The sequence below is a fragment of the Bos javanicus genome, chromosome X, assembly GCF_032452875.1.
Source record: "Bos javanicus breed banteng chromosome X, ARS-OSU_banteng_1.0, whole genome shotgun sequence".
Classification (NCBI taxonomy): Eukaryota; Metazoa; Chordata; class Mammalia; order Artiodactyla; family Bovidae; genus Bos; species Bos javanicus.
The window spans coordinates 95,347,870-95,895,127 of NC_083897.1; the positions used below are offsets into that span (position 1 = coordinate 95,347,870).

Consider the following 547,258-nt stretch of genomic DNA (forward strand, 5'->3'; position numbering starts at 1 on the left):
TTTAATTACAGCTTCGATTTCCTTGCTTGTGATGGCCTGTTAAGATATTCTACCTCTTTCCAGTTCAGCATTGAAAGGTTATACTTTTCTAAGAATTCATCCATTTCTTCCTGTTGTCCATTTTATTGGCATATAATTACTCATAGTAGTCTCTTATAATCTTTTGTACTGCTGTGTTCTCTGTTATGATTTCTCCATTTTCATTTCTAATTTTATTGATTTTATTCTCCTCCCCTTTTTTTCTATATGAGCCTGGCTAATGGTTTGTCTATTTTATTTATCTTCTCAAAGAACCAGCTTTTAGTTTTTTTTTTTTATTCTTCCAATTTTATTTTAGTTTTGTTGATTTTTGCTATAGTCTCCCTTGTCTCTTTTTCATTTATTTCTGCTCTTATTTTTATGATTTCTTTCCTTCTACTAACTTTGGGGTTCTTCTTTTCTTCTTTTTTTAGTTTCTTTAGGTACAGTATTAGGTTGTTCATTTGATGTTTCTCTTGTTTCTTGATGTAGGCTTGTATTGCTATGAATCTCCCTCTTAGCAAGGCTTTTACTGAATCCCATAGGTTTTGGGTTGTCGTGTTTTCATATTCATTTGTTTCTATGCATATTTTTATTTTTCTCTTTGATCTGTTGGTTAATCAGAAGCAATTCACTTAGCTTCCACATGTTGGTATTTTAGTAGGTTTTATTTTATTTTATTTTTTTTCTAATTTTTATTTTATTTTTAAACTTTACATAATTGTATTAGTTTTGCCAAATATCAATTGTACTTGATATCTAATCTTACTGCATTGTGATCAGAAAAGAGACTTGAAATGATTTCAGTTTTTAAAAATTTACCAAGACTAATTTTATGGGCCAGGATGTGATTTGTCCTGGAGAATGTTCTGGGTGCACTTGAGGAAAGAGTGAATTCCATTGTTTCAGGGCAAAATGCACTGTAGATATCAGTTAGGTTTAACTGGTCCACTGTATCATTTAGAGCTTGTGTTTCTTTGCTAATTTTCTGCATGGTTGATTTATCCATAGTTGTGAGTGGGGTATTAAAGTCCCCCACTATTATTGTGTTACTGTTAATTTCCCCTTTCATACTTGTTAGCATTTGCCTTATGTATTGGGGTGTTCCAATGTTGGGTGCATATATATTTATAATTGTTATATCTTCTTCTTGGATTGATCCTTTGATCATTATGTAGTGTCCACCTTTGTCTCTTATCATGGTCTTTATTTCAAAGTCTATTTTATCTGATATGAGTTTTGCTACTCCCGCTTTCTTTTAGTTCCAATTTTCATGAAATATCTTTTTCCAACCCTTCACTTTCATCTGTATATGTCCATAGGTTTGAAGTGGGTCTCTTGTAGACAGCATGTATAGGTGTCTTATTTTTGTATCCATTCAGCCAGTCTCTGTCTTTTGGTTGGAGCATTTAACCCATTTATATTTAAGGTAATTATTGATAAGTATGATCCCATTACCATTTACTTTGTTGTTTTGGGTTCATCTTTATAAACCTTTACTGTGTTTCCTGTATAGAGAAAATCATTTAGCATCTGTTGAAGATCTGGTTTGGTGGTGCTGAATCTCTCAGCTTTTGCTTGTCTGTAAAGCTTTTGATTTCTTCTTTGTATCTGAATGAGATCCTTGCTGGGTACAGTAATCTTGGTTTTAGGTTTTTCTCTTTCATCACTTTAAGTATGTCCTGCCATTCCCTTCTGGCCTGAAGAGTTTCTTTTGAAAGATTAGCTTTATCCTTATGGGGATCCCCTTGTGTGATATTTGTTACTCTTCCCTTGCTGCTTTTAATATCTGTTCTTTGTGTTTGATCTTTGTTAATTTGATTAATATGTGTCTTGGGGTGTTTCTTCTTGGGTTTATCCTGTTTGGGATTCTCTGGGTTTCTTGAACTCAGGTGGCTATTTCTTTCCCCATATTAGGGAAGTTTTCAGCTATTATCTTGTCAATTTTTCTCTTGCCCTTTCATTTCATCTTCTTCTGGGACACCTATGATTCGAAATTTGGGGTGTTTAACAGTTGGCATGACTTTGGGCAGCCCATCTTTTTTTTTTCCATCTCACCATCTCCTCCCCTATCCCCATGTCCATAAGTCTATTCTCTATGTCTGTTTCTCCATTGCTTCCCTGTAAATAAAATCTTCAGTTCCATTGTTCTAGATTCCATATATATGGGTTAGAATATGGCATATATCTTTCTCTTTCTGACTTACTTCACTCTTTGTAATAGATTCTAGGTCCATTCACCTCATTAGAACTGACTCAAATGTGATCCTTTATATGGCTGAGTAATATTTCATTCTGTATATGTAACACAACTTCTTTATCCACTCATCTGTCAATGGACAACTAGGTTCCTTCCATGTTCTAGCTATTGTAAAGAGTGCTGCAATGAACAATGGGATACATGTGCGTTTTCCAGTTTTGATTTCCTCAGGATATATGCCTAGGAGTGGGATTGCTGGATCATATGGTGGTTTTATTCCTAGTTTTTTTTTAAGGAATCTCCATACTGTCTTCCATAGTGGCTGCATCAATTTACATTCCCACCAACAGTGAAAAAGCATTCTCTTTTCTCCACAACTTCTCCAACATTTATTGTTTGTAGACTTTTAGATGATGGTCATTCTGACAGTGTAAGGTGATATCTCATTGCAGTTTTGATTTGCATTTCTCTAATAATGAGTGATGCTGAGTATCTTTTCATGTGTTTGTTACCTTTTTTTTTTTTTTTTTGAGAAATGTCTGTTTAGGTCTTTTTCCCACTTTTTGATTGAGTTGTTTGTTTTTCTGGTATTGAGTTGTATGAGCTGCTTGTATATTTTGGCAATTAATCCTTGTCAGTTGTTTCACTTGCTATTGTTTTCTCCCATTCTAAGGGTTGTCATTTCACCTTCCTTATAGTTTCCTTTGCTGTGCAAAAGCTTTTAAGTTTAATCAGGTCCCATTTGTTTCCTTTGCTTTTATTTCTGTTATACTAGGAGATGGGTCAAAGAGGATTTTGCTTTGATTTATGTCATCGAGTGTTCTGCCTGTTTTCCTCTAAGAGTTTTATAGTTTACGGTCTTACATTTTGGTGTCTAATCTATTTTGAGTTTATTTTTGTGTATGGTGTTAGGAAGTGTTCTAATTTCATTCTTTTACATGTAGCTGTCCAGTTTTAACAGCACCATTTATTAAGGAGGCTGTCTTTGCCCCATGTATATTTTTGTCTCCTTTGTCAAAAATAAGGTACCCATAGGTGCGTGAGTTTATTTCTGTGCTTTCTATCTTGTTCCATTTGTCTATATTTCTGTTTTTGTGCCAGCACCATACATCTTGATGACTGTAGCTTTGTAGTATAACCTGACATCAGGAAGCTTGATTCCTCCAGCTCCATTCCTCTTTCTCAAGACTGCTTTGGCTATTCAGGGTCTTTTGTGTTTCCATATGAATTGTGAAATTTTTTGTTCTAGTTCTGTGAAAAATGACATTGGTGATTTGATAGGGATCACATTAAATCTGTAGACTGCATTTGGCAGCATAGTCATTTTCACAATATTGATTCTTCTACCCAGGAACATGGAATATCTCTCCATCTGTTTATGTCATCTTTGATTTCTTTCACTAGTGTCTTGTAATTTTCTGTGTAGAGTTACTTTGTCTCCTTATGTAAGTTTATTCCTAAGTATTTAATTCTTTTTGTTGCAATGGTGAATAGAATTGAGTCCTTAATTTCTCTTTCTCATTTTTCAGTGTTAGTACATAGAAATACAAGTGATTTTTGTGTATTGATTTTGTATCCTGAAACTTTGTTAAATTCACTGATTAGCTCTAATAATTTCCTAATACTGTCTTTAGGGTTTTCTATGTTTTCATGTCATCTGCAAACAGTGAGAGCTTTACTTCTTCTTTTCCGATCTGATTCCTTTTATTTCTTTTTCTTCTCTGATTATTGTAGCTAGGATTTCCAAAACTATGTTGAATAATAGCAGTGAAAGTGGACACCTTTGTCTTGTTCCTGATCGTAGGGGGAATGCTTTCAGTTTTTCACCTTTGAGAATGTTTGCTGTAGGCTTGTAATATATGGCCTTTACTATGTTGAGGTAGTTTCCTTCTGTGCCCATTTTTTGAAGATTTTTAATCATAAATGGATGCTGAATTTTTTCAAAGGCTTTTTCTGCATCTATTGAGATTATCATATGGCTTTTATCTTTCAAACTGTTAAAGTGGTGTATCACATTATTTGATTGATTTTCAATCAATTATTATGTGTGACATTGATCTTTTAATGTTCTGGGTTGTGTTCTTGTTTTGCTGGAGAATTAGTGTGGTGTTGGCTCTTGGGTGGAACTTGGTTTCAGTGTAGATATGGAGACTTTTTCGTGAGCTCTTGTCTATTAATGTTCCTTGTAGTCAAGAGTTCTCTGATGCTCTGAAGTTTGGGGGTTAAACCTCCTGCCTCTGGCTTTCATTCCTTCTCTTACAGTAGCCTCAAGACTTCTCTATCCATATGGCATAGAAGAGAAAATCCCTAGGTCATTGGTGAAACAATTCGCCACATCCAGGAACACCCAGAGATTCACAGAGTTATATAGAGAAGAGATGAGGGAAGAGGGAGCTAGAGGAGACCAGGAGGACAAACAGGGGAATCAAAAGGGGAGAGAGAATTCCAGCTAGTAATCAAACCCCTAAGTGCTCTCCACAGCCTGGAACACCCAGAGAAAGTCACAGAGTTATGTAGAGAAGACAAAAGGGAGGAAGGAGATAAAGTTGACCTGGAGGAGAAAAGGAGAGTCAAAAGAGAAGAGAGCAATCAAGCTGATAATCAAATCCCTAAGCGAAAATGAAGACTGAAGATTAGATTCTGAGAGGTACAAAATTGATAACAAATATCAAAAATCTAAGGTTCAAAACCTAGAATAGAGGTTAGACTCTTAAAAATACAATATTAAAAATACAAAGCAAAATCAATCACAAAAGTTAAAAAATATATGAAATTTGTTTAAAAAAAATAAGGGTTTTTTGATAGGAAATAGTAGGCTATAAAAATGAAAGTTAAAGGAGTAATAAAGATCTAATTTTTTTAATTAATATGTGATAATAGCAAAAATATATCTGGGAAGTTCTCTGGAGCTGTTGTTGGGCAGCTGTTGTGGGATCAGTTCAGTGTCAGATAGTCACTTGTTCTGGCTTGTACTTGTTCTCAAGGTCTATAGGTGCCCCTAAAACGCACAGTTTCCAGTATTAAATGCAGGGTTTTACTCTGGTGCATCTGTCACTTCCAGAGCAGTTCCCCCTTCTTTATTTTGGCTTCCTCTGTTTGCAAGTCTCTTCAGTGTCTAATTTCTGCCCTGACACAAGGAGGTGAAGGTGGCCACTTATTTAGGTTCATTTGTTCAGTTGTGTTGTGGGGAGGGAGCAACACTGCAAACAAATACCGCTGGCATGTGTGGGGAGTGTTCACAGTGGGTGGACCACATTGGGTTTGCCACAGCCCAAGGCAGCATGTACTTCCCAGATCTACACTGCTCAGGTTCCAGGTTGCTCTGCAAGGACACTGCCCCAAGTGGGCCCTGTGTCTCATGCAGTTTCCAGGACTAAGCCGCTCAGGTTCTTGGGTGTTCTGTAGGGGCACTGACCCAGATGGGCTGTGCATTTTGTGCCCTTCCCAGTTCCAAGCAGCTCAGGTGACCTGGTGCTTGGTGAGCACATTGTCCCAAGTGGGCTGTGTATCTTAATCACCTGCCCGGTCCCAGCCTAGTTTCCCAGGTGTGCTATGAAAGCACAGTCCCAGACATACCATGTATCTCCTCTGGGGAGCTGATCTCAGGCTGTGACACTCTTGGCAGGTGTCAACCGTCCAGGATCCCAAGAAGATGTGGTTAGCAACTGGCAACCTGCTCACAGTTTAGTGGAAGATGTGGTCTCTGGGACTGAGATTGCAGCAGCCCCTTGCCTTCCAGCTCTGGTTTCCACATGCCTGCCTCTCTGCCTCCAGGGACAGAGGGCCCTATATGGCAGCAGACTTGCTCTCTTTTGTATTCGCTCAGTCTTTGTTCTGTGAGCACGCCAAGGATCACCATGAGGCCTTAGAGCCTTTCTTTTCTTTTCTTTCTTTCTTTTCTTTTTTTTTTTTTTTGTCTCTCTGGCTACCCCACGGTTTGCATTGCTAACTCACATTAGCCTCCTCAGGTTGTCCTCAGAGCATTCAGGCCCAGTCCTTACCCTAAGGACCAATGACACAGGCTATATCTCCCTGCCCAGCCCCCACTCCTGGTGGCAGATACAAACTTCTCCACTGGCAGTTGTAGTTACAGACATATTCTGTTTTTTTTTTTTTTTTCCTCCCAGTTATGTTGCCCTCTGAAATTCTAAAACTCCCAACAGACACGTCTGTGAGGGTTTCCTACTGGTGGAAACTTCTCCTCCTTCACGACTCCCTCCCAAGGACGAGTCTCTGTCCCAAAATCTTTTGTCTCTGTTTTTGTCTTTTATATTTTGTCTTAACTCATTTAAAGAGGTCAGGCTGGCTTTCTGGGTGCCTGGTATCCTCCACCAGTGTTCAAAAGATGTTTGGTTGAGGCTGTTCAACATTCAAATGATCTTTTGATGAATTTCTGAGAGAGAAAGTGGTCTCCCTGTCCTATTCCTCCTCCATCTTGGGACCACTCCTCTCCCAGCAATCTTAATTCCAGCTTGTGACTCACCTGACCTGGCATTTAGCATGTTGTACTCTGCACATAAGTTAAATAAGCAGATTGACAATATACAGCCTTGATCTACACCTTTCCCAATTTGGAACCAGTTTGTTGTTCCATGTCCAGTTCTAGCTGTTGCTTCTTGACCTGCATACAGATTTCTCAGAAGGCAGGTAAGGTGGTCTGGTATTCTCATCTCCTTAAGAATTGTCCACACTTTGCTGTGATCCACACAGTCAAAAGCTTTGGTGTAGTCAATAAAGTAGAAGTAGATGTGTTTACAGAACTCGCTTTCTTTTTCAATGATCCAACAGATGTTGGCAATTTGATCTCTTGTTCCTTTGCCTTTTCTACATCCAGCTTGAACGACTAGAACTTCATGGTTCACGTACTGTTGAAGCATGGCTTGGAGATTTTTGATCATTACTTTGTGAGCAAGTGAGATGAATGCAATCATGCGGTAGTTTGAACATTCTTTGGCTTTGCCTTTTTTTGTGATTGGAATGAAAATTGAACTTTTCCAGTCCTGTGGCCACTGCTGAGATTTTCAATTTTTCTGGCATACTGAGTGAAGCACTTCCAGAGCATCATCTTTTAGGATTTTAAATAGCTCAACTGGAATTCCTTCACTTCCACTAGCTTTGCTCATAGTGATGCTTCCTAAGGCCCATGTGACTTCACATTCCAGGATATCTGGCTATAGCTGAGTGATCACACCATCATGCTTATCTGGGTCATGAAGATCCCTGTTGTATAGTTCTTCTGTGTATTCTTGACATCTCTTCTTAATATCTTCTGTTTCTGTTAGGTCCATAACATTTCTGTCCTTTATTGTGCTCATCTTTGCATGAAATGTTCCCTTGGTATCTCTAATTTTCTTGAAGAGATCTCTAGTCTTTCCCATTCTATTGTTTTCCTCTATTTCTTTGCACTGATCACTGAGGAAGGCTTTCTTATTTCTCTTTGCTATTCTTTGGAACTCAGCATTCAGATGTGTATATATTTTCTTTTCTCCTTTGCCTTTAGCTTCTCCTCTTTTCTCAGCTTTTTGTAAGACCTCCTCAGAGAACCATTCTTTTTCTTGGGGATGGTCTTCATCACTGCCTCTTGTACAATGTCATGAACCTCCATCCATAGTTCTTCAGACACTCTATCAGATCTAATCCCTTGAATTTATTTCTCACTTCCACTGTATAATCATAACGGATTTGATTTAGGTCAGACTTGAATGGTTTAGTGATTTTCCCTACTTTCTTCAATTTAAGTCTGAATTTGACAATAAGGAGTTCATGATCCGAGCCACAGTCAGCTCCCAGTCTTGTTTTTGCAGACTGTATAGGGCTTCTCCATCTTTGGCTCCAAAGAATGTAATCAATCTCATTTCAGTATTGACCATTTGATGTCCATGTGTAGAATCGCCTCTTTTGTTGTGGGAAGAGGGTATTTCTGATGACCAGTGTGTTTTCTTGGCAAAACTCTGTTATCCTTTTCCTGGCTTCATTTTGTACTCCAAGGCCAAACTTGCCTGTTACTCCAGGTATCTCTTGACTCCCTACTTTTGCATTCACTCATCTCACACGCTAGTAAAGTAATGCTCAAAATTCTCCAAGCCAGGCTTCAGCAATATGTGAACCGTGAACTTCCTGATGTTCAAGCTGGTTTTAGAAAAGGCAGAGGAACCAGAGATCAAATTGCCAACAGCCACTGGATCATGGAAAAAGCAAGAGAGTTCCAGAAAAACATCTATTTCTGCTTTATTGACTATGCCAAAGCCTTTGATTGTGTGGATCACAATAAACTGTGGAAAATTCTGAAAGAGATGGGAATACCAGACCACCTGATCTGCCTCTTGAGAAATTTGTATGCAGGTCAGGAAGCAACAGTTAGAACTGGACATGGAACAACAGACTGGTTCCAAATAGGAAAAGGAGTTCGTCAAGGCTGTATATTGTCACTCTGTTTATTTAACTTGTATGCAGAGTACATCATGAGAAATGCTGGACTGAAAGAAACACAAACTGGAATCAAGATTGCCGAGAGAAATATCAATAACCTCAGATATGCAGATGACACCACCCTTATGGCAGAAAGTGAAGAGGAACTCAAAAGCCTCTTGGTGAAAGTGGAGAGTGAAAAAGTTGGCTTAAAGCCCAACATTCAGAAAATGAAGATCATAGCATCCGGTCCCACCACTTCATGGGAAGTAGATGGGGAAACAGTGTCAGACTTTATTTTTCTGGGCTCCAAAATCACTGCAGATGGTGACTGCAGCCATGAAATTAAAAGACACTTACTCCTTGGAAGGAAAGTTATGACCAACCTAGATAGCATATTCAAAATCAGAGACATTACTTTGCCAACAAAGGTCCGTCTAGTCAAGACTATGTTTTTTCCAGTGGTCATGTATGGATGTGAGAGTTGGACTGTGAAGAAGGCTGAGTGCTGAAGAATTGATGCTTTTGAACTGTGGTGTTGGAGAAGACTCTTGAGAGTCCCTTAGACTGCAAGGAGATCCAACCAGTCCATTCTGAAGGAGATCAGCCCTGGGATTTCTTTGGAAGGAATGATGCTGAAGCTGAAACTCCAGTACTTTGGCCACCTCATGTGAAGAGTTGACTCATTGGAAAAGACTCTGATGCTGGGAGGGATTGGGGTCAGGAGGAGAAGGGGACGACAGAGGATAAGATGGCTGGATGGCATCACTGACTCGATGGACGTGAGTCTGAGTGAACTCTGGGAGTTCGTGATGGACAGGGAGGCCTGGCGTGCTACGATTCATGGGGTCGCAGAGTCAGACACGACTGAGCGACTGATCTGATCTGATGGTGAAAAGGATATCTTTTTTGTTATTAGTTCTAGAAGGTCTTGTAGGTCTTCATAGAACCATTCAACTTCAACTTCTTTGGCATTAGTGGTTGAGACATTGACTTACATTACTGTAATATTGAATTGTTTGCCTTGGAAACGAACAGAGGTCATTCTGTCATTTTTGAGATTGCACCCAAGTACTGCATTTCAGACTCTTTTGTTGACTCTGAGGGCGACTTCTAAGGGATTTTTGCCCACAATAGTAGATATACTGGTCATCTGAATTAAATTCACCCATTCCAGTCCATTTTAGTTCACGGATTCTTAACATGTCAATATTCACTCTTGCCATCTCCTGTTTGACCACTGCTAATTTACCTTAATTCATGGACCTAACATTCCAGATTCTGATGCAATATTTTTCTTACAGCATCAGACTGTACTTCCATTACTAGTCAAATCCACAACTGCGCATTGTTTTAACTTTGGCTCTGTCTCTTCATTCTTTCTGGAATTATTTATCCAGTCTTCTTCAGTAACATATTGGGCACCTACAGACCTGAAGAGTTCATCTTTCAGTGTCATATCTTTCTGCCTTATCATACTGTTCATGGGGTTCTCAAGGCAAGAATACTGAAGTGCTTTGCCATTCCCTTGTCCAGTGGACCATGTTTTGTCAGAACTCTCCACTATGACCTGTCAGTCTTGGGCCATACGGAATGGCTCATACTTTCATTGCATTAGACATGGCCTGATCCTAGTGATCAACTTGATTAGTTTTCTGTGATTGTGGTTTTCATTCTGTCTGCCCTCAGATGGATAAGGATAAAAGGCTTATGGAAGTTTCCTGATGGGGGAGACTGACTGTGGGTGAAACTGATCTTGTTCTCATGGGTGGGGCCTTGCTCAATAAATCTTTAATTCAGTTTTCTGTTGGTGGGCAGGACTATGTTCCCTCCCTGTTGTTTGACCTGAGACCAAACTAAGGTAGGGGTAATGAAGATAATGGTGATCTCCTTCAAAAGGACATTTGAATGCACTGTCGTATTCAGTACCCTTGACCGTGAAGCAGTCTACTGTCGACCCATGCCTCCACTGGAGACTCCTGGACACTCACAGGCAAGTCTGGGTCAATCTCTTGTGGGGTCACTTCTCCTTTCTCCTGGGTCCTTACGTGCACAAGGTTTTATTTGTCCCCTCTGTGTGTGAAGTCTCTGTTTCCCCAGACCTGTGTAAGCTCTGTAATCAAATCCCACTGGCATCCAAAGTCAAAGATCATCTCAATAGATACAGAAAAAAATTTTGGCAAAATTCAGCACCCATTTATGACAAAAAAACTTCCCAGATAGTCTGCATAGAAGGGATATTGTCGCTGTTGTTCAGTCGCTCAGTTGTGTGTGACTCTTTGTGAACCCAAGGACTGTGGCATGCCAGACTTCCCTGTCCTTCACCATCTCCCAGAGCTTGCTCAAATTCATTTCCATTGAGTCAGTGACACCATCCAACCATCTTGTCCTCTACTGTCCCCTTCCTCCTGCCTTCAATCTTTTCCAGCATCAGGGCCTTTTCTAGTGAGTTGGCTCTTCACATCATATCACCAAAGTATTGGAGCTTCAACCTAAACATCAGTCCTTCTAATGAATATTCAGAACTGAATTCCTTTAGGATTGACTGGTTTGATCCCCTTGCAGTCCAAGGGACTCTCAAGAGTCTTCTCCAACACCACAGCTCAAAAGCATCAATTCTTTAGTGTTCAGCCTTCTTTATGGTCCAACTCTCACATGCATACATTATGACTGGAAAAACTATAGCGTTGACAATGCAGACCTTTGTTGGCAAAGTAATAGAGGGAATATTTATCAACATAATGAAGGCTATATATGAAAAACTAACATCATACAAACATGACAAACATCTAACATCATACTTGGTTGTGAAAAACTGAAAGCATTTCATTTAAGATCAGGAATAACACAGGATGTCCACTCTTGCCACTATTCAGAAAGAGAATTTCAAGAAACAACTTCATTTACCATCACATCAAAAGGGATAAAATATCTAGGAACAAACTTACCTAAGAAGACCAAAGACCTATACTCTGAAAACTATAAAATACTGATGAAAGTAACCTAAAAATACATAAACAGATTGAAAGATATATCATGTTTCTGGATTTGAAGAATCAATATTGTCAAAATGATTCTACTACCCAAGGCAATCTACAGATTCAGTGCAATTCCTATCAAATTACCAGTGACATTTTTCACAGACCTAGAACAAAAAACTTTAACATTTGGATAGAGACACAAAAGACCCTGAATAGCCAAAGCAATCTTGAGAGAGAATAGCAGAACTGAAGGACTCAGAGTCTCTGACTTCAGACTATACTTAAAAGCTACAGTCTTCAAAACAGTATGGTACTGGCACAAAAACAGAAATATAGATCAGTGGAAAAGGATAGAAAGCCTAGAAATAAACCTATGCATCTATGGTCAATTAGTCTATGACAAAGGAGGCAAGACCACACAATATTGGAAAGACAATATCTTCAACAAATTGTCCTAGGACAACTGGATAGCTGCATGTAAAAAAAAAAAATGAAATCAGATAATTCTTTAAAACCATAAACAAAAATAAGCTCAAAATGGATTAGAGATCTAAATGTGAAACTAAACACTATAAAACTCCTAGAAGAAAACATAGGCAGATGAGCCCCTAAGGTTGGTAGTCCTCCAACATGCTATTGCAGAAGAGCAAAGAAACAGCTCCAGAAAAAATGAAGAGGATGAATCAAAGCAGAAACTTTGTTCAGTTACGGATGTGTCTGGAGGTGAAAGTAAAGTCTGATGCTATAAAGAACAATACTGCATAGGAACCCGGAATGCTAAGTCCATGAATCAAGCTAAATTGGACATGATCAGTCAGGAGACGGGAAGAGTGAGCATTGACATTTTAACAACTAGTGAATTAAAATGGACAGGAATGAGCGAATTTAATTCAGATGACTATTAAATCTATTATTGTGCACAAGAATCCCTTAGGAGAAATGGAGTAGCCCTCATAGTCAGCAGAAGAATCTGAAATGCAGCACTTGGGTGCAATCTCAAAAATGTTTCCAAGGCAAAGCATTCAGTGTCACAGTAATCCAAGTCTATAACACAGCTACTAATGCCAAAGAAGCTGAACAGTTCCATGAAGACCTACAAGACCTTCTAGACCTAACACCAAAAAAAAAAAAAAAAGGATGTCCTTTTCATCATGGGAGACAGGAAAGCAAAAGTAAGAAGTCAAGAGATATCTGAAGTAACAAGCAAGTTTGGCCTTGGAGTACAAAATGAAGCCAGGCAGAGGCTAACAAAGTTTTGCCAAGAGAACACACTGGTTATCAGAAACACCCTCTTCCAAAAACCCAAGAGACACCTCTACACATATACATCAACAAATGGTCAATATCAAAATCAGATCGATTATATTCTTTGCAGCTGAAGATGGAGAAGCTCTACAGAGTCAGCAAAAACAAGACCGAGAGCCCACTGTGGCTCATATCACCAACTCCTTATTGGAAAATTCAGGCTCAAACTGAAAAAGGTAGGGAAAACCAGTAGGCCATTCAGGTATAACCTAAATCAAATTCCTTATGATTATACAGTGGAGGTAATGAATTTAGGTTCAAGGGATTAGATCTTGTAGGCAGTGCCTGCAGAACTATGGATGGAGGTTCATAACACTGTAAAGGAGGCAGTGATCAAGATCATCCCCAAGAGAAAGAAATGCAAAAGGGAAAAGTGGTTGTCTGAGGAGGCCTTACAAATAGCTGAGAAAAGAAGAGAAGTGAAAGGCAAGGGAGAAAGGGAAAGATATTCCCAACTGAATGCAGAGTTCCAAAGAATAGCAAGCAGAGATAAGAAAGTCTTCTTAAGTGAACAATGCAAAGAAATAGAGGAAAACAATAGAATGGGAAAGACTAGAGGTGTCTTCAAGAAAATTTGAAATACCAAGCGAACATTTCATGCAATAATGGGCATAATGAAGCACAGAAACAGCATGAACCTAACAGAAGCAGAAGATATTGAGAAGAGGCAGGAATAATACACAGAAGAACTGTACAAAATAGGTGTTAATGACCCAGATAACCCCAATGGTGTGATCACTCACCTAGAGCCAGACATCTTGGAGTGTGAAGTCAAATGAGCCTTAGGAAGCATTACTACGAACAAAGCTAATGGAGGTGATGGAATTCCAGCTGAACTATTTCAAATCTTAAAAGATGATGCTGTTAAAGTGCTGTACTCTATATGCCAGCAAATTTGAAAAACAGCATTGGCCACAGGACTGGAAAAGGTCAGCTGTTTTTTTTTTTTTTTTAATTAATTTATTTTAATTCGGGGTTAATTACTTTACAATATTTTGGTGGTTTCTGCCATACATTGACATGAATCAGCCATGGTGTACTTGTGTCCCTCAGCCCTGAACCCCTCTCCCATTTCCTTCCCCATCCCATCCCTCTGGGTTGTCCCAGAGCACTGACTTTGAATCCCCTGCTTCATGCATCAAACTTGCACTGGTCATCTATTTCATACATGGTAATATACATGTTTCAACGCTGTTTTCTCAAATCATCCCACCCTCATCTTCTCCCACAGAGTCCAAAAGTTTGTTCTTTGCATCTGTGTCTCTTCTGCTGCTTTGCATATAGGGTCGTCATTCAGTTCAGTTCAGTCTCTCAGTCGTGTCCGACTCTTTGCGACCCCATGAATTGCAGCACACCAGGCCTCCCTGTCCATTACCATCTTCCTAAATTCCATATATATGTGTTAATATACTGTATTGGTGTTTCTATTTCTGACTTACTTCACTCTGTATAATAGGCTCCAGGTTTAATGCACCTCATTAGAACTGCCTCAAATGCATTCTTTTTTACAGCTGAATAATAGTCCATTGTGTATATGTACCCCAACTTCCTTATTCACTTGTCTGCCGATGGACATCTAGGTTGTTTCCATGTCCTAGCTGTTGTAAACAGTGCTGCAATAAACATTGGGGTACACATGTTTCTTTCAATTCTGGTTTCTTCAGTGTGTATGCCCAGCTGGAAAAGGTCAATTTTCATTCCAATCCCAAAGAAAGGCAATGCCAAAGAGTGTTCAAATTACTGTACAATTGCACACATTTCACATGCTAGCAATATTATGCTCAAAATCCTTCAACCTAGGCTTCAGCAGTATGTGAGCTGAGAACTTCCAGATGTTCAAGCTGAATTTAGAAAAGGCCAAGGAACCAGAGATCAAATTGACAACATCCATTCAATCACATAAAAAGCAAGTGAATTCTTAAAAAAAAAAAAAAAGTCTACTTCTGCTTCACTAACTGTGCTAAACTTTTGACTGTGTGGATCACAACAAACTGGAAATTCTCTGACATAAGCTGCAGCAATATCTTTTTCAATCGATTTCCCAGAAAATTGGAAATAAAAACAAACAAACAAAAATTGACCTACTTAAACTCAAAACCTTTGTACATCATAGGAAACAATGAACAAAATGAAAAGACAACCAAAAGATTGGGAAAAAATATTTGCAAATGATGTGACCAAAATGGGATTAGTTTTCAAAATTTACAAACAGCTCATGAGGCTTAGCATCAGCAAAACAAGCAACCCAATCCAAAAGTGGGCCTACAGCCTAAGCAGACATTTCTCCAAAGAAGGCATACAGATGGCTGAGGTTCATGAAAAAAATGCTCAACATGGCTAATAATAAAAGCTACCATGTGATTTCACCTCATACCAGTCAAAATGGCTTTCATCAACAAATTCCACAAAGAATAAATGCTGAAGAGAATGTGGAAAGGAGGGAACCTTCCTAGACTGTTGGTGGGGATGTAAACTGATACAGCCACTATGGAAAGCAGTGTGGAGGTTCCTAAAAAGTTAAAAATAGAGCTACCATTTAACCCTGAAATCCCACTCCTGAGCATATACTCAGAGAAAAACATGGCCCAAAAGGGTATATGCATCCCAATGTTTATTGCAGCAATGTTTACAATAGCCAAGATATGGAAACAACCTAAATGTCCATTGACAGATAAATGTTAGAGAGGTTGTACTACATATATACAATGGAATATTACTTAGTATTAAAAAGAATGTTAGCATTTGTCTTACATATTGTGGTGCTCCTATGTTGGGTGCATATATATTTATAATTGTTATATCTTCTTGGATTGATCCTTTGATCATTATGTACTATTCTTCTTTGTCTCTTTTCACAGCCTTTATTTTAAAGTCTATTTTATCGATATGAGTATTGCTACTCCTGCTTTCTTTTGGTCTCTATTTGCATGGAATATCTTTTTCCAACCCTTCACTTTCAGTCTGTATGTGTCCCCTGTTTTGAGGTGGGTCTCTTGTAGACAACATATATACGGGTCTTGTTTTTGTATCCATTCAGCCAGTCTTTGTCTTTTGGTTGGGGCATTCAACCCACTTACATTAAAAGTAATTACTTATAAGTATGATCCTGTTGCCATTTACTTTATTGTTTTGGGTTCGAGTTTATACACCTTTTTTGTGTTTCCTGTCTAGAGAAGATCCTTTAGCATTTGTTGGAGAGCTGGTTTGGTGGTGCTGCATTCTCTCAGCTTTTGCTTGTCTGTAAAGCTTTTGATTTCTCCTTCATATTTGAATGAGATCCTTGCTGGGTACAGTAATCTGGGCTGTAGGATATTTTCTTTCATCACTTTAAGTATGTCTTTCCACTCCCTCCTGGCATGAAGAGTTTCTATGGAAAGATCAGCTGTTATCCTTATGGGAATTCCCTTGTGTGTTATTTGTTGTTTTACCCTTGCTGCTTTTAATATTTGCTCTTTGTGTTTGTTCTTTGTTAATTTGATTAATATGTGTCTTGGGTTGTTTCACCTTAGGTTTATCCTGTTTGGGACTCTCTGGGTTTCTTGGACTTGGGTGATTATTTCCTTCCCCATTTTAGGGAAGTTTTCAACTATTTTCTCATGGTCTTTCTTTTTGTCTTCTTCTTCTGGAACTCCTATGATTCGAGTTTTGAGGCAATTTAAGATTGTCCTGGAGGTCTCTGAGATTGTCCTCATTTTTTTAAATTCGTTTTTCTTTTTTCCTCTCTGTTTCATTTATTTCTACCATTCTATCTTCTACTTCACTAATCCTATCTTCTGCCTTGGTTATTCTACTATTTGTTGCCTCCAGAGTGTTTTTTATCTCATTTATTGCATTATTCATTATATATTGACTGTTTAAAATTTCTTCTAGGTCCTTGTTAAACCTTTCTTGCATCTTCTCAATCCTTGTTCCCAGGCTATTTATCTATGATTCCATTTTGATTTCAAGACTTTGGATAATTTTCAGTATCATTATTCGGAATTCTTTATTAGGTAAATTCCCTATCTCTTCCTCTTCTGTTTGGTTTGGTGGGCATTTATCCTGTTTCTTTGCCTGCTGGGTATTCCTCTGTCTCTTCATCTTGTTTATATTGCTGAGTTTGGGGTGGCCTTTCTGTATTCTGGCAGTTTGTGGAGTTCTCTTTATTGTGGAGTTTCCTCGCTGTGGGTGGGGTTGGACGGGTGGCTTGTCAAGGTTTCCTGGTTAGGGAAGCTTGTGTAGGTGTTCTCGTGGGTGGAGCTGGATTTCTTCTGTCAAAAAATGGGCCAAAGAGCTAAACAGACATTTCTCCAAAGAAGACATACAGATGGCTAACAAACACATGAAAAGATGCTCAACATCACTCATTACCAGAGAAATGCAAATCAAAGCCACAATGAGGTTCCATTTCACGCCAGTCAGAATGGCTGCAATCCAAAAGTCTATAAGCAATAAATCCTTGAGAGGGTGTGGAGAAAACGGAACCCTCTTACACTGTTGGTGGGAATGCAAACTAGTACAGCCACTATGGAGAACAGTGTGGAGATTCCTTAAAAAACTGGAAGTAGAACTGCCTTATGATCCAGCAATCCCACTGCTGCACATACAAACTGAGGAAACCAGAATGGAAAGAGACACGTGTACCCCAATGTTCATTGCAGCACTGTTTATAATAGCCAGGACATGGAAGCAACCTAGATGTCCATCAACAGATGAATGGATAAGAAAGCTGTGGTACATATACACAATGGAATATTACTCAGCTATTACAAAGAATACATTTGAATCAGTTCTTATGAGGTGGATGAAATTGGAGTCTATTATACAGAGTGGTGGAGAAGGCAATGGCAACCCACTTCAGTACTCTTGCCTGGAAAATTCCATGGATGGAGGAGCCTGGTAGGCTGCAGTCCATGGGGTCACTAGGAGTCAGACATGACTGAGTGACTTCAGTTTCACTTCTCACTTTCATGCACTGGAGAAGGAAATGGCAACCCACTCCAGTGTTCTTGCCTGGAGAATCCCAGGGACGGGGGAGCCTGGTGGGCTGCCGTCTATGGGGTCGCACAGAGTCGGACACGACTGAGGCAACTTAGCATACAGAGTGAAGCAAGCCAGAAAGAAAAACACCAATACAGTATACTAATGCATATATATGGAATTTAGAAAGATGGTAACTATAACCCTGTATGTGAGACAACAAAAGAGACACCCATGTATATAACAGTCTTTTGGACTCTGTGGGAGAGGGAGAGGGCAGGATGATGTGGGAGAATGGCATTGAAACATGTATAATATCATATAGAAAACGAATTGCCAGTCCAGGTTTGATGCAGGATACAGGATGCTTGGGGCTGGTGCACTAGGATGATCCAGAGGGATGGTATGGGGAGGGAGGTGGGAGGGGGGTTCAGGATGGGGAACACGTGTACACCCATGGTGGATTCATGTTGATGTATGGCAAAACCAATACAATATTGTAGAGTAATTAGCCTCCAATTAAAATAAATAAATTTAAAATTTAAAAATAAATAAATAAATAAAAATAAAAAGAATGAAATAATGACATTTTCAGCAGCATAGATGGACCTAGAGATTGTCACACTGAATGAAATTAGTCAGACAGAGAAGGAGAAATATTGTATGACACCTTTATAAGCAGAATCTGCAAAGAAATGATGCAAATGACTTATTTCCAAAACAGATATAGACTCACAGACTTAGAGAATGAACTTATGGATACCAGGGGAAAAGAATAAGGAGGGGGGGGGGTAGTTAGGGATTTGGGAATCATTATGCATATGCTGCTATATTTAAAATGAATAACCAACAATGTCCTGATGTATAGCACAGGGAACTCTGCTCGATGTTATGTGGCAGCTTAGATGTGAGGGGAGTTTGGGAGAAATTGATACATGTATAGAAATGACTGAGTCCCTTCACTGTTCACCTGAATCTGTCACAATATTTTTAATTGGCTACACTCCAATATAAAATCAAAAATTTTTTAAAAGAGGAAAAATTGAAAATAAAATGTTTTTAAAAACTTAGAAGATACCATGATTCTAAAGATATTTAGCTCTTTCCTTTGTTCCCTAAATAGAGACATAAGAAAATCAACATAAACCATAGGTGGTTATTCTGGTAAAACACATAATTCCTTCTCTCTAATCAGATTATACAAAAAAAAAAAAAAAAAAGCCCCCCCACCCCACACACAAATCCAAACAGATTAACCTTTGATATTGTAGGTAAAGTCAGTAAAAATAAACCAAGGAAACAAGGCCATCAGAATTGAGCAAATTTTGCTAAGATATTAATATATCCCATAGCTTTTCAAGTTCTGAAAGAGATGGGAATATCAGACCACCTGACCTGCCTCTTGAGAAACCTGTATGCAGGTCAGGAAGCAACAGTTAGAACTGGACGTGGAACAATGGACTGGTTCCAAATAGGAAAAGGAGTACGTCAAGGCTGTATATTGTCACCCTGCTTATTTAACTTGTATACAGAGTACATCATGAGAAACGCTTGGCTGGAGGAAGCACAGGCTGGAATCAAGATTGCTCGGAGAAATATCAATAACCTCAGATATCAGATGACACCACCCTTATGGCAGAAAGTGAAGAGGAACTAAAAAGCCTCTTGATGAAAGTGAAAGAGGAGAGTGAAAAAGTTGGCTTAAAGCTCAACATTCAGAAAATGAAGATCATGGCATCTGATCCCATCATTTGATGGGAAATAGGTGGGGAAACAGTGGAAACAGTGTCATACTTTATTTTTCTGGGCTCCAAAATCACTGCAGATGGTGACTGCAGCCATGAAATTAAAAGACGCTTACTCCTTGGAAGGAAAGTTATGACCAACCTAGACAGCATATTAAAAAGCAGAGACATTGCTTTGTCAACAAAGGTCCATCTAGTCAAGGCTATGGTTTTTCCAGTAGTCATGTATGGATGTGAGAGTTGGACTATAAAGAAAGCTGAGTGCTGAAAAATTGATGCTGTGGTGTTGGAGAAGACTCTTGAGAGTCCCTTGGACTGCAAGGAGATCCAACCAGTTCATTCTAAAGGAGATTAGTCCTGGGTGTTCATTGGAAGGACTGATTTTGAAGCTGAAACTCCAATACTTTGGCCACCTGATGTGAAGAACTGACTCATTTGAAAAGACCCTGATGCTGGGAAAGATTGAGGGCAGGAGGAGATGGGGAAAACAGAGGGTGTGATCATTGGATGGCATCACCGACTCAATGGACATGGGTTTGGGTGAACTCCGGGAGTTGGTGATGGACAGGGAGGCCTGGCATGCTGCAGTTCATGGGGTCGCAAAGAGTCGGACATGACTGGATGACTGAACTGACACTGACTTTTCAAGTTCAAGTATTATAAACTAAGATAAATACAATTCCCTCTCAAATTCTGTCCCTTAGAGCTCACAAATGAATTCAGTACAGTTGCAAGATACAAAATTATTATACAGAAATCTGTTGCATTTCCACATATGAACAAAGAAATATCAGAAGGGGAAATAAAGGAAGCAATCTCATTTGCCATGGCATAAAAAATATTCAAATACCTGTAAATAAACTTGTCTAAGGAGGCAAAAGACCTGTGCTCTGAAAACTACTAGATGCTGATGAATGAAACTGAAGATGACACAAACAGATGAAAAGATATACCATGTTCTTGGATTGGAAGAATTGGTTTTATTAAACTGAGCATCTGACTATCAAGTTGTTAATGGCATTTTTCACACAACTAGAACAAACCATTTTTAAATTCGATGAAAACTCAAAAGATGCCATATAGTCACAGCAATCTTGAGAAAGAAGGACAGAGCTGAAGGAATCATGCTCATTGACTTCAGATTATACTATAAAGCTACAGTAATCAAAACAGTATTGTACTGACCCAGAAACAGACACATAGAACAATGGAATAGAAGAGAAAGTCTATAAATAAACCCACACACTTATGGCCAATTAATCTATAACAAAGGATGTGAGTATACACAATGGAGAAGACAGTATCTTCAATAAGTGATGCTAGGCAAACTGGACAGCTGCATGTAAAATATAGAAATTATAATATTTTCTCACACCATATACAAAAATAAACTCAAAATGGGTTAAAGACCAAAATGCAAGACTGGATACCAAATTCTGTCCTTCATTCATCTCATATTTTGGAAAAAAAAAAAAAAACTAACAGTTTTTTTTAAAGATCAATTTCAGATCAAAACAGTCAGATATAATTTCATATTAGTAAGACATTACTATTATGTGAAAAATACACATTAATCATTGTTATCTTCATTTTAATCAGTAAGTAACAATAAAATACTTCTTAGTTTCAATTTTAAATATACTACTCATTAATAGTTCCAACCCACATGAAAACTCTTTGAGAGTCTCCATATGTTTGAAGAACACCAAAAGATTTGGAGACCAAAACCATATCACTGTTTTAGGACAAAACTGTCTTTTTTTGAAAAATAGAAATATGCACTTAGTTGTTCCTTTATTTCTATAAAAATATTTCACCTAATGTTCAAACTACCACACAATTGCACTCATTTCACATGCTAGCAAGGTAATGTTCAAAATCCTTCAAGTTAGACTTCAAGAGTGCATGAACTGAGAAATTCCAGATGTACAAGCTGGATTAAGAAAAGGCAGAGGAACCAGAGAAAAATTGCCAACATTTGTTGGATAATTGAGAAAGCAAGGGAATTCCATAAAAAATATCTACTTCTGCTTCATTGACTATACTAAAGCTTTTGATTGTGTGGATCACGTCAAACTGTGGAATATTCTTCAAGGGATGGGAATACCAGACCACCTTACCTGCCTTCTGAGAAATCTGTATGCAGGTCAAGAAGCAACAGTTAGAAGCTTACATGGAACAATGGATGGGTTCAAAATTGGGACAGGACTACATCAAGGCTTTATCTTGCCATTCTGCTTATTTAACTTATATGCAGAGTACAGTATGTGAAATTCTGGGTTGGATGAATCAAGCTGGAATCAAGATTGTCAGGAGAAATATCAATAACTTCAAATATGCAGATGACACCACCTTAATGGCAAAAAGTGAAGAGGAACTAAAAAGCCTGTTGATGAAAGTGAAAGAGAAGAGTGAAAAAGTTGGCTTGAAGCTCAATGTTCAAAAAACTAAGATCATGGCATCTGGTCCCATCACTTCATGGCAAATAGATGGGGAAACAATGGAAACAGTGACAGAGTTTATTTTCTTGGGCTCCAAAATCACTGCAGATGGTCATTGCAGCCATGAAATTAAAAGATGCTTGCTCTTTGGAAGAAAAGCTATGACCAACCTAGAAAGCATATTAAAAAACAGAAACATTACTTTGCCAACAAAGGTCCATCTAGTAAGGCTATGGTTTTTCCAGTAGTCATGTATGGATGTTAGAGTTGGGCCATAAAGAAAGCTGAGTGCCAAAGAATTGATGCTTTAGAACTGTGGTATTGGAGAATACTCTTGAGAGTTCCATAGCCTGCAAGGAGATCAAACCAGTCAATCCTAAAGGAAATTAATCCTGAATATTCATTGGAAGGACCAATGCTGAGGTTGAAGCTCCAAATCTTTGGCCTCCTCATGCAAACAGCCAACTCATATTAAAAGACCCTGATGCTGGGAAAGATTGAAGGCAGCAGGAGAAGAATACAACAGAAGACAAAATAGTTGGATGGAATCACTGATTCAATGAACATGAGTTTGATCAAGCTCTAGGTGATGGTGATAGGGACAGGACAGGGACAGAATAAGGAAGCCTGGCATGCTGCAGTCCATGGGGTTGCAAAGAGTTGGACATCCCTATGCAACTGAAAAACAACAACAAATCAATGGATATTTAAGATGCTTCAATTTTTATATTTCTTCAGGATTCTGTTTTTAATTTGGGGCGTAAGCACCCAGAAGTGGAATTGCTAAATCATATGATAATTTTTTTTAAGTTTGAGTATAATTGCTTTACAATGTTGTGTTAGATTCTGTTGTACAACAAAGCGAATCAGCTATATGTATTCATATATCTCCTCACACTTGGACTTCCCTCCCACACCCTCAACCCAACCATCTAGGCCATCACAGAGGACCAAGCTGAGCTCCTTGTTCTATACAACAGTTCCCAGTAGCTACCTATTTTACACATGGTAGTGTATATATGTCAATTCTAATCTCCAAATTCATCCCACCCTCCCTTTCCCCTCTGTCTGCATGTCTGTTCTCTACTATGTTTTTATTCCTACCCTGCAAATAAGTACCATCTGTACCATTCTTTTTAGATTCCACTTATATCTGTTAATAAATGAAATTTATTTTCCTCTTTCTTATTTACTTCACTCTGTATGATAGACTCAAGGTCCATCCTCATCTCTATAAATGACCTAATTTTGTTCCTTTTATGGCTAAGTAATATTCCATTGTATATATATACCACATCTTCTTTACCCATACATTTAAGTTACTTCCATGTCCTGGCTGTGGTTCTGGAGAAGACTCTTGAGAGTCCCTTGGACAGCCAGTCAAACCAAATCAAACAACTCAATCCTAAAAGAAATCAATCCTGAATATTCATTGGAAGGCCTGATGCTGAAGCTGAAGCTCCAATACTTTGGCCACCTGATGTGAAGAGCTGACTCACTGGAAAAGACCTTGATGCTGGGAAAGATTGAGGGCGAAAGGAGAAGAGGGTGACAGAGGATGAGATGGTTGAATGGCATCATTGACTCAATGGATGAATCTGAGCAAACTCTGGGAGATAGTGAAGGACAGAGGAGCCTGACATGCTTAAGTCCATGGGTTCACAAAGAATAGAACACGACTGAGCAACTGAACAACAAAAACATTCTGGCTATTGTAAATAGTGCTTCAGTGAACATTGGGGTATATGTGTCTTTTGTAATTATGTTTTTTTTTTTTTTCAAGGTATATATCCAGTAGTGGGATTGCTGGGTCATATAGTAGTTCTATTTTTAGCTTTTAAAGGAATCTCCATAATGTTCACCATAGTGGCTATATCAATTTACATTTCCACCAATAGTGCAAAAAAGGTTCTCTTTTCTCCACACCCTCTCCAGCATTTTGTAGAGGATATTTGCTAGATTTTTTGTTGATGGCCATTCTGATTGGTGCGAAGTGATACCTCACTGTAGTTGTGATTTACATTTCTCTAATAATTAGTGATGTTGAGCATCTTTTAATGTGTTCTTTGGCCATCTGTATATCTTCTTTGGAGAAATATGTGTTTAGGTCTTCTGCTCAATTTTTGACTTCGGTGTTTGTTTTTCTGGTATTGAATGGCATGAGCCGTTTGTATATTTGGGGGATTAATCCTTTACTGCTCATTTGCTGTTATTTCCACCCATTCTGAAGGTTGTCTTTTCATCTTGTTTATAGTTTTCTTTGTTGTGCAAAAGCTTTTAAGTTTAATTAGGTCTCATTTGTTTATTTTTCATTACTCAATGAGGTTATTCAAAAAAGATATTGCTGCTTTTTATATCAAAGAACTTACTTCCTATGTTTTCCTCTGAGAGTTTTGTAGTATCTGGCCTTATATTTAGGTCTTTAGTCCATTTTGAGTTTATTTTTGTGTATGGTGTTAAGGGATATTTTAATTCTATTCTTTTACTTGTAGCTGGGCAGTTTTCGCAGCATCATTTATTGAAGATACTGTCTTTCCTCCACTATATAGTCTTATATCCTTTGTGATAAATCAATTGACCATAGTTGCATGGAGTCATTTCTAGGCTTTCTACCCTATTCCTTTGATCAATATTTACATCTTTATGCCAGTACCCTACTGTTTTGATGACTGTTGCTTTGTATTATAGCCTGAAGTCAGGGAGCCTGATTCCTCCAGATCCATTTTTCTTTCTCAAGATTACTTTGGCTATTCAGGATCTTTGGTGTAATCATACAAGTTTTAACATTTTTTTGTTTTACTTCTATGAAAAATACCATTGGTAATTGGATAGGGATTGCATTGAATCTATAGATTGCTTTGGGTAATATAGTCATTTGCACAATATTGATTCTTCTAATCCAAGAACGAGATATATCTCTCCATCTGTTTGTATCATCTTTGAATTCTTTCATCAGTATTTTTTAGTTTTCTGACTACAGGTATTTGGCCTCATTAGGTATGGTTATACCTAGGTATTTTATTCTTTTTGTTGTGATGTTAATGGAATTGTTAATTTAATTTATTTTTCTGATTTGTTTTTGTTGTTAGTGTATACAAATGCAAGTGATTTTTGTGAATTACTTTTTGTATCCTGAAACTTATCTAAGTTCATTGATAAGCCCTAGTAGTTTTCTGTAGGCCTTCTTAGGATTTCCTATGTATAGTATAATGTGATCTGCAAACCATGACAGTTTACTTCTTCCTTTTCATTTTGGATTCCTATTTCTTTTTCTTCTCTGATTTTTGTGCCTAGTACTTCCAAAACTATGTCAAATAATAGTGATGAGAGTGGACAATCTTGTCTTATTCCTCATATTAGAGAAATTGCCTTTAGTCTTTTTTCTGTTATCTGTGATATATTTATATACAGCTTCTATTATGTTGACATTATTTTCTTCTCTTTATGGCTTGAGTAGACTGCTTTCTTTATGAAAGTGTGTCAAATTTTGTTAAATAGTTTTTCTACGTCTATTAAGATGACTTTTTTCCCCTCTCATTTTATTAATGTGGTATATTTTATTGATTGACTTTCATGTGTTGAAACATCATGGCATTCCAGGAATAAATTGCACTTGGTCATAACATATACTCCTTTTAATATGCTGTTGAATTGTCTTTGCTAGTATTTTGTTGAGGATTTTTGAATTAATTTTCACCAGAGATATTGGTTGGCGGTTTACTCTTCTTGTAATATTTCTTTCTTTCTTTCTTTTTTTTTTTTTTTCTGGCTTAGGATCAGGGTAATTCTGCCCTCAAAGAATGAATTTGGATTTTCAACTTTTTGAAAAAACAATGACATTTTTTTTAGAAAGGTTAGGAGAATTGATGTTAATCATTTTTAAATATGTGCTAGAATTTACCAGTAAAGTCATGTGGTCCTTCATTTTTCTTTTGGGGAGGAGATTTTAATTAGTGATTCAATTTCTTTACTAGTAATTGGTCTGTTTCCACTGTTTCCCCATCTACTTGCCATGAAGTGATGGGACCAGATGCCATGATCTTAGTTTTCTGAATGCTGAGCTTTAAGCCAACTTTTTCACTCTCCACATTCACTCTCATCAAGAGGCTTTTTAGTTCCTCTTCACTTTCTGCCATAAGGGTGATGTCATCTGCATATCTGAGGTTACTGATATTTCTCCCGGCAGTCTTGATTCCAGCTTGTGTTTCTTCCAGTCCAGCGTTTCTCACGATGTACTCTGCATATAAGTTAAATAAGCAGGGTGACAACATACAGCCTTGACATACTCCTTTTCCTATTTGGAACCAGTCTGTTGTTCCATGTCCAGTTCTAACTGTTGCTTCCTGGCCTGCATACAAATTTCTCAAGAGGCAGGTCAAGTGGTCTGATATTCCCATCTCTTTCAGAATTTTCCACAGTTTATTGTGATCCACACAGTCAAAGGCTTTGGCATAGTCAATAAAGCAGAAATAGATAGATGTTTTTCTGGAACTCTCTTGCTTTTTCGATGATCCAGATGGGGAAACAGTGGAAACAGTATCAGACTTTATTTTGGGTGGCTCTGAAATCACTGCAGATGATGACTGCAGCCATGAAATTAAAAGACGCTTATTCCTTGGAAGGAAAGTTATGACCAACCTAGATAGCATATTCAAAAGCAGAGACATTACTTTGCCAACAAAGGTCCGTCTAGTCAAGGCTATGGTTTTTCCAGTGATCATGTATGGATGTGAGAGTTGTACTGTGAAGAAAGCTGAGCGCCGAAGAATTGATGCTTTTGAACTGTGGTGTTGGAGAAGACTCTTGAGAGTCCCTTGGACTGCAAGGAGATCCAACCAGTCCATTCTAAAGGAGATCAGTCCTGGGTGTTCTTTGGAAGGAATGATGCTAAAGCTGAAACTCCAGTACTTTGGCCACCTCATGCGAAGAGTTGACTCATTGGAAAAGACTCTGATGCTGAGAGGGATTGGGGGTAGAAGGAAAAGGGGATTACAGAGGATGAGATGGCTGGATGGCATCACCGACTTGATGGACATGAGTCTGAGTGAACTCTGGGAGTTGGTGATGGACAGCGAGGCCCGGCGTGCTGCAATTCATGGGGTCCCAAAGAGTCGGATACGACTGAGTGACTGAACTGAACTGAACTCAACTGAATTGGTCTGTTCAAAATTTTTCTATTTCTTCATGACTCAGTATTGGTAGGTTGTTGTATCGAGAAATTTGTCTATTTTATCCACATTCTCTGTTTTGCTTGCATACAATTATTCATAGTACTCTCATTATGTATAATATTTTTCTGATAAAATTGGTTGTAATGTTTCCTCTTTCCTTTATGATTTCAGTTATTTGAGTCTTATTTCTTTGTTAATCAATGGAACTAAAGATTTATCAGTTTTATTGATCTTTTTGAAGGGTCAGCTCTTGCTTTTATTAATTTTCTCTATTATTTTGTATTACCTATTTATTTATCTATGCTCTAGTCTTTATTATTTCCTTCCTTCTGCTATTTTGGATTCAGGCTTTTCTTTCCTTTCTTGTTTCATAAGGTATAAAATTAGACTATTAATTTCAGATCTTTATTTTTTTATCATTTACAGTTATAAACTTTCCTCTTAGCACACTTTAGCTGCATTCTACAACTTTTGTTGTATGTTGGTTTTGTTTTTATTTTTCTTAGGATATTTTCTAATTTTTTTGTGATTTCTTCTTTAGCCCATAGGTTGTTGAAAGTTATGTTAATATATTTGTCTATTTTCTAGTGTTCTTTTGCTATTGATTTGTATTTTCATTGGAAAATATTACTTTTATGATTTTAATCCTTTAAAATTCATTACACTTTTTTGGAGATCATTATAATGGTCTATCCTGGAGAATTTTTCATATGTACTGAGTAAAATATGCACTTTGCTCTTTTAGGGTGCACTTTACCACCCTAAAAGATATATATACATATAAAGACATACTTTATATGTGTCTACTGTGTCCAAATGGCTTATTGTAGTGTTGTTTCAGGTTGTAATTTTTTTGTTGATTTTCTTTCTTGTTCTTCTATACACTATGAAGGTGTAGTATGAAATCTCCTACTATCATTTGAGCTGTCTTTTCCACCTTAAATGTATCAATCTTTACCTTATATCATAGGTGCTCTGAAGCTGGTGCTATATATTTATAATTGTTACATATTTGCTATAGTCTAAATGTTTTCACAAATTCATATGTTGAAATACTGACTTCCAAAGATGATGGTATTAGGACCTTTAGGAGATGCTCAAGTCATGAAGGTGAACCCATAGTAAAAAGAATTATATTTTTATAAAAGAGACCCCACAGAACTCCCTAGCCCCTTCCATTATGTAAGGACACAGCTGTAGGAATCCATTTCTATCCAACACAGATTTGTGAGGAGAGACTTCTGTGACTGGAAGAGAGAGAGGAAAGGGAAGAGGCAAGCATGAATAACAAAGGTCATTGAAAGGACATGTTTCTTTCTGTCTGCTTAGGAATTTTAGCAGGAGGTTTGCCCGTGAACCTCTACAAGTACCCTCATTTGAGGATCCCTTTCAAGAAAGCACATGCTGTGCTGTGCTGTGCTTAATTGCTCAGTCATTTCTAACTCTTTGTGGGCACTCACACATCACCAGATGCTAAGCCCACAGCTTTACCGACTCTGTCACCAGGTTTTTCTGTGCCAACTTTTTTCCTTGTTTTTTTTTTTTTTTCAAAAATTTATTTTTAATTGTAGAAAAATTGCTTTACAATATTGTGTTATCTTCTGTCATACAACATTGTGAATCAGCCACAAGTACACATATGTCCTCTCCTTCCTGAGCCTCTACCCCACCCCTCACCCCATTCCACCTCTCTAGGTTGTCATGCTCTATGCCAACTTTTTAATGTGCTTTCCTGAGTGTAACCCCATAGCAAGCTCAGTTCAGTTCAGTTCGGTTCAGTCACTCAGCCGTGTCCTACTATTTGCAACCCCATGGACTGAAGCACGCCAGGCTTCCCTGTCCATCACCAACTCTCAGAGCTTCCTCAAATATATGGCCATTGAGTCGTTGATGCCATCCAACCATCTCATCCTCTGTCATCCCCTTCTCCTCCTGCCTTCAATCTTTCCCAGCATCAGGGACTTTTCCAATGAGTCAGCTCTTCACATCAGGTATTGGAGTTTCAGCCTCAGTATCAGTCTTTCCAATGAACATTCAGGACAGATTTCCTTTAGGAGTGACTGGTTTGATCTCCTTGCAGTCCATGGGACTCTCAAGAGTCTTCACCAACACTACAGTTCAAAAGCATCAATTCTTCAGTGCTCAGCTTTCTTTATAGTCCAACTCTCACATCCATACATGACTACTGGAAAAACCATAGCTCTGACAAATGGACATTTGTTGGCAAAGTAATATCTCTGCTTTTTAATATGCTGTCTAGGTTGGTCATGGCTTTTCTTCCAAGGAGCAAGTGTCTTTTAATTTCATGGTTGCAGTCACCATCTGCAGTGATTTTGGAGCCCCCCAAAATAAAGTCTGTCAGTGTGTCCATTGTTTCCTCATATATTTGCCATGAAGTGATGGGACCTGATGCCATGATTTTAGATTTTGGAACAGAGAAATGAAATACTTGAGCTATAGCTCCCCATTCTGAGAAAAAGATATGTCTGTAATTGCCATTTTGTTGAACTGTAACTCTCCAGTGTTCTTACCTGGAGAATCCCAGGGACAGGGGAGCCTGGTGGGCTGCCATCTATGGGGGGGGGGTCATACAGTCAGACACAGCTGAAGTGACTTAGCAGTGCAACAGTCAAAGTAAATCTAAGAAAGGTGTGAGTGAAAGTGAAAGCCCCTCAGTAGTGCCTGACTCTTTGCGACCCCATGGACTATAGAGTCCATGGAATTCTCTAGGCCAGAATAATGGAGTGGGTAGCCTTTCCCTTCTCCAGGGGATCTTCCCAACCCAGGGATCCAACCCAGGTCCTCTGCATGGCAGGCAGATTCTTTACCAGCTGAGCCACAAGGGAAGTCCAAGAAAGTTGTGTGCTACTACAAATGTGATGACAGAGGCACATGATCTCAAACACTATGAAAAATAATTGTAATATGGTGTCACGAAAAGAAAATAATAATTTTCTAGCAACCAAATTCAAAGATATGGAATATTGCAATCTACTTGAAAAAATTCATAAAACCTGTTGTGAAAGGATTCAACAATCTAAATAAAAACTCAGAAATGTACTTTAAAAAACTTAGAAATAAAATTAATGACCAGAAGAAGTTCTTTACCAAAAAAGATTGAAATTGTTTAAAAGAACCAGAGAAATTGTAGAACTGTAGAACTCAATGAATGAAATAAAATATGCCTGAGAGAACTTAGGAAATAGGGCAGATAAAATTGAAGAGAGAATTAGCTACTTGGAGGATAGGAATTTAGAAATGATTCAGATAAGGAGAGAAAACTAAGATTTTTTAAAAATGAAGAAGCCCTACAAGACTTATCAGATATGATGAGAAAAAATATATATACAAATAATTGGCCTACTCGAAAGAGAAGAAAAGGAGAAAGGAGCAGAGAATGTCTTTAAAGAAATAGCTGAAAATTTTCCAAACCTGGAGAAGGAATTAGATATATAAAGTTGAAGATGCTAATAAAATGCCTTATTACCATAATGAAAAAAAGACCTTCCCCAGATTGCTTATGTCATCATGAGTTGTTCTCTTTCCCTCCCCTTTTATTTACAACTAACTGGACATTTATAACCAAATAAAGGCATTTCTGCTGTACAAAGTATAACACAAGAGAGATCCATTCCTCCTTGCATTCAAATATGAATTAATCGGACCTTGGAAGAGGCTGTGGAGCCAGTGAAGTTGCAGCAGCAGCATCACTAGTGTGGCAATGACCATTCTAGTATAAGAGGTGGAAAGTGAAACAGCTCAGTGAAAGTCTGCCTGGCCACAGGGATTTAAACTGGAGGGTCCCATTTCTCTTAAGTAAAACCTGGATTTCTTGGGAGACACCTCTTTGACTCTAGAGAGGGGAAAAAAGGGAAAAGGCAAAGAAAACTAAGTTAACATATGGCCTGATGTCTACCCATGATTCCAGAAAGAGGTCTGCACACTGACCTCTGGAACTTACCCACATGAAAATTGCCCTGCTGAGCTCTGAGCACACTCAAAGCCCAAAGATAGAAGCACACACCTCATCCACCCTGTTGCCAGTGTTTTTCTTCCCCTGCAAGCATATACATGCACATTTAGCAAATTTAGCAGGAAGTCAGCTCAGTTCCTGGGTAAGGGAATGGCAAACCACTCCAGTATTCTTGCCTGGAGAATTCCATGCACAGAGTCAAACACAATTGAGTGACTAACACTTTCACTTTCAGCTCCAGTAAGAGAAACAAATAACTTGAGCTCTAGCATTATCTTCTGACAGGAAAAGAAAGGCTTATAATTGCCAACTGGTTGAATTGTTGGAAACAAAGCTTTCAAAAATGGCTTTAGACCTTACATATAAGTGATATCATATGATATTTGTCATTCTCTATCTGACTTACAGTTTATTGTGATCCACACAGTCAAAAGCCTTGGCATAGTCAATAAAGCAGAAATAGATGTTTTTCTGGGACTCTCTTGCTTTTTCAATGATCCAGCAGATGTTGGCAATTTGATCCCTGGTTCCTCTGCCTTTTCTAAAACCAGCATGAACATCAGGAAGTTTGTGGTTCATGCATTACTGAAGCCTGGCTTGGAGAATTTTGAGCATTACTTTACTAGTGTGTCAGATGAGTGCAATTGTGTGGTACTTTGAGCATTCTTTGGCATTGCCTTTCTTTGAGATTGGAATGAAAACTGACCTTTTCCAGTCCTGTGGCCTCTGCTGAGTTTTCCAGATTTGCTGGCATATTGAGTGCAGCACTTTCACAGCATCATCTTTCAGGATTTGAAATAGCTCACCTGGAATTCCATCACCTCCACTAGCTTTGTTCGTAGTGATGCTTTCTAAGGCCCATTTGACTTCACATTCCAGGATGTCTGGCTCTAGGTCAGTGATCACACCATCGTGATTATCTGGGTCATGAAGCTCTTTTTTGTACAGTTCTTCTGTGTATTCTTGCCACCTCTTTTTAATATCTTCTGCTTCTGTTAGGTCCATACCATTTCTGTCCTTTATCGAGCCCATCTTTGCATGAAATGTTCCTTTGGTATCTCTGATTTTCTTGAAGAGATCTCTAGTCTTTCCCATTCTGTTGTTTTCCTCTATTTCTTTGCATTGATAGCTGAGGAAGGCTTTCTTATCTCTTCTTGCTATTCTTTGGAACTCTGCATTCAGTTGCTTATATCTTAACTTTTCTCCTTTGCTTTTCGCTTCTCTTCTTTTCACAGCTATTTGTAAGGCCTCCCCAGACAGCCCTTTTGCTCTTTTGCATTTCTTTTCCATGGGGATGATCTTGATGCCTGTCTCCTGTACAATGTCATGAACCTCAGTTCATCAGGCACTCTATCTATCAGATCTAGTCCCTTAAATCTATTTCTCACTTCCACTGTATAATCATAAGGGATTTGATTTAGGTCATACCTGAATGGTGTAGTGGTTTTCCCTACTTTCTTCAATTTTAGTCTGAATTTGGCAATAAGGAGTTCATGATCTGAGCCACAGTCAGCTCCTGGTCTTGTTTTTGTTGACCGTATAGAGCTTCTCCATCTTTGGCTGCAAAGAATAGAATCAATCTGATTTTGGTGTTGACCATCTGGTGATGTCCATGTGTAAAGTCTTCTCTCATGTTGTTGGAAGAGGGTGTTTGCTATGACCAGTGCATTTTCTTGGCAAAATTCTATTAGTCCTTGCCCTGCTTCATTCCGTATTCCAAGGCCAAATTTGCCTGTTACTCCAGGTGTTCCTTGACTTCCTACTTTTGCATTCCAGTCCTCTATAATGAAAAGGGCATCTTTTTTGGGTGTTAGTTCTAAAAGGTCTTGTAGGTCTTCATAGAACCGTACAACTTTAGCTTCTTTGGCATTACTGGTTGGGGCATAGGCTTGGATTACTGTGATATTGAATGGTTTGCCTTGGAAACGAACAGAGGTCATTCTGTCGTTTTTCAGATTGCATCCAAGTACTGCAGTTCTGACTCTTTTGTTGACCATGATGGCTACTCCATTTCTTCTGAGGGATTCCTGCCCGCAGTAGTACATATAATGGTCATCTGAATTAAATTCACCCATTCCAGTCCATTTTAGTTCACTGATTCCTAGAATGTTGACATTAACTCTGCCATCTCTTGTTTGACCACTTCCAATCTGCCTTGTTTCATGGACCTGACATTCCAGGTTCCTATGCAATATTGCTCTTTACAACATCGGACATTGCTTCTATCACCAGTCACATCCATAGCTGGGTATTGTTTTTGCTTTGGCTCCATCCCTTCATTCTTTCTTGAATTATTTCTCCACTGACCTCCAGTTGCATATTGCGCACCTACTGACCTGGGGAGTTCCTCTTTCAGTGTCCTATCATTTTGCCTTTTCATATTGTTCATGGGGTTCTCAAGGCAAGAATACTGAAGTGGTTTGCCACTCCCTTCTCGTGGGGACCACATTCTGTCAGACAGCTCCACCATGACCTGTGGAAAATTCTGAAAGAGATGGGAATACCAGACAACCTGACCTGCCTCTTGAGAAATCTGTATGCAGGTCAGGAAGCAACAGTTAGAACTGGACATGAAACAACAGACTGGTGCCAAATAGGAAAAGGAGTACGTCAAGGCTGTATATTGTCACCCTGTTTATTTAACTTATATGCAGAGTACATAATGAGAAATGCTGGACTGGAAGAAACACAAGCTGGAATCAAGATTGCCAGGAGAAATATCAATAACCTCAGATATGCAGATGACACCACCCTCATCGCAGAAAGTGAAGAGGATCTAAAAAGCCTCTTGATGAAAGTGAAAGTGGAGAGTGGAAAAAGTTGGCTTAAAACTCAACATTCAGAAAACGAAGACCATGACATCCGGTCCCATCACTTCATGGGAAATAGATGGGGAAACAGTGGAAACAGTGTCAGACTTTATTTTTCTGGGCTCCAAAATCACTGCAGATGGTGACTGCAGCCATGAAATTAAAAGACACTTACTCCTTGGAAGGAAAGTTATGACCAACCTAGATAGCATATTGAAAAGCAGAGACATTACTTTGCCAACAAAGGTCCGTCTAGTCAAGGCTATGGTTTTCCTGTGGTCATGTATGGATGTGAGAGTTGGACTGTGAAGAAGGCTGAGCGCTGAAGAATTGATGCTTTTGAACTGTGGTGTTGGAGAAGACTCTTGAGATTCCCTTGGACTGCAAGGAGATCCAACCAGTCCATTCTGAAGGAGATCAGCCCTGGGATTTCTTTGGAAGGAATGATGCTAAAGCTGAAACTCCAGTACTTTGGCCACCTCATGTGAAGAGTTGACTCATTGGAAAAGACTCTGATGTTGGGAGGGATTGGGGGCAGGAGGAGAAGGGGACGACAGGGGATGAGATGGCTGGATGGCATCACTGACTCGATGGACATGAGTCTGAGTGAACTCCGGGAGTTGGTGATGGACAGGGAGGCCTGGCGTGCTGCGATTCATGGGGTCGCAAAGAGTCGGACACGATTGAGTTACTGAACTGAGCTTGAACTGATCTGACTTACTTCACTTAGTATGATAACCTCCGGGTCCATCCATGTTTCTGCAAATGGCATTATTTCATTCTTTTTAATGGCTGAATAATATTCTATTATATATATGTACCAAATCTTTATCCATTCACCTTCAAAAGACATTTAGGTTGCTTCCGTGTCTGGCTATTGTAAACAGCACTGCAATGAACACTGAGGTAGATGCATCCTTTCGAGCCATGTTTTTCTCTGGATATATGCCAGGGTGGGGTTGTTGAATCATATGGTAGTTCTTTATTTGTTTCTTAAGGAGCCTCTATAGTTCTTCACTGTGACTACCAATTTACATTCTCATCAACAGAATGTTCCTTTTTCTCCACATTCTATCCAACACTTATTGTTTGCAGACTTTTTGATGATGGCCATTGTGGCCAGTGTGAGATGATATTGTAGTTTTGGTTTAAACTTCTCTAATAATTAGTGATGTTGAACATCTTTTCATGTACCTCCTGCCCATCTGCATGTTTTCTTTGAAGAAATGTCTATTTAGATCTTCTGCCCATTTTTTGATTGACTTGTTTGTTCTTTTGATATTGAGCTACAGGAACTGTTTGTAAATTTTGGAGACTAATTCCTTGTTGGCCACATCCTTTGCAAATATTTTCTGCCCTTCTGTGGGTTGAATTTTTGCTTTTTATACTTTTCTTTGATGTGCAAAAGCTTTGAGTTTAATTAAGTCCCATTTTGAAAAAAAAATTTCCATTACTCTAGGAGATGGCTCAGAAAAGATATTGCCATGATTTATGTCAAAGAGTGTTCTGCCTGTATTCCTCTAAGAGTCTTACAGTATCTGGTCTTACATTTAGGTTTTTAATCCATTCTGAGTTTATTTTTGTGTATGCTGTTAGAGGATGTTCTAATTTAATTTTTTATATGTAGTTGTCCAGTTTTCCCAGCACCATTTACTGAACACACTGTCTTTCCTCCATTGTGTAGTCTTGCCTCCTTTGTTGTAGATTAATTGATCATAGGTGAATGGGTTCATTTCTAGGTTTTTTATCCTGTTCCATTGACCTATACATCTGTTTTTGTGCCAGTACCATAATATTTTGACTGACTGCAACTTTGTAGTAGAATCTGAAGTCAGGGAGTCTGATTCCTCCAGCCCTGTTTTTCTTTCTCCAGATTGCTTTGGCTATTCTGGGTCTTTTATATCTCCATACAAATTGTAAGATTTCCTTTGTTCTAGTTCTGTGAAAAATGCCATTGCTAATTTGATAGCATTTATATCAGGCACATTGAATCTGCAGATTGCCTTGGCCAGTATGGTCATTTTAGCAATACTGATTCTTTTTATTCAAGAAAATGGCATATCTTTCCAGCTGTTTGTGTCATCTTCAATCTCTTTCATTGGTGTCTATAGATTTTGTAATACATATCTTTTGTCTCAGTAGGTAGGTTTACTTAGTTTTTTGTTTTTTGTTTTGCCATGTGTCTTGTGAGATCTTAGTTCCCCCACTAGGGATCAAACCCAGTGAAAGTACAGAGTCCTAACCACTGAAAGGTTGTTGCCGAATGAAAAGACGCTGGGATTCTTGGCCTCTGGAGGAGACGAATTCAATCCAGGGCCAGAGATGAGGCTTCATCGCTCAGAGCTTTCATGTAATAAAGTTTTATTAAAGTATAAAGGAGATAGAGAAAGCTTCTGACATAGGCATCAGAAGGGGGCAGAAAGAGTACCCCCCTGCTAGTCTTCAGCTGAATGTTATATAGTCACTAACAGTCTGTTGATGAAAGAAAGGAATGTCTTAAAACTCAGAATAGCACCTGGCCCCTCATCCATAAGATGCATTTTGGAATAATCTTGGCAGCAGACAATTCATCCCAGGCCATAAAATGATTGACTTGAATCTTGTAGAAGGGCAGATTATCATGCAAATAGTTTTGTTTACATAGATCAGGGAAACAATATCTGAGTATAACATACTGGTTTGTCAAGTAGGTTCTGAGTCATTAGGCAGAACCGACATGAAGACGGAGTTTGGGGTAAATGCATAGTACATTACCATAGCTTAAGACAAACATTTCCATAAGAAAAATGCATTGGTTAACTCCAGGTTTTAGAATAGTTAACTTCAGGTGAAACCAGGTGTCATTATGGCAACACAGTATTTTAAGAGAACCCTCTTTTAAATTTGTATAGAGAAGGAAAAAAATATCGCTAGTTTGCTTCCTCCTGCTGCTTAAGAGAGATAAAAAATGTGGGACGCTTGAAGCCTATTTCCTCCATTTGGAGACCCTTAGTCTTCCTTCCTGTTACCCTTTCACCACTGTACTGCCAGGAAATTCTGTATTCTTTTTGATATAATGATAAATGGAATTGTGTTTTTAAGTTTCTCTTTCTGATCTTTCATTATTATTGTCTAGAAATGTAACAAATTTCTGTGTATTATTTTTTATCCTACAACTTGACCAAATTCACTGATGAACACTAGTAGTTTTCTGGCAGCATCTTGTAGGATTTTCTATGTATAGTATTATGTTATCTGCAAACAGTTTTACTTCTTCTTTTCCAGTTTGGATTCCTTTATTTCTTTTTCTTCTCTGATTGCCATGGCTAGGTTTTCCAAAACTATGTTGAATAATTGTGATGAGAATGGACATCTTTGTCTTCTTCTTGGTCTTAGAGGTAATGGTTTCAGCTTCTCACCATTGAGAATGATCTTAACTGTAGGTTTGTCACAATGGTACCCCACTCCAGTAATTTTGCCTGGAAAATCCCATGGATGGAGGAGCCTGGTAAGCTGCAGTCCATGGGGTCGCTAGAGTTGGACATGACTGAGCGACTTCAGTTTCAGTTTTCACTTTCATGCATTGGAGAAGGCAATGGCACCCCACTCCAGTACTTTTACCTAGAAAATCCCAGGGATGGGGAAGCCTGGTGGGCTGCTGTCTGTGGGGTCGCACAGAGTCGGACATGACTGAAGCGACTTAGTAGTAGTATGTTCCCTTTATGCCCACTTTCTGGAGAGTTTCTATCATAAATGGATGTTGAATTTTGTCAAAAGCTTCTTTTCTATCATACAGTGAGACAATCATATGGTTTTTTATTTCTCAAATTGTTGGTGTATATCACACTGATTTGAGGATACTGAAAAATCCTTGCATCACTAGGATAAATCCCACTTTATCATGGTGTTTGACCCTTTTAATGTATTGCTAAGTTTGGATTGCTAGTATTTTGTTGAAGATTTTTATGTCTATGTTTATCAGTTATATTGGCATGTAATTTTCTTTCATCTCTCTGGTTTTGGTAGGAAGATGATGATGGCCTCATAGAATAAGTTTGGGAGTATTCCTCTGCATTTTTTTGTGATAATTTCAGAAGGAAAGGTGTGAACTCTTCCCTGAATGTTTGAATGAAGTTATTTACAAAACAGAAAGAGACTCACAGACTAGAGAATGGACTTATGGTTGCCAAGGGGAAGGATGGAAGGGAGAGATAGATTGGGAGTTTGGGATTAACATATACACACTGCTATATTTGAAATAGATAACCAACAAGGTCCTAATATAGCACAGGGAATGCTGCTCAATATTCTGTAATAACCTAAGTGGGAAAATAACTTGAAAAAGAATTTTTTTCAGTCATTAAGTCATGTCCAACTGTGGTGAAGGAGAAGATTCTTGAGAGTCCCTTGGACAGCAAGGAGATCAAACCAGTCTGTCCTAAAGGAGATCAGTCCTGGGTGTTCATTGGTAAGACTGATTTTGAAGCTGAAACTCTAATACTTTGGCCACCTGATGCAAAGAGCTGACTCATTTGAAAAGACGCTGATACTGGGAAAGTTTAAAGGTGGAAGGAGAAGGGGGCGACAGAGGATGAGATGGTTGGATGGCACCACCGACTTTATGGACATGAGTTTGAGTAAGCTCTGGGAGTTGGTGATGGACAGGGAAGCCTGGCACGTTGCAGTCCATGGGGTCACAAAGAGTCGGACATGGCTGAGCAACTAAACTGAACTGAACTGAAGAAGATGAAAATCATACCAACTAGCTTTTCTGGCCACAGTGATATGAAACAAAAGGAAAGTGACAAGATCTATAAATGCATGTATACTGAAAAAAACACTTAAGAACCACTAATGGGTCAAAAAATAAAGAGTAAAATAAAAAAAAAGTTATTTTGAAATAAATTAAAATTGAAATAAAACATATCAGATTTTATGGTATGCAGAAAAACAGCTCTGGAGGAGAGATTATAGAGATAAATGGCTATAATGCAGCATAAGAAAGATATTTAGCAACCTAAAATTATACTTCAAGTAACCTAAATTTAGACTTCAAGAAAAAAGAAGAACAAATCTGGCCTAAAATTAAACAAAAGAGGCAAATAATAAAGATCAGAACAGACAAAAAATGAAACAGACATCAGAAAAATAATAGAAAGCATAAAAAACTAAGAACTCTTTAAAAAAAAATTGACCAATTTTTAGCTACGAAAAAGAAAATTAAAAATAAGAAGGCATTATAACTTATACTTCAGTTCAGTTCAGTCACTCAGTTGTGTCTGACTGTTTGTGACACCGTAAACTGCAGCACACCAGGCCTCCCTGTCCATCACCAACTCCCAGAGCTTACTCAAACTCATATCCATAGAGACGGTGGTGCCATCCAACCATCTCATCCTCTGTCATCCACTTCTCCTTCTGCCCTCAATTTTTCCCAGCATCAGGGTCTTTTCAAATGAGTCAGCTCTTTGCATCAGGTGGCCAAAGTATTGGAATTTCAGCTTCAATATCAGTCCTTCCAATGAACACCCAGGACTGATCTCCTTTAGAATGAACTGGTTGGATTTCCTTGCAGTCCAAGGGACTCTCAAGAGTCTTCTCCAACACCACTGTTCAAAAGCATCAGTTCTTTGGCACTCAGCTTTCTTTATAGTCCAACCCTCATCCATACATGACTACTGGTAAAACCATAGCTTTGACTAGACGTACCTTTGTTGACAAAGTAATGTCTTTGCTTTTTAATATACTGTTTAGGTTGGTCATAACTTTCCTTCCAAAGAGTGTCTTTTAATTTCATGGCTGTAATCACCATCTGAAGTGATTTTGGAGCCCAGAAAAATAAAGTCTGACACTGTTTCCACTGTTTCCCCATCTATTTGCCATGAAGTAATGGCACCAGATGCCATGATCTTAGTTTTCTGAATGTTGAGCTTTAAGCCAACTTTTTCACTCTCCTCTTTCACTTTCATTGATAGGCTCTTTAGTTCCTCTTCACTTTTTGCCATAAGGATGGTGTCATCTGATATCTGAGATTATTGATATTTCTCCCAGCAATCTTGACTCCAGCTTGTGCTTCATCCAGCCCAGCATTTTGCATGATGTACTTTTCATATAAGTTAAATAAGCAGGGTGACAATGTACAGCCTTGATGTACTCCTTTTCCTATTTGGAACCAGCCTGCTGTTCCATGTCCAGTTCTAACTGTTGCTTCCTGACCTGCATACAGGTTTCTCAAAAGGCAGGTCAGATGGCCTGGTATTCCCATCTCTTTCAGAATTTTCCACAGTTTATTGTGATCCACACAGTCAAAGGCTTTGGCATAGTCAGTAAAGCAGAAATAGATCTTTTTTCAGGGACTCTCTTGCTTTTTTGATAATCCAGCGGATGTTGGCAATTTGACCTCTGGTTCCTCTGCGTTTTGTAAAACCAGCTTGAACATCTGGAATTTCACGGTTCATGTATTGCTGAAACCTGGCTTGGAGAATTTTGAGTATTACTTTACTAGCGTGTGAGATGAGTGCAATTGTGTGGTAGTTTGAGCATTCTTTGGCATTGCCTTTCTTTGGGATTGAAATGAAAACTGACCTTTTCCAGTCCTGTGGCCACTGCTGAGTTTTCCAAATTTGCTCGCAGATTGAGCTAAGTCAGGCAAGTCTAGCATATTGATTCTTGCCCATAGTAGTAGGCAAGAACCCAGGTCTCCCATACTGCAGGCATATTCCTTACCAGCTGAGCCACAGGGAAGCCCAGGAATACTGGAGTAGGTAGCTTATCCCTTCTCCAGCAGATCTGCCCAACCCAGGAATTGAACCAGTATCTCCTGCATTGCAGGCAGATTCTTCACCAACTGAGCTATCAGGGAAGCCCAACTCATAACCCAGTAGGTTATGCCCTACTAAAACAGATTCTCCTGATGGCCTTGTTAAGAATAACATAAAGTTCTGATTTATTTCAAAATGATTACTTTTTTTCTCCTACTGCCAGGGGATATTCACTGTGAGGACCTGATAGAATTTCTGGAGATAAAACTCATGAAAATATACAGCTCCAACTATGACAAGGCTGCTCTGGAGTTTTTATCTTTCAGACTTGTCCACACTGAGCCTCCAGCAAATTGTCAATTAGAGTTCAGGTTTTGCTACCTTGGTAATAATTCCCACAGAGGTCTCTATGTGTGGATTTTGGCTCCAGAAAGTTATCATTCTCTGTATCCATCCATGTATCTCTGCAATTTCAATGGAAGCAGTTTGTACTGTGACTTCATTGTCTTTAATGAATCTAAGAAGTCTTGGTGTTTTATCAGTTTGCTCAGCCTCTTATTTGTTGTTAGTATTGAGTAGCAACTCATGAGCTCTTTACATGCTGGGCAGGAAACCAGAAGTACGTCTATTAGACTTTCATTCTTTAAAGACTTATATCTAGTTAGCAGGAAGATCATTTCCTGATATTTCAAGCAAAGAAATAGGGATGGGGAAGAAAGACCTGCCAGCAGCCTATAGGAATAAGCTCATGGGATTCTGGGCAGTAACAGTGAACTATAGGAACAGGAGGAAGAGAAGGGTTGAGGAGAAGGGAAGGGAAGTTATGAGGGACACTTTGGGAATTGGAGACCCATTGTGTGGTTGAGGATAAGGTGACTAGAATGAATTTAAGGAATAAATTCCCTAAATTGGATCCCAGGAGCTCTATATTCTTCTTGCTAACATTGATGATTAAAAACTATTGGGTGGGATCTGGACAGAGGGAATGCTGATGTGTTTGTATGTATGTGTATAATTGTATATGAGTATAGTGAAGCTGACATGTTAGACATGAGCATATGACAGGCAACAATATCTGAAATAAAAGAATGTTTGTATCTCTAGTGTCTAACACAGTTCCTGGAAAGAATGGCTGCTCAGTAAGTATTTGTTGAATGAATGCATGAATAATTCTGCAGAGCTTAATCAAAACTTTTGGGAAAGAACCTATAATAAAAAGTTAAAAAAATTAACTTGTCAAAAGTAAAAAGCAACTCTCATCTTCTATCTGTGTAAGACTGTTTAATGAAAATGTGAATATAAGCAGCCAATGTTTCTTGGGTTAAAACCAGAATCTTAACCTCTAGACTGTATAAGAATGCATTGTACCAACAGTCTTCTTTATTCTCAGGAACCAACTCTTAATTTCTTTTAGTTCCTCAATCTTTTTCAAATCTTTCTTCTATTCCCATCCTCCTACCTCTATTCCTCCTCTTTCCTCTTCTTTCTCCTCTCTTCCTTCCCTCTTCTCATCTCCCCACTTGTCTTCTTTATCCCTTCTCCTTCCTTTCTTCAACTTTTCCTCATCGAACTTGAGAGAGGTAGTTAAAATGGCAAAAGTGTGATGGTTTGGAGAAGAAGGAAAGAGAGACTAGCAACAGGAAGAAAGTGACTTTCTATAAAAGAGTGGTTTAAGGGGATAATGTCACTGGTAACGCCTGGTGGTACTAGGGGTTGAAGGCTATATTGAAAGCTACCTTTATTTATTTATTTATTTATTTTATATATAGCTACCTTTATATAACAAGGACATATTATTTAACATTGAGTGCTTTTTGAGAGGTGAGATGACTAATGAAGATTATTCCACCCATTCCAAACTCCTTTGAAGCTACAACTGTAGGAAAATCACTTAGGACTCTATTGCAATTATTCAGACCAGATATTATATCAGCTGGAACAAAAAGAGCAGCAGTAAGAATAGGGAGGAACATGGAGACTGCAGAAAATAGGCTAATGAGAACTGAGGAAGTCTCAGCACATCAGTTCAGTTCAGTTGCTCAGTCGTGTCCGACTCTTTGTGACCCCATGAATCACAGCACGCCAGGCCTCCCTGTCCATCACCAACTCCTGGAGTTCACTCAGACTCAAGTCCATCGAGTCAGTGATGCCATCCAGCCATCTCATCCTCTGTTGTCCCCTTCTCCTCCTGACCCCAATCCTTCCCAGCATCAGAGTCTTTTCCAATGAGTCAACTCTTCGCATGAGGTGGCCAAAGTACTGGAGTTTCAGCTTTAGCATCATTCCTTCCAAAGAAATCCCAGGGCTGATCTCCTTCAGAATGGACTGGTTGTATCTCCTTGCAGTCCAAGGGACTCTCAAGAGTCTTCTCCAACACCACAGTTCAAAAGCATCAATTCTTCGCCGCTCAGCCTTCTTCACAGTCCAACTCTCACATCCATACATGACCACTGGAAAAACCATAGCCTTGACTAGACGTACCTTTGTTGGCAAAGTAATGTCTCTGCTTTTGAATATGCTATCTAGGTTGGTCATAACTTTCCTTCCAAGGAGTAAGCATCTTTTAATTTCATGGCTGCAGTCACCATCTGCAGTGATTTTGGAGCCCAAAAAATAAAGTCTGACACATAACTCTGTGCAAAATCCTGTTCCGAGGGACTTGCCAAACCTCTAGGATGACCCCCAGTTCCCCAATGACCCCCTCCTACCTAGCCTGCCTGAGAAATCTCAACACAGCAAGAAGAATTTACTGTTTGTTCCAACCTTTTGACAGGCCCCTAACCTACTTTTTTCAGAGCATTTACTCAAAAGAGCTTACAGTTTTGAGTATGTGTCTCCTACAGCTCAGAGGTGTCTTTCTCAAGGACCTGAGAGCCATTGCTTTGAAACATAAGGATGGTTGAGGGAGATTAAGTGGTACAAAATTCCAGCTACGAATACATGGGTCATGCATATGAATTTTACAGTGTGAGGATGTAGTCAATAACTATGTAAAATCTTTGTATGATGACATACAAAGATTTGTATGGAACTTCCACGGAGATCATTTCAAAATGCATAGAAACAGTGAATCACTATGTTATGTAACAGGAACTAATATAGTATCATAGGTCAATTGTACTTAAAAAACAAACAAACGGACTCAGAACAAAAGAGATCGTATTTGGTTATCAGAGGTGAAGCAGGAGGCAGGAGCAGAAGGAATTGAATGGAGGCAATCAAAATGTACAAACTTCCAGTTATATGACATGTAAGTACTAGGGATGTAATGTACAACATACGAAATATAATAGTGAGAATGTCATACATGAAAACTGTTAAGGGAGTGAATTTTGAGTTCTCATCAAAAGAAAAAAAATTCTATTTCTTTAATTTGGTCTCTATATGAGATGAGGGATTCTCACTAAACTTATTATGATAACCATTTCTTGAAGTATGTAAGTCAAATCATTATGCTGTACACCTTAAACTTATACAATTCTTTGTGTCAGTTATATCTCAGTAAAATTGGAAGAAAAATAATAAAATGACTTCCTGGTTTGGGATGCAAGGTCTTTCACCACACAGGGAAAATTAGAACAGGAGGTGGTTTGAGGGCAGGTGGTAGGAAGTAGGAAGGAGATTTAGTAAGTGATAGAGATAAAGATAAAATATCTCCAGGAAGAATGAAGACATTGAGCCAAAGCAGAAATGATGTGAATGTGTCTGGTGGTGAAAGTAAAGTCTGATGCTGTAAATAACAATATTGCATAGGAACCTGGAATGTTAGGTCCATGAATCAAGGTAAACTGGAAGAAACAGGAATGACAAGAGTGACCATCAACATCTTAGGAATCAGTGAACAAAAATGGACATGAATGGGTGAATTTAATTTAGATGGCCATTATATCTACTATTGTGGGCAAGAATCCCTTAGGAGAAATGGAGAAGCCCTCATAGTCAACAAAAGAGCTTGAAATGCAGTACTTGGATGCAATCTCAAAAAGGACAGAATGGTATCTGTTCATTTCCAAGGCAAACCATTTAATATCACAGTAATCCGAGTCTATGCTGCCACTACTAATGCCGAAGAAGCTGAAGTTGAATGGTTCTATGAAGATCTATAAGACCTACTAGAACTAACACCAAAAAAAAAAAAAATGATGTCCTTTTCATCATAGAGGACTGGAAAGCAAAAGTAGGAAGTCAAGAGATACATGGAGTAACAGGAAAGTTTGGCCTTGGACTACAAAATGAAGCAGGGCAAAGACTAACAGAGTTTTGCCAAGAGAAACACACTGGTCATAGGAAACACCTTCTTCCAACAGCATAAGAGACAACTCTACACATGGACATCCCTAGATGGTGAATCGGAGAAGGCAATGGCACCCCACTCGAGTAGTCTTGCCTGGAAAATCCCATGCACGGAGGAGCCTGGAACGCTGCAGTCCATGGGGTCGCTGAGGGTCAGACATGACTGAGCGACTTCACTTTCACTTTTACTTTCATGCATTGGAGAAGGAAATGGCAACCCACTCCAGTGTTCTTGCCTGGATAATCCCAGGGACTGGGGAGCCTGGTGGGCCGCCATCTATGGGGTCGCACAGAGTCGGACACGACTGAAGTGACTTAGCAGCAGATGATGAATACCAAAGTCAGATTGATTATATTCTTTTTAGTCAAAAATGGAGAAACTATACAGTCAGCAAGAACAAGACAGGGAGCTGACTGGCTCAGATCATGAACTTCTGATTGAAAAATTCAGACTTAAATTTAAGATAGTAGGGAAAACCACTAGGCTATTCAGGTATGCTGCTGCTACTGCTGCTAAGTCTCTTCAGTCGTGTCCGACTCTGTGCGACCCCATAGATGGCGGCCCACCAGGCTCCCCGTCCCTGGGATTCTCTAGGCAAGAACACTGGAGTGGGTTGCCATTTCCTTCTCCAATGCATGAAAGTGAAAAGTGAAAGTGAAGTCGCTCAGTAGTGCCTGACTCTTAGCGACCCCATGGACTGCAGCCCACCAGGCTCCTCCATCCATGGGATTTTCCAGGCAAGAGTACTAGAGTGGGGTGCCATTGCCTTCTCCAAGTGCAGGTATGACCTGAATTAAATCCCTTATGATTTGATTATGTCAAGGGATTGTCAATCTCTTGACAAATAGGTGCAAGGAATTAGAGCAGAAAGACAGATTGCCTGAAGAACTATGGACAGAGGTTCATAACATTGTATAGGAGGTGATGGCTGAAACCATTCCCAGGAAAAGTAAATGCAAAAAGGTAAACTGGTTGTCTGAAGGGACCTTACAAATAGCTAAGAAAAGAAGATAAATGAAAGGCAAAGGAGAAAAGGAAGGATTTACCCATCTGAATGCAAAGTTCCAAAGGGTGGTAAAGAGAAGGAAGAAAGCCTTCTTAAGTGAACAATGCAAAGAAATAGAGGAAAATAATAGAATGGGGAAAACTAGAAATCTCTTCAAGAAAATTAGAGATAACAAGGGAATATTTCATACAAAGATGGGCACAAAAAAGGACAGAAACAGAATGGATCTAATAGAAGCAGAAGATATTAAGAAGTGGTAGCAAGAATACACAGACGAACTGTACAGAAAAAGTCTTAATGACCCAGATAACCATGATGGTATGATCACTCCCTAGAACCAGACATCCTGGGAGTGTGAAGTCAAGTGGGTCTTAGGAAGCATTACTGCAAACAAAGCTAGTGGAGGTGATGAGATTCCAGCTGAGCTATTTCAAATCCTAAAAGATGATGTTGCTAAAGTGCTGCACTCAATATGCCAGCAAATTTGGAAAAATCAGCAGTGGCCACAGGACCAGAAAAGGTCAGTTTTCATTCCAATCCCAAAGACGGGCAATGCCAAAGAATGTTCAAACTACCACCCACCTTCACTCACCCCACACACTAGGAAAGTAATGCTCAAAACCCTTCAAGCTAGGCTTAAAGAGTGCATGGACTGAGAACTTCCAGATGTACAAATGGGATTTAGAAAAGGCATAGGAACCAGAGGTCAAATTGCCTGCATTTGCTGGATCACAGAAAATCCAGGGAATTCCAGGAGAACATCTTCTGCTTATCAGCTACACTAACACTTTGACAGTGTGGCTCACAACAATCTGTGGAAAATTCTTCAAGAGATGGGACTACCAGACCACCTTACCTGTCTCCTGAGAAACCTATATGCAGGACAAGAAGCAACAGTTAGAACCTTACATGAAACAACACACTGGTTAAAAATTGGGAAAGGAATATGTCAATTCTGTATCTTGTCTCCCTGCTTATTTAACTTATATGCAGTGACTATCATTCAAAATGCCCAGCTAGATGAAGCTCAAGCTGGCATCAAGTTTGCCAGGAGAAATATCAGTAACTTCAGATATGCAGATGACACCACCCTAATGGCAGAAATCAAAGAGGAACTGAAGAGCCTATTAATGAAAATGAAAGAGGAGAGTGAAAAAGCTGGCTTAAAACTCAAGATTCAAAAAACTAAGATCATGGCATCTGGTCTCATCACTTCATAGCAAATAGATGGGGAAATAATGGAAACGGTGATGGGCATTATTTTCTTCATCTTCCAAAATTACTGCAGATAGTGACTGCAGCCCTGAAATTAAAAGATGCTTGCTCTTTGAAAGAAAAGATATGACAATCCCAGACAGAATATTAAAAAGTAGAAACATCACTTTGCTGACAAAGGTCTCTTTAGTCAAAGCTATGATATTTCCAGTTGTCATGTATGGATGTGAGAGTTGGACCATAGAAAAGACTGAGTGCCAAAGAATTGATGCTGAGAAAGATTGAGGGCAGGAGGAAAGGGGGCAACAGAGGATGAGATAGTTGGGTGGCATCACTGACTGAATGCACATGAGTTTGAGCAAACTTTGGGAGACAGTGAAGGACAGGGAAGCCTGGGTGCTGCAGTCCATGGAGGGGTGGGATTGTCCCAAAGAATTGGACATGACTGAGCAACTGAACAATGACAGAGCTAAAGAATCATGGTCAGAATAGAATGAATTTTTTCTTGAGGCAAGTCATTTGTTGTAAGATGGGATCATATAGAAGGTTAAATGGAGACCTCTGGGAGCAAAACAGTATCTTGTTTTTGTACAGTTTTCCTTACTTTTGTTCTGTCCTTCCTACTCTCCCTCCAGTATTTCTTTCCTTCCTTTTTAAGGAATATATACATGTGGTTTATATATATTTATGTATACATACATATATAAATGTATATTATATATAAATATATATATATATAATATATATTACATTATAGATATAATACGTATATCTATATCTGTATGTGTTTAGTTGGTCAGCCCATGGATTGTAGCCCGCCAGGTTCCTCTGTCCATGGGATTCTCCAGGGAAGAATACTGGAGTGGGCTGCCATGTCCTTCTCCAGGGGAATCTTCCTGACCCAGGAATCGAACTCCAGTCTCTTATGTCTCCTGAACGGGCAAGAGACATAAGACATATCTTCTTCATCACTAGAACCACCTTGGGAAGTAAGCCCATTTATATATATATATATATATATATATATATATATGCCCCTATATAATTCCCTTACTTTCAGAGAGCAATGTGTAAGTTCTAATTTCCTGATGAACCCCTGATCCCAGCAATAATTACTTTTATTGAACACTATGTGGAAGAAACAGTTGTAAGTACTTCGGATGTATTAACTCATTAGTTACAAGCTCAGTCACAAATACGGGTTAATATCAGTAATAAAAACACAAAAACAAATACGGAAAAAACAAGGAGAAAAAAACGTTTGGCTCTCATCACTGAAAAACATCAAGGGTGAAGTTACAGTTTAAAAAAAAAAAAAAAAGCTAGCTTTGAGACACTAAAATCACAACTGGCTCCTTTAATTCTCCACGGGAGGTGGGGCCAGGTGGCCCACAAGGAAAGCCCCTTCAGGCTGGCAGCGCTCAACGGAGCTGGGGCTTTGTAAGAGCCCGGGCCACGTGATGGCAACGGGTGGCACTCTGTCTTTTTCCGCGCAGTCTCTATGGTATTCGTCTCAGCCCACTGGCCCCTAGGGAAGCGGCAGTCACGTGACAAGCTCCGGGTTTAAGGCAGGTGCCCACGTGATCCTGGCCTGCAGTAGGGTGGCTGCGGTGGTGTACCTGCGCTCCTGAAGGGCGGGCTATTAGGTCGTAGTCGCCGCTGCCTCCAGCGGACTCTCCGGAGCATTTAGGCTCGGGAACAAGAAGCCTACTGAGGCATTCATCGCTTGGTGCTTACGGCGCGGGTCTGCTCTTTCTGCCACCTCTGCCTTCCTCATCCCCACCTCTTTGCGAGTGAAGTCCCCTTTGGGTTTCAAGACGTTGGATCCTGAGGCTCAAACTTGAGACGAACCTCCCGCTATCCCTCTTTCCTTCTCATCCTCCATCTCTTCCTTTGCATTACCGAATCACTTAGCCTTTGATCTGGCCGGCTTGGCGGTGCCTTGAGGCCAAGTTCCAGTCGGTAAAGGTAACCGTGCGGAAAGCGGACCCCCAGCGGACAAAGGCGGAGGCGAGAATAGAACAGGCCTAAGGACCGCAGGCGACGAGAACAGGCGGCTGACGGGGTGAACAAGGAAAAAAAAAAAAAAAAGAGAGAGAGTACTGCGGATTTAGAAGAGACTGGAAAAGACTTGTTGCACGATGGAAGAATCTGACTCTGAAAAAAAGATGGAGAAAGAGAATCTGGGGCCCAGAATGGATCCTCCCATAGGGGAACCGGAAGGATCGCTTGGGTAGGTGAAGGATATTAACTGAAAACTGGAAGCGGAGGTGGTGGTGATGGGGGGTGGTGCGTAGACGTTGTAACTGAAGGGAGTATTGTGAATTAGAATACCCCACCTATGATAAATTGCTTCGATTTGCCAGTAAGGTTGCTTTTGGTGATTGGATAAGCTATCAAGAGGCCTGGTTGTTGGGACAGGCGTGATATCACTCCGGGGAGTGAGGATTGTTCTAAAGAGACAATCTGGATTGTTTTGAATTGTCCATGAAGAAGATTTGACGTCATCATGTTAAGAATAAGAAGACTGAGAAGAGAGCTGGTTTTTCCTGGGCAGAGATCAGTGGCTTGAGAATGCTTTCTGTGCCAATTTGTACTTGAATTTGAGAATTTACATACTTTGTGCCTGTGATGAGTGAGATATATATGACTTGGAAGGACAGCTGAAGGAATAAAGATTTATAAGAATATGCTGACTTTGAAAAAAGATATTCAGATATGATAATATTGTTTGATTTATTAAAACATTTGTAAATGTTGCTTTGATAAATTTTTAAGGTGATAAAAAACTGAATGTTGAATTTTAACTCATTTATATTTTTAAATACATCTTCCTAGGAGCTATCTCCTCAGCAGGTAATTAGGGGAGAAGGGAGAATAAACACAGTTTTATAATTTAGGAAATTGATGGCCTCTACTTAACTAAGGTCTGCCACACAGCTGTACTTAGCTGTTGTGCTAAATGTGCTCTTTTGCACCTCTGCGTTTTTAAAAAATTTCTTTCATTCCAATTTCCAAGGCAGCTGGATCATGGAAACTCTGTCTTTTGGTTTATATCTGCAGGTGGGTGCTACCAAATACAGCCATGAAGAAAAAGGTAAGATGTGTTAGGTACATCAAAAACATGAAAGTAAAGGTAAGAAATTACTGTTTAGGAACTATATTTGTGGTTACATTTGCCATCTTTTCTTGACTGTTGTAGGAGCCTTCTATGTGTTCTCCCTGACTCTTGTCCCCTTCTTTGCTATGGGATTTAATTTTTTCTAACATAGAAATCTCCATTCACATACTAAAGAACTTCTTGTAACTTCCCAAAGCCCACTGAATACAATCCAAAAGATTCATCTTATAGAATGCCCTTTTAAAACCAATACAATATTGTAATTAGCCTCCAATTAAAATAAATAAATTTATATTAAAAATAAAAATATATATATATATTCCTGAGTAAATCATCTGCCACACCTTTAAACCCTATCATAGTCATGCAGAATCTGTTTTTCTCCAAGTTTACAGATTAATTTGCATTTTGGGCAAACTAGTCACACACACTACACATGTCTTTGCCTGCACATTTATGTTGAACCCAGCTCAGATATTACCACTATGAGATTTCATGTGAGTTCTCCAAATGGATTTGTGCTCTTATGGTAATGTTCCCCACCTTGGGGTTTAGGAATAATTGATAAGGGCACAGCTCTGGAGCAAATTTCTGACCCTTTTAGGCTTTCAGCTTCCTCATTTATAAAATGGTGATAATAATGTTACCTATCTCATAAGATTGTTATTAAGCTTAAATGAGCAAATGCAGATAGAGCACTTAAATTAGTACTTAATACAGTTAACCTTGATAAGTCTTTCATAAGCTATTAAAATAAGATTTCTTAAATTAAAAATCAAAGACCATAAAAAAAGAATGAAATATTGCCATTTGCAGCAATATGGATGGACCTAAAGAATATTGTGCTCAGTCAAATAAAACAAAGACAAATGCTATATGATGTCACTTATATATGGAATCTAAAAACTAATACAGATGAATCTATACACAAAATAGAGACAGACACAGAAAGCAAACTACTGGTTACAAAGGAGAGAGGGACAATTTAAGGGTATGAGAGTAACATACAAACTACTAAATACAAAATAGATAAGCAACAAATATCTACTGTATAGCATGGGGAATTATACCCAATATCTTGTAATAACCTATAGTGGAATATAATCTGCAAAAAATGAATCATTGTTCTGTACACCTGAAACTATTGTAACTAATTATTTTGTCATAAATATTGTTGGTATGCATGCTAAGTTGCTTCAGTCATGTCCAGCTCTGTGAGACTCTATGGACTGCAGCTGGCCAGGCTCCTGTCTCCATGGTATTCTCCAGGAAAGAATACTGGAGTGAGTTGCTGTGCTCTCCTCCAGGGGATCTGACCAACCCAAGGATAAATACTGTGTATTAATATTCAATTTCTTTTCCATGGTTCATCAGGTACTCTATCAGATCTACTCCCTTAAATCTATTACTCACTTTCACTGTATAATCATAAAGGATTTGATTTAGGTCATACCTGAATGGTCTAGTGGTTTTCCCTACTTTCTTCAATTTAAGTCTGAATTTGGCAATAAGGAGTTCATGATCTGAGCCACAGTCAGCTCCCAGTCTCGTTTTTGCTGACTGTAGAGAGCTTCTCCATCTTTGGCTGCAAAGAATATAATCAATCTGATTTCTGTGTTGACCATCTGGTGATGTCCATGTGTAGAGTCTTCTCTTGTGTTGTTGGAAGAAGGTGTTTGCTATGACCAGTGTGCTCTCTTGGCAAAACTCTACTAGCCTTTGCCCTGCTTCATTCCGTACTCCAAAGCCAAATTTGCCTGTTACTCCAGGTGTTTCTTGACTTCCTCCTTTTGCATTCCAGTCCCCTATAATTAAAAGGACATCTTTTTTGGTTGTTCATTCTAAAAGGTCTTGTAGGTCTTCATAGAACCGTTCAACTTCAGCTTCTTCAGCGTTACTGGTTGGGGCATAGGCTTGGATTACTGTGATATTGAATGGTTTGCCTTGGAAACAAACAGAGATCATTCTGTCGTTTTCGAGATTGCATCCAAGTACTGCTTTTCGGACTCTTTTGTTGACCATGATGGCTACTCCATTTCTTCTAAGGGATTCCTGCCCACAGTAGTAGATATAATGATCATCTGAGGTAAATTCACCCATTCCAGTCCATTTTAGTTTGCTGATTCCTAGAATGTTGATGTTCACTCTTGCCATCTCCTGTTTGACTACTTTCAATTTGCCTTGATTCATGGACCTAACATTCCAGGTCCCTATACAATATTGCTCTTTATAGCATCGGACCTTGCTTCTATCACCAGTCATATCAACAAAGGATGAGATGGCTGAATGGCATCACCAACTCGATGGGCATGAGTTTGAGTAAACTTCGGGAGTTGGTGATGGACAGGGAGGCCTGGTGTGCTGTGATTCATGTGGTCGCAAAGAGTCAGACACGACTGAGCGACTGAACTGAATATTCAATTAACAAAAAAAGAAACACACTGTATTTAGCCTTTATCTAATAATTCAGTTATATAACTTCAGTTTGCAGAGGAAATGTTCTTGATGAGCCTGTCTAAAGTTGCTATCGACAAGGATGCCTAAAAATACCAAAAATTTGTAAATGATTAAGAATAAAAATAAAACTTTTTTTTCTAACAACTTTAAACAATATCCTTAGAAACATTTCCTTGGTAAGATAAAGTTATATAGCTAAATAGTTAGATTAAGTTGAACTTGAGTATAGTATACTTTTTTTAATATTCTCAATATTTGTAATTATAATTTTTTATAAAATATCTTAGAATTGAAGATAAAATGTGTACCCCTCATTGGAAAATCAAAAGTAATTGGAACTATAGTTCATAAATTTTAAGTGAGAAAAGACTCTTAAAAGTTACATTATCTAGTTTCTCTCTTAGTGCAAGTGTCTTTGTTAAATGCTGTCACTGACTAGAAGGTGTTTACCTTCACTGTTTCTATTGGACAATTCTCATTGCTAAAAATTTGCTTGTTTTATATCTTTGTTTTGATAGCTTGCTCATTCTTTTGATAAACATATTTTAAATGACTGTTATATGTTAGGCACTGAATACTCAAAGGGGATTCTCCTTGCCATGCTTAGAGTCTTGTGAGAGACACACCAAAACAAAAATTGAATAACTGCAATACATTATGGTCTTTGCAGTGTCATAAGAGTGTCATGGGAGAAAAGAGATGAAATATACCTAAGCCAGCCTAGGGTATTGGAATCAGACAAATTATTATTTTTTAATTTATTTAATTGGAGGCTAATTAGTTTACAATATTGTGGTGGTTTTTGCCATACATTCACATGAATCAGCCATGGGTGTACAGGTCTTCCCCATCCTGAACACCCCTCCCACCTCCCTCCCCATCCCATCCCTCTGGGTCATTCCAGTGCACCAACCCTGAACACGCTCTCTCATGCATTGAACCTAGACTGGCGATCTATTTCACATATGATAATATACATGTTTCAATGCTATTCTCTCAAATCATCCCACCCTTGCCTTCTCCCACCAAGTCCAAGAGTCTGTTCTTTACATCTGTGTCTCTTTTGCTGTCTCGCATATAGGGTCATCATTACCATCTTTCTAAATTCCATATATATGCATTAATATACTGTATTGGTGTTTTTCTTTCTGACTTACTTCGCTCTGTATAATAGGCTCCCATTTCATCCACCTCATTGGAACTGATTCAAATGCATTCTTTTTAATAGCTGAGTAATATTCCGTTGTGTATATGTACCACAGCTTTCTTTATCCATTCATCTGCTGATGGACATCTAGGTTGCTTCCATGTCCTAGCTATTGTAAACAATGCTTCAGTGAACATTGAGGTACACGTGTCTCTTTCAATTCTGGTTTCCTCATTGTGTATGCCCAGCAGTGGGATTGCTGGGTTGTATGGCAGTTCTATTTCCAGTTTTTTTAAGGAATCTCCACACTGTTCTCCAGAGTGGCTGTACTAGTTTGCATTCCCACCAGTAGTGTAAGAGGGTTCCTTTTTCTCTGCACACTCTCCAGCATTTATTGTTTGTAGAGTTTTGGATAGCAGCCATTCTGACCAGCCTGAGATGGTACCTCATTGTGGTTTTGATTTGCATTTCTCTCATAATGAGTGATGTTGAGCATCTTTTCATGTGTTTGTTAGCCATCTGTATGTCTTCTATGGAGAAATATCTGTTTAGTTCTTTCACCCATTTTTTGATTGGGTCACTCATTTTTCTGGAATTGAGCTGCAGGTATTGCTTGTATATTTTTGAGATTAATTCTTTGTCACTTGCTTCATTTGCTATTATTTTCTCCCATTCTGAAGGCTGTCTTTTCACCTTGCTTATAGTTTCCTTCGTTGTGCAAAAGCTTTTAAGTTTAATTAGGTCCCATTTGTTTATTTTTGCTTTTATTTCCATCACTCTGGGAGGTGGGTCATAGAGGATCCTGCTATGGTTTACATCAGAGAGTGTTTTGCTTATGTTTTCTGGAATCAGAGAAATTCTTGAGATGATTGATGAGCCAAGTCTTAAAGGATAAGTGGAGCTTAGCTGAAGAAAGAAAACGGAGTGTAAAGTTAATGGAAGAGAATTCAGCATAAAATATGACATAAAGCTGGGCTCCCTGGAGACCTGACACATTCAAAGGAACTACAAGCAGTTCAGTTCATTGTGGCTGGACTCTACAAGTTTCAGGCTAGGAGGGTCAGAAGACAAAGGCAGAGGTGTAGATAAGCCAGATCAAGGAGGGTCTTATGTGTAGTTTAAGGACTTGATCCTGTAAGCAATGGGACACTTATGAAAAGAAATAAAAGAGTAACTAGGACTTCCCAGGTGTCTCAGTGGTAAATCCACCTGCCAATGTAGGAGACGTGGGTTTGATCCCTATGTTGGGAAGATACCCTGGAGAAGGAAATGGCAACCCACTCCAGTATTCTTGCCTGGAAAATCCCATGGCTGAGTATTCTGGCGAGCTACACTTCATGGGGTTACAAACAGTCGGACACAACTGAGTGACTGAGCACACGCACAGTGCAAAAGAGTAAATAATGGAACAAAATCATGAAGGTGAGTAAAAGGGATGAAATTAATGGCAGAAGTGATAAGGTTGACTCTGAGTAGGAGGGTGAATTTTCATTTATACTGAAATACCATGACAGATAGTGCAGTGCATAAAATATTAGATTATGAGAGTTTCCTGTTAAGTTGATTCCTTTCATCATATTATTGAAGTTTCCTTTATTTCACTAATGTAATACTGAATGTATGATAGAATATATTTATAACATGGTAAATTCACTGTGATTCTATCACCAAGAGAAAGTGTGACTTATGACAGGTAAGTGACTGGTCTCTGGAATTATAGGTACCTCCATGTTCACATTGGTCAGAGAACTAGTCATTTACAAGTATCCACTTTAGGTTGTGTGGACTGTCACTCAGTAAAACATCAAGTTCAAGAGATAAATAGATCCCTTTAGATTTTATTTGCCCTTGACTGCTGACTTCTTTCTTTTCTTTTTTTCCCATTTTGTCTTTAGGTGCTATTGATGGGTAAAAGTGGATCGGGTAAGACCAGCATGAGGTCTATTATCTTTGCAAATTATATTGCAAGAGACACACGTCGTCTTGGTGCAACAAGTAAGATGTTTTATCTTATTGTAAAGTCATGTGATCTTAATCTGAATAACACACTTGGTTGCAGTAACTTGGTGATACAGAGACTGACAGATTTGTTTTTGAGCACTTTTCCTTTTTTTTCATTCCTTCTCACTCAGAAGGATGTGACCTAATTCTGGTTACTACTGCTGGCTCTCTTGGAGAAGTTCTTTCCTTTCTAGGTTGCTTACCAAGTGGGATATCCTTGTCCAACTTCATTTTTATCCTGTTCTTTCTCAAGAAGCATAGGGGTCCTTTTGTTTGTTCATTTTTTATGTGGGGGAGGGTATTTGTTTTTAACTGTTATTATGTAAAAATACATTAATTTATAGGTATTAGCAAACATAACATTAAATCTATGATTTTTAAAGCAGTAGTTAGTCCTAGTCTTATTAAAAGGTAAATTGCTGGGGTTGGGAGGCTGTCAGAGGAAGGTTATCTGGATGTGTACTTTGCTATTTCTCTTCCTAGATATACATAGATATCTTGTTGGAATTCAAGCTTTGACTTGAGAAATGTTTCATTGCCCTTTACGGTTTGAATCTTAAATCTGATTTCTTAGTACAAGCTAGCTGGGCTGCCATGGATGCCCAGTGGACCTATGCTCCTGGGAGACCCTTTCTGTCTTTAGGCTATAATGCCATTTCATTTTGTAGCATCCAAGCATTTTTAGATTCTTCCTTGGTCCTTGGCCTCTAGGTAACAAAACCATTGTCCTACCTGGCTTTCAATTTTTCCTGATCTGGGTTACTGGCATCTTGAACACTTTTAGGGACAAGCTACCTACTACTTGCAAAGTTATTTCATTCTGGTTTCAAGAACAACAGACATTTTTAAAACACCCCTATGTTCCAAATGCTAGGATACAAAGGAGAAAGAAACTTCTTTTCTGTTCTTGAAGTGCTTAGAGTATAGTATAGACTCTCATAATTGGATAAGCTTTAATGATTAGAAAGTTATTTCTTAGTTAAAGCCCTATTTCCCTTTATTTCTGTTAGTTGGTACCCTTTCTGTTCTCTTGAGTCTATGCAAATATTTTAGTATGATTAATGTCTCAATCTATCCTAGCCATCCCTTGCCTCCCAAATCTTATCTTCCTTAAGTTAAAAATCTCTGGTTCCTCCATCTCTCTCTCAGTTGACATCATTTTGAAGCATTTTTAAGGACTTGTTTGAGTATGTCTATATTTTTTAGAGCTGAGATTTAAATGAAGACATGGTCTAATCACAGGAGAGTATGACTAGTACATCTCTTGTCCTGGGTGTTACAGTGCTGTTAGCACAGTCCAGCCCCTACTCTCCTTCTGTGGAGTGTCTTTCTTTATACTGAGTCATACTAAAAAAAAAATTCCTTTTCACATATATTTTTATTAAAACACAAATCCTCCTTCTGATTCTTGTGCAGAAAATATTTTGAACATATGAATAAATGTTTATTGAATTATTCAGTTTTGATTGTTTTAGCCCATGAAAGGTTAACTTTGAAATCTAGAACAAGTTACTATCTCACTGGGCCTCAGTTTCCTTATCCATAGAAAAGGAGTTGGATCCTATTTTCATTTTAGCTACTTATTTGCTCATCTGATATGTTAACTATCCTTCCTAGCTATGTGCAATTTTTACATTTGATAAGCATCTCATCTAGTTTTCATCTAACTCATTTATCAAAAATTTTGGTCAGGACAGGGTCCTATCATCTATTATGCCTTAAGATATTTCCTTCTAGAAAGTACCTATTCAGACTCCTCCCTGTTTTGATTGGCTATATTTTAATTTTTTTCTGTTCTTCCAAGTTTAATACTTGGACCTTAATCAAATGGTTTCAGTAGAACAGATGAAGGTAATGTTTAATTATATGCTGTTCTATTTACTTCAGTTCTCATATGAACTTCATTTTAATAGATGAAGAAAATATGACCCTGAAGTTAAGCTCACTCAACTCATGAGTGTTAGAGCTAGAATGTCAGTCTGTGCGCCTGCTTTATTCATTATGCTATAGCTGCAATTTCTGGCACACTTCTCTTTGTGTTTTAAGTTCTGCACCTTTCATTGAAGTTGTTTTCTAGTCCAATTAATATTTTTGTCATTAGCTAATCAGAGTTGAATGACTACTTTGAGTCTAGTGAATAGTCTTATCACCCAAATTTCAGAGCTAGTCAAGCTACTTAAAATAGTTTTGAAATAATCTAGCAGCTTCATTAAAAAGTTATGAACAGAGTGTTGCAAATTATATGAACCCTGTACATTTAAACAGGCCATTTATTTAACAAATGTTTTTCTGGAGCTTCCTGTGGATGGGACAGGGCTCTTGGGGCTATCTCAAGTGGGACCTTTATTGATAATACTTTGTTAGTATTTACTGTATTTCTTAAAGTTTGTAAAAGTATACTTCAAAATATTATGTTGACCTTAATGCTTTATTGTATCATTAACTAGCTTGTCATTTCTGGAAGAAAGGTCTGAGTTCTACTGCTAAACTTATGGCCTAAATAAAAATATGTATAGTATATTGATTTTTGCTTACTATTCATTTTTGTTCAATTGCTGATTTTCTTTAAAAGTAGTGAAAGAGTACATATTCTAAAATATTATATCACCTTGAATGTTTTAGTGTTTTTCTAGTTGTCATTGCTGAAAAAAGTCCGGTTTCATTTTATTAAACTTAGAGTGTACTGTGTTTTGGAATTTGAAGTAAGGATCAGAATGGTGGTATTTATTTATTAGGGGGCTATTAAAATGTTTGTTGGAATAGTAAACTTGTCAATAAAAATTGTGCTTATGAAGTATTTTAGTCTCAAACACTGTTGACAACTCCAAGATTTCCTACCTTCTCAAAATTCTCTGATCTCTTGGCTTTTATTTAATGCTTTATTACCCTGGTTTTATTCCTTTATCTTTAATCATCCATCCCTTTAAAAGAAAAAGAATTTCTTCTTTCTGCCCCATAAGTGTATGTGATTTCTCAAAGCTCTGTTCTTGGTTCTTTCCAGTTGCTCTTATGATAGCAAGACAGGAAAACTAGGAGAGCCAGAGGGCTCTGTAGGAGAACTGAGACTGAAAAGAGAGGCAGAGAGTGGGGGTTAGATCATAAAATGCCCTGTATGCCAAGTCAGGTAGTTTAAACTGAAGTTGGAGGGAAACCCTTACAGTGTTTCTAACAGAAAAGTAATATGATCAGATTTCATTATTTTTAATTTTCAACTTTAATTACAAAAGTAATACTTGTGAAAAGTCCCTCATTCTCAGGCCTACTTCCTATGGACAACCACCACTAATAATTTGAGGTTATCCTTCTGGCCTTATTTTTTCTGAGTGTATGCAGTCATGCATAGAGCCGTTATTATTTTTCTTTTTAAAGATGGATTAAATAAAATCTGCATTGTAGAGAGATCATTATATCTGTAATATGGATGTTAGATTGGAGAGAGGCAAGGGAAGAGACAGATTGACAAATTAGGGAACTCTTTTTAGTAGACCAGGTAAGAGATGATGGGGTCTTAACTTGGGTTAGGGTAGTAGTAGTGAATATGTTGAGAAGCAAATGGATTTGGGATATATTTAAGAGGTAAAGTCATCAGGACTTGCTGGTATGTTTTGGGGGAATGAAGCAGGAAAGAGTGAACTCAGGATAAAACTTAAGGTTTGGGCTTAGTCACCTGGTTAAAATCATTGAATTAGCGAAGACTAAAAGAGGAATAGATTTTGTGGGAAGAATGGGGAGATGATGTTATATTTGGATATATTGAGTTTGGGATACTTGCAGTATATGCAAATGAAGATGTCGTTTGATTCAGAAAGGGAAGAGAGAAATCTGTATTATAGATACATAATTATGGATTATCAGTATCCAAATGTTAAAATAATATGAATTGATTAGCTTGCCTGGGGGGGAAGAATACATAGAAGAGTACGTGGCCAAAGATGGAATCCTGAAGAACTCCAACATTTAAGGGACAGAAAGAAGAATAGGAACCTGTGAGAGAGGACCTGCTGGAGCATTTATAGGTCTCCTATCAGAGGCCAAGAGAAGAGAATTTTTTTGAGAAGAGAATAGTCAACAGTGTCATGTGCAGAAAGTAAGACAAGGACTAAAAAGTCCACTGGATTTGGTAATGGGGCCATTGGTCACTTGATTTTTATGATATGGGAGTAGAAACCAGATTTTTATCCTATGTGCTCCATATCTAAAGTCACTGAACCCTGTCACTTCTTTTGTTATTGTCTTTCCCTTTCTCAGTAGCACTTCTTTCCATTTTTTTTTAGTACTAGACCGTTTACATAGTCTTCAAATTAATAGCAGTTTGAGCACCTACTCTCTCGTAGACTCTGTTGGAAATACAAAGACATGTAAGATATGATTCCTTTTCCAAGGAGGGGGAAAAAGGGGGAAAAGGGAAATAGTTTGAGCAACTACTACATGCCAGGCACTTGATGTATGATAATCCCTTTAATCCTGTGAGGTCAATAGTATGCCTCCCACCTTTTTTCCTAATAGAAGAGGAAACTGATACTCAGAGGTTAAGTGACTTACCCAAGGTCACACAGAGAGGTAGGATGGGTATTTGAGCTAAGAGCTGTTTGATTCCAATGCCCATATTTTTTAAGTAATGCTTTGCTGCTTATAATCTAGTTTATTAGAAGATAAAATTCCACAAAGTTAGATAGCAGTCAGTTTAAGCAACAGCTTCAAGATAGAGAAGAAACACCACTGTGTGTTGATTAACTGTTACAGAAATTATATAGATGATAATTGCTAGACTTCAAGAAATTTCCAGGAAAAGAATTTTCATTATTATTCCTTATGATTTTTTAGTGCCTGGCAGAGAGTAGATGCTTAATAAATGTTTAAATGAATTCAGAGGGCGTGATGATGGTAAGTGGGGGTGGCTAGGTAGGGTTTTTAGAGGAAGTGGGGTTTAAGCTGGGTCTTAGAAGATGAATCTAACTTTGGAAGAAAGGTGGGGAAGATTTTCTAGGCAGATGGACAGAATAGACAAAGTATAGGGTGGGGAGGGACATGGAAAGCAGAGGTCGCAAACAGGCAGCTTGTATGCTGGATAAGGCCTGTAGATGTGTTTTGTTTGGCCTGTGCAATGTTTTAGAAAAATTGGAATTAGTTATCAATATGTAAAAGTTTCCACAAAAACTCTGGATTTCCTGCTACTATTGAAAAATTTAAAGATCTGGAAATCCTGAGCCCATGTTCCTGCATGGCAAATGAGCTAGAGCTAAGTGATTGCTGCCCATTCCATTGTCCCCTTTGGTGGATGTTTACTCTCCATGCATGATCAACTTCACACTTGTACGTTTACTGGCCTGGCTCCTATTAGCAAGTTTGCGACCCCTGATATAAGGTGTGTTGGAGGCTGGGGAGGTAAAGGGGCTTGGAAGGACTGTGAATAAACTGTGAATAAAATTGGACTGGAGCAAAAGGCTTTATTAATGTGATTCATTGGGGAACATAAAGGTAGATTGGAAGCCAAATTCTGAAGGACCTTGCATGCCCCTCTGTAGGCATGGAGGAGCCACTGAAAGTTTATAAAATGGGGAGTGACATGTTCAAAGTAGTGTTAAGAAGATGAACCTGGCAGCAGTCTATAGGATGAAGTAAAGTGAGTAAGGCTTCCTGAGACTGAGCGTGTGCATGCTCAGTCATGTCCAACTCTTTGCGACCCTATGGACAGTAGCCCACCAGGCTCCTCTGTCCTTGGGATTTTCTAGGCAAGAATGCTGGAGTGGGTTGCCATTCCTCCTCCAGGGAATCTTCCTGACCCAGAAATCGAACCCTCATCTCCTGTGTTACCTGCAGTGCAGGCGGATTCTTTACTGTTTGAGCCACTGGGGAAGCCCCCAAGGCTTCCTGGTGGGAGGTAATTATGGAGCTACTGTAGCTGTATAGGCTTGAGAAGGTAAGAGCCTTCCCTAATATTAGTAGCAGATAGTGAAACAAAGAATGGAATTGGGAATAGCAATGAATTGAATGTGGACAGAGGAGTCAAAAATGACCCCCTCAAAATGGGAAAATGATAGGGTCATTAATCAAAATAAGAAAATCAGTAGAGGGAGTGAGTTTGGTTATGTTTTATGTTTGTTTGTATTTGGTTTTTGTTGTCCTTTTTAATTTTAAATTTTTTGTGGAATGTATTGATAGGTCAGAAAAGAGCTATTAAATGGTATATGTCTGTCTTACATGTTGAAGTTTTAACAGTATTATAATTGGAGATTGTTTCTTCTCTAAGCACTAAAACTACTAAAATATAATGACTTACATGAAAGCCATTTCTGTAGCTCAGGATAGTTTAGGTGCCCACCTTGCCACTAAACCACACTGCTAAGCTGAAAATCACCTTCTTCTTGTAGCTTTGAGCATTTCACTCCACTTTGGTCCTTCTAAATTCCATGGGTTAGTGCTTTATTTTGAATTTCATCTTGCATGCTACAATTACTAGATTTATCATATTTGTTTTCCAGTTGATGTAGAACATTCTCATGTTCGGTTTCTGGGAAACCTGGTATTGAACCTGTGGGACTGTGGTGGGTAAGTACCATCTGCTTAATTCTTCATGAGGTCAATGACAATAATCATGGCATCTAGTATAATCAGCACAGAGAATGTTATTGCTGCTGTTTAGTCACTAAATTGTGTCTGACTCTTTGCAACCCCATGGACACAGCTAATATAGTAGAGTAATTATCATTTGTAATAGATACATTAGATAAAAATTACTTCAGAATTGGCACTTGATTGAATGAAGATATCTGACTTTTCTATTATTATTGTGAAAATGCCCTCTATATTTGACATGTTTAAGCAGTATTCACACAAGCTATATCTAAATATCTATGGTATGGGATCCATCATCCTTCTCTTTTTCAAATGAAGAAATTAGGTTTCTGTCTCAAGCGGCCTAACACCAATGCTGAGCTCTTAGCTATCACACCATACCACCTCATTCTTTGGTATTTTAATAATTATCTCCAGGCAATCTAAGCAGTTATTTGGATCTCAGTTCTCCAGCTGAGTTTCCCACTGTTGGAGGAATAGGAGATAGTTTTTCCACTCATGTCCAACACACTTCCAGAATATCCCATCACAAATACACATTCACTGTGCATATGGTGCTCCCTTCCATATGGTGTGCTTTCTATTCTTGCATCTCTATGCTACAGTAGCAATATATAGTACACAATAATTAGGAGCCCTTAGGCTATGGAATTAGATTGGGGTTTGTATCTCAGCTCTGTTAGCTGTGTTATCTTGGATAGATCATTTAAACACTCTGAGCTACAGCTTTTTCGTGTGTATAATAGGAATAATGATGGTAAAAACCCATAAAGTTTTGATGATTGAAATTATGTGTGTGTGTGTGTGTGTATATATATATATATATATATATATATGTATATATATATGCATACACACACACATTTCAGAGTGCCTCACAAAGTAAAGAAATGTTATAATTAGCTCAGTATCTCCTAGCTCCTAGTATAGAGCCAACTAGGGAATAGGTGCTCAATGAGTATTTGGTGAAAGAATAACAGATCAGAAAAACAACTTCATTATTGCTAACAGGTGGTTCACTTAACACATTAGTAGCTTCCTCCATGTAAATCCGTCTTCAGTATCATTGATTTCAATTCTGTAATCTGTATCAAGAGATTAGTCCAAGTCCTTTGCTTTTAGTTACTAACATGTTATTGTCATTTTTACAGATAAGGCAGCTGAAGTCCAGTGAGATCATGAATCTCCCAAGGTCACATAGCAACTTGATAGCAGAGTGTAGGACTAGAAGCTACGCTCACGATTTTTTGTAAAGGAACTGCTATTTATTGACAGCATGCCAAAAGCCAGGTTTCATGCTAGATTCTTTCCTTTAGGAAAGAAAAACCATAGATTTTCAGAATAGCCTCCAGAAATTTAGAAAGTTAAATTTACCAGAAAGCCCCACCCCAATTCAATGATTATTCTTGTTTTCTAGAAATCTATTCAACATTCACTCAGCAAATTCCTGTTGATAACCTTCTGTGTATCACATAGTAAGAAAAGCATTGAAAGTTACACCACACTAGATTAACATACACAGTCTTTGGTGGCTATGACAAAAGACTTCATAGTACATATCTTTTTTCTTTCCTTCTTTATTTATATAGTTCTTTCATTTTTGTGGTTTTTTTTTTTAAGATTTAATTTTTGTTGAGGTAACATTGGTTTTTACCATCATATAGATTTCATGTGTACAACATTGTATTTCTGCTTCTGTATACCCTACAGCATGCTTACAACCCAAAATATAGTTTCTATCCATACAGTTTACCCCCTTTATCCTTTCCACCCACCTCCTGCCCCTTTCCTTCCCATAACCACTACTCTTTTTTCTATATCTATATGTTTTTTTTTTTAGTTTGATTTATAAATTTATTTATTACTTTTTGTATGATGAGTAAGATCATATGGTATTTGTCCACCTGACTTATTTCACTTAAAATAATATCCTCAAGATCCATTCATGTTGTTGCATATGCCAAGTTTTCATCTTTTTTATGGGTGAATAATAGTACATTATATATAGATATGACATCTTTTTTATCCATTCATCTCTTGATCGACACTTAGGTGGTTTCCATATCTTATCTACTACAAATAATGCCACAGTGAACATAGGGGTGCATGTATCTTTTCAAGTTAGTGTTTTCATATTCTTTGAATAAATATCCAGAAGTGGGATAGCTGGTAGTTGTAGTCTTGATTTTTTTGAGGACACTCCATATTTCTTTCTTTATCATGAGAATCCACAATAAAGGACAGAAACAGTAAGGACCTAACAAAAGGAGAAGAGATGAAGAAGAGGTGGCAAGAATACAAAGAAGTATAAAAGAAAGATCTTGAGAGCCCCTTGGAAAGCAAGGAGATCAAGCCAGTCATTCCTAAAGGAAATCAACCTGAATATTCACTGAAGAGACTGATGCTGAAGCTGAAGCTCCAGTACTTTGGCCACCTGATACAAAGAGTCCAATTCACTGAAAAGGCCTTAATGCTGGGAAAGATGGTTAGATAGCATCACCAACTCAATGGACATGAATTTGAGCAAACTCCAGGAGATAGTGGAGGACAGAGGAGCTTCTTGTGCTACAGTCCATGGAATCGCAAAGAGTCTGACACAACTTGGCAACTGAACAACAGCAACAACATATTTCTTCCATACTGGCTGCACCAATTTACATTCCCACAAAGAGCTTATAAAGGTTCCCCTTTTTCCACTTGTTACTTATCCACTTGTTATTCCTACCCTTTTGCTAATAACCAGTGTAACAGGCCTTAGATGATTATTGTGGTTTACATTTATATTTCCCTAGTAATCAGTGACATTGAACATCTTTTCATGCTCCTGTTAACCATTTGCATACCTTTGGAAAAATGTCTATTCAGCTGCTCTGCCCATTTTTTAATCAGATTGTTTTGTTGTTGTTGATGATGAGTTTATGTGAATTCTTTATATATTTTGGATATTAGCACCTTATCAGATGTATGATTTGAATGTCTTTTCCCATTCAGTAGGTTGTCTGTTCTATTGTTGGTTTCTTTTGCTGTGGAGAAGCTTTTTAGTTTTTTGTAGTTCCATTTGTTTATTTTTATTTCTGTTTCCCTTGCCTATGGAGACATATCTAGAAAGATATTGCTAAAACTGATGTCAAATACCATACTGCTTAAGTTTTCTTCTAGGAGTTTTATGGTTTTAAATATTGTGTTGAAGTCTTTAAACAATTTTCCATTTTCAGTTAATTTTTCTATATGGTATGAGATTAGTTTCATTTTATTTCTGTATGGTTTGAGATTGGTCTAGTTTCTTTTTTTTTTTTTTCCTTTTTTTGGATGTTGCTCTTCATTTTTTCCAACACCATTTATTGAAGAGACTATACTTTGTCCATTGCATATTCTTTGCTTCTTTGCCATAAATTAGTTTCTGTATATGCATAGTTTTCTAGACTCTCGGTTCTGCCCCTTGATCTGTATCTATTTTTCTTCTAATACCATGCAGTTTTGATTAGTGTGGCTTTGTAGTATTTTGAAATCAAGGACTGTTATAGCTCCAGCTTTGTTCTTTTATCCAGAATTACTTTCACTATTTGTGTCTTTTGTAATTCCATACAAATTTTAGGATTATTTCTTCTATTTCTATAAAAAAAATTCTTGGAATTTTAATAGGGATTATATTCATTTTGTATATTGCCTTGCATTATAGACACATTTTAACAATATTTTTCTAATCCAAGAGCACACAATATCTTCCCATTTATTTGTTTCTTCAGTTCTTTTTTATCAGCAATTTATAGATTTCAAGGTATAGTTCTTTTACCTCCTTGGTTAAATTTACTTCTAGATATCTTATTCTTTTTGTCATAGTTATAAATGGGATTGTTTACTTAATCTCTCTATCTCATTATTAGTGTATAGAAACACAACAGGTTTTTGTATATTGATTTTGTATCCTTCAACTTTACTGTATTTGTTTAATTTTTTTTTTGGTGGAGACTTTAGGATTTTATACAAAATCATGTCATCTACAAATCAGTTTTACTTCTTCCTTTCCAATTTGGATATCTTTTATTTCCTTTTCTTGCCTAATTGCTCTGGCTAGGATTTCCAGTACTATGTTGATGATGGGCATTCTTGTCTTGTTCCAGATTTTAGAGAAAAGCTTTCAGTTTTTCACCAATGAGTATGATGTTAGCTGTGGGTTTATCATATACAGCCTTTATTATGTTGATGTACATTCCTTTTATACCTACTTTAATGAGTTTTATCATAAATTTATGTTGAATTTTGTCAAATGTTTTCTCTGCAGTTACTGAAGTAATCATATGATTTATATACTTCATTTTATTAATGTAGTATATCACATGGATTGATTTGCAGGTGTTGAAACATCCATGTATCCCTAGAGTAAATCCCACTGATCATGGTGCATGATCCTTTAAATGTATTGTATTTGGTTTGCTGTTATTTTGTTGACTATTTTTGCATCTATGTGCATCAGAGATACTGGCTGGTAATTTTCCTTTTGTGTGTGTTGGCTTTGTCTGACTTGGTATTAGGGTGATATTGGCTTCATAAAATGAGTTAGGAAGTGTTCCCTTCTCTTCAATTTATTGGAGTAGTTTGAGAAGGCTAGTTATTAAATCTTCCTTGAATGTTTGATGAAATTCATCTGAAGCCATCTGGTCCTGGGCTTTTGTTTTTCGGTAGTTTTTTGATTACTATTTCAATGTCTGTACTAGTGGTCAGCCTGTTCGAATTGTCTTATTTCTTCATGGTTCAGTCTTAGAAGATTTTATGATTCTAAGATTTTGTCCATTTTTTTCTAGGTTGTCCAATTTGTTGGAATATTCTCTTACAATCCTTTGTATTTCTGTGGTATCTTTTGTTATTCTCATCCTTTGTATTTTTATGGTATCTTTTGTTTCTGATTTTTTAATATGGGTCTTACTTTATAACCCATCCAGCTGCTCTGTGTCTTTTCATATGAATTCAGTTCACTTACATTTTGGGTTATTATTGATGGATGAGGACTTAGTACTGCCATTTTATCTTTTGTTTTCTACTTGCTCTATATTTTTATTGTTTATTTTCCTTGTGTTTCTGTCTGCCATTTTTGGTTGGTAGTTTTCTGATATTTTCCTCAGTTTCCTCTTTTTGTATGTTTTGTGTCTCCATTGTAGATTAATGTCTTGCAGTTACCATGAACTGTATATCAAATATCACATAGATAAATAGTCCTTTTTCTGTTAATGGCATCTTATCTTCATTTAACTACATGGTTTTCCTCTTTCTCTTTTGTGTTTTTGTTGTCTCAAACTTCCCCTTTTTATATTGTGAGTTTGTTACCAAATTAAAGTAGCTATAGTTATTTTTTTTTGCATTTTCTCCCCTTTTAACCTTTATGCTATAATAAAGCATTTAAAAACCTGTTCTGACAGTTGCAATTTTCTGATTCTGTCACCTTCTCATGCTCATGCTGAGTTGTGTTCAACTCTTTATAACCTTTTGGACTGTAGCCCTCCAGGCTCCTCTGTCCATGAGATTTTTTAGGCAAAAATCCTGGAGTGGGTTGCCATTTCCTTCTTCGGGGGATCTTCCTGACCCGCAGATCAAACCCACATCTTCTGCATTGCAAGTGGATTCTTTACCACTGAGCCATCGAGGAAACCCATTTATCACTTTATTTATGCCAAGTTTTGTGTACTTTTGTCTTTTTGTTTCTGGTATAAGAACTCTGTTCAGCATCTCTCGTAAGGCAGCTCTAGTGTTGATAAACTCCCTCAGCTTTTGTAAACTCTGCTCCCTTCTCCCTCTGGGATGTCCACTATCCTAATGTTGCCCTACTAAAAGAGTCAGATAGCTCTTATAGAATTTCCTCTTTGTTTTGCATCTTAGATTTCTATCTTCATATTTGCTAATTCTCTCTTTCATATGGTCTGCTTCATTTCCAGTGCTTTTTAATGCATTCTTCATCTCATTTATTATGAGTTTTCAGCTCCAGAATTTTAGTTCTTTCTTAAAGTTTCAATCTTTTTGGTAAAGCATTTCTGTTTATTAGTTTTATTCCTAAGCTCATTGAAGTGCCTTTCTGAGTTTTTGTAGCTTGTTGAGTTTCTTCATGATAGCTATTTTAAATTCTCTATCAGTTAGATCACATTATTCTTTGACTTTATGTTTGCTTTCTGGAGAATTGTCATTTTCTTTTTGTGGTGCAGTGTTACTGTGGTTCTTCCTGATGCTTCTTCTGACAGAGCATGTGATATGGAACCGGTTAGAAATTAGAGGTCTTTTCTTTTTCCATAGGTGGCCCTTTAGTATAAGTCTTTGGTTTATCTTACCTGAGCTATCTCTGTCAGAAGTGTGCCCCCGGCTCTTGTGCTCATTATCACTTCTTGTGTTTTCAGGTTCATTGGCACCTTGCTTCTGCCTGTTGAACTGGCAGAAGCTTCATGGTGTACCTGGATGGTGGTTCTTCCCTTGCTTCCAGTATCCTCTGAGTCATAGGCTCTGCCACTGCAGGGGGAAGGGGTAGGGGGAGCCAAGTTCATACCAGTACCTCTTCCCTATCTGGTTTTCTAAGGTTCATAGGCTCTGCTGCTACTGGGGAAGAACAGGGGGCTGGAGACTTAGGAACCTCAGTGGCTGGAGACACAGGGCCCCCACCCCCATTCCTGCTACTGTATAGTTACTTGTGGTCATGGGTGTCACTGCAGCCAGGAGGCTGGAGTTGTGTGCGCTGCCTACCCTGCTGCTGCCAGGTTATATGGGTCTGTGGGCTTAGCTGCCCTGATTAGAGAATCAGAATTGCAGGTAGTACTTTTACTGTTCCTTAGGCCCTGCCTCCTTTATCTATTCCAGTCCATCCACCTTTAGAGGTGTGGGTGTGTGGAATTCTCTAGCATCCTGGTGTGTTGGCAAAAACACCTTTGCTGAGTTGTGAATGTTTTACTGGTTGTAGATAAAAGGGGAGAGACAAAGGTAGCTTTTCATTCTACCATGTTGTTGATACTACTCCTTGATTTTTTTTTTTGTTTGTTTGTTTGTTCAGGACAAAACACTACTCTTTTCTTCTAGTAGCTGGTAATTGAGAATTTCTTGGAAAGCTGTATATAGCTTAAGAAGCAAAGAGCAAAATCTACTAAAAAATTAACTTGGAGCCATTTTCATATAGTTTAGAGTGTGTAACTAGTTATTCATTCAGTAAATATTCATTGAACAACTACTCTGTGTTAGTTGTTCTGTGCTAAGCTCTGTGCTAAAAGCTGGGAAACAATGTCAAGTAGTAATGGCCATAGTTCCTCCTTTCATGGAGCCTGCTGTCTAGGGAATTGAATGTCTTTAATTAAAAACTCACACAAATATGTGTAATATCACACTTGTGGTGAGTGTTACAAATAAGACCAATGTGTTGGTATAAGGGTCTGTGGTGACTGGATTTGTCCAAGTCAGTGAGGGCAGGGATGGTTTCTGTGAGGAAGTATGGATTATACTGAAATCCAGTGGAAAAAGTAGCCATTAATTAGGTGTAAAAGTATGAGACATGTGAGACAGACTGAATAGCATGGTGGATAGACCATGGGTCTCTAGAACTATCAGAAGGTCAAATATATTTGGAACACAAGGAGGGGGGCAAAATGTGGTACAAGGTGTGGCCTAATAAGTAAGAAAGTGAGCCCATCCTGGTTTATTATCATTTGCCTTTTAATTTGAAATGTTAGCATAATCTTTCACATTGATTAAGCCAACAAAAATAGATCATAAATAGGAGTGATTAAGTGATATTTGCTTACTACCTAGATTTTCTTTTACCCCCTAGACAGGACACCTTCATGGAAAATTATTTTACTAGCCAACGAGACAACATATTCCGAAATGTGGAGGTTTTGATTTATGTCTTTGATGTGGAAAGCCGTGAACTGGAAAAGGACATGCACTATTACCAATCATGCCTGGAGGCCATTCTGCAGAATTCTCCAGATGCCAAAATCTTTTGCTTGGTGCACAAAATGGATCTGGTACAGGAGGATCAACGAGACCTGGTAAGTAGAAAGGGTGATGCACTAAATGATTGATGTGCTTTGTAAACTTCTTTTGTAGAGATATAGGGAAATTTGTACCATTCACTTTTAGGGAAAAAAATTCTCAGTATAGGCTTTCAAAATAAAGTTGACATCTGTTTTTAAAAACACAAACAAACCTTCTTTGGTAAGGGAAAGATAATGTTTATTTAGCAAATGATGTTCAAATTTAGGAAAGGATCCTAACCACATGATATCACTAAGCAGCTTTATATATTTTTAAAATATATTTGCTGCCCTTGTTTTACTGTCCTTCAGAACAGACAGTTATTGTCAAGGCTAGAAGACCCACCAGGGTTGAGATGAAGAAAGGTCACAACTGTCTCTAGATTGACCTTGGAAACTGGTATGCACCAATTCAAATGCCAATTACACAGTGTTAGGCACAATTCCAAGACCTCATAATTGCACTGATATGGTATATTTATCTTCTTTTCTACCATGGGGATTAGTACACAAAGATTAAACCAGAAAAGACACAGTAGAAAGGGCAAACTCCTAGCTAGCTATGAGACCCCAGGACTGGCAAGTCACAAATACAGTTCAGCTTTAGTTTGCTCAATATAAAATGAGAAGATTGGATTTTAAAGTCTAAGCTGAAAGTGAAGATTCTCTATTTCCAAGAATAAATAAAGTTGAGGAAAGCAGTTTCAAAATGTACTGGTGATATAGAAGAATACAGTTCCTCTAGGAATACGGTTCCTAGGAACTCCTAGGTTCCTCCTAGGGTTGGAACCTAGGAGTCTAAGGATCCCCTTTAGCTTAAGAATTTTTTTGATAATAACTGTGGTCAAGAATACTTTTTTCCATAATTAGTTATATGATTGCCTTCAGTGTTCCAGTATTTGCGTACGTTTTGTTGTTTCTGGGTTAACTTCCAGGCTTTTAGAAACAACTTGACAGTTCAGTATTTGACTCTGTAAAGGACTTTGGAGTTTCTATCCTTTCTAATTCCTTTTCCCTCTCACTAAGTATTAATTTTTTCTTTATTCAGCTGAAAATTCTGTATGTAGCTTGGCCTTGAGATTGTGAGGGTTTGTTAGTTTAGGGTTTTCTGTTTTGTTTCCCTGGCCCAATTTACCACAGAAAATCCTAGAGCATTCCAATGGATTTTTTAAGTACTTATAATTTTTAGTGATCAACTTAATGTTTTCTAAATGCTTATGTAAATATCCCCAAAGATATATTAATGTTCTTTGTGGGATTTTAAGTTTAATTAACAGAAGTATACTCTTTCATTAAAGAGTCAAACTTGGAAGTTTTAGAGTAAAATGGCTAGGGTGTTCTGTGAATAGCAATTTCAAGCAAAATAAAGTGTTTCCTTATATGTGTGTGTATTACTCAGGTTCCTCAGAGAAAGAGAACAAATAAGAAGTATGTGAGAATAAGAGAGAGAATGAATTAATTTTAAGGAATTGACTCATATGATTGCAGAGGCTGGCAAGTCTGATATCTACAGGCAGGCTGATAACCCAGGAAAGAGTCAGTGTTGAAGCTTGGGTCAGAAGGCAGTCTGGAAGGCAGAATTCCCTCTTCCTGGGAAACAGGAGTCTTTTTCTCTTAAGGCCTTCAACCAATTATATAAAGCCTACTCATATTATGGAGGGGGATCTGCTTTACTAAGTCTATTGATTTAAATATTAATCTCATTAAAAATATCTTCATAGCAACATCTAAATTGGTGTTTAACCAAATGTTTGAATCCTATGGCCTAGTCAAATTGGTTATATAAAATTATCCATCACAATGTTGAACATACACTCATGCAAGCTCTGGAAAATATCTGTGTATGTATTTATATTTGTATAAATTGATGTTTTTCCATGTGCATATGGGTGTGTGTGTGTCTATATATATATAGATAGATAGATTTGTGTGTAATGAGTTGTTACATCTATGTAGCCAAATAAATACAGGCTGTATAGAAATAATATGTATGAATATATGCATGTGTGTATGAGAGAGAAACATATCTATACAAGTTTAAGTATTTTGATTGATAAAATCTTGATATTGGTATGGTTATCTTAAAAGTGACTCAGATTGGGTGATTTGGAATGTTAGGTATCCTTTATTAAGATTTCTCTATATGGTGAATTTTATTTTCCAACATAGTACTCTCAGTGAGTACTCAGAATAAGCAGCACAGTCCTGAAGAATTCTAGTAGCTGTTGCACTTTTTAGACCTGACCTGAAATCATCTCTGCCATCCTAGTCTGTAAAGCAAGATACACATTTAAAAATTCCTCTGGTGGAAAATGAAATACCTCTGTTTAAAATATTTTGAAATATTGCACCTCAGATTGCAGTGAGAGAAGATAGCTGTTGTATGCTGATCAGTATATTGGTATTTTTACTTCAGATTTTTAAAGAGCGAGAAGAAGATCTGAGGCGTTTGTCTCGCCCATTGGAATGCTCTTGCTTCCGGACATCTATCTGGGATGAAACTCTCTATAAGGTGTGTATGTTTCCCTGAGTTTAAAGAGCATGAAAAAAAACTAGAAAGGTATTATCAAAACTAAAAGATTTTAGACCCTTTCATAGCAATCTAGATGTGTTGAACTAAAAGAAGAAATTATCTACAATACATTGAAAAATATCCAACTTAACCTTAAGAGATTTTGGTTTTGATTTTAGGTTGGGTCGACATACCTACCAGATCACACTGAATTAGCCCAGTTTGGTCCTGATTAATTTGATGCAGATCTTCATGACAGTAGAGGTTTCACTGGCCATCATCCATTTTGACCTGTTTTGGTCTCAATGCTGATTGGAACTGTATCTAATATTCAGGTACCTCTACAGGATATAAGCTAGTCTGTCTAAGTTTGGATGGCAATAGAAGAACAGTATTTAGGGGAGTAATTGGAGAAGGGAGTCTTAGAATGAGACATGTAGCTGCAACTTTCATGCAAAATTAAAGACTAGCATTCTTTCAACCAAAGAAATTGTTCCTATTGCTGGAATGGATACCACACTGCTTATAGTAGTTGTAAAGGTTACAATAATAGCTGTGTTATGGATGAAGTTGAAATTACCTCATTGGCACATAGGCTCCTTATCCTGCTTTCTCCCAGTGATTTAGTGATTTGAAAGACTGGCTTCTTTTGGGTCTTCTGTGGTCAGACCTTTCCTTCAGACTGTTTCTGGTGTTCATTGACAAGTCTGGGTAGGAAAGCATCCTTTTCAGTGACTCATAGCTACAGCCTCAGTATCAACTACATTTGACAAGTATCTTCAACCAAAAGCACAGAAACCTGATTTGCCAAGGAGAAAAACAGTTGGACTTTAAAACATAACCACTGATTTATTTTTTTAACTAATTAATTTTTCCCAATATTATGTTGACCCAGCCTCACTCTAATAACAGATCATTTTGAGATACCTGTCTAGGAAATACTGTTCTAGATTAATTTGGGCCGAATTTCTCTCAAAGCCTTATTCCCATAGAACAGGTAACCGTGAATAAGGATGGACATGACGCACTGATAAGAACCAACTGCGGTGTGAAGGATGGCAATACATAACACGACCAAAGACAATTGGCTAATCACAACACTGCTGTGAGTGACAATGTCTCTGCTGTGGTTAGCTTTGGTGCCTTCTCCAAGGTAAATTCAGCAGTGACATTAACACCGACCTGGGAACTTGGAACCTGAACCCCCATGCCTAAGTAATAAAACTAATTGGAACAGAAACATGGCTCTTACATCTCTTACATAAATGTTACATAGAGCTGACATAAATTTTTATATTTATTAAGGTTTATTCTACAAGCACTCATTGCATATCTGCTTGATACTGTTGGACACACAAATAACTAAGACCAGGTTCCTGTGCTCTAGTAGGGGAGAGAAGATTATACACTCTACCAGACAAATTGGAATGAAATTGAAAGGAATATTATAATGAAAATTCAAATAAAAGAGCCTTAAGAAAATAGAGGGAGGGTATGATTAATTTAAATTCCTATTATAGTCATACTCCTCTGGATGAAATCAGTTTTAGGCAAACACACAGTGGACCACTTTTAATTTGATTAGATCAATAATTTATACAGCTGACAATAAGCCTTTTCAAATAAAGCCACTATTTTCTCTTGTAATTTCTCTTGTATGTTATTCCATTGAGGGGAGGGGCCATTTTTCTATGTGGCTCTGGTGTTTACACTAAATTGATTCTTGGATGTATGTAAATATTAGGTTCTGATCTTAAGAGCAATCTACACTATTGGTCTTAGATATCTATTTGAATGACTGGATTAGAAGTTCTTTAGCCCAATAAATCAGAGTTTTCAGCTTTCCCTAAGGCAATATGATGGAACTAAAGTATTTGTTGATTTTTAACTATCAGTGGAAAGAAGCATTTCATAAGTGTTTGAAACTTTTAAAAATCTAACTGAACAACAAAAATAAATATTAGTTTCATTTTCTCACGTCATTTGTGTTATATTTGTTACTAGAATTTGTTGAGGACTCAATTATCACTATATTCTCCTTTCTATATATTATAGTATACTTCCACCAGGGAAGCCCATAGTATACTTACTCATTTGCAAAGATCTGGGCCTGTTTACCAGTTAGTAATATTGCACTGTGCTTCTGTTCTGTTAGGCTTGGTCCAGCATTGTTTATCAGCTGATCCCCAATGTCCAGCAGCTGGAAATGAACCTAAGGAATTTTGCTGAAATTATTGAGGCTGATGAAGTACTTCTATTTGAGAGAGCCACTTTTCTGGTAAGAACTTTCTGCTGTGCAGATGTATTTCACACTCACCTTCTTCTGTTCAGCAATGGAGAATATGTTGCCACTGTCAGAAACACTCGTTTTCCTTCTTGTCATTACTTCAGCATACATAGCTTTATTTATGAAGTAGTATTGTCAGCAAGTAACTTGAAAGGAGTTCTTTTATGTGTTGGTCTTTAATAATTAGTATCACTTAGACATTTGCAGGTATTTGTTACTATAGAATTTAGATTATTTTGTTAATAATTGTCCATTTGCCTTAAATAATTCCTATTTCCCATTGACTTCTATTATGAAATGATGGGTATTTTCCTTTGAGAAAACTTGCATCACACCCCTTTCTCCAAAACAGTTTAAAACTTTTAACATGGAAGAGATGTAATGGTCAACTCAATGGCATAGATAAGAGTTCAGATGGCGAGGTGAAAGGGCAAAAAGGTATGTTGGCATTATTTTTCTTATAAATTCAACTTAATAATATTATCTCCTACTGTGTATATGGCTGTGAGGGAGTATGAAAAACCCAATATTATATTTATAAGTAAAATGTTTAATAACAGTAATAAAAACTCATTTGACATGTCACAAGAACTGCATAAGTAATTGCTGATCAGCTGCATAAATATAACCCTAAGAGTAGCTCACAGTAAATTTGTTTCTGAGCTCTACCAAAGCTTGGTGATTTTAGACACATTTCTTTTCTTTTTTTACATATACATGGATCTATTCTTTTTTTTTAATTCTTTTTTCATTTAGGTTATTACAGAATATTGAGCAGAGTTCCCTGTGCTGTACAGTAGGTCCCCATTGGCCATCTATTCTAACATATAGCAGCATCTATCTATGTGTCAATCCCAGACTCCCAATCTATCCCTACACCCACCTGTCCACCCTGGCAATCACATGTTCCTTCTCTAAGTCTGTGAGTCTCTATCTTGCAAACAAGTTCATTTGTATAATTTCTCTCAGATTCCATATATGAATGATATTATATGATATTTATCTTTCTCTTTCTGGCTTACTTCACTTATTCACTTAATATGATAATCTCTAGGTCCATCCATGTTGCTACAAATGACATTATTTCATTCTTTTTTATGGCTGAGTAATATTAACTCAACTGTGAAGAAAGCTGATAGCATATTCAAAACCAGAGACATTACTTTGCCAACGAAGGTCTGTCTAGTCAAGGCTATGGTTTTTCCAGTGGTCATGTATGGATGTGAGAGTTGGACTGTGAAGAAAGCTGAGCACCGAAGAATTAATGCTTTTGAACTGTGGTGTTGGAGAAGACTCTTGAGAATTCCTTGGACTGCAAGGAGATCCAGCCAGTCCATTCTAAAGGAGATCAGTCCTGGGTGTTCATTGGAAGGACTGATGCTAAAGCTGAAATTCTAGTACTTTGGCTACCTCATGTGAAGAGTTGACTCATTGGAAAAGACTTTGATGCTGGGAGGGATTGGGGGCAGGAGGAAAAGGGGACGACAGAGTCTGAGATGGCTGGATGGCATCACCAACTGGATGGATGTGAGTTTGAGTGAACTCTGGGAGTTGGTGATGGACAGGGAGGCCTGGTGTGCTGCGATTCATGGGGTTGCAAAGAGTAGGACATGACTGAGTGACTGAAATGAACTGAACTGAATATTCAATTATATTTATGTACCACATCTTGATCTATTCACTGTCAGTGGACATTTAGGCTGTTTCCATGTCTTAGCTATTGTGAATAGTGCTCCTGTGAGCATAGGGATGCATGTATATTTTTGAATTATACTTTTATTGAGATATATGCCAAGGAGTGGTATTGCTGGATCATATGACAACCATGCTTTAGTTTTTTAAAGAACCTCCATACTGTTTTCCCTAGTGGCTGTACCAACTTAAATTCCCACCAACAGTGTAGGAGAGTTCCCTTTTCTCCACACCCTCTTCAGCATTTATTGTTTGTAGACTTCATGATGGCCATTCTGACTGGTTTGAGGTGACATCTCGTTTATAGTTTTGATTTGCATTTCTCTAATAATTAGTGATATTGAGCATTTTTTCATGTGCCTCTTGGCTATCTGTATGTCTTTGGAGAAATATCTATTTAGGTCTGCCCACTTTTTTAATGTGTTGTTTGTTTTTTGATATTGAGAACCACATGAGCTGTTTGTAAGCCTGGAGATTAATCCCTTGTCAGCTGCATAGTTTACAAATATTTTCTCCCATTTTGTGAGTTGTCTTTTTGCTTTCTTTATGGTTTCCTTTACTGTGCAAGGCTTTTCAGTTTAATTAAATCCCATTTGTTTGTGTTTAATTTCTATTAGTCTAGGAGATGGATTGAAAAAGATATTGATGCAATTTATGTCAGAGTGTTCTGCCTATGTTTTCCTCTCAAGAGTCTTATACTGTCCAGTCTAACATTTAGGTCGTTAATCCATTTTGAGTTTTTGTGTGTATGGTGTTAAAGAATGTTCTAATTTAATTTTTCAAATGTAGCTATCTGGTTTTTCCAGCACCATTTGTTGAAGAGATTGTCTTTTCTTCATTATATAGTCTTGCCTCCTTTGTTGTAGATTAATTGATCATAGGTTGTGGATTTACATCTGAGCTTTCTAGTCTATTCCATTAATCTATAGGTCTACTTTCATGCCAGTGCCATACTGTTTCATTTACTGTAGCTTTGTCGTATAGTCTGAAGTCAAGGAGCCTGATTCCTACAGCTCTGTTTTTCTTACTCAAGATTGCTTTGGATATTCAGGGAATTTTGTTTCTCCATACAAATTTTAAGACTTTTTATTCTGGTTCTATGAAAAAATGCCATTGATAATATGATAGGGATTGTGTTGAATTTGTAGATTGCCTTGAGGAATATGGTAATTGTGACAATATTCATTTTCCAATCCAAGAACATGGTATATCTTTCTATTTGTTTGTGTCATGTTTGATTTCTTAGATCTGTGTCTTTGTTTTTTGCTACTCAGTAAAAACTTGCTATTGCGGACTGTAAGATGAGGAAAAGTGAGGTTCTGGCAGTCTGGAAGAAGTTTCTTTATGACACAGAGAAAAGAAAATTGAGATGAGTCTACTATGCTGTAGATACCCTAAATGCTTTTGTGTTCTATTTCAGTTCTGTGGAAACTGAAAAAGTTAGGGCTTTGAGTAGTTCTAGTTAGTGTTGTCAACCTCCATTTCTCCCAGTTCACAATGGCTCATCTTTTCCTTAGGGAATGAAATCAAATAAACTCCCAGCTTGAAAGAATATTTGTTGAGGAGTTTTGCTTCTGTGTTCATCAGTGTTATTGGCCTGTAATTTTCTTTTTTTGTGATATCTTTGTCTGGTTTTGGTATCAGGGTGATGGTGGCCTTGTAGGAGGAGTTTGGGAATATTCCACCCTCTGTGATTTTTTGGAAGAGTTTGAGAGTGATAGGTGTCAGCTCTTCTCTAAATGTTTGATATAAATCACCTGTGAAACCATCCGATCCTGGACTTTTGTTTGTAGGAAGATTTTTAATCACAGTTTTAATTTCATTACTTGTGATTGGTCTGTTTATATTTTCTATTTCTTCCTAGTTCAATCTTGGAACGTTGTACTGAAACATGTCCATTTTTTCCAGATTTTCCATTTTATTGGCATATATTTGCTTGTAGTAGTCTCTTACAATTATTTTAATTTCTGTGGTATCAGCTGTATGTAACTTTTCCTTTTTCATGTCTAATTTTATTTGAATCCCCTCCTCTTTTTTTCTTGATGAGTCTCACTAATGGTTTATCAAGTTTATTTATATTTTCAAAGGTCCAGCTTTTAGTTTCATTGATCTTTTCTATTGTTTTCTTCATCTCTATTTCATTTATTTCTGTTCTATCTTTATGATTTCTTTCCTTCTATTAAACTTTGGGTTTTATTCTTCTTCTCTAGTTGCTTTAAGGTTAGGTTGTTTATTTGAGATTTTTCTTGTTTCCTAGATAAGACTATATTGCTATAAGCTTCCCTCTTAAAGCTGCTTTTATTGTGTCCCATAGGTTTTGAATCATCATGCTTTCATTTTCATTTATCTCTAGGTATTCTTTATTTCCTCTTTGATTTCTTCGGTGATTCATTGGTTGTTTAGTAGCATATTATTTAGCATCCATGTATTTGTGTTTTTTATAGTTTTCTTTTCTTGTAATTGATTTCTAACCTCATAGTGTTGTGTGGGAAAAGATGCTTGATATGACTTCAATTTTATTAAATTTACCAGGTGGGGCTCACTTTGTGGGCCAGTATGTGATCAGTTCTGGAGAATGTTCCATGTGCACTTGGGAAGAATGTGTATTCTGCTGCTTTTGGAAGGAAAGATCTATAAATACCAGTTAAGGGAATTGGAATGCAAAAGTAGGAAGTCAAGAAACACCTGGAGTAACAGGCAAATTTGGCTTTGGAGTACAGAATGAAGCAGGGCAAAGTCTAAGAGAGTTTTGCCAAGAGAACACACTGATCATAGCAAACACCTTCTTCCAACAACACAAGAGAAGACTCTACACATGGACATCACCAGATGGTCAACACCGAAATCAGATTGATTATATTCTTTGCAGCCAAAGATGGAGAAGTTCTATACAGTTAGCCAAAACAAGACTGGGAGCTGACTGTGGCTCAGATCATGAACTCCTTATTGCCAAATTCAGACTAAAATTTAAAAAGGAAGGGAAAACCACTAGACCATTCAGATATGACCTAAATCAAATCCTTTGTACAGGGGAAGTGAGAAGTAGATTTAAGGGACTAGATCTGATAGATAGAGTGCCTGATGAACTATGGACTGAGGTCCGTGACATTGTACAGGAGACAGGGATCAAGATATCCCCATGGAAAAGAAATGCAAAAAAGCAAAATGGCTGTCTGGGGAGGCCTTACAAATAGCTGTGAAAAGAAGAGAAGCAAAAAGCAAAGGAGAAAAGGAAAGATATAAGCATCTTAATGCAGAGTTACAAAGAATAGCAAGAAGAGATAAGAGAGCCTTCATCAGCGATCAATGCAAGGAAATAGAGGAAAACAACAGAATGGGAAAGACTAGACATCTCTTCAAGAAAATTAGAGATACCAAGTGAACATTTCATGCAAAGATGGGCTCGATAAAGGACAGAAATGGTATGGACCTAACAGAAGCAGAAGATATTAAGAAGAGGTGGCAAGAATACACAGAAGAACTGTACAAAAAAGATCTTCACGACCCAGATAATCACGATGGAGTGATAACTCACCTATAACCAGACATCCTGGAATGTGAAGTCAAATGGGCCTTAGAAAGCATCACTACGAACAAAGCTAGTGGAGGTGATGGAATTCCAGTTGAGCTATTTCAAATCCTGAAAGATGATGCTGTGAATGTGCTGCACTGAATTTGCCAGCAAATTTGGAAAACTCAGCAGTGGCCACAAGACTGGAAAAGGTTTGTTGTTTTCATTCCAATCCCAAAGAAAGGCAAGCCAAAGAATGCTCAAACTACCACACAATTGCACTAATCTCACACGCTAGTAAAGTACTGCTCAAAATTCTCCAAGCCAGGCTTCATCAATACGTGAACCATGTTCAAGCTGGTTTTAGAAAAGGCAGAGGAACCAGAGATCAAATTGCCAACATCTGCTGGATCATCAAAAAAGCAAGAGAGTTCCAGAAAAACATCTATTTCTGCTTTATTGACTATACTAAAGCCTTTGACTGTGTGGATCACAATAAACTGTGGAGAATTCTGAAAGAGATGGGAATACCAGACCACCTTACCTGCCTCTTGAGAAATCTGTTTACAGGTCAGGAAGCAACAGTTAGAACTGGACATGAAACAACAGACTGGTTCCAAATAGGAAAAGGAGTACATCAAGGCTGTATATTGTCACCCTGCTTATTTAACTTCTATGCATCATGAGAGTACATCATGAGAAATGCTGGACTGGAGGAAGCACAAGCTGGAATCAAGATTGCTGGGAGAAATATCAATAACCTCAGGGATGCAGATGACACCACCCTCATCGCAGAAAGTGAAGAGCAACTAAAAAGCCTCTTAATGAAAGTGAAAGAGGAGAGTGAAAAAGTTGGCTTAAAGCTCAACATTCAGAAAACTAAGATCATGGCATCTGGTCCCATAACTTCATGGGAAATAGATGGGGAAACAGTGGAAACAGTGTCAGACTTTATTTTTTGGGGCTCCAAAATCACTGCAGATGGTGACTGCAGCCATGAAATTAAAGGCACTTACTTCTTGGAAGAAAAGTTATAACAAACCTAGATAGCATATTGAAAAGCAGAGACATTACTTTGCCAACAAAAGTCTGTCTAGTCGAGGCTATGGTTTTCCCAGTGGTCATGTATGGATGTGAGAGTTGGACTGTGAAGAAAGCTGAGCACTGAAGAATTGATGCTTTTGAACTGTGGTGTTGAGCAAGACTCTTGAGAGTCCCTTGGACTGCAAGGAGATCCAACCAATCCATTCTAAAGGAGATCAGTCCTGGGTGTTCTTAGGAAGGAATGATGCTAAAGCTGAAACTCCAATACTTTGGCCACCTCATGCAAAGAGTTGACTCATTGGAAAAGACTCTGACACTGGGAGGGATTGGAGGCAAGAGGAAAACGGGACGATAGAGGATGAGATGGCTGGATGGCATCACCGACTCGATGGACATGAGTTTAAGTGAACTCCGGGAGTTGGTGATGGACAGAGAAGCCTTGCATGCTGGGATTCATGGGGTCGCAAAGAGTCAGACAAGCGACTGAACTGAACTGAAGTTCATCTGGTCTAATTTGTTGTTTCAGGCCTGCATTTCCGTACTGATTTTTCTGTCTGGATGATCTGTCCTTAATGAAATTGTTGTGTTAAAAGTCCCCTAATATTTTTGTTACTGTCACTTTCTCTTTTATGGCTGTTAGTATTTGCCTTATATATTAAGGTGCTCCTATGTTGGGTGCATATATATTTACAATTGTTATGTCTTCTTCTTGGAGTGACCCCTTGATCATTTTGTAGTGTCCTCCTTTGTCTATTATAACAGTCTTTATTTTAAAGTCTATTTTGTCTGATATGAGTATTGCTATTCCAGCTTTCTTTTGATTTCAGTTGCATGGAATATATTTTTACACCCCCTTACTATTAGTCTCTTTGTGTCCCTAGATCTGAAGTGGGTCTCTTGTAAACAACATATATATGATAGACACATATTTTAATCTGAGTTTGGCTCCCCTTTTATAAAATAGATATAATATCTATATCATAATTTTTGTGTGGTTTAAAATAGGACATGATAACATTAAATCCTAGTACAAAGTTTAGCATATAGCTGACAAACTGTCAAACACTGGTTTCTTTTCCTATTATAGCCAACAGAGGGCAGAGAATGCAGGTGCAGTTTTTCCTCTTAACTTTGTAGAAACATTGTTTTTAATGGCAGCATACTTGGCATTCATTCTTCCTGCTAACTGGTACAGCTGAGGCAACGAGACCTAACCAGGGTCTTCTGCCTCATCCCATAGGCAGGGGTTACTTGCTGGGAAGTTCATTATCCTGAGTTCTGTCTTTCCCACTAGTGTGAATAGCAGCAAGCAAGTGAGCTTTTCTGTCTGTCTTGATACACATGGCATGATGGAATCCTCCTTAGTGGTATTTTCCTGCCACATCTACCACATATGATCATAGGGGTTAATTTAATATGAACTCTGTTTTTCACCAACAATAACAAGTGGCTTTTGGTTTCTTTTGAGGACTGTGTTTAGGTGCTTTGACTATTTTCACTGAGATGCTTGAAGTCAAGCAACAGGAACCTATTCCACCATTGGTCTAGGAATTATGTTTTTGAAATTTCAGATAGTTTCAGGGAATTGCCCTGTGAATATTCTTCTAGCAAATGACTCAGTTTTGCTTCCTACTAGAAACTTAACATCAGCCTGTGGGAATACTTTTGTGGTTTTATTAATCTGAAAGTGTTAGGGGATGCATTTTCAGCTGGCATTGGTGTGCATCATGAATAGGTTCATTTTTCATTTATAAATAGTACATCCTCAGAGGTTAGAATCAATCAGTTAAGATTTTAAAATATAATACCAAAAATCACTTGGTTATAGCCTTCGTTAAAATTAAGTACATTAAGTATACCTCAAGAACAGCTAAGAATTTTTATTTATTTTTCCTTTTTGATTTGTACTTTTTTTGAATCAACAACTATTCTGTGAAATATTGAAATAAGATGAATATTTAAAGTAAGTGAGAAAGGCTAGCAGTGAACCAAAATAGATAATACTTAAATGTTCTAATAAAATTATAACCAAATATTACTGGATGGGTCATCCTTAGGGATGTTGAATTTATGCAAAATACTGATAGAATATGGGACAGAGTAATGAAAACAGTAAAACCAGTTGCCAACTCTACCCTGAAAATCAGGGTAACCAAGAGACTGACAGATGTAATGGCTTGAGGAGTAGTAGAGGGTGATATGACAATGCTGCATGGATTGAAAGGGCATTGCTCTTTTTTGTAGGTGATTTCTCACTATCAGTGTAAAGAACAGCGTGATGCCCACAGATTCGAGAAAATCAGCAACATTATTAAGCAATTTAAGCTGAGCTGCAGGTAAGAGATCTTGTGTGATGTATTCAATATTTATCTCAGGAAAAAATTGTCATATTTGAGAGCTTCAAATACCTTTAGTAGACTCCACTTCTCTATTCAGCGTAGTCCCTTATATTAAAAACAAATCTTGGGCTTCCCTGGTGACTCAGTGATAAAGAATCTGCCTGCCAATGCAGGAGATGTGGATTCGATCCCTCATCTGGGAAGATCCCACAGGCTGCAGAGCAACTAAACCTGTACTCCACAACGAGAGGCCACCACAATTAGAAGCCCATGCACTGCAACTAGATATTAGCCCCCACTCCCCTAACTATAGAAAAGCCTGTGCAGCAATGAAGACCCAACACAGCCAAAATAAATAAACAAAATTTTAAAACAAGACAAAAACTCAACTCTAAACTTCTTGACTAAAGTGAAAGACAATATTCTTTAATGCAAACTCAACTGATGCAGAAGAAGCATATGAAAAATATCTAAGCTGAGTACCCTTTCAAGATGTTTTTTTACTATTTGGGAAGAAGTAAACAGACGATGTCCAAGAGAGTTTTGAAAAGAAAGAAGGAGGGTTTACCTTATCAAATACCAAGATTTACTATAAAACTACAATAATAAAAATGGTGTGGTACTGATTTCAGCAATGGTACAAAGAAGAGCATCTAAAAATGTCTGATCACATTGCCTCAGCTTTGTTTAAATCTAGTTTGAATCTTAGCATTGTGAATGTAGGAAGTAGGAATGGCTGAACATCATAATCTAGTAAAGTTTTAATAATCAAAATTCTTATTGTAGTAAAACTTTGATACTCAGACAATAGAATAAGTGTAAGTAATCCCTTTAATGCCATAGCACACTTTGAAAATTTCTGGTATGTTTATGCCAACATTTTTAAAGAAGAAATTGAAAATTGCATATAAATATTATTACTATTTTTGTTTTCAAAGAAATGGGGTCATTTCTAGAATTTCAACATAACTAATATTCAAAAGGTATAGTTGTTAATCTCAATGATAGGAAAATTTCAACTGAATAAACTTAAATATTAGAGAGATCTTTGGCAACATGAAACAATGTCTAAGCCCACTTTTCACTTCACCTCACAGTCACTGTCAAGTCCTAATCTGCTTTCTGTCAAGGCCACTTTCCAAGACATGTTAAATTTGGCATTAGAGTTTCCTTGGAAAACAAAGTGAGATTAGTGATTAACTGTCTTAATGAGGTGGTAGATTGAGATATAATGGTATGCAAATGTTAACATGAAAGATAAGAATGTCTGATATTACTATTATTTTATGTCCTTTACTCACTTTTCCCCTTTCTCCTATAGCAAGCTAGCTGCATCTTTCCAGAGCATGGAAGTCAGGAACTCTAACTTTGCTGCTTTCATTGACATTTTTACATCCAACACTTATGTGATGGTCGTGATGTCTGATCCTTCCATTCGTAAGTTTAAACTTAGCTGACATGGATTCAAAGCCACATATTCTTTAAACTAATTGCTTTAGAAGTTGTACATTATTGAAGATACTGAAAAACTATTTTATAGCGCACAACCCTGTGAATGTACTTAGTGCCACTGACCTATACATTTAACAATGGTTAAAATGGTAAATTTCATTTTATGTGTATTTTACCACAATGAAAATAAATTAGTACTAATGGTAAATCAGTTCAGTTCAGTGGCTCAGTTGTGTGCGACTCTTTGCAACCCCATGAATCGCAGCACTCCAAGCCTCTCTGTCCATCACCAACTCCCGGAATTCACTCAAATTCGTGTCCATCGAGTCAGAGATGCCATGCAGCCATCTCATCCTAGTCGTCCCCTTCTCCTCGTGCCCCCAATCCCTCCCAGCATCAGGGTCTTTTCCAATGATTCAACTCTTCGCAGGGGGTGGCCAAAGTATTGCAGTTTCAGCTTCAGCATCAGTTCTTCTAATGAACACCCAGGACTGATCTCCTTTAGAATGAACTGGTTGGATCTCCTTGCAGTCCAAGGGACTCTCAAGAGTCTTATCCAATACCACAGTTCAAAAGCATCAATTCTTCGGGGCTCAGCTTTCTTCACAGTCCAACTCTCACATCCATACATGACCACTGAAAAACCATAGCCTTGACTAGACGGACCTTTGCTGGCAAAGTAATGTCTCTGCTTTTGAATATGCTATCTAGGTTGGTCATAACTTTCCTTCCAAGGAGTAAGCGTCTTTTAATTTCCTGGCTGCAATCACCATCTGCAGTGATTTTGGAACCACAAAAAATAAAGTCTGACACTGTTTCCCCATCTATTTGCCATGAAGTGATGGGACCAGATGCCACAATCTTAGTTTTCTGAATGTTGAGCTTTAAGCCAACTTTTTCACTCTCCTCTTTCACTTTCATTAAGAGGCTTTTTAGTTCCTCTTCACTTACTGCCATAAGGGTGGTGTCATCTGCATACCTGAGGTTATTGATATTTCTCCTGGAATCTTGATTCCAGCTTGTGTTTCTTCCAGCCAAGCATTTCTTGTGATGTACTCTGCATATAAGTTAAATAAGCAGGGTGACAATATCCAGCCTTGATGTACTCCTTTTCCTATTTGGAACTAGCCTGTTCAATGTCCAGTTCTAACTGTTGCTTTGTGATCTGCATACAGGTTTCTCAAGAGGCAGGTCAGGTGGTCTGGTATTCCCATCTCTTTCAGAATTTTCCACAGTTTATTGTGATCCACACAGTCAAAGGCTTTGGCATAGTCAATAAAGCAGAAATAGATGTTTTTCTGGAACTCTCTTGCTTTTTCAATGATCCAGCAGATATTGGCAATTTGATCTCTGGTTTCCCTGCCTTTTCTAAAACCAGCTTGAACATCTGAAAGTTCACAGTTCACGTATTGATGAAGCCTGGCTTGGAGAATTTTGAGCATTACTTTACTAGCGTGTAAGATGAGTGCAATTGTGCAGTAATTTGAACATTCTTTGGCATTGCCTTTCTTTGGGATTGGAATGAAAACTGACCTTTTCTAGTCCTGTGGCCACTGCTGAGTTTTCCAAATTTGCTGGCATATTGAGTGCAGCACTTTCACAGCATCATCTTTCAGGATTTGAAATAGCTCACCTGGAATTCCATCACCTCCACTAGCTTTGCTCGTAGTGATGCTTTCTAAGGCCCACTTGACTTCACATTCCAGGATGTCTGGCTCTAGGTGAGTGATGAGTGATCACATCATTGTGATTATCTGGGTCGTGAAGATCTTTTTTGTACAGTTCTTCTGTGTATTCTTGCCACCTCTTCTTAATAATTTTCTGCTTCTGTTAGGTCCATACCATTTCTGTTCTTTATCGAGCCCATCTTTGCATGAAATGTTCCCTTGGTATCTCTGATTTTCTTGAAGAGATGTCTAGTCTTTCCCATTCTGTTATTTGTCTCTATTTCCTTGCATTGATCACTGAGGAAGGCTTTCTTATCTCTTCTTGCTACTCTTTGGAACTCTGCATTAAGATGCTTATATCTTTCCTTTTCTCCTTTGCTTTTCGCTTCTCTTCTTTTCACAGCTATTTGTAAGGCCTCCCCAGACAGCCATTTTGCTTTTTTGCATTTCTTTTCCATGGAGATGGTCTTGATCCCTGTCTCCTGTACAATGTCACGAACTTCCGTCCATGGTTCATCAGGCACCCTGTCAGATCTACTCCCTTAAATCCATTTCTCACTTCCACTGTATAATCATAAGGGATTTGATTTAGATCATACCTTAATGGTCTAGTGGTTTTCCCTACTTTCTTCAATTTTAGTCTGAATTTGGCAATAAGGAGTTCATGATCTGAGCCACAGTCAGCTCCTGGTCTTGTTTTTGCTGACTGTATAGAGCTTCTCCATCTTTGGCTGCAAAGAATATAATCAATCTCACTTTGGTGTTGACCATCTGGTGATGTCAATGTGTAGAGTCTTCTCTTGTGTTGTTGGAAGAGGGTGTTTGCTGTGACTAGTGCATTCTCTTGGCAAAAATCTCTTAGCCTTTGCCTTGTTTCATTCCGTACTCCAAGGCCAAATTTGCCCGTTACTCCAGGTGTTTTTTTGACTTCCTCCTTTTGCATTCCTGTCCCCCATAATGAAAAGGACATCTTTTTTGGGTGTTAGTTCTAAAAGGTCTTGTAGGTCTTCATAGAACCGTTCAACTTCAGCTTCTTCAGCATTACTGGTTGGGGCATAGGCTTGGATTACTGTGATATTGAATGGTTTGCCTTGGAAATGAACAGAGATCATTCTGTCGTTTTTGAGATTGCATCCAAGTACTGCATTTTGGTCTCTCTTGTTGACCATGATGGCTACTCCATTTCTTCTAAGGGATTCTTGCCCACAGTAGTAGATATAATGGTCATCTGAGTTAAATTCACCCATTCCAGTCCATTTTAGTTTGCTGATTCCTAGAATGTTGACGTTCATTCTTGCCATCTCCTGTTTGACCACTTCCAACTTGCCTTGATTCATGGACCTAACATTCCAGGTTCCTATGCAATATTGCTCTTTACAGCATCGGACCTGGCTTCTATCACCAGTCACATCCACAACTGGGTATTGTTTTTGCTTTGGCTCCATCCCTTCATTCTTTCTGGAGTTATTTCTCCACTGATCTCCAGGAGCATATTTGGCGCCTACTGACCTGGGGAGTTCCTCTTTCAGTGTCCTATCATTTTGCCTTTTCATACTGTTCATGGGGTTCTCAAGGCAAGAATACTGAAGTGATTTGCCATTCCCTTCTCCACTGGATCACATTCTGTCTAATGGTAAATAATTTTTATTTAATTGATGTATATTTTGAAGCTTAGAAATAATTTAAACTCTAGGGTATTATATTTTTCTTCATCGGAGTTTCAGAAATCAAATTACTAAATCTGGGGATTTTAAAGAAAACAAACTCAAATGTATGACTTGGCTCGACATGGGGTATATTTTTAAAGGACTAGTCACTCTAAGCTCTGAGCTTTTCATTGTTGAACCATTTTATATGTCATTGTATATTTCTAAGTACCGTACTCCCATATTTGTGTTAGGGTCATAGAGATATTTGGTGCCTCCATGCCATAATATTTATATCAATCACAACTATTAAAATAAAGGTTCTAGCAATATTTCTAGGATTTCCCAGAAATTTAAATTATCTCTTAAATTATCTATCTTATGATAATATTAGAATATAGCAGAAGATAATGTTTTACTACTAGCTCCAAACTAAACGAGTTTGAAAAAAATTTTTTTTAATATTATGTTTAGAATATAAACAAATCTTTTACTCAGAAAAATTAAACTCTGGTTAACTTCGGACATAGGTTCTCTGTGACATAAATTGAGGGATTTGGCTCTCTTTCGTTTTTTTTCTTTTTTATTAGTAGTATATTCCTTTGGCTATTTGTACTAACTGTGTTGGATATCTTCCCTACCCCATCCTCAGCTTCTGCAGCTACTCTGATCAATATTCGCAATGCCAGGAAACACTTTGAAAAGCTGGAAAGAGTGGATGGGCCAAAGCAGTGTCTTCTCATGCGCTAAAACTTTGCCAAATGCTGTTTCAGGAAAAAAATTGGAATACTATTTCTTAATGTTGTATTAGTATATATAGGCTGTGAAATGTTGTGATGCTTATCACTTCTGCATTTCTTCCCTACTCCCCAGTCTTAATGTATAACCTTGAACGCTATTTACTCAAATAGCCAGTAAGAAGTTAGAAGATAAACTGTCTATGAATGTGGTGTGACATAAAAGTAGGTGATATGTAAGTGTTCTGATAACAATGTTCTAATAGTGTAAGTGTTCTAATAACCTGGTTTCAGTTGTTGTGTATGCCAAAGCCTTTTCCAACATCATCTTATATTCCTCATCAGATAGTAACCTATATGTTTGGAATATTACTGTTTTCTCAGCATGCACTAAAAATATTCCTTAAAAGCAATTATAAATAAAGTTTTGCTATTACAGATTTCAGTAACATTCTTTTCTTTCTTTTTTTTCTTTCCCTTGTTTCTTCAGCTTTTCCCTAAGAAAAAGAAAATGAATTTCACAGTTAACCTAGGGGAAGAAGACTTGCTGTTTGGGAAATAGTATAAAATAAAGTTGGTTGGGAAGGATGAGCCAAATGATAGCCTTAAAGCTAGGCAGAAGAGTTTTGATATAATATGATAGGAAATGGCAAAGGAATTTTGAAAGAAAGTTAACCTATGGGCTGACTGATGGCAGTTGGAGAAACAGATAGTAATCCAGGCCTGAAATGTGTTGAAAGTCTGTTTCAAGATGCAACTAGAGAAGGAATGAATAAAAAGTTGAGGGGAAATAGATAGTATTTATGAGATGAAAGTCTTCTTTCTATGAAGTCCAGGAATGTTTAATTTATATATTCCATAACACCTAATGGAATGTGCTTTCATTATACTCATTAAGTATTATTAAAACCTCATTCAAGGTAGGTGTTTATTTGACTTCATTCCCAAGGAAAAGATGAGCCATTGTGAACTGGGAGAAGTGGAGCTTGACACCAACTGCTGCTACTGCTGCTACTGCTGCTGCTAAGTCGCTTTAGTCATGTCCAACTCTGCACGACCCCATAGACAGCAGCCCGCCAGGCTCCGCCGTCCCTGTGATTCTCCAAGCAAGAATACTGGAGTGGGTTGCCATTTCCTTCTCCAATGCATGAAAGTGAAAAGTGAAAGTGAAGTCCCTCAGTCATGTCCTGACTAGAATTACTCAAAGCCCTAACTTTTTTAGTTTCTATAGAACTGAAACAGAACACAAAAGCATTTAGGGAATCTACAGCACAGTAGATTCATCTCAATTTTATGTCATGAAGAAACTTCTTCCAGACTGCCAGAACCTCATCTTTCCTCATCTTATTGTCCCCAATGGAGATAAAGAGTTTTTACTGAATAGCAAAGAACATGCTGTCATTATGTAGATTAAAAATGTAAATTCTTAAAAGAATCTCATGGGATTAATTTTATCAACAGTTGAATTAATCTTCTATAGAAGAAGAATTTAAGTTTGATGTTCTAGAATATTTGTCCTATTAATATCTAGGAAAATGAAAAGAGAAAATGAAGAGGGAGTCTGTTCTGTGACTAATGATTTGGCATGTTCTCCTTATCCTTTATCTGGCATGAGATTTGAAGGAAAACACCCAAAAGTGTTTTCTTTTTTTTTTTTTTTTTGGTCTCCTTGGGAAGGTAGATATAGGTCTCCCACATTGCAGACATTATTTACCAGCTGAGCTACCAGGGAAGCCCTAGATATAGATATATAGATATTCAATTAGTTGAGCACCAGAAAAAAACTGTTACATGATTACTTTGTTTGCTCTTCATTCAACCTTTTCTCAGGTTCTAGTTATAATTTGAACTTAGAGGATGTATAAAATTATGAAAGGTTAGAAAAATAAGGTTATGATTTGACTTAATCTTAGTGGTAATGAACAGCCAGTCTTCTTTGTCACTGAGGACAAGAAAAAAATGTTTTGAGATATTTGCCCAAAGATGTGCCACTTAGAAACTGAAATGACACAAGTGGACAGTGAAGACATGTACACAGAAAGAGTTGGAGAGAAGAAATCAAAATCAATGATGTAAAACTTACGAGTTTAGTGATACAGTGAACTGATTCTTTTTATAGGCCTTGTTAGCTATGTTAGTAGGATAGGGCAATGGTTCTCAAACTTGAGCATGCATCAGAACCACTTGGAGGATTACAGATAAAAAACACTGGTGCCAGGGGGCACTCTCTGTCCCCTTTCTGATGTCTATGTCAGAAGCTTTCTCTGTCCCTTTTCATACTTTAATAAAACTCTGCTATACAAAAGCTCTTGAGTTATCAAGCCTGGTCCCTGGTCCCAAAGCTAAATCTTCTTTGGACATCACAAATCCAACATCGTTCACTGTGAGCTATCATCTTGGGGGCTCATCTTGAATCTTCAGGACAAGGTAAGAATGCTCAAGAGCTCTAGCCTCTCTGCTTTCTCATTATACGTTTGTCCTTTTACTTCACTATATGGTGTGCTTGTGTGAATGAATGACATGCCCTGTGTGAACCAAGTGATGAGCCCTGCTCTGTGGCTTCACGGTGCCTCAGAATGACTGAAGGCAGCCCCCAAAAGGGAAGCCTTGTTAGGGGTTTATACTGACCTACCAATGCCAAGAGACACCCAATGTCCCTGCGAGGGGAGCAGCCAGAAATGGGCAAAGCGTGTGGAACAAACTTTCCTTTCTAGGTCATCTTTTCCTGGCCTCTTTGACCATTTCATAATTGTGTGGGAAATCAGAACTACTAACCTAATCTGTTGGGTCATAGACTTTCAAGGGACTTGTTATCCATGCTGTTACTGTGTACTTTTACTTAGACTCCATGTATGGAAGCGCCTAGCCTTGCTAGGAGCTGAAAGTTACAAAAGCACGTTTGGGAGCGAGATGTAGCTCTAGCTCCAGGAACGCCCCTCAGGCTCGAGGTCACTCTCTTGGCTACCTGCCTCTGAGGCCAGTGACCTGAAAGTGAGTCTTTGTCACAGCTGTCCCTCTAATCTATGTGGATAAAAGTATTGCTGGTGACCATGAGTTTTTTGAGGACACAGATTAGGAATTGTAGGATCTGGTCAGATTGGAAGTACAGCGGGCTTCTTCCTTTGGTAGTGCTAACTGTTAGTGGATCAGAGGAGGCTCTCTGGTGGCATTTGTTTCAACTCCTTAGATATTCCTTTTGTGGAATCTGTGAGAATGAACTGGAAGGATCAGCCATAGTAGCTTAAGGAAAAAAAATTTTTTTCCTCGCTGGCCAACCCTTTTGCTATCACATATACTGGTATGGTGACACTCAGAACAGACATCTTGATTGTTGTTCATCCCTTTATAACTCACCTCTTCTATTGTGATCAGGACTGTACTCAGAAATGTGCACAGGCACATAGAACATGGATGCTTCCCCTAATAGTCCTAGCTTGGGAAACATTTTGAAAATCTACTCTGTTACACTCTGGGTGGCTTCAGAGACAAGGGAAAATCAACAAAGGTCTTGGTGGTAAGGAACTAAAAATCAGTCTGGGATGCCATCAGGTCTTACCCCTGTGCATCTCCACCCTGCCTCGGTGGTAGAACCAGGAGGGTCGAGTAAGGTACCTGTGTCAGTATGGGACAGACTAAGTCCTACCAGGGAAGGAAAGCTTTAGTGGAAAGTCTGTCTAACCCCTATCTGGAGTGGAGAGGGACGCCTCCAGTGGAAAGAAGCCACAGCCGTGGATGCCGCTTCTTTTACAGTTGGGAGCTAGCAGTTCCAGAACTGCTCCTTTAAAGTAAAAAAAAAAAAAATATTTAAAAAAACTGGGACAAGTTTGATACCCATAGTTTAAAAAGACATGCCTGATCTTCTGTGATACTTAATGGCCACAGAATCCTTTGGAAGATGGGGAACACTGGCCTATTGAAGGGTCTCTTAATTATGATACTGTTGTACAGTTAGATTGGTTCTGTAGAAAACAAGAGAAATGGGTAGAAGTGCTATATGTGTTGCTCTTTATCTCTCTGTGAGACATGCCAGACTTATGTCCTAAGGGTGCAGGTTTGGGTGTGAAACCTTTTTAGCTGCCTCCTGTCCTCTTACTTTGCTCCTGTGTCTGGGGCTCCCAACTGAACAGGCTGAGAATCAGGGCACCTTCCAGGAGGGGTTGCCTCAGTCCCAGTAGAGATTCAAACAGTTCCAATTGTAGTTGAGACTATTTAGAGGATCCAAAAAGTGCATGGAAGCCTTTACAGGACTAACTTTACTTTATGACCTTACTTGGAGAGATACAATGTATGTCTTGGGACAGATGCTGACTCCTGATTCAATAGCTTGAGTTTTGGGGGGAGCTCCTACTTTTGGAGATGAATGGCTTGAACATGAGACAAGGGGAAAGAGAGAACACAAAATAGCCCTTCTCCCTATGGGTAACCAAGCAGTTTCCATAACAGAGCCACTTTGCTGGATGTATTCTCGAAGGACTCAAGCAAGCGTACACTAAGACTTTAAACTATGCTAAGTTGACTGACATATAACAGGGAGAGAAGGAAACTCCTGATAAACCTCTAGTATAGACTACGGGAGGCTCTCTGCAAGTTTACTGACATTGATTCTAAAAGTGCAGACAGAGAAATTTTCTTAAAAGATAGATTTCTCACTCAGTCAGCTCCAAATATCTGCCATAAGTTACAAAAACAGGCATTGGACCAGATCAGTCTTTAGAAAAACTGTTGCAGCTGGCTCAGGTGGTATATTATGGTAGAGGATATGAGGAGGAAAATAGGAGGCAATAAAAGAACCAGGCAAAAGACTGAAGCCCCAGCATGGCTGTTAGATCTGCTCTGAAACAGCCTGAGGAAAAATGCCCAGAGAAACCTGGGTGAAAAGGGATGAGCTTGTTATTACTGTGGAAAGGAAGGGCATCTCAAGTGGGAATGCCTTCAGGCATCTAAGCTAACCCCGGCCCCATGTTCAGTCTATAAAAGACCATACCTGAGGAGAGACTGCCCTCCGAGGTATAGGCCCCAGGGGTCAGACTCTCAGGACAATCAGGACTGAAGGTGCCCAGGGGTCCACACACAAGCTCCCATCCTAATTATACCTGAGGAACTGGGGGCAGGGGAGGGCAATCAGTTGATTTTCTTTTGGACACCAGGGCAACTTTCTCTGTGCTCACTGAAGCCCCTGGTCCGCTTTCCTCCCGATCCACTACTGTAATGGGACTGTCTGGATGAGACAAATATTACTATTTCAGTTGTCCTTTAAGCTGTAACTAGGACTCCATGGTATTTTCTTGAATTTCAAATCATGCCAGAGTCTCCCTCAACTGTTCTAGGGAGAGATATACCAAGCAAGGTCCAGGCCTCTGTTTTCATGAATATGGAACCCTCCCTTTTTAACTGAACAAAATGTAAATCCGAGTGTGGGCTGATGGAAAAACTGTGGGTTGAACACAAAATGCTGTTCCTGTCATTATCAAGCTCAAAGACCCTCACTTATTTCCACGTCAAAATCAGTATCCTCTAAAGTTGATGAATGAGTGAAATCTTACTGTACTGATTTCTCATGATATAAGTGGGATCTTAAACTCTAAAGTTCAGAGTGACAATGGCTGTCTCTAGGAAAGAGACACGTGTACCCCAATGTTCATCGCAGCACTGTTTATAATAGCCAAGACATGGAGGCAACCTAGATGTCCATCAGCAGATGAATGGATAAGAAAGCTGTGGTACATATACACAATGGAGTATTACTCAGCCATTAAAAAGAATACATTTGAATCAGTTCTGATGAGGTGGATGAAACTGGAGCCTATTATACAGAGTGAAGTAAGCCAGAAGGAAAAACATAAATACAGTATACTAACGCATATATATGGAATTTAGAAAGATGGTAACAATAACCCGGTGTACGAGACAGCAAAAGAGACACTGATGTATAGAACAGTCTTATGGACTCTGTGGGAGAGGGAGAGGGTGGGAAGATTTGGGAGAATGGCAATGAAACATGTAAAATATCATGTAGGAAACGAGTTGCCAGTCCAGGTTCGATGCATGATGCTGGATGCTTGGGGCTGGTGCACTGGGACGGCCCAGAGGGATGGTATGGGGAGGGAGGAGGGAGGAGGGTTTGGGATGGGGAACACATGTATACCTGTGGCGGATTCATTTTGATATTTGGCAAAACTAATACAATTATGTAAAGTTTAAAAATAAAATAAAATTAGAGGGAAAAAACAAAAAACAAAAAAAAAAAAGCTACTGTAACTCAAGGGGTGCTGAAAGCTCTAGGAATAGAATATCACGCTGTTCCTGGAGACCCCAATCTTCAGAAAAAGTTGAAAAGGCTAATGGCATTATTAAGAGACATCTGTGTAAGCTAACTCAGAAAACACAAGACAGTTGTTTTAAAAACTTGCCCATAGCTTTAATGAGGGCTCAAACTGCTCCTACGAAGGGACTGTCTCTATGACAGACCGTTTTTGTGCACAGATATTGTTATAGATCCTAAAGCCTTAGAATTAATTAACTATGTGACTCAGCTTTCAGCTTTTCAGCAGACATTACGAGAACTCCGGGAGGTGACCACTGACTCAACCTCCACAGTCGGTCTAATCGCTGGGTCTGTGGAGCACTCCCCTCCTCATCAATTGAAGACTTCCTATGGTGAGATGCTCTGCTTCAAAGAAAGGACTTTCTTCAACTCTACAAAAACCTTCACCAACAACAATTTTATGTGATGCCTCTTCTTGATCTGATGACATCTAACAATCCTAAGATGGACTGATGCAACTATGGATATAATATAACCTTTAATTTTGATTATGTTTTAACTTGGTTTAACGACTGTTTTGCCTTACATCTGTAACTATAAAACGGGGTTTGTTTCTAACCCTTTGAAAGCTTTTAAGTTACAAATGGTTGTCCAGGCTCCTATGAGTGCCACAGCCTCCTCCAACTATGACTTGGGGCCCTTCAATCAGAGACCCTCTGAGGTTAAGAGAACATGTTGCCTCAACATTTTAGAGACCATGCCCTTCAACAGCAGGAAGTAGTTAGGGAATGAAAACAATGCCCCTTTCCCTTGGCAACATAATTCTCCTAAAAGAAAAGTTGGGGGGGGGGGCGGTGAGAGAGTCAATTCCTAGGTAGATTCATAAGAAGTCTGGGGTCCCCAAGGAGGAGGGAGGAGTCTGGGGCTCTCAAGGAGGAGATAGGGGTCTGGAGTTCTCAAGGAGGAGAAAAGGACAAACTTTTTTTCTTTAAGCCCAGAGCTGATGATTGCACAACAAAAAAACTCATCTTGCTCAAGGATATGTTTTTCCCTTAAACTCTGTACCAGTGACAACAATATATCCTGCTTGAGGACATGTTTCTCCTTCTTGAGAACCTTCTAACTAATCCTGTCATCTTAAAATGTATATTATGGGACTGAGATCTTTCTATTGTTAGCTCTAATCCTGTTATAACCCGCCCATCTTGGGTGGCCCCACAGGGCAAAGCTTAGTTTCATTGAGTTAGACAAGGCTGTGAACCTAGTGTGATTAAAATGACTAGTTTTCTGTGATTATGGTTTCAGTGTGTCTGCACTCTGATGTCCTCTTGCAACACCTACACAGGTCATGGTGGAGAGGTCTGACAGAATGTGGCCCACTGGAGAAGGGAATGGCAAACCACTTTGGTATTCTTGGCTTGAGAACCCCATGAACAGTATGAAAAGGCAAAATGATAGGATACTGAAAGAGGAACTCCCCAGGTCAGTAGGTGCCCAATATGCTCCTGGAGACCAGTGGAGAAATAACTTCAGAAAGAATGAAGGGATGGAGCCAAAGCAAAAACAATACCCAGTTGTGGATGTGACTGGTGATAGAAGCAAGGTGTGATGCTGTAAAGAGCAATATTGCATAGCAACCTGGAATGTTAGCTCCATGAATCAAGGCAAGTTGGAAGTGGTCAAACAGGAGATGGCAAGAGTGAACATTGACATTCCAGGAATTAGCGAACTAAAATGGACTGGAATGGGTGAATTTAACTCAGATGACCATTATATCTACTACTGTGGGCAGGAATCCCTTAGAAGAAATGGAGTAGCCATCATGGTCAACAAGAGAGACCAAAATGCAGTACTTGGATGCAATCTCAAAAATGACAGAATGATCTCTGTTCATTTCCAAGGCAAACCATTCAATATCACAGTAATCCAAGTCTATGCCCCAACCAGTAACGTTGAAGAAGCTGAAGTTGAACGGTTCTATGAAGATCTACAAGACCTTTTAGAACTAACACCAAAAAAAGACACCCTTTTCATTATAGGGGACTGGAATGCAAAAGTAGGAAGTCAAGAAACACCTGGAGTAACAGGCAAATTTGGCCTTGGAATACGGAATGAAGCAGGGCAAAGCTTAATACAATTTTGCCAAGAAAATGCACTGGTCATAGCAAACACAAGAGAAGACTCTACACATGGACATCACCAGATGGTCAACACCAAAATCAGATTGATTATATTCTTTGCAGCCAAAAATGGAGAAGCTCTATAGAGTCAGCAAAATCAAGACAGGGAGCTGACTGTGGCTCAGATCATGAACTTCTTATTCCCAAATTCAGACTTAAATTGAAGTAGGGAAAACCACTGCTTTATTGACTATACCAAAGCCTTTGACTGTGTGGATCACAATAAACTGTGGAAAGTTCTGAAAGAGATGGGCATACCAGACCACCTGACCTGCCTCTTGAGGAACCTATATGCAGGTCAGGAAGCAACAGTTAGAACTGGACATGGAACAACAGACTGGTTCCAAATAGGAAAAGGAGAATGTCAAGGCTGTATATTGTCACCCTGCTTATTTAAATTCTATGCAGAGTGCATCATGAGAAACGCTGGGCTGGAAGAAGCACAAGCTGGAATCAAGATTGCTGGGAGAAATATGAATAACCTCAGATATGCAGATGACACCTCCCTTATGGCAGAAAGTGAAGAGGAAGTAAATAGACTCTTGATGAAAGTGAAAGAGGAGAGTGGAAAAGTTGGCTTAAAGCTCAACATTCAGAAAACTAAGATCATGGCATCTGGTCCCATAACTTCATGGGAAATAGATGGGGAAACAGTGGAAACAGTGTCAGACTTTATTTTGGGGGGCTCCATAATCACTGCAGATGGTGACTGCAACCATGAAATTAAAAGACGCTTACTCCTTGGAAGCAAAGTTATGACCAACCTAGATAGCATATTGAAAAGCAGAGACATTACTTTGCCAACGAAGGTCCATCTAGTCAAGGCTATGGTTTTTCCAGTGGTCATGTATGGATGTGAGAGTTAGACTGTGAAGAAGGCTGAGTGCTGAAGAATTGATGCTTTTGAACTACGGTGTTGGAGAAGACTCTTGAGAGTCCCTTGGACTGCAAGGAGATCCAACCAGTCCATTCTAAAGGAGATCATCCCTGGGTGTTCTTTGAAAGAAATGATGCTAAAGCTGAAACTCTAGTACTTTGGCCACCTCATGGGATGAGTTGACTCACTGGAAAAGACTGATGCTGGGAGGGATTGGGGGCAGGAGGAGAAGGGGACGACAGAGGATGAGATGGCTGGATGGCATCTCCGACTCAGTGGATGTGAGTCTGAGTGAACTCCGGGAGTTGGTGATGGACAGGGAGGCCTGGCATGCTGCAATTCATGGGGTCTCAAAGAGTCAGACACGACTGAGCGACTGAACTGAACTGAACTAAACTGAACTATAAAACTGTTAGAGGATAACATAGGCACAACACTTAATGAGATAAATCAAACAAGATCCTCTATGACACACCTCCTAGAGTATCGGAAAAAAAAACAAAGTAAACAAGTGGGCATGATTAAACTTAAAAGCTTTTGCATAGTGAAGGAACCTATAAGGAAGGTGAAAAGACAACCTTTATAATGGAAGAAAATAATAGCAAATGAAACAACTGACAAAGGATTAATTTCCAAAATATACAAGAAGCTCATATGACTGAATTGCAGAAAAACAAACAACCCAGTCAAAATTGGGAAAAGACCTAAATAGACATTTCTCCAAAGAAGACATACAGATGGGTAACAAACACATGAAAAGATGCTCAATATCACTCATTATTAGGGAAATGAAAATCTAAACTACAATGAGATATCACCTCATGCTGTCAGAATGGCCATCATCAAAAAGTCTACAAACAATAAATGCTGGAAAGGGTGTGGAGAAAATTCAATGCTCTTGTACTGTTGGTGGGAATGTAAATTGATATAGCCATTATGGAAGGTGGTATGGAGATTCCTTAAAAAACTAGGAATAAAACCACCATATGACCCAGAAATCCCACTCCTAGGCATAAGCCCTGAGGAAACCAAAATGCAAAAAGACACATGTATCCCATTGTTCACTGCAGCACTATTTACAATAGCTAGAACATGGAAGGCAATGGCACCCCACTCCAGTACTCTTGCCTGGAAAATCCCATGGATGGAGGAGCCTAGTAGGCTGCAGTCCATGGGGTCACTAAGAGTCGGACACGACTGAGCGACTGCACTTTCACTTTTCACTTTCATGCATTGGAGAAGGAAATGGCAACCCTCTCCAATGTTCTTGTCTGGAGAATCCCAGGGACGGGGGAGCCTGGTGGGCTGCCTTCTATGGGGTCGCACAGAGTCGGACATGACTGAAGTGACTTAGCAGCAGCAGAACATGGAAGCAACTTAGATGTCCATCAATAGATGAATGGATAAAGAAGTTGTAGTAATATACACCATGGAATATTACTCAGCCATAAAAAGGAATGCATTTGAGTCAGTTCTAATGAGGTGGATGAACCAGAACCTGTTATACAGAGTGAAGTAAGTCAGAAAAAGAAAGATAAATATTGTATTCTAATGCATATATATGGAATCTGGAACAATGGTACTGAGGAATTTATTACAGGGCAGCAATGGAGAAACAGACATAGAGAATAGACTTATGGAAATACAGAGAGAGAGGAGAAGGTGAGATATACAGAAAAAGTAACTTGGAAACTTACATTCAGTTCAGTTCAGTCGCTCAGTCGTGTCCAGCTCTTTGCGACTCCATGAATTGCTGCACGCCAGGCATCCCTGTCCATCAGCAACTCCTGGAGTTCACCCAAACTCATGTGCATCGTGTCAGTGATGGCATCCAGCCATCTCATCTTCTGTCGTCCACTCCTCCTCCTGCCCCCAATCCCTCCCAGCATCAGGGTCTTTTCAAATGAGTCAACTCTTTGCATCAGGTGGCCAAAGTACTGGAGTTTCAGCCTCAGCACCAGTCCTTCCAATCAACACCCAGGACTGGTCTCCTTTAGGATGGATTGGTTGGATCTCCTTGCAGTCCAAGAGACTCTCAAGAGTCTTCCCCAACACCATAGTTCAAAAGCATCAATTCTTCGATGCCAAGCTTTCTTCACAGTCCAACTCTCACATCCATACATGACCACCGGGAAAACCATAGCCTTGACTAGACGAACCTTTGTTGGCAAAGTAATGTCTCTACTTTTGAATATGCTATCTAGGTTGGTCATAACTTTCCTTCCAAGGAGTAAGCGTCTTTTAATTTCCTGGCTGCAATCACCATCTGCAGTGATTTTGGATCCCCAAAAAATGAAGTCTGACACTTTTTCCACTGTTTCCCCATCTATTTGCCGTGAAGTGATGGGACCAGATGCCACAATCTTACTTTTCTGAATGTTGAGCTTTAAGCCAACTTTTTCACTCTCCCCTTTCACTTTCATCAAGAGGCTTTTTATTTCCTCTTCACTTTCTGCCATAAGGGTGTGTCATCTGCATATCTGAGGTTATTGATATTTCTCCCAGCAATCTTGATTCCAGCTTGTGCTTCTTCCAGCCCAGTGTTTCTCATGACGTACTCTGCATATAAGTTAAATAAGCAGGGTGACAATATACAGCCTTGACGTTCTCCTTTTCCTATTTGGAAACAGTCTGTTACCATGTGTTTAATAGATAGCCAACAGTAACTTGCTGTATCACTCAGGAAACTCAAATAGGGGCTCTGTATCAACCTAGAGGGGTTGGATGGGGAGGGAGATTGGAGGGAGGTTTAAAAGGGAAGGGATATATGTATACCTATGGCTGATTCATGTTGAGGTTTGACAGAAAGCAGCAAAATTCTTTAAAGCAATTATTCTTCAATAAAAAATAATTTAAAAAAGAGTAGGATAGAGAGAGTCTATTTGAAAAAGAATTCAGAATAACGACAGTAAAGATGATCCAAAATCTCAAAAACAAAATGCAGTTAAGAAAAATTGACTAGAGACACAGATTAAAAAATGTAAAAAAAAGTTTAATAAGGTCTAGGAGAAATGCAGTATAGTCAATCAGTAATGTACAATGCAATAACTGATATTAAAAACACTCTGGAGAGACCCAAGAGTAGAGTAATTTGGCAGAAGTAAGATTAAGTGTGTTGGATGATAGAGTGGTGGAATTAAATAAAGCAAAGAGGGAAAAAGTATAAAAAGAAGTGAGTATAGTCTCAGATACCACTTGAACAATGTTAAACTCCCATCTATGGAGTTTAAACTATGAATCATAGCCATCCCAGAAGAAAAAGACAAAACGAAAAAAAAAGAAAAAGACAAAACGAAAGTGAATGAGAAAATATTTGAAGAGATTATAGGCAAAAAACTTCCCTAAAATGGGGAGGAAATAGCCACTCACGTCCAATAAGCCCATAGAGACCCATACAGGAAAAACCCAAGGAGAATCATACCAGGACATGTATTAATCAAACTAACAAAAATTAAACACAAAGAGCAAATATTAAAAGCAGCAAGGGAAAAACAACAAAGAATATATAAGGGGATCCCCATAAGGATAATAGCTGATCTTTCAACAGAAACTCTGCAAGCCAGAAGGGAATGGAAAATTATGAAAGGGAAAAACCTGCAACCAAGATTACTCTACCCAGAAGGATCTCCTTCAGATTCCAAGGAGAAATCAAAAGCTTTACCGACAAACAAAAGCTGAAGAGAATGCAGCACCACCAAACCAGCCCTTCAACAAATACTAAAGGATCTTCTCTAGACAGTAAACACAAAAGGTTTATAAAAATGAACCCAGAATAATAAAGTAAAAGGTAATAGGATCATACTTATCAATAATTACCTTAAACGTAAATGGGTTAAATGCCCCAACCAAAAGAGAAAGACTGGCCGAATGGATACATAAAACAAGACCCCTGTACATGCTGTCTTCAAAGACACCACTGCTGCTGCTAAGTCGCTTCAGTCGTGTCCGATTCTGTGCGACCCCATAGACGGCAGCCCACCAGGCTCCCCCATCCCTGGGATTCTCCAGGCAAGAACACTGGAGTGGGTTGCCATTTCCTTCTCCAATGCATGAGAGTAAAAAGTGAAAGTGAAGTCGCTCAGTTGTGTCCAACTCTTCGAGACCACATGGACTGCAGCCCACCAGGCTCCTCCATCCATGGGATTTTCCAGGCAAGAGTACTGGAGTGGGGTGCCATTGCCTTCTCCACTTCAAAGACACACTTAGGGGCAAATATAGACTGAAAATGAGGGGTTGAAAAAAGATATTTCATGCAAATGGAGACCAAAAAAATTGGGAGTAGCAATACTCATACCAGATAAAATATACTTTAAAATAAAGACCATTATAAGACACAAAGGAGGACACTACATAATGATCAAGGGATTGATCCAAGAAGAAGATACAATTATATATATATATATATATATATATATGCACCAGCATAGAAGCACCTCAATACGTAAGCAAATGGTAACAACTAATAAAGGGGAAATTGACAGTAACACAATAATAGTGGGAGACTTTAATACCCCACTTAAACTAATGGACAGACCATCCAGAGAGAAAATTATCAAAGAAACACAAGCTTGAAATGATACATTGGACCCGTTAGACCTAATTGATATCTACAGGGCATTTTACCCCAAAACAATGGATTTTACCTTTTTCTCAAGTGCACATGGAACATTCTCCAGGATAGATCACATCATGGGCCACAAATGTCACCTTGGTAAGTTAAAAAAAAAAAAACAATTGAAATTGTTTCAAGCATCTCTCCTATCACAAGATTGTAAGGTTAGATATCAAGTATAGGGGAAAAAAAATTATAAAAAACACAAATATATGAAGGTTAAACAACACACTTCTGAGTAACCAAAAGATCATGGAAACAATCAAAAAGCAAATCAAAATAGGCATAGAAACAAATGATAATGAAAACAAGACACCCAAAAACCTATGGGATTCATTAAAAGCAGTGCTAAGAGGGAAGTTCGTAGCAATACAATCCTACCTCAGGAAACAAGAGAAACATCAAATAACGTCAACCTAACATTTCACCTAAAGCAACTAGAAAAAAAGAACAACAACAACAAAAACCCCAAAGTTAGTAGAAGGAAAGAAATCATAATAAATTGAAAGATAAAAAAAACATATGATTATTTCAATAGATGCTGAAAAAGCCTTTGACAAAATTCAACACCCGTTTATCATAAATACTTTCCAGAAAGTAGGCACAGATGGAACATACCTCAACATAATAAATGCCATATATGACAAAATCACAGCAAACATTATCCTCAATAGTGAAAAACTGAAAGCATTTACTCCAAAATCAGGAACAAGACAAGGGTGCCCACTCTCATCATGACTATTCAGCATAATTTTGGAAGTCCTAGCCATAGCAATCAGAGAATAAAAAGAAACAAAAGGACGCCAGATTGAAAAGAATAAGTAACACTGTCACTGTTTGCAGATGACATAATCCTCTACATAGAAAACTCTAAATATTCCACCAGAAAATTCCTAGAGTTAATAAATATAGTAAAGTTGCAGGATATAAAATTAATATACAGAAATCCCTTGCATTCCTATACACTAACAATGAAAAATCAGAAAGAGAAATTAAGGAAATAATCCCATTCACTAACGCAACACAAACAATAAAATACATAAGAATAAATTTACCTAAGGAAACAAAAGGTTACTGCCTACAGAAAACTATAAAACACTGATGAAACAAATCAAAGGTAATACAAATAGACGGGAAAATATACCATGTCCTTGAATTGGAATAATCATTATAGTGAAAATGAGTATGCTCCCAAATCAATCTATAGATTCAATGCAATCCTGATCAAAGCACCAACAGTATTTTTCACAAAACTGGAACACAAAACTTCACAATTTGTATGTAAATACAAAAGACCCCAAATAACCAAAGGAAACTTGAGAAGAAGAGTGCAACTTCAGGAATAAACCTTCCTGACTTCAGACTATACTACAAAGCTACAGTCATCAAGACATATAGTACTGGCACAGACAGAAATACAGATTAATGGAACAAAATAGAAAATTCAGGGATAAATCTACACACCAATGGACATCTTATCTTTGATAAAGGAGGAAAGCATATACAATGGATAAAAGACAGTCTCTTAACAAGTGGTGTTGGGAAAACTGGTTAACTATATGTAAAATAATGAACCTAGAACACTTTCTGGCATCATACACAAAAATAAATTCAAAATGTATTAAAGACCTAAATGTAAGACCAGAAAATATAAAACCCTTAGAGGAAAACACAGGCAGAACACTCACTGACATAAATAAAAGCAAGATCCTCTATGACCCACCTCACAGAGTAATGGAAATAAAAACAAAAGGGACATAATTAAGCATAAATAATTTTGCATAACAAAGGTAACTATCAGTTCAGTAAGTCAGTCAGTTCAGTCGCTCAGTCGTGTCCGACTCTTTGTGACCCCATGAATCGCAGCACACCAGGCCTCCCTGTCCATCACCAACTCCCGGATTTCACTCAGAATCACGTCCATCGAGTCAGTGATGCCATCCAGCCATTTCATCCTCTGTCGTCCCCTTCTCCTCCTGCCCTCAATCCCTCCCAGCATCAGAGTCTTTGCCAATGAGTCAACTCTTCGCATGAGGTAGCCAAAGTACTGGAGTTTCAGCTTTAGCATCATTCCTTCCAAAGAAATCCCAGGGCTGATCTCCTTCAGAATGGACTGGTTGGATCTCCTTGCAGTCCAAGGGACTCTCAAGAGCCTTCTCCAACACCACAGTTCAAAGGCATCAATTCTTCGGTGCTCGGCTTTCTTCACAGTCCAACTCTCACATCCATACATGACCACTGGAAAAACCATAGCCTTGACTAAATGGACCTGTGTTGGCAAAGTAATGCCTCCGCTTTTGAATATGCTATCTAGGTTGGTCATAACTTTCCTTCCAAGGAGTAAACGTCTTTTAATTTCATGGCTGCAGTCACTATCTGCAGTGATTTGGGAGCCACAAAAAATAAAGTCTGACACTGTTTCCCCATCTATTTGCCATGAAGTGATGGGACCAGATGCCATGATCTTCGTTTTCTGAATGTTGAGCTTTAAACCAACTTTTTCACTCTTCTCTTTCACCTTCATCAAGAGGCTTTTTAGTTCCTCTTCACTTTCTGCCATGAGGGTGCTGTCATCTGCATATCTGAGGTTATTGATATTTCTCCTGGCAATTTTGATTCCAGCTTGTGCTTCTTCGAGCACAGCATTTCTCATGATGTATTCTGCATAGAAGTTAAATAAGCAGGGTGACAATATACAGCCTTGACATACGCCTTTTCCTATTTGGAACCAGTCTGTTGTTCCATGTCCAGTTCTAACTGTTGCTTGCTGACCTGCATATAGGTTCCTCAAGAGGCAGGTCAGGTAGTCTGGTATGCCCATCTCTTTCAGAATTTTCCACAGTTTATTGTGATCCACACAGTCAAAGGCTTTAGTATAGTCAATAAAGCAGAAATAGATATTTTTCTGGAACCCTCTTGCATTCTCGATGATCCAGCGGATGTTGGCAATTTGATCTCTGGTTCCTCTGCCTTTTCTAAACCAGCTTGAACATCTGGAAGTTCATGGTTCATGTATTGATGAAGCCTGGCTTGGAGAATTTTGAGCATTACTTTACTAGCGTGTGAGATGAGTGCAGTTGTGTGGTACTTTGAGCATTCTTTGGCATTGCCTTTCTTTGGGATTGGAATGAAAACTGACCTTTTCTAGTCCTGTGGCCACTGCTGAGTTTTCCATATTTGCTGGCATATTGAGTGCAGCACTTTCACAGCATCATCTTTCAGGATTTGGAATAGCTCAACTGGAATTCCATCACCTCCACTAGCTTTGTTCGTAGTGATGCTTTCTAAGGCCCACTTGACTTCACATTCCAGGATGTCTGGCTCTAGGTCAGTGATCACACCATCGTAATTATCTGGGTCGTGAAGATCTTTTTGTACAGTTCTTTTGTGTATTCTTGCCACCTCTTTCTTAATATCTTCTGCTTCTGTTAGGTCCATACCATTTCTGTCCTTTATCGAGCCCATCTTTGCATGAAATGTTCCCTTGGTATCTCTGATTTTCTTGAAGAGATCTCTAGTCTTTCCCATTCTGTTGTTTTCCTCTATTTCTTTGCATTCATCACTGAGGAAGGCTTTCTTATCTCTTCTTGCTATTCTTTAGAACCCTGCATTCAGATGCTTATATCTTTCCTTTTCTCCTTTGCTTTTTGCTTCTCTTCTTTTCACAGCTATTTGTAAGGCCTCCCCAGATAGCCATTTTGCTTTTTTGCTTTTCTTTTACATGGGGATGGTCTTGATCCCTGTCTCCTGTACAAGTCACGAACCTCAGTCCATAGTTCATCAGGCACTGTATCTATCAGATCTAGTCCCTTAAATCTATTTCTCACTTCCACTGTATAATCATAAAGGATTTGATTTAGGTCATACCTGAATGGTCTAGTGGTTTTCCCTACTTTCTTCAATTTCTGTCTGAACTTGGCAATAAGGAGTTCATGGTGTGAGCCACAGTCAGCTCCTGGTCTTGTTTTTGTTGACTGTATAGAGCTTCTCCATCTTTGGCTGCAAAGAATATAATCAACCTGATTTTGGTGTTGACCATCTGGTGATATCCATGTGTAGAGTCTTCTCTCATGTTGTTGGAAGAGGGTGTTTGCTATGACCAGTGCATTCTCTTGGGAAAACTCTATTAGTCTTTGCCCTGATTCATTCCGTATTCCAAGGCCGAATTTGCCTGTTACTCCAGGTGTTTCTTGACTTCCTCCTTTTGCATTCCAGTCCCCTATAATGAGAAGGACATCTTTTTTGGGTGTTAGTTCTCAAAGGTCTTGTAGGTCTTCATAGAACCGTTCAACTTCAGCTTCTTCAGCATTACTGGTTGGGGCATAGACTTGGATTACTGTGATATTGAATGGTTACTGTGATATTGAGTGATATTGATGCTGAAAGGAAACTATCAGCAAGGTGAAAAGACATCCCTCAGAGTGGGAGAAAATAATAGCAAACAAAACAACTGATAAAGAATTAATCTCCAAAATATACAAGCAGCACATGGAGCTCAATACCAGAATAACCAACAACCCAGTCAAAAAGTGGGCTAAAGACTTAAACAGACATTTCTCCAAGGAAGACATAAAGATGGCTAATATACACATGACAAGATGCTCAACATCACTCATTATTAGAGAAATGCAAATCAAAATTACAATGAAGTATCATCTCACACCTGTCAGAATGGCCATTATCAAAAAGTCTACAAACAATATATGCATGAGAGGGTATGGAGGAAAGGGAACCCTCTTACACTGTTGGTGGGGATGCAAACTGGTACAGCCACTATGGAGAAAATGTGGTGATTCTTAAAAAACTGGGAATATAACTGTCATATGACCCAGCAATCCCACTGCTGGGAATATTCCCCGAGGAAATTTCAACAGAGTTGAAAAAGTCACATGTACCCCAGTGTTCACTGCAGCACTGTTCACAAACTTAGGACATGGAAGCAACCTAGATGTCCATTGGCAGATTAATAGATAAGGAAGTGTGGTACATGTATACAATGGAATATTACACAGGGGAACATATTTGAGTCAGTTCTAATGAGGTAGATCAACCTAGATCTTATCATACAGAGTGATGTAAATCTGAAAGATAAAGATAACTATCACATAATAATGAATATATATGGAATCTAGAAAGAAAGTAATGATAATCCTATGTGCCAGGCATCAAAGGAGACACAGATACAAATAACAGACTTTTGGATCCAGTGGGAGATGTAAAGAATGAGATGATTTGAGAGAATAGCATTTACACATATACACTTCCATATGTAAAACAGATAGCCCGTGAGGTTTTGATATATGATGCAGGAAACCCAAAGCTGGGGCTCTGTGACAACCTGGAGGATTGGGTCTAGAGGGAGGTGGGAGACAGGTGGGAGAAGGAAGAAACACATGTATGCCTATGGCCGATTCATCTTGATGTATGGCAAAGGCCATCACAACATTTCCCAAGTAAGTATTTCCCAATTAAAAAATAAATTTTAATAATTAAAAAAGTAAACACACATACAAAGATTAATAAAGACTTCCCTAGTGGTTCAATGGTTAAGAATCTGCCTTCCAATGCAGGCAACTTGGGTTCAATCCCTGGTCCAGGAAGATCCCACATTCTGCAGAGGAACTAAGCCCACATGCCACACCTAAGACTTGGCATAGACAAATATTAATAAATAAGCATTTAAAAATATTAATATAAAAAAGGATAATATATCATGGTGTTTAACACTGGGATGTGAGAATGTTTCAACATATATATATATATATATAGCCACTAACTGTTATATATCATGTTAACAGAATAAAGAATAAAAATCATATGATCATCTCAATAGATGCAGGAAAAATGTTCAACATCTTATAGTGATAAAAGGGCTTCCCTATTGTCTCAAATGGTAAAGAATCCACCAGCAATGCAGGAGACTCAGGTTTGATCCCTGGGTCAGGAAGTTCCCTTGGAGAAGGAAGTGGCAACCCATTCCAGTGTTCTTGCCTGGAGAATTCCATGGACAGAGAAGTCTGGCAGGCTTCAGTCCATGGGGTCACAAAGAGTTGCATACGACTGAACAACTAACACACAAACACATACACACATCATGAAAAAACGTCTCAACAAGTTAAGCATAGAAGACATGTATCTCAACATAATAAAGACCATAATGACAAGCCCACAGCTAATATTAATGTTGTTCATTCGCTCAGTCATGTCTCTTTGCGACCCCATGACTATAGCACACCAGGCTTCCCTGTCCTTCACCATCTCCTGGAGCTTGCTCAAAGTCATGTTCATTGAGTCTGTGATGTTGTCCAATGATACCATCCTCTGTCATGCCCTTTTCCTCCTGCCTTTACTCTTTCCAAGCATCAGAGTCTTTTTTAATGAGTCAGCTCTCATATCAGGTGGCCAAGGATTTGGAGCTTCAGCTTCAGCATCTGTCCTTCCAATGAATATTCAAGGTTGATTTCCTTTAGAATTGGCTGGTTTGATCTTCTTGTAGTACAAGGGACTCTCAAGAGTCTTCTCCAACACCACAGTTCAAAAGCATCAATTCTTCAGCTCTCAGCCTTCTTTATGATCCATCTCTCACATCCACTCATGACTACTGAAAAAACCATAGCTTTAACTATATGCACCTTTGTAGGCAAAGTAATGTCTCTGCTTTTTAATATGCTGTCTAGGTTGGTCATAGCTTTTCTTCCAAGGAGCAAGCATTTTTTAATTTCATGGCTGCAGTCACCATCTCCAGTAATTTTGGAGATAAAGAAACTAAAGTCTGTCAGTTTCCATTGTTTCCCCATCTATTTGCTATGAAGTGATGGGACCAGATGCCATGATCTTCGTTTTTTGAATGTTGAGTTAAGCCAGATTTTTCACTCTCCTCTTTCACATTAATCAAGAGGCTCTTTATTTGCTCTTTGCTTTCTGCCATAAGGGTGATGTCATCTGCCTATTTGAGGTTATTGATATTTCTCCTGGCAATCTTGATTTCAGCTTGTGCTTCATCCAGCCCAACATTTTACATGATGTACTCTACATATAAGTTAAATAAGCAAGGTCACAATAACAGCCTTGACGTACTCTTTTCTCAATTTTGAACCAGTGTGTTGATCCATGTCTGGGTCTGACTGCATGCTTTTGACATGCATGCAGGTTTCTCAGGAGGCAGGTCCTGGGAGGAACAGCATATGGCATAAGTCCTTTTGAAGGAGATTGACATTAGCTTCACTATACAGCCACTGGGGTGGGGCAGGGGGATGACTCACAAACTGTAGAACAATTATGCCAAAGAAGTTCTCACGCTGCTGTGAAAAATCTAGGTCCCACACAGACTTCCAATCCTGGGGGTCCGGCAAAGGGACTGAGTATCCCCAAGGAATCTGATTTTTAGGTCAGAAGGATTTGATTACAGAACTTCCACATGACTGGGGAAATAGAGACTTGTGTGCAAAAACCTTGCATGCACCAGAACCCAGAAGAAAGGATCAGTGACACCACAAGAGACTGAGCCGGATGTGCCTGTGTATGCTTGGGAGTCTCCAGCATAGGCATGGGTCAACAGTGGCCTGCCATGGGTTCAGGGGCACTGACGACAACAGTCCTGGGAGCCCAAGCCTGCTGTCATGAGTCCTTTTGATGGAGGCCTCAGGCCAAAATATAAGAAGGAAATATAAGCCCACCAATAAGCAGAAAATTGGATTAAAGACTTACTGAGCATGGCCTTGTCCACCAGAGAAAGACCTAATTTTCCCCATAGCCAGTCCCTTCCATTAGGAAGCTTGCATAAGCCTCTTATCCTCACCTGTCAGAGTGCAGACAGAATGAAAATTACAATCACAGAAAACTAACCAAACTGATCATGTGGACCACAACCTTGCCTAACTCAATGAAACTATGAGCCATGCCATGTAGGGCCACCCAGAATGGATAGGTCATGGTGGAGAGTTCGGGGAAAAAAAAAAAAAAGTGGTCCACTGGAGAAGGGAATGGCAAACCACTTCAGCATTCTTGCCTTGAGAAACCCAAGAACAGTATGAAAAGGCAAAAAGACATGACACTGAAAGATGAAGCCCTCACTTTGGTAGGTGACCAATATGGTACTAGGGAAGAGTGGAGAAATAGTTATGGCAGAAATTATGAGGCTGAACCAAAGCAGAAACAATGCCTAGTTGTGGACGTGTCTGGTGGTGAAATTAAAGTCCAATGCTGTAAAGAACGGTATTGCATAGAAACCTAGAATCTTAGTTCCATGAATCAAGGTAAAATGAAGTGGTCAAACAGGAGGAGGCAAGGGTGAACAATGACATTTTAGGAATCAGTGAACCAAAATGGAATGGAAAGGGTGAATTTAATTCAGATGACCATTATATCTACTGCTGTGGGTAAGAATCCTTCAGAAGAAACAAAATAGCCCTTATAGTCAACAAAAGAGTCCAAAATACAGTACTTGGGTGCAGTCTCAAAAACAACAGAATGATCTCTGTTTATCTCCAAGGCAAACAATTCAATAATACAGTAATCCCAGTCTATGCCCCAATCACTAATGCCAAAGAAGCTGAAGTTGAACGGTTCTGTGAAGAACTACAAGACCTTCTAGAACTAACACTAAAAAGAGATGTCTTTTTCATCATAGGGGACTGGAATGCAAAAGTAGGAAGTCAAGAGATACCTGGAGAAACAAGCAAGTCTGGCCTTGGTGTACAAAATGAAACAGGACAAAGGCAAACAGAGCTTTGCCAAGAGTATGCACTGGTCAGGCAAACAACCTCTTCCAACAACACAAGAGATGACTCTACATATGGACATCACCATATGGTCAATAGTGAAATGAGATTGATTATATTATTTGAGGCCAAAATGGAGAAGCTCTATACAGTTAGCAAAACAAGGTTGAGAGCTGACTGGCTCAGATTGAAAAATTCAGACTAAAATTGAAGAAAGTAGGCAAAACCAGTAGGCCATTCTGGTATTTGTTGTTCAGTTGCTAAGTCTTGTCTGATTCTTTGCAATGCCATAACTGCAGCATGCCAGGCTTCCCTGTCCTTCACAATCTCCAAGAGCTTGCTCAAACTCATGTCCATTGAATCAGCGATGCCACCAACCATCTCATCCTCTGTCGTTCCCTTCTCTTCCTGCCTTCAATCTTTCCCAGCATGAGGGCTTTTTCTAATGAGTTGGCTCTTTGCATCAGGTGGCCAAAGTATTGGAGTTTCAGCTTCAGGATCAGTCCTTCCAATCAATATGCAGGATTGATTTCCTTCAGGATTGACTGGTTTGATCTCCTTGTCATCCGCGGGACTCTCAAGAGTCTTCTCCAACACCACAGTTCAAAAGCATCAATTCTTCGGTGTTAAGCTTTCTTTATGGTCCAAATCTCACATCCATACATGATTACTGGAAAAACCATAGCTTTGACTATATGGATCTTTGTTGGCAAAGTAATATCTCTGCTTTTTAAAATGATGTTTCAGTTTGTCATAGTTTTTTTTTTTTTTCCAAGGAGCAAGTGTCTTTTAATTTCATGGCTGCAGCCACAATCTGCAGTGATTTTGGAGCCCAAGAAAATATAGTCTGCCACTGTTTCTGTTGTTTCCCCGTCTATTTGCCATGAAGTGATGGACCGGATGTCATGATCTTTGTTTTCTGAATGTTGAGTGAGAAGCCAGTTTTTTCACTCTCCTTTTTCACTTTCATCAAGAGGCTCTTTAGTTTCTCTTCAATTTTTGCCATAAGGTGGCATCATCTGCATATTTGAGGTTTTTGATATTTCTCCCAGCAATCTTGATTCCAGTTTGTGCTTCATCCAGTCTGGCATTTTGCATGATGATTCCCATTCATATATGACCTAAATCAAATCCCTTATGATTATACAGTGAAAGTGACAAACAGATTCAAGGGATTAAATCTGATACACAGTGTGCTTGAAGAACTATGGAAGAAGGTTTGCAACATTGTACAGGAGGCAGTGATCACAACCATATCCAAGAGAAAGTAATACAAAAAGGCAAAATAGTTGTCTGAGGAGGCCTTACAAATAGCTGAGAAAAGAAGAGAAGCAAAAAGGGGAGGAGAAAAGGAGAGATATATCTATCTGAATGCAGCGTTTCAAAGAACAGCAAGGAGAGATATGAAAGCCTTCCTAAGTGAACAAAGCAAATAAATAGAGGAAAACAACAGAATGGGAAAGACTAGAAATCTCTTAAAGAAAATGAGAGATACCAGGGGAACATTTCATGCAAAGATAGGCACAATAAAGGACAGAAATGGTATGGACCTAACAGAATCAGAAGATATTAAGAGCTAGCAAGAATATATAGAAGAACTACAAAAAAGATCTTAATGACTCAGAGATCTACGATTGTGTGATCACTCACCTAGAGCCAGACATCCTGGATGCAAAGTCATGTGGGCCTTAGGAAGCATCACTGAATAAAACTAGTGGAGGTGATGGAATTCCAGCTGAGCTATTTTAAATCCTAAATTATGATGCTGTGAAAGTGCTGCACTCAGTATGCCAACAAATTTGGAAAACTCAGCAATGGCTACAGGACTGGAAAAGTTCAGTTTTCATTCCAGTCCCAAAGAAGGACAATGCCAAAGAATGTTCAAACTACCACACAATTGCACTCACTTCAAGACATGCTAGCAAAGTAACCCTCAATATCCTTCAAGCTAACCTTCAACAGTATGTGAACTAAGAACTTCCAGATGTACAAGCTTGATTTAGGAATGACAGAGAGATAAAATTGCCAACATTCATTGGATCATAGAGAAAGCAAGAGAATGCAGATAAACATCTACTTCTGCTTCATTAACAACGATGAAGCCTTTGACTGTGTGTGTATCACAAAAAATTGTGGAAATTTTTTCAAGAGACAGGATGACCATACCACCTTACCTGCCTCCTGATAAATCTGTGTGCAGGTCAAGAAGCAACAGTTAGAAGCGGACCTGGAACAATGGACTGGTTCAAAACTGGGAAAGGAGTACGTCAAAACTGTATATATATTGTCACCCTGCTTATTTAACTTATATGCAGAGTACATCATGTGAAATGCTGGGCTGGATGAAGCACAAGCTGGAATCAAGATTGCTGGGAGAAATATCAGTAACCTTGATATACAGATGACACTCCCCTTATTGCAGAAAGAGAACAAGAACTAAAGAGCCTCCTGATTAAGGTGAAAGAGGAGAGTGAAAAAGGTGGCTTAAAACTCGACATTCAAAAAACAAAGCTCATGGCATCTGCTCTCATCACTTCATGTCAAATAGATGGGGAAAAATGGAAATGATGAGAGACTTTACTTCTTCAGCTTCCAAATCACTGTGGTTGGTGACTGCAACCATGAAATTATAAGACACTTGTTCCTTGGAAGAAAAGCAATCACAGACTTAGACTGCATATTAAAAAGCAGAGACATTACTTTGTCTACAAAGGTCTGTATCATCAAAGTTATAGTTTTTCCAGTAGTCATGTATGGATGTGAGAGCTAGACAAAACAAAAGGCTGAGCACCAAAGAGCTGATGCCTTTGAAATGTGGTGCTGGAGAAGACTCTTGAGAGTTCCTGGGAAAGCATGGAGATCATACCAGTAGGTCCTAAAGGAAATCAACCCTGAATATTCATTGGAAGGACTGATGATGAAGCTGAGGCTCTAATACTTTGGCCACCTGATGTGAAGAGTGAACTCATTGGAAGATACCCTGACACTGGGAATGATTGAAGTCAGGAGGAGAAGGGGACAACAGAGGATGAGATTGTTGGATGGTATCACCGACTCAATGGATGTGAGTTTGAGCAAACTCTGGGAGATGTTAAAGGACAAGGAAGCCTGGTGTGCTGTGGTCCATGTGGTCACGAAGAGTCAGACACGACTGAGCAACTGAACAACAACAACTTCATTGGGAAGTAGTGGGAATCCAATGAGTTTTACTACATACTTGGGGGGTATGACAGAACATATAGATAGTTTGACTCCAAAAAAGGAACACATTTAGAGACAAAAATTCTATTAATTTAAATGAGTCAGGCCCTCAAGAACTATGCTGTCTAGCACTGACATGACAAAACTAAGAACACTGAACTCAACCCCCAGCAATCAGCTGCAAACTCTAAAGGCCAACCCAAAAGCACACTACTACTGCTCCAACCATGGCTAACTCTGCTCAGAGACAAGGTATCCAGATGTTCTAAGAAGGAATACATGGGGCCAGTGTTTCGTAACCAGGTTCACTTCTCTTTGCTGTCTTTTTTGTTTGATGTTTAAAAACAAGATAACATTCAGGTAGATGCAAGAAGAATCTGCCTTCAATCATTCTTTCAACAAATATTAATTGATCCCCCACTATATGGCAGCCACTGTTCTGTATGCTGAGGACAGAGCAGAGAACAAAATAGATGGAGTCCCTGTTCTTACTGAGCTTATACTCTAGTGGGAAATACATTTTACCACAGAAGCAAACATACATATAATATTGTTTTAAACTGTGATCAGTGTTGTGATAAAAATAAAAAGGGAAGGGATAAGGTCACAGAGAATGCCTGGGCCATCCGACTTACTTTAATCTCTCTTTCCTGAATTCTGAAGGATATAGAGGCCCACCATGGGTAGAACCAGGTAGAAAGAAAAGGAAGTACAAAGTTCCTCAGGTCAGACAGATCCTAGCATATGGGTATAAAAAGGAGATCAGTGTTGCTGTTGCTGTTCTGTTCAGCCACCCAGTCATGCCTGATTCTTTGCAACCCCATGGACTGTAGCATTCCAGGCTTCTCTGTCCTCCACCACCTCCTGGAGCTTGCTCAAACTCATGTCCATTGAGTCGGTGATGCCATCCAACCCCAGTGTTGCTAGAGGAGAGTATACAATGTTTTTATAAATCACATCAAAGAGGTAGGCAGGGGCTGGATATATTGATGGTGGTGTCTGGGACCAGGAAGGGCTTCCTAGATGGTGCTAGTGGTAAATAATCTGACTGTCAATGCAGGAGATACAAGAGGTGGGCTGGATCCCTAAGTGGGGAAGATTCCCTGGAGGAGGGCATGGCAACCCCTCCAGTATTCTTGTCTGGAGAATCCCATGGACAGAGGAGCTTGGAGGACTACAGTCCATGGGGTCGCAAAGAATGGGACACAAGTGAAGTGACTTAGCATGCATGCATGGGACCAGGAAATGGCGAGCCATTTTGGACAAATTTTAAAGAATGGCCAACAGGATTTATTGAAGAACTGGATATGAAGCACAAAAGAAAAAGATTTAAGGATTCAGTTCAGTTCAGTTCAGTAGCTCAGTTGTGTCTGACTCTTTGTGACCCCATGGACTGTAGCACATCAGGCCTCCCTGTCCATCACCAAATCCCGGAGTTTAGTCAAACTCATGTCCATTGAGTTGGTGATGCCATCCAACCATCTTATCCTCTGTTGTCCCCTTCTCTTCCCTCCTTCAATCTTTCCCAGCATCAGGATCTTTTCCAATGAGTCAGTTCTTCACATCAGGTGACTAAAGTATTGGAGTTTCAGCTTCAACATCAGTCCTTCCAATGAATATTCAGGACTGATTTCCTTTAGGATGGACTGGTTGTATCTCCTTGCTGACCAAGGGACTCTGAAGAGTCTTCTTCAACACCACAGTTCAAAAACATCAATTCTTTGGCACTCAGCTTTCTTTATAGTCCAACTCTCACATCCATACATGACTACTGGAAAAACCATAGCTTTGACTAGATGCACCTTTGTTGGCAAAGTATTGTCTCTGCTTTTTGGCCTGAACAACCAGATGTTCCCATTAACCGGAAGGGAGAAAGACATTAAACATGATTTCTGATGGGTCATTCTAGAGTTCCACTAATACCTGTGGATGGGACCTCAGGGTCCTCCTCCAACTTTGAGCAGCCTAATTATGGAGTGGGGCGCTCCTTTTGGCTAAGAGCAATGAAGCACATTTTGGGGAATCCCCGCCTTCTCCCTTCTGATTGTATTCATAAACCTGGAGATTTACACAGATGAGATAGAGAAGACTGAGCACATTGGGCCAGGCAAAACGGAGAGTCCCCAGGCACAGGAAATCTTCTGTAGACACTTCAGTACAGAAACTATGAGATTGGGCGGCGCCAAGGAGGGCGCTGCAGGAACCTTCTTGGCGATCTGGAAGCCTAGAGAACCATTTTTTTTTTTTAAACTAGAAACAAAGTAAAGAAAAGAGATGGGGTGGGGTTTGGTGGTCTGGCCCGCCGGAAGGAGCTTGGGTGGAGCCGACTGTGCAAGCTTCAGGGCAGAGGGTGAGAGAAGGCCGCCACTAGCAACTAACAGCAGCTACCTAAACTCAACAGAGAGGTCGGAGGTATTGTTGGAAATGCCACGAACCCCGTGATTCTGTCTGCCCGCCAAAGAGAGATGAAAACCCAAGTTGTGCGGTGCAGCTTTAAAGGGGCTGGTGATTGACAGAATGTGTAGCAGTGGATGGGGTGGAGCCGCTGGGTGGGGTCTGGGACAGGCAGCTGGGAGAAACCAAAAGGAAGAAAAAAGAAAACCGTAGCCCCTGAAATCGCTAATACCAGGGGGAAGCTAGCCAGAAAGGGAGGACAGGAGGGTTTTAGAGCTCACCTCCATTCCTACCCTGATCAACTCTCTCAGACCTTTCTATCTCCTTTTGAGATAATTAAAACCTACTGTACACCGGCCCTAGTCGGTGCCCTTTCCTAACTCCACTGAATTAGATTTGTAGTACGAGTGAGTGAAGACCCCCGGTCCACCACCTCAACCCCGGCCCCGCCCCATCGGCCTGGCCCGGGGCTGGGAGCAGAGGATGCCTTTGGAGGCGCAGAATCCGAAAGTAAGTCCCTTTCATTTTGTTTACCCCCCCTCTCCCCTTCCTTTTGCTGCCCTCACTGGGGTATTCTCTGGGCGGCAAAGAGCCACCTTACCGAAGGAGACTCTTTCAAGGAGGACACAGAGGGTTGGACCGGGTAGGGTGGGGTAAGAAGGGGAGGGGAACGGAGGAGGGGTGGCGCTTTAAAGCCTAGAGGAGCTGCCATCCACCGGATAGGAAGCTCAGAGTTTGCTGGTTGTTTGATTACAGCCTTGATTTCCTCTCCTGCCCTTAGAGCCTCGACTTACCCCTCCAGGCATTTTTTTAATTTTTGTCACAATCCACAGTGTTATCTGGCTGCTTAAAGCTTCTAGCTGTGAGTTGGGAGGGCTCCATCTTGCCCAGCTTCTTAAAGCGGCAGTGCACCAGTTCTGATGTGGGAAATACTGAAAATTCGATTTCGAAAAGGATGGCATTGACTCATCTTTACTATGACACAAGGTGTGTTGGGGGAATTTGTACAGAGAGGCAAGTTTTTCCTCCTTATACCAGCCTCCAAACTTGTTCTAATATCCAGTTGATTCTCAGGAGGCGCTGCCAAGTTGTACATTAGTTAACTGCAGAGTCAACTGGCCTTGCAGTTTTAGCTCAAGAGGAAAATTTATCAAGATTTGAAAAAATAATTTATTTTACAAATATTTATCAAAAGCTAGGTTCATTGTCTGTGACTAATCCCACTGCTGAATGTCTGTAATATGTCAGGACAATGTAGAGTGATGTCACTGACTCCTTTATTAACAGATTGGTGGCCAAGGTTTCTTTCTAGAGTCGAATGTTGAATTTGATTTCAGCATTTATCAAGCATGTGTCACGTGAAGGTTCCCATTATTCATCTTTATTGTCTTGTCTTTAGTACCAAGCATCCATATGCCCTAACCCAAGTGATTGGGAGATTCAGCTGAAAGAGATAGGAACTCAAGTCAAAATGGCATGCAAAGAGAGAAGGGCAGGATGTTTCAATAGGGAAGCTAAAGGCTACCTTGACTGATCTGTTATTCCCATGTCCATGTCCAACCTGGAAGATTGTCTTGGGCAGGAGGGCTTTACCAGCTCCCTTCTGCTGTTAAATAAAAGAACTAGTGTGGTGGAAACTTGTTAGAAGGCCTCATACAGATCAGTGGCATCTCTTCCAAGTTTATTTTTCCTATGTTTCTGCTTAAGGAGGATGGCAGGTCTGGATGGAGCCTAATGATATCCTGCATGTCAAAGATAATAAAATATGTTGTTTGAGGTTTTAGGTCTAATATTTTACTCTGGATGTCTTTTTTTTTTTTTAAGGTATGAATTGTCTGTGTGTATCTACGCATTTCTATTTGGTCAATGGAATGCCATAGCTTCTAGCACTCTGCAGTTTACCAGTTCAGCTATCTCTGGTATTAAATACAAGGCAGAGACCCTCTCTTTTTTAATGTGCTAGGTTTCAGTGCATCCCCAGTGTCAACTCCCATTAAGGGCATGGATTGGTTTTAGGTTTCTTGGCACCATTTATTAAAGCACCTTCCTCCATCCCTTCTTTTCTCAATTGGTTTTCTAAACCCCAAAATGACCTTATTCTGAATGGCCATGACATTGAATCCACTGGATTCAGATAAAAAAGAAAGCCTCAGTGTTCTTTCTCTATAAAGTCACTGGTCTGCTGCTGCTGCTAAGTCACTGGTCTATGGGGTCCTAAAAACAAAGGAAACATTAATTCAACTGGAACCCTCCTGGCTACTTTCACCAGTGGTAGTACAGTCCTGCTCTAGAGTCAAGAGCCACTTGTACTTGTCACTCACACTAAAATCTGCTACCCACACCCTGGCATGGAGAGTGGGAAGAAACTGTGTGCTGACTCCACAGCCAACCTTCTAAATTTGATAAGCATGGAATATGTTAGGTATTGCTGTGCTTCCATTTTAATATTTGATTGTCCCTTTGTGTTCATGTTGTTTTTTCTTTGAGAGAGTTTCTAGATGCAGGATATAGCTGTCATAAAATATGGTTGATGAAATATGGTTAATCTCTTCCTAAGACAGTGAAAATTTTGTGAACCCACTAACAGTTATTATAGGCAAGCAGTACAAAAGTAATGGCAATAGCATTAGGAAATGGCAACCCACTCCAGTGTTTTTGCCTGGAGAATCCCAGGGATGGGGGAGCCTGGTGGGCTGTCGTCTCTGGATTGCACAGAGTCGGACACAACTGAAGCGACTTAGCAGCAGTACAAAGGTTTCAAGTGACTTTTCCAGAGAAATTAGTTTGTTGTCATTCATTCTGCTTTCTGGGCTTGCAGACAGTTTCTGTCTACACAGAGGCAAAAGGGCTTCATAAGAAATAATTGCAGAAAGAACACTTTGTCCTCTCTCTCTCTCTCTATGTCACAAGCAGTAGTTTCAATCCCCCAACTCCTCTTCTGGAATCTGGTAGCCTAGGCTGTTCTTGCTTAGACTAGTATAGCCTATGCCTACATTTACTTTGGTCTGAGTTCCTTCCTGGTTTTTTCTCAGCGTTCAAGGATAAGGACATATGAAAGACAAAGGTATCAATAGGAAAGTACATTGTGTTATGAGATTCATTCATTAATTAATTCAACAAATACTTACTGAGAACCTACTCTGTGCCATCACTGCACAAGACTCTGGAGAGTCTGCAAGACAAGTCCCTTGCCTTTTTGGAGACTGTATTCTAATGAGGGTATGTTAGTGGATGGGTTTTTTTGGGGGGAGGGGGCGTTGAATAAGATAGCAGAGGGACTGGGGAGAGCTATTTAATGAACAGTCAAGGAGGGCTTCTCTGATATGATGATTTTAAAGAATATATATGAATAAAGTGAGAGAACTAGCCATGAGAATACCCAAGGGAAGAGTATTCTTGACAGAGAAAATAGAATTTCAAAGGTTTGACGTGTTCAAAGAATAGCAAAGCCAGCATCACTGGAGTGAAGAGGAGAGTGGTAGCACATGATTTTAGAGAGACAGAGAAGTGCCAGATCTTATGCTGCTGCTGCTGCTAAGTCGCTTCAGTCTTGTCCGACTTGTGCGATCCCATAGAGGGCAGCCCACCAGCGCCCCCCCCCCGTCCCTGGGATTCTCGCTTAGTCATGTTCGACTCTTAGCGACCCCATGGACTGCAGCCTACCAGGCTCCTCCATCCATGGGATTTTCCAGGCAAGAGTACTGGAGTGGGTTGCCATTGCCTTCTCTGGCCAGATCTTATAGGACCTTGTAAATACTTTGGATTTTGTTCCGAGTGAGATAGGGAGTCATTTTTAAAGAAGATAAATAATCAACAATTATTATATTTAAAATTCTACTCTTGTAAGGATAAATCTTCAGTTGTTCATCTTAACACAATCAAGATAGATTATGATTTTATGATTTTGATATTTGAATTTATGATATTATGATTTGAAAAAATTAGTAAGCTTATTGCTGAATTCATGTAACTAATTTAATTTTATACTAGCCATTGTTTCATAACAATTATCTGAAAAAGATTTCAAACATATTTGAAACTACTGAAGTACAAAAAATATTTTCAGCATAATTAAAAAAATCACAATAAATTTATTAGCACTAGAAGAATGCTTAACCTTGTTAAGAAAACATTCACAAGATTGTATAGCACTGTTTTACTCTAGCATGAAATTGTGAAAATTATTCACTTGAATGCTTTATTTTTTTTTTAATTTCAGTCTCGCTGGCACACATAATTTCACGTAGATTATATACTATTCTTCTCCTCAAGTTCTTCCCAGTAGGGAAGTGTGTTTCATGTATCATTTCATTTAATCCTCACAATAACCTTGTGAGGTAAGCAATATTATCATTTACATTCTACAGAATAGGAAACTGTGGCACAGGAATGTAAAGTGCCTTACCAAAGGACACAGAGCCAGTAAGTTAAAGAGGATTCATTCTCTCCCATACCTTCTGAAAAGTTGTTCCATCAGCTTTGTTTTCTTCAATTCCTTTTTCTTTGGTTCTTCCACCCATCCAACCATTCCTACCTAATATAGATAACATTTATTGAATACCTGAAAGTGCAAGTGAAAGTTGCTCAGTTGTGTCGACTCTTTGCAACCCCATGGACTATGCAGTCCATGGAATTCTCTAGGCCAGAATACTGGAGTGGGTAACCCTTTCCTTTCTCCAGGGGATCTTCCCAATTCAGGGATCGAACCCAGGTCTCCTGCATTGCAGGCAGATTCTTTACTACCTGAGTCACAAGGGAAGCCCAGGAATACTGGAGTGGGTAGCCTATCCCTTCTCCAGCGGATGTCTCAACCCAGGAATAGAGCTGGGGTCTCCTGCACTGCAGGTGGATTCTTTACCAACTGAACTATCAGGGAAGCCCTATTGAATACCTAATCTGTGCCAAGCCCTCTATTGAACACTTTGCATTTATCAATTCATATAATGTTCACCATAATCCTATGTAGTAGGTACTGTTGTATTCCCAATTTTTCAGTTAGGGAAATTGGGACAGAAAAATCAAGCAACTTGCTCAAGTTTATACAACTTGGAAAGAGCAGATGTGAGATTTGAACCCAGGTCTATAAAGTCTACACCTTGATTATTATGCTTTACTGCCTAGTCTTTAGCTTGCAAACACATTTATTTCCTAAGTCAATCTTTATTTAACAGCCCTTACTCAAATTACCACCCTATTTTTTGACAGTTTCCATTTAGATCATTATTGAAACTGCTCTCACAAGAGTTACCTGAAGATCTCCTAAATGTCATGTCATGTACTCTCTCTTTAGGTTTTCAACATACTTGGCTTTACTACATTTAATGTTGTTGTACTTTCCTTCCATCTTTAAAGCCTCCCCTTTCATGTCTTCTGTGATAATACTCTACCATGGATTTCCACGAACCTCTCTGATTGCTCTTTTTATTCTCTTATCTTGCTAATCTGTACTCCTTATTTAGGTCATCTCATCCACTTAAGAATTTCAACAGCCATTTATATAGCCTATACGACACGACACTCTCTATCTCCAACTGAATGCTTTTTCTTAGCCCAGATGCATCCATTTGTCTGTTAATCAGCCATCTTAACTTGACACCTCTACAGTTAATATGTTTAAAATTGAATTCATCAGCAAACTCCTTGACTCCAGTTTCTCTCCTTGATCAACAGTCACATAATCAACCAAAACAATGAAAGCCTAGCAATGGGTTGCTAAGAGTCGGACACGACTGAGCGACTTCCCTTTCACTTTTCACTTTCATGCATTGGAGAAGGAAATGGCAACCCACTCCAGTGCTCTTGCCTGGAGAATCCCAGGGACAGCGGAGCCTGGTGGGCTGCCGTCTATGGGGTCACACAGAGTCGGACACGACTGAAATGACTTAGCAGCAGCAGCAATAAAGCCTAGGGTCATCTATGACTCTTTCTTCTCTATAGCTTCTAGATTCTTCTTCTTAAATCTTTGTATCCTCTGCATTCCTACTTGTAGTGTCTTTGTATAATTTTTCATCATGTATGACCTAGCCTATTAACATAGCCCCTTACTGTTGTTTTATCTGCCTCTAATCTCTGTGACCAGAGAAGGCAATGGCACCCCACTCCAGTACTCTTGCTTGGAAAATCCCACGGGTGGAGGAGCCTGGTGGGCTGAAGTCCATGGGGTCGCTAAGAGTCAGACACACCTAAGCGACTTCACTTTCACTTTTCACTTTCATGCATTGGAGAAGGAAATGGCAACCCACTCCAGTGCTCTTGCCTGGAGAATCCCAGGGATGGGGGAGCCTGGTAGGCTGCCGTCTATGGGGTCGCAAGAGTCGGACACGACTAAAGCGACTTAGCAGCAGCAGCAGCAGCAGCAATCTCTGTGACCTTTGTTATATGTTGAATTATGTCCCTCAAAATATATTGGATTCCTAATTTCTGGTACCATAGAATGTGACTGTATTTGGAGACGGGTATTTACAGAGGTAATCAAGTTAAAATGAGGTAGTTAGGACAGGCCCTAATCCAATATGAGTGGTATCCTTATGAAAAGGGGAAATTTGGACATAAAGACTCATAGAGGAAAGATGATCTGGAGAGACACAGAGAGAAGACAGTCATCTATAAAACAAGGAGAGAGGCCTAGAACAGATTCTTCTCTGAGAACCCTCAGGAGGAACCAAAACTGGTGTCACTTTGGTTTCAGAGTTACAGCCTTCAGAACTGTGAGACAATACATTTTTGTTGTTAAATCCCCTGTTTTTTAGTACTTTGATGTGGCAGTCCTAGCAAAGTAATATAATTTCCAGTGTATTCTACACTTTAGGATATTTATAAAATACATGTTTTTATCTTGACAATCCTATGTTTAGAATTATTCAGACTCCCCTTCACTTACAGGATTAAATCCTTGCCTTTTAGTAAGACACTTCAAAATTTGTCTTCAACCTACCTTTCATGTTTATTGCCTGTGACTTCCTTATCACAGGAGTTACATTAAGCTAACAGCTACTTCTCGAATATGCCATGATCTTTCACAAACATCATGTCTTTGTTCATGCTATCAGGAATTCCGTGTGTTCTTTCTCCTCTTACAACATGTACTACTCCACCTCCACCTTTCCTTCCACTCCATTCTTCTCTTTTTGATAAACATAACAGAGCATGATACCCAATTCATTTTTTCTGTGAAGCTTTGAAGTATAGGTAAGATCTGAATAGCCAGAGTTAAGGGGAAAAGATATTCTAAGCAGGAATAGTCATATAACAAAAGGCAGGTAATGAGTATCAATTTAATGTGGGTTGGAGGGGAATGGAGTAGAGTTATGGAAAAGTGAGGTTAGAGAACTCTTTTCCTTTGGTGATAATATTTGTTGTTGTTCAGTTGCTCAGTCGTGTCTCTTTGTGACACTATTTACTACAGCAGGCCAGGCTTCCCTGTCATTCATTGTCTCTCAGGGTTTGTTCAGACTCATGTCCATTGAGTCAATGATGCCATCACCGACTCATTGGTGATAATATAGATAGGACCAAAGTAGCTTCTGGAGAAGCTGCAAAGTCAGTTTTCTCCCTCCATAGTGTCTCAGGGAAACAGACAGGACTCAAAGAATATTATTATCCAGCTAATGTCACCAGATAATGAGATAAGATAGCCTGTATTATGTTCTTGGAAAGCTGATCTTTATAATAGGACCATGGGCTTGGGGCACTTTTGCTGATCAGTGATGGTATGGTAGTAGAGCAGAAAATACTCAACAGGGTTCAGAGTCCTTTTCTGCTGTAGGTTATTTAAACCTGACTCTATATATTAACCATTTCTACTTATATAAAGCAGATAGTTTTGAAAGGAGGAAGCAAAACTGATTCATTAATCTCACTCACTTACTCAACATACATGCCTTGGAAGCCCTCTATGTGGATAGCTCTGTGCTACAGAATGGGAATACACAAATATAAGACCTCAACCTTGCCCTGGAGGTTAGCTGGGAGACAGACAAAGTTCTAGCTAACATCTAGTACTGGTCGATCACTTACCATATGCTAGGGACCACACTAAGCTTTGCATGTGTCTCACTTAAATTCCCAGTAGGGTTATACCCATTTTTTTGGGTAAGGGCACAGGTTAGAGAAATGTTGAATAAATTCAGGAGGGAGGAATTGGAAAATTGACAAGTGGGCAGATTGTTAACATGAGTAGAAAGGATGTTGGTGGCATTTGGGGTAAAGAAGTCAAAGAAGTCTTGGTAGAGGAGGTGATGTTTGACTCTTGAAGGATAGTAAGAGTTTTCAAGTGTCAATGAAAAAAAAATTAGTCGATCTAAGAAAGAAATGGAAAATTTTATTTGAGCCTACCTGAAGATTATTACCTGGGATACAGTCTTTCAGAAAGTTCTCAGGACTGTTCCACCCATTAGAGGTCAAAGTACAGTTATATAAGTTTTTGAGACAAAAGTTTATATGTCAAATGATGTACTGACAGTTTAAACAATCCAGATCTACACATACAAAGTGGATCGGCAGATCATGGGTCATTGTGGCCCCTTATAAGAATAAGAAGGAAGATTGTGTCCTCAGGATTTGTGACTCTTTATGAGATTAAGAAGGAATATTATCTCCTCAGGAGGTCTGGTTAATGCAGATGCACAATACCCAGTAAAGGGAAGGAAGGAGACCTGAATGGGCAAAGAAAAATATTATTTTCAAAGTTTTTCTTGCTTTGCCATAGAATATAAATTTTATTTCATCAATTTCCCCCTTTTGATAATTAATTATTTGTTAGAAAGCACTAGGTGATAAAATAGTTGGTTCCTCAATGCCAGAGTGGTTGCTTATCTGCCTCTGATCCATCATGTCCCTCAATGTTGGGTCTTAATGGCCTGGTTTTTTTTTTTTTTCCTTTTAGTAGAATATGTTAGTAAGATGTCTGGCAAGAACTAGCAGTCAATTCCAAGTTGTCCAGTAGTACTTAGTGCAATTTTACCTTGCATGTGCATTGTGTATGTCCATTTATAGAGAGCTATAGATGTGATCAAAATTGACAGTAGGAATGACCAAGTCATTAATAAAGTTTTAAGCCAAGATTCTCCTAAACCAAACCATTTCCCTAGTATTTTTCCTAAACAGGGAAGAACATCGTTTAGAGCAGAAATTTGATTCTTCATGTGTCATAAGATGAGTTAACAAATGTTATGGCCAAATGATCTTTGTGAGTGGTGTAATATAGGGACCTGATTTCATATTTGTGCATGTGGTTATCTAGTTTTTGCAACACCATTTGTTGAAGAGACTACCCTTTCCCTACTGAGTGTTCTTGGCTCCCTCGCCAAATATTAGTTGACCATATAGGTGGAGATTAATTTCTGGGCTCTCTCTTCTGTTCCATTGGTTTGTGTGTCTATTTTTATGCCAGTACCATACTGTCTTAATTACTATAGATTTGTACTATAGTTTGAAACCAGGATGTGTGATGACTTACTTCTTTGTTCTTTCTCATGATTGTTTTGGTTATTTGGAGTCTTTTGGAGCTGTATACAAACGTTGGGATTTTATGATCTATTTCTGAGAAAAATGACACTGGAATTGCTTTGAATTTATAAACGGCTTTGGGTAGATGAGGATATTTTAACAATATTAATTCTTCCAATTCATCAACATGGGATATCTTTCCATTTGCTTGTGTCATCTTTGATTTCTTTCAACAAAATCTTGTTCTTGTTATATAGATCATTCACATCCTTGGTTAAATTTATTCCTAAGCATTTTATTACTTTTGATGCTATTGTAAATGTGAAAGATTTCCTCCTTTCTTTTTCAGATATTTTATTTTTAGTGTATAGAAGTGCAACAGATTTCAGGATTTTTTTTTTTCTGTTAGATGCTTAATTTTTAAATTGTATAAATGAAGGAACTGTACAGATGAAGAAATTGAAACAAAAATAAGTGTCATACGTTAGGTCATATAACTGACTAGGTAGTTAGTGACTTAAAATGAGGATGTTTATTTTACAGCCTGCTTTTTATTGAATTTGATTAGTTCCAACATTTTTTGGTTGAACCTTTGAGATTTTCTATATATAAGATCATATCATCTGCAAGTAATGACAATTTTGCTTCTTCCTTTCTGATTAGGATGCTTTATATTTCTTTGTCTTGCCTAATTGCTCTAGCTAGGACTTCTAGTAGTATATTGAATAACACTAGTGAGAATGGGTGTGCTTTCCATGTTCCTGATCTTAGAGGAAAAACTTTAAACTTTTCACTGTTGGGCACCATGTAACCTGTGGGTGTGTCATATAAGGTTTTTAAGGTACATTCCTTATATACCCGATCTGACAAGGATTTTTTTTATCATGAAATGGTGCCTTTTTGTGTGAATACTTTTTCTGCATCAATTGAGATAATCCTATGATTTTTATTTCATTTTATTAATGTGGTATATCACTTTTATTGATTTGTGTATGTTGAAACATCATTACATCCCAGGGATAAATTGTACTTGGTCATGGTATATTATTCTTTTAATGTGCTCTTAAATTCAGTTTGCTAATATTTGGTTGAGAATTTTTGCATCTGTATTCATCTGGGATATTGATCTATATTTTTCTTCTACAGTATTCTTAATCTTGTTTTTGTGTCTGGGTAATGTTCACCTTGTAAAAATGAGTTTGGAAGTGTTTCCTGCTATTCAATCTTATAGAAAGTATCCCAAAGAAAGGCAATGCTAAAGAATGCTCAAACTACCACACAGTTACGCTCATCTCACATACTAGTAAAGTAATGCTTAAAATTCTCCAAGGCAGGCTTCAGCAATACATGAACCGTGAACTTCCAGATGTTCAAGCTGGTTTTAGAAAAGGCACAGGAACCAGAGATCAATTGCCAACATCCGCTGGATCATTGAAAAAGCAAGAGAGTTCCAGAAAAACATCTATTTCTGCTTTATTGACTATGCCAAAGCCTTTGACTGTGTGGATCACAATCAACTGTGGAAAATTCTGAAAGAGATGGGCATACCAGACCACCTGACCTGCCTCTTGAGAAATTTGTATGCAGGTCAGGAAGCAACAGTTAGAACTGGACATGGAACAACAGACTGGTTCCAAATAGGAAAAGGAGAATGTCAAGGCTGTATATCATCACCCTGCTTATTTAACTTATATGCAGAGTACATCATGAAAAACGCTGGGCTGGAAGAAGCACAGCTGGAATCAAGACTGCTGGGAGAAATATCAATAACCTCAGATATGCAGATGACACCACCCTTATGACAGAAAGTGAAGAGGAACTAGAGAGCCTCTTGATGAAAGTGAAAGAGGAGAGTGAAAAGTTGGCTTAAAGCGCAACATTCAGAAAACTAAGATCATGGCATCCGGTCCCATCACTTCATGGCAGATACATGGGGAAACAGTGGAAAGAGTGGCTGACTTTATTTTTCTGGGCTCCAAAATCACTGCAGATGGTGACTGCAGCCATGAAATTAAAAGACACTTACTCCTTGGAAGGAAAGTTATGACCAACCTAGACAGCATATTAAAAAGTAGAGACATTACTTTGCCAACAAAGGTCCGTCCAGTCAAGGCTATGGTTTTTCCAATGGTCATGTATGGATGTGAGAGTTGGACTATAAAGAAAGCTGAGGACCGAAGAATTGATGCTTTTGAAGTGTAGTGTTGGAGAAGACTCTTGAGAGTCCCCTGGACTGCAAGGAGATCCAATCAATCCATCTTAGAGGAAGTCAGTCTTGGGTATTCATTGGAAGGACTGATGTTGAAGCTGAAACTCCAATACTTTGGCCACCTGATGAGAAAAACTGACTCATTTGAAAAGACCCTGATGTTGGGAAAGATTGAGGACAGGAGGAGAAGGGGACCACAGAGGATGAGATGGTTGGATGGCGTCACTGACTCGATTGACATGGGTTTGGGTGGACCCCAGGAGTTGGTGATGGACAAGGAGGCCTGGCATGCTGTGGTTCATGGGGTCGCAAAGAGTCAGACATGACTGAGCGACTGAACTGAACTGAACTGATAGAAAGGTTGGTGTTAATCTTTAAATGTTTGGTAAAATCCATCAGTGAAGATATCTAATCATAGGATTTTCTATGTTGGGAGGTTTTTGATGACTGGTTTCCTTACTCATTATTGATATGGTCAGCTTTTCTATTTCTTCCAGATTTAGTCTTGGTAGGTTGTGTGTTTGTAGGAACTTGTCCATTTCCTCTAGGTTATCTAACTTATTGATGTATAAATGTTCATAGTAATCTCTTATAATCGTATGTATTTCTGTAGTATCAATTCTAATATCTCCTCTTTCATTCTAATTTTATTTGCATCTTTTTTCTTTCTTTGTTAGTTTACCAAAAAGTATTGTCAGTTTTATTTATCTTTTCAAAAACTTAGATTTTAGGGGTGTTAGTCTTTTCTATTGTTTTTCTGATCTATTTCATTTATTTCCACTCTGATCTTTATTACTTCCTTTCATCTGCTAACGTTGTCAATAATTTTTTCTTTTTTTTCTAGTTCTTAGAGGTGTAAAATTAGTTATTTTCTTTCTAATTTCTTAATATGTGCATTTAGCACTAAATTTTCTTCTCAGAACTGACTTGTTTTGGTATGCTGTGTTTCCATTTTCATTTAATATACTGTTTAATTTCCCTTTTGACTTTTTCACTGGTTGTTTGAGAGTTTTGTCATTTAGTTATCGTCCACATATTTGTAGATATTTCATCTGTCCTATTGTTGATCTCTAGTTTCACACCACTGTGGTCAGAAAAGATACTTGCTATGATTTTACACTTCTTGAATTTACTAACACCCTTTTCATGTCCTGTCATTATGATCTACTTTGAAGGATTTGTTGTCTGCTCTTTAGAAGAATGTGTATTCTGATGCTGTTGGATGGAATGTTCTATAAATTTCTGTCAGTTTCATTTAGATTAATGTATCATTCAAGTGCATTTTTTCCTTTTATATTTTCTGTCTGGATGATGTATCCATTGCTGACTTCGGGGTATTGAAGTTTCTATGATTGTATTGTTTTGTATTTCTTCCTTCAGATCTGTTACTATTTGCTTAACAAATGTTGTTGGTCCATGTTGTGTGTGGAGATGTTAATGATTTTTAAATTTTTATTTTCAACTGAAAGATACTTGCTGTATAATATTGTGTTGGTTTCTACCATAGATTAACATGAATCAACCATAGGTGTACATATGGACCCTCCCTCATGAACCTCCCTCCCACCTCCCACCCCATCCCACCCCTCTATGTTGTCACACAGCACCAGATTTGAACTCCCTGTGTCATACAGCAAATTCCCACTGACTATCAGTTTTGCACATAGTAATGTATATGCTTCAGTGCTACTCTCCCAATTTATGCCATCTTCTCCTTCCCACACTGTGTCCACAAGTCTGTTTACTATGTCTCTATTTCCATTGCTGCACTGCATATAGGTTAATCAGTACCATCTTTCTAGATTTCTATATATATGTGTGTTAATATATGATATCTGTTTTTCTCTTTATGACTTACTTCATTCTGTATAATATGCTCTAGGTTCATCCTCCTCATTAGAACTGACTCAATTGCATTTTTTTTACGGCTGAGTAATATTCCATTTTATATATGTACTATGACTTCGTTATCCATTCATCTGTCGATGGACATCTAAGTTGCTTCTTCTGCTGCTGCTAAGTCGCTTCAGTCATGTCCAACTCTGTGCGACCCCGTAGACGGCAGCACACCAGGCTCCGCCATCCATGGGGTTTCCAGGCAAGAGTACTGGAGTGAGCTATATGAGCTGCTTATATATTCTAGAGATTAATCCTTTGTCAGTTGTTTTATTTGCAATTATTTTATGACTCCTTTATCATCATATAATGATCTTTTTGTTTCCTGTTACCATTTTGGGCTAAAAGTCTATTTTGTCTAATATAAAAATATTTACCCTCACTTTGTTTTTTTTTTAATATAAATTTATTTATTTTAATTGGAGGCTAATTACTTTACAATATTGTATTGGTTTTGCCATACATCAACACAAATCCACCATGGGTGCACATGTGTTCCCTATCCTGAAACCCCCTCTCACCTCCCTCCCCATCCCATTCCTCTGGGTCATCCCAGTGCACCAGCCCCTAGCAGAGATTATTCTGTCATTTTTGAGATTGCATCCAAGTACTGCATTTCGAACTCTCTTGTTGACTATAATGGCTACTCCATTTCTTCTGAAGGATTCCTGCCTGCAGTTGTAGATATAATCGTCATCTGAGTTAAATTCACCCATTCCAGTCCATTTTAGTTTGCTGATTCCTAGAATGTCAACATTCACTCTTGACATGTCTTGTTTGACCACTTCCAATTTGCCTTGATTCATGGACCTGACATTCCAGGTTCCTATGCAATATTGTTCTTTACAGCATTGGACCTTGCTTCTATCACCAGTCACATCCACAACTGGGTATTGTTTTTGCTTTGGCTCCATCCCTTCATTCTTTCTGGAGTTATTTCTCCACTGATCTCCAGTAGCATATTGGGCACCTACTGACCTGGGGAGTTCCTCTTTCAGTATCCTATCATTTTGCCTTTTCATACTATTCATGGGGTTCTCAAGGATAGAATACTGAAGTGGTTTAGCCTCCAATGAAAATTAAAAAAAAAAAATCTCCTTCTGTTGGTATATTGATGTTAGAGTTTCCTTATACTAGTATATGTAAAATTCTCCCTTTAGGTCTGTTAATTAATACTTGCTTTATATATTGTGGTGTTCCTGTATTGGGTACATTAAAATGCCATATCTTATTTTTTGATTTACTCATTTATGCCCTTTTTGGTCTTTTACTACAGTCCGTGTTTTAAAGTCTTCTTTGTCTGATATGAACATACCTACATCACCTTTCTTTTAATTTCTAATGCAATGATATATCTTTTTACATCCCTTCACTTTTAGCCTCTTGCGTATCTCTATATCTGAAATGAAGATATGTAGGCAGCATATACATGTGGCTTCTTTTCTTTTTTTTCCATCCAGCCATTCTATGTCTTTTGATTGGATAATTAAATTAATTAACTTTTAAAGTTATTGTTGATAAGCATGTAATAATTGTCATTTTGTATATTATCGTCTGAATAGCTTTATAGTAATTTTATAGTTCCTTTCTTTGTCTCTTATTCTCTTCCCTTTTGATTTAATAACTTTTTAAGGATTACATTAAGATTTCTTTCCTATTTTCTTTTGTAAATCTAGTTTTACTTTGTGACTAACCTGAGGTTCACATATAAATAATGTATGTATATGAGTCCATTTTCAATTGATAGCAACTTAAATTTTAATTCATTCTAAAATGCTATATTTTACCCCTTTTGTTTTATGTTTTTCATGTCACATTTTATACTTTATATATCTCCTTAAATAATTATTGTAGTTTTTGTTAATTTTGCTACTTTTTCCTTTTAACTTTCATACAAACTTTGCAAGTGAATAATAGGCTAACTTTACTATTTTTTAACTTTCCCAGTTATATTTTTATTTTTGTTTAATTAATTAGTGTTATTTTGCAGTTTCAAATGCTTTTAATATTTTCTGTAAAGTTGATTTGTTGGTGGTGAACTACTTTATCCTTGCTTTTCTGGAAACTCTTTATGTCTACCTCAAATCTTTTCGTGTAGAGTGTTCTTGGTTAGACTTTCCCCTTTCAATGCTTTAAATATATAATGCCATGTTCTTTTAGTATGTAAACTTTCTGCTAAAATATTTGCAGACCTTCTTATGTTCCTTCCTTTTTATGTAACAAGTTGCTATTGTCTTGCTGCTTTTAAGATTCTCCAACTTTTGGAGCACTTTTCTCAGGGTTACCTGAGATGCTGCCTCCTGGGCTTGAAATCCTCAGTATGTCCACTGCATAGTACATACTAATCAGCTTTTAGGTTATGTATACGTTTTTTAGCTGACAGTTACAGTGACTGATGAAGGGACCAGAGCAGACTTCTCTCCCTCACCTGAACTCTTTGAGGATCCAGAGCTTTGGTACCAGCAGAGGCCTCTTGTGCCCATCCACTTTCTTGAAATTGAGTGAGTCTCTCCTAGTTCTAGGACCTCCTGTTATTGGTTGATGATCTTAAGTTTTATTCAGAGATGTTAAATTCCTCTCTGGAGAAATAGATTATCCTTGGAATTTAGTTTCAAGAAGTACCTGGTTTATCCTCAGTGTAGGAAATACTGGGAAGACTTTTGCTCAGTTTAGACACTTGAGTGGGTTATCCTCAGTGAAAGAGACTGGAAAGATTTTACTCAGTTTAGACATTGAATGTTTTATCCTCAGTTTAAAGACTGGAAAGACGTTCAGTTAAACACTGAGCAAGGTTGGACTGAGTAGTTAGGAAGACCTGCCTGTTATTATTCCTTGAGTTAGCTACCTTAATCAAGTTTGTTAAAGTAAAAGTGAAAACTTAGAAGAGCTTATGAATTCCAAAGAAGGGACTCTTTGCTCTGGGCCAGCATTAGCTTTCTCAGGAGAATGAAAAACTTGGAGGAGGGGTGAAGGCAAGACCTTATGCTGTTTAGCTGTCTACAGGGAAATCTACTTATTTTAATTAACCTGCTCGACCAGGGATGTGACTAATGGACCATGATCTGAGCACCTGTGGTAGTCTTATATACCACTGGAAGAACCTAAGACACGTAGGAAGGGTCTGAAACAATCCTGGTAAAAAACCTAGAGAAGTAAAGCTCTGAAGCAGCATATTGACCCATTACTCAGTTGTCACTGGCAATTTTTATTTTGACAAACTGACCTTTGAATGGGAAATAAAGCTTTTAGAACAAAAGAGAAAGGCAATACAGATTGGCAGCCTCCAACTAATACCCCAACCAGGTTTATGTTTAAAGCTTACAAGTACCTACTCAGTTGGGAATTAAAGGAAATCTTGCCCTAAACATGCTGCTGCTGCTGCTAAGTCGCTTCAGTCATGTCCGACTCTGTGCGACCCCATAGACGGGAGCCCACCAGGTTCCGCCGTCCCTAGGATTCTCCAGGCAAGAACACTGGAGTGGGTTGCCATTTTCTTCTCCAATGCATGAAAGTGAAAAGTGAAAGTGAAGTCACTGAGTCATGTCCAACTCTCAGTGACCCCATGGACTGCAGCCTACCAGGCTCCTCCATCCATGGGATTTTCCAGGCAAGAGTATTGGAGTGGGGTGCCATTGCTTTCTCTGCCCTAAACATGAGGAGGCTCTTTTATTGTATACATAACTTAAGGTTGAAAAGCCTGCTTGATTAAAGTATCTTTTCAAAATCCTGACTGAAAACAAAGGTCTTCTAGGGGGAACTTGCATTTCTCTTCCTGTTTCTTTGGTATGTAAATGTTCTACCTTATCTTCCTAGGGCTTTCTGTGTATGTATGTGTATGTGTATTAGCTTTGAAAACTTGACCTCTGATATACTGGTTTTGAGAGTAAACTCTCTAGATCTTACTAGGTGACATCCTCCCACACTCTGTTTTGGAGAAGCCTCTTGTGTTTTATTGGTGTGAATCACTATTAAAATATTTCATTAATGGCCAAATGATGGATCATTTAAATTGGAAAAAACTTTGAAACTGGTGGATTTCTAGAGCACTCTCATTGTAAATAACTGCTTCATTGGAATGTATAAAAGCAAAAATCAAATTAAAGGGAGAAAAAAGAAATTTATCTGATCTTCAGTGGCCTTGGCCTACAGCACTTTGAAGCAGAATTTCTGTTCTTGGCCAGAAATTGAGGTTGGGTTGTGGCCATAGTACCAATTCCTAGCCATTAGACCAGTAACTACTGGTCAGTTACCAGGCTCTGACCCTTTAGCTTTGCAGAAAAGAATTCTCACAAAGAATGTAGTAAAACAAGTAAAGTGTTTATTAGATGGAAAAACAGTACATGTGAATAGACATATGGTTGGACTCAGAGTCATGTATTCATGGTAGTTTCAGTCACTTTTATGGGGCATTTTTCTAGGATTTTGGTTTGTCTTTTTCTGAGTCCGTGTTTGGTATATCTCAGTCAAAGGTTGTTGCTGAATGAAAAGACGCCGGGATTCTTGGCCTACAGAGGAGAAGAATTCAATCCAGGGCCAGAGATGAGGCTTGATTGCTCAGAGCTTTGTGTAATAAAGTTTTATTAAAGTATAAAGGAGATAAAGCTTCTGACATAGGCATCAGAAGGGTGCAGAAAGAGTACCCCCCCTGCTAGTCTTCAGCTGGATGTTATATAGTCACTAGCAGTCTGTTAATGAAAGAAAAGAATGTCTTAAAACTCAGAATGGCACCAGGCCCCTCATTCATAAGATGCATTTTGGGGTAGTCTTGGCACCAAATGGTTCATCCTGGGGCATAAAGTGATTAACTTGAAACTTGTAGAAGGACAGATTACCATACAAATAGTTTCATTTACATAGATTAGGAAAACAATAACTGAGTATAACATACTGGTTTGTCAAGTAGGTTCTGAGCCAAGAGGCAGAATCGACTTGAAGACAGAGTTTGGGGTAAATGCATAGTTTATTAGCATAGCTTAAGACAAACATTTCTATAAGAAAAATGCATTGGTAATCTCAAGGTTTGAGAATAGTTAACTTCGGGTGAAACCGGGTGTCATTATAGCAACACAGTATTTTAAGAGAAACCTCCTTTTAAATTTGTATAGAGAAGAAAAAAAAATATCGCTAGTTTGTTTCCTCCTGCTGCTTAAGAGAGATAAAAATGTCTGACACTTACAGGCTATTTCCTCTGTTTGGAGAGCCCTGGCCTTCCTGCCTGTTACCCTCTCATCAGGATCCTTCTATGGGTGTGCATGCATCTCTCAGTCAAGATAGGGTCCACTGAAGAGTCTGATGGGGAGTTGACATCACTTACTATGGGGTGCTGTCCCCTCTTTCTGACCTGCAAGGAGCCTTTCTGTGCATGTATAGTTGTTGAGGTAACCTGACCTCAAGAACGAAAAATACGTGGTGTCTCATCTTCTTTATGAGCAGGGCCCAACCTCCTTCTCAGTGGTCCTCCTATTCTTAGAATATTAGTCTACAGGGAAAGAATCTCAATTGCTTACCCTAGGGGGACCCATCTACCTCCTGCTTCATATCTTCATAGATTGTAGCCCACCAGGCCCCTCTGTCCATGGGATTTCCCAAGAAAAAATACTGGAGTAGGTTGCCATTTCCTTAGGGGATCTTCCTGATCCATGGATTGAACCCATGTCTCCTGCATTGGCAGGCAGGTTCTTTACCACTAAGTCACCAAGAAGCCAAAGGACTTCCTTAGTTTAAAAGAAAGCAAAGAAAAAAAAAAAAACAAAAAACAACAGTTTGTGAATCTTTATTGCTTTCCCATCAATGGGTCTTGCTGATGCTAATAAAAAGAATAATTAATGCTAACAGGGGGGAAAAATACTTTTAAGGAAGAGTCTAGCCACTTTTTCCAACAAGGTAGAAATTTTAGACAGAATTTAACTTAAATGAATAAATATTTAAATGGTTATTTAAAATAGGATAAATAGACATTTATGTGATTAAATCATGATGTTTTGAGATTATACTACCTAAAGTTTAAAAGGGCAAAAGTGGACAGTATATTGGTCCTCAAAACCAACAAAATATGGTGAAGCACTTATCCTCCAATTTAAAAGAAAAACTTTGAAATCATGTTTTAATGATTCTGTATATGCCTTCCCCCCCCTCCCCCTGGTATATTCTCTAAGATATTTCACCTGTCAAAGTTATTTTCTGGCTAAATATTTCAGTACTACTCATTTCCCTAAAAAAAAAAAAAAAAAAAAGCCCAAGTAAATCTGCTATATACATATATATCTATATAACTCTGCTATGATATATACATCCCCTTCATGGATCACAGCCTTGTCATGGTGAAGGGGCTTGCATAACTCAGTGAAGCTACGAGCCATGACATACAGGGCCATCCAAGAATGATAGGTCATAGTGAAGAGTTCTGTCAAAACGTGGTTCACTGGAGGAGGGAATGGCAAATTGCTCTAGTATTCTTGCTGCAAGAATGCCATGTACAGTATGAAAAGGCAAAAAGATATGACACCAGAAGAATGGACAGAAATGGGCAAATTTAATTCAGATGACCATTATATCTACTACTGTGTGCAAGAACCCCTTAGAAGAAGTATAGTAACTCTTAGTAAACAGTAGTCTGAGCATTAATTGGGTTTAATCTCAAAACAACAGAATGATCACCATTTGTATCCAAGGCAAAATATTCAGTATCACAGTAATACAAGTCTGTGCCCCAAACTTTAATGCCAAAGGAGCTGAAGTTGAACGGTTCTATGCAGACCTACAAGATCTTCTAGAACTAACACTGAAAAAAAAAAAAAAAGAAATTATTTTCATCATAGGGGACTGGAATTCAAAAGTAGGAAGTCAACAGATACCTGGAGTAACAGGGAAGTTTGGTCTTGGAATACAAAAATAGCAGGACAAAGGTTAACAGAGTTTTGCCAAGAGAACACACTGATCATAGCAAACACCCTCTTCCAACAACACAAGAGATGACTCTACACATGGACATCCCCAGATAGTCAATACCAAAATCAGATTGATTATATTCTTTGTAGCCAAAGAGGAAGAAGCTCTATACATTCAGCAAAAACAAGACTGGGAGCTGACTGTAGCTCAAATCATCAGCTACTTATTGAAAATTCAGGCTCAAATTAAAGAGTGAATGGAAAACCACTAGACCATTCAGGTATGTCCTAAGTCAAACCCCTTACAATTACACAGTGAAAGTGACAAAGAGATTCAAAGGGTTAGAGCTGATAGACACAGTGCTTAAAGAACTATGGACAGAGGTACAAAACATTGTATAGGAGGCAGTGATCAAAACCATCCCCAAGAAAAAGAAATGCAAAAAGGTAAAACGGTTGTCTGAGGAGGTCCTACAAACAGTTAAGAAAAGAAGGGAAGGGAAATGCAAAGGAGAAAAGGAAAGATATACCTGTCTGAATGCAGAGTTCCAAAGAATAGCAAGGAGAAATAAGAAAGCCTTCCTAAAGGAACAATGTAAAGAAATAGAGGAAAACATTAGAATGGGAACGACTAGAGATGTCTTAAAGAAAATGAGAGATGCCAAAGGAACATTTCATGCAAAGATGGGCATAATAAAGGACTGAAATAGGATGAACCTAACAGAAGCAGAAGATATTAAGAAGAGGTGGCAAGAATACACAGAACTATACAAAAAATATCTTAATGACCCAGATAACCACAATGATGTGGTCACTCATCTAGACCCAAATATCCTAGAGTGCAAAGTGAAGTGGGCCTTAGGAAGTATCGCTATGATCAAACCTAGTGGAGATGATGAAATTCCAGTTGAGCTGTTTCAAATTCTAAAAGACGATGCTGTTAAAGTGCTGCACTCAATATGTCAGTAAATTTGGAAAACTCAGGAGTGGCCACAGGACTGGAAAAGGTCAGTTTTCTTTCCAAATCCAAAGGCAATGCCAAAGAACATTCAAACTACTACACAATTTCACTCATTTCACATGCTAGCAAAGTAATTCTCAAAATTCTCCAAGCCGGCTTCAACAGTACATGAACTGAGAACTTCCAGATCTTCAAGCTGGATTTAGAAAAGGCAGAAGAACCCGAGATCAAATTCCCAACATCCACTGGATCATAGAAAAAGCAAGGGAATCCCAGAAAAAAAAAAATCTTCTGCTTCACTGACTATGCTAAAGCCTTTGAATGTGTGGATCACAACAAATTCTGGAAAATTCTTAGATGGAATTATTAGACAACCTTATCTGGCTCTTGAGGAACCTGTATGCAGACAAGAAGCAACAGAACTGGCCATGGGATAACAGACTGGCTCAATATTGGGAAAGGAGTACATCAAGGCTGTATATTGTCACCCTGCTTATTTAACTTAAATGCAGATTGCATCATGTGAAATGCCAGACTGGATGAAGCACAAGCTGGACTCAAGATTGCTAGGAGAAATATCAGTAACCTCAGATATGCAGATGATACCTCCCTTATGACAGAAATTAAAGAGGAACTAAAAAGCCTCTTGATGAAGGTGAAAAAGCTGACTTAAACTCAATATTCGAAAAACTAAGATCATGCCATCTGGTCCCATGACTTCATGGCAAATAGATGGGGAAACAATGGAAACAGTGACAGACTTTATTTTCTTGGGTTCCAAAATCACTGTACATGGTGACTGCAGCCTTGAAATTAAAAGACACTTGCTCCTTGGAAGAAAAGCAATGACAAACCTAGACAGAATATTAAAAAGCAGAACTATTACTTTGCCGATAAAGGTCTCTCCACTCAAAGCTGTGATTTCTCCAGGAGTCATGTATGCATGTGAGTGTTGGACCATAAAGAAAGCTGAACACTGAAGAATCGATGCTTTTGAACTGTGGTGTTGGAGAAGAATCTTGAGAGTCCCTTGGATTGCAGGGAGATATTCATTGGAAGGACTGAAGCTGAAGTTCCAATACTTTGGTCACCTGATGCGAAGAGCCAACTCATCAGAAAAGACCCTGTTGATGGGAAAGATTAAAGGCAGGCGAAGAAGGGGACAACAAAGGGTGAGATTGTTGGATGACATTGTTGACTCAATGGACATGAGTGTGAACTAACTACAGGAAATTGTGAAGGACAGGGAATCCTGAAGTTGCTGCAGTCCATAGCATCTCAAAGAGTTGTACACTACTGAACAACTGAACAACAACAAAATTTGTCATGAAGTGATGGGACCAGGTGGTATGATCTTAATTTTTTGAATGTTGAGTATTAAGCCAGCTTTCTGACTCTCTTCTACATCTTCATCAAGATGCTCTTTAGTTCCTCTTTGCTTTCTGCCATTAAGGTGGTGTCATCTGCATATGTGATGTTATTGATATTTCTCATGGAAATCTTGATTCTAGCTTGTGCTTCGTCCAGCCCAGCTATCTCCTATTTTCAGATTTCCTTTCCATTTAGGTCACTAAAAAACCTTGAGTAGCATTCTCTGTGCTATTCAGTAGGTTTTCATTAGTTACCTATTTTATACATCATTGTATATATATCAATCCCATTCTCCCAATTTATCCCACCACCCTTCTCCCTTTTTTATTCATAAGTTTGCTCCCTGCATCTTTGTGTTTGTTTATGCTTTGCAAGTTAGTTCATCTATACCATTTTTCTATATTCCACATGTAACTGATAAAATGTTTGCTTTTCTCTTTCTTACTTCACTCTGTATGACAGTCTCTAGGTCTACTCACATGCTAGCAAATGACAGTATTTCATTCCTTTTTATGATCGTGTTATATTCCATGCTGTGTGTGTGTGTGTGTGTGTTCTTTGACACATGTTCTTTACCTTCCCTGGTAGCTCAGTTGGTAAAGAATCCGCCTGCAGTGCAGGAGACCCTGGTTCATCCCTGATTCCTGATTCAGCAAGATCTGCTGCAGAAGGCATAGGCTACCCACTCCAGTATTCTTGGGTTTCCCTGGTGGCTCAGCTTGTAAAGAATCTGCCTGCAGTGTAGGAGACCTGAGTTCGATTCCTGGGTTGGGAAGATCCCCTGGAGAAGGAAAAGGCTGCCCACTGCAGTATTCTGGCTTGGAGAATTCCATGGACTGTATAGTCCATGGGGTTGCAAAAAGTAGGACACGACTGAGTGACTTTCACTTTTGTCTAACTTCACTTTCATATTCTTTATCCATTCCTCTCTTGATAGATATTTAGGGTATGTACATATCCTGGCCACTTTAAATAGTGCTAATGAACTATTCTGCAAATGAACATTGGGGTATGTTTCTTTTTTTAAACTTTTTATTTTGTTTTGGATATAGCTGATAAACAATGTTGTGATAACTTCAGGTGGACAACAAAGGGACTCAGCCATACATATACATGTGTCTATTCCTGAAACTTCACTCCCATTCAGGCTGCCAAATAACATTGAGCGTAATTCCCTGTGTTATGCAGTAAGACAGTGTTTGTGAGCATTTTAAATATAGCAGTGTCTATGCATTGATCCCCAAATCTCTAAAACTATGTCCTTTCCATTATTCTCCCTTGGCAACTGTAAGTTCATTCTCTAAGTCTGTGAGTGTGTTTCTGTGTTGTAAGTAAGTTTTTATCATTTCTTTTTGAGTTTGCATATAAGAGATGTTGAACTACATTTCTGCTTCTCTGTGTGACTTAACTTCACTCAGTATGACAATTGCCAAGTGTGTCCATGTTGCTGCAAATGTTATTATTTCATTCCTTTTTATGGCTGATGACTAGATCTGATAGACAGAGTGCCTGATGAACTATGGACGGAGGTTCATGACATTCTATACGAGACAGGGATCAAGACCATCCCCAAGAAAAAGAAATGCAAAAAAGCAAAATGACTGTCTGAGGAGGCCTTACAAATAACTGTGAGAAGAAGAGAAGTGAAAAGCCTATGCTATGCCAAAGCCTTTGACTGTGTGGAAGGGATCAAGACCATCCCCAAGAAAAAGAAATGCAAAAAAGCAAAATGACTGTCTGAGGAGGCCTTACAAATAACTGTGAGAAGAAGAGAAGTGAAAAGCCTATGCTATGCCAAAGCCTTTGACTGTGTGGATCACAATCAACTGTGGAAAATTCTGAAAGAGATGGGAATACCAGACCACCTGAGCTGCTTCTTGAGAAACCTGTATACAGGTCAGGAAGCAACAGTTAGAACTGGACATGGAACAACAGACTGGTTCCAAATAGGAAAAGGAGTACATCAAGGCTGTATATTGTCACCTGGCTTATTTAACAAATATGCAGAGAACATGAGAAACGCTGGGCTGGAGGAAGCACAAGCTGGAACCAAGGCTGCTGGGAGAAATATCAACAACCTTAGATATGCAGATGACACACCCTTATGGCAGAAAGTGAAGAAGAACTAAAAAGCCTCTTGATGAAAGTGAAAGTGGAGAGTGAAAAAGTTGGCTTAAAGCTCAACATTCAGAAAACGAAGATCATGACATCTGGTCCCATCACTTCATTGCAAATAGATGGGGAAACAGTGGAAACAGTTGCTGACTATTTTTCTGGGCTCCCAAATCACTGCAGATTGTGACTGCAGCCATGAAATTAAAAGACACATACTCCTTGGAAGGAAAGTTATGACCAACCTAGACAGCATATTAAAAAGACCCTGATGCTGGTAAAGATTGAGGGTGGGAGGAGACGGGGACGACAGAGGATGAAATGGTTGAATGGCATCACTGACTCAATGGCGGTGAGTTTATGTGGACTCTGGGAGTTGGTGATGAACAGAGAGGCCTGGCGTGCTGCGGTTCATGGGGTTACAAAGAGTCGGACAAGACTGAGTGCCTGAACTGAACTCAGTATTCCATTGTATATGTACCATATCTTCTTTATCCATTCCTCCATCAATGAACATTTAGACTGCTACCATGTCTTGACTGTAGTAAACAATGCTGCAATGAACACTGGAGTACATGGATCTTTTGGACCTTGTTTTTCTCCAGATACACGCCTGAGAGTGAGATTTCAGGCTCATATGATAGCTTTAATTTTAGCTTTTTAAGGAACCTCCAAACTGTTCTCCAGAGTGGCTGTACAAATTTACATTCCCACCAATAGTGTAGGAGAATTCCCTTGTGTTCATACCATCTCCAGCATTTATTACCTGTGAATATTTTGACAATGGCCATTTTGACATGTTTGAGGTGATACCTCATTGTAGTTTTGATTGGATTTCTCTAATAATTAGCACATTTGAACATCTTTTCATGTGCCTCTTTACCATTTGTATGTCTTCTTTGGATAAATTTCTGTTTAAATCTTCTGCCCATACTTTCATTAGGTTGTTTATTTTAATGACATTAATTTTCATAAGTTTTTGGTAAATTTTGATGACTAATCCCTTTTCCATCACATCTATACAAATATTTTCTCCCATTCTGTACATTTTCTTTTTGCTTGGTTTATGGTTTCCTTTGCTGTGAAAAAGCTTCTGACTTTAATTTTGTCCCATTTGTTTATTTTTATTTTCATTTCTGTTATAGTGGGAGATAGATAGAAAAAGATACTGCTGTGATTTTTGTCAGAAAGTGTACTGCCATTGTTTTCTCTAGGAGTTTCATAGTGACCAATCAAACATTTAGTTCTTTAATACAGCTTGCATTTATTTTTGTGTATAGTGTTACATAATGATCTAATTTATTTTTTTTACATGTAGGTGTCCAGTTTTCTCAGCACCATGTGTTCAGATGACTCTCTTTCCAACATTGTGTAGCCTTGCCTCCTTTGTCATAGATTAATTGACATAAATGTGTGTGCTTATTTCTGGGCTTTCTATCCTGTTCCACTGATCTACATTTCTATTTTTGTGCCAGTACCATACTGTTTTTATGATATGACTATAGCTGTGTAGGATAGACTGAAATCAGGGAGCCTTATTCCTCCAGCTCTGATTTACTTCTCAAGATTGCTTTGGCTATTCAGGATCTTTTGTATCTCTGTGCAGATTTAATGATTTTTTGTTCTAGTTGTGTAGAAAATGTAATTGGAAATCTGACAGGGATTGCATTGAATCTGTAGACTACCTTGGGTAGTGTATTCACTTTAACAATATTTATTCTTCCAACCCAAGAACATGATATATATCTCTGTTTGTATCTTCTTTGATTTTTTAATCAGCATCTTATAGTTTTCAGAGTACAGATATTTTGTCTCCTTACATAGGTTTATTCTTAAGTATTTTATATTTTTTGATGCAATTGTAAGTGAAATTGTTTCTTGAACTTCTATTTCTGAATTTTTGTTGTTGGTATATAGAAATGCAGGAGATTTCTTTGTGTTGATTTTGTAATCTACAACTTTACCAAATTCATTGATGAGCAACTAGTAATTTCTGGTAGCATCTTTAGGATTTTCTATATGTAGTATCAGGGAATTCCCAGGTGGATCAGTGGTAAAGAATCACCCTGCAGATGCAGGAGACATAGGAGATGTGGGTTCGATTCATGGTTTGGGAAAATCCCCTGGAGTAGGAAATGGCAACCCACTCCGCTGTTCTTGCCTGGAAAACTCTACGGACAGAGGAGCCAGACTCTATACTGTCCGTGGTGTTTCAAAGGGTTGAACACAGCTGAGTGGCTATGCACACATGCACACATGTATAGTATTATATCATCTGCAAAGAGTGATGGTTTAACTTCTTTTTCCAATTTGAATTCCTTTTATTTCTTTTTCTTCTCTGATTCCTGTATCTGGGACTTTCAAAACCATGTTGAATAAAAGTGGTGAAAGTGGACCTTTTTTCTTGTTCCTAATATTAGAGGAAATGCTTTCATATTTTCACCATTGAGTATGATATTAGCTGAAGGTTTGTTATATATGCCCTATATTATGTTGTGGTAGGTCCCCTCTATGCCCAGTTTCTCTATCTTTCTTTATAAATGAGTGCTAAATTTTGTCAAAAGCTTTTTCTCCATCTACTGAGATGATCATATGGTTTTTATTTTTTTGGTTTCTTGATGTGCTGTTGATTTGTGTATATTGAAAATTTCTTGCATCTCTGGGATAAATCCCACTTGATCATGTTGTGTGATCCTTTTAATGTATTTCTGGATTTGGATCGCTAGTCTTTTGTTGAGGATTTTTGCATCTTTATTCATCATTGATCTTGTAATTTTCATTTTTGTGTGGTATCTTTCTCTAGTTTTGTTATCAGGGTGATGGTTGCCTCGTAGAATGAGTTTGGGAGTTTTCCTTCCTCTGCAATTTTTTGGCAAAGTTTCAAAAGAATAGGTGTTGGATCTTATCTAAATGTTTGATGAAATTCACCTTTCAAGACACTGGGTGTTACACTTTTTTGTTTGTTAGGAGTTTTAAAATCAGTTTCTTTCCATTTCAGTGTTTGTGATTGGTCTGTTCATACTTTCTATTTATTCCTGGTTCAGTTTTGGGCAATTGTACCTTTAAGGATTATTCTATTTTTTTAGGTTGTCCATTTTTTTGGCATACAGTTGCTTTTAGTAGTCCCTTATGATCCTTTGTATTTTTGTGGTGTCAGTTGTAACATCTTTTTTTTTTTTTTTCATTTATAATGTTATTGATTTGTGTCTTCTCTATTTTTTTTTTCTTGATGAGTTTGGCTAAATGATTGTCAATTTTGTTCATCTTTTCAAAGAACCAGATTTTAGTTTCATTGATCTTTGTTTTGTTTTCTTTGTCTCTATTTCATTTATTTCTGCTCTGATTTTTTAACTTTTTTTCCTTCAATGAATTTTAAGTTTTGTTTGTTACTGTTTTTCCAGTTGTTTTAGGTATAAGGTTAGGTTGTTTACTTGAGATTTTTCTTGTTTTTTGAGGTAAGACTGTATTGCTTTAAACTTTCCTCTTAGAACTTCTTTTGCTGCCTCCCTTAAATTTGGATAATTGTAATTTAATTTATTATTCTCATTTTTTAATTTCCTCTTGGTTTCCTCAGTAATCTGTTGAATGCTTAGTAGCATGTTGTTTCAGTTCAGTTCAGTCACTCAGTCGTGTCTGCCTCTCTGCAACCCCATGGACTACAGCACGCCAGGCTTCCCTGTTCATCACCAACTCCTGGAGCATGCTCAGACTCATGTCCATCAAGTTGGGGATGCCATCCAACCATCTTATCCTCTATCGTCCCCTTCTCATCCTGCCTTAAATCTTTCCCAGCATCAGGGTCTTTTCCAATGATTCAGTTCTTTACATCAAGTGGACAAAGTATTGGACTTTCAGCTTCAGCATCAGACCTTCCAATGAATATTCAGGACTGATTTCCTTTAGGATTGACTGGTTTGATCTCCTTGCAGTCCAGGGGACTCTTAAGAGTCTTCTTTAGCATCCACATGTTTGTGTTTTTCATATTGTGTGTGTATTTGTGAATGTATCAGAGCAATTTACTATTGGAAACACATATAGTTTCCCCCTCATTTATTATTTTGGTATTCCTAATTCTTATTTTTTTTTTATAACTGGGGGGGGGAATTGCTTTACAATTTTGTGTGGTTTCTGTCATAAAACAACACAAATCAGCCATAATTATACATGTATCACCTCCCTTATGAACCTCCCTCCTCATCCTGGATCATACTCCTCCAGGTCTTCACAGAGCTCCAGGCTGTGCTCCCTGTTTCTCGCCAGCTATCTTTGTTGCACATGGTAGTGTATACATGTCAATGGTACTTTCTCCATTTCTGTCAGTCTCTCCTTCCCCCAATGTGTCCACAAGTCCATTCTCCACATCTGAGTCTCCATTGTTTCCCTGCAAAAAGGTTCATCAATATCACTTTTAAGATTCCACATATATGTGTGTTAATATTAAATATTTATTTTTGTCTTTCTGACAAAAATACTTCACTCTGTATAACAGTCTATAGGATCATCCACCTCATTAGAATTGACTAAAATTCCTTTTTATGGCTGAGTAAATATTCCACTGTATATATGTACCACCATATCTTCTTTATCCACTCAATTGTCAGTGGTCATCTAGGTTGTTTCCATGTCCTAGCCACTTTAAATAGCACTGCAATGAACATTGGGGAACATGTGTCTTTTTCAATGATGGTTTTCTCAGGGTATATGCCCAATAGGGGGATTGCTGGGTCATTTAGTAGTTTTATTCCTGTTGTTTTTTTTTTTTTTTTTAAGGAATCATCATATTGCTCTCTATAGTGACTGTATCAGTTTACGTTCCCAACAACAGTCTGTGGGGATTCCCTTTTCATCACATCCTCTACAACATTTATTTTTTGTAGATTTTTTGATGATGGCCATTATGACTGATGTGATGTGACATCTCATTGTAGTTTCTTTGCATTTCCCTAATAATGAGTGATATTGAGCATCTTTTCATGTGTTTATTGTCCACCTGTATGCCTTCTTTGGGAGAAGGCAATGGCAACCCACTCCAGTACTCTTGCCTGGAAAATCCCATAGATGGAGGAGCCTGGTAGGCTGCAGTCCATGGGGTTGCTAAGAGTTGGGCATGACTGAGCGACTCCACTTTCACTTTTCACTTTCATGATTTGGAGAAGGAAATGGCAACCCACTCCAGTATTCTTGTCTGGAGAATCCCAGGGACAGAGGAACCTAGTGGGCTGTCATCTATGGGGTTGCACAGAGTCGGACACGACTGAACGGACTTAGCAGCAGCAGCAACAGCATGCCTTCTTTGGAGAAATGTCTGTTTAGATCTTCTTCTCATTTTTTGATTGGGCTGTTTGTTTTTCTTAATGTTGAGCTGCATGAGGTGCTTATATATTTTGGAGATTAATATTTTGTCAGTAGTTTTGTTAGAAATTATTTTCTCCCATTATAAGAATTGCCTTTTAACCTTATTTAGTGTTTCTTTTGCTTAAAAGCAAAAGCTTTTAAGTTTAATTAGGTCCCATTTGTTTATTTTTGTTTTTATTTTCATTACTTCAGGAGGTGGATCAAAGAGAATCTTGCTGGGATTTATGTCAAAGAGTGTACTACCAATGTTTTCCTCTAAGGGCTTTATAGTCTTTTTTCTTGTAGTTTATTTTTCATCTCATCATGTTGTGATCAGAAAACATACTTGATATGATTTCAGTTTTCTTAAATTTACCAAGGCTCAGTTTGGGGCTCAGCATTTGGTAAATCCTTGAGAATGTTCTGTGTGCACTTGAAAAGACTGTGTATTCTGCTGCTTTTGGATGGAATGCTCTATAAATATCAATTAAGTCCATCTGTTTGAATATGCCATTGAAGGCCTATGTTTCTTGACTAAATAAATCTGTCTAGATGATCTGTCCATTCATGTTAGTGGGGTGTCCAAGTCTCCCACTATTATTGTGTTACAGTTGATTTTTCCCTTTATGGTTGTTTGCACTTGCCTTACATATTGAGGTGCTCCTCTGTTGGGTGCATATATCTTTACAATTGTTATATCTTCATCGTGGATTAATCTCATTATCATTTAGTTTCTTCTTTGCCTCTTACAACAGACTTTGTTTAAAGTCTATTTTGCCTGATACGAATATTGCTGCTCCAGCTTTCTTTTGATTTCCATTTGCATGGAATGCCTTCTTCCTTTCCCTCACTTTGAGTCTGTATATCTCTCTTGGTCTAAGATGGGTCTCTTGTAGACAGCATTTATATGGCTCTTGTTTTTGTATCCAATCAAGTGAACTATGTCTTTTGTTTGGTGCATTTAATCCATTTACATTTAAGGTAATTATCAATATGTGTGATCCTATTACCATTTCCTTAAATGTTTTGGGTTTGTTTTTTAAGTTCTTTTCCTTCCCTTGTGTTTTCTGTCTAGAGAATTTCATTTAGCATTTGTTGTAAAACTGATTTGGTAGTGCTGAATTTCCCTAACTTTTGCTTGCCTGTAAAGTTTTTGACTTTTGTCAAATCTAAATGAAAGCATGGCTGGGTACAATATTGTTGGTTGTGGGTTCTTCCCTTAACCCACTTTAAAAATTTCATGCCATTCCCTTTGGACTTGTAGAGTTTCTGCTGAGAAATCACCTGTTTACCTTATGGGAGTTCCCTTGTATTTTCTTTGTTGTTTTTAATATATTATCTTTGCTTTAATATTAGTCAGTTTGATTACTGTGGGTGTCTCTATGTTCTTCTTTGGCTTTAGCCTTCCTGTGATTCTCTGTGTTTCCTGGATTTAACTGACTATTTCCTTTACTGTGTTAGGGATGTTTTCAGCTATTATCTCTTCAGATAGTCTGTGGAGTCCTTTCTCTCTCTTCTTCTTCTTCTAGGATCCCTATAATGTGAATATTGTGTCTTTAATATTGTCTCTGATGTCTTTTAGACTGTGTTCATTTTTTTAATTCTTTTTTCTTTATTCTTTTTCTTGCTGATGTTTTCCACCATTCTATCTTTTAGGTCATTTATCCATTCTTCTGCTTGAGCTTTTCTGCTTTTGATTCCTTCCAGGGTATTTTTCACTTTAGTTATTGTATTGTTCATTTCTGTTTGTTTATTCTTTAGTTATTCCATGTCTTAAGCAATTTTTGCAGCTTCTCAGTCTTTGCCTCTGTTCTTTTTCCGAGATCCTCGATCATCTTCAATACCATTATTCTCAATTCTTTCTCTGTCTGTTGCCTATCTACACTTCATTTAGTTTTCTTTCTGGACTTTATCTTGTTCCTTAATCTGAAACATAATCCTCTGCCTTTTCATTTTAATTAATTTCTGTGATTGTGGTTTTTGTTCTGTAGGCTGCAGTACTGTAGTTCTTGTGGCTTCTTCTGTCTGTCCTCTGGTGTATGTGGCTCCCCAAGAGGCTTTTGGAAGCTTCCTGATAGGAGAGACTGGTGGTGTGTAGAACTGGGTGTTGTATGGAACTGGGTCTTGCTCTGATGGGTGGGACCATGCTCAATAAAACAAATCCACTTGCCTGCTGATGGCTTGTTTTTCTGGTATTGAGTTGCATAAGCCGCTTGTGTATTTTGGAGTTATATGTCAGGTGATTCACTTGCTATTTTTTTTTTCGATTCTGAAACTTGTCTATTCATTTTATTTATGATTTATTTGCTGTGCAAAAGCTTTTAAGTTTAATTAGGTCCAACTTTTTTGGTTTTGCTTTTATTTCCATTGTTCTAGGAGGTGGGTCACAGAGAATCTTGCTGTAATTTATGCCAAGGAGTGTACAAACTATGTTATCTTCTAGGAACTTTATAGTTTCTGGCCTTATATTCAGTCTTTAATCCATTTTGAGTTTAGTTTTTATATGATGTTAGGAAGTGTTCTACTTTCATTCTTTTATATGTAGTTTTCTAGTTTTCCCAGCACCACTTATTGAAGAGGCTATTTTTTCTCCATTATATATTCTTGCCTCTTTTGTCAAAGATAAGATGCCCATAAGTGTGTGGGTTTAACTCTGGATTTTCTAGTCTTTTTCTATTGGTCTATATTTCTGTTTTTGTGCCAGTACCACATTGTCTTGATGACTGTAGCTTTGTAGTATAATTTAAAGTCATGGAGGTTGATTCTTCCAGCTCCATTCTTCTTTCTCAAATCACTGTGGCTATTAGAGTTGTTTTGTGTTTCCATATAAATTGTGACTTTTTTTTGCTCTAGCTCTGTGAAAAATACCATTGGAAGTTTGATAAGGATTGCATTAAATCTATAGATTGCTTGGGACATGTAGTCATTTTCACAATATTGTTTCTTCCAATCCAAGAACATGGTATATCTCTCAATATGTTTATGGCATCTTTGATTTCTTTCTTTAGTGTCATACAGTTTTCTGCATACAGGTCTTTTGTTTCTTTAGGTAGGTTTATTCTTTTTGTTGCAATGGTGAATGGAGTTGTTTCCTTAATTTCACTTTCAGATCTTTTATTCATAGTGTATGGAAATGCAAGGGAATTCCTTGTATTAATTTTATATCCCGTGACTTTACTGTACTCATTAATTAGCTGTAATAATTTTCTGTTGGCATCTTTTGGATTTTCTATGTATAAGATAGTGTCTTCTGCAAACAGGAGAGTTTTGTTTTCTGATCTGGATTCTGTTTTTTAATTCTCTGATTGCTATGGCTAGGACTTTGAAAACTCTGTTGAATAAGAGTTATGAGAGTAGGCACCCTTGTCTTGTTCCTAGTCTTAAAGGAAATTATATCAGTTTTTCACCTTTGAGGATAATATTTGCTTAGGGGTTGTTGTGTATGGTTTTATTATGTTGATGTATGATCCTTCTATGTCTATCTACTTTTTGGAGAGTTTTTATCATAAATGGGTTTTGAATTTTGTCCAAAGCTCTCTTTGCATTTATTGAGATGGTCGTTTTTTTTTTTTTTTGGTGTTTCAATTTGTTAATTTGGTGCATCACATTTACTGATTTGCATTACTGAAGAATTCTTGTATCTGTGGGACAAAGCCTGCTTGGTCCTTTTTATATGTTGTTGGATTCTGTTTGTTAGGATTTTGTTGAGGACTTTTCATCTTTGTTCACCAGTGAAACTGGCCTCTAATTTTCTAATTTTTTCATCATCTTTGTCTGGTTTGTTATCATGGTAATCATGGCGTCAGAATGAGTTCAGGAATTTTTCTTCCTCTGCAATTTTCTGTGTTTGAGTAGTATAGGTGTTGCAAGTGAAAGTGAAAGTTGCTCAGTCGCGTCCGACTCTTTGTAACCCCATGGACTAAACAGTCTATGGGATTCTCCAGGCCAGAATACTGCAGTGGGTAGCCTTTCCCTTTTCCAGGGAATCTTCCCAACCCAAGGATCGAACCCAGGTCTCCCACATTGCAGGCGGATTCTTTACCAGCTGAGCCACAGGGGAAGCCCAAGAATACTGGAGTGTGTAGCCTATCCCTTCTCCAGTGGATCTTCCTGACCCAGGAGTTGAACTTGGGGTCACCTGCATTGCAGGCAGATTGTTTACCAGCTGAGCTATCAGGGAAGCTCTTCTCTAAACTTTTAGTAGTGTTCATCTGTGAAGCCATCAGGCCCTGAGCTTTTGTTTGTTGGGAAAATTTTTATTAACAGTTTTGATTTTTGTGCTTGTGATTGGTATGTTCATATTTTCCATTTCTTTCTGATTCAGTTTTGAAAGGTTATATTTTCTAAGAGTTTCATTTCTTCCAGGTTGTCCATTTTATTGGTATTGCTCATAGTAATCTCTTCTGATCTTTGGACTTCTGCATTGTGTGTTGTAACTTCTTTTTCATTTCTGTTGTAACTTCCTTTGTCTGTTGTAACTTCTCCTTTTTAATTTCTAATTTTACTGATTTGAGTTTTCTCCTTTTTTTTCTTGATGAATCTGGCTAATGGCTTGTCAATTTTGTTTATGTTTTCAAGGAATCAGGTTTTAGTTTTGTTGAACTTTGCTATTGTTTTCTTCATTTATTTTTCATTTATTTCTGCTCTGGTATTTATGATTTCTTTCCCTCATATAACTTTGAGGATTTTTGTTTTGTTTGTTTGTTTTAGTTGCTTCATATGAAAAGGGAGTTTGTTTATTAAATATTTTTCTTGTTTCTTGAGGTATGATTGTTATAAACTTCCCTCTTAGCACTGCTTTAGGTGAATGCCATAGGCTTTGAGTTTTCATGTTTTCATTTTAATTTGTTTCTAGGTGTGTTTTGATTTCCTTTTTTATTTCCTCAATGACCACTAGGTTATTCAGAAGTGTATTGTTTGGCCTGCATGTTTGTGTTTTTTATAGTTTTTTTCTCCCTCCATTTGATGTCTAATCTTACAGCGTTGTGGACAGAAAATATGCTTGGAATGATTTAATTTTTTTTTTTTTTTTAATTTGCCAAGGCTTGATTTTGACCCAAGATGTTATCTGTCCTGTAGAATATTCCATATGTACTTGAGAAGAAATCCACTATCTTTTGATGAAATGCACTGTAGCTATCAGTTAGGTCTGTCTGGTCCAATCCATTGTTTAAAGCTTGCATCCTTATTAGTTTTCTGTCTGGGTGATCTGTCCATTGGTGTGAGTGAGATATTGATGTCTCCCACTATTATGATGTTACCGTCAATTTCCTGTTTAATTGTTGTTAGCATTTGCTTTATGTATTAAGGTGCTTCTATGATGGGTGCATATGTATTTATAGTTATTTTACCTTCTTGAATTGATTCTGTGATCATTATGTAGTATCCTTCTTTGTTTCCTCTAACGGTCTTTATGTTAAAGTGTATTTTATCCAATAAGAGTATTGTTACTTCAGGTTTCTTTTGATTTTGGTTTGCATGGGATATCTTTTTCCAGCCCTTCATTTTCAGTCTGAATATGTCCCTAGGTTTGCGGTTGGTCTCCTGTAGATGGCATATATAGGGGTCTTGTTTTTGTATTTATTCAGCCAATCTGTGTGCTTTGGTTGGAGCATTTAGGCCTTTTACATTTAAGATAAATATTGATATGTATGATTGTATTACCCATTGATTGTTTGGGGTTTGTTTTTGTAGGCCTTTTTTTTGTTGTTGTTTTCTGTCTTGAGAAGTCTTTTTAGCATTTTTTGAAAAAGTGGTTTGGTGGTGCTGAATTCTCTCAAATTTTGCTTTTCTGTAAACTTTTAAATTTCTCCTCCAAATCTAAATTAGATCCTTACTGCACAGAGTGATCTCAGTTGTAGGTTTTTCTTTCTTTTAATCCCTTTAAGCATATCTTGCCAGTCCCTTCTGGCTTGCAGAGTTTCTGTTGAAAGATCAGCTGTGTTAGTCTTATGGGAATTCCCTTGTATGTTATTTGTTGCTTTTCCCTTGCTGTTTTTAATATTTGTTCTTTGTGATTAATTTTTATTAGTTGCTTTAATATGTGTCTTGGTGAGTTTCTCCTTGGGTTTATCCTGTAGGAGTCTCTCGGCTTCCTGGACTTGGGTAGCTATGTTCTTTCCCATATTAGTGAAGTTTTTGACCTTAATCTCCTCAAATATTAATCATGCCCTTTCCTTTTGTCTTCTTTTTCTGGGTCTGCTATGATTCTGATATTGTTATGCTTAATAATATTTCAGAGGTCTCTGAGACTGTCCTTTTTATATTCTTTTTTCTTTATTCTGCTCTAATTCAGTCATTTCCACCATTCTATCTTCTGGCTTCAGGTATTCTGCTTTTAGTTCCCTCCAGTGTATTTTTAATCTCAGTTATTGTGTTGTTCATTGCTGAGTCTTTATTCTTTAATTCTTCTAGATCCTTGTTAAACATTTCTTGCATCTTCTCAATCCTTGCCCCCAGTCTATTTATCTGTGCCTCTATTTTATTTTCAAGATTTTGCATCATCTTTAGCATCATTACTCTGAATTATTTTTCAGACGGATTACCTATTTCCTTTTCATTTGTTTGGTCTTGTGAGTTTTTAACATTTTCCTTCATCTGTTGTATGTTTTTCTGCCTTTTCATTTTATTTAATTTACTGTGTTTGAGATCTCCTTTTTGCAGACTGGAAGGTTGTAGTTCCTCTTGATATTGGAGTCTGCCTCTCATAGTGCCTTCTGAAGGATTCCTGGCTGGTGGGATTTATACCTGTGTTCTGGTTAATGGAGCTGGATCTTGTCTCTCTGAAGGGTGGTGCAATGTCCAGTAGTGTGTTCTGGTGTGTCTATGGGTTTTGTATATCTTTGAGTAGTCTGTCTGCTAATGTCTAGCGTTGTGCTCCTGTTTTGCTGAAGTTTTGGTCTGGGGCCTCCAGCACTGGGGCTGGCCTTTCAGTGGGGCTTGGTCTTACTGTTGAGATGGAGACCATTGAGAGAGCTCTCGTTGATTAATGTTCCATGAAATTGGGAGTTCTTTGGTAGTTCAAAATTGTGGGCTCGGGTCTCCCACCTCAGGTTCAGGCCTAACCCCTTAATGTAGTACCAAAACCTCACAAGCCACACAGAACAGAAGACAAACCGCCAAGACTATTGGTGAAAGCAACATTTAGTACCCCACAAAACCCTAACGAAGTCACACCAAAGTCCTCCAGTATTTCTAGGAAGGTGTCTGGACCAGTTGTGAACAGTGTGGGTTCTGCTCAGTCTCAGATCTTGCCTTACTCCAGCTTGTACTTGCTCCCAAGTTTATAGTTGTCCCTGTTGTCCACAGTCTCAGGCTAATTGTGGGTTTTTAATCCACTGGACCTGTGGCTGCTGGAGCTGATTCCCTTTCTTTTCTTCAGTGATATAACCTCTGGTGTTGTGCTTTGGTTTTAGGGCCAGCTCTACTTGAATGCTACACTAAGGTGACTGTTCCAAACCCAGAAAGGAGCGGGCAAAGGCCTAGGCTTATTTGGTCTCACTTCCTCAGTCTGACTGGGGAGTGGGAGGGGTATGGCCACCACAGTTGGGATGTACTGGAGAGTGCTTGCACTGGTAGAGAGACCTGCCAGATGTTGTTATAGGCAGTTTGTACACTCCCAGAGGAATTGGCCCCAAGGAACAAGAGTAAAGCTTCTTAGACTCCCAGCAGGGTGTGGGCAGTATCCTGTGCCTGTTCACAATCTAGTGATAATTGCCACCTTTGGGGTTGGGACTGCAGCAGCATTTTGTCCACTGCCTGAGGCACTTTCCCTGTATTTGGCAGTGGCTTTTGTAAACTGCCCGAGAAGGCAATGGCACCCCACTCCAGTACTCTTGCTTGGAAAATCCCATGGACGGAGGAGCCTGTTAGGCTGCAATCCATGGGGTCGCTAAGAGTCGGACACAACTGAGTGACTTCACTTTCACTTTCATGCATTGGAGAAGGAAATGGCAACCCACTCCATTGTTCTTGCCTGGAGAATCCCAGGGATGGGGGAGCCTGGTAGGCTGCCGTCTATGGGGTCGCACAGTCGGATATGACTGAAGACTTAGCATAGCATTTGTAAACTGCAGTCATGTCTATTTCCACTTGCTGTTTGGAGGCCACCTTCAGACACTCAGCTGCTCTCTTTAAATCTGTCTCGGTGACAATGACCTCTTGCTACGCTGAGACACCCAGTCTTTTCCCTGGATTCCCTCCTCTGTTGCCCTAGTCCCCTCAGAGTATCCTTATGGCAGCCCATACCAGTTCTCTCCCTGGGGTCTGACACTGGGACCTGAGCCTTGGCACCTTGCCCCCCATTCCCTGCTGTGGGTGGAGGCATGAGAGCCTCTTCTCTGCTAGGAAGTGCTGTTTGGCAATGATCTCTGTGGTGAATTGTCCCTGTTTTGCCTTCTGAGCACCTGTCATTGCACTCCCCTCTGAGTTCTGAAGCTCCCCACTGACCTGGCCTGTGAGTGAGTTTCCGAGTGTGCCAAAAATTTTCCTCCTTCACCAGTCCCTTCCTGAGGCACAGGTCCATATCATGAAATCCTTTGTCTCTTTTTTATCATTACCTTTTTTCGTACCTCAGTCTAAGGAGATTGGCTAGCCATTTTGAAGTCTGGTGTCTTCTGCCGCCAGCGTTCAGTTGTTCTGTTGGAGTTGTTCCATATTCAGTTGAATTTTTGATGTATTTATGGGGAAGAAGGTGATCTTCCCATATTATTCTTCCACCACCTTCTTCCATCTCTGCATTTATCTTTTGAATTATTGTTTATTCTGGGTATATGCCTGGAAGTGACAGTATTGGATGATACAGTAGTTCTATTTTCAGTTTTTTGAGGAACCTCCATACTATTCTCTGTAGTGACTGTATCAATTTACATACCCACAAACAAGCGTAGGAGTGTTCCCTTTTCACCATGTCCTCTCTAGTGTTTACTTTTTGTAAAATTTTTGATGATGGCCATTCTGACTAGTATGAGGTGATACCTCATTGTAATTTTGATTTGCATTTCTTTAATAATTAGTGATGCTGAGCATCTTTCAATTTATTTGTTTTGGCATCTATATGTCTTTGGAGAAATATCTGTTTAGGTCTTCCACTTATTTTTTTCATTGGGTTGGGTTTTTTATATGTTGCGTTGTAGATTCTAATTTAAACATGTAATCAAAGCTAATAGGAATAAACATTTCAGTTTAGAGTAGGAAAGTAGAGTATGTGCTTTCAGTAAAGAAATTATGAAGAATGGAATTGAATTTTGCTGAAGGAAAAGAAACACTGTCTTAGAGCTGACTGTTTTTCAATGGAACAATAAGGGACAAACTAGTAGGGATACAGAGAATGACGAAAGATTGTGAAAAGTAACGGCCAGTGGGGTGGGGGGGGGGCGTGTTTTATGCATGTCCAGGGTTAAGTAATTTTATATTGAAATAATAAAATAAATAAATTTTGTTGCTAAGTAGGTGAGTACAGGATTGGAATTTGAAAGAAGTTTCTTAATGCTCCTTTTTTATAAGAGATTGTATGAATTCTGTGCCCTTAAGTGTTTTAATTTTTTTTTCCATCTTTTTGTGACTTGGGTTAAATACATAAGTATTTTTAAAAAAAGACGTATGATCTTTTATGTTTTAAAACATTTTTGTTATTTTTAATAGACTTATCAAATTATCAAAATCTAACTGAAGCTTTTTTAGCCTGCAACTGACACTGGGATGCTTTGAAGGGACCCTGAGACATCTCAAAGAAGAATGTTAAATGAATTATTTGGTATGTGAAATTATTTGAAAAACGTTGTCAAGTGATTGGCATTTATTCATACACCTTAGCTTATGGTGAATGGATAAATATCATTAGTATAGATATTCCAAAATTTATGTGAAATTTCTCACATTTGATATGCCCTGTTGCAATATTAGTTATAATTCTAATTATTAGCCTAAAATATTTTATGTCACAGAAATATCTAAGTTTCTTGCTAACTGCATTATACTCAAATCTTTAACGATTCTAAATTTTGTAATTTATAGATAATCATTATTTTCCACTTATGCTTTTACACAATGAAGGTCTTCAAGAAAACTCATAAAAAATAACTTAAAAAAAAAAGAAATGTAAGTTTTCAGTAGCCTTTAGATAATACCACTGACCTAAGTAACAAATGAAAAAACTCTAATGGGAAAACTCACAACTTCATCCAGATCAACAAGAATTAATTACATGGGGTTGAATGAGCTGATGAACATGATATACAACTTTATGAAATTTTAGAAAATATACAAGCTTTAATTTTTATTTTCCAGAAAAATCTTTCTCTTATGATGTGACCTGCAACAAGTTGATAAAATATAGCTTTGTAAAGGGTGAAGCATTAACCTTTTTCTCTCTACTTGATCCTATCAGAGATTGGCTTCTTTAGCCAGGTCTCCTGTGGACTTGATGGTTTATTGCAACTGGATTAAAATGAGTTATACTAATTATTGTTTTAATTTATTCTTTGTTTACAAATTATGATTTGTGTCTCTCTGCTACACTATGGTTTTGTCAATATTACCAGCTGTATTACTGATACCATGTCTATTTTATAAGATTGTTGCCTGTTTCAATACCCAATGTAAAACTAGGCCTCTAGCAAAGTTGATGATGGCTGAACATCTTGAGGAAATAGATAAAATCTATGACTCTTACAGTGATTGTAATAGTATGATTATAGGTATGGGCTTCCCTGGTAGCTCAGTTGGTAAACAATCCACCTACAATGCAGGAGATCCCGGATCAATTCCTGGTTTATGAAGATCTGCTGGAGAAGGGATAGGCTACCCACTCCAGTATTCTTGAGTTTCCCTTGTGGCTCAGCTGGTAAAGAATCTGCCTGCAATGTGGGAGACCTGGGTTCAATCCCTGGGCTGGGAACATCCCCTGGAGAAGGGAAAGGCTACACACTCCAGTACTCAGGCTTAGAGAATTCCATGAACTGTATAGTCCATGGGGTTGCAAAGAATCAGACACGACTGAGCAACTTTCACTTTCACAGGTATGGGAAGAAGCAAGAAGGGGGGAAAATATTGAATCATAGCAGTCTAGTAAGATAGAGGATCCAGAGAATCTTTAATTATTAATAGGGCCTAATCCAGAAATTAATGCCTGGAATGGCATACCAACAAGAATTCTCACCTGATCTGGGATGAGCCTCCAAGCTGTGTAGGGCAAAAATTAGTCCTGATATATGTCCCAAATATTGGTCAAATTTCATACCCAGAGGAGGAACTGAGAAATACAGTATTTCCTTCCATATCAGTGAACAAAGGATGTCACAATCATCAGTGATTATAGTCACCACTGATGGTGAACTGATGAATTCTGTGGGAACTCAGGAAGGAAACAAAAATTACTTGCCATCTAACAGCCATCAGACTGCTGCAGCCACTCCCAATAGTAAGCCCTGAGGAAACTCTGCTGCTGCTGCTGCTAAGTTGCTTCAGTCGTGTCTGACTGTGTGCGACCCCATAGATGGCAGCTCACCAGGCTCTTCTGTCCCAGGATTCTCCAGGCAAGAACACTGGAGTGGGTTGCCATTTTCTTCTCCAATGCATGAAAGTGAAAAGTCAAAATGAAGTCGCTTAATCGTGTCCTACTCTTCACAACTCCATGGACTGCAGCCTACAAGGCTCCTCCATCCATGGGATTTTCCAGGCAAGAGTGCTGGAGTAGGGTGCCATTGCCTTCTCTGGAGGAAACTCAGGAAACAAATAAAAACAGGATACTGGCTCCAGATAGCTGAGGTGTATATCACAGGAGTGATTTCAGTGAGCCTAGACTCTTGCATCTTCCCATATATAGAAAAAACACTAAATTCCTTAATTTGAGATATCCAGTTTTCTTTTATTAAGAATAGTTTTTTGTTCCTACTACCTGCTCTTCGTTCAAAAGCTCCTAAATATCCTAACTCCCCCCTCCCCCGCCTTGCCTCCTCAGAGCAGTTTTCTCATCCTAAGTATGTCTGCTAAATAAAGCATAACTCTCAAAAAAAAAAAAAAAAAAAGGATTCTCTAACTTTTGATTACTGAATTATAATCTGTCTTGGTATGTATCTCTGTATTTATCTTATTTGGAACTTTCTGGGCTTCAGTTGTAAAGAATCCACCTGCCAATGCAGGAGACGTGGTTACAATCCCTGGATTGGGAAGATCCCCTGAAGGAGGGAATGGCAACCGACTCCAGTGTTCTTGCTTGGATAAACCCATGGACAGAGGAGTCTGATGGGCTACAGACCATGGTGTCACAAAGAGTCAGACATGAGTCACATATGCATGGGCTTCCTGGACCTGGATATCTTTTTCCTCCCACAGGTTAAGGACATTTTCACCCATCATTTCTTCAAATTATCTTACTTCCCCCTTTTGTGCTTTTCTTCTGAGACTTCCATAATGTGAATGTTATTCTGCTTGATGTTGTCACACGTCCCATAAGCTATCTTCACTCGTACGTTTTTTGTTTTGTTTTTACTGCTCTGTTTGGGTGGATTGCCTTGCCTTGTCTTCTGGATTGCTAGTCTTTTCTTCTACTTCAGCTATGCTGCTGTTGAAACCTTTAATGTACTTTTCAGTTCAGTTAAGATATTCTTCAATTCTGTGACTTTCATTTGGTACTTTCTTATATCTTCTCTCTCTTTGTTGAAGTTCTCTGTTTACATCCATTTTTCTAAGTTTGGAAAGCATTTAAATGATGATTAATTTGAATTCTTTATCAGGTATATTATTTATCTTTGTTGCATTAAGGATTTTTTCTTGTAGTGTTATATTTTCATTAAGAACATATCCAGGATACAGTCACCTGCTTCATCATGGCAGTGGGAAAATGCCTTGAATTCAAACACCCACCACCTTCAGTGATGTAGTGTGAGAATACCTTTCTACATGTTCCTGTCAGGTTTAGCAAGGAGGCAATAGAATGTCTTGAAGACAAATGCTACTGAGTCCAAGCCACAAAGCCTGGGAGCTGCAGCAAGCAAACTGAGTATTGCTGTGATGCCTTGCCCTGGCAGATCTTAGCAAGGCAGCAGGATGGTGCCACATTTTTCTGTTTTTGCTTGTGCTAATGGGAAGAGGGAAAGTGCAAAATGATGTTCACTAGTGCCTCATTCTTTGCAGAGTCCAAACTGTCTCCTGCCTCTCCAGCAGATTTTATTTTAAATTTTATTTTAATTTAATTTTTAATATTTATTTAATTTAATTTATAATTTTATTTTTAATTTATTTTAAAATTTTAATTATTTTTAATTTAATTTTTAATTTGTATTAATAATTTTCTATTTATAATTTTAAAATAATTTTATTGAAGGATAGTTGAGTTAAAAAATTATACTAGTTTTAAATATAAAACATAGTGACTCAGTATTTTTATAGTTTATATCCCATGTGAAGCTACTATAAAATATTGGCTATATTTCCCGTACTGTCAATTACACTCATTAATTTTGTTTTATATTAATAGTTCAGTTCAGTCACTCAGTCGTGTCCGACTCTTCGACCACATGAACTGCAGCACACCAGGCTTCCCTGTCCACCACCAACTCCTGGAGTTCACTCAGACTCACGTCCATCGAGTCGGTGGTGCCATCCAGCCATCTCATCCTCTGTCATCCCCTTCTCCTCCTACCCCCAATCCCTCCCAGCATCAGGGTCATTTCCAATGAGTCAACTCTTCGCATGAGGTGGCCAAAGTACTGGAGTTTCAACTTTAGCATCATTCCTTCCAAAGAAATCCCAGGGCTGATCTCCTTCAGAATGGACTGGTTGGATCTCCTTGCAGTCCAAGAGACTCTCAAGAGTCTTCTCCAACACCACAGTTCAAAAACATCAATTCTTCAGTGCTCAGCTTTCTTCACAGTCCAACTCTCACATCCATACATGATCACTAGAAAAACCATAGCCTTAACTAGATGGACCTTTGTTGGCAAAGTAGTGTCTCTGCCTTTCAATATGCTATCTAGGTTGGTTATAACTTTTCTATCAAGGAGTAAGCGTCTTTTAATTTCATGGCTGCAGTCACCATCTGCAGTGATTTTGGAGCCCCCAGAGATGAAGTCTGACACTGTTTCCACTGTTTCCCCATCTATTTCCCATGAAGTGATGGGACCAGATGCCATGATCTTCGTTTTCTGAATATTGAGCTTTAAGCCAACTTTTTCACTCTCCTCTTTCACCTTCATCAAGAGGCTTTTTAATTCCTCTTCACTTTCTGCCATAAGGGTGTGTCATCTGCATATCTGAGGTTATTGATATTTCTCCCAGCAATCTTGATTCCAGCTTGTGCTTCTTCCAGCCCAGTGTTTCTCATGACGTACTCTGCATAGAAGTTAAATAAGCAGGGTGACAATATACAGCCTTGACGTACTCCTTTTCCTATTTGGAACCAGTCTGTTGTTCTGTGTCCAGTTCTAACTGTTGCTTCCTGATCTGCATACAAATTTTTCAAGAGGGAGGTCAGGTGGTCTGGTATTCTCATCTCCTTCAGAATTTTCCACAGTTTATTGTGATCCACACAGTCAAAGGCTTTGGCATAGTCAGTAAAGCAGAAATAGATGTTTTTCTGGAACTCTCTTGCTTTTTTGATGATCCAGCGGATGTTGGCGATTTTAATTGTAAGTTTGAGGCTTGTGTTTTGACCTAGCTTGTGATCTATCCTGGTGAATGTTTCACGTGCACTCAAAAAGAGTGTGTACTCTGCTGCTTTTAGATGGTCTAATATATCATTTCAAGCGAGTATTTCCTTACTGTTTTCTGTCTAGGTGATCTGTCCACTGATGCAAGTTGGATGTTAAAAACCTCAAACATTATTGTTTATATTACTGTTAGTTTTTCTTTATCTTTATTAATATTTATATATTTATGTGTTGCTTTGTTGGGTATATGTATTAAAAATTTCTACGTCTTTTTCTTGGATCCATACCTTTATTACTATGTAGTGTCCTTTTTTGTTTCTTATAACTAATTACAGTCTGTTTTGTTATACATATTGTTATTCTAACCTTTTTTGGTTTCTATTTGCGTGAGATATTTTTTTTTTTTTAATTATCTCACTGTGTGTGTCTTTAGATCTGAAGTGAGTCTGTTGTAGGCAGCATATATATGGATTTTGTATTTTTTTTCCAGTAATTTCTGCCATTATGTGTTTTTTGATGGAAGCATTTAGACCATTGACAGTTAAAGTCATTACTGATAGGTATGTACTTACTGCCATTTTGTTAATTATTCTCAGGTTGTTTTTGTAATTCTTCTTTTTTTTTTTTTATTATTCTCTTCCCTTCTGATTTGATGACTATCTTTAGTGCTATGTTTGAATTCTTTTCTGTGTAAGTGTATCTATTATCAATTTTTGGTTTGTAGTTACCCTGAGATATACATAACTATATATAAACATATAATGATAATAACATAATATTTGTATGGATTGTTGTAACATAGTATAATAATTATATGATACAAATATATGATTATTTTAACTTGATTATCTCGTTTGAATACTTTCTAAGCAGCCTTCTACTTTTACTTGCCCCTCTCATGTTTAAAGTTGTTGACCTCATATTTTATGCCTTTTTGTTTTGTGTATCCTTTTAAACTTTTTATTGAGAATGTAGATAATTTTACTACTTTTGTCTTTCACCCTTTCTATTAGCTGTGTAGGTAAGTTGATCTACTACCTTTACCAGTGAGACTTTTCCTTTCATAATTTTTTTTATATTTCTAGTTGTGGTCTTTTCCATCTAGAGAAGTCCCTTTAAGATTTCTTGTAAAGCTAGTTTAATGGTGTTGAGCTGTTTTATCTTTTTCTTGTCTTTAAAACTTTGTATTTTCTTTCTTTTTTAATATAAATTTATTTATTTTAATTGGAGGCAAATTACTTTACAATATTGTATTGGTTTTGCCATATATCAACATGAATCTGCCACGGGTGTACACTTGTTTCCCATCCAAAATCCCCTCCCACTTCCCTCCCCATACCAACCCTCTGGGTCATCCCAGTGCACCAGCCCCAAGCATCCTGTATCCTGCATCGAACCTGGACTGGTGATTTGTTTCATGTATGATATTATACATGTTTCAATGCCATTCTCCCAAATCAGCCCACCCTCTCCCTCTCCCACAGAGTCCGTAAGACCAGAAACTATAAAACTCCTAGAGGAGAACATAGGCAAAACACTCTCTGACATAAATCATAGCAGGATCCTCTATGACCCACCTCCCAGAGTGATGGAAATAAAAGCAAAAATAAACAAATGGGACCTAATTAAACTTAAAAGCTTCTGCACAACAAAGGAAACTATACAGTAGGTGAAAAGACAGCCTTCAGAATGGGAGAAAATAATAGCAAATGAAGCAACTGACAAACAACTAATCTCAAAAATATACAAGCAACTCCTACAGCTCAACTCCAGAAAAATAAATGACCCAATCAAAAAATGGGCCAAATAACTAAACAGACATTTCTCCAAAGAAGACATACAGATGGCTAACAAACACATGAAAAGATGCTCAACATCACTCATTATCAGAGAAATGTAAATCAAAACCACAATGAGGTACAATTTCACGCCAGTCAGAATGGCTGTGATCCAAAAGTGTACAAGCAATAAATGCTGGAGAGGGTGTGGAGAAAAGGGAACCCTCTTACACTGTTGGTGGGAATGCAAACTAGTACAGCCACTCTGGAGAACAGTGTGGAGATTCCTGTAAAAACTGGAAATAGAACTGCCTTATGACCCAGCAATCTCACTGCTGGGCATACACACCAAGGAAACCAGAATTGAAAGAGATACGTGTACACCAATGTTCATTTGCAGCACTGTTTATAATAGCCAGGACATGGAAGCAACCTAGACGTCCATCAGCAGACGAATGGATGAGAAAGCTGTGGTACATATACACAATGGAGTATTACTCAGCCATTAAAAAGAATACATTTGAATCAGTTCTAATGAGGTGGATGAAACTGGAGCCTAATATACAGAGTGCAGTATGCCAGAAAGCAAAACACCAATACAGTATACTAATGCATATATATGGAATTTAGAAGGGTGGTAACAATAACCCTATATGCAAGACAGCAAAAGAGACACAGATGTATAGAAAACTTTATATTTTCTACAAAACTGAGTAATAGCCTTTCTGGGTAGGGTTCTGGGTTGTAGGTTATTTTTGTTCCTCACTTTAAATATGTTGTGCCACTCCTGGCCTGTAACAGTTCTGCTGAGTCAGCTGACAGTTTTATTGGTGTTTCCTTGTGTATATCTCGTTGCTTCCCCTTGCTGTTTTTAATATTTTAAGTTAATTTTCCATTTTAATTATTATACAGTGTGTCTTGGTGTGCACATCATTAGGTTGATTTTCTTTGGGTTCCCTGTCCTTCCTGGACGTGAATGTCTTTTTCCTCTCCAAGCTGGGGATGCTTTTGGTTATGATTGTCTAAAATAAGTTCTCTGCTCTTTTTTCTCTCTCTTCTCCTTCTGAGGCCCATATAATGTGAATGTTAGTGTGCTTGATGTTGTCCCAGAGATCTCTTAAACCGTCTTCATTTTTTAAAATTCTTTGTTTTTTTTTCTGTTCATTTTTTTATGTCTTCCACTACTCTGTCTTCCTTCCAGTTTACTGATCCATTCCTCTGTATCTTCTAATCTACTGTTGATTTATTCTAGTGTATTTTTATTTCAGTTATTGTGCTTCAACTCTGTTTGATTCTTCTTTATATATATATATTTTTAACTCTGTTAAATTTCTCATTGTATTCACCTATTTTTCTTCCATCTTCATTGAGCATTTTAAGGATCACTACCTTGAACTCATAAGGTAGATTCCTTATCTCCATTAATTTAGTTCTTCTGAATTCTTGTTTCTTCATTTGAAACATATTCCTTTGTTACCTCATTTTGCCTAATTTTCTGGGTTTATCCTTGTGTATTAGATAGGTCAGTTATGATTACCAGTCTTGAGGTAGTGACCTTATGTAGGAGATGTTCTATTGGACCAGATAGCACATTTTCCTCTGGTTACCACATTTATATGATCCAGGCATGCCCCTTATATAAGCTGTGTATATCTTCCTATTGTGGTGCAACTGACTAAAATGGGCATGCTGGTATGTGTTTCTGGTCCTGGTCCTTTTGGCTGCATGTTTTGGAAGCTGATGGCTGCCAGTAAGCATGGCTAGGTCTGGTACAGTTGGCTATGAGGCCAAGGTATCCCATAGCAGCTGGTTGCAGGTCTCATGTGATCCTGTGGCTGACGCTGGCCAGCTGATTGGCAAGATCAGGTTCCATGGTAGCTGGTTATGGGTTCCAGGGTTGTCCAAGGCTGGTGTCAGACTTCTGGTGGGAGGGGCTATGTCGCATTGTGGCTCTCTGTGGGCCTGGTATATCCTGGGACAGCTAGCTGTTAGACTCAAGGATGATGAGGCTGGTGCCATCTCACTGATGTGCAGGTCTGGTTCCTCTTGTGACTGTCTGCTAGGCCTGTGGAGTCCAGGCACTGGTTCCCACTGAATTGTGTGCAGGGCTTGCTTCCAGCACTTATAGGTTAGGTAGAGGTCTTCAAAATTATGCTCACCAGATCCAGTTTCTTCATGGTAGAATGAGCTTTTTAAAATGGCTGCCACCAGCATCTATGTCCCCAGGAGAAGTCCCAGTTGCCTTCTGCCTCTCTGGGAGGCTCACAAAGATCAGAAACTGGGTCTGATTAGACTCCTTTCAAATTACTACCTCTGCCCTGAATCTTGTAGTGCGTGAGATTTTGCATGTACCCCCCTCAGGCTGTCCAAAAAAAAGCAATGATGGCCTTCTTAGCCAGACATTCTAGAGACTTGTTGTTCTGGTATAAGACTCTAGGATTAAGAGCCATATGTATGTTTTGGACCCATTGATCCTTGGGGAGACCTCTGCAGTTGTAATCATCCTCCCATTTGTGGGTTGCCTACCCAGGGGAATGTGTGCCTTCTTAGTCGCTCAGTGTGTCCGACTCTGTGACCCCATGGACTGTAACCTTCCAGATTCCTCTGTCCATGGGATTTTCCAGGCAAGAATACTGGAGTGAGTTGCCATTTCCTTCTCCAGAGGATCTTCTTGATCCAGGTATCTAACCCATGTCTCTTGTATCTCCTACATTGACAGGTGGATTCTTTATCACAGAGTCATCTGGGATGCTCACTCAGGGGTATAGATCGTGGCTATACTGTGTCTATACACTTCTTACATATCTTGTTTTGATATCTTCTTTATATCTTTACTTGTAGAAAATCTTTTCTCTTAGTCTTCAGGTCATAATATCAATAGTTGCTCTGTAAATGATTGTAATTTTGGTGTGACTCTGAGAGGAGATGAGCTCAGGATCTTCCCAATCAGCCATCTTAGTTATTCCATCACAAGTAAGAAAATTTCAAATAGTGAAAAGCATTATTTTAGAAATGAAATATGGTAAATAAAATGGAAGTGAGAAATATATTTAAAGGACTAGATCTGATAGATAGAGTGCCTTATGAACTATGGATGGAGGTTCATGACATTGTATAGGATACAGGGATCAAGACGATCCCAATGGAAAAGAAATGCAAATTAGCAAAATGGCTGTCTGGGGAGGCCTTACAAGTAGCTGTGAAAAGAAGGGAAGCGGAAAGCAAAGGAGAAGAGAAAAGATATAAGCATCTGAATTCAGAGTTCCAAAGAATAGCAAGGAGAGATAAGAAAGCCTTCCTCAGCGATCAATGCAAAGAAATAGAGGAAAACAACAGAATGGGAAAGACTAGAGATCATTTCAAGAAAAGTAGAGATACCAAGGGAATATTTCATGCAAAGATGGGCTCGATAAAGGACAGAAATGGTATGGACCTAACAGAAGCAGAAGATATTAAGAAGAGGTGGCAAGAATACACAGAAGAACTGTACAAAAAAGATCCTCATGACCCAGATAATCACGGTGGTGTAATCACTGACCTAGAGCCAGACATCCTGGAATGTGAAGTCAAGTGGGCCTTAGAAAGCATCACTACGAACAAAGCTAGTGGAGGTGATGGAATTCCAGTTGAGCTATTTCAAATCCTGAAAGATGGTGCTGTTAAAGTCCTGCACTCAATATGCCAGTAAATTTGGAAAACTCAGCAGTGGTCACAGGACTGGAAAATGTCAGTTTTCATTCCAATCCCAAAGAAAGGCAACACCAAAGAATGCTCAAACTACTACACAATTGCACTCATCTCACACACTAGTAAAGTAATGTTCAAAATTCTCCAAAGCCAGGCTTCAGCAATACGTGAACCATGAACTTCCAGATGTTCAAGCTGGTTTTAGAAAAGGCAGAGGAATTAGAGATCAAATTGCCAACGCCTGCTGGATCATCAAAAAAGCAAGAGAGTTCCAGAAAAACGTCTATTTCTGCTTTATTGACTATGCCAAAACCTTTGACTGTGTGAATCACAATAAATTGTGGAAAATTCTGAAAGAGATGGGAATACCAGACCACCTGAGCTGCTTCTTGAGAAACCTGTATGCAGGTCAGCAAGCAACAGTTAGAACTGGACATGGAACAACAGACTGGTTCCAAATAGGAAAAGGAGTACATCAAGGCTGTATATTATCACCCTGCTTATTTAACTTGTATGCAGAGTACATCATGAGAAACACTGGGCTGGAAGAAGCACAAGCTGGAATCAAGATTGCCAGGAGAAATATCAATAACCTCAGATATGCAGATGACACCACCCGTATGGCAGAAAGTGAAGAGGATCTAAAGAGCCTCTTGATGAAAGTGAAAGAGGAGAGTGAAAAGTTGGCTTAAAGCTCAACACTCAGAAAACGAAGATCAAGGCATCTGGTCCCATCACTTCATGGGCAAAAGATGGGATGGGGAAACAGCGTCATACTTTATTTTTTGGGCTCCAAAGTCACTGCAGATGGTGATTGCAGTCACGAAATTAAAAGACGCTTACTCCTTGGAAGGAAAGTTATGACCAACCTAGATAGCATATTGAAAAGCAGAGACATTACTTTGCCAACAAAGGTCCATCTAGTCAAGACTATGGTTTTTCTAGTGATCATGTATAGATGTGAGAGTTGGACTGTGAAGAAAGCTGAGCGCTGAAGAATAGATACTTTTGAACTGTGGTGTTGGAGAAGACTTTTGAGAGTCCCTTGGACTGCAAGGAGATCCAACCAGTCCATTCTGAAGGAGATCAGCCCTGGGATTTCTTTGGAAGGAATGATGCTAAAGCTGAAACTCCAGTACTTTGGCCACCTCATGCGAAGAGTTGACTCATTGGAAAAGACTCTGATGCTGGGAGGGAATGGGGGCAGGAGGAGAAGGGGAAAACAGAGGATGAGATGTCTGGATGGCATCACCGACTCGATGGTCATGAGTTTGAGTGAACTCCGGGAGTTGGTGATGGACAGGGAGGCCTGCCATGCTGTGGTTCATGGGGTTGCAGAGTCAGTCACGACTGAGTGACTGAACTGAATTGAAGTGAACTGAACTGAATGTAGGTATAAACATAGTTGGAAATTTAGTCAGGAGGCAAGTCATGAAGGGTATTTGTAGACCAAAATGATGAGTATGTATTTTATTTTAAATCTCTTAGGAAGCCATTGGAAGATTTTTAATAGTTGTTAGATGATTGCTTGACATGTAAAGAGCATCATAACCATTTGAGATTCGATTCTGAATTGTTAGATAGGCACATTTACTAGCTAAGGAGCTCTCTTCAGCACACAGAATCCACAAGTATAAAATGTATTAGTTCTAGTATTGTAGTAGTATCTATTTTATATAATTTCTAAATTAGGAATTTTATTCAACTTTAATTTGAACCAGGAGTAAGGTACAACTACAACAATTATTCTCAAGCTTCAACGTGCATGAGAATCATCTGCAGGCCTTGTTAAAACACACTTCTAGTGTATGTGATTTAGTAGATCTAGAAGTGAGCCCTCAAAATTTGCATTTCTAACACATTTTTAGGGGATACTGATGTTGGTGGTTGTGAAATTTGATAACCACTGGATAACAGAATACAAACTTCATGAGACCTAGGCTACATTAAAAGACATCCAGTGAATCAATGATATTTGAGGATTGAATATTGATCTTTACATTTATTCATGAGTGAATCCAGAGTTTCAGAACCTAAAGTGATTTGTGACATCTGACTCTTTTGAATCTTGATTTTATATTACTTAACAGTGGTATCATCTCCCTATTTCTGTCTTTAGGATAAAATCTTCACTTTATTCCAAGGTTCCTATATGGTCAAATCACCAAGTAGTCATTGTCAGAATCAGTGAATATGATCACTTGAATGTAGTTAATAACCAAAATCAAGGTAAGTAGTGGTCATGTGTACTATTGAAATTTAATCAGCATTTTGAAGACTTTAGTCATGAAATCACCTTCATGACTTTGCCAGATACATGTACTTATATTTTATTGATGTTTTTTTAATCCATTTTTTGTTTTTGCTTTGCTTTGTCCTTAGTGATAATATTTATAATTTTATGTATGAAATATGCTAGTAATATTGGCATATATTAAAACTGAGCCTGTGTCCCTGCTCAGTCTCTCAGTCATGTCTGACTTTGCAACCCCCGAGACTGTAGCCCACCAGGATCCTCTATCCACTGAATTTTCCAGGTAAGAATACTGGAGTAGGTTGCTGTTTTCTACTCCACGGAATTTTCCCCACCCAGGGATGGAACCCACATCTCCTGTGTCTCTTCCATCGGCAGGCAGATTCTTTACCACTGAGCCACCTGGGAAGCCCCATGTTAAAAATTGTTAATAAAAGTTAAAAAAATAATTATTCATACCAACTAAAATTATCTCATGTTCCACCAGTGATAAACATGTCTTGGTTTGGGAATCATTGAGGTAGAACAAGGTGCCTGATTCATTTATTAAAAAACTATTTATTCAGTCTATTCAGTTCTAGGCACTGTTATAAGTGCTAGGACACAGTAGACATTTTTGTGGTGATTTTCTAGTGGAATAGAAAAATAAAAAACACAAAAGTAAAATAGCTTTCAGATATTAAATGTTGTCACACACACACACACACACACACACACACACCAGAATAGTGGTTAAATAACATCAAAGGAGATACCTTTGCTATGATGGTCATGCAAATCTCTGGAGAAAGAGCATTCCAAGGAATAACAACAGATACAAGGGATCTGAAGTGAAATGGAGGGGAGGATTTGGGAAATAGCCAAAAGGCCCATGTAGCTAGAGCATAATGCATGAGGGAGCCTGTTATTAGGAGGTAAAGTTGGAGAGGTAGATTTGGTCAGATCATGTAGGCCTTTAAGCCATGATTAGAGGCTTGAATTTTATTCTACTTACAGTTGAAATATTGGGAAGTATTAAGCAGGAGAATAATCTGATTTGAACTTCAAAAAATAATCACTCTGGTTGCCCCATAGAGAATGGATTGTAGTGGAACTGGGAAAACCAACTAGGTTTCTGTTATAGGTGAAATGATGGTAGCCTGGAGCAAACTAATAGAAGTGAAGATAGAAATGATCAGGTATAAAGTAGGTTTGAGAGTTGGTTTGAGAATTGGCAATATTTGTAATACATTGAATATCTATCATCATCTATCTTTGAATATCTAAAAGGGGAGGAAAAAGAAAAATCAAAGATGACTCCATGGTTTTTGACCTGTGCAATTGAAAGGATAATGGTGTTATTAATTGAGATAGGGTTAACCAGAAAAGGAGAAGGTTTAAGGTATAAATCAATGCTTCTGCTTTGAATATACTAAATTTGAGGTGCCATTTAAACATCTATATGTAGCTATCAAATGATTGTGTGTGTACAAATCTGATGTTCATGGAAGAGATCTAGAATGGAGATATAAACTGGACTATCAGCCTTTAGATGGCATTATAAAAGCCATGGACTTAGATTTAGATGACTATGGGAGAAATTGTAGAGACAGGAGAGGGCATATCTGAACCTTGAGACCCTTCAGTAGTGAGGGAAATTAAACTAGTCATACAATATAGAATTGTAAATCATTATATTGCTTGATGCATTGTAATTTCAAGCCCTGATGCATTGTAATGCCAGACCCTGGTAAAGAACTAAAGTACAATAATGGGAATAGCCTGAGATCTAATTTTATAGGTCTTGCCTTGAGAGCAACTTAAAGTGTGACTTTGCACAAGCATTTGCTCCTTCATAAAACTCAGTATTCTCATTTGTCAGATGAGGAGGGTTTGAAATTATACAGCTGCTCGAATCTCTTGCGACTTTGATTCATAGAATTCTATGATCCAGCAGCTGAAACAATAAGCTTTGGATGTGACTACCTGTATCAAGAGGAATGAAAAGTAGAATACCTTCCTATTGCACATGGAAGTGGATATAGCTTTTTATACAGAATTCTGGAGTCAAAGCAAATAATTTTTCTGTACTTCAGTTTGCCTATCTGCTTTTGAGAAGGATCAGGGACCAAGAGAAGTTTAGTCAGTTATTCTAGAAATGACTTCTTTTCTCAAGTTGCCCTAGGTAAGAGTGAAGGGTATATGGGGTTGTGAAAAGCATTGAAATTTTCTTCAAACAGACCAAAGGTAGTACAAGATAACTGAATTTGGTTTCAGGAGCCTTGGGCTTCTAGTAATTTTTATCCACTAGGCTGCTTATTATGTGTATGGTCCTTTCACTGCATTTCATTTTTTTTCTCCTTTGTAAAACAAAGAGGTTGTTCAAACTCACTGTTTCCTAGTAAACTAAAAAATTGGAACAGTTAGCATTCCTTTGAACATGTACAAATATGTCTCACTTTGGATTCTGGTTTTCCATTCATCACAATATTATATTTTCATTTTAAATTATTTTTTACATGTTGTTGATGTTCAGTCGCTCAGTCATGTCTAACTCTTTGCGACCTCATGGACTGCAGCATGCCAGGCTTGACTATCCTTCACCATCTCCTGGAGCTTGCTCAAACTCACATCTATTGAGTTGGTGATGCCATCAAAACATCTTGTCCTCTGTCGTCCTATTCTCTTCCTACCTTCAGTCTTTCCCAGCATCAGGGTATTTCCAGTGATTCAGTTCTTCACATCAGGTATCCAGAATATTGGAGTTTTGGCTTCAGCATCAGTCCTTTCAATGAATATTCAGGATTTATTTCCTTTAGGATTGACTCGTTTGGTCTCCTTGCAGTCCAAGGGACACTCAAGATTCTTCACCAATACCACAGTTCAAAAGTATCAATTCTTTAGCACTCAGTTTTCTTTATCATCCAGCTGTCACATCCATACATGACTACTGGAAAAACCATAGCCTCGACTAGATGGACCATTGTTGGCAAAGTAATGTCTCTGCTTTTTAATATGCTGTATAGGTTGGTCATAGCTTTTATCCAAAGAGCAAGTGTCTTTTAATTTCATGGCTGCAGTCACCATCTGCAGTATCTTTGGAGCACAAGAAAATAAAGTCTGTCACTGTTTACATTATTTCCCCATCTATTTGCCATGAAATGATGGGACCAGGTGCCATGATCTTAGTTTTCTGAATGTTGAATTTTAAGCCAGCTTTTTCACTCTCTTCTTTCACTTTCATCAAGAGGCTCTTTAGTTCTTCACTTTCTGCCATAAGGGTGGTGTCATCTGCATATCTGAGGTTATTGGTATTTCTCCTGGAAATCTTGATTCCAGTTTGTGCCTCATCCAGTCCAGCATTTCTCACAATGCACTCTGCATATAAGTTAAATAAGCAGGATGACAATATACATCTTTGAAGTACTCCTTTCCCAATTTGGAATCAATCTATTGTTCCATATCTGGTTCTAATTGTTGTTTCTTGACATGCATGCAGATTTCTCAGGAAACACATAGGTATTATGGTATTCCCATCTCTTTAGTAATTTTACACAGTTTTTTGTAATCCACATAGTCAAAGGCTTTAGTGTAGTCAATGAAACAGAAGTAGATGTGTTTTTTGTAGAATTCTCTTGCTTTTTCTATGATCCAACGGATGTTGGCAATTTGATCTCTGGTTCTTCTGTGTTTTCTAAATCCACCTTGTACATCTGGAATTTCTTGGTTAACGTACTGTTGAAGCCTAGCTTGGAGAATTTTGAGCATTACTTTGCTAGCAGTTCAGTTCAGTTCAGTCACGCAGTCGTGTCCGACTCTTTCTGACCCCATTAATTGCAGCATTCGAGGCCTCCCTGTCCATTACCAACTCCCAGAGTTCACCCAAACTCATGTCCATCGAGTCAGTGATGCCATCCAGCCATCTCATCCTCTGTCATCCCCTTCTCCTCCTGCCCTCAATCCCTCCCAGCATCAGAATCTTTTCCAGTAAGTCAACTCTTCACATGAGGTGGCCCAAGTATTGGAGTTTCAGCTTTAGCATCATTCCTTCCAAAGAACACTCAGGACTGATCTTCTTTGGAATGGACTGATTCGATTGCCTTGAAGTCCAAGGGACTCTCAGGAGTCTTCTCCAACACCACAGTTCAAAAGCATCAATTCTTCGGTGCTCAGCTTTCTTCACAGTCCAATTTTCACATCCATACACGACCACTGGAAAAACCATAGCCTTGACTAGACGGACCTTTGTTGGCAAAGTAATGTCTCTGCTTTTGAATATGCTATCTAGTTTGGTCATAACTTTTCTTCCAAGGAGTAAGCATCTTTTAATTTCATGCTGTAAGATGAGTACAATTGTGCGGTAGTTTGAACATTCTTTGGTATTGTCTTTCTTTGAGATTTGAATGAAAACTGATCTTTTCCAGTCCTGTGGTCACTGCTGAAGTTTCCAAATTTGCTGACATATTGAGTGCAGCACTTTAACAGCACCATCTTTTAGGATTTAAAATAGCTCAACTGGAACTCCGTTACCGCCACTAGTTTTTTTCGTAGTGATGCTTCCTAAGGCCTACTTGACTTCACACTTCAGGATGTCTGGTTCTAGGTGAGTGATTACACCATCATGGTTATCTGGGTCATTAAGATCATTTATGTATAGTTCTTTGTGTATTCTTGCTACCTCTTCTTAATATCATCTGCTTCTGTTAGGTTCATACTGTTTCTGTCTTTTATTGTGCCCATCTTTGCATGAAATATTCCCTCGGTATCTCTAATTTTCTTGGAGAGATCTCCAGTCTTTCCCATTCTATTGTTTCCCTCCATTTCTTTGCATTGATCTCCCAGGAAGGCTAATTTCTCCTTGTTATTCTTTGGATCTCTGCATTTAGATGGATTTATCTTTCCTTTTCTCCTTTGCCTTTTGCTTCTCTTGTTTTCTCAGCTATTTGTAAGGCCTCCTCAGACAACCAGTTTGCCTTTTTGCATTTCTTCTTTTTGGGCATGGTTTAGTTCACCCCCTCTTGTACAGTGTTACGAACCTCCATAGTTCTTCAGGCACTGTGTCTATCAGATCTAATCCCTTGAATCTATTTGTCACTTCCAGTGTATCATTGTAAGGGATTTGATTTAGGTCATACCTGAATGGTCTGGTGATTTTCCCCACATTCTTTAATCTAAGTGTGAATTTGGCAGTAAGGAGTTCATGATCTGAGCCACAGTCAGCTCCCGGTCTTTTTTTGTTGTTGTTGTTTGATGACTGTATAGAGCTTCTTCATCTTTGGCTGCAAATAATATAATAAGTCTGATTTTGCTTTCCTCATGGCACCCCACTCCAGTACTCTTGCCTGGAAAATCCCATGGACGGAGGGCCTGGTGGGCTGTAGTCCATGGGGTCGCTAAGAGTCAGACACGACTGAGCGACTTCACTTTCACTTTTCATTTTCATGCATTGGAGAAGGAAATGGCAACCCACTCCAGTGTTCTTGCCTGGAGAATCCCAGGGACGGGGAGCCTCGTGGGCTGCCATCTATGGGGTCGCACAGAGTCAGACATGACTGAAGCGACTTAGCAGCAGCAGGGCAGCACTGAATACTGAAGTTCGTGTGGTTTCTCCCAATTCCCTAAAGTTGGGCCAGCTTTCTGTGTATGCTTACTGGCTATCTGCAAAGGTTTATTCTCTCTGTCCTTGGGGGCATGGGCAGAGAGCCATTCATGGGGTGGAAGTATGTTTGACTGAGACATATGGAGTATTGGAGGTGTCCATGGGCCAGTTGGGAGCATCTAAGGGTGAGATGTCCCCAGCAGTTTATGGGAAGTCTTCTTGATGTGTTTCTTTGATGCCTTAAGAGAGCCCTAGCTGCTGCTGTCTGAGCCACTTCCAAACCTCCAGTTTTACAGCACACCTCAGTTTTCTGGGGCTTCCCCGGTAGCTCAGATGGTAAATAGTCTGCCTGTGATGCTGCAGACCCCAATTCCCTCCCTAGGTGGGGAACATCCCCTGGAGAATAGAATTGCTACCCACTCCAGTATTCTTGCCTGGAGAATTCGATGGACAAAGGAGCCTGGCGGGCTACACTCCATAGGGTCACAAAGAATTGGACATGACTGAGTGACTAACATTTTCACTTTCATTTTTCAGTCTTCTGGATGGGTCAAGAAAGAAGCGGGTCTCTTTGGCAGCATCTTTTACAGTTAGGCAGACTGGGCCCTCCCTCACATTCTCTCACTTTCGTCTGTTGGAAAAATTATGAAGAAAATTACCAAGAAATTCTCTCTTGATCCTGGGCTCTGCCACCTTGAGGGAAGGTTGACACAGGTAAAATGAAACTGATCCTCTTACCCTCTTCAGTGTACCCAATCTTGGAGTTTTTGTTTTGTTCCAGCAGTATGCTGGGACTTTTCTGATGACTTCTAGACTTCCATGAATGCTCTCTTGTTGATGAGGAAAAAAAAATCTTCTTTTTTTTTTCCCTTGAGGGAAGGGTGAAATGATAGAAAACTTCTTCCACCATTTTCATGATGCCAGTATTCCATTTACTATGGATTTAAAAACTCCTTTTAGGCTGGCTATCTGGCTTGAGATAGAAGCTGAGTGTATCTGCCACTGTAGCAAGAGGTTCTTTTTTTAACGGGGAATTATTTTCTGGAAAAAGTGATTTTGATATAATCTTAATTTATCTGAGAATTCTGACTGTGACTGTTTGATTGTGGGTGGGAGTGGATGAACAAACAAGAAGGATCACAGAGCAGTTCAGAATTAAAGTTCACTTAACTTTCTGAGTCTCAGATTATCTCCTGCTTTTCTCATGATTTCTTTCAAATGGAGAGACTTAAGGAAATTAACTGCGAGTGGGTGACACTTGGACTATTGATGTAGAGTGTGAAAGCATGTGAAATATTCTTTCCTTAAAGTATTTTAATGGTTCATGAATATTATAACACTGTCGAAATTCCATCTTGTACTTTGGTACAACATTGTGCTCTAATAAATTTCTATGTTGTATTTCTAAATGATCTTTCTAATGAACTAGAATTCTCCTAGCCCTTAAACACCATGTAAGAACCAGAGACATTGACATGGCTATTCTAATTTATCAGTTCAAGTAGCCACTTTGCCATTTTAGCTTTGTCCTCTCCGATATTTGAGTCCTCTCTCAAACAGTAGCTATCATGTTCCTTGTTGCAATCAAATCCATCCAGTGAGTACTCCCTGAGAACTCACAGTATATCACAGTTCTTGTCCTGAGTCCTAAGCAGCAAATGCAGGTACCTCAGAACTGCAGTTTTGTATTTGCTGGGTTTTTGCATTCTATGATAGTTCATGATTCTGGCCTCTTACAGAATTTATAATCAATCTTGGCCAGCTATATTATCTTTGGAAAGAAGGACAAGAAAGACTTGAATGATTATAATACATCTAATCTCAGTTTTCCATTGATTTCAACATTTTTCTCAATCAGAATTGTTAATTAGAATCAGAGAGACAATTTGTTTTACCTTGTTAAGTATGTCACTTTCAGATAGTGATGTTTCAGAAATAAAATTTTCCAAAAGCAAGATTCATGCAAGACTGACAGATTGGTTCATAAGTTCTTCATTAAATGAGAGACAGGCTACTGGCCTCTAGTGTTCAAATTCATTCATATTTCGCTTTTTTATCTAATCAATGAGGTAATATGGTATGTTAGGCTCTGCAATCAGACTGACTAAATTAGTCTTAGTGTCTCTATTTCCTAACCTTAGACAAGTTACTTAACCTCTCTGGATTCTCAGTTTGCCCAACCCACTGTGATGGTGTGAGTTGTAAAAGGAGCTAATATATTTAAAACACCTATATAGTACTCAATATAAGTTATCTACTACTATCAGTGTGCACAATGAAAAGGAAACTGCTGAATTCCATTACTGCATAAATGATTTGGAAAGTCAGTTATACCTTAGTTGTAAATAAAAATTGTAAATATTTATGATTATTACCTTTTCTATTATTCTTAAAATATATTATGTTTATTTATCTTTTTCTAACGTTCTCACAGTCTTATTTTCACTTACTCACTGTAACATCCCTATGAGATAGGTAGAGTGGAGATTTTGACTTCAGTTAACTGAGGCCTAAAACGATTAGGTGATTTGCTGTTGGTCATACAGCAGATCACCTAGAGCCCAGGTCTAGGTTGGAGCCCAGGTCTCCTAACTTCCAATTTCAGATCCTTCCACCACAAAACAATTCACTGTTCTGTTTTTCTCTGTAAATTTTCAATGCAATTATTAGTGTCATTTTATTATCAGTAAAGTATAATGGAAAAACTTCTTTGGGGTGATGAAATTTTGCCATATTACTATGCATATATGTGGTAACTGAGCTGAGTCTATGCTACTGTACCAGGGCTTTCTAATTTAGTTTATCTTTTATGGTGTGCATATATGTATTTTTCAATCATAATCTCTCTCTCTCTCTGTATATATAAATTTATACAACATATACTCATAGACTTAAAGATGGGTGAGGGATATGGAAGTCTTAAATAGGAGGAAATTCTTGGAGAGGTTGTGAATATAGAATGGTGATGGTGGTTTAGTCATTAAGTCGTGTCTGATTCTTTGTGAGCCCATGGACCGTAGCCCACCAGGCTCCTTTGTCCATGGGATTTTCCAGGCAAGAATACTGGAGTAGGCTGCCAGTTCCTTCTCCAGAGGATCTTCCTGACCAAGGGAGGAGACCCACGTTTCCTGCTCAGCAGGCAGATTTTTTTTTTTTTTTTTTTTTACCACTGAGTCACCTGGGAAGCTGAATATAGAATGGATTGAGTGTAAATCTGTTATGCAGAAACCAACCTGGCTTTTCTTACATCTTTTCTTAAGAATCAAGAGGTATTTGACATAGTTTGAAATCAAGAGGCCTGTGTGTGAAAGAAAGAGAGGGGAGAAGTCAGAGACTGGTCTACTTCCAAAAGAGTCTTCTTCCCTCCTGCTGGGATCCTCTTTGACTGAAAAGAGCTTTGATTTCCTTTGCCAAGAGTAAGGACGGGTAAGATAATGGAGAGGGAGTGAAGAAGCAGCCTAGGAGAAGCAAACTGGCTATAAAAAAGAAATTTCATTACCACACCAGATTCCATTAATTTCTGATCATGTAGAAGCCTTTGGATTTTAATTTTTGTTTTAGTGCTGTCTAGTTTCTGTATCAGAGAAGGCAACAGCACCCCACTCCAGTACTCTTGCCTGGAAAATCCCCTGGACAGAGGAGCCTGGTAGGCTCCAGTCCATGGGGTCGCTAAGAGTCAGGCATGACTGAACGACTTCACTTTCACTTTTCACTTTCATGCATTGGAGAAGGCAATGGCAACCCACTCTAGTATTCTTGCCTGGAGAATCCCAGGGACGGGGGGAGCCTAGTGGGCTGCTGTCTATGGGGTTGCACAAAGTCGGACACTACTGAAGTGACTTAGCAGCAGCAGCAGTAGCAGTTTCTGTATGGGGCTCCCAGGTGTCTACTGCCTGCCAATGCAGGAGACACAGGTTCAATCCCTGGGTTGGGAAGATCCCCTGGAGGAGGAAACGACAATACCCTTCAGTATTGTTGCATGAAAAATTCCCTGGACAGCGGAGGCTGGTGGGCTGCAGTCCATGGGGTCCCAAAGAGTTGGACATGACAGTGACTGAGCATAAGCAGTTTCTGTATACTGATTTGTTTCTCAGTCAGCATAGTGGCTGGCATCTCCAGTTTGTCTGCAAACAGAAGAATGGATTGTAGGCATTCAGATCCAAGGTTCCATGAGGAAGGAAACACATAAGTATTTATTGGCTACCAGGAAATGGGAGCCTACCTCATAGATGACCTTTTTTATACTAGTGGAGGATTTTTGAAAAGGAACTTATAAAAAGTATGAGAGTGTGTATGTGTATGTGTAATTATATATTCTTATCTGTTGAAATCTATGTGTGTCTATGTTACTAGCCTCAGTTCCTGAGTGGCCATTAACCATGAATTCCACTTACATCCTGGCCATTCCCACTTTTACCCTTCTTCCCATGGTTGTTTGGCTACCTTGGAAGTCCTGGCTTCCCACTCAGCATCTCACCCCCAGTCTATGTCTATCCTATAATGGAAATAACCCCCCTATATATTTTTTTTAATTTAAATTAATTTATTTTAATTAGAGGCTAATTACTTTACAATATTGTATTGGTTTTGCCATACATCAACATGAATCCACCATGGGTGTTGTGTCCCCTAACGACACCAAAAATTTTCTAAAATAATAAATTTCAAGTCTCTGATGGATATTCCCTCAATCCTATATCAAGTGTAAGTAAAAGCATCTCTGAAAACTTTATTTTTAATTCATCTGTGACCTACAGCTTAAGTAAAACAGTACTCCCTACCTCCTTTCCAACCCAGCTTACTACCCCTAAGCTTCTCTAAAGTGAGAATTCTAGATACCACTACTGTCTTGCCTCCTTTTTTTGTGTAACTGAATCCCACTTTTCCCTGGAGGCTGAGCTGGGCTAATTCGCTTCAGTCGTGTCCAACTTTTTGTGACCCCATGCATGGACTGTAGCCCTACAAGCTCCTCTGTCCATGGAATTCTCCAGGCAAGAATACTGTAGTGGGTTGGCATTTCCTCCTCCAGAAGATCCTCCCAACCTAGGGATTGAACCTGTGACTCCTGTGGCTCCTGCATTGCAGTCAGATTCTTTACTGCTTGAACCACAAATATCAACAACTTCAGATATGCAGGTCATACCACTCTAATGGCAGAAAGGAAAGAGGAACTAAAGAGCCTCTTGATGAAAGTGAAAGAGGAGAGTGAAAAAGCTGGCTTGAAATCAACATTCAAAAAACTAAGATTATGGCATATGGCCCCATCACTTCGTGGCAGATAGGTGGAGAAAAAGTGGAAACAGTGACAGATTTTATTTTCTTGGGCTCCAAAATCACTGTGGATGTTGATTGCAGCCATGAAATTAAAAGACACTTGCTCCTTGGAAGAAAAGCTATGACAGACCTAGGCAGTGTATTAAAAAGCTGAGATGTCACTTTGCCAACAAAGTTCCCACTCCAGTATTCTTGGGCTTCCTTTGTGGCTCAACTGGTAAAGAATCCGCCTGCAGTGCAGGAGACCTGGGTTTGATCCCTGGGTTGGGAAGATGCCCTGGAGAAGGGAAAGGCTCCCCACTCCAGTATTCTGGCCTGAAGAATTCCATGGACTGTATAGTTCATGGGATTGCAAAGAGTTGGACACAACTGAGCAACTTTCATTTTCACTTTCACTCTGCGTATAAGTTAAATAAACAGGATGACAATATACAGCCTTGACGTACTCCTTTCCCAATATGGAACTAGTCCGTTGTTCCATGTCCAGTTCTAACTGTTGCTTCTTGACCTGCTTACAGATTTCTTAGGAGGCTGGTAAGGTGGTCTGGTATTCCCATCTCTTTAAGAATTTTTCACAGTTTGTTGTGATCCACACAGTCGAAGGCTTTGGCATAGTCAATAAAACAGAAGTAGATGTTTTTCTGGAACTCTCTTGTTTTTTCTATGATCCAACAGATGTTGGCAATTTCATCTCTGATTCTTCTGCCTTTGCACTTACTAGATGCTTAATAAACATTTAGGACCCAGTATCTGTTTCAGCAAGAATGGATGATAGTCTTCCCTGGCCATATTTTGAGTAAAATTTGATCATTTTTACTACCCTTATAGTTGTTATGTTTGATTATTTTCTGTTCCTTGTCAACCAAAATGTTGGTAAATCCACGGAAGTTTATGAACCACTTAGTAAGACATTATTAAAGTTTATTGTGTGCCCTTGTACTATGAGCTGAAGGAGAGATAAGAAAGAAAACTCAGTGATGGCTCATGTCTATTTAAGGAGGTATGACTCATATATGAAAAAAGAACAAAATGTGGACAAGTTCTATTTGGAAGAAAAAAGCATGCTAAAATGAAAATATTTGGGAGTCAGTCCTAATCCGAATTCCAAACCTTGTCTCACAATCAGCTGAAAGCCTTAGGGCAAGTGACTTAACAACTTTGAGCCTATGTTTTCTCATCTGTAAAAATTACTATACCATACAAAAGGGAAATAAGTGAGACAAAACATATAAAATGTCTCATCCCTAGTAGGTACTTAACAATCATAGTAATATGTATTATTCTAATACTCTTGTAAAACATGCTTTAAAGAAAGGTGAAAATATTTTTAAGCTTTTAAATTGGTGACAAGTTTCTGCTTATTTCATATCATATTATTTTTAGTTAAAATATAAAGTACTGGAGCTTCCCTGGTGGCTCAGTGGTAAATAATGACCTACCAATGCAGAAGACATGGATTTGATCCCTGATTTGGGAAGATCCCATATGCCACAGAGCAACTAAGCCCATGTGCCACAACTATTGAGCCTGGGAGCTGCAACTACTGAGCCCACATGCTGCAGCTACTGAAGATCACATGCCCTGGAGCCAGTGCTCCACAAGAGAAGCCACTGCAATGAAAAGCCTGTGTACCACAACTAGAAGAAAGTCCACGCAGCAATGAAGACTCACTATGGACAATAATAAATAAATAAAAATATTTTTAAAAATATTTTTTGAAAAAGGTAAAAATACAGTATTCAGTTCAGTTCAGTTTAGTCGCTGAGTCGTGTCTGACTCTTTGCGACCCCATGAATCACAGCACGCCAGGCCTCCCTGTCCATCACCAACTCCTGGAGTTCACCCAGACCAACGTCCATCGAGTCAGTGATGCCATCCAGCCATGTCATCCTCTGTCATCCCCTTCTCCTCCTGCCCCCATTCCCTCCCAGCATCAGAGTCTTTTCCAATGAGTCAGCTCTTCGCATGAGGTGGCCAAAGTACTGGAGTTTCAGCTTTAGCATCATTCCCTCCAAAGAAATCCCAGGGTTGATCTCCTTCAGAATGGACTGGTTGGATCTCCTTGCCATGCAAGGGACTCTCAAGAGTCTTCTCCAACACCACAGTTCAAAAGCATCAATTCTTCAGCGCTCAGCCTTCTTCACAGTCCAACTCTCACATCCATACATGACTACTGGAAAAACCATAGCCTTGACTAGACGAACCTTTGTTGGCCAAGTAATGTCTCTGCTTTTGAATATGCAATCTAGGTTGGTCATAACTTTCCTTCCAAGGAGTAAGCGTCTTTTAATTTCATGGCTGCAGTTACCATCTGCAGTGATTTTGGAGCCCCCCAAAATAAAGTCGGACACTGTTTCCACTGTTTCCCCATCTATTTTTTTTGCCAAGAAAATGCACTGGTCATAGCAAACACCCTCTTCCAACAACACAAGAGAAGACTCTATACATGGACATCACCCGATGGTCGACACTGAAATCAGATTGATTATATTCTTTGCAGCCAAAGATGGAGAAGCTCTATACAGTCAGCAAAAACAAGACCAGGAGTTGACTGTGGCTCAGATCATGAACTCCTTATTGCCAAATTCAGACTTAAATTGAAGAAAGTAGGGAAAACCACTAGACCACTCAGGTATGACCTAAATCAAATCCCTTATGATTATACAGTGGAAGTGAGTAATAGATTTAAGGGACTAGATCTGATAGATAGAGTGCCTGAAAAATACAGTATTAAGTACTTTTAAATAAAGAGGTGAAGAAATTGAACTTCAGTCTTCAAATGTCCATTTGAGTTTCATGCTTTAAGCTCTATTCAAATGGCACATTTCTGTGTACCTATACTTTGTTTTTCTCTTCCGTTTTTTTTCTTATTATAATGCTAATACCTGGAGTTGAACTTGGTTTTCAGACCTCTGATTTGCCTTGCTGCACTTAATTCCTTTCCTGCTTCTCTTCCTTTGATGTTCTCATACACTATTCTCCAAATCTTCCCTGTTCTCCACCCACTCCTCACTCTGAAAGATACATACACACAATAAATGAGTGAACTCTAGGAGATCAAGGGAGCTGTTGCTAAGCATTCCTGCTTCTTGGCATCTCTAGTGTCTTAGTGAACATGGGTTCTGGAATGAGTGCCTCTGTATGTTTCCTTTCAACATTTTCACCGTTCTAGCCTTCTCCTTAAGTGTATTTGATGAGAGCCAGTACAATCTCCTTACTCAATGAAAAGAGTTATTAATAGTGAGTGGCTATGAAATAAAAAAAACTCATGAAATACTTGACCCTGTTCAAAAGCATAAAACAACCTCTGAATGCCTTAAGACTATAATTTTTCTAGCCATTGGATAAAGGCAGGGGACTTGGACAGAAGACAGTAATAAGACTAGAAAGAAAGGGTTGTTTAAAAGAAAGGATCGATGCAAGGAGTTATTAGTAAGTGGAAGAGTGGTGAAAACAAGATTGAGGGAGAAAAATCAAGATTTCATAGGTAAGTTGTAAGTGTAGTGTTTGGTTTCTATATTTATTTTCCATAAGGATATTTTATATAACTGGAACCAGTCTGGGTGTCCATTTTTCCTCAGCCATTCCTGAAATCTACATAATTGAGGAGTGGAATGCTATGACTGTTTCCATAAAAGAGAGGATGAACTGAAGAAGTATTTTTCTAGGGGATTAATGGCATTTTGGTAGGAAACAGTCTTTGGTCAAATTACATCATGGGGCAATAATAACAGTAGTTAAAATTAATGAAGCATGTCCTATGTGCTAGGCACTATTATATGACTTTACCTTTACCTCAAGCAAATATAGTATGAAATTTGTTACATTTATTGTTTATTGTCTTTGTTCTGCCACTAGAATGAAGGATTTATGAAGGCAGGGATCTGTACCTGTTTTGTTGATTTAGATGTCTAAAATGCCTAAAATAAAACTTTGCACATATTAAAATCTCACTTAATATTTGCTGAATAAATAACTTGACCAAAGTCACACAACATGTAAATAGAAGAGGTTAGATTTGAAGCCAGGCACACTTTAGCATCTGCTCTCTCTACCTACTCTACTGTCTCTCTGCCTGAAATATGTGCATTATTCATCAGTTTCTGATGCCATGTAAAATATTATGCTTTCCACAGCTATCTTTACATGCCATAGGACATTGTGGACTATATAGGGAGAGGTCAGTGGAGTGTTCTTTCTCATTGACAGAGGATTTTCTTGGGAGAGCTCCCAACCTGCATCAAGCCCCTGTGGATTCAGTTTAGCCTAGCTTATGTACACTATGGTAAAAAAGGGTGATGTCATAAAATCTAGTGTATTTTCTTTTGAGTCTTGGCTATGGCTGAATCAGGAGAAAATGATTCTTCTGTTTGATATATATTTGACATTTTAATGTCCATTCTTTTCACATTCTCATTCTCCTTTCACAACTCACAGGAATAACTCCCTTCATGAAGATCAAAAGTCAGAAGAAGTTCAACTGTGAATTTCATTCAGAAATAGAAGTGCACAGCAAAATCCCTTCAGAAGTCTCTACAGTGAATTAATTTTAGTTTAGCAGTCATTTCAGCAGACTTGATTGAGAGGGCACTGAAAGGGCCCTAGTGTCAGAGTCAGCTCAGCATCTGAACGAGTTTTCCAGTTTATGCCTTCATAGGATCTACAGTATGATTAATATTGTGTTTTTTTTTTTTCCACCTGCACTTTTAAGAGGCATTTTTAAAAATGGCTGGTGGTGCTTACAAATTCCTGACATCCTTTCATGCCCCCATCCTCCATAGTCTAGTGACATCAAATGTAACCCTTCCTCATTTACCTGGACCTTACAAGTGATTTCTTAGTGTCTTCTCAGAATAAGAGGGGAGCAGAGAGACAAATCTTCGCATAACACTTTTCAAGGTCTTAAGGAATATAATGCGCCATATAGTAGATATGCAATGGAATATCTTGACCTTGTCTAAAGAATGAAAATTAGTCAAGATGATTTCATGTGTTAGAGTCCACACTCACCAAGGCATGAATAATTCAGTTCTCTCCATTAGATTATGGAGCTTTGAAATCTCATTAACACATTGTCTAACACCTCGTCTAGTGCTCAGCAAATATGTTCTTCTATTTTTTGATAAATAATGTTTTCTCCAGCTTTGTTGAAATATAATATTGTATAAGTTAAAGGTATAAAATGTGACTATTTGATATATGTATTTATTGTGAAATGATTACCACGATGAAGTTAATTAACACATGTATCATCTCATGTAGATACAATTTTTTTGTGTGTCTGGTAACAACTTTTAGGATCTATATTCTCTTAGCAACTTTCAAGGATACAATATGGTATTGTTAACTATAGTCATCATGCTGTAAATTACTAAAACTTATTCCTTATATTTAGAAATAGCCACTTTCACCCATTTTTTCTCACTCCTCTGCCCCTGACAACCCATCTACTCTGTTTCTATGAGTTCATTTTTTTAAGATTCTATATATAAGTGATATCTTAGAGTATTTGTCTTTCTCTGATTTATTTCACTTGCATAATGCCCTCAAGGTACACCCATGTAGTCACAAATGTCAAGATTTCCTTCTTTTTCTGGATGATTAGCATTCCATTCCATTTCTTTATCCATGCATCAGTTGCTGGACACTTAGGTTGTTTCCATGTCTTGATTATTTTAAATAATGTCTACAACAAGCATGATGTTGCAGATGTCTCTTTCAGGTACTGATTTTATCCCCTTTTTATATGTAGGCATACCTCATTCTATTGTGCTTTAATTTATACAGATAATTGTGTGTGTGTATTTTTCAAATTATAGGTTTGTGGTAACCCTGCATTGAGCAAATCTATTGGCACTATTTTTCCAACATTTGCTTACTTCATATCTCTGTCATATTTTGGTAATTCTCATGCTATTTCAAGCTTTTTCATTATTACTATATTTATTATGGTGATTTGTGATAGATGTTCTTTTATATTACAATGGTTTTGGGGCATCACAGATCATGCCTGTATGTGACAGACGTAATTGATAGATGGTATGTGTATTCTGACTTCTCTGCTGACTGGCTGTGCCTTCATCTCTCTCTGTTCAGATCTCCTTATTACCTGAGACACAACAATATTGAAATCAGGCCAATTAATAACCTTACAATGGCCTATAAGTGTTCAAGTAAAAGGAAAAGTCACATGTCTCTCACTTTAAATCAAAAGCTAGAACTTATTAAGCTTAGTGAGAAAAGCGTGTTGAAAGCTGCTGCTGCTGCTGCTAAGTCGCTTCAGTCATGTCCGACTCTGTGTGACCCCATAGACGGCAGCCCACCAGGCTCCCCCGTCCCTGGGATTCTCCAGGCAAGAACACTGGAGTGGGTTGCCATTTCCTTCTCCATGTTGAAAGCTAAGACAGGCCAAAAGCTACACCTCTTGCATGCATCAAATAGATAGACAAGTTGTGAATGCAAAGGAAAAGTATTTCTTAAAGGAAATTGAAAGTGCTACTCCACTGAACATATGAACCATAATAAAGCAAAAACAACCTTTTTGCTGGTATGGAGAGATTTGAGTGGTCTAGACAGAAATCAAACCAGCCACAACATTCCCCTAAGCCAAACCTTATCCAAAGCAAAGCCCTGACTCTCCTCAATTCTGTGAAGGCTGAAAGAAGTGAGGAAGCTGCAGAAGAAAAGTGTGAAGCTAGAAGAGCTTAGTTCATTAGATTTAAGGGAAGAAGCCTTCTACCTAACATAAAAGTGCAAGGTGAAGCACTGCTTGAAAGTGCTGATGTAAAAGCTGAAGCAAGTTATCCAGAAATTCTAAGATAATTAATGAAGGTGGCTACACTGAACAACAGATTTTCAAATAGATGAATCAACCTTCTATTGGAAGAAGATGCCATCTAGGACTTTTAGAGCTATAAATGAGAAGTCAATGCCTGGTTTCAAAGGACAGGCTGACTCTCTTCTTGGGGGCTAAGGTAGCTGGTAACTGGTAAGCCAGTGCTCATTTACCATTCCAAAAATCCCAGGACTATTAAGAACTATGTTAGACATTCTGCTGGTCTTCTGTAGAAGGAAGAACGATGCCTGAATGACAAGTATATCTGTTTATAGCATTGTTTACTGAATATTTTAAGCTTACTGTTGAGACCTAGTTCTTGGAAAAAATTGATTCCTTTTTAAACATTAATGTTCATTGGCATTGATACCTGGTCACTGAAGAGCTCTTGATGGATATGCCACAAGATTAATGTTGTTTTCATGCTTGTTAACACGACATCCATTCTGCAGTCCATGGATCAAGGAATAATTTTGACTTTCAAGTCATATTGTTTAAGAAATATATTTTTTAAAGCTATAGCTGCTATAGATAATAATTTCTTTCATGGATTTGGACAAAGTAAAGGAAAAATCTTCTGGAAAGGATTAACCATGCTAGATACCATGAAGAACAGTCATGAATCATGGAAAGAGGTTAAAATATCAATATAAACTGGAGTTTGGAAGTTGATTCCAATCCTCATGATTTCTGTAGAGGATGTATATTCAGATGTGGTGAAAATAGAAAGAGAAAACTAGAATTAGAAGTAGAGACTGAAAATGTGACTGAGTTGCTGCAATCTCATGATAAAAATTTATTGGGTGAGGAGTTGTTTCTTAAGGATGGTCAAAGAAAGTTGTTTCTGGAGATGGACTCTCCTGCTGGTGAAGATACTGTGAAGATTGTTGGAATGACAACAAAGGAATTAGAATATTACATAAACTTAGTTCATAAAGTTGTGGTAGAGTTTGAGAAGATTGACTCCAATTTTCAAAGAAGTGCTACCATGGATAAAATGCTATCATCAAATAGTATTTCATACTACAAAGAAATACTTCATGAATGGAAGACTCAATTGATGCTGCAAACTGTATTGTTGTCTTATTTTAAGAAGTTGCTACAGCCACCCCAACCTTCAGTAACCACCAACCTGACCAGTCAGCAGCCATCAACATTGAGGCAAGACCCGGCACCACCATCTGAACTGAAGGCTCATTTTTTGTTTAGCAATAAAGTATTTTTTAAATAAGTTATGCACATTTGAGAAATTTGTATGCAGGTCAGGAAACAACAGTTAGAACTGGACGTGGAACAACAGACTGGTTCCAAATAGGAAAAGGAGTACGTCAAGGCTGTATATTGTCACCCTGCTTATTTAACTTATATGCAGAGTACATCATGAGAAAAGCTGGGCTGGAAGAAGCACAAGCTGAAATCAAGATTGCTGGAAGAAATATCAGTAACCTCAGATATGCAGATGACACCACCCTTATGGCAGAAAGTGAAGAGGAACTAAAAAGCCTCTTGATGAAGGTGAAAGAGGAGAGTGAAAAAGTTGGCTTAAAGCTCAACATTCAGAAAACAAAGATCGTGGCATCCAGTCCCATCATTTCATGGGAAACAGATGCGGAAACAGTGTCAAACTTTATTTTTGGGGTCTCCAAAATCACTGCAGATGGTGATTGCAGCCATGAATTTAAAAGACGCTTACTCCTTGGAAGAAAAGTTATGACCAACCTAGATGGGAACACGTGTATACCTGTGGCAGATTCATGTTGATATATGGCAAAACCAATACAATATTTTAAAGTTAAAAAAAAAAAAACTAAAAAATTAAAAAAAAAAAAGAAAAGCAGAGACATTACTTTGCCAACAAAGGTCCGTCTAGTTAAGGCTATGGTTTTTCCAGTGGTCATGTATGGATGTGAGAGTTGGACTGTGAAGAAGGCTGAGCGCTGAAGAATTGATGCTTTTGAACTGTGGTGTTGGAGAAGACTCTTGAGAGTCCCTTGGACCGCAAGGAGATCCAACCGGTCCATTCTGAAGGAGATCAGGCCTGGGATTTCTTTGGAAGGAATGATGGTAAAGCTGAAACTCCAGTACTTTGGCCACCTCATGCGAAGAGTTGACTCATTGTAAAAGACTCTGATTCTGGGAGGGATTGGAGGCAGGAGGAGAAGGGGACGACAGAGGATGAGAGGGCTGGATGGCATCACTGACTCGATGGACTTGAGTCTGAGTGAACTCCGGGAGTTGGTGATGGACGGGGAGGCCTGGCGTGCTTCAACTCATGGAGTCGCAAAGAGTCGGACACGACTGAGCGACTGAACTGAACTGAACTGAACTGATGCACATTTTTAGATAAAATACTCTTATGCGTTTAGTTAATAGACTGTGTGACTGTGTGCTAACTCACTTCAGTCGTGTTCGTCTCTTCCACCCTATGGACTATAACCTGCCAGGCTCCTGTGTCCTTGGGATTCTCCAGGCAAAATTATTGGTGTGCATTGCCATGCTGTCCTCCAGGATCTTCCTAACCCAAGGATCAAACCTGCATCTCCTGTGGCCCCTGCATTGCAGGCAGGTTCTTTACTACTGAACCACCAGGGAAGCCTGAATAGACTATAATATAATGCAAACATAAACTTTTATATTCACTGGGAAACCTAAAAATGTGTGTGACTCAATTGTGCTATTTTCCTTATTGTGGTGGTTTGGAACTAAACTCACAGGTGTGCCTTGTCTTACCGATAAGTGAGATTGCTGAATTATATTGTAGTTCTATTTTTAGCTGTTTTTTTTTTTTTTTTTTTTTGAGGCACCACCATACTGTTCTCCATAGTGGGTGTACCAATTTACATTACTACCAACAGTGCATAGGTGCCCCTTTTATTCTTTACATTTTCCTGGTAATTAGTGATGTTGAGCATATTTTCATGTATCAGTTGACCATGTGACTGTCTTTTATAGAAAAATGATCCAAAGGTCTTATGCTCCTTTTTAAACTGGATTCTTTCTTCCTTTCTTTTTTTGGTATTGAGTTATATGGGTTTCTTATATATTTTTGGAGAAGGGAATGGCAACCCACTCCAGTATCCTTGCCTGAAGAATCCCATAGACAGAGGAGCCTGGCAGGCTAAAGTCCATGGGGTTGCAAAGAGTCGGACACAACTGAGCGACTAACACTTACATATTTTGGATATTAACCCCTTACCAGATAGATAGTTTTCAAATATTTTTTCTCATTCTGTTAGGTTGTCTTTCATTTTATTTGCTTATTTATTTATATATTTATTACTGTTCAGAAGCTTTTTAGTTTTATATAGTCTTACTTATTGTGTTTTCGTTTTTTATGCTTTTATTGTCATATCCAAAAATTTGTTGCCAAATGGTGCAAAATTCCATTTATAAAATGAATAATTTTCTGGAGATCTAATTGACAGCATGGTGAATATAGTTAACAATAATATATACTTGAAAGTTGCTAAGAGAGTGGACCTCAAAGGTTCTCACCACATGCCAAAAACGGGTAATTATGTGAGGTAATAGATTTGTTAACTAACCTTATTCTAGTAATCATTTTGAAATATATACTTATATATGTAAAAATTCAATATTAAGTTTATTAATATTTAAAAACTCAATAACTTAACATTAAGGAGTTTCTTTACCTACATTTTTTTCCTAGGAGTTTTATGGTTTCCAGTCTTACATTTAGGTCTTTAATCCACTTCAGGTTAACTTTTTGAGTGACATAAAAGGGAGTTCAATTTCATTTTTTGCATGTGTACATCTAGTTTTCCTAACACTGTTTATTGAAGAGACTGTCTTTTCCTCATTGAGTATTGTCTGCTCCCTTGTCAAATGTTAACTGACGGTATATGCATGAATTTATTTCTGGACTTTATTTCTGAAATTGAGGTCTACTCTCTTACTAATTTTCAAGTATACAATACATTGTTGTTAACTATATGTACCATCCTGTCAGTTAGATCTCCAGTAAATTATTCATCCTATAAATGGAATTTTATGCCATTTACCAATGTCTTACAGTTTTTACTGCACAGATCTTTCACTTTTTGGTTAAATTTTTCTTAAGTATTTTATTGGTTTTGATACTGTTGCAAATGGGATTGTTTTATTTGTTTTTCAGATAGTTCGTTGTTAGTGTAAAGAAACATAACTGATCTTTGTATATTGATTTTGTATCCTGCAATTTTATTCATTCTAACAATTACTATTTAGTAGTTCTTACAATTAATTATTTGTTTGGAGAAGGCAATGGCAACCCACTCTACTACTCTTGCCTGGAAAATCCCATGGACAGAGGAGCCTGGTAGGCTGCAGTCCACAGGGTTGCTGAGAGTTGGACATGACTGAACGACTTCACTTCCACTTTATTTGTTAAGTCTAACAATTGTTTGGTGGAATCTTTAGGCTTTTCTATATATGAGATGTCATCTGCAAATAGAGCAATTTTATTTCTTTTCTGTTTTGGATGACTTATTACTTTCTCTTGCTTGATTGCTCTGGCTAGGACTTCTGGTACTACATTGAATAGGAGTGCTGGGAGTAAACATCCTTATCTTGTTGATCTTAGAGGAAATGCTTTCAGCCTTTCGTCATTGAGTATGATGTCATCTGTGGGCTGGTCCTATGGAGCCTTTATTATGTTGAAGTAAGTTTCTTCTACGAAACTTACTATGAAAGAGCACTGTATTTATTAAATATTTTTTCTTTATCTGTTGAGCTGATAATGTGAATTTTTCCTTTATTCTCTCTTTTTTTTTTTTTTTGGCCACACTGTATGGCTTTCAGGATCTTAGTTCCTTGACCAGGGATTGAACCTGGGCCCTCAGCAGTGAAAGTGTAGAGTCCTAACTACTAGACCATCAAGGAATTAATTCCTGCTATCATTTGTTCTTTTACTATAGTGTGCCACATAATTGATTGGCATATGTGGAATCATTTTTATATCCTTGGGATAAATCCCGCTTGAACATGGTATCAGTGAAGTTGCTCAGTCGTGTCTGACTCTTTGTGATCCCATGAACTGTAGCCTACCAGGCTCCTCCATCCATGGAATTTTCCAGGCAAGAGTACTGGAGTGGATTCCCATTTCCTTCTCCAGGGGATCTTCCCGACCCAGGGATCGAACCCAGGTCTCCCGAATTGCAGGCAGACACTTTACCGTTTGAGCTACCAGGGAAGCCCCTCGAACATGGTATATGCTCTTTTAATGTGCTGTTGAATTAGTTGTCTTAGTATCTTGTTGAGAATTTTTGCATCCATATTCATTAGTGATATTGGCCTATGGCTTTCTTATAGTGTCCTTATCTGCTTTTGAGTCAGGGTAAAGCTGATTTCCTAACATGAATTTGAGAGTATCCCCTCCTCTTCAATTTTTTTTGGAGGAGTAGAGGAGGATTGGTAATTCTTCTTTAAATATTTGGTCGAATTCACCAATAAACCCACCTAGTCCTGACCTTGCCTTATTTGGGAGATTTTTTATTAATGATTCAGTTTTCTTACTTGTTATTAGTCTGTTCATATTTTCTATTTTTTCATGATTCACACTTGATAGATTATATTATTATAGGAATCTACTTCCTCTAGTTAGGATGTCCAATAAGTTGGTGCATCATTTTTTATAGTCTTGGTATCTCTGGTACCAGTGGTAATGCCACTTCTTTCACTTGTAATTTTTAAAATTTAATTTATCTTTTTTATTTCTTGGTTAGTATAGCTAAAGATTAGTCATTTCCTTTACCTTTCCAAAGAACCAGTTCTTGCTTTTTTTAATCTTCTCTATTGTGTTATTATTCTCTCTTCCCTTTACATCTGCTCTGATCTTTATTATTTCTTTACTTCTGCTAACTTTGGGCCTAGTTTTTCTAGTTCCTTGAGGTGTAATGTTAGGCTGTTTGAGATATTTCTTTGCTCTTAAATGTGTATGTTTATAGTCATAAACTTTCTTCTTAAAACTGCCTTTGCTGCACCCCATAAGTTCTGATATGTTGTATTTCTTTTTTTATTTTTTATTTTCCTTTTGATTTCTTCTTTGATTTTTCAGGAGCGTGTCATTTAATTTCTATGTATTTGTGAATTTTCTAGCTTTCCTCCTGTTTTTTATTTCTGTTAGTATTTTTTATATGAGAGGACATATCTCCGGATTGTGGTATATTTCTGTCTGAAATACTTAAGTACTCTCTGCCTCTAAGATCTTCATTTATCCAATTGCAAAACTGGACAAAATATATACTATAACAGGAGTGGTTCAAATCTGTTCATGGACAAAGATAATGTATAGTAGAAATCCGTGATGATTTTGGAGTGTGTCTAAGTCTCTGAACTTTAGCTGTATCATCTGCAGAAAGGGAAAAATAATTTGTAATTTCTAGCATTCGGAGAAATATTAAATAAGAGCATACATATAAAGTACCCACAGTGCCTAGCACTTATTTTTTATTAAATAAATTTTAGTGACTTTTGAAACTGTTGTTACTGACTTTGGTTTTGTGAAGAACAGTACCTCAAAACACCAAAGTCAGGTAGCCTTAATTTATCTCAGGAAAACTGTTCATCTTCCTCTCCTTCATCTATTCATCTTACTTTGTCCCATTATTAACCCAGCCAAAGCACAACTCAGTGTTCCCATGGCTGTAATCAACCTGCTTCTTTCAGCCTTCTCTTTTTCAGTAAATTGTGCCTCCTTTCAGTTTATCAGGCCAAAGACCTTAGAGTCATCATTATATTCTGTATTTGATAAATAGAGCACATGCTGTTAGCTATAATCTTATAAAAGAGAATCTCCTAAATCCCACCACTTTTCACCAACTCCAGCATACCAAACTGGTCTGTGCTACCACCATCTCTCCCCTAGTAGCACCCTCTATTCTTTATCTGTCCCTAAAAATGTATTCCTAATACATCAGCAAGAGTGATCCTATTATAACCAAAGGCATATCAGGTCAGTTCCATGCTCAAATCTCTCCAATGGCATCCCATCAAACTGAAAGCCAAAGTACTTACCTTGGCATACAAGAAAGTGCACGATTTTGTACCTGCTCCCTCTCTGACCCCATCTCCTATCCCCTATCTCCATTCACTGTGTTTAAGCTATAAAAACTTTGAATTTGCCATTCCTTCTGCTGGGAATCCTCTTCCCTGCAATATCCACGTGACTAACCTGCTGCTTTTTTCAGTCTTCTGTTAAAATGTTACCTCCCCAGACAGGTTTATATAAAAAAAATAACACCCTCGTGAGTACCCCCATCCCTACTACCCTCTCTGATTTTATCTGACATATTCTATACTGTTTATTGTCCTTTCATTCCGACTAGTATTTAATAACCTTCATAAGGGACACTGTTCTTTACACTAACTCCCAGTACTGAATAAATGAACAACTAGCTCAGTGCCTACTATGTTACAAACACTGTATCAAGCACCAGGGCTACATACAACACATTAGCTCTAGCCTGGAGGAGTTCAAAGAAGTAATATAAATGCACAATTCCTATTATAATGCTAGGTACTATAATAATGATCTTTACCAGGTGCTGTGGTAGTTTAGAGGATGGAGCTCAAATGTGTGATGGATGGCAAGAAAGTCTTCATGAGGAAGGTAATGCTAGACGTAGAATTTGAGCTGAATCTGAAGGATGAATATTCAACAAGCGAAAGAGGAGTAAAAGGTGGTGATAGGAGGGAAATGTTGAGAAGACATTCTAACTAAAGAAAAAAGCAAGTAAAATGACATCAGATCAGATCAGGTCAGTTGCTCAGTCATGTCCGACTCTTTGCGACCCCATGAATTGCAGCACGCCAGGCCTCCCCGTCCATCACCAACTCCCGGAGTTCACTGAGACTCACGTCCATCGAGTCAGTGATGCCATCCAGCCATCTCATCCTCTGTCGTCCCCTTCTCCTGCTGCCCCCATTTCCTCCCAGCATCAGAGTCTTTTCCAATGAGTCAACTCTTCGCATGAGGTAGCCAAAGTACTGGAGTTTCAGCTTTAGCATCATTCCCTCCAAAGAAATCCCAGGGCTGATCTCCTTCAGAATGGACTGGTTGGATCTCCTTGCCGTGCAAGGGACTCTCAAGAGTCTTATCCAACACCACAGTTCAAAAGCATCAATTCTTCAGCGCTCAGCCTTCTTCACAGTCCAACTCTCATATCCATACATGACTACTGGAAAAACCATAGCCTTGACTAGACGAACCTTTGTTGGCCAAGTAATGTCTCTGCTTTTGAATATGCTATCTAGGTTGGTCATAACCTTCCTTCCAAGGAGTAAGCGTCTTTTAATTTCATGGCTGCAGTCACCATCTGTAGTGATTTTGGAGCCCAGAAAAATAAAGTCTGACACTGTTTCCACTGTTTCCCCATCTATTTCCCATGAAGTGATGGGACTGGATGCCATGATCTTCGTTTTCTGAATATTGAGCTTTAAGCCAACTTTTTCACTCTCCACTTCCACTTTCATCAAGAGACTTTTTATTTCCTCTTCACTTTCTGCCATAAGGGTGGTGTCATCTGCATATCTGAGGTTATTGATATTTCTCCTGGCAATCTTGATTCCAGTTTGTGTTTCTTCCAGTCCAGCGTTTCTCATGATGTACTCTGCATATAAGTTAAATAAACAGGGTGACAATATACAGCCTTGACATACTCCTTTTCCTATTTGGAACCAGTCTGTTGTTCTATGTCCAGTTCCAACTGTTGCTTCCTGACCTGCATACAAATTTCTCAAGAGGCAGATCAGGTGGTCTGGTATTCCTATCTCTTTCAGAATTTTCCACAGTTTATTGTGATCCACACAGAGATGTGAAATATAGCAGCAGCTATGTATAAAGAGAATGAATACATTTTTCTTGAAACTAGGGTATTGTGCATACATGGTATGGAAGGGGGATTTTTACTCATCTTTGTCAAGGGACTTGTCTTTTCTCAACCCAGTCAAAAAATAGAGTGAATAGGATGAGTATATAAAACGTGCAAAGTTCCATTCACTGAGGAAGGATCCCTGATAGATCAGAGGAGCTAGTGATGATTTTAGAAATTATTTGAATTATGTCCTTCAGACCTGGATTATGTTCCTCAGGTCAGCATATCTTCTACTTTGGGTAAGGAACAGAATAATAGAAAACATTATTGCAGTTAAACCTTAGTGCACTCTACCACAACTCTGCACATTCCAGCCTGAATCATGAATTGTCTTTGCAAAACAGGGCTGGGTTGGAAAGTGGGTTTGGAACAGGGACCCAGGGAGGAGACAACTGTTGATTGTGAAAAGGCAGCCTGAAGAGATAGGAGTAAGGAGCTCCACAACTGGGAACATTTGGAGAAAAAGCCTAAGATACCTAAAAGCAAGTTGTCATTGTTGAGAGGCATGCAAGAGGAGAACCTAACATTATAACCCCTTTCCCCAACTGCTGGCTTCTTTGGTCTCCATGGGCATTGGGAGGAGCTCCCACCTGAGCGGGTCCACTTCCTTGTTAGGTGGAGGTCTCCTCTGTTGGCCAGCATGGGCTCCAAGGGCCTGAGCACTGCCCATCCCAAAACCCCCTTGGGAATCAGTGGTGGGCACCCCTGCCTCGGACAAGAGCCCTCCAATGCTGGTGAGGGCTGAGTGCTAAAGCTCGGGGTTGAGAGAATGGATCCTGGGAGAGAAACACTGTTGGTTGGGTGGATACAGCAGAGGGGACTGGAGTGAGGAGATTTGCATCTGGGAATGCCCCCTAGACAAAGCATGGTCTGCCTGAAAAGCGAGGCATCATTACTGAGAGGTGCACAGGGAGTACGGCCATCATCTTCCCATACTCCAGCTTCTGCTTCCTCGACAGAGGGAGTGTGCCACAGTCTGTTCCAACTTCTTGTTGGTCCTGCTGCCACAGACAACTTACAGACAATCCAATTGTGGCCACAGTACCAGTGCCCCAATATAAATAAATAAATGGTGCCTCAAACATCTATTCATTCCCTCTCATCTGGGCAGGGAACAGATGCTTGAGAGTGAGGCACACAAAGGGGTTGGGTCAAAACCAAACCTGAGCCCCAGGAGCAGTGCAACTAAGGAAGAGGAACAGATATCTTTCTGTGCAGCTGCACAAGCTGTGGACTCAATCCCCATGTAAGCTGGATAAATCCTGCGTCTCTGGAACACATGAATAGGCGACAACTGTTTCAACAATTGAGACCTGTTTAGCCTTCACAGCACTGGACACAGGGGGCAAGTACATGTGAGAATTGGGCAAGGTCAGAGTCTGAGCTGGCTCCACAGTGTCCACAGCAGATACAGAGAACTATCTAGAGGTATTTGAAAGCCTACTTAGGATGTGGGGTTTGGCTCTGGCTCACTGTGGGAGCAAGAACATTGACAGAAGAGGCTCCAGGGAAATATTACTACCTTTGTTTTTGTGTGTGTGTTTCATTTTACTCATTGTTTTTGTTATTGCTTTTATTGGTTTTTATCTTTTATTTTTACTTTATATATGTATATATTATATATAATTTTTTACTTTAACTTTTTGTTGCACTGTGTTTTATATTCTTCTTGTTGCTTTGTGGCTTTTTTCCCTGCTTTTGTCCTTTGTTATTTTATTTTGTTTTCATTGTTTTTCTGTATCTACTTTATGTTTTTTTTTTTTTTGCTTTACTCTTTTTATTGTTTGTTTGCTTTGTTTTTATTTTTCATTCTTTGTTAGTTTAGTCCTTATTAACTATTCTCAGAATTATTTTGTTATTGTTTTGTCTGTTTTTTTCCTATTTTATGTGTGTGTGTTTGTTGTTACTTTTTTTATCTGCTGTTGTTTTTGGTATGTCTTGGGTTCTGTTTTCTTTTTTTATTTTAAATTTTTCTGTTATTTCTTTCCTTTTCTTCCTTTTTTATCAGTCTGCACTCTGTTGGCTTTAGGGTCTTGCATTGTTGGCTGTAGGCTCTGCTGAAGAGTTGAACCTGGGCCTCCAGGTTGGGAGCATAGAGTCCAAGATGTTGGACCACCAGAGAATTTCTGGGTCCAGGGAATATTAATAGGCATGCATGTTCATGGAGGTACCCATATCAAAAGACCCAGCCCAGTGCAACTTCCAGCAGGCTTCAGTGCTAGAAATGTCATGCCAGTCAAGAGAATAACACAAATCTACCCATCAGTAAACGGGTTGCCTGAAATCATACTTAGCTCACAGATATCCCAAGACACCCCACCTGATGAGGCCTTGACCTACAGAGTGTAAACATTCAAATCTACTCACCAGAGTGCAGGCACAAGGCCCTTCCACCAAGAAGTCTACACATGCCATCCTCACTTACCAGGGGGCAGACAGCAGAGGCAAGAGGAAATACAAGTCTGCAGCCTGTGAGAACAAAGACCCTAAACACAGTAGGTCAGACGAAATGAGACGACATAAAAATATGGTGCAGATGAAGGAGCAAGCTAAAAAACGCCCAAGACCAAATACATAAAGAGGAAATAGGCAATCTACCTTAAAAAAATTCAGAGAAATCATAGTACACATGCTCCAAGATCTTGGAAATAGAATGGAGGCATGGATCAAGAAGATTCAAGAAATAATTAACAAGGACCTAGAAGAACTAAAGAATGAACAATCAGTAATGAACAACATGATTAACTGAAATAAAAAAATGCTAGATGGAATCAACAGCTAAATAACTGAGGCAAAAGAAAAAAAAAAGAAAAGGTGAGCTGAAATACAGAATGGTGGAAATAAATGTTGAGGAGCAGAATAAAGAAAAAGAATGAAAAGAATTGAGGACAGTTGCAGAGAAATCTGGGACACTAAATGTACCAAATTGGAATTATAGGGGTCCAAGAAGAAGAGAAAGAGAAAGGGCATAAGAAAATATTTCAAGAGATTATAGTTGAAAATTTCCCTAACATGGCAAAGCACATAGACATCAGAAGGGGACAGAAAGAGTGCTCCCTTGCTAGTTTATAGCAAGGAGTTATATACCTATTAGCAAACTGCTAATTAGAGAAAGGAAATGCTCCAAAACTGAGAGAGTTACACCAGGCCCCTCACCCACAACAAGCATTTTGAGATAGCATTGCCACAAGGTGAGTCATCCCCAGGCCATAAAACAATTGATATGAATCTTGAAGAAAGGCAGATTTCCAAGCAAATATATAGATTCATTAACATAGCTTAAAAGACCATTTCCAAGAATAAAACATACTGGTTTGTTGAACCATTATCAGTTCCCAGGTCTCAGTCTGACTTGAAGAAAGGCAGATTGTAAGGCAAATACACAGTTCATTAATATAGCTTAAGAAAAACATTTCCATAAGAAAAATGCATTGGTTAGCTCAAGGTTTGAGAAAAGTTAAGTTCAGGTGGAACCAGAATTTTAAAAGAAACCTTTTAATTTTGTATAGAGAAGGGGGAAAAAAAGTCTGACATTTGTAGTTTGTTTCCTTCTGCCACTTACAAGAGAGGGAAAAAACGTCTGAAAATTACAGTCCATTTCCTCCACTTGGGGACCCCTGGGCTTCCTGCCTGTTACCCTCTCAGTGAAAGTGAAGTCACTCAGTCTTTTCTGACTCTTTGCGACTCCATGGACTGTAGCCCACCAGGCTTCTCCATCCATGGGGTTTTCCAGACAAGAGTACTGGAGTGGGTTGCCATTTCCCTCTCAGTAGCTAACCAGTAAGCTACAAAATAAACAAGAAATCACTGAAGAAGTTAAAGAGAAAAGTTTAAAAATACCAGAAACAAGTGATAGTGAAAACATAATGACCCAAAATTTATGGGATGAAGCAAAAGCATTTATAAGAGGGAAATGTATAGCAATGCAACCCTTACTAAAGAAACAAGAAAAATATCCAACAAACACCTAATCTTATATTGAAGCAACTAGGGAAACAACAATAAACAAAACCCAAAGTTATTAGAAGAAAAGAAATTATAAAGATAAGAGCAGAAATAAATAAAAACAATTGAAAAATTCAATGAAACTAAAAGCTAGCTCTTTGAGAAAATTAAAAAAAATTGATAAATCTTTAGCCAGACTCATCAAAAAATACAGGAGAGGGCTGAAATCAATAAAATTAGAAATAAAAAAGTAGAAGATAAAACTTGCACCACAGAAATACAAAGGATCATAAGAGACTACATTCAAGGCATTTTATATGCCAATAAAATGGAAAACCTGGAAAAAATGGACAACTTGTAAGACAAATACAACCTTTCATGACTGAACCAGAAGAAATAGAAAATATGAACAGAACAATCATAACTAATGAAATTGAAATGTGGTTAAAAATCTCCCCAAAATACAGAAGTCCAGGACCAGATGGCTTCACTGGTGAATTCTATCAAACCTTCAGAGAAAAGCTAACACCTATCCATCTTAAACTCTGGCAAAATATTGCAGATGATGGAATACACCCAAATTCATTGTACAAGGCCACCATCACCCTGATATCAAAATCAGACAAAGATATCACACACAAAAAAGAAAATTACAGGCCAGTAGTACTGGTGAACATAGACAAAAATTCTCAACAAAATACTAGCAACCTGAATCCAACAACACACTAAAAGGATCATACATCATGATCAAGTGGGATTTATCCCAGGGATGCAAAGATTCTTCAATATACACAAATCAATCAATGTGATACAACATAAAAACAGATTGAAGAATAAAAACAAAATTAAATAAAAAATAGCACAAACAAATGGAGATATATATTATCTTCTTGGATTGGAAGAATCAATATTGTGAAAATGACTATACTCACCCAAGCAATGTACAGACTCAGTTCAATCCCTATCAAATTACCAATGGCATTTTTTTTTTACAGAACTAGAATGAAAAAAGAAATTTATAGTTCATGGAAACACAAAAGACTCTGAATAGCAAAAGCAATCTTGAGAGAGAAATGTGGAGCTGGAGGAATCAGACTTATTGACTTCAGACTATACTACAAAGCTATAGTAATCAAGACAGTATGATACTGTCACAAAAACATAAATGTAGATCAAAGTAATAGGATACAAAGCCCCAAGATTAAACTCATGCACCCATGATCACCTAAAATATGACAAGGAGGCCAGAATATAGAATAGAGCAAATACAGCCTCTTTAATAAGTGGTGCTTGGAAAACTGGAAAACTTGACAGCTACATGTGGCACTGGTGTTAAAGAACTTACCTGCTAGTTCAGGAGACATAGGAGACATGGGTCCCTGAGTTGGGAAGATCTGGAGAAAAAAAAATGCCAACCCACTCCAGTATTCTTTCCTGGGAAATCTCATGGACAGAGGACCTTGGTGGGCTACAGTACACAGGATCACAAAAAGGTGATCATGACTGAAGTGACTTAGCATGCATGCACTCACATGTAAGATAATGAATTTAGAACACTTCCTAATACCATGTAAACACACACACAAAAACTCAAAATGGGTTAAAGACATATATGCAAGGTGAGACACTATCAAACTCTTACAGAAAAGCATAGGCAGAACACAGTTTGATATAAATCAAAGCATGATCTTTTTTGTCTCCCTCCTAGATTAATAAAAATAAAAACAAAAATAAACATATAGGACCCAATTAAGTATAAACACTTTTGCACAGCAAAGGAAACCATAAATAAGAAGAAAAAACAACCCTCCAAATGGGAGAAACATTTGCCAACAAATCAAATGACAAAGGATTAGTCTCTAAAATATACAAACAGCTCATGCAGCTCAATATATAAAAATTTTAAACACATGAAAGACCTACATAGACATTTCTCTGAGGAAGATGTACAGATGGGCAACAAACATGAAAAGATACTCAACATCACTAATAGAGAAATGCTGGTCAGAATGGTCATCATCAAAAAAATCTACAAACAATAACTGGTTGAGACTGTATGGAGAAAAAGGAACCCTCTTAAACTGTTGGTGGGAATTTAAATTGATAAAGCCACTAGGGAAAACAGTGTGAAGTTTCCTTAAAAAACTAAAAATAGTACTATCATATAACCCTGCAATATCACTACTGGGTATATACCTAGAGAAAACCATTATTCAAAACAACATATGCACCCCAATGTTCATAAAAGCACTACTTACAATAGCCAGGGCATGGAAGCAATCTAAATGTTCTTCAACAGAGGAATGGGTAAAGAACATGTGTCACAATGTTGGTGGGGATGTTAATTGACACAGCCATTATGGATAAGAGTATAGATTCCTTAAAAAACTAGGAATACAACTACCATATGACCCAGAAATCCCAATACTGGACATACACCCTGAGAAAACAGTAATTCAAAAAGGCATGTGTACCCCGATGTTCATAGCAGCACTATTTACAATAGCCAGGACGTGGAAGCAAACCTAGATGTCCATTGACAAATGAATGGATAAAGAAGTTGTAGTACATAATACACAATGGAATATTACTCAGCCATAAAGGGAATGAATGTGAGTCAGTTGAACTGAGGTCGATGAACCTAGAACCTGTTACACAGAGTGAAGTATACCAGAAAGAGACAACTAAATTTCATATATTAATATATACATCTAGGAGTCAGACACAACTGAGCGACTTCACTTTCACTTTTCACTTTTCACTTTCATGCATTGGAGAAAGAAATGGCAACCCACTCCAGTGTTCTTGCCTGGAGAATCCCAGGGACGGGGGAGCCTGGTGGGCTGCTGTCTCTGGGGCCGCACAGAGTCGGACATGACTGAAGCGACTTAGCAGCAGCAGCAATGCATACATATGGACCTAGAAAAACTGTAATGATGAACCTGTTTTCAGGGCAGGAATAGAGACACAGATATATAAATAATAGACTTGTGGACACCGTAGGGGAATGAGAGGGTGGGAAGAAATGAGAGAGTAGCATTGACATATATACACTACCATGTATAAAGTAGATAGCTAGTGGGAAGCTGCTGTATAACACAGGGAGCTCACCTTGGCACTCTGTGACAACCTAGAGAGGTGGGATGGGGGTGGGAGAGAGGCTTAAGAAAGAGAGGATATATGGATAATTATGGATTATTCTCCTTATATAGCAGAAATCACATTGTAAATCAATTATTCTCCAAATAGAAAAAACTCATGTCACATATATTGAATGGAATATTACTCAACCATAAAATGGAACGAAGTTTGGTCATTTGTAGAGACATGGATGGACATAGAGATTGTCATATAGAGTAAGTCAGAAAGAGTAAAATAAATATCATATGCTAATAAATATCATATATTCCTGCATATATGTGGAATCCAGAAAAATAGTATAGATGACCTTATTTGTGAAGCAAAACTAGAAACACAGATGTAGAGAACAAATGTATGGATAACAAGGGAAAGGGGTGGGGTGGGAGAAATTGGGAGATTGGGATTGACATGTATACACTATTGATACTATGCATAAAATAGACAACTGAGGGGAACATACTGTATAGCACAGGGAGCTCTACTTTGCTAAATGAGACATTGTGGTATCCTAAATGAGAGGGAAATCCAAAATGAGGGAATCCATATATGTGTGTGCCTGAACTGTGCAGTAGAAGTTAACACAATTTTGTAAGCAACAATAAAAATGATATATATATAAAAAAATAGTGCAGTTCACTAGATATGGGTAAAGTTTTCAGGACATCCTTTCTCCACAGCTTTTGCAAGGAAATTATTATTTATTTCCTGACTACCCTTGCTTGCCCCCAAGAGACCGTTTGTCACCTGAATCTCAACCCCAGTAGATGAAAGAAGAAAATGCAGTATTTCCATATTTGACATAATATAAAGTGGTTTATCTTTAAATCAGTGGCTTAGCATTTATCTGTTTGTTTATTTCACAGCCAGTTCCAAAGTCTTTGCACCTATCTACAAGCCAAAATTATAACCACTGGTAATATATACCAAATAGGATCAAAATTAGGCTTGTTGTATTACTCATTTAGTTTAGGTTTTGTTAGAACAAGTCAGATCAGATGAACAAAGCAAAGTAAAACCTATATCCACTGTGTAGCTGCTATGGAATACAGCTGAGACAAAATTAGATAGTGTCATATTGTGAAGTGTTGTGAACTTCTCAAACACCCTTTATTGAACAAATATGAATTGAGTGACAGTTGTATGCAAGGCAGTGTATGAGGAAGAAGAGAAATAAATTACTAGTTGTATGGGTTTTAAAAATCTTCTTATGCTAGATCACTCTTTGGAGTAGGTTAAATGGACTGCCACTGGTAGAGCTGGACAGTAAAAATGATTCTTTCCGATGTTGCTTAAGTCTAATTAGTTGTAAAATCAAAATGTGTCTTTTAAAATCTCTGTCATATTTGTCCTTTCCAGTTCCTCTAGGTTCTTATGCCTGAACTAGGACAATTATTATAAGACTAGTTTCTCTGCCTCAAGTTTGAGCAGATTCCACACACGTCTGAGGGGTCTCTTAGTAATGTCATTTCCTGATGTTCAGTTCAGTTAGTTCAGTCGCTCAGTCATGTCTGACTCTTTGTGACCCCATGAACTGCAGCACACCAGGCCTCTCTGTCCATCACCAACTCCCGGAGTCCACCCAAACCCATGTCCATCGAGTCGGTGATGCCATCCAACCATCTAATCCTCTGTCATCCCCTTCTCCTCCTGCCCTCAATCTTTCCCAGCATCAGGGTCTTTTCAAATGAGTCAGCTCTTCACATCAAGTGGCCAAAGTATTGGAGTTTCAGCTTCAACATCAGTCCTTCCACTGAACACCCAGGACTGATCCCGTTAGGATGGACTGGTTGGATCTCCTTGCAGTCCAAGGGACTCTCAAGAGTCTTCTCCAACACCATAGTTAAAAAGCATCAATTCTTCAGTGCTCAGCTTTCTTTATGGTCCAACTCTCACATCCATACATGACCACAGGAAGAACCATAGCCTTGACTAGACGGACCTTTGTTGACAAAGTAATGTCTCTGCTTTTTAGTATGCTGTCTAGGTTGGTCATAACTTTCCTTCCAAAGAGTAAGCATCTTTTAATTTCCTGGCTGCAATCACCATCTTCAGTGATTTTGGAGCCCAGAAAAATAAAGTCAGCCACTGTTTTCACTGTTTCCCCATCTATTTCCCATGAAGTGATGGGACTGGATGCCATGATCTTAGTTTTCTGAATGTTGAGCTTTAAGCCAACTTTTTAACTCTCCTCTTTCACTTTCATCAAGAGGTTCTTTAGTTCTTCACTTTCTGCCATAAGGGTGGTGTCATCTGCATATCTAAGGTTATTGATATTTCTCCCAGCATTCTTGATTCCAGCTTGTGCTTCTTCCAGCCCAGCATTTCTCATGATGTACTCTGCATAGAAGTTAAATAAGCAGGGTGACAATATACAGCCTTGATGTACTCCTTTTCCTATTTCCTTATGTTACTTCCATATTTTCTATTAATCATCATCATCAATCAGTTTCTGACTTCCCTAACCTTCTATAAATGGAACATTCCAATAGGAGCCTTCCTTCTGGTCTAGTTACTCTCTCCTTTCCCAGGAATGAAGTCTGTTCCTTTCTGTTTAATGAGTTGCTTTAGCTAGCACCTTTACAATAATCCAGCAGCAGAAGCTTCTGCAGATCCATGGTGGAAAAGGATTCTGAATAGCCAGGACACGGAAGCAACCTAGATGTCCATCAGCAGATGAATGGATAAGAAAGCTGTGGTACATATACACAATGGAGTATTACTCCACCATTAAAAAGAATACATTTGAATCAGTTCTAATGAGGTGGATGAAACTGGAGCCTATTATACAGAGTGAAGTAAGCCAGAAAGAAAAACACCAATACAGTATACTAACGCATATATATGGAATTTAGAATGATGGTAACGATAGACACAGATGTATAGAACAGTCTTTTGGACTCTGTGGGAGAGGGAGAGCATGGGATGATTTGGGAGAATGGCATTGAAACATGTGTAATATCATATATGAAATGAATCGCCAGTCCAGGTTCGATGCATGATACAGGATGCTTGGGGCTGGTGCACTGGGATGACCCAGAAGGATGGTACGGGGAGGGAGGTGGGAGGGGGTTCAGGATGGGGAACATGTGATTACCTGTGGCGGATTCATGTTGATGTATGGCAAAACCAATACAATATTGTAAAGTAATTAGCCTCCAATTAAAATAAATACATTTATAAAAAAAAAATCCACATGTAAGTGGACTTGAGAAAGTCAAACACGTGTTGTTCAAGGGTCAACTCTAGTTACCTGACTCATATTTATTGTGGACATTAAATGAGTGGTATAAATAAAAATTCTTAAAACAGTTTCTGGCCCACAGTAATGCTCAATAAGTGATGTGATGATGATGATGATGATATGGACATGTTTGTTACTCTGTCTTTGCACATTTGTAGGCTAGATTGCTGGACCTAACATTCCTGGATAAAATGCTGTTCAAATTTGAAATCTTAATTAAAATGCTATACCAATTTTTATAACCACCAACTGCATAAAATTACCTGATTCTTTATACTCTTGCCGATTCAGAGTATTTTTAAAACTTTCCAATCTGATAGATTAAAAACCTCTCATTACTCTTTAATTTGTGTTTGCATGACAATTAATTTAGATTAAGCTACAAGCTATCTATATTTTTCTGTGAATTACCTATTTGCATTTCCCCCTTTGTGTGTGTGTGTGGAGGTGGAGGGTTGATTATGCTGTATTAGGTAAGAATTTAACTTTGTTGTTCCCAAACAGATCAAGTGGCATTTATTAAAGAATCCATTTTTTAAAATTTAATTTTAAATGCCACCACATTTATCAGGTACTAAATATCCATATATATGTGTGTGTGTGTGTGTGTGTGTGTGTGTGTGTGTGTGTATATATATAATATGTGTGTATTTTAAAGCTCTATTATTTTTGTTAATTTTTTGTGTATCACAGTTTTTACTTTTGCAAATTTATGATATCAATTGTGACATCTGGTAGAATAAAACTATTCATACATATATTGAAATTGCATCTATTACATTAATTCCTCTTAACTAGTGGGAAATTGATGCAACATAAATGCCTACTTATAGTTTGAAGATAATATCAAGCTCCAGTTCACACTTAATAAATATTATGTGATGATGCCTTCACTATTAACTAATGATAGTGCAAATAACAAAAAAAGGTCTCATCTGAAACCTTTCCTTCATGCTGCATATGTAAGCAAAATGTCCATGGCAAAAAATCTTAACCTCTCATGAACCTTATATTTTCAGCTAAAATTGATTGTTTATTCTGCCTTGAACACATTGGGCAAGTCAGCACTTCTGTGTCCTTGCTTCACGCTACATCTAAACTGTCCCTCCTCTTTATTTTCCAGGCAAGCTTGTGTTTATCCTTCAAAGCTCACTTCATTTTATGCCTTGTGTTGTACCTTCTTTAGTAGGCACATAATTTTTGATAATACCTATAAAATTAATCATTAAACTATTCTTTTGTTTATCATGTGTATCTATAGGATTTTACCCCCACCACTCCCCTGAAAATGTTCTTGTCAAGACCACCAATAACCTCCAAATTATTAAATCCAATAGTAAATTCTCAGTCCTCATGTTACTCAAAATTATCTGCAGGAAATGATAGCTTTAACCATACCTCCTGTAAACACTTTCCTTCATATGACTTCCAGGTTTCTATGCTGTCCTGGTTATCCTCCTAGCATTTCGGTGTCTCCTTTTTGGAATCTTCCTTATCTTACCCAACTTTAAATTTTGGAGTGCCCCAAGGCTCAGACTTCAGAAGTCTATATACACTCAGCATTTAGGTACTTTCAGCCAGTTCCATGACTTCACATCTGATCCATATGCCAATGATTCCTAAATTTTGTACCCAGCTAAAACCATGCCTCAGCTAAAACCTGAAATCATAACTCGTATGTAACAATCTACTTCATATCTTTACTTGGATATGTTAGGCATCTCAAATTTAATACATCCAAAACTTAACTCTCATTCTCTCATCACTAAACCTGCTTAGTCTGAAGTCTTGTCTATGTCAGGTAATGATAATAATATCTTTTAATTTGCTGAAGCCCTGAAACTTGAAGTAATCTGCTGGAATTCTCTCTAGTACTTTATATCCTATCAACAAAAGACCACATTTTTGCCTTCAGATTCTAATCTCAATATTTTTATCACTGTTTCCTTGGTACAAGTTAACATCATCTCACCTGGATTAAAGCACTAGCTGACTTAGTGGTCTCTTTGCTAGCCACTGATCTAAAGTGATCCTTTTAAAAACATGTGTCAGGTATTGTTTCTTCTCTCCTCAAAACTCTCTAATGGTTTTCCATATCAGGAAGTGTAAAAATCAAAGGTTTTACCATGGTCTCCAAGGTCTTATGCATTTGGGCCCTCTGCTAACTTTCTGACCTCATCTCCTGCCATTCATCCCTTTGCTGTCTACACTGTAGCCACACTGCCCCCTTCACTGTTCCTAGAATGTGCCAGACATATGCTCACTTCAGGGAACTTGCATTGACTGTTCCCTTTGCTTAAAACATTATCCCCCAGATCTCCCTATACCTTATCTCTTACTTGCCTCTGCTGAAATGTGACTTTTTTAAAAATTTATAATTGGAGGATAATTGCTTTACAATGTTGTGTTGGTTTTTGCTGAACAATGATGCAAATCAGAATTAAGTACAAATATATCCACTCCCTCATAAGCCTCCCTCCCACTCCCCATCCCACTCCTCTAGGTCATCATAGAGCATTAGGCTCAACTCTGTGTTACATAGTGGTTTCCTGCTAGTATCTGTTTTACACATGGTAGTGTATATATGTCAATGCTACTCTCAATTCATCCCACACTCTCCTTCCCTTCCTGTGGCCACAAGTTGGTTCTCTATGTCTGAGTCTCTAATCCTGCCCTGCATATAGGTTCATTAGTATCATTTTTATATATCCCATATATATGCATTAATATATGAAATTTCTTTTTTTGTATTTTCTTTTTTATTGGAGGATAATTGGTTTAGAGTGTTGTGGTCTCTGCCATACCTGAACAGAAATCAGTCATAATTATATATATGTGTGTATATATATGTGTGTGTGTGTGCGTGTATACTTGTTGGTTTCTGTCATACAACAATGCAAATTAAAATTAAGTATGAATATATCCACTCCCTTGTGAGCCTCCCTCTCACCTCATTCCACCCTTCTAGGTCATCACAGAGTGCCAGGTTTAGCTCCCTGTGTTTTACAACAGCTTCCTGCTAGTTATTTATTTTACATATGATAGTGTATATATGTCAATACTACTTTCTCAATTTGTCCTACCCTCTCCTTCCCCTGGGCTTCCCAGGTGGCTAAGTGGTAAAGTATCTGCCTGCCATTACAGGAGACACAGGAGATGTGGGTTTGATCCCTGGGTCAGGAAGATCCTCTAGAGGAAGAAATGACAAACCCATTCCAGTATTCTTGCCTGGGAAATCTCATGGACAGAGGAGCCTGGCGGGCTACAGTCCATGGGTTTGCAAAAGAGTCAAGGAAGACTGAATAAAACAACTCCTTCCCCTGCTGTGTCCACCAGACCATTCTCTATGTCTGTGTTTCCATTTCTTCTCTGTAAATAGGTTCATCAGTACTGTTTTTCTAGATTCCATATATGTGTTAATATACAATATTTGTTCTTCTATTTCTGACTTACTTCACTCTGTATAACAGGCTCTAGGTTCATCTACCTCAGTTTAACAGACTCATCTTTTTTTTTCCTTTTTATGACCATGTACTATTTCATTGTATATTTGTACCACAACTTCTTTATCCATTCATCTTTCAATCGACACCTAGGTTGCTTCCATGTCTTGTCTATTGTAAATAGTGCTATTATGAACATTGGGATACACGTGTCTTTTTGAATTATTGTTTTCTCAGGGTATATGCCCAGTAGTGGGATCACTATGTCATGCTGCTGCTGCTAAGTCGCTTTGGTCATGTCCGACTCTGTGGGACCCTGTAGATGGCAGCCCACCAGGCTCCCCAGTCCCTGGGATTCTCCAGGCAAGAACACTGGAGTGGGTTGCCATTTCCTCCTCCAATGCATGAAAGTGAAAAGTGAAAGTGAAGTCGCTCAGTCGTGTCTGACTCTTAGCGACCCCATGGACTGCAGCCCACCAGGCTCCTCCGTCCATGGGATTTTCCAGGAAAGAGGACTGGAGTGGGGCGTCATATGGTAGTTTTATTCATAATTTTTTAAGGACTCTACATACTGTTCTCCATAGTAGATGTGTTAATTAACATTCTCACCAAGAATGCAAGACGGTTCTCTTTTTCCACATTCTCTCCAACATTTACTGTTTGTAGATTTTTTTGATGATGGCCGTTCTGACTGGTTTGAGGTGATACTTCATTGTAGTTTTGATCTGAATTTCTCTAATAATGAGCGATGTTGAGCATCTTTCCATGTCTTTGTTGGCCATTGGTATGTCTTCTTTGGAGAAAGAATACTGGTTAGGTTTTCCACCCATTTATTAATTGGATTGTTTGTTTTTTCTGAGTTGCATTAGCTGCTTGTATATTTTGGAGATTAATCCTTTGTCAATAACTTCATTTCTATTTTTTTCTATCATTCTGTGGGTTCTTTTTTCATTTTGTTTATAGGTTCTTTTGCTGCACAAAATCTTTTAAGTTTAATTAGGGCCAATTGTTTCTTTTTGTTTTTATTTGATTACTTTAGAAGGTGGGCCAAGAAGTATCTTGCTGTGATTTACATCAAAGAGTGTTCTGACTATGATTTCTTCTAAGAATTTTATAGTTCCTGGCCTTACATTTAGGTCTTTAATCCACTTTGAGTTTGTTTTGTGTATGGTGTTATGAAGTGTTCTAATTTCATTCATTTACATGTATCTATCCGGTTCTCCAGCAGCACTTGTTGAAGAGGCTGCCTTTTCTCCATTGTATATTCTTGCTTCCTATGAATATACATAGGAATATACATATATTGCCTATGTGTGCATGGGTTTATCTCCGGGCCTTCTGTCTTGTTCCATTTGTCTAAATTTCTGTTTTGATGACTGTAGATTTGTAGTATAGTCTGAAGTCAGGAAGGTTGATTCCTCCAGCTCCGTATTTTGTTTTCAACATTGCTTTGTCTATTTGAGGTCTTTTGTATTTCCATACAAATTGTTAAATTTTTAGTTCTCAGTTCAATCAGTCAAGTCCAACTCTTTGCACCCTCATGGACTGCAGCACGCTAGGCTTCCCTGTCCATCACCAATGCCTGAAGCTTGCTCAAACTCAAGCTCATTGAGTCACTGATGCCATCCAACCATCTCATCCTCTGTTATCCCCTTCTCCTGCTGCCTTCAAACTTTCCCAGCATCAGGATCTTTTCCAGTGAGTCAGTTCTTCACATCAGGTGGCCAAAGGATTGGAGTTTCAGCTTCAGCATCAGTCCTTCCAATGAATATTCAGGACTGATTTCTTTTAGGATGGACTGGTTTGATCTCCTTGCAGTCCAAGGGGCTCTCAAGAGTCTTCTCCAACACCACAGTTCAAAAACATCTATTCTTTGGCACTCAGCCTTCTTTATATTCCAACTCTCACATCCATACATGACCACTGGAAAAACCATAGCTTTGACTAGGTGAATCTTTGTTGGCAAAGTGATGTCTCTGCTTTTTAATATACTGTCTACGTTGGTCATAGCTTTTCTTCCAAGGAGCAAGTGTCTTTTAATTTCATGATTGCAGTCACCATCCACAGTGATTTTGGAGCACAAGAAAATAAAGTCTGTTACTGTTCCCACAGTTTTCCCATCTATTTGCCATGAAGTGATGGGACCAGATGCCGTGATCTTAGTTTTCTGAATGTTGAGCTTTAAGCCAAGTTTTTCACTCTCCTCTTTCACTTTCATCTTGAAGCTCTTTAGTTCTTCTTCACTTGCTGCCAAAAGGATGGCATCATCAGCATATCTGAGGTTATTGATATTTCTCCTGGGAATCTTGATTCCAGCTTGTGTTTCATCCAGCCTGACATTTGGCATGATGTACTCTTCATATAAGTTGAATAAGCAGTGTGACCATATACAGCCTTGACGTACTCCTTTCCCAATTTGAAACCAGTCTGTTCCATGTAAGGTCTGACTGTTGCTTTTTGACCTGCATATCCTTGATTTCTCAGGAGGCAGGTGAGGTGGTCTGGTATTTCCATCTCTTTAAGAATTTTCCACAGTATGTTGTGATCCACACAGTCGTAGGCTTTGGTATAGTCAATAAAGCAGAAGTAGATGAATTTCTGAAACTCTCTTGCTTTTTCTATGATCCAACGGATGTTGACAATTTGATCTCTGATTCCTCTGCCTTTTCTAAATACAGCTTGAATGCGTGGAATTTCACGGTTCATGTGCTGTTGAAGCCTGGCTTGGAGATTTTGAGCATTACTTTGCTAGCATGTGAGATGAGTGCAATTGTGCAGTAGTTTGAACATTCTTTGACTTTGCCTTTGCCTTTCTTTTTGATTGAAATGAAAACTGACCTTTTCCAGTCCTGTGGTCACTGTTGAGTTTTCCTTTTTTTGTTTGTTTGTTTGTTTGAGTTCTGTGAAAAATGCTATTGGTAGTTTGATCGGGATTGCATTGAATCTATAGATTAGATTTGATAGTATATTCATTTTCACAATATTGATTTTTCCAATCCACGAACATGGTATATCTCTCCAACTGTTTGTGTCATCTTTGATTACTTTCATCAGTGTCTTATAGTTCTGTGTGTACAGGTCCTCTGTCTCTTTTGGTAGATTTATTCCTTGTTTTTTTTTTTTTTTTTTTTTCTTGCAATGGTGAATGGGATGGTTTCCTTAGCTTTTCTTTCTACTTTTCATTGTTAGTGTGTAAGAATGCAAGGGATTTTTGTGTATTAATTTTGTATCCTTTGACTTCCAAATCACTGATAAGCTCTAGTAATTTTCTGGTGGCATTTTTAGGGTTTTTTATGTATAGTAACATGTCATCTACAAACAGTGAGAATTTTACTTTTTTTCTAATCTGGATTCCTTTTATTTCTTTTCTTCTCTGATTGCCATGGCTAGGACTTCCAAACTATTGAATAATAGTGGAGACAGTGGGGACCCTTATATTTATCCTTATCAGAGGAAAAACTTTCAGTTCTTCACCATTTAAGATCATGTTTGCTGTGGATTTCTCATGTATGGCCTTTACTATAATGAGGTAATTTCCTTCTCTGTCAATTTTCTGGAGAATTTTAATCATAAATGGGTATTGAATTTTATCAAAAGCTTTTTCTGCATCTATTGAGATGATCTTATTGGTTTTGTCTTTCAGTTTGTTAATATGGTATATCACATTGATTGATTTGCATATACTGAAAAATAATTATATCTCTGGGATAAATGCCACCTGAGCATAGTGTATAATCTTTTTAATGTGTTCTTGAATTCTGTTTGCAAGAATTTTGTTGAGGATTTTTGCACCTGTGTTCATCAGTGATATTGGCCTATGAACTTCTTTTTTGTGTGATATTTTTGTCTGGTTTTGATATAGGTTGATGGTAGTTTAATAGAATGAGTTTGGAAGTTTTCCTCCCTCTGCAATTTTTTGAGCAGTTTAAGCTGGGTAGGCATTAGATCTTCTCTGAACTTTTCATAGAAATTGCCTTTGAAGCCATCTGGCCCTGGGCTTTTGTTGGTTGGAAGGTTTTCGATCAAAGTTTCAGTTCATGTGATTTGTCTGTTCATATTTTCAATTTTTTCTTGGTTCAGTCTTGGGAGGTTGTATTTTTCTAGATATTTGTACATTTCTTTTATTGGCATGTAAGTGCTTGTAATAATCTCTTATGACCCTTTTATTTCTTTCTTAAGATAACTTTATTTATTTTTGGCTTTGCTGGTTTGTTCAAGCTTTTCTGTAGTTGAGATGAGCAAGGGCAAGTTTATTTGCAGTGTTTGAGCTTCTCATTGTGCTGGCTTCTCTTATTGTGGAACACTGGCTCGAGGGCACATGGGCTTCAGTAGTTCAGTGGTTTCAGTAGTTGTGTTTCCCAGCTGTAGAGCACAGGCTCAATAGTTCTTGTAAATAGACTTAGTTGCTCCATGGCACGTGGGATTTTCTTGGACGAAGGACTGAACCTGTTTCTTCTGCATTCGCAGGCAGAGTCTTTACCATTGAGCCACCAGAGAAGCCCTGATCGTTTTTTTTTTTTTTTTTTTCTTTTTCCTGCATTGTGCACTGTAACTTGTTTTCAATGTCTAATTTTATGGATTTGAATCTTCTCCCTTATTTTTTTTTTTTGATAAATCTAGCCACTGGTTTGTCAATTTTGTTTATCTTCTCAAAGAAGCAGCTTTTCATTTTCTTGACCTTTCCTTTTTTATTCATTTCTATTTTATTTCTGTTCTGATCTTTATGAGTTATTTCCCTCTACTAATTTTTTTTTTAAATCTTCTTTTTCTATTTGTTTTAGGTGTAAGTTTAGGTTGTTTATTTGATGGTTTCCTTGTTTCTAGATGTAGGCTTTTATTGCTTAAACTTACCTCTTAGCAGTGCTTTTGCTGCATTCTATAGGTTTTGGGTTGTCATGTTTTCTTTGTCATTTGTTTCTAGGCATTTTTAAAAATTTCCTCTTTGATTTCTTCAGTGTTGTTGTTCAGTTGCTCAGTCATGTACAACTCTTTATGACCCCAAAGACTGTGGCACAACAGGGTTCCCTGTTCCTCATTATCTCTTGGAGTCTTCTCAAACTCATGTCCATTGAGTTGATGATGCCATCAAACCATCCCATCCTCTGTCACCCACTTCTCCTCCTGCCTTCAATCTTTCCCAGCATCAGGGTCTTCTAATGAGTCAGCTCTTCATATCAGGCAGTCATAATATTAGAGCTTCAGCATCAGTCCTTCCAATGAATATTCAGGGTTGATAGGATTGATTGGTTTGATCTTGCTGTCCAAGGACTTGCAAGAGTCTTCTCCAACATCACATTTAGAATTTTTTTTTTTTAATTTCAATTATTGTGTTGTTCATTGCTGATGGTCTGTTCTTTAGTTCTTTTTGGTCATTGTTAAACATTTATGTATCTTCTTGATCAATGCCTCCATTTTATTTATCTGTGCCTCCATTCTGTTTCTAAGATTTTGAATCAGCTTTACTATCATTACCTTGAATTGTTTTTCAGGTTGACTGCCTATTTTGTCTTTGTTTGTTTGGTCTTGTGAGTTGTCACCGTACTCCTTCATTAGCTGCATGGTTCTCTGTCTTCTTATTTTGTTTAACTTACTCTGCTTGGGGTCTCCTTTCCACAGGCTGCAGGGTCATAATTCATCTTACTTGCAGAGTTTGCTCCCAGTGTGTAGGTTTGGACCAGTGCCTTGTGTAAGCTTTCTGGTGGAGGGGGTCTGGTGTCTGTGTTCTTGTGGGTGCAGCTGTATTTTGTCTCTGATGGGCAGTACCATGTCCAGTGGTTTTGGTGTGCCTTTGAGCTAAGTATGGCTTTAGACAACCTGTCTTCTAATGGGTGGGGATGTGTTCCTGTTTTGCTCCCTATTTAGCCTCTAGTGTCCAATACTGAAGCCTGCTGGCCACTGGGTGAAGTCAAGTCTTAGTGCTGAGATGGAGGCCTTTGGGAGAGTTCTCACCAATTAATATTCCATTGGGTTGGGATTTCTCTCATGGTCCAATGTCCTAGACTCAGGTCTCTCACATCAGAAGTTCAGGACAGACCCTTGGATGGAGCACCAAGACTGCAAGCCACACAGCACATTGAAAGTGAAAGTTGCTCAGTCATGTCCGACTCTTTGCAACCCCATAGACTATAGAGTCCATGGAATTCTCTAGGCCAGAATACTGGAGTGGGTATACACTCCCTTCTCCAGGAGATCTTCCCAACCCAGGAATCGAACTCAGGTCTCCCACACTGCAGGTAGATTCTTTACACAGCACATTACAGAAGGGGAAAAAAATAAACAAAAAACAGGCATACAAAACCCCAAGACAAATGGTAAAAGCAAACATAAACAGACAAAAACACACAAAGAAACACTTGGAAAAAGAAAAAAAGAGACGAGGAAACAAATAGAAGAGTGCAATCACACCAATAATGCAACCTGTAAATGAAAACAAACACCATAAACAATCAAAAATTAAAAATGATAGATAGCAAATCAAAATGAAGAAAGCAAAGTTTAAAAAGTCAAAGAAAGCATAAAACAAATGCACCAATATGAACAAAAGAAAAAGAAAATGTAAAACAAGGAGAGATGCAAACAAATGGAAAAAATACAAAATAATAAACAGCTAAAGTAAAAATAGAATATAAAATATAGTTAAAAATAAGAAAAAAGTAAAAACTTGGAAAAATACAATATATGAAAAACATAGAAATAAGAAAAACATATAATAATATAAAGTTAAAGCATAAAAAACAAAAGTTAATGGAAAATAAAGAATAGAGTAGTAGTATTAATAAGAATATGTTCCTGTTGTCTCAAGTGTCAGTTTCCTTGCCCCACAGTGAGCTCCAGCCAATGAGCCTTCTTAGGGCATCCTCCAATATTTCTAGGAAGGTATCTGGATCAGCTGTGGTCACTGAGCCCGCTTAGACTCTGATGCGGCCTTATTCTGGCTAGTACTTTCTTCCAAAGTCCACAATTACTCCTGAAGTCCACAGCTTCAAATGTGGAAACACTCATTTGTCTATTCAGATATCCTACAGATGCAGGGTTTACCAAGCCAATTGTGATGAATTAATCTCCTGCTCCTGTGGCTGTACAAGGGAATTCCCTTCCTCTTCTTTGGTCTCATAGCTCCTACAGGTCAAGTCTGATTCTAGCTCTGCCTCTGTATGCCACCCTCAGGTGTCTGTTCCTCACTCAGACAATAGGGAGCGAAAGTAGCAGCTGATTAGGGCTCACAAGCTCACTCAGGCCAGGGAGAAGGAGGGATATGGCAGTCAAAATTGGGATATACAGGGAGTGCCTGTGGCAGAGGCTCAACAGGACATTGCTACATCCTGAGGGAAGCAGTGTATTCTCCCAAGGGGATTTGGCCCCGGACCGTGGGACCTTTGGCAGTGCCAGGCTGCACAGGCTCCCTGGAAGTTCTGGATGGTGACCTCCGCTTGCTCACAGCTTGGTGGTAGTGGTGGCAATTGTCTCACCACCTCAGTGTTCAGAGATAGCAACTGCAGTTTGTCTGCCTCGGTAGCTCATGAAGGCAGTGCCCTGCTATCTGTGAGTGTATGGAGTTAGATGCTCCTTGGTAGGCCCTCCCCTCTCCTCTTTTACCCCAGGACAATGACCTCTTGCCTCTCTGGCTTTTTCCTGGACTCCTTCAACTGTGTCAATACTAGCCTCCTCAGGCTGTCATCATTGCAGTCATCCCCAGTCCTCTACCTGAGGTCTGACCTCTGAAGCCTGGATCTCAGTACCCTACTCACAACTGCTCCAATGGGTGTGCAGACAAACGTCTGAGGCTGAGGATTTCTGGTCAGCAATTGATCTCTGTGTGGAGTCCCTTCTGCTTTGCCCTTTGCACACCTGTTCCTGCACTCTCTTCTGACGCTCCAAAGCTCCTCCCTTTCCCTGCTAGTGAAAGGATTTCCTACTGTGCAGAAACTTTTCCTCCTTTATAGCTCCCTCCCAGAAGCACAGGCCCTGTCTGGATCCTTTGTCTCATTTTCTTGTTCTTATTTCTTTTGCTCTTCCCCATTTTTTGGACATTAGCTTGCCTTTTTGGAAGTCTGAGGTCTCTTGCCAGTGTTCAATAGGTGTTCTGTAGGAGTTGGTCCACATGAAAATGTATTTTTCATGTATTTGTGGGGAAGGAGGGGATCTCCACAGATGACTCCACTACCATCTGGAAGATTCCCCTTAAATGTGACTTTTCTACAAAGACCTTCTTTCAGTAGTGTGGCACTTCTTGTTCACTCAATGTCTTTCAAATTGCTTGCAGTTAACATTGTCTAACCTTACATATATGTTCATGTGTTTATTATCTGTTCTCTCAGTTTGAATGTAAACAAGTCAAGGGCAGAGATTTATCATTCTTGTTAAGTAATATATTCCCTAGTGTTTAGCATAGTGCTTAGCTCTTCTCTAAACTTTTGCTGGAATTTGCCTGTGAAGCCATCTGGTCCTGTGCCTTTGTTTTAGGAAGATTTTTGATTATAGTTTCGTTTCCCATGCTTGTGATTGGTCTGTTCATGTTTTCTGTGTGTTCTTGGTTCGGTTTTGGATAGTTGTACTTTTCTAAGAATTTGTCCATTCCTTCCATGTTATTCATTTTATTGGTATATAGTTACTTATAGTAGTCTCTCATGATCCTTTTTATTTCTGCATTGTCTGTTTTAACTTCTCCTTTATCAGTTCTAATTTTATTGATTTGAGTCTTCTTTTTTTCATTGAGGAGTCTGGTTTATGATGTGTCCATTTCTTTTATCTTCTCAAAGAAGCAGCTTTTAGCTGTATTGATCTTTGGTATTGTCTCCATTTCTTTTTCATTTATTTCTGATCTGATCTTTTAAGATTTATTTCATTCTACTAACTTTGGGGTGTTTTTATTCTTCTTTTTCTAGTTACTTTAGGTATAAAGTTGTTTTTTATTTGATGATTCCCTTGTTTCTTGTGGTAGTTTGTATTCCTATAACCTTCCTTCTTAGCACTGCTTTTTCTGTATCCCAGATGTTTTGTGTTGTTGTGTTTTCATTGTCATTTGCTTCAAGGTAATTTTTTTATTTCCTCTTTGATTTTTTTTTTTTCAGTGACCTCTTGGTTATTCAGAAGAGTATTGTTTATCTTCCATGTATTTGTGTTTTTTATAGTTTTTTTTTTCCTATTGATATGTTTTAGTATTTTTTCTTTGTTTTTAATCTCTGTTAACTTGATTAATATGTGTCTTGATGTTTTTCTCCTTTGGGTTTATCCTGTAAGGGACTCTCTGCACTTCTTGGACTTGACTATTTTCCTTTCCCATATTGGGGAACGTTGCAAGTATAGTTTCTTAAAAAATTTTCTCACTACATTTCTTTTTTTCTTCTTCCTCTAAGACCACTGTAACTTAAATCTTGGTGTGTTTAATATTGTCCCAAAGGTCTCTGAGGTGATCATCAATTTTTTTAATTCTTTTTCCTTTATTCTGCTCTTCAGCAGTTAGTTCCACCATTCTATTTTCCAGCTCACTTATCCATTCTTCTACCTCAGTTATTCTGCTATTGGTTCCTTTTAGAGTATTTTTAATTTCAGTAATTGTGTTATCCATCTATGTTTGCTTATTCTTTATTTCTTCTATGTTCTCTGTGACTATATTAACTGTGTTAATTGTTTCTTGCATTTTCTCCATTCTATTTTCAAGTCTTTGGAGCATCTTTACTATCAGTATTATGAATTATCTTTCAGGTAGATTGCTTATTTCCTCTTCGTTTATTTGGTCCTGTGAGTTTCTACCTTGTTCTTTCATTTGTGCTTGATTTCTGTCTTTTCATAATTTTTTTTCTAACTTGCTCCACTTGAGGTCTCCTTTTCTCAAGCCTTAGGGTTGTATTCCTTCTTCCTTTTGGTTTTTGCCCTTGGAGGGAAAGGTCAGTTGAGTGGTTTGTGTTTATTTCTTGTTAGGGGTGACTTGTGTCTGTGTTCTAGTGGGAGGAAATCAAGTAGATCAAGCAGGTAGTTACAGAAATAATGGGACATATACACACACTTCTATATACACAGTTATAACCAAAGTATTCTAATGAAGAGTACAAGAGATTGACTTGGTGAACAAAGGAAACCAAAAGTGATATCAACCACTTAAAAGCAGAGTTAACTAATGCTCAGTCTGGAAAAGTGAGCCTAAGCAGAGTGCCAACTGGGGAATATAGCAAAGGAAGCTCAACAATTTAATGTACTTGGTGAAAAAGGAAAGAATTAAGGAAAAGAGGGAGATGAAAAATGAGAAAAAAAGAAAACAAAGAGAAAAGAGAAAAGGAAGGGTGGAAAAGAGGGTTAAAAAAGAGAGAAAAGAAAAAAATAGAAAAGCAAAAATAAATAGATGTACGTGAAAGAGATTTGTTTATATTCAGAAATAGATACAGCTGATAAAGAACTATAAGAAAAACAGTCAAATATATCAAAATCACAAAAAAAAAAGGTGAAAAAGGAAAAAAAAAATCTTAAAATGAATTTTTTTTTAACAAGAAAAAGAGGAAAGCTCCACAGCACCACAAAAGGCTAATGTGAAGGTAGAAATATGTAGGGGAATAAACAGTGCAATTTATAAGAAAATAAAAAGTTCTCAAAGTCATAGTTCTTCTTGGTTGTGGAGTCTGCCCCCCGTGGATGGGGTTGGATTAGTGTCCTGTGATGTTTTCCTGGTTGGGGTAGCTTGTGCCTGTATTCTCTTTGAGCTGGATTTAGTCTCTCTGAAGGGCAGTGCAGTATCCAGTTGTAGGTTTTGTGTGTCTATGGGTTCAGTATGTCTTCAGGCAGTCCTTCTGGCTTTGGCAGTGTTGCTGCTGCTGCTGCTGCGTCACTTCAGTCGTGTCCAACTGTTAGACACGTCTAATTCTGCAGTTGGTTCAAAGTGGCCCTCTCAGCATATCTTCACTGCTGCCAGCCCCCTACTTGACCCTGGAATGTTTGCTGGTGCTTCTGTTCCATGTTCCCACCCTGCACTGCAGGCCAAAGCTTATTAGGTAAAGGCTGTGTGGATATTTTCTCGGCTCCCCAACCATGCCTTCTGTGTTGTGAAGACTTGTGTTGGTTTCCCTCAGCCCCCTAAACTCACCCTCTGTGTCTCAGGGCCTGTGTGCACTTGTCCTGGCTCACTAAGCCTGCCCTCTATATCATGGGGCTTGTATGCACTTGCCTCAGGTCCTCATGTCCTCCTTCTGTGCCACAGGCCTTGTGTGCACTAGTTTCATCTCACCAGCCCACCCTCTGTTTCGCCGGGCTTGTGTTCACTTGTCTCAATCCCTGGGCCCTCCCTCTGTGTTGTGGGACTTGTGTTCACTTGTCTTGATCCCCAGACCCATCCTCTATGTTCCAGGGTTTGTATGCACTAGTTTCACCTCACCAGTGTGTGGTCTGCATCAAGGGGCTTGTGTGCACTTGTCTCCTCTCACCAGCCCGCCCTCTATTTCACTTGTCTTGGCTCCCTAGGCCCGCCCTCTGTGTCCCTTGGTTTGTGAGCACTGCAGAGGTTTGTATGCCATTCCTCTCTTGGCACCCCAGGCCTGCCCTCTGCACCAAGATGGTTGTGTGCTCATTGGTTTGTATGCCACACCTCTTTCATCACCCTGGGCTCGCCCTCTGTGCCACAGGGCTTCTGTGGGCTTCTCTTCATTTCCCATGCCTGCCATCTGATCGGGGCCACAGTCTGTGAGCTATTTACAGGCTGAAAAGTGCAGCTTTCTCTATTTTCTGCCCTCTAAGTCCCTGTTCTGCCTGGTTTTCTGAGATTCCTCAGTTCCTCCTTGGACCTGCCTGTGAAGGAGCTTCCCAGTGCACAGGAACTCTGCCTGTTTCAGGACTCCTACCTTCCCTCAAGGCACAAGCTCCCATCCAGAAGTTCTCCTTGTTTTCCCTTTTTATGTCTTCATTCTCTATCCTACCTAATTCCTGGGAGATTAGCCTATACCACTGGAGGCCTGGGGTCTTCTGTTGTCGCAGAGGTTGCTTTGTAGGCGTTTTTCTATATCTTGATGCGTTTTTTGATGTATTTGTGGGAAGGCTGGTGATCTCCCCATCTTTCTTCTCTGCCATCTTCTTCTGCTCCCCTAAAAAGGCTCTCTTATCTCTTTCACTAGTCTTGGAACTCTGCATTCAGATGGGTATATCTTTTTTTCTCCTTTGCCTTTTGCTTCTTTTCTTTGCTAATTGTAAGGCCTCCTCAGACAATCATTTTGCCTTTTTGTATTTATTTTTCTTGGAGTTGGTCTTGATTACTGCCTCCTCTACAATGTCACAAACTTCCATCTATATTTCTTCAGGCACTCTGTCTATCAGATCTCATCCTTTGAATCTATTTGTCACTTCCACTGTATAACAGTAAGGGGTTTGATTTAGGTCATACCTTGAATGGTCTAGTGGTTTTCCCTACTTTCTTCAATTTAAGTCTGAATTTTGCAATAAGGAGTTCATGATCTGAGCCACAGTCAGCTCCCAGCCTTGTTTTAGCTAACTCTATAGAGCTTCTCCATCTTCAACTGCAAAGAATATAATCAATCTGATTTTGGTTCTGACTATCTGATGATGTTTACGTGTAGAGTTGTCTCTTGTGTTGTTGGAAGATGATGTTTGCTATGACCAGTGTGTTTTCCTGGCAAAGCTCTGTTAGCCTTTGCCCTGGTCCATTTTGTACTCCAAATCCAAATTTGCCTGTTATTCCATGTATCTCTTGACTTCCTACTTTTGCATTCCAATCCACTATGATGAAAAGCACATATTTTTTTGGTGTTAGTTCTAGAAGGTCTTATAAGGGTTCATAAAACCCATCAACTTCAGTTTCTTCAGCATTACTGGTTGGGGCATAGGCTTGGATTACTGTAATATTGAATGGTTTGCCTTGGAAACGAACACAGATCATTCTGTCATTTTTGAGATTGTAACCAAGTACTACACTTTGGACTATTTTGTTGACTATGAGGATTAATTCATTTCTTCTAAGGGATTTTTACTCACAGTAGTAGATGTAATAATGGTCATCTGAATTAAATTCACCCATTCCTGTTCATTTTAGTCCACTGCTTCCTAAAATGTCAATGTTCACTCTTGCCACCTCCTGTTTGACCACTTGCAATTTATAGTGGTCAGATATATAGTATACATTCTATAAATATTTGTTGAATGAAAATTGAATAAAAATTCACAAGCTAAAATTTATCACTGACAAATGTCAAATTCTATACTTGAGATCAAGTAGACAGCTGTAGTATTACAAGATAGGGGAAACCCAGAATTCATTTTAAAGATAACAACAACAGGGGTTTTCACTTAATCACAAGCTCAATATGTGACAACATTAGTGCTCTAGCTTCTAGGATAATTCAATTGGTAATGAAAAGTCTTTTCATCAGGCAGTGGTATGGCAACCAAATCGCCACATGCAAAAGGGTAAAGTGTACCTTACCTCACACCAGATACAAAAATTAATGCAAAATGAATTAAAAGCTGCAATGTAAGAGTTAAAGCTACAAAACTCTTAGAAGAATGGGGATATATATCTTCATGTCCTTGATTTGACAATGGATTCTTATATGTAACACAAACAAAACAATAAACAAAAGAGAAAAAGTGAATTCAATTTCATAAAAACAAATATTTTTTTTATATCACTAGGAACTATCAAGAAAGTATAAAGGTAGCCTACAGAAAAGGAGAAAATATTTGCAAATCATATATGATAAGAGGGTCTAGTATCAAGAGTATATAAAGAACTCTTACATCTCAACCACAGAAAGACAAACAACTCACAACTGGACAAAGAACTTGAATAAACATTCCTCCACCAAATGTACATAAAGCCAACAAACACATGAAAAGTTATTTATGACTAGGCATAAGGGAAATGAAAATCAAAATCACGATGGAATAGCATTTCCCACTTGCTAGGTTGGAAAATAAAGAGTCAGTGAGGATACAGAGAAATTGGGATGCTTATCCATTGCTAGTGAAGAGGCAAAATTATATACCTACCTTGGAAACAGTTTAGTGTTTATTCAGAAACCTAAATATAAAATTATGATAAAGTCCAGCAATTCCACTCCTAGGTATAAAACATAAACTAATTGACAACAGGTACTCAAACAAATAACTGTACATGAATGCTTATAACAGCATTATTTACAATACCCCAAAGTTGAAAACAACCCAAATGTCCATGCACAGATAACAAAATTTGGTATATCCAAACAATGAAATATTATTTGGTTATATGATGCAATGAAGTACTGATAGATGCTACAACATGAATGTACCTCAAAAATATTATACTAGTAAAACAAATCAGAAAGAAAAAAGAGAACACATTGTATGACTCCATTTATTACTAAATATTAAGAAAATGTCAGTCAGAGAGAGTGAAAGCAGGTTAGGTGTTCTAGGGGATGAAGGGAGGGAAATATGAAAAGCAACTACTAAATGATAACAGGATTATTTGGTATTAAAAATGTTTTAAAATTAGGAGACATGGTTGCACAACATTTTAATATATTGAATTAGACTGAATTATACAATTTAAAGGGTTTTGTGCTATGTAGATGTTACTTCAATTTTTAAAATTGAGTGGGTGTATACTGTATATTATACACCTAATAGACACACACACACACACACTTAGAAGTTCCTGGTGCACTTTTAGTGGGGTTTCCCTGATGGCTCAGACAGTAAAGAATCCACCAGCAATGCAGGCAATCCGGGATCAATCCCTGGGTCAAGGAGATCCCCTGGAGAAGGACATGGATACCCACTCCAAGATTCTTGCCTGGAGAATTCCATGAACATTCCTCTCCTCCTGGACAGAGGAGCCCGGTGGGCTACAGTCTATGGGATCACCAAGAGTGAGACACGACTGAACGACTTACACTTCTTTTTTTTTTTTTCCATGCACTTTTAGTACTCATTGTTGTTTGAAAAGGATTTCAAAGGATGAAGAGAAAATTTGAAACCATGGGTAATAGAAGAGACATCATCAAAATGGAAGAATAGGAGTTTTCTACCATCTTCCTCCAAATTTGACAATGACCCACAGATGAGAGGGACTTTGTGGAAGTCTCAGAGTCCAGTGGAAAAGATACAGCTCACTTCTGGATCAAAAATATCCAAGATTTGATGCACTGAAGAAAGCAAGAAACAACAATTTCACTTTACCCATGTCTTGTCTTCCTCCAAGAGGACAAAGTTCAGTGCCAAAAGAGCCCTTTTGGGCTGTGATTTTTTTTTTTTTTTTCCCATAGGAAAAAGTGAGACCATGTCAGTAAGCAACCAGCTTCTGTAACTGTGTAGGATGTTGCCAAAGAGACCTGCTTCTTCTTTCCCCATACAGAAAACTTAAGTGAGCTGCACATTTTGGGGGTAGGTAAGGTCTGAGACAACACTAGCCAGGGCTTTCAGAGGGCATCAAAGGTACACATATCCCATTAACCACTTTGTGAATTCATTGGGAAGTTTCTTCACAAAATGCTTGGGATGCATTGTGCTCAGAGTCTCCCAACTTTCCCATGGTCACCCCCAATGCTCTATGGACCTCACCTACACACAACCAAACCCATGGTCTGGCCTGTTGTTCACATCCCTAAAGGCAGTGAGAATAATTCTTTGTAGGTAGCTAGTAAGCACATGCACTCACTAGGCAACTTGACTCTGTGAGATTGGAAGAAAGCACACAAATCTGAGAATTCAGCACCACCCAAGGTAAAGCAAATGGGAAGCTGTCAGAAATTGGATTGGCTTTTCAAGGCTGAGAGAAGGCATAAAATCTAAAGAATTCACTCCAAGAAGGAACAAGAAATATAGAGCATGTGTACACTAGAAAAGTTTTTAGAAAGCCTTAGAATTCCTAACAGTGCTCATGGAAGGTATTTCTCTTTCTATGTCAGGAAAGACTGAAAGAGGTGTTCATTTCAGTCTCTCAGTTATCTCTGATTCTTAGCGACCCAATGGACTGCAGCATGCCATGCTTCCCTGTCCATCACCAACTCCCAGAGTTTGCTCAAACTTATGTCCATCGAGTCGGTGATGCCATCCAACCATCTCATCCTCTGTCATCCACTTCTCCTCCTGCCTTCAATATTTCCCAACATCACGGTCTTTTCCAATTAGTCAATTCTTCGCAATAAGTGGCCAAAGTATTGGAGTTTCAGCTTCAGCATCTGTCGTTCCAATCAATATTCAGGACTGATTTCCTTTAGGAATGACTGGTTTGATCTCCTTGCAGTCCAAGGGACTCTCAAGAGCCTTTTTCAACACCACAGTTCAAAAGCATCCATTCTTCAGTGCTCAGCTAGTTCTTTATAGTTCACCTCTCACATCCATACATGAATACTGGAAAAACCCATAGTTTTAACTAGACAGAACTTTGTTGGCAAAGTAATGTCTCTGCTTTTTATTATGCTGTCTAGGTTTATCATAGCTTTTCTTCCAAGGAGCAACTGTCTTTAATTTCATGGCTGCAATCAACATCTGCAGTGATTTTGGAGCCCCCCAAAATGAAGTCTGTCACTGTTTCCATTGATTTCCCATCTATTTGCCATGAAGTGATGGGACCTGGTCTTAGTTATTTGATTAACTAAGTCTTAGTTATTAATTAATTAATAAAAATAATTATAGTTATTATCTCTTAGTTATTAATTAATTAATAACTAAGCCATGGTCTTAGTTATTTGAATGTTGAGCTTTAAGCCAACTTTTTCACTGTCCTCTTTCACTTTTATCAAGAGGCTCTTTAGTTCTTCACTTTCTGCCATAAGGGTGGTGTCACCCGTGTATCGGAGGTTATTGATATTTCTCCCAGCAATCTTGATTCTAGCTTGTGTTTCATCCAGCCTAGCATTTCACATGATGTGCCTTGCATATAAGTTAAATAAGCAGGGTGAAAATATACAGCATTGATATACTCCTCTCCCAATTTGGAACCAGTCTGTTGTTCCATGTCTGGTTCTAACCGCTGCTTCTTGACCTGCATACAAATATCTCAGGAGGAAGGCAAGGTGGAATGGTATTCCTATCTCTTCTAAGAATTTTCCACAGTTTGTTGTGAGCCACACAGTCAAAGGCATTGGCATAGTCAATAAAGCAGAAGTGGATGCTTTTCTGAAACTCTTTTGCTTTTTCTATGATCCAACGGATATTGACAATTTGATCTCTGGTTCCTCTACCTTTTCTAAATCTAGCTTGAACATTTGGAAGTTCATGTTTCATGTACTGTTGAAACCTGGCTTGGAAAATTTTGAGCATTATTTTCTGAGATGGGTGCAATTTTGTGGTAGTTTGAACATTTTGGGGGTTTGCCTTTCTTTGGGGTGGAAATGAAAACTGATCCTTTCCAGTCCTGTGGCCACTGCTGAGTTTTCCAAATTTGCTGGCATATTGAGTGCAGCACTTCCACAGTATCATCTTTTAAGATTTGAAATAGCTCAACTGGAATTCCATTACCTCCACTAGCTTTGTTCATAGTGGTGCTTCCTAAGGCCCACTTGACTTCACACTCCAGAATGTCTGGTTCTAGGTCAGTGATCACACCATCATGATTATCTGGGTCATGAAGATCTTTTTTGTATAGTTCTGTGTATTCTTGCCACCTCTTCTTAATATCTTCTGCTTCTGTTAGGTCCATACCATTTCTGTCCTTTATTGAGCCCATCTTTGCATGAAATGTTCCCTTGGTATCTCTAATTTTCTTGAAGAGATCTCTAATCTTTCCCATTCTATTGTTTTCCTCTATTTCTTTACATTGATCACTGAGGAAGGCTTTCTTATCTCTCCTTGCTATTCTTTGGAACTGTGCATTCAGTTGGGTATATCTTTCCTTTTCTCCTTTGCCTTTAGCTTCTCTTGTTTTCTCAGCTATTTGTAAGACCTCCTCAGACAGACATTTTGCTTTTTTGAATTTATTTTTCTTGGGGATGTTCTTGATCACTGCTTCCTGTACAGTGTCACGAACCTCCATCCATAGTTTTTCAGGCACTCTCTCATATCTAATCCCTTGAATCTATTTGTCATTTCCATTGTATAATTGTGAGGGATTTGATTTAGGTCATACCTGAATGGTCTAGTGGTTTTCCTTTCTTTCTTCAATTTAAGTCTGAATTTTGCAATAAGGAGTTCATGATCTGAGCCACAGTCAGCTCCTGGAGGTAACAATATCTGAAATGTGAAGACAGAAACAGAAGGCACCAAGAAATATGAAAATTCAGGGAAAATGACACCGTCAAAGTACACAATAACTTTCTAGGAACTGATCCCTAAGAAATGAAGATCTTTATTCCCTTAGCCACCAAGGAAGCCTATATACCTGATTCAGAATTCAAAATATTTTGAGGAATCTCAGTGAGCTCTAAGAAAACACAGAAAGATAAGTCAATGAAATCAGGAATGTCATATGCAAGGGAAAACAACCAGGAAGTTTGACAGAGAGATAGAAATTGTTTAAAAAATTAAGAAGCAAACAGCTTCTGGAGCTGAAGAATATAATGACTGAAGTTTTTAAAATATAGAGGAGAGTATCACCTACTGACTTGATCAAGCAGAAGGAAGAATCTGTAGAGTGAAAGGCAAATTATTCAAAATTATTTAGTCAGAGGAAAATAAAGGAAAAAGAATGACAAAAGCCTCCATTAAGTATGGAATACCATTACCAGAACCAATCTATACATTATTGTAGTCCTAGGAGAAGAGCGGGAGAAAGGTGCAGAAAGCTTATTTAATTAAATAATGGTTATTAACTTCCCAAATTTAGAGAGAGATTCAGACATCCAAGTTCATGAAATTCATAGGTCCCTCTAAAATTTCAACCTGAATGATCTTCTCCAGGACAAATTAAAACTATCTAAAAATGAAAGAAAGGATTTAAAAACCATCAGGAATTTTAAATTCCTTACATATAAGAAATTCCTATTTAACAGATTTTTCAGCAGAAACTTGCAGACGAAGAAGTATAAGGTGATAAAGTGCTTAGAGAAAAAAAAAAAAAAAAAAAAGCTGTGAAGCAAGAATAGTTGACCAGGCAGTGTTGTCCTACACAAATAAAGAAGAGTATCGGAGTAAAGTCCTTCCCATACAATCAAAAGCTGATGGCCTTTATCACCTCTAAATCTGACTTACAAAAATATTGCTGAAAGGAGTTCTTCAAGTTGAAAGGAAAGGACAGTTATTAGTAATGGGAAAATACGTGAGACCATAAAGCACACTATTCAAGGTAAATATATAGTCAGATAAGAATTTGTGATATGATATTGTGTTAATATTGTAGTTCTAGGGTCAAGGTTAAAGGACAAAAGTATCAAAAATAACCACAGCTAGAACATTTGCTATGTGCTGTCTTTTTGGTAATAACCATTCTGAGAGTTGTGAAGGGATATCTCATTATGGTTTTGATTTGCATTCCCCTATCACTAATTATTTTAAGCCTCTTTTCATGTTCCTTTTGGCCTTTGCTTTGTCTTTGTGGAAACATGTCTATTCAGATCCTCTGACCATTTTGTAATTAGATTGTTTGATTTGTTTGATGCTGAGTTGTATGAGTTTTTTGTATATTTTAAATAGTAATGCCTTATCAGATATATTATTTGAAAACAGCTTCTCTGTTTCAATAGGTAGTCTTTTCATTTTACTGATAGTTTTCTTCACTGTGCAAAAGCTTCTTGGTTTGATGTAATGCTGTTTGTTTATTTTAGCTTTTGATTTCCTTGCCTGAGAAAACATTTCCAAAAACATATTACTAAAAGCAATGTCAAAGATGATGCAGCATGTTTTCTTTGAGAAATTTTATGGTATCAGGTCTCACATTTAAATCTTCAATCTCTTTTGAGTTTATTTTTGTGCATGAAGTGAGAGAGTAGCCCAGTGTGATTATTTTGTCTGTAGCTGTTCAGTTTGTTTAGCACCATTTGTTGAAAGGGCTGCCTGTCCCCCAAAGTATATTCTTGCCTCCTTTGTAATACATTAATTGCTGATATAAGGGTGCATTTCTGGGCTCTCCATACCAGTTCATTGAGTAATGTGTTGGTTTTTGTGGTAGTACACCATGCTGTTTTGCTTACTATACCTTGGAGTATAACTTGGAGTATAATCAGGGAGTATGATACCTTCAGTTAGGTTCTTTCTCAAGGTTATTTTGGCTGTTCAGGATCTTTTACGTTTCCCTACAAATTTAGAATTATTCATTCTAGTTCTGTATAAATAGCCATTGCTATTTTGATAGTGATTGCATTGAATCTGTAGATTGTCTTGGATAAAATTTATTTTAATAATATTTATTCCAATCAGTGAACACAGTCTATCTTCCCATCTCTTGTGTCATCTTCCATTTCTTTCAACAATGTCTGATAATTTTCTGAGCACAAGTTTCTACCTTCTTGGTTAGATTTACCATTAGGAATTTTATTCTTTTTGATGTGATGGAAAATGGGATTGTTTTCTTTATTTCTCTATCTTGCACCTTGTTTTTGGCATTTAGAAATGCAATAGAATTTTGTATGTTAGTTTCATGTCCTGTAACTTAACCAAATACACTAATGATTTCTAGCATGTTTTGGTGACATGTTTAGAATTTTCTATACATAGTATCATGTCATCTGTACATAGTGACAGTTTTACTTCCTCCTTTCCAATTTGTGTTCCTTTCATTTATTTTCTTGTCTGATTGCAGTGGCTAGAACTTGAAATAATATATATGTATAATATACTGAATAAAAGTGGCCAGAGTGGGCAAACTTGTATTGTTCCTGGTCTTAGAGAAAAAAAGGTTTCAGCTTTTCAAAATTGAACAGTATATTAGCTGTGGGTTTGTGATATAATGCCTGTATCTTGTTGAGGTATTTTCCCTCTATACCCATTTTGTTGAGAGATTTTTTAAATCATAAATGGATGTGAAATTCTTTCAAAAGTTTTTCTGCAACTGTTGAGACAATGATATGATTTTTATTCTTCACTTTATAAATATTATGTTTTGGATTGATTAGTTTGCACATATAGGACAATTTTAACACCTCCCCACTTACTTATGGTGTATGATCCTTTTATTATATTATTGAATTCAGTTGGTAATATCTTGTTGAGGATATTTTCATTTATATTCATCAGTGATATTGGCCTGTAATTTTCTTTTTCTTTCTTTCTTTTTTTTTTCTTTACTTTACAATATTATATTGGTTTTGCCATACATCAACATGAATCTGCCACGGGTGTACACGTGTTCCCCATCCTGAACCCCCTCCCACCTCCCTCCCCGTGCCATCCTCTGGGTCACCCTAGTGCACCAGCCCCAAGCATCTTGTATCCTGCATTGAACCTGGACTGACCTTTCTGTGATTTTGGTAAGAGGCTAGTGGTGGCCTCTTGGAATGAGGTTGGAAGTGTTCCTTCCTCAGCAATTTTTGGAATGGTTTGAGAAGGATAGATATTAGCTGCTCTTTAAATGTTTGGTAGATTTCAATTGTGAGGCCATCTGGTCCTGGAATTTTGCTTTTGAGGAGTTTTAAAATTACTGATTCAATGCCATCGCTAGTAATTGTTTTGTTCATATTTTCTATCTTACTGGTTCAATCTTGAAAGATTACATATTTCTAAATATTTAACCATTACTTCTACATTGACCATTTCTTTGGTATATAGTAATCTCATGATCCTTTGTGTTTCTGTGATGTTAGCTGTAAGTGCTAATTTTTATATTTTTATTTTATTGACTTGGATCATCTCTTTTTTTTCCTGAGAAGTCTGATTAGAAGATTAGCAATTTTGTTTTTCTTTGAACCAGTGAGCTCTTAGTTTCATTGATCATGTCTGTTACTTCATTTTTTTTTTTGAAATAGTTTCTCCTCTGTTTCATTTTTTTTCTGCTCTTATGTTTATGGTTTCTATCTATAAACTTCATTTTCAGAGCTGCTTTTTCTTTTTTTGAGAATTCCCTGACATTCCAGTGGTTAGGACTTTGTACTCACTGCTGAAGGTTTGTGTTCAATTCCTAGTCAAGGAACTGTGACCTCACAGGCCACATGGCATGGTCCCCCCAAAACCTGCTTTTCCCAAGATCTACAAATTTTGTATCATTTTGGGTTTTACTCAGCTTCCAAATTCTTGGTTTTTAATTGAAATATAACTGTATAATAACATAGAAGACACAGATGGAAAATATAATCACAAATTTTTAATGTTTATAATTTTTATATTTACTATAAAATAAATTATGCTTGCTCCTTGGAAGAAAAGTTATGACCAACCTAGATAGCATATTGAAAAGCAGAGACATTACTTTGCCAACAAAGATCCATCTCATCAAAGCTATGCTTTTTCCAGTAGTCATGTATGGCTGTGAGCGTTGAACTGTAAAGAAGGCTGAGCACTAATGAACTGATGTTTTTGAACTGTGGTGTTGGAGAAGACTGTTGAGAATCCCTTGGACAGCAAGGAGATCCAACCAGTCCATCCTAAAGGAAATCAGTCCTGAATATCCACTGGAAGGACTGATGCTGAAGCTGAAACTCCAATACTTTGGCCACCTGATGCAAAGAACTGAGGCATTGGAAAAGACTCTGATACCGGGAAAGATTGAAGATGGGAGGAGAAAGGGAGGACAAAGGATGAGAATGTTGGATGGCATCACCGACTCGATGGACATGTTTGCTCAAGCTCTCTGAATTGACGATGGATAGGCAAACCTGGTGTGCTGCAGTCCATAGGGTCGCAAAGAGTCAGACACAACTGAGCAACTGAACTGATGCATTCTATCTTGCAAAATGTTCTGTATTCACTTAAGAAGAAAGTGTATTCTGTTGCTTTCAGATGGAGTCTTCTTTTTCAGGGGTGTAACCGTATTTCTTCATGTATTTCTTCATCTTGAAGACATTCTTCTGTTGCCTTATTTTTGCCTAAGTTGCTGTTTTTATTTTTATGTATCTGGTAGGTAACTGACAATATATAATTTACATCCCCAAACTTGGAGAATTGGCCTTCTGTAGGAGACATCCTGTGTGTACCACCAGCACATCACTTAATATATATGCTATATGCATTCCTCCTATGAGGGCTGTATGGGCCATCTTTTTGTGGCAGACTGACTATGTGGAGTGTCTATGAGTCTTGTTTGGCCCACAATTGGTTCATTGCCAGGCACTGCCTTGTGTGGAAGCTGCCAACTTCTATTTGGTGGAGTTGTTTCATGAGATGACTGGTTGCAGAACTCCAGGGGGCCCAGGTTACATATAAATTTTAAGGTTATTTGTTCTAGTTCTATGAATCATGGCATGGGTCTTTTAAGAGGAATTGCTTTGAATCTGTAGGGCTTCCCAGTGGGACTAGTGATAAAGAATCTGCCTACCAATGCAGGAGTTGCAAGAGATGTGGGTTCAGTCCCTGGGTCATGAAGATCCCTTGGAGGAGGGCATGGCAACCCACTACAGTGTTCTTGCCTGGAGAATCCCACGGACAGAGGAGCTTGGCAGGCCACAGTCTAAATGGTCGCAAAGAGTTGGACATGACTGAAGTGACTGACTGAGCACGTATGCATGCTTTAAATCTGTAAATTGCTTAGTATTTGTTGTCATATAGTTGCTCAGTCATGTCTGACACTTTGTAACCCTGTGGACTGCAGCATGCCAGGCTTCCCTGTCCTTCACTATCTCTCAGAGTTTGCTCAAACTCGTGTCCATTGAGTTGGTGATGCCATCCAACCATCCCATTCTCTGTCATCCCCGTCTCCACGTGCCTTCAATCTTTCCCAGAATCAGGGTCTCACTGGAAATATTGATGGAAAAATATTGGTGGCAAAATATTGGAGCTTCAGCTTCAGCATCAGTCCTTCCAATAAATATTCAGGGTTGATTTCCTTTAGGATTAACTGCTTTGATCTTGCAGTCCAAGGGACTCTCAAGAGTCTTTTCTAGCACTACAGTTCAACCTCATCCATTCTTTAGTGCTCATCCTTTATGGTCCAACTCTCACATTCATACATGACTACTGGAAAAACCATAGCTTTGACTATACAAACCTTTGTTGGCAAAGTGATGTCTCTGCTTTTTAATATGCTGTCTAGGTTGGTCATAGCTTTTCTTCCAAGGAGCAAGCAGCTTTGAATTTTATTGCTGCAGTCACCATCCACAGTGATTTTGGAGCCCAAGGAAATTGAGTCTGTCACTGTTTTGATTGTTTCCCCATATATTTGCCATGAAGTGATGGGACCAGATGCTATGATCTTAATTTTTTGAATGTTGAATTTAATCCAGCTTTTTTACTTTCCTTTTTCACCTTCCTCAAGAGGCTGTTTAGTTCCTCTTTGCTTTCTGCCAAAAGGATGGTGTAATTTTCATATCTGAGGTTATTGATACTTCTCCCAGCAATCTTTATTCCAGTTTGTTCTTCATCCAGCCTAGCATTTCCCTGATGTACTCTGCATATAAGTTAAATAAGTAGGGTGACAATATACAACCTTGTCATATGCCTTTCCTAATTTGAACCAGTCTATTGTTCCATGTCCAATTCTAACCGTTGCTTCTTAACCTGCATACAGGTTTCCCAGGAGGCAGGCAACGGGGTCTGTTAGTCCTATATCTTTAAGGATTTTCCAGTTTGTTGTGATCCACACAGTCAAGGGTTTAGCATAGTCAATGAAGCAGAAATAGATGTTTTTCTAAAAATTCTCTTGATTTTTTTTTCTATGATCCAATGGATATTGGCAATTTGATTTCTGGTTACTCTGCCTTTTCTAAATCCAGCTTGAACATCTGGAAATTCTCCTTCAAGCTAGGCTTCAAAAGTATGCTTTACTTAAAATGGACTTTTTAATAATATAATGTCTCAAATCCAAAAACACAGGGTATTTTTCCACTTCTTGGTATCATTTTCAGATTCTTTAATCAGTGTCTTATAGTTTTCAGTGATTCAGTCTTTCACTACTTTTGTTAAGTTTGTTTGTTTAGGTTTTCTGCCCACTTTCTCATTGGGTTGTTTGTTTTGTTGGTATTGAGATGCTTGAGTTGCTTCTATATTTTGGAGATTATGCCATTGTCAGGACATCAGTGGAAATTCAGAGCTAGAGAACAGACTTGTGGACACAGTAGGGGAAGGAGAGGATGGGATGAATTGAGAGAGTAGCATTGAAACATATACATTACTATATGTAAGATAGATAGCCAGTAGGAATTTGCTGTATGATACAGGGAACTCAAACCAGTGCTTTGTGACAACCTAGAGGGGTGGGATAGATTGGGAGTTGGGAGGAAGATTCAAGAAGAAAGGGAATATATATACCAATGGTTAATTCATGCTGTTGTATGACAGAAACCAACACAGTATTGTAAAGCAATTATCCTCCAATCAAAAAGAAATAAATTATTAAAAATAGCTACATATTATATAAATGTTTATATGAAATGCCCATAATATTAAAACTCCTAGAAAGACTAGTAACTGGGATTGAGAGGAGAGGAAAATAAGAAGAGGCTGATAATTCATGTGGAATTTCACTTTGGGGTAATACAAATGATAATACAGAGTGAAGTAAGCCAGAAAGAAAAACACCAATACAGTATACTAACGCATATATATGGAATTTAGAAAGATGTTAATGATAACCCTGTATGTGAGACAGCAAAAGAGACACAGATGTATAAAACAGTCTTTTGGACTCTGTGGGAGAGGGAGGGGGGGGATGACTTGGGAGAATGGCATTGAAACATGTATAATATCAAGTAAGAAACGAGTCTCCAGTCCAGGTTCGATGCAGGATACAGGATGCTTGGGGCTGGTGCACTGGGATGACCCAGAGGGATGGTGTGGGAGGGAGGTGGGAGGGGGGTTCAGGATTGGGAACACGTGTACACCCGTGGCAGATTCATGTTGATGTATGGCAAAACCAATACAATATTGTAAAGTAATTAGCCTCCAATTAAAATAAATAAATTTAAATTAAATAAATACATAAATTTCAATAGTAGGTATGCAGAATTGAAAGAGACACGTGTACCCCAATATTCATCGCAGCACTGTTTACAATAACCAGGACATGGAAGCAAGCTAGATGTCCGTCGGCAGGAGAATGGATAAGAAAACTGTGGTACGTATACACAATGGAATAAGAATGCATTTGAATCAGTTCTAAGGAGGTGCATGAAACTGGAGCCTATTATACAGAGTGAAGTAAGTTGGAAAGAAAAACACCTATACATATACCAACACATATATATGGAATTTAGAAAGATGGTAACGATGACCCTATATGCGAGACAACAAAAGAGACACAGAAGTATAGAACAGCATTTTGGACTCTGGGAGAAGGCGAGGGTGGGATGATTTGAGAGAATAGCATTGAAACATATACATGGCCATATGTAAAATAGATAACCAGTGCAATTTTGATGTATGAAGCAAGGCTCCCAAAGGTGGTACTCTGTGACAACCTGGAGGCATAGGGTGTGGTGGGTGGTGCGAGGACAGTTCGGGATGGAAGTGACACGTGTATACCTATGACTGATTCATACTGATGCATGGCAAAAACCATCACAATATTGTAAATAATTTCCCTCCATTAAATTATTTTTAAGGGAAATGAAAAATATCTTGAAACATATGAAAATGGAATCAAAACACACCATGAATTATGGGATGCTGCAAAAGCATTTCTAAGAGAGAAGTTCATGGTGATAAATGCCTATATGAAGAAGAAAGAAACATCTCAAATAAACAGCTTTACTTTACACATTAATGAACTAAAAACAAGAACAAAACTCAAAGTTAACAGAATGAAGGAATTAATAAAGTTCAAATGGGAAATAAATGAAATCATCAACAGAAAACAATAGAAAAGATTGACGAAACTATTAGTTTTTTGAAAACACAAATAAAATGCAGAAATATTTTACTAGACTAGTAAGAAAAAAGAGATAAATCTCAAATAAATAAAATAAAAAATGAAAGAGGGACTATTACAGCTAATTCCACAGAAATACAAAGAACTCTAAGAACCTACTATGAACAATACACAGAAATTGCATAGCTGAGAAGAAATGGATAAATTCCTACAAATATACAACCTAACAAGACTGAATCTTGAAGTAATATACAATATGAACAGACTAATAGTGAGTAAATAGATAATTTATTAATCAAAAAGTTATAAAAAGGAAAAGCCCAAGACCAGATTGTTTTACTGGTGGATTCTACCAAACATTTAAGAAGTAACCCCAATCCTTTTCAACTCTGAGAAACTGAAGAAGTACAACACTTTTAAAATAACTTTATGAGTTGAGCACTACCCAGGTACCAAATTCCAATGAGGACACTAAAATAAAATAAAACTATTGGTAAATATCTTTGACGACATATACATGCAAAATTATCAACAAAATACAAGCAAACCTAATTCAACAGAGCATTAAAAGGGTCATACACCATCATCAAGTGGGACTAATAAATGAAGTGCAAGGGTGATTCAACATATTCAAATCAGTAAACGTGATACACTACATTAGTTCAATGAATGAATGAATGATAAAAATCTTATGATCATCTGTTAGTGAAGAAAAAACATTTCGTGAAATTCAAAACCCTTTTATGGTAAACAAACAAAGAAAACCAAAAAACCCTCGATCAATTAGGCATAGAAGGAACTTACTTTGACAAAACAAAAACTATTTATGACAGGCCAGAAGCTCACCTCATAGTCCATGGTGAAAGGTTGAAAGCTTTTCCTCTTAGATTGGGGAAAAGAAAAGGGTACCCCCACACATGAATCCTATGAATCTATTCACCATAGTACTGAATGTCCTAGCCAGAGCATCAGGCAAGCTAAAAAATTAAAAGCATTCAAGTTGGAAAGGGAGAAATAAAATTGTTTGCAGAAGATATGGTCTAAAACACTAAAGCCTCAACAACAATAACAGCAAAAGAAGCACTGTTAGAACAACAACAACAAAAAAATGAATTCAATGTATTGCAGGATATAAAACCAATGTACAAGTACCAGTTGTGTTTCTATGCACTAACTATGAAGTATCTATCTGAAAAAGAAATCAGTGAAGCAATACCATTTACAATAGCGTCAAAAATAAGGAAATATTTAGAAATATATTTACCCATGGAAGTAGAGCACTATATTAAAAACTATGACATTGATGAAAGAAATTTAAGTAGACACAAATACATAGATAGATATGCTGTATCTGTGGATTGAAAGAATCAATATTTTAAATTTAATTTTCCATAATTTCCATATTATCCAAAGCCATCTATAGAGTCAATACAATCTATAACAATATCCCAATGGCATTTTTACACAAATAGAAAAACAATCCTAATATGTTTATGAAACTACAAAAGACCCAGAATAGCTAAGGAAAACTTGAGGAAAAAGAACAGTGAAGTGAGGCATCATATTTCCTGAGTTCAAGCTATATTACCAAGCTATAGTAATCAAAACAGTACAGTATTGGGATAAAAATAGACACATAGACTGACGGACCAGAATTGAGAGTTCAGAAATAAATCCATAAATAATGGCCAACAAATACTTGACAAGGGAGTGAAGAATACTCAGTGAGGAAAGGACAATGGCTTCAGTAAATGGTGTTGGGGAAACTGGATATTTACATGCAAAAATATGAAACTGGGAACTTATGCCACTTACACAGAAAATTGAAATAGATTAAAGACAAAGACCTGAAGTTATAAAAATCCTAAAAAAAAAATAAGTAAAAAATTTTTTGACATCAGTCTTGGCAGTGATATATTGGATATGACACTGAAAGCTTAAGCAACAAAAGGATAAGTAAGCAAATAGAACTACAAGAAACTTTAAAACTTCTGCACAGAAAAATATCATCTACAAAATGAAAAAGCCACCTACAGAATAGGAGAAAGTATTTGCAAACCACCTCTCTGATGAGAGATTAATATCCAAAATATACAAGGAATTGATATAACACAATAGCAAAATAACAATAAACAGATTTTTTAATGAGCAGGAAATGAATAGACATCTTCCCAAAGAAGACATACAAATGACAACAGGTACCTGAAAAGATGCACACCACCACTAATTATCAAGGAAATACAAATCAAGGTACTTCCCTGGTGGTCCATGCATTAAGATTCTGTTTTCAGTGCTGGGGAAGAGTGTTCAATCCCTGGCCAGAGAAAGAAGATCTTGCACGCTGCTTAGTGCAGCCAAACAAAAAAAAAAGAAATACAAATCAAAACCACATTGAGATACCACCTCACACCTGTTAGAATGATTGTCAAAAAGATAAGGGATAACAGATGTTGGTGACAATACAGACAAAAAGAACACCAGTACACCACTAGTGTGGATGTAAATTGGTACAACCATTATACAGAATCCTCAAGAAATTAAAAATAGAATCACCATATGATCCAGCAACTCCACTTCTGGGTATATACACGAAGAAGATGAAATCACTGTCTCAAAGAAATATCTGCACACCCATGTTCATTGCAGCAACATTACATACAATAGCCAAGATATGGGAACAACTTAAGTGTCTGTGGACAGATGTATGGATAAAGAAAATGCAATACATATATATATATATATATATAACATTTGAATATATAATTTTATACATAATTATTACAATTTCAATTCAGCAGCCATAAAAATGAAGGAAATCCTGCCGTTTTTGACAACATGGATGGACCTTGAAGATTTTAAGCTAAGCAAAATAAATCAGAGACAGACAAGCACTGTATGATCTTACTTATATGTAGAATCTAAAAAGGCTGAGCTGATAGAAACAGAGGGTAGAGCATTGGTGTCCAGAGCCTAGAGGGTGAAGGAAATGGGGGGATGGTGGGCCAATAGTATAATTTTTCAGACATTAAAGAAATAAGTTCTGAGGATCTAATATATAGTATGGTAACTATAGTTAACAATAATGTTACTAAAAAAGTAGATCTTCAATGTTCTCACCACAAAAGAAAATAATGGCACGTTGAATTGTATTAGAAACATAAATAATTTTGATTAAATTCAACAAATGTTTAATGCTTTTAAAGCTTTAACATCATGTCCTCTACAATTAATAAAGTTCTATTTTTAGCATGGAGGTTCAATCTGGGGAGTCAGAAGGATAAATAACACAATCTTAGCCTAGAAGGAACTTACAATAAATTTAGAAAAAACAGAAATGTATGTATAAAAATAATAGATAAAAATTTTAAAAATTAATGACTTAAAATTAGGCTCTAATTATTTCAAATATTACTCCATGCCTTCATTGCTGTGTTCTTCTCCCACTTGAATAAGTTACCAAATTCATTAGCCAACTATACATTTGTCATTGTTGGTAAGTTTACACCATTTCTGTTTTTTTTTTTAATTAGAAGATAATTGCTTTACAATGTTGTGGTGGTCTCCGTGTACATCAATGCAAATCAGTCCTCCCTCCCCCCAGTTCCACCCTTCTATGTTGTCACAGAGTGTGAGACTGGGTCCTGTGTGTTATATGCAGCTTCCTGCTAGTTTTCTATTTTATGCATGATATTACTACTTTTGCTATTGTCCTAGCCTCTGCTTCCCCTGCTGTGTCCACAAGTCCATTCTCCACATCTGCGTCTAATAAGTTCATCAGTACTGGTTTTCTAGATTCCATATATATGTGTTAATATACAATATTTGTTTTCCTCTTTTCAACTTAATTCACTCTATATAACAGGCTCTAGGTTCATCCACCTCGTTACAACTGACTCAAATCCGTTCCTTTTAATGACTGAATATTCCACTGTATTGTACCACAACTTCTTTATTCATTTATCTGTCAGTGGACTTCTAAGATGTTTCCATGTCCTAGTTATTGTAAATAGTGCTGCAGTGAAAATTGGGATATTTGTGTCTTTCTGAATTATTGTTTTCTCAGGGTGTATGCCCAGTAGTGGGATTGCTGGGTCACGTGGTAGTTTAATTCCTAGTTTGTTAAAGAATTGTCTATACTGTTCTCCATAGTGGCTGTACCAATTTACATTCCTGCCAACACTGCAATAAAGTTTCCTTTTCTCCACATCCTCTCCAGCATTTATTGCTTGTATTTTTTTTTTTTGATGTAATTCTGAATGGTGTAAGGTGGCACCTCACTGTAGTTCTGATTCGCAATTCTCTAGTAATGAGTGGTGTTGATCATCTTTTCATGGGTTTATTGTCCATCTGTATGTCTTTGGAGAGATGTCTGTGTAGGTCTTCTGCCCATTTTTTTATTCGACTGTTTGTTTTTCTGATATTGAGCTGTATGAGCTGCTTATATATTTTGGAGATTGATCCTTTGTTAGTTGCTTCATTTGCAATTATTTCCTCCCATCCTGAAGGTTGTCTTTTTTGTCTTGTTTATTGTTTCCTTTGCTGTGCAAAAGCTTTTACATTTAATTAGATTCCATTTATTTCTGTTTTTATTTCCATTACTCTGGGAGGTGGGACAAAGAAGATCTTGCTGTGTGTGCTATGTTCCTATAAGAGCTTTATAGATTCTGGGCTTACATTTAAGTCTTTAATCTATTTTGTGTTTATTTTTGTGTACGGTGTTAGGAAGTATTCTAATTTCCTTCTTTTGTATGTAGCTGCCCAGTTTTCCCAGCACCACTTATTGAAGTTCTTCATTGTATAGTCTTGCCTCCTTTGTGAAAGATAAGGTGTCCACAGGTGCATAGGTTTATCTCTTGGTGTTCTATCTTGTTCCATTTCTTAAATATGAAAATATTGTCACACTTAATGTATCCTCCAGAAGCTTCTTTTGTTTAATAGGGAAAATACATTAAGTTTACTATATACTTCCTATGGTATATAAGAAGAAAAATGGGAATCATGATAATGACTTATGGATTTGGTAACATTTGGAAGACTTGTAAAATATAAATATTGATTCATTTACCACAGGGATATAATCAAGACAGAAACTGTAAGTCTAGACCATGCAGAAAATTTTAAGTTATATGCAAGAATGGAAGTAGTAACCAGTGAAGAGATGGTTATATAAGTCCAGTTAACAGATATCAGAGACTGGGACTTGAGTGGTGATGGTAAAAATGAAGAGAATTGGGCACATTTATATATATAACATACAAATAGAGATTTTTAACTGGTAATTGTACATCAAAGTCTGAAATTCAAGAGCAAGATCAGTGCTATCAATCTAAAATGGGACTTAATTAAATGGGATTATATGAAGTTCAAATGGATAAAGTATCAATACAAAGCACAGGTTGGAGAAAGGTTGGTGTGCAGGTTCAGAGTGTCTCAGAGTCACTTAATATTGAGTTGGTTGTCAATATTTAAAAGATCATCAGACATTAGACAGAGTTCTAAATTTCAGATTTATCCTAGAAAACACAAATATTTGGCAACACTAGGCTTGCATTCCCACTGAAGTTTGAGTAGTGTCCATTCCTTTTGGATATGGCATGCATACTCTAGTTTTCCAAATCCCCATTCAGCTGCTTTCACTTCTTTACATTACCTGCCTGGTCCCTGTAGAAATTTAAATTTCATGTCAAAGTTTAGGATAATAAAATAGCTTCATTATGACAAAAGTTACATCTGGTGGATGTAGAAGGTAGAAGATTCAAGAAGATAACAGAGAAGAAGAGGATAAAATAGGAGAAGAAAGCCTCATCACAGAAGACAATGGAGGAGAAAGTTGCAAGGAAGGGCATCAGTGATGGTAAATGCCTCCAAGAAGGATCAAGCAGAATGATGTCTGAGGAAAAGTTCTCACTGGCGGTAATCAGAAAAACCATTTGAGAAAGCAATTTCAGAGTGTTTTTCAAAGCAAAAACAGTTTGAGAAAGCAAAGCAGCAGGGGGAGAAGTCCACACTGAAATATAAAACCTGAGTTGAGGAAAGGGTAGTAAGTATGGCAATATTGTAGATATAATACTGAGAGTGATTTGGATGATGTCATTAAGCAACTGGGAAAACCAGTTGTATCTATGTACTTGAAGTCACAGCTTACAGAAAAAGGTGAAAATATTCTGTATGTTGTGTTTATTTATTGAGTCCATTGAGGTTTTATGCTGTTTTAAAAAGCAGAGACATTACTTTACCAACTAAGGTCCGTCTAGTCAAGGCTATTGTTTTTCCAGTGATCATGTATGGATGTGAGAGTTGGACTGTGAAGAAGGCTGAGCGCTGAAGAATTGATGCTTTTGAACTGTGGTGTTGGAGAAGACTCTTGAGCATCCCTTGGACTGCAAGGAAATCCAACCAGTCTATTCTGAAGGAGATCAGCCCTGGGATTTCTTTGGAAGGAATGATGCTAAAGCTGAAAGTCCAGTACCTTGGCCACCTGATGTGAAGAGTCGAGTCATTGGAAAGGACTCTGATGCTGGGAGAGATTGGGGGCAGGAGGAAAAGGGGATGACAGAGGATGAGAGTGCTGGATGGCATCACCAATTCGATGGATGTGAGTCTGAGTGAACTCCGGGAGTTAGTCATAGACAGGGAGGCCTGGTGTGCTGTGATTCATGGGGTCTCAAAGAGTCGGACACGACTGAGCAGCTGAACTGAACTGAACTGAAGATGAGTTTAGTTCTCAATTCTAATAGGCTTAATAGCATTTCAGCTACAGGGCTTACTAGCTATGTCTCCTTGGACATAATAACGCTCTCGTAAGTTTTCGTGAGGCTGGAATTAGGGTAGGCCACAAATAAATATTGGTATCTATCCCTTTTTTCATATAAAAAGTTTATTCAATTATTATCTTTTCAGTTCAGTTCAGTCTCTCAGTCGTGTCCGACTCTTTGCAACTCCATGAATTTCAGCATGCCAGACCTCCCTGTCCATCACCAACTCCCAGAGTTTACTCAGACTCATGTCCATCGAGTCAGTGATGCCATCCAGGAATCTCATCCTCTTTCGTCCCCTTCCCCTCCTGCCCTCAATCCGTCCCAGCATCTGGGTCTTTTCCAATGAGTCAACTCTTTGAATGAGGTGGCCAAAGTATTGGAGTTTCAGCTTTAGTATCAGTCCTTCCAATGAACAACCAAGGACTGATCTTCTTTAGGATGGACTGGTTGGATCTCCTTGCAGTACAAGGGACTCTCAAGTCTTCTCCAACACCACAGTTCAAAAGCATCAATTCTTCGGTGCTCAGCTTTCTTCACGGTCCAACTCTCACATCCATACATGACCACTGGAAAAACCATAGCCTTGACTAGACGGACCTTTGTTGGCAAAATAACGTCTCTGCTTTTTAATATGCTATCTAGGTTGGTCATAACTTTCCTTCCAAGAAGCAAGTGTCTTTTAATTTCATGGCTGCAATCACCATCTGCGGTGATTTTGGAGCCCCCCCAAATAAAGTCTGACACTGTTTCCACTGTTTCCCCATCTATTTCCCAGGAAGTGATGGGACCGGATGCCATGATCTTCGTTTTCTGAATGTTGAGCTTTAAGCCAACGTTTTCACTCTCCTCTTTCACTTTTATCAAGAGGTTTTTAGTTCCTCTTCACTTTCTGCCATAAGGGTGGTATCATCTGCATATCTGAGGTTATTGATATTTCTCCTGGCAATCTTGATTCCAGCTTGTACTTCTTCCAACCCAGCGTTTCTCATAATGTACTCTGCATATAAGTTAAATAAGCAGGGTGGCAATATACAGCCTTGATGTACTCCTTTTCCTATTTGGAACCAGTCTGTTCCATGTCCAGTTCTAACTGTTGCTTCCTAACCTGCAGATAGGTTTCTCAAGAGGCAGGTAAGGTGGTCTGGTATTCCCATCTCTTTCAGAATTTTCCACAGTTGATTGTGATCCACACAGTCAAAGGCTTTGGCATAGTCATTAAAGCAGGAATAAATGTTTTTCTGGAACTCTCTTGCTTTTTCCATGATCCAGTGGATGTTCGCAATTTGACCTTTGGTTCCTCTGCCTTTTCTAAAACCAGCTTGAACATCAGGAAGTTCACGGTTCACATATTGCTGAAGCCTGGCTTGGAGAATTTTGAGCATTACTTTACTAGCGTGTGAGATGAGTGTAATTGTGCGGTAGTTTGAGCATTCTTTGGTGTTGCCTTTCTTCGGGATTGGAATGAAAACTGACCTTTTCCAGTCCTGTGGCCACTGCTGAGTTTTCCAAATTTGCTGGCATATTGAGTGTAGCACTTTCACAGCATCATCTTTTAGGATTTGATATAGCTTAACTGGAATTCCATCACCTCCACTAGCTTTGTTCGTAGTGATGCTTTCTAAGGCCCACTTGACTTCACATTCCAGGATGTCTGTCTCTAGGTGAGTGATCACACCATCGTGATTATCTGGGTGGTGAACATCTTTTTTGTACAGTTCTTCTGTGTATTCTTGCCACCTCTTCTTAATATCTTCTACTTCTGTTAGGACCATACCATTTCTCTCCTTTATTGAGCCCATCTTTGCATGAAATGTTCCCTTGGTATGTCTAATTTTCATGAAGAGATGTCTAGTCTTTCCCATTCTGTTGTTTTCCTCTATTTCTTTGCATTGATCGCTGTGGAAGGATTTCTTATCTCTTCTTGCTGTTCTTTGGAACTCTGCATTCAGAAGCTTATATCTTCCTTTTTCTCCTTTGCTTTTCACTTCCCTTGTTTTCATGGCTATTTGTAAGGCCTCCTCAGATGGCCATTTTGCATTTTTGCATTTCTTTTCCATGGGTACAGTCTTGATCCCTGTCTCCTGTACAATGTCATGAAACTCAGTCCATAGTTAATCAGGCACTATGTCTATCAGATCTAGTCCCTTAAATCTATTTCTCACTTCCACTGTATAATCATAAGAGATTTGATTTAGGTCATACCTGAATGGTCTAGTGGTTTCCTCTACTTTCTTCAGTGTTTTAGGACTTTAAAATTTATCATGAGATGATAAAATGAAAACCTTTTATATATTTTTTTTAATTTTCAATTTCAATAATAAAAAGTCAGCAGATTTTTTATTAAAAATCTATGTAGTTCAACACATATTTTTTTTATTTTTCAAAATTATATTGTGTCCTAGCACTCTAAAGAGCTTGATTCTGGAGCTGGTCTCTCTGGGATCAAATTCCATCTCTGTTACTTGTTAGCTATGACATGAGAGGAAACTATTTATTCTCTTCAGCTTTTTTATCTGTTAAATGGGTATAATAATAGAGCCTTCTTCATAGGGCTGTTGTAAGATTAAATTAGTTAATATATACAACCTAATTAGAACAGTGTCTAATATTAATATATAGCACTCAAAAATATTGATTATTATTACTTTGGGTAAATGTTTACATTATCATTTTTCTTATAGATTTCTACTTACTGCTTGAAAATGCCTATGTTCTTATTTAACATTTTTTTTTTCTACTTTCAAACTTATATTTGCTCTAGACAAGTAAATGTGATGTGGTTGATGACTTGTTACTTTACTTAAGCAGAAGAGCTGCAATTCTGATGAAATTCAACTGTACTCTTTAGCCTCTTTGTGTCAGTGCCTTGAACTAACCTGCATGAACCTGGAAAAGACTTGGTGGGGAAAAAGCACAAAGAGAATTAGTAAAGTAAATGAGTATGTTTACCTATGAAATTTCCCATTAATGGATCATAGTCTTATCATGGTGAAGGGGTCTGCATAACTCAATGAAGCTATGAGGCATGCCATGCAGGGCCACTCAAGACAGATGGGTCATAGTGCAGAGTATGACAAAACGTGATTCACTGGAGGAGGAAATGGGAAACTAATCCAGTATTCTTGCCATGAGAACCCCATGAACAGTATGAAAGACAAAAATGTATGACACTGGAAGATGAGTCCTCCAGGTCAGAAGGTGTCCAATATGCTACTAGGGAAAGTTGGAGGGTGGTTACTAATAGCCAGAGAAAGAATGAAGTGGCTGGGCCAAAACAGAAATGGCACTCAGTTGTGGATGCATCTGGTGATGAAACTAAATTCTGATATTGTAAAAAATAATATTGCATAGGAACCTGGAGTGTTAGGTCTATGAATCAAGGTAAATTGGACATGGTCAAGCAGGCGATGGCTAGTGAACATCACCGTCTAGGAATCAGTGAACTAAAATGGACAGGAATGGGTGAATTTAATTCAGATGATTATTATACCTACGAATCTGTGCAAGAAACCCTTAGAAGAAGTGGAGTAGCCCTCATAGTCAATAAAAGAGTCTGAAAAGCGGTACTTAGGTGTAAGCTGAAAAACAACAGAATGATCTTGCTTCATTTCCAAGGTGAACCATTCAACATCACAGTAATCCAAGTCTGTGTCCCAACCACTAATGCTGAAGAAGCTGAAGTTGAACAGTTCTATGAAGAGCTACAAGACCTTCTTGAACTAACACGAAAAAAAGATGTCCTTTTCATCGTAGAGGACTGGAATGCAAAAGTAGGAGGAACTCAATAAATATCTAGAGTAATAGGCAAGTTTGACCTTGGAGTACAAAATGAAGCAGGGCAAAGGCTAACAGAGTTTAGTCAGGAGAACACACTGGTCATGGAAAGCTGCCTGTCCCAACAACAAAACAGACAACTCTATACATGGACATCAGCAAATGTTCAATACTGAAATCAGATTAATTATATTTTTTGCAGCTGAAGATGGAGAAACTCTCTACATTCAGCAAAAAAGGACCTGGAGCTGACTGTGGCTCAGATCATGAGCCTCTTACTGCAAAATTCAGGCTTAAATCAAAGAAAGTAGGGAAAACCACTAGGCCATTCAAGTATGACCTAAATAAAATTCCATATGATTATATGTAGAAATGATTAATAGATTCAAGGGATTATATCTGATAAACAGAATGCCTGAAGAACTATGGATGGTGGTTCATAACATTTTACAGAAAGCAGTGACCAAAATCATCCCAAAAGCAAAAGAAATGCAAGATAGCAAAATGGTTGTCTAAGGAGGCCTTACAAATAGCTGAAAAAAGAAGAGAAGCAAAAAACAAAGGAGTAAGGAAAAGATACATCCAACTAAATGCAGGGCTCCCGAGAACAGCAAGGGGAGATAAGAAAGCTTTCTTTCTTTTTTTTTTCTTTCACTACTTTATTTTTTTTATTTTATTTTTTAACTTTACAATATTGTATTGGTTTTGCCATATATCAACATGAATCCACCACAGGTATACACGTGTTCCCCATCCTGAACCCTCCTCCCTCCTCCCTCCCCATACCATCCCTCTGAGTCGTCCCAGTGCACCAGCCCCAAGCATCCAGTATAGTTCATCAAACCTGGACTGGTGACTCGTTTCATATATGATATTATTCATGTTTCAGTGCCATTCTCCCAAATCATCCCACCCTCTCCTTCTCCCACAGAGTCCACAAGACTGTTCTATACATCAGTGTCTCTTTTGCTATCTCGTATACAGTGTTATTGTTACCATCTTTCTAAATTCCGTATATATGCATTAGTATACTGTATTGGTGTTTTTATTTCTGGCTTATTTCACTCTGTATAATAGGCTCCAGTTTCATCCACCTCATTAGAACTGCCTTATGACCCAGCAGTCCCACTGCTGGGCATACCCACTGAGGAAACCAGAACTGAAAGAGACGCGTGTACACCAATGTTCATTGCAGCACTATTTATAATAGCCAGGACATGGAAGCAACCTAGATGTCCATCAGCAGATGAATGGATAAGAAAGCTGTGGTACATATACACATATATGTATATAATACACATATAAATGGAGTATTACTCAGCCATTAAAAAGAAAGCTTTCTTAAATGAACAATGCAAAGAAATAGAGGAAAACCATAGAATGGAAAAGACTAGAAATCTCTTCAAGAAAATTGGAGAAATCAAGGGAAAATTCCATGCAAGGACGGGCACGATAAAGGACAAAAATGGTATGGACCTAACAGAAGCAGAAGAGATTAAGAAGAGGTGGCATGAATACACACAAAAACTATACAAAATAAGTGTTAATGACCTTGATAACCATGGTGTTTATCTCACCGAAAGCCAGACATCCTGGAGTATGAAGTGGGCCTTATGAAGCATTACTATTAAAAAAGCTAGTGGAGGTGATGGAATTTCAGCTGAGCTATTTCAAATTCTAACAGACGATGCTGTTAAAGTGCTGCATTCAGTGTGTCAGGAAATTTGAAAAACTCCTCAGTGGCCACAGGACTGGAAAAGGTCAGTTTTCATTCCAGTCCCAAAGAAAGGCAATGTCAAAGAATATTCAAGCTACCATACAATTACACTCATTTCACATGTTACCAAAGTGATGCTCAAAATCCTTAAAGATAGGTTTCAATAGTACATGAAGCAAGAACTTCCAGAGGAACAAGCTGGCTTTAGAAAATGCAGAGAAACCTGAGATCAAATTGCCAATATTAGTTGGATCATAGAAAAAGCAAGGGAATTCCAGAAAAACATCTACTTCTGCTTCATTGACTACACTAAAGCCTTTGACTATGTGAATCACAACAAACTGGAAAATTCTTAAACAGTTGGGAATACCAGACAACCTTACCTGTCTCCTGAGAAAGCTGTATACAGGTTAAGAAGCAACAGTTAGAACTGGACATGGAACAATGAACTGTTTGAGAATTGGGAAAGGAGGGTGTCAAGGCTGTATATTGTCACCCAACTTATTTAATTTATATGCAGAGTACTTCATGTGAAATGGTGGGCTAGATAAATCACAGGATGGAATGAAGATTGCTGGGAGAAATATCAACAACCTCACGTATGCAGATGATATTACTCCAATGACAGAAGGTGAAGAGGAACTAAAGAGCCTCTTGATGAGAGTGAAAGAGGACAGTTAAAAAGCTGGCTTAAAACTGAATATTCAAAAAACTAAGATCATGGCATCCAGTCTATCACTTAATGGCAAATAGAAGGGGGAAAAGTGAAAACAGTAACAGATTTAATTTCCTTGGGTTCCAAAATCACTGCAGACAGTAACTGCAGCCATGAAATTAAAAGACACTTGCTCCTTGGAAGAAAAGCTATAACAAACCTAAACAGTATATTAAAAAGCAAATACATCACTTTGCAAACAAAGGTCTGTATGTTCAAAGCTATGTTTTTTCCAGTAGTCATGTACACATGTGAAAGCTGGACCATAAAGAAGGCTGAATGCTGAAGAATGGATGACTCTGAATTGTGGTGCTGGAGGAGATGCTTGAGAATCCCTTGGACTGCAAGGAGATCAAACCCAGTCAATCCTAAAGGAAATCAACCTGAATATTCATTGGAAGCATTGATGTTGAAGCTGAAGCTCCAATACTTTGGCCACCTGATGCAAAGAGTCAACTCATTGGAAAAGACCTTGATACTGGGAAAGATTGGAGGTAAAAAGAGAAAGGGGCAGCAGAGAATGAGATAGTTAGATAGCATCATCAACTCAATGCACATGGATTTGAGCAAACTCCATGAAATAGTGAATGACAGGGAAGCCTGGCATGCTGCAGTCCATGGGGTTGCAAAGAATCAGACACAACTTAGGGACTGAACAACAGCTTACAAAATTCAGATCTTAAGAAGGATAGAATAGGAAGACAATAATACTTTATGAGATAAAATTTCCAAAATTCACCCTTAAGTGCTTCTATGGCATTGGCCTAATCATCAGATTCCTGATTTTTGTCTAGAAAGACTGATTTAACACCTTCTGACTTTTAGATGAAAGTCAGAGCACAGGTTAGGACCATGGATATGGTGAGATGCCCGTATCATGGGCAAAAATAATGTTATTCATTGTCCTTTTAAGATTTTCCCCCTCCCAACTTTCCCTTTAGGGGTCAGACAACACTGTTTTCCTGGTCTCCAAGGCTTCAATATATTAGGGTAATCTTTGCATTTTTTTGGTAATGCCAAAATGTAAAAGTAATTCTTGCTCTCATTCTATCCTCCACTACCCTAGTTTCTCATTTGTGATCAAATCACATTCCTCCTGGCCTCTAGGTCTTACAAAAAATGGGTAAGAATGAAAAGATTGTTTTTACGATCACTCCTATGCTTTGAATTTTCTTTTTCATATTGTATTTCCTGTAGATAAGCATTTCATACATACCCACATACCCAAAATTCATAAATAAACTTTCTTTTCTTTTCTTATTTTTTTTTATTTTTTTCTTAAAGGAAGGAAATTGCCAAGATATGAACTCATTATAAATGGAGATTTGCATGCCTGGTCAGTTTATTCAAAAGAACTTCAAGTTTTAAATAGTCAATCATTCTCCAGAAATCAGTGGTGATTCAAATTTCAGAATGCATTCAGAAATCTCAGTAACTTCTTATTGGCTACTCATGACATCAACCTTTGGTTTCTTTATATTTTTGTGAGGTCTCTTCTCCCATCCAAGGAAGTGAAATCTGCTATTTTCTGATATCTATGCTTTTCTCTGGTTCTAATTTGAAAGGTATTTCTTCTATACTACTCTGCCCCTTCAGATGATTGTTCTGAGGATAGTCTTAAATTCAGAACCCTCCCCATAACCCCACCTTTAGTGACAGTTTAGCAGCAAGAAAGTAACACTGCAACCTCACTGTCACATTACAAAATCTACAATTTCACAAACCCTAGAGACTTTCACTAATCTTTTTAAATGCTGAGGATTCCATGAAAAATTGTATCTTATTATTGTTATCCTTTAAAATGTTTACTACTAAGCACAGGGTTCAAGATATTTTTGTTTTACCTGTACACTGGGCAAGAAGTCAGTTTGGAGTGAAGACTCAAGCATCTCTGTTGTGCAAAACACTAAAGCATTAACTGGTTTTAAATTCTGGGTTCTCTCCAAGTCAAATGGCTGCATACAGACTGGCTTCCTTGGTCCCATAACCCAAAGGTCATCTTGACTCAATTTGTGAGTGAAGAAGGGTGAGAAAGAGAGCCCACAGTGAGGATTTTTAACACCGTTACTCAGATGAAATCCATAATGTGATGAACCTGGAGTCTTATTTTCATAATAATGGATTTCCTTCTCCTTGCCTTTACCTCGGCCCCTTCCCACCAAGGCTGACATGGATCCTTATTTTTGAAAACTCACATTAGCTTTTTAAAACACTCGGTGCTTCAGTGTTGTCATCTTTGTGTGAGTGCTGCCTGCAGGGAGAGCTATTTTGATATTTACAGTAACTTCAGCACCCTGTGTAGCATCTGACATATGCACTAGATATTTTGTTAAACAAGTATTTACAGTCTGGATTGATGAAGGAGAAGTGAGCAGCAGAGATATGGAAGCTTGGGACTCCTCCCCAGGCCTGTTACATTCAATGCTATTAGCCTGTAGTTCCTTAATAATAGTGTCTCTTTGCTCTCCATTATTCAGTCTCCTGGCTTCTCTCCTGCCCTTGGGCTGCTCCTCCTGGAACTCTTTCTTCTCTTTCTCCTTACAAGTCAGAAACATCTGTATTGTCCAGGGCTGTAATCTAAAGGCATGACTTGTATTGAGTAGTCACCTTCCAAGATGTTTTACGTATATAATTTTTGAGAGAAGACCTGGGTTTCTTACTGATAATTATCATTAATCATATGGATATAAACTTGTATCTATGATGTGTAACAAAGAAAAAACATGATGTTATTATCCTTACCAATTATACAGTGAAAGTGAGAAATAGATTTAAGGGACTAGATGTTATGGACAGAGTGCCTGATGAACTATGGACGGAGGTTTATGACATTGTACAGGAGACAGGGAGCAAGACCATCCCCAAGAAAAAGAAATGCAAAAGAGCAAAATGGCTGTCTAAGGAGGCCTTACAAATAGCTGTGAAAAGAAGAGAAGCCAAAAGCAAAAGAGAAAAGGAAGGATATACCCATTTGAATGCAGAGTTCCAAAGAATAGCAAGGAGAGATAAGAAAGCCTTCTTCAGTGATCAGTGCAAAGAAATAAAGGAAAACAATAGAATGGGAAAGACTATAGATCTCTTCAAGAAAATTAGAGCTACCAAGGGAAAATTTCATGCAAAGATGGGCTCAATAAAGGACAGAAATGGTATGGACCTAAAGAAGCAGAAGATATTAAGAAAAGGTGGCAAGAATACACAGAAGAACTGTACAAAAAAGAACTTCACAACCAAGGTAATCACGATGGTGTGATCACTCACCTAGTGCCAGACATCCTGGAATGGAAAGTCAAGTGGGCCTTAGAAAGCATCACTATGAAGAAAGTGGAGGTGATGGAATTCCAGTCGAGCTATATCAAATCCTGAAAGATGATGCTGTGAAAGTGCTGCATTCAATATGCCAGCAAATTTGGAAAACTCAGCAGTGGACACAGGAGTGTGAAAGGTCAGTTTTCATTACAATCCCTAAGAAAGGCAATGCCAAATAATGTTCTAACTACTGCACAATTGCACTCATCTCACACACTAGCAAAGTAATGCTCAAAATTCTCCAAGCCAGGCTTCAACAATATGTGAATTGTGAACTTCCAGATGTTCAAGCTGGTTTTAGAAAAGGCATAGGAACCAGAGATTAGATTGCCAACATCTGCTGGATCATTGAAAAAGCAAGAGAGTTCCAGAAAAACATCTATTTCTGCTTTATTGACTATTCCAAAGCCTTTGACTGTGTGGATCACAATAAACTGTGGAAAATTCTGAAAGAGATGGGAATACCAGACCACCTGACCAGCCTCTTGAGAAATCTGTATGCAGGTCAAGAAGCAACAGTTAGAACTGGACATGGAACTTATATGCAGAGTACGTCTTGAGAAACCCTGGGCTGGAAGAAGCACAAGCTGGAATCAAGATTGCTGGGAGAAATATCAATAACCTCAAATATGCAGATGACACCACCCTTATGGCAGAAAGCAAAGAAGAACTAAAGAGGCTCATGGTGAAAATGAAAGAGAACAGTGAAAAACTTGGCTGAAAGCTCAACATTTAGAAAACAAAGATCATGGCATCCAGTCCCATCATTTCATGCAAATAGATAGAGAAACAATGCAAACAGTGACATACTTTATTTTGGGGGGGCTCCAAAATCACTGCAGATGGTGACTGCAGCCATGAAATAAAAATATGCTTACTCCTTGGAAGAAAAGTTATGACCAACCTAGACAGCATATTATAAAGCAGAGACATTACTTTGCCAACAAAGTTCTGTCAGGTCAAGGCTATGGTTTTTCCAGTGGTCACGTATGGATGTGGGAGTTGGACTGTGAAGAAAGCTGAGTGCTGAAGAATTGATGCTTTTGAACTGTGGTGTTGGAGAAGACCCTTGAGAGTCCCTTGGACAGCAAGGAGATCTAACCAGTCCATCCTAAAGGAAATCAGTCCTGGGTGTTCATTGGAAGGAGTGATGTTGAAGCTGAAACCAATACTTTGGCCACCCGATGCAAAGAGCTGAGTCATTTGAATAGACCTTGATGCTGGGAAAGATTGAAGGCAGGAGGAGAAGGGGATAACAGAGGATGAGATGGTTGGATGGCATCACCGACTCAATGGACATGAGTTTGAGTAAACTCTGTTAGTTGGTGATGGACTGGGAGGCCTGGTGTGCTGCAGTCCATGGGGTCGCAAAGAGTCAGAGACGACTGAGCGACTGAACTGAACTGATTAAATGCTATAATGGATGATTTGACCTCTTTAGGAGATCAAAGAAAGCTTGACTAAAAATGATTAGTAAACTAGTCAGAAACAGGAGCAATTAGCACTCCAGAAAGAATATCATAGGTAAAGACTAAATGGAGCAGGAGAGAGCATGAACAAAATAAGAAACTGAAAGAAGTCTAGTATGGCTACTGCTGAGAGAAAAATGGAATGGAAGCAAGTTGAGGCTGAAGACACAGAGGTAGGTAATTCTGACCATGCAGGCACTTGTACATATTGGTAAGGAAAATATGTTTTCTTTTAACAGTAAAGATAAAACCCATTGAAAGGCTTTGGGTAAGGAAGGGACATGGTCTTATTTCCACTTTAATTACATTACTCCTGCTGCTTCTAGATAGCACAGCTGTAGGGGTTTGTTTTGTTGTTAAGTCGCTCAGTCCTCCTGTCCGACCCTTTGTGACCCCATGGACTGCAGCAAGCTAGGCTTCCCTGTCCTTCACTATCTGCCATAGCTTGTTCAAACTCATGTCCATTGAGTCAGTGATGCCATCCAACCATCTCATCCTCTGTCATTCCCTTTTCCTCTTGCCTTCAATCTTTTCCAGCATCAGGGTCTTTTCTAATGAGTAGGCTGTTCGCATCAAGTGGCCAAAGTATTGGAACTTCAGCCTCAGCATTAGTTATGGTTAGTTATGAGCCATGCAGTTTTGATTTGGCATCCTCCCTCTTGCCCACCTAGTGGAAGAGACTGGGAAATGAGTTAACAGTTAGAAGAGCCCATCACTGCTGAGCTTCATTCATGACCCCTTTGCCTCAAGACAGCCACAGAGAAAAGACCTCCTATGCCTGAAAATATGAATCTGTGGACTTGTAACAAAGAACTACTGGGCAGTGAAATGATTTTCAGAGTCTTATCTAAGAACAGTAGTTGGTAATATTGATTGACCACTTACCATGACAAACATTGTGCTGAGCACTTTCTAGTATTGTCTCATCTAGTTCTCAGAGTAATTTTACGAGTTGGAAACTGTCATTATTCCCATTTTACAAAACAGGAAACCTAAGCACAGGGAGATTAAATGACTTACCCAAGGCCACAATGCAAGTAAATAGAAACAACATTCTAGTGCAGGCAATCTTGATTCAGAATCCACATTCTGAGGTATACTGCCTCTTGCCTATCAGTGGAAGGTTTTAGGAAAAATCAAACATACATTATTTGTCAGATTTTAAATGATCAAACCAAGGTGAATCAATGATTTAGACCCCATGTTCAGTTATTTTCTTTTTTTTCTTTAATTGGAGTTTAGTTGCTTTAGAATGTTGTGTTAATTTCTGCTATACAGCAAAGTTAATCAGCTATACATATACAATATATCCCCTTTTTGTTACCACAGAGCATTGAGTGGAGTTCCCTATGCAATACAGTAGGTTATCATTAGTTACCTATTTCATACATAGTAGTGTATACATGGGAGAAGGCAATGGCACCCCACTCCAGTACTCTTGCCTGGAAAATCCCATGGACGGAGGAGCCTGGTAGGCTGCAGTCCATGGGGTCGCTAAGAGTCAGACACGACTGAGCAACTTCACTTTCACTTTTCACTTTCATACATTGGAGAAGGAAATGGCAACCCACTCCAATATTCTTGCCTGGAGAATCCCAGGGACGGGGAGCCTGTTGGGCTGCCGTATATGGGGTCGCACAGAGTCGGACGCGACTGAAGCAATTTAGCAGCAGCAGCAGCAGTGCATATAAGGGGGAAGGCAATGGCACCCCACTCCAGTACTCTTGCCTGGAAAATCCCATGGGCAGAGGAGCCTGGTAGGCTGCAGTCCATGGGGTTGCTAAGACTCAGACACGACTGAGCGACTTCACTTTCAATTTTCACTTTTATGCATTGGAGAAGGAAATTGCAACCCACTCCAGTGTTCTTGCCTGGAGAATCCCAGGGACGGGGGAGCCTGGTGGGCTGCCATCTATGGGGTCGCACAGAGTCGGACGCGACTGAAGCGATTTAGCAGCAGCAGCAGCAGTGTGTGTATATATATATATATAAATTCCAATCTCGCAAGTCATCCAACACCCTCTTTCCCCCACTTGGTGTCCATACATTTGTTCTCTATGTCTGTGACTCTATGCTTTGGAAACAGGTTCATCTGTATCAGTTTTCCAGATTTCACATATATGTATTACTATATGATATTTGTTTTTAGTCTTTCTGACTTACTTCACTCTGAGTGACAGTCTGGGTCCATCCAAATCTCTGCAAATGGTGCAGTTTTGTTCCTTTTTATGGCTGAGTAAATATTTCATTGTGTATATGTGCCACATCTTCTTCATCCATTCCTTTGTTGATGGACATATATGTTGCTTCCATTCCTCGACTATTGTAAATAGTGCTGAAGTGAACATTGGAATGCATGTATCTTTTGTAATTATGGTTTTCTGTGGCTCAGGAGTGGAATTTCTGTGTTCAGTTATTTTCAGTTCCCTCTCCCTCATCTCCAGTATTAAATCCCTTACCAAATTCTGTTTATAGTACCTCCTAAGTTTCTCTAATATGAAATTTCTTTGCATCTTCAGTCTCTACCTGAGCTATAATGTAATCTATAATGTAAGCTATGATCTAAATTACAATATTTTATTGCTGAACTCCTGCACCAGCCACCTAAATTGTCTCCCCTAATTTACCACAGCCTCCTCCAATCTGATCTCTACAATACAGCCAAAGATACGTTTCAAAATACATACCTGGTTATGTTGCTCCTCTGCTAAAAAAAATTTAGTGGCTTTTTGGAGAAAAACAAAACTCTTTAGGATCTCTATAAACTCCTGTATATTCTGGCCCCTTCCTGTATCTCCAGCCTCAAATTGTGCTATTCTCGCTCACTTTCCTCCAACCTCTCTGGCCTTTTTGATTTTTGGACATATATAAAACCCCATATGTGACACCCTAGTGCTGCCAGTCCTTTGCCCATGATATTTCTTCTTCCTATGTACTTCCTCTTAACTTTATTAGCATTACTCAGCCTCTCGTAAGCTTTCTCTGATCTCCCCTGATATTTCAAGTCTCTTTCTCCCATAGCAAACAATATGTGCCAAACAAATACAAACTTATGCACAGTGCTTTTCACAATGGTAGTCAAAGTTCCTGTTGCCTATTTAAGCATAACTAATAGTCAAGGCTATGGTTTTTCCAGTGGTCATGTATGGATGTGAGAGTTGGACTGTGAAGAAGGCTGAGTGCCGAAGAATTGATGCTTTTGAACTATGGTGTTGGAGAAGACTCTTGAGAGTCCCTTGGACTGCAGGGAGATCCAACCAGTCCATTCTGAAGGAGATCAGCCCTGGGATTTCTTTGGAAGGAATGATGCTAAAGCTGAAACTCCAGTACTTTGGCCACCTCATGCAAAGAGTTCACTCATTGGAAAAGACTCTGATGCTGGGAGGGATTTGGGGCAGGAGGAGAAGGGGACGAGAGAGGATGAGATGGCTGGATGGCATCACTGACTCAATGGACGTGAGTCTGAGTGAACTCCGGGAGACGGTGATGGACAGGGAGGCCTAGCGTGCTGCAATTCATGGAGTCGCAAAGAGTCAGACACGACTGAACTGAACTCAATAGCAAAAATCAGTACTCAAAGATTTTCTATTAGAGGCATACTCAAAGAGAGTGAGCTACATCCTGGCAATATTTTCATATGTAGAATGCCTATTAGAAAACAGAATATCTCCACTACAATTCTGGTGCTGTGGAAGAATTTATTATTGATAGTATTTTTCTGGTATAATCCACTAGGACTAAATGAAAGGTTAATTGCTCCAGGTTCTAACTAACTGGGACTTCCCTGGTGGCTCAGAGGGTAAAGTGTCTGCTTGCAGTGTGGGAGACTCGGATTCGATCCCTGCATCGGGAAGATCCCAGCCTCATCCTCAACTAACTGGGGATGCAGAACCCAGGATTCTTCCATGTCAGCCTCAATTATACCTTTAAAAGGCTGATTATATTTCGTAGACCCAAGAGTTAGAACAAAAGGTATTATGGAGGGGATTTACTGCCCCTCCCAGAAGTCTAGTAGCAGTACTTCTGAGGATTTTACTGAACTTTATGAATAAAGGGAATTATGTTTTTGGGATAAGAAAACATCATTGGAGTTAACAGATATTCTGACAGGCAGAACATTGAAATGAAGAAGTAAATTAGGATTGGTAATACAGAGAGAAATTAATAAGAAAGGGACAGGACACTGAAGAAGGATGGGTGGTAGATATACCTAGCCTATAGATACTTGGCTGTGTAGCTAGGGTTACTTGCTGTAGACCAGGTGGGAGTGAAATCACTGCTAGTGATGTAATTGGCAGAATCCCAACAACCAGTTGGGTCTGAGATGGGACTTCTGATCATCCGTTGCAAAAGTGGCCTTACTAAGAGACAGAATCATCTGACTTGCATCACATACCAATAGCAGAAAGGAAAACAAGGAAAACCTGTACCAGTGCCTGTATCTGCACAGAGGAGATCCAAAGGTAATCTGTTTCTAGGGGCAGGGATGAAGGATTTTGATCTTTGGATTAAATTAATTTAGAACTCTGTGTCTGAGGTACCATATAAAGCATTCATACTCTCCTCTGCTACAGAGAGTAGTGAGGTAATATATATATATATATATATATATATATATATATATATATATATATAGCCTAGGTATATACACCTAGGCTAGAGTTCTGGGAGCTGAACCCAGTTTGGGTTAGTGATGAAAAGCAAAGAGTCCTGCTCAATAGTGGATGTATTTGGGGGTCTGATAAAAACAATCCTTTTTCTGATTCAAAACATGTTCTGTGATAAGAACTCCTACATAAATTGGCTGTGTCATATATACAAAGCTGACAATAAACATGCTGCCAATGTCTCATCTTAAAATTAATAATCTATCCATAAGCAGATCTTCATTCTCTCTGAGCAATATACTATGAAGATTAAAAAGATCCATGGTATTTTAGTAACATAAACTAGAATGTAAAAGTCAATCTAACATTTGTTTACTGATACACATAATTGCTATTTACCTCACTATAATTAGGCATATATAGTAAAGAAAATTGGAAGGCCAATGAAAAATTTCTTTTGATTTAACCCTAGATAAATTGGAGGAAAGAATCTCCTTTTCAGAAGCTCTCTACACAGGTTTGTAGAATTATAAAAGTGCTTGTGAGGTGCCGAGGTCCAGCCCTGGCTGATCCAGGGTATTCGAAGGGGAGACGGTGTCGGCGACCTATTCAAATGTTAATTAGAGATATAAAGAGTAATAGAATGAGGATAGCTCAGTGGGAAAATTCAGTGGAGAAAAGAGGCTGAGTAGCTTGGTTTACATGGGTAATCAATATAACCTGTGACACCAGGTTAGCTCTGACCACAGAGGCCGCAGGCGCCCTCTCGAATAGCAGAAGGTGCCTCACCTTAGACACCTTCTCGAGTGGGTCTTAGAAGCCCAGGCAAATAAATGGTCGCAGAGGATTTCCACGCTCCAGATGGAGACTCAGCTGGAAATTGAGGGGAAGAATGACATGGGGAGACCAAGCTTTGGTGAGCAAGGCCCGTAGCTTTATTTTCAACAGGGGTTTTTACATTCTAAGTTACACATAGAGGATAATAGGGAATGCAAAGTCAGCAGTCTTTGATACTTATCAAAAACCAGGGTTTCTATCCTGCAAATTTATCGTATACAAATGGTTTAAGTTATTTACATCATCTTCTGGCCAGAAGGCCTATTAACATTTTATGACTCTTGACAAAGACTTATCAACAAAGACTTATTTTCTCTAAGAGTAACTATTTTAAGGTTTGGAGCCATCTTCTGAAGGTGTTAGATAAAATTACATTCCTATAGGGCAGAGGCGTAATGGGTTTACAACAAAGGAAAGAATTTATTACCTTAAGGGTCTAAAGTTGCTAACACTAAAGCCACTACTTATTTTTTCTACATACCAACTATATTAATTAATACACATTCAAGGATACAATTCAGGGGATGTGGAAACTTGGCAGCAAGCATTGGCTCATCAATGAAATATTTAACTAGTTTTATACTGACAGTTTCTTACTCTCTGAGAGGCTCTAAGCTGTTTGAATATCTTGACTGTAAACAATCGTATGCATAGCTGTAGGACTCCGGGTAAACTTGTCAGGCAAGTTAGAGAGCTATCTGAGGGGTTTGGATTTAAACACTCCTAATTGCCCAGGAACTTTATTAATTGGAGCTCTAAGTTAACTCTTTGACAGAGAGAGCGAGATGGTGGTGGGGGACAGCCCCTAGTAAAGTCAGAGGTGAGAGCACAAAGCAATAAAGTAGGCAGACTCTGGTTTTTTGGGGGTAGATGCTCGAGAATATCCAGGGGGACTCCTGAGGCTCGATCCTGCCTTTGCGTATGCCGAGCCTCCTTCCTCATGACCTTTGTCACGAGTGGAATGCCTCACCGGCTCCCGGCAGTGAGGATTAGGTTAGGTTTTCACCTTGAGAGAGTAAAGATGTGGGATTAAAGAATTTAGTCAGTTTAGGGCTTCCCTGCTGGCTCAGATGGTAAAAAACCTGCCTGCAATGAGGGAGACCTGGGTTCGATCCCTGAGTTGGGAAGATCCCCTGGAGGAGGGCATGGCAACCCACTCCAGTATCCTTGCTTGGAGAATCCCCATGGACAGAGGATCCTACAGTCCTTGGGGCAGCAAAGAGCTGGACACGATTGAGTGACTAAGCACAGCAGAGCACAACCAGTTTAGGGAAGGAGGTCTGCGTAAGGCCAGACCTCACAGTGGTCAAAGGAATCTGGATTACTTCTTTTTGTTGAAATTATCAGAATATTTTTAAATGAAATATAAAAAATGTCCACAAAATTGTGGTATGTTTCAAATTATCACATTAAACAAAATGATATTTTAATAAGCATAAATAATACAGTGCTATTAAAAGATTTTTTAAATTGTTATATAGAAATATCAAAAATGTACCATAGGAAGTGTGCTCCCATCATAGGCTCTACATTTGAATTCATATGATGAAATCTTTCAATGCTGCAATTTAGCAATAAAGATGAAAGTTGAAATTTGATGTTTTTAGGGGGTGTGAAGCCTTAGACAAGTGATTTTTTATTTTTTTAAGGCTCTGCCTGTGATAGGATTTTGAAGGAATTTAAAGCTGTTTGGAGAACTCTCTGAATAATATGTATTATCAAACACAGGTGATCAGTGTCGGTTATTGAAGCTTGTCCATCAGGGAGAATGTATCTGCCAGGAGTTCTGTGCAGACAGACAGATGATTAAAATTGAGGAGCTCTAAGCATCTGGGGAATGGACCATTGCTAAAGCTACCAGACTAATTTTTTTCTAATAATAATCTCCCTAAAATATGATCCTTAACTATCATAAGACTAGAATCTCCTACTTACATTACTGTCACCCCCATCCACCCAATTCAAAATGGGTACATTCAAAAGCCTGAGACTGAGCATTGGGAGACAGTAGAGATTAAACACACACACATTCTGGCATGAACTTGGCTATAAGACTAGGATATTAACCATGAGGGTGGTTGTATGGATTAAATAAGGCCACTATTGGGATGATCACAGTGTTCCACTAATGTTAGATAATGATGATGATGATTTATTCTCTCCAGTTGTTTTCTTCAGAGTCACCTTTATCTTCAGCCATCATTTTCGTCACTGGGCCTTCAGCTTCTACCCAGGATAAAATGAGAGTTTCAGTGCTGAGGTGAGGGATAAATGAAGTAATGTCTACAAAGTGCTTGACAGTGAAATAGGTACTCAGAATAAGGTAGTCATTATTATTAGCTACTTCTATAAATGGAAAACAAATATTTAATTAACTACACAAAAAATTATTTGTCCTGAAAATCAACAAAAAGAACTTCCTATAGATCAGTCAACTCTTGGTTTCTAATACCTGTAGAGCAATAACAGGCTAGCAGGATGTATATTCCCAGTACCCTAATGAGAAAAAACTCAGACTATTAGTTTCCTAAACATGGTTCCCAGAATAGCAGCATCAGCATAACCTGGGAATTTGCTAGAAATGAGAATCTTGGGTCCCACTCACAATCTACCAAATCAGAAACCCTGGGGTGGAGCCCTGCAATCTGTTTTTAACAAGACATCCAGGTGATCCTAATGCACACTCAAGTGTGAGAACCATGATGTACTGGAGTTTTAAGTACTGTCACAAAAATCTTGATTTTGTGCAAGGTAATTTTTTTTTTTTCACAGATACTGTGCATTTCGGATGCTCTAAAATGGGAACAATAATATTGGCTGAAATTGTCAAGTCTAATTTTAAAGCAAATTCTAAATGCAAAAATAATTCCACAATAAATGACCCTTTTGGTGACCATGGAATAGTGCCTCTTGCTTCATTTCTACTAGAGTCATTAGATAAGACTTCCTTGTTCAAAATTTGTGCAGATTTAAGTTTCTTACTTAGATCTCTACACTAGGGGCCCCAACCCCCTGGGCCATGGACCTGTATTGGTTAGGAACAAGGGCCACACAGCAGGACGTGAGCCGTGGGCTAGAGAGCAAAGCTTCATCTGTATTTACAACTGCTCCTGATTTCTTGCATTACTGTCTGAGCTCTGCCTCCTGTCAGATCAGTGGTGGCATTAGATTCTTGTAGGAGTGTAAACACTACTGTGAACTGTGTATGCGAGGGATATAGCTTGCATATTCCTTATAAGAATCTAATGCCTGATGATCTGAGGTGGAGCTGAGATGGTGATGCTAGTACTGGGGAGTGGCTCAAATACAGATTATCATTAACAGAGAGATTTGACTGCACAGTGACCATAATCAATTGCTTGCAGACTCATATCACAACCCTATCAGTGAGTGGCAAATGAGAATTATATAATTATTTCATTATATATTACAATGTAATAATAAAAGAAATAAAGTGTACAATAAATGTAATGTGCTTGAATCATCATGAAACCATCCCCTGCTCCAATCCATGGAAAAATTGTCTTCCATAAAACTGGCCCCTAGTGCCAAAAGGATTGGGGACTGCTTCTCTAGAACCTATTTCTGAGGATTCTGTGGCTTGTCCAATGTTCTTTGAATCCAGAAACAATCAAGATAACTGAAAGGTGTGATATCCTATGTGATCCTGGCAAAGTTACTTAAGTTCTATCTTAATTTCTTCATCTGCAAAATAGAGATAACAGTACTTTTAGGATTCTTGCAGGAATTAAATGTCTTTCTACAGGTAGTGTCTAGCAGACTAGCTATACCCGATTCATGTGTATTATTATTATTACAGAGCTATAGACTAATTTCAGCCTAAGTTCTTACCCAATTATTACTAATGGGAAAAACCTACTTCACTTAACCCTGCCTCCACTATTATGATCCCTTGTCATTCAGGCACATTCAGGAGCTTTATAGAGGAGAGGAGTCAAAAGATGCACACTTAGCCAAAAAAAAAAAATTAAGATATTTTATCTATTATCTTAAGGACAATAAGACATCACTGAGAAATTTCTGATTTTGGAATAATCAATCCTAGCTGTAGTGTATGAGAGCAAAATTGGATACAGGGAGACTAATTAGGAGTTTATTCTGATAATCTAGGTAGTGAAAGGTTGTTGCTAAACCACGAAAAGATGCCAGGATTCTTGGCCTCCAGAGAAGAATTCAATCCGGGGTCAGAGACAAGGCTTGATTGCTCAGAGCTTTTGTGCAATAGAGTTTTATTAAAGTATAAAAGAAATAGAGAAAACTTCTGACGTAGACATCAGAAGGGGGCAGAAAGAGTACCTCCTTGCTAGTGTTAGCAATGGAATTATATACTCTCCAATTAGTTATAATGAATCAAAAGAAGGTCTGGAGGTTGTAAAGACCTCACTAGACCTACTCCCATAATTTACATATTAAGATAACAGGATTAGCCAGAAGGTTATTTTCCAGAGACTGTCCTCAAGCAGGATACATTATTGTTATAAAATCCTAAGGAATGTAGGATTATCTTGCCTTGAGAACCCATGAACAAAATGAAAAGGCAAAATGATAGCACACTGAAAGAGGAACTCCCCAGGTCAGTAGGTGTCCAATATGCTACTGGAGATCAGTGGAGAAATAACTCCAGAAAGAATGAAGGGATGGAGCTAAAGCAAAAACAATACCCAGTTGTGGATGTGACTGGTGATAGAAGCAAGGTCCGATGCTGTAAAGAGCAATATTGCATAGAAACCTGGAATGTCAGGTCCATGAATCAAGGCAAATTGGAAGTGGTCAAACAAGAGATGGCAAGAGTGAACATCGACATTCTAGGAATCAGCGAACTAAAATGGACTGGAATGGATGAATCTAACTCAGATGACCATTATATGTACTACTGCAGGCAGGAATCCCTCAGAAGAAATGGAGTAGCCATCATGGTCAACAAAAGAGTCCAAAATGCAGTACTTGGATGCAATCTCAAAAACAGCAGAATGATCTCTGTTCGTTTCCAAGGCAAACCATTCACTATCACAGTAATCCAAGTCTATGCCCCAATGAGTAACGCTGAAGAAGCTGAAGTTGAACAATTCTATGAAGACCTACAAAACCTTTTAGAACTAACACCCAAAAAAGATGTCCTTTTCATTATACGGGACTGGAATGCAAAAGTAGGAAGCCAAGAAACACCTGGAGTAACAGGCAAATTTGGCCTTGGAATACGGAATGAAACAGGGCAAAGACTAATAGAGTTTTCCCAAGAAAATGCACTGGTCATACCAAACACCCTCTTCCAGCAACACAAGAGAAGACTCTACACATGGACATTACCAGATGGTCAACACCGAAATCAGATTGATTATATTCTTCCCAGCCAAAGATAGAGAAGCTCTATACAGTCAACAAAATTAATACAGGGAGCTGACTGTGGCTCAGATCATGAACTCCTTATTGCCAAATTCAGACTTAAATTGAAGAAAGTAGGGAAAACCACTAGATCATTCAGGTATGATGTAAATCAAATCCCTTATGATTATACAGTGGAAGTGAGAAATAGATTTAAGGGCCTAGATCTGATAGAGTGCCTGAGGAACTATGGACTGAGGTTCATGACATTGTACAGGAGACAGGGATAAAGACCATCCCCATGGAAAAGAAATGCAAAAAGCAAAATGGCTGTCTGGGGAGGCCTTACAAATAGCTGTGAAAAGAAGAGAAGTGAAAAGCAAAGGAGAAAAGGAAAAATATAAGCATCTGAATGCAGAATTCCAAAGAATAGCAAGAAGAGATAAGAAAGCCTTCCTCAGCGATCAGTGCAAAGAAATAGAGGGAAAGAACAGAATGGAAAAGACGAGAGATCATTTCAACAAAATTAGAGATACCAAGGGAACATATCATGCAAAGATGGGCTCGATAAAGGACAGAAATGGTATGGACCAAACAGAAGCAGAAGATATTAAGAAGAGGTGGCAAGAATACACAGAAGAACTGTACAAAAAAAGATCTTCATGACCCAGTTAATCATGATGGTGTGGTCGCTGACCTAGAGCCAGACATCCTGGAATGTGAAGTAAAGTGGGCCTTATGAAGCATCACTACGAACAAAGCTAGTGGAGGTGATGGAATTCCAGTTGAGCTATTTCAAATCCTGAAAGATGATGCTGTGAAAGTGCTGCACTCAATATGCCAGCAAATTTGGAAAACTCAGCAGTGGCCACAGGACTGGAAAAGGTCAGTTTTCATTCCAATCCCAAAGAAAGGCAATGCCAAAGAATGCTCAAAGTACCGCACAATTGCACTCATCTCACACGCTAGTAAAGTAATGCTCAAAATTCTCCAAGCCAGGCTTCAGCAATACGTGAACTGTGAACTTCCAGATGTTCAAGCTGGTTTTAGAAGGGACAGAGGAACCAGAGATCAAATTGCCAACATCTGCTGGATCATCAAAAAAGCAAGAGAGTTCCAGAAAAACATCTGTTTCTGCTTTATTGACTATGCCAAAGCCTTTGACTGTGTGGATCACAATAAACTGTGGAATTCTGAAAGAGGTAGAAATACCAGACCACCTGACCTGCCTCTTTAGAAATTTGTATGCAGGTCAGGAAGCAACAGTTAGAACTGGACTTGGAACAACAGACTGGTTCCAAATAGGAAAAGGAGTACATCAAGCCTGTATATTGTCACCCTGCTTATTTAACTTAAATGCAGAGTACATCATGAGAAATCGTGGCCTGAAGAAGCACAAGCTGGAATCAAGATTGCTGGGAGAAATCTCAATAACCTCAGATATGCAGATGACACCACCCTTATGGCAGAAAGTGAAGAGGAACTAAAAAGCCTCTTGAAAGTGAAAGAGGAGAGTGAAAACGTTGGCTTAAAGCTCAACATTCAGAAAACGAAGATGATGGCATCTGATCCCATCACTTCATGGGAAATGGATGGGGAAACAGTGAAAACGGTCAGAATTTATTTTGGGGGGCTCCAAAATCACTGCAGATGGTGACTGCCGCCATGTAATTAAAAGACGCTTACTCCTTGGAAGAAAAGTTATGACAAACATAGATAGCATATTCAAAAGCAGAGATATTACTTTGCCAACTAAGGTCCATCTAGTCAAGGCTATCGTTTTTCCTGTGGTCATGTATGGATGTGAGAGTTGGACTGTGAAGAAGGCTGAGCACCGAAGAATTGATGCTTTTGAACTGTGGTGTTGGAGAAGACTCTTGAGAGTGCCTTGGGTGCAAGGAGATCCAACCAGTCCATTCTGAAGGAGATCAGCCCTGGGATTTCTTTGGAAGGAATGATGCTAAAGCTGAAACTCCAGTACTTTGGCCACCTCATGCGAAGAGTTGACTCATTGGAAAAGACTCTGATGCTGCGAGGGATTTGGGGCAGGAGGAGAAGGGGACAACAGAGGATGAGATGGCAGGATGGCATCACTGACTCGATGGACATGAGTCTGAGTGAACTCCAGGAGTTGATGATGGACAGGGAGGCCTGGCGTCCTGCGGTTCATGGGGTCACAAAGAGTCGGACACGACTGAGTGACTGAAATGAACTGAACTGAAGAAATGTCGAGGGAAAAAAGTTTGTCCTTTCTTCCTCCTTGAGAATTCCAGACCCCTCTCTCCTTGGGGACCCCTGGACTTCTTATCAATCTCCCTAGGAAATGACACTCTCAGTAGGAAATATGAGTGGTTCCTGTTACTAGTATTACATATACATACTACTTGATTATCCTTTCTTTGTTTTTTTTTTTGTTGTTGTTGTTTTTTTTTAATTTTATTTTTAAACTTCACAATATTGTATTAGTTTTGCCAAATATTGAAATGAATCCGCCACAGGTATACCCGCGTTTAAGCCGATGTGATTCAGGCAAGTGATGTTTATGATAGCATGCTGATTTACAAACAACTCATCCTATTTTATTCTAATTATAGAAATAATACAAACTTGTTATATGGAATTTGGAAAACAGATCAGTATAAAAAAGGAAACAAATGCTCCATAATCCTTCATTTACCTACAACTTTGATTCAACATCCAACTCAAAAAAATTTTCAAATTATAAAAGTAATACATGCTCATTATAGAAAAATGTTATAAAGTAAAATTGTCTTATAATTCTGTTTTCTTTTTTTAATACTGGATATGTGTTTGTTTCTATGGTAAAAAAAAAATGTGTGGCATGTTTGCTGAACAAAAATTAAATGATAGTGTTAGTGTAATTTTGTGCCCTATTTTTACATTTAACATTATTACATAAATATTTTCCATGGGCACTGAGAATATTTGAAAACCTTAAATTTGAATAACTGTGTAATCATATGCATGTGCTATAATTTTTAGCTACCCAGCACCTTGTTGTGAACATTCACATTCTTCCCAGCTTTTCATTGTTATATTAAAATCTGGGATAAGCTTCCTTTGTCCCCATCTCTGCTTTCTGGTAATAGAGATATTTATACTCATCCTTGTACTTATTTACCTGGTAAACAATAGGGGGAAGTACGTTCGTCTCTGTGAGACAGCATCCCTAGCCTAGAAGTTCTGATCATTTTGTTCTAACCAACCAAGAAAACAGGTTGTTCAAGTTGTTGAAGGAATGGTAACCATACTATACAAAGGATGGATTAAACAGTCAGGGACATTTATGGGAGGGAAATGAAAGTGAGACATTTGAGAAACTATGACATAGAAGAAGAAGTGGCCTTGCTCTTTTTGTTTTTTCCAGAGGTTATTTCCCAAGATGCATAGGTAGAATATCAAAAGGCATATTTCAGTTCAGGGCTTCCCTGGTGGCTCAGTGGTAAAGAATCTGCCTGCTAATGCTGGAGACGTGGGTTCAGTCCCTGGATCAGGAAGATCCCCTGGAGAAGGAAATAGCAACCCACTCCAGTATTCTTGTCTGGCAAATCCCATGGATGGAGGAGCCTGGTGGGCTACAGTCCTTGGAGTTGCAAAGAAGTAGACACAACTTAGCAACTAAACAACAACAACAATGTATTTCAGTTCAACATAATAATAGTAAAAATTTGTATAATGCTTAGTCTACCAAGTACTGTTCTAAGCATGTTATATGTATATGTATTAGGTTACATAATCCCCTCAATATCCTATGCTGCTGCTGCTGCTAAGTCACTTCAGTCGTGTCTGACTCTGTGCGACCCCATAGACAGCAGCCCATCAGGCTCCCCCGTCCCTGGATTCTCCAGGCAAGAACACTGGAGTGGGTTGCCATTTCCTTCTCCAATGCATGAAAGTGAAAAATGAGAGTAAAATCAGTCGTTTCCGACTCTTAGCGACCCCATGGACTGCAGCCCACCAGGCTCCTCCGTCCATGGGATTTTCCAGGCAAGAGTACTGGAGTGGGGTGCCACTGCCTTCTCCACAATATCCTATGAGGTAGGTACTATTATTGTTCCTATTTACAGATGAGCACACCAAGGCCAGATACGTTAAATAACTTGTTCAGGGTCACACAGCTAGTAAGTGGTGAAGTCAGTATTCACACCCAGACATTGTGGCTCTAAATTATTCCATTCTACCAACTTTTATCGAGTACTCATTATATGACAAGTACTGTGTTAAAAATATAAAGATGATTGAACTCCTAACCTCAAGAAACTAATAGTAAAATGAATGAAACTCCCACATAAAAAAATAGTGTACTGTAATGTGGTAGGTCCTATTAAAGAATTATGTCAGCATTCTATAAGGACTAGAAGAGACCCCCTCCCCCTTAGTCCAAACTGGAGGTTCAAGGAAAACTTTGTATAGAAGTATGTTCAGAAAGAGTATAAGTTTTCATCCAGGCTCACTGGAAAACTTCCATGTTCTTTTAGCAATTTTGTCATGGGCATAGGAGGAGGAGGAGGTAGGCTTGCTGTACATTTGTTGATTTGAGGGTTAGACCCTCCTTTAAACCAAAGTGTCTAAGAAAGGAACTCCCAAATTGGGAAAATAATTGGATTCAATCATTGTTTGCTAAAGTTCAATTATTTACATTTCACCTTCATGTTTTAGACTATATCTGAATATCACCTATACTATTTTTTACTTAATATGCTTCCTTAAATAAACTGACTTATTTTACTTAAAAATTCATCAAAAATATCCATACCATAAATAGAAAGCCAGTTTAACTTCCCATAAACAGAAGGTGACCATAAAAATAAACGCATTCTTTTAGAAAATATTTAACTCTGTGCTGCCTAAGATAATCCTTCATACCACTATTGATATGCCTAAGACATGTTGAAAAAGGTAAATGAAGTGACCTCTTCAGGCCCTTCCTGCAACAACATTCTGTGCTTGGGTGACTAACTCTTACTTCTAAGTGTGTGCCTTCAATGTTTTGCTTTCTTCATATTTGTGTATATATATTTTCACATAGTCTTGAACATTTCACCTATGTGTTTATACCATGTAAACAGGAGTAGTTGCCTAAATCCCCATGACATACTGTAGACTCTCTTCCTAAATCAAATCATTTATCTCACCTTATGAAGTGAATTACCACTTCTAATCTGCCTGCCTTACTCTTTTAAATTCACTACTAGCCTGACTTGATAAGGTAATGTCTTGTCATTGCGGCTTAGTGGCAGGCTTCTACAACTTTATTTGTGATATGACTTGAGAGAAGGGAGCTACCACAATACAGGGCCATTTGAACAAACGTAGAGCAGAGGAAGAAAAAAATAAAGATGAAGTACTTCAATAAATATTTTAGTGGAAAGGTTTTAAGAAAGCACCAAAGACATACTCCCATACTCCCCAACTTCTTTCTTCTCTCCCACTTTCTCATGGAAATGATAAGACTACAATAGGCAGGAGGGTGAAAGCCATGGAAGATGGACACAACCAATCTGTTAGGGAAATGAGAGCTATTGTGGTAACGCAAGGATGATAATCATAAGCTTGCCCTAGAAGGGCCTGCAGGGCCCTGGTGCCTCTCTGAATCCATCTCAGTGATAAATAAATTCTTGTTCTATTTATACATTTCCTTAGACAATTTTGTGTATTTATTAGTTTAATATGAAAGCAAGAATGCAAATATATTTTTTTTCATGTATACTCAATAGAATCCTTTCCTGACTCAGGAATATACATTTTTTTTTAACCAGGTCAAGGATCTTATTCCTTTCCTGCAAATGATGCTAAGGACCCAAGTTTTTCTGCTTTGGTTTAGTTGCTGATTATGGTCTCACCCCCCTCCCAGTTTATAGATCTAAATAATGGGGAAAATCCATGCTTACCCAACCCCTAGCCCTAATACACACACAAATACACCCCCCCCCACACACACACACACCCTAGTCAAAAAGTTATATATGGAATTTAGAAAGATGGTAATGACAACCCTGTATGTGAGACAGCAAAAGAGACACAGATGTATAGAACAGTCTTTTGGAGTCTGTGGGAGAGGGAGGGGGGGATGATTCGGGAGAATGACATTAAAACATGTATAATATCGTATAAGAAACGAATCGCCAGTCCAGGTTCGATGCAGAATACAGGAAGCTTGGGGCTGGTGCACTGGGATGACCCAGAGGGATGGTATGGGGAGGGAGGTTGGAGGGGGGCTCAGGATGGGGAACACGTGTACACCTGTGGCAGATGCATGTTGATGTATGGCAAAAACCAATACAATATTGTAAAGTAAAAAAAAAAAAATTAATAAAATTTTTAAAAAGTAAAAAAAAAAAAAAAGTTAGCCTGAGGCACAGCTAAACTCAATGGATGGTAGCAGGCTTGCTACAACTTATCTTGGACGGTGCTCTTCCAAGAGAATTTCAAATCCTGGTCACCTGCTCCTGGTCCATTGGCCATTCCTAAGGTGAATTTAGTCAGGCCTCTGAATGTCCCAAGCAAGCAGTTTAGTTATTAATTTTTATAAGGGATTCATATATACAACTATGGGAGTTTTGGAAAACATGGAAGCATGTTCCCAATATCTGTGTCCAGAAAGGGATGCAATCTAAAGTTAATAGATTTAAGTAATGTCATTGCTAAGAATAAGAGTTATCTTATTTTGAGTTCTTTGTATGAGGCACTGTGCTGTAGGTTATAAACTCATCAGGGGCAGATCCAGGTTCGGGGGGCCTGAAGCTTATACAACTTTGAAGACTCTTTAAGAAAAACACGCATGGTCCCTCTCATGGTGTTGGAAAGGGCCCATTCAAATGAGGGGCCTTGAACCTCAAGCTTCATTAATTTCACTGTAAAGTCACCTCTGTATCTTTATAAAATTTTTGAAAATTCTGAGAAGTACTAACAGTATACCTTTAAAAGAAATAGGTGAGTAAAGTGACTCTTAGAGAAGTGAGGTCACTTGCCCAAGGTTGTACAATTTGCAAGCTACGTCATTGTTTTTCTCCCACGATCTCCTGCCAGACTTTCTCTTTTCAGCTAACTAGATTTCCTTCTCTAAAATATCATTTTCTGGTAAAACTTAGCACTGTATTCTGGCATGTGTGAGGAACTTAACACTTGTTCAACATTAGCAGAAGGGCAAAAGGTCTCCTTCTAGCTGAGCTCACAGGGGGAATATGCCCTCTGGGGAACTGCAGAACAAGAAGAAAGCAGATGAGGAGGGTAATTTTGTTCCTATTAGGTCTGAGCTATGCACTACGGCACAATTGCACTCATCACACACGCTAGTAAAGTAATGCTCAGAATTCTCCAAGCCAGGCTTCAGCAATACATTAACCGCAAACTTTCAGATGTTCAAGCTGGTTTTAGAAGGGGCAGAGGAACCAGAGATCAAATTGTCAACATCTGCTGGATCATCAAAAAAGCAAGAGAGTTCCAGAAAAACATCTATTTCTGCTTTATTGACTATGCTAAAGCCTTTGACTGTGTGTATCACAATAAACTGTGGAAAATTCTGAAAGAGATGGGGATATCAGACCACCTAACCTGCCTCTTGAGAAACCTGTATGCAGGTCAGGAAGCAACAGTTAGAACTGGACATGAAACAACAGACTGGTTCCAAATAGAAAAAGGAGTATATCAAGCCTGTATATTGTCACCCTGCTTATTTAACTTATATGCAGAGTACATGGGCTGGAAGAAGCACAAGCTGCAATCAAGATTGCCAGGAGAAATATCAATAACCTCAGATATGCAGATGACACCACCCTTATGGCAGAAAGTGAAGAAGAACTAAAGAGCCTCTTGATGAAAGTGAAAGAGGAGAGTTAAAAAGTTGGCTTAAAGCTCAACATTCAGAAAACTAAGATCATGGCATCCAGTCCCATCACTTCATGGCAAATAGATGGGGAAACAGTGTCTGACTTTACTTTTCTGGGCTCCAAAATCACTGCGGATGGTGATTTTGCCATGAAATTAAAAGATGCTTGCTCCTTGGAAGAAAAGTTATGACCAACCTAGACAGCATATTAAAATGTAGAGACATTACTTTGCCAATAAAGGTCCGTCTAGTCAAGGATATGGTTTTTGCAGTAGTCATGTATGGATGTGAGAGTTGGACTATAAAGAAAGCTGAGCACCGAAGAATTGATGCTTTTGAACCATGGTGTTAGAGAAGACTCTTGAGAGTCCCTTGGACGGCAAGGAGATCTAGCCAGTCCATCCTAATGGAGATCAGTCCTGGGTGCTCATTGGAGGGACTGATGTTGAAGCTGAAACTCCAATAATCTGGCCACCTGATGTGAAGAGCTGACTCATTTGAAAAGACCCTCATGCTGGGAAGGATTGAGGGTAGGAGGAGAAGGGGACGACAGATGATGAGATGGTTGGATGGCATCACTGACACAATGAACATGGGTTTATGTGGACTCTGGGAGTTGGTGATGGACAGGGAGGCCTGGCATGCTGCAGTTCATGGGGTCGCAAAGATTCAGACACGACTGAGCGACTGATCTGAACTGATGCATTACTTCAGCTATGCATTTGCTTGCTGTTCCATGGACAAGTGACTTAAAAATGCAGACTTTTCTGTTTATATACAACTTGACTCACCCAGACCAGCTCTGTTTTGCTGGGCCCCTATCTCTCTTTGTCCTCCCCTCCTTTCTTCACTTCACCCTATTCTGCCCAACCTTCCACTCAGCCCCAGCTCCCCAAGATTTTTTTTTGTTGTTTTTGTTCTACTGGGAAAAGGGAGGGTGGAGTCTTCTTAGTGAGGCTTTTCCTCCCCTCCTTCCAGCCCTCAGACTGGGTTCCACCCTAGTAGTTTGTCAGCTGGCTTTTAAGAAAAGGAGGAGAGGCAGGAGGAAGAAGAGGAGGAACAGAGAAAGGGAAAAACAGCATATCTTGGACCGTGACACCTGGGGTGTCTGCATATTTCTTAGCTGTTGTTCACTGCTTCCATGCTTAATTTCACTCTTACACCCCTCACTCATCTGACTTTTTGGTTACACAGAGGAAAGCACAGACTGCTACTTCAAGCAGGCAGCCTCCTTAAACCTTAAGATGAGATGGAAGGATTTGAAGATGGTGCAGGTTTATTTCTTAAGGCAGCTAATAAAAAAGAGAGTCTGTGTTGCTTCCCAGAAGGAGAAGGAAATTGATCAGAATTTCTAGTTCTCCATACCTGCTCTCCCACACTTTTTGTCTGTGACTACATGGCCACTTGCTCATTATTAATGTGTCAAGAGGCGAGGAATATAAAGGAAAAGTCCTGCATTTGCCATTAGCTGTGGTCATGGCATACATAATTACATTTGAGCCATTTCAAGTCCTAATTTGAGAAAAAAACACCAATTCTAAAGACTAAGGGAAACATGAACTAATTTATGTACTGTGTTGTCACTGAGTCGTGTCTGGATCTTTGTATGGTCAGCGAAGGGCTCCTTCACTGGAGTCTTTTGGATAAAATGGTTATTCCCATTGGTCCCCCTCATGCCTGTATCAAGCATGGTTCTTGATATACCACATGTGCTCAATACATTTTATTGACTAAATGAGTGTAATAATGGAATGGAAATATCTTTGGTTTGTTTTCCCTGTTCAATAATTTATGTTTTTCAGAAACTGAATTTACTATCTGAAGTCTTAGTTTTCTCCACAAATAAAGTTGAGGCAGTATTTCTAAAAAACAAACAAACAAAAAAAACTAGTGCTAAAATAAAAAATACTTTTAATAATAAACTGTTTCATTATCTATAAATGGTTAGGTTTTCTTGTGAAATTTTTCCAGATTGAAAAAGTAACTCATTAGGACCCTGAGGCACACCAAGTCTAGAGAGGGAATTCTGATGGCTACTCTCCAAAATTTTACTTCAATTTTATGCTCATTTTCATCTGCCTATCACACACAAAAAATGTATTCACTCTTGATATAAACATTTCCATGTCCTTTCATGCACCTTAATCCAAGAGAAAACTTTTCAGTGTTGCTGGAAATAGTGTTGGCTGGGGGTGGTGGGAATTCTATGTTGAGTAGAACTCACCAAATTTTATACATTGAGATACTAAGGCTCCACAGGATAAAGTGATTCACTGTGTACACTTGTCTATATGGTTCCATGTCAACACTTTGGTACATAGTTAATAGTCAACAACTATTATTATTGTCAATAATAATACCTGGCACTCAGGTTACAGAGATGATAATATTTGGTGCCTAACCTCAAGGGACTTTATAGTCTAGTATAAGCAAGCAATCATATCAACAAATATGTACCCAGAGGTAGAGAAGGGCATAGAAGAAGCAATGTCAAGTTCTGCCTGAAGGAATTAAGTAAGGAGGCAAGATGATCTTGAATTAGTCCTTCCAAGGAGGTAGACAGAGGACTTAAACCATTTGAGACAGAGAAAGAAAGGTGAGCCAAAGCATAAAGGATGGAAATAACCTAGCAGTCTCAGGGATTTGTAATACAGGTAAGGCCCAGAAAATCTGCAAAATCTCTGCTGCCTGAGAGGGTCCAGATCACAGCAGGTTAAAGAATGAGTTCCAGAGTGCTGCCTTGGATGTTGGGGTACATGGTGATATTGTTCAGGTAGTTGGTAAACTACAGGAGGAATAACCAAGTTTGGGATGGAATAAGAAATGAAATTATTAGAGGCATTCTAGCATAAATATCAAGCAAGTGGGCATATATGTGCTGGGAAGTAATGGGTTGTGAACCTGTTTTCTTATTTTTATAAAGGGGCTTAGGAATTCCCCTGGCTATCCAGTGGTTAGAACTCTGTGCGCTCATTGCCGAGGACCCAGGTTCAATCTCTGATGGGGGAGCTAAAATCCCATAAGCTGCTCAGCAGGACTAGAAAAGGTAGTGGGGGCGGGGGGCTTAGAGAGTATAATAGCACCTGCTCTTCAGGGTTGTTATCAAGAATAAATGAGAAATGATGAATGTAAAAACACCTGACTTAGTGACTTGCCCAAATTAGGTGCTGAAAATATAGTAGCTATTATTATTTCTCCTGTCTCCTCCCTACCTCTGCTTTGTTTATTCCCTCTTCTTTGCTCCCCTTTAAAAGAATTGTGAAAGGTACTGAAAAGGGCTTGTGGTTGTCTGTAACTTCTGGCTTCCTATTAAATAAGTTAGAGAGGGACTTTCAGGCAAGGGCGGAGAAATCCTAGAAACATGGTTGTTTTTGCTATGAATTCAGCTCTTCGGGGATCCTCCACAATGCCTGGAAAAGAGGCCATCTCATGGGTTGAGGACTCTATTCTTAGAGGTCTGGTATCAGGGAGACTAAAAAGAACCTTTCTGTATTCACAATTCTTTCAATGCCTCCTTCTTCCCCACCCACCCTTCAGCTCTCAACTCCTTCCCTTATCTCTTGCTAGAAAATGCCTCCAACTCCACTCTCCTTTGCATTTAGTCTCCTCCCTGAGAAGACACTGTGAACCCCGCTGTCCTTGCTAGTGCCATACTGTTCCTATGGAGAGCTACGAGTGTAAATATCTTCAAATTGCCAGCTTTCTTGCTTTTTCCTTTCCCTATTCCTCTCTTCCTATACAACACCCACCCTCAATTCCCACATCCCTTTCACCTTCCTTCATTGAGTTAGCTTAATAGGCAAATGGATTGGTGACCAAAGGTATGTTTGCAAGCCTCTTTGTGAATCAGATCAGTTCAGTTCAGTCACTCAGTCATGTCTGACTCTTTGTGACGCCATGGACTGAAGCACGCCAAGCTTCCCTGTCCATCACCAACTCCCGGAGCTTACTCAAACTCATGTCCATCGAGTCAGTGATCCCATCCAACCATCTCATCCTCTGTTGTCCCCTTTTCCTCCTGCCTTCAATCTTTCCCAGCATCAGGGTCTTTTCCAATGAGTCAGTTCTTCACATCAGGTGGCCAGAGGATTGGAGTTTCAGCTTCAGCATCAGTCCTTCCAATGAATATTCAGGACTGATTTCCCTTAAGATAGACTGGTTGGATCTCCTTGCAGTTTGAGGTACTCTCAAGAGATTTAGCCAACACCACAGTTGAAAAGCATCCATTCTTCCATGCTCAGCTGTCTTTATGGTCCAACTCTCACATCCATATATGACTACTGGAAAAACCATAGCTTTGACTAGATGGACCCTTGTTGGCTTTCCCTACTTTCTTCAATTTAAGTGTCTGAATTTGGCAATAAGGAGTTCATGATCTGAGCCACAGTCAGCTCCTGGTCTTGTTTTTGCTGAGTGTATAGAGCTTCTCCATCTTTGGCTGCAAAGAATATAATCAATCTGGTTTTGGTTTTGACCATCTGGTGATGTCCATGTGTAGAGTCTTCTGTGTTGTTGGAAGAGGGTGTTTGCTATGACCAGTGCATTCTTTTGGCAAAACTCTGTTAGCCTTTGACCTGCTTCCTCTTGTACTCCAAGGCCAAATTTGCTATTACTCCAGGTATCTCCAGTCCCGTATAATGAAAAGGACATCTTTGGAGGGTGTTAGCTCTAAAAGGTCTTTTTGAAGTCTTCCAAGAACCTTATTCTTTTTGAATAAGGAACTGAAATTGATTTGAGTTGTACTTGCTGCTGCTGGAGACTGAGAAACTGCTGCCTGGGGCAAGACCAGAGCTCTCTGCCCTGGGCCCCGCCCCAGCCCTTCCTTTCTCCCTCCTTGGTCTCAGCGCCACCCTTTTCCACCTTTTTCCACTTTTCCACTCTTCTAGTGGCCCCCTGTCCCTTTTAAGGAACTCCACCCTCATGATATACTCATGAGGTCTGTAATGGCGCGGCCACCCCACCTCCACCGCTGGTTCTGTGCCGCCGCCAGTCTTCTGTGACATTAGCCTTACATGACTGCACCCCGTCCGTGGCCCTCTCTATCCGTACATCCGCCTCGTCCATTCCCCATCTGCTGATCCCCGTGACCGCGCCCTGGTGCCTCTCGCTTCCCGGGCCGTCGGGACCCCGGTCAGTTACGCGTCGCCGCCTTCTGTCCGCCGACGTCGTTGCGTGCTGGACGAGGCGGAGCGCCTGTGGCACCCCCAACCCTACCCCCGCCGCCGCTCCCCTCTCCGGTGCGCTCGCCCGAACGCGGGTCGTGTCCCCGGATGGCTGCCATGTCCGTGCCGCCCGTCATTACCCCCGCCACCCCAGGCGGGTGGAGGGACGCGAGGGGGCGTCAGCTGGCTGCGACGTAGCCCAGCTGGCGTTCCTGGCCTCGCTCTCGGGGCCTCCGGGGCGGCGACCCCGTGACGTGGTGGGTGGGTCTCCCTTCTCGTTCCTCCACGCCGCCGCGGCTGCGCGCTGCGCCCCTGGTGGACAGAGACTTTGAGGTCAGGCATCCTTGCCGCGGGCGGGGCGGGGTCTGGCGCCGGGTAAGGGTCTTCCTGGCCCCTTCCTCACCTCATGGGTCTCCAGCTTACCGCGGTGCATCGCTCCGGGCCCCGCTCCCCGCACGCCGGGCTCCCTGTGCTCGCATTGGGCTTCCCTTACAGCTCAGTTAATTTGCCTGCAATGCAGGAGACCCGGGTTCGATTCCTGTGTCGGGAAGAGCCTCTGGAGAAGGAAATGGCAACCCACTCCAGTAGTTTTGCCCGGAGAATCCCATGGACGGAGGAGCCTGGCAGGCTACAGTCCATAGGGTCGCAAGAGTCGGACACGACTTGGCGACTAAACCACCACCCACCACCACCACCACCGTCATGATAGTCACACCTCTAATCTAACGGGGCAGGAGACAAGTCACTTCACCCACTCAGGTGGCCCGGGCAGCATTGTCTGCACTGACTGCCATGAACACGAGGTCCCCAAGAAGTGAAGTTGCTTCATGTGTACGACTCTTTGCAATCCCATTGACTTTAGCCTTCCATGCTCCTCCATCCATGGCATTTTCCAGGCAAGAGTACTGGAGTGGGTTGTCATGTCCTTCTCCAGAGGATCTTCCTGACCTAGGGATCAAACCCAGGTCTCCAGCATTGTAAGCAGACGCGTTACCCTCTGAGCCACTAGGGAAATCCGAGGCCCCCAGTGGGGCAGCTAAATGCCCATAAGAAACCTAGCCCTAAAGTACCTGCAGGAGTTCTTGCCATTTTAGTGGGAAGCCCTTGTCCTAGGATGGGGTGCCCCTATGTGTTTCCACCAATCGTAGGCATTTGCCCCTCCTTTCTTTCTTTTTTGTAGAAGGAAATGGCAACCCACTCCAGTACCCTTGCCTGGAAAATCCCACGAACAGAGGAGCCTGGTAGGCTACAGTCCATGGGGTCCCAAAGAGTCGGACATGACTGAGGGACTTAACTTTCCTTTCTTTCTTTTTAGAAAGGCGCTGGTGTGTGAAGCAACAAAACCAATAAAGGTATCCTCTACTGGTATCTTCTCGTGGCTTACTGCTTTGAAGGAGTCCTCCAGCTCAACTTTGTATTCAAGTAGTGCTTTGGGGTTTGGGTTGGTTTTCTCAGCTCTTAGACTGGGCACTATCCTCAAGGGTGTGTGGAGTTCAGAGGATGGGTTTGGCTGAAACTGAACTGGTACAGGAGAAAGGGGAACAAAAGATTCTCAACCTTGGCCACTTGGGCCAAGTGAACTAATTTCATTTTTAGCCGAGGAAGAGAGCTAAAAGAGTATTGGCATTAAAGGGAAGATTTTTTTTCAGGAAGTCGGCTTTGCTAGCTCCCCAATTTGGGGTTGGATGCTTGAGAGCTTTGTTTCCCTTGTTTCAAGGTTGGCCCAGCTAGGTCTGAATCGGCTCTTTCTGCTCTGGCCCTTCTCCTCATTTTCCAGCCAGGAGAAAAAGTGGTGGAGGGCCGAGAAAGAGACGACAAGAGCTAGTTTCCTGGTGTGCTGTCAGACGGGCAGGTGTAAGGGAAACAGTTGTCTTGCGATTAAGAGTATGAGTCTCTGAGAGGACTGCATGAGCTCTGAACACTTCAGGAGTCCCCAGCTAGTGACCTGGGTGGTAAGTGACTCCAGAATTAGAACCCACTCACTCCCGTTTCCTCCCTCTAAATTCTATCACCTACCCCACTCCCACTTCCCACTTCTATAGGTTTTAGCATAGGGAGTGCGGGAGTTGGGGTGGGGAGCTGCTGCTGCTGCTAAGTCGCTTCAGTCATGTCCGACTCTGTGCGACCCCATGGACTACAGCCTACCAAGCTCCTCCGTCCATGGGATTTTCCAGGCAAGAGTACTGGAGTGGGTTGCCATTGCCTTCTCCGGGGGTGGGGAGAGAAGGGTACAAACCCTATGTGGACTCAAGTGAAACTCAACAAAAAAATGACTTGCTAAAGGGCTGAGAAAAGAGGGCTTCGGGAGGGGAGGATTACTTTGGGTAGCCTCATGAGAGAAGTGAAGGGAAGCATGAATGGATGGATTTATTTAACTTAGTCTGCCCCGGTTTGGCACTCTCATTTTTCCTTAAGCAGTAAGGTTTGTCTTTGACTTAACTCCACACAGCCAAAGTTGCTACCAGACAGAACAGGATTCAGAAAGTCAACGTTCCCAGCTAATTTCCCAAAATAGTTGTGGGTACTTAGAGATGCTTCTAAAAGGAAGGAGACAGATATGCAGGAGGTTAAGGTTTGAGCCAAGGCTTTTGAACTGTGGCAAGACCCTGAAGGCAACCACCTGGAGGAGCTGCTTTGGGCATGCCAGCTCTTTAAGGAGGGAGTGGGCTTGGTTGTAGGAGTAAGCCTAGGCCCTGCCCTGGCTCTTTAAAACGTGGCCAAGGCAATTGGTTTGTCCATGTAGGTGGAAGATTGGGCAGCATTGCTGGGGTTGCTGGAATGTATCCGTTTGTAGTGGTCACTTAGAAGAACTGCCTTTTTGTGTGCTTTTTATTGTTAACTCTAAGAATTTGGGGGAAAATAAATCACAAAATAAATAAAATATTATTTGAAAAAATAAATACACAGATGGACAAAGGAATGATCCTTTATGTCCTTTTGTACTATCTACATTGTAAAGAAAAGCATTTATGAAGCAGCACTCTGATGGTACTCATTGTGATAATAACTGAACAAACAGAATAATCTCTAAATTTGGATCTGAAGCTGATGGAGACTATGATGGTTGGAGTAACACAGATCTGCTTTGAAATCCTAATACCGCCACTTACTAGTCCTGTGACTGCACATTACTTTTCTCCTCTAGAGAATGTGGATTAATAATCTGGTATCAAAAGATATTTGGATAGATTAAATATCTAGTGGATGTGACAGAGGCTGCCACTCCATGTTTATGTTAGTTTCACTTACTTTTTATACTCAGTTTGAAACTGTTTCCTTTTTTTTGTTTTTAAATTTTATTTTTAAACTTTACAAAATTATATTGGTTTTGCCAAATATCGAAATGAATCCACCACAGGTATACATGTGTTCCCCATCCTGAACCCTCCTCCCGCCTCCCTCCCCATACCATCCCTCTGAGTCGCCCCAGTGCACCAGCCCCAAGCATCCAGTATTGTGCATCAAACCTGGACTGATGACTCGTTTCATATATGATATTATACGTATTTCAATGCCATTTTCCCAAATCATCCCATCCTCTCCCTCTCCGACAGAGTCCAAAAGACTGTTCTATACATCAGTGTCTCTTTTGCTGTCTCGTATACAGAGTTATTGTTACCATCTTTCTAAATTCCATATATATGCATTAGTATACTGTATTGGTGTTTTTCTTTCTGGCTTACTTCACTCTGTATAATAGGCTCCAGTTTCATACACCTCATTAGAACTGATTCAAATACTCCATTGTGTATATGTACCCCAGCTTTCTTATCCATTCATCTGCTGATGAACATCTAGGTTGCTTCCATGTCCTGGCTATTATAAACAGTGCTGTGATGAACATTGGGGTACATGTGTCTCTTTCCATTCTGGTTTCCTCAGTGTATATGCCCAGCAGTGGGATTGCTGGATCATAAGGCAGTTCTATTTCCAGTTGTTTAAGGAATCTCCACACTGTTCTCCATAGTGGCTGTACTAGTTTGCATTCCCACCAACAGTGTAAGAGGGTTCCCTTTTCTCCACACCCTCTCCAGCATTTATTATTTGTAGACTTTTGGATCACAGCCATTCTGACTGGCATGAAATGGTACCTCATAGTGGTTTTGATTTGCATTTCTCTGATAATGAGTGATGTTGAGCATCTTTTCATGTGTTTGTTAGCCATCTGTATGTCTTTGGAGAAATGTCTATTTAATTCTTTGGCCCATTTTTTGATTGGGTCATTTATTTTTCTGGAATTGAGCTGTAGGAGTTGCTTGTATATTTTTGAGGTTAGTTGTATGTCAGTTGATTCATTTGCTATTATTTTCTCCCATTCTGAAGGCTGTCTTTTCACCTTGTTAATAGTTTCCTTTGTTGTGCAGAAGCTTTGAAGTTTAATTAGGTCCCATTTGTTTATTTTTGCTTTTATTTCCAATATTCTGGGAGGTGGGTCATAGACGATTCTGCTGTGATGTATGTCAGAGAGTGTTTTGCCTATGTTCTCCTCTAGGAGTTTTATAGTTTCTGGACTTACGTTGAGATCTTTAATCCATTTTGAGTTTATTTTTGTGTATGGTGTTAGAAAGTGCTCTAGTTTTATTCTTTTACAAGTGGTTGACCAGTTTTCCCAGCACCACTTGCTAAAGAGATTGTTTTTAATCCATTGTATATTCTTGCCTCCTTTGTCAAAAATAAGGTGTCCATATTTGTGTGAATTTATCTCTGGGCTTTCTATTTTGTTCCATTGATCTATATTTCTGTCTTTGTGTCAGTACCATACTGTCTTGATAACTGTGGCATTGTAGTAGAGCCTGAAGTCAGGTAGGTTGATTTCTCCAGTTCCATTCTTCTTTCTCAACATAGCTTTGGCTATCGAGGTTTTTTGTATTTCCATACAAATTGTGAAATTATTTGTTCTAGCTCTGTGAAGAATACCACTGATAGCTTGATAGGGATTGCATTGAATCTATAAATTGCTTTGGGTAGTATACTCATTTTCATTATATTGATTCTTCCAATCCATGAACATGGTATATTTCTCCATCTATTAGTGTCCTCTTTGATTTCTTTGACCAGTGTTTTATAGTTTTCTATATATAGGTCTTTAGTTTCTTTAGGTAGATATATTCCTAAGTATTTTATTCTTTTCATTGCAATGGTGAATGGAATTTTTTCCTTAATTTCTCTTTCAGTTTTCTCATTATTAATGTATAGGAATGCAAGGGATTTCTGTGTGTTGATTTTATATCCTGCAACTTTACTATAGTCATTGATTAGTTCTAGTAATTTTCTGGTGGAGTCTTTAGGGTTTTCTATGTAGAGGATCATGTCATCTGCAAATAGTGAGAGTTTTACTTCTTCTTTTCCAATTTGGATTCCTTTTATTTCTTTTTCTGCTCTGATTGCTGTGGCCAAAACTTCCAAAACTATGTTGAATAGTAATGGTGAAAGTGGGCACCCTTGTCTTGTTCCTGACTTTAGGGGAAATGCTTCCAATTTTTCACTATTGAGGATAATGTTTGCTGTGGGTTTGTCATATATAGCTTTTATTATGTTGAGGTATGTTCCTTCTATTCCTGCTTTCTGGAGAGTTTTTATCATAAATGGATGTTGAATTTTGTCAAAGGCTTTCTCTGCATCTATTGAGATAATCATATGGTTTTTATTTTTCAATTTGTTAATGTGGTGTATTACATTGATTGATTTGCAGATATTGAAGAATCCTTGCATCCCTAGGATAAAGCCCACTTGGCCATGGTGTATGATCTTTTTAATGTGTTGTTGGATTCTGATTGCTGGAATTTTGTTAAGGTTTTCTGCATCTATGTTCATCAGTGATATTGGCCTGTAGTTTTCTTTTTTTGTGGGATCTTTGTCAGGTTTTGGTATTAGGGTGATGGTGGCCTCATAGAATGAGTTTGGAAGTTTACCTTCCTCTGCAATTTTCTGGAAGAGTTTGAGCAGAATAGGTGTTAGCTCTTCTCTAAATTTTTGGTAGAATTCAGCTGTGAAGCCGTCTGGACCTGGGCTTTTGTTTGCAGAAAGATTTTTGATTTCAGTTTCAATTTCTGTGCTTGTGATGGGTCTGTTAAGATTTTCTATTTCTTCCTGGTCGAGTTTTGGAAAGTTGTACTTTTCTAAGAATTTGTCCATTTCTTCCACGTTGTCCATTTTATTGGCATATAATTGTTGATAGTAGTCTCTTATGATCCTTTGTATTTCTGTGTTGTCTGTTGTGATCTCTCCATTTTCATTTCTAATTTTAATGATCTGAGTTTTCTTCCTTTGTTTCTTGATGAGTCTGTCTAATGGTTTGTCAATTTTATTTATCCTTTCAAAGAACCAGCTTTTGGCTTTGTTGATTTTTGCTACGGTCTCTTTTGTTTCTTTTGCATTTATTTCTGCCCTAATTTTTAAGATATCTTTCCTTCTACTAACCCTGGGGTTCTTCATTTCTTCCTTTTCTAGTTGCTTTTGGTGTAGAGTTAGGTTATTTATTTGACTTTTTTCTTTTTTCTTGAGGTATGCCTGTATTGCTATGAACTTTCCCCTTAGGACTGCTTTTACAGTGTCCCACAGGTTTTGGGTTGTTGTGTTTTCATTTTCATTCGTTTCTATGAAAATTTTGATTTCTTTTTTGATTTTTCTGTGATTTGTTGGTTATTCAGCAGCATGTTGTTCAGCCTCCATATGTTGGAATTTTTAATAGTTTTTCTCCTGTAATTGAGATTTAATATTACGGCATTGTGGTCAGAAAAGATGTTTGGAATGATTTCATTTTTTTTTTAAATTTACTAATGCTAGATTTATGGCCCAGGATGTGATCTATCCTGGAGAAGGTTCCATGTGCGCTTGAGAAAAAGGTGAAATTCATTGTTTTGGGATGAAATATCCTATAGATAACAATTAGGTCTAACTGGTCTATTGTATCGTTTAAAGTTTGTGTTTCCTTGTTAATTTTCTGTTTAGTTGTTCTATCCATAGGTGTGAGTGGGGTATTAAAGTCTCCCACTATTATTGTGTTATTGTTAATTTCTCCTTTCATACTTTTTAGCATTTGTCTTACATACTGCGGTGCTCCCGTGTTGGGTGCATATATATTTATAATTGTTATATCTTCTTCTTGTATTGATCCTTTGGTCATTATGTAGTGACCTTCTTTGTCTCTTTTCACAGCCTTTGTTTTAAAGTCTATTTTATCTGATATGAGTATTGCTACTCCTGCTTTCTTTTGGTTCCTATTTGCATGGAAAATCTTTTTCCAGCCCTTCACTTTCAGTCTGTATGTGTCCCCTGTTTTGAGGTGGGTCTCTCGTAGACAGCATATGTAGGGATCTTGTTTTTGTATCCATTCAGTCAGTCCTTTGTCTTTTGGTTGGGGCATTCAACCCATTTACGTTTAAGGTAATTATTGAAAAGTATGATCCCATTGTCATTTATTTATTGTTTTGGGTTCGAATTTATACCCCCTTTTTGTGTTTCCTGTCTAGAGAATATCCTTTAGTATTTGTTGGAGAGCTGGTTTGGTGGTGCTGAATTCTCTCAGCTTTTGCTTGTCTGTAAAGCTTTTGATTTCTCCTTCATATTTGAATGAGATCCTTGCTGGGTACAATAATCTGGGCTGTAGGTTATTTTCTTTCATCACTGTAAGTATGTCTTGCCGTTCCTTCCTAGCTTGAAGAGTTTCTATTGAAAGATCAGCTGTTATCCTTATGGGAATTCCCTTGTGTGTTATTTGTTGTTTTTCCCTTGCTGCTTTTAATATTTGTTCTTTGTGTTTGATCTTTGTTAATTTGATTAATATTGTGTCTTGGGGTGTTTCACCTTGGGTTTATCCTGTTTGGGACTCTCTGGGTTTCTTGGACTTGAGTGATTATTTCCTTCCCCATTTTAGGGAAGTTTTCAACTATTATCTCCTCAAGTATTTTCTCATGGTCTTTCTTTTTGTCTTCTTCTTCTGGGACCCCTATGATTCGAATGTTGTAACGTTTAATATTGTCCTGGAGGTTTCTGAGATTGTCCTCATTTCTTTTAATTCGTTTTTCTTTTTTCCTCTCTGATTCATTTATTTCTATCATTCTATCTTCTAATTCACTAAACCTATCTTCTGCCTCTGTTATTCTACTATTTGTTGGCTCCAGAGTGTTTTTAATTTCATTTATTGCATTATTCATTATATATTGACTCTTTTTTATTTCTTCTAGGTCCTTGTTAAACCTTTCTTGCATCTTCTCAATCCTTGTCTCCAGGCTATTTATCTGTTATTCCATTTTAATTTCAAGATTTTGGATCAATTTCACTATCATTATTCGGAATTCTTTATCAGGTAGATTCCCTCTCTTTTCCTCTTTTGTTTGGTTTGGTGGGCATTTATCCTGTTCCTTTATCTTCTGGGTATTCCTCTGTCTCTTCATCTGGTTTAAATTGCTGAGTTTGGGGTGTCCTTTCTGTATTCTGGCAGTTTGTGGAGTTGTCTTTGTTGTGGTGTTTCCTCGCTGTGTGTGGGTTTGTACCAGTGCCTTGTCAAGGTTTCTTGGTTAGGGAAGCTTGTGTCGGTGTTCTGGTGGGTGGAGCTGTATTTCTTCTCCCTGGAGTGCAATGAAGTGTCCAGTAATGAGTTATGAGATGTCTATGGTTTGTAGGTGACTTTGGACAACCTGTATCTTGAAGCTCAGGGCTGTGTTCCTGTGTTGCTGGAGAATTTGCTTGGTATTTCTTGCCCTGCAACTTGTTGGCCTTTGTGTGGTGCTTGGTTTCAGTGTAGGCATGGATGCGTTTGATGAGCTCCTGTCAATTAATGTTCCCTGGCGTCAGGAGTTCCCTGGAGTCAGGGCTTGGACTTAAGCCTCCTGCTTCCAGTTATCGGTATTATTTTTACAGTAGTTTCAAAACTTCTCCTTCTATACAGCACCACTGATAAAACATCTACGTTAAAGATGAAAAGTTTCTCCACCATGAGGGTCACCCAGAGAGCTTCACAGCGTTACATGGAGAAGAGAAGAGGCAGGAAGGAGTTAGAAGTGACCCAAATGAGATGAGGTGGAATCAATAGAGGAGAGAGTGGGCTAGCCAGTAATCACTTCCTTATGTGCACTCCACAACTGGACCGCTCAGAGATGTTCACAGAGTTATACAGAGAAGAGAAGAAGGAGGAAGGAGACAGAGGTGGCCAGGAGGATAAAAGGGGGAATGAAAAGGAAGGAGACAGATCCAGCCAGTAATCAGTTCCCTAAGTGTTCTCCACTGTCTGGAACACACAGAAATTCACAGAGTTGGGTAGAGTAGAGAGGGGCTAGGGAGGAGACACAGGCGATCTGGTGGAGAAAAAGGAGAGTCCAAAGGGAGAGAGAGAAGTCAAGCCAGTAATCTTGCTCCCTAGTGAAAAATGGGTACTGAAGATTGGGTTCTTAAAGGTACAAAATTGCTAATAAATACATAAAAGCAAAAATTAAAAATCTAGAGTAGAGTTTGGATTTTCAAAAATACAATGTTAAAGAAAAGAAGAAGGAAAAGAAAGAGAGAGAGAGAAAAAAAAAAAAACAAAGTCTCAAAAATTATAAAGAAAATATAGGTAAAAAATTGATAAAAAATACCAAAAAGCCAAAGTTAAAAATCTAGAGTAGAGTTTGGAATTTCAAAAATACAATGTTATATAAAAGAAGAAGAGAAAGAGAGAGGGGGAAAAAAGTCACAAAAATTATAAAAAAAAATATAGGTACAAAATTGATCAGATCAGATCAGTCGCTCAGTCGTGTCCGACTCTTCCGACCCCATGAATTGCAGTACACCAGGCCTCCCTGTCCCTCACCAACTCCCGGAGTTGACCCAGACTCACGTCCATCGAGTCAGTGATGCCATCCAGCCATCTCATCCTCTGTCGTCCCCTTCTCCTCCTACCGCCAATCCCTCCCAGCATCAGAGTCTTTTCCAATGAGTCAACTCTTCACATGAGGTGGCCAAAGTACTGGAGTTTCAGCTTTAGAATCATTCCTTCCAAAGAAATCCTAGGGCTGATCTCCTTCAGAATGGACTGGTTGGATCTCTTTGCAGTCCAAGGGACTCTCAAGAGCCTTCTCTAACACCACAGTTCAAAAGCATCAATTCTTCTGTGCTCAGCCTTCTTCACAGTCCAACTCTCACATCCATACATCACCACAGGAAAAACCATAACCTTGACTAGATGAACCTTTGTTGGCAAAGTAATGTCTCTGCTTTTCAATATGTTATCTAGGTTGGTCATAACTTTCCTTCCAAGGAGTAAGCGTCTTTTAATTTCATGGCTGCAATCACCATCTGTAGTGATTTTGGAGCCCAGAAAAATAAAGTCTGACACTGTTTCCCCATCTATTTCCCATGAAGTGGTGGGACCGGCTGCCATGATCTTCGTTTTCTGAATGTTGAGCTTTAAGCCAACTTTTTCGCTCTCCTCTTTCACTTTCATCAAGAGGCTTTTGAGTTCCTCTTCACTTTCTGCCATAAGGATGGTGTCATCTGCATATCTGAGGTTACTGATATTTCTCCCAGCAATCTTGATTCCAGCTTGTGTTTCTTCCAGTCCAGCATTTCTCATGATGTACTCTGCATATAAGTTAAATAAACAGGGTGACAATATACAGCCTTGATGAACTCCTTTTCCTATTTGGAACCAGTTTGTTGTTCCATTTCCAGTTCTAACTGTTGCTTCCTGACCTGCATCCAAATTTTTCAAGAGGCAGATCAGGTGTTCTGGTATTCCCATCTCTTTCAGAATTTTCTACAGTTTATTGTGATGCACACAGTCAAAGGCTTTGGCATAGTCAACAAAGAAGAAATAGATGTTTTTCTGGAACTCTCTTGCTTTTTCTATGATGTGATAACAAATACCAAAAAGTTTGAATTAAAGATATAGAGTAGAGATTGTAATTTCAAAAATACAATATTAAAGAAAAGAAGAAAAAAAAAAAACAACCAAGATGATAAAAATTATAAAAAATATACATATGAAGTTTGCTTTTAAAAAAATAAGGTCTTTTTTTTTTTGCAAAGTAATGGTAGGTTATAAAAGTGAAGATTAAAGGAATAATAGAGGACTTAAAATTTTTTTAAAAAATTAAAAAAACAGAAAAGCAAGAATGATTGTAAAAATAGTAAAAATATATCTAGGACTTTCTTTGGTTTTGTTGTGGGTATTGTGGGGTCAGTTCATTTTTGGCTAGTTCCTTGGTCTGACTTATATTTCTCAAGATCTATAGGGCCCTTCCTATGTATTTGGTACTAACCACAGAGTTTTAATCTATTGCCTGTAGCTTCCAAGGCGGTTCCCTCTGTTATAATTTCTTCTGTTTGCTGGTCTTTTCAGTGTCCTGTTTCTGCCCTGACACAAAGGGGACGGTGTTGGACACTTTTTTTTTTTTTTTAAGGCTCAATTGTTCAGTCACGTTGTGGGGAGGGAGGGACGCTGCAAACAAATAACACTGGCGTGTTCTCGTAGTGCCTCGGCCACACTAGGTCTGCCCCTGCTCACGGTGCATGTAGCCTCCCTGCCCACACTGCTCAGGCTCTAGGTTGCTCTGCCAGGAACCATCCGTGGCCGGCCCTGGGCTGCTTGCACCTCCCAGGTCCAAGCCGCTCAGGTTCAGGCACTCGGGTAGTCTGCAGAGACACAGAGTCGGTTGGGCCTGCGTTTTGTGCCCTTCCCAGGTCCGAGCAGCTCAGGTGATTAAGTGTTTGGTGAGCACGATTGCTGCAACTTATCCACTCCCTGCCGCTCAGTTATCTAGGTGTACAACCGGCGCACCTTCTCAAGCGGATGTTGACCGTCCAGACCCCCGAGAAGTGTTAGTTAGCAAAGAAGCCTGCTTACGGTTTTATAGATAATGTCTTTCTGGGGCTGCGATTGCCCCTTTCTGGCTCTGGCTGCCTGTCACTGGAGGCGTATGGTCTGCAGCCGGCTATCTCTGTTCAGTCCTTTGTTCCGTGCGCGGGCCTGGCGGTGTCTTAGGTTAGGGCTGGCTTTTCACGTGGTAGATATCCCACAGTCTGGTTTGCTAGCCCAAATTATTTCACTCAGATAGCACTCAGGGTATTCAGGCCAGATCCTGAATCCTGCATTCAAGCGATGCAGCCTGCGCCGAGCCTCCCTGCCCAGCCCCCGCTTGCTAGTGGCGGATGCAGGCATCTGCGCTGCTTCTCCACTTGGGGGAGTTACCGTAGGGCTCGTAATCTGTGGGTTTTAATTGTTTATTTATTTTTCCTCTGTGTTATGTTGCCCTCTGTGCCTCCAAGGTTCAGCACAGATTTGGCAGTGAGGTTTCCTGGTGTTTGGAAACTTCTCTCTTTTAAGACTCCCTTCCCGGGACAGAACTCCATCCCTCCCTCTTTTGTCTCTTTTTTTATCTTTTATATTTTTTCCTGCCTCCTTTCGAAGACTTGGGTTGCTTTTCTGGGTGCCTGATGTCCTCTGCCTGCATTCAGAAATTGTTTTGTGGACTTTACTCAGCGTTTAAATGTTCTTTTGATGAATCTGTGGGGGAGAAAGTGTTCTCCCCATCCTACTCCTCCACCATCTTAGCTCCTCCCCCCGAGACTGTTTTCTCTAGAGCACCATTGATAGAATTACTGTTTCGCTGCCCTTAAAACCTCCACTGTAGTTCATCATGGATGGAGGTTCGTGACACTGTACAGGAGACAGGGATCAAGACCATCCCCAAGAAAAAGAAATATAAAAAAGCAAGATATCTGTCTGAGGAGGCCTTACAACTATCTGTGAAAAGAAGAGAAGCAAAAAGCAAAGGAGAAAAGGAAAGATATACACAGCTGAATGCACAGTTCCAAAGAATAGCAAGGAGAGATAAGAAAGCCTTCCTTAGTGATCATTGCAAAGAAATAGAAGAAAACAATAAAATGGGAAAGACTGGAGATATCTTCAAGAAAATTAGAGATACCAAGGGGACATTTCATGCAAAGATGGGCTCAATAAAGGACAGAAATGGTATTGCCCTAAGAGAAGCAGAAGATATTAAGAAGAGGTGGCAAGAATACACAGAAGAACTGTACAAAAAAGATCTTCATGACCCAGATAATTATGATGATGTGATCACTGACCTAGAGCCAGACATCCTGGAATGTGAAGTCAAGTGGGCCTTACTTAGGAAGCATCACTTCGAACAAAGCTAGTGGAGGTGATAGAATTTCAGTTGAGCTGTTTCAAATCCTAAAAGATGATGCTGTGAAAGTGCTGCACTCAATATGCCAGCAAATTTGGAAAACTCAGCAGTGGCCACAGGACTGGAAAACATCAGTCATCATTCCAATCCAAAAGAAAGGCAATACCAAGGAATCCTCAAACTACCACACAATTGCAGTCATCTCACACGCTAGTATGGAGAAGGCAATTGCATCCCACTCCAGTACTCTTGCCTGGAAAATCCATGGACAGAGGAGCCTGGTAGGCTGCAGTCCATGGCATCACTAAGAGTCGGACACGACTGAGCAACTTCACTTTCACTTTTCTCTTTCATGCATTGGAGAAGGAAATGGCAACACACTCCAGTGTTCTTGCCTGGAGAATCCCAGGGATGGCAGAGCCTGGTGGGCTGCCATTTATCGGGTCGCACAGAGTCAGACACAACTGAAGCGACTTAGCATAGCATAGCACACACTAGTAAAGTAATGCTCAAAATTCTCCAAGCCAGGCTTTAGCAATATGTGAACTATGAACTTCCAGATGTTCAAGCTGGATTTAGAAAAGGTAGACGAACCAGAGATCAAATTGCCAACATCCGTTGGATCATCAAAAAAGCAAGAGAGTTCCAGAAACACATTTACTTCTGCTTTATTGACTATGCCAAAGCCTTTGACTGTGTGGATCACAACAAACTGTGGAAAATTCTGAAAGAGATAGGAATACCAGACCATCTGACCTGCCTCTTGAGAATCTGTATGCAGGTCAAGAAGCTACAGTTAGAACTGGACATAGAACAACAGACTGGTTCCAAATCAGGAAAGATGTATGTCAAGGCTGTGTATTCTCACCCTGCTTATTTAACTTCTATGCAGAGTACATCATGAAAAATGCCAGGCTGGATGAAGCACAAGCTGAAATCAAGATTGCTGGGAGAAATATTAATAACCTCAGATATGCAGATGATAGTACCCTTACAGCAGGAAGTGAAGAACTAAAGAGCCTCTTGATGAAAGTGAAAGAGGAGAGTGAAAAAGTTGGCTCAAAACTCAACATTTAGAAAACTAACATATATGGAACGAGTCTCCAGTCCAGGTTTGATGCACGATACTGGATGCTTGGGGCTGGTGCACTGGGACGACCCAGAGGGATGGTATGGGGAGGGAGGAGGGAGGAGGGTTCAGGATGGGGAACACAGGTATACCTGTGGCAGATTCATTTCGATATTTGGCAAAACCAATAAAATATTGTAAAGTTTTAAAATAAAATAAAATTAAAAAAAAGAAAACTAAGATCACGGCGTCTGGTCCCATCACTTCATGGCAAATAGATGGGGAAACAGTGGAAACAATGTCAAACTTTATTTTTTTTTTGAGCTCCAAAATCACTGCGGATGGTGACTGCATCCATGAAACTAACAGATGCTTGCTCCTTGGAAGAAAAGTTACGACCAACCTAGACAGCATATTAAAAAGCAGAGACATTATATTTTCAACAAAGGTCCATCTAGTCAAGGCTATGATTTTTCCAGTATTCATGTATGGATGTGAGAGTTGGACTATAAAGAAAGCTGAGCACTGAAGAATTGATGCTTTTGAACTGTGGTAATGGAGAAGATGCTTAAGAGTCCCTTGGACAGCAAGGAGATCCAACCAGTCCATCCTGAAGGAAATCAGCCCTCAATATTCATTGGAAGAACTGATGTTGAAGCTGAAACTCTTATCCTTTGGCCACCTGATGTGAAGAACTGACTAATTGGTAAAGGCCCTGATGCTCAGAACGTTTGAAGGTGGGAGGAGAAGGGGATGACAGAGGATGAAATGGTTGGATGCCATCACCGACTCAATGGACATGAGTTTGCTTAAACTCCAGGAATTGGTGATGGACAGGGAGGCCTGGCATGCTGCAGTCCATGGGGTTGCAAAGAGTTGCGGATGACTGAGTGACTGATCTGAACTGAACTGTACTTAAAACACCTTGCAGGAGGTGAAAGGTTACCTCAGAATATTAAATTAGCTTTCTTAAAGGCTTAAGCTAGAACATGGGTTTTGCTTATTTCTGATTTAACATTGTTCTTACTGGATACACCTCCAAGAGATAAGGCCACTAACATGCCTTCTCCCTCATTTTTTGGGCAACTTAATTCAGGTAATATAAACAACATGACTTCTGGACAGTAGAAACCAGTTACTTACAGATGACATCATCCAATTCTTCAGAATATTAGGGGGTCTGCTTATATATGAGAGTATGAGAGTTGTTAATCTTTGGCAACTTTTGGGAACACAGAGAATGGGCAGGGAATAATATCTTCATGTTTGTTTGAAGAGCAAACAGGCAGAAAACATAGGAAGGGCAGAAATACGAACTCAAATTAAAAGTAATAGGTGAATCTGGTCCATCCTCAAGACCAGACTAGTTAATGGTTCTACTTTCAGAGCTCTGGGGACCTGTAGGTACCTCTCGTTAAAGTTTTCACGGTACATTGCAAGAGAATTTCAGGATACATGAACTAGATTATCACTACCCTTTTTACAACTCCCTCACCCCATCATCCCAGTATGTAAATTTCCTTTTTTCCAAGTTTTACAAATGATATATTTTTCACACTTATAAAAATGAGAAATTGTTCTTTAAAGCTAGCATTTACTTGAGCATATTTTCAAACAAGTCCTATGTCATTACAGGATGGAGAATAAAATATAAGACCATTCTTTAAAAGCCTTAACTAAATAAGCTTTTCTAAATTAAAAAAAATTTTTTTTCTTAAAGTTTCAACATTGCTTACAACTCTGAGTGTAACACATATGTAATGTGTGTTAAGAATGTGTATTTAAACTGGGGATTTATTTGAGGTTTTTATTATAACAACCACATATATAGTAATAATATCACCAATGATAACTTCATAGATTTTGTACTGTCTTTACATTCATCCAAGAATAGGAATGTATTTAATTGCATTTAATTTAATGATATTTAATGATTGTATTTCCTTTTGGATGACCACCTCAAAAATTTTAAGATCAGTTAAATTCATTGTCAGCTCCATAAAGTTTTCTAAACATACCTCTATAAAATACATCTGGTGAATTTCTAACTTTCTTAATAGCAATTAGAAAGAAATGGGAACTGGTTTGTAAGAGAATATTAACTGCTTTTGTCCTAAAAGCATCTAAACCTTAACTAGACTACTTAATGGTGTGTTGCAAGACGTATTCACTATTGCTTTTAGGATCAACTAGTATAATTTTCCCAAAAGTCTCTGATGTGCTATACAAAAATTTTGCATTTCTGAAATGAGGCCTTTGATGGTTCAGTTAACTGAATTCAAATAACCAAATCACCAAGCTTAGTCTAATCATCTTTCATCTCTCCAGATTGTGTGTCTGGTGGTGAGGGAGAACAACCATTTATCTTTTCTCATTCTGGCAGGGGCATAATTATTATGTGACATATTAAGCTTCGGCTTGAGTCAATTGTAGTTTATTGTATCACTTACATTGATGAATAATGAGAAGATTGCCTTTGGAAATATAATTTATTTATAAATATGTATTGGCATACTGTGTGTCAGACACTGATAAAATTGTTAAAAATTAATTTTCAATGCCATCTTCAGTCAGTTCAGTTGCTTAGTCATGTCCGACTCTTTGCGACCCATGAACTGCAGCACACCAGGCCTCCCTGTCCATCACCAACTCCTGGAATCCACACAAACCCATGTCCATTGAGACGGTGATGCCATCCGACCATCTTATCCTCTATCATCCCCTTCTCCTCCTGCCCTCAATCTTTCCCAGCATCAGGGTCTTTTCCAATGAGTCAACTCTTCACATCAGGTGGCCAAAGTATTGGAATTTCCACTTTAACATCAGTCCTTCCAATGAACACCCAGGACTGATTTCCTTTAGGATGGACTGGTTAAATCTCCTTGCTGCCCAAGAGACTCTCAAGAGTCTTCTCCAACACCACAGTTCAAAATATCAATTCTTAGGTCCTCAGCTTTCTTTATAGTCCAACTCTCACATCCATACATAACCACTGGAAAAACCATAGCCTTGACTAGATGGACCTTTGTTGAAAATATAATGTCTCTGCTTTTTAATATGCTGTCTAGGTTGGTCATAACTTTCCTTCCAAGGAGTAAGCATCGTTTAATTTCATGGTGGCAATCACCATCCACAATGATTTTAGAGCCCAGAAAAATAGTCAGCCACTGTTTCCATTGTTTCCCCATCTATTTCCCATGAAGTGATGGGACCGGATGCCATGATCTTAGTTTTCTGAATGTTGAACTTTAAGCCAACTTTTTCACTCTCCTCTTTCACTTTCATCAAGAGGCTCTTTAGTTCTTCTTCACTTTCTGCCATAAGTGTGGTGTCATCTGCATATCTGAGGTTATTGATATTTCTCCCATCAATCTTGATTCCAGCTTGTGCTTCTTCCAACCCAGCATTTCTCATGATGTACTTCTATCTTAAATTGCTTCATTTTGCCCACCATGCTCCCATTTAAAACTTAACCTTCCTTCAAGTCCTATTATAGTAGTTAGCCCCCACAGCAAGCTTTCCTTATATCCTTAGTTATTCCTTAGTAATTGTATATCACTATCTGTTCTGTTCAGCGGATACTTATCATAAATTAACTGCCTTGTAATGTACTTGTTTTCATATTTTTTCCTTAAAACAATACTTATAATATTCCTTTCATTGTTAATCTCAAATTAGTTGCCATTTCTATGAAAGCTTACCTGATCCTTGCATATAGAAATAAACTATTTTGAGTTTTCATATCATTTTACCTATATTATCTGGAAGCTGCACAACTCTGTTCCTTGTATGTTGGTCAGTTGTGTATTTTTCTAAGCTTTTACCCCCTTTTCAGACAGTAATGTGCTTGAGGACATTACTATGATTGTTTCTTCAAAATATTTACCCAATAAACTTTCCCATGTAAACATAGGATAAATATATTACAGATGATCTTCTAAGATTTAGCTCTGAAATGTCTTTTTTGTCAGTGAAACAGAAGTTGATTGGGATGATTGACCTAGATGATCATGTAGTACAGCTGTCACCTAAATAATAAGTAGAATGTGAATGAATAATATTGTCATATCATGCTCATTAGTTTATCCAAAGATGATGTGAATACTTGTTAGATGTACATTCTGATTCTCATATAATAATATGTTCAATTCAGTTGGTATACATAAAGTTGGGTTTCTATTGAATTTATTATCCCCAACTCAATTTTATCATCTAGCCTCAGTTTCCTCATCACTAAAATAATAGAGTAACTTGTGATTATAAATAATGTAAGTAAAGTGTTGGAACCAATGCCTGACTTCTAATAATTTCTAATGATTCTTAAGTAGGGGATCCCATCATTTTTTTACTTAATTTATTTTATTTAAATGTTGTTTTTTTTTTTTCATTTTATGTTGTTTTAAATTGAAGGATAATTACTTTACAATCTTCTGATGGTGTCTGCCTTACTTCAACATGAAACAGCCACAAGCATGCACATGGCCCAACTGTCTTAAACGTCCCTCTACCTCCCTCCTCATGCCAATACTCTAGGTTGTCACAGAACACAGACTTTGGTTCCCTACATCATACAGCAAATTCCCACTGGCTATCTGTTTTACATACGAAAATGTATATGTTTCAATATTACTCTCTCAAGGCAACCCATATCTGCATATCTGAGGTTATTGATATTTCTCCCAGCAATCTTGATTCCAGCTTGTGCTTCCTCCAGCCCAGTGTTTCTCATAATGTACTCAGATATGCAAGACATATAACCTCAGATATGCAAGGCAACCCATCTTGGATGTGAGAGTTGGACCGTAAAGAAGCTGAGCACCCACCAGAAAATTACTTGAGCTAATCCATGAATATAGTAAAGTTGCAGGATATAAAATTAACACAGAGAAATCCCTTGCCTTCCTATACACTAACAATGAGAAAACAAAGAGAAATTAAGGAAATAATTCCATTCACCATTACAATGAAAAGAATAAAATACTTAGGAATAAATCTACCTAAAGAAACAAAAGACCTATATATAGAAAATTATAAAACACTGCTGAAAAAAATCAAAGATGACACAAATAGATGGAGAAATATACCATGTTCATGGATTGGAAGAATCAATATAGTGAAAATGAGTATACTACCCAAAGCATTCTATAGATTTAATGCAATCCTTATCAAGCTACCACTGGTATTTTTCAGAGAACTAGAACAAGTAATTTCACAATTTGTATGGAAATACACACACACACAAAAAAAATCAAATAGCCAAAGCAATCTTGAGAAAGAAGAATGGAACTGGAGGAATCAATCTGCCTGACTTCAAACTTTACTACAAAACTACAGTCATCAAGACTGTATGGTATTGACACAAAAACAGAAATATAGATGAGTGGAACAAAATAGAAAGCCTGGAGATAAATCCATGCATCTATGAACACATTATCTTTGACAAAGGAGGCAAGAATAACAATGGAGAAAAGACAATCTCTTTAACAAGTGGTGCTGGAAAAACTGGTCAATCACTTGTAAAAGAATGAAACTAAAACACTTTCTAACACTATACACAAAAATAAACTCAAAATGTATTGATTAAAGATCTAAATGTAAGACCAGAAACTATAAAACTCCTAGAGGGAAACATAGGTAAAACACTCTCTGACATAAATCACAGCAGGATCCTGATGACCCACCTCCCAGAGTAATGGAAATAAAAGCAAAAATAAACAAACGGGGACCTAATTAAACTTAAAAGTTTTTCACAATGAAAGATACTATAAGCAAGGTGAAAAGACAGCCATCAGAATGGGAAAAATAATAGAAAACAAAGCAACTAGCAAAGAGTTAATCTCAAAAATATACAAGAAGCTCATGCAGGTCAATTCCAGAAAAATAAATGACCCAATCAAAAAGTGGGCTAAAGAACTAAACAGACATTTCTCCAAAGACATACAGATGGCCAAAAAACACATGAAAAGATGTTCAACATCACTCATTATCAGAGAAATGCAAATCAAAACCACAATAAAGTACCATCTCAGGCTGGTCAGAATGGCTGCTATCAAAAAGTCTACAAACAATACACGCTGGATTGGGTGCAGAGAAAAGGGAACCCTCTTACACTGTTGGTGGGAATGCAAATGAGTACAACCACTATGGAGAAGAGTGTGGAGATTCCTGTAAAAACTGTAAATAGAACTGCTATACGATCCAGCAATCCCACTGCTGGGCTTACACACGGAGGAAACCATAATTGAAAGAGACATGTGTACCCCAATGTTCATCGCAGCACTGTTTGTAATAGCCAGGACATGGAAGCAACCTAGATGTCCATCAGCAGACAAATGGATAAGAAATCTGTGGTACGTATGCACAATACAGTATTACTCAGCTATTAAAAAGAATGCATTTGAATAAGTTCTAATGAGGTGGATGAAACTGGAGCCTATTATACAGAGTGAAGTAAGTCAGAAATCAAAGCACCAAATAGTATATTAACGCATATATAGAGAATTTAGAAAGATGGTAACGAAGAGCCTATATGCGAAACAGCAAAAGAGACACAGATGTAAAGAACTGACTTTTGGACTCTGTGGAAGAAGGCAAGGGTGGGATGATTTGAGAAAATAGCATTGAAACATGTACATTATTATATGAGAAATAGATCGCCAGTCCAGTTCAATGCATAAGACAAGGTGCTTAGGGCTGATCCACTGGGATGACCCTGAAGGATGAGATGGGGAGGGAGGTGGGAGGGGGTTTCAGGATGGGTAACACGTAATCCCATGGCTGATTCATGTCAATTTAGGGCAAAACCACTACAATATTGTAAAGTAATTAGCCTCCAATTAAGATAAGTTAATTAATTAAAAAAAAAAAAGTTGCTGAGCACCAAAGAATTGATGCTTTTGAACTTTTGTACTGGAGAAGACTCTCGAGAATCCCTTGGACAGAAAGGAGATCAAACCAGCCAAAACTAAAGGAAATCAGTCCTGAATACTCATTGGAAGGACTGATGCTGAAGCTGAAACTGTAATACTTTGGCAACCTGATGTGAAGAGCCTACTCATTGGAAGAGACCCTGATCCTGGGGAAGACTGAGGGCAGGAGAAAGGTGTGACAGAAGATGAGATGGTTGGATAGCATCGCCAACTCAATGGACATGAGTTTGAGCAAATTCCAGGAGAAACTGAAGGACAGAGAAGCCTGGCTGTTACAGTCCATGGGTTACCAAAGAGTTGGAAACAACTTAGCTACTAAACAACAACAACAACAATATATCTGCTTCAATACTACTCTTTCAAGTCATCCCACCTTCTCCCCCCGCCCCTCACTGTGAGCAAAAGTTTGTTCTTTATGTCTGTGTCTCCTTTGCTGCCTTGCATATAGGATCATCCGTAGCCTCTTTCTAGATTCCATATGTATACGTCAATATACACTATTTGTCTTTCTCTTTCTGAGGTACTTCACTCTGTATGGGACTTCCCTTGTGTCTCACCTGGTAAAGAATCTGCCTGCAGTGTGTGAGACCTGGGTTCTATCCCTGGGTTGGAAAGATACCCTGGAGAAGGGAAAGGCTACCCACTCCAGTATTCTGGCCTAGAGAATTCCATGCACTATATAGTCCATGGGGTCCCAAAGAGTTGGACACGACTGAGTGGTTTTCACTTACACTTACATATTCACTCTATATAATAAGCTCTAGGTTCACCCTGAGCTTTGAGTAACAGGCAAATTTGGTCTTTGAGTACAAAATGAAGCAGGGCAAAGGCTATCAGAGTTTTGCCAAGAGAAAGCACTGGTCATAGCAAACACCCTCTTCCAACAGCACAAGAGAAGACTCTACACATGGACATCACCAGATGGTCAAAACCAAAACTGGATTGATTATATTCTTTGCAGCCAAAGATGGAGAAGCTCTATACAGTCAGCAAAAACAAGACCAGGAGCTGACTGTAGCTCAGATCATGAAATCCTTATTGCCAAATTCAGACCAAAATTAGAAATACCAAGGGAACATTTCATGCAAAGATGGGCTCAATAAAGGACAGAAACTGTATGGACCTAACAGAACCAGAAGATGTTAAGAAGAGGTCGCAGGAATACACAGAATAACTATACAAAAAATATCTTCATGACCCAGATAACCACGAGAGTGTGATCACTCACCTAGAGCTAGACATCCTGGATTGTGAAGTCAAGTGGGCCTTAGGAAGCATCAGTACGAACAAACTACTGGAGGTGATGGAATTGCAGTTGAACTATTTCAAATCTTAAAAGATGATGCTGTGAAAGTGCAGCACTCAATATGCCAGCAAAATTGGAAACTTCAGCAGTGGCCACAGGACTGGAAAAGTTCAGTTTTCATTTCAATCCCAAAGAAAGGCAATGACAAAGAATACTCAAACAACCACACAATTGGACTCATGTCACATGCTAGCAAAGTAATGCTCAAAATTCTCCAAGCTAGGCTTCAACAGTATGTGAACCACGAACTTCCAGTTGTTCAAGCTGGATTTAGAAAAGGCAGAGGAACCAGAAATCAAATTGCCAACATCTGTTGGATCATAGAAAAAGGAAGAGAATTCCAGGAAAACATGTATCTCTGCTTAATGACTATGCCAAAGCCTATGACTGTGTGGATAAGAACAAACTGTGGAAAATTCTTAAAAAGATGAAAATGCCATACCACTTTACTTGCCTCCTGAGAAGTCTCTGTGCAGATCAAGAAGCAACACTTGGAACTGGACATGGAACAAGACTGGCTCCAAGTTGGAAAGGAGTATGTCAAGGCTATATATTGTTACCCTGCTTATTTAACTTATATTCAGAGTACATCATGAGAAATGCCAGGCTGGATGAAGCATAAGCTGGAATCAAGATTTCCAGAAATATCAATAACCCCAGATACACAGATGACACCAGCCTTATCACAGAAAGTTAAGAAGAACTAAAGAGCCTCTTGATGAAAGTGAAAGAGGAGAGTGGAAAATTTGACTTAAAACTCAGCATTCAGAAAACTAATATTGTGGCATATGGTCCCATGAATTCATGGCAAATAGATGGAGAAACAATGGAAGCAGTGAGAAACTATTTTGGGGTGCTCTAAAATCACTGCAGATGGTGATTGAAGCCATGAAATTAAAGGATACCTGCTCCTTGGAAGAAAAGTTATGACCAACCTAGACAGTGTATTAAAAAGGAGAGACATTGCCAACAAGGGTCCATCTAGTCAAAGCTATGGTTTTTCCAGTAGTCATGTATGAATTTGAAAGTTGGACCAGAAAGACAGCTCAACACTGAAAAGTGGTTGTTTTTGAATTGTGGTGTTGGAGAAATCTCTTGAGAGTTCCTTGGACTGCAAGGAGATCCAACCAATCCATCCTGAAGGAAATCAGCCCTGAATATTCATTGGAAGGACTGATGTTGAAGCTGAAACTCCGATTCTTTGACCGCCTGATGCGAAGAATGGACTCACTGAAAAAGACCCTAATGCTGGGAAAGATTGAAGGTAGGAGGAGAAGGGGTCGACAGAGGATGAGATGGTTGGATGGCATCACTGACTTGATGGAAATGAGTGTGAGCAAGTTCTGGGAGTTGGTGATGGACAGGGAGGCCTGGCGTGCTGCAGTCCATGGGGTTGCAAAGTGTTGGACACGACTGAGTGACTGAACTGAAGTGAAATGAATTGAGGTTCATCCACCATATTAGAACTGACACAAATACGTTATTTTTTATAGCTGAGTAATATTTCATTGTGTATCTGTACCACAACTTCTTATCCATTCATTTGTCGATGGACATCTAAGCTAATCCCATGTCCTAGTTATTGTAAATGGTGCTGCAATGAACATTAGGGTCATTTGTCTTTTTATTTATTTTTTTAATATCAATTTATTTATTTATTTATTTTTTGTCTTGTAAATTTTATTTTATTTTTAAACTTTACAATATTGTATTAGTTTTGCCAAATATCAAAATGAATCCGCCACAGGTATACCTGTGTTCCCCATCCTGAACCCTCCTCCCTCCTCCCTCCCCATACCCTCCCTCCGGGTCGTCCCAGTGTTGGAGGTTAATTACTTTACAATATTGTATTGGTTTTGCCATACATCAACATGAATCCACCACAGGTATACACGTGTTCCCCATCCTGAACCCCCTCCCTCCTCCCTCCCTGTACCATCCCTCTGGGTCGTCCCAGTGCACCAGAGTTTCCTCGGGGTTTACTGGATTACTGGGTCTTATGCAAGTTTTATTCGTAGTTTTAAAAGGAATATACATACTCTTCTCCATATTGGCTCTATCAATTTTCATTCCCAAGAGTGCAAATGGGTTCCCTGCATTTATTGTGTGTAGACTTTTATGGTGGCTATTCTGACTGGGGTGAGATGACAGCTCATGGTAGTTTTGATTTGCATTTCTCTAATACAAAGCAGTATTGAGCATCTTTTCATGTGTTTATTTGCCATCTGTATGTCTTCTTTGGAGAAATGTCTGTTTAGGTCTTTTCCCACTTTTTGATTGGGTTGTTTGTTTTTCTGGTGTTGAGCTGTATGAGCTGCTTGTATAATTTGGAGATTTGTTTTTATCAATTGTTTCATTTGCTATTAGTTTTTCCCATTCTGAGGTCTGTTTTTTCCCTTTGTTTATAGTTTGTTTCTTGTACAAAAGCTTTTCAGTTTAATTAGGTCACATTTGTTTAGTTTTGGGTTTTTTCCCCCCATTACTCTAGGAAATGGGTTATAGAGGATTTTTCTGTGATTTATGTCCCAGAGTATTCTGCCTATATTTCCCTCTAAGGTTTTTATAGTTTCTGCTCTTACATTTAGGTCTTTAATCCATTTTGAGTTTATCTTCATGTATGGTGTTCAGAAGTGTTCTAATTTCACTCTTTTACATGGAACTGCCCAATTTTACCAGCACCAGTTATTGAAGTGACTGTCTTTCTTCCATTGTATATTTTTGCCTCCTTTGTCAAAGATAAGGTGCCCATGTGTTGATTTATCTCTGCGCTTTCTATTGAGATGCCTTGTAGACATGAATTAGGTCCAACTGGTCCAATGTATTGTTTAAAGCTTATGCGGCCTTGTTAGTTTTCTATCTTAATTATCTGTCCATTGGGGTGAGTTGAGTGTTTAAATTCCCCACTATTATTGTGCTACTGTTCACTTCCCCTTAATAGTTGTTGGCGTTTGCCTTATATATTGAGGTGCTTCTATGTTAGGTGCATGTATATTTATAACAGTTACATCTTCATGGATTGATCCCTTGATCATTATGTAGTGTCCTTCTTTGTCTCTTGTTATGATCTCTGTTTTAAAGTGTATTTTATCTGATATGAATATTGCTACTCCTTCTTTTAATTTCTGTTTGCATGGAATACTTTTTCTCTCTCCTCAATTTCAGTCTGTATGTATCCCTAGGTCTGAGTTGGGTCTCTTGTAGACAGCATATATAAGAATCTTGTTTTTGTATCTCTTCAGCCAATCTGTGTCCTTTGATTGGAGCATTTTGACCTTTTACATTTAAGATAATTATTGATATGTATGATGTTATTACCATTCACTTTATTGTTTGGGGTTTGTTTTTATAGAACTTTTTTTTTTTTTTTTTGCTGTGTTTCCTATCTATAGAAATTCCCCTAGCATTTGTTGAAGAGCTGGTTTGGTGGTGCTGAACTCTCATAAATTTTGCTTGTCTGTAAAACTTTTGATTTCTCCTTCAAATCTGAATGAGATGCTTACTGGATAGAGTAATCTTGGTTGTAGGTTTTCCCCTTTCATCACTTTAAGTATATCCTGTCATTCCCTTCTGGCTTGCAGAGTTTCTGTTGAAAGATTAGCTGTTAGCCTTACGGGTATCCTCTTGTATGTTATTTGTTGCTTTTCCTTGCTGCTTATAATATTTGTTCTTTATGTTTAATTTTTGATAGTATTATTATGTAGAGAAATATGTATTTGGCATGTATCTGTTTGGGTTTATCCTATATGGGACTCCCTGAGCTTCCTGGATTGGGTGACTATTTCCTTTCCTATTTTAGGGAATTTTTTGACTATAATCTCCTCAAATATTTTCTTATGTCCTTTCCCTTCTAATTCTTCTGGGACCTCTATGATTTGAACATTGGGGAGCTTAATGTTGTCCCAGAGGTCTCTGAGACTGTCCTCACTACTTTTTATTATTTTTTTCTTCTCTGATTCAGTTATTTCCACCATTCTATCTTCCACTTCATTTAATCATTTTTCTAACTCAGCTTCCCTACTTTTGGTTCCCTCCAGTGTATTTTTAATTTCAGTTATTGTGTTGTTCATTCAGTTCAGTTCAGTCACTCAGTCGTGTCCCCATGGACTGCAGAACACCAGGCTTCCCTGTTCATCACCAATTCTTGGAGCTTGCTCAGACTCATGTCCATCAAGTCAGTGATGCCATCCAACTATCTTATCTTCTGTTCTCTTCACCTCCTGCCTTCAATCTTTCCCAGAATTAGGGTCTTTTCCAGTGAGTCAGTCCTTCACATCAGGTGGCCAAAGTATGGTAGTTTGAGCTTCAGCATCAGTTCATTATTGATTGTTTATACTTTCTTCTCAGCCCTCATTAAACATTTCTTGTATCATATTGATCTCTATTGCATCTAGTCTATTTATCGACATCTCCATTTTATTTTCAAGGTTTTGGGTAATCTTTACTATAATTACTCTGAATTGTTTTTCAAGTAGACTGCTTATTTCCCATTCCTTTGTTTGGTCTTGTGGGTTTTTACCATGTTCCTTCATCTGCTGCATATTTCTCTGTCTTTTCATTTTGTTTAATTTACTGTGTTTGGGGTCTCCTTTCTGAAGGCTGGAAGGTCACAGTTCTTAATATTGGAGTCTGTCTCCCGAGGATGGGGTTGGGCCAATGCCTTGTGAAGGTTTCCTGGTTGGGGGGACTTGTGCCTGTGTTCTGATGGATGGAGCTGGGTCTTGTCTTTCTGGAGGGCAGTGCCATTCCAGTGGTGTGTTTTGGTGTCTATGGGTTCTGTATGGCTTTGGGCAGGCTGTCTGTTAATGTTCAGAGTTGTGTTCCTGTTTGGCTGAAGAAATAGTGTGGGGCATCTGGCACTGGAGCTTTCTGGCCTTTGGGTGTGGCTTGGTCTTAGTATTGAGATGGAGGCCTCTGGGAGGGCTCTGGCCTATTAATGTTCCATGGGGTCCCGAGTTCTCTGGTGGTCCGAGGTCTTGGGTTTGAGTCTCCTGTCTCTGGGATTCAGTCCCTACCCCTTACAGTAGCATCAAAACTTCACTGGCCACACAGCATAGAAGACTGAAAGGTTGTTGCTGAACCACAAAAAGACACCAGGATTTTTGGCCTCCAGAGGAAAATTCAATTTGGGGCCAGAGACAAGGCTTGATAGCTCAGAGCTTTTGTGTAATAAAGTTTTATTAAAGTATAAAGGAGATAGAAAAAGCTTCTGATATAGGCATCAGAAGGGGGCAGAAAGAGTACCCCCACCCCCCCGCTAGTCTTCAGATGGATGTTATATAGTCACTAGCAGTCTGTTAATGAAAGAAAGGAATGTCTTAAAACTCAGAATGTCACCAGGCCCCTCCTCCATAAGATGTATTTTGGGAAAATCTCAGAACCAGACGATTCATCCCTGGCCATAAAACGATTGACTTGAATCTTGTAGAAAGGCAGATACAAATAGTTTCATTTACATAGATTAGGGGAACAATATCTGAGTATAACATAATGGTTTGTCAAGTAGGTTCTGAGCCATTAGGCAAAACCGACTTGAAGACAGAGTCTAGGGTAAATGAATAGTACATTAACATAGCTTAAGACAAACATTTCCATAAGAAAAATGCATTGGTTAACTCAAGGTTTGAGAATAGTTAACTTCAGGTGAGACCAGGTGTCATTATGGCAACACAGTATTTTAAAAGAAAACTTACTTTAAATTTGTATAGAGAAGGAAAAAAATATAGCTAGTTTGTTTCCTCCTGCAACTTAAGAGAGATAAAAATGTCTGACACTTGCAGCCTATTTCCTCCATTTGGAGACCCCTGTCCTTCCTGCCTGTTACCCTCTCAAGACCAAACCCCTAGACTACTGGTGAAACAATTCTCAACAGCCATGAACTCCCAAAGAGATTTACACACTTACATAGGGAAAAGAAGAGGGAAGAAGGAGAAAAGGCGGGGGGGGGGGAGGGGGGTAAAAGGATAAGAGGTGTTTAAAGAGAGAAGAGCAAACAAGCCAATAATCAAACCCTTAAGTGAAAATCAACACTAAAATTTAGACTATCAAAGATACAAAATTAAAATCAAAACATCAAAAAATAAAAATAAAAACCAAAGAATTAGACAAAATCAGATACAAACCATGAAAAACAAAAATCAAAATCATGGAATTTATTTTTAAAATAAGGTTTTTTTAATTAATAATTTTTAATTGAAGGATAATTACAGAATTTTCTTGTTTTCAGTCAAACCTCAACATGAATCAGCCCTAAGTGTACGTATATCCCCTCCCTTTTGAACATTCCTCCCATCTCCCTCATCCCACCCCTCTAAGTTGATACAGAACCCCTGTTTGAGTTTCCTGAGCCATACAGCAAATTCCCATTGGCTCTCTACTTTACATATAGTAATGTAAGTTTCCATGTTACTCTTTCCATACATCTCACACTCTCGTCCCCTCTCCCTATATCCATAAGTCTATTGTCTATGTCTGTTTCTCCATTGATGCCCTGTAAATAAATTCTTCATTACCATTTTTCTAGATTCCATATATATGCATTAGAATACAATATTTATCTTTCTCTTTCTGACTTGTTTCACTCTGTATAATAGGTTCTAGCTTCATCTACCTCATTAGAACTGACTCAAATGCATTCCTTTTTATGGCTGAGTAATTTTCCACTGCGTATATGTACCACAACTTCTTTATCCATTCATCTGTCAATGGACATCTAGGTTGCTTCCATGTTCTATTATTCTTCCATATGCTATTGTAAATAGTGCTGCAATGAACAATTGGATACATGTGTCTTTTTCAATTTTGGTTTCCTCAGGGCATATGCCCAGGAGTGGGATTTCTGGGTCATATGGTGGTTTTATTCCTAGTTTTTTAAGGAATCTCCATACTGTCTTCCATAGTGGTTGCATCAATTTACATTCCCACCAAAAGTGCAGGAGCATTCCCTTTTCTCCACACCCTCTCTAGCATTTATTGTTTGTAGAACTTTTGATGATGGTCATTCTGACTGGTGTGAGGTGATAACTCATTATAGTTTTGATTTGCATTTCTCTAATAATGAGGATGTGAACATCTTTTCATGTGTTTGTTAGCCATCTGTATGTCTTCTCTGGAAGAAAAAAATATGGAACGCTTCATGAATTTGCATGTCATCCTTGCACAGGGCCATGGTAATCTTCTCTGTACTGTTCCAATTTTACTATATGTGCTGGTGAAGCGAGCACTAGGGTGGTGTTGTTGTTGTTGTTGTTGTTTTCTTTTTAAAGAAAAAGTAGGATATAAAAATAAAAATTAAAGGAGTAGAAATAATCCATATTTAGACAATATGAGATTTTAAAAAGGAAAAAAAAAGAGGGGGAAATATATAGAATGGTAGTGAGAAGGATATCCAAGTGATTCATCTGTTTTTTTGCTCCAGTTGATCTGCTTACTCAGAAATTACTCCAATATATCTAGAAAGGTCTCTGGACCTGTTGTGGGTAGTGTGGGGTCAGCTCAGACTTATATCTTCCCTTGCTCCAGCTTGTACTTATTCTCAAATTCTACAGTTCCACCTAAAGCACAGGCTAATTGCAAGAATTTAAATCATTGCACTTTCCACTTCTGGGGAGATTTCCCCTTCTTTTCTTTGCTTACACAGCTCCTGGCATTCCACTTTGGTTTGGGGACTGCCTCTGCTTGTAAGTCTCTCCAGTGTCTGTTCTCCACCCAGACACGGGAGGTAAAGTAATGGTTTATTAGGGCTGACTTGCTCCATTGTGCTGGGAAGAGGGAGAGGTACAGCAGATGGCACTGGGGTGTGTGGGGAGTGCTTGTTATGGCTGGTCCCTGTGGAAGGTCACCACACTCTGAGGTGGGTTGTGCATGTCTCCAGGTGAGGTGATCCTGGGCTGTGGGACCCTTGGCCATTAAATGGCCAAGGAAAAGCCATTCAGGCTGAGGAATGGCTTAAGCCATTCACGCTCCCAGGAAGATGTGCATAGTGACCTATGGCTGCTTATAGCTTGGTGGTAGTTGTAATCTCTGGAGTTGTTACCATAGCGGCCCCTTTCCTTTTGCCTCTGGCCCTCCACCTGCTTCTCTGGCTCTGGGGCTGTAGACTGCAGCTGGCTCACCCTTTTTTGGTTTTCTCTAGGGTATGGTCTTTTGTTTTGTGAATGTATGGAGTTAGAGCATGACATCAGAGCCCTTCCATGGGAATGATCTTTTGCTTCTCTGGCAGCCCCAGCATTTTCTTTGGTCTGCCTCTGCAGTGTCACATTAGCCCCCTCACAGTATCTTCACAGCAGTCAACCTTGGTCCCCTCCCTGCGGACTGACCTCCAAGGCCTAAGCCTCCACACCCAGCTGCCACTCATTGCGGGCAGACACTATAATGTGAGCCGCTTCTCTGCTGGAAAGTGCCACTAAGCACAATCTCTGTGGTGAATCATCTGTTTTACCTTTGCAACACCTGTCTCACTGCACTGTCCTCTGACGTTCCAAAGATCCCCTCTGACCCAGCCTGTGAGGGAGTTTACTAGTATGCAGAATCTTTTCTTCCTTCATGACTCCCTTCCTGGGGCACAAGTCCCAGTCCCAAACTCCTTTGTCTCCCTTTTCATCTTTATCTTTTGGCCTACCTCATTCCAAGGAGATTGGTTTGCTTTCTAGAAGTCCGGGGTCCTCTGCCAGCATTCAGAAGATGTTCTGTTGGAATTGTTCCACATGCAAATAATGTTTTAATATATTTGGGGCATAGAAGGTGGTCCCCCTGTCCTATTCCTCCGCCATCTTGAAGGCCTCCCTCTTTTATTTTTTATTTTTTGATGATGGTAATACAGTGAGACAGGAAGCTGGATTTTAAAGTCTGTAACAAGCTAGGTATAAAAAAAATTAGATATCTGTATACCTAGACAGCTTAAATGTAATGTGGGCAATCCAAACTCTGGAAGTATAAACACTTTAAACAGCTGTAACTTAACTTTGGGCTTCCCAGGTGGAGCTAGTGGTAAAAAACCCACCTGCCAATGCAAGAGACATAAGAGATGAGGGTTTGATCCCTGGGTTTGGAAGATCCCCTAGAGGAGGGCATAGCAACCCACTTCAGTATTCATGCCTGGAGAATCCCATGGACAAAGACTGGTGAGCTACAGTCCATAAGGTCACAAAGAGTCAGACACAACTAAGGTGACTTAGCACACACAAGCATGCACATAACCTGGCTCTAAAGCAAAATCCAGGTATTTGATATTGTGTTGTAACCTCAAATTCATTTCTAAAATAGAACCTATCATCACCCCTAGACTATTACCCTATGGCTCATTCAAGACTTCTTTTCACTTACCTGGTCCTGCAATTTACCATCATTATAATCTTGGTGAAGTTATTTAAACTCTGCACTTGAGTTTTCTCATATATTCGTTGAGGATAATAGAAGAAACTACCTCATAGGGTTGCAGTAAGGAATAAATGTGTTAATTTTGTAAAGCATTTAGAAGAATGCATGACAGTGTAGTAAGCAATGGGGAAGCATAGTTGTTGAGGTTCCCATATTTCATGTTCAAAATGCTCACTTCAACTCTGTTCTCTGCCTCAGTTTCCTTGTCTACTTGGTTGCCAAAGGCTATTGGGGTTCTTTTCCTCTTTTTATATGGCTCACTTCCTTTCTTTTTATTCTAATTGCCACCACCTAAATTTAGTCCATCAGATCAGATCAGTCACTCAGTCGTGTCCGACTCTTTGCGACCCCATGAATCGCAGCACGCCAGGCCTCCTTGTCCATCACCAACTCCCGGAGTTCACTCAGACTCACGTCCATCGAGTCAGTGATGCCATCCAGCCATCTCATCCTCTGTCGTCCCCTTCTCCTCCTGCCCCCAATCCCTCCAAGCATCAGAGTCTTTTCCAATGAGTCAACTCTTCACATGAGGTGGCCAAAGTACTGGAGTTTCAGCTTTAGCATCATTCCTTCCAAAGAAATCCCAGGGCTGATCTCCTTCAGAATGGACTGGTTGGATCTCCTTGCAGTCCTAGGGACTCTCAAGAGTCTTCTCCAACACCACAGTTCAAAAGCATCAATTCTTCTGTGCTCAGCTTTCTTCACAGTCCAACTCTCACATCCATACATGACCAAAGGAAAAACCATAACCTTGACTAGACGAACCTTTGTTGGCAAAGTAATGTCTCTGCTTTTCAATATGTTATCTAGGTTGGTCATAACTTTCCTTCCAAGGAGTAAGCGTCTTTTAATTTCATGGCTGCAGTCACCATCTGTAGTGATTTTGGAGCCCAGAAAAATAAAGTCTGACACTGTTTCCACTGCTTCCCCATCTATTTCCCATGAAGTGATGCGACTGGATTCCATGATCTTCGTTTTCTGAATGCTGAGCTTTAAGCCAACTTTTTTGCTCTCCACTTTCACTTTCATCAAGAGGCTTTTAAGTTCCTCTTCACTTTCTGCCATAAGGGTGGTGTCATCTGCATATCTGAGGTTATTGATATTTCTCGTGGCAATCTTGATTCCAGTTTGTGTTTCTTCCAGTCCAGCGTTTCTCATGATGTACTCTGCATATAAGTTAAATAAACAGGGTGACAATATACAGCCTTGACGAACTCCTGGTACAACCAATTAGCCTACAGACTGAATATAGCCTATACATTTGTTGTGTTTCCTCTAAATTGATAAAAGTTTGCTTTGAAAATGCATTTTAAATTAGTAATGCATTCCACACTGCTCAAAATGTGAAATATACAAAGTGATATACAATGAAGAGTCTCCCCCCAGTCTTGTCCCCTAGTTGCCTCAGGCAACTAAAGTTATGTTTATTCTAAATTCTTTCACAGACATTTTATGCATATCAAACAATTAGTATTTTTTTCTCCCCCTTCCCGTTACAGTAACATACTCTGCATATTGTTTTGTTCTTTGATTTGTCTCCTTAAAAATATACTTTGGGGACCTTTATACACATACACACATATATGTAAAGAAATAACTCATTCTCTTGTATGACTGCAGAGTTTTTACTATATGGATGAGCCACAATTTAAACAGTTTTCTGTTGAGTGACAGTTAACATATTTCCAAACTTTTGCAGTGTTGTTTGTAGTAACAATAAAAAAAAAAGTTTGTAAGTATATGTATTAATCTTCTAGGGCTTCCATATCAAAACAATGTACAGACTGTATGGTTTAAACAACAGAAATTTATTTTCTTGTAGTTCTGAAGGTTGGAAGTCCAAAATCAGTATACCAACATGATTGGGTTCTGTTGAGGGCCCTCTTCGTGGCTTGCAGATGGCTGCCTTCTCCCTGCTCATATGACCTCTTGTTTGTGCTCCTGGAGAAAGAGAGTGAGCTCCCTGATGTCTGTTCTTATAAGGATACTAATCTCATTGGATGAAGCCTTTACCCTTATGACCTCATTTAACCTTAATTACTTCCATAAAATCCTTATCCCCAGATACAGTCACACTGGGGGATGGGAGTTCAACATATGAATTTGTGGAGGCACACAATTCAGTCTGTAGAAGTATGTCAGTTTGCCTGGACTCACACTCTTAAAAAATGATTGATTGCCAACATTTTCATATTTTACTTAAAACTCTAGAATTCCACCTTCTCTTAAATAATCAGAAGATACTGAACCAGTGTTCCTTTATGTCAACAGTTGCCTAGAGTTGGTAAACTTCTTTCTCCTTTCCTTTTTAGACAGGACATGTATTCTCAGGCCATGATAGTCTACATCTGGCCCAGGTGATCTTAAACTATCTGACGCTTCTAGGTTGAGTTTGTGACACCTATGTAAGGTCTAACCACAATACACATAAAATAATCCAATAGCTTCTAGTTCTAACTTGAATTTTTTACCTCCCTTATTCTATAGACTAAGGTCAGAATATCTTCCCTAAAGCACATTTAAAAAAAATTATGTCCCTCCCTTTTGCTCCATGATCATTTACTGGGGGTCTACATAGTTCCAGGCATTATGCTAGAAGCTGGAGTTAGAGTAGTGAACCCTTGCCTTCAGAGAGTATATAATCTATTCTTCCTCTCATCTGATTTCCCTTTATGTTACTTATTGACTGATCTTATCTCCTCAGGGTGACCTCACCACAGACCATTACTTTGGAATTTTTTTCTGACTGTTTATTGTCAGCTATGTCCTCTACTAATTGATCTTCCTATTCTCAAATTGTAATTAAGCATTTTCAGCATCTATTATCTTGTAATGGTAGGTTGTTATTGTTTTATGCATAGTTATATCTCACTATGTAGACTTAAGACCTCAGGTCTCGACAGGATCCTATAAGATGAGAAATCATGTCCTGTATAAAGGGAGAAGCCATTTATCACCTACAGCTAATTTTTCTCTTGTGCCAATGTAGATTCCATGTTGTAAGATCTCTCAACCTTTGTGGAAAAGCAGGAAATGGAATTTTTAAATTTATTTTTAATTGGAAGATAATTGCTTTACAATATTGTGTTGGTTTCTGCCATACATCAACATGAATCAGCCATAAGTATACATATGTCGACCTCCTTCTTCAACCTGCCTCCCACCTCCCACCCCATCCCACCCCTCTAATTGTCACAGAGCAATGGTTTTGATCTCATACAGCAAATTCCCACTGGCTATCTATTTTACAAATGATAATGTATATGTTTCAATGCTACTGTCTCAATTAGTCCAACCGTCTCCTTCCTCCACTGTGTCTACAAGTCTGTTCTCTATGTCTGCATCTCTGTTGTTGCAATGCAAATAGGTTCATCTTTCTAGATCTAGAAACCACCATCTTTCTAAATTCCATATATGTGTTAATATATGATATGTGTTTTTCTCTTTCTGACTTACTTCACCAGGTGTAATAGGCTCTAGGATCATCCACTTCACTAGAACTCACTCAAATGTGTTACTTTTATGGCTTTGTAATATTCCATTGTATATACATATGTACCACAGCTTCTTTATCTGTTCATCTGTTGATGGGCATCAAAGTTGCCTCCATGTCCTAGCTGTTGTAAATAATGCTGCAATGAACACTGAAGTACATGTGTATTTTTCAGTCATGGTTTTCTCAGGTTATATGCCCAGTAGTAGGATTTTGGGGGGCATATGGTAGTTCTATTCCTAGTTTTGTTTTTTTTTTTTCTTTTTTAAGAAATCTCCATATTGTTCTCTATAGTGGCTGCATCAACTTGTATTCCCACCAACAGTGCAAGAAGGTTCCCTTTTCTCCATACCCTCTCCAGCATTTATTGTTTGTAGATTCTTTTTATGATGGCCATTCTGACTGGTTTGAGATGACACCTCTTTGTAGTTTTGATTTGCATTTCTTTAATAATGAATGATATTGAGCATCATTTCATGTGTTTATTAGCCATCTGTATGTCTTCTTTGGAGAAATGTCTGTTTAGATCTTCTGCCCACTTTCTGAAGTTTGTTGAATTCTTTGTGTTTCTGGTATTGATCAGTATGACCTGCTTTTGGAGATTAATCCTCTGTCAGTTCTTTCATATGCTATTATTTTTTTCCCATTCTGAGGGTTGTTTTTTCCCCTTATTTATAGTTTCCTTTGCTGTGCAAAAGCTTTTAAGTTTAATTAGGTCCCACGTACTTTTTTTTTTTTTTTTATTTCCATTACTCTAGGAGATGAATCATAGAGGATCTTGCTGTGATTTATGTCAAAGAGGATTCTGCCTATGTTTTCCTCTAGGAGTTTAAGTTTCTTCCCTTACATTTAAGTCCATTTATTCCATTTTGAGTCTCTTTCCCTACACTGTTAGGAAGTGCTTTAATTTCATCTTTTACATGTGCAGTTTTCCCAGTACCACTTATTCAAGAGACTGTCTTCTCCATGGTATATTCTTGTCTCCCTTATCAAAAATAAGGTACCCATAGGTGGTGTGGGTTTATCTCTGGGCTTTATGTCTTGTCCTTTGGTCTGTATTTCTGTTTTTGTGCCAGTACCATACTTTCTTGATGACTGTAGCTTTGTAGTATAGTCTTAAATCAGGAAGGTTGATTCCTCCAGCTCTGTTCTTCTCAAGATTGCTATGACTAATTGGGTCTTTTGTGTTTCCATACAGAGTATAAATTTTTTTCTTGTAGTTCTGTGAAAACTACCATTGGTAGTTTGATAAGGATTGCATTAAATCTGTGGATTGCTTTGGATAGTAGAATCATTTTCATAGTATTGACTCTTCCAATTCAGGAGCATGGTATCTCTCTCCATCTGTTAATGTCGTCTTTGATTTCTTTTATCAGTGTCTTATAGTTTTCTGTATACAGTTCTTTTGTCTCCTTAGGTAAGTTTATCCTTATATATTTTACTCTTTTAATTACAATGGTAAATGAAATTGATTCCTTAATTTCTCTTTCTGAGTTTTCATTGTTAGTGTATAGGAATGCAAGTGATTTTTGTGTATTGATTTTGTATCCTGTGACTTTGCTAAATTCATGGATCAGCTCTGTTTAATTTTCTGATAGTATCTTTAGGGTTTTCTCTGTAAGGAAATAGAATTATTAAAAAAAAAAAAAAAAGAAATTTGCTTTTAAAAGAGAATGTAAAAAAAAAGAATATACATATATGTATAACTAAGTCACTTTGTTGTACAACTAACTAAACACTGTAAATCAACTATATTTCAATAAAAAATTAAAAGTAAAGAGATGAGAGGAAGAAATATTATCAGGTATTTTGATTTTAATTTTTAACATTGCTGTAAGAACCAGGGCAGCATCTGCAATGGACTGCCAATTTTCTCTATCTGACCTATACTGCAAAACACTTGAGGGTAGAGATTCAATAAAGACCAGGTGGAAGCTTGGTACTATCTGCTCACCCCTTCTCTCTATGTATATGTATGTATATATGTACATATGTAAATACATATGTACATAGATACATATGTATACACACACATGTACATATGTAATATACATGTGTATATATGTGTTTATATTATATATAAATTATCATATTGTATATTTAATATATATATGCACAGTTTTTACTATAGTGTTGACTATTTATGTCTATAAAGTTATCTATAAAGACTTGCCTATCATTAGTAAAATCCTCAAGTCACCTGTAATCTCCAGTAATAACACAGTAGTTCTGCTTTCTCCTAATACCTAACATGAGCCTTTGAATGCAGTCATCAGTACAGCCTTCCTTACCCTTCTTTTTTGCCAAATGTACTGATCCAGATTTATTAACTGAGCTCCATTTTTTTTTCTTTTTTAAAAATTGACCATTTGTTTCTCTAGAATTTGTTTCATTTCTCTTCCATTTCACTTCCCTTGAAATGCAAACTCAAAAACAAGGTACAATATCCTCAGAAAGGTCTTCACAATGCTGAACAGATATTTAATTTTTAATTAGTTGGAGCTGTTTACTCTAGCTCTTTTTTTTTTCTTTCACTGCTGTCAATGATGTAGTTGCTTCATTTTCAATTAAAATAAGAATTTATAATAAAAACGTATTCATTTTCTTATTTTAAAGACTAGTTCTGATAAATATGTACAATGTAGCTCCTCCAGCTTTTTGTTTGTTTTTTGTAGCTAGATCCTAGAATCAATATGTAGCCTTGAAAATAACAATAATGATTAATGTTATTGATAACTTTATTTATACGACCTCCATAGGTACTGAAAATTGAGATGTCCCAGGACTCTTATGGTCTAGTGGTTTTCCTTACTTTCTTCAATTTAAGTCTGAATTTGGCAATAAGGAGTTCATGGTCTGAGCCATAGTCAGCTCCTGGTCTTGTTTTTGTTGGCTGTATAGAGCTTCTCCATCTTTGGCTGCAAAGAATATAATCAATCTGATTTCAATGTTGACCATCTGGTGATGTCCCTGTGTAGAGTCTTCTCCTGTGTTGTTGGAAGAGGGTGTTTGGTATGACCAGTGCATTTTCTTGGGAAAACTCTATTAGTCTTTGCCCTGTTTCATTCTGTATTCCAAGGCCAAATTTGCCTGTTACTCCAGGTGTTTCTTGGCTTCCTACTTTTGCATTCCAGTCCCGTATAATGCAAAGGACATCTTTTTTGGGTGTTAGTTCTAAAAGGTCTTGTAGGTCTTCATAGAATTGTTCAACTTCAGCTTCTTCAGCGTTACTCATTGGGGCATAGACTTGGATTACTGTGATATTGAATGGATTGCCTTGGAAACGAACAGAGATCATTCTGTCGTTTTTGAGATTGCATCCAAGTACTGCATTTCAAACTCTTTTGTTGACCGTGATGGCTACTCCATTTCTTCTGAGGGATTCCTGCCTGCAGTAGTACATATAATGGTCATCTGAGTTAAATTCACCCATTCCAGTCCATTTTAGTTCGCTGATTCCTAGAATGTCGATGTTCCCTCTTGCCATCTCTTGTTTGACCACTTCCAATTTGCCTTGATTCATGGACCTGACATTCCAGGTTCCTATGCAATATTGCTCTTTACTGCATTGGACCTTGCTTCCATCACCAGTCACATCTACAACTGGGTATTGTTTTTGTTTTGGCTGCATCCCTTCATTCTTTCTGGAGTTATTTCTCCACTGATCTCCAGTAGCATATTGGACACCTACTGACCTGGGGAGTTCCTCTTTCAGTATTCTATCATTTTGCCTTTTCATATTGTTCATGGGGTTCTCAAGGCAAGAATACTGAAGTGGTTTGCCATTCCCTTCTCCAGTGGACCACAGTCCGTCAGACTTATATTGAAAAAAGTAGGGAAAACCACTAGACCATTCAGGTATGACCTGAATCAAATCCCTTATGATTATACAGTGGAAGTGAGAAATAGATTTAAGGGACTAGATCTAATAGATAGAGTGCCTGATGAACTATGGACTGAGGTTCGTGACATTGTACAGGAGACAGAGATCAAGACCATCCCCATGGAAAAGAAATGCAAAAAAAGCAAAATGCCTGTCTGGGGAGGCCTTACAAATAGCTGTGAAAAGAAGAGAAGTGAAAAGCAAAGGAGAAACGGAAAGATATAAGCATCTGAATGCAGAGTTCCAAAGAATAGCAAGGAGAGATAAGAAAGCCTTCCTCAGTGATCAGTGCAAAGAAATAGAGGAAAACAATAGAATGGGAAAGACTAGAGATCTCTTCAAGAAAATTAGAGATACCAAGGGAGCGTTTGATGCAAAGATGGGCTCGATAAAGGACAGAAATGGTATGGACCTAACAGAAGCAGAAGATATTAAGAAGAGGTGGCAAGAATACACAGAACAACTGTACAAAAAAGATCTTCATGACCCAGATAATCACGATGGTGTGATCACTGACCTAGAGCCAGACATCCTGGAATGTGAAGTCAAGTGCGCCTTAGAAAGCATCACTACGAACAAAGCTAGTGGAGGTGATGGAATTACAGTTGAGCTATTTCAAATCCTGAAAGATGATGCTGTGAAAGTGCTGCACTCAATATGCCAGCAAATTTGGAAAACTCAGCAGTGGCCACAGGACTAGAAAAGATCCGTTTTTATTCTAATCCCAAAGAAAGGCAATGCCAAAGAATTCTCAAACTACCACACAATTGCACTCATCTCACACACTAGTAATATAATGCTCAAAATTCTCCAAGCCAGGCTTCAGCAATACGTGAACCGTGAACTTGCAGTTGTTCAAGCTGGTTTTAGAAAAGGCAGAGAAACCAGAGACCAAATTGCCAACATCCACTGGATCATGGAAAAAGCAAGAGAGTTCCAGAAAAACGTCTATTTCTGCTTTATTGACTATGCCAAAGCCTTTGACTGTGTGGATCACAATAAACTGTGGAAAATTCTGAAAGAGGTAGAAATACCAGACCACCTGACCTGCCTCTTGAGAAATTTGTATGCATATCAGGAAGCAACAGTTAGAAGTGGGCATGGAACAACAGACTGGTTTCAAATAGGAAAAGGAATACGTAAAGGCTGTATATTGTCACCCTGTTTATTTAACTTATATGCAGAGTACATCATGAGAAACGCTGGGCTGGAAGAAGCACAAGCTGGAATCAAGATTGCCGCGAGAAATATCAATAACCTCAGATATGCAGATGACACCACCCTTATGGCAGGAACTGAAGAGGAACTCAAAAGCCTCTTGATGAAAGTGAAAGAGGAGAGTGAAAAAGTTGGCTTAAAGTCCAACATTCAGAAAATGAAGATCATGGCATCCGGTCCCATCACTTCATGGGAAATAGATGGGGAAACAGTGGAAACAGTGTCAGACTTTATTTTTTTGGGCTCCAAAATCACTGCAGATGGTGATCGCAGCCATGAAATTAAAAGACACTTGCTCCTTGGAAGGAAAGTTATGACCAACCTAGATAACATATTGAAAAGCAGAGACATTACTTTGCCAACAAAGGTCCGTGTAGTCAAGGCTATGGTTTGTCCAGTGGTCATGTATGGATGTGAGAGTTGGACTGTGAAGAAAGCTGAGCGCCGAAGAATTGATGCTTTTGAACTGTGGTGTTGGAGAAGACTCTTGAGAGTCCCTAGGACTGCAAGGTCCAACCAGTCCATTCTCAAGGAGATCAGCCCTGGGATTTCTTTGGAAGGAATGATGCTAAAGCTGAAACTCCAGTACTTTGGCCACCTCATGTGAAGAGTTGACTCATTGGAAAAGACTCTGATGCTGGGAGGGATTGGGGGCAAGAGGAGAAGGGGACGACAGAGGATGAGATGGCTGGATGGCATCACTGACTCGATGGACGTGAGTCTGAGTGACCTCCGGGAATTGGTGATGGACAGGGAGGCCTGGCGTGCTGCGATTCATGGGGTCGCAAAGAGTCAAACACGACTGAGCAACTGAACTGAACTGAACTGAACTGAGGACTCTTATGACTTCCTTGGTGGCTCAGATGGTAAAGCGTCTACCTACAATGCGGGAGACCCGAGTTCGATCCCTGGGTTGGGAAGATCCCCTGGAGAAGGAAATGGCAACCCATTCCAGTACTCTTTCCTGGAAAATCCCATGGATGTAGGGGCCTGGTAGGCTGCAATCCATAGGGTCGCAAAGAGTTGGACATAACTGAGCGACTTCACTTTACTTCTTCAGGACTCTTATAGGATTACTTGCCTTGGTGCTCATGAGTCAGGTAGCTCAGACAGTGAGTGGAGAAGCCGTTCAAAAGATAAATTGGCTGCCCTGAAGCACTTGTAACAAGCATGGGCAAAGACTACTGTGTTGTTTTATATTCGTTTTGGTTGCTGCAGTGGCACCATGTTTCATTTATTGGAGGAGACTGTTGCATGAAACAGTAGTATAAAGTAATAAAGTGGATTGCATGAGATTTTATATGATTTTGCAGATCCCTTTTTCTAAACCAATTCTTCAGTGCCAAGCTGGAGCTCTGTATTCCTTAAGGTTTTGTCAGATGATTAACATCACAGTCACTAAGAATCATTTAATACTCATTTCAAATGTTCAATAGTAGAGCATACTGATAACATATAAAAACATCTCCATTATTATTATTTCCAACATCATCAAACTATTTCAAAGTGTAAGATAGTCGCAATTACTTTAAGGGAAGAAAAGAGCATTGGTATCAGACATCATCCCTAGATTCAAATCCAAGTCATTTACCAGCTCTGTAACCTTGGGAATATTAATTTTTCTGAGTCTGTATTTCTTCATGTACATAATGGAATCAGCAGTACTTACCTCACAGAGATTGTGAAGATTAAATATGTCCCTTTGGATATACTGTAGAATTGAATTGATATATCTGGTATTTTCCTAAAAGTAGCCACTGAGGTGGGGAAGTGAGTTGGGGATACAGATGAAACAAGATTTTCCATGACTGAAAATCAGTGAGGCTGAGAATAGGTGGGAATAGGCACAGGGAATTCATCTTTACTTTTGTATGCATTTGAATGATATCAATTTAACAGATTAAACAGAAACTTGGAAAACTATAGGTCAAACTTTCATCTATGTCCTCTGCCATATATCATAGTGTTATAACTGGAGGAGACCTGAAAAGGGCTAAGTAATTTACTCAAAATGACACTCCTAGATAACAGTGGAATATAACATAGGTCTTCAGCTCCTAAGTAAAAGATTTTCCCATCGTTCATGCTGACTTCTTTAACTATAGCACTTTTTAACATAAGTTCTATCAATTTCTTGCATGTAAGATTTTTTAAAATAAATTTACCTATTTGAAGGAGAATGAGGGGACTAATTTGAGAAATCTGAGGTTAATTCATACAATCCTTTTAAATCTACTCTTGCATTTGATCCTTGCAATGATCCTATGAGATTCACAATGAGTTATTTCCACTTTCTACGTTAAGTGATGGGACATGTCCAAAGTTATTCAACAATTTGGTAATTGAACTAGAACTAAAACTCGGCTCTGGAGATCATTGAACCTCAAATCCACTTTCATTGCTAGTTTTAAACATTTGTAATAATTCCCTTTAACTTTGCAGAATCAAGAATCTTAATCTCTATCACATTCTAGGGTGATTTTTCTTTCATGCATATTTGGGTTTTCTGTGAAAAAGAAAATGGAGCTTAATATCAGCCTCTGGGGGGAATGAAAGTGGCCGAAAGCACTGAACACCTTGCAGGTGATTTTGTTAGAACATAAACTCACGTGAGAATACAAAAATCGTAAAATTAGGTATTGTTATTGTGAGTGGCTTAGATTTTTAAAGTGTGACTGTACATATTGTACATAAGTGAAGTTGCTCAGTCGTGTCCAACTCTTTGCGACCCCATGGATGGTAGCCTGCCAGGCTTCTCTGTTCATGGGATTTTCCAGGCATGAATACTGGAGTGGGTTGTTATTTCCTTCTTCAGGGATTCGTCCCAACCCAGGGGTCAAACCTGGGTCTCCTGCACTGCGGGTAGACTCTTTACCATCTGAGCCACCAGAGAAACATACTTTTGTGTAATTTTGTTTTGGATTTTCTGACAAAGGTATTCTTAAAATCTTATATGTAAATTTTGCATTTACATCTTATAAGAATTTTTATATGTGTTGTCACAATGAACTTCATGACAACCCTTTGAGGGATAGGGTTAAGTTGATGCATCTCTATTTTGCAGATGAAAAAACTGAGGTATTGGAAAAGTCAAATGGCTTGCTCAACTCCTTTCTTGTGTTTCTTATCACCTTATCTTTTAATTACCTCACAGTAGTTCACTCTTTCAAGCTTAGCTGATTATTATAGTAATGATACAATATTGAACTTCATTTTTTCGCATTATATATGCAGCCTTCACTTTCCTCATGGTAATATGTTCTTTCCTCTTAAATTCATGTTTTGTGTTTTAGCATTTCAGTTGTCCCTAGCTTCTTTAATCACATTAAGGAAAGCTGAGAAAAGAAGCTATAGGCTGGAGCCACTTCTGAATACCTTCTCTGGTGGTGGTTCCTATAATTTGGATTATGTATCTCAGACACCCTCTAGATTTTGTGTATGTTGAGACTCTTGAATAGAAAAATCATAGTGAGCTACCTGCTGAGATGTCACAAGAGGAGGTTCTTTGATTCTGAGTTTTCCAATGTTTCTATGGTGATAGGTGTGACCCTTTTGGGAAGAAATCAGAAAAGTGGAGGATCTTTCAGTTTCCTTTTATTAACTATTTTTTTTTTCTAGCAACCATTTACCCTCAAATATATAATCTTCAAGTAGATACTGGGAGATCTCAATGGCACCCAGTTCAAGGAGCATTACAGCTCTAGAGTGCTGAGACTCAAATCTCAGTTCTACCATTACTAGCTGGAAGATTTGAGGATAAGCTTCTTCATCTTTCTGTGTCTCAGTTTCCACATTTGAAAAATGGAGAAATAATGTACCCACTCTTAGAATTATGAGGATTAAATAAACTAATTCTTTTAGCAGCACTGTACCTAGCACATAGTAAGTACTCAGTGACTGTTGGCAATTACTGTTCTTTTATCACCATTTTGTTGTTAATGTCATGCTCAGAGTAGCTTCAATCTTGAAGATTTTCCCAGAGGACTATTGTAAAACTTTCTATTCCCCTGGAAGATATACAATTAAACTGTCTGAAAATATATGTGTATCTAGTTGGCCTATAGTTACCTTTTTCTAACATAAGAGACATAAGAAATGCTTTTTAAATTACCTATAATCTCAAAACACTAAAACATTGATTTTTCATTTTTCAAGCAGTTCCAGAATTTCTTATATGTCAGAGGCTGAAAGTGAGTGTTATCTGCTCAAGATCTTCTGAAATGATTGATTTGTTGTCCTTAGAGTTGTTTTTCTTTTAGCAGAAACTTTTTTAGAAAGAAGATACTCACCAGATTTGGGGTATTAGAAAGTAGTGAGGGAGTACTATAAGTACTGTAATTTGAGTTAGAGGATAAGAGTTCTGGTTCTGACTCCATCAATTTTAAACTCTATGACCTTGGGCCTCCAAATTAATTTCCTGTGAAATGGGAATGATACATGAAAGCTCTCTATTTCCCTACTGTAAAGTTATATAGATGCACATGAGGGATTATTATTTGTATTGCAAAATGCTCTATCTCGTTAAGATACAAAGTAACTTCATAGGTCAGTGTCAAGATCCCCAATTCTTTGCTTTCTTTTGTAGTTGTAGACTCTAGTGGCTCTGCTTTGCTTCCCTCCTTAAAGATTTAACTTCTTACTTCATCCATAGACACTTTTTCCTCCTCAATTCTGGCCAAAGAGTGGGGTGTGTTTTTACTTGTCAGTTACCTGCTTCTGATGCTAAGAAAGATTGAAGGCAAAAGAAGAGAGTGGCAGAGGATGAGATGGTTAGAGGATGAGATGGTTAGAGGATGAGATGGTTAGTTAGCATCTCTGACTCAATGGACATGAATTTGAGCAAACTGCAGGAGATAGTAAAAGAAAGGGAAGCCTGATGTGCTGCAGTCCATGGGGTTGCAAACAGTCGGACACAACTTAGTGACTGAACAATGAACAACAATACCTGCTCCTGTCCTTTGAAGGCACTGTTCATGTTCATAAAACAAGCAGATCACTGTGGAATACAGTGGGTAGCAAAATAAACTTGGAATATGACAAAAGTAGTATAATCTTATGAAATTTCTATGGTCATAGTCCCGGAAGCATGGTTTGTGATGTTTTGTATATATGAGACATTGACCTGCTATGGATGGGACTCAATCTTCCTCCCTCTCTCCTTTTTTTCCTCCAGTATTCCCTTCCTTAAGAGAAGAACCCAGAGGGATGGGATGGGGAGGGAGGTGGGAGGGGGTTCAGCATGGGGAACACATGTACACCCGTGGTGGATTCATGTCAATGTATGACAAAACCAATACAATATTGTAAAGTAATTAGCCTCCAATAAATAAATATAAATAAATAATTTTTTTAAAAGGAGAAGAACCAGAAAATCCAGCTTCTAGAATGTTTCTTTCTTTCTTTCTTTCTTTCTTTTTTTTTTTTTTTTGGCCATGCCACTCAGCATTCAGGATCTTAGTTCCCCCTTAAGGGGATCAGGGATGGAACAGGTACCCCCACTCTCCCCCCACCCTCCAACACCCATGTAGTGGAAGCACTGAGTCTTAACCACAGGGCTGCCAGGGAAATCCAAGAAAGTCTAGCTTCTAGACAAAAAGGTTTGAAGAGCCAATTCAAGCAGAATAATGGTTATTATCTTAAGTAGGTAATTTGCATTTCTGAAGCCCTCCTGCCCATATGGTTCACATCTCAATAACATCTCAATACCAACCCCCCTTTGGGTATTTCCTGACCAATTCTTAAACAATTTCTAAGGAGCATCTTAGTCACAGACACTTTGAAGTGTGGCACCAACTCTAGAGAAAAGTAAAAAGTTTATAAAGCCCTTGAAAAAAACCTGAGTTTTCTTTAAGACTGTTCTGTACACCCTAATTTCCTTCTGTTTTAGATTTGGTCTGGCTATATATTAAAGAAAACTTTTTTTTTTTTTTTTTTTTTTTTTTAAGAGAGAAGCATATATACCTTCCTAATAGCTTTCCGTTTACTCACTCTTACCAACATTTAGAATGTTGCCCAGGGTTTTCTAGCGGCTATTCCAATTGGCTGTTCTTTGAGTGAGAGGACACTAACCAGAAATGGCTGAAACATTCCTAACTATCAGCTATACCCTTTGTGCCATTTGACTAAAATATTTGTGATATAGATAGGACAAAAATAATATTTTTTAGACTCCTTGATGATTGCCATTCATTTCAGGTCAGTTCAGTCGCTCAGTCATGTCCAACTTTTTGCGACCCCATGAACCACAGGACGCCAGGACTCCCTGTCCATCACCAACTCCCGGAGTTCACCCAAATCCATGTCCATCGAGTTGGTCATGCCATCGAACCATCTCATCCTCTATCATCCCCTTCTCCTCCTAACCTCAATCTTTCCCAGCATCAGGGTCTTTTCAAATGAGTCAACTCTTCACATCAGGTGGCCAAAGTATTGGAGTTTCAGCTTCAACATCAGTTCTACCAATGAACACCCAGGACTGATTTCCTTTAGAGTGGACTGGTTGGATCTCCTTGCAGCCCAAGGGACTCTCAAGAGTCTTCTCCAACACCACAGTTCAAAAGCATCAATTCTTCAGCGCTCAGCCTTCTTCACAGTCCAACTCTCACATCCATAATGACCACTGGAAAAACCATAGCCCTGACTAGACAGACCTTTGTTGGCAAAGTAATATCTCTGCTTTTGAATATGTTATCTAGGTTGGTCATAACTTTCCTTCCAAGGAGTAAGCGTCTTTTAATTTCATGGCTCAATCACCATCTGCAGTGATTTTGGAGCCCCCCAAATAAAGTCAAACACTGTTTCCACTGTTTCCCCGTCTATTTTCCATGAAGTGATAGGACCAGATGCCGTGATCTTCGTTTTCTGAATGTTGAGCTTTAAGCCAACTTTTTCACTCTCCACTTTCACTTTCATCAAGAAGCTCTTTAGTTCTTCTTCACTTTCTGCTATAAGGGTGGTGTCATCTGCATATCTGAGGTTATTGATATTTCTCCCGGCATTCTTGATTCCAGCTTGTGTGTCCTCCAATTCAGCCTTTCTCATGATGTACTCTGCATTTAAGTTAAATAAGCAGGGTGACAATATACAGCCTTGATGTACTCCTTTTCCTATTTGGAACCAGTCTGTTGTTCCATGTCCAGTTCTAACTGTTGCTTCCTGACCTGCATACAGGTTTCTCAAGAGGCAGGTCAGGTGGTCTGGTATTCCCATCTCTTTCAGAATTTTCCACAGTTTATTGTGATCCACACAGTCAAAGGCTTTGGCATAGTCAATAAAGCAGAAAAAGATGTTTTTCTGGAACTCTTTTGCTTTTTCGATGATCCAGCAGATGCTGGCAATTTGATCTCTGGTTCCTCTGCCTTTTCTAAAACCAGCTTGAACATCTGGAAGTTCACAGTTCACATATTGCTGAAGCCTGGCTTGGAGAATTTTGAGCATTATTTCACCAGAGTGTGAGATGAGTGCAATTGTGTGGTAGTTTGAGCATTCTTTAGCATTGCCTTTCTTTGGGATTGGAATGAAAACTGACCTTTTCCAGTCCTGTGGCCACTGCTGAGTTTTCCAAATTTGCTGGCATATTGAGTGCAGCACTTTCACAGCATCATCTTTCAGGATTTGAAACAGCTCAACTGGAATTCCATCACCTCCACTATCTTTGTTTGTAGTGATCCTTCCTAAGGCCCACTTGACTTCACATTCCAGGTGGCCCTAGGTGAGTGTTCACACCATCCTCATTATCTGGGTGCTGATCATCTTTTTTGTACAATTCTTCTGAGTGTTCTTGGCAGCTCTTCTTAATATCTTCTACTTCTGTTAGGTCCCTACCATTTCTGTCCTTTATTGAGCCCACCTTTGCATTATAGTATTATTGCCATTAAATAACCTTTCTTATCTCCTGACCATTCACTGGCCGTTAGCACACTGTATAGAGAAGAACTCTGCTAAAAGAAAGGGATACAGAGAAGAACAAGATGAAGTATCTATTGTGGGGCTCACTTTATGGTAAGGGAAACAGACAATGCCTTTGTGCCAGGTACTGTTTTAAACTTTTGAACACATATTAAATTGATAAATCCTATGAGCTGGTACTATTATTATCCTTATTTTATAGTTGAGGAAACTGACAAACAGTGATGGAAAAAATTGCCTGAAGTCTTAATGTTATAAAGTTGCAGAACCAGGATATTAACCTAGGCAATATGATGTATGGACAAGAATGGGAAGTGACTTGGAGATGATAAGTTAGGTTTAAGACATATTGTACATTTTAGTGCATCTGATAAACAGTTGGCTGGAAATGGAGAGAGAAGAGTCAAAGGTGACCGTCAATCACTGACACAGAATAGATTGATAGTAGTGGTAAACAATTTAGATTGTAAATATAGGAGGTGGAGAAGGTTTGTAAGCACACTGAGTATAAACAACTTGTCTGATGCCTAGGAGATATTCTTCTGGTCCCGAGAGAAAGATTCTTATCCTTAATAATAATAATGGTAGTGATGATAACAATAGCTAATTATATTGAGAACTTTTTTATACGCTAAGAGCTATTTTAAGTGTGTTTACCTGTACTAATCCATTGAATCCTCACATTAACCCTATACATGTGACATTTCCTCTACCTCTTGTCAGATAAAGGAAGTGAGGTTCACAGGTGTTAAATAGCTTATCAAAGTCACTTTGCTTCCTCAACCCTGTTGTTTCATAATCCATAGGAATTGAGGAAGAGCAGATAAGAGAGGCCTCTTGAAATTCTCTTGGCTAGAATTAACAAACCTTAGTCGAGGGATGGATGAATGGAGAAAATGAAAGTGAAGTTGCTCGGTTGTGTCCAACTCTTTGCGACCCCATGGACTGTAGCCTACCGGGCTTCTCCGTCCATGGGATTTTCCAAGCAAAAATACTGGAGTGGGTTGCCATTTCCTTCTCCAGAAGATCTTCCCGACCCAGGGATTAAACCCGGGTCTCCTGCATTGTAGTCAGACGCTTTACCGTCTGCGCCACCAGGAAAGTCCTGGATGAATGGAGAGGAAGTACCAAATTATCTCCCCTCTCTCCTACAGATTTTTCTGGCAACAACCAAACAAGCTCTCCTGGCTTTCATTATGGCCCACCTGTACAGTATGAAAATTATCTGACCAGACATTCTTTTTCTACAATTGCACCTCCTTTCCCCCTCCTTCTTAAAATCAGAAATGGCTGCCCTCTCTGACCCCTTATACTTCACAGTTAATTACACCTCAAACATCTCTTATACTTTAACCTCTTTAATTTTCTTTTATTCTTTTCCATTTCTTATAATGAGAAGACACACTTCATTCTCCTTTTCTGTCACTCATCAAAAACTTTTATAAATGTATTGAAGACTATCATGTACCAAACACTACTCTAAGCCTTTTAAATACATTACTGAAGAAAACATCAAAGGTGAAAATCTCTGCTTTCAAAAAATTTACAATTTAATGGAAATTAGAGTTGAGTTTTCTGCATCTAACTTCTGAAGTACTTATTCATTACTAGATTTCTTTCTCCATTAACCCTAACCCCTACCCCTAAAGAGGCTTCATAGAAGCCTTAGGGCTCAGCAGAGAACGATTTAAAATCTTTTAATTTTACATGGGAAAGTTGAGGCTTAGAAAGAAAAATGCCTTGACAAAGATTATAGGATATAATTCCTGGGCATCTAGCTCCCAGTTCAGTGCTCTCTTCTATACTTGCTGACTCTCCATGTCTGGTTGACCCAGATCTAAAACTGATAACAAGGTGCCTAGTGTAAACTCTGAAAGTGTTAGTCCCTCAGTTGTATCCCACTCTTTGTGACCCCATGGACTGTAGCCTGCCAAACTTCTCTATCCACAGAATTCTCCAGATAAGAATACTGGCGTGAGTAGCCGTTCCCTTCTCCAGGGGATCTTCCTGACCCAGGGATTGAACCTGGGTCTTCTGCATTGCAGGCAGATTCTTCACTATCTGAGCCATCAGGGAACCCAGAATAACCTCTGACACATAGTAGTTATGCATAAATATTTTGTAAGTGCTGAATGTATACAAGAACAGCTCTACTCATATATATGGATCAAAGAAAAGAAAATGTGTTTTGAGAGAAAATTGGAGATATTTATTCTCTAAACTCTTTGATAATGACCCAGAAATGTTCCTCATAATCTCAGTAGAAGATTCATTGTGTATTATTGCCTATCTAATTATCTAATTAAGACTATTTTCTTTAATTCCTAACAGTCAATAAACAAAGGAATTATTTATAAGTTTATCTTTTACTCTTTTGTGTTTCTGTATTATAATTTGTATCCTCGCTGGCTGTTCATTTAACTACATTAGGTCTTAAACAGCTATTGTGACCCGTAAAATGAACATTTCTGTGAGTAAATGTAGTTGACATCCAAAACAATTAACTGTTTTATAGACTATCTTTTGAAATGCAACCAGGTCATAAATGAAACTAATTGCAATCGACTTGGTGAAACTTAGTGTGATCTGAAATCTGACCATTTAAGTCAAAAGCAAGCTATGACTTCATCTTTCTTGCCCTATATTTTCACCTCTAGTGACATTGCTGCTGCTGCTGCTGCTAAGTCACTTCAGTCGTGTCCGACTCTGTGCGACCCCATAGATGGTAGCTCACCAGGCTCCCCCGTCCCTGGGATTCTCCAGGCAAGAACACTGGAGTGGGTTGCCATTTCCTTCTCCAATGCATGAAAGTGAAAAGTGAAAATGAAGTTGCTCAGTGGTGTCCAACTCTAGTAATCCCATGGACTGCAGCCTACCAGGCTCCTCCATCCATGGGATTTTCTAGGCAAAAGTACTGGAGTGGGGTGCCATTGCCTTCTCCGCTAGTGAGATTAGAATGTAGCTAAATGAAAGGAAATCTGGTTGATGAGGTGCTGGTAGGTACTAGTGATGGAAATGATTATGATAGTATAGGGCAGCTGAATGAAGCCACCTAGTGTTTACTTTCATTAAGAGGAAAAAGGAAACACTTGGTGGCTTCATTCAGCTACTCTACAACATCACAATCATTTCTTTAATTTGGGATTTCTGGTTTTCTTTAACAGTAATCTTTTGGTATTCTGATTACCTGCCCTGTGTTGCAAAACTCCTATATATCCTATCTACCCCCCTTACTTCCTCAGAGCAGTTCTCTCAGGGTTTACTCAAGATGCTGCCTGCCAGGCTTAAAGTCCTAAAAAGTCCTGCCAAATAATACATAACTCAACTTTTAGGTTGTGAATTTTTTTTAGTTGAATATATATCTGAATCACTGTGCTGTACACCTGCAACTAATATGACATTGTAGATCAACTAGACTTTGATTTTTTTAAAAAGGAAAAATTATCTAAAAGAGAAATAGAAAATTGTTTATATTAACCACTCTTGGCTTGCATGTTTAAGAGAAGTAGAAAGATAAAATGCTTATTTAGAGAGATTTGGCATTGATGTGTAAGCAAGTTTATTAGAGTAAATATCCATACAGGAGGGTGGAACTCTTCTGTATGGAGTGAGAATTAGGCCAGAAAGGGGAGAATTCAGGAAACTATGTAGCTATAAGGATATTCCTATGAAGGTAGTGCTAGTTGGACACGTTGAAAGAAACAAATTCATATGCATAGAAGACGTGAGGGAAAGAGGCAGCTAATACTGCTGGGGACCAGTCAGGGCTATCTTGGTGAGCAGAATATGCAAATTAGAATGTTGTCAAAATTCTGACTTCTTAGTATCTAGTAAGTCCTGAAAAATTATATTTCTAGAATACAATCATGTGTAACCAAGAGTTAGTGGCATACTGTATCCACACAGTGGGTTAGATTTTATTTTTAAATTGTCTTTCCCTTGGTTCTTTTCCAGATATGGATCAACTCATAAACAACTGGGAGGTCCAACTTAATTCAGAAGGTGGCTCAATGCATATGTTCAAACAGGTCGGTTATCAAGAAAGTGAATATTCATATTGAGCCATAATAGTGTTCAGTACATGGTAATCATAAAGCTGAAGCTCATTTTTCTTTCTAACAACATGTTGGGGACTGAGAGGAGTTAAAGAAGGGAGGTTTCCAGAAAATACTTGGATGCCTAAGTTTCTGGTTCAAATAGGGAGTAAATCTGGCATAAAAGAAGTATATCCTTTGAGATCAAGGCTATATGGACAAGATTAGACACTTGGTAGAAGACAGAAATCATTTATCTAGCACTGTTCCATATTTCAAGCACTCGGAAGACTAAATTCAATGTCTTATTTTATCTTTGCAATAACTCTTTTGGATAGTGTGTTAGTATTCTACAGATAGACAGAAACACCAGAATATGTATTTTTCAATTTCTCTCTATCCTTGTATCTACAAATATACATAAAATTTGTATCTATCTATATCTATTTACTCCATATGTCTGTAGATACAAATAATATATATATGTGTGTATCTTTACACCTAAAATAAAATTACATCTCTATCTATATAGCTATCCAAATATACATATCTTTATCTACCTATCTATAGAGAAATAATTTTTGTGTGTACTTCTTTATTTATTTATTTTTCAATTGGAGGAAAATCGCTTTAGAGTGTTGTGTTGGTTTCTGCCACACCACAATGCAAATCAGCTGTAATTATCCATATATCCCCTCCCTCTTGAACCTCCTTCCGCTCTCCTCACCCCATCACTCTAGGTCATCACAGAGCACCAGACTGGGCTTCCTGTGTTATATAGCAGCTTCTCACTGCTATCTATTTTGCACATGCTAGTACATATATGTTGATGCTGCTTTCTCCATTCATCGCATTCGCTCCCTCCCTTACTGTGTCAATTCTATTCTCTACATCTATGTCTCCATTCCTTCCCTGCAAACAGGTTCATCGATATGACTTTTATAGATTCTGTATATATGTATTAATATACAATATTTGTTTTCCTCTTTTTGACTTACTTCATTCTGTATAAAAGGCTCTAGGTTCATCTACCTCACTGGAACTGACTCAAATTCGTTCTTTTTGTGGCTGAGTAATAGTCCATTGTATATATGTACCACATCTTTATCCATTCATCTGTCAATGGACATCTAGGATGCTTCCATGTTCTAGCTATTGTAAATAGTGCTGCAATGAACACTGGGGTACACGTTTCTTAGAATTGTGGTTGTCTTGGGGTATATTCCACAGTAGTGGGATTTCTGGGTCATATTGTAGATTTGTTCCTAGCTTTTTAAGGAATCTATAGAGAAAGAGTTTTTAAAATTTTATTTTATTGAAGTATAGTTGATTTACAATGTTGTGTTAATTTCTACTGTACAACAAAATGATTCAGTTATACATATGTGTATATATATAGTATTCCATATTATTTTCCATTATAGTTTATCACAGGATATTGAATAGCATTTCCTGTGCTATACAATAAGACTTTGCTGTTTATCCATTATATATATATATATATAATATTTTGCATCTGCTAATCCCAAACTCCTAATCCATCCCTCCCCCACCCCTCCCCTCCCCTACCCCCATTAGCAACCACAAGTCTGTTCTCTGTGTCTCAGATGTACGCCTAGGAGTGGGATTACAGGACCATATGGCTTATATTCTAGGCAGCCAAAGACGAAGAAGCTCTATACAGTCAGCAAAAACAAGACCAGGAGCTGACTGTGGCTCAGATCATGAACTCCTTATTGCCAAATTCAGACTTAAATTGAAGAAAGTGGGGAAAATCACTAGACCATTCAGGTATGATCTAAATCAAATCTCTTATGATTATACAGTGGAAGTGAGAAATAGATTTAAGGGACTAGATCAGATAGACGGAGTGCCTGATGAACTATGGACAGAGGTTTTTGACATTGTACAGCAGCCAGGGATCAAAACTATCCCCAAGAAAAAGAAATGTTAAAAAAAAAAAAATGCTGTCTGGGGAGGCCTTACAAATAGCAGTGAAAAGAAGAGAAGTGAAAAGCAAAGGAGAAAAGGAAAGATATACGCATCTGAATCCAGAGTTCCAAAGAATAGAAAGGAGAGAAAAGGCAGCTTTCCTCAGTGATCAATGCAAAGAAATATAGGGAAAAAATAGAATTAAAAATGACTAGAGATCTCTTTAAGAAAATTAGACATACTGAAAGGTTGTTGCTGAAATATGAAAGATGCTGGGATTATTGGCCTCTGGAGGAGAAGAATTCAATCTGGGGCCAGAGATGAGGCTTGATTACTCAGAGCTTTTGTGTAATAAAGTTTTATTAAAGTATAAAAGAGATAGAGAAAGCTTATGACACACACATCAGAAGGGACATGGAGAGTGCCCCCTGCTAGTCTTTAGCAATGGAGTTATATACTCCAATTAGTTATTACAATGAATCAAAAGAATGTCCACAGGTTGCAAAGATCTTACTAGACCCATTCCCACAATCCACATTTCAAGATAACAGGATTAGCCAGAAGTTTTTCAGGAAGGAGAAACTGTCCTCAAGCTGGATACATCCCTATATAATCCTTAGTACAGAGTGCAAACTGAGCCCTTTGTTGTGTAATCATCAGTTTCAGACTTAAAGATAAAAATGTTTTCTTTAGGTGAATATATTCCCAAAGGAAACAATTCCATTCACCATTGCAAATAACAGAATAAAAGAATTAGGAATATGACCTGCCTCTTGAGTAACCTATATGCAGATAAGGAAGCAACAGTTAGAACTGGACATGGAACAAAAGACTGGTTCCAAATAGGAAAAGGAGTACATCAAGGCTGTATATTGTCACTCTGCTTATTTAACTTTTATGCAGAGTACATCATGAGAAACACTGGGCTGGAAGAAGCACAATCTGGAATCAAGATTGCCAGGAGAAATATCAATCACCTCAGATATGCAGATGACACCACCCTTATGCAGACAGTGAAGAGGAACTAAAAAGCCTCTGGATGAAAGTGAAAGAAGAGAGTGAAAAAATTGGCTTAAAGCTCAACATTCAGAAAACGAAGACCATGGCATCTGGTCCCATCACTTCATGGGAAATAGATAGGGAAACAGTGGAAAGAGTGTCAGGCTTTACTTTTTGGGCTCCAAAATCACTGTGGATGGTGATTGCATCCATAAAATTAAAAGACGCTTACTCCTTGGAAAGAAAGTTATGACCAACCTAGATAGCATATTCAAAAGCAGAGACATTACTTTGCCAACAAAGGTCCGTGTAGTCAAGGCTATGGTTTTTCCAGTGGTCATGTATGGATGTGAGAGTTGGACTGTGAAGAAAGCTGAGCACAGAAGAATTGATGCTTTTGAACTGTGGTTTTGGAGAAGACTCTTGAGAGTCCCTTGGACTGCAAGGAGATCCAGCCAGTCCATTCTGAAGGAGATCAGCCCTGGGATTTCTTTAGAAGGAATGATGCTAAAGCTGAAACTCCAGTACTTTGGCCACCTCATTCAAAGAACTGACTCATTGGAAAAGACTCTGATGCTGGGAGGGGTTGGTAGCAGGAGGAGAAGGGGATGACAGAGGATGAGATGGCTGGATGGCATCACCGACTTGATGGACATGGATTTGGGTGGACTCCGGGAGTTGGTGATGGACAGGGAGGCCTGGTGTGCTGCAATTCATGGGGTCGCAAAGAGTCGGACACGACTGAGCAACTGAACTGAACTGAACTGAAAGACACAAGAGACCTATATATAGAAAACTATAAAACACTGCTGAAAGAAATCAAAGAGGGCATTAATAGATGGAGATATATACCATGTTCATGGATTGGAAGAATCAATATAGTGAAAATGAGTATACTACCCAAAGGAATCATTAGATTCAATGCTATCCCTATCAAACTACCAACGGTATTTTCACAGAGCTAGAACAAATAATTTCACAATTTGTATGGAAATACAAAAAACCTCGAACAGCCAAAGCAGTTTTGAGAAAGAAGAAGGGAACTGGAGGAATCAACCTGCTACAAAGCCACAGTCATCAAGACGGTATAGTACTGACACAAAGACAGAAATATAGGTCAATGGAACAAAATAGAAAGCCCAGAGCTAAGTCCACGCACCTCTGGAAATCTTATCTTTGACAAAGGAGGCAAGAATATACAATGGAGAAAAGACAATCTCTTTAGCAAGTGGTTCTGGGAAAGCTGAACAACCACTTGTAAAAGAATGAAACCAGAACACTTTCTAACACCATACACAAAAATAAATTCAAAATGGATTAAAGATCTCAATGTAAGACCAGAAACTATAAAACTCCTAGAGGAGAAGATAGGCAAAACACTCTCCAACATAAATCACAGCAGGATCCTCTATGACCCACCTACCAGAATATTGGGGGAAAAAAAGCAGAAATAAACAAATGTCACCTAGTTAAAATTAAAAGCTTCTGCACAACAAAGGGAACTGTAAGCAAGGTGAAAAGACAGCCTTCAGAATGGGAGAAAATAATAGCAAATGAGGCAACTGACAAAGAATTAATCTCAAAAATATACAAGCAGCTCATCCAGCTCAATTCCAGAAAAATAAACGACTCAATCAAAAAATGAGCCAAAGAACTAAACAGACATTTCTCCAAAGAAGATATACAGACGGCTAACAAACACATGAAAAGATGCTCAACATCACTCATTATCAGAGAAATTCAAATCAAAACCACAATGAGATATCATTTCAGGCCAGTAAGAATGGCAGCTATCCAAAAATCTATAAGCAATAAATGCTGGAGAGGGTGTGGAGAAAAGAGAACCCTCTTACACTGTTGGTGGGAATGTAAACTAGTACAGCTACTATGGAGAACATTGTGGAGATTCCTTTAAAAACTGGAAATAGAACTGCCATATGACCCAGCAATCCCAGTGCGGGGCATACACACCAAGGAAACCAGATTTGAAAGAGACGAATGTATCCCAATGTTCATCGCAGCACTGTTTATAATAGCCAGGACATGGAAGCAACCTAGATGTCCATCAGCAGATGAATGGATATGAAAGCTGTGGTACATATACACAATGGATGATCACTCAGCCATTAAAAAGAATACTTTTGAATCAGTTCTAATGAGGTGGATGAAACTGGAGCCTAGGGGGGGAGGAGACAAGATGGCGGAGGAATAGGATGGGGAGAACACTTTCTCCCCCACAAATTCATCAAAAGAGCATTTAAACATCGAGTAAATTCCACAAAACAACTATTGAATGCCGGCAGAGGACATCACGCACCCAGAAAAGCAACCCAACTCTTCAAAAGGAGGTAGGAAAAAATACAAAAGACAAAAAAAGACACAAAAGAAGGAGGGACGGAGCTCCGTCCTGGGAAGGGAATCTTAAAAAGAGAGAAGTTTCCAAACACCAGGAAACCTTCTCACTGCCGAATCTGTGCTGAGCTTTGGAAGCACAGAGGGCAACATAACAGGGAGAAAAAATAAATAAACAATTAAAACTCGCAGATTGTGAGCCCTACGGTAACTCCCCCAGCGGAGAAGCAGCGCAGACACCTGCACGCCATTAGCAAGCGGGGGCTGGGTAGGGAGGCGTGGCGTGGGCTGCATTGCTCAGAATAAGAATCTGGCCTGGATACCCTGAGCACTATCTGAGCGAAGTAATTTGGGCTAGCAAACCAGACTGTGGGATATCTACCATGCGAAAAGCCAGCCCCAACTTAAGACACCACCAGGCCCGCGCAAGGAACAAAGGACTGAACAGAGATAGCAGAGATAGCCGGCTGCAGACCTTCCCCCTCCGGTGACAGGCAGCCAGAGCCGGAAGGGGACAATCGCAGCCCCAGAGAGACATTATCTATAAAACTGTAAGCAGGCTTCTTTGCTAACTAAAACTTCTTGGGGGTCTGGACGGTCAACATTTGCCTGAGAAGGTGCGCCGGTTTTACACCCAGATAACCGAGTGGCGGCGAGGCGATAAGTCGCAGCATTGGCGCTCGCCAAACACCTCATCACCTGAGCTGCTCGGACCTGGGAAGAGCACAAAATGCAGGCCCAACTGAGTCTGCGCCTCTGAGGACTACCCGAGTGCCTGAACCTGAGCGGCTTGGACCTGGGAGGTGCATACAGCCCAGGGCCGGCCTCGGATTGTTCCCGGCGGAACAACCTAGAGCCCGAGCAGCGTGGGCAGGGAGGCTACACGCGCCGTGAGCGGGGGCAGACCCAGTGTGGCTGAGGCACTGCGAGCGCATGCCAGTGTTATTTGTTTGCAGCATCCCTCCCTCCCTCCCCACAGCGCGACTGAACAAGTGAGCCTAAAAAAAAAAAAAAAAAGTTTCCCCCACCGTCCCCTTTGTGTCAGGGCGGTAACCAGACACTGAAGAGACCAGCAAACAGAAGAAGTTATAACAGAGGGAAACACCTTGGAAGCTACAGGCAATAGATTAAAACCCCGTGGTTACTACGGACTACATAGGAAGGGGCCTATAGATCTTGAGAAATATAAGTCGGACCAAGGAACTAGCCAAAAATGAACTGAACCCACAATACTCACAATAAAACCAGAAAAAGGCCTAGATATATTTTTACTATTTTTACGATCATTCTTTCTTTCTTTCTTTTTTTAATTTTTAGAAAAAAAAATTTTTTTAAGTCCTCTATTGTTCCTTTAATTTTCACTTTTATAACCTATTACTTTGCAAAAAAAAAAAAAAAAGACCTTATTTTTTTTCTTCTTCAGCAAACTTCATATATATATTTTATAATTTCCTGACCTTGTTTTTTTTTTTTTTCTTCTACTTTTCTTCTTTTCTTTAACATTGTATTTTTGAAATTCCAAACTCTACTCTAGATTTTTAATTTCAGCTTTTTGGTATATGTTATCAATTTTGTACCTATAGTTTTTTTTTTTTATAATTTCTGTGACTTTTTTTTTTCTGTTTCTTTCTCTTCTTCTTTTATATAACATTGTATATCTGAAATTCCAAACTCTACTCTAGATTTTTAATTTATGCTTTTTGGTATTTGATATTAATTTTGTACCTGTATTTTCCTTATAATTTTTGCGACATTGTTTTTGTTTGTTTGTTTGTTTTCTCTCTTTATGTCTCTTCTTCCTTTTTTTTTGAAATTCCAAACTCTACTCCAGATTTTTAATTTTTGCGTTTTGGTATTAGTTCTCAATTTTGTACCTGTATTTTCTTTATAATTTTCACGACCTTGTTTGTTTTTCTTTGTTCGTTTTTTCTCTCTTTCTTTTCCTTCTTTTCTGTAACATCATATTTTTGAAATTCCAAACGCTGCTCTAGATTTTTAATTTTTGCTTTTATGTATTTGTTACCAATTTTGTACCTTTAAGAACCCAATCCTCAGGACCCATTTTTCACTAGGGAGCGAGATTACTGAACTTCACTGCTCTCCCTCCCTTTGGACTCTCCTTTTTCTCCACCAGGTCGCCTGTGTCTCCTCCCTAACCCCTCTCTACTCTACCCAACTCTGTGAGTTTCTGTGTGTTCTAGATGGTGGACAACACTTAGGGAACTGATTACTGGCTGGATCTGTCTCCCTCCTTTTCATTCCCCCTTTTATCCTTCTGGCCACCTCTGTCTCCTTCCTCCTTCTTCTCTTCTCTGTATAACTCCGTGAACATCTCTGAGTGGTCCAGTTGTGGAGTGCACATAAGGAAGTGACTACTGGCTACACCACTCTCTCCACAATTGATTCCACCCCATCTCATTTGGGTCACCTCTAACTCCTTCCTGCCTCTTCTCTTCTCCATGTAATGCTGTGAACATCTCTGAGTGACCCTCACAGTAGAGAAACTTTTCATCTTTAATGTAGATGTTTTATCAATGGTGCTGTATAGAAGGAGAAGTTTTGAAACTACTGTAAAAATAAGACCAATAACCGGAAGCAGGAGGCTTAAGTCCAAACCCTGACTCCAGGGAACTCCTGACTCCAAGGAATATTAATAGACAGGAGGTCATCAAACACCTCCATACCAACACTGAAACCAAGCACCACACAAGGGCCAACAAGTTCCAGGGCAAGACATACCAAGCAAATTCTCCAGCAACAAAAGAACACAGCCCTGAGCTTCAAGATACAGGCTGCCCAAAGTCACCCCAAAACCATAGACATCTCATAACTCATTACTGGACATTTCACTGCACTCCAGAGAGAAGAAATACAGCCCCACCCACCAGAACACCGACACAAGCTTCCCTAACCAGGAAACCTTGACAAGCCACCTGTACAAACCCACACACAGTGAGGAAAACCCACAATAAAAAGAACTCCACAAACTGCCAGAATACAGAAAGGACACCCCAAACTCAGCAATTTAAAAAAGATGAAGAGACAGAGGAATACCCAGCAGATAAAGGAACAGGGTAAATGCCCACCAAACCAAACAAAAGAGGAAGAAATAGGGAATCTACCTGATAAAGAATTCCGAATAATGATAGTGAAATTGATCCAAAATCTTGAAATTAAAGTGGAATCACAGATAAATAGCCTGGAGACAAGGATTGAGAAGATGCAAGAAAGGTTTAACAAGGACCTAGAAGAAATAAAAAAGAGTCTATATATAATGAATAATGCAATAAATGAAATTAAAAACACTCTGGAGGCAACAAATAGTAGAATAACCAAGGCAGAAGATAGGATTAGTGAATTAGAAGATAGAATGGTAGAAATAAATGAATCAGAGAGGATAAAAGAAAAACGAATTAAAAGAAATGAGGACAATCTCAGAGACTTCCAGGACAATATTAAATGCTACAACATTCGAATCATAGGGGTTCCAGAAGAAGAAGACAAAAAGAAAGACCATGAGAAAATACTTGAGGAAATAATAGTTGAAAACTTCCCTAAAATGGGGAAGGAAATAATCACCCAAGTTCAAGAAACCCAGAGAGTCCCAAACAGGATAAAGCCAAGGTGAAACACCCCAAGACACATATTAATCAAATTAACAAAGATCAAACACAAAGAACAAATATTAAAAGCAACAAGGGAAAAACATCAAATAACACACAAGGGAATTCCCATAAGGATAACAGCTGATCTTTCAATAGAAACTCTTCAAGCCAGGAGGGAATGGCAAGACATACTTAAAGTGATGAAAGAAAATAACCTACAGCCCAGATTACTGTACCCAGCAAGGATTTCATTCAAGTATGAAGGAGAAATCAAAAGCTTTTCAGACAAGCAAAAGCTGAGAGAATTCAGCACCACCAATCCAGCTCTCCAACAAATACTAAAGGATATTCTCTAGATAGGAAACACAAAAATGGTGTGTAAATTCGAACCCAAAACAATAAAGTAAATGGCAACGGGATCATATTTATCAGTAATTACCTTAAACGTAAATGGGTTGAATGCCCCAACCAAAAGACAAAGGACTGACTGAATGGATACAAAAACAAGACCCCCACATATGTTGTCTACAAGAGACCCACCTCAAAACAGGGGACACATACAGACTGAAAGTGAAGGGCTGGAAAAAGATTTTCCATGCAAATAGGGACCAAAAGAAAGCAGGAGTAGCAATACTCGTATCAGATAAAATAGACTTTAAAACAAAGGCTGTGAAAAGAGACAAAGAAGGTCACTACATAATGATCAAAGGATCAATACAAGAAGAAGATATAACAATTATAAATATATATGCACCCAACACGGGAGCACCGCAGTATGTAAGACAAATGCTAAAAAGTATGAAAGGAGAAATTAACAATAACACAATAAGAGTGGGAGACTTTAATACCCCACTCACACCTATGGATAGATCAACTAAACAGAACATTAACAAGGAAACACAAACTTTAAATGATACAATAGATCAGTTAGACCTAATTGTTATTTATAGGACATTTCATCCCAAAACAATGAATTTCACCTTTTTCTCAAGCGCACATGGAACCTTCTCCAGGATAGATCACATCCTGGGCCATAAAACTAGCCTTGGTAAATTCAAAAAAATAGAAATCATTTCAAGCATCTTTTCTGACCACAATGCAGTAAGATTAGATCTCAATTACAGGAGAAAAACTATTAAAAATTCCAACATATGGAGGCTGAACAACACGCTGCTGAATAACCAACAAATCACAGAAGAAATCAAAAAAGAAATCAAAATTTTCATAGAAACGAATGAAAATGAAAACACAACAACCCAAAACCTGTGGGACACTTTAAAAGCAGTCCTAAGGGGAAAGTTCATAGCAATACAGGCACACCTCAAGAAACAAGAAAAAAGTCAAATAAAAAACCTAACTCTACACCTAAAGCAACTAGAAAAGGAAGAAATGAAGAACCCCAGGGTTAGTAGAAGGAAAGAAATCTTAAAAATTAGAGCAGAAATAAATGCAAAAGAAACAAAAGAGACCATAGCAAAAATCAACAAAACCAAAAGCTGGTTCTTTGAAAGGATAAAAAAAAAATGACAAACCATTAGCCAGACTCATCAAGAAACAAAGGGAGAAAAATCAAATCAATAAAATTAGAAATGAAAATGGAGAGATCACAACAGACAACACAGAAATACAAAGGATCATAAGAGACTACTATCAACAATTATATGCCAATAAAATGGACAACGTGGAAGAAATGGACAAATTCTTAGAAAAGTACAACTTTCCAAAACTGGACCAGGAAGAAATAGAAAATCTTAACAGACCCATCACAAGCACGGAAATTGAAACTGTAATCAAAAATTTCCAGCAAACAAAAGCCCAGGTCCAGACGGCTTCACAGCTGAATTCTACCAAAAATTTAGAGAAGAGCTAACACCTATCCTGCTCAAACTCTTCCAGAAAATTGCAGAGGAAGGTAAACTTCTAAACTCATTCTATGAGGCCACCATCACCCTAATACCAAAACCTGACAAAGATCCCACAAAAAAAGAAAACTACAGGCCAATATCACTGATGAACATAGATGCAAAAATCCTTAACAAAATTCTAGCAATCAGAATCCAACAACACATTAAAAAGATCATACACCATGACCAAGTGGGCTTTATCCCAGGGATGCAAGGATTCTTCAATATCCACAAATCAATCAATGTAATACACCACATTAACAAATTGAAAAATAAAAGCCATATGATTATCTCAATAGATGCAGAGAAAGCCTTTGACAAAATTCAACATCCATGTATAATAAAAACTCTCCAGAAAGCAGGAATAGAAGGAACATACCTCAACATAATAAAAGCTATATATGACAAACCCACAGCAAACATTATCCTCAATGGTGAAAAATTGAAAGCATTTCCTCTAAAGTCAGGAACAAGACAAGGGTGCCCACTTTCACCATTACTATTCAACATAGTTTTGGAAGTTTTGGCCACAACAATCAGAGCAGAAAAAGAAATAAAAGGAATCCAAATTGGAAAAGAAGAAGTAAAACTCTCACTATTTGCAGATGACATGATCCTCTACATAGAAAACCCTAAAGACTCCACCAGAAAATTACTAGAACTAATCAATGACTATAGTAAAGTTGCAGGATATAAAATCAACACACAGAAATCCCTTGCATTCCTATACACTAATAATGAGAAAACAGAAAGAGAAATTAAGGAAACAATTCCATTCACCATTGCAACGGAAAGAATAAAATACTTGGGAATATATCTACCTAAAGAAACTAAAGACCTATATATAGGAAATTATAAAACACTGGTGAAAGAAATCAAAGAGGACACTAACAGATGGAGAAATATACCATGTTCATGGATTGGAAGAATCAATATAGTGAAAATGAATATACTACCCAAAGCAATTTATAGATTCAATGCAATCCCTATCAAGCTACCAACAGTATTCTTCACAGAGCTAGAACAAATAATTTCACAATTTGTATGGAAATACAAAAAACCTCGAATAGCCAAAGCGATCCTGAGAAAGAAGAATGGAACTGGAGGAATCAACCTACCTGATTTCAGGCTCTACTACAAAGCCACAGTTATCAAGACAGTATGGTACTGGCACAAAGACAGAAATATAGATCAATGGAACAAAATAGAAAGCCCAGAGATAAATCCACGCACATATGGACACCTTATCGTTGACAAAGGAGGCAAGAATATACAATGGATTAAAGACAATCTCTTTAACAAGTGGTGCTGGGAAATCTGGTCAACCACTTGTAAAAGAATGAAACTAGAACACTTTCTAACACCATACACAAAAATAAAGTCAAAATGTATTAAAGATCTAAACATAAGACCAGAAACTATAAAACTCGTAGAGGAGAACATAGGCAAAACACTCTCGGACATACATCACAGCAGGATCCTCTATGACCCACCTCCCAGAATATTGGAAATAAAAGCAAAAATAAACAAATGGGACCTAATTAACCTTAAAAGCTTCTGCCCATCAAAGGAAACTATTAGCAAGGTGAAAAGACAGCCTTCAGAATGGGAGAAAATAATAGCAAATGAAGCAACTGACAAACAACAAATCTCAAAAATATACAAGCAACTCCTACAGCTCAACTCCAGAAAAATAAATGACCCAATCAAAAAATGGACCAAAGAACTAAATAGACATTTCTCCAAAGAAGACATACAGATGGCTAACAAACACATGAAAAGATGCTCAACATCACTCATTATCAGAGAAATGAAAATCAAAACCTCTATGAGGTACCATTTCACACCAGTCAGAATGGCTGCAATCCAAAAGTCTACAAATAATAAATGCTGGAGAGGGTGTGGAGAAAAGGGAACCCTCTTACACTGTTGGTGGGAATGCAAACTAGTACAGCCACTATGGAGAACAGTGTGGAGATTCCTTAAACAACTGGAAATAGAACTGCCTTATGATCCAGCAATCCCACTGCTGGGCATACACACTGAGGAAACCAGAAGGGAAAGAGACACGTGTACCCCACTGTTCATCGCAGCACTGTTTATAATAGCCAGGACATGGAAGCAACCTAGATGCCCATCAGCAGATGAATGGATAAGAAAGCTGGGGTACATATACACAATGGAGTATTACTCAGCCATTAAAAAGAATACATTTGAATCAGTTCTAATGAGGTGGATGAAACTGGAGCCTATTATACAGAGTGAAGTAAGCCAGAAAGAAAAACACCAATACAGTATACTAATGCATATATATGGAATTTAGAAAGATGGTAACAATAACCCTGTGAACGAGACAGCAAAAGAGACAGTGATGTATAGAACAGTCTTTTGGACTCTGTGGGAGAGGGAGAGGGTGGGAAGATTTGGGAGAATGGCATTGAAACATGTAAAATATCATGTTTGAAACAAGATTCTAGTCCAGGTTCGATGCACGATACTAGACGCTTGGGGCTAGTGCACTGGGACGACCCAGAGGGATGGTATGGGGAGGGAGGAGGGAGGAGGGTTCAGGATAGGGAACACATGTATACCTGTGGTGCATTCATTTTGATATTTGGCAAAACTAATACAATATGTAAAGTTTAAAAATTAAATAAAATTAAAAAAAAAAAAAGAAACTGGAGCCTATTATACAGAGTGAAGTAAGCCAGAAAGAAAAACACCAATACAGTATACTAATGCATATATATAGAATTTAGAAAGATGGTAATGATAACCCTGTATGCGAGACAACACAAGAGACACAGATGTATAGAACAGTCTTTTGGACTCTGTGGGAGAGGGAGAGGGTGGGATGATTTGGGAGAATGGCACTGAAACATGTATAATATCATATGTGAAATCAATCACCAGTTCAGGTTTGATGCATGATCCAGGATGCTTGGGGCTGGTGCACTGGGATGACCCAGTGGGATGAGATGGGGAGGGAGGTGGGGGGGGGGGGTTCAGGATGGGGTTTACGTGTACATCCGTGGTCGATTCATGTTGATGTATGGCAAAACCAATACAGTATTTTAAAGTAATTAGCCTCCAATTAAAATAAATAAATTTATATTAAAACAAAAAGAAGTAATCCAAATGTCCATTGACACAGAAATGGAAAAAAACAATTGTGTGATTAAGACTATGGAATGTAGTGGGGAAAAAAAAGTCTGTCCTTTCTTCCTCCTTGAGAATTCCAGACCCCTCTCTCCTTGGGGACCCCTGGACTTCTTATCAACCTACCTAGGAATTGACTTTGTCAATACCAAGGGAACATTTCATGCAAAGATGGGCTCAATAAAGGACAGAAATGGTATGGACCTAACAGAAACAGAAGATATTAAGCAGACGTGTCAAGAACACACAGAAGAACTGTACAAAAAAGATCTTCACGACCCAGACAATCAGGATGGTGTGATCACTCACCTAGGGCCAGACATCCTGGAATGTGTAGTCAAGTGGGCTTTAGGAAGCATCATTATGAACAAAGCTAGTGGAGGTGATGGAATTCCAGTTGAGTTATTTCAAATCCCCAAAGATGATGCTGTGAAAGTGCGGGACAAAATATGCCAGCAAATTTGGAAAACTCAGCAGTGGCCACAGGACTGGAAAAGGTCAGTTTTCATTCCAATCCCAAAGAAAGGCAATGCCAAAGAATGCTCAAACTACAACACAATTGCACTCATCTCACATGCTAGTGAAGTAATGCTCAAAATTCTCCAAGCCAGGCTTCAGCAATATGTGAACTTTGAACTTCCAGTTGTTCAAGCTGGATTTCGAAAAGGCAGAGGAACCAGAGATCATATTGCCAACATCTGCTGGATCATTGAAAAAGCAAGAGAGTTCCATTAAAACATCTATTTCTGCTTTATTGACTATGCCAAAACCTTTGACTGTGTGGATCATAATAAACTGTGGAAAATTATGAAAAAGATGGGAATACCAGACCACCTGACCTGCCTCTTGAGAAACCTGTATGCAGGTCAGGAAGCAACAATTAGAACTGGACATGGAGCAAGAGACTGGTTCCAAATAGGAAAAGGAGTACATCAAGGCTGTATATTGTTACCCTGCTTATTTAACTTAAATGCAGAGTACTTCATGAGAAACGCTGAGCTGGAAGAAGCACAAGCTGGTATCAAGATTGATGGGAGAAATATCAATAATCTCAGATATGCAGATGACAACACCCTTATGGCAGAAAGTGAAGAAGAACTAAAGAGAAAGGAGAGTGAAAAAGTTGGCTTAAAGCTCAACATTCAGAAAACTAAAATCATGGCATCTTGTCCCATCACTTCATGGGAAATAGATGGGGAAACAGTGTCTGACTTTATTTTTGGGGGCTCCAAAATCACTGCAGATGGTGATTTTAGCCATGAAATGAAAAGACGCTTACTCCTTGGAAGGAAAGATATGAGTGACTTAGACAGCATATTCAAAAGCAGAGACATTACTTTGTTAACAAAGGTTTTTCGAGTAGTCATGTATGGATGTGAGAGTTGGACTATAAATAAAGCTGAGCCCAGAACAATTGATGATTTTGAACTGTGGTGTTGGAGAAGACTCTTGAGAGACCCTTGGACAGCAAGGAGATCCAACCAGTCCACCCTTAAAGAGATTAGTCCTATGTGCCCATTTTAAGGACTGATGTTGAAGCTGAAACTCCAATACTTTGGCCACCCGATGCAAAGAGCTGACCCATTTGAAAAGACTTTGATGCTGGGAAAGATTGAGGGCAGGAGGAGAAGGGGGCGACAGAGGATGAGATGGTTGAATGGAATCACTGACTCAATGAACATGAGTTTGGGTAAACTGTAGGAGTTGGTGATGGACAGACAGGCCTGGTGTGCTGCCGTTCATGGGGTTGCAAAGAGTCGGACATGACTGAGTGACTGAACTGACTGGTGGCAACTGTAGTTTTAGTTTTTTGAGGAACCTCCATACTGTTTTCTATAGCGACTGCATCGATTTATACTCCTAAAAACAGTGTAGAAGGGTTTCCTTTCATCCATGCCCCCGAGAGAGAAAGACTTTAAGGAATTGGTTAACATGATTATGGAATTCTAGTGAATCCAAAATATGATGGCGTAGACTGGCAAGCTGGAAAGCCATAGAAGAGTTATATCATAGTTCTAGTCCAAAGGCAGACTGCAAAAAAAAATTTGTTCTCCCTTGGAGGAGATCATTATTTATTAAAGCCTTCAAGTGATTGGATGAGGCCAAGCAACACTATGGAAGGTAATCTGTTTTGTTCAAAGTTCAGTAATTTTAATATTAATCTCAGTTCAGTGCAGTCCCTCAGTCGTGTCCAACTCTGCGACCCCATGGTCTGCAGCACACCAGGCCTTCCTGTCCATTACCAATTCCCGGAGCTTGCTCAAACTCATGTCCATTGAGTCGGTGATGCCATCCAACCATTTCATTCTCTGTTGTCGCCTTTTCTCCTGCCTTAATCTCACCCTCCCCCGAAAAAAAACAAAAAAAAACTTCATGGAAGCATTCAGAATAATGTTTGCCCAAATATCTGGACACCTGGTCCAGCCATGTTGACATGTAAAATGAATCATCACAGATAGGTATTCTTAATGTTCCTATTTTACAAATGAGAAAGTTGTGACCTTGGGCACTCCCAGACCAATGATTCAAAACAGATTATATGGTTTTTACAGCTAAACATTCTGTGCTAGATGTGGAAGTTCCATTTTGCTTAGGGTTGAGTTCTAAAGTCATCGCATAAGTGAAAACCAAATACAGTCAAATTATCCTTGAAAATCCCTTAAATTTCTTATAAAATTGAGTATACAGTTTTGTGTAGCCAGAAATGATCTGTTTCTTTAATCAAGTCACCAGATAAATTATCTGGCTGACGTTTAGAAGTCATATTTTAGAAAAAAAATTGTTTTTTACATTAAATGCTTTGTTTTTGGTGTACAATTGAATTTGTTATATGGTGCATATGGACGAGACTTCCTTGTACTATTTTAATGACATTAAACTCAATATTCCTGAGTTCCCAGGTGGAGCTAGTGGTAAAGAATCTGCCTGCCAAAGCAAGAGATGCAAGAGACGTGGGTTTGATCCTGGGTTCGGAAGATTCCCAGGAGTCGGAAATGGCAACCTGCTGCAGCATTGTTGGCTGGAAAATTCCATGGACAGAGGAGCCTGGTGGGCTACAGTCCCTGGGTTGCGAAGAGTCAGACACAACTGAGCACACACACACAAACCTAATATAGTGTCCTATTTGCCTTACTTGTAGCTGTTGCCATTTAGAAACTATTAGCAAATCAAAGGAGAAGGCAATGGCACCCCACTCCAGTACTCTTGCCTGGAGAATCCCATGGACGGAGGAGCCTGGAAGGCTGCAGTCCATGGGGTTGCTAAGAGTCGGGCACGACAGAGCGACTTCACTTTCACTTTTCACTTTCATGCATTGGAGAAAGAAATGGCAACCCACTCCAGTGTTCTCGCCTGGAGAATCCCAGGGACGGGGGAGCCTGGTGGGCTGCCGCCTTTGGGGTCGCACAGAGTCGGACGCAACTGAAGCGACTTAGCAGCAGCAGCAGCAAATCAAAAGTTGCTAATTGTTACAAAACATCTGCTGGCTGCTGGTGCTTTGTCATAGTAATTACTAACAGGAAGCTGAGTATAAGTGTTAGACAAAAATTATTAAACTCATAATAAAAATATTATATTCAATGAAATATTATCAAGCATACATAGCTCCCTTATTTTGAAATCTCAGTACACCTAAGCACAATTCCAAAACTATTTTCCCATGCATTAAGTAAACTAAGGTTCCAGAATTTGAGGTCACTTTTAAACTGATGCAATGTATAGAAAATTCTGGATAGTAGATAATCTCAGCATTTTTTTATTTCTTGCCATTTCCAAGATATCTTGCTTTTAGTGAAGTTAGAGTATTTGTGGTACTTGACCAAAGAATACTAACCATGTCCCAGGCCCAGAGCATGTGTTCTATAGCTGTGCAATTCTGGCAGCATCCTAGTCAACAGAAGCCTCCTAATTTGCTTAATCATGATTTGTTTATGTCATAAGGTTGGATTGGGTGGGTGTCTTGCTCAGTACACACAACTTGCTTTCAATTAAATTCATACATCACTGTGCCATATAATGAATGAGCACCTGCTTGTCATTTGCCCTTTGTTGAAAGTTTCTGATTATTTCCCAGAAGTAGGATTTCTAGGCCAAAGTGTATGAACAGATCTAAGGTTCATGTGGTATCATACATATCTTCCCCTTCCAACTTAATATAGTTAACATTCTCACATAACATTCTCTCTTAATATAGTTAATATTCTCACATAGTTGCATGTATTCTCTCTCTTTCTCAGCCTCTCTATGTTTCTCTCCCTCTCTCTCTTTTTCTCATTTCTTTCTTTGAAAGTAACATCAAGAAACTTCAAGCCTAAATAATTCAGCATGCATCATTTACAAATAATAACATTCTCCTATATGATTACATCAACACTAATACATTTGAGAAAATTACCAATATTTATATAATATTATCTAATTGGGTCATATATTTTTCAGTGGTTCTCAGTGATGCCTTTTATTTCTGCTTGAAATGTGCTTCAATCAGCCTGTTTAATTTACCAAATCCCACACTTTCTGTAGGGCCCAAATTCCATTTTCATCTCTTCCATGAAACTTTCACTGATAACCCCAACTCTCACTGATCTCTAGCGTCCTGAGCTCCTGGAGTACCAATTTATCTGTATCAGTCACTCATGTGGCTCTGTTTATTACTTGTTTTCCAATTGTAAGCTGCTTCATGTAAGTATCTCTTGTTTAGACAGTGATATTGTCTCCCAAACTTCAATTATTTATGTACCACCTTCACAATTTCTGCCATATCCTTATCAATAATATTACTTACTTACATTAAAAAATTAGATCAGTTAAAAATAAACACATATTAGTTTTGTCCTAAACAATCTGGATAATTTTGGGTTTGGTGTGGGGTGTTAGTTTCCTAGGGATTTCACAACAAATTACTGCAAATTTGGTAGCTTAAAACAACTGAAATTTACAATTCTAGAGGCCATAGCTTCAAAGCCAAGGTGTTGTAAGTCCTTGAACAGAGAGAATCTGTTCCTTGTCTTCTCCACCTTCTGGTGGATGCAGGTGTTCTTTGACTTGTGGCCTCAGCATTCCAATGTCCGTATGCTTCTTCATATTGATTTCTTCTCTGTGTTTCTGTGTGTGTCTTCTCTGTGTGCCTTTTATAAAAATATTTGTTATTGAATTTAAGGCCTACACAAATAATCTAGGAGAATCTCCTGAGTATTAGGACAAGAACATATCTTTTGAGGGGAACACCATTCAGCCCACTGCAATGCATTATGTATTTATTTTTCTAATATGTAATAAATACATAGCTATTTAAAGTAATTTTTCTATCTGAAATCAATCTCTGATGCTTTGAGAAAGAAAAAATGTTTCATTTTATTATAAAATACCTAATATACATATACATACACATGCATATATACATATGTACATACCTACATATATACATTTCTGACCTCATTTTGCCTGGATGTAGCTGCTACTATGCTTGATACTTTCTCCCAGTCCCTTATGATTACCTATTTTATTAGTTTGCACAAAATGATGAACTCTTTTGTCTTATAGTGCTTCATTTTCTGGTGCTATTATGATGGTGGGAATTAAAATTTGAGATCCCTCTAAGTTTAGATTAGGTCTAACTTTCTAATAATATCCAACTCCATCCACCTCTCCTTTCTCTAATACCCAAATACCTGATGTCCTTATTGGAAAAGGTTTGGAGATTCGAGGGTTAAAGTGACATTTTACCTAAGCAGTGAATGTGCACATGTATGTATATATGTGCATACATGTGTACCTGGGCATGAAAATGGTTAGTCTAAACCCAGAGCGACTTCACTTTCACTTTTCACTTGCATGCACTGGAGAAGGAAATGGCAACCCACTCCAGTGTTCTTGCCTGGAGAATCCCAGGGATGGGGGAACCTGGTGGGCTGCCGTCTATGGGGTCGCACAGAGTTGGACACGACTGAAACGACTTAGCAGCAGCAGCAGCAAACCCAGAGCAAAGCTAGAAGGGACTTGTGTACAAAAGCAGTTTTCTTCTTTCTGTTTGGGAGCAGCCTGAGTTTTATTTCACTACTCTTTTCTCTCCTTTCCACCTGCTGTGTTGCCTGGAGTATTTTGTTCTTTCAATTTCTTTCTAGCCATGCCTTCCCACTTAGAAACTGTAACTCAGAGCTGTTTTAAGCAATTGATTTGCTGACCCTTCACTTCCCAAGGCCTGTCTATCCTCATCAAATGCTCAAGAGCTTAAATATTTGTGAAATTGACCACCGTTTTCTGGGTTTCTTTCTAGAATTGAAGGTGCTAGGTGTCTTTATCCATCCTTTAATGATATATCAATAAATAACTCTTTTTATTGACTTAAACTGGCTTAAAGTCTGATTACAATTCTAAACATTTGAGGGAAATGACTGTGAAAATTAAAACTTCTCTGAAAATTACCCCCAAGTGTCTGTACTTTTTTTCATACCTAACTTTCTTCATTGGGCTTCCCAAGTGGCTCAAATGGTAAAGAATCTGCCTGCCAATGCAGGAGATGCGTGTTCGATCCTTGGGTCAGGAAGATCCCCTGTAGTAGGAAATGGCAATCCACTCAAATATTCTTGTTGGGATAATCCCATGGATAGTGGAGCCTGGCGGGCTACAGTCCATAAGGTTGCAGTCAGACATGACTGAAATGACTGAGCATACACACACACAACCTTTTTCATATACTCAGAAATATTAGTAAGCTGAAGCCTGAAGTTTTAAAGTAGTGAATGGGTTAAGTATTTTCTCTCTTTGAAAAGTGATACTGAGTGGTGGTGGTGGTTTAGTCGCTAAGTCATGTCCAACTCTTGAAACCCCATGGACTATAGCCCACCAGGCTCCTCTATCCATGGGATTTTCCAGGCAATAATACCAGAGTGGATTGTTATTTCCTTCTCCAGGGGATCTTCTCAACCCAGGAATCTAACCCGGGTCTCCTGCATTGCAAGCAGATTCTTTACTGACTGAGCTATGAGGGAAGCCCATTTCCCTCGTATGATACTGACTACAAAATATTTAAAACCTGGTCATCACACAATATTGAAGATTAAAAGAGGTGATTTAAAGAGAAAAATCTGAAAACACAACTTTAGATCAGTTCTCAAATGAGCTTTCAAAGCTTTGGTCATTGTATTCAGTGAAAAGTAGAATGAGGAGTCATCTTAGTGATAAGTCTTAAAAATCTCTGAAAATCTGAGACTGGAAACAAACTCAATTCTTATGTTAAATCTTTCTCAGAACCTTTAAGTATAGTATGCTGTGTATAAGGAGAAGCTTTGGCAGAGAGTTGTGTTTTTTTTAAACCATATAATAGCTATATTCAAAATATGAATGAATTCAGACTGTATATTGAAATTCTTATTAAAATTATTTTGACTATATTAAAAGAATTCTCAGTGCACACAAAAAAACATTTGCTATTGTAATATGTAGATATGGAATGCTTATCCTATAAAGTTTTCAGGTCATAAAGCAAGAAACAGTAAGGTAAACTTGAGAGCTGCTTTCAAACACAGTCTATTTTTTTTTTAAGGAAGTATAATGCAGAATACAGCATTCACAAGCCAGAGAATCATTGCTATGGGTTGGAGTAACTTAAGCATTACAGGTACACTTGAAAGGGATATGTATAGAAGGAAATATGTGATGACATACTTTGAGGAAGTTACTATTAAAACAATGGCCAATAAACACATGAAAATATGCTCAGCATCATTCATTATTAGAGAAATGCAAATCAAAGCTACAATGAGGTTTCACCTTACACAGTCAGAAGGCCATCATCAAAAAATCTATAAACAATAAATGCTGGAGAGGGGCTGGAAAAAAGGGAACCGTCCTACACATTGGTGGGAATGTAAACTGATTCAGACATTGAGAACAGTATGGAGATTCCTTTAAAAACTAGGAATAGAACTACCACATGACCCAACAATACCACTACTTGGCATATACCCTGAGAAAACCAGAATTGAAAGAGACACATGTACCCCAGTGTTCATAGCAGCACTGTTAATAATATCCAGGCCATTGAAGCAACCTAGATGTCCATCAACAGATGAATGGATAAAAAAGTTGTGGTACATATATTCAATGGAATATTACTCAACCATAAAAATGAATGGATTTGAGTCAGTTCTAATAAGCCTGTTATTCAGAGTGAAGTTAATCTGAAAAAGAAAACAAGTATTGTATATTAACACATATATGTAGAATCTAGAAAATTATATTGGTGAACCTATTTGTAGGGAAGGAATGGAGATGCAGATGTAGAGAATGGACTTGTGCACACACGACGGGGAAAGGGAGGGGGAAAGTGGGATGAATGGAGAAAGTAGCATGAATATATACTATCTTGTGTAAGATGAATAGCTAGTGAGAAGTGTTATGTAGCACAGGGAGCCCAGTCTGGCATTCTGTGATTACCTGGAGGGATGGCATGGGGGAAGAGGAGAGACACTCGGGAGGGAGGGGATGTATGTATAATCATGGCTGCTGATTCACATTGTTGTATTTCAGAAACCAACATAACATTGTAAAAAATTTTTTTAAAAAGAAAGAACACAAATACCAATACAAAGCAAATTAGCCTTCCAACATTTCTTTTAAAGTCTTGTGTTGATGGCAAAAGAAGAATACATGAAGACCTATTATGTACAGGGTTTTTGTCAAGAATTGTTGGACCTCTGGGCAAACTTGGTTTACAGAAGGACAACTCATGATGGTTTGCAAGCAGGACCTTGCAAAATCTTCTCTCATCAAGACAATAAGACTAGCCTATATGTTCTTCAAGCTCTATGCTTTCATCAGTCACTTTCCATTTTGGATCTTCCTGAATAATGTGCTTGTCAATACAGTGAATAACTGTGGATTGAATACTAGCCAAGCATAAGGCCTTGAATTCATAGCATTATCCTGGGAAACACTCAAAGTCTAGGAGATAGCCTTTATTTAGCAAAAGATATAGGTTGCCAAAGTAGTCTCCATTTTGTATTTAACATTCAGAACTTCAGCTTCATTAGGTTTCATGACCTAAAGCATAGAATCCAAAAAGTCTCTGAAAAGTTAACTTAATCTTCCCTTAATGTATATTGTTAGGCTGTTTATTTTTATATCTATAACCACAATCTCTATACTTCTAGAAAAATGATATTATACTTAACTTTTTCTTTTTTTTTTTTTTGTCCTCGCCCCATGGCTTGCTAAAACTCAACATTGAAAACCCTAAGATTATGGCATCTGGTCCCATCACTCCATAGCAAATAGTAAGGGAAAATGCAGAAAGGGTGACAGATGTTGTTTTGTTGTGCTCCAAAATCACTGTGGACAGTGATTGTAGCCAGGAAATTAGAAGTCAATTACTCTTTGGAAGGAAAGCTATGACAAAGGTAGACATTGTATTAAAAAGCAGAGACATAACTTTACCAACAAAGGTCCATACAGTCAAAGCTATGGTTTTTCCAGTTGTCATGTACAGATGTGAGAATTGAAGTATAAAGAAGGATAAATACCAAAGAATTGACGCTTTCAAATTGTGGTGCTAGGGAAGACTCTTGTGAATCCGTTGGACAGCAGGGAGACCAAACCGTCAATCCTAAAGGAAATCAACCCTGAATATACATTGAAAGGACTGATGCTGAAGCTGAAGCTCCAATACTTTGGCCACGTGATACCAAGAGCCAACTCATTGGAAAAGACCTGACTCATTGGAAAAGACGTTGATGTTGGGAAAGATTGAGGGCAGGAGGAGCAGGAGGCAACAGGATGAAACGGTTGAATGGCATCACTGACTTAGAGGACATGACTTTGAGCAAATTCCAGGAGATAATGAAGGACAGGGAAGCCTGGTGTACTTCAGTCCATGGGGTTGCAAAGAGTTGGACACAACTTAGTGACTGAACAACGTGACTTGCAGAGTCTTAGTTTTCCAACTAGGAATTGAACCTGAGCTCTGATAGTGAAAGCAACAAGTCCTAAACACTGTACCACCAGGGAATTTCCAGTCTAACCTCTTTGTATGCTTTTTGTTGTAACTCTTTTTTCAATGTTATTGAATCTCTGTTATCCCAGAGATTCCTGTGATTCTGCCTTTTTAATCTAAGAAGGGAGCTAGTCAGGGTAAGGGACAAGTGGGGCATATGGGGAAAATAGGAGCTTATTGAAGGATTCAGAGGACAAGGAATTTTAAAGTTCAGCAGAGCTATTTTTGAAAACTTCTCCATATCCTCCCCCTCCCCACCAACAGGATTCTACTGCTTACCTTACCTAGGTGAAGTGAATCCGCTCACGAGGGATGGATTACATTAGCAGCATGTCAAACAGTGGGTCAAAGTACAGAAGACATGTCTTAGAGGAGCAGATTGAAGCAATATGTGGATCACAAACAAAGCCTGAGTTGGGATGAGGGTTTGTAAATCGAGAAATGAAAAATATCATAGTATAACAGAAGGAGACCATAGTTGGCTGTCTGGCTAAATACTATAGGTAACAATGTGACTACTTTTTGATGCTTTTATTCATGCTCATCCTGTTCTGATAGTATTTTAAAGGAAGTCAGAATAAGAGAACGCTGCCTCTTGCCCCTCATCATTCTCTGAGTTTAGGCCCACATTACCTCTCATCTAAACTTTAAAATATCATAACCATAATATAATTATCAAGCATTTAAAAATTAACAATAATTATTTAATATATTCCAATATCCAGTCAATATTTAAATATATCCAATTGTATCATAAATGACTTACCAAAATTTTTCCTTATGCTCCCTTTTTTGTTTTTAAATATAAATTTATTTATTTATTTTTTAAATTTTTTTAATTTAATTTTATTTTTTAACTTTACAATATTGTATTGGTTTTGCCTACATCAACCTGAATCCGCCACAGGTATACATGTGTTCCCCATCCCAAACCCCGAGAAAACCAGAAGGGAAAGAGACACGTGTACCCCAATGTTCATCGCAGCACTGTTTATAATAGCCAGGACATGGAAGCAACCTAGATGTCCATCAGCAGATGAATGGATAAGAAAGCTTATGCTCCCTTTTTGATCTCTCTGAATCCTGTCTTATTCCTTCTTCAATCTATCTTTCATTAAGGAGATAAATATCACAGAAATAGTTCTGCCCATGTCACTCCCCTCCTCAAAACAATTACCTGTTATTTCAGCTAGGCTTTCTTTGAACTGCACTCTCCCTTATAGTCCAAAAATAAAGAATAGTTGTATTTTATGTAAGGGATGCATTCTTGAACGTCTCTAATAGTTCAAAACTCCCATAACTCAAATATAATTCTGATAGAGAATGGAGTGTTGACTGGTTACTGGCTAAGTAGCACTACCATCTCTAAAGCATTCTTTAGGGTCCAGGTGTTGCCTGGCAATGGCACTACACAGTGCACAATATCCTTTATTTTTTTTTTTTGAAGTATAGTTGATTTGCAATATTATATATTTCAGGTGTAGAGCATAGTGATTCAGTGTTTTTACATATTATACTCCATTAGAAGTTATTATAAGATAATAGCTATAATTTCCTGTACTGTACAATATATCTTTGTTGCTTAACTCTTTTGTACATAGTAGCTTGTGTCTCTTAATCCCTTATCCATAGTTTGTCTACTCAACTTTGGTAGCCACTTTTTTTCTATATCTGTGAATCTCTTTCTGGTTTGTATAAACATTTGCCTGTATTATTATTATTATTATTATTATTATTAGTTGGCTGTGCCACATGGCTAGCAGGACCTAGTTCCCCAATCAGGGGTTGAACTCCCAGTGAAACCACCAAGTCCTAACCATTGGACCATGAGGGATTTCCCTGTTTTTTTTTTTTTTAACATTCTATGTATGTGATATCATACAGTATCTTTCCTTTTTTAATTAATTTTAATTGGAGGATGAATATTTTACAATATTTTGTTGGTTTCTGCCATACATCAACATGAATCAGCCATAGGTATACATATGTCCTACTTCCCTCATGAACCTCCCTCCCATCTCCCAATTCATCCCACCTCTCTAGGTTGTCTCAGAGCACTGGGCTTGAGCTTCCTGCATCATAACAGCAAATTCCCACTGGCTATCTATTTTACATATGGTAATGCATATGTTTCCATGCTTCTTTCTCAATTTGTCCCACCCTCTTCTTCCCCCACTGTGTCCACAAGTCTGATCTTTATGTCTGCATCTTCATTGCTCCAATGCAAATAGGTTCCTCAAAACCATCTTTCAAAATTCCATATATATGCATTAATAAGTCAGACAAAGAAAAACAAAAATATGCAATATTTGTTTTTCTTTGTCTGACTTGCTTCACTCTATAAGGGAGAAGGAAATGGCAACCCACTCCAGTATTCTTGCCTAGAGAATCTCGTGGACAAAGGAGCCTGGTGGGCTGCTGTCCATAGGGTCACAAAGAGTCGGACACGATTGAGGTGACTTAGCATGCATGCATGCATTGGAGAAGGAAATGGCAACCCACTCCAGTATTCTTGCCTGGAGAATGCCAGAGACAGAGGAGCCTGGTGAGTTGCCATCTATCGGGCCGCACAGAGTCGAACACGACTGAAGAAACTTAGCAGCAGCAGCAGCAGTCACTCTATATAACAGGCTCTAGGTTCATCCACCTCCTTAGAACTGACTCAAATGTGTTCCTTTTTATGGCTGAGTAATGTTCCGTTGTATATATGTACCACAACTTCTTTATCCATTTATCTGTTGATGGACAGGTAGGTTGCTTCCATGTCCTGGCTATTGTAAATATGGCTACTATGAACCTGTGTATTTTTCAGTTATGGTTTTCTCAGGGTATAGTGAGAAATAGTGAGGTTTCTGGGTCATATGGTAGTTTTATTCCTAGGTTTTAAAGGAAACTTCATAATATTCTCCATAGTGGCTGTATCAATTTATTTTCCCACAAACAGGGAAAGAGGGTACACTTTTCTTCATACCTTTTCCATCATTTATTGTTTATAGATTTTTTGATGATGGCCATTCTGGCATGTGTGAGGTGATACCTCATTTTACTTTTGATTTGTCTTTCTCTTATAAAGAGTGATGTTGGGCATCTTTTCATCTGTATGTCTTCCTTGGAGAAGTGTGTGTTTTAGTTTAGTTTTGTTTTTTGTTTTTTTTGTTTTTTGCCCACTTTTTGATTGGGTTGTTTGTTTTTCTGGCATTGAGCTGCATGGGCTGCTTGTATATATTGGAGATTAATCCTTTGTCAGTTTTTTCATTTGCTATTATTTTCTCCCATCCTGAGGGTTGTCTTTCCCCCTTGTTTATAATTTTCTTTGCTGTGCAAAAGCTTTTAATTTTAATTAAGTCCCATTTGCTTTTTTGTTTTTATTTCCATTACTCTAGGAAGTTGGTCATAGAGGATCTTGCTGTGATTTATGTCAGAGAGCATTCTACCTATGTTTTCTTCTAAGAGTTTTATAGTTTCTGGTTTTATGTTTAGGTCTTCAATGAATTTTGAGGTTATTTTTGTGTATGGTGTTAGAAAGTGTTCTACTTTCATTCTTTTGCACATAGTTGACCAGTTTTCCCAGCACCACTTGTTGAGGGAACTGTCTTTTCTTAATTGTATATTTTTGCTTCCTTTGTCAAAGATAAGGTGTCATAGGTGCATGGATTTCTCTCTGAGCTTTCTATTTTATTTCATTGATCTATATTTCTCTTTTTGAGCCAGACCATACTATCTTGATGACTGTAGGTTTGCAGTATAGTCTGAAGTCAGGAAGGTTGATTCCTCCAATTCCATTCTTCTTTCTGAAGATTGCTTTGGCTATTCAGGGTCTTTTGGGTTTCCATAAAAATTGTGAAATTACTTGTTCTAATTCTATGAAAAATACTCTTGGTAGTTTGATAGGAATTGTGTTGAATCTGCAGATTGCTTTGGGTAGTATAATCATTTTCACTCTATTTATTCTTCCAATCCAAGAACATTGTATATCTCTCTGTTTGTATCATCTTTGATTTCTTTCATCAGTGTCTTATAGTTTTCTCCATACAGGTCTTCAGGTAAATTTATTCCTAAGCATTTTATTCTTTTCATTGCAGTGGTGAATGGAATTGCTTTTTAAATTTATCTTCCTGAGTTTTCTTTTTTTTTTTTCCTCATTAAACCTTTTTTAATGGGTCTCAAATTCTGTGTGTCAGTGTATAGGAATGCAAGGGATTTCTCTGTAGTAATTTTATATCCTGTCACTTTACTATGTTCATTGTCCAGCTCTAGTAATTTTTTGGTGGCCTTTTAAGGATTTTTTATGTTGAGAATCATATCATCTGCAAACAGTGAGAGTTTTACTTCTTCTTTTCCAATACGGATTCCTTTTATTTTTCTTCTCTTACTGCTGCAGCTAGGACTTCTAAAACTATGTTGAATTACAGTGGTGAGAGTAGGCACCCTTGTCTTGTTCCTGATTTTAGAGGAAATGCTTTCAGTTTTTCATGATTGAGGACAATGTTTTGTGGTATATGGCTTTTATCATGTTGAGGTATATTCCTTCTATGCCTACTTTCTGGAGAGTATTTTTTTTTTTTATCATAAATGCATGTTGAGTGTTGATGAAAGTTTCTCTGCATCTATTTAAATTATCATATGGGTTTTATCTTTCAATTTGTTAATATGGTGTATCACATTGATTTTCGTATACTGAAGAATCTTTGCATCTCTAGGGTAAAGTTTACTTGATCATGATGTATGATCTTTTTTATGTGTTGTTGGGTTCTGTTTGCTTGAATTTTGTTGAGCATTTTTGCATCTGTTTTCATTAGTGATATTGACCTTTTATTTTCTCTTTTTTAATATAAATTTATATATTTTAATTGGTGGCTAATTATTTTACAATATTGTATTGGTTTTGCCATACATCAACATGAATCCACCACAGGTGTACACATGTTCTCCATCCTGAACTTCCCTCCCACCTCCCTCCCCATCCCATCCCTCTGGGTCATCCCAGTGCACCAGCCCCGAGCATCCTGTATCATGCATCGAACCTGGACTGATGATTCATTTCACATATGATATTATACATGTTTCAATGCCATTCTCCCAAATCATCCCACCCTCGCCCTCTCCCACAGAGTCCAAAAGACTTTTTGTGGCATCTTTGGTTTTGGTATCAGGGTGATGGTGGCCTCATAGAGTGAGTTTGGGAGTTTTCCTCCACTGCAATTCTGGAAGAATTTGAGTAGGATAGATGTTAGCTGTTCTCTATATTTTTGGTAGAATCCACCTGTCAATTTTGTTTGTTGAAAGATTTTTTATTACAGTTTGAATTTCTGTGCTTGTGATTGGTCTGTTCGTATTTTCTATTTCTTCCTGGTTCAGTTTTGGAAGGTAAACTTTTATAAGAATTGTTCATTTCTTCCAAGTTGTCAATTTTATTGACATATATTTGCTCATAGTAGTCTCTTATGGTCCCTTGTAGTTCTGTGTTGTCTGTTGTAACTTCTCCTTTTTCATTTCTAATTTTATTGATTTCAGTCTTATCCCTTTTTTTCTTGATGAGTCTGGATAACAGTTTGTCCCTTTATCTTCTCAAAGAAACAACTTTTAGCTTATTGATCTTTGCTATAGTCTTCTTCAACCCTTTTTCATTTATTTCTGCTCTGATGTTTATGATTTCTTTCGTTCTACTAAATTTAGGATTTTTTTGTCCTTATTCTAGTTGCTTTAAGTGTAAAGTTATGTTTATTTGATGTCTCTTGTTTCATCAGGTAGGCTTGCATTGCTATGAACTTTCTCTTAGCACTGCTTTTACTGAATCCCATAGGTTTCAGATTGTTGTGTTTTCATTGTCATTTGTTTCTAGGCATGTTTTGATTTTCTTTTTGATATCTTCAGTGATGTGTTAGTTATTCAGAAGCATGTTGTTTAGTTTCCATGTGTGTGTTTTTTATATTTTTTCCTATAGTTTATATCTAATCTTGCAGCATTGTGATCAGAAAGGATGCTTAAAGTGATTTCAATTAAAAAAAAAAATCACTAAGGCTTAATTTGTGACCCATTATATGATCTATCCTAGAGAATGTTCCATGTGCACTTGAAGAAAAGGTGGAATCTAATGTTTTTGGATGAAATTCTCTGTAGGTATCAATTAGGTCCAACTGGTCTAATGTATCATTAAAAATTGTATTCCTTATTAATTATCTGTCTGGATGATCTGTCCATTGGTGTGTGGGGTACTAAAGTCCACCACTATTATTGTGTTACTTTTGATTTCCCCTTTAATAGTTGTTATCATTTGCCTTATGTATTGAGGTGTTCCTATCTTGGGTGCATATATATTCATAATTATTATACTATTGTTTTATCTTTTTCTTTGACTGATCATTATGTAATGTCCTTCGTTGACTCTTGTAGCAGCCTTTATTTTAAAGTCTATTTTATCTGATTATTGCCACTCCCATTTTTCTTTTTAAATTTCTATTTGCAGGGAATAAATTTTTCCAGCTGCTCACTTTCAGTCTGTATGTGTCCCTAGTTCTGAGGTCGGTCTCTTGTAGACAGTATATATAGAGGTCATGTTCCTGTATCCATTCAGTCAACCTGGGTCTTTTGGTTACAGCATTTAGTCCATTTACATTTAAGGTAATTATTGATATATATGATCTCATTGAAAATAAAGTGAAAGTCACTCAGTCATGTCTGACTCTTTGGGACCCCATGTACTATACAGTCCATGGAATTCTCCAGACCAGAGTGCTGGAGTGGGTAGCCTTTACCTTCTCTAGGGGATCTTCCCAACCCAGGGATCAAACCCAGGTCTCCCGCACTGCATGCAGATTCTTTACTAGCTGAGCCACAAGGGAAGCCCAAGAATACTGGAGTGGGTAGCTTATTCCTTCTCCAGCAGAGCTTCCTGGCCCAGGAATCAAACCAGGGTCTCCTGCATTGCAGGAGGATTCTTTACCAAGTGAGCTATCAGGGAAGCCAATATGATCTCATTAGCATTTACTTTATTGTTTTGGGTTTGTTTTCATAGGCCTTTACTTTCTCTTGTGTTTCCTATCTAGAGACATTCGTTTAGCATTTGTTGCAATGCTGGTTTGGTGGTGCTGAATTCTCTTAACTTTTACATGTCTGTAATGCTTTTGATTTCTCCTTCAAATCTGGATGAGATCCTTGTTTCATAGAGTAATTTTTGTTATGGATTTTTTAATTTTCATCACTTTAAGTATATCCTGCCACTCCCTTCTCGCCTGCAGAGTTTCTGTTGAAAGATCAGCTGTTAGCCTTATAGGGGTCCCCTTGTGTGTTATTTGTTGGTTTTCCCTTGCTGCTTTTAATATTTGTTCTTTGTGTTTAATTTTTGTTAGTTTGGTTAATATGTGTCTTGGTGTATTTCTCCTGGGTTTATCCTGTATGGGACTCTCTTGGGTTACTGGACTTGGGTGGCTATTTCCTCTCCCATGTTAAGGATGCTTTTGACTATAATCTCCTCAAATATTTTCTCACACCCTTTCTTTTTGTCTACTTCTTCTGAGACCCCTATAATTCAAATGTTGGTGCATTTAATGTTGTCCCAGCAGTCTCTGAGACTGTATCTATTTCTTTTTATTATGTTTTCTTTATTATGCTCTGTTTCAGTTATTTCCACCCTTTTATCCTCGAGCTCACTTATCTGTTCTTCTGCCTCAGTTTTTCTGGTATTGGTTCCCTCTAGTGTATTTTTAATCTCAGTTACTGTGTTATTTGGGTTTCCCGGGTGGCACTAATGGTAAAAAACCCGCTTGCCAAAGCAGGAGATGTAAGATACATGGGTTTGATCCCTGAGTCAGGAAGATCCCCTGGAGGAGGGCATGACAGTCAACTCCAATATTTTTGCCTGGAGAATCCCATGAACAGATGGAGCCTGGCAGGCTACAGTCCATAGGGTCACAAAAATTTCAGCCATGACTGAAGTGACCTAGCATGCAAGCATGGGTTTTGTTGTTCATTGCTGATTCTCTATTCTTTAATTCTTCTAGGTCCTTGTTAAACATTTCTTTTTATCTTGTCAATCTATGCCTCCAGTATGTTTATCTGTGCCTCCACTTTATTTCTAACATTTCACATCATCTTTACTATCATTACTCTGAATTATTTTCCAGGTAAACTGCCTATTTCCTCTTCATTTGTTTGGTAACATGGCTTTTTGCCCTGTTTATTCATCTATTGCATGTTTCTCTGTCTTTCATGTTTTTCAGTTTACTGTGTTGGGGGTCTCCGTTCTGCAGGGTAGAAAGTCTTACTTCCTCTTAATGGAGTCTGCCCTCTTTGGGTTGGATTGGACTAGTGCCTTGTGAAGGTTTCCTGGTTGGAGGGACTTGTACTGTATTCTGGTGGATGTAGCTGGATCTTGCCTCTCTGAAGGGCAGTGCTATGTCCAGTAGTGTGTTTTGGTGTGTCTATTGACTTGGTATGACTTTGGGTAGCTTTTCTGCTAATAAGCAGGTTTGTGTTTCTGTTTTGCTAAAAGTTTGATGTGAGGCATCTGGTACTGGAGCTTGTTGGCTTTTGAGTGGGACTTGATCTTAGTGTTGAGACAGGCTTTGTGGAGAGCTCTCACCCATTAATGTTTCATGGGATCAAGATTTCCTGGTGGTCTAAAGTTCTGGACTTGGTTATCCCATCTCAGTTGTTCAGGGCTGACTGCTTACTTTAGCACCAAGACATTATAGGCCACACAGCATAGAAGACAAAACCCCAAGTCTGATGTGCAAAGCAATGCTCAAAACAACCAAGAATACCCAAAGAAACTCAAATACATGCAAAGAGAAGTGAATGAGGAAAAATAGGGGGAAAAAAAGGATAAAAATGATCAAAAAAGAAGAGAGCAATCAAGCCAATAAACAAACGTCTAAATGAAAATGAATACTAAAAACTACACTAGCAAATATACAAAATAAAAAGCATGGAAAAATGCAAAATAACTTGAGTACTGTAAAAATAGAAAAAAATTAATGTGAATTTATTTTAAAATAAGATGCTTTGAAAAAGAAAATACTAGATTATAAAAAATAAAAATAAAATGAATAATAAAGAAAAAACAACATTAGAACAATAAGAAAGAGAGAAAAAAGAGAAGAAACATATGGAGAATGGTAGTAAGAAAACTGTCCTTGTGATTCCTCTGTTTTCTTCTCTACACAGTGTGCTCCAGTCAATTTGCCTACTCAGAAAATCCTCCCGATATTTCTAGAAAGGTCTCTGCACCTGTGGTGGTCAGTGTGAGGTCAGCTCAGACTCAAATCTTGCCCTATTCAAGCTTTCACTTGTTCCCAAAATCCACAGTTGCCCCTAAAGCCTACAGGCATGTGTGCTAAGTTGCTTTAGTCGTATCCAACTCTTTATGACCCTGTGGACTATAGCCTGCCAGGCCTCTGTGTCCATGGGATTCTCCAGGTAAGAATCCTGGAGTGGGTTACTATGCCCTCCTTCAGGGGATCTTCCAACCCAGAGATTAAATCTGTGGCTCCTACGTTGCAGACAGATTCTTTACTGCTGAGCATGGGGGAAGCGCCTAAAGGCCACAGTCTCAGGCTAATTGGGAAATTTAATCTGCTGTACCTGTGGCTGCCAGAGCAATTTCCCCTTCTCTCCTTTGCCCAAGTGGCCCCTGGTACTTTGCCTTTGTTTTAGGCCCACCTCTGCTTGTAGGCTGTCCTCTGGTATCTGTTCTCTGCCCAGACACAAGGGGTGAAAGTGGAAGCTTATTAGGACTTACTTCCTCAGTTGGGCTGGGGAGAGGAAGGGGTACAGCAGACAGTGTGGGCGGTGCCTGCTGTGGCCAAGACCTGCAGGACATCACCACAGTCTGAGGCAGATCATGTACTTCCCCACAGGAGTTGGCCTTGCATTGTGGGTCCCTCAGCAGAGCCAAGCAATTCAGGCCCCAGGAAGATGTGGGCAGCGACCCGTGCCTGCTTTTAGCTTGACCCCAGCTTGAGCCTGGGGTCAAGAGCGTAGTGGCCTGTGTCTTCCACCTCTGGCACTTGTGCCAGCTCTTCTACCTTTGGATTCTCAGACCTCAGCCAGCTCATCCCCCTAATGAATTCACAAATGCAGGGTCCTGTCACAAATGTAGGACTTAGAATATTCTTGCCACAGTGACCTCTTGCCTCTCTGTGAGGCCCAGGCTTTTCCCTGGACTCCCTCAGCTGTGTTACACTAGCCCCCTCTGAGTATCTTCATGGCAGTCAACCCCAATCCTCTCCCTGGGGTCCAATCCCAGAAGCCTGAGCTTCAGCACCTAGCCCTCACTCTCTGCAGGCGTGGGTGTGTGAGCAGCTTCTTGACTGGGAAATGCTGTTCAGCAACTATCTCCGTGGTGAATTTTTTCCATTTTGCCTTCTGAGCACCTGTTGCTATGTTCCTCTCTGACGTTGTAAAGTTCCCCCCTGATCCTACCCATAAAGGTGTTTCCAGGTGTGCAGAAACTTTGCTCCTTCATGACTCCCTCCCAAAGGCACAGATCCCCATCCCGAAATCCTTTGTCTCTTCTTTTTATCTTTTGCCCTACTTCATTCCTTGAAGATTGGCTTGCCTTTTAAGTCTGGGTTCTTCTGCCAGCTTTCAGCAGGTGTTCTGTAGGAGTTGTTCCACATGCAGATGATTTTTTGAGGTATTTGTAGGAGGTGAAGGCAATCTCCCCATCTTATTTGTCCACCATCTTGAAAGTCTCCCTCATACAGTATCCTTTTGCACTTATTTCACTCTAGGACCCTCCAAGTTGCTGCAAATGACAGAATTTCATTCTTTATGACTGAATACTCTTCCATTGTGTGTGTGTGTGTGTGTGTGTGTGTGTACCACATCTTCTTTATCTATTTGTCTATTGGTGGACACTTGGGTGACTTCCATATTTTTGCTACTATAAATAGTGCTGCTCTGAACACTGGGGCACACATATCTCTTCAAGTCAGTGTTTTCTTTTTATTGCTTTTTCTAGATATATACCCAGGAGTGGAATTGCTAGATCATATGATAATTCTATTGTTAATTTTTTGAGGAATCTCCATATTGTTTTCCATGGTGGCTGTACCAATTTATGTTCCCATCAACAGTGTAAAAGTTTTCCCTTTATCCACATCCTCTCCAACATTTTTTATTTGTAGACTTTTTTATGTTATCCATTCTGACAGATGTGAGGTGATAACTTGTTTTTATTTGCATTTCTCTAACAATTAAAAATGTTGAACATCTTTTCATGTGACTATTGGACATCTGTATGTCTTCTTTGAAAAAATGTCTCTTCAAGTCTTCTACCCATTTTTTAATTAAGCATATCTTTGACCTTTGAATTCATGGAACTCTTAGAAAAATTGCAATTAGTTTGAGGTTTAATGTTGTTTTATATATTGCTTATAAAGCAATGGAGCTTCCCAGGTGGCACTAGTGGTAAAGAACCCACCTGCAAATGCAGGAGACATGAGAGTCATGGATTCGATCACTGAGTCAGGAAGATCCCCTGGAGGAGGGCATGGCAACCCATTCCAAGTTCTTGCCTGGAGAATCCCTATGGACACGGGAGATTAGTGGGCTACAGTCCATAGGGTCAGAAAGACTTGGACACAACTAAAGTGAGTTAGCACATAGCCACGCATAAAGTGATCATTTAATTAGTATTTTTTTTTAAGCCATGCCACATGGCATGCAGGGTCTCAGTTCCCTGACCAGGGACTGAACCCATGCACCCTACATTGGAAGCATGAAGTCTTAATCACTGGACTGCCAGGGAAGTCCCTTAATTATTATTTTCAAATTTAATAGTTGCACAGTTAGATTCTGTATATGATACAATTGACTGTACTGCATCATTATTCCCTAAGCATATTATTTATTGTTATACCTCTGTAGACGTAAATCTCTTTCTTAGCATTTCTCTGCCAACAGAACTTCTATTAATTCTCTAAGACCCATCTAAAATATCACTTCCTCTTTGAAACCTTCCCTAATCTTCTAGACAGAAAGAGTCATTCCCTTTTATTTTTCTAAAATGCCTTGCTTGTATGTGGGCTGCATCACTTACTATGGTATGACTTTTAAGTTATTCATATTATTCTATCATTATAGTTGGTATGTTAGTATGTACTTCATGGCTATACCTTATTCATTTGTGCCCTCACTGGGCTTAAAACACTACTTATAGTAGATACTCAGATGTGTTGATTCTGATTAATCTTGCAGAATTACTGTAAAGATTAAATGAAATAATATAACTGCCTTAAACAGTGCCTGGTGCTGGTACTCAATAAAGTTTCCCTCCTCTTTCCTCTTCTTTTACTTTTTCCTCTTTTTTCTTTTGCTTCATTTTTCTCAATTCACTATATATTCTGCCCATAACAAGATAATAGAGATTTCTTTCTTTCATTGCTTACATGTCTCTTCTTCAGGGTACTAACACTTTGTACCTCTCATTTGTTTATGTATTTATTTTAGGTCACTGGCCCTGTTCAAATTAGAGATTCCCTTAAGAGAGCAGACAGAGGTAATATGACATCTCCACCACTCCTGGATGCCAACTCCATGAAGAACCCAGCATTGTTAAATGACATCAAGATTGAGCCCCCAGAAGAACTTCTGGCTAATGATTTCAACTTGCCCCAGGTGGAACCAGTTGACCTCTCCTTTCACAAACCAAAGGCTCCTCTCCAGCCTGCCAGTATGCTGCAATCTCCAATACGTTCTCCCAAGCCACAGCCTGCTTCCCAGACTCTTGTAGTGTCCACTTCAACATCAGACACAGGCAGTTCAGCAAGCATCCGTACTGTTCTGACTCCAGGCTCTATCCTGGCCTCATCTCAGGGCACTGGTGGCCATCAGATCTTACATGTGATTCACACCATCCCCTCAGTCAATCTGCCAAATAAGATGGGTAGCCTGAAGGCCATCCCAGTGGTGGTGCAGTCGCTGCCCATGGTGTATACTACTTTGCCTGCAGATGGGAACCCTGCAGCCATTACAGTCCCACTCATTGGAGGAGATGGCAAAAATGTTGGATCAGGTGAGCATCAATGTGCCCCTTTGCTGAGACTTACCTACCTCAATCTATTCCCTTTTTGAATATTGTATCTCCTATTTATTTTCCAATTACTCTTGTATATAGCTTTAAGAGCAATTTTTCATAAATACTGTTTTCATCATGTTTCTTTGATGCTTACAAATGTACAATGACTCTTTTTAGCCTATGTTTCTCAAACTGTGGTATGCATATCTTTGAGTGAAATACTATATAACTTACTAGAACCTCTATATTTTGATAGTAAGTAATTTAAAATATTTTATTAAAAAGAAAAATATAATATTTGAATAATATTTTAAGATAAGACAGGAACTTCAAAAACACTTTTAAGCTTACTAAGACAACCACCCTTAGGTAGAGGATATGTTTAGTCTCTTATGCCATTGGGAATACTTTGGTAGAAAAGTTGAGCAAGTTTCTCGCCTTACATACATAGCCAGCCTTACCTCCTTGCCTCTCCCAACACTTTAGCTTTTCTCTTCTCTCCAGGTAAAATAGTCTTCTTTGAAATTTTGCCATCTCTCCTGTGTTCCACCTCATTTTGCATCTATCATCCTTCATATTATTTTTTTACATGCCTGTATCACAAGTATATGGGCATTCTTCCCAACTAAATTGTAAATTGCTGGAGGGCAAGACTATCTTATGTTTCTTTGTGCATCTCCAGAAAGCAAAGTGGTAGATAGAAGTTATAACAAGTCATCTGATGAACAAACTTGAAATTTAATGTTACCTTTTACCTACTTTTAAAAGTAAGTTTAGAATTCAGAAAGGTATGTTTATCTCCCTTTCACCACTATCCACCAGCCACCCAGTCCCCTTCCTAGAGGAATATCTAATTTGTAATGGGACACGATGGAAGAAAATTATATAGCCTTTTGAAGTGATTCAAGATATTTAGCTTCACCACATCTATAGAATTACAATAAGTTTTAGATGTTCAGCTTTAGGAAAGACTTTGAGAAATTGGATTATAGTCAGAGGATAAAGATTAAGATGGTGAGAGGACTCAAACTCATGTCAGAGAGGAGCTGATAAATGTTTAGCATTAATTAATAAGACCAAATGGGAGATATGTGGGTAGAAATGACTAGGAACCAGATTTCAGCTCAATGTAAAACAAACAAACAAACAAAATCTTTCTCAGAGTTTTCTACCTTTGAGATTCAATACCTTATTATCACTCCATCACTAAATGTATGATAATAAAGAACATACCAAGCATCAAATTGCTGAGACTCTGTCATGTTCTTCTGAATAAAAATGCTATTATTGACTAGTGGTTAATTGTGGTAATGATAAGTGTTTGTAACAATCTTGTGTCTGACATCTCTTAAGGGGGGAAAATATGGTTATCAATTCTCATGTAGAAAGAGAGCCAAATAAAAATGGTAAATTAAATTTTTTTTGTGAGAATATGATGATATCAAGCCAGTTTGGATGGTTTTGATGAGTTTTGAATTGCCCCATAATAACCATCAGAACTATTTTAAATAAACAGAATGCATTTTAAAAGTGTTGTCATTTCAAGCTAAGACCATTAGCACTGTGGTCTCTAAAATGCTATGCTTACACTTTGATTGGGGGCAAAAAGGGATGTTGCAGAAAATATTTGCAGCATAAAAAGAAAGCATCAAATTTTTATTTGTATTTTCTTACCCTTTACATGTTATTTTATTTATTTTCCATAATCTACACATAAGTTTAGGATATAGGTATATTTAGATCATAAACACAGATACACATTCAGAGACACAGACACAGGTGCATACTTACAATGTTGTAGTGAATTATATACAATGTATGGAGATGACTGCACCAAACAAGTACTCCCCACACTCAACTTTGTTGCCATCCTTAAGTTTCTTCTGTATAGATATTTTGAACATTTCACTAGATCTGAAAGATGGCTGACCACCTGACTAAGTTTTGTTAGGGATCAGAGACACCAGTGTTTGACAATAAATACTTGAGGGCTTCTGCCAACATAGTTGAAAGGGAAGGATGGTAATATATATCAAGCACCTACTCAACACCCATTATGTGTCTCATCTCAATGACTCATTTTCATTTAGGAACACAAAAGCCAAAGGAGATGTTCTCACCTCTGACATGAACCTAGACATTGATCTGAGGACAGCTAGAGAACTATTTAGAGTTTGATTAAACAAACACACATTGAACCTGACTTTTCAGGAGACCCTGTCTTGGGAGCTGGAGATAGAGTTGAATCATACTCAGACCATATCCTAGAGAAACCCACCATCTCACTGTCTTAGAGAAGCTCATTCTAGTGAAAATGCTCCAGAAAGCTCCTTTCTACACTTCCCTCAAAGGAATTTCTGTATCCTGCTATGCTAAAATTTTAAATGTTTTTTCTCTTCCTTTCATACAAATATACTTCTTTCATTTTTGCTTTTCTTTATTTCTCTATCTTGCTGCTACTTCTAATATTGGCCAAACTGGGAATCCTGAAATGATTAGACTCGTATATTTGTAGCCCACAATGCTCTTTTTATTTGCTTTTAGTTAAAGTTGAACCCACCTCTCTATCTCCACTGGAGATCCCAAGTGACAATGAGGAGAATGCAATTGAGAGTGGATCCTTACAGGGTATTCAAGGACTACAGCAAGAGTAAGTACTTTTATCTCTACTTCAGGTTATTTTCTGTATACATGTGTGTGTCTGTGGTAGCAGTGGAACAGATTCTCAGACACAGTAGTAAGAATTTGAGGACAACAAAATATAGATAAACTGCTTTTTCAGTGAAGGTGTGCTTGTATGCACACATGTGCATGGACATGGATGTTATGACACAGTAATGTTCTAATTGTAGATCATTGATTTTTACCCTTGAAAAATGTACAAATTTCCTATGAAGTACAATTGCATTCTGTTTCTTTCTGTAAGTTTAAAGCAACCTTATCACTGGTTTGCATTTTAGCAACCATGTTGGATGAAAAATACATTTATTTAAACCTAGGAATGAGGCTTATTAGAATGAAATGCTCACACAGTTTGGGAACAGAAACCACCCAAAGAAATATTACCACCTTCTGGGACCTACATTTACTCAGCATAATGGCCTAGTTGAGGGAATTGCTTGAACTATTTCAATTATTCCTTCTGGGAGGCAGGGCTGATATTAAATTTGAATAAATTAAATTCATGTAAGAGGGGATCCCGTTATACATAAATTCACTTATTAGCCTCCACTTTAAAATCATTATTTGGCCCTATCTCTCTTTCTTTGCTCAGACCAGCAGCAATGACACAAATGCAAGAAGAGTCCCTTGACTTGAAGAGAAGACGGATTCACCAATGTGACTTTGCAGGATGCAGCAAAGTGTACACCAAAAGCTCTCACCTGAAAGCCCACCGCAGAATCCATACAGGTCTGCCCACCTCCACCTTAACTACCCCCTGCCACACGCACACCAAATCTCTGAGAGAAAGGAAGAGAAGAAAGTCCTGAAACAAAGTTTGATCTATTTATACTTATGGGCACAGGTTCCATTCATGGCTTTTACCCCTATGTCTTGTTTCTACTCTACAGTAGCTGTCATGAAACCAGCCTAAGAAAACATAAACCTGGTGTCTTCTGAATAGTTAAGGTCCCCATTGAGCCCCTGTAGGTCTTTCTAATTGGGAAGTCTTAACATTTATGCAGAGATAAAGGCAGATAAGATTCCCTCCCTTGTGACCATCCCCACAAGTTTTACTGAGTATTGAAAAGCACAGTGAAATTAAAGCAGGCTTTTTGAGCTCAGCACCATCCACTAACCTACAACATACCTTTGTTCTCATTGGAACACAGGTGCCCGTAAGCAAGAATAAGTAAAGCAGACCTTGGGGGCTGAGAGTTAAGGCTAAGGGAGTGAGCAAATGGTCCCATTTGAAGAACTATCACTCAACTCTAAATAAGTATTACCAAATCTCCCAAATTAAAAATTTAAGATTTTTTTATGTGTAACATCCTAGATTTCAATTTTGTCTTCTAATTAAATGAATTGTATAATACCATAGATTCAAAGAAACCTGCCTGTGGGCCAGAAGTAGCTTTTCAGTCATCAGTTTGTATCCTCTTCTTGAAGACTCTTCATCCCTAATCATCTCCAACTCAGAAGTGAGACTTGGACACTCTGGACAAGGAAGGGACCCTCTTTTCTTGTAAACATATGCTGTATTACAGTTTATATAGGAGAGCCTAGCCTTAGTTAATGTGCCCTAAGGCTGTTAATCGGAGAAGGCAATGGCACCCCACTCCAGTACTCTTGCCTGGAAAATCCCATGGACGGAGGAGCCTGGTAGACTGAAGTCCATGGGGTCGCTATGAGTCGGACACGACTGTATAACTTTCAAGTAGACAACCTGAGCGACTGCACTTTCACTTTTCACTTTCATGCATTGGAGAAGGAAATGGAAAGCCACTCCAGTGTTCTTGCCTGGAAAATCCCAGGGACGGGGAGCCTGGTGGGCTGCCATCTCTGGGGTCGCACAGAGTCGGACACGACTGAAGCAACTTAGCAGCAAGGCTGTTAATAGGTGACTAATTTTTAGACTGCATTGTCCCAATATTTCTATAACACTCTTATTTGTTGATGTTTTATTTGCTTCTCCTTTACCTCGGATGAAGGCTGATTCTATTGAATATGTATATTGTTTAAGTATTTGAATTTTCAACATGCAAAAGTAGATGTTAATAGTTTACTGGACTCCTAACATCAACAATTGTTTTAGTATATGGCCAAATTTGTTTTTTTCACCCCTACCTACTTCCCACTGTAAAATTCCAGACATCATATTATCTGCATCATAAATACTTTAGAATATATCTTTAAAAGGCAAAGATGTTTAAAAGTGAGCGTGACATTACTATCACACAGAAAATTTCCTTAATATCAAATTTCCACAATTGTCTAATAAGTATATTTTTTAAGTTTGTTCCAATTTGAATCTAAACAAGGCTCATATGTTGACTAGCATAATCAATATGAGGAGCTAGCTATGCTTAAATAAAGAGTGTTCTTGATTAGAAAACAAAAGCTCTGAGATAGAAATAAGCTTGCCTTGTTCTAATAACTGACAGATATCCAGCATAGCTAGGCATATTGAGTGTAGTAGTTAGTGGTGGAAGCATTGAGGTACAAGAGTAGAAAGGGAAAAACCACTTAAGGAAGGCTACTGTAGTGATGCAGGCAAAATGAGAGCCTGACTAGAATGTTAGGACTAAATATGGAGAGAAGGAAGTACGTTGATGAGTGAGGGGACACTAATGACTCTCAGATTTCTTTTTTGGATTACTGGATAGATGGAGGTACCATTTACATGAATAGAAAGTTTGCCAAAATAATACATTTAGTAAGTAAGAAAAGCCCTCTGGAACCCAACCTTGGTAGGCAACCTGGGTATAATTTTTTTTTTTTTTCTGTTGCTGATATTGCACAAGTTCTTTGGAAGAGGCAGCTGAAGAAATGTCTGATTTATTGCCCTCCAAAGACTGGACTTCATTGCAAGGAGTTCCAGATATCTACCTGTCTCTGGTAGATATTCTCAGCAGAGAGCCATAAGGCTCTTATTTATCTGGATCTCTAGTATTTAGTGCAGCCCTTCGTCTCCTCCAAGCTTACAGTCATACAAAGCAAGAAATATAGATACAAAAATTTCCATTAAATATACAGTTAAGCCCCAGTTTTTACTTAAATTATTTATTTTTAATTGAAGGATAATTACAATATTGTTTTGGTTTCTGCCATACATCAACATGGATCAGCCATAGATATATATATGTTCCCTCCCTCTTGAGACTCCCTCACGTCTCCCATTCCATCCCACTCCTCTAGGTTGGCACAGAGCCCTGGTTTGAGTTCCCTAGGTCATAAAGCAAATTCCCACTGGCTATCTATTTCATATATGGTAGTGTATATGTTTCCATGCTACTCTCTCTATTCGTCCCACCCTCTCCTTCGTATGCCTCCCTGTGTCCATAAGTCTGTTCTCTATGTCTGTATCTCCATTGCTGCCCTGCAAATAGGTTTATCAGTACCATCTTTCCAGATTCCATATATATGTATTAATATATGATATTTGTTTTTCTGACTTGCTTCACTCTGTATAATAGGCTTGAGGTTCATCAACCTCATTAGCACTGACTCAAATGCATTCTCTTTATGGCTGAGTAATATTCCATCATATATATGTACCACAGCTTCTTCATCTGTTCATCTGTCAATGGACATCTAGGTTTCTTCCATGTCCTAGTTATTGTAAATAGTCCTGCAATGAGCATTGGGGTACATGTCTCTTTTTCAATTATGGTTTTCTCAGGATATATGCCCAGTAGTGTATTTTTAGTGTTATATGGTAGTTTTATTCCTAGTTTATAAAGGAATCCCAATATTGTTCTCCACAGTGTATCAGTTTTATTCTCACCAACAGTGTGAGAGGGTTGTCCTTTAATCCAACCGTCTCCAACATTTATTGTTTATAGATTTTTTTGATGATAGCCATTCTGACCGGTGTGAGGTGAAATCTCACTGTAGTTTTGATTTGCATTTCTCTAATAATGAGTGAAATTGAGCATCTTTTCATGTGTTTATTAGCTATCTGTATGTCTTCTTTGGAGGAATGTCTGTTTAGGTCTTTTGCCCACTATTTGACTAAGCAGTTTGTTTTTCTAGTATTGAGTAGTATGAACTGCTTGTATATTTTGGAAATTAATCTTTTGTCAGTTGTTTTATTTGCTATTATTTTCTCCCATTCTGAGGGCTGCCTTTTCACCTTGTTTATAGTTTCCTTTACTGTGAAAAAGCTTTTAAGTTTAATTAGGTCACACGTGTTTATTTTTGTTTTTATTTCTATTACTCTGGGAGGTGGGTCATAGGGGATCTTCTTGTGATTTATGACATACAATGTTCTGCCTATGTTTTCCTCCAAGAGATTTATAGTTTCTGGTCTTACATTTAGGTCTTTAATCCATTTTTAGTTTATCTTTGTGTATGGTGTTAGGAAGTATTCTAATTTCATTCTTTTCCATGTAGCTGTCCAGTTTTCCCAGCACCACCTATTGAAGAGACTATCTTTAACCCATTGTACATTCTTTTTTTTTTTTTTAAGAAAATGTCAGTTTGAGAACTGAAAAAAAAAAGATATACAGTAGGAGGACATGAACCTCATGAATGTCATCATTTGAGATAATGTTTTAAAACATAATGTCTGTAATAATAGCCCAATAGTTACCATTAATTTCTTGCACATTAGGGAAAATTCTATGTCAAGTTCTGTCTCAAAGGAGGAAAATCAACTACATTTAAAGCAATAAAACAATGAAATGGAAAATTTTAAAAAATAAAATAAATAAAATAAAATTTATTTATTTATTTTAATTGGAGGAAAATTATTTTGTAATATTTCGATGGTTTTTGCCATATATCAACATGAATCAGCCATAGTTATACATATGTCCCCCCTATCCTGAACCTTCTTCCCAGTTCCCTCCCCACCCTGTCCCTCTGGGTTGCCCTAGAATACCAGCTTTGTGTGCCCTGCTTCATGCATTGAACTTGTACTGGCCATCTGTTTTACATAAGGTAATGTAAATGTTTCAATGCTATTGTCTCAAATCATCCCACCCTCAACTTCTCCCACTGAATCCAAAAGTCTGTACTTTTCATCTGTGTCTCCTTTCCTGTCCTGCATGTAGGATCATTGGTACTGTCTTTCTAAATTTTATATATACATATGTGTGTGTGTGTGTTAATATATAGTATTTGTCTTTCTCTTTCTGTCTTACTTCACTCTGTATAATAAGCATCAGCTTCATCCACCTCATTAGAACTGACTCAAATGCATTACTTTTTATATTAACATTCTATTGTGTATATGCACCAGATTCCTTATCCATTCATCTGCCTATGGATATCTAAGTTGCTTCCATGTCTTAGCAATTGTAAATAGTGCTGTAATGAACATTGGGGCACATGTGTCTCTTTCAATTCTGGTTTCCTCAGTGGGATTGCTGGTTCATATGGCAGTTCTAGTCTCAGTTTTTTAAGGAATCTCCACATTGTTCTCCATATTGGCTGTACCAGTTTGCATTCCCACCAACAGCATAAGTGGGTTCCCTTTTCTCCACACCATCTCCAGCATTTATTTTTTGTAGACTTTTTTTTAACTTAATTTTTTTTGATGGTGGCCATTCTGACTGGCATGAGATGATACTCATTGTGGTTTGATGTGCATTTCTCTAATAATAAGTGATGTTGAATATCGTTTCATGTGTTTATTAGCCATCTGTATGTCTCCTTTGGAGAAATGTCTGTTTAGGTCTTTTTCCCACTTTTTGATTGAATTGTTTGTTTTTCTCGTATTGAGCTTCATGAACTGCTTGTATATTTTAGAGATTAATTCTTGTCAGTTGTTTCATTTGCTATTATTTTCTCCCATTCTGAGGGCAGTCTTTCCACCATGCATATAGTTTCCTTCATTGTGCAAAAGCTTTTAAGTTTAATTAGGTCCCATTTTTTTACTTTTTTTATATAAATTTCCATTTCTCTGGGAGTTGGGTCATAGAGGATCTTGCTGTGATTTGTGTCAGAGAGTATTCTGCGTATATTTTCCTCTAAGATATTTATAGTTTCTGGTCTTACATTTAGGTATTTAATCCATTTTGAGTTTATTTTTCTTTGTGGTATCAGAAAGTGTTCTAATTTCATTCTTTTATACATATTTAACCAATTTTCCCAGCACCACTTGATGATGGTCTTTTCTCCATTGTATATTTTTGCTTCCTTTGTCAAAGATAAGGTATCCAAAAAAAAAAAAAGATAACGTATCCATAGATTTGTGGATTTATCTCTGGGCTTTCTATTTTATTCCATTTATTCTATATTTTTGTCTTTGTGCTAGTACCATACTCTCCTGATGACTGTAGCTTTGTAGTATATTCTAAAGTCAGGAAGATTGATTTCTCCACTTCCATTCATCTTTCAAAAGATTGTTCTGGCTATGCAAGGTCTTTTGTATTTCCATACAAATTGTGAAATTATTTGTTCCAGTTATGCAAAAAATACCATTGATAGTTTGATAGGGATTGCATTGAATCTATAGATTGCTTTACATAGCATACTCATTTTCACTGTATTTATTCTTCCAATCCACAAACATGGTATATTTCCCCATATATTTCCATCGTCTTTGATTTCTTTCGTCAATGTTTTATGGTTTTCCATCTACAGGTCTTTTGTTTCCTTAGGTAAATTTATTCATAAGTATTTTATTCTTTTCATTGCCATGGTGAATGGAATATTTTCCATAATAATCTCTTTCTGATTTTCCATTGTTAATAAATAGAAATGCAATGGGTTTCTATGTATTAATTTTATATTCAGTGACTTTACTATATTCATTGATTAGCTCTGGTAATTTTCTGGTGGCCTCTTTTTTCTATGTAGAGGATCATGTCATCTACAAACAGTGAGTGTCTTATTTCCTCGTTTCCAATCTGGTTTCCTTTTATTTCTTTTTCATCTCTGTTTGCTCTGGCAAGGACTTCCAAAGCTATGCTGAATAGTAGTGGTGAAAGTGGGCACCCTTGTCTTGTTCCTGATTTTAGAGGAAATGCTTTCAAGCTTTTGCCATTGAAAATAATGTGTTTTTTTTTTTGGTTGTTGTTGTTTTGGGGGGGTTTGTCGAATATGACTTTTAATCTGTTGAGATGTGGTCCTTCTGTGCCTACTTTCTGGAGAGTTTTTGTCATAAATGGGTGTTTAATTTGGTCAAAGGCTTCCTCTGTGTCTATTGGAATAAGCATATGGTTTTTATCTTTCAATTTGTTATATGGTGTATCACATTGATTTGTGTTTACTGAAGAATTCTTGAATCCCTGGAATAAAGCCCACTCAATCATGATGTATCCTCTTTTTAATATGTTGTTGGATTCTGTTTGCTAGAATTTTGTTGGGGATTTTTGCATCTATGTACATCAATGATATTAGCCTGTAACTGTCTTTTTTGTAATATCGTTGTCTGGTTTTGGTATCAGAGTGATGGTGGCCTCATAGTTCAGGAGTTTTCCTTCCTCTGCAATTTTCTGGAAGGAAAACATGTTTCAGCAGGAAACATGTTAGTTCTTTAAATTTTTGGTAGAATTCACCAGTGAAACCATCTGGGCCTGAGCTTTTGTTTGTTAGAAGATCTTTTTTACAGTTTTGATTTCCATGTTTGTGATTGCTCTCTTCGTATTTTCTATTTCTTCCTGGTCCACTTATGGAAGGTTATACCTTTCTATGAATGTGTCCTTTTCTTCCAAGTTGGCCATTTTATCGGCATATAGTTGATCATAGTAGTTTCTTATGATCATTTGTATTTCTATGCTGTTTGTTGTAATTTCTCCATTTCCATTTCTAACTTTATTAATTTGAGTCTTCTCCCTTTTTTCTTGACAAGTCTGTCTAATGATTTGTCTATTTTATTTATCTTCTCAAAGAACCTACTTTTAGTCTTATTGATCTTTGCTATAGTCTTCTCTATTTCTTTTTCATTTATTTCTGCTATTTTTTTAAAATGATTTCTTTTCTTCTATGAATTTTGGTGGGTTTTTTTGTGGGGGGGTTCTTTTTCTAGTTGCTTTAAGTGTAAGATTAGTTTGTTTATTTGATGTTTCTCTTATTTCTTCAGGTAGGCTTATATTACTATGAACTTACATCTTAGCACTGCTTTTAATGAATCCCAGAGGTTTTGGGTTGTCGTGTTTTCATTATCATTTGTTTTTAGGCATATTTTGATTTCTGTTTTGATTTCTTCAGTGATCTGTTGGTTATTCATAAGCCTGTTGTTTAGCCTGCATGTGTTTGTGTTTTTTATAATTTCTTTCCTGTAGTTGATATCTAATCTTATAGCACTGTGATCAGAACAGATGCTTGAAATGCTTTCAATATTTTTTTTGAATTTACCTAGGCTTGATTTGTGGTCCAGAATGTGATATATCCTGGAGAATGTTCCATGTGCACTTGAGAAAATGGTGAAATCCATTGTTTTGGGGTGCAATGCCCTGTAGATATCAAGTAGGTCCAAATGGTCTAATGTATCATTTGAAGCTTGTGTTTCCTTGGTGATTTTCTGTTTGGATGATCTGTCCATTAGTGTCATGCAGTATTAACGTCCCCCACTATTATTGGGTTACTGTCACTTTTCCCCTAATAGTTGTTACCTGTCCAGTTTCCCCAGCAGAACTAATTGAAGAGACTATCTTTATGCCATTGTATATTTTTGCCTCCTTTGTCATAAATAAGTTATATATCTGTGTGTGGGTTTGTCTCTGGACTTACTACCTTGTTCCACTGGTCTATATTTCTGTTTTTGTTCCAGTACCATACTGTCTCCATGACTGTAACTTTCTTATATAGCCTGAAGTCAGGAAGGTTGTTTCCTCCAGCTCCATTCTCCTTTCTCAAGATTATTTTGTCTATTTGGGGTGTTTTGTGTTTCTATACAGAGAAGGCAATGGCACCCCACTCCAGTACTCTTGCCTGGAAAAGCCCATGAGTGGAGGAGCCTGGTGGGCTGCAGTCCATGGGGTTGCTAAGAGTCGGACACGACTGAGCGACTTCACTTTCACTTTTCACTTTCATCCATTGGAGACGGAAATGGCAACCTACTCCAGTGTTCTTGCCTGGAGAATCCCAGGGACCGGGGAGCCTGGTAGGCTGCCCTCTATGGGGTCGCACAGAGTCGGACACGACTGAAGCAACTTAGCAGCAGCAGCAGTGTTTCTATATGAATTGTGAAATTTATTTTTCTAGTTCTGTGAAAAATACCATTGGTAATTCCATAGGGGTTGCACTAAATCTGTTGATTTCATTTGGTAGTGTAGTCATACTCATAATATTGATTTTTCCAACACAGGAACATGGAATATCTCTTTGTCTGTTTATATTGTATTTGATTTCTATTATCAGTGTCTTATAGTTGTCTGTATATAGCTCTTTTGTCTCCTTAGGTAGGTTTATTCCTAGGTATTTTATTATTTTTGTTGCAATGATAAAAGGGATTGATTTCTTAATTTCTCTTTCTGGCATTTCATTGTTAGTCTGTAGTAATGCAAGTTATTTCTGTGTATTGATTTTGTATACTGCTACTTTGCTAAATTCACTGATTAACTCTAGTAATTTTCTGAGAGTATCTTTCGGGTTTTCTAAGCATAGTATCATATTGTCTACAAGCAGTGAGACTTTTGATTCTTTTCTGATCTGGATTCCCTTTATTTCTTTTTCTCCTCTGATTGTCATGGCTAGGACTTCCAAAATTATGTTGAATAATATTAGTGAGAGTGAGTACCCTTGTCTTCTTCCTGATCTTAGATGGAATGCTTCCCGTTTTTCACTATTGAGAATAACATTTGCTGTGGGTTTATCATATATGGCCTTTATTATGTTTAGGTAGTTTCTTCTGTGTCCATTTTTGAAGAGTTGTTATCATAAACAGGTGTTGAATGTTGTAAAGATCTTTTTCTTCTTCAATTGAGAGTATCATATGCTTTTTATCTATCACTTGTTAATATGGTGTATCACATTGACTTATTTGTGTATATTGAAGATTCCTTGCATCCCTAGGATAAACCTGACTTAATCATGGCATATGATCTTTTTAAAGTGTTGTTGAATTCTGTTTGTTAGAATTTTGTTTAAGATTTTTGCATCTATGTCCATCAGTGATATTGACCTGTAATTTTCTTTTTTGTGTTTTTTTCTGGTTTTGGTATTAGGGTGACATTGGCCTCGTAGAATGAATTTGGAAGTGTTTCTTCCTCTGCAAGTTTCTGGAAGAGTTATAGGAGGATAGGGATTAGCTCTTCTCTAAACAAGGTGAAAAGACAACCCTCAGGATGGGAGAAAATAATAGCAAATGAAACAACTGACAAAGATTTAATTTCAAAATATAAAAGCAGCTCATACAAATCAATACCAGAAAAACAGAGAACCCAATCAATAAGTGGGCAATAGACCTAAGCAGACATTTCTCCAAAGACATATAGATGGTTAGTAAACACATGAAAAGATTCTCAACATCGATTTATTAGAAAAATGTGAATCAAAACTACAATGAGATATAACCTGATGCTGCTTAGAATGACTATAAAAAAATTTACAAACAATAAATGCTGGAGAGGGCGTGAATAAAAGGGAACGCTCTTACACTGTTGGTGGAATTGTAAATTGATATAGCCACTTTGCAGAACATTATGGAGATTCCTTTAAAAATTAGGAATAAAAACACCTTATGACACAACAGTTCCCATACTAGGCATATACCCTGAGGAAACCAAAACTGAAAATGACAAATGTATCCCAATGTCATTGCAGCTCTAGTCACAGTAGCTAGAACATGGAACCAACCTCGATGTTCATCAATAGATGAATAGATATAGAAGCTGTGGTACAAAGATACAATAGAATATTACTCAGCCAGAAAAAGAAACACATTTGGGTCAGACCTAACGAGGTGGATGAACCTAGAGCCTATTATACAGAGTGAAGTAAGTCAGAAAGAGAAAAACAAATATCGTATAGTAACATATATATATGGAATCCAGAAAGATGGTACTGATGAACCTATCTGCAGAGCAGCAGTGGAGACATAGACATCAAGAATGGACTTATGGACACAACTCGGGGGAGAAAGGAAAGGGTTGAAGGTATTGAGTGAGTAACATGAAAGCATACATTATAATATGTAAAATACTCAATTGAATTTTGCTTTATGACTCTGGAAACCAAAACTGGGGTTCAGTGACAACCAACAGGGGTGGGATGGGGAGAGAGATGGAAGAGATATTCAAGTGGGAGGGGACATGGATAAACCTATGAATGATTTATGCTGATGTTTGTTAGAAACCAATGCAATACTGTAAAGAAATTATCCTTCAATTAAAAATAAATACATTTTAAAAATAGTTGTTAGCATTTGCCTTATGTACTGAGGTGCTCCTGTGTTAGGTGCATATACATTTATAACTGTTATGTCTTCAAGGATTGCTCCCTTGATCACTATGTAGATCTTTCTTTGTCTCTTTTAATGGTCTTTATCTGAAAGCCTGTTTTATCTGATATGATTATTGCTATTCCCACTTTCTTTTGGTCTCTATTTGCATGAAATATCTTTTTCCAGACCCTCACTTTCAGCCTGTATGTGGCCCTAGGTTTGAGGTAGATCTCTTGTACACAGCATTTATAAGGGTCTTGTGTGTGTGTGTGTGTGTGTGTTTTTAATCAGTTTGTCCATTCTTTCTCACACACTAGTAAAGTAATGCTCAAAATTCTCCAAGTCAGGCTTCAACAGTACATGAACCATGATCTTCCAGATGTTCAAGCTGCTTTTAGAAAAGGCAGAGAAATCAGAGATCAAATTGCCAACATCCATTGGATTATCAAAAAAGCAAGAGAGTCCCAGAAACACATCTATTTCTGCTTAATTGACTATGTCAAATATCAAAGTCTTTGACTGTGTGAATCACCACAAACTGTGGGAAATCTTTAAAGAGATGGGACTACCAGACCACCTAACCTGCCTCTTGAGAAATCTGTATGCAGGTCAGGAAGAAACAGTTAGAACTGGACATGGAGTGACAGACTGGTTCTAAATAGGGAAATGAGTACATCAAGGCTGTATATTGTCACCCTACTTATTTAATTTATATGCAGAGTACATCATGAGAAACGTTGGGCTGGATGAAGCACGAGCTAGAATCAAGATTGCTGGGAGAAATATCAATAACCTCAAATATGCAGATGACACCACCCTTATGGCAGAAAGCAAAGAAGAACTAAAGAGGCTCATGGTGAAAATGAAAGAGGACAGTGAAAATTTGGTTTAAAGCTCAACATTCAGAAAACTAAGAACATGGCATCTGTTCCCATCACTTCATGGGAAATAGATGGGTAAACAGTGGAAACAGTGACAGATTTTATATTTTGGGTCTCCACAATCACTGCAGATGGTGACTGCAGCCATGAAATTAAAAGACGCTTACTCCTTGGAAGGAAAGTTATGACCAACCTAGACAGCATATTAAAAAGTAGAGACATTACTTTGCCAACAAAGGTCCGTCTAGTCAAGGCTATGGTTTTTCCAGTGATCATGTATGGATGTGAGAGTTGGACTATAAAGAAAACTGAGCACCAAATAATTGATGCTTTTGAACTGTGGTGTTGGAGAAGACTCTTGAGAGTCCCTTGGACCACAAGAAGATCCAACCAGTCCATCCTAAATTAAATCAGCCCTGAATGTTCATTGGAAGGACTGATGTTGAAGCTGAAACTCCAATACTTTGGCCACCTGATGTGAAGAACTGACTCATTGGAAAAGAACCTGATGCTGGGAAAGATTGAAGGCAGGAGGAGAAGGGGACAACAGAGGATGAGATAGTTGGATGGCATCACCAACTCAATGGATATGAGTTTATGTAAATTCATGAGTTGAGTTGAGTTGGTGATGGACAGGGAGGCCTGACATGCTGCAGTCCATGGGGTCACACAGAGTCAGACATGACTGAGTGACTGAACTGATCTGTCCACTCTTTGTCTTTTGGTTGAATCATTTAACCCATTTGTGTTTAGGGTAATTATTGATAACTGTAATTCCATTACCATTTATTTATTGTTTGGGGTTTATTTTTATAAACCTTTTCTGTGTTTCCTGCCTAAAGAAAATTCTTTAGCATTTATTGAAGAGCTGGTTTGGTGGTGCTGATTCTATCAGCTTTTGATTGTCTGTAAAGCTTTCGATTTTTCCTTCAAATCTGAATGAGATCCTTTTTGGGTAAAGTAACCTTGGTTGTAGGTTTTTCCCTTTCATCACTTTAAATATATCCTGACATTCCTTTCTGGCCTGAAAAGTTTCTGTTGAAAGACCAGCTTTTTCTTATCCCTATGGTGATCAACTTGTATGTTATTTGTTGTTTTTCCCTTGCTGGTTTTAATATTTGTTATTTGTGTGTGTGTGTGTGTTTAGTTTGATTAATATGTGTCTTGGGTATTTCCTCCTTGTGTTTATAAAAAATGGGACTCTCTTGACTTCTTGAACTTGGGTGGCTATTTCCTTCTGAAAGGTTGTTGCTGAACCATGAAAAGACGCTGGGATTCTTGGCCTCTGGAGGAGAAGAATTCCATCCGGGGCCAGAGACGAGGCTTGATCGCTCAGAGCTTTTGTGCAATAGAGTTTTATTAAAGTCTAAAAGGGATTCAAAAAGCTTCTGACATAGACATCAGAAGGGGGCAGAAAGAGTACCCCCTTGCTAGTGTTAGTAATGGAGTTATATACTCTCCAATTAGTTATTACAATGTATCAAAATAATGTCTGGAGCTTGTGAAGACCTCACTAGACCTACTCCCATACTTTACATTTTAAGATAACAGGATTAGCCTGAAGGTTTTTTCCCCAAGACTGTCCTCAAGCAGGATACATTATTGTTGTATAATCCTAAGGAATGTAGAGGGAAAAAAAAAAAGTTTTTACTTTCTTCCTCCTTAAGAATTCCAGACCCCTCTCTCCTTCGGGACCCCTGGACTTCTTATCAACCTGCCTAGGAAATGACTCTCTCATTCCCCCCTTTTCTTTTAGAATTATGTTGCCAATGGAAAGGGGCGTCAATTTCATTCCATAACTACTTCCTGCTGTTGAGGGGCATGGTCCCTAAATTGTTAAGCCAACATATTCTCCTAACCCTCATATTGAGGGTCTCTGATCTAGGGGATCCAAGTAATAGTTGGAGGAGGCTGTGGCACTCATAGGAGCTTGGACAACCATTTGTAACTTAAAAGCCTTCATGAGACTAGAAACAAATCCAATCGCAAAGTTATGGATTCAGGGAGCAAACAGCAAAAACAGAACAATCAGAATTATTGTAATTAAGATGGTTTTCCACCATGGGGGACTAGGTGCCATCTCCCAAAGTGAGGCAATTGAGGCTTCAGGAGTATCCATAGCCTCAATCATCTTGTTCATATGTTTAGTAAAATGAATAACATTAGCGCTCATATCAGGTATATATGTACAGCATTGGGTATAAATAATGGCACAAGTTCCTCTTTGTGCAGCTATCAGAATATCTAAAGCCAATCTGTTTTGTAAGACCACCTTTCTAATTTGTGCTTGTTCAGCATTAAGAGCTGAAATAGCTTTTTGAGAATCTTGTAATGCCTGTTGAGTAAAATTAGTCAAACCATCCACTTGTAGCATAACATCTGTAATTCCCAGAGAGGGAACAAATACTGTAGCCAAATAATCATACCAGTGAAATGCAGAACTTGCCCACTGAGTTTTAAAGTGTGGTAAATTAGCAGGCTTTTTTGGGGAAACCCTGAAAATATAAAGCCATGAGTAAAAGCTAGACCTAGGGTGCATCTCCCTATCCAACCAGGGGGAAGCCATGCCCATAGGTAAGAGCCACATATTCAATAGGTCCCATTTGGAGCAAGTCAGCATGACTGAGATATCCAGTCCCAATCAGTGCCTGGCCAGACAAAGGGAGGACCTGAATTGGGGTGGGAAAACACGGGAATGATTACACTGTATATTTCCTGAGGCAGAAATCCCAAGTGTTTCCAATCATTATAATTAAGTTGTTGACTAAGTTCTGGGGGTGGCTCTATTTGCTCCCAGCATATAGGGGCAGTAGATATTAGATGTCCTTTTTCAGGAGTTAACCATATAACCCCATCCCGTATTTGATAAACATCAGGTATAAAAAAAAAAAAAAAAAAAACATTAAATCTAGACCCATTTACCTTATGTGTAATGAAATAGTCATTAAACTGAGACAATGTATAATCAAAATTAAAAGTCACGTTATGTCCATAGTTAAAGTACAAAGTGTTGCACCAGTCCATCTTAGGGTTGTTAGATATCATCAGTTTAAGAAGAGGCATCTCATGAGATTGTTGTTGAAGGTATTTGCAGACTTGGAGAAGGTCTTTTCCTTGAAGTGGAGATGTCCACCATGGGAAGCCTTCCACTGATGAAGAGGGGAGCACTCGCAGACCCAGCAGTTAGACCAATTGTGGAATGCAGCGTAGGAGTGAGCCCAGGACAGGAAGGCATTGTCTTGAGGATCAAATGGCAGACTCAGGATTTTTGGAGTCAGCAGAAGTAGACTCACATAGATTATCAGGCCCATCTGAAAAGTACAAAGTCAGAGCATAGAAAGTAAAGACATAAAATGACACCACTTAGTTCTGGTCAGTTCTTAACTCGAGTGTGATGCACCCACGAATCAATTCCTGGCACTTTGACAGCTGTGGAAGAAGAAAGAATAACCTGGTAAGGGCTTTCCCAGAGGGGCTGGAGGGATTGGTCCCCAGATCCCAATGTTTTTATCAGGACCTCTGTTCCTGGCTCAAATAGAGGCTTGCTTGACTCAGACTCTGGGTCAGGAGTCCTCTCCCAGAGTTCTGTTAATGCCGGTTGAAAAGCTGAGAGCTGAGTTACATAACTAGTTGATTCCAAGGCTTCAGGGTCTATAACAATGTCTGTATGTAAGAAAGGCCTTCCATAAATACATTCAAAGGGGGACAGTCCCTCCTTTTGAGGGGCAGTTTGAGCCCTCATTAAAGCTATGGGTAGAACTTTAATCCAATTGTCCTGCGTCTCTTGAGCTAATTTGTGCAGATGTCTTTTGATAATGTCATTAGCCTTTTCAACCTTTCCTCAGGATTGGGGTCTCCAGGAACAGTGTAAGTGATATTCCATTCCTAGAGCTTTAGATAACCCCTGAGTTACAGCAGCTTTAAATGTGGAGCCATTGTCACTCTGAAGGCTCCATGGCAGCCCAAACCTATGGATAATTTCATGGATTAAAATCTTTATAACCTCCTTAGCCTGTTCACTACTACAGGGAAAGACCTCAATCCATCCAGTAAAAGTATCCACCCAAATTTGTAAGAATATCCATTAGCTTTTGGCATATGAGTAAAATCAATTTCCCAGTCATCTCCAGGATATTTTCCACTTCGTTGTAATCCATATTTTGCTAGCTTTCCAGTCTCTGGGTTATTTTTCTGACAAACCTCAGAGTTTTTAATAATATTCTTTAAACTTTTCATTACATTTTTACCGTCAGACAAATGAGAAGCCATCTGGTAAGTACTCTCTGCACCCAAATGAAAACTCTGGTGTAAACCCGTAAGAATTTTCCACTGAGCATTTTCAGGAATTATTAATCGTCCATCTTCCGACTGTAACCATCTTTTATCAGTAATCTTTGCTCCTCTTTTCTCATATCTTTCTAATTTTTCCTCAGTATATTGTGGTTTTTTCTGTTCCACAGGACCTGTCTAGATCAAAGGCCTCTGCAGTGAAGGGGTTTTGTAAAGTTCCGCTTTTCTGGCTTGACAGTCACCCAGTTGATTACCTTCGGCTACTTTACACCCATCCCTGTTGTGCCCTTTGCAATGCATAACAGCTACTTCTTTGGGACAATATATAGCAGTTAAAAGTCTCTTGATCTCTCTGAAATGTTTATTAGGTTCTCCTGTTGCTGTTTTAAACTGTCTTTCTTTCCATATTGCAGCATGAGCATGTAAAGTCAAAATAAGCATACTTAGAATCAGTGTAGATATTTACTCACTCCCCTTTCCTTAACTCTAGACCTCAGGTCAGAGCCACAAGCTCCACTAACTGAGCACTGGTTCCCTGGGGGAGAGATTTTGCTTCCAAACCTGTTCAGCAGTCACCACGGGGTAATCTGCTTTACACTTTCCATCCCGAACAAAAGAACTGCCATCTGTAAATATTTCCATGTCAGGGTTGTCTAATGGGGTATCCATTAGATCTTCCTGAGCTACATAGTTTAAAGTTAGAAATTGGGAGCAATCATGATCAGGTGTTTCATTTTCCTTCTCAGGAACGAAAATGGCAGGATTTAAATTTCCACAAACTTTAAGCTTAGTTACTGGCCCTTTTAGCAACAATGACTGATATTTAAGAAGCCTACTGTCTGTCATCTAAATATTAACTTTAGAATTTAAGATGCCACTCACATCATGAGAAGTCAGTACAGTGAGGTATCATCCATTAATTATTTTAAAGCTTCAGGTGTTAATAAAGCCATTGCCCCAATTACTCTTAGACGGTGGGGCCACCCGCATGATATTGCATCTAATTCTCTGCTTAGATAAGCAATAGGTTGCTGGTGAGGCCCTCGGGATTGTGTCAAAACTCCTAAGGCCATACCCTTTCTTTCAGTGACAAATTAAATTCTGACCCTGTGGGCAAGCTCAAAGCAGGAACTTGCAGGACAGCAGTCTGAAGAACCTTAAAAGCCTTTTGAATATCTGAAGACCAAATCAGTTTGTTGGTTTGGGCCTGCTGAGTTTCAGCTATAAGTTTATATAAAGGCCAGGCAAGTTCCCCATAACCTGGAATCCAAATGTGACAGTAGCCTGTGATTCCCCAAAATCCTTTCAATTGCCTTTTACTCATAGGTAGGGGATGATTTAGTATAGGTTTAATTCTCTCGGGGCCTATAGCCTTAGTCCCTTCTGATATGATTAGGTGCAGGTTATATAACATTTTGTTGACAAAGCTGAGCCTTTTCTCTCGATGCCTTGTAACTGAAGCCTGCCAGAAAGTTTAAGAAATCTTCTGAGGCTCGTGAACAAGCTTCCTCTGTCTCAGCAAAGAGCAAAATATCATCTACATATTGTAACACCACCACTTCAGAGTTATTAAAGTTTTGTAGATCCCATGACAAATTTTGTCCAAATAAGTAAGGACTGTCACAAAATCCCTGGGGCAAAACTGTCCAGGTTAACCGAGAAGCTGGCTCCGTAGGGTCCTCAAAGGCAAATAGAAATTGACTTTCCTCCGCCAAAGGCACTGAATAGAAGGCATCTTTCAAATAAATTTACTGAGAAATATTTGGCTCTTTCAGGAAATTCAGACAATAGAGTATAAGGATTAGGCACCATGGGGTATAAAGGAACTGCCGCTGCTGCTGCTAAGTCGTTTCAGTCGTGTCCAACTCTGTGCGACCCCATAGACAGCAGCCCACCAGGCTCCCCCATCTCTGGGATTCTCCAGGCAAGAACAGTGGAGTGGGTTGCCATTTCCTTCTCCAACGCATGAAAGTGAAAAGTGAAAATGAATTTGCTCAGTCGTGTCAGACTCTTAGCAACCCCATGGACTGCAGCCTACCAGGCTCCTCCACCCATGGAATTTTCCAGGCAAGAGTACTGGAGTGGGTTGCCATTGCCTTCTCCAGTAAAGTAACTACAGCCTCATTTATGATTTGTAAATCTTGAACTAGTCTCCGTTTACCATTTGATTTCTTTATACCCAAAATAGGAGTGTTGCATGGACTGTTACTGGGAATTAATAGCCCCTGCTGCTCTAAATTCTCAATGATGGGTTTTAACCCTTCCTTAACCTCAGGTTTCAGTGGATACTGCTTCTTATGTGAAATAAGTGCGGGTCTTTGAGCTTGACAGTTACAGGAATAGCATTTTCTTCTCGACCCACAGATTTTCTGTCAGCCCATACTCTAGGATTTACATTTTGTTCAATTAAAGGGAGAGAAAGGGAAGGCTCCATATTCATGAAAAGAGAGGCATGGACTTTGCTCAGTATATCCCTCCCCAAAAGGGGTGAGGGAGACCCTGGCACAATCAGAAACTCATGTGAAAATAGGACAGAGTCCCAGTCACAACTTACAGAAGAACTGAATTAATACCTTTTTTGCTTCTACAGATAGTCCCATTATGGAAGTGGATTGGGAACAAAGTGGGCCAGGGGCTTCAGTAAGCACAGAGTAAGTTGCCCCAGTGTCTAAAAGGAAATCAATGGATTGGCCTCCCACAGTTATTAATACCCAGGTTTCTTCAGGTGTAATTAGGATGGGAGCTTGTGTGGGGACCCCCAGGAACCTTCAGTCCTGATTGTCTTGAGAGTCCAATCCCTGAAACCTACGCCTCTGGGGTAAGTCTCTCTTCCAGTGTGGTCCTTTGCAGATGGAACATGGAGCCGGGGACAGGTTAGATGCCTGAGGGCAATCCCTCTTGAGGTGCCCCTCCTGTCCAGAGTAATAGCAAGCCCATCCTTTTCGACCTAGGTCCCTCTGGGCATTTTTCTCAGGCTGTTTATGGTTCTCATAGCCACTGAGAGGGCTTCCACCTGTTCCTTTGTCTTTTTCTGCCTTTCTTTCTTTTCCTCATATTCCCTACCATAATAGACTGTCTGAGCCAGTTGTAACAGATTATCTAAAGACTGATTTGGTCCATATGCCCATTTTAACACCTTATAGCAGATATCTGGGGCTAACTGAGTGAGAAATCTATCTTTTAAGATCACTTTTCCCACTTCACTTTTGGGATCAATCTCAATGAAACTGTGAAGGGCTTCCTTCAGTCTATCTAGGAATTTACCAGGACCTTCCTTCTCCTACTGTTCTATGTTTGCCAACTTGGAATGTAAGGCCCATGAATCAAAGGTCCATGAATCAAAGGCAAATTGGAAGTGGTCAAACAGGAGATGGCAAGAGTTAACATCAACATTCTAGGAATCAGCGAACTAAAATGGACTGGAATGGGTGAATTTAACTCAGATGACCATTATATCTACTACTGTGGGCAGGAATCCCTTATAAGAAATGGAGTAGCCATCATAGTCAACAAAAGAGTCTGAAATACAGTACTTGGATGCAACTCAAAAACAACAGAATGATCTCTGTTCATTGCCTAGGCAAACCATTCAATATCACAGTAATCCAAGTCTATGCCCCAACCAGTAACACTGAAGAAGCTGAAGATGAATGGTTCTATGAAGACCTACAAGACCTTTTAGAACTAACACCCAAGAAAGATGTCCTTTTCATTATAGGGGACTGGAATGCAAAAGTAGGAAGTCAAGAAACACCTGGAGTAACAGGCAAATTTGGCCTTGGAATATGGAATGAAGCAGGGCAAAGGCTAATAGAGTTTTGCCAAGAGAATGCACTGCTCATAGCAAACACCCTCTTCCAACAGCACAAGAGAAGACTATACACATGGACATCACCAGATAGTCAACACTGAAATCAGATTGATTATATTCTGTGCAGCCAAAGATGAATAACCTCTATACAGTCTGCAAAACAAGAACAGAAGCTGACTGTGGCTCAGATCATGAACTCATTGCCAAATTCAGACTTAAATTGAAGAAATTTGGGAAAACCACTAGACCATTCATGTATGACCTAAATCAAATCCCTTATGATTATACAGTAGAAGTGAGAAATAGATTTAAGGGACTAGATATCATAGACAGATTGCCTGATGAACTATGGACAGAGGTTCATGACATTGTACAGGAGACAGGGATCAAGACCATCCCCATGGAAAAGAAATGCAGAAAAGCAAAATGGCTGTCAGAGGAGGCCTTACAAATAGCTGAGAAAAGGAGAGAAGCTAAAATCAAAGAAAAGGAAGGATATACCCATTTGGATGCAGAGTTCCAAAGAATAGCAAGGAGAGATAAGAAAGCCTTCCTTGGTGATCAGTGCAAAGAAATAGAGGAAAACAACAGAATGGGAAAGACTAGAGATCTCTTCAAGAAAATTAGACACACCAAGGGAACATTTCATGCAAAGATGGGGTCAATAAAGGACAGAAAATTTATGGACCTAACAAAAGCAGAAGATATTGAGAAGAGGTGGCAAAAATACACAGAAGAACTGTACAAAAAAGATCTTCATGACCCAGATAATCACGAGGTTTGATCACTCACCTAGACCCAGACATCCTGGAATGTGAAGTCAAGTGGGCCTTAGAAAGCATCACTATGAACAAAGCTAGTGGAGGTGATGGAATTCCAGTTGAGCTATATCAAATCCTAAAAGATGATGCTGTGAAAGTGCTGCATGCAATATGCCAGCAAATTTGGAAAGTGCAGCAGTGGCCACAGGACTGGAAAAGGTCAGTTTTCATTCCAATCCCAAAGAAAGGCAATGCCAAAGAATGATCAAACTACTGCACAATTGCACTCATCTCACATGCTAGTAAAGTAATGCTCAAAATTCTCCAAGCCAGGCTTCAGCAATACATAAACCATGAACTTCCAGATGTTCACACTTGTTTTAGAAAAGGCAGAGGAACCAGAGTTCAAATTGCCAACATCTGCTATATCATTGAAAAAGCAAAAGAGTTCCAGCGAAACATCTATTTCTGCTTTATTTACTATGCCAAAGCCTTTGACTGTGTGGATCACAAGAAACTGTGGAAAATTCTGAAAGAAATGGGAATACCAGACCACCTGACCTGCCTCTTGAGAAACCTGTATGCAGATCACGAAGCAACAGTTAGAATTGGACATGGAACAAAAGACTGGTTCCAAATAGGAAAAGGAGTACATCAAGCCTGTATATTGTCAACCTGCTTATTTAACTTGTATGCAAAGTACATCCAGAGAAATGCTGAGCTGGAAGAAGCACAAACTGGAATCAAGATTGCCAGGAGAAATATCAATAAACTCAGATATTCAGATGGCACCACCCTTATGGCAAAAAGTTAAGAGGAACTAAAAAGCCTCTTGATGAATGTGAAAGAGGAGAGTGAAAAAGTTGGCTTAAAGCTCAACATTCAGAAAACGAAGATCATGGCGTCTGGTCCCATCACTTCATGGGAAATAGATGGGGAAACTGGAAACAGTGGCTGAGTTTATTTTCTTGAGCTCCAAAATCACTGTAGATGGTGATTGCTGCCATGAAAGTAAAAGACACTTACTCCTTGGAAGGAAAGTTATGACCAACCTAGATAGCATATTCAAAAGCAGAGACATTACTTTGTCAACAAAGGTCTGTCTAGTCAAGGCTATGGTTTTTCCAGTGGTCATGTATGGATGTGAGAGTTGGACTGTGAAGAAAGCTGAGTGCTGAAGAATTGATGCTTTTGAACTGTGGTGTTGGAGAAGACTCTTGAGAGTCCCTTGGACTGCAAGGAGATCCAACCAGTCTATCCTAAAGGAGATCAGTCCTGGGTGTTCATTGGAAGGACTGATGCTGAAGCTGAAACTCCAATACTTTGGCCACCTCATGTGAAGGGTTGACTCATTGGAAAAGACCCTGATGCTGGGAGGGATTTGGGGCAGGAGGAGAAGGGGACGACCTAGGATGAGATGGCTGGATGGCCTCACTGACTCGATAGACATGAGTTTGGGTAAACTCCAGGAGTTGGTGATTGATAGGGAGGCCTGGCATGCTGCAATTCATGGGGTTGCAAAGAGTCGGACATGATTGAGTGACTGAAGTGAATTGAACTGAAGGGCTTAACTCGTTCTGGCCTGAGTCCTTCATGAATACATCTGACAAAATAACTCTGATCCCATCTTCTTTTAGCCATGTTATAATCCCAATCTGTTTCTATAGTTGGGACCACCCGATTCCCAGTGGGGAGGGTGGCTATCTCGTCCTCCCTCTTCCCTAATGATTCAAAACCAAGCCTTTCATCTCCATAAGCAACCACTTTTTCCAAAACTCTACTTTTTGAGTCAGGAGTCAGTGTTTGTCCCAAGATATACATCACATCCTTCCAAGTAAGGTCATAAAGCAGGGTAACACCTTTAAAAGCTCTAATATATTTTTCCAGGTATTCTAAATAGTCTCCCAGATCCTCCTCGATTCTCTGTATTTCTTGATAAGAAAAGGGCTTATTAACTCTCATAGACTGATTATTTCTCCTGGTGGGTGCTTCATAAAGATGCAACAGCTGTTCCTCAGCCTCTCTGGCTTTTCTGCACATATGATCCCAGGGATATATTGGAGAAACCTGCTTTACTTTATCTCTTTGCCTCCTGTCCTCCATCTCATCTCTTACTTCAGTTGTCTGAGTTTCTATTGAAACCGGAGTAGTCTGAGGTTGTACTGAGACAGGAGTTGTTAGGACCTCTACTTTGGCAGTTTGAATCTCACTTTGGGTTTTTACAGAGACCAAGGCAACCCTTCTTGTTGGGGGCGGGGGGTGTTCTCTGGCTTCCAGTTTGCCTAGTTTGGAGCCCCGGGTACAGAGGCAAAGTAGGACAGGAAGGAGCTGAAGGTGTCACACCCAAATCTATACCCTTAGGACATAAGTCTGGCATATTTCACAGAGAGAAAAAGGGAAACACATATGCTACTTCTACCCATTTTCCTTGTTTTCTATAGAACCGGTCTAATTGTAAAACAGTATTATACTTAAGAGACCCTCCAACTGTCCATCGTTCACCATCCTCTGGTGGGTACTTCAGCCATGCAGTATCATATAGCAGGTGTGTCTTCTTTAAGCCCTGGGGATCAAATATATCCCAGTTTTTCCAGATACAGTTCAAAGGAGTGAGGGTGGAATTGTTAGCTCTCATGTGTAAGACAGAAAAGAAGCGACCAGCACCATCTTTCTACTGGAGGCATCCCTCCCTGCTCCAGTTGGGGGTGTAGAAAGACTTTACACCAAAGCTTTTCTTTCCTGGTCAGACTCAGTCTATCCCTTACCGACTCAGGTGCCGTACTCATCCCTCCCGGCTCTACCACTGAGATGGGGTGGGGATGCACCGGGGGTAGACCTGATGGCATCTCTGACTGACGTCCAGCTCCTTACCATTAAAACCTTGCTTGCCTCTGATGCCACCCAGGATGCAATCAGAGTAGCCTTCCAAAATGCCTCCCAGGCTAAGAGTGCTGGGGGAAACAAACATTCATCACATGAGTGCCTGTGAACGATCCTGAGTATATTCCTGACCACAATAAGACCGGTATGAACATAAAACTGAGATGTTCCTTCCAAGCGTCACCACACCAGTATAAGAGCCTCCTCTGGTCCACTAAGAGTCAGCATTATCAGAGGAAAAAACCCCATTGTAGTTCCAATCTGAGTAACCTTTAACCTCAGAGATGCTCTTGTAGCTAGAGCTCCATCTAATTTCTGAACTTTTGATTCCTAGTGAGGCTAGGCACTTCCTGACTGCCAATCCAAGTTTGGGACCTAAGTCAAAGTACACAGTAACAGGATAGAACACAAGTCCCTTGAAAGTCTATGATCTGACAGATTAGGTTAGTACTTCTAATTCTCAAGGAGTTATGAGATGGTCAAAGAGACCAAAAATTTTGACCAAGAAAGGAGAGTTCGGTCCACACGCTTTACCCATTTCTGGCCGGTCCCCAAAGGAGACATTGGGTGCCTCTTGGCATTGGCAGGTCAGTATAAACCCCCAAAAGGTTTCTGCCATAAGCCGTATGAGGTCACCATGGAACCTCAGAGCAGGGCTTCTCACTTCCTTCATGCAGGATGTGTCATTCATTCACACAAGCACACCGTAGAGTTAGTAAAGTACAGCAGAAAACGAGTTCACTACAAGAACAAAGAACTAGAGCTCCAAGCATCCTTACCTTGTCCTGAAGAATCCCTGACGAGCCCCCAAGATGCAAGATTGTTGCTGAACCATGAAAAGATGCTGGGATTCTTGGCCTCTGGAAGAGAAGAATTCAATCTGGGGCCAGAGACGAAGCTTGATCACTCAGAGTTTTTGTGCAATAGAGTTTTATTAAAGTATAAAAGAGATAGAGAAAGCTTCTGACATAGACATCAGAAGGGGGCAGAAAGCGTACCCTCTTGCTAGTGTTAGCAATGGGGTTATATATCTCCAATTAGTTATTACAATAAATCAAAAGAATGTCTGGAGGTTGTCAAGACCTGACTAGACCTACCCCCATAATTTACATTTTAAGATAACAGAATTAGCCAGAAAGTTTTTTCAGAGACTGTCCTCAAGCAGGATACATTATTGTTATATAATCCTAAGGAATGTGGGGGGGGGGGTTGTCCTTTCTTCCTCCTTGAGAATTCCAGACCCCTCTGTCCTAGGGGACGCCTGGACTTCTTATCAACCTGCCTAGGAAATGACTCTCTCACTTCCCCATTTTGGAAAAGCGTTTGACTGTTATCTCCTCAAATATTTTCTCATGCCCTTTCCTTTTGTCTTTTACTTCTGGGATGCCTATAATTAAAAATTTGGGGCACTTAACATTGGCCCAGAGATCTCTGAGATGGTGCCATTTCTTTTTCTTCTTTTTTATTTTTTCCACTCTGCTTCATTTATTTCCATCATTCTATCTTCCAGCTCACTTATCCACTCTTCTGCCTCAGTTACTCTACTCTTGTTTCCTTCCAGAGTGTTTTTAATCTCAGTTTTTGTAATGTTCATTGCTGATTGACTGTTCTTTATTTCTTCTAAGTCCTTGTTAAACATTTCTCGCATCTTCTCAATCCATGTGTAGTCTCTTTATCTATATCTCCATTTTGTTTTCAAAATTTTGGATCATCTTTACTATGATTATTCTGAATTCCTTTTCAGGTAGACTTCCTAACTTCTCATATTTTGTTTGGTTTCATGGGTTTTTATCATATTCATTCACCTGCTGGATATTTCTTTGCTTTTTATTTTATTTAGTCTCCTGTGTTTGGAGTCTCCTTTCTGCAGGCTGCAGGGTCATAGTTCCTCTTAACTGTAGAGTCTGCTTCCTGTGGGCGGGGTTGGGCCAATGGCTTATGAAGGTTTCCTGGTTGAGGAAACTTGTGTCTGTGTTCTGATGAATGGAGCTGGATCTCGTGTCTCTGGATGGCAGTGCAGTATCCAGTAGCAAGATATGGTGTGTCTATGGGTTCGGTATGGCTTTGGGAAGCCTGTCTGTTAATGTTCAGGGTTGTGTTCCTGTTCTGATAGAGGATTAGCATGGGATGTCATACACTGGAGCTTGCTGCCTCTTGAGTGGAGCTTTGTCTCTCTGTAGCTGTGGAGGCCTTTGGGTGCACTCTCATTTATTAATGTTCCCTGGGGTCAGGATTTCTATGATGATCAAACATTTTGGAGTTGTGCTTCCTGCCACTGGGTTTCGGGCACCACCTTTTACAGTAGCATCAAGACTTGTCTATCCACATAACATGGAAGATAAAACCCCTAGTTTAATGCTGAAGCAACTCTCCACAGCCAGGAACACCCAAAAAGTTTCACAGTTATATAGTGAAGAGAAGAGAGAGGAAGGAAAAAGAGGTAACCAGGAGGAGAAAAGGGAGCATCAAAAGAGAAGAGAGCAATCAAGCCCATAATCAAATCCTTAAGTGAAAATGGATACTAAAAGTTACACTCTTAAAGATCCAAAATTGGTAACAAAAGTTCAAAAAGCAAAAATTAAAAACCTAGAACAAACGTTAGACTCTCAAAAGTACAATGCAATACAAAAAAGAAAATCAAAATTAAAAATAGGAAATTTATTTAACAAATAAGAGTTTTTAAAAAGGTAAAAGTAGGCTATGAAAAAGAGAAGTTAAAGGAGTAATAACCATAATAAGATGGTATGAGGAAATAAAGAAAAAGAAGAGGGGAAGAGGAGGGAGGGGAAAGGGAAAGAAAATGAATAAAAATTTAAACAAATTTTAAAAATAATTAAATTAAAAAAAAATGTGCACCCATGGGTGATTCATGTCAATGTATGGCAAAAACCACCACAATATTGTAAAGAAATTATCGTCAAATTAAAATAAATTGATTAATTATAAAATAATATATATTTTTTTCATTTTAGAGGATGTGGTAGGATATATATAATGTTAGTTAAATGAATGTTGGTCTGTTTTCTGTTTTCCTCCTATAGTCATGTTACCTACTCTGAAGGTCCTCCGGTATATCTAGAAATGTCTCTGGAGCTCTTCTGGGCAGTGTGGAATCAGTTCAGTGTCAGATATTCCCTTGTTCTGGCTTGTACTTGTTCTGAAAGTCTACAGTTTCCCCTCAAATGCAGTCTCAGTTTAACTGCAAGATCTAATCTGTTGCACCTGCCATTTCTGGGGCAGTTCCCCCTTCTTTACTTTGCTTAGGTTGGCCTCATCTGGTTGCAAGTCTGTCTTCTATGTCTGATCTCCACTATGACACAAAGGAGCAAAAATGGCTTCTTAATTTGGGCTCACTTCCTCAGTTGTGCTGTGGAGAGGGAGGGACACTGCAAACAAACCACTGGTGTGTGTGGGGAGTACTTGCAGTAGATGCACAACACAGGGGTTTTCACAGCCCAAGGCACTGTACACTTCCAAGGTCTAATCCACTCAGGCTCCTGGGTGCACCATAAGGGCACAGTCCCAGGTGGGCCATGCATCTCCTCACTCGCAGCAGATATGAGGTGTCCAGTATGCCAGGAAGACCTGGGTAGTGACTGGTAGCCCCCTTAGAGCTTGGTAGGAGATGCAGTCTCTGGGGCCAAGATTGCAGTGGCCCATTCGTCTTCTACCTCTCACTATCATGTGCCTGCCTCTCTGCCTCTGAAAGAAAAGAAAAGGAAAAAAAAAGTGAAGTCCCTAAATTGTGTGTGACTCTTTATGATCCCATGGATCTCCCACCAGACTCCTCTGTCAATGGAATTTTCCAGGCAGGAGTACTGGAATGGGTTGCCATTTCCTTCTCCAAAAAGGGCCATAAATGTCAGCTGGCTCGCTATCCTTTGATATTCTTTAGGGTGTGATTCTTTGTTCTGTGACTGCACCAGGGGCAGAGTGCTGCCTTCCTGCAGGAATGGTCCTTTGTTTTGCAGGAATCACCCTTTGTTTTTCTTTGTTTCTCTGGTGATCCCATGGTTTGGATTTTCTCTGTTCTGTCTGTGCTGTGTCACATTAGTCCCCTCAGAGTGTTTTCACAGCATTAAACTTTGGTCCTTTCCATAAGGACTGATGGCACAGCCCACACCTCTGCACCCAGCCCCGACTCACTGCAGGCATATGCAAGCATGTGAGCAGCTTCTTGGCTGGCGATTGCTGTTCGGCACAATTTCTGTCGTGAATTCTGTGTTTTTTTTTTTTTTTAAATTTTATTTTATTTTTAAACTTTACATAATTGTATTAGTTTTGCCAAATATCGAAATGAATCCGCCACAGGTATACATGTGTTCCCCATCCTGAACCCTCCTCCCTCCTCCTTCCCCATACCATCCCTCTGGGTCGTCCCAGTGCACTAGCCCCAAGCATCCAGTATCGTGCATCGAACCTAGACTGGCAACTCGTTTCTTACATGATATTTTACATGTTTCAATGTCATTCTCCCAAATCTTCCCACCCTCTCCCTCTCCCACACAGTCCATAAGACTGTTCTATACATCAGTGTCTCTTTTTCTGTCTCGTACACCGGGTTATTGTTACCATCTTTCTAAATTCCATATATATGCGTTAGTATACTGTATTTATGTTTTTCCTTCTGGCTTACTTTCCTCTGAGGTTACTTATCTACCCACTGATCCCACCTGTGAGAGAGTTTCCTATTGTGTGAAAACTTATCCTTCACGACTCCAACCCCAATATGTGTTTCTGTCCCGAAATCCTTTATCTCCCTTTTCTTCTTTGTCTTTTGTCCTACTTCCTTCCAAAGAGATTGGTTTGCCTTTCTAGATATCTGGGGTCCTCCGCTGGAGTTCAAAAGTTGTTTGTTGTGAGTTGCTCCACATGCAGATGAATTTTTGTTGTATTTGTGAGGGACAAAGTGGTCTCCACATCCTATTCCTCGGCCATCTTAAGACTGCCCCCACTTTCGGTTTGTTTTTGTTAATTTTTTCCTTCTCTTGTGTTTCCTGCCTATAGAAGTCCCTTTTACCTTTGTTGTAAAGCTGGTTTGGAGGTACTAAATTCTCTTAACTCTTGCTTATCTGTAAAGCTTTTGATTTCTCCCTCAATTTTGAATGAGATCCTTGCTGGTAGAGTAATCTTGATTTTAAGTTTTTCTCTTTCAGTACTTTAAGTATATCCTGCCATTCCCTTCTGGCTTGCAGAGTTTCTGCTGAAAGATCAGCTTTTAATTGTATAGGATTTCCCTTCTGTGTTACTTGATGCTTTTAATATCTGTATTTTGTGTCTAAGCTTTGTTAGATTGATTAGTATGTGCCTCAGCATGTTTCTCCTTGGGTTTATCATGTTAGGGACTCTCTATGCTTCTTGGACTTGGGTTGACTATTTCCTTTCTCATGTTGAGGAAATTTTTGACTATAATCTCTTCAAAGATTTTCTCAGACCCTTTCTTTTTCTCTTCTTCTTCTGGTACCCCATACTCTGAATGTTGGTGCATTTAATATTGTCCCAGATCTCTCTGAGATTATCCTCATTTCTTTTCATTCTTTTTCCTTTATTCTGCTCTTCAGCAGTTATTTTCAATGTTGCATCTTCCAGCTCACTTATTCATTCTTCTGACTCAGTTATTCAGCAATTGATTCCTTCTAGAGTATTTTTAATTTCAGTAATTGTGTTGTTCATCTCTGTTTATTCTTTATTTCTTCTAGGTCCTTGTTAAATGTATTAATTGATTGTTGCATTTTCTCCATTATATTTTCAAGATTTCTATCATCTTTAGTATCAATCTCCTGATTTATTTTTCAGGTAGTTTGCCTATTTTTTCTTCATTTAATCTTGTGAGTTTCTACCTTGTTCCTTCATTTGTGCAATATTTCTCTGCCTTTTCTTTTTTTTTCCTAACTTACTGTGTTTGAGGTCTCCTTTTCCCAAGCTTTAAGGTTGTATTCCTTTTGGTTTCTGCCCTCAGTGGGTAAAGTTGGTCCAATAGTTTGTTTAGGCTTCATGCTGGTAGTGACTTGTGCCTGTGTTCTGGTGGGAGGATGTAAGATTTGTTTTGTTTTATTTTTCCCCTTTGATGGGCAGGGCTGTGTGAAGTGGTATATTTTGGGGTGCCCATGGTAATCTTGTCTTCTGATGATTGGGTTTGTGTTTCTGTCTTGCTTGTTGCTTGGGTGAGACGTCTTACACTGAATGCTGCTGGATCTTGTATACAGGTTGGGGCCTTTGTAGGAGTTCTCACTAAGGAATGCTCCCTGAAGTTAGTAGTTCTGTGGAAGTCTAGGATCTTGGACTCAGTGCTCCCACTCCAAAGCCTAAGGCTCGATCTCTACCCAGAAAACTGAGACTCCATAAGTCATTTGTTATGGCATTAAAGGGGATTAAAACAAACATACAAAAACAAAACACAAATCAGGAAACAAAAGATAAATGCAAGAGAAATGGTGCATACAAAATCAGGCAAATAATAACAAAACTAATGGAACACACACATATACACACACAAACAAAACAAAAGCAGTCCAGAAAAAGAAAATACAAGATGAGTGATACAGTGAGTAAAGGAAACCAAAGATGATATCCACCAATTTAAAACGAAAGTAACAAAAGCACAAACCAGAAAACAAAGCGAAAGCAAGGTGCCAACTGGGAAATAAAGCAAACAAGACAAAACCAACAAACATGGTGAAAAACAGAACAAAAGGAAGAAAGAATAGAAAAGCACCCTGGTGAGGATCAGGTGTGGATGTGGCATAGCTGCTTGGATTGCAGGGACCCTGGCAGCACCAGGTACACAGGGGAGCCAGAGGCTAGGAAAGTGGGAGATAGGGTGATTTGGTGCTCTTACGGTTTTTTCCTAGCCTCTGGCAGCTCTGCCCCAGTGGAAATCAAGTGTGGAGGTGGCACGGTTGCTTCGATCATGGGGACCCTGGCAATGCCAGTTATGGAGGATCACCATCATCCATTTTCGCAGGAGATACAGTGCTATTAGGGTTTGTTCTAACCTCTGGCACCTCTGCCTGAGTGAGGACTGAGCATGGAAGTGGTGCAGCTGCTTCAATCATAGGGACCTGAATGACACCAAGCGTGCTGGGAAACCAACTGCCTCATCTGCAGGAGCTATGGTCCTATTACAGTCTTTTGCAGCTGGTGTTCAAAGGGCCTTTCTGTTGCTTGACACGTTCAGGCACTTAAATGGACCCCTGGCTGGGGTCCTTCCCTACTTCCCAGCTTGTTAGGCACTAAAAGGGCTACCCTCTCTGGTGTCTTTCTCTATGACTTAACTACCGACACTGGCTTGTAGGGAGAGAGAGGCTACAGTGATGGCTGCACCCACTGTGTGACTCAGCAGTATCAGCTTGCCTCCGTGGCTGCCTGACTTTCTTCCACAGACATTTCCCACTGAGATCTCCTCCCTGTGTCCCCTCAGGCTGTATTACCACAGTCAACAGCAGACCTTACCCTGGGATTGCTCTTCAATCCTTAAGCTCCAGCTCATAGCCGCCACACTTTCTAGGGGACTTGTGTCCCTATCCAGGGTACGTAAGGCTACATCAAGGATTGCCTGTGTGATTCTCATTCCATTCAACCTGTAACAGATCAGCTGCTTTACTCTTTAACATTTTCATTTGCTTCTCCTCTGTGCCAAACAGTTGCCCTGATGGGGGATCAGATCCCTGGTTCAGTTCCCCTATCCTCCATGTGCAGGTCCAGTCCTGCTCACTTTCCACTTTTTCTCCTTCTTCCTTAGCCCTACTGAGCTTTGTGTGGATCTGTATATTCCTTGCTGGTGGTCAGGGATTCCTTACCACTCTCAGCTAGTGTTCTTCAAGATCTTCTGTGTCTGAAGGTGTGTTCCTGATGCATCTGTGATGTATCAGGATATACAGAGATGTACTCCACGTCAGCCTACTCCTCTACCATCTTGTCTCTCCAAGCCCCAGTTATTAATAATAGCATCACCCAATCATTGGGTTCTCAAGGAAAGAATGCTGAAGTAGTTTGCCATTCCCTTCTCCAGTGGGGAAGGTTTTGTCAGAACTTTCCACCATGACCCATCCACCTTGGGTGGCCCTGCATGGCATGGGTTATAGTTTCATTGAGTTAGACAAGGCCATGATCCATGTGTCAGTTTGGTTAGTTTTCTGTAATTGTGGTTTTCATTCTGTCTGCCCTCTGATGGATGAAGATAAGAGCCTTGTGGAAGCTTCCTGATGGGAGGGACTGGCTGTGGGGTAAACTGAGTCTTGCTCTGGTGAGTGAGGCCAAGCTCAGTAAATCTTTAATCCAATTTTCTACTGATGGGTAGCGCTGTGTTCCCTCCCTGTAGTTTGGACTTAGGTCAAACTGTGGGGGCGGGGGAGGAGGTAATGGCAGTAATGTTGACCTCCTTCAAAAGGACTTATGCCAGCAAGCCATGGCTCCTAGGACTGTTGCATTCAGTGCCCCTGACTGGCCACCCATGCTTCCACCTGGAAACTCACAGGCAAGTCTGGCTCAGTCTCTTGTGGGGTCACTGCTCATTTCTCCTGGGTCCTGGTGTGCATGTTTTGTTTGTGCCCTCTGAGAATCTGCTTCCCATGTCCGATGGAAGTTTTGTAATCAAATCTCACTGGCCTTCAAAGTTAAAGTCCCTGGGGATTCTCAGTCCCTTTGCTGGATCTCCAGGTTTGGAAATCTATTGTGGGTTCTAGAACTTTTGCAAAAGTGTGAGAACTTCTTTGCTATAATTGTTCTCCAATTTGTGGGTCATCTACTCAGTAGATCTATAGTGGGGCTAATGGTGACCTCTTTCAAGGGGACTTATGCCACATGCTGTGCCTCCCAGGTCTGCTGCAGCTAGAGTCCATGTCCCCACAGCAGGCCACTGATGACCCATGCCTCCACAGGAGACACTAAAACACTCAAAAGCAGGTCTGGCTTAGTCTCTTGTGGGGGCCACTGCTCCTTTCCCTGGATCCCAGTGCAAACAAGAGTTTTGTTTATGCCCTCCGAGTGTCTCTAGCAGGTATGGGGTTTGATTCTAAATGTGATTTTGCCCCTCATGCAATCTTGTTGAGTCTTCTCCTTTGCACTTGGACGTGGGGGTATCTTTTTTTGGTGGGATCCAACATTATCCTATCAATGGTTGTTCAGCAGTTACTTGTGATTTTGGTGTTCTCAAAGGAGAAGATGAGTGTACTTTCATCTACTCCACCATCTTGATAAATAGATGAGAGAGAAGAAAGACTTCTTAAGTGATGAATACAAAGAAATAGAGGAAAACAATAGAATGGGAAAAACTAAAGATCTCTGCAAGAAACTTAGAGATACCAAGGGAACATTTCATGCAAAGATGGGCACAATAAAGGAAGGAAACAATATAGACCTAACAGAAGCAGAAGATATAAAGAGGTGGCAAAAATACACAGAAAAATTATAAAAAGGGATCATAATTACTGAGATAACCACAATGGTGTGATCACTTACCTAGAGCGAGACATCCTAGAATGCAAAGTCAGGTGGGCCTTAGGAAGCATCACTATCAGCAAAGCTAGTGGAGGTGATGGAATTCCAGTTAAGCCACTTCAAATCCTAAAAGATGATGCTGTGAAAGTTCTGCACTCAATATTCCAGCAAATTTGGAAAATAGCAGTGGCCATAGGACTGGAAAAGTTCAGTTTTCATTCCAATGCCAAAGAACAGAACTACCACGCAATTGGACTCATTTCCCACACTCACAGAGTGATGTTCAAAATTCCCCAAGCTAGATTTCAACAGTATGTGAACCAAAAACTTTCAGATGTTCAAGCTGAATTTAGAAAAGGCACAGGAACCAGAGATCAATTTGCCAACATCCATTGGATCATAAGAAAAGTGAGAGAATTCCAGAAAAACATCTACTTCTGCTTCGTTGACTACACTAAAGCCTTTGACTGTGTGGATCACAAGTTCTGGAAAATTCTTCAAGAGATGGAAATACCAGACCACCTTACCTGCCTCCTGAGAAATCTGTATGCAGGTCAAGAAGCAACAGTTAGAACTGGACATAGAATGACAGACTGGTACCAAGTTAGGAAAGAGTACATCAAGGATGTATGTTGTCACCCTGCTTATTCAACTTAAATGCATAGTATATCATGTGAAATGCCAGGCTGGATGAAGCTCAGGCTGGGATCAAGATTACCAACAGAAATATCAAGAACTGTAGATATGCAGATGACACCACCTGAACTAAAGGGCCTCTTGATGAAAGTGAAAGAGGAGAGTGAAAAAGCTGGCTTAGAACTCAGCATTCAAAAAATGAAGATCATGGTACTTGGTCCCATCAGTTCATGGCAAATAGATGGGAGAACAATGGAAACAGTGACAAATTTTATTTTCTTGGGCTCCAAAATCATTGCAGATGGTGACTGCAGCCATGAGATTAAAAGACACTTGCTCCTTGGAAGAAAAGCTATGACAAACCTAGACAGTGTATTAAAAAGCAGAGACATCACTTTGACAACAAAAGTTCCATGTAGTCAAAGCTATGGTTTTTCTAGTAGTCATGTATGGATGTGAGTGTTGGACCATAAAGAAGTCTAAGCATTAATGAATTGATACTTTTGAACTGTAGTGTTGGAGAAGACTCTTAAGAGTCCCTTGGACTGCAAGGAGACCAAATCAGTCAATCTTGAAGGAAATCAGAAAGGAATCTTAAAGGAAATCCTTAAGGAGTCTTAAATCTTAAAGGAAACCTTCATTGGAAAGACTGATGCTGAAGCTGAAACTCCAATAATTTAGCCACCTGGTGCAAAGAGCCAATTCATAAGAAAAGACTCTGATGCTGGGAAAGATTGACGGCAGGAGAAGTAGGGCCGGCAGAGGACGAGATGGTTAGATGGCATCACCAACTTGATGGACGTGAATTTGAGCAAACTCTGGGGATGGTGAAAGACATAGAAACCTGGTATGCTGCAGTCCATGGTGTCGCAAAGAGTCAGACATGAGTCACTGACTGAACAACAACAAGCCATCCATGTTGTTTATTCATTTTGAATATAGCAATATGTACATGTTGATTCCAAACTCCCTAATTATTCCTTTGCTCCATCCTTCCTCCCTGCAACCAACTGTTCTCTAAGTCTGTGAATCTGTATCTGTTTTGTAAATAAGTTCATTTGTATTATTTATTTTTAGATTCCACATATAAGGGATGTCATTTGATATTTCTCCTTCTCTGTCTTACTTCATTCCGTATGACAGTCTCTAAGCCCATCCAAAATGCTGCAAATGACATTATTTCTTTCTTTTTAATGGATGACTGATATTCTATTGTAAAGAAAATGTGCCACCATGTTTTTTGACTTGAGCATTTAGCCCATTGACATCTGAAGTAGTTATTGATAGGTATAAAATTCCCATTTTATTACTTGTTTTCTGTTTGTTCTTGTAGTTCTTCTCTGTTCTTCTGTTTTTCTTCCCTTGTGGTTTAGTGATATTTTTAAGTAGCATTATTATATTCTTTCATTTTTATTTTTTTATCTCTATCATAGATTTTTGATTTGTGGTTAGCATGGGGTTCATATATGTTGACCTATAACTTATACCTACTCTTTCAAACTTGTAATCATTGCAGTTCAAACACATTCTAAAAAAATCTACACTTTTTACTTCCCTCCCCCACATTTTTAGTTTTTTGATGTCATATTTTGTTTCTTCATAGTTATCTCTTAACTGTTTATTGTAATTATAGTGGCTTTTATAATTTTTGTCTTTTTAATCTTTGTACTGGCTTACTTAATTACTTGAGTTTCAGCCTTTACTACATATCTGCCTTTCCTGGTGGAATTTTCCCTTTCCAAAGATTCTTACTTCTTTTCCACTTAGAGAAGACCTTTTAACATTTCTATTAGTGTAGATTTATTATTGATGAACTCCTTTAGTTTTTTCTTTTTTGAGAAGTTCTTTATCTCTCCCTTGCTTCTGAATGATAATCTTACTGGATAGAGTATCCTCAGTTACAGGTTTTTTTCCCTTCAGCACTTTTAATACATTATACCACTCCCTCCTTTCCTACAAAGTTTCTGCAGAGAAAGTAGCTGATACTCTTACAGAGAGTCCCTTGTATATTACTTTTTCTTCTGTTTTTTCCTTTAAATTCTGTATTTAAATTTTGTTATTTTAAATATGGTATGTCTTGGTGTGGACTTGTTTGGTTCATCTTGTTTGGTATGCTCTGTGATTCCAGCTTTTCTGTATCTGTTTCCTTCTACAAATTTGGAAAACTTTCAGCTATAATGTCCTCAACTACATCTTCAATCCTATTCTCCCTCATTTCTTCTTCTGGTACTCCTATTATACTGTTACTGTCAATTTCCTGTTTTATGGCTGTTAGCATTTGTCTTATATATTGAGGTGTTCCTATGTTGGGTGCATAAATATTTAAAAATGTTATAACTTCTTGCTGGATTGATCCCTTGATCATTATGTAGTATCTTTCCTTGTATCTTGGAACAGTCTTCACTTTAAAGTCTATTTTTGCCTGTGTTGAGTATTGCTACTCTAGCTTTCCTTTTATTTCCATTTGCTTGGAATATCTTTTTCCAGCCCCTCACTGTAAGTTTCTGTTTCTCTAAGTCTGAAGTGGATCTCTTGTAGATAGAATATATATGGGTCTTTTTTTTTTTAATTAACTTATTTATTTTAATTGGAGGCTAATTGCTTTATTTAATTGTTGTGGTTTTGCCATACATCAAAATGAATCAGTGAGTGGTATACATGTGCCCTCCCATCCTGAAACCTCCTCCTACCTCCCTCCCTCCCCTATCCCTCTGGGTCATCCCACAGTACCAACTTTGAGTACCCTGCTTCATGCATTGAACTTGCCCTGGTCATCTATTTTACATATGGTATTGTACATGTTTCAATGCTATTGAATCAAATCATCCCAGCCTTGCCTTCTACGACATAGTCCAAAAGTCTATTCTTTACTTCTATGCTCTTTTGCTGTCTTACATATAGGGTCATCATTGCCATCTTTCTAAATTGCATACATGTGCATTAATATACTGTACTGGTGTTTCTCTTTCTGACTTACTTCACTCGCATAATATGCTGCAGTTTCATCCATCTCATTAGAACTGACTCAATGCATTCTTTTTTTCTATAGGTGAGTAATATTCCATTCTGTATATGTACTATGACTTCCTTATCCATTCATCTGCCAATAGGCATCTAAGTTTCTTCCATGTCCTAGCTATTGTAAACAGTGATGCAATGAACACTGAGGTACACATGCCTCTTTCAATTCTGGTTTCCCAGTGTGTATGCCCAGCAGTGTGATTGCTGGGTCGTATGGCAGTTCTATTTCCAGTATTTTAAGGAATCACCACATTGTTCTCCATAGTGTCTACAAGAGTTTGCATTCCCACCAACAGTGTAAGAGTGCTCCCTTTTCTCCATACCCTCTCCAGCATTTATTGTTTGTAGACTTTTCAGTGGCAGCCATTCTGATCAGTGTGGGGTGGTACCTTATTGTGGTTTTTATTTGCATTTCTCTGATAATGAGTGATGTTGAGCATCTGTCCATGTGTTTGTTAGCCATCTGTATATCTTCTTTGGAGAAATGTCTGTTTAGTTCTTTCACCAACTTTTTGATTGAGTCATTTATTTTTCTGGTATTGAGCTGCATGAGCTGCTTGTATATTTTAGAGATTAATTCTTTGTCAGTTGTTTCATTTGCTATTGTATTCTCCCATTCTGAAGGCTGCCTTTCACCTTGCTTATAGTTTCCTTTGTTGTGCAAAAACTTTTAAGTTTAATTAGGTCCCATTTGTTTATTTTTGCTTTTATTTCTATTACTGTGGGAGGTGGATCATAGACATCTTGCTGTGGTTTATGTCAGAGTGGTCTGCCTATATTTTTTTTTCTAAGAGTTTTATATTTTCTGGTCTTAAATTTAGATCCTTAATCCATTTTGAGTTTATTTTTGTGTGTGGTGTTAGAAAGTGTTCTAGTTTCATTCTTTTACAGATGGTTGACCAGTTTTCTCAGTACTGCTTCTTATAGAGATTGTCTTTTCTCCACTGTATATTTTTGCCTCCTTTGTCAAAAATAAGGTGTCCATAGGTGCGTGGATTTACCTCTGGGCTTTCTATTTTGTTCCATTGATCTGTATTTATGTCTTTGTGCCAGTTCCATACTATCTTGATGACTGTAGCTTTGCAGTATAGTCATAAGTCAGGAAGATTGATTCCTCCAGTTCCATTCTTCTTTCTCAAGATTGCTTTAGCTATTCAAGTTTTTTTTTGTGTTTCCATATAAACTGTGAAATTATTTATCCTGGTTCTGTGAAAAATATTGTTGGTAGCATGATAGGGATTGTGTTGAATCTATAGATTGCTTTGGGTGGTATAATCATTTTCACTATATTGATTCTTCTAATCCACAAACATGGTATATTTCTCTACCTATTTGTGTCATCTTTTATTTCTTTCATCAATGATTTATAGTTTTCTACATATAGGTCTTTTGTTTCTTTAGGTAAATTTATTCCTAAGTATTTTAATCATTTCATTGCAATGGTGAATGGGATTCTTTTCTTAATTTCTCTTTGCTTTCTCATTGTTAGTGTATAGGAATGCAAGGGATTTCTGTGTGTTAATTTTATATCCTGTAATTTTACTATATTCACTGACTAGCTCTAGTAGTTTTCTGGTGGTGTCTTTAGGGTTTTCTATGTAGAAAATTGTATCATCTGTAAACAGTGAGAATTTTACTTCTTTTCCAGTCCAGGATTCTTTTTATTTCTTTTTCTTTTGTGATTGCTGTGGCTAGGACTTCCACAACAATATTGAATAGTAGCAGTGTGAGTGAGCACCCTCGTCTTGTTCCTGATTTTAGAGGAAATGCTTTCAGTTTTTCACCATTGAGGATAATGTTTGCTGTGTGCTTGTTCTATATGGCTTTTACTATGTTGAGGTATTTTCCTTCTATGCCTGCTTTCTGGAGAGTTTTATCATAAATGTGTGATGAGTATTGTCTAAGGCTTCCTCTGCATCTATTGAGATAATCATGTGGTTTTTATCCATCAATTTGTTAGTATGGTATAGCACATTGATTGATTTGTGAATACTGAAGAATCCTTGCATCCCTAAGATAAAGCCCACTTGGTCGTGGTGTATGCTGTTTTAGATGTTGTTAGATTCTGTTTGCTAGAATTTTGTTGAGGATTTTTGCATCTATGTTCATCATTGATATTGGCCTGTAGTTTTCTTTATTATGGCTTCTTGTCTGCTTTTGGTATTAGGGTGATGGTGGCCTCATAGAATGAGTTCTTCAGTTTACATTCTTCTGAAGTTTTCTAGAAGAGTTTGAGTTGGATAGGTGTTGGCTCTTCTCTAAATTTTTGGTTGAATTCACCTGTGAAGTCATCTGGTCCTGGGCTTTTGTTTGTTTTACGATTTTTTATTACTGTTTCAATTTTCATACTTGTGGTGAGTCCGTTCATATTTTCTATTTCTTCCTGGTTCAGTTTTGGAAGATTTTACTTTTTTAAGGAGTTGTACATTTTTTTGGCATATAATTTATGATGGTAGTCTCATGATCTTTTGTATTTCTGTGTTTTCTGTTGTGAGTTCTCTATTTTCATTTCTGATTTTATTGATTTGATTCTTCTTTCATTTTTTCTTGATGAGTCTGACTAACAGGGTTTATATATTTTATTTATCTTCTCTAATAACAAGCCTTTGGTTTTGTTGGTTTTTGCTATGATCTCCTTCAATTCTTTTTCATTTATTTCTGCTCTGATTTTTATGATTTCTTTCTTTCTACTAAATTCGGGTTTCTTACTTTTTTTTCTAGTTCCTTTAGGTGTAAAATTAGGTTGTTTATTTGATGTTTTTCTTGTTATTTGAGGTAGGCTTGTATTGCTATGAATCTCCCTATTAGCACTGCTTTTAATGAATCGCATAGATTTGGGTTGTCATGTTTTCATTTTCATGTATATTTTCTATATATATTTTGTTTCTATGTATATTTTTATTTCCTTTTTGATATTTTCTGTCATGTTTTGCTTATTCAGAATGTGATGTTTAGCCTCCATATGTTTAGCCTCCATAAGTATGTCCAGATATTCCCTTCTGGCCTAAGGAGTTTCTTTTGAAAGATCAGTTGTTATCCTTATGGGGATCCCCTTGTGTGTTATTTGTTGCTTTTCCCTTGCTGCTGTTAATATTTGCTCTTTGTGTTTGATCTTTGTCATTTGATTAATATGTGTCATGGGGGTTTTTGCCTTTGGTTTATCCTGTTTGAGACTCTCTGCATTTCTTGAACTTGGGTGGCTATTTCCTTCCTCATTTTAGGGAAGTTTTTGACTATTATGTCCTCAAGTATTTTCTCATGCCCTTTATTTTTGACTTCTTCCTCTGGGACACCTATGATTTGAATGTTGGGGCATTTAACATTGTGCCAGAGGTCTCTGAGGTTCTGCCCATTTCTTCTAATTCTTTTTCTTGTTTACTCTCTGCTTCACTTATTTTTACCATTATATCTTCCACATTATTTATCCTCTCTTCTACCTCAGTTATTCTACTGTGGGTTCCTTCCAGAGTGCTTTTCATCTCAGTTATTGTTCATTATTGATTGACTCTTCTTTATTTCCTCTAGGTCCTTTTTAACCATTTCTTGCATCTTCTCAATCCTTGTCAGTAATCCATCTGTAACTCCATTTTGTTTTCAAGATTTTGGATCATCATTACTATCATTATTCCGAATTATTTTTCACGTTTCTTCACCAGCTGAATATTTCTCTGCCTTTTCATTTTATTTACATTGCTTTGTTTGGGTACCTTTTCTGCAGGCTGGAAGTTCGTGGTTCCTCTTAATTGTGTAGTCTGTTCCCTGTGGATGGAGTTGGACTAGTTTCTTGTCAAGGTTTCTTGGTTGGAGTAGCTTGTGTTTGTGTTCTAGTGGCTGGAGTTGTATCTCTTCTCTCTGGAGTTGCAATTAAGTCTCCAGTAGTGAGTTTTAGGGTGTCTCTGGGTTTGGCATGGCTTTGGGAAACCCATCTTTTAATGTTCAGGGTTGTGTCCCTGTTTTGCTGGTGAATAGCGTGCTGTGTCTTACACTGGAACTTGGCTTTTGGGTGGAGTTTGCTTTCAGGGTAGGTATGGAGATTTTTGGGTGAGATCTTGTCTATTAATGTTTCCTGGAGTCAGGAGTTCTCTGATGTTCTCAAGTTTTGGAGTTTAGCCTCCTGCCTCTGGTTTTTGTTCCTTCTCTTACAGTAACCTCAAGACTTCTCCATCCATACAGCACAGAAGATAAAACCCCTAGGTTAATGGTGAAATGATTCTCCACGTCCAGGAACAACCAGAGAGATTCACAAAGTTATGTACAGAAGAGGAGATGGAGGAAGGAGATAGAGATGACCAGGGGGAGAAAAGGGAGAGTCAAAGGGGAGAGAGCAATCTAGCCAGTAATCAAATCCCTAAGTATTCTCCACAGCCCAGAACAACCAGAGAGTTTCACAGAGTTATGTAGAGAAGAGGAAAGGGAGGAAGGAAGTAGAGGTGACCTGGAGGAGAAAAGGGAGAGTCAAAAGGGGAGAGAGCAATCAAGCCAGTAATCAAACCCCTAAGTGAAAGTAGATACTGAAGATTAGATTCTTAAAGGTGCAAAATTGATAACAAATATCAATAAGCAAAGATTAAAAACCTAGAATGGAGGTTAGATTCTAAAAAATACAATATAAAAATTACAAACAATATCAATCACAAAAACTTAAAAAAATAAATATGGAATTTGTTTTTAAAAAAACAGGGGCTTTTTTGGAAAGGTAATCAGATCAGACCAGATCAGTCGCTCAGTCATGTCCGACTCTTTGCGACCCCATGAATCGCAGCACGCCAGGCCTCCCTGTCCATCACCAGCTCCTGGAGTTCACTGAGACTCACGTCCATCGAGTCAGTGATGCCATCCAGCCATCTCACCCTCTGTCGTCCCCTTCTCCTCCTGCCCCTGATCCCTCCCAGCATCAGAGTCTTTTCCAATGAGTCAACTCTTCCCATGAGGTGGCCAAAGTACTGGAGTTTCAGCTTTAGCATCATTCCTTCCAAAGAAATCCCAGGGCTGATCTTCAGAATGAACTGGTTGGATCTCCTTGCAGTCCAAGGGACTCTCAAGAGTCTTCTCCAACACCACAGTTCAAAAGCATCAATTCTTCTGTGCTCAGCCTTCTTCACAGTCCAATTCTCACATCCATACATGACCACAGGAAAAACCATAGCCTTGACTAGACGAACCTTTGTTGGCAAAGTAATGTTTCTGCTTTTGAATATGCTATCCAGGTTGGTCATAACTTTCCTTCCAAGGAGTAAGCGTCTTTTAATTTCATGGCTGCAGTCACCATCCACAGTGATTTTGGAGCCCAAAAAATAAAGCCTGACACTCTTTCCACTGTTTCCCCATCTATTTCCCATGAAGTGATGGGACCAGATGCCATGATCTTTGTTTTCTGAATGTTGAGCTTTAAGCCAACTTTTTCACTCTCCACTTTCACTTTCATCAAGAGGCTTTTTAGTTCCTCTTCACTTTCTGCCATAAGGGTGGTGTCATCTGCATATCTGAGGTTATTGATATTTCTCATGGCAATCTTGATTCCAGCTTGTGTTTCTTCCAGTCCTGCGTTTCTCATGATGTACTCTGCATAGAAGTTAAATAAACAGGGTGACAATATACAGCCTTGATGTAGTCCTTTTCCTATTTGGAACCAGTCTGTTGAAAGGTAATAGTAGACTATAAAAATGAAAGTTAAAGGAGTTATAAATGTATGGCAAAACCAATACAATATTATAAAGTAATTAACCTCCAATTAAAATAAATAAATTTATATTAAAAAAAGTTAAAAATGATTATAGTAAAAATATATCTAGGAATTTCTCTGGAGCTGTTGTGGGCAGTGTGGCGTCAGTTCAGTGTCAAATAGTCCCTTGTTTCAGCTTGTACTTGTTCTCAATGTCTTTAGGTGTTTCTCAAATGCACAGTCTCAGAAATTGCAGTTTTAATCTTTTGCACCTGTCACTTCCAGAGCCATTCCCCTTTCTTTGTTTGTTTTGCCTTCCTCTGTTTTCAAGTCTCTTCAGTGTCTAATTTCTGCCTTGACACACGGGGGTGAAGGTGACCACTTGTTTAAGCTCATTTGTTCAGTTGTGTTGTGAGGAGAGAGGGACACAACAAATAAATACCGCTGACATGTGTGTGAAATGCTTGCAGTGGATGAACCACACTGAGTTTGCCACAGCCCAACACAGTGTGTACTTCTTAGGTCTACAATACTCAGGCTCCAGGGTGCTCTGCACGGGCACTGTCCCAAGTGGGCCTTGCATTTTGTGCACTTCCCAGGTCTAAGCTGCTCAGGTTCTCAGGTGCTCTACAGGGGCACAGACCCAGATGGGCTGTGTGTTTTGTGCCTTTCCCAGGTCCAACCTACTCTGGCAACCGGGTGCTTGGAAAGCACACTGTCCCAGGTGGACTGCGCACCTTATTCACCTCCTCAGTCCTGGCCACTTGGTTTCCCAGGTACGCTGCAAAAGCACAGTCCCAGGAGTGCCGTGTATCTCCTCTGGGTATCGGATCTTAGACTGTGACCCTCCTGGCAGATGTCAACCATCCAGGATCCCAGGAAGACATGGTTAGCAACTGGGAGCCTGCTCAGTTTGTTTGAAGATGTGGTCTCTGGGGCAGAGATTGCAGTATCCCCTTGCCTTCTGCCTCTGGCTGTCGCATGCCTGCCTCTCTGACTCTGGGGAAGTAGGGCCCTATATGGCAGCTGTATTACTCTCTTTTGGTATTTGTTCAATCCTTTGTTCTGTGAATGCGCCAGGGGTCACCTGGCTCAAGTTAGAGCCTTTCGTGGGAATGGTCTCTCTCTATATATATATTCCAGTTTGGGTTGCAGTCTCACATTAGCTCCCTTAGATTATCCTCAGGGCATTCAAGCCTGTTACTTTCCCTAAGGACAAATGATGCAGCTCATGCCTCCCTGCCCAGCCCCCACTCACTGGTGGTGAATACACGCCTCTGTGCCATTTCTCTGTTTCCACTTGTAATTGCAGTTAGGGGTGTATTCTGTTTTTTTGTTTTCTCCTAGTTATGTTGCCCTCTGAGATTTCAAAACTCCCCACAGAGACACCTGTGAGAGGATTTCCTACTGTGTGGAGACTGCTTCTCTTTCTGGGTGCCTGGTGTCCTCTGCTAGCATTCAGAAGTTGTTTTGTGGAAGTTGCTCAACATTCAAATGATCTTTTGATGAATTTGTGGGGGAGAAAGTGGTCTCCCTGTCCTATTCTCCACCATCTTGGGACCGCTCCCCTACCCCCACCAGGTCTTTTTATATCCATTCAGCTACCCAATGTCTTTTGGTGCATTTAATCTATTTACATTTAAAGTCATTATAAATATGTATATTCCTATTGCCATTTTCTATTTGCTTTGGTTTTTCTTTTGACAGTTCTTTTTCTTTTATTCCTCTTTTGTTCTCTTCTCTTGTGTTTGTTGCCTAGAGAGTTTCCTTTAGTGATTGTTGTAAAGCTGGTTTGATGGTGCTGAATTCTCTTAGCTTTTGCTTGTCTGTAAAGCTTTTGATTTCTCCATCTAATCTGAATGAGAGCCTTGCTATGTATTCTTTTTTTTGTTTGTTTGTTTCATATTTTATTACATCAATGGCTTGAAAATTTTTATTTAACTTCAGAAAATATTGGAAATAGAAAAATGAATTCTGCAGAATTTCACAAATGAAAATTTTCAGTCTGTACTAACAAATGTTATCATTCGATGGCTAAGCAATTATAATGCTATGAACATTCACCACAATGAATGTGCTGAAATAGAAAACAGGCAAAAAGAGACATTAAAATATTACTTACAACAGCATTATTACAACATATTTTCTTTAAAATTCCAACATGAATTTTTATCACTTCAAAAGATATACAGCATTTCCATTATATTTGCAAACTTAACCTTATACATCTTTTAAAATCTTGAAAAAAATTTTAAGCAATCTAAAAAGCACTTAGAAAAGTTGATGCTTTGTATTCAACAATACAAAAAGTGCTATATTCTTTTTAAAAAATATAATTTTATTTGTTTATTCATTTTTTTCTGTGCTGGGTCTTTGTTGCTGCATATGTTTTTCTCTTGTTGCAGAGATCAAGGGCTACTATCTAGTTGTGGTGCACAGGTTCCTCATTGCCATGGCTTCTCTTGTTGTGAAGCATGGGCTCTAGGGTGTGTGGACTTCAGTGCTTGTGGCTTATGGGATCAGTAGTTGTGGTTCCCAGGCTCTAGTGCACAGGCTCAATTTTTGTGGCTCATGGGCTTAGTCGTTCCATGGCATGTGGGATCTTCCCAGATCAGGGATTGAATCCGTGTCTCCTGCATCAGCAGGTGGATTCTTTACCACTGAGCTACCAAGGAAGCTCATAGGTAGTAGTATTCTTGATTTTACCTTTTTTCCTTTAATCATTTTAAATATATCTTGCCACTGCCTTCTGGACTACAAAGTTTCTGCAGAAAAATCAGCTGATAACCTTTGTTGGAATTCCCTTGTATGTTATTTGTTTCTTTTCCCTTGTTTCATTTAATATTTTTTCTTTGTATTTTATTTTTGTTAGTTTGATTAATATATATGTTGGCATATTCCTCCTTGGATTTTTCCTACCTGGAACTCTCTGGCCTTCCTGGACTTGGGTGATTATTTCCTTTCCCATGTTTGGGATATTTTTTACTATGACCTCTTCAAATACTTTCTCAGGCTCTTTATCTTTTTCTTTTTCTCCTGGGACCCCTATAATTCTAATATTGGTGTGTTTAATATCCCAGAAACTGTCTTAATTTTTTCACTCTTATTTCTATTTTCTATTATGGTTATCTCACCCCCCCCCTTCATATGCCTCCCAATAATGGCACCTTACCTCGCTAGTGGGCCCAGGATTCTTCCTAGTACACCCTCAGTTGCCATAGCTTGACCTCTTCAGGCTCTTTCTGCACCTAAACCGGGACCTTTCCTGAGACTAAGTTTTGGAGGTTGAGCTTTAGCACCTGACCCCCATCCTCACCAGGAAAAGAGTTACTCTCTGTTTTGCTTTCCACAAACTTGTCTCCCATCTCCACTTTTTAGGCTCCAAAACTTTCCTTCCACCCAGTCTAATTTCTCCTCTGGTGAGGAGCCTTCACAAGGTGCAGGAACTTTTCCTCCTTCACAGCTCCATTCCTGGGGAACAGACCCCTTTCTGTTTCCTTCTCTTTCTTTTTCTTTTTGTCCTACCCAGTTATATGAAGATTTTCTTGGCTTTTCAGATGTCTGAGACCTGATGACAGCACTCAGTAGCTGTTATGTGTGAATCCTTCTACATGTAGAGGTATTTTCAATGTTTCTGCAGAGGAAGGTGAACTCTGTTTCCTAATCTTCCAACATCTTGATCCTCCTCATTGATTTTTTATTTGTATTTCTCTAATAATTAACAATGTTGAGCATGTTTTTATGTGCCTCGTGGCCATCTGCATGTCTTCTTTGGAGAAAGTCTGTTTAGATCTTCTGCCCATTTTTGGATTGAGTTTGTTTTTTTTTTTTTTTTAATGATATTAAGCCATATGAGCTGTTTGCAAATTTTGGAGACTCTTCCTTTGTTGGTTGAAAATATTTGCAAATATTTTCTCCCATTCTATGGGTTCTCTTTTCTTTTCTTTCTTTTTTTTTTTTTTTATGCTTTTCTTTGCTGTGCAAAAGCTTTTTTGTTTTTAGGTCCCTTTTGTTCATTTTTGGTTTTATTTTCATTGTTCTGGGAGATGAATCAGAAAAGATATTGTAAAGTATTGTAAAAAAATAAAGTAATTTATTTCAAAGTGTGTTTTACCTATTTTTTCCTCTAAATGTTTTATAGTATCCAGTCTCACATTTAGGTCTTTAGTCCATTCTGAGTTTATTTTTGTGTATGGTGTTAAAGACTGTTCTAATTTCACTTTTTACATGTAACTTTCCAGTTTTCCCAGCACCATTGATTAAAGAGACTGTTTTCCTCCATTGTATAGTATCATCTTGTTTGTCACAGATTAATTGATCATAGGTGTGTGGGTTTATTTCTGTGCTTTCTATCCTGTTCCATTGACCTGTATTTCTATTTTTGTTCCAGCACTATATATTATTTTAATGACTCTACATTTGTAGTATGGTTTGAAGTCATGAGCCTGATTCCTCTAGCTCCATTTTACTTTCTCAACGTTGCTTTTGGCTATTCAGGGTCTTTTGAGTCTTCCTACAAATTTTAAGGTTTTTTTGTTCTACTTCTGTGTTTTAGATAATTGGTAATTTGATAAGGATTTCATTGAATCTGTAGATTGCTTTGGGAACTATAGTCATTTTTAGAATATTGATTCTTCCAATTCAAGAATAGGGTATATCTTTCCATATGTTTGTGTCATCTTTGATTTCTTTCATTAGTATATTATAGGTTTCAGACTACAGGTCTTTTGTCTCATTAGGTGGATTAATTCCTAGGTATTTTATTCTTTTTGATGTGATGGGAGATGATTCTTTAATTTCTCTTTATGATCTTGCACTGCTAGTGTACAGAAATATAACAGATTTTTGTATATTAATTGTGTAACTTACAACTTTACCAAATTCATGATGAGCTCTAGTAGTTTTCTGGTAATATCTTAGGATTTTCTGTGTACAATATCATATAATCTGTAAACAGTGACCGTTTAACTTCTTTTCCAATTAAGATTTTATTTCTTTTCTTCGTTGATAGCCATGGTTAGGAATTCCAAAATTATGTTGAATAATAATGGCAAGAGTGTATATCCTTGTCTTGTTCCTGATCTTAGAGGAAACGCTTTCCGCTTTTCACCATCGAGTATGATGTTAACTATAGGTTTCTCATGTATGACCTTTATTATTTTGAGGTGTGTTCTCTCTGTGCCCACTTTCTGGAAAGTTTTTATCCTAAATGGATGTTCAATTTTGTCAAAAGGTTTTCCTACATTTATTGAGATGACCTAGCGTTGTTCAGTCTCTCACTCGTGCCCAACTCTTTGTGACCCCCATGGACTGAAGCACACGAGGCTTCCCTGTCCTTCACCATCTCCCAGAACTTGCTCAAACTCATGTCCATTGAGTAGGTGATACTACACAACCATATCGTCCTCTGTCGTCCCCTTCTGCTCCTGCCTTCAATCGTTCCCAGCACCAAGGTCATTTATAATGAGTCAGATCTTTGCACCAGGTGGCCAAAGTACTGGAGCTTCATCTTCAACATCAATCCTTCCAATGAATATTCAGGACTGATTTCCTTTATGATTGACTGGTTTCATCTCCTTGCAGTCCAAGAAAATCTCAAGAGTCTTCTCTAACACCATAGTTCAAAAGCATCAATTCTTTGGTGCTGAGCTTTCTTTATGGCCCAACTCTCACATCCATACATGACTACTGGTAAAACCATAGCTTTGACTAGATGGGCCTTTGTCCACAAAGTGATGTCTCTGCTTTTTAATACACTGTCTAAGTTTGTCATAGCTTTTCTTCCAAGGAGCAAGCACCTTTTAATTTTATAGCTGCTCTTACCATCTGCAATTATTTTGGATCCCAAGTAAATGAAGTCTGTCACTGTTTCCATTGTTTCCCCATCTATTTGCCATGAAGTTATGGAACCAGATGGCATCATCTTTGTTTTTTTTTCTTTTTTTAATTTAATTTTATTTTTAAACTTTACAATATTGTATTAGTTTTGCCAAATATCGAAATGAATCCGCCACAGATATACCCGCGTTCCCCATCCTGAACCCTCCTCCCTCCTCCCTCCCCTACCCTCCCTCTGGGTCGTCCCAGTGCACCAGCCCCAAGCATCCAGTACCGTGCATCGAACTTGGACTGGCGACTTGTTTCATACATGATATTATACATATTTCAATGCTATTCTCCCAAATCTCCCCACCCTCTCCCTCTCCCACAGAGTCCATAAGACTGATCTGTACATCGGTGTCTCTGTTGCTGTCTCGTACACAGGGTTATTGTTACCATCTTTCTAAATTCCATATATATGCGTTAGTATACTGTATTGGTGTTTTTCTTTCTGGCTTACTTCACTCTGTATAATAGGTTCCAGTTTCATCCATCTCATTAGAACTGATTCAAATGTATTCTTTTTAATGGCTGAGTAATACTGCATTGTGTATATGTACCACAGCTTTCTTATCCATTCATCTGCTGATGGACATCTAGGTTGCTTCCATGTCCTGGCTATTATAAACAGTGCTGCGATGAACAGTGGGGTACACGTGTCTCTTTCCCTTCTGGTTTCCTCAGTGTGTATGCCCAGCAGTGGGATTGCTGGATCATAAGGCAGTTCTATTTCCAGTTGTTTAAGGAATCTCCACACTATTCTCCATAGTGGCTGTACTAGTTTGCATTCCCACCAACAGTGTAAGAGAGTTCCCTTTTCTCCACACCCTCTCCAGCATTTATTGCTTGTAGACTTATGGATTGCAGCCATTCTGACTGGCGTGAAATGGTACCTCATAGTGGTTTTGATTTGCATTTCTCTGATAATGAGTGATGTTGAGCATCTTTTCATGTGTTTGTTAGCCATCGGTATGTCTTCTTTGGAGAAATGTCTATTTAGTTCTTTGGCCCATTTTTTGATTGGGTCGTTTATTTTTCTGGAGTTGAGCTGTAGGAGTTGCTTGTGTATTTTTGAGATTAGTTGTTTGTCAGTTGCTTCATTTGCTATTATTTTCTCCCATTCTGAAGGCTGCCTTTTCACCTTGCTAATAGTTTCCTTTGTTGTGCAGAAGCTTTTAAGGTTAAGTAGGTCCCATTTGTTTATTTTTGCTTTTATTTCCAATATTCTGGGAGGTGGGTCATAGAGGATTCTGCTGTGATGTATGTCGGAGAGTGTTTTGCCTATGTTCTCCTCTAGGAGTTTTATAGTTTCTGGTCTTACACTGAGATCTTTAATCCATTTTGAGTTTATTTTTGTGTATGGTGTTAGAAAGTGCTCTAGTTTTATTCTTTTACAAGTGGTTGACCAGTTTTCCCAGCACCACTTGTTAAAGAGATTGTCTTTACTCCATTGTATATTCTTGCCTCCTTTGTCAAAGATAAGGTGTCCATATGTGTGTGGATTTATCTCTGGGCTTTCTATTTTGTTCCATTGATCAATATTTCTGTCTTTTTGCCAGTACCATACTGTCTTGATGACTGTGGCTTTGTAATAGAGCCTGAAGTCAGGTAGGTTGATTCCTCCAGTTCCATTCTTCTTTCTCAAGATTGCTTTGGCTATTCGAGGTTTTTTGTATTTCCATACAAATTGTGAAATTATTTGTTCTAGCTCTGTGGAGAATACCACTGATAGCTTGATAGGGATTGCATTGAATCTATAAATTGCTTTGGGTAGTATACTCATTTTCACTATATTGATTCTTCCAATACATGAACATGGTATATTTCCCCATCTATTAGTGTCCTCTTTGATTTCTTTCACCAGTGTTTTATAGTTTTCTATATATAGGTCTTTAGTTTCTTTAGGTAGATATATTCTTAAGTATTTTATTCTTTTTGTTGCAGTGGTGAATGGAATTGTTTCCTTAATTTCTCTTTCTGTTTTCTCATTACTAGTGTATAGGAATGCAAGGGATTTCTGTGTGTTGATTTTATATCCTGCAACTTTACTATAATCATTGATTAGTTCTAGTAATTTTCTGGTGGAGTCTTTAGGGTTTTCTATGTAGAGGATCATGTCATCTGCAAATAGTGAGAGTTTTACTTCTTCTTTTCCAATTTGGATTCCTTTTATTTCTTTTTCTGCTCTGATTGCTGTGGCCAAAACTTCCAAAACTATGTTGAATAGTAATGGTGAAAGTGAGCACCCTTGTCTTGTTTCTGACTTTAGGGGAAATGCTTTCAATTTTTCACCATTGAGGATAATGTTTGCTGTGGGTTTGTCATATATAGCTTTTATTATGTTGAGGTATGTTTCTTCTATTCCTGCTTTCTGGAGAGTTTTTATCATAAATGGATGTTGAATTTTGTCAAAGGCTTTCTCTGCATCTATTGAGATAATCATATGGTTTTTGTTTTTCAATTTGTTAATGTGGTGTATAACATTGATTGATTTGCGGATATTGAAGAATCCTTACATCCCTGGGATAAGCCCACTTGGTCATGGTGTATGATCTTTTTAATATATTGTTGGATTCTGATTGCTAGACTTTTGTTAAGGATTTTTGCATCTATGTTCATCAGTGATATTGGCCTGTAGTTTTCTTTTGTTGTGGGATCTTTGTCAGGTTTTGGTATTAGGGTGATGGTGGCCTCATAGAATGAGTTTGGAAGTTTACCTTCCTCTGCAATTTTCTGGAAGAGTTTGAGCAGAATAGGTGTTAGCTCTTCTCTAAATTTTTGGTAGAATTCAGCTGTGAAGCCGTCTGGACCTGGGCTTTTGTTTGCTGGAAGCTTTCTGATTACAGTTTCAATTTCCGTGCTTGTGATGGGTCTGTTAATATTTTCTATTTCTTCCTCGTCGAGTTTTGGAAAGTTGTACTTTTCTAAGAATTTGTCCATTTCTTCCACGTTGTCCATTTTATTGGCATATAATTGTTGATAGTAGTCTCTTATGATCCTTTGTATTTCTGTGTTGTCTGTTGTGATCTCTCCATTTTCATTTCTAATTTTATTGATTTGATTTTTCTCCCTTTGTTTCTTGATGAGACTGGCTAATGGTTTGTCAATTTTATTTATCCTTTCAAAGAACCAGCTTTTGGCTTTGTTGATTTTTGCTACGGTCTCTTTTGTTTCTTTTGCATTTATTTCTGCCCTAATTTTTAAGATTTCTTTCCTTCTACTAACCCTGGGGTTCTTCATTTCTTCCTTTTCTAGTTGCTTTAGGTGTAGGGTTAGGTTATTTACTTGACTTTTTTCTTGTTTCTTTAGGTATGCCTGTATTGCTATGAACTTTCCCCTTAGGACTGCTTTTAAAGTGTCCCACAGGTTTTGAGTTGTTGTGTTTTCATTTTCATTCGTTTCTGTGCAAATTTTGATTTCTTTTTTTATTTCTTCTGTGATTTGTTGGTTATTCAGCAGCGTGTTGTTCAGCCTCCATATGTTGGAATTTTTAATATTTTTTCTCCTGTAATTGAGATCTAATCTTACTGCATTGTGGTCAGAAAAGATGCTTGGAATGATTTCTATTTTTTGAATTTACCAAGGCTAGATTTATGGCCCAGGATGTGATCTATCCTGGAGAAGGTTCCATGTGCGCTTGAGAAAAAGGTGAAATTCATTGTTTTCGGGTGAAATGTCCTATAGATATCAATTAGGTCTAACTGGTCTATTGTATCGTTTAACGTTTGTGTTTCCTTGTTAATTTTCTGTTTAGTTGATCTATCCATAGGTGTGAGTGGGGTATTAAAGTCTCCCACTATTATTGTGTTATTGTTAATTTCTCCTTTCATGCTTGTTAGCATTTTTCTTACATATTGTGGTGCTCCCGTGTTGGGTGCATATATATTTATAATTGTTACATATTCTTCTTGTATTGATCCTTTGATCATTATGTAGTGACCGTCTTTGTCTCTTTTCACAGCGTTTGTTTTAAAGTCTATTTTATCTGATATAAGTATTGCTACTCCTGCTTTCTTTTGGTCCCTATTTACATGGAAAATCTTTTTCCAGCCCTTCACTTTCAGTCTGTATGTTTCCCCTGTCTTGAGGTGGGTCTGTTGTAGACAACATATGTAGGGGTCTTGTTTTTGTGTCCATTCAGCCAGTCTTTTTCTTTTGGTTGGGGCATTCAACCCATTTACATTTAAGGTAATTACTGATAAGTATGATCCCGTTGTCATTTACTTTATTGTTTTGGGTTCGAGTTTATACACTGTTTTTGTGTTTCCTGTCTAGAGAATATCCTTTAGTATTTGTTGGAGAGCTGGTTTGGTGGTGCTGAATTCTCTCAGCTTTTACTTGTCTGAGAAGCTTTTGATTTCTCCTTCATATTTGAATGAGATCCTTGCTGGGTACAATAATCTGGGCTGTAGGTTATTTTCTTTCATCACTTTAAGTATGTCTTGCCATTCCCTCCTGGCTTGAAGAGTTTCTATTGAAAGATCAGCTGTTATCCTAATGGGAATTCCCTTGTGTGTTATTTGTTGTTTTTCCCTTGCTGCTCTTAATATTTGTTCTTTGTGTTTGATCTTTGTTAATTTGATTAATATGTGTCTTGGGGTGTTTCACCTTGGCTTTATCCTGTTTGGGACTCTCTGGGTTTCTTAGACTTGGGTGATTATTTCCTTCCCCATTTTAGGGAAGTTTTCAACTATTATCTCTTCAAGTATTTTCTCATGGTCTTTCTTTTTGTCTTCTTCTTCTGGGACCCCTATGATTCGAATGTTGTAGTGTTTAATATTGTCCTGGAGGTCTCTGAGATTGTCCTCATTTCTTTTAATTCGTTTTTCTTTTATCCTCTCTGATTCATTTATTTCTATCATTCTATCTTCTAATTCACGGATCCTATCTTCTGCCTCTGTTATTCTACTATTTGTTGGCTCCAGAGTGTTTTTAATTTCATTTATTGCATTATTCATTATATATTGACTCTTTTTTATTTCTTCTAGGTCCTTGTTAAACCTTTCTTGCATCTTCTCAATCTTTGTCTCCAAGCTATTTATCTGTGATTCCATTTTGATTTCAAGATTTTGGATCAATTTCACTATCATTATTCGGAATTCTTATCAGGTAGATTCCCTATCTCTTCCTCTTTGGTTTGGTTTGGTGGGCATTGATCCTGTTCCTTTATCTGCTGGGTATTCCTCTGTCTCTTCATCTGGTTTAAATTGCTGAGTTTGGGGTGTCCTTTCTGTATTCTGGCAGTTTGTGGAGTTCTCTTTATTGTGGTTTTTCCTTGCTGTGTGTGGGTTTGTACAGGTGGCTTGTCAAGTTTTCTTGGTTAGGGAAGCTTGTGTCGGTGTTCTGGTGGGTGGAGCTGTATTTCTTCTCTCTCCTTTCGAAGACTTGGGTTGCTTTTCTGGGTGCCTTATGTCCTCTGCCGGCATTCAGAAGTTGTTTTGTGGAATTTACTCGGCGTTTAAATGTTCTTTTGATGAATTTGTGGGGGAGAAAGCGTTCTCCCCGTCCTACTCCTCTGCCATCTTAGCTCCTTCTCCAATCTTTGGTTTTTGAATGCTGAGTTTTAAGCAGCTTTTTCAATCTCCTCTTTCACCTTCATCAAGAGGCTCTTTAGTTCCTCTTCATTTTCTGCCATAAGGATGGGGTCATCTGTATATCTGAGGTTACTGATATTTCTCCCCACAATCTTGATTCCAGTTTCTGCTTCAGCCAGCCCAGCATTTCGCATGATGTATTCTACATGTAAATTAAATAAGCAGAGTACAATATACAGCCTTGATGTACTCCTTTCCCAATTTGTAACTAGTCCATTGTTTCATGTCCACTTCTAACTGTTGCTTCTTTACCTGCATGCAGGTTTCTCAGGAGGCAGCTAAGGTGGTCTGTTATTCCCATCTCTTTACGAATATTCCAGAACTTTTTGTGATGCACACAGTCAAAGACTTTGGCATAAGTGAAGCAGAAATAGATGTTCCTCTGGAATTCTCTTGCTTTTTCTATGGTCCAACAGATGTTGGCAATTTGATCTCTGGTTCTTCTGCCTTTTCTAAATCCAGCTTGAATATCTGGAAGTTCTCGGCTCATGTACTGTTGAAGTCTCACTTGGAGAATTTTGAGCATTACTTGGTAGTGTGTGAGATGAGTACAATTGTGTGGTAATTTGAATATTCTTTGGCATTGCCCTTCTTCGGGATTGGAATGAAAACAGACAGTTCCCAGTCCTGTGGCCACTGCTAAGTTTTCCAAATTTGCTGGCATATTGAGTGCAGAACTTTCACAGCATCATCTTTTAGGATTTGAAATAGCTGAGCCAGAATTCCATCACCTCCACTAGCTTTGTTCATAGTGATGCTTCCTAAGATCCACTTTATATTGCACCAAGATGTCTGGCTCTAGGTGAGTGATCACACCATCATGATTATCTGGGTCATGAAGATCTTTTTTGTATAGTTGTTCTGTGTATTCTTGCCACATCTTAGTATCTTCTGCTTCTGTTAGGTTCATACTATTTCTGTCCTTTATTGTGCCCATTCTTTCCATGAAATGTTCCTTGGTATCTCTACTTTTCTTGAAGAGGCCTCTAGTCTTTCCCATTCCATTGTTTTCCTCTATTTCTCTGCATTCATCATTTAGGAAGGCTTTCTTATCTCTCTTTGCTATTCTTTGGAACTCTGCATTCAGGTGGGTTTATCTTTCCTTTTCTCTTTTGTGTTTCACTTCTCTTCTTTTCTCAGCTATTTGTAAGGCCTCTTCAGACAACCATTTTGCCTTTTTGCAGTTCTTTTTCTTGAGGATGATTTTGATCACCACTTCCTGTACAATGCAACGAACCTCTGTCCATAGTTCTTCAGGCACTCTGTCTATCAAATCTATTCAAGATGATAGTATGTTTTTTTATTCTTCAACTTGTTGATATTGTGTATAACACTGATTAATTTTCGGGTTATAAAAAATCCTTGCATCCATGGGATAAATTCAATTTGTTTATTGTGTATGATCCTTTTAATATACTGTTGGATTCAAACTGCTAGTATTTATTTATCTGTTTCTTAAGGGGGTTTGACCATCATTTTAAAAAATTATTTCATTTGAAAAAATTTCCTCTGATGTCATTTTGTTTAACTTTTTTTATTTCTTTGCAATTAGGTGATGCAGTTACCTATCTTGGTCTTGAAGTGGTATTTTTCTGTGGGAGCATCTCTATGCAGTCTGTGTGTGCCCAGTGTCTGTGCTAGGAGAACTAAATCTGAAGTGAGCATTGCTCATGCCTTCTCCCAATATGCTGGCAGTTACCACCTTGATAATCCTATCAAGGATTGGGAGTCTAGAAATGGAGAAGCAAGAGCCTTCCCTAGGTGTGAAATAGGTCCTTTCCTATGCTTGATTGCCATCAACCACTCTTCTGACAGTAGAATCAAGGCCCAAGTTGCTAAAGCAGAAGTCCTGAATTTCAGGTCTGAGGTGGTTCCATTCCCTCTCAGTGTGCATTTTCCCCTCTTAAAGGGTACTTCCACTCTAATTGAGATTGGTGCCAGAGCAAAAGGGGCAGTTAGAGTATGGGATGTGTGCTGGGATGATCCCATCTAGTCAGAGCCTGAAGCAGTTTCTAACCCACATACTCACTGCCAATAGCTGCCCTTGCCCCACTCGGATGGAAGGTCAGATATAAGCCGTCTCTGCTTCATTCAAGTATGTACATCTCTGCCTCCCAGCAACACCACCTTCACCACAGGAGAGCAATACTGGAACAATAGGGGCTGGAGAAGTCGCCAGATGCAGGTGAGACATGCTTTGGGATGGTCCTGGCATGCCAGTCTGAGCTTCATGTAGCTCCCAGTCTGCCACTTCCTCACATACACCAGTAATGACCACCCTTGCTCTGTTCAGATGCTGGAATGTTCAGAGCCAAGCAATCTCCATCCCCCTTCATCCAAAATGTGCACTCTCCTCAGCAACAGAGACTTTTTATCTAGTGGAGAACTGAGCCAGAGAGAGAGGGGGGAGCTGGAACAGGCACACAATGCAGGCTATGGTATGTGCTATGATGGTCACAGATAACCAGCTAGAACCACAGAACATTACCAATCTGCCTACTCTACCTTTATCCCAAGAGTCAGAAAACATGTATGCTTGTTGTTCATGAGCAGTGTCTTATTTTCCTATAGTCCTCCAATATGTTTTACATGATTTTAAACCATCTAGGGGAACTCATCTTCACAGTGACACACCCCAGGGCTGGGGCATTGGACTCAAACCTCTCACTTGTTAGGAGATTCCTGGTGCCTATAATACCTCCTATTTTTCTGTGTCTCCTCCAAGGGGCATGAGTCTCAACATCATTGCTTTTCCTTCCTTCTTCCTGATTCTGTGTTAATCTTTCTTTACAGCCTTGGTCATAGAAGAGACTTCCAGATAGTCTCCAGTGTTGCTCCACATGTAGTTGTATTTTTCTATCTGTTTGTGGGGATGATGAGCTTAGCATCCTCTTACTCTGCCATCTCAATCTCCTCTCTGGGCTTGATATTTTTAGATTGCATATTCTGCATGTATTCAAAAATACTGCATGAGATTATGCAGTACTTATCTTTTTGAAACGGGTTTATTTCACTTAGTATAATGTGTACGGTGACTGCAGCCTTGAAATTAAAAAATGCTCGCTCCTTGGTAGAAAAACAATGACAAACATAGACAGCATATTAAAAAGCAGAGATATAACTTTTTGAACAAAGTCCATACAGTCAAAGCTATGGCCTTTCTAGTAGTCATGTACAGATGTGAGAGATGGAGCATAAAAAAGGCTGAAGGCCAAAGAATTAATGCTTTTGAATTGTGGTTCTAGAGAAGAATCTTGAGATTCCCTTGGACTGCAAGGACAATCAAACCAGTCAATTGTAAAGGAAATCAGTCCTGAATATTCACTGGAAGGACTTATGCTGAAGCTAAAGCTCCAATACTTTGGTCACATGATGTGAAGCACCTACTCATTGGAAAAGACCCTGATGCTTGGAAGATTGAAGGCAAGAGGAGAAGTGGGCAACAGAGGATGAGATGTTTGATGGCATCACTGACTCAATGGACATGAATTTGAGCAAGCTCCAGGAGATAGTGAAGAACAGTGAAGTTTGGTGTGCTGCAGTCCATGGGGTTGCAGAGTCGGACATGACTTACTGACTAAAGTATAAAAACAATGTCCTATAGGTTCATTTATGTTGTTACAAATGACAGCATTTCCCTTTTTAAGTCTGAATAATATTCCATTTTATTTATTAAGCACATCTTCTTTATACATTCATCCATCAAAAGACACGTGAGTTATTTCTGTATCTTGGCTATTATGAATAATGCTGAATGAACATGGAAGTACAGAGATCTTATTGAAATAATTCATTACCCTTGACTATATACCATGATGAGGGAATTCAGGATCATATGGTAACCTTATGTTTATTTATTTTTTTTTTTTTTGAGGAATCTCTAAACTGTTTTTCACAGTAGTTGTATCAATTTACAATCTCACCAACAGTGTACAAGGATTGCCTTTTCTCTACATCTTTCCAATAGTTGTTATGTTTTGTCTTTCTGATATAGCCATTGTAACAGGTATGAGGTGATTGCTCACTGTGATTTGGATTTGAATTTCCCTGATGAGTAGTGAATTTAGCATGTATCTTTTGACTTTTTTATATACCTGTTGACCATTTGCATATCTTTTATTTGAGAAATGTCTATTCAGATCTTTTGTCCATTTTTAAATTGAGTTCTTTAGGTTTTTGTTGTTGAATTGTATGTGTCTATGTAGCTTGTCTATTAACTTCCCCTTATCAGGTATGTGACTTACAAATATATCCTCCCATTTCACAGTCTACATTTTAACTCTTGATTGTTTTCAGTTTGATAGAATCCCTTTGTCTATTTTTGCTTTTATTTCTTGTGCTTATGGTTGTATATCTAAAAAGTCATTGCCCAGACCAATATCAAGAAACTTGCCCCCAGTGAAGAACACATTGTTGGTATAGATGCTGTGATGGAGGGTCCAGCCACAAAAGACATTGTCATCACACACAGTAGGTCGTGCCACAGGACCATGAAACAGCCGGGTGCTGAGTCTGTGGCAGACAGGTCCTGAGCTGCAGCATGCAGGATTCATTCCCCAGGCAGAGCACCATGGTTCTACACATTCCACACAGCTACTTGGTACCAGACCTGGGACTGACAGAGGCAGCCCAGAAACCAGGTAGCAGCACAACCACCTATATTCCTAAACTTGCAATGTCCCAACCTTCAGCTCAAGTCTAGTCCACCTCACAACCTTGCATAGGATCTTGGACTAACACAGCAGTGAGAGATGTGCAACCTTGGCCTGCTTCTGAGCAAATCTGTGGATTCCTACATAGGCACCATATGGTTTCACTATGACCATACAAATCTCACTTGCTTTAGCAATCACTTCCTTTGTTGTCCAGTCACTAAGTCATGTCCCACTCTGCGACCCCATGGACTGCATCATGCCAGGCTTCCCTGTCCTTCACCACCTCCTGGAATTTGCTCAGTCTTATGTCTGTTGAGTCAATGATGCCATCCAACCATCTCATTCTCTATCACCCACTTCTCCTCTTGCCCTCAGTCATTCCCAGCATCAGTCTACTAGACTCATAGTTCCAAACAGATGTAAAACAATGCTAAAGAAATTAAGAAAGATTATCAATAGAAATATAGATCATTGTAACAATAAAGTATAAAAAAATAAAGATGAACTGATCAAAATTACACAATTCAATTGCTGAGATAAAAACCAATCTAGAAGCAATGAATATCAGACTAAATAGGATAAAACAATGGATAAGTAATCTGGAAGATAGAATAATGGAAATCACCCAGTCAGAACATCTGACAGACAAATTGAAAAAAGAAAAGAAGGAAAGCATCATAGGAGATATATGGAATAATATAAAACATACAACTTAGGCATAACAGGGACTCCAGAAAAGGAAATAGAGGGGCCCTAAAAAGTATCTGAATAAATTATGACAAAAAACTTCCCCAAACTAAAGAAGAAAACAGATATCAAGGTACAAGAAGTATAGAGGGCCCCAAAAAGTATCAACCCAAACAGATTTACACCAAAGCATGAAAATTGAAATGGCAAAAGTGAAAGAGGATTCTGAAGGCAGCAGGATAAAAACAGTCAGTTACAAGGAAATCCCCATAAGGCTATTAATTGATTTTTATTTATATATAAACAATCAAAATTCATGCTTATCAGCCAAAGGATAAGCATGAAGATGTATATTTAACAGGACTTCTAATTCACAAAATGTGGAAAAAGGTTTAAAAATGTAGATCTTTTATAATGTGTTTGAAGTTGTTTGACTGTCAGTTCAAAGCAAGTAGATATAGTTATGAGTCAACATATTTGAACTCCATGGTAACCACAAATCAATAATACAGTTGATTCACACACACACACACAAAAAAATCAAGCATTCTACCAAAAAAAAAAAAAAAATCATTAAATCAGAAGAGGAAAACAAAAAAGGAAGAAGAAATGAACAAAGGAAAACTACAAAAACTGGAAAACAAGGTTTAAAATAACAATACATGCATAGTTATCAGTAAGTACTTTAGATGTCAGTGGACTAAAAGCCCCAATCAAAAAACGTAGAGTGACAGATTGGATTACAAAAGCAAGAACCTACAATATGCTGCCTGTAAGAGACTCATTTTAAGAGGAAGGACAGGGGCTTCTGGTTCAACATGGTGGAGTATAAAAAGGTGCACTCACCTCCTTCTGAGAGAACACCAAAATTTCAACTAGCTGTTGAACAATCAATGACAGAATGATGCTGGAACCCACCAAAAAAAAGATATCCCACGTCCAAAGGCAAAGAAGAAGCCACAGCAAGATGGTAAAAGGGGCACAATCATGATAAAATCAAATCTCATACCCATTGGTTGGGTGACCCACAGGCCAGAGAACAATAATACCAAAGAAGTTCTCCACTGTTGTGAAGGTTCTGAACCCCACGCCAGACTTCCCAGCCTGGGGATCTGACAAAAGGACTGAGACTCCCCAGGGAATCTGGCCTTGAGGACCAGCGGGATTTGATTATAGGACTTCTAGAGGACTAGGGGAAACAGAGACTCCACTCTTGCAAGGCACAAACAAAATTTTGCATGCACCAAGACCCAGAGGAGAGGAGCAGTGACCTCAGAGAAGACTGAACCAAAACTACCTGCTAATGTTGGATGGTCTCCTGTGGAGGAGTGGATTGGCAGGGACACAATAAAAAGTCAGAAAGTTATATCCCAGGTGAAGGGACAAGACAAAAATCCCAGAAAAACTAAGTGAAGTAGAGATAAGCAACCTTCCAGAAAAAGAATTCAGAATATTGATAGTGAAGACAATCCAGGATCTCAGGAAAATAATGGAGGCAAAGATTGAGAAGATGCAAGAAATTTTTGCCGAAGAACTAAAGAACAGAGATGAATAATGCACTAGAAGGAATCAGTAGCAGAATAACTGAGGCAGAAGAATGGATAAATGACCTACAGGGCAGAATTTTGGAAATCACTACCACAGAAGAGAATATAGAAAAAGGAAAGAAAAAAAAAAATATTAAGAGCCTAAGAGACCTCTGGGAAAACATTAAACACACCAACATTCACATTATAGGGGGCCCAGAAGGAGAAGAGAGATAGGACTTGAGAAAATATTTGAAGAGATAATAGCTAAAAACTTCCTGAACATGGGAAAGGAAATAATCAACCAGGTCCAGGAAGCACAGAGAGTCCCAAGAAGGATAAACCCAAGGAAGAACACACTGAGACGCATAGTAATCAAACTGACAAAAATTAAAGACACACATAAAATATTAAAAGCAACAAGGGAAAAATGACAACTAACATACAAGGGAACTCCCACCAGGCTATCAGCTGATTTCTCAACAGAAACTCTACAAGCCAGAAGGGAATGGCATGATATATTTAAAGTGATGAAAGGGAAGAACCTACAACCCAGAATACTCTGCCCAGCAAGACTTTCTTTCAGATTTGATGGAGAAATCAAAAGCTTTCCAGACAAGCAAAAGTTAAAAGAATTCAGCACCACAAAGCCAGCTTTACAACAATTTCAAAAGGAACTTCTCTAGGCAGGAAACACAAGAGAAGGAAAAGATCTCCAGAAAATAAACCCAAAACAATTAAGGAAACAATAACTGTTTATAAATAATAATATGATGTATAATGCTAATGATAATAGTATAATGTATATAAGGATCATACCTATTGATAATTACTTAAATGTAAATGGATTATATACACCAACCAAAAGACATAGACTGACTGGGTGGATGAAAACATGTGCATGTGTGCACTTCCACTTACCAGATCACTCTGCTTGACCCCCCACCACCACATTGTATGTAATTATCTTATATTATTTTTTACTATTGTGACTGTTACTCACTTAATACCATTGTATCATGATTGATCAAGAGAAAGATAATAGAACTCTATATTGTGAAAACTAGGATCTAATAGAAAAACAGGTAATCACTTTTTAAAACCAGATGCATATCAAAAATATCTTGGCATTTTTTTTGAAAAATACAAATTCTCAGATATTGCTTTTTTTCTTCAGAACACCAGATATATTTCCTATGAGCAGTCATGTTTAAAAACAACTGGATTATATGATGATCTTTTACTTTTATCTAGTTTGTTCACTTTTTCTATTTCATATTCAGTGCTCCCATTTCATTTAGTTTATGTTCTCCAATTTCTCCACCTCTTCTTTTTTTTGAATGTTCTTTCTCAAGCCTTTATCAGGTGTAGTAAAAAAGCTTTTGTGTACGTATATGTATGCATATATATGTATGCGTATTACATATTTTAGAAAACTCATGAATTTTTGCCTAACAAAAAATATTATGACACTTTAATTCCACTTGTTTCACTTTGTATGAATAGAATGCTATATTTCTAATTAAAAAATAAATATGCAACAAGCAAGAAAGGTTTAATGTATAGTATAAGGAACAGTAGTCTATATCTTGTAATAACCTATGATGGAAAATGACTTCAAAAATAATATATGTGTATCCGTATAACTGAATCACCTTGTAAGTCAACTATGCTTCAGTAAAATATATCTTTTTTCAAAGATAAAGGACACACACAGAAACTGAAAGTGAGAGGATGGAAAAAGATATTTCATGCAGTTGAAAATGATAAGTAAATGGGGGTAGCAGTACTCATATCAAACAAAGTAGATATTAAAACAAAGGCCAAAAAGAAAGAAAAAGAACATTATATTATTGAAAAGGGATCAATACAAGAAGAAACTATTATACTTGTTAAATATATGCACCCAATATAGAAACACCTAAGTATGTAAAATAAATACTAACAGACATAAAAGGAGAAAGGGACAGTAATACAACAATAGTAAGAGCCTTTAACACCAAGTGACATCAATGGACAGATCACTTAGACAGAAAATTCAATAAGGCACCAGAGATCCTAAATGATACATTAAACCAGTTGGACTTAACTGATATCTATAAGACACACCATCCTAAAAACAAAACCAAAGACCAAAATGCATTCTTTTCAAGTATGCATGAAATGTTCTCTGGGATAGATCATTATCTAGGTAACAAAGGCCTCACAAATTTAAGATGATAGAAATAATTTCAAGTATCTTTTCTGACCACAACACTATGAAACTAGAAATAATGAAAGGAAAAATAGAAACAGAAAAAAACACATGGACACTAAACACGCTACTAAAGTAATCAATGGGTCAATGATGAAATCGAAGAAGAAATCAGAACATATCTTAAGATAAGCAAAAATGAAAATACAACCTTATAAAATTTATGGGGTGACACAAAAGTAGTTAGTTTTAAGAGGCAAGTTTATAATGATACAATTCTTCCTCAAGAAACAAGAAAAATCTAAAATAAACAACTTTACTTACTGCTTCAAAGAATTAAAAAACAAAAAAACAACAGTCAGTGGAAGGAAAGAAATAATGAAGATCAGAGAGAAAATAAATAAGAGATTTAAAATAACAAGAGAAAAGATCAATAAAGTTAAGAACTGTTTTGTTTGTTTTGTGAAAGGTGAAGTTAACAAAGGTCTAGTCAGGCTTACTTGTAAGCAAAGAGAGAGCACCCAAATAAACAAAATAAGAAAATAATGTAGATAAATATCTGATACTGCAGAGATTTTAAAAATGGCAAGGGAATACTGTGTGAAGCTATGTACTAAAAAAGTGGACAACATGAGGGGAATGGACAAATTTCTAGAAACACATAGCCTGCCAAAACTGATTCAAGATGAGACAGATAAATTTGAATACAATGATCACTAGAAGTATGATAAAATTTGTAATTTAAGAAACTTCCTGCAAACAAAAGTCTACAAACAGATGGCTTCAGTGGGGAATTCTGTGAAACATACATATAAAGAAGAGCTTATACATATTCTTCTGAAACCATTCCAAAAAAATTGAAGAGGATGAAACACTCCCAAATTCATTCTATGGAGCCACCACCACCCTGATACTAACACCAAAGACACTACAAAAAATAAAATAAAATTATAGGCCAATATCTTTGATGAATATTCATGCAAAATCCTTAACAAAATACTAGCAAATCAAATCCAACATTACCTAAAAAGGATCATGCATCATGATAAATTTGGATTAATTGTAGAAAGTTCAATATATGCAAAACAATCAATGTGGTACACCACTTTAAAAAAGGAAAGTAAAAACCATATGATCATTTCAATAGAGGCAGAAAAAGCATGTGACAAAATTCAACATCTATTCATGATAGATACTCACCAAATTAAGTATAGAAGGAATGTATGTCAACATACTAAAAATTACTTATGATGAACTCACACCCAATGCAATACTCAACACTGAAAAGCTGAAAGCGTTTCAGCTAAATGCAGGAATAAAACAAGCATGCCCACTCTAACAACTTCTACTCAACACAGTATTGAAATATCTAGCTACTTCAATCAGACAGGGGGAAAAGGTACTTACTTGGAAAGGAAGAGATAAAACTGTCACTATTTGTAGCTGACATGATCTTCCATGCATAGAAAACATCCTATAGTCTCCACACAAAAGCTATTAGAACTAATAAATAAATTAAGAAAGTTACCAGGATGCAAGATTAGTCTGCAGAAATCTGTTGCATTTCTTTACACTAGCAATGAAATATCAGAAAATGAAAGTATAAAAACAATACCATTTAAGGTCATATCAAAAAATTTTAGGAATGATCTAAACCCAGAAGGTGAAAGCTATAAAATACTCAAAGAAATTGAAGATAATTCAAAGAAATGGAAATATATCTCATGCTCGTATGTTGGAAGAATCAATATGTTAAAATGGCTACATTATGCAAAGTTATCTATAGATTTAATACAATCCCTCTCAAAGTACCCCTGACACTTTTCACAGAACTAGAGCAAATAATCCTAAAATTTCTATGAAGCCACAAAAGACCCTAGATTGCCAAAGCAATTCTGATAGAAAAGAAAAAAGCTGGAGGCATAACCTTTCCAGAATTCACACTATACTAAAAAATTACAGGAACCCAAACATTGTGGTATTGGCACAGAAACAGACATATAGATCAATGAAACAGAATAGAGAGCCAAGAAATAAACCCACACACCTATGGTCAGTTCATTTAAGACAAGGTAGGCAAGAATATACAATGGAGAAAAGACAGTCTCTCCAACAAATGGTGTTGGGAAAGTTGGACAGTTTAATATAAATCAGTGAAATTAGAACACGCCATCACAGCATATGCAAAAATACACTCAAAATGGCATAAAGGCCTAAATATTTATAAGGCATGACACCATACAACTCCTAGAGGAGAACATAGGCAAAACATACTCAGATATAAATCTTAATAACATTTTCTTAGATCAGTCTCTCAATGCAAATGGAATAAAAGCAAAAATAAATGAGTTGGACCTCATGAAACTTAAAATTTTTGCACAGAAATGAGAACCATCAGGAAAGAGAAAGCTGTGAAATGGAAGAGAATATTTGCAAATGATGCTACCAATGATGGATTAATTTCCAAAATACACAAGCAGTTCATACAACTCAACATTGAGAAAACTAACAACACAGTCAACAAACGGACAGAAGACGCAAATAGACATTTATCCGAGGAAGACATATGAATGGCCATCAGGGACATGAAAAGATGCTCAACATTGCTCATTATTAGAGAAATGCAAATCAAAACCACAGTGAGATATCACCTTACACTGGTCAAAATGGCTATCATCAAAATCTACAAATAACATGCTAAAGAAGGTATGGAGAAAAGGGAACCCTCATACTCTGTTGGTGAGAATGTAAACTGCTGCAGCCACTGTTGAAAATATTATGCAGGTTCCTCAGAAAAGTGAACGTAGAGCTACTATATAACCCAGCAATCCTATACCTGGCTATATTATCCAGAAAAGACAAAAACTCTAATTTGAAAAAGTACATACACACCAAAGTTCATAGAGGCACTATTTAAACAAAAGCCACTACATTAAAAAAAAAAAAAAATTCAAGTGCCCATCAACAGAGGACTGGTTTAAGAAGGTGTAGTGTAGTGTGTGTGTATGCTTTCAAGGTCGTTTGGTGGGCAAAGAGTCCACCTGCAACACAGGAGACACAGGTTTGATCCCTGGGTTGGGAAGATCCCCTGGAGGAGGGCATGACAACCCACTCCAGCACGCATGTATGCTAAGTCACTTCAGTACTGTCAGACTCTTTGCAACCCTATGGACTGTAGCTTGCCAAGCCCCTTTGTCCATGGAATTCTCCAGGCAAGAATCCTGAAGTGGCAGGCATGCTCTTTACTACTAGCACCACCTGGGAAGACTATACATATGTGAATACACACACACACACACACACACACACACACACATGTATATTGCTTTACTAGCGTGTGAGATGAGTGCAATACTGTGGTAGTTTAAGCATTCTTTGGCTTTGCCTTTCTTTGGGATTGGAATGAAAACTGACCTTTTCCAGTCCTGTGGCCACTGCTGCATTTTCCAAATTTGCTGTCATATTGAGTGCAACACTTTCACAGCATCATCTTTCAGGATTTGAAATAGCTCAACTGGAACTCTATCACCTCCACTGGCTTTGTTTGTAGTGATGCTTCCTAAGGCCCACTTCACTTCACATTCCAGGATGTCTGGCTCTAGGAGAGTGATCACACTATTGTGATTATCTGAGTCATGAAGATCTTTTTTTGGAAAGTTCTTGCCACCTCTTCTTAATATCTTCTGCTTCTGTTAGGTCCATACCATTTCTGCCCTTTATTGAGCCCATCTTTGCATGAAATGTTCCCTTGGTATCTCTAATTTTCTTGAAGAGATCTCTAGTCTTTCCCATTGTATTGTTTTCCTCTACTTCTTTGCACTGGTCACTGAGCAAGGCTTTCTTATCTCTCCTGGAACTCTGCATTCAAATGGGCATATCTTTCCTTTTCTCCTTTGCATTTCACTTCTCTTTTTTCACAGCTAGTTGTAAGGCCTCTTCAGCCATTTTGCTTTTTTGTTTTTCTTTTTCTTGGGGGTGGTCTTGCTCTCTGTCTCCTGTACAATGTCATGAACCTCTCTCCATATCTCATCAGACACTCTATCAGATCTAGTCCCTTAAATCTATTTTTCACTTCCACTGTATAATCATAAGGGATTTGATTTAGGTCATACCTGAATGGTCTAGTGGTTTTCCCTACAGGCTTCAACAATACGTGAACTGTGAAATTCCAGATGTTCAAGCTGGTTTTAGAAAAGGCAGAGGAAGCAGAGATCAAATTCCCAACATCCGATGGATCATCAAAAAAGCAAGAGAGTTCCAGAAAAACATCTGTTGCTGCTTTATTGACAATGCTAAAGCCTTTGACTGTGTGGATCACAATAAACTGTGGAAAATTATGAAAGAGATGTGAATACCAGACCACCTGACCTGCCTCTTGAGAAATTTCTATGCAGGTCAGGAAGCAACAGTTAGAACTGGACATGGGACAACAGACGGGTTCCAAATAGGAAAAGGAGTATGTCAAGGCTGTATATTGTCACCCTGCTTATTTAGCTTCTGTGCAGAGTACATCATGAGAAATGCTGGGCTGGAAGAAGCACAATCTGGAATCAAGATTGCCAGGAGAAATATCAATAACCTCAGATATGCAGATGACACCACCCTTATGGCAGAAAGTGAAGAGGAACTAAAGAGCCTCTTGATGAAAGTGAAACAGGAGAGTGAAAAATTTGGCTTACAGCTCAACATTCAGAAAACAAAGATCATGGCATCTGGTCCCATCACTTCATGGGAAATAGATGGGGAAACAGTGGTAACAGTGTCAGACTTTATTTTGGGGGCTCCAAAATCACTGCAGAGGGTGACTGCAGCCATGAAATTAAAAGACGCTTACTCCTTGGAAGAAAAGTTATGGCCAACCTAGACAGCATATTAAAAAGCAGAGATATTACTGTGCCAACAAAGGTCCATCTAGTCAAGGCTATGGTTTTTCCAGTGTTCATGTATGGATGTGAGTCTTGGACTGTAAAGAAAGCTGAGCACCGAAAATTGATGCTTTTGAACTGTGGTATTGGAGAAGATTCTTGGGAGTCCCTTGGACTGCAAGGAGATCCAATCAGTCCATCCTAAAGGTAATCAGTCCTGAATGTTCATTGTAAGGCCTGATGCTGAAGCTGAAACTCCAATACTTTGGCCACCTGATGCAAAGAATTGACTCATTTGAAAAGATCCTGATGCTGGGAAAAATTGAAGGTGGGAGGAGAAGGGGATGATAGAGGATGAGATGGTTGGATGGCTTCACCGACTCAATGGACATGAGTTTGAGTAAACTCCCTTATGTTGGTGATGGACAGGGAAGCCTGGCATGCTGCAGTCCATGGGGTCACAAAGAGTCATACGTGACTGAGTGACTGAACTGAACTGAACTAATATACATATATACTATAGACTATATTATACTATACTATGTATATGTAAATAGTCTATACTATGTATATATACTTTACACATACGTATATATAATATACCAGAGAAGGCAATGGCACCCCACTCCAGTACTCTTGCCTGGAAAATCCCATGGACGGAGGAGCCTGGTAGGCTGCAGTCCATGGGGTCGCTAAGAGTCGGACAGGACTGAGCGACTTCACTTTCACTTTTCACTTTCATCCATTGGAGAAGGAAATGGCAACCCACTTCAGTGTTCTTGCCTGGAGAATCCCAGGGACAGGGGAGCCTGGTGGGCTGCCGTCTATGGGGTCGCACAGAGTCGGACACGACTAAAGTGACTTAGCAGCAGCAGCATATATAATATACATATATATACATATATGTGGTTATTTTTCAGCCATAAAAAAGAATGAAATATTGCCATTTTCAGCAATATGCATGGGCTTAGAATATGTACTTAATGATGTAAATCAGACAAAGACAAATATATGATATCACTCACATGTGGAATCTAAAAAATAATAAAAAAGAATCTATATACAAAACAGAAACAGACTCATAGACATATAAAAGAAACTCATGGTTACTAAAGGGGAAGGTATTATGAGAGGGATAATTTAGATTTATGGGATTAACAGATACAAGCTACTGATGCTGGGAGGGATTGGGGGCAAGGGAAGAAGGGGACAACAGAGGATGAGATGGCTGGATGGCATCACTGACTCGATGGACGTGAGTCTGAGTGAACTCTGGGAGTTGGTGATGGACAGGGAGGCCTGGCGTGCTGTGATTCATGGGGTTGCAAAGAGTCGGACACGACTGAGCGACTGATCTGATCTGAAGCATCAAATAGGTAAGAAACAAGGAACTACTACATAGCACAGGGAGTTATATTCACTATCTTGTAATAACTTGAAATGGGAAATAATCCTGTAAGAAATATACATGTATAAATATAACTTCAAATATGTAATATATATATATATATATATATATATATATATATATATATACAAGTATGTGTATTATGTATCATATTGTGTCAGTTTCAGGTATTCACTAAAATGATTCAGTTCATTTTACTTTACACCTAAAACTAACACAACACTGTAAATACTTCAATAAAAGAAAAGCTTCCCTCTATGTTTTCTTCTAGTACCTTTATAGTTTCTGGTCTTACATTTAGGACATAAATTCAATTTGAGATTATTTTTGTATATGATATAAGGGTCCAATTTCATTTTTCCACATGTGGATATCAAGTTTTCCTTGTCCATTTATTGAAGATATTCTTCTCCCATTGTTTGCTATAGACATGTTGTTGAAGATCAGTTGACTGTAGATGCATGTATTTCTATCTGAGCTCTCTCTTCCTTTTGTCTGTAAGTCTGTTTTAAAATCAGTACTTGATTAATGTAGCTTTGTAACATATATATGTAATATATCAGGACTTTCAATGCCTCCAAGCTTACTCTTTTTTATTAAAATTGCTTTGGCTATTCAGGGTCTTTTGCTGTTACACATAAACTTTAGAATTTGTTTTTATTACTGTAAAAACTACCGCTGGAGTTTTGATAGGAGTCACATTGAATCTGTGGTTGAATTGCATCTGTAGGTCATTTTGGGTATTATGGATATTTTAACAATGTTAATTTTCCCAACCCATGAACATGAGATATCTTTCCATTCACCTATGCCTTCCTTAATTTCCTTCATCAGTGTTTTATAATTTTCTATACACAAGTCTTTAACCTCATTAGTTAAATTTATTCCTATTATATTCTTTTTGTAGTTATTTTGAATTGTCTTGTTTCCTTGATTTCTGTTTCAGATACTTTGTTGTTTGTGTTTAGAAATGTGAGTGATTTTCATATTTTCATTCTGTATATTTAAGGTTAATTGAACTCTTGAATTAGTTCTAAATGCTTTAGTTTTTTGTTTGTTTAAAATTTGTGGTTGTGTATGTATATGATCTTATCATCTGCAAATGGAGGTAACTTTATTTCTTCCTTTCTGGTTTGGGTGCCTTGAAATGTAGTTGATTTACAACATTGAATTAATTTCTCTTGTACAACAAAGTGATTCAGTGTGTGTGTGTGTCTATATGTGTCCGTATATGTGTGTGTGTGTGTGTGTATTCTTTTTATATTTTCCATTATGGTTTATCACAGGACATTGACTGTAGTTATCTGTGCTTATAGTAGGACCTGTTGTTTATCCATTCTATATATAATAGTTTACATCTGCTGACTGTAAGCTCTCGATGCATCCCTCTCCCACACCCCCCTTCCTTTTGGCCATAAGTCTGTGAATCTTTTTCTCTTTCATAGATAGGCTCATTTGTGGAACATTTTAGGTTCCACATACAGATGATATTATATGGTATTTGTCTTTCTCTTTCTGACTTACTTCACTTAGTATGATAATCTCTAGATCCATCCATGTTGCTGCAAATGGCATTGTTTCATTATTTTTGTGGATTAGTAATAAGGAAAGATATAAGCATCTGAATGCAGAGTTCCAAAGAATAGCAAGGAGAGATAAGAAAGCCTTCTTCAGCAATCAATGCAAAGAAATAGGGGAAAACAATAGAATGGGAAAGACTAGAGATCTCTTCAAGAAAATTAGAGATACCAAGGGAACATTTCATGGAAAGATGGGCTCGATAAAGGACAGAAATGGTATGGACCTAACAGAAGCAGAAGATATTAAGAAGAGGTGGCAAGAATACACAGAAGAACTGTACAAAAAGATCTTCACAACCCAGATAATCACGATGGTGTGATCACTGACCTAGAGCCAGACATCCTGGAATGTGAAGTCAAGTGCGCCTTAGAAAGCATCACTATGAACAAAGCTAGTGGAGGTGATGGAATTCCAGATGAGCTATTTCAAATCCTGAAAGATGATGCTGTGAAAGTGCTGCACTCAATATGCCAGCAAATTTGGAAAGCTCAGCAGTGGCCACAGGACTGGAAAAGGTCAGTTTTCATTCCAATCCCAAAGAAAGGCAATGCCAAAGAATGCTCAAACTGCCACGCAATTGCACTCATCTCACATGCTGGTAAAGTAATGCTCAAAATTCTCCAAGCCAGGCTTCAGCAGTACGTGAACCGTGAACTTCCTGATGTTCAAGCTGGTTTTAGAAAAGGCAGAGGAACCAGATATCAAATTGCGAACATCCGCTGGATCATGGAAAAAGCAAGAGAGTTCCAGAAAAACATCTATTTCTGTTTTATTGACAATGCCAAAGCCATTGACTGTGTGGATCACAATAAACTGTGGAAAATTATGAAAAAGATGCGAATACCAGACCACCTGATCTGCCTCTTGAGAAATTTCTATGCAGGTCAGGAAGCAACAGTTAGGACTGGACATGGAACAACAGACTGGTTCCAAATAGGAAAAGGAGTACGTCAAGGCTGTATATTGTCACCCTGCTTATTTAACTTCTATGCAGAGTACATCATGAGAAACGCTGGACTGGAAGAAACACAAGCTGGAATCAAGATTGCCGTGAGAAATATCAATAACCTCAGATATGCAGATGACACCACCCTTATGGCAGAAAGTGAGAGGAACTAAAAAGCCTCTTGGTGAAAGTGAAAGGGGAGAGTGAAAAAGTTGGCTTAAAGCTCAACATTCAGAAAATGAAGATGATGGCATCTGGTCCCATCACTTCATGGGAAATAGATGGGGAAACAGTGGAAACAGTGTCAGACTTTATTTTGGGGGCTCCAAAATCACTGAGGATGGTGACTGCAGCCATGAAATTAAAAGATGCTTGCTCCTTGGAAGGAAAGTTATGACCAACCTAGATAGCATATTCAATAGCAGAAACATTACTTTGCCAACAAAGGTTCGTCTACTCAAGCTATGGTTTTTCCTGTGGTCATGTATGGATGTGAGAGTTGGACTGTGAAGAAGGCTGAGCACAGAAGAATTGATGCTTTTGAACTGTGGTGTTGGAGAAGACTTTTGAGAGTCCCTTGGACTGCAAGGAGATCCAAGCAGTCCATTCTGAAGGAGATCAGCCCTGGGATTTCTTTGGAAGGAATGATGCTAAAGCTGAAACTCCAGTACTTTGGCCACCTCATGGGAAGAGTTGACTCATTGGAAAAGACTCTGATGCTGGGAGGGATTGGGGACAGGAGGAGAAGGGGACGACAGAGGATGAGATGGCTGGATGGCATCACCGACTCGATGGACGTGCATCTGAGTGAACTCCAGGTGTTTGTGATGGACAGGGAGGCCTGGCATGCTGCAATTCATGGGGTCGCAAAGAGTCGGACATGACTGAGCAACTGAACTGAACTGAACTGAACTGAATCCATTGCATATGTGTGAAGTGAAGTGAAAGTGAAGTGAAAGTTGCTCAGTCGTGTTCAACTCTTTGCAACCTCGTAAATTTATACAGTCCATGGAATTCTCCAGGCCAGAATGCTGCAATGGGTAGCCTATCCCTTCTCCAGGGGTCTTCCCAACCCAGGAATTGAACCGGGATCTCCTGCATTGCAGGCAGATTCTTTACCAACTGAGCTATCAGGGAAGCCTGATATACGTACATCTTCTTTATCCATTCATCTGTCAATGGACATTTAGGTTATTTCCATGCCTTAGCTATTGTGAATAGTGTTGCTATGAAAACAGGGGTGCATGTATCTTTTCGAATTATCATTTTGTCTGGATATATGCCAAAGAGTGGGATTTCTAGATCATATGGCAACACTACTTTTAGTTTTTAAAGAACCTCCATACTATTTTCAATAGTGGCTGTAATAACTTACATTCCCACAGTGTAGAAGGGTTCCTTTTCCTCCACATCCTCTCCACCATCTGTTGTTTGTAGATTTTTTGATGATGGTTATATTGACTAGGGTGAGGTGATACCTCATTGTAGTTTTGATTTTCATTTCTTTGATAGTTCTGCTGAGAATCTTGGTTACCTTTTATTTCCTTTTCTTATATAATGCTCTATCTGTGAATTCCAGTATTATGTCAAAAAGGAATGGGAAGATTCACGAGCCTTACCTTGCCCTGGATCTTAGAGCATAGCTTTAACTTTTTTCCTATCAGTTATTATGTTACCTGTTATCACATATAAATTGTATGAAGTTCCTATATAACTGTTCTGTTGAACATTTTAATTATGAATGGATTTTGAATTTTTTTCTTTTTCTTTATTGGAGGATAATTTATTTACAATGATGTGGTTATCTCTGCCTTATATTAAAGCGAATCAGTCATAATTATATATATATATATATATATATATAATTATTATGACTGATTTATATATAAATATCCCCTCCCTCTTGAGCCTTCCTTCCCTTGCCCTTTCACCCCCTCTAGGTCATAACAGAACACAAGGCAGGGTCCCCTGTGTTACATGATTTTGCCAACAAAGGTCCGTCTAGTCAAGGCTATGGTTTTTCCAGTGGTCATGTACGGATGTGAGAGTTGGACTGTGAAGAAGGCTGAGCACAGAAGAATTGATGCTTTTGAACTGTGGTGTTGGAGAAGACTCTTGAGAGTCCCTTGGACTGCAAGGAGATCCAACCAGTCCATTCTGAAGATCAGCCCTGGGATTTCTTTGGAAGGAATGATGCTAAAGCTGAAACTCCAGTACTTTGGCCACCTCATGGGAAGAGTTGACTCATTGGAAAAGACTCTGATGCTGGGAGGGATTGGGGGCAGGAGGAGAAGGGGACGACAGAGGATGAGATGGCTGGATCGCATCACCAACTCGATGGACATGAGTCTGGGTGAACTCTGGGAGTTGGTGATGGACAGGGAGGCCTGGCATGCTGTGATTCACGGGGTCGCAAAGAGTCAGACAAGACTGAGCAACTGAACTGAACTGAACTGAGCAACTTCACTTTGTTTCTTTCTTGTCATATATAGCTTTTATTATGCTGTGGTAGGTTCCTTCTATGCCTACTTTCTGGAGAATTTTTCATCACAAATGGGTGTTGAATTTTGTCAAAAGCTTTCTTGGTATTATGTATTGAGATGATCATGTGTTTTTATCTTTCAGTTTCTTAATATGATGTATCACATTGATTCATTTGTGTATATTGAAGTATCTTTGTATCCCTGGGATAAACCCCACATGATCATGATATATGATCCTTTTTATGTGTTTTGAGATTTGGTTTGCTAGTATTTTGTTAAGGATTTTTGCATTCATGTTAAGCAAGGTTATTGGCCTGTAATTTTCTTTTTTTTTTTATTTTATTTTATTTTTAAACTTTACAATATTGTATTAGTTTTGCCAAATATCAAAATGAATCCACCACAGGTATACCTGTGTTCCCCATTCTGAACCCTCCTCCCTCCTCCCTCCCCATACCCTCCCTCTGGGTCGTCCCAGTGCAGCAGCCCCAAGCATCCAGTATCGTGCATCGAACCTGGACTGGCGACTCATTTCATACATGATATTATACATGTTTCAATGCCATTCTCCCAAATCTCCCCACCCTCTCCCTCTCCCACAGAGTCCATAAGACTGATCTATACATCAGTGTCTCTTTTGCTGTCTCATACACAGGGTTATTGTTACTATCTTTCTTGTGGTATCTATGTCTGGTTTTTGTGTTAGGGTGCTGATGGTAGTCTTGTAAAATGAGTTTGGGAGTTTTCATTCCTCTGCAATTTTCTGGAAGAGTTTGAGTAAGATAGCTGTTGTGCTGTGCTTAGTCACTTAGTCATGTCCAACTCTTTATGACTCAGTGGCCTGTATACTGCCAGGCTCCTCTGCCCATGGAATTATCCAGGCAAGAATATTGGAGCGGGTTGCCATGCCTTCCTCCATGGGATCTTCCCAACCCAGGGATTGAACTCAGGTCTCTCACATTACAGGCAGATTCTTTACCATCTGAGCCACCAGGGAGGCCCAGAATGGATATTAGCTCTTCTCTAAACTTTTGGTAGAATTCACCTGTGAATTCATCAGGCTTTGGGCAATTTGTTGCTAGAAAAATTTGACACAGTTTGAAATTTCAGTGCTTGTGATTGGTGTGTTCATATTTTCTATTTCTCCCTGTTTCAGTCTTGGATGGTTGTACCTTTCTAAGAATTTGTCCGTTTCTTTTAGGTTGTCCACCGTATTGGCATATAGTTGCTTGTGGTAGTTTCTTATGATCCTTTGTATTTCCACCTTTTCTGTTGTAATTTCTCCTTTTTTATTTTTAATTTTATTGATTTGAGTCCTCTCCCTTTTGTTTTTGATAAGTCTGGCTAAAGGTTCATCTATTTTGTATTTTTTCATATAAACAGCTTTTAGTTTCATTGATTTTTGCTGTTGTTTTTTATTTCTATTTCATTTATTTCTGCTCTGATCTTTTGATTTATTTCCTTCAACTAACTTTAGAGATTTTTGTGCTCCTTTTTCTAGTTCAGTTCAGTTCAATCGCTCAATCATGTCCGACTCTTTGCAACCCCATGAATTGCAGCACGCCAGGTCTCCCTGTCCATGACAAACACCCGGAGTTCACTCAGATTCATGTCCATCGAGTCAGTGATGCCATCCAGCCATCTCATCCTCTGTCGTCCCCTTCTCCTCCTGCCCCAAATCCCTCCCAGCATCAGAGTCTTTTCCAATGAGTCAACTCTTCGCATGGCCAAAGTACCGGAGTTTCAGTTTCAGCATCATTCCCTCCAAAGAAATCCCAGGGCTGATCTCCTTGAGAATGGACTGGTTGGATCTCCTTGCAGTCCAAGGGACTCTTAAGAGTCTTCTCCAACACCACAGTTCAAAAGCATCAATTATTCTGTGCTCAGCTTTCTTCACAGTCCAACTCTCACATCCATACATGACCACAGGAAAAACCATAGCCTTGATCAGACGAACCTTTGTTGGCAAAGTAATCTTTCTGCTTTTGAATATGCTATCTAGGTTGGTCATAACTTTCCTTCCAAGGAGTAAGCGTCTTTTTATTTCATGGCTGCAGTCACCATCTGCAGTGATTTTGGAGCTCAAAAAAATAAAGTCTGACACTGTTTCCACTGTTTCCCCATCTATTTCCCATGAAGTGGTGGGACCGGATGCCATGATCTTAATTTTCTGAATGTTGAGCTTTAAGCCAACTTTTCACTCTCCTCTTTCACTTTCATCAAGAGGCTTTTTAGTTCCTCTTCACTTTCTGCCATAAGGGTGGTGTCATCTGCATATCTGAGGTTATTGATATTTCTCGCGGCAATCTTGATTCCAGCTTGTGTTTCTTCCAGTCCAGCGTTTCTCATGATGTACTCTGCATAGAAGTTAAATAAGCAGGGTGACAATATACAGCCTTGATGTACTCCTTTTCCTATTTGGAACCAGTCTGTCGTTCCATGTCCAGTCCTAACTGTTGCTTCCTGACCTGCATACAGATTTCTCAAGAGGCAGATCAGGTGGTCTGGTATTCCCATCTGTTTCAGAATTGTCCATAGTTTATTGTGATCCACACAGTCAAAGGCTTTGACATAGTCAATAAAGCAAAAATAGATGCTTTTCTGGAACTCTCTTGCTTTTTCAATGATCCAGCAGATGTTGGCAATTTGATCTCTGATTCCTCTGCCTTTTCTAAAACCAGCTTGAACATCAGGAAGTTCACGGTTCACGTATTGCTGAAGCCTGGCTTGGAGAATTTTGAGCATTACTTTACTAGCATGTGAGATGAGTGCAATTGTGTGGTAATTTGAGCATTCTTTGGCATTGCCTTTCTTTGGGATTGGAATGAAAACTGACCTTTTCCAGTCCTGTGGCCACTGCTGAGTTTTCCAAATTTGCTGGCGTATTTTGTCCCGCACTTTCACAGCATCATCTTTGGGGATTTGAAGTAGCTCAACTGGAATTTCATCACCTGCACTGGTCTAATGTTAGGTTATTTGATGTTTTTATTTTTTCTTGCTGTAGGCTTATATTGCTATAAACTTCTCTCTCAGCAGTGCTTTTACTGTATCCCATAGGTTTTGAGTTAAGGTTTTCACTGTCATACATTCCTAGATATATTTTTATTTCTTCTTTGATTTCTTCAATGACCTGTTGGTTATTCAGGAGGGTATTTTTTAGAGTCCATGTGTGTGTGTATTTTATAGTTTTATTTCCCTGTAGTTGATATCCAGTCTTATAGCATTTTAGTGAGAAAAAAATGCTGGATACAATTTCAATTTTTTTAAATTTACCAAGGCTTGATTTGTGATGCAGCATATGATCTATCCTGGAGAATGATCCCTGTGGGCTTGAGAAAAAAGTGAATTCTACTTCTTTTGGATGAAATGTCCTATTATAGCAGTTAAATCCATTTGGTCCCATGTGTCATTATAGGCTTTTGTTTTCTTATTAATTTTCTGTCTGGATGATCTGTCCATTGGTGTGAGTGGGGTGTTAAAAATCACCCACCATTATTATGTTGCTGTCAATTTCCCCTTTTATATTTGTTAGCATTTGCCTAATGTCTTGAGGTCCTCCTAAGTTGGGTGCATATATATTTATAATTGCTATATATTCTTCCTGGATTGATCTGTTGATCATTTCGTAGTGTCCTTCCTTATCTCTTGTAACAGTCTTTAAAGTTTATTTTATCTGATATGAGTATTGTTACTCTTTCTTTCTTTTGATTTCCATTTGTATGGAACATCTTTTTCTGGACACTCACTTTCAGTCTGCATGTGTCCCAAAGTATGAGGTTCATCTTTGTAGATTGCATGCATAGGGGTCCATTCAGCCAGTCTTTGTCTTTTTGTGGGAGCATTTCACTCATTTACATTTAAGGTGGCTATTGATATATATGATCTACCATTTATTTTATCGATTTGACTTTGTTTTTGTATATCTTTTTCCTCCCATTTCCTGTCTAAAGAAATTCCTTTGGCATTTGATGTGAAGCTGGATTTGTGGTGTTGAATTCTATTAATTTTGCTTATGTTTAAAGCTTTTGATTTCTCCAGCATATCTGAATGAGACCTTTGCTGGATACAGTAATCTTAGTTGTAAGTTTTCTCCTCTCATCACTTTAAGTATATCCTGCCACTCCCTTCTGCCCTGCAGAATTTCTCTTGAAAGATAAACTGTTAACCTCATGGGGATCTTCTTGTACATTATTTGTTGCTTTTTCCTTGATTATTTTAATATTTTTTCTTTCTGTTTAATTATTGTTAGTTGATTATTATGTGTTTGAGTGTGTTTCTCTTTGGATTTATCCTGTATGGGACTCTCTGGGCTTTCTGGACTTGGGTTGCTATTTCCTTTTCCATGTTAGGGAAATTTTCACCTATAATCTCATATATTTTCTCATACCCTTTCATTTTCTCTTCTTTTTCTGGGACTCCTATAATTTAAATGTTGGTTTACTTAATGTAGTCACAGAGGTCTCTTAGACTATCTTCATTTCTTTTCATTCTTTTTTCTTTATTCTGCTATACTTCAGTTATTTCCACCATTCTATTATCCAGATCATTTACCCATTTTTCTGCCTCAGTTATTCTGTTATTGGTTTCCTATAGTGTATTTTATATCTCAGTTATTTGTTGTTCATTGCTGATTGTCTATGTTTTATTCTTTCTATGTGCTTGTTATCTTCTCAATTCATATAGGTGCTAAGTCACTTCAATCATGTGCAACTCTGTGTGGCCTTATGGACGGTAGCCTGCCAGGTTTTTCTCTCCATGGGCTTTTCCAGGCAAGAATACTTGAGCAGGTTGCCATGCCATCCTCTAGGAGATCTTTCCAACCCAGGGATTGGACCCACATCTCTTGCATTGGCAGGCAGGTTCTTTACCACTAGCGCCACCTGAGAAGACCTCTCAATCCATACCTCAATTCTGTTTATCGAAATGTTTAAACAAATGTTAAACAAAATTCTGTTTAACAAAATGCCTCCATTTTGTTACCAAGATTTTGGATCATCTTTACTCTCATTACTCTGAATTATTTTCAGGTGGAGTGAAAATAGGTATTTTTCATTTGTTTGGTCTTATGGGTTTTAACTGTATTCCTTTACCTGATGCATATTTCTCTGCCTTTTCATTTTGTTTAATTTACTGTGTTTGAGGTCTCCTTTATTCAGGCTAAAAGTTCATAGTTCCTGTTACTTGTGGAGTCTGCCCACAGTGTGTGGAGCTGGACCATGCCTTGTGAAGTTTCCTCTTGAGGGGGACTGGTGCCTGTATTCTGGTGGATGCAACTGGATCTTGTCTCTCTGAAGGGTAGTACCATATCCAGTGGTGTGTTTTGGGGTATCTGTTGGTGTGGTAGGGCTTTGGGTACTCTGTCTACTAATGGGCAGAGTTGTATTACTGTTTTCTATAGTTTCACATGAAGTGTCTGACAGTAGATCTTGCTGACCTTTGGGTTGGGCCTGGTCTTATTGTTGAGATGGAGATCTTCAGGAGAACTCTTGTTGATTAATGCTGCACGGTGTCAAGAATTCTCTGGTGGTACAAAGTTCTGGACTTGGGTCTCCCACTTCATAAGTTCAGGCCTGATCCTTTACTATAGCACCAAGGACCCACTAGCCACACAGCACAGAAGAGAAAGAGAAAGAAAGAGAAAAAAGGAGAAGAGTAAAAAGGGGGATAAGGAAGTCAAACAAACAAAGAAAAGCATGGACAGACAAAACTCAAAGACAAAAGTTAAAAATAACACTAAACAGACAAGAACTCCCAAAGAAACTCACAGCCTCAGAAAAAGCAAAGAAGTTAGAAAAAAAGAACAAAAACAGGGACCAAAAAAAGAAGAGAGCAATCAAACCAATAAAGAAACCTATAAGTGAAAATGAATACTACAATCTAGATTAGCAAAAATACAAAACCAAAACTATAGAAAAAAATGCAACATAACAAAAAAGTACTGTAAATGAGAAAAATAAAATTTATTTTAAAGTAAAAGCATTTTAAAAGGAAAAATTAAGTAATTTTTCTTAAAAAAATGGCATAATAAAATAGCAACAGAAGAATACAAAAAAGAAAAAGACAAAAATAGAAGGAGAGTAGTAGTAAGAAGAATGTCCTCCTATGTCCTCTGTTGTCCTCACCACACAGTGAACTCCAGTCAAACTGCCTACTCTTAAGTCCTCCAATATTTTTAGGAAGGTCTCTGGATCTGCTGTGGGCACTGTGGGGCCAGCTCAGACTGAGATGTGGCCTCACTCCAGCTTATACTTGCTTCCAAAGTCCACAATTGCCCCCTAAGTCCACAGTCTCAAACTAGTTGTGGGGATTTAATCTGGTGAACCTGAAGCTGCAGAAGTTATTTCCCTGCCTCTTCTCTGTCCACACAGCCCTAGGTGCTCAGCTTTGGTTTTGCCCCTACCTCTGCTTGTAGGCCGCCCCCCAGTGTCTTTTCCCTGTCCAGATAAGAGGGGGCAAAAGTGGCAGCTTATTTGGTCTCACTCACTCAGTTGGGCTGCAAAAGGAGAGGTTTACAACAGACACAATTGGTGTGTGAGGGGAATGCCTGTGGTGGCCAAGGCCTGTAAGAATTTGCTCCTGCCTTAGTCAGGTCACGGGCTCCCCCAGGGAATTGGCCCTATGTTGTGTGTCTCTCGGCCAAGCCAAGCTGCATAGCCTCCCAGAAAGGTGTGGGCAGTGAACTGCAGCTACTCACAGCTTGATGATAGCGGCAACCACTGGGATCAGGACTGTAGTGGCATCTTTTCCCCTGCCTCTGGCACTTGAGCAGGCTTTGGTGGTGGCCATCTGGCTGGCATATCCCCCTCTGGGATCTCAAACTTCAGTTGTAGCTAGTTCTGCCTCCAGCACTCATGCCAACCTTTGTGGTGGCCAGCCAGTTATCTCAGCCTCTGGCACTAAAGTCCACAGCTGCAGCTTTTCCCACCTCTGGCACACACAAAGGTGGGGTCCTGTGATCTGTGTGGAGTTAAAGGGTCCCTATTACAATTATCTCTTGCCCCTGTGGTAGGCTCAGGCTTTTCCCTGGATCCCTCAGCTGTGTCATACTAGCCCTCTCAGAATTATATTCATGGCAGGCAACCCCCGTCCTCTCCCTGGGGTCTGACCTCTGAAGCCTGAGCCTCAGCACCCAATCCCCACGTGCCATGGCAGGTGTGCAAACAGTGTCTTGGGCTGGGATGTGCTAATCAACAACCAACTCTGGTGAATTCTATCCATTTTGCCTTCCAAGCACCTGTTGCTGAGTTCCCCTTTAAGGTTCTGAAGCTTCTCTGTCCCTGCCCGTGAGGGGGTTTCTGAGTGTGTGGAAATTTTTTCTCCTTCATGGCTCCTTCCCTGGGATACAGGTCTCCATCCCAATTCCTTTGTCTCTTTTTTTAATCTTTATCTTTTGTCCTACTTCATTCTGTGGAGTTTAGCTTGCCCTTTTGGAACTCTGGGGTCTTCTGCCAGCATTTAGAAGGTGTTCTGTAGCAGTCGTTCCACATGCAGATGTATTTTTGATGTATCTGCCATCTTGAAAATCCCCCCTGAACTTTTTCAAGTGCTTTCCTGCAGCTATTAAAATAATCATGCAAATTTTTTCTTAAATGTGGTAATGTGTTTTATCCCATTGATTGATTAAAGTACCCTGAACTATTCCTTGCATCATCCTAGGGATAAGTCTAACTTGATCATGGTGCATAGTCCTTTTAATGTACTGTTGAATTCAGTTTGATGCTGTCCTCATAGAATAAGTTTGGAAGTGTTCCCTCCTCTCCCATTTTTTGGAAGATATTAAGAAGAATTAGTATAAATCTTTGAATGTTTTGTAGAATTCATTTGTGAAGCATTCTGGTCCTGGGCTTTTCTTTGTTCAGAGATTTTTGATTACTGATTTAATCTCTTTATTTGTTATTGATCTATTCAGGCTTCCTGTTTTTTTTTTTTAATTTACTTTTTGTAGGTTATGTTTCTAGGAATTTATCCATTTCTTATAAGTTATCTAGTTTGTTGGCATATAGTTATTTGTAATTGTCTTTTCTGAAAATTTTTATTTCTGATGCATCCATTGTAATATCTTGTCTTTTATTTCTGATTTTATTTATTTCAATCTTATGGTACATTTACTCTAGTGTCCCTCATCAATTCAATAAATATTTTGAGTACATATATGTGCCAGACAATAGATTAAGCCAGTAGCTTTGTACCCATTGTAATCCATCTTGCATATCATGGCTAGATCATTTCAACATTCAACATGATCAAGCCATTTTTGAGTTTAAAAATGTTTAGTGTTGCACATTCCCCCTCCCTCCAACCATTGCCTTCTGAAAAAGGCAGTGGGAGCTGTTTGTCATAGCTGGAAGGAGTATCTTATCATTGACTTACAATTGGAACATGGTGATAAAGAGCAAACTTATAGTTTATTTTGTTTTAAAATTCTTTATAGTCAATGCATCCCCCTTATTGCCTATATTTAAAACAGACTATTCTCACTGTCCTCCTCTTTGGTATGTCACTGTATTTCAGGCTAAATTTTGAATTCTTTAGTTTAAACTTTGTAATAAGGGCCATCTCATGAAATTTATGTAAAGATACTTTAGTATGGCTGACCCCATGCATCATTTATTGTACTTCTTTATCAGCCCATGCCCCCAACTGACTGGGTTGCTTTTTGCCTTCTGTTCTACCCATCTAAAACCTACCCATGTGTCAAGCTTAATGCTGTAACAGTAGCCCACAGATTTTCTACCACTGGAATTTATTTCCTATTTTGTCACATAGCTAATATGTATAATTTATATTATGAATTAATTTCCCTATGTATGTTTATTCTTCAGTATCAGTGATGTACTAAAGAAGGTCATGAGTTGTGCCACATGAAATGCATTGGCACAAACAGGAGCCAGTTCAATGATAATAAAAAGTAACAGCTTTTGCAATAGGAAAAATTAGTCTCCTTGATGAATGCTGTAATCTTTTTATTCTAGCCAATGAGCTCTTTTGATCAGAAGGTCTCACTGCTTTACAAGTAAAATTTTCTTCATTTGATTGTAGAGAATATAGAAGTTCTCGGGAGAAATTCTTAAGATATTGCAACAAAATTTATAGCATTGTGATAGCTGGGTGGTGTGGTGATGGAATATAATTATATAGACCAAACTGAAATCCCATTTACATACTCTCAACATCACCTGAATTCTCGTTCTCCTTCCTACTGTTGATAATTTGCTGTGTCATCTTCCAGATCTTCTCTCTTTGCTTGGTGTGTGTGTGTGCATCAGAAAGAGAGAGAAAGAGAGAAGGAAATAGCAAGAGAAACAGACACAGAGACACAGAGGTAGATAGTTTGAAGAAATATAAATGGGATCCTACTGTGCATGTGTGTGTGTGTGATGCTTAGCTATTCAGTAACTTTTTATTTTCATTTTATAACATTTGATTGTCCATCTTTTGTTTTCAATACATCCAACTCTTATCTCATTATTCTTAACAGCTAATGCATCAATGTCTGAATATTGAAATTATCAGTAATTGGTATCAAATAATTGATATCAATACTGAAATTATCAGTAATTTGAATGAATCCTCAAAATAGTTGCCTTGGTATTTGCTGCAACTGTGAGTTAGAGTGAATGTCATTCTGTTGCATATTATTTGAAAGTTGCACAGTTAATTAAATTAGTAAGCACTTGGAAAGACTGGTAAGTGTTGAACAGTAAGCTGAAAAACAACATATGCAAACCAAATTGCCACCAGAATTTACTACAACATAAAATACTCTGGAGCATTTATAAGAAGAAAGGGAAGAATGAGCTAGAGTAAGACAAACCATTAAAATACCAATGCATTTGAACTTCCCTGGGGGTCCAGTGGTTAAGAATCCACCTGCCAATGCAGGGACACAGATTTGATCCCTGGTCTAGGAAGATCTCACATGCAACTAAGCCCAAGAGCCACAACTACTGAAGCCCATGCACTATAGGGCCTGTGCTTCATAACAAGAGAAGCCACCTCAATGAGAACACATCACAACAAAGAGTAGCCCCTGCTCACCGCAGCTAGAGAAAGTCCATGTGCAGCAATAAAGACCCAGCACAGCCAAAAATAAATAAATGATTTTTTATAATTAATGTGTATCTTCATTGTCACTTATTTATGATTATAGGATTATACATGGTCATTATGGAAGATGGGAAATAGGGAAGCACATTAAAAGGAAAATAGTCATTACCCTAATCCTATGACCTTAACCATAGTTAATATTTATTTTTTGTTATATAGCTTCTTGTCTTTTTACTTTAAAATTTTTATTATAAGATACAATACCATGATTTTTTAAAACATTCCAACAATACAGAAAGGTGCAAAGTGAAAAAAGAAATTTCTCTTCTCACCATTCTCATTCTCACCTTCTGGATATTCACTCACTATTAATTCCTCTCATAATTTACATTTCAGTGTATTGATCTTGCCTTTTTTCTGAGTATATACATATGTGTTAGGTGATATATACACCACTATGGGAGTCATATTGTGTTAATGTTCTTTATATTACTTTTTTCACTTAATTTTGTATAAATTCATATATATATATATATATATATATGAGCATATATATTCAATATATAGCTCAAGTGTATCTATTTCAAATAGTATGACTTGACACTTCTCCTCACCCAATTCCATGCCATTGAGTTTCTGATCTTTCACGGAGAAAGGTCTTAGCTGAGATTCCATCCCAGTGAATCACACATTCTTTCTGTGAGTATGGTTCTATTTCATACCATTTGTTGCGAAGTGTTAGGGAAGGAAATATAGTTACTACCATGTGGTATAGTGGAAAATATTAATGATTTGGGTTTGGATCTCAATTTCATCATTTGTTGCCTGTGTTTAAAAGATAAAATGTTTCAAACAACCTTGTAAGATATTTTTATCCCTCTTAAGAGATGAGAAAACAGAGACCCAGCCAGGGATAAATGACTTATTTAAGGTCACACAGCTAGTATATATTATAGCCAGGATTTAAACAAAGGCCAGTTTGAGGCACAGCCTATGTGTTTTCCTTTCAACCATCGTGGCTTTTCTTTGGGACTTAAGTATAAGTGAAGGAGAAAAGTCTTCGAAGTTGATTGCTTATATTTTTGACCAAAGCCTTAATAAAAGGTTATGTACTCTGTTATCTTTCCAGTATCCAAACGTCTCTTATCTGACTTCTTTTGTTTTGTCATATTTCCTTTTTTAGGAGAGAAGCCTTATAAATGCACTTGGGATGGTTGCTCCTGGAAATTTGCTCGCTCAGATGAGCTCACCCGCCATTTCCGCAAGCACACAGGCATCAAGCCTTTCCGGTGCACAGACTGCAATCGTAGCTTTTCTCGCTCTGACCACCTGTCTCTGCACCGCCGGCGCCATGACACCGTGTAAGCGGTACAGACTGCACTAGAAGAGCTGCACTGGTCTCTTTTGTGCACACGCCCGTGTGCTATAAGATCATAACCATCTTTTCCTCTTTGACTCAGCTTGCCTGTGGGATGGGATACAGCTCACTGACCCAGACTGATGAGACTGGAGGAAAAGATAGCTGATCTCTCGTGGAGACTCCTTATATTCCATCTTCATTTCTTCCCTGTCTCATCCCCAATTTTTTTCAACCTCCACATGGGTTGAATTCCGGTGTGGCACCCATGGTTGCCCCTTCCCCTTCCCATTATGAGATAGGACATTTTTCCTACAATAAGAAAACAGGAATCAAATTCAAGGCTGTGAACAAACATATGCTGCTTTTTTTTCTTATTTTTCTCTTGTTTTATAGAATTCTTATCCATATTTTTGAATCAATATATCAATGTGGTTGGTAGTGTCCTAAAATGACTTTTTTCAAGTTCCCAGGCAAAAGAAGGCATAACATTGTAGTTGGTTAATAAGATTTACAGGTATTTGGGTCCTGAGTATAGAGCGCATTCTTGGTGAATAAACTGAGTCCCATACCAAAAGCAAAGATTGTGTAAAACGAATCCTATTTGTTCTTACATTTTGGTTTTCAGACAGTGCTGGTGCTTCTTGCTTCTTTAGTCCATCAAAGGGAATGAAAGGATCTTCTTGTCCTCCTTTTCATCCTCTTCTTCCTCCTCCTCCTTCAGGATTAAAGATTTTTCTGCACAGTTACATTCTTTGTTATGTTAAACTTGGACAAAATTTTCAAAGCACACACTAACATACCAGTATGGGAAAAAAATGTTCCAAGAGAGTAAATTGGGCAGTGATAGGAACAAGTAGATCCAAAATGACCCTGTAAACAAATAGAGGGGGACTTTCCTTTGTATAGGATATTGAAAGTGCTGTAATCACAAGCCTCATTCAAATGACAATCTGTTGAGACAGTGTCTTGAGGTGATAGCTGTACTGTTTATTCTTCTGTTTACGTAAAGCTACTGTTATGAACATACTGCATGATGAAAAAAAATGACACACCAGGGCCATGTTACACAGAGGTGAGAGGTTAGAAGAAAAAATGTCTTAATTATGTGGTTATTAAATGCATTCCTGTATGTTTCAAATGGAATATAAGAGGTTTTTAGTGAAAAGTATTAATAGTATTAATGTTCTACAACTGCTGTGAACATCTAAGACATTTCTTTTATCCATTATAGCAGGTTGCATAATATACACACTTGGTTACCTAATCAGATTGCTTTATTATAATGTCTGGGACATAAAACCCTCTGTTTCAGGCACTGGACCTCAGATCTACCTCCACATGGCAGATTTCCTCTCCCAGGGTTGGGGGGGAAGCTTTTAATCACTTAATTGTGAACACAGCTTCTCTCCTGGAAAAGATTCTCTTCATATGGTATCCCCTTTCCTTGGCAGATATTTAACCAGTCTCTCTTGAATACTTTAGTCTACTTCCCAAGGCCATTTATTCTGACTAAATTATAGAATTCTAGTACGAAGAAGGGATCCTATCAACTATATAGTCCTACCCATCATTAATATTTTGCAGATGAGACAAATATGGGTCAGATTTCTTCCCAAGATGTTTCTTTGAGGTTTTATAGGCCTGCACACTCACTCTCCCAGGGATCACATTATTAAACCAAATTTTAAAATTGTACATGATTGGTTGCAGTACTTGTCTAATTTTATATGTTATGCTTCAGAAAAATTTAAGCCGCTTACAGAATAATTTACAGTTGACTAAATGGTAAGTAACCTGTGCTTATAGTCATTGATATGTAACATTAGGCACACAATTTTTCTATTCTTAACACTTTCTATAATATCTCAGGTTTGATTTATCTCGTTTCAAGCTACAGTGTCTTCCCAGGCCATAAATCCTCATAAATTCAAGGACTACCTGTAATTTTCAAAATGATATGTAGATTTTTACTATTTTAGCCTTGTTATTTTGATATAGGTTTTCCCTTAACTTTTGGTTGCAAGTTCCACACTCCAAACTAATTGTTAAAGCATAGGGAGTAAGACAGCTATAAGACAGATTGTTAAAGGTGAAACTTATGTTGTTAAAGTTACCATCATACATAAGTTAAGCTTATAATTGAGTAGTTGATATGGTATTTCACAGTAGAATCCAAAGACATACTCTTTTTCTCCAGAGTTTGGATTTGAGACTTCTTTTTCAGAGTTTATAACTGACCTGTGCCCTTCAGACCTCAAAATCTTTTGCATTGGAGCATATGATCTATTTGTAAATAAAGACTATGTTCAAATCCTACTAACTAGGATATTTAATTAGGATTCCAAATATTGGTACCCCTGACATCTTTAAGCTTTTATTCAAATTTTCCCTGTAAAGTAATGAGGGACTTTATTAATGATTTATTAATTGTCCCTGGACAGGAAAATATTCTAATCCTATTTTCATTGTCCTCTTCCCTCCAAATAATGATAAAATCTTTACAAATTATTTACATATTCTTTAGGAAATATATCAAAATTCATTAAGAATATTTCATGAAGTACAGGTACTCAAATACAATATAGTGCTGTATCACACCAAAAGCACATAGAACTTTGCTAAATAAATGTGGAAAAGAACTGTCTCTCAAAGGTAGCATTTGGAATATATTGAATTTACTGTGCCCACACCAGCAAAACACCATTATGTGAATGGTTGCCTATGGCGTGGAAAATGGCTTTGTTCTATAGGGCTGAATAATATCTTGGAATTTGTTGCAGTAGAATTCGTCCATTTGTAGATGATTGGCAGTTGAACATTACTATTGATAATTATTATTGGAAAATTCAGGAAAAAATATTAAGAATATGAACAGCTAAGTACATTAGGTAGAGTGATTTATGTATGGGCAAGACAGAAAGGTTTGCAAGAATAACTTCTTAAATAAACTTTTTATTTTAAAACAGTTTTAGATTTATAGAAAAATTGTGAAAATTGTATAGAGTTTCCCTATACCTCAAGTCCGGTTTTCCCTATTATTAGCATCTTTCATTAGAATGATATATTTGTTGCAATTAATGAAGTAATGATGATACATTACTATTAACTAAAATCTAAACTTTATTCAGATTTTCTTAGCTTTTACCTATTATCATTTTTCTATTCCAGCATCCATTCAGGATACCACATCACATTTAGTAGTCATAGCTCCTTAGGCTTCTTTGGGTTGTGACAATTTCTCAGATTCTCCTTGTTTCCTATGACCTTGACAGTTTTGAGGAGCCCCTAAATTAATATCTAATATCTAAATTATTTCTCATGATTAAACTGAGCTTATAGGTTTGGAGGATGAGGATCACAAAGTTGAACTGCCATTTTCTACACATATTAACATGACACATACTCTTGATGTTAATCTTGATCATCTGGCTGAGATATTGTTTGTCAGGTTTCTCCTCTGTCCCACCTTACATACTGTACTCTTTGGAAGGAAATCACTATGTACAGCCTACACTTAAGGAGTGGTTAGCTATGCACTACATCGTTGAGGGTGAGTATCTACATAATTATTGGAAATTCTGCATAGGAGATTTGTCTCTTCTCTCTCATTTATTTATTTATCCAATCATTTATTGGTATCACTATGGACTCATGGATATTTATTTTGTACTTTGGGTTATAATCCAACTTATTCTGTTTCTCAAATAGTTCCAGCTTTGACCATTGGGCACTCTTTTGGCTTGACTTTCATGTACTTTTGACAAATCCCATCATTTTTTTAAGGACACCTTTACTTTGTAGCACTACAAGATGCTCCAAGCTCATCTTATATATATATATTTATTTTTTTTTCCCCAATCCTATAATCAACCATTTGTTTAAGGAGTCCTGGTTTCTGTTAATGGAAAATTGTTAGCAATCAAGATCTGGGCATTAGGTATGCTTATTGCTACAGTTGTCTTGTTGCTTCTAGGTCATTTCAGCTGATAGAGCAAGGAAATATATGCATATATACTAACCCATGTATATCTATGTATACATACATGTATCTATATATAGTTCTGTATGTAATCATCCGTATCTTTATTAAGCTAAACATGAGTTCATACTGATGTATCCAACTCCAATCCATTATCACATGGATCATCTTATCCTTTGTTTACTATTAATTTAACCTTTGTTTACTCTGACTTTCCATTCCAACAGTGAGAAACCTGGCTCCCACACTTTTCCATCTACTTACTTAATTGCTCAGTTTCAGAGTACCTGTATAGTGGTATATGAATTGTTTACTTGTATAGCTATGGAAACACCTACAGCACAGTGCTCATGTACATGATAGTACATTTTTAGAACTCCAACAGCTCTTTGAAACAAAGTAATCTGAAAAATTTAGGGATTACTGATTTCTATGACCTAAGTTCCAGGAACTTGGGGTGTATCCTTCTCTCAAAAGTTTTTTTTAAGAACCAGATCATTTGGAATTGAGCTAATCTTTAATAAGCCAAGGGAAATTATTGATCTTCCATAGTGTGCTAATACCTACGTAGAAGTGTGTATGCTGAAGAAAGTGAATGTGTCCAATTTAAAGAAACATTTAGCATTATCTTTTCTCACTGAAAAATATGGCTCTCTGACAATAGAGGTGCTACCCTGTTATCTCTCTTCCGTATTCTCTCATCTCTCACTTTACTGACCTTAGGCAAGTCACATCACCTCTTTGTGCCTCAGTTAACCCCCATCTGTAAAATGGGGATCCAAATATCTACCTCACAGGAATGTTGTGAGGATTATCATTAATGGATGTTGGCAAAAATGACAAGTGATGCTTAAATGAACAACAAAGTAATATGATTACCACTATGATGATAATTATAGAAGTCTATATTTATTCTAGAAGAAGGAGAGTATTAAGCTTTCTTGATGATAAAAAGCTAAATTTGAGTCAATAACAAGGATAATTGGAGTGGTCACTGGAAACACTATTATCTCTTACTCTCAATCTCCCTACGTTCTACTCACTGCTAACTATAGGATTCTCACCTGTTTCTATACTCAAAGCATATTAGGGCCTAAAGGAATTAAGTAGGCCAAATCCATTGCTTTAAAATCTGTATTCTTCTCCTACTCTCACTCTTTCTGGACCACATTATATGTCACCCTGTCAGAAGTACAGAGGAAATTTACCACAACCTTTCAAACCTTGGCCAGTCCAGCTTCACCAGTTACATTTTATCTTTCCACACTTACTATATTATGAACAGTATAGGTAGAAGGGAAATGGGGTGGGGTGGTTGGGCTGGGAGTGGAATGGAAGAGGATAGAATTTTCACTAGTGACTGGATATTTCTTTGATTCTCAAATACTGGTTTTACCTCCCATTTCTTTTCTGGTGGAGTGTTGGAGACAGGGGGAGAGACACTATCCTATTAAGAAACTCTCCTTCCTTTCCAGTAGATGTTTCCCAGGATCAGTACAGATAGTTGTTTTGGATATTATAACTGTTGTATATGTGCTGTTTTCATTGTATTTCTGAATAAACAGAGGAAGAGAATCCCTAGTGGTTTTCATCTTTTTTTTTTTTTGACAGGGAGACACAGTAGGTAAACAGTACCAGAAACTGACTCTTCATTTTTGTGTTGAGGAAAGGAGCCTACAGTGAAATGATTGGGGTTTTTTGTCATTTTTATTTAAAGAAATTATAGAACAGTATATTGTTAAGCTTTAATCTTTATAACTTCTATATCTGGGCCTCATTATTTCAGTGATTTAGAGAAACACCCTGGGTTTTTTGGTTTTTTTTTTTTTTTTGCTCTATTTTATACTAGTTCTTGTTCCAGAGGCATGGCTTTGAGCCTAGCATTATGAGCAATCTCTCATATACAAGTCTGTTGGGCCCCCAGAAATACTAAAAAACTGCCTCAGTTAGCATGGTCACTTGGAGATTACTCTGTTTTAACCCAATGGGACTTTTCTGTGGCATCCAGGCAGGATGTGTGCTTGGGAAATAAGCAATCTTGTTATGTTTAATTATTGTACTTTTATAACTAATAAATTTTTTAACCTTCAGAATCCATGGCTATTATCTTGACTTTGTCTTCATTTTACTTTTCTACAACATGGCATGGCACAAGTAGATCATTTTTTCCCTTAACTGGGTAAAGTTGGAAGCTGGGCTATCTTAAACACAATAATTTATCTGCTTAAGCACATGAGGCCCTCCCCATTCTTGAGATTGTATCAGCATGTCCCTGAACAGGACTGAATGGAGGCTGTGCCCCTTTTGTATATTTCTTAGAGTGAATCGCCCTGTGTGGTACAGACTCAGCTGGTTAGGTTTCCTTGCCCATCCCTGTTCCCTTACCATCTTGTTTGTTTTTTCCTAAGAAGGAATTCAGGAGAGAAGGGTACTGGGGCAATTTTAAACTCCAAAGCTACTTGAGTACAAATACCACCCCTGGGTAGGGGATATGGGAAGCTGCCTTGTCTGTGGTCTATGGACCCTGCTTTGGAAAACTTTGTATTTCAGAGAGATGCTGGGAAAGAAGTAAAGGGCAGGACATCATGAGAAAGTAAGATCAAGAGCTAGAAGAACAGATTGAAGAGTAAATATTCTTGGGGCTGACAGAAAGGGATTTTCACTACAAATGATATAAAACAAGGAATCTCAGGCTTTATAAGTTTCCCAATAATATTTTAACTCATTTATTTATTATGAGAGTCACTGTCATCCTTTTGGTTTAAAAACATCATCAACTCGATGCTACAAATATACTGACTGAAAAACTATCAATAATACAGGCTCTTTGCTGGTTGCTATACAGATGAATAAAACACCACTGTTCTCAAGAAATTCACTCCCTAATAGGGAATACCATCATGAAAAGAAACAGAATAATGCCTTGTCTCATAATAGATATATGTTCAAAACTACTAAAAATTAAAAACATTTGAATAGTAAAAATACCATAAACAGTTGAAAGACATCCAAATATAACACAGGATTTTTTTTTTTTTTTGCTTTATATATATTTTTTTATTGTGTTCTATGGATTTTTTTTTTAATTTCTTTTTTTTCCCCCCAATTTTATTTTATTTTTAAACTTTACATAATTGTATTAGTTTTGCCAAATATCAAAATGAATCCGCCACAGGTATACATGTGTTCCCCATCCCGAACCCTCCTCCCTCCTCCCTCCCCATACCATCCCCCTGGGCTGTCCCAGTGCACCAGCCCCAAGCATCCAGCATCATGCATAGAACCTGGACTGGCAACTCGTTTCCCACATGATACTTTACATGTTTCATTGCCATTCTCCCAAATCTTCCCACCCTCTCCCTCTCCCACAGAGTCCATAAGACCGTTCTATACATCAGTGTCTCTTTTGCTGTCTCGTACACCGGGTTATTGTTACCATCTTTCTAAATTCCATATATATGCGTTAGTATACTGTATTTATGTTTTTCCTTCTGGCTTACTTCACTCTGTATAATAGGCTCCAGTTTCATCCACCTCATTAGAACTGATTCAAATGTATTCTTTTTAATGGCTGAGTAATACTCCATTGTGTATATGTACCACAGCTTTCTTATCCATTCATCTGCTGATGGACATCTAGGTTGCTTCCATGTCTTGGCTATTATAAACAGTGCTGCGATGAACATTGGGGTACACCTGTCTCTTTCCCTTCTGGTTTCCTCAGTGTGTGGGGTTGCTGGATCATAAGGCAGTTCTATTTCCAGTTTTTTAAGGAATCTCCACACTGTTCTCCATAGTGGCTGTACTAGTTTGCATTCCCACCAACAGTGTAAGAGGGTTCCCTTTTCTCCACACCCTCTCCAGCATTTATTATTTGTAGACTTTTGGATCGCAGCCATTCTGACTGGTGTGAAATGGTACCTCATAGTGGTTTTGATTTGCATTTCTCTGATAATGAGTGATGTTGAGCATCTTTTCATGTGTTTGTTAGCCATCTGTATGTCTTCTTTGGAGAAATGTCTATTTAGTTCTTTGGCCCATTTTTTGATTGGGTCGTTTATTTTTCTGGAGTTGAGCTGTAGGAGTTGCTTGTATATTTTTGAGATTAGTTGTTTGTCAGTTGCTTCATTTGCTATTATTTTCTCCCATTCTGAAGGCTGTCTTTTCACCTTGCTAATAGTTTCCTTTGATGTGCAGAAGCTTTTAAGGTTAATTAGGTCCCATTTGTTTATTTTTGCTTTTATTTCCAATATTCTGGGAGGTGGGTCATAGAGGATCCTGCTGTGATGTATGTCGGAGAGTGTTTTGCCTATGTTCTCCTCTAGGAGTTTTATAGTTTCTGGTCTTACGTTGAGATCTTTAATCCATTTTGAGTTTATTTTTGTGTATGGTGTTAGAAAGTGGTCCAGTTTCATTCTTTTACAAGTGGTTGACCAGATTTCCCAGCACCACTTGTTAAAGAGATTGTCTTTAATCCATTGTATATTCTTGCCTCCTTTGTCGAAGATAAGGTGTCCATATGTGCGTGGATTTATCTCTGTGCTTTCTATTTTATTCCATTGATCAATATTTCTGTCTTTGTGCCAGTACCATACTGTCTTGATAACTGTGGCTTTGTAGTAGAGCCTGAAGTCAGGTAGGTTGATTCCTCCAGTTCCATTCTTCTTTCTCAAGATCGCTTTGGCTATTCGAGGTTTTTTGTATTTCCATACAAATTGTGAAATTATTTGTTCTAGCTCTGTGAAGAATACTGTTGGTAGCTTGATAGGGATTGCGCTGAATCTATAAATTGCTTTGGGTAGTATACTCATTTTCACTATATTGATTCTTCCAATCCATGAACATGGTATATTTCTCCATCTATTAGTGTCCTCTTTGATTTCTTTCACCAGTGTTTTATAGTTTTCTATATATAGGTCTTTAGTTTCTTTAGGTAGATATATTCCTAAGTATTTTATTCTTTCCGTTGCAATGGTGAATGGAATTGTTTCCTTAATTTCTCTTTCTGTTTTCTCATTATTAGTGTATAGGAATGCAAGGGATTTCTGTGTGTTGATTTTATATCCTGCAACTTTCCTGTAGTCCTTGATTATTTCTAGTAATTTTCTGGTGGACTCTTTAGGGTTTTCTATGTAGAGGATCATGTCATCTGCAAATAGTGAGAGTTTTACTTCTTCTTTTCCAATTTGGATTCCTTTTATTTCTTTTTCTGCTCTGATTGCTGTGGCCAAAACTTCCAAAACTATGTTGAATAGTAATGGTGAAAGTGGGCACCCTTGTCTTGTTCCTGACTTTAGAGGAAATGCTTTCAATTTGTCACCATTGAGGATAATGTTTGCTGTGGGTTTGTCATATATAGCTTTTATTATGTTGAGGTATGTTCCTTCTATTCCTGCTTTCTGGAGAGTTTTTATCATAAATGGGTGTTGAATTTTGTCAAAGGCTTTCTCTGCATCTATTGAGATAATCATATGGTTTTTATTTTTCAATTTGTTAATGTGGTGTATTACATTGATTGATTTGCGGATATTGAAGAATCCTTGCATCCCTGGGATAAAGCCCACTTGATCATGGTGTATGATCTTTTTAATGTGTTGTTGGATTCTGATTGCTAGAATTTTGTTAAGGATTTTTGCATCTATGTTCATCAGTGATATTGGCCTTAGTTTTCTTTTTTTGTGGGATCTTTGTCAGGTTTTGGTATTAGGGTGATGGTGGCCTCATAGAATGAGTTTGGAAGTTTACCTTCCTCTGCAATTTTCTGGAAGAGTTTGAGCAGGATAGGTGTTAGCTCTTCTCTAAATTTTTGGTAGAATTCAGCTGTGAAGCCGTCTGGACCGGAGCTTTTGTTTGCTGGAAGATTTTTGATTACAGTTTCAATTTCCATGCTTGTGATGGGTCTGTTAAGATTTTCTATTTCTTCCTGGTCCAGTTTTGGAAAGTTGTACTTTTCTAAGAATTTGTCCATTTCTTCCACGTTGTCCATTTTATTGGCATATAATTGTTGATAGTAGTCTCTTATGATCCTTTGTATTTCTGTGTTGTCTGTTGTGATCTCTCCATTTTCGTTTCTAATTTTGTTGATTTGATTTTTCTCCCTTGGTTTCTTGATGAGTCTGGCTAATGGTTTGTCAATTTTATTTATCCTTTCAAAGAACCAGCTTTTGGTTTTGTTTATTTTTGCTATGGTCTCTTTTGTTTCTTTTGCATTTATTTCTGCTCTAATTTTTAAGATTTCTTTCCTTCTACTAACCGTGGGGTTCTTCATTTCTTCCTTTTCTAGTTGCTTTAGGTGTAGAGTTAGGTTATTTATTTGACTTTTTTCTTGTTTCTTGAGGTGTGCCTGTATTGCTATGAACTTTCCCCTTAAGACTGCTTTTACCGTGTCCCACAGGTTTTGGGTTGTTGTGTTTTCATTTTCATTCGTTTCTATGCAAATTTTGATTTCTTTTTTGATTTCTTCTGTGATTTGTTGGTTATTCAGCAGCGTGTTGTTCAGCCTCCATATGTTGGAATTTTTAATAGTTTTTCTCCTGTAATTGAGATCTAATCTTACTGCATTGTGGTCAGAAAAAATGCTTGGAATGATTTCTATTTTTTTGAATTTACCAAGGCTAGCTTTATGGCCCAGGATGTGATCTATCCTGGAGAAGGTTCCATGTGCGCTTGAGAAAAAGGTGAAATTCATTGTTTTGGGATGAAATGACCTATAGATATCAATTAGGTCTAACTGGTCTATTGTATCGTTTAAAGTTTGTGTTTCCTTGTTAATTTTCTGTTTAGTTGATCTATCCATAGGTGTAAGTGGGGTATTAAAGTCTCCCACTATTATTGTGTTATTGTTAATTTCTCCTTTCATACTTGTTAGCATTTGTCTTACGTACTGTGGTGCTCCCGTGTTGGGTGCATATATATTTATAATTGTTATATCTTCTTCTTGGATTGATCCTTTGATCATTATGTAGTGACCTTCTTTGTCTCTTTTCACAGCCTTTGTTTTAAAGTCTATTTTATCTGATATGAGTATTGCTACTCCTGCTTTTTTTTTTTTGGTCCCTATTTGCATGGAAAATCTTTTTCCAGCCCTTCACTTTCAGTCTGTATGTGTCCCCTGTTTTGAGGTGGGTCTCTTGTAGACAACATATGTAGGGGTCTTCTTTTTGTATCCATTCAGCCAGTCTTTGTCTTTTGGTTGGGGCATTCAACCCATTTACATGTAAGGTAATTACTGATAAGTATGTTCCCGTTGCCATTTACTTTATTGTTTTGGGTTCGAGTTTATACACCGTTTTTGTGTTTCCTGTCTAGAGAATATCCTTTAGTATTTGTTGGAGAGCTGGTTTGGTGGTGCAGAATTCTCTCAGCTTTTGCTTGTCTGAAAAGCTTTTGATTTCTCCTTCATACTTGAATGAGATCCTTGCTGGGTACAATAATCTGGGCTGTAGGTTATTTTCTTTCATCACTTTAAGTATGTCTTGCCATTCCCTCCTGGCTTGAAGAGTTTCTATTGAAAGATCAGCTGTTATCCTTATGGGAATTCCCTTGTGTGTTATTTGTTGTTTTTCCCTTGCTGCTTTTAATATTTGTTCTTTGTGTTTGATCTTTGTTAATTTGATTAATATGTGTCTTGGGGTGTTTCTCCTTGGGTTTATCCTGTTTGGTACTCTCTGGGTTTCTTGGACTTGGGTGATTATTTCCTTCCCCATTTTAGGGAAGTTTTCCACTATTATCTCCTCAAGCATTTTCTCATGGTCTTTCTTTTTGTCTTCTTCTTCTGGAACCCCTATGATTCGAATGTTGTAGCGTTTAATATTGTCCTGGAGGTCTCTGAGATTGTCCTCGTTTCTTTTAATTCGTTTTTCTTTTATCCTCTCTGATTCATTTATTTCTACCATTCTATCTTCTAATTCACTAATCCTGTCTTCTGCCTCTGTTATTCTACTATTTGTTGCCTCCAGAGTGTTTTTAATTTCACTTTTCATTATTCATTATATATTGACTCTTTTTTATTTCTTCTAGGTCCTTGTTAAACCTTTCTTGCATCTTCTCAATCCTTGTCTCCAGGCTATTTATCTGTGATTCCATTTTAATTTCAAGATTTTGGATCAATTTCACTATCATTATTCGGAATTCTTTATCAGGTAGATTCCCATCTCTTCCTCTTTTGTTTGGTTTGGTGGGCATTTATCCTGTTCCTTTATCTGCTGAGTATTCCTCTGTCTCTTCATCTTGTTTATATTGCTGAGTTTGGGGTGTCCTTTCTGTATTCTGGCAGTTTGTGGAGTTCTCTTTATTGTGGCGTTTCCTCACTGTGTGTGGGTTTGTACAGGTGGCTTGTCAAGGTTTCCTGGTTAGGAAGCTTGTGTCAGTGTTCTGGTGGGTGGAGCTGTATTTCTTCTCTCTGGAGTGCAATGAAATGTCCAGTAATGAGTTATGAGATGTCTATAGTTTTGGGGTGACTTTGGGCAGCCTGTATCTTGAAGCTCAGGGCTCTGTTCCTTTGTTGCTGGAGAATTTGCTTGGTATGTCTTGCCCTGGAACTTGTTGGCCCTTGTGTGGTGCTTGGTTTCAGTGTCGGTATGGGGGTATTTGATGAGCTCCTGTCAATGAATGTTCCTTGGAGTCAGGAGTTCCTTGGAGTCAGGGTTTGGACTTAAGTCTCCTGCTTCTGATTATCGGTCTTATTATCGGGGGTATTTGATGAGCTCCTGTCAATGAATGTTCCTTGGAGTCAGGAGTTCCCTGGAGTCAGGGTTTGGACTTAAGTCTCCTGCTTCTGATTATCGGTCTTATTTGAAACTGAAGTAGTTTCAAAACTTCTCCTTCTATACAGCACCATTGATAAAACATCTACATTAAAGATGATAAGTTTCTCTACAGTGAGGGTCACTCAGAGAGGTTCACAGGGTTACATGGAGAAGAGAAGAGGGAGGAGGGAGTTAGAGGTGACCCAAATGAGATGAGGTGAATCAATAGTGGAGAGAGTGGGCTAGCCAGTAGTCACTTCCTTATGTGCACTCCACAACTCGACCACTCAGAGATGTTCATGGGGTTATACAGAGAAGAGAAGAAGGAGGAAGGTAACAGAGGTGGCCAGAAGGATAAAAGGGGGAATGAAAAGGAGGGAGACAGATCCAGCCAGTAATCAGTTCCCTAAGTGTTCTCCACCGTCTGGAACACACAGAAATTCACAGAGTTGGGTAGAGTAGAGAGGGGTTAGGGAGGAGACACAGGCGACCTGGTGGAGAAAAAGGAGGGTCCAAAGGGAGAGAGAGCAGTCAAGCCAGTAATCTCACTCCCTAGTGAAAAATGGGTCCTGAAGATTGGGTCCTTATAGGTACAAAATTGGTAACAAATACATAAAAGCAAAAATTAAAAATCTAGAGTAGAGTTTGGAATTTCAAAAATACGATGTTAAAGAAAAGAAGAAGGAAAAGAAAAAGAGAAAGAACGAACAAACAAAAACAAACAAGGTCGCGAAAATTATAGAGAAAGTACAGGTACAAAATTGATAACTATACCAGAAAGCGAAAATTAAAAATCTAGGGTAGAGTTTGGAATTTCAAAAATACGATGTTAAAGAAAAGAAGAAGAAAAGAAAGAGAGAAAAAACGAACAAACAAAAACAAACAAGGTCGCGAAAATTATAAAGAAAGTACAAGTACAAAATTGATAACTAATACCAGAAAGCAAAAATTAAAAATCTAGAGTAGAGTTTGGAATTTCAAAAATACAATGTTAAAAAAAAAAGAAGAAGAAGAAGAAAAATAAAGAGAAAAAACAAACAAATACGAACAATGTCACAAAAATTATAAAGAAAATACAGGTACAAAATTGATATCAAATACCAAAAAGCATAAATTAAAAATCTAGAGTAAAGTTTGGAATTTCAGATATACAATGTTATATAAAAGAAGAAGAGAAAGAAACAGAGAAGAAGAAAAAAAAAAGTCACAGAAATTATATAAAAAAAAAACTATAGGTACAAAATTGATAACATATACCAAAAAGCGAAAATTAAAAATCTAGAGTAGAGTTTAGAATTTCAAAAATACAATGTTAAAGAAAAGAAGAAAAAAACAAAAACAAACAAAAAAAAAACAAGGTCAAAAAATTATAAAATATATATATATGAAGTTTGCTGAAGAAGAAAAAAATAGGGTCTTTTTTTTTTATTGCAAAGTAATAGGATATAAAGGTGAAAATTAAAGGAACAATAGAGGACTTAAATTTTTTTTTTTTAATTAAAAAAAAAGAAAGAATGATCGTAAAAATAATAAAAATATATCTAGGACTTTTTTGTTTTTTTTTTTGTGGGTGTTGTGGGTTCAGTTCATTTTTGGCTAGTTCGTTGGTCAGATTTATATTTCTCAAGATCTATAGGCCCCTTCCTATGTAGTCCGTAGTAACCACAGGGTTTTGATCTATTGCCTGTAGCTTCCAAGGCGTTTCCCTCTGTTATATCTTCTTCTGTTTGCTAGTCTCTTCAGTATCTGGTTTCCGCCCTGACTCAAAGGGCAAGGTGGAGGGCACTTTTTTTTTTTTTTTTTAGGCTTACTTGTTCAGTCGCGCTGTGGGGAGGGAGGGAGGGATGCTGCAAACAAATAACACTGGCGTGGGCTCGCAGTGCCTCAGCCACCCTGGGTCTGCCCCCGCTCACGGCGCGTGTAGCCTCCCTGTCCACACTGCTCGGACTCTAGGTTGTTCCGCCGGGAACAATCCGAGGCTGGCCCTGGGCTGCATGCACCTCCCAGGTCCAAGCCGCTCAGGTTCAGGCACTCGGGTAGTCCTCAGAGGCGCAGACTCAGTTGGGCCTGCGTTTTGTGCTCTTCCCAGGTCCGAGCGCCAATTTGCTCTTCCCAGGCGAGCGCCAATGCTGCGACTTATCGCCTCCCCGCCACTCGGTTATCTGGATGTAAAACCGGCGCACCTTCTCAGGCAGATGTTGACCGTCCAGACCCCCAAGAAGTTTTAGTTAGCAAAGAAGCCTGCTTACAGTTTTATAGATAATGTCTCTCTGGGGCTGCGATTGCCCCCTTCCGGCTCTGGCTGCCTGTCACCGGAGGGGGAAGGTCTGCAGCCGGCTATCTCTGTTCAGTCCTTTGTTCCGTGCGCGGGCCTGGCGGTCTTAGGTTAGGGCTGGCTTTTCGCGTGGTAGGTATCCCACAGTCTGGTTTGCTAGCCCAAATTATTTCGCTCAGATAGCGCTCAGGATATTCAGGCCAGATTCTTACTCTCAGCGATGCAGCCCACGCCGCGCCTCCCTGCCCAGCCCCGGTTTGCTAATGGCGGATGCAGGCGTCTGCGCTGCTTCTCTGCTGGGGGAGTTACCGTAGGGCTCGCAATCTGCGAGTTTTAAATTGTTTATTTATTTTTTCTCCCTGTTATGTTGCCCTCTGTGCTTCCAAAGCTCGGCACAGATTCGGCAGTGAGAAGGTTTCCTGATGTTTGGAAACTTCTCTCTTTTTAAGATTCCCTTCCCGGGACGGAACTCCATCCCTCCCTCTTTTGTCTCTTTTTTTTTGTTTTTAATATTTTTTCCTACCTCCTTTCAAAGAGTTGGGTTGCTTTTCTGGGTGCCTGATGTCCTCTGCCGGCATTCAGAAGTTGTTTTGTGGAATTTACTCGACGTTTAAATGCTCTTTTGATGAATTTGTGGGGGAGAAAGTGTTCTCCCCGTCCTACTCCTCTGCCATCTTGGCTCCTCCATAACACAGGATTTATGTCTAGCACATATTTAAAAATCATACAAGTAAAAAAAAAAGAATAAGAAATTTATCACGATAGTATATAGTCAATAAACATATGAAAAGATGTTTCATATTACTACTAATCATGGAAATTAGACTTTATAAAAATTAAATAATGTCATTTGCAGCAATATGGATGGACCTAGAGATTCTCATACTGAGTGAACTAAGTCAGATAAAGAAAAAACATTTTAAATGATATCACTTATATGTGAAATTTAATAATAAGATACAAATGAACTTATTTACAAAATAAAGATAGAGTCACAGATGTAGAAAATAAACACGATTTCCAGGGGCAAAAGAGAGGATAGATAAACTGGAATTGCAGTTGACATATCAGTACAGTTCAGTTGAGTCTCTCAGTCGTGTCCGACTCTGCGACCCCATGAATCGCAGCACGCCAGGCCTCCCTGTCCATCACCAACTCCCGGAGTTCACTCAAACTCATGTCCATCGAGTCAGTGATGCCATCCAGCCATCTCATCCTCTGTCGTACCCTTCTCCTCCTGACCCCAATCCCTCCCAGCATTCGAGTCTTTTCCGATGAGTCAACTCTTTGCATGAGGGGGCCAAAGCATTGGAGTTTCAGCTTCAGCATCATATCTTCCAAAGAACACCCAGGGCTGATCTCCTTTAGAATGGACTGCTTGGATCTCCTTGCAGTCCAAGGGACTCTCAAGAGTCTTCTCCAACACCACAGTTCAAAAACATCAATTCTTCGGTGCTCAGCCTTCTTCACAGTCCAACTCTCACATCCATACATGACCACAGGAAAAACCATAGCCTTGACGAGATGGACCTTTGTTGGCAAAGTAATGTCTCTGCTTTTGAATATGCTATCTAAGTTGGTCATAACTTTCCTCCAAGGAGTAAGCGTCTTTTAATTTCATGGTTGCAATCACCATCTACAGTGATTTTGGAGCCCCCCAAAATAAAGTCTGACACTGTTTCCACTGTTTCCCCATCTATTTCCCATGAAGTGATGGGACCAGATGCCATGATCTTTGTTTTCTGAATATTGAGCTTTAAGCCAACTTTTTCACTCTCCTCTTTCACTTTTATCAAGAGGCTTTTTAGCTCCTCTTCACTTTCTGCCATAAGGGTGGTATCATCTGCATATCTGAGGTTATTGATATTTCTCCTGGCAATCTTGTTTCCAGCTTGTGCTTCTTCCAGCCCAGCATTTCTCATGATGTATTCTGCATATAAGTTAAATAAGCAGGGTGACAATATACAGCCTTGACGTACTCCTTTTCCTATTTGGAACCAGTCTGTTGTTCCATGTCCAGTTCTAACTGTTGCTTCCTGACCTGTATACATGTTCCTCAAGAGGCAGGTCAGGTGGTCTGGTATTCCCATCTCTTTCAGAATTTTCCACAGTTTATTGTGATCCACACAGTCAAAGGCTTTGGCATAGTCAATAAAGCAGAAACAGATGTTTTTTCTGGAACTCTCTTGCTTTTTAGATGATCTAGCAGATGTTGTCAATTTGAACTCTGGTTCCTCTGCCTTTTCTAAAACCAGCTTGAACATCTGGAATTTCTCAGTTCACGTATTGCTGAAGCCTGGCTTGGAGAATTTTGAGCATTACTTTACTAGCGTGTGAGATGAGGGCAATTGTGCAGTACTTTGAGCATTCTTTGGCATTGCCTTTCTTTGGGATTGGAATGAAAACTGACTTTTTCCAGTCCTGTGACCACTGCTGAGTTTTCCAAATTTACTGACATATTGAGTGCAGCACTTTCACAGCATCATCTTTCAGGATTTGAAACAGCTCAACTGGAATTCCATCACCTCCACTAGCTTTGTTCATAGTGATGCTTTCTAAGGCGCACTTGACTTCACATTCCAGGATGTCTGGCTCTAGGTCAGTGATCACACCATCATGATTGTGTGGGTCATGAAGATATTTTTTGTACAGTTCTTCTGTGTATTCTTGCCATCTCTTCTTAATATCTTCTGCTTCTGTTAGGTCCATACCATTTCTGTCCTTTATTGAGCCCATCTTTGCATGAAATGTTCACTTGGTATCTCTAATTTTCTTGAAGAGATCTCTAGTCTTTCCCATTCTGTTGTTTTCCTCTATTTCTTTGCCTTGATCGCTGAGGAAGGCTTTCTTATCTCTCCTTGCTATTCTTTGCTACTCTGCATTCAGATTCCTGCATCTTTCCTTTTGTCCTTTGCTTTTTGCTTCTCTTCTTGTCACGGCTATTTGTAAAGGCTTTCTCCAACAGCTGTTTTGTTTTTTTTGCATTTCTTTTCCATGGGGATGGTCTTGATCCCTGTCTCCTGTACAATATCATGAACCTCTGTCCATAGTTAACATATACATACTACTATATATAAAATACATAACTAATAAAGACCTACTGTATAACACATGGAACTCAATACTCTGTAATGACCTATATGAGAAAAGAATCTAAAAAGCAGTGGATATTTGTAGATGTATAACTGATTCACTTTGCTGTACAGCAGAAACTATTGTAATATTTTAAATCAACTATACTCCAATAAACATTTTAAAATAAGTAATACAAACTTAAAAAAATAGAATGAGAACTATTTCCCACTAATTTGACTGGAATATGTAAGTTTCATAAGAACAAGTGTTGGCAAAATATATGGAAATGGGCAATTATTATACACTACTGGTTGGAGTTAAAAAATGGTAGTCACACTGGATTAAATTTTTTTTCTGTTAATTATTACCAAAAATATCAAATACTCTATGTCTCAGAAATTTGACTTTGGGGTGTTACAGAGAGGTAATATATTATATACAGAGGTTGGTGCATATACAGTAAAGATGTTTGTTTCAGCACTGATTATAACCATGAAAAATTATAAAGAACATAAACGTCTATCAACAGGGGAATGACAATGAACTATGGTATAACTCTGTTGGCAAAGTAATGTCTCTGCTTTTCAATATCCTATCTAGGTTGGTCATAACTTTTCTTCTAAGGAGTAAGCATCTTTTAATTTCATGGCTGCAGTCACCATGTGCAGTGATTTTGGAGCCCAAAAAAATAAAGTTTGACACTGTTTCCACTGTTTCCCCATCTATTTCCCATGAAGTGATGGGACCAGATGTCATGATCTTCGTTTTCTGAATGTTGAGTTTTAAGCCAACTTTTTCACTCTCCTCTTTCACCTTCATCAAGAGGCTTTTTATTTCCTCTTCACTTTCTGCCATAAGGGTTGTGTCATCTGCATATCTGAGGTTATTGATATTTCTCCTGGAAATCTTGATTCCAGCTTGTGCTTCCTCCAGCCCAGCATTTCTCATGATGTACTCTGCATATAAGTTAAATAAGCAGGGTGACAATATACAGCCTTGACGTACTCTTTTTCCTATTTGGAACCAGTCTATTGTTCCATGTCCAGTTCTAACTGTTGCTTCCTGATATTGAAAAGCAGAGACATTGCTTTGCCAACAAAGGTCCATCTAGTCAAGGCTATGGTTTTTCCAGTGGTCATGTACGGATGTGAGAGTTGGACTGTGAAGAAGGCTGAGCACCAAAGAATTGATGTTTTTGAACTGTGGTGGTGGAGAAGACTCTTGAGAGTGCCTTGGACTGCAAGGAGATCCAACCAGTCCATTCTGAAGGAGATCAGCCCTGGGATTCCTTTGGAAGGTATGATGCTAAAGCTGAAACTCCAGTACTTTGGCCACCTCATGCGAAGAGTTGACTCATTGGAAAAGACTCTGATGCTGGGAGGGACTGGGGGCAGGAGGAGAAGGGGATGACAGAGGATGAGATGGCTGGATGGCATCACTGACTCGATGGATGTGAGTCTGAGTGAACTCTGGGAGTTTGTGATGGACAGGGAGGCCTGGTGTGCTGCGATTCATGGGGTCGCAAAGAGTCGGACACGACTGAGCGACTGAACTGAAATGATGGTATAACTTATACTGTGGAACATAATGCAGGAGTTAATGGGAATGAAGTAAATGTATATTAGCCTGTATGGAATGATCTTCAAATCATATTGTTTTGGAATGATCCACATGTACCAGATTACTGTGCCTTTGTATTAAGAGAAATAAAGGACTTTGGCTTGAGAGTTTAACATAAGTCCTTGAGAATTCAGGAAGGAAACTACTTGTAACACTGTCAGAGAATATGGTCAAAGGAACAGTGAACACAAAACACTTCTATTCTGAAAAAATATGCTTGGAGTTACTTGGGGCAGTTAATATATAAATTCATGCTTGAGCACCTGCAATTACATTACCTTAATTCATTTATCAGGTTAACTACAGCCCTGGAAAGAGAGTGAGTGGGAATAGGGGAGAATGGGATCAAGTACATTTTAAAAATAATTATTAGAGTAAGTCAGCAAGGGTTAAGGTGCATATCCTGGTGAAACCAAAGCAAGTAATCATTATTTCTTAGACAAGCAATCATAAGAAGCCTGAACAGCTGGAAATTAGATGTCCAGAATGCAGGTTTTTTGTCCTTTTCACAAGGTGAGGGGTGAAAGGAGACCTGACCTGAAGGTTTGGTTCCTCATGCTGAATATCTGGATCAGTTGCTTTAATCTTATTTGTAGACTGGATATTTTCCTTCAACATTTTGTTCAAGTTACATTTCTGACCCTGCTAGCTCTATTGAGATAAAATTGGCAATTAACACTGTGTAAATTTAAGGTGCACATTGTGATGATTTGATAGGCGTATATTGTGATTTTTATTACAATGAGGTTACTTAACACATCATTCACCTAGCATAATTACCATTTTGTTGCTGTTATAGTGAGAATATTAAAGTTCTACTCTCATAGCAACTCTCAAATATGCAAGACAGTATTGTTAACTATGCACACCATGCTGTATATTAGATCCCCAGAATCTGTTAATCTTATAACTGAAAACTTATACTCTTAGACCAGTGTCTCTCTATTTCACCCACAACTCAGGCCTTGGCAAATACAGTTCTATTGTCTGTTTCTATGTGTTTGACGTTTTTATTTTTTATTAATAAATTTATTTTTATTGAAGGATAATTGCTTTACAGAATTTTGCTGTTTTCTGTCAAACCTCAATATGAATCAACCATAGATATGCATGATGTTTTTAAATTTCATATATATGTGAGAATATAGAGTATTTGTCTTTGTCTGACTTATTTCACTTAACAATATGCCCAAAAGGTCCATCCATGTTGTTACAAATGACAAGATTTACTTCTTTTTGAAGGCCAAGTAATATTCTATCCCATATATGCTTGTGCATATGTATATGTGTGTGTGTGTAAATATGTATATAACATTTTTTAAAGATCATTTATATATTTATTCACTTTTGGCTTGCTGGGTCTTAGTTGCAGCATTCAGGATCTTTTGTTGCAGCATGTGGGTTTCTCTCTAGTTGTGGCACATGTGCAACACCAGCACTGGAATACCCTGGCTCTGTACTCAGCCATGCCAAGATATATCCCCACTCACCAATGGGCAGGCACCAGCTCCTGGACAATTCTGCTTCACATCCAGCTTCACTGGGAGCCAGCTATTCCCACCAGTGGGTCAGAACAAGCCCCAGGTCCCAAAGGGCACCACACCCAGCAGTCTAGGACCCAACTCTGCCAGAAAGTAGGTTCACCAGCTCTGGGACTTTTAAGACCCTGGCCCTACTTACTAGTGGGCATGCAGCAGCCCTAGAAACCTCCATGTTACACTGAACCATGCCAGGACATGGTCCAATCCATGGATGGGTCAGCACCAGACTCAGAAATACTCAGGCTACAGATTCAGCCTTGCCAGGACCCAGCCTTGCCCACCAGCAACTAGAAGGCTCCACAACCAGCCAAGGCAGCAGCTGTAAGACCTCAGGGGAGGTGCAGAGCCAGAACCAGCAGGCAGCAAGCAGGCCAGAACAAGAGCTGGAGTGGTGGAGAAGCTGGCAGCAGCCACGGCAGTGGGCCAGACTGACAGCTGAAACTCCTGCAAACTTGGGCACGTGCTCGCACCACTGTGCCACAAGCCCAAGTAATGAAGATGGTGGCCCTTAGGATGTGGTTATATTCCAACAGCTGCTACCTATACCGCCATGTGCATATCAGCACCATCCTGATTGTCATCTGCTACCTGATCATCAATGCCCTGGTACTGCTGATTCTGTTGAGTGCCCTGGCTAATCCAGACCAGGATCACTTTTCAAGTTCTGAACTCAGAGGTGACTTTGAGTTCATGGATGATGCCAACGTGTGCATTGGCATTGCAATTTCTGTTCTCATGATCCTGACCTTCCCAATGGCTCTGTAAGGAGCATACAAGCAACATGCCACCTGGATCATCCCATTCCTCTATTACCAGATCTTTGATTTTGGCCTGAACATCTTGGTTGCATTCACTGTACTTGTTTATCCAAACTCCATCCAGGAATACATATGACAGCAGCCTCCTAATCTTTCTTAGAAAGATTATATCATGTCAGTTAATCCTACCTATTTGGTCCTCATTACTCTTCTGTTTACCAACATTATCTTAACTTCTACGGGTTACTTGATTAGCTGTGTTTGGAACTTCTCCTGATACATCAATGGCAGGAATTCCCTGATGTTCTGATTTATGTTATCAGCAATAACACTACGGTGCTGTTATTCTGTATGGTGATGTCACCATGAATGGCACTGCCAAGGAGCTGCCACTACCCTACCTGTCTTGTTAAGCCTTGAAGAAATACCGTGTCTAGACATATATCTGGAAGAAATAAAAACTGAAAAAGACACAGGTACCCCAATGTTCATTGCAGCACTATTTACAATAGATAGGGCATGGAAGCAACCTAGATGTCCATTAACAGATGAATGGATAAAGTAACTGTGGTGCATATATACAGTGGAATTCTACTCAGCCATAAAAAGGAGCACATTTGAGTCAGTTCTATTGAGGCAGATGAACCTATTATACAGAGTGAAGTAAATTAGAAAGACAAATATATATTAACACATATATATGGAATTTACAAAAATGGTAATGATGAAACTATTTGCATGGCAACAATTTAAACACAGACATAGAGAACAGACTTACAGACAAGGGTGGTGGGGGGATAGTGAGGGGAGGGGAGGAGAGAGGTGAGATGAATGGAGAGAGTAGTATGGAAGCATATACATTACCATATGTAAAATAGATAGCAAAAGGAAATATTTGCTATATGACTCAGGGAATTCAAACTGGGGCTCTGTAACAACTTGGAGGGGTAAAAAAGTGTGGGAGGTGGGAAGGAGGCTCAACAGGGAGGGGACATATAGGCTAATAGAAGGCTGTTAGGACATAAGGCTAATTCATGTTGATGTGTAGCAAAAATCAAACCAATATTGTAAAACAATTATCTTTCAATTAAAGATAAATAAATTCTTAAAAAATACTTTAAATATGCTTAAAACCACAATCACAAAAAATTAACCAAAATAATCACATGGATCAAAGCCATGTAACTCAGTCCATGAAGCTATGAGCCATGTTGTGCAAGGCCACCCAAGACAGATGAATCATGGTGGAGAGTGATCCACTGGAGAAGGGAATGGCAAACCACTTCAGTATTCTTGCCCTGAGAACCCCATGAACAGTATGAAAAGGCAAAAATATATGAAACTGGAAGATGAGCCCCCTAGGTCAGTAGGTGTCCAATATGGTATTGGGGAAGAGTGGAGAAATAGCTCCAGAAATAACGAAGAGGCTGAGCCAAAGCAGAAACTATGCCCAGCTGTGGATGTGTCTGGTGGTGAAAGTAAAACCCGATGTTGAACCTGAAATGTAAGGTCTATGAATCAAGGTAAATTGGATGTGATCAAACAGAAGATGGCCAGAGTGAACATCGATATTTTAGCAATCAATGAATTAAAATGGACAGGAATGGGTGAATTTAATTCAGAAGACCATTATATCTACTACTGTGGGCAAGAATCCCTGTGAAGGAATGGAATGGCCCTCATAATCAACAAACGAATCTCAAATGCAGTGTTGATTTTGTTCAGTTGCTCAGTCATGTCTGACTCTTCGTGACCCCATAGACTGCAGCACGTCAGTCCCTGTCCTTCACTATCTCCCAGATAGTGTTCAGACTTATGTCCATTGAGCCAATGGTGTCATCCAACCATCTCATCCTCTGTTGCCCCTTTCTCCTCATTCCCTATGCAGTTTTTGGGTGCAACCTCAAAAATGACAGAATGATCTCAGTTCATTTCCAAGGCAAACCATTCAGTATCACAGTAATCCAAGTCTATACCTCAACCACTAATGCAAAAGAAGATGAAGTCGAATGGTTCTATGAAGACCTATATGACCTTCTAGAACTAACTCCAAAAAGAGAAAGTCATTTTCATCATAGGAATTGAAATGCAAAAGTAGGAAGTCAAGAGATACCTGGAGTAAGAGGCAAATTTGACCTTGGCATACAAAACAAAGCAGGGCAAAGGCTAACAGAGTTTTTCAAAGAGAATGCACTGGTCATAGCAAACAGCCTCTTCCAAGAACACAAGAGAAGACTCTACACTTGAACATCACCAGATGGTCAATACTGAAATCAGATTGATTATACTCTTTGCAGCCAAGGATGGAGAAACTCTAGACAGTCAGCAAAAACAAGATGGAGAACTGACTATGGCTCAGATCATGAGTGCCTTATTGCAAAACTCAGACTTAATGAAATAAAGTAGGGGGAAACACTAGGCCATTCTGGTATGACCTAAATAAAATTCTTTAAGGTTATGCAGTGGAAGTGATAAATAGATTCAAAGGATTAGATCTGATAGAGTGAGTGAAGAACTCTGGACAGAGGTTCACAACATTCCTCAGGAGTCAGTGACCAACACATTCCAAAGAAAAAGAAATACAAGAAGGCAAAATGGTTGTCTGAGGAAGCCTTACAGATAGTTGAGAAAAGAAGAGAAGTGAAAAGCAAAGGCAAAAAGGAAAGATATAAGCATCTGAATGCAGAGTTCCAAAGAATAGCAAGGAGAGATTAAAAAAAAAAAAAAAAGCCTTCTTAAATGAACAATGTAAAGACATAGAGGGAACAATAGAAAGGGAAAGACTAGAGATCTTTTCAAGAAAATTGGAGATAACAAGGGAACATTTCATGCAAAGATGGGCACAATAAAGGACAGAAATGGTAAGGACATAACAGACACAGAAGAGATTAAGAAGAGGTGGCAAGAATACACAGAAGAAATGTACAAAATGGTTTTAATGACACAGATAACCATGATGGTGTGGTCACTAACCTAGAGCCAGATATCCTGAAATGTGAAGTAAAGTGGGCCTTAAGAAGCATTCCTAAGAACAAAGCTAGTGAAGGTGATGGAATTCCAGCTGAGCTATTTCAAATCCTAAAAGATGATGCTGTGAAAGTGCTGTACTCAATATTCCAGCAAATTTGGAAAACTCAGCAGAGGCCACAGGACTGGAAAAGGTCAGTTTTCATTCCAATCCCAAAGAAAGGCAATGCCAAAGAAAGTTCAAACTACCATACAATTGTGATTATTTCACATGCTAGCAAGGTAATGCTCAAAATCCTTTAAGCTAAGCTTCAGCAATATGTGAACCTAAAACTTCCAGATGTACAAGCTGGGTTTAAAAAAGGCAGAGCAACCAGAGATCAAATCACCAACCTCCACTGGATCATAGAAATAGCAAAGGAATTCCAGGAAAATATCTACTTCTGTTACATTGACTAAGCTAAATCCTTTGACTGTCAGAAAATTCCTAAAGATACAGGAATACCAGACCACCGTACTGCCTCCTGAGAAACCTACATACAGGTCAAGAAGCAACAGTTAGAACCAGACATGGAATAATGAACTGGTTCAGAATCGGGGAAAGAGTACGTCAAGGCTGTATATTGTCAATCTGCTTATTTAACTTACATGCGGAGTACATCATGGAAAATTCCACTCTGAACTCAACATTCATACAATATTGTAAAGTAAAAATAAATAAATAAGTAAATAAAGCAGTGAAGTGATTAAAAAATTTAAAAAATAAAAACAATAAAATAAAAAAAAAAAACCCTCAACATTCAAGAAACTAAGATCGTGGCATCTGGTCCCGTCAATTCATGGAAAACAGATGGGGAAACAATGGAAAGAATGATAGACTTTATTTTATTGGGCTCCAAAATCACTGTGGACAGTGACTGCAACCATGAAATTAAGACATTTGCTCCTTGGAAGAACAGCTATGACAAACCTAGACAGTGTATGTATTAAAAAGCAGAGATATCACTTTGCCAACAAAGGTCTGTCTATTCAAAGCTATGGTCTTTCTAATAGTAATGTACAGACGTAGAAGTTGAAGTATAAAGAAGGCTGTATGCTGAAGAATGGATGCTTTTGAACTGTGGTGCTGGAGAATATGCTTAAGAGTTCCTTAGACCACAAGGAGATCAAACCAGTCAATCCCAAAGGAAATCCACTCTGAGTATTCAAATTGGGAGGATTGAGGCTGAAGTTCCAATAATTTGGCCACCTGATTTGAAGAGCTGACTCATTAGAAAAGACCCTGATGTTGGGAAAGATTGAGGGCAGGATGAGAAGGGGATGACAGAGGATGAGATGGTTGGATAGCATCACTGATTCTATGGACATGAATTTGAGGAAGCTCTGAGAGTTGGTGAAGGACAGGGAAGTCTGGCATGCTGCAGTCCATGGGGTCGCAAAGAGTCAATGACTTAGTGACTGAACAACAACAATAGTTAAAATAAATCCCTTGTGCTTGTTTGTTATACTAGACTGCAAACCATTTTTAAAAGACTAAGATAAAACTTTTGAAAATAACACCAAAATAATGAAACAAATAACTTCATGTACTGTGATACTTTCTTTGGGGTGACACCAGACAATCCTTCAGAATTTATGAGAGAAAAGGAATCTATATGGAGGAGGAGCTAAGATGGCGGAGGAATAGGACAGGGAGACCACTTTCTCCCCAACAAATTCATCAAAAGAACATTTAAACGCCAAGTAAACTCCACAAAACAACTTCTGAATGCCGGCAGAGGACATCAGGCACCCAGAAAAGCAACCCATTGTCTTCAAAAGGAGGTAGGAAAAAATATAAAAGACAAAAAAAAAAGAGACAAAAGAGGGAGGGATGGAGCTCCATCCTGGGAAGGGAGTCTTAAAAAGAGAGAAGTTTCCAAACACCAGGAAACACTCTCACTGCCGAGTCTGTGCCGAGCCTTGGAAGCACAGAGGGCAACATAACAGGGAGGAAAAATAAACAAACAATTAAAACCCACAGATTACGAGCCCAACGGTAACTCCACCAGAGGAGAAGCAGCATAGACGCCTGCACCCGCCACTAGCAAGCGGGGGCTGGGCAGGGAGGCGGAAGCTGCATCGCTTAGAGTAAGGATCTGGCCTGAAAGCCCCGAGCACTATCTGAGCGAACTAACTTGGGCTAGCAAACCAGACTGTGGGATAACTACCATGCGAAAAGCCAGCCCTAACCTAAGACACTGCCAGGCCCATTCACAGAACAAAGGACTGAACAGAGATAGCCCGCTGCAGACCATCCCTCTCCGATGACAGGCAGCCAGAGCTGTAAGGGGGCAATTGCAGCCCCAGAAAGACATTATCTATAAAACTGTAAGCAGGCTTCTTTGCTAACTAAGACTTCTTGGGGTTCTGGACAGTCAACATCCGCCTGAGAAGGTGCGCCGGTCATACACCCAGAAAACCGAGCGGCGGGGAGGCAATAAGTCGCAGCGACCATGCCTGCCAAACACCTCATCACCTGAGCTGCTTGGACCTGGGAAGGACACAAAATGCAGGCCCAACCGAGTCGGCACCTCTGAGGACTACACGAGTGCCTGAACCTGAGTGGCTTAGACCTGGGAGGTGCATGCAGCCCAGGGCCGGCCTCGGATGATTCCTGGCGGAGCAACCTAGAGCCTGAGCAGTGTGGGCAGGGAGGGTACACGCGCCATGAGCAGGGGCAGACCCAGTGTGGCTGAGGCACTGCGAGCGCACGTCAGTGGTATTTGTTTGCAGCATCCCTCCCTCCCCACAGCATGACTGAACAAGTGAGCCTAAAAAAAAAAAAGGGGGGCCACCACCGTGCCCTTTGTGTCAGGGCAGAAGAGACCAGCAAACAGAAAAAGCTAAAACAGAGGGAACCGCCTTGGAAGCAACAGGTGCAATAGATTAAAACCTTGTTGTTAGTACCGACTACATAGGAAGGGGCCTATAGATCTTGAGAAATATAAGCCGGACCAAGGAACTAGCCAAAAATGAACTGACCCCACAATACCCACAACAACACCAGAGAAGGTCCTAGATATATTTTTACTATTTTTACGATCATTCTTTCTTTCTCTTTTTTTTTAAATTTTTTTAAAAAAAATTTAAGTCCTCTATTACTCCTTTAATTTTCACTTTTATAACGTACTATTACTTTGCAAAAAAAAAAAAAAAAGACCCTATTTTTTAAAAGCAAACTTCATATATATATTTTGTATAATTGTTGTGACTTTGTTTTTTTTTTTTTTTCTCTTTCGTTTTTATTTTTCTTCTTTTCTTTTACATTGTATTTTTGAAATTTCAAATCTACTCTCAATTTTTAATTTTTGCTTTTTGGTATTTGTTATCAATTTTGTACTTATATTTGTTTTTATAATATTTGTGGCTTTTTTCTCTTTCTTTTTCTTCTTCTTTTCTTTAACATTGTATTTCTGAAGTTTCAAACTCTACTCTAGATTTTTAATTTTTGCTTTTTGGTATTTATTGTCAATTTTGACCTATATTTTCTTTATAATTTTTGTGACTGTTTTTTTTCTTTCTTTTTCTTCTTCTTTTCTTTAACATTATATTTTTGTAATTCCAAACTCTACTCTAGATTTTTAATTTTTGCTTTTTGGTATTTGTTATCAATTTTGCACCTTTAAGAATCCAGTCTTCATTACCCATTTTTACTTAGGAGCGAGATTATTGGCTTGATGCTCTCTCCCCCTTTGGACTCTCCTTTTTCTCCACCAGGTTGCCTGTGTATCCTCCCTAACCCCTGTCTTCTCTACCCAACTCTGTGAATTTCTGTGTGTTCCAGATGGTGGAGAACACTTAGGGAACTGATTATTGGCTGCATCTTTCTCTCTCCTTTTCATTTCCCCCTTTTATCCTCCTGGCCACCTCTGTCTCCTTCCTCCCTCTTCTCTGTATAACTCCATGAACGTCTCTGAGTGGTCCAGTTATGGAGTGCACATAAGGAAGTGATTACTGGCTAGCCTGCTCTCTCCTCTATTGATCCCACCTCCTCTCATTTGGGTCACCTCTAACTCCCTCCTCCCTCTTCTCTTCTCCATGTAACTCTGTGAACCTCTCTGGGTGTCCCTCACTATGGAGAAACTTTTCATCTTTAACCTAGATGCTTTATCAATGGTGCTGTATAGAAGGAGAAGTTTTGAGACTACTGTAAAAATAAGACTGAAAACCGGAAGCAGGAGGCTTAAGTCCAAACCCTGACTCCAGGGACCTCCTGACTCCAGGGAACATTAATTGACAGGAGCTCATCAAACACCTCCATACCTACACTGAAACCAAGCACCACACAAGGGCCAACAAGTTCCAGAGCAAGACATACCAAGCAAATTCTCCAGAAACACAGGAGCACAGCCCTGAGCTCCAATATACAGGCTGCCCAAAGCTACTACAAAACCATAGACATCTCATAACTCATTACTGGACACTTCATTGCACTCCAGAGAGAAGAAATCCAGCTCCACCCACCAGAACACCAACACAAGCTTCCCTAACCAAGAAAACTTGACAAGCCACCTGAACAAACCCACACAAAGCAAGGAAACTCCACAATAAAGAGAACTCCAGAAACTGCCAGAATACAGAACGGACACCCCAAACTCAGCAATATAAACAAGATGAAGAGACAGAGGAATACCCAGCAGGTAAAGGAACAGGATAAATGTCCACCAAACCAAACAAAAGAGGAAGAGAGAGGGAATCTACCTGATAAAGAAGTCCAAATGATGATACTGAAAATGATCCAAAATCTTGAAATCAAAATGGAATCACAGATAAATAGCCTGGAGACAAGGATTGAGAAGATGCAAGAAAGGTTTAACAAGGACCTAGAAGAAATAAAAAAGAGTCAATATATAATGAATAATGCAATAAATGAGATCAAAAACACTCTGGAGGCAACAAATAGTAGAATAACAGAGGCAGAAGATAGGATTAGTGAACTAGAAGATAGAATGATAGAAATAAATGAATCAGAGAGGAAAAAAGAAAAACGAATTAAAAGAAATGAGGACAATCTCAGAGACCTCCAGGACAATATTAAACGCCACAACATTCAAGTCATAAGAGTCCCAGAAGAAGAAGACAAAAAGAAAGACCATGAGAAAATACTTGAAGAGATAATAGTTGAAAACTTCCCTAAAATTAGAAAGGAAATAATCACCCAAGTCCAAGAAACCCAGAGAGTCCCAAACAGGATAAACCCAAGGCAAAACACCCCAAGACACATATTAATCAAATTAACAAAGATGAAACACAAAGTACGAATATTTAAAAGCAGCAAGGGAAAATCAACAAATATCACACAAAGGAATTCCCATAAGGATAACAGCTGATCTTTGAATAGAAACTCTTTAAGCCAGGAGGGAATGGCAAGACATACTTAAAGTGATGAAAGAAAATAACCTACAGCGCAGATTACTGTACCCAGCAAGGATCTCATTCAAATATGAAGGAGAAATCAAAAGCTTTACAGACAAGCAAAAGCTGAGAGAATTTAGCACCACCAAAACAGCTCTCCAACAAATACTAAAGGATATTCTCTAGACAGGAAACACAAAAAAGGTGTATAAACTCGAACCCAAAACAATAAAGTAAATGGCAAAGGGATCATACTTATCAATAATTACCTTAAAAGTAAATGGGTTGAGTGCCCCAACCAAAAGACAAAGACTGGCTGAATGGATACAAAAACAAGATCCCTATATATGTTGTCTACAAGAGACCCATCTCAAAACAGAGGACACATACAGACTGAAAGTAAAGGGCTGGAAAAAGTTTTTCCATGCAAATAGAGACCAAAAGAAAGCAGGAGTAGCAATACTCATATCAGATAAAATAGACTTTAAAACAAAGGCTGTGAAAAGAGACAAAGAATGTCACTACATAATGATCAAAGATCAATCCAAGACGAAGATATAACAATTATAAATACATATGCACCCAACATAGAAGCACCGCAATATGTAAGACAATGCTAACAAGTATGAAAGGGGAAATTCACAATAACACAATAAGAGTGGGAGACTTTAATACCCCACTCACACCTATGGATAGATCAACTAAACAGAACATTAACAAGGAAACACAAACTTTAAATGATACAATAGACCAGTTAGACCTAATTGATATCTATAGGACATTTCACCCCAAAACAATGAATTTCACCTTTTTCTCAAGTGCACACGGAGCCTTCTCCAGGATAGATCACATCCTGGGCCATAAATCTAGCCTTGGTAAATTCAAAAAAATTGACATCATTCCAAGCATCTTTTCTGACCACAATGCAGTAAGATTAGATCTCAATTACAGGAGAAAAACTATTAAAAATTCCAACATATGGAAGCTGAACAAAACGCTGCTGAATAACCAACAAATCACAGAAGAAATCAAAAAAGAAATCAAAATTTGCATAGAAACTAATGAAAATGAAAACACAACAACCCAAAACCTGTGGGACACTGTAAAAGCAGTGCTAAGGGGAAGGTTCATAGCAATACAAGCATATCTCAAGAAAAAAGAAAAAAGTCAAATAAATAACCTAACTCTACACCTAAAGCAACTAGAAAAGGAAGAAATGGAGAACCCCAGGGTTAGTAGAAGGAAAGAAATCTTAAAAATTAGGGCAGAAATAAATACAGAAGAAACAAAAGAGACCATAGCAAAAATCAACAAAACCAAAAGCTGGTTCTTTGAAAGGATAAATAAAATTGACAAACCATTAGCCAGACTCATCAAGAAACAAAGGAGAAAAATCAAATCAATAAAATTAGAAATGAAAATGGAGAGATCACAACAGACAACACAGAAATACAAAGGATCATAAGAGACTACTATCAGCAGGTATATGCCAATAAAATGGACAATGTGGAAGAAATGGACAAATTCTCTGAAAAGTACAACTTTCCAAAACTGGACCAGGAAGAAATAGAAAATCTTAACAGACCCATCACAAGCATGGAAATTGAAACTGTAATCAGAAATCTTCCAGCAAACAAAAGCCCAGGTCCAGACGGCTTCACAGCTGAATTTTACCAAAAATTTAGAGAAGAGCTAACACCTATCCTGCTCAAACTCTTCCAGAAAATTGCAGAGGAAGGTAAACTTCCATACCCATTCTATGAGGCCACCGTCACCCTAATACCAAAACCTGATAAAGATGCCACAAAAAAAGAAAACTACAGGCCAATATCACTGGTGAACATAGATGCAAAAATCCTTAACAAAATTCTAGCAATCACAATCCAACAATATATTAAAAAGATCATACACCATGACCAAGTGGGCTTTATCCCAGGGATGCAAGGATTCTTCAATATCCACAAACCAATCAATGTAATACACCACATTAACAAATTGAAAAATAAAAACCACATGATTATCTTAGTAGATGCAGAGAAAGCCTTTGACAAAATTCAACACCCATTTATGATAAAAACTCTGCAGAAAGCAGAAATAGAAGGAACATACCTCAATATAATAAAAGCTATATATGACAAACCCACAGCAAACATTATCCTCAATGGTGAAAATTTGAAAGCATTTCCCCTAAAGTCAGAAACAAGACAAGGGTGCCCACTTTCACCATTACTATTCAACATAGTTTTGGAAGTTTTAGCCACAACAGTCAGAGCAGAAAAAGAAATAAAAGGAATCCAAATTGGAAAAGAAGAAATATAACTCTCACTGTTTGCAAATGACATGATCCTCTACAGAGAAAATCCTAAAGACTCCACCAGAAAATTACTAGACCTAATCAATGAGTATAGTAAAGTTGCAGGATATAAAATCAACACACAGAAATCCCTTGCATTCCTATACATTAATAATGAGAAAATAGAAAGAGAAATTAAGGAAACAATTCCATTCACCATTGCAACGGAAAGAATAAAATACTTAGGAATATATCTACCTAAGGAAACTAAAGACCGTTATATAGAAAACTATAAAACACTGGTGAAAGAAATCAAAGAGGACACTAATAGATGGAGAAATATACCATGTTCATGGATTGGAAGAATCAATATAGTGAAAATGAGTATACTACCCAAAGCAATTTATAGATTCAATGCAATCCCTATCAAGCTGCCAACGGTATTCTTCACAGAGCTAGAACAAATAATTTCACAATTTGTATGGAAATACAAAAAACCTCGAATAGCCAAAGCAATCCTGAGAAAGAAGAATGGAACTGGAGGAATCAACCTACCTGACTTCAGGCTCCACTACAAAGCCACAGTCATCAAGACAGTATGGTACTGGCACAAAGACAGAAATATAGATCAATGGAACAAAATAGAAAGCCCAGAGATAAATCCACTCATATATGGACACCTTATCTTTGACAAAGGAGACAAGAATATACAATGCAGAAAAGACAATCTCTTTAACAAGTGGTGCTTCGAAAACTGGTCAACCACTTGTAAAAGAATGAAACTAGGACACTGTCTAACACCATACACAAAAATAGACTCAAAATTGATTAAAGATCTAAACTTAAGACAAGAAACTATAAAACTCCTAGAGGAGAACATAGGCAAAACCCTCTCTGACATACATCACAGCAGGATCCTCTATGACCCACCTCCCAGAATATTGGAAAAAAAGCAAAAATAAACAAATGGGACCTAATTAAACTTAAAAGTTTCTGCACAAGAAAGGAAACTATAAGCAAGATGAAAAGACAGACTTCAGAATGGGAGAAAATAATAGCAAATGAAGCAACTGACAACTAATCTCAAAAATATACAAGCAACTCCTACAGCTCAATTCCAGAAAAATAAATGACCCAATCAAAAAATGGGCCAAAGAACTAAATATACATTTCTCCAAAGAAGACATACAGATGGCTAACAAACACATGAAAAGATGCTCAACATCACTCATTATCAGAGAAATGCAAATTAAAACCACAATGAGGTACCATTTCACGCCAGTCAGAATGGCTGCAATCTAAAAGTCTACAAGCAATAAATGCTGGAGAGGATGTGGAGAAAAGGGAAGCTTCTTACACTGTTGGTGGGAATGCAAACTAGTACAGCCACTATGGAGAACAGTGTGGAGATTCCTTAAAAAACTGGAAATAGAACTGCCTTATGATCCAGCAATCCCACTGCTGGGCATACACACTGAGGAAACCAGAATTGAAAGAGACACGTGTACCCCAATGTTCATCACAGCACTGTTTTTAATAGCCAGGACGTGGAAGCAACCTAGATGTCCATCAGCAGATGAATGGATAAGAAAGCTGTGGTACATATACACAATGGAGTATTACTCGGCCATTAAAAAGAATACATTTGAATCAGTTCTAATGAGGTGGATGAAACTGGAGCCTATTATACAGAGTGAAGTAAGCCAGAAAGAAAAACACCAATACAGTATACTAACGCATATATATGGAATTTAGAAAGATGGTAACAATAACACTGTATACGAGACAGCAAAAGAGACATAGATATATAGAACAGTCTTTTGGACTCTGTGGGAGAGGGAGAGGATGGGATGATTTGGGAGAATGGCATTGAAACATGTATAATATTATATATGAAATAAGTCGCCAGTTCAGGTTCGATGCACGATACTGGATGCTTGGGGCTGGTGCACTGGGACGACCCAGAGAGATGATATGGGGAGGGAGGAGGGAGGAGGGTTCAGGACGGGGAACACGTGTATACCTGTGGTGGATTCATGTTGATATATGGCAAAACCAATACAATATTGTAAAGTTAAAAAAATAAAATAGAAAAAAAATAAAAACAAACAAACAAAAAGGAATCTATATGGAAGAAAGATAACTTTTCTAGGTGAGCAGTCCAAGAATGCAGAATAGGAAGATGTCACCTCCCTATAGACACACCTAATATACAGTTATAGATGGAATAATTCCTATTGAAAAAGAATTTAAAATAATCTGAACAGCTTCCTGTACAATTTGGGATAAAATGGTCATATCAAGACAGGTAGGAGAGAGAGATATATGGTATCATCAGAAACTCCTTACATGTTGATTCAAAATACAGATGGATCTCAGGAGCTTCCACACAAGGAGACTTCAAACCTGTAAGAACCAAATCTTTGGGCACCCACACCCTTGAGATCTGCACCATAGAGAAAAGACCCCTAAAGTATCTCTCTCTCAAAACCAATGGGGCTTACATCCAGGGGATAATGGGGGCCATAGGGATCTGAGATACCCTTGGTGAGGCATTCACATGTGGACTCACTCATTCTAGGAACCAGCATAAACACAGCAGTTTAAGAGGTGACTAAATTATATATGAAGTAGATTCACTTGCTAATATTAAAACATCTACAGAGGAGTAGGAAATAAATAGAATACAATATTTTTTTCAGGGACAAAGCCACTGAAAAGCACCCTTTTTGCACTTTCCCTCTGTTTTTCCAGTTTTTATAATTTTTAATTTAGAGACAAACACAGAAAACCATAGCTTTGGGACTTCCCCAGTGGTCCAGTGTTTAAGAATCTGCCTTTCCAATGCAGGGGACATGGGTTTGATCCCTGGTTGGGAAACTAATATCCCACATGCTGCAGGTCAACTAAGGCTTCACACTGCAACTAGAGAGCTCACATGCCATAACTAGAAAAAGCCTGTGTGCTGCACTGAAGACCCTGTGCAGCCAAAATAAAAATATATGTATTTGAAAAGAAAAACGTGGCTTTGTCAGCAAAAATGTTACCATCACGAATTTAACTAGATGTTGTTTCCTTCTTTCTTCTTCTTCTTTTTCTTTCTTTTTTTTTTTTTTTGGTAAATTAAACAGATATCCCAAAAGAAAGATGACCTATTAATACTGAAATGCAAATGTCATTGAATTCAAAAGTTTGCAGCAGGTAAGGGACATATCTACAACATACAAATAATTTTCACCTTCATGGATAAAAAGATAACCCAATTTAAAAATGAGCCAAATGACTTGAAGATATTTCTCTGAAGAAGATTTACAAAAGACCAATAAGCTCATGAAAGTATACTCAACATCAGTAGTTTTCAAATAAATGCAAAATCAAAACACTATAGGATATCACTTCATACCCACTAGTATGAGTGTAATAATGGCAGGTGGAAATGTAAAATGGGGTGATACTTTTGGAAAATACTTTGGCAGTTCTTTAAAACATTCAGTTCTGTTCAGTTCAGTCGCTCAGTCGTGTCTGACTCTTTGCGACCCCATGAATTGCAGTACATCAGGTCTCCCTGTCCATCACCAACTCCCGGAGTTTACTCAAACTCACGTCCATCGAGTTGGTGATGCCATCCAGCCTTCTCATCCTCTGTCGTCCCCTTCTCCCCCTGCCCCCAATCCCTCCCAGCATCAGAGTCTTTTCCAATGAGTCAACTCTTCGCATGAGGTGGCCAAAGTACTGGAGTTTCAACTTTACCATCATTCCTTCCAAAGAACACCCAGGACTGACCTCCTTTAGAATGGACTGGTTGGATCTCCTTGCAGTCCACGGGACTCTCAAGAGTCTTCTCCAACACCACAGTTCAAAAGCATCAATTCTTCGGTGCTCAGCTTTCTTCACAGTACAACTCTCACATCCATACATGACCACTGGAAAAACCGTAGCCTTGACTAGACGGACATTTGTTGGCAAAGTAATGTCTCTTCTTTTGAATATGCTATCTAGGTTGGTCATAACTTTCCTTCCAAGGAGTAAGCGTCTTTTAATTTTATGGCTGAAATCACCATCTGCAGTGACTTTGGAGCCCCAAAAATAAAGTCTGACACTGTTTCCACTGTTTCCCCATTTATTTCCCATGAAGTGATGGGACCAGATGCTATGATCTTCGTTTTCTGAATGTTGAGCTTTAAGCCAACTTTTTCACACTCCTCTTTCACTTTCATCAAGAGGCTTTTTAGTTCTTCACTTTCTGCCATAAGGGTGGTGTCATCTGCATATCTGAGATTATTGATATTTCTCCCAGAAATATTGATTCCAGCTTGTGCTTCTTCCAGCCCAGCGTTTCTCATGATGTACTCTGCATATAAGTTAAATAATCAGGGTGACAATATACAGCCTTGACGTACTCCTTTTCCTATTTGGAATCAGTCTGTTGTTCCATGTCCAGTTCTAACTGTTGCTTCCTGACCTGCATACAGGTTTCTCAAGAGGCAGGTCAGGTGGTCTGGTAGTCCCATCTCTTAGAGCAATTATATTCCTACAATTCGGTTCCTTTGTATATACTCAGAACTGAAACCCTATGCCTACACAAAGCTTGTATGCAAATGTGCATAACAATGTTCTCCATAACAGCCAAAAAGTAGAAGCATCCCAGATGTCCACCAGTGGTTGATGGATAAACAAAATGTGGTCTATCAAGATGATGGAATATTATTCTTCTGTAAATGAAGTACTGACGTGGATAAACCTTGACAACATTCTAAGTGAAATATCAGACACAAAAAGTCACTAGTGTATGATTCTGTTAGTTGGAACATCCAGAATAGGCAACTTTTAGCAATGAAAGCAGATTAGGTGTCTCCAAGGGGCTGGAGGAGTGGGAGGATGTGATTGATGGGGATGAGTGAGTCAGGAATCAGCAGGCTGTGCTGTGGGGCCACATCCCAGACACTGCAGAAGCAGGTCCTCGGGGTTAAGGCAGCCAGGGACACAATGGGCAAAGCAACTCACCAAAAGTCAGGTGCCATCTCCAGTTGATTCAATGTTAGAATGACAGTTTCCTTCTCAAACGCTTAGGGTACCAAACTATCACTAAATTATACAAGTTGTCTGTTTTAACTAAAGAATCTCTTAACTCAAGAATCAATTTAGGAGAAGAAAATGGTAACTCACTCCAGTACTCTTGCCTGGAGAATCCCTTGGACAGAGGAGCCTGATGGGCTACAGTCCATGGAGTCGCAGAATCACACATGACTGAGCGACTGATACACAAAATTGAGATACTGGATGGCGCAAGGATACACTCTATCTACTCTCCCATCTCCTGCAGGAAGCAGGATGGGGCAGGCAGCACCTGGGAGGCAGGATGGCTCCCATCCACTCCCATCCCTTCTGGAAGTCTTGGGGCCTCAGTGCCTGCAACACCTGGCCTTGGGAAAATAAAAGACTAAGTTGTTTACTGGTTAAAAAAAAAGAATCAATTTAACCCAGTTTCAAATATGCATTTCTAGAAATTAGTTAAATTTGCTATGAACTAGCTGAAAAAAATCAGGTAACTTTACTTTGGATGAAAGGCGATGTCTTACAACAGAGATTCTGTATGACCTTCTTCCTGTAAAACTTACCTGCTTGATAGCTATGACTGTGACAAGGAAGAACAGTCAGAGTCCAGTCATCACTGGACTCGTGGGCATATCAATAATCAGTGGCATCAGAAATATGATAAGAAAATAAAAGTTTACTATTAATATTTTTCTGAATTACCCAGATAAGTTCTTGGGTATGAAGTTCCAAAAGGTGTACTTGAAGGAGACTATTGTGTTATTCAGGTACCTCTATGAGATGTATGCCTTCGGCACCTTGCAGGGACTCCAGGTGGCCCATCTAGACTGTCTGGCTATTTTCACAGGCTTATGGTTGGTGGGCTGCCTGGGCTGGGGTGGTGAGGCTGTTGGATAGACTGCTCTGCACTCCTGCTCCATTCTTCTCCTCTCTGCTCGGTTCCCCTATGCACTCTCTCTCTATCTTCCTAGTGCAAGTAGGTGTGCATGGGCACAATCTCACTAAAGTCACACAACTTGTGTGCCCTTCCCCCAATGCTTTTCTCCTACATCATTAAATCCATTGGTATGCCATGCCCCTAGTGCTCTTTCTTGCCTTGCTAAACACACAGGTGTTCCCAGTTGGCATTTTTCCCCAGCCTCAAGAAAGCTATGGGCATGACCCATTCCCCAAAATATTTCCAGCAATACTAAAGCCACAGGTGTGCACCACTGACAGCACTCCTCACCTGTCTTCCCTTCAACACTCTCCTACACCTCACTAAAACCTGCAATCAAGTTCAGTCCACAGAGGGGGGCCAGAGGGGCTAGCACTCCTAAGCTCTATGGGACTGAAACAACCAGGAAGACAGTTTGGGATTGGATACCACCTCCAGGGCACTGCACAGACAGCAGATGAAACAGACTCCCAGTGAACAGTCTGCCTGTGAAAAAAAAGGCATCACCTACTCAATGAACATGAGTTTGAGAAAACTCCAGGAGACGGTGAAGGACAGGGAAACCTGGAATGCTGCAGTCCACGGGGTCACAAAGAGTCAGACACGACTGAGCAACTGAACAACAACAAATTTTCCAAGAGCCTCAACCTGAGGGACAGGCTTCAGGTTTGTGACATATCTAGAGGCTACAGGGAGGTGTGTAAGGCATGCAGGCAAGAAAAACCATCTTTATGCTCTCCCTTTGCCTCACAACATCTTTCTAGTACCTCTTAGAAAGAGGTTATTCATTTATCTGAAGCCCATATTCTTAACAACTGTCATGTATGGGACACCTCCAGATCTTCTACTCTTCAACATTCAGGTCAGCAGGGTCTATGACTGCAGTCTCACAAGACCGTATATATTTGCTTATATTTCACCGTATATATACAGTTTAAATGTTGTCTGAGGATTTAGCAGCAAGAAATGAGATGCCAGCTGAAATCAATCCCTTCAGAACCTGGACAGATCTTGACACATCCTCAACAACTGGGATCTATTAAGAATAATGCAGGAGATTTAGATAATGACCAAGTTTCAAGAGATGACCAAGAGCTAGAGAAAGGTTGAACAATAAGGTCCATCACCAAAACAATTGCACTCCTTCCATAAGGAGAAATAACTACCTCACCTATACATAGAAACAGACACTGAAATTCAAGAAAAATGAGTAAACAGAGGAATATATTTCAAATAAAAGAACAAGACAAAAACACCTTAATAAAATGCAGTTGTGTGCTAAGTTGCTTCAGTTGTGTCTGACTCTTTGCAATCCCATGGACAGGCTCCACAGTTCATGGGATTTTCCAGGCAAGAATACTGGAGTAGGTTGCCATTCCCTGCTCCAGGGGATCTTCCCTACCCAGGGATTGAACCTGGGTCTCTGGCATGGCAGGCAGATTATTTACCATCTGAGCTATCAGGGAAGCTAAAATACAGCTAAGTATTAATAATTTACCTGATAAAACATTTAAACACTCATAAAGATTCTCAGTGAACTTGGGAGAAGGACGGATGAACACAGTAAGAATTTCAATAAAGAGACAGAAAATATGAGAAAATATTAAACAGAAGTCACAAAACTGAATAACGTAGGACAGAACTGCAGGATATGCTGTAAGGGTTCAATAGCAGCTTAATGAAGGAAAAGAATAGATTAGCGACCTGACACACCAGGCAGTGGGACTCACTGAAAAACAAGAAAAAAAAAATTGTTTTAAAGATTAAGAGACACATAGGACCGCATCAGAAGAATGACATTTACATGATAGGAATCTCAAAAAGAAAAGGACAAAGATTTAGAAAAGAGGAACCAGGGATAAAATAAAGAACATCCATTGGATCATATATAAAAATGAGGGAATTCCATAAAAACATCTGTTTCATTAACTACACTAAAGCCTTTGACTGTGTGAATTACAACAAACTGTGGAAAATTCTTAGAGAGATGGAAGTGCCAGAACACCTTACCTGTCTTCTGAGAAACCTGAATGTGGGTCAAGAAGCTACAGTTAGAAGTGGACACGGGACAATGGACTGGTTCAAAATTGGGAAAAGAGTACATCAACGTTGTATATTGTCACCCTGTTTAACTTACATGCAGAGTACATCATGCAAATGCCAGGGTGGATGAAGCTCAAGCTGAAATCAAGATTGCCCAGAGAAATATCAATAACCTGAGATACACAGATGATACCACCCTAATGGCAGAAAGTGAGGAGGAATTGGAAAACCTCTTGATGAAGGTGAAAGAGGAGAGTGAAAAAGCTGGTGTAAAACTCAACATTCAGAAAACTAAGATCATGACAGGGTCCCATCACTTCATGGCAAATAGATGGGGAAACAATGGAAACATTGACAGACTTTATGTTCTTGGGCTCCAAAATTACAGTGACTGCAGCCACTGTAGCCACTTTTAATGAAATTAAAAGATGCTTGCTCCTTGGAAGAAAAGCTATGACAAACGTAGACAACATATTAAAAAGCAGAAACATCACTTTGCTGGCAAAGGTCTGTCTAGTTAAAGCTATGGTTTTCCCAGTAGTGATGTAAGGATGTGAGAACTGGACCATTAAGAAGGCTGAGGGCCAGAGAAAGGATGCTTTTGAGCTGTGGTGCTGGAGAAGACTCTTGAGAGTTCCTGGGAAAGCAAGGAGATCATACCAGTCAATCCTAAAGAAATCAATCCTGAATATTCATTGGAAGGACTGATGCTGAAGCTGAAGCTCCAATACTTTGGCCGCCTGATTTAAAGAACCAACTGATTGGAAATGACCTCTATGCTGAGAAAGACTGAGAGCAGGAGGAGAAAGGGGAGACAGAATGAAATGTTTGGATGGCATCATTGACACAGTGGACATGAATTTCAGCAAGCTCCGGGAGAGAATGTGGGACAGGGAAGCCTGATGTGCTGCAGTCCTTGATGTCACAAAGACTTGGATATAACTGAGTGACTGAACAACAACAAACAATAAAGAGAGAATCTTAAATGCAAAAAGAGAAAAGCAACTTGTTAAATACAAGGGAATTCCCACAATATTACTAGCTGATTTTTTCAGCAGAAACTTGCAGACCAGAAGTAGATGGCATGATATATTCAAAGTGCTGAAAGAAAAAAAATGCCAACCAAGTATACTCTACCTAGGAAGACCATCATTCAGATTTGAAGGAGAAATAGAGAATTTCCCAGGCAAGCAATAGCTAAAAGAATTCATTACTACTAAACCAATCTTAAAAATAAAGTTAAAGGGATGTCTTTAAAATTAAAAGGTCCTAATTACAAGAAAATATATGAAAGTAAAATCTCAATGGTAAAAGCAAATATGTAGTAGTGGTAAAGGATTAACCATTTATAAAACTATAAACTTATAAACCACTTGCAAAGCTATAAAGGTTAAAAGACAAAAGTAGTAAAGTTAATAACTACAATAATTATTTGAAAAATACACAAATTAAAAGATGCAAAATTTGACATCAAAAACATAAAACAGGGGTAAAGTAAATACGTAGACTTTTTAGAATGAGTTCAAGTATAAGTTGCTAACAGCTTAAAATACATCATTTTATACCGAGATTGTTATATGTGATCCTCATGCCAACCACAAAGCAATTATCTACAATAGATAAACAAAGATAATGAAAAAGAAATCTAAACATAACACTGAAGAAAGTCATCAAACAATGAGAGAAGTGAGCTAGAGAATAAAAAAAAAAAGAGCAGAGTTACAAAAATACCCAGAAAACATTAACAAAATGCAATAAATATATACGTATAAAATTTTTACTTTTTATTCAAGATTGCTCTGGCTATTTGAGGATTTTTGTGTTTCCATACAATTCATGATATCATTTGTTCTAGTTCTGTGAAAAGTACTACTGGTAGCTTGATAAGGATTGCACTGAATCTATAGATAGTTTTGGGTAGTATTCTCATGTTCACTATATTGATTCTTCCAGTTCAAGAACATGGTATATTTTTCTATCTATTTGTGTCATCTTTGATTTCTTTCATCAATATTTTATAGTTTTATATATATGTCTTTTTTTTTCTTTAGGTAAATTTGTTCCTGAGTATTTTATTCTTTTGTTGAAATGGTGAATGGGATTGTTTCCTTAATTTCTATTTCTGTTTTCTCACTGTTAGTGTACAGGAATACAAGGGATTTCTGTGTATTAATTTTATACCCTGCAATATTACTATATTCATTGATTAGCTTTTTAAATTTTTCGGTGGTGTGTTTAGGGTTTTCTATCTAGAGGATAATGTCATCTGCAAACAGTGAGTGTTTCACTTCTTCTTTTCCAATGTAGATTATTTTATTTCTTCTTCTTCTCTGATGTCTGTGGCTTGGATTTCCAAAACTATGTATATTAGTAGTGGTGAAAGTGGACACACTTAAGAGAATGGAACTGGAGGAATCAACCTTCCTGACTTCAGACTATACTGCAAAGCTACAGTCATCAAGACAGCATGGTACTTGCACAAAGACAGAAAAATAAATTAATGGAACAAAATAGAAAGCCCAAAGATAAATCCATGCATATATGGACACCTTATCTTTGACAAAGGAGGCAAAAATATACAGTGGAGAAAAGACAGTCTCTTTAACAAGTGGTGCTGGGAAAACGTGTAAAAGAATCAAACTAGAACACTTTCTAAAACCATACCCAAAAATAAACTCAAAATGGATTAAAGATATAAATGTAAGACTAGAAACTACAAAATCTTTAGAGGAAAACATAGGAAGAACACTCTGACAGAAATCACAACAAGATTCTCTATGACCAACCTCCCAGAATAATGGAAATAAAAACAAAAATAAACAAATGTGACCTAATTAAACTTAAAAGCTTTTGTACAACGAAGGGAACAATAAGCAAGGTGAAAAGGCAGCCCTCAGAATGGGACAAACTAGTAACAAATGAAAGAACTGACAAAGAATTAAACTCCAAAATGTAAAAGCAGCCCATGCAGCTTAAAACCAGAAAAACAATAACTCAATTAAAAAGTGGGCAAAATAAATAAACAAACATTTCTTCAAAGAGGACATACAGATAGCTAATAAATAAATGAAAAGATGATCCGCATCACTCATTATCAGGGAAATGCAAATCAAAATCACAACGAGGTATCATCTCACGCCACCCAGAATGGCTGCCATCAAAAAGTCTACAAACAATACATGCTGGAGAGGGTGTGGAGAAAAGGCAACACTCTTATACATTCCTTGCATTCCTTGGTGGGAATGCAAGCTGATACAGCCACCATGGAGAACAGTGTGAAAATTCCTTGAAAAACTGGAAATATAACTGCCATATGACCCAGCAATTCCATTCCAGGACATACACACTGAGGAAACCAGAATTGAAAGAGACACATGTACCCCAGTGTTCATTGCAGCACTGTTTACAATAGCTAGGACATGGAAGCAACCTAGATGTCCATCAGCAGATAAATGGATAAGGAAGTCATGGTACATAAACACAATGGAATATTACTCAGCTATAAGAAGGCATGCATTTGGGTCAGTTCTAACGAAGTAGATGAAACTGGAGCCTACTACACAGAGTGAAGTAAGTCAGAAAGAGAAATACCAATACTGCATATTAATGCATATATATGGAATTTAGAAAGATGGTAACGATGATCTGAAATGCAAGGCACAAAAGTTCTTTATATCTTTACACAGATGTAAAGAACAGAATTTTGGACTCTGTGGGAGAAGGTGAAGGTGGGATGATTCAAAAAAATAGCATAGAAATGTGTATATTTTCATGTGTAAAATAGATGACCAGTGCAAGTTTGATGCCTGAAGCAGGGCACTCAAAGCAGTTGCTCTGGGATAACCCAGAGAGATGAAGGGGGGAGAGGCAGGCAGGAGGGGGTTTCAGGATGGGAGGACACATGCACACCCATGGGTGATTCATGTCTATATATGCCTAAAACCATCACAATATTATAAAGTAATGATTCTCCAATTAAAATTAATTAATTTAAAAAATTCTTTTTAAGACACAGATGTAAAGAACAGACTGTTGGACTCTGGGAGAAGGCGAGGGTGGGATGACTTGAGAGAATAGCATTGAAACATGCATATTATTATATGTGAAACAGATTGCCAGTCCAGGTTTGATGCCTGAGGCAGGGTGTTCAGGGCTGGTGCACTGGGATGACCCTGAGGGATGGGATGGGGAAGCAGGTGGGAGGGAGGGTCAGGATGGGGAACACATGTACACCCATGGCTGATTCATGTGAATGCATGGCAAAAACCACCACAATATTGTAATTAGCCTCCAATTAAAATTAAAATATATATATATATATATTTTAAAATTGAAGTGTAAGGGGAGAAAGAGATGACAGAGGATCATGTGGTTATGTGGCATCACTGACTCGATGGACATGAGTTTGAGCAAGCTCCAGGAGTTGGTGATGGACAGGGAAGCCTGGCATGCTGCAGTCATTGAGGTCACAAAGAGTTGGATATGACTAATCGACTGAACTGATAAATGATTGACAACATGATATTAGTTTCAGGTGTACAGCATAGTGATCCAAAATTTTTATAGATTATACTCCATTTAAAGTTATGACCAAATGATGGCTGTATTTTCCTCTGCTGTAAAATATATCCTTGTTGATTATCTCTCTTATACACAGCAGTTTGTATCACTTAATCCAATACCGCTATTTTGTCCCTTGTCTTTCTTTCCCATTCTAAATGATACTAACTAGTTTATTTTCTACATATGTGACACTGTTTTTGTTTTGTTATAGACATTACTTTGTTTTACTTTTTATTGCACATGCAAGTGATAAAAGTATTTTTCTTACTCTGCCTGACAATGCACTAAAAGTAATCATTTTTAAGTCCATACACATTGTTGCAATAGAACATTTCATTATTTTATGGTTGAGTAATATTCCATTATATATATATATATATGTGTGTGTGTGTGTGTGTGTGTGTGTGTGTTCCATCCAACCATCTCAACCTTTGTCAGCCCCTTCTCCTCCCATCTTCAATCTTTCCCAGCATCAGGGTCTTTTCAAATGAGTTAGTTCTTTGCATCAGGTGGCCAAAGTATTGGAGTTTCAGTTTCAGCATCAGTCCTTCCAATGAATATTCAGGACTGATTTCCTTTAGGATGGACTGGTTGGATCTCCTTGCAGTCAAGGGACTCTCAGTAGTCTTTTCCAATATCACAGTTCAAAAGCATCGATTCTTCAGCTCTCAGCTTTCTTATAGTCCAATGTTCATATCCATATAGGACTACCAGAAAAACCATAGCCTTGACTAGACAGACTTTGTTGGCAAAGAAATGTTGCTGCTTTTCAATATGCTGTCTAGGTTGGTCATAACTTTTCTTCCAAGAAACAAGCATCTTTTAATTTCATGGCTGCAGTCACCATCTGCAGTGATTTTGGAGTCCAAAAAAATTAAGTCTGTCACTGTTTTCACCATTTCCCCATCTATTTGACATGAAATGATGGGACCAGATGCCATGGTCTTTGTTTTATGAATGTTGAGCTTTAAGTCAATTTTTTTACTCTCCTATTTCACTTTCATGAAGAGGCTCTTTGGTTCTTCTTTGCTTTCTGTCATAAGTGAGGTGTCATCTGCATATCTGAGGTTACTGATATTTCTCCCGTCATTCTTGATCCCTGCTTATGTTTCATCCAACCCAGAGTTTCTCATCATGTACTCTGCATGTAAGTTAAATAAACAGGGTGACAATATACAGACTTGAAGAACTCCTTTTCCTATTTGGAACCAGTCTGTTGTTCCATGTCCAGTTCTAACTGTTGCTTCTTGACGTGCATACAGATTTCTCAACAGGCAGATCAGGTGGTCTGGTATTTCCATCTGTTTCCACAGTTTTGGTGATCCACACAGTCAAAGGTTTTGGCATAGTCAATAAAGCAGAAATAGATGTTTTCTGGAACTCTGTTGTTTTTGCAGTGATACAATGGATGTTGGCAATTTGATCTCTGGTTCCTCTGCCTTTTCTAAAACCAGCTTGAACATCTGGAAATTCACAGTTCACATATTGTTGAAGCCTGGGTTGGAAAATTTTGAGCATTACTTTTCTAGCATGTGAGATGAGTGCAATTGTGTGGTAGTTTGAGCATTTTTTGGCATTGCCTTTCTTTGGGATTGGAATGAAAACGTACCTTTTCCAGTGCTGTGGCCACTGCTGAGTTTTCCAAATTTGCTGGCATATTGAGTGCAGCATTTTTACAGCATCATCTTTCAGGATTTGAAACAGGTCAACTGGAATTCCATCACCTCCACTAGCTTTGTTTGTAGTGATGCTTCCTAAGGCCCACTTCATTTCACATTCCAGTAGGTCTGGCTCTAGGTGAGTGATCATACCATCATGATTATCTGGGTTGTGAAGATATTTTTGTGGAAAGTTCTTGCCACCTCTTCTTAACATCTTCTGCCTCTGTTAGGTCCATACCATTTCTGTCCTTTATCGAGTCCATCTTTGCATGAAATGTTCCCTTGGTATCTCCAGTGTTCTTGAAGAGATCTCTAGTCTTTCCCATTCTGTTGTTTTCCTCTATTTCTTTGCACTTTATCTCTGAGGAAGGCTTTCTTATCTCTCCTTGCTATTCTTTGGAACTCTGCATTTAAATAGCTATATCTTTCCTTTTCTCCTTTGCTTTTCATTTCTCTTGTTTTCACAGCTATTTGTAAGGCCTCCTCAGACAGCCATTTTGCTTTTTTGCACTTCTTTTTCTTGGGGATGGACTTGATCCCTGTCTCCTGTACTATGTGAATGAACCTCCGTCCAGAGTTCATCATGTACTGTCTATCAGATCTAGTCCCATAAATCTATTTCTAACTTCCACTATACAATTGTAAGGGATTTGATTTAGGTCATGGTATAATTACTTTACAATACTGTATTGGTTTTGCCATACATCAACATGAATCTGCCACAGGTATACACGTGTTCCCCATCCAGAACCCCGCTCCTTCCTCCCTCCCTGTACCATCCCTCTGGGTCGTCCCAGTGCACCAGCCCCAAGCAACCAGTATCATGCATTGAATTTGAACTGGCGATTCATTTCATATATGATATTATACATGTTTAAGAATTCTTCATTGATCAAAAGACAAAGACTAAACAGTTTCACAGTGGGATTATACTAAATATATAAAGAAGAGCTGTTAATACTTCTGAAACTATTTCAAAAAATTAAAAAGAATGTGCATGTGTGCTCAGCTATGTCCAACTTTTTGCAACCCCATGGATTATAGCCCATCAGGCTCCTCTATCCATGTAATTTTCCACGCAAGAATACTGAAACAGGTTGCCATGTCTTTCTCTAGGGGATCTTACTGACCCAGGGATCAAATCTGTGTCTCTTGAGCTTCTGTCATTGGCAGGTGGATTTGTTACCACTGACCCACCAGGGAAATTCTAAAGAAGAAGGAATCCTACCAAATTTATTCCATGAGGCTACCATTATCCTGATACCAAAACCAGACAAAGATATGACCAAAAAAATTAAAAGGCCAATATATTTGATGAACATAGATGGAAAATTTCTCAATAAACGACTAGCAAATTGAATCCAACAATATGTAAAAAGGATCAAGCACCATGATCAAGTATGATTTATTCTAGCAATGCAAATTGAAATCACTCAGTCATGTCTGACTCTTTGCAACCCCATGGCCTGTAGCTTGCCAGGCTCCTCAATCCTTGGGATTTTCCAGGCAAGAATACTGGAGGGGCTTGCCTTGTCTTTCTCTGGGGGATCCTTCAGACCCAGGGATCGAACCTGTGTCTCCCATACTGCAGACAGACTTTTTATTATCTGAGCCATCAGGGTAGACCCAGCAATGCATAGGGGATTCAGTATATGCAAATCAATCAACGTGATGCACCACATTAACAAGAGGAAGCATGAAAGTCACATGGCCATCTCAGTAGATGCAGAAAACGCATTTGATAAATTCAACATCCATGAATGATGAAAACTCTCATCAAAGTTGGTATATAGAGAACATATAATAAATGGTTCTTATGAGAAATCACAGGTAATATCATACTGAAAATTGAAAAGCTCTAAGTCTTTCCTCTAAATTCAGGAATAAGATAAGGACTCCCAAACTTCACCACTTCTATTCACATAGTATTGGATGTCCTAGATAGCATATTATTGGATATCCTAGCTACAGGAAGCAGACCAGAAAAAAGAAATCCAAATTCAAAGGGAAGATGTTAGGATGAGGCTTAGAGTCTCCCAACAAAAAACTAATGGAACTAATAAATGAATTCAGTAAAGTTCCAGAACAGAAATTAATATACAAATATATGTTGTTTTCCTATACACTAATAATAAATTATCAGAAAAATAACATAATTTCATTTGAAATCACATCAAAAGAATAAAATAAATAGGAATAAACTTAACTAAGGAGTTGAAAGACCTATACTCTGAAAACTATAAAACATTGATGAAGGAAATTAAAGGTGAGACAAAGAAATGGAAAGATATCCCATGTCCTTGGATTAGAAAAGTTAATATAATATTGTTAAAATGATCATACTACTCAAAGCAGATGATAGATATAATTCAATCCCTATCCAAGTACCCATGAAATTTTAACAGAAAACAACTAATCCTTAAATTTATACAGAGTCAAAAAAAAACCCCTAATTTCCAAAGCACTCTTGAAAAAAAGTTGGAGGTCTAACTTCTTCAGACTTTAGATTGTACCACAAAGGTACAGTAGTCAAAGCAGCATAGTACTGACACAAAAACATAGGCATAGATTAAGGGAACAGGGTAAAGCACCCAGAAATAAATCCACACACTTATGGTTAATTAATCTATGACAAAGGACACAAGAATATGCAGCAAACAAAAGACAATCTCTTTAAAAAGTTGTGCTAAGAAACCTGTACAACTACATGTAAAACAATGTGGTTAGAATATTTCCTTCTGCTATGTACAAAAGTAAGCTCAAAACTGAATACTTGAATGTAAGACTTGAAACCTTAAAACATCCAGAGAAAACCATAAAACTCCTAGAACACTATTTGACATAAATCCTAGAAATATTTTTTCGCATTTCTCTCCTAAGGCAAAAGAAAGAAAAGAAAAACATATATGGAACCTAATTAAACTTTAAATATTTTTCATGAGAAAGGAATTCATGGACAAAATGAAAGGACAATCTAATGAATGAGAGGAAATCTTTGCAACTGATATGACCTACTTATATGGTCAATATCCAAAATATTTAAACAGCTCAATGCTTTCAAATGCAAAAAAAAAAAAAAAAAAAAAAAAAACCCAGACAACTTAGTTAAAACAATGTGAGCATTGGGGTACACATGTCTCTTTCAATTCTGTTTTCCTTGGTGTGTATGCCCAACAGTGGGATAGCTGGGTTGTATGGCATACACCAGCGCAGAAGCAGTGGCTGTGCGGGCGCAGGAGGGCTGAGAGGAGCTATCCAAAATTCAAGGTCAAGAGGGACAGCTGTGAGAAGATACCCCTTGTCCAAGGTAAGGAGCAGTGGTTGTGCTTTGCTGGAGCAGCCGTGAAGAGAACTACCACGTCCAAGGTAAGAGAAACCCAAGTAAGATGGTAGGTGTTGCGAGAGGTGTCAGAGGGCAGACACACAAACCATAATCACAGAAAACTAGTCAATCTAATCCCACGGACCACAGCCTTGTCTAACTCAATGAAAGTAAGCCATGCCATGTGGGGCCACCCAAGACAGGCGGGTCATGGTGGAGAGGTCTGACAGAATGTGGTTCACTGGAGAAGGGAATGGCAAACCACTTCAGTATTCTTGCCTTGAGAACCCCATGAACAGTATGAAAAGGCAAAATGATAGGATACTGAAAGAGGAACTCCCCAGGTCGGTAGATGCCCAATATGCTACTGGAGATCAGTGGATAAATAACTCCAGAAAGAATGAAGGGATGGAGTCAAAGCAAAAACAATACCCAGTTGTGGATGTGACTGGTGATAGAAGCAAGGTTTGATGCTGTCAAGAGCAATATAGCATAGGAACCTGGAATGTTAGGTCCATGAATCAAGGCAAATTGGAAGTAGTCAAACAGGAGATGGCAAGAGTGAACATCAACATTCTAGGAATCAGCGAACTAAAATGGACTGGAATGGGTGAATTTAACTCAGATGACCATTATATCTACTACTGTGGGCAGGAATCCCTTAGAAGAAATGGAGTAGCCATTATGGTCAACAAAAGAGTCTGAAATGCAGTACTTGGATGCAACCTCAAAAACGACAGAATGATCTCTGTTCATTTCCAAGGCAAACCATTCAGTATCACAGTAATCCAAGTCTATGCCCCAACCAGTAACGCTGAAGAAGCTGAAGTTGAACGGTTCTATGAAGACCTACAAGACCTTTTAGAACTAACACCCCAAAAAAGATGTCTTTTTCATTATAGGGGACTGGAATGCAAAAGTAGGAAGTCAAGAAACACTTGGAGTAACAGGCAAATTTGGCCTTGGAATATGAAATGAAGCAGGGCAAAGGTTAATAGAGTTTTGCCAAGAGAACACACTGGTCATAGCAAACACCCTCTTCCAACAACACAAGAGAAGACTCTGCACATGAACATCACCAGATGGTCAACACTGCAGCCAAAGATGGAGAAGCCCTATACAGTCAGCAAAAACAAGACTGGGAGCTGACTGGCTCAGATCATGAACACCTTATTGCCAAATTCAGACTTAAATTGAAGAAAGTAGGGGAAACTAGTAGTCCATTCAGGTATGACCTAAATCAAATCTCTTATGATTATACAGTGGAAGTGTGAAATAGATTTAAGGGACTAGATCTGATAGATAGAGTGCCTGATTAACTATGGACTGAGGTTCATGACACTACAGGAGACAGGGATCAAGACCATCCCCATGGAAAAGGAATGCAAAAAAGCAAAATGGCTGTCTGAGGAGGCCTTACAAATAGCTGTGAAAAGAAGACAACCAAAAAGCAAAGGAGAAAAGGACAGATATAAGCATCTGAATGCAGAGTTTCAAAGAATAGCAGGGAGAGATAAGAAAGCCTTCCTCAGTGATCACTGCAAAGAAATAGAGGAAAACAACAGAATGGGAAAGACTAGAGATCTCTTCAAGAAAATTAGAGATACCAAGGGAACATTTCATGCAAAGATGGGCTTGATAAAGGACAGAAATGGTATGGACCTAACAGAAGCAGAAGATATTAAGAAGAGGTGGCAAGAATACACAGAACTGTACAAAAAAGATCTTCACAACCAAGATAATCACGATGGTGTGATCACTGACCTAGGGCCAGACATCCTGGAATGCGATCGTAAAGTGGGCCTTAGGAAGGATCATTACCAAGAAAGCTAGTGGAGGTGATGGAATTCCAGTTGAGCTATTCCAAATCCTGAAAGATGATGCTGTGAAAGTGCTGCACTCAATATGCCAACAAATTTGGAAAACTCAGCAGAGGCCACGGGACTGGAAAAGGTCAGTTTTCATTCCAATCCCAAAGAAAGGCAATGCCAAAGAATGCTCAAACTACCGCAGAATTGCACTCATCTCACACACTCATAAAGTACTGCTCAAAATTCTTCAAGCCAGGCTTCAGCAATGCGTGAACTGTGAACTTCCTGATGTTCAAGCTGGCTTTAGAAAAGTCAGAGGAACCAGAGATCAAATTGCCAACATCTGCTGGATCATCGAAAAAGCAAGAGAGTTCCAGAAAAACGTCTGTTTCTGCTTTATTGACTATGCCAAAGCCTTTGACTGTGTCGATCACAATCAACTGTGGAAAATTCTGAAAGAGATGAGAATACCAGACCACCTGACCTGCCTCTTAAGAAATTTGTATGCAGGTCAGGAAGCAACAGTTAGAACTGGACATGGAACAACAGACTGGTTCCAAATAGGAAAAGGAGTACATCAAGGCTGTATACTGTCACCCTGCTTATTTAAGTTATATGCAGAGTACATCATGAGAAACGCTGGGCTGGAAGAAGCACAAGCTGGAATCAAGATTGCCGGGAAATATGCAGATGACACCACCCTTATGGCAGAAAGTGAAGAGGAACTAAAAAGCCTCTTGATGAAGGTGAAAGAGGAGAATGAAAACATTGGCTTAAAGCTCAACATTCAGAAAACGAAGATCATAGCATCTGGTCCCATCACTTCATGGGAAATAGATGGGGAAACAGTGGAAACTGTGTCAGACTTTATTTTTGGGGGGCTCCAAAATCACTGCAGTTGGTGATTGCAGCCGTGAAATTAAAAGATGCTTACTCCTTGGAAGGAAAGTTATGACCAAACTAGATAGCATATTGAAAAGCAGAGACATTACTTTACCAACAAAGGTCCATCTAGTCAAGGCTATGGTTTTTCCAGTGGTCATGTATCGATGTGAGAGTTGGACTGTGAAGAAAGCTGAGCGCTGAAGAATTGATGCTTTTGAACTGTGGTGTTGGAGAAGACTCTTGAGAGTCCCTTGGACTGCAAGGAGATCCAACCAGTCCATTCTCAAGGAGATCAGCCCTGGGATTTCTTTGGAAGGAATGATGCTAGAGCTGAAACTGCAGTACTTTGGCCACCTCATGCCAAGTGTTGACTCATTGGAAAAGACTCTGATGCTGGAAGGGATTGGGGGCAGGAGGAGAAGGGGACGACAGAGGGTGAGATGGCTGGATGGCATCACTGACTCGATGGACGCGAGTCTGAGTGAACTCCAGGAGTTGGTGATGGACAGGGAGGCCTGGCGTGCTGCGATTCATGGGGTCGCAAAGAGTCAGACACGACTGAGTGAACTGAACCTTACGTTAGTTTTCTGTAACTCTTTCTCTGTTTTATAAATAAGCTAATTTGTACCCGTTTTGTTAGGTTCCATATATAAATGATATTGTATGATATTTGTCTTTCCCTATCTGACTTACTTCACTCAGTATGACAATCTCTATATCCATCCATGTTGCTGCAAATGGCTTTATTTTGTTATTAAGTCTGCCATTTTATTTTTTTTTCTTCTGATTCTTCTTCCTCTGTTTCAGTTTTATTGCCTTCCCTTGAGTACATTTAATGCTTCATTTTGATTTAGGTTTCATCGGGTTTTTATTATATTATTTTGTACAGCTTTCTTAGTGACTTTTCTTATTATTACAATACACATACAGAATTTATTGTCTATTGTTAACAGCATCTTAACAATTCAAGTCAAGTATGGAAACACTTTCATTTCAGTTCTTTTATCTTCACAACTTTTGAAATTTAATGATCTTAAAGTTTTCTTCTACATGTATTTAGCATCACAATAGGTAGTGTCCTAATTTTTTTTTAATATCAAGTTTGATTATTAAAGAAACTCAACCCACTATTTTTTATCAATTTTGTTTTTCATCTTTCCTTTCTGGAGGTTCCAATCTTCTTCTGTTATCATTTACTTTCTAAATATATGTGCTAGTGGCAAATATTATTATTTTCCTTCATCTGAGAATACTTTATCACTTCTTTATTTCTGAAGGATACTTTTGTCAGATATAGAAATAACGATTGACAGCTCTTTTCTTTCAGCCCTTGAATGTATATCATTGCAATCTGACCTCCATTGTCTCAAGATAAATTCACTGTCACTCAAATTGATATTCCTTTATAGGTTTCTCTGGCTGTTTCAAATCCTTTTTCTTTAGATTTCAGAATTTGATGAAGATTGTCTTGGATTGAATTTATTTGAATTTATCTTCTTTTGGATTTACTTAGCTTCTTAAATCTTCAGGTTTTATATCTTACTGAATTTTGGAAGTTAGCATCCATTATTCCTAGAATATTTTTTCCATTCTACTGTCTTTCTCCTTTCCTTCTGTGATTCAGAGGTTATTAATGTTAACTGTTTTCTTGTTGTCTCACCCAACTTTAGGTCTCTGTTCTCTTTTTTCAGTCAGTTTTCTCCCTGTCATTTTGATGGAGTAAATTATATTGATGTGCTCCTCCACTGTACTTTGTTGTTGTTCAGTCACTCAGTCATGTCTGACTCTTAGTGGTCCCATGGACTGCAGCAAACCAGGCTTCCCTGTCCTTCACTACCTCCTGGAGTTTGCTCAAATTCATGTCCATTGATGCCATCCAACCATCTCATCCTCTGTTGCTCTCTTCTCCCCCTGCCCTCAGTCTTTCCCAGCGTCAGTATCTTTTCCAATGAGTCAGTTCTTTGCATCAGCTGGCCAAAGTATTGGAGCTTCAGCTTCAGTATCAGTCCTTCCAATGAATATACAGGGTTGATTTCTTTTAGGATTGACTGGCTTGATAACCTTGCAGTCCAAAGGACTCTCAAGTGTTCTTTCCAGCGCCACTGTACTACTGGACCCATCTAGTGAGCTTTTTGTTTCAGCTGCCTTATTTTTCTGTTTTATAATTTTCATTTGTTCTTTCTTATACATCTTTGCTGAGTTTTTCTATTCTTAATTTGTTTCCAGGAAATTCATAACTGATTTTGAGACATTTTTATCATGACTAATCTTCTTTTCAGGTAATTTCTATATCTGGTTAATCTCGTTGTTGGCACTTGTTGATTGTCTTTTCTCATGCAAGTTGTGATTTTTTCTGGTTCTTGATATGATAAAGTATTTCCTATTGTTTTCTGGATACCTTCAATATTATGAGATCCTTTTTTGTTGAAAAAAGAGCAACTTCTCATTATTCTTTTTTCTTCTTCCTTATCTCCATATCCTCCTCCTTCTCTTCCTCTTCATGCAGGGAGTCCCCTTGTTAGGCATAGTACGAGGGTGAGGTGAACGTTTATATTCATCTCTCCTCTAAGTACCACTGATTCCAGTCCTTAAAAGTAGAGCACAGCCCCATACAGCCTCATTGCTAAAAAGGGAGTGGAAATTTAGATCTGTACTTAGCCCTTCTTACACTTTCTTAATAAAAATGGATCACCAACTCCTGTCAATTTTTTAACCTCCACTTGGTTGTGTGAACAGCTCTATATTGAACCCTGTTGACATCAGATAGAACTAAATAACAGGGATAACTTAACTACCTTCTTGTTACACAGTGAGAGTGGGAGTTCATGTCCACTCTGGCTCACCTGAAACTGAGGATGGTGAGGATAAAGAAAAGTGGAAAGCAAACTAACCTCATCTCCCACCACCTCATTCTGTCTGATTTTATCTCTTTGAAGCAGGTAGGCGTTATTCTCAGTTCTCCACTCAGCATGGTAACATAGGCAAGAAAGAAGTGAAATACAAATCTTACCATTTCATACAACCTCCTTCATTGAAGCCATATGATAGTGAAGGCTCAAGTTTCCACCTGATCCCACTGTATTTGGTATTTGGGATGGGAGGGCAATTTCTGACTAGTCCTGCATCACACTACCTGGTTCAGTCTTATAGCTCTCAAGTGGGTATGGAAGTTCATCTCCCTATTGATCCCTGCTAATACCAGGGGTGAGGGGAAAGTGGAAAGGTGACTAGACCTGACTCAGACAACCAGGCTCAGTCTTATTGAAGACCAATGGAAGCTGGAGAATCAGTTCACCCCTGAACCATGCTAATGCTACCCTGGCCAAAGAATCAAAGCACCACCTGGTTCCATCAGAGGAGGATCTAAAATCAGATCTCTGCTCATATCTGCTGACTTTAAACTTGAAAGAGATTTGAAGCCCCATCTTATTATGCTTGAGTGGGAATGGAAGGTCAACTCTCTGCTTGGCCTGCAGACGCCACCCAGCTGAGGAATCAGAGTGCCGACTGCATCTGTAAGGTTAGGGATAGAATATCAACTTCTTGTCTGTTCCTGAAGGGAGAATCAGAGTAATATAATTTGGTTCCACAAGGAAGGGAGGGAAATCAACCCCTCAGTCAAAGCTCCTGAATTCACTAAGAGGGTGTGATGATGGGGGAGTAGGGAGGGTTTGCCACTGGTATTTGGATGGAATAGGGTAGGTATTGTGAAAAACATTTTCTATTCTGTTAAGCCATCCTTTTCTCAGGGAAATAGGATCTTTTTTCTTCTTCTTCTTCTTTTTTTTTTTTTTTGTTCTTGTTTGTTTTCGTCTGTGTCTGTTGGTGGTTTGGAATCAGAGACTTCTGAAGGGCCCTGTTTGGAATGTATGATAGACAACTGGAAACCCCATGGAAATTGTCACCACGTTATTCCTCGAGTTCTGAAGTCTCTGGACTGTCCGCTTGCTTCTACTTTTCACAATGTCTGTTTGTTGTATTATTTCCAGATATTTTAAAAGATATAAGTTATAAAAGGGAAGATCTGTGAAGGATGTGGCCAAAATGAAGACAGAATCAGAAGGGTGCAATCTATATTTAACCAACCAACCCGGGAGTTTCTAATGCACAATGACATTTGAAAACCATTAGAATAGCCTAGAAAATGGTGTTTTTAGAAAGATGGAACTCCTGAACAAAAGAAAAAGTATAAACTAGTTAATATGCTGGGGAGGGGGCAACTTGATGAGATTTCAGTGTGTAAAGTGAGGAATATGGGAAGATACGTTTCACTGGAAGTAATATGAAAACACACAGATAGAAAGGCTAGGTTAGTCAAAAGTTTTAGGCAAAAGGCTGGCATGTTGGCTAAGAAATGTTATGGTTAAGAGTACAAGCTCAAGCTCTAGTGCAAACTTCCTTTGTTTTAGGAAATCCCAACTCATTTAATTTTCACCTATAAGAACTTTGAACAAGTTGCTTAACTCATCTGAGGTTTTATTTCCTGAACTATAAAATAAGAATAATAAAGACACCTACTTCAAAGTGTTGTGAGGATTATGTGAGGTAATATATACAAAATAGTTATTCAAGTACTTTGTACATACTGTGTGCCCAATACATGATACTTATTGTTAATATTTCAGTAATATTAGACTGTTACTATCATTCAGGATAATTTCATAAAGACGGTTCGTTTAGGTAGAATGTCTATTGGAAATTATTGCAAATGAGAAACGTTGCCTGCTCTATTAGTAAACAAAGGATTTTTAGTCATCAAATGATTATAGCCATCACTGATGGTAGTCCTGAGGGAACTCAGGATGGAGACAAATGGGCTGCCCACTGCCAAGCTCTTACCTTCTGCAACAACCCCAACAGTGCACTCTGAGGGGACTCAAGATGGGGAAGAACAGGATACTGGTCCTAGATAGCTAAAGTGCCTATCAAAAGAATAATTTTAATGAGCCCAGACTTTCGCATTTCCCATACATGGAAAAACACTGTCCTCATTAACTTGCAATATATGGTTGTCTTTAATAACAGCAAACTTTTAATGTTCCTACTATCTGGTCTTTGTTGCAATACTCCTATATATCCTGGCACCTTCCTTAACTCTTTAGAGCAGTCTCTCAGAGCTATCTGAGAAACTATCTTCCAGTCTTGAAGTCCTCAGAAACTCTGCCAAATAAAACATAACTCTTAACTTTTGCATTTTTTTCAATCAACACTGTAGTTCAAGTATCACTTATGTGAATTTCTTTTCCAGGGGAATACTGTAAAAATTGTGAAAAAGGTGCAGTGTTTGCTAAGCGGATCTTTGTATGTAATGTTTAAGAAGCAGGTTCTAGGAGAATTTTCTCAATTCTTTCCAGACTGGACAGTCTAGATTATATGTGTGGTTTCTATTTGCTCAGAGTTTAGTTTTTACTAGAATGGAGGTATGAGATGGGAGTGGGGGGCAATGTCGGATCAGCAAAGTATCATGTATTTCATCTGTGGAAACATATTGGTTTCCTTTATGGAAAGCTAGCTAAGAAAAGAAAATTAGGAGATACGATACACATAAGCAGGGAGAGAATTGACTTTATTATTGTATTAAGTCATTTAATGCTCACAACAATCATACGAGGTATAACAAGGAATAACAAATATGATTCCATGTTAGATCATTTAACCTTTGTTTTCTGTTTCTTTTACTACAAGTAAATCATAAAAGGATCTGCCTATAGCTTAAAGTAAACATAATTGTCCGTCTCCAAGAACACTGTCCCTCATGCCTGAATGTAAAACTAAAATACTTTCGTTCAATTCATAGGAAACATCTTGACCCTATTCTCCTGTGAATGGCTGAAGGAAAGAACAAATTAACATATCTCCTGGAGTGTGGCCAAAAATGAGATATTTGCAACAATGTATGGTGGTTCTGTGGTAAAGAATCTGCCTGCCAAGCAGGAGATGTGGGTGCAATCTTTGGGTTGGGAAGATCCCCTGGAGAAGGAAATGGCAACCCATTCCAGTACTCTTGCCTGGGAAATCCCATGGACAGAGGCACCAGCCAAGCTGCAGTCCATGGGGTCACAAAAGAGTATGAAGACTTAGCGACTAAAAAAAAAAAAAAAAAAAAATTACCTTTTGGCTTTCCTTCCACATAACTCTTCATCTTTGTTCTATAAAGTAAATTAGCATCCAGACCTTGGGAAGATGATTCTCTCAGACATTTGTCTGCCATCTTCTTGGGCTCCTGATTTTCTGAATAGCATCATTATTCCTTGACCCAACACCACATCTCCTGATTTTTTGGCCTGTTGTGTGGTGAGTAGACAAGCTTGGACGTGGTAACAGAGGCAGATGCTTTTATTGACCCCGAACTGTAGATAAGGCACAGAGGATTTACAAAACTATCCAACAGCCACAAAGCTACTAAATAACCTGATTAAGCTAGAATTTGGGTGTTAGTTCTAAAAGGCCTTGGAGGTCTTCATAGAACCTTTCAACTTCAGCTTCTTCAGTATTACTGGTTGGGCCATAGACTTGGATTACTGTGATATTGAATGGTTTGCCTTGGAAATGAACAGAGATCATTCTGTCGTTTTTGTGATTGCATCCAAGTACTGCATTTTGGACTCTTTAGTTGACCATGATGGCTACTCCATTTCTTCTAAGGGATTCCTGCCCGCAGTTGTAGATATAATGGTCATCTGAGTTAAATTCACCCATTCCTGTCCATTTTAGTTCGCTGATTCCTAGAATGTCAAACTTCACTATTGCCATCTCCTGTTTGACTACCTCCAATTTGCCTTGATTCATGGGCCTGACATTCCAGGTTCCTATGCAATATTGCTCTTTACAGCATCGGACCTTGCTTCTATCACCAGTCACATCCACAACTGGGTGTTTTGTTTTGTTTTGTTTTGTTTTTGCTTTGGCTGCATCCCTTCATTCTTTCTGGAGTTATTTCTCCACTGATCTCCAGTAGCATATTGGGCACCTACTGACCTGAGGAGTTCCTCTTTCAGTATCCTATCATTTTGCCTTTCATACTGTTCATGTGGTTCTCAAGGCCAGAATACTGAAGTGGTTTGCCATTCCCTTCTCCAGTGGACCACATTCTGTCAGACCTCTCTACTATGACCTGCCCGTTTTGGGTGGCCCCACAGGCATGGCTTAGTTTCACTGAGTTAGACAAGCCTGTGGTATTAGTGTGATTAGATTGACTAGTTTTCTGTGAGTATGGTTTCAGTGTGTCTGCCCTCTGATGCCCACGTGCAACACCTACCACCTTACTTGGGTTTCTCTTACCTCGGACCTGGGGTATCTCTTCACGGCTGTTCCAGCAAAGCGCAGCCACTGCTTCTTACCTTGGACAATGGGTATCTCATCACCGCAGCCTCTTCTGACCTTGAACGTGGAATAGCTCCTCTAGGCCCTCCCACCCGCACAGCCACCACTTCTTGGAGGTGGGGTTGCTCCTCCTGGCTGCGGCCCCTGGCCTCGGGTGTGGGGTAGGTCCTCCTGGCCGCCACCCCTGGCCTTGGGCATGGGGTAGGTCCTCCTGGCTGCTGCCCCTGGCCTCGGACGTGGGGTAGCTCCTCCAGGCCACCTCCCCTGGGGCATGAGGTCCTCCCGGCTTCTGCCCCTGACTCAGACATGGGGTAGCACCTCTCAGCTATTTTTGCTTTGGCTCCATCCCTTCATTCTTTCTGGAGTTATTTCTCCACTGATCTCCAGTAGCATATTGGGCACCTACTGACCTGGGGAGTTCCTCTTTCAGTATCCTATCATTTTGCCTTTCATACTGTTCATGGGGTTCTCAAGGCAAGAATACTGAAGTGGTTTGCCATTCCCTTCTGAGAAATGCAAATCAAAACCACAATGAGGTACCATATCACACCAGTCAGAATGACGGCCATCAAAAAGTCTACAAGCAATAAATGCTTGAGATGGTGTGGAGAAAAGGGAACCCTCTTACACTGTCAGTGGGAATGCAAACTAGTACAACCACTATGAAGAAGAGTGTGGAGATTCATTAAAAAACTGAAAATTGAACTGCCACATGAACAAGCAATCCCACTACTGGCCATACACACCAAGGAAACCAGAAGTGAAAGAGACACATGTACTCCAACGTTCATTGCAGCACTGTTTACAATACCTAGGACATGGAAGCAACCTAGATGTCCATTGGTAGATGAATGGGTAAGGGACTGTGTTACATATATACGATGAAATATTACTCAGCTATAAAAAAAGAATATATTTGAATCAGTTCTAATGAGGTGGATGAAACTGGAGCCTATTTTACAGAGTGAAGTAAGCAGAAAGAGAAACACCAATAGAATATATTAACACATATATATGGAATTTAGAAAGATGGTAATGATGATATTATATGCAGGACAGCACAGGGGAAAAACAAGTGTAGAGAACAGACTTTTGGACTCTCTGATAGATGGCGAGGGTGGGATGATTTGAGAAAGTAGCATTGAAACATGTATATTACCATATGTAAATTAGACAACCAATGCAAGTTCGATGCATGAGGCAGGGCACTCAAAGCCAGTGCTCTGGAACAATTCAGAAGGATGAGGTGGGGAATCAGGTGGGAGGGTGTTTCAGGATGGGGAAACACATGTATACCTGTGGCTGATTCATCTTGGTGTATGGCAAAAAAACCCCACAATATTGTAAATTAATAGCCTCAAATTAAATAAATTAATTTTTTAAAAAAATCTCTTGGTTTAATGATTTTTTTCCTAATTTTAAAACATTTCTATTCAATTTATTTCCTCTGTGACCTTTATTACTTTCTTCCTTCTGATGAGTTGGGTTTTGATTTCTCTTTTTTTTTCTAATTATTTTTGGAGGTAGATAGGCTTTTTATTTGAGATGTTTCTTGTTTCTTGAGAATGCCTTTATCATTATCAGCTTTCCTGTTAGAATTGCTTACATTGCATGCTATAGATTTTGTAATGTTGTGTTTTCATTTTGTTTATCTTGAGGTATTTTCTGATTTCTTCTTTGATTGTACTAGGGACTCTGATGTTTTGGTACCACATTGTTTAGTCTTCATGTGTCTGTTATTTTCTTCACTTTCCTTCTGTGGTTGATTTCTAGCTTCCTACTACTTTATACAGAAAAGATGCTTGAAGTAATTTCTATCATCTTAAATTTGTTGAGGCTTGTTTTGTAACATAGCATGTAGTCTACCCTAAAAAAAAATGTTTCAGGTACACTTGCAAAGAATGTGTTTTCTTTTTCTTAATCGTTCACTCTTCTATAGATATCAATTAAGTCCAAGAAATCTATTGTGTCATTAGGACCTCTGGTGCTTAATTGACTTTCTGTAAGAATGATCTGTCCATTAATGTCAGTATATTATTTTATTATATTATTGTCAGTTTCTCCTTTTATGTCTGTTAATAATTGTTTTATGTATTTATGTCCTCCTATATTGGGTGTGTTTGTTAAAAATACAATATTCCCTTCTTGTATTGATTCCTTTATTATTATATAGTATAATTCTTTGTCTTTTTTATGGACTTTGTTTTAAAATGTTTTGCTTGATATGAGAATTTCTAACCCTATTTTCTTCTTGTTTACATTTATATGAAGTATCATTTTCCATCCCCTTACTTTAAATCTATGTGTGACTTTAGCTCATAGATGAGTCTCCTGTAGGCAGCATATTGTAGGTTCTTTTTTAAATCTATTCTGCCATTCTATTTCAATGTAGAATTTAGTCTACAATGGCATTTAAAGTAATTATTGCGAGTATCTATCACCATTTTAATCCTTGTTATCCAGTTGCTTTTATATCTCTTCTTTGTTCACTTCATCTTTATATTTTTTCTTTTGTAGTTTAGCTATATCCTTTTATGGTATTCTTGAGTTCTTTTCTTTTTGGATTTTCTGAATCTGTTGTATATTTTTGACTTGTGGTTACCACAGAGTTCAGGGACTTCCTAGGTGGTGCTAGTGGTAAAGAATCTGCCTGCCTTTGAGGTTAAGTATGTCCCATTTATTTATTTTTGTTTTTATTGCCATTACTCTAGGAAATGAAATATTGCTGTGATTTATGTCAGAGTGTTCTATGTTTTCCTCTAAGATTTCTATTGTTGCTGGTCTTACACTTAGGTTTTTAAACCATTTTGAGTTTATCTTTATGTGTGGTGTTAGGAAATGTTCTAATTTAATTCTTTTACACATAGCTGTCCAGTTTCCTCAGAACCATTTGTTGAAAAGACTATCCTTTTTCCATTGTATATTCTTGCTTCCTTTGTCAAAGACAAGGTGATGTGAGGATAAACAAGGTGAAAAGACAACTCTCGGAATGGGAGAAAGTAATAGCAAATGAAACAATTGACAAAGGATTAATCTCCAAAATATACAAGCAGCTCATTCAGCTCAATACCAGAAAAACGAATGACCCAAACCCCCAAAAAATGTGGGCAGGAGACCTAAACAGATACTTCTCCAAGGAAGACAAACAGATGGGTAATAAACACATTAAAAAGGTGATCTATATTGCTTATTAGAGAAATGCAAATCAAAACTATAATGAGGTATCACCTCATATTGCTCAGATAGCCATCATCAAAAAATCTACAAACAATAAATGCTGGGGAAAGTGTGAAGAGATGGGGAAAGTGTGAAGAGATGGGAATCTCCTTGCACTGTTGATGGGAATGTAAATTGATGCAGCCACTATGGAGAACAGTATGGAGATTCATTAAAAAACTGGAAATAAAACTACCATATGACCCAACAATCCCACTATTGGGCATATACCCTGAGAAAACCATAATTGAAAAAGACATATGTATCCCAACGTTCACTGCAGCACGATTTATAATAGCTAAGACATGGGAGAAACCTAGATGTCCATCAACAAGTGAGTGGATAAAGGTGTTGTGGTACATATATACAATGGAATATTATTCAGCCATAAAAAGGAATGCATTTGAGGCAGATCTAATGAGTTGGATGAACCTAGAGACTGCTGTAAGAGTGAAATCAGAAAGAGAAACATATATCTAATATATTAACACATATATATGTAATCTGGAAATATGGTACTGATGAGCCTACTGGCAGCACAGCAGTGGAGACACTGACGTAGAAAAACAGATTTGTGGACACAATTAGTAAAGAAGAGGGTGGGGTAAAATGGGAGAATAGCACTGAAACCCATATTTTACAACATGTGAAATAGACAGCCAGTGGGAATTTGCTGCACGATGCAAGGATGTCAAATCCAGTGCTCTGTGGTAACCTAGAGGGGCGGGATGGGGTGGAAGGTGGTAGGGAGATTCAAGAGGGAGAGGATGTGTGTATACCTATGGTTGGTTGATTCATGTTGATGTATGGCAGAAATCAGCACAATATTGTAAAGCAATTATCATGCAATTATTATTTAAAATAATTTAAAAAGAGTAATTAAAGATCCTCTTGATGAGGGTGAAGAAGGAGAGTGGAAAAGTTGACTTAAAACTCAACATTTAAAAAACTAAGATCACGGCATCCAGTGCCATCACTTCATGGAAAATAGAAAGTGAAAAAGTAGAAGCAGTGACAAATTTTATTTTCTTGGGCTCAAAAATCACTGCAGACAGTGACTACAGCCATGATATTAAAAGACACTTGCTCTTTGGAAGGAAAGCTATAACAATCTTAGCACATTAAAAAGCAAAGAAAAGACATCACTATGCTGACAAAGGTCCATATAGTCAAACCTATGGTTTTGCTAGTAGTCACGTACAGATGTAAGAGTTTGACCACAAAGCAGGCTGAGTGCCAAAGAATTGATGCTTTCAAATTGTGGTGCTGGAGAAGATTCTTGAGAGTCCCTTGAACTGTAACAAGATCAAACCAGTCTATCCTAAAGGAAATCAACCCTGAATATTCATTGGAAGGACTGATGCTGAAGCTGAAGCCATGGTACTTTGGCTACCGTATACAAACTGCCAACTCATTGGAAAAAATCCTAATGCTGGGAAAGATTGAAGGCAAAAGGAAAACAGGGCAGCAGAAGATGAAATATTTAGATACATCACTGATTCAATGGACATGAATTAGAGCACACTCCAGGAGATAGTGAAAGACAAGGAAGCCTGGCTTGTTGCAGTCCATGGGATCACAAAGAGTCAGACATGACTTAGCAACTGAACAATAGCAGTATTAAAAAAAATATATTGTAAAATTAAAATAAATTTATATTTTAAAAAATGCATATTTAAAAAAAAGTCAGTCTGCCAATGCAGAAGACACAAGAGACTCAGGTTTGAGCCCTGGGTCAGGAAAATCCCCTGGAACAGGAAATGGCCATCCATGCAAATATTCTTGCCTGGAAAAAACCATGGACTGTGGAGCCTGATGACCTACAGTCCATAGGACTGGAAAGAATCAGACACAAATAAGCACACACACATTCACACACACACATGGAGTTCAAGTATACTGACCCATAAATATATTTTCTTGCTTTAAACTGATACTCATTCAAGTTGAGACTCATTCCAAAAGATCAACAATTTTATACTCTCCCCAATGTTTTTTTTTTCTAATGTCCTGTTTCACATCTTCATACATATCTTTTTGCTGTTAATTGTACTATACATCACAGGAAATTCTGTTCAGTGCTCTATGGTAACCTATATGGGAAGGAAATTAAAAATCAAAATATTAAAAATAAATATATATGTATTTATATATATTCTATATATATATGTCCCCCTTTTTCTTAATTTGCTTCCCATATATATACATATCTGATTCAAATGACTGAATATATATATTCAGGGACTTGAATTTGAAGAATACATATGTGTGTGGGTATGTGTGTATATATATCAGCTGGCAAATAATCTGCCTCCAATGCAGGAAATCCTGGTTTAACTTCTGGGTTGGGAAGATCCCTGCAGAAGGGATAGGCCATCCACTTCAGTATTCTTGGGCTTCCCTGGTGGCTCAGATGGTAAAGAATCTGCCTGCAATGCAGGAGACCTGGGTTGGATCCCTGGGTTGGGAAGATGCCCTGAAGGAGGGCATGGCAACCCACTCCAGTATTGTTGCCTGGAGAATCTCCATGGACAAAGGAGCCTGGCAGGCTACAGTCCATGTAGACTCAAAGAGTCAGACATGATTGAGTGACTAAGCACAGCACAGCATATATATATATATATATATATATATATATATATATATATATATATAATTCCCTTAATTGTAGTTATAATTGCTTCCACAATTTTTGCTGTTTTTAAATATATGTAATGACTTGATAAAATGATCTTCAAGCCTTTTATATATTTGCCTTTCCTGTTCCTATTGTCATCTCTCTTTTCTTGAGATTCTTGGTTCTTTTCTATTTAGAATAGGCCATTCAATATTTCTTTGAGAGTATGCTTAATACTGCTGGGTTCTTTTAGGTTTTGTTTGCTTAAGAAATTCTTTATCTCTCCTATTCTGAATGATAATCTTGCTGGTGAGAGGATCCTTTGTTACAGATTTTTCTGTTCATGTGTTTGAATAGATCATGCTACTTCTTTCTATGCTACAAAGTTTCTTCAGAGAAATCAGCTGGTAGCCTTATGGAGGTTGCCTTGTAACTCTTTGTTTCTCTCTGTCTTTCCTTTTTTCTTTCCAAGTTTTTAAATTGGAATACAGTTGTGTTACACTGCTCTATCAGTTTCTACTATACAACAAAGCGAATCATATATATATATATATATATATATATATATATATATATATATATATGATATATGATTGTTGTTCAGTTGCCCAGTTTTGTCAAACTCTTAGCAACCTCATGGACTGCAGCATGCCAGGCTTCCCTGTTCCTCACCATTTCCAGAAGTTTGCCCAAGTTCGTGTCCATTGCATCAGTGATACCATCCAGCCATCTCATCCTCTGACATCCTCTGACATCTTCTTCTCCTTCTGCCCTCAATCTTTCCCAGCATCAGGGACTTTTCTAATGAGTCACCTGTTCGCATCAGGTGACCAAAATACTAGAGCTTCAGCTTCAGCATCAGTCCTTCCAATGAATATTCAGTATTGATTTCCTTTCGGATTGACTGGTTTGATCTCCATGCTGTCCAAGGGACTCCCAGGAGTCTTCATCAACACCACAGTTCGAAAGCATCAATTCTTTGGCATTCTGCCTTCTTTACAGTCCAGCTCTCACAATCATATGTGACCACTGGGAAAACCATAGACTTGACTCTATGGACCTTTGTCAGCAGAATAATAGCTTTGCTTTTCAATGCACTGTCTAGGTTTGTCATAGCTTTCCTGGCAAGAAGCAGTTGTCTTCTGATTTCATGGCTACAGTCACCATTTGCAGTGATTTTAGAGCCCAAGAAGAGGAAATATGTCACTACTTCCACATTTTCCCCTTCTATTTGCCATGAAGTAAGAGGGCCAGATGCCATGACTTTAGTTTCTTTAATATTTATTTTTAAGCCAGCTCTTTCACTCTTCTCCTTCACCAGCATTAAGAGGCTTAGTTCCTCTTTGCTTTCTGCCATTAGATTGGTATCATCTGCATATGCAAGACTGTTGATTATATATATATATCTCCCAGCTTTTTTTGGATTTCCTTCCCGTAAAGATGATCACAGAGCACTGAATAGAGTTACCTGTGATATATAGTAGTTTCTCATTAGTTATATATTTTATACATCAGTTCAGTTGAGTCACTCAGTCATGTCTGAATCTTTGTGACCCCATGAACTAAAGCACGCCAGGGTTCCCTGTTCATCACCAACCCCCAGAGCTTGCTCAAACTCATGTCCATCGAGTTCGTGATGCCATCCAACCATCTCATCCTCTGTCGTCCTCTTCTCCTGCTTTCAATCTTTCCCAGCATCAAGGTCTTTTCCAATTAGTTCTTCACATCAAGTGGCCAAAGAATCCTGGACAATCATGAGCAAGTCTGGGTCAGTGTCTTGTGGGATCACTGCTCTTCTCATCTGGGTCTTGGTGCATGCAAAGTTTTGTTTGTGCCCTCCAAGACTGGAGTCTCTGTTTCCCTCAGTCCTCTGGAAATTCTATAATTAAATCCTGCTGGTCCTCAAGGCCAAATTTGGGATTCCCAGTCCCTTTTTTGTATCCCCAGGCTGGCATGTCTGACGTGGGGTTCAGAGCCTTTACAAGACTGTGAGAACTTCTTTGATATTATTGTTCTCCAGCCTGTGGGTCACCCACCTGGCAGGTATGGGATTTGGATTTATCATGATTGAGCCCCTCCTACGATCTTGTGGATTCTTCTTTGTCTTTGAATGTGGGATAGCTTTATTACTATTTTTTTTTTTTTGGTGGGTTTCAGCATCTTCCTGTTGATGGTTGTGCAACAGCTAGTAGCAGTTTTGGTGCTCTCACAGGGGGAGATGAGTGCACATCCTTGTACTCAGCCATCTTGAACTGGAAGCTTCATTTGTAGACTTTTTGATGACAGCCATTCTGACTGGGCAGAAGAAGAAACCCCAATAAGACAGTAGGAGGGGTGAAATTGCATTTAGAATCAAACCCCATAACCACCAGGGATGCTCAGAGGGCTTAAAAAAAAAAATCTTGTGCTTACCAAGACCCAGAGACCCCATAGAGTCTGAGCCAGACCTGTGTTCGAGTGTCTCCTGCAGAGGTATGGGTCAGCAGCGGACTGCTACAGGGACAGGGGCTCTGGGTACAGAAGACCTGGGTATGACATAAGTCCTCTTGGAGGAGGTCACCATTAACCCCACCATAGATCCACCAGAACTTACACAAGACTGGGGATACAGTCTCTTGGAGGGCACAAACAAATTCTTGTGTGCACCAGGACTCAAGAGAAAGGAGCAATGACCCCACAAAAGACTGACTCAGAGTTGCCCATGATTGTCCAGGAGTGTCTGGCAGAGGCATGGGTCAGTGGTGGCCTGATACAGGGTTGGAGGCACTGAGTGTAGCAGTGTGCACATGGGACCTTCTGAAGGAGGTCGCCATTATTTTCATTACCTCCACCATAGTTTGGCTTCAGGTCAAACAACAGGGAGGAGACATAGCCCCACCCATCAACAGAAAATTGGATTAAAGATTTACTGAGCATGGCCCCACCCATCAGAACAAGACCCAGGTTCCCCCTCAGTCAGTCTCTCCCATCAAGTAGCTTCCATAGCCTCTTATCCTTCTCCATCAGAGGGCAGACAAAATAGAAACCACAATCCTAGAAAACTAACCAATCTAATCACATGGACCACAGCCTTGTCTAACTCAATGAAACTATGAGCCATGCTATGTAGGGCCACCCAAGATGGACAGATCATGGTGGAGAATTCTGACAAAACGTGGTGCACTGGAGAAGGGAATGGCAAACCACTTCAGTATTCTTGTTTTGAGAATCCCATGAACAGTATGAAAAGGCAAAAAGATAAGACACTGAAAGATGAACTCGCCAGGTCGATAGGTGCCCAATATGCTACTGGAGATCAGTGGAGAAATAACTGCAGAAATAATGAAGAAATGGAGCCAAAGCAAAAACAACACCCAGTTGTGGATACGACTGGTGATGGAAGTAAAATCCAATGCTGTAAAGAGCAATCTTGCATAGGAACATGGAATGTTAGGTCCATGAATCAAGGCAAATTGGAAGTAGTCAAAGAGGAGATGGCAAGAGTGAACGTAAACATTTTAGGAATCAGCGAACTAAAATGGACTGGAGTGGGTGAATTTAACTCAGATGACCATTAACTCTACTACTGTGGGCAAGAATCCCTTAGAAGAAATGGAGTAACCATTATACTTAATTAAAGAGTCCAAAATGCAGTACTTGGATGCAATCTCAAAAATGACAGTATGATCTCTGTTCATTTTCAAGGCAATCCATTCAATATCACAGTAATCCAAGTCTATGCCCCTACCAGGAATGCTGAAGAAGCTGAATTTGAATGATTCTATGAAGATCTATAAGACCTTCTCGAACTAACACCCCAAAAGCTGTCCTTTTCATTATAGGGGACTGGAATGCAAAAGTAGAAAGTCAAGAAATACCTGGAGTAACAGGCAACTTTGGTCTTAAATGAAGTACAGAATGAAGCAGGACAAGGGCTAATAGTGTTTTGGCAAGAGAACACACTGGTCACAGCAAACACCCGCTTCCAAGAACACAACTGAAGACTGTATATACAGACATCACAAGATGGTCAATACTGAAATCAGATTGATTATATTCTTTGCAGCCAAAGATGGAGAAGCTCTATACAGTCAGCAAAAATAAGACCAGGAGGTGACTGTGGATCAGATCATGAACTCATTTTTGCCAAATTCAGACTGAAATTGAACAAAGTAGGGAAAAGCACTAGACCATTCAGGTATGACCTTAATCAAATCCCTTATGATTATACAGTGGAAGTGACAAATAGATTCAAGGGATTTGATCTGATAGACAGAGCGCCTAAAGAACTATGGTTAGAGGTTCATGCCATTGTACAGGAGGCAGAGATCAAGACCATCCCCCAAAAAAAGAAATTCAAAAAGGCAAACTGGTTGTTTGAGGAGGCGTTACAAATAGTTCAGAAAAGAAGAGAGGTGAAAGAGAAAGGAGAAAAGGAAAGATATACCCATTTGAATGCAGAATTACAAAGAAGAGCAAGGAGAGATAAGAAAGCTTTCCTCAGAGATCCATGCAAAGAAGTAGAGGAAAGCAACAGAATGGGAAAGACTAGAGAGAATGAGAGATACCAAGGGGATATTTCATGCAAAGATGGGCTCAAGAAAGGACAAAAATGGCATGGACCTAACAGAAGTAGAAGATATTAAGAAGAGGTGGCAAGAATATGCAGAAGAATTATACAAAAAAGATCTTCATGACCCAGATAACCATGATGGTGTGATCACTCACCTAGAGCCAGACATCCTGAAGTGTGAAGTCCAGTGGGCCTTTTGAAGCATCACTATGAACAAAGCTAGTGGAGGTGATGGAATTGCAGTTGTGCTATTTCAAATCCTCAAAGATGGTGCTGTGAAAGTGCTGCACTGAGATCAGATCAATTGCTCAGTCGTGTCCGACTCTTTGCGACCCCATGAATCGCAGCACACCAGGCCTCCCTGTCCATCACCAACTCCCAGAGTTCACTCAGACTCATGTCCATCGAGTCAGTGATGCCATCCAGCCATCTCATCCTCTGTCGTCCCCTTCTCCTCCTGACCCCAATCCCTCCCAGCATCAGAGTCTTTTCCAATGAGTCAACTCTTCACATGAGATGGCCAAAGTACTGGAGTTTCAGCTTTAGCATCATTCCTTCCAAAGAAATCCCAGGGCTGATCTCCTTCAGAATGGACTGGCTGGATCTCCTTGCAGGCCAAGGGACTCTCAAGAGTCTTCTCCAAAACCACAGTTCAAAACCATCAATTCTTCGGTGCTCAGCCTTCTTCACAGTCCAACTCTCACATCCATGTATGACCACAGGAAAAACCATAGCCTTGACTAGACGAACCTTTGTTGGCAAAGTAATGTCTCTGCTTTTCAATACGCTATCTAGGTTGGTCATAACTTTCCTTCCAAGGAGTAAGCGTCTTTTTATTTCATGGCTGCAGTCACCATCTGCAGTGATTTTGGAGCCCAGAAAAATAAAGTCTAACACTGTTTCCACTGTTTCCCCATCTATTTCCCATGAAGTGATGGGACCAGATGCCATGATCTTCGTTTTCTGAATGTTGAGCTTTAAGCCAACTTTTTCACTCTCCACTTTCCCTTTCATCAAGAGACTTTTTAGTTCCTGTTCACTTTCTGCCATAAGGGTGGTGTCATCTGCATAGGTGAGGTTATTGATATTTCTCCCGGCAATCTTGATTCCAGCTTGTGTTTCTTCCAGTCCAGCATTTCTCATGATGTACTCTGCATATAAGTTAAATAAACAGGGTGACAATATACAGCCTTGACGTACTCCTTTTCCTATTTGGAATCAGTCTGTTGTTCCATGTCCAATTCTAACTGTTGCTTCCTGACCTGCATCCAGATTTCTCAAGAGACAGATCAGGTGGTCTGGTATTCTCATCTCTTTCAGAATTTTCCACAGTTGATTGTGATCCACACAGTCAAAGGCTTTGGCATAGTCAGTAAAGCAGAAATAGATGTTTTTCCGGAACTCTCCTGTTTTTTCCATGATCCAGCGGATGTTGGCAATTTGATCTCTGGTTTCTCTGCCTTTTCTAAAACCAGTTTGAACATCAGGAAGTTCACGGTTCACATATTGCTTAAGCCTGGTTTGGAGAATTTTGAGCATCACTTTACTAGCGTGTGAGATGAGTGCAATTGTGTGGTAGGTTGAGCATTCTTTTGCATTGCCTTTCTTTGGGATTGGAATGAAAACTGACCTTTCCCAGTCCTGTGGCCACTGCTGAGTTTTCCAAATTTGCTGGCATATTGAGTGTACCACTTGCACAGCACCATCTTTCAGGATTTGGAATAGTTCAACTGGAATTCCATCACCTCCACTAGCTTTGTTCGTAGTGATGCTTTCTAAGGCCCACTTGACTTCACATTCCAGGATGTCTGGCTCTAGGTCAGCAACCACACCATCGTGATTATCTGGGTCATGAAGCTCTTTTTTGTACAGTTCTTTTGTGTATTCTTGCCATCTCTTCTTAATATCTTCTGCTTCTTTAGGTCCATACCATTTCTGTCCTTTATCGAGCCCATCTTTGCATGAAATGTTCCTTTGGTATCTCTGATTTTCTTGAAGAGATCTCTAGTCTTTCCCGTTCTATTATTTTCTTCTATTTCTTTGCATTGATCACTGAAGAAGGCTTTCTTATCTCTTCTTGCTATTCTTGGAACTCTGCATTCAGATGTTTATATCTTTCCTTTTCTCCTTTGCTATTTGCTTCTCTTCTTTTCATAGCTATTTGTAAGGCCTCCCCAAACAGCCATTTTGCTTTTTTGCATTTCTTTTCCATGGGGATGGTGATCCCTGTCTCCTGTACAATGTCACGAACCTCATTCCATAGTCCATCAGGCACTCTATCAGATATGACTGTATGATAGTCATATCTGATCTCCTGTACAATGTCACGAACCTCATTCCATAGTTCATCTTTCACTCTATCTATCATATATGCACTCAATATGCCATCAAATTAGGAAAACTCAGTAGTGGCCATAGGACTGGAGAAGGTCAGTTTTCATTCCAATCCCTAAGAAAATCAATGCCAAAGAATGCTTAAACTACCACCCAATTGCACTCATCCCACACATTAGCAAAGTAATGCTCAAAATTCTCCAAGCTAGGCTTCAATAATATGTGAACCGTGAAGTTCCAGATGTTCAAGCTGGATTTAGAAAAGTCAGAAGAACCAGATATCAAATTGCCAATATCCGTTGGATCATCAAAAATGCAAGAGAGTTCCAGAAAAACATCTACTTCTGCTTTACTGTCTATTCCAAGCCTTTGACTGTGCGGATCACAACAAACTGTGGAAAATTCTTCAAGACATCTCCCTAAAGGAGATCAATCCTGAGTATCCATTGAAAGGACTGATGCTGAAGCTGAACCTCCAATACTTTGGCCACCTAATGAGAAGAAGTGAATCTTTTGAAAAGACCCTGATTCTGGGAAAGATTGAAGGCAGGAGGAGAAGGGGACACCAGAGGATGAGATGGTTGGATGGCATCACTGACTCAATGGGCATGAGTTTGAGTAGGCTTCAGGAGTTGACGATGGACAGGGAAGCCTGGCATGCTGCAGTCCATGGGGTCAGAAAGAGTCAGACACGACTGAGTGACTGAACTGAACTGAACTGATTCTGGCAGTTGTGAGGTGATACCTCATTATAGATTTGGTTTGCATTTCTCTAATAATTAGTGATGTTGAGCATTTTATCATGTTTGTTAGCCATCTGTACATCTTCTTTGGAGAAATGTCTATTTAGGTATTCTGCCCATTTTTGATTGGGTTGTTTGCTTTTTTTTCTTATTTAACTCCATTAGCTGTCTTTAAATTTTGGAGATTAATCCTTTCTTCACTGCTTCATCTGAAAATATTTTTCCCATTTTGAGGGTTGCCTTTTCATTTTGTTATGGTTTTCTTTGCTTTACAAAAGCTTTTAAGTTTAATTAGGTCAGATTTGGGGAGTTTTGTTTTTATTTTACTGTAAGCAGTGGCTTGAAAAAAAGATCTTGCTATGGTTTGTGTCAGAGAGTGTTCCGTCTATATTTATCTCTAGGAATTTGATAATATCTGACCTTACATTTAGGTCTTTAATCCAGCTTGAGTTAAGTTTTTTTTGTGGTGTTAGGGGGTGTTATAATTTTATTCTTTTACATGTAGTTGTCCAGTTTTCCCAGCACCACATATTGAAAAGACTGTCTTTTCTCCATTGTATATTCTTGCCTATTTTGTCACAGATTAGTTGGCCATAGGTGTGTGGGTTATCTCTGGGCCTTCTATGTAGTTTGATCTATATTCTGTTTCTGTACCATTACCATACTTTCTTGATTACTGTAACTTTGTAGTATATTTTGAAGTCAGAGACCCTGAGTCCTCCAGCTCTATTTGTCTTTCTCAAGATTTGGCTATATGGGTCTTTTTGTTTCCATACAGATTATAAAATTTTTTGTTCTGGTTCTTTGAAAAAAGCCATTGGTAATTTGATAGGCATTACATTGAATCTGTAGATTGCTTTTGGAAATAGAGTCACTTTCACACTATTGATTTTTTCAGTCCAAGAACATGGTGTCTCTCCATCTGTTTCTGTCATCTTTGATTTCTTTCCTCACTATCTTTTAGTTTTCTGTGTATAGGTCTTCTGCTTCCTTGCTACGCTATGCTATGATAAGTTGCTTCAGTCGTGTCCGACTCTGTGCAACCCCATAGACAGCAGCCCACCAGGCTCCCCATCCCTGGGATTCTCCAGGCAAGAACACTGGAGTGGGTTGCTATTTGCTTCTCCAGTGCATGAAAGTGAAAAGTGAAAGTGAAGTCGCTCAGTCGTGTCGGACTCTTAGGGACCCCATAGATTGCAGCCTAACAGGCTCCTATGTCCATGGGATTTTCCAAGCAAGAGTACTGGAGTGGGGTGCCATTGCCTTCTCCTAAGTAGGCTTCTTCCCAGGGATTTTATTCTTTTTGTTGCAAGTTAAATGGGATTATTTCCTTAATTTCTCTTCCTGAACTTTCATTATTAATGCATAAGAATGTAAGGGATTTCTGCATATTAATGTACCTGCAACTTTATTACATTCATTGATTAACTGCAGTAGTTTTCTGGTGGCATCTTTAGGCTTTTCTATGTATCTGAAAACAATGATAGTTTTACTTCTCTTTTTGTTCCCAGTTTGAATTGCTTTTAGTTCTCTGATTGCCATGGCTGGAACTTACAAAATTATATTGAATAATAGTGTTGAGAGTGGACACATTTGTATTGCTTTTTATCTTTGAGAAAATGCTTTCTGCTCTTCACCATTGAGAATGATAGTCGTTGTGGGTTTGTCGTATATGCCCTTTATTATGTGGAGGTATGCTCTGTCTATGACCACTTTCTGAAGAGTTTTTTTTTTTTTTTTATCATAAATGGGTATTGAATTTTATCAGAAATTTTATGCATGTATTGAAATGATCATATGGCTTTTGTTCTTCAAATTGTTAATATAATACATCCCTTTGATTGATTTGTATATATTAAAAAATCCTGCATTTCAGGGATAAATCTCACCTAAGCATCGTGTATGATCCTCATAATACGTTATTGAATTTTGTTTGCCAGTATTATGTCGAGGATTTTTGAGTCAATGTTCATCAGATATTGTCTGCAAATTTTGTGTGTGATAGCTTTGGTTTCAGTATAAGGGTGAAGGCAGCCTTGTAGAGTGACCTTGGCGGGTGTTCCTCCCTCTGGAATTTTTTGAAAGAGTTTGATAAGGATAGCTGTTAGCTTTTGTCTAAATGTTGAATAGCATTTGCCTTGTTTGTTGGAAGATTTTTTGTCACAGTTTCAATTTCATTACTTGTGATTGGTCTGTCAGTATTTTCTACTTATTCCTGTTTCATTCTTGGAAGGTTGCTCTTTTTCTAAGAATTTGTGCACTACTCCCAGGCTGTACAGTTTATTAGCATATAGTTGCTTGTAGTAGTCTCCTTTACTTCATATTTTTGTGGAGTCAGTTGTAATTCTCTTTTATTTCTAACTTTATTGAGTTGAATTGTCTCCCTTTTTTCTTGATGAGTCTGGCTAAATGTTTATTATTTTTTTTTAATCTTTTCAAAGAATCCACTTTTAGTTTCTTTGATCCTTTCTATCATTTCCTTTGTATTTTTTTTTAAATTTCTTCTCTGATCATTATGATTTCTTTCCGTCTACTAAATTTTGGGTGTTTTGTTGTTCTTTCCACAGTTGCTTTAGGTTTAATGTTAGGGTGTTTATCTGAGATTTTTACTGTTTCCTGAGGTAGAATTTTATTGCTATAAGTTTCCCTCTTAGAACTACTTTTGCTGCATTTCATAGGTTTGGATCATCAAATTTTCATTGTCATTTTTTATAGGTATTTTTTAAAATTTCCTCTTTGATTTATTCAGTGTTCTCTTCACTTTTTGGTAGCATATTGATTAGCCTCCATGTGTTTGTGTTTTTTTACATTTGTGTTCCCTTTAATTGATTTCTAATATCATAGTGTTGTGCTCATAAAAGATGCTTGATATGTTTTAAATTTTCTTAAATTTATCAAAGCTTGATTTCTGACCCAACATGTGTTCTATCCTCTAGAATGTTCCATATGCACTTGAAAACAAAGTGTATTCAGATGCTTTCAGATTGAATATAAATTAATTTTAAAAACAAAAAAGAAAAGCAGCAAAAAAAATTCTGCCTTGAGTAACATCAGAGGAGTGAATATCTTTTTTCCTTGGAAAAAAATATCAATTGTCTGTTTGGTCTATTGTGTCATTTAAGACTTGTGCTTCCTTATTAATTTTCTGTCTTAATGATCTATCTATTGGTATAAATGGAGTGTTAAAATCCCCCACTATTATAGTGTTACTGTTGTTTTCCCCTTTTATGGCTTTTAGCATTTGTCTGATGTATGAAGGTGCTCCTTTCTTGGGTGCATAAGTATTTATAATTGGTATATCTTATTCTTGGATTGATCCTTTGATCATTATGTAGTGTCCTTCATTGTCTCTTGTAACATTGCTTGAAATTTATTTTGTCTGATATGTGTTTTGTTACTGCAGCATTCTTTTGATTTTCATTTGCATGGAATATCTTTTTCCAGCCTTTCATTTTCAATCCGTATGTGTCCCTAGGTCTGAAGTAGGTCTCTTGTAGACAGCAGAAATAGGGGTCTTGTTTTTACATCCATTCAGCCAGTCTGTGTCTTTTGGTTGGAGCGTTTATATATTTTAAATTTAATTATCAATATTTATGTTACTATTACCATTTTGTTAATTTGGGGGGGTTGTTTTTTAGATTTTTTTTCTCTTATATTTTTTGCCTAGAAATGTTACCTTAGCATTTTTGTAAAACTGATTTGGTGGTCTTGAATCTCTTAGATTTTGCTTGTCTTTAAAGCTATTGATTTCTCTATCAAATTTAAATGAGATCCTTGCTGGGTAGAGTAATCTTGGTGGTAGGTTTTCCCCTTTTATCACTTGAAATATATGCTGACACTCTTCTTGCCTGTAGAGATTTTTCTTTGAAAAATCAGCTGATAACCTTATAGAGATTCAGTTGTGTATTATTCATTGTTTTTCCTTTGCTGATTGTAATATTTTTCTTTGTATTAAATTTTTGTTAGTTTGACTGATATATGTCTCAGTATGTTTCTCCTAGGATTTATTCTGTGTTGGGCTCTCTCTACTTCCTGGACTTTGGTGACTATTTTCTTTTAGGAGGACTATTTTCCTCCTAAGGGAGCTTTAGACTATAATCTCTTCAAATATTTTCTCAGTTTCTTTTGCTTGTCTTCTTCTGGGACTCTTATAATTCAAATGTTGGTGCATTTAGTGTTGTCCCAGGGATCTCTGAGACTGTCTTAATTTCCTTTCATTCTTTATTCATTATTTCCACCATTCTGTCTTCCAGCTCACTTATCCATTCTTCTATCTCATGTATTCTGTTATTGATTCCTTCTAGTGTACTTTTCATTTCAGTTATTGTGTTCTTCACTTACTGTTCTTTAGTTCTTCTAGATTATTGTTAACCATTCTTTTATTTTCTGGATCTGTGCCTTCATTCCATTTCTGAGATCTTGGATCATCTTTACTAACATTACTCTGAATTATTTTTTAGGTAGACCACCTATTTCATCTTCATTTATTTGACCTTGTAAGTTTTTACCTTGCTCCTTTGTCTCCAACATATTTATCATCTCATTTTGTCTAACTTATTCTCTTTAGGTCTCCTTTCTGCAGACTGTAGGATTATAGTTCCTCTTACTTCTTGTGTTTTCCCTCTGGTGGTTGAGTTTGGTTCAGGGGCTTGTATCAACTTCCTCATGGTAGAGACTGGTGTCTGCCCTCTAGTGGGTGGAATTGTGTCTTGTCCCTCTGATGCTCAGGACCATATCAGGTGGTGTGTTTTGGGGGTGTCAGTGAGCTTAGTATGTTTTAAGCAGCATGTCTGCTAATGGGTGGGACTGTGTTCCTGTCTTTCTGGTTATTTGACAGTGAGGTGTCCAACACTGGAGCCTACAGGCAGTTGTGTGGAGCCAGGTTTTAGTGTCAAGATGAATTCCAATGGGAGAGCACATACCAGTTAGTATTTCCTGACCCCAGGAAGTCTCTGATAGTCCAATACCCTGGACTCAGTGCTCCCATCCTGGAGGCCCAGGATTGATCCCTGGTCAGGTAACCAAGTGCCCACAAGCTGTGCAGCATGGCCAGAGAATAAAGAGGAAAAAGGGAAAAGGAAACAAATATAGAAAACTCAAGACAAATAGGAAAAATAAAAACAAACAGCAACAACAATACACACACATCACCCAAACTTACAAATCAAGCACAAGACAAATGACAAAACAAAACCAAATAAACAAAAACAAAGAAACAAACATAAAACAAAGAAAGCAAAAAATAACCAAAGAAAGAAGCAAATCAAAGAATTTAAAAATGAGAACAGTCAATAAAGACTAAATTAACAAAAGCAAAAATTGCAAATCAAAACCAGAAAGCAAACTGAGAAAAGCAAAGAAAATAGAAAACAAAGTCATAAAAATGATTTTAAAACAAAGCAAAGATCAAAAACAGGAAAATAACTAAAAAGTAAATAAAATAGAAAAATACAAAATATACATTAAGAAAACCTTTTAAAAATAATAAATAATAAAGACAACAGCATTGGGTAGGTCTCTGGACCTGCTGTGGACACTGGGAAGTAGCTCAGACTTTGGCCTGGCCCATTTCCTGTGTGTACTACTTCCCCAACTTCCACTGCTACTAAAGCTAGACCTGTCTCAGATTTGGCAACACTTGTTATATATTCAGATATTCCACAGACACAGGATTTAGCAAACTGATCACAGAAAAAATTTTTTTCAGATTCGATTTCACACCTTCCTATCTCTTTTTTGAGTTTCTGTATTTCTGTTTTATAATGGTTCCTCATACCTTCGGGCTTCCCTGGTGGCTCAGATGGCAAAGAATCTACCTTCAATGTGGGAGACCTGGGTTCAATCCTCGGGTTGGAAAGATCCCCTAGAGAAGGGAACAGCTACCTACTCCAGTATTTTTGCCTGGAGCATCCCATGGACAGAGAAGCCTGGAGGGCTACAATCCATGGGGTAGCAGAGTCATGATCACAGAAATTTAAGCCACAGTTCACGCAGCTATATAGAGATTTCTATTCCTCTTCCTCAGTCATACCACCCAGGGACTTAGCTTTGATTTTGACTCCATCTTTACATGTGTGCCACCCTCTAGCATCTGTTCCCTGCCTTGGGCAGAGGGGGTCAAAGTGGGTCTGACTGAGGCACATTTGCTCACTCAGGCTGAATAGGGGTACAGTGGTCAAAACTGGGGTGTCTACCAAGTGCCTGAAGCTGTGGAGGCAAACAGGCAGTTTAAAAAGACAGAGGGGTGCTCCCTCTGGTAGTTCTTCCCAGTGCCTATGAAGTCAAGAGCTGGTGTGTGAGGGTGGGAGTGGCACCATCCCTTGTACACCACTAAACAATGTCACCTTATTTCCTAGCCAGACTCCACTTCCTCTAGGGGAATTCCTGGCCATGGAGCCCTAATTCTGATCCTCTCTGTTGTAATATTAAGAACAAGCAGTGGTCTTCTCCTCAGATCCACTCTCCTAACCCCACACTTTAGCATTCAGCCCCTTTCAGTATTAGCAAAGTCCCATCTCAGGCAGGAGTGCCCGAGACTGATTCCTGAGGAGGCTTTGTCATGGGCAATACTCAGACCCCAGAGCCTATGTGGGCAGAGGAGTCCTTGGTTTGAAGGATGGACAAGCTTTCTCAGATGGGTGCCCCTCTGAGTGCCAACAGAAGCAGAAGTGGGCAGGTGGGGAAGGGGGTTGCAATGGCAACCCCACCCATTGCACACTATTCAACAATGACCACTTTCTTCTGTGGTGTCCCAGGCTCCTTTTGCAAATATTACTGGTTATGGAGCTCCTTACTCCTATCCCTTCCAGTTGTCTTTTTGGAACCAACAGCTGTTTCCACCCTGGTTCTGTGCTCCAAATCCCACTTCCCAGCAGCCAGCCCCCATCTGCAGCAAGAGACACATGACTCTGGCTGGGGTGTGCCAGTCTTTGCCATGGACCACATACACAGTTTTTTTTTTTTTTGTCCTGCCTTCCACAGACCATCCACTGTGTTCCTTTTCAATCCCTTGAAGATCCCTTTCTGTCCCAGTTGATTTCCCCGCCATGAGAGGGGTTTTTCTGAGTTTTTCTCCTCACCTTTAGCTCTTTCCAAGTTTGCTAGTCCCTTTTTTGATGCTTCTTTTCTTTCTTTCACCCTGCCTGGTTGTAAGGGGATTTTTCTTGTCCTTTTAGATATCCAAGTCAGTCAATCGTCAGTTCAGTCACTCAGCCATGTCCGACTCTTTGCAACCCCATGAAGCGCAGCACGCCAGGCCTCCCTGTCCATCACCAACTCCCGGAGTTCACTCAGACTCACGTCCATCGAGTCAGTGATGCCATCCAGCCATCTCATCCTCTGTCGTCCCGTTTTCCTCCTGCCCCCAATCCCTCCCAGCATCAGAGTCTTTTCCAACGAGTCAACTCTTCGCATGAGGTGGCCAAAGTACTGGAGTTTCAGCTTTAGCATCATTCCTTCCAAAGGAATCCCAGGGCTGATCTCCTTCAGAATGGACTGGTTGGATCTCCTTGCAGTCCAAGGGACTCTCAAGAGTCTTCTCCAACACCACAGTTCAAAAGCATCAATTCTTCGGCGCTCAGCTTTCTTCACAGTCCAACTCTCACATCCGTACATGACCACTGGAAAAACCATAGCCTTGACTAGACGAACCTTTGTTGGCAAAGTAATGTCTCTGCTTTTCAATACGCTATCTAGGTTGGTCATAACTTTCCTTCCAAGGAGTAAGCGTCTTTTAATTTCATGGCTGCAGTCACCATCTGTAGTGATTTTGGAGCCCAGAAAAATAGTCTGACACTGTTTCCACTATTTCTCCATCTATTTCCCGTTAAGTGATGGGACCAGATGCCATGATCTTCGTTTTCTGAATGTTGAGTTTTAAGCCAACTTTTTCACTCTTCTTTTTCATATTCATCAGGAGGCTTTTTAATTCCTCTTCACTTTCTTCCATAAGGTCTTCCACTAATATTTAGCAGGTGCTCTGTGAGAACTATTCCACTTGTAGATGTATTATTGATGTACTTGTGAGGAGAGACAAATTCCACATCCTCCTATTTCACCATGTTGATTTCTCCCTCTCTTACTGAGTTTAGTATCCTTTCTTTAAATTTTTCCATTTTAATTATAAGTCTTGGTTGAGTCTGTTTGGGTTAATTTTGGAGGAACTCTCTGAGTCTCTTGTATCTCATAACCATAATTTGTTCAAACACATTTTCAGCTCACTTCTTTCTTTCTTTTCCTTCTGGAATCCCTATTATGCATATTTAATATTATCCCAGAGATCTCATTTCTTACACTCTTTTTTTGCTTGTCATTCTGTCGCTCTGTCAGAGAAGGCAATGGCACCCCACTCCAGTACTCTTGCCTGGAAAATCCCATGGATGGAGGAGCCTGGTAGTCCATGGGGTCGCTAAGAGTCGGACACGACTGAGCGACTTCCCTTTCACTTTTCACTTTCATGCATTGGAGAAGGAAATGGCAACTCACTCCAGTGTTCTTGCCTGGAGAATCCCAGGGACGGGGGAGCCTGGTGGGCTTCCGTCTATGGGGTTGCACAGAGTCGGACACGACTGAAGCGACTTATCAGCAGCAGCAGCTGTCGCTCTTTTGATTCTGTGATTTCCACTATTCTTTCAGATCACTTATTTTCTCTTTTGCATAGTTTAGTCAGCTATTCATTGTTTCTAGATTGATTTTTACCTATGAAAATAAATTATGTATAGTTTGGCTTCTATTTCTTGTTTCTTGCTCCTTGCTACAGTGATCTGCATTTATATCAATAATCTTTCTTAATTCAGTTAGCATTTTTATTACCACTTTTTGAACTTGGGGTCCAGTAGACTGGTGAGCACTGTTTCAGTATTTGTCCTTTCAGGGGATTTCTTTTACTCTTCTAATTGGGAATAACTACTCTGCCTTTTCGTTTTACTTAACTTTCTCTGTTCTAATATTTGGAGAAATGGTTACCTATTGTGGTCTTGAAGGGACGTTTTTATGTGGGAATATTCCTGTGTACACTGTGCGTGTCCAATGTTTTTGGTATGAGGGCTGGTTTTGATATGGATGCCAGTCACAACTTTCCTCATGAAATGCTGACCATTATCATCTTGATAGGGGGTGTGGTTGGTGTTGAGGAATCTAATGCCTGTGTAGGTTGTGTGGTGGGACTTCTCTGCTTCATGGCCATTGCAGCACTGTCATGATGAGGCCAGCTCCCCAGTTGTTGGAGTGGAAGCCCTGCATGTTGGATTCAATCAGGCTTCACTTCCTGAGTAGGTGCCTTACTTCAGGGAAATTATTGCTTAGGCAAGTGAGATCTGTGCACTCACAGAAGACCTGTGTGCCACCTGTGTAGGCTTCTGTGGCTGTGCTCAAAGGCAGCCTGGATTTGTATCTCTTACTCTGTTTTGTTCATCCCAGATCTAGTTGCAAGGCTGTGGTACTTCTTTAGTTTCCTTTAATATAAAATAGCATCACCTGAATTTTATTGTCTTTCATAATATTAACATTTTTCAAGAGCCCACATAGTTGTTTTGCAAAATAATTTTCAATTTGGGTTAGTATAATTGTTTCATTGTGATTGTATACATCTTGTCAGCTATACCTCAGGGATACATTTTAATTAATCTTTGTCCATTAATTTTTGCCTTTATCTTTGGTATCCTAGCCCTATCCTTGATCTACTCTATTTTTCCAACAGCAGACTAATCATTTAAAAATGCCAACTGGATTTCATCACCCCATACTTAAAACCTATCACTAGCTTCTGCTCCTCTTTAGAAAAATATCCAAACTTCTTAACATTTTACTCACTACTCCCCTCCCCTAGGACCTTATTGCCATTTAAAATTATACCAGTTTATACATGCTTCGAAATCTTTTCATTAACTGTATGTTCTTTTTGAAATGTTCTTCCTCATTTTTTACCTATCTCCTCCTCATCATTCATATTTCATTTTAAATATATCCTTAGTGTCCAGGTGGAGAAGGAAACGGCAATCCACTCCAGTACTCTTGTCTGGAGAATTCCAAGGACAGAGGAGCCTGGTAGGCTACAGTCCATGGGATCACAAAGAGTCGAACATGACTGTGCAACTAACTTAGTGTCAGGAAGAATCCTAACCCTGCCAGAGAAACAAGGTACTGATTTGTCTTATCTTGATACACTGATTATAACTTGGAAGTGTGTATTTGTGTAATTACTTATTTAATGTGTATTCCATGAGAGCAGTATGAATCTTTTATTCACCACTATATTCTCATGGTTTGCCAATGCCTAGTATGTAGTAGTGATCTCAGTAAATAGTTGTTAAATGAAGGGAAGAGTTTGGTGGGAAATGTTGTGGACCTTGAAATTGCTTTTAAGCACACAATTACAGTCATAAACATCACTCGATTTGTCCATGAGGTAGAAATATTTGAAGAATCCTGTTCACAAGTCTAGAATTTTCTATTGCACACACTCATATTTTCTAAAAAACTTAAGTCACTATCACAGTTACCGTTTGAAACCCAAAGGCCTATCTAGGTTATGTCAAAACTTTTTTTTTTTTTTCAAACACTTCCATGTGACTTTCAGACCTCCAAGTGCAATGTCTCCCAAACATCAATAATATCTGGACCCTCTTAAAATAAAAAAAAATATATATTATAACACCACAGTTGACTTAAATTATTTTTATTATAATGGTATTTAAGGATGTACAAACATGAAACTATACACAAATTCTTTATGCTTTTAGTTCCAAAACTATAAACCAGATATATTTCTAAGTTAAATAAACCCTGCACAGTTAGTAAAATTCAAAACAACAATGTTATTTTTGTTTACAAATAATTTACCATTTGCAAGATGAATATATATTATTGACTATTATGAAGCATGTTACTTTGAATGCTAATCCCTGTACCACTGTACCACTGAAGCTCTATTTTCTCACTGTATTTTTCTATTCCAGCTATTGTGGCACTATTACTTGTATAGCCAGCTATCATGACATTTAGTCTTCCCTTGGTGAGACTATGTCATTTACATAATCACTTCACTGCCATTCTAATCTTATCCTACTATTAACATACTGAAATATATAATTAAAATAACATGTATAAAACAGATTTCAAAATTGATGGCAGTATTGGTTTGTGAGGTGGTCAACCAGATGATCCAGAATGTGAGTTTATAAAGGTATATTATTAGAATAAAAATACATGAAGATGAAATTATTATAGACAACTTGCTGCAACCTGTGATTGTGTTCATGGATCCCAAGATGGTCCTGAGCACTTCAGAGAAACAGAACATGTAAGGCTTATAGATTTTTATAATCCAGATGTAACATTTTAATAGATAAATTGATATTTTTGAAAAAAGATTGCTTTTACTATCAAACAGATCAGCCTTGATGATGGGTTGAGCATTTGGACCTGAGAGGGTAACAGGCAGGAAGGCCAGGGGTCTCCAAAGGGAGGATATGGGCTGCAAGTGTTAGACATTTCTATCTCTCTTAAGCGGCAGGAGGAAACAAACTAGCAATATTTTTTTGTCCTTCTCTATACAAATTTAAAAGGAGGTTTCTCTTAAAATACTGTGTTGCCATAATGACACCTGGTTTCACCTGAAGTTAACTATTCTCAAACCTGGAGTTAACCAATGCATTTTTCTTATAGAAATGTTTGTCTTAAGCTATGGTAATGTACTGTGCATTTACCCCAGATTCTGTCTTCAAGTCGGTTCCACCTAATGGCTCAGAACCTACTTGACAAACCAGTATGTTATACTCAGATATTGTTTCCCTAATCTATGTAAACGAAACTACTTGTATGGTAATCTGCCCTTCTACAAGATTCAAGTCAATCATTTTCAGGCTCCGGATGACTCGTCTGGTGCCAAGATTATCCCAAAATACATCTTATGGATGAGGGGCCTGGTGCCATTCTGAGTTTTAAGATATTCCTCTCTTTCATTAACAAATAGCTAGTGACTGTATAACATTCAGCTGAAGACTAGCAAGGGGGTACTCTTTCTGCACCCTTCTGATGCCTATGTCAGAAGCTTTCTTTATCTCCTTTATACTTTAATAAAACTTTATTACACAAAAGCTCTGAGTGATCAAGCCTCCTCTCTGGCCCCAGATTGAATTCTTCTCCTCCGGAGGCCAAGAATCCCGGCATCTTTTTGTGTTTCAACAACAACCTTTCATCTTGGGGGCTTGTCCGGTATCCTTCAGGACAAAGTAAGGATGTTTGGAGCTCTAGTTCTTTGTTCTCCTAGCAAACACGTTTTCTGCTGTACTTTACTAACTCTACAGTGTGCTTGTGTGAATGAATGACACGCCCTGTGTAAAGGAAGTAAGGAGCCCTGCTCTGCGGTTCCATGGTGATCTCATACGGCTTATGGCAGAAACTTGTTGGGGGTTTATACCGACCTGCCAATGCCAAGAGGCACCCAACATCTCCTTCTGGGACCGACCAGAAATGGGCAAAGCATGTGGACTGAACTCTCCTTTCTTGGTCAAACTTTTTGGTCTCTTTGACCATTTCATAACTCCTTGGGAGTTAGAAGTACTAACCTAATCTGTCAGATCATAGACTTTCAAGGGACTTGTGATCTATGCTGTTACTGTGTACTGTTACTTATGGCCCAAACTTAGATTGGTAGTCAGGAAGCATCTAGCCTTGCTAGGAATCGAAAGTTCGGAAATAGATAGAGCTCTAGCTCCAAGAGCATCTCTGAGGTTAAAGGTTACTCAGATTGGAATTACAATTTTTTTTCCCCCCTTTGGTAACGCGGGCTCTTAGTGGATCAGAGGAGGCTCTTATACTGATGTGGTGACACTTGGAAGGAACATTTCACTTTTATGTTCGTACCGGTCTTACTGTGGTCAGGAATATACTCAGGGTCGTGCACAGGCACTCAGGTGATGAATGTTTCCCTCAGTGGTCTTAGCCTGGGAGGCATTCTGGAAGGTTACTCTGATTGCACCCCGAGTGGCATCAAAGGCAAGCAAGGTTTTAATGGTGAGGAGCTGGACGTCAGTCAGAGATGCCATCAGGTCTACCCCTGGTGCATCCCCACCACATCTTGGTGGTAGAACTGGGAGGGACGAGTATGACGCCTGCATCCGTAAGGGACAGACTAAGTCTGACCAGGAAGGAAAAACTTTGGTGTAAAGTCTGTCTACACACCCATCTAGAGTAGGGAGGGATGCCTCCAGTAGAAAGATGGCGCTGGTCACTTTTTTCTCTCTTACAGATCAGTCAGTTCAGTTCAGTCACTCAGTCGTGTCTGACTCTTTGCGACCTCATGAATCGCAGCACACCAGGCCTCCCTGTCCATCACCAACTCCCGGAGTTCACTCAGACTCACGTCCATCGAGTCAGTGATGCCATCCAGCCATCTCATCCTCTGTCGTCCCCTTCTCCTCCTGCCCCCAATCCCTCCAAGCATCAGAGTCTTTTCCATCGAGTCAACTCTTTGCATGAGGTGGCCAAAGTACTGGAGTCTCAGCTTTAGCATCATTCCTTCCAAAGAAATCCCAGGGCTGATCTCCTTCAGAATGGACTGGTTGGATCTCCTTGCGGTCCAAGGGACTCTCAAGAGTCTTAACCAACACCACAGTTCAAAAGCATCAATTCTTCGGTGCTCAGCTTTCTTCACAGTCCAACTCTCACATCCGTACATGACCACTGGAAAAACCATAGCCTTGACTAGACGGACCTTTGTTGGCAAAGTAATGTCTCTGCTTTTCAATATGCTAACTAGGTTGGTCATAACTTTCCTTCCAAGGAGTAAGCGTCTTTTAATTTCATGGCTACAATCATCATCTGCAGTGATTTTGGAGCCCCCCAAAATAAAGTCTGACACTGTTACCACTGTTTCCCCATCTATTTCCCATGAAGTGATGGGACCAGATGCCATGATCTTCGTTTTCTGAATGTTGAGTTTTAAGCCAACTTTTTCACTCTCCTCTTTCACTTTCATCAAGAGGCTTTTTAGTTCCTCTTCACTTTCTGCCGTAAGGGTGGTATCATCTGCATATCTGAGGTTATTGATATTTCTCCCGGCAATCTTGATTCCAGCTTGTGCTTCTTCTAGCCCAGCATTTCTCATGATGTACTCTGCATAGAAGTTAAATAAGCAGGGTGACAATATACAGCCTTGACCTTTTTCTATTTGGAATCAGTCTGTTGTTCCATGTCCAGTTCTAACTGTTGCTTCCTGACCTGCATATAGGTTTCTCAAGAGGCAGGTCAAGTGGGAGCTAACAATTCCAGCCTCACTCCTTTGAACTGAAAACTGGGATAGATTTGATCCCCAGGACTTAAAGAAGACACACTGGTCTTCCTATTTGATACTGCATGGCTGTAGTGCCCACTGGAGGATGACAAACGGTAGCCAGTTGGAGGGTCTCTTAAGTATATTAGAGCTTTTAAAGGTGTTACTCTGCTTTATGATCTTACTTGAAAGGATGTGATATGTGTGTCTGGGGACAAATGCTGACTCCTGACTCAAAAGTCGCATCTTGGGAAAAGTGGTTGCTTATGGAGATGAATGGCTTGGTAATGAATCAGTAAGGAAGAGGGAGGACGAGATAGCCACCCTCCCCACTGGGAATCAGGTGGTCCATTTACAGAACCAGATTGGGATTACAACACAGCAAAAGAAAGATGGGATCAGAGTCATTTTGTCAGATATATTCTGGAAGGACTCAGGCAGGCGTGTGCTAAGCCTTTAAACTATGGCAAATTGGCAAACAGAACAGAAGGAGTAGGAAGCTCCTGGTAAATTCCTAGATAGACTGAAAGAAGCCCTTCATGGATTCACTGAGATTGATCCCAAAAGTGAAGAGGGAAAAGTGATCTTAAAGGTTAGATTTCTCACTCAGTCAGATCCAGATATCTGCCATAAACTATTAAAATGGGCATATGGACCAAATCAGTCTTAAATAATCTGTCACAACTGGCTCAGCCAGTCTATTATGGTAGGGAATATGAGGAAAAGAAAGAAAGGCAGAAAAAGACAAAGGAACAGGTGGAAGCTTTCGCAATGGCTGTAAGAACCGTTCTTAAACAGCCTCAAAAAACTGTCCAGAGGGACCCAGGTGAAAAGGGATGGGCTTGCTATTACTGTGGAAAGGAAGGGCACCTCAAGCAGGAATACCCTCAGGCATCTAAGCCACTCCCGGCTCCATGTCCCATCTGCAAGGGACCACACTGGAAGAGAGACTGCCCCCAGAGGCGTAGGTTTCACAGGTCAGACACTCAAGGCAATCAGGTCTGAAGGTGCCTGGGGGTCCCCACACAAGCTCCCATCCTAATTACACCTGAGGAACCCCAGGCATTAATAACTGTGAGAGGCCAACCCATCGATTTCCTTTTAGATACTGGGACAACTTATTCTGTGCTTACTGAAGCCCTTGGCCTACTTTCTTCCTGATCCACTTCCATAATGGGACTGTCTGGACGAGCCAAAAGGTATTATTTCAGTTATTCTTTAAGTTGTAACTGAGATTCTGTGCTATTTTCACACAAGTTTCTGATCATGCCAGAGTCTCCCTCATCCCTTTTCGGGAGGGATATACTGGGCAAGGTTCATGCCTCTGTTTTCATGAATATGGAGCCCTCCCTTTCTCTTCCTTTAATTGAACAAAATGTAAATTCTAGAGTATGGGCTGATGGAAAATCTGTGGGTCAAACACAAAATGCTATTTCTGTAGTTGTCAAGCTCAAAGACCCGCACTTATTTCCACACAAGAAGCAGTATCCACTGAGACCTGAGATTAAAGAAGGGTTAAAACATATCAAAAATTTAAAAGAGCAGGGACTATTAGTTCCCTGTAACAGTCCACGCAACACTCCTATTTTGGGTATAAAGAAATCCAATGGTAAATGGAGACTAGTTCAAGATTTACAAATAATAAATGAAGCTGTAGTTCCTTTACACCCCATGGTGCCTAATCCTTATATTCTATTGTCTGAAATTCCTGAAAGAGCCAAATATTTCTCAGTAATTGATTTAAAAGATGCCTTCTATTCAGTGCCCTTGGCGGAGAAACTCAATTTCCACTTGCCTTTGAGGACCCTAGGCAGCCATCTTCTCAGTTAACCTGGACAGTTTTGCCCCAAGGATTTTGCGACAGTCCTCATTTATTTGGACAAACTTTGTCACAGGATCTACAAAACTTTAATAACTCTGAAGCAGTGGTGTTACAATATGTAGATGATATTTTACTCTGTGCTGAGACAGAGGAAGCTTGATCACGAGCCTCAGAGATTTCTTAAACTTTCTGGCAGGCTGCAGTTAGAAGGAATCAAGAGAAAAGGTTCAGCTTTGTCAGCAATCTGTTAGATATCTAGGCCTAATCATATCAGAAGGGACTAGGACCATAGGCCCTGAGAGAATTAAACCTATACTAAATCATCCTCTACCTATGACTTTAAGACAATTGAGAAGATTTTTGGGAATCACAGGCTACTGTAGCATTTGGATTCCAGGTTATGGAGAACTTGCCCTGCCTTTATATAAACCTTTAGCTGAAACTCAGCAGGCCCAAACCGACAAACTGGTTTGGTCTCCAGATACTCAAAAGGCTTTTAAGGTTCTTCAGACCTCTCTCCTGCAAGCTTCCACTTTGAGCTTGCCCACAGGGTCAGAATTTAATTTGTTTGACACTGAAAGA

General features: G+C 38.7%; 2 protein-coding genes, 2 non-coding genes and 2 pseudogenes across 6 annotated transcripts; 3 read left to right on the forward strand and 3 right to left on the reverse strand.

Moving 5' to 3' along the window:
* The first annotated feature begins 48,808 nt into the window (after positions 1-48,808).
* Positions 48,809-89,900, forward strand: RRAGB (Ras related GTP binding B). 2 transcript variants are annotated; one of them, XM_061410270.1, is made up of 11 exons: positions 48,809-49,499; positions 50,330-50,363; positions 55,887-55,986; positions 60,267-60,350; positions 62,475-62,541; positions 70,361-70,583; positions 72,985-73,080; positions 75,236-75,358; positions 83,859-83,950; positions 85,275-85,390; positions 89,371-89,900. In XM_061410270.1, exons 1-11 carry the CDS (start codon positions 49,408-49,410, stop codon positions 89,466-89,468), a joined length of 1,125 nt encoding a protein of 374 aa, XP_061266254.1. In that variant the 5' UTR covers positions 48,809-49,407; the 3' UTR covers positions 89,469-89,900. The 2 variants fall into 2 exon arrangements, with proteins under 2 accessions (XP_061266254.1, XP_061266255.1); XM_061410271.1 differs by lacking the exon at positions 60,267-60,350 and having other exon boundaries at positions 48,810-49,499.
* A 27,657-nt stretch (positions 89,901-117,557) lies between these two features.
* KLF8 (KLF transcription factor 8) lies at positions 117,558-463,005 on the forward strand. Of its 2 annotated transcripts, none has more exons than XM_061410273.1 (6): positions 117,558-118,214; positions 331,224-331,297; positions 367,699-368,263; positions 370,811-370,916; positions 371,541-371,677; positions 456,692-463,005. In XM_061410273.1, the coding sequence occupies exons 2-6, from the start codon at positions 331,226-331,228 to the stop codon at positions 456,871-456,873; spliced, it is 1,062 nt and encodes a 353-aa protein (XP_061266257.1). In that variant the 5' UTR covers positions 117,558-118,214; positions 331,224-331,225; the 3' UTR covers positions 456,874-463,005. The 2 variants fall into 2 exon arrangements, with proteins under 2 accessions (XP_061266257.1, XP_061266258.1); XM_061410274.1 differs by lacking the exon at positions 456,692-463,005 and adding an exon at positions 372,309-383,784 and having other exon boundaries at positions 117,559-118,214.
* On the reverse strand, positions 192,784-192,856 carry TRNAE-UUC (transfer RNA glutamic acid (anticodon UUC)). The gene has a single exon. It is a non-coding gene; the product is annotated as a tRNA-Glu (tRNA).
* Positions 308,507-308,612, reverse strand: LOC133243552 (U6 spliceosomal RNA). Its single transcript, XR_009735108.1, has one exon. It is a non-coding gene; the product is annotated as a U6 spliceosomal RNA (small nuclear RNA).
* On the reverse strand, positions 384,982-386,549 carry LOC133243399 (endogenous retrovirus group PABLB member 1 Env polyprotein-like; annotated as a pseudogene).
* A 15,577-nt stretch (positions 463,006-478,582) lies between the features above and the next one.
* LOC133242536 (lysosomal-associated transmembrane protein 4B-like) lies at positions 478,583-479,387 on the forward strand (annotated as a pseudogene).
* The last annotated feature ends 67,871 nt before the right edge of the window (positions 479,388-547,258 follow it).

Coding starts and splice junctions, on each gene's coding strand:
- KLF8 (XM_061410273.1), top strand. CDS start 331,226: ATGGATCAACTCATAAACAACTGGGAGGTCCAACTTAATTCAGAAGGT. Junction 370,917..371,540: donor ATTCAAGGACTACAGCAAGA/GTAAGTACTTTT, acceptor TTCTTTGCTCAG/ACCAGCAGCAATGACACAAA. Junction 371,678..456,691: donor CCACCGCAGAATCCATACAG/GTCTGCCCACCT, acceptor TTCCTTTTTTAG/GAGAGAAGCCTTATAAATGC.
- RRAGB (XM_061410270.1), top strand. CDS start 49,408: ATGGAAGAATCTGACTCTGAAAAAAAGATGGAGAAAGAGAATCTGGGG. Junction 73,081..75,235: donor GGGATGAAACTCTCTATAAG/GTGTGTATGTTT, acceptor CTGTTCTGTTAG/GCTTGGTCCAGCATTGTTTA. Junction 83,951..85,274: donor CAATTTAAGCTGAGCTGCAG/GTAAGAGATCTT, acceptor TTTCTCCTATAG/CAAGCTAGCTGCATCTTTCC.